This window comes from Triturus cristatus, chromosome 6, assembly GCF_964204655.1.
Source record: "Triturus cristatus chromosome 6, aTriCri1.1, whole genome shotgun sequence".
NCBI lineage: Eukaryota > Metazoa > Chordata > Amphibia > Caudata > Salamandridae > Triturus > Triturus cristatus.
In genome coordinates this window covers 1,267,364,227-1,267,940,942 of record NC_140589.1, presented here as the reverse complement: position 1 = coordinate 1,267,940,942, position 576,716 = coordinate 1,267,364,227, and the positions used below count along the sequence as shown (strand labels likewise).

Sequence of the window (576,716 nt, the reverse complement as noted above, 5' to 3'; positions counted from 1 at the left end):
CGCGGGAGACGCTTCGTTTGCTGTGGGGGTGAGCGCACAGGCATTCAGGACTGCACTACCTGTCCCAGGAGCCCACGAGCCGTGCTGACACCAGAGGACACGCCCCCTGACACCGGGGCACGGATATTAGCTCCTCGCGCCTCCCGCTTCGCGGGAGACGCTTCGTTTGCTGTGGGGGTGAGCGCACAGGCATTCAGGACTGCACTACCTGTCCCAGGAGCCCACGAGCCGTGCTGACACCAGAGGACACGCCCCCTGACACCGGGGCACGGATATTAGCTCCTCGCGCCTCCCGCTTCGCGGGAGACGCTTCGTTTGCTGTGGGGGTGAGCGCACAGGCATTCAGGACTGCACTACCTGTCCCAGGAGCCCACGAGCCGTGCTGACACCAGAGGACACGCCCCCTGACACCGGGGCACGGATATTAGCTCCTCGCGCCTCCCACTTCGCGGGAGACGCTTCGTTTGCTGTGGGGGTGAGCGCACAGGCATTCAGGACTGCACTACCTGTCCCAGGAGCCCACGAGCCGTGCTGACACCAGAGGACACGCCCCCTGACACCGGGGCACGGATATTAGCTCCTCGCGCCTCCCGCTTCGCGGGAGACGCTTCGTTTGCTGTGGGGGTGAGCGCACAGGCATTCAGGACTGCACTACCTGTCCCAGGAGCCCACGAGCCGTGCTGACACCAGAGGACACGCCCCCTGACACCGGGGCACGGATATTAGCTCCTCGCGCCTCCCGCTTCGCGGGAGACGCTTCGTTTGCTGTGGGGGTGAGCGCACAGGCATTCAGGACTGCACTACCTGTCCCAGGAGCCCACGAGCCGTGCTGACACCAGAGGACACGCCCCCTGACACCGGGGCACGGATATTAGCTCCTCGAGCCTCCCGCCTCGCGGGACGCGCGCGGGCTAAGCCCGGGCAAAGGGCGGACCGTCTGTGGCCGTCAGGGGCCGAAGGAGGCCAGGCCGGGCCATATCCCTTTCTTCCCAAACATAATCTGTCCAGGAGGATGTCCTCTCCAGGACTTTGCAAATCGACTGCCAGGGAAGGGGGCTGCAATGCAGGGACACTGGATAAGTACTTTAAACCTACTAAAGAAGACGTAGGTAAGGAAAAATCACTGGAGAAACGAAGGGCTGATCGGCGGCGCTCCATTGACTCCTTGAAGAATACGCCCCTGCCAGAGATCATCCCGTATCCTATTACCCAAGAGGATGACACGCCCCCACCTAGCTTAAAACCTCTAACCCCTGAGGACTTTCCTCTCTTATTGCGGGACATCCCCACTTCCCCTGAGCTGGCCCATGGAAAACTCCCAGATATAACCCCTTCTGGGACTTGTCCTACTCTTGTTAACCTGGTCACCCAAACCCCACCTTCGCATGCAGCCAAGAAAAGCAAGCCTATACAAAAACAAAGAGTTGAGGTAGAGTTGCACAGGCCCCCACCGAGCAAACGCAGTAAAAAGTCAACGGGGGGCAGGGGGAAAATTAAACCGTCGCATCTAGATTTCGGTAAAAAGCACACACTTGTACCCGAACCTGGGAGGGATAATAAGAACGCTCCCACTGCTCTTCTCTCAAAGGTCTCTAGTCCAACTAGAGCCCCTATTCTAAACACCCCAGTGGCTGTTATACCGAACCCTCTTACAGCTATAGGGAGCTTAGAATCGCTACTGCGTTCTCTTTTACAGCCCATTAGCGATAGTCTGATAAAAGTAGAGAGCAGGCTCACCCTATTGGAAACAGCTCTTACTAATCTGAATACCTTAGTTAGTGAGCAATCCAATAATATGGGATCCTATCCCTCCGCAGGAAACCTTACTAAAAAGGGAAGTACGAAGGGTAATAACAAAGTCTCCCCCCAGAGAGCGACTACTGCCCCTCAGAGAGCGACTACTGCCCCTCCTTTACAACCATTGATGGCTGTTTTAGACCATGCACCGCGCTGCAATGTACCCAATAGGCCCAGAGAGACACTGAATTCTGCCTCTCAAAGTTCCCATTCGGGGATTATTGTCGGCAACCTAGAAGCTGGTGGTATCTCTCTACCATCCCCGGGTCGGCTGGCTCCAAGTCCACGGAGACCAGACTTGCCACCAGAGGCTAACAGTCTAACGGTGGTCTTGGCAGGTGTCCCCCGCTTAAGACTAGGGGAGAATGAGTGATGAATACAGGCCCCAGCTAGGCCCGCAAAGCACAAGGGTTCGCTCTCCTGTAACGAAATCTATAAGGAAGTTGGCACGGAAACTGCAAAGTACAAAAACAATGTTTATTAACCCTTAAGGGTGGTCCTACAATCCACACAACACTCTTCAGTATTGCATGGAGTAGCACACAGAACTTGCGTACATAGTCCCCTTTTATACACAGCAGAGGGGCTCATAGTGGGTGGATACAACATGAGGTTTGAAGAACATTACCATTTAGGGTCATTCTCGATACTGAATCAATACATGGGCGGAGCGAACACACTCCTTGAGCCCGCGAGAGGACATGGTCAAGCAAAGCTAATTATAACAGATGTGGTCAAGTCGGGGCATGCGCCAGACGGACAAGAGAGAGCTATTTATAGACTGTTGCTAGGCAGATTACAAGAGCAACTAACACAGAGGTCGGACTCTCCTCGTGGTGAACACATGGCAGCATGCCAATACAAAATGGAGTCCGGACTTCGGCCAACATAATGAGGAAAACACGATAAAAGGGAAACATTAATGTTTTCAGTAAATGCTTAATCACATTCTGCTTTAATTTACAACAGACGACCCTTTCAGCATTTACTGAAGACATCTGGTCTCCAAGAATAATCATCGTATATGTCAATTATCATCATTCCTTTAACCTCTTTAGCTAGACCCTTCTGGCGGGCAACATCGGCAATAGCTTTCTTATCTGGAATGCAGAATGAAATGCATATGGAACAGCACAATGGTCCACATTGAATACACATACAGAAAAGGAACAGAATTGCTATAATAACACAGAGACCAGTTAAGACCTTCCATCCCCAGGCAGTAACCAACGCCCAAAACCATCCAGAAAAGGACCAAGTGCCGTTTTCTGTGTGGATTTCAGCTGCTATTTTATGCAGTTTGTTAATGGCGTTATAAACGGATGGCGTATGATCAGGGATGAACACACAGCAGCTACTTCCAATAATTTTACAGGCTCCTCCTCGATCAGCTAGCATTACATCCAATACCATACGATTCTGCAATGCAACAATCCTAGTAATTTGTAACTCTTCCGTAAGATTCCCAAGAGCAGCAGCAGTCTGATTAGTCACAGCTTCTACCACTCTTGTCAATCTTCGGATCTTCCTACTATTCAAAGCGGCTCCAACAAAGAAAAACAGTCCTAAGTTAAAATCAATATACTGTTGCAAGCTGGTATCAGTTTGATCCACATCGTTAATCGATAAAGTACGTTTATATCTATTTACAGTCACGTTATTCAGCAATTTCAAATCCTTATGATATGACGCAGGTGCTAAGAATACAGGAGGTAATAGGAATGATACATAACATACCCCAGACCACCCAGCCGGCAAACGGTAATAGCCTTTATTTCCACATACAAAGTAGGTATTATGGGACGCTAGGAAGGTGCTGTTGTTTAACCCATCGATGTTTAATACGGTTATACAATCACTGACACCCACAGGGATAAAACCCACACTCTGGACACACAGGTCCGCTTGGGCTTGTGCTACTTGGATTACGAATTTGTCCTTCCCCACAGTGTCTCTGGTGTTCGTGAAGATATAGGGGATGGATTCATTGTCCGGTCGGTACTCTTCCCATTCCCAAATTGTCCCATTCGCTTGTGGATATCCATTCTTGTCCTGATGGCATTCTTTATTAAGTCTGAAAAGCAATCGTCCCACTGTCGGTTTCCGAGTGGCAAACAGCAAAGTGTACCATGCTCTACAAGAGCCATTATGAGAGAAAGGAAGTGGTATGAATGGCGTACCTCCTTTCTTCTGATGGGCTGGCATCATCCCACATATCCAACAGTTCGTAGCGTTCGTAGCAACGTGGGTGTGATGCAGCATCTGAATGAAAGTGTTATTCAAATAGGATTGTCGATGCTTCAACTCTTGATATGGCAATGTATAAAAGTAGTGCTCCGCAGGCACTGGAGTCGTCAACACAAGCGTCTTTCGAGCAGGAGTTGCCTCCTCCACAAACCATGTGGTTATACCAACGATAGCTACTGTTAGCATGAACCCCAACGCACAAAGAATTTTCTTCTTCTCCATGTCAAAGGAAACAATACCCTGATATCTTCCTGAAACTAAAAAGTCTGTCAGAACTCTTCCCCTTGGGCAGCGGTTGATTTCTTCACCAGCGGGCCAAGACGGGTGTCACTACACTAATGCAGGGCTGATCCCCCCCCCTTGCCTCATTGGCTCTCCGTTTCACTAACCCAAGGGCCGTTCTGACAGTATGTCCCGGTACTGGAAACCTCACTTCCTTGGTCGCAGATGATATCGCCTTCCTCCAGAAGTCGCGTGGTCCGGAAAGAGCTCCTCAGTGTCGTTTGGCTCTGCAGCACAGCCTGTCTCTGCTGCTAGGATGTCTCGTTGATCGGTCAGCACGGCAGACTCCACCAATCCGGGCGGTACCTTTCGACAGTGTAAGGAATGAATCCAATTCTTCCTGTTCGAGACTCGCACTGCCGTCCTCGTTGCAAGAAGGACTTGCTCAGGTCCTACCCATCTCGGCTCCAAACTGTTCGATCTGTCGAAAACCTTTATCATTACATGATCTCCAGGCCGGAGACCATGTCCTTCGCCAGTAGACCGATCAGGGAGCGCCTCTCGGACCTGTTGATGAATAGAAACCAAATTATCCGTTAACTGTGCCAGATAATCACTCATCATTACACAAGGTACATCATACACAGCCTTAGGCCTTGGTGGACCCCAAATATTCATTGGGCGTCCAAATACTATCTCGTATGGCGTAAGGCCGGTTCGAGAGTGTGGCACCGACCTAATTGACAATAACGCCAGTGGCAAGGCGTCTGGCCAAGTCAAAGATGTTGAAGCTTGAATTTTGGCGATCTTAAGCTTCAGCGTACCATTATACTTCTCGACTAGTCCTGCAGACTGGGGGTGGAACACGGCGTGGAACTTCTGGGTGATGCCTAGGCCCTTCAAGACATACTTTATAACATCCGCTACAAAGTGAGGGCCATTATCACTCCACAGAAGTCTACAGACGCCGTATCGGGGGAAAAACTCTTTCAGCAATAGCTTCGCTGTAGTCATTGCAGTATTGTCTTTCGCAGGGTACGCCTCAACCCATTTACTGAAGGCGCAAACCACTACTAGAACATACTTCAAATTGTTACAGCGTTCAAGCTGGATGTAATCCATCTGTAGAACCTCAAAGGGTGCAGTGGGCGTCGCAAATCCTCCTGCTGGAGTTCGCGTGCCTTTCCCTGGGTTATACTTCAGACAGATCATACAGGTCTGCACCACCCTCTTTGCCGTGCTAGCAATCTCTGGATGCTCCCAGACTTGGGTAAGCAATTTCACAATTGCGGAAGCTCCAACATGTGCTAGCCCATGTGCCATCTGAACCATAGGTTGTACAAAGGCCGTGGGTAATTTCCATCTATCCATCTGCTTATTTCTCCAGCAACCCTCGTCATCCAGTTCTCCTTCGCTAGCCCATTGTTCCCGCTCTTTGTCAGAAGCGGTCTTTTGTATTTCTCGCACTTCCTCCTTCGCATCATGCCATCTCTCCACCTGCGATTTCACTACATACATGGCAGTAGTACCGGGCTGCATCGCAGTCTCCCGTGCTACTCGATCCGCTAACGCATTCCCTTCTCCAACCTTATCAACCACTTTCCTATGGGCGCTACACTTAACAATGGCGATTTTCTTTGGGTATGTCAATGCAGTTAAAAGGTTGTGGACTAACTCCCCATGCATTATCTGTACCCCATGTGACGTTCGAAACCCTCTCTCCTTCCAGAGTAGGCCGAAATCGTGCGCTACTCCGAAGGCATAGCGGCTGTCTGTGTAAACATTCACACACAATCCTGTACTGAGCTCACACGCTCGCGTTAACGCTATCAGTTCCGCTGCTTGAGCTGATTTCTGTGGTATGCGTGCTGTCTCCACTATCGTCTGTAACGTGGTAATTGCATACGCTGCTGAAGCCGTACCATCTGGTAGCTTCAGGCAAGATCCATCTACCCACAATTCCCCATCTACCTCTGAAAAGGGCGTATCCTGGAGATCAATACGACCCTTTGTTTGTTCCTCAGTCACAAGAATACAATCATGCACTTTCTGTGCCTCAGGCTGGGTCTCGGGGTATGGCAACAATGTGGCCGGGTTTAATGTCACGCACCTTTTCAACGTAATATGAGGAGCCAAAAGCGTCAACTCATATCCCGTTAAACGGGCACTGGTCAAATGCTGTGTCTTTGTTTGATTAAGCAGGGCATCAACAGCATGGGGAACTAACACCAACAGTTTATGGGACAATACAATTCCTTCACTCTGCCGTATTGACACAGCTGTCGCCGCAACCGAGCGAAAACACCCTGGCAATGCTCGGGCGACAGGATCAAGTACAGCCGAAAAGTATGCACAAGGGCGCTGCTTATCGCCGTGCATCTGCACTAAGACTGATAATGCACATCCATCTTTCTCATGCACATACAACGAAAAGGGTTTTGCATAATCAGGGGTCCCTAACACTGGTGCTGAACAAGGGGCCTGTCTCAATTGCTGAAAAGCAGCGTCACACTCATCTGACCAGGGGATCGGGATGGGCGTGTCTTTTGTCAAGAGAGCTAGTAATGGCTTAGCTATGTGTGAAAACCCCAATATCCACTGTCTACAAAAAGAAACAAGACCCAAAAATGCACGCACATCCTTCTGCGTGGATGGCCTTGGTGTGTCCAAAATTACTTGGATACGATCTGGTGTGAGTGCACGCCCCTCCTTAGACAAAAGGTGACCTAAATAAGTCACCTTTGGTCTACAGAATTGCAACTTCTTTCTAGACACCTTATGATTGTGGGATGCTAAAAAGGAAAGTAAGGCTAACGTGCTCTTCTCACACAACTCCAGGGTGTCAGCCGCCAACAAGATGTCATCGACATATTGAATGAGGGCGACCCCCTCGAGTAAGGCAAAGGAGTCCAACTGTCGCTTCAAAGCCTGACTATAAATACTAGGGCTTTCTGTATAGCCCTGGGGAATTCTACAAAAACGATAAGATCTATTGTTTAATGTGAACCCAAAAAGAAATCGGCTATCAGGGTGAATGGGAATAGAAAAGAAGGCATTTTTCAAATCAATCACTGAGAACACGGTCGCCGTAGGCGGGACCAAGGTAAGCAACGTCGTGATATCAGAAACCACCGGGTACTGAGGTATCACGATCTTGTTTACCTCCCTCAAATCAATTATGAACCGATAGACTTTTGCATCCGTGTCCTTTTTCAGAATAGGGAGAATCGGACTGTTACAGATATTATAGGGAACTTCTTCCACTACCCCTACTGCGATCAGGTCTTGCACAATCTGTATGAGAGCCTCCTCGCCCTCCTGGGAAATACGATACTGTGGGAGGCGTGGTAGTACCGCCCCCTCCTGGACACTAATGTGGACCGGAGGAATCACCATTTGTCCGACATCTGTGTCCGAAGTCGCCCATAAAGCTCGGGGGAGGGTAGCCAACAACGCATCCTCTGAGATCGTACACATCCGCCCAGATCGGGGGTAGTTGTCATTTAAAATCACCCTCACACCCTCAGGGGAACAGCGAATTGTAGCCCTAAAGTACTTTAACATATCAAGGCCCATAATGTTATCCGGTGTGTACGGAGCAAGCAGAAACGGACAGGGCGCAGAAAAACAATCAACTTTAAATGCAAGGGGCTGTGAAAGAGGGCTTCGGGAGAGTGTACCGTCAAACCCTACCGATGTAACTATTGAGCCGGATGGGGGAGCCCCCGGAACCAAGTACCTAGACAATGCACTACGTGTCGCTCCTGTATCCACTAGGAACTGATCAGTAGAACCTAAAACCTCAGCCGATACATAAGGACCCGTCTGATCGACCGGCACCTCAACTGATTCAGACCCCCATCCGACGCATTCCTATGCATGCTGGGAATCATGATATTCCGAGCGATCGATGTCCGATACATGATACTGGTGCTGGCGATCGAAAACGTTTGAGCTATCTCGGTGCTGTCCGGCAGTATCGAAACGGGCATTATCGTTGGAATTCCCTCTAAAGTTCGAGAAGCCCCCTCTACCTCTCGGGCCACCCGGAGTGTGCCCCTGACGCGAAGCACGCAACGCTGGGCAATCCCTGGCCCAATGGCCCAACTGCTTGCAATACGCACACTGGTTCCTATTCAAATCAGATCAGCCCGAAGGGGGACCATAAGATCCACCCCTTCCTCTATTATTATTACCCCGTCGGGGCGGGCCATATACTTGTGCTAACATCACCTTGGTTTTGAGATCTTTCGATTTCTTCTCCTCCTGGCCCTTCGCCTCGTGCTCCTGACGCTCATAATACTGAGCGATGGTCAGAAGGGCCGTCGGTGTCGCGGAGGACCAAGAACTCTCACTCGCTTTTAACCGGGCCGCAACTGCCGGTAGCAGATTGGCCACATATTTGTCCGCGAAAAGGTGGCGGCCCGTGTCGTCAGTAAGCGACTGGCCACTAAAATCATGAAACGTCTCCTCAAAGCGCGTAAAGAAGTCCGCGACTGACTCATCAACTTTCTGTTTACATGCAGCTAACATATTCCAGTCAATCTTTTTAGGGGGGATAATCGTCTTCAACTTAGCCACGATAGCCGCAGGGAGATCTAAAATATTCTGGGGTGGTTTCTGTGCGGGCTTCCTTTCCCTATCTTCATCCTCAAGGTCAGACCATCGAGCCTTAAAGGCAACTATATCATCTATCTTTCGGACAGACCGCCACGTGTCCGGTGGTAGAATAAGGCCAAAGAACAGGTCTATATCTGCTAAGGTCATAATGCAAGAATTCAAGGCCCCCTCGACTTCTTCATAGAAGGCCGCTGGATTCTTGCGGGGGTCAGGCAGCGCATTCTTTAATGCCATAACATCGGCCCTATGCCATGGAGTGTAAACCCAATTATATACAAAATATCCCCTTGCATCGGCGGAGTTAATATCCGAGCTAGTCCCTGCTCCCTTAGGAGGAACATACAAAGGCGCCGCCTCTCGCATTGGTTTAGCATGCACTATGTCGTCCTTATCTGACTGGGAGGCGGATGGGTGGCCCCCTGCTGCAGACGAATCCGACTGCTTTTCCTCCTCCGTTTGTTGACGTGCTTTCTCTCTAAGGGCCAGCACCTCGTCCCGCAAAGCGAACAGCCGCCGAGCCGCCTCAGAAGCCTTAGGGGGAGAAAAAACACCATTACGTAATGCTCCGGCATCCGAAGACACTTCGTCAGGCTCAAGGACACTAGAATATTTTCGGAAAGCAGCAATTACTTCTTCTGAAAAATGAGACAGAAAATACACCCTCTCTCTATCTTGCCACGACCCCCAAGTATGGAACAACTCATCCTTAGACATCTTGCCCTTAAGTGCACGGAGGGAAAGTTTCCGAAGCTCAGCCATATGCTCGGTCGATAACATGGACCGTGTGTCGACCTTACCCGGAGCCGGGCCAGAATCTTGCGGCCGCGGAGCAGATGCGCCAACGTAAGGGGGCGGAGAGCGATCTAGTAAATAAAAATCATCATCAGGATCATTAAGGACAGGATAAAGTGGCTGACGAACAACATATTGACCCGAAACTTGTAGCCTACGCTCTTTCTCTTGTCTGTTCGTTTGCTCTTTGTCCTCCCGACGCTTCGCTTCCTGCGCTCGCATATGATCAGTCTTTCGTTGCTCCTTATCAAACAGCGCTTTCTCACGCTTCTCTCGCTCACGCACTTCCTTCACCCATAATCGCACACACTCAAACATATCCTGACGAGCACGTCGCTTACACATACACTGTTCCACATACTCAATCTTACGTATATCAAACGATCCATACAAAGGCCATCGCAACTCAGGATCCTTCTTCGTGTATTTCCTCCATAACGTGCTGTACATTATGGAAGAAAGACCATGCTTCACGTACATATCCCTATTAGGAGTCCCCTCTGGGGGAGCTGGAGCAGATTCCTCGAGGTTCAACCGGTTTCCAAAACAGCAGCACCACTTACGGAGTGCGCTAAAAGCAGGCATGCTAGGAATAGTGCAAAATATGCAATATTATAAAGAAAATGGCACTTAATCGTTGCGCCGTTCAAAGTTTACACAGCTCCTGGAGAAATTTCTCCACATTACCTGCCTATATGTGTTGCAACGCATATATTTTCACAAAGACAAATTCAAAATATGACTAGTCACCATCAATCAAACTCAAATAGCCAGACCAGGCTTCAAAACTCGGAGCAAGTACCGTACAACGGTTCTTACCAATCAAGAGTCCAGGTTCCAACTGCCAAGCTCCACAATCGCCCAAACGGCTCTCACGGCAGGACCGACAGAAGAGGTCTCAGTCGATGACCGGCGCCACCCAGACGGTCAGCTCGGAAGGGAAGGAAGAAAAACCTTGGGATGCCAGGGCTAAGACGCCGCTGGCAGTGATCACGTCCCCGGCCAAACTCCTCACCTTCGTCGCGACCAGTCCTTCGAGCATCCGAGTCGCCGATGAGCCCCACGTTGGGCGCCAATTGATGAATACAGGCCCCAGCTAGGCCCGCAAAGCACAAGGGTTCGCTCTCCTGTAACGAAATCTATAAGGAAGTTGGCACGGAAACTGCAAAGTACAAAAACAATGTTTATTAACCCTTAAGGGTGGTCCTACAATCCACACAACACTCTTCAGTATTGCATGGAGTAGCACACAGAACTTGCGTACATAGTCCCCTTTTATACACAGCAGAGGGGCTCATAGTGGGTGGATACAACATGAGGTTTGAAGAACATTACCATTTAGGGTCATTCTCGATACTGAATCAATACATGGGCGGAGCTAACACACTCCTTGAGCCCGCGAGAGGACATGGTCAAGCAAAGCTAATTATAACAGATGTGGTCAAGTCGGGGCATGCGCCAGACGGACAAGAGAGAGCTATTTATAGACTGTTGCTAGGCAGATTACAAGAGCAACTAACACAGAGGTCGGACTCTCCTCGTGGTGAACACATGGCAGCATGCCAATACAAAATGGAGTCCGGACTTCGGCCAACATAATGAGGAAAACACGATAAAAGGGAAACATTAATGTTTTCAGTAAATGCTTAATCACATTCTGCTTTAATTTACAACATGAGGATTACCAATCACTAAAATATAAGGTCATTAAATGGCTGAATTGGAATCGACCCCTACCATCCCATTTTAACAATGAGATTATTATGGTAAGAAGGGTCTCCTGGTTAGGTAAAACTAGGAAATCAATAATAGGGGACTGCATCCTGACAAGCTTTAAGGATCCGGGCACTGTGCGACACATTTGCAAAGGAATAAACAGGTCACCGGATTCTACTATCCAGACCATGCCAGTATCCTTTTTCTTCCCCCCTACCCATATGCATCATATCCCGACATCAGATGAGTGGGTGAGGGTGGAACATAGACATAGATATAGGGATTATGCAAAACGTCCAAACTTTCAGGTGCAAGACAGGCCCTACTTCCATTTTAATCGCTTTAATTGCCTGAATGGCTTGGATGGGGTCGATTGACTCCCTAGTGATAAACCAATGGCTGTGGATTGTGGTGCTTGCAGTTCTCCTAAGTTATCTACCTCGACTGCTGTTGAATTGGACGAGCCATTGAACAATCGGGCTGTCTTGGATAATTTATTGGCCCATAATGTTACTAATGTTACCAATGCTCTTGGAACTTTGATCGACACATCATTGGTGGAGAATGTCTGTGGCAGACCTTTTGATTTACCGGCCACCACTGTTAGCATTACGTTAGCATCCCCGATTTCAGTGGGGCCTGGAACCACACTTTTTAATGTTATCCCATTTCAACCTATGGCCACACAGCCTATTACTGTTAAATCCCCAGCTGTATGCGAGGACGTAACATTAATGCCACAACCTAATTACAGGCAGACCACCATTGTTAAACATCTAGGCAGGCAAAGTGGTTATGAACTGTCCATCCTTAGCTGGAACGTTGCAGGCATTGAATCAAGATTGTCTGACCCCCAATGGGTCCAGCTATTGGACGGCAAAGATGTCATTATGTTTCAAGAGACCTGGGCTATAGGGAATGTGTACTTAGAGGGCTATCATTGTTTTAGTGTACCCGCCTCTAAGCCCGCTCACGGTCGAGCAATGGGAGGACTCTTTATTGGGATCAGAATATTGGCTGGTGGCACTTTTAAGGATCTATCATTCGGGAACCCAAATATCCAGGTTCTCGAATATAAACGAAAGACCTTGATTTATTTAATCAATTTTTATAATAATGATTTTAATTCGATACCAAATAGGAATTATGCAGCACTTTCTAATTTATTGGTACACCTTGATGCAAACATGAACATAGGCCCAGGCGAGAAGTCAGGGATCCTCATTGGGGGTGACTTTAATGCAAAAATCTCAGATAAATACCAATCAGAGGACAAAAGTTGCCCCGATCTAGTAGATCGCAGAGGTATTGAGCTTGTTAAGATTTTAAATGAACACATTCTCAGCAATGTTATGGAAGCAAGCCAATCCCCAGGACTGACCCGCGTACCCACGTTTAGAGGGAGAGATTCAAAATCGACGATTGATTTTATTTTTACATCCCCCCACTTAACAGACTGTGTCACTGATTCAAATGTGGTAGAGACCCTATATGGAGACCATAATCCCCTTACAGTCACCTTGTATTTGGGCCCTAGCCCAGTATATGTTAAATTCAATGGCGCTAGAGATATCACGCCATCGGGTGACGGCCTCCGTCTTAAATGGAGGAGAATTGACTGTGAAGCCCTACTTGACCGCGTAAAGAACGACCACCTAGCATTGGTAAACTCCTGTCTATTAATGGATGAGGATTGTCACAGAATAGTTGCCGATTTTGGCAAATTATGCGTGGCAATTAAAAACTATTTGTTAGTCCCCATACCCGCCGAGACGAAGGACCCTAGATGGTTCGATTCAGCTTGCTCTACGGCAAATAGGGAATTACGCAGGGCATTAACCACCAAACCAAGGAACACAGCGGAGGTACAAACAGCTAGGAAATTTTATAAACAAAAAATAGCTGAAAGGAAGGCGGCACTTTTGATGGAACAGTGGGAGTCCCTGGTTGATAGCGCCAATTTGAAGAGCAGCGGGCAATTTTGGCCCGCTGTTAGGAAAATGCGCGATATGGGTAAAAATGTATCCCCTATTGGTTGTAATATAACTGGCCCTACCTGGGAAGCCCACTTCTCCAACATTTATGCTGCTCCCGCTGAAGAAATAATCACCTTGGATCTGAAACAGTTGGGAGACTTACGGTTTGATCTCCCTGAGGTGGCGACAGCCATTAGAGAGAGCCTTGGTAACAAGGCCCCTGGACCAGATGGCCTACCTATAGATTTTATAAAACACAGCACAGATTTATGGGCACCAATTTTATATAATGTTTTTAATAGTTTGTCAAGAGCGTCCATCCCCGAGACGTGGTCCCTTAGTATTATTGTTCCAATTTATAAAAAGGGCGACAGGTCAGATCCAGCAAACTACCGACCAATTTCGCTTCTGGATAATACTCTAAAAATACTTGGGCGAGTTATTTACAATAGGGTGGTAGAGTGGGCTGAAGATTCTGACCTACTGGACCCATGTCAGATGGGATTCAGGAGTGGGGTGGGCACGGTCGAGCAATGCTTGAATTTAAAATTAATAATTGACAAGTATACCGTTGCCCGATCCTCTCCCATATATCTCGCTTTCATGGATCTCTCATCCGCATTTGATCTGGTAAACAGATCAAAACTGTGGTCAATGCTTCTCAGTTATGGACTGGACGAGCCCTTAGTACACTTCTTGGCATATCTCCACACCGATCTCAGGGCACAAGTCAGGATTGGGTCAGGTGGAGAAGTTTCTGGTGCTATAAAAATCGGCAGGGGGGTCAGACAGGGGTGCGTCTTAGCACCCCTGTTGTTCATTGTTTATATCAACGGCATAGCAAAGGCTTTAAAACAAGTAACCAGAGATGTCCCAACTGTTCAGGGGCACCCCTTGCCAGTCCTACTATACGCAGATGATGCGGTCCTTATGGGCCGCACCCCTAATGCCCTCCGTGTGCTTGTGGAAAATTTTGTACACCATATGGAGGGCTTAGACCTGCGTGTGAACTTTAAAAAATCCTTTGTTATGTCATGCGGACCTGGTAAACGGAAACTTAACACCATCCATATCGGGTCTGATAAACTTGACTCCGTAAATTCTTTTATATACCTAGGGGTGGCCTTCGCTGCGAACAACTCGTGGAGCGGGCATTCTGCCCACGCCACGAGCAAGTTCTCGAAGGCCATCAACTCAATACTGAGTCTCCCACGCCCTAAGAAATTAGGTGCAACCAGTGCTATTTTAAAAATTTTTAAATTACAGTGTGTTCCTGTTGCCACCTATGGGGCCGAAGTTTGGGCTACTGCTAAAAATCCCGGCATCCAACGAGAAGAGACACGTTTCTGCAGAAAAGTTTTGGGTGCCCCAATTTCGACCTCTGAATTTATCTGCCACAAAGAGCTAAACCTCCCTTACGTCTGTGATTTCATTAGAAGCAGACCAGTTTTATTCTGGTTGAGAATTTGGAGGAATAACGCAGCCTCACTAACACAAGACATAATCAAAGACTGTCTTAAATGTGATCACGGGCTTTTAATCCCATGGTTAGCTGGAGTTTTAAAATCATTAAGCGCCGTGAATAAAGGTGACCTCTTTGTAGATCCCTCCAGTATTGGATGCCAAGATAAGGTAGAGGTCAAACAAGCACTATATGCACTTTATGAGGCAGAACGGTTGGAAAGGGAAACATTGAAAGCCACGGTTATTAGATATATTGAGAATGACCTGCCCAGGCAACCTCTCCCACTTTATCTTACCCTTCCTATGACTAGTTGGGAGAGGTCTTTGTTATTTCGATTAAGGGCAGGTTCCATAAAATTCATGTTGGGTTTCCCTTTGGGCTACAACTCAACTATTGACCGTAACCCGTGCCCCTGTGATAGCACCAGTAAGCAGAATGAGTTACACTTTTTATTCTTTTGTAAATTTTATCTAAAATACATTAACTGGTTTTTAACACCCTATTTTAGGAAACACAGACCCCTCTCTGTTATGGAGTCTTGTCAAATGCTACTCTCTCTGGACTCTGAGGAACTGATTTTTCGCACTAGCACCTTTTTAAGATTAATAATTCGTGTACGCAATATGATGGAAAATCCCTGAAAGACTGTTGTTTTAGTTCCTTATAATTTTTAGAGATATTGTGTTGTGTATATTGTAATGATGAATTGTTTTTATGTCTGTACTTTTATGAATTCAAGTAATTCGAATAAAGGTCTTTTGAATTTGAATTTGAATTTGAATGTACACAAAATGATGTGCAGATCTCTTCAGCATATCCACTAAGTTTTTTTGTATGCATATTAGTCTTTGCTGATCTAGCACTCGTTTTACAAATAACTTTTTGACTTTGTATCATTTAAACTGTATTTCATTATCCATATTGACAGTAGAATTTGTTATAAAAAAATTGTTTATTCTGAACCATATAATGGCACATTTTGATGATAACAGAGATGCTCTACTAGAAGATCTGTTCAAGAATGAAACAACTTTAGGACAGACTAGTGTCAGACCACCGAACAAAGAAGGGATGAGACAGGAATTCATTAGACTGGAGAGATTAAAACGTCAGGAACTCTCCAGATGGTGGGACGCAACAGTTTTGCGCAAATACATAGAAAAAGGACAGGTACCCAGGGGTCTTCGAATCCTAATTTTCCCCTCATTTGAGGATCTAGACCTAGGTCATCTCAAAGAATGGGAGAAATTATTATTCAACTCATCAGTAGGAATGATGGAAATTCTTATCAAGGATGCCGAACTCAAGCGGAGTGAAATTTTGATAGAAATCACAAAATTGGAAGAGGAAATCCATGAGCTTACTTCACCGGAAATAATGGAAAAAAAACTAGTGATCCTTAAAGAGGAATTACGTAAACACCAACTATACTTAAAGGTTAAAAAACTACAGAAAATTAGGAGGGATGAAAGGGACTACAAAAATGGCAGAGTCTATACTTTTGCCAAAAAATTTGACAATATTGGCATTGACAAAAATATAGTTACTTTGGAACATCTTCCTCAGTCAACTGATACAGTCAGTACTCCGGATACATCTAGTATCAGCAGTGCAACCGGTAGTGAATCACTTAACATGCAAGCACGAATGGAGGGTACAACATCTGATCCCTTTTTTTTTAGAATTACAACGCTTCAGAAAAGGGAACAAACAGGCATACAAAAGAGATATGGGCCAAAAAAGACAAGAATGGGAAAATCCAGGTCCAGGCGTACAACAAAAACCAGGTGTGACAACGAGGTCAGGTACACGCAATCAAAAGAACTAAGCTGTAAAAAAGATACTACATATACGGATAACGTGAATGTTGTCAACCTATCAAACCATGTTTTGAACAATCATGAAATAAATGTATTGCGCAAGGGATTGAGCTTCTGTCCTAGTGCTTTGCCTAACTTTACATCTTTACATATCAGCTGCTTTAAATTTGTAAGGAAAATCAAACTATTTAAGTTTTTTTCAAGATAAACAAAAATTGCCCAGTACAGCAAATGTTGACATCAACACAGACGATATGCCTTCAATTAGGGACATCAAAGACGTAAAATTACTGTTATCAATAGGTGAATGTGATGATATTCCTACATTACAAGATGTAGCATTAGATCTAGATTTGAATACATTTGCTAGCATTGAAAGTGGTCTAAGACACAAATCTAGATTTACTCCACAAATGTTAGGCTACAACCTGATTGATGAATTCCAACACCATGTTTTTGATGACTTGTACAAATTGGAAGACAAGACTCTTATTAAAAGAACACATCGGTCACAAAATCTCTCGATGGAAGAAAAACAGGCATTACTAAATCTCAAGAATGACCACTCCCTTGTCACTGGAGAGGCTGCCAAGGGAGGCAATGTAGTACTCATGAACAAATCTGACTACATGGCAGAAATAGATAGACAACTGAGCGATGTCACGACATATATACATTTAGACCATAACCCACTTTCTACCACCAAAGAAACAATACATAACAAACTATTGTACTGGAAAGATAGATGCCTGATTTCAGATATTGAATTCAGATATCTATATAATGACACACCAACCATACCATGTATACTGTCTACCCAAAATTCACAAAAAAGAACATTTCCCCCCGGGTAGGCCCATTATTTTGGGGATTGGATCCCCGACGGAGAGAATTTCGGAATACATTGACTCTTACTTACAGCCATTAGTGGTTAATTTACCTTCATTCATCAAAGACACAACAGATGTACTAAGTAAGATCGCGGATGTCGACTGGGTGGAGGGACACTATCTGGTCACACTTGATGTTTGTTCCCTCTACACGAGTATACCTGGTGATTTGGGAATTCAGGCAGCACAATACTTTCTGGAGTCAAGACCAATACAGTTTTTTGAACATACAGTGATGCTACTGGAATTAATTGAATTGGTTCTCAACAACAATATCTTTATACATAATGACAGCTGGTATCGTCAAATTAGAGGCGTGGCGATGGGGGCGAAATGTTCGCCCTCCTTTGCCAATCTTTATATGGGATACTTTGAGCTTACTCACCTTTGGAAGAAGGGTCCTAGTACACTAATGGAAAATGTACTATTTTTAGGAAGATACATTGATGACATTCTAAAGTTCTGGGCTGGAACCAAAGAGATGTTAGAGGGATTTTTTCTCTTCCTAAATAATAATCCATTTAATCTAACCTTTACCAAAACACAAAGCACTTCTCATATTAATTTTCTAGACATTACTATTGTAGTCGAAAAGGACAAACTACAATCCAGACCTTTTAGAAAAGAAACGGCATGCAATGCAGTGCTTCATGCCAAAAGTGCACATCCTCCCTCACAAATCAAATCTATTCCTTTGGGGGAGATGATAAGAATAAAAAGAAATTGCAGTGACATGAAAATACAAGATGAGGAACTTAACGCAGTTGAAAGGAGATTTATGGCTAGAGGCTATAACAACGCAGTGATCAAAAAGGCACGCAATACTGTTAACAAAATCAATAGAACACACTTACTCACAGGCCATGCTAAAACAAAGAAACAGGCACGTAAGAAAAGATTAATTAGATTTATCACACCATACTCAACTGCCAGTACTGACTTATTCAAAATACTTAATAAACACTGGCATCTACTAACGGATGATAACAAAATATTGGAGGTAGTGGGACACAAACCAAACATCACATTTGCAAGGGGCAATACGCTTAGACAATCATTGTGTCCTAGCTTTATTTCAACAACTACTAACAGGACTTGGTTACCGGAAAAACCTAAAGGTTTTTTCAAATGCGGGACTTGTAACGTCTGTCCTTTCGCATTAAATAAAACCAGAACTTTCAAATACAACTCGGAAAGAATTCATACAGTTAATGACTTTATAAACTGCAATACGAAGTTTGTAATTTATTGTATCATATGTATATGTGGGAAAATCTACATAGGAAGTACCATCAGACCTCTTAAGGAGCGGATACAGGAGCATATTAGGGCAATAAGAAACAATAATGCCCAATATCCTCTAGCCTCCCACTTTAACACCAATCACAACCATACAGAGTTGATCAAAATAGCTTTTCATGGCCTGGAAGTAGTACTGCCAAATTTGAGAGGCGGTAACAGAGTCACCAAATTACAACAGAATGAATGTAAATGGATCGTTTCTCTTAGAGCAGTGGAACATGGAATTAACATTGACAAAGAGTTGTTTGAATTCTTGTGATGTAACAATGTATATATTGCTATGGACATCTGCCTTAGACATAATGAAATGCAACCTTTATACGTACAGTTCTTTTAAAACTATGTTAAATGCTATAACTGCCAAGCACTTGCTCTTACTAATCTTCACTATCTGACTATATTAAGTCCACAACTATAGGGGCTCCATGATCTCCATTCTCGTTTACTACTTGCTGGCACCTGTCCTTCTCTATCTATATATGTTTAATATCTATTACAGAAGAGGGTAGCCCGCCAATGGATTACTACACTGTGGATATAACAATGAACTAGGGACACTTCCACTAAAAATTCGGGATTATTCTCTTGACAGTTGATATACTATATATTGAATTATATAACTTATAATTGATTGCCACGAACTCGGTGACACACGTACACGTACTTAGATGCGCATATATACTTAATACTATCTTATCTACCATCTTAATAATAGTTATATACGTTAAGAAATAATCCAATAGACTCTCCCTTATGTGGACAAGGACCTACATATTGTTTACTATTAAACTGCAACATACTGGTAACAGTGCGTTTGTTTGATTAAAATACGCACACCACGGTACCCTTGGTACATAATGGTCCCATGTTGAATGTAGTGGCACCATTCGACGTAAGCAGGGTACACATTCACCGCTATAAGATGGCCGCCATTCTTTGAAAACTAGTACTGACTATGGGTCTCATAGTCCACTTTCTATTGTTACTACTCTTCTTATCTCGCGTTTCACACACACTGGCGGGAACCTTCTAGCGTGAAGACACCAAACGACAGGACGAGGTGATCACACACATGGTTACGAGGTGAGCTTTTAGTTCCGGGAATACTGCTAATAGAGTTGTGTTTTTTTGTTTTAGATGTTTAATGTTGAAACAGTGAGAACGTCACGTTCCATTATTCGAAAACAACTACATTTTTGTTTTCGTTTCCTTTAGCCCATTCATATTTGGTTTGTTGTTTGTGCTACTCAGACATATGGGTTAAGGCTAGAAACTCGCTAGCAATTTTATTTAACTATGGGAGTTATACATATCTGGATTAGGATTGTGAATGATCCGTTTAACATTATAGTTTAGATCGTTTACTAATTAGTGTCTTATTCAAAAAGATTGAGGTACGGTAATGCAGACCGAGTGTCTTTACATACCTATGTACAAACACGTTCACCTTACATATTAGGCAACCTCAAATAGGATGTTTTTCTTACTTTATTTTAACAGAGAGGACGGATACTGGTCCCAATACCAATTATCTTTTGGACATTAATGAACTAGGAGCTGTATAACTTGGGTTTTTGGCGTATTGGCATATGATCACCCGATGGAAATTTTCACATTAGGTAAGACTTCCAACACACAATAAACAAGGACGATATTGATAAAACGTAGTCACCTACAAAATATTTTATTAGTTCAGGTGCCGTCAATATACGGTTACCCTGATAGTCATAACATGTATATATATATATATATATATATATATATATATATATATATATATATATATATATTGTCTACTTACAGAATCCACAAAACGAGATCTAACACTATCAGGAATTACCTACGGTGCAGTTTACATTTTGAACTATCCAAGGTGAGACAGCGGTCCTCCCATTAGCGAAATTGTCTTTTATTTATATGTATGCAGCCTTGAGAAAGCCCTGTGGGCGAAACGCGCGTCGGCTGCGATCTGAACATTGGATATTTACTTGGCTAATAATAAAAAAATTCAACACAACAACCCTATCAAGATTGGACAATGATGGAGGAGCCTAGCGCTTGACCAAGATGGCCGCGTGAGCTTATAGCTCCCGAGACCCTCGCGCCCTCCGTCGACTATCCTGTCTCTAATCCTGATTGTATGCATGGCATCGTGTCGCTGAGTTGCCAGGGAGGCGATTGATGCTGCCTGCGGTCGGATCGTCCATCGGGAACCGGACTTATGACTGGCGAAAGATTGCGGCCTAACTCCCGGAGATGCCAGGGGCTAGAGTTGGCAGGATGCCCGACTCCTAGTTGATCAACAACGGCCTGGTGAGGTGTGAACTGTCGGACGGAGGCCCTCGCTCTTTCACTTTCGGTTTCGTTCCCTTTGTCTGCCCGGACACTGTAGTGCTCTGGGTGGCTTTATAACCCCGGGGACGCTCGGCGGGCTACTTTGGAAGAACAAGGCGGACCTGCTCACTCTTTATACCTCTCTCTGAGAGGGGACGGTCTTCACTGCATTGGACTGCCTGGAGTCCATTATGTCGGGCAAGGCAGAAGGAGATCGGCTGAAGACTAAGTCCACCAGGCGGGGAACGTATTCCCAAGTCAACAGTATGGACCGATACGCCCTCCTGAAGACATCGCCGAGTGGATCGAGCCAGGCGCCGGATGCCCAGAAGGAGGACTCGCCTGGGACACCGGAGCTCTCCCTGCAGGATGTCATGGGCGCGCTTGATGGGATGCAGACCTCGATGGGGCGGCAATTCGAGGCCCTGGCACATAAGGTGGATGCCATCCTGGTGGATGTCAACTTGATCCGCTCGGACCTGGGCAAGACAAACGAACGCGTTAAGGACCTGGACCACAAGACCACGGGCCTCACTGATGAGGTTGCGGATCTGCAGAACGAGGTCCGGAAGCTGAGGGCCGAGAGTGACCTCGCCGCCCGCCGGCTGGAGGACTTCGAGAGCCGGTCCAGGCGCAACAACGTGCGCGTCATCGGGGTCCCGGAGTCCTCAGATGAGGCTTCGGTGGACCTGCTTGTGGAAGATTTGGTCCTCAAGCATCTGAAGCCTAAGGGCCTTGGAAAGTTTTTTGCGGTGGAAAGGGCCCATAGAGTGCCGGGCGGACGGCCCAAGGCGGGTGCCCCGCCGCGGCCGATTGTCGCCCGGCTCTTTCATTTCCGAGATCGGGACGCTATCCTGCAAGCTTCGAGGGTGACGGGCCCAGTCCCCTTCCAGAATGCGTCGGTGAATTTTTATCCGGACTTCACCCAGCAGGTGCAGAGACAGAGACAGAGCTTCCTGGGGGTGAAGCGAAGACTTCGGGAACGGGACCTAAAATATGCCATGCTTTTCCCCGCCAGACTACGGGTGGTGCATGAAGATCGGACATTCTTTTTTGACTCTCCTGTTATGGCCGACGAATGGCTGGACGCTTTGCCCCGGCGACGGACCGGGGACGACACAGCTGAGAATGGAGACAGTGGCCGGGATGGACAGGGCTGATATCTCAAAGCCGGCCTGACTTGATTTGACCATATTTGAAGATTTGAACAGAGTGCAGTAACTGTGGAGGGTTGCGGGAGGACGAGGGGTGCTCTTTTCCTCCCTTGGGGTACTTTTTGTAGATTTTTGTTTTTGTAGGGCGACAGGCACACTGCAAGTTGGGGGGGCTTTTTAAGCTGCAGCAGGGGTGCAGGGTGGGGGGAGTTATGGGGAGTATGAATTTGTTGTTGGGGGGTTTATTTCTGCAAGGCATGATGATTATCCTCAGGGTTGTTCCATGGTGGCGCCTCGGGTGTGGGGTGGGCCTCTTTCCGTTTGAGGATGGGGGGTAGAGGCCTAAGTGTTATAAGCTGGAATGTTAATGGTTTGGGGGATCGCATTAAGAGGGGGATTGTTTTGCAATTTCTGAAACGCTCAATGCCAGACGTTGTACTGCTGCAGGAGACGCATCTCATAGGCAATACGTGCTATGCCCTGAATAGGAAGGGGTATAAATTCATTGCACACTCGGGATTTTCTTCTGGGTCCAGGGGTGTGGGCATCCTTGTTAGAGCATCGCTGCCCTTTGAGGTGGACTCCACCATTGTTGACGATAGGGGGAGGTTTGTGGCGGTGGCGGGGCGGTGGGAAGGAAGGACTTTGGTTTTGGTTTCGGTTTATGTCCCGCCGGCCCTGCAGGCCGCCACATTTGCTGAATTGGGCAGGGCTTTGCTGACTCTCCCGGGGGGCATGCTGGTAGTGGGAGGGGATTTCAACGCTGTGGGCTCCGGACTGCTGGATAGATACCCGCCCAGGGACACAGGGGGGGCTCAGAAATGGCTTCCAGACCTCCTGGACACATTTGGCCTGATAGACTGCTGGAGGCTCCGGCACCCCACACAGAGTCAATACACGTTTCACTCCGGGGCGCATGGTAGCCTCTCCAGGATTGACTACCTGCTCACTCTGGCCGCACATGCCTCGTTGATATCCGAGGCGAGGCACATGGCACGTGGTATCTCTGATCACTCGCCAGTGTGGATCCGGCTGGATCTCGGTCGGGAGGGAGGAGGGAGGGTGGCCCCCATTAACCCATGGTATTTCCGAGACCCCAAGATGCGCAGCGCCCTGGTAAAGAAGGTAGATAATTACTTTAAGGACAATCTGGGAACCGTGGACTCGGCGATCTCGCTGTGGGAAGCTTTTAAGACCGTGCTTCGGGGGGAGGCCCTCTCCCTGGTGGTGACTGCCAAGAATCGGAGGGATTGCGAAGTGCGGCAAGTGGAGGAGGAGATTGCGGCCCTTGAGGGGGATATGGAGGAGGAGGTCACAGAGTCCTCATTGCATGAGCTTTGCTTGAAGCAGGCGGAGTATAGGGACCTGGTGACAGAAGCCGCCAAGACCCTTAGCAGGGAACAACAGGGCCGTCTGTATGATGTTGGAGATAAGGCAGGGAAACTCCTGGCGTGGCTGGACAGGAAGGAACGGGTCAATAGAGTGGTGCCAGAGTTGATTGGAGAGGGGGGAGAGGCGATTGTGGAACCTGAGGGGATTGTGGAGTGTTTTGCGGAGTATTTTCATAGGGTTTATTCCTCTGTGTCGGACAGGCCGCCCGAAGACTCGACTGATCTCCTCCGTGATATCGAGTTGCCCTGCCTCTCTGACATAGATAGGGACGATTTGGATGGCGACATCACGGTTGATGAGGTGGCGGGGGCGATTCGCGCGTTGAATTCGGGTAAGGCCTCTGGACCGAACGGACTGCCGATCGATCTGTACAAACTGTTCCCGGATAGGGTCGCCCCTCACCTGCGCGCCATGTTTTTGGAGGCGCGGGGGGATGGGATCCTTCCGTTGGATCAGCGGTTGGCGTCGATCGTGGTCATACATAAAGAGGGTAAACCCCGAGATAGATGCGCCTCCTATCGGCCCATTTCACTCCTCAACGCTGAGCCGAAAATTCTGGCCAAACTCCTGGCTACCCGTCTGATTAGGGTACTTGGCGATCTGGTCCACCCGGATCAATCTGGCTTTATCCCGCACCGAAACACAGCATTGAACCTTAGGCGTCTTCATGGCGTCATCGCCAGGGCGGGCACGCTGCGTGAACCGGCTGTTGTGGCATCTCTTGATGCCACGATGGCCTTTGACACGGTGGAGTGGGCATACTTATGGGCCGTGCTGGCCAAGTTTGGTTTCGGTCGCGGGTTTGTGAGTTGGGTCCGGTTGCTGTACGAGGGGCCACTAGCGAATGTTGTGGTGAATGGTCGGGCATCTACTCCGTTTCAGCTTGGTAGGGGTACTCGGCAGGGCTGCCCCCTGTCGCCTCTGTTGTTCGCCCTCGCCCTTGAACCGTTGGCTGCGTGGATACGTTGGCCCCCGGATATACGGGGCCTTCGGTGGTCGCCTGATCACGAGGACCGTATTTCGCTCTATGCCGATGATATCCTGTTGTATCTTGCCTCACCGAAGAAGTCACTTATAGTGGTCTGTGACGTACTCGCATCGTTCGGTAGGAACTCGGGGCTTGTGATTAATTGGGGCAAATCGTATTTGTACGTTCTTAGTGGCGAGGTCCCACCGATCCCTAGAACATGTTCGATACAGGTTGCCCAGCAAGGTTTTGTGTATTTGGGGATTTTTATATCCATGGATCCTGTTGTGCGCTATGAGAGGAACCTGCTCCCCCCCTTGGCACGCTTGAGGCGAGATGTTGAAGGTTGGCGGAGGCTGCCGCTCTCCCTTGTTGGGCGTGCGGCCCTGTTCAAAATGATGTCCCTTCCCCGCTTCCTCTACGCCCTCCAGAACACCTTGGACTGGGTACCGGCCAAATACTTTCGGGAGGTCGAAGGCCTCCAAAGGACGTTGCTGTGGGATGGGCGGCCGCGAATAGCTATTTCAAAGTTGACGCTCCCATGGTACGATGGGGGCATTGCGCTCCCAGACATCCGACGGTACTATTGGGCCACGCAGCTGAGCGCGATCAACCATGGGTTTTACGGCCCTGCCCTTAGCCCTGGGTATGCCATGGATAGGTGGCTGCTGCGCGGAGGCAACTACTACAGGGCGTTGTATTCGCGGTCCCTAGACTCGTCCCTCACGGGGCCCACAGGTGTGGCGGTGCGCGTATGGAAGATGGCGACCGACTCGCTGGGCTGGAAGGATAGGCTCACCCTCGCTACCCCATTGTTTGAATCGGAACGGTTGGGAAGACTCTGGCACACGAAGGGCTTTGATAAGTGGGACCTGATAGGTATATCCAAGGTGGGAGATGTGCTGCATAAGGGGAGGGTAAAGTCCTTCGAGGAGTTGCAGACTGAGTTTGAGCTAGGGCCTTCAGAGTATTTTAGGTATATCCAGCTGCGTCACGCCCTCCGATCAGTCCTTGTGGAGGGTGAGAAGGTGCCGGAGTCCTCTCCCCTTGAGGACCGAGTCCTTGATGGTCATATGCCCGAGAGCACGATTTCGCTCATATATAAGAAGTTGATAAACGTCCGGGCAGACTTGCTATTGGGGCTGAGAGAACAGTGGACCAGGGATGGCCTCGAGTTGGATAATGAGGACTGGCAGTCAGCGGTCTCTTCGCCTAAGGAGGTTGCGATCCCGTCGCGTCTGAGGCTGGTGCAGCTTAAAATACTGCACCGGGTGTATGTTACGGGGCCAAGGCTGGTCCACATGGGATTCTCGGAGGACGGCCTGTGCAGAAGGGGATGTGGTATGGTGGGTACTTTCCTGCACATCATCTGGGAATGTGGTGTCATTGTGGAGTTCTGGAGGAGAGTCCATGCAGTTATGGGGGAGGTGACGGGCATTGTGGTACAGCCGGAGGCGCGGTGCCGCCTCCTGAACGTCTGGGGCCCCACTGATCTCGATGAGGCGCAGACCCAATGGGTGACTCTGGGTAACATGGTAGCTAAAAGGGATATCGCGCGATTATGGGGCTCCTCAGGAACCCCTACACTGACCGCGTGGAAGGAGAACATGGATTGGAGCATGTTTAGGGAGAAGACGGTCTACTGCTCTAGAGGTCGCCCCCGGAAGTGGCATGCCATCTGGGGGCGGTGGAACCAATACAGGGGGGGAATATGTCTTGCCCCGGACCTGGAACCTCCCGAGGAACAGCTTTCCCCCTGACCTACCTTCCAGCACAGTTTGGTTTTGGTAACCGTTCTGGGCCTCTGCTGTTCCCCTTCTTCCTCCGCACACAGTCTTATACTTAGTAGATGAGTGGGGTCCTGCCTCCCCTGGGGGCTTTCGCCATGGGATTTCAATGTTTCTGCCTTGCTGGGGTTTGTTGTGTGTTTTTTCTGTGTTTATTTAAAATTGGACCTTTGCATTACTCATCGTACTGTATCTGGGACACATTACTGTATCTAACTTGCAATGCTGCCGAACCCTCGGGCTGTCGGCTGAATAGCTGTGTCCTGAATTTCGAAATAAAGGTTTTCAAAAAAAAAAAAAGATTGGACAATGATGTACATCTTTCTATGAACTTTACAATTCATGGATAATACCCAAGGAAATGGATAATTCAGGGTATTATTAGACTATGGTGGTGTGCTGCGTTGCCTTTCTAGTGGATTTAAAATCTTTGGATTCTCTATAGTCACAAAGATATGTTTAATACTCTTAGTGGATGAGTATTTGGCTTCGTGTCAGCACCCAATACTACTGTTTGAATCTTTACTGTTTGTTGACATTACTTATGTACACAAAATGATGTGCAGATCTCTCCAGCATATCCACTAAGTTTTTTTGTATGCATGATAGTATATATTACCTGTGCATCCTTTTTACCTTTTAAACGTTATCTGGATGATTTTAGCACAAAAATTGTAAAGGTTTTAATTAACTATATACAATAAAATGTACTTACTTTACTGTGTGTTATAGTTGGTAAGAAGGCTGATTTTGTCTCGGGTTTTATACCGCTCCGCTCTGCCTGACTTTTTAAGAACTGAGTGTCTGGATTTCTGTAAAATCCTATTTCTAGATTGTTTTAGCACCTGTGGAGAATATCCCCTGTTCTGGAAACGTGTCTCAAGACTAGTTAATTCCTGGTTAAAGACATCGTCCTCACTGCAATTTCTCCTTAATCTGCTCATTTCTCCGTAAGGGATTGCATTGATCTGCATTGAGGGATGGGCACTAGACGCATGTAACATAGCATTACATACAGTTTGTTTTCTGTATAAATGAGACATTATTTTGCTATCCTTAACGTAAATGGTAACATCCAAAAGATCTATCTCGAATTTGTCATGTCTGGAGGTAAATTTCAAGTTGTAAATATTGTTGTTAAGGTAGTCTGTCAGGGCTACAAACTGTGATGTGTTGCCAGCCCAAATAACAAAAATGTCATCTATGTAGCGTGCCCACTATATTATTAGTCCTGTTAATTCCGGGGGACCTAATAGCCACAGGTGTTTGGCCTCGATCTACCCATGTACAGATTAGCGTACGATGGGGAAAAGTTTGATCCCATGGCAACCCCCATAGACTGTTTGAACCATGTGCCCTGGTGTAGAAACACATTATTTTCCAGAACTATCTGTGTGAAATCCAAAAGCATCTCCATATGACTAAACAGAGTGGCATCTTTTTGGTAGAGGGTATCCTTAAGAGCCTGCAGTCCTAGATCTAAAGGCATACTAGTGTATAGTGAGCAGACATCAAAGGTAGCGAAAGATAATTCCTCTGTCCACTCCATATCCTCCAGCTTGTTTAAAAGATCTCTCATGTTTCTAAGGTATGATGGCAAATTGTGAACCAGAAGCTGTAAAAAGATGTCAATATATTCTGACAGTCGTTCCGTGGGTGACCCAATCCCCGAGACAATTGGCCTCCCTGGAGGAAAGGACCCAGGCTTATGAATTTTGGGGAGTGCATATATGCAAGGTGCTCTTGGAATTGGTGTGAACAGATATTTATATTCTGTGTCAGAAATCATGCCCTGTTGTTTCCAAAAAGTAAGCCTAGATTCTACATGTAGTGTAATGTCCTTAAAGGGGTTGTTGGTAAGTTTAGTGTATGCCATATCTTCACTCAGTTACCTGTCTATTTCCTGTACATAGCTCGCATTTTGCATAATCACTATATTGCCTCCCTTATCCGCTTCCTTGATGACGATCTCTTGGTTGTTAGCTAAATCTTTTAGGGCAAGAAATTCCCCTTTAGTCAAATTATACGACTGCTTGCATGGTGTATTAGTCAAATTGTCTTCTAACTGTTGTAAATCTCTGCTGACCGCTTCATAAAAAGAGTCGATTAGGTTGTTGGAGGGCAGGGTAGGTACAAATTTAAATTTGAGTTTAAGCCCACTGTCCATGTCCAGATTCGTGGCAATGTCATTCTCTACAAGAGTATCAAAGAGAGTGTAAGAGGGATCATCTAATGACATCAGCACATGTAAGTACTGTATATCTCTTATCGTTCTAAGACATGGTGGTGTATGTGTAGGGCGAGGAACCACAGGCAAAGGATTCTCCTCAAAATATTGTTTTAATTTCATATGGTTATCAAATTGAAACAAATCAATATGCAATTTTACAAAGTCTGGCTGAGCTGTGGGGCAGAAATTCAAGCCCTTTGTAAGGACATTCTTGTCACAAGTAGAAAGTTGCACAGTAGATAAATTGACAATATTTACAACATCAGAAGAGGTTAGATTACAAGCTTCACTGTTAATAAGTTCAGTGTTTGTGAATGAGCTCAATTCTTTGCACCCGGGGATAGTGATCTGGTATTCGTTGCGCCCTCCCTTTTATTTATTGCGGCGCCTGCCCCGTCTTGTTTTCTTAAGTTGGGTTTGTTGTAATTGTTCCTTGTCCCCTTTTGGAAACGTGTCATTTCCTCTAAAAAAGAGGAGGAATTTTGATTGCCCATAGGGGATACGGTAGAGGTGCTTGGTTCTCCATCAATACTAGCCGCGCTATGCATACCAAATAGGTCCGATTTCCTATTGGAAGTCGTAATTGCTAGTGAAGCAGTGGACCCCTCCTTTAGAGGCTGTCGTTGTTTTACCTCGTCAAATTTTTTTGCAAATGTAAACACCCTGCCGGATTTGTAGTCATTTTATTCTCTTTTTAGTTTTCTAGTTTTTTTGTCTTTAATATATAATTGATGATTGGCCAAAACGTCTTTAAGGATTTTGTAGTTTTTTTTTGTTGCTTTTGGCAAATTTAAGTTCTTGATCTCATTCTCCAATTTGTCTATGTCAGACAATAGGCTATTGCGTTTGCGTTCCGCATGACAAATTAGTATGTCTATCATACTGTATGACGAGGTTACAATTAATTCCTCCCATTCTTTTGTCAAATCTGGGTCTAAGTCCTCAAATGAGGGAAAAATGATGACTCGCAGTCCGCGGGGTACTTGTTTAATGTCTAAATATCTTTTTAAACTAGTGCCGTCCAACCATCGGGATAGTTCCTGTTTCCTCAAACGTTCCACTTTTATGAATTTTTGTTTGAGGCCTTCCTGAGTGTTAATCAGTTTATGACGTGCTACATTGTCAGTAGTACCCGAGATAAGTTCCTGTAGGAGTTTATCTCTCTCGTCATCAAAAGATGTCATTTTTGGAAGTTATAGATAGAAAAGTGTTATATTGTTAGTGCGAAGAACTGAGTGCATCCAAACCACAAAACTTTACAATACTTGACAGAACGGTAGTGGTGGTTTAATGGTAGCACATCATTCTTATATAGTAATACTTAAACTATAGTATAGGTGCCCCTCGAGGTCAAGAACAAAACACCCCACTACCACAGGTGTCAACTCACTGTGGTTCAATTGAACCCAGTGTAAATGTTAAGCAACAAGATAAACCTCGACACTCCAATTCGTTCAAAAATTAATTCATGGATAATTATCCTATTCGTTGCGACCCTCAATTCAGACAATGCACAAATGTGTTGCTTGCTATTCTGTTTAATGTATAAAATACACACATTAGATAATAACATTGATTCAAAGATAAATAGTACAATTTTCAAAGCTGGAGGGCATAATACAGTGTACCCCCTGTTGAATCAGCAGCCGACACGTGTTTCGTTACAACACCAACTTTTTCAAGGCTGCAAATAATATCAGAAAGAAATATATCAAATTTACAAAAGGAAATCCGGATTTCTGGAAACAGGAAAAATTAAAAAGCTAGGAAGTTGTCTACCGTTCCAATTCATAGTGCTGTATGAAAAGCAGATTGAATAATTAAAGGAAAGAGGTAGACGCAAAATACCATATAACAAGAGTGACTCATCAAGATCCGAGATGCTCAGAGAGCGAATTTAGTGAAAAAGTGGTGAAAAAGTGTGAAAAAGAGAGTTAAATAGTTAATAGAAAAAAGTAGACCTAACTTTCATGCAACAGAAGTGGCCTTCATCGAGATCTGAGAAACTCAGAAAGCGAATTTGGTGAATAATGCAGTAGTAAAAGTGGTGGAGAAAAAATAGAAACCAAGATGTGCCCATATTGTGAATAGTGTGGAGGTAACTGTGTATACCTTAGATAGAAATTGAGTAAAATTCAATCGTCTTCCATAGTTGTCCAAGGTCTTCTAGAAAGGATGACCAGACCCTAACACAGTTATGAAGAATTATTTTTTTATATGAGATGGGAGATCAGCTAATACGAAAGGATGTTCTATCTCTTTTGCCTATTTAAGCCTGCAAGATTAAGTCATAATTGGCAATACCTATTTGAATGGCTCTGTGTGTAATGTTCAGCACAAAGTTATCACCACACAGTTTCCGTGGATCCGTGGAGGTATTGATTAAACATCTAGGATGTAAAATGTAAAAGAAGCTCTCACATAACATGACACAGAAAGAGCTAGTCTGTTTCGTTAATTATACACCAGACAAGTATGCTCATAAACCGAAGTAAAATGTTAAGTTTAAGTTATAAAAGTCGACGACTCACTAAGTGCTGTGACGCATATAATTCAGCCAAACAGTTTAGTCAGACTGACCAATATTAACAGCGAAAAAACGGGAAGCTGTGAACAAGGAAAGAGACACAGTTATATAGTATATAATGTGCCTTGTAGTCATAGAGAATACACAGGAGTATTAATTAGTGGACAAGTTTACCCAAGTAAGTGGTTTATTTTCAAGTTCCTTGGTTAATATCACACAGTCAGTTCTAAGAGCAACAGGTACCTACTACAGAATAGAAGAAAAAATAATCATTTGTGATTTTTTTAGAGTTCACTAAATGTATGTTTGGTCACATAAACGGACTATCACCAGAAGCTCAAAGGGACTTATGTCTTAATTCATCAAGAATCTACATCAACCCCTGACGTTAGATGTCCAAAGAGAAAGAAAGATCAATCAATTTAATTATGGCCAAATTTATACTTTAAATGAATAAAATATGGTATTAAAGGAAACATTTTTCACAAATGATTATTTTTTCTTCTATTCTGTAGTATGTATCTGTTGCCCTTACAACTGACTGTATGATATTAACCAAGGAACTTGAAAACAAACCACTTACTTGGGTAAACTTATCCACTAATTAATACTCTTGTGTATTCTCTATGACTACAAGGCACATTATATACTATATAACTGTGTCTCTTTCCTTGTTCACAGCTCCCCGTTTTTTCGCTGTTAATATTGGTCAGTCTGACTAAACTGTCTGGCTGAATTAGATGCGCCACAGCACTTAGTGAGTCGTCGACTTTTACAACTTAAACTTAACATTTTACTTCAGTTTATGAGCATACTTATCTGGTGTATAATTAACAAAACAGACTAGCTCTTTCTGTGTCATGTTATGTGATAGCTTCTTTTACATTTTACATCATAGATGTTTAATCGATACCTCCACGGATCCACAGAAACTGTGTGGTGATAACTTTGTGCTGAACGTTACACACAGAGCCATTCAAATAGGCATTGCCAATTATGACAATCTTGCAGTCTTAAATAGGCAAAATAGATAGAACATCCTTTTGTATTAGCTGATCCCCCATCTCATATAAAAAAAAAAATCTTCATAACTGTGTTAGGATCTGGTCATCCTTTCTAGAAGACCTTGGACAACTATGGAAGACGATTGAATTTTACTCAATTTCTATCTAAGGTATACACAGTTACCTCCACACTATTCACGATATGGGCACATCTTGGTTTCTATTTTTTTCCCCCCACTTTTACTACTGCATTATTCACCAAATTCGCTTTCTGAGTTCCTCAGATCTCGAGGAAGGCCACTTCTGTTGCATGACAGTTTGGGTCTACTTTCTTCTATTAACTATTTAACTCTCTTTTCACACTTTTCCACCACTTTTTCACTAAATTCGCTCTCTGAGCATCTCGGATCTCGATGAGAGTCACTCTTGTTATATGGTATTTTGGGTCTAGCTTTTTCTTTTAATTATTCAATCCGCTTTTCATACAGCACTATGAATTGGAACGGTAGACTACTTCCTAGCTTTTTAATTTTTCCTGTTTCCAGAAATCCGGATTTCCTTTTGTAAATTTGATATATTTCTTTCTGATATTATTTGCAGCCTTGAAAACGTTACTGTTGTAACGAAACACGTGTCGGCTGCTGATTCAACAGGGGGTCCTCTGTATTATGCCCTCCAGCTTTGAAAATTGTACCATTTATCTTTGAATCAATGTTATTATCTAATGTGTGTATTTTATACATTAAACAGAATAGCAAGCTACAAATTTGTACATTGTATGAATTGAGGGTCGCAACAAATAGGATAATTATCCATGAATTAATTTTTGAACGAATTGGAGTGCCGAGGTTTATCTTGTTGCTTAACATTTACACTGGGTTCAATTGAACCACAGTGAGTTGACACCTGTGGTAGTGGGGTGTTTTTTCTTGACCTCGAGGGGCACCTATACTATAGTTTAAGTATTACTATATAAGAATGATGTGCTACCATTAAACCACCACTACCGTTCTGCAAGTTTTGTATGGTTGGTTATTGCCGACAATGGATCCCAAATGTTTCCTTCAAGGTAAAGCCTTTGCTGAGGCTGACGCACCCCAATGTCAATGACCTGGGGTGCGTCAGGATGACAAAAGGATGGAAGCCTTCCGGGACCCAAAAAATGTACTTTGTAGTGCACCCACTCTTGGAATGCCAGATTATACTTAAGAGTTTGTACTCTTTTGTCATGATAGAGATGGGTGTGCACTGTCTGTACTAACACAAGCCCTTTTGGAGACTAAGCGTCCCATCGGATACTTCTCAGCTACTCTTGGTCCTGTGGTAGCAGCATTACCTGAATGTGTTGCAGGGTGACTTTAAAATTTAAAAAATGAAAAAGAAAGACTCCTATTTGGCAGTGTAAAGATAGCTCCTTACTTTTGTGACAGGGAGATCAACCATCCTCACAGAGGCAGGCAGCCAGTCTCAATTTGCTATTTCACACACCGCTTTTTATATACAAGATTAGACAAAACTTTATTTCAGAACAGCAAACAATAATTGACTTGATAGTTACTGATGGAAAGTGGAAAACACTGAAATGCCTGTGACCCTGTAACCCCAAACTCTAACCTAATCCTCTACACATTCTTTATTGCAGTTTCCAGCAATCTAACTAGCAAACTAACTATTCTTCATTCTTGAATGCATGTGTATTTGTGGTAAAGACAATTTTAGTGGTAAGTGTGCTCTATTACTGTGCACCTAAGACTTCAGTGTGTTTTTTTAACTAATTGAATCTCCTCCTCCTATTTAACCCCGAGCGGAGCAGGCGGAGTTGCCCGACGCAGAGCTCCACGGAGTTGGGCAAAAACTCAGTGGAGCTCCGCTCCGCGCCTCCCACCCCCGCAATTAAATATGCCCAATTAAATATGTGCAGTCCTACCATGAAGTGCATCTGACGGAGGGGATTATGGCGAGGAGGAGGGCAGCCCAGAGATGCCGCGATAAAGTGGGCTTTTATTTTACTTTAATTGTAATTTTTATTTAAAAATATTTATTGCAGGGGTTGGGAGGCGGGAGGATCCAGGGCTGAACTCCGCTCCGCTGCGGAGTCGGAAGTTTTTGCAGACCTCGCGTTCTCCCCGGAACGCGAAGTATGCAAAAATCTGCAAACTCCGCCAGCGGAGCAGAGTTCGTGGCCCAGGGTTACTCCTATTGTCTAATTAAGCTTCAGTCTATTTGGAAACACAAATACGTGCCGGTAAACCCACTTGCCAAAGCCATAAATTTGTTTAAGGTTGCTAAACACGAGCTGGCTTTTATCTGCAACACTTTCAAGGTATTTATTCTATTATGTCCGCAAGTGAACTTTTCAGTACGATATTTTGGCCTTCACTGTTCTTATACTACATACTACTGTGCAATGCTCTCTGCTGATGTCTGTTGTTGCTCTATGTTTTCATATTTCACATTTTCTACAACATTCCCACCTCTAGTTGATAGTTAAAATACTGGATCTAACCCTTGGTCTATATTTGGCACTAAATGAGATATATCACCCTGAGAATCTACTAAACATTCTGGTGTCCTAACTGGAAACATCCCTCCTGTCTTTGCACCTATTCTTCTACAACATCATAGGATCAACTGTACAGCACAATATATTAATAATAAGATCACAATAGTTGGCAACAAGGCTCCCACAGGTCTCGACATCCAGAATGGCAGTAATGGCAACCACTCACTAAACCATTTATCAGGGGCACCTCCTTCAGTTACTATTTCCTTCTGTAGATTATGCAGTGTCTGTCTGGCCTCTGATATTGTTCCATTATCCACATCATTCACTGGGATGAAATGTCCAACATGCAGTTCAAATTTTTGCACGTACCCCTCCTTGCATGGCTGTTATAAGATCAAGCACATAGTGGTGCTGCATTACCATCATTCTCATAGCACGCAGCTCTTCCTTTATGGCTTTAAATCCATCTTTTGCAGTATTGATGGTCTTGAAAAGTTCCCATTGAGTTATCTGAAGTCATCTAGCTGTTGCTTTAGCCTGAACAAGTGGCAGAATGCTCCCAAAGAACATTTGAGAATAATTGATTAAACGGCACTCTTGGGGAATATCACTCCAGTGCTTGTACCATAATATTCTGCAGTTCCCTTTCTTCGATAATGATGTAGTAAGGTTGTTGGATGGCTCATAGGGTGTGCATGCAAAGCTGCCAAATGAATTCCAGGAATTACCAGAACAGGAACGTGCAAGGTGATGGAGAAAAGTCCTTCCCAGTGTGGGGGTAACTGAGCATACAGTAGTTCTTCAAACTGCCAATAATAGTCCATGAGCTTGAAGGTGCCCCCCTCCTTGTTGGTGTTATTTGTTGTAGTCCTACAATTAATGTTCTGTCCTATATTAACAATTTAATTTTCTCTGAAACATAGACAAACAGAAGTTAGTCTTGTGACCATCTGAGGACTTATTGTGCTATCTATCCAAGTGTTATGTGCAATGTTCTCATCCCAGATATGTGCACACTTCCCTATTGGATCCTGACTAACATCAGTGCAATTCCATAAAGACATCGCCCCACAGGAAAATACAATATCAGAATGCCATTGACAATGGGCAAAGACTGATCTGGTGACTCTAAATCTTGGCCTACAAACACAATCAGGGGGGTAAAGGATTTATTAAATAGCAGTTACACTCAGTAGGTGGGTATGTTACTCCGAACAATCCTAAATCTAAAACCATCTGGATCCAATCTAAAGGTAGGACGACCTGTCTTCTTCAAACGTGATATGTTACCCTTGATGTCCTGTCTGTCTGTAAGAATATATAACACTTCCGCTTTAGAGTCATATTTATTGGTGTTAACTAGGAAACGTGCTACCTTAACACGTGTTAATTGCATTTGGGCCTTAATACTAAATAAGTAGAGATGTAATAAACATAAAGCTGTACTTGGGGGTACTTCTTTCGTTGAATGCAGTATATCTGATCCAGTGGCATGATGAATTAGTGAATACACAAAACATGATTCATTGGTACTTTCTCAACATACCACATATTGTATAACAGTCAATCAATCAATCAGGGAATTGTAAGCATGCTACTCACCCTTGAGGGTCTCAAGGCGCTGAGGGGGAGGGGGTGTGTAGATCCGTTCAGCTGAAAAGCCAGGTCTTGAGGATCTTCCTGAAAGTGTTCAGGTTGGGGGCAAGTCTGATATCTGCTGGTAGCTCGTTCCAGGTTCTGGCTGCAATGTGGGAGAACGATCTTTCGCCTGCTCTGGCTCTGTGGATGCAAGGGGTTTCAGCCAGTGCAAGGTTGGCAGACCGGAGGTTTCTTTTGGGTATGCGGAAGTTTATTCTGTCGTTGAGCTATTTGGGTACGTTTTTGTGTAGGCATTTGTAGGCGTGGGTGAGGATTTTGAAGGTGATTCTCTTCTCCACAGGGAGCCAGTGGAGTCTCCGCACGTGTTGGCTGATGTGTTCGTCACGGGGGATGTCGAAGACGAGTCTGGTTGCGGTGTTCTGTATGGTCTGAAGCTTGCGGAGAAGGGACTTGTTGATGCCGGCGTGCAGCGCGTTTCCATAGTCCAGTCTGCTGGTGATGAGTGAGTGGGTGATTGTCTTCCATGACTCCAGGGGGACCCATTTGAAGGTCTTTCGAAGGATGCAGAGGGTGTTGAAGCAGCTGGAGGTGACGGCATTGACTTGTCTGTTCATGATGAGCGAGGAGTCGAGTATGATGCCGAGGTTTTTGGCATGGTCTGAGGGGGTAGGTGGGCTCTTGAGGGTCATAGGCCACCAGGTTTCCTCCCATGCTGAGGGGGGTTCTGAGGATGAGGACTTCTGTCTTCTCTGCGTTGAGTTTTAGGCAACTGTTGGTCATCCAGACTGCGACGTCTTGCATTCCTTTTTGGAAGTTTAGTTTTGCGGTGTGGGGTCTCTGGTGAGGGAGAGGATGAGCTGGGTGTCGTTGGCGTAGGATACGATGTTGAGGCCGTCTTGTTGGACGATGGCTGCGAGGGGGACATTGAAGAGGGTCGGGCTCAGTGATGACACCTGGGGGACTCCGCAGGTGATCTCCGTGGGGGCGAGAGGAAGGGTGGTAGTCTGATCCTTTGGCTTCTTCCGGTGAGGAACGATTGGATCCTGTCCAGCGTGGTCCCTTGTATGCCGGCTTCATGTAGTCTGGCAACTAGAGTGCGGTGAGAGACGATGTTGAAAGCTGCGGACAGGTCAGGGAGGATGAGGGCAGCTGAGTGGCCTTGGTCCAGGAGAATGCGGATATCGTCTGTGGCGGCAAGAAGGGCGGTTTCGGTGCTGTGGTTTCTCCGGAATCCGGATTGGGATGGTTCGAGGACGGCGTTTTCTTCGATGAACCGTGTCAGTTCCCTGTTGATAGCTTTCTCTTCAGGAGGCCGTTCAGCTGCTTTATGATACCATTACTTTGAGGATGGTACACAGAGGATAATTTATATTTTATCCCTAACTGTGTCATGAGGAGGAGGTAGAGCAGTGGGAATTCACTCAGAGCGGGGTGAGGCACATAGAGAAACGCAGTGGGCTACGTAAGGTACCCATTGCCATGTTCTGAGATCTACTAATGGAGTCTTTCAAAGCCTTACACATAGATACACTCCACTTACATGCAGACGAAACACAAGGAGCCACATCTGAGTGTTAGTATTGCCCCAAGATGCACGCAGAACCATGCTCCGGACCCACTATGGTACTGGGGCCGCGAGATAGAATAGATGCCTGAATACGCCTGCCCACCTCCTGAGAATTGCACACCAGAGATTATACTCCAGGCCAGCCACTATGTTCACATAATGAGGATTGGAGAGCTTCCGTTCCTTCTCTTTTGCTACTGTCTGCCACCGGGACTGCACCCGTTTGTTAGTGGGTGGGGGAGATTTGTTGGTGTTACATGGTAACACATATGCACAATATATGATTACTATATTGTTGTTCTGCCCACTGGCAGCACTGAACTAAATCTAATGTAATAGGATGCGATGCTCAAATGTTTTCTCCTGATTGCACAATGGTTTTCATTATTGCTCGTAGTATAATAATATAATTGATGCTCTTAACTTAAAGATTGGTTTAATCTAGATATGACATTGAATATGTGCCTGCTTCTCGCTGTGTTACATATAAAAGCTCATTAAAATCTGTTTAAAAAAAAAAATTCCTAATTGAGTTGTGATATGTGTGACGATTGCATTCACGAAGTGGGTGCCATTGTCAGATCTTATCCCTTCTGGAATTCCCCATCGTGGAATTACTTCACAGTTCAGAAATGTAGCTACTGATTTAGCATCACAAGGGATGCATGGTCCTCCTTCAAACCATCGAGAGAAAAGGCAAACAACATCTATGAGGTACCTGTAGTTAATGCACCTATCAATCATATCCACAAAGGACATATGGAGTGCTTTAAAAGGACCTTGTGGTCGTGGAATGGTAGAATATATCACTTTCAGTGTGGGATTAGAGGAAAACTGCTGGCATACAATGCAGTTATGAAGATACATAGTAAGTAAGTCGAGCAAATTGTGAATAAACCAGTCTTGTTTTATTTGCATAGACGAATGATCTCTCAGAGTATGAGCTGGTAAATGCAACTGATCAAGAACTTTTGTAAGTAAAGCCTGTGACATCACTGGTTTACCTGTAGATAGTTGTCTATATGTATTAGGTTTTTCCCTTGACTAGGTATATGCTTTATTCGCCCATAACTGTTTTTCGTGTAGAGGAGCAGCCTCCTGCAATTCCCACAGATGTAAACACGCTGTCATTATCTGTGGCAGGATTAGATTCAGACTCAGATGGTGAGGAAGTCTGAGCCACCAGAACAGGGACATCTGGTGTACTGGATAGCACAGGTGGGGGTGTGCTCCTAGCTGCATCTTTACTTGCCCAATCTCCTAGTGCATTACCTCAAGACACAACACTCCTGTCCACTTCTATGTCCTGCACATTTCACAACTGCCACTGCCTGTGGTAATGCAAGTGACTTTATTAGAGCCTCTAGTAGGTTTCTTTGCATAACAGGACTTACACCTGACTTAATGAAACCTCTCCTGCTCCATCTCATAATACTGGAATGAACAGTGGTTGTCACACAGGTTGATTCGAAAAATGACTTTTCCTGTTCCTTGCTTAAGAGCCGCTAATATTGTTATTAATTCTGCAGCTTCAGCAGAATAATGCGCTGGTAATGTCAAGTCCACCACCTTATGGAGCGAATCAGAAAAATGATCCTGTTTTGCTCTGACTACTGCTGTACCTGTGTGTCTAATTCCTGTAATCTGGTCAATAATAGAGGAACGATCAACAAAATAGACAATGCTTTCTGGTATAGGATCCTCTGTTGCTTCACCAGATTCTTTAGGAATGTAAGAATCGCAGTCATGCACATTGTCCCCCGAGTCTAATATTGGATGGACAAAGAATGTTGCAGGAGTCAGCATATGGCACTTAACACCCTTCAAAGAGGGCAGTGACAGTATCACCTCATATCCTAACACTCTCTGTGTAGGTAGAGTAGTCTTAGGCTTCTGAATATTAGCAAATACTGCATGCTCTTCATAGAGTGTCAAAGGTGCCCCCATAATGATAGGGGTTCTCTTCTGTATTGCAAAGGCTACAGTGGCAAGAACCTGCTCACAGGGATAATGTCCTCTCATCACTGAATCTAGCAGTCCACTAAAATATGCAATAAGTTTGTGTCCCTAAGGATATTTCTGCGTAAGGACAGCTGTCATCACCTGGCCATTGCAATGGCAGAATAAATAACATTTCTTGGTATAATCAGGAGTTCCCAAAACTGAAGCATTTGTTATTTCAGTCTATAATTTCAGAAAATTCTCCTCCATCTCTGGTGTCCATAATATCTTGTCACTCCTGTCTTTTACTCTTTTGATAGAAGCTAGCAGGGGCGCTCTTAAAGTACTATGATCAAAAGCCCATTGTCTCACATAATTACAGACACCGAGAAATTAACTGTTGGATGCTGCTCCTTCAGGGGTTATTCATCGACCACAAACTAACATTAATTGTCCTAAATAAAGGACTTCCTCCTGAAAATACTGTATTTTGTCTCTCTCTACTTTGTACCCTCCCTGAGCAAAAGTGAATAGAAGAGATAAAAGGCCAGATATACAACCCATTTTACCAGTCGCAAACGGTCCATTGGGCCAATTGGAACTGGTCAAATGCATTTTCCTATGTACCAACCATATTTTGCGAGTCGGTAACCTATTACTGACTCGTAAAATAGTGTTTGCGAGTCGCTATTAGGAAGGCATCTAAAGGGAGTCCCTTCCTTATTAAGGGTGGGCGTAGTGGGCGTAGTGGGGCTACGTGAAGCAGCGCGTAGTCTGCCCAAATCTACGCACACTACGTGCTCCGCGTAGCCCCACTACGCGCCACCCACCTCCCGCCCGCCCTCCTTTTAAAACATACCCTAATTGTAAATTAAATAATAGTAAAGACACTTACCTAAAGCGCGGGGTCTCCGGGGCTCCCTCTTCCTGGTTTCCAACTTCTTCTGACAAATGCGCATGCACGGACGCCCGCGCATGCGCATTTCTCGCCCAGGGTTATTCCTAATAGCGAATGGCACTGGTATGTATAAATGTTTTGTGACCGGGAATGTAGTTGCAAAACATTTGTAGATTTTCACCAATTTCAAATTGGTGGTAAACCATTTGCAAAGAGGAAGGGGTCCCTAATGGATCCCTTCCCCGTCCTCAATGTTGGCGCCAACATACTTACAGAGCAGGCCGTGTTCCCACAGACCACTGCCCACTCTACTAAAATGAAAAGAAAACTTTTCATTTTAATTTCTATAATGCATCTTGTTTTCCTTTATGGAACACAGGCTGCATTTTTTTAAAAACTGCTTTATTTAAAAAGCAGTCACAGACATTGGTCTGCTGACCCCAGCAGGCTACGATCCCTGTGAGTGCTGGCCATACCCAATGGGTCGCAAATTGCGACCTGCCTCATGAATATTAATGAGGTAGGTTCCTTGTGACCCAATTGGGAATCGCAAACAGTGTCTGAGACACTGCTGTACATCAGGTTTGAAATTGCGAGTCGCAAAAAATCACAATTTGTGAGTCGCAAACCCTGATGGTCATACATGGGACCCAAAGTGTCTTTTCTACACTACTGCTCAGTAGGACTATAAATCAGTATGTCGTCGACATATTGCAACAATGTGCTGTCACACTGGAAATTTGGCAAATCATGTTTTACCACTCTGTTAAACATGCTACAAACTCACAATACCTTTGGGACAAACGTGAGTACAAATACTAAGTCCCGCGATAGAATGCTGTCAAATAATGGCTGTCTGGATGGAGTGGGATGCTAAAAAATGCATTCTTCAGATCAATAACACAAAAATACTTAGCATCCTGAGGAATATTTGTCAAATGATCAGGAACAATTGGAATCCTCAGTACCACTACATATTTCAGGGGGCGCAAGTCTGGAACCATGAGCCAAGTATTACCCATGGACTTTTTGCCTGAGTAAATCGGCGTGTTACAAGGAGACACTCCAGGGTAAATTACCCCTTGCTTTAGCAACATCTGTATATCAGGTGATGCCCTCATCTGCTTGTTTAGAAAGAGGATACTGCCTCACTTTAGGTAAGATAGCACCTTCCTTTAATGCAATTCTGACTGGTGTAGCAGTACGAATAAGACTACATCATCGGGACCATTAGTCCATAAGGTGTCAAGTACATGGGACGGATCTGCTTCCCTAACAAAATCAAAAACTCTACCTGGTGTGGGCATCCTTACTTCTAATACTGTCCTCAATGGTATGTCTGGTAAGTCATTTTGAAAGACTACAACTGTGTTCTTGGAATAATCACAAAACAGTTGGTCATCCAATATCCCCTAACCATTTGTAATGGTTCAATAAAGATAAGACTGCCCATAAAACATGATTATGGTCGCTGGCTGTTATAGCGCCATAGGTTGGTGTTACCTCTAAAGCCTCTATTTGCAATATGAATTCAGCATTAGGCATCCAAGAGTCTTGCCTGTATTGCCAAAATAGAAATTCTTTAGGTAACTGAACCTCCTTTCCCAGTAACTCATGTCTCTACTATGATTGTATACACTGTCGTAGTAAATGCATCCATATCTGCAGGTCATGGTCTGACCTTTGGTAGAGGAATCTACTGTTAATGCCATGATCCTGTAAGGTACTATTGCAAGATACGGGGGTAACCCATACAAAACCTATAGGACCTGGGTAACATGTGGTACGTAAAACAGTATGGTCCTACTGGTACGTGAGCAATAACAAATGCAACATTTAATTTGCGCTTTAGGCAAGCGAAAAACAAACACAAAAGGCAACACAATAAATGAAATGCACTTAATGAAGAGTCAAACAATCAGATTCAGTTATTGTATCAAGATTCATTAGTCATAATTCACCAAAGGAATACATCAAATTTATTGTGTAACGGTTGCTCCAAAAAGGAAAGATGTTTCAGAAGGTGCTCAAGTGCGAAGTGATATGAAGAAGGTGAAGAAAGGATTAATACAAAGGTAGCCTGTCTATGGGATTTAGTACAGTCTCTTTTTTTCTCCTTGTTTAGAACGGGGTGGTGTGTATTTAGAACAAACCACCCCACACAGGTATCGATAATTAGTCCAGGCTTGTTAGTCTAAAAACATCAACGTTTCGACCCGACTGTTGCACTAGGTGACTTAGATCCTTGCATACAGGTCTTCATCAGGACAGAGAGAAGTTCAATGAAATGTAGGGCAACCTCACAATGGTGCAACCACACCATGTGATGCAGGAGGTGTAGAATCAATGTATGTCCTCCCCTAGCAATTTTCAAGATCGGTATTAGACTTTGAAGCGTCTTCGTCTTCCCATGTAGGTGTCCGCCTAAAGTGCAAATTAAATGTTGCATATGTCATTGCTCCCGTACCCGTAGGACCATACTGTTTTATGATCCTGGAAGGTAGCACTCCAGGAGTAGAACAAATCATGGTACCATCAGATTCAAAATGAATAGTCATATTTAACTTTGCCATAAGATTTCTCCCTAAAAAATTGTCTGGGGCAGCTGGGGATAACAGTAAACAGCCATCAATGTACCTCCCTCCTACTTCCACCTCAACTGGTTTAGTAAAGGAACCCTCAATACTTCCCCAGAGAATTCTTGTGTCTCCAATGATCTGTTGGAAATCAGAAGGTCTCCCTCTCTAATACAGGATCTTGTTGCTCCTGTATGTATGAGGAATACATACCTTTTGTCATTGATAGCTACTGTCACAGTGGGTTCCTCATCTGGCCTGTATGTCACTGACAATAATGGACACATAGAAATACTCTGTGGTTACCTTCCTGTATATCCTCCCACAGAATTAATCTGGAAAGGATTCCCTCCTCTCACAATTAATCCTCCCTCACCATTGGGAGTGTTTGGTAGTTTTGCAAAGGCTGCAACTGTTGTGCTTGAGGCATTACTGGTGTCTGCATATATTGTGATGGCGTCCGAGGCACATCAATGATTTGCAGATTTGGCTGTTGTTGTACTATTGTGTTTCCTGGCTGATTGTAAAACTCCTACCCTTCCATTTTGCTCATCCCATCTCTTAGTTCTGAAGTCTCTAATAAAATGTCCATACCTCTGACAATAATGACCTACTTGATCCATCCTTTGATTCCCTATCCTACCTCTTCCTATTGCTCCTCATTCTCCTCTAATCCTTCCCTTTACATTTTCCTTTTGTTGTGGGTACTGTTTCCAAGTAGTCACTGAGACCGATCCCACAGACATTGCAGTCATCCAAGTGGCGACTGCCACTACATCTCCTTCTATTGCTCCTTCCTTTGCTATCTTTTGCTGCACTAATTTAGCTGCTGCTTTCTATGTCACCTCCTGCTTGTTCCCTTCTTTCTCTTGCTTCTTCTTGCACTTGTATCTCTGTCCAGGGGTTGGCTTCTACTGCCACTATGTTATCTAAGTTATCCTGTGCATTAGAGGGTAACCTTTTTTTCGCTATGCAGTAAAATAATACGGCATTTCCTCTTGTTACTTCCCAACCCTGACCTACTTTTTGTTGACCATTTTTTTTTCATCCTATCAAGGAACTGCGCAGGAACCTGATTTGGCTGCATTGATTGAGCCATGAGAGATCTAATGTCTAGCCTAACAGGATACATTTTCCACAGCTGATCCCATACCACTGTTCTAACCAAATAAATGGAGACTGATCATATCTGGTGTCAGTGAGGGTAACGTTTCTCACTCCATCTTTTTGAAAATCAATGTCTGTTTCATCTTCTATACGCGAGCTAAGCAGACTCTTTATGAACCCTACTGCCAATGTGATACCTCCAGTTTGCTTTTCAAAAGCTCTAATCCATTTCCCTGCTCCCTCTGTAAGCAGCAGCAGTCATTTTTTGTGTCCAATGAACAGAATGAGGTGCCCCAGGTCCCTTGCGTATAAGGGGAAATCTGATGTAAGGGAGTGGTAGAACGCTGGGGAAAGTGTTGTATAGCATATTTCTGCCATACAAAGGAACATTTTGGCATGTAGGGATAATACCAGTCTGGCTCTCCCTCACTAAAAAGAATGCAATCCTAAGTATTCGCCATATCATATGAATCAAAGGACCCTTCCCTTCTGTGGCCATGGATTCATTTGTGAGGATAACTTTTCAGTCCAATCTACCAATTTATCCACATATGTCACAACACTGTGCCAGCTATTCTCTCCTTCAGCAACTATCTTATGACTGGTGCGATCTTTGCTGCGCAAAACTGAATGAAAACTCATTTGCTGTACTGGTCTATCATGTAGTGTCAATCCTGCCATGGCCTCACAAGATCCCATCCTAGGGTCTGGCTCGCCATGTGTTCCCTGAAACTGCAATCGTTCGAGCTCTGTTGAGCAAGTTTTCCTAACTCTAGAAAGCATTTCCCGCTCTCCTTCTTTAATATCAATATGATTAGGCAATCGCCTTGCACTCTTTGTGTCATCCAAATCGAAAATGATTTTTCCTTGAATATCAACATCATAGGTAGGGTGCCTAGCCTTTGGCGGTTGAAGCATTTCACCCATACTATCCACAGACTCTTCCATTTTTTACCCTCCCAGGTCTTCCCTGAGTCTGTCCTGAAAATTATTGTGATATCCCTCTCTCCTCACTTCCCTTGCTTCTCTTCTACTCTCACTTCATGATATCCATTCTTAAACACTTTCTGGTGAAACTATTATGCTCCCTTTCTGCCAAGTTAGTAGACTACCTTCAGTCATATCCCTTTCATGGGATAATGGCGATCGCGCCATACCTACAGCCCTATACACTAGTTACTATATCTAACATCATCTCCAACTCTTCGCTGTGGGGTGGACATCTGCTTCCTAACTGCCCTTCCTATTGTGTCTCTTCTGTGCAACAAATGCGATGTTGTTGATGATATCATGAAAGCGTCCCCCCCAGGGGAGACGTCCCTCAGTGCACAGCAATGTCTCCAGATTAGTGGAGTGATTCTTTTCAAAACACTTTAAAATGTGTATACTCCATCAATCGAATTTATTATTTTTTCATAAATTCTTTTTTCAATGCTTTGTAAGCAAAGTTTATGGAAATTCCACAGGGGACAATATTTTTATTGGCTAACAAAACAGTTAGGGTCCCAATTTGTCAGTCCAAATGCATTTCGGGCTCTAGGGGCGCTTCATCAGGGGAATGTTCAAAATCTGTGTAAATGAAGCACAAAAGTGGCTAGGTTACCAACACTGTACAAACAAGGTGTATATATGGGGGAGGGGGTACAGGTTACCCCATTTAGGACGTGAAGTGACGGACACCTTATGTTCACATCTGGTCTTTTTCCAAGACAGTGGAAACTGGCTTCAATTTTACCACTCCTAAAAAAGGCAAATTTGCCATCTGACGATCCTAATAGCTTTCGCCCGATTGCCAGGCTACCCCTCCCGGCCAAATTGGTTGAAAAATTTATGAATAAACAACTTTCTCTCTTCTTGGCCGATACCCAAGCATTTGACCCCACTCAATACGGCTTCAGGCCCGGCCATTGTACGGAGTCCGCCTTAATTAAGGCGACGGAAGAAATTAGAGAGGCAGTGGATCAGGGAGGGAAAGCAGCACTGATCCTACTTGACCTGTCGGCAGCGTTCGACACGGTCCACCATTCCTTACTCCTGAACCGTTTAAAAACTTGCGGTATCGGTGGAAAAGCTTGGGACCTCATTAAATCATTTCTTGCGGATAGGAGACAAGTGGTTACCCTGGGGGAATTTCAGTCTAAGCCTTTCTCCTCACCTTGTGGTGTCCCACAGGGGTCTTCACTTAGTCCCACCCTTTTTAACGTTTACGTGAGCACGTTGGCACCAGTTATTGGCGCCTATGGATTCGGTATCACGTCTTACGCAGACGACACTCAAATTGTGGTCTCTCTGACTCCGGGAGGAGAGACTAACACTGAAGAGCGTCTGCGTGAATGTATGTCAGCAGTTGGGAACTGGATGGCTGAGAACTGCCTCAAATTAAACTCAGACAAAACTGAGGTCCTTCTCTTCGGCAACATCTCTAATTTTTGGACACCAGCTTGTTGGCCAGACTCTCTGGGCAAGCTTCCAATCCCGGTTGCAAAAACAAAAAACCTCGGCATCATCCTGGACGACAGACTGACTTTGGAGTACCACATCAAGGAGGTCACTTCCAAAACCAGGTACACCATTAGGATGCTGAGTAAAGTCCTACCCCTGTTACCCCAAGACAGCAGACATATCGTGGTCAGGGGTTTGGTACTTGCTAGACTGGATTATTGCAATGGACTTTTTCTCAATGCTCAATGTAGGGCACTGAGTAAACTTCAGATCCTTCATAATGCCGAAGTCCGTCTTCTCACGGGCAACTCCAGATTTGCATCTGCTTCCCAGGGAAGAAAAACACTGCACTGGCTACCGGTCAAGAGCCGAATCCGGTTTAAGGCCCTAACCTTGACCTTTAAAGCTCTGCATGGTTTAGGTCCAGAATTTCTTAAGAACAGGCTACACTGGTATGTGCCAGGGAGATGTCTTCGTTCGAAATCTGCCAACCTGGCTCATGTCCCACGTATTAGGAAAGCGCGTTGGGGAGGCAGGAGTTTCATCTACGGGGCTGCCAAAGCCTGGAATGATCTTCCATCGTACCTTAGGACTATGACGGATCTTCTACTATTCAGAAGGGAACTAAAGACCTGGCTGTTCCGGAATGAATAGGCACAGGTATTCTTATTGTTGCTCCCTTCCCAAGTCCTCTCAGTTTTCATGACAGCGCCAGGACACCTCCGGGTAATTGTCGCGCTATACAAAATTCAATAACATAACATAACATGCACATGACAACACAAGCAAACAATTGCTCAATACAACTTGACCAAAAGAGTGAAGTAAAAAGAAAACGTGAACAGCTCCCATTAATGTATAGGGAGATTTGAATGCTAACATGGTGTCGACGGAGAGTGGTAATATAAAACGTGGTGCTAACGTGTAGGCAGCATGCCCTTAAGCTAATACGATGTGTCACCGTGATGACGGTGGACTGTCGAGCCCAAGCGGTCTAAGCGCCCGTGCAAGTGTCAAGCGAAAGAAACACACAGTGAAAGCTGGTAAAGACATACTCGTGCTAACTGCGGGCAGTTAAACGTGTCAAAGATAAAGACGTGCTATGAAATGCGTATCAACACCATAGTCCATAGTAAAACATGCAGCGGGCAAAAAATACATCCTAACACTGATGAGGACATACAGTGTAAATCTATAGAGGCTAAATAGTCCACGATGTATAACATACGGCAGTGTGGAAAACATGCTGGGCAACGTGGGTCAGGACCTAAGCGGTCGATAGTGAAACATGCAACAAACAAGTTAGTTTGGAATAGAGCAACGTTCACCTTGTATTTAACTACCAAGGATTACCGAAAATTCCATGGTCAGGATCAGTGAGCTCAGTGAACGCCAAGGTTTAAAACGTCCCGGTCGAGCCGCAACTTTAAAAAGTTGAAACACAAAATGGACTAGAAAAGATAATCAGAGACTTGCGTAAAGCGACCTCTGCGCCATCGTGTAGAGGAAGATGTTAGTGTGGAACACTACGAGTAAAAGATGTTGTCAAGCTGTTCCTGTTTTCTTTTTACTTCACGATTTTGGTCAAGTTGTATTGAGCAATTGTTTGCTCGTGTTATCACGTGCATGTCTGTCACTTCATGCCCTAAATGGGGTCACCTGAACCACCTCCCCCATATATATATATATACCTTGTTTATACAGTGTTGGTAACCTAGCCACTTTCATGCTTCATTTGCACAGATTTTGAACATACCCCTGATGAAGGGCCCCTAGAGTCCAAAATGCATTGGGACTGACAAATTGGGACCCTAACTATTTTGTTATCCAATGAAAATGTTTTCCCTGTGGAGTTCAAATGAAGTTTGCATACAAAGCATTGATAAAAGAATATGTGAAAAAATAATAAATTTGATTGATGGAATATACACATTTGAAAGTGTTTTGAATGGAATCATTCCACTAATCTGGAGATATTGCGGTGCACTGAGGGGACATCTCCCCTAGGGGGATGCTTTCATGATACATTGAGCCGCTCGTGGACCAGTGAGCGATACCCGATCTGCACGCAGAACTTTTTGAACTCGATAAACGTAACTTTTTAATACAGGAGTGCATGCACCACCATTGATAGTATTGACTTACCTGATCCAGGAACATAGCATCCATCAAGCAAACATGTCTTATGAAAACACCTCAAATTTGACCGACAACAGAGCAAACACATCTGCATACTCTGAAAATGAGGCACAAAGAATATATATGTCAAACTACTGCTATATTTGACAAAAATAGAAATTAGCCAGAGACTCCATGCAAGCACTCTAATTAAATATCATCGAACGCGATGCATTCCAGGAGGATTACGGATAGCGCTTAAACCTTCCGAATGCAAAAACAATCCAAGACTCATAGAAATGTGGTACAAAATCGTATACAAGTGTTGCCTCGACTTGATTCTACTCAAAGTTGAAGAACTAGCCAAACTGATTGAGGATCTCAATGGGAAACTTAACCAACTGAAACAAGAACTGTCTACTAAAATAGCTGCAGATCATTGGTCAGAAACATTAAAAGACATCAATGAACAACTAGAAAAACACAAACAGGAGATAAATGAACGGAAGATTAGAAAATACAAATGTGACATCATAGATTATAAACTTGGAGAGGTTTATAGTTGGGCTGAAGAATATGCCAAGCGCAGGCAAAACAAAATGTCATACAAAACCTCTGACTCGGAAATGACATCCTGCAACAGCGATACAGCATCAAGAAGGGACAGAGTTCCTAACAACACCTTAGTACCCACATCACAAACAACAGCAACCTCATCCACACCGCATGGGTCTTTTTTAGGACAACGCTCATTACAAAACGACTCACCAGGAGGGGTAAGCACAAGTCAGGAGCCCAGCGACGCTTCAACAACCCAGAAGAGAATTACCAGGAGTCAGAAAACATGAATGAAGAGGACTTGGTAATCAATATTTCTGCCTTTCCGGTAAGCAATATTGAGAAGGAGGTTTTAAGAAAAGGTACTTCGTTTGTCCCAACATACCACTCAAACCCCTTAGAATTGGAGATGAGCCTTTTCAGGTTCATGAGGACATTGCGCCTCATACATTTTTTTTTAGGAATGTGATTACTCACCAACCCACAGAGGATGAGAGTACTCTTAAAGGTTTAAAAATCAAGAGCACCTTTATGGCTCCAGTCAGCCATAAAATTCTGGACTCTTTCGAAACTATTGTCAAGCACCACTTGCCTAACTTACACAGACACAAGATAAAACATAAAAACTTAACTATGAAAGAATGAGGCACTTTAACTATAATTGCCAATAATTCCACCATCAAATGTACAATGGCAGACAAAGGGGGGGTGTTAATAATCATAGATACCACCTTCTATCTCCAAAGTGTTTAGGAACACGTACACAATGCTACCACTTATATGAGGCTACAAGTGAACTCTACAAGTGAATTCACTTCAATTTTAAACAATCTTCTGGATACGGCCATGCAGAGAGGAACCATAACTGAGAGAGATAAGAGATATCTTCTTCAAGCATACCCAAGATCTCCAACATTCTATATGTTGCCAAAAATTCACAAGAATTTACATAAACCTCCTTTTAGACCCATAGTGTCAACTCGTGGGTTGCCTCATGAACCTATCAGAAAATATTTGGTCAAACATTTACAGTTTCTGGTCCAACAGATGTCAACATACATAAAAGATACCACTGATTTACTCAATAGAAAGCAACAAATTGATTTGGAGATAGACTCTGAAATCCTGCTATACACTATAAATGTGAAAGCCTGTACTTCTATCCCACATGATACGGGTATTTAAGCAATGGAATACTTTATAGCTTGATCTAATTGGGATGAAGACCTGAAAGTTTTCTTACTAGAGTTGATGAACTACACTTTATATCACAGCTATTTTTGATGGGGAAATGATTACTTTCTGCAACTTACGGGCACATCTATGGGCAATTGTGCAGCTCCCTGCTATGCAAATCTCTTCATGCATAAATTGGAGATTGATCACATACTAACCAACAACACCTGGACCGAACACTTGATAACCTTTATGAGATTCATAGATGACATCTTATTATTATGGAAGGCCCAGAACAAGAATTAATTTTGGCGTATAGAAAATCTGAATTCCATCATTGAACGCATCAATTTACACAACAATACAGTGATAGCAACATCAATTACTTGGATATTGACATTTCAAGGAATGGGAATAGACTAGAAACAAACATGTACAGGAAATCAACGGACCGCAATAACTTATTGCACTTCAACAGTTTCCACCAAACATCACTGAAACGGCATCTACCCTTCTCTCAGTTACTGCACCTCAAAAGGATAGTATCAGATCCAGACAAACTACCAAACAACAGACAAGCCATGATGGAAAGATTTTAGGACAGAAAATATCCACCTGATATTCTAAAGGAAGCGGTAAAACGTGTGGCATTTTAACATTTGTAAACAAATCCAACAAAGGAGATCGTATGGTCATGGTATCAAAATTCTCTACCTCTAGTACAGCATTCAAGAAACTCACTTTGAAATACTGGCCTATGTTATGCACCAAACCAGATTTCAATGGCATATTTGATAAGCAGCCGTTGTTTGCTTATGAGAGAAGTAAAAACATAAAAGAAATCATATCCACCGCGAAACCAGAAACAGTAAAACAACAACAGAAGGGAACTATTCTGTGTTACAATTGTAACAACTGTAATAATGGTATTCCAGGCAATTCCATTACACATCTGCGAAGAGGTCACACCATCAATCTACACACTACAGCAACGTGCGACAGTATGAATGTTATCTAAATGTTAAAATGCACATGCAGTTTAGCCTCTATAGGCAAGATAGAACAAAAAATGTAAGTGAGGATAAATGAATATAAAAGTAATATACACACAGTCAATCAAAAATCATGTGTAGCTACGCACTTTCAGGCGCATAACCATAATGTGAGCCAAATACGTTTTTTGGTTTTGAAATCCATGACACACCGAGAGGGTACGAACATTACTAAGTCTCATTTACAAAGGGGAATTTATTGGATTAAATTACTGGACACTCTGCATCCAAATGGACTAAATGACATAATGGAATACAGCTGTTTTTTGTAATCTGATTTAATTCATTCTGTTTGGTCACCAGCTTGAATTTATATTACTGTATGGGGACAGATTGTTTCGAAATGCCTTTTCACTGTTTACACCTTTGTGGACATTTACTTTTGTAATCCACATTCCATACCTTTGGCTTTCTCTCTTCACCAGCGTCTAATATCCTTTTACAATTGCTCTCATGTTTCTACACTGAGTATCTAGCCAACATTTGGATCGGTAGTCACACCACCGATTTTGTGCTGCACGTTATTAATTTATTTTTGTGTATTTTCTATTTCACTCACTTTTTGTCAAAATTATTTTTATTAGGTAGCATCATAAGCAAAAATAACAACAGAGGAAGGAGGAGCCTAGCGCGCAACCAAGATGGCCGCGTAGGTGCGAAGCTCCCGAGGACCTCCGCGACCTCCTGAATTAATCCTGATTATATCCTGTCTTTGACGAGGGGACTGTGTCTGTGTACCCGAGCTGAGGCGGCACCCGTTTTCCGTTTTCGAATCGGACCCCGGACACTGGTGGGAGCACCGATCGAAGATTGCGGCCTTCTCCGCGCCGGCCCCCCGGATTGGAGTTGTGGGGCGATCCGGGGACAAAGCGAACAACAGCGGCGGGCAGGGCTGGGCGACTCGCGTACCCCGCACTTTCACTTTCGCTTTTGCGCCCTCCTTGCCCTCAAGCGAGGTAGGGTTGCGGAGCGGGGTGCGGTGTTGTGGCCTTGCCCCTGTGCCCGGCTGACCCGCCGGCTGTGAGTTGTCCTGCGGTCCTGTGGTCACCCCCTCCCGTGAACTGGTTTATCGGCCCTTTCGAGGAGATTGGCACGACTTTGGGAGTGCGACATGTCCACAAAGCAAGATGGCGACCGGGCCAAGGTGAAATCGACCCGCCGCGGCCCGGCACATCAGTCAAACAGTATGGACCGCTACACCCTCCAGAAGGGATCCCCAGAGGCACAGCGTACATCCCCCGCGGGCCCGGCTGAGGCGTCTGCTCAACCCGCGGATCCGACCCTCCGGGACGTCATGGGCGCCATTGCCGAGATGAAGGCCTCGGTGGACCAGCGCTTTGATACTCTGGCGCAGAAGATAGACTCGGCCTTGGTGGAGGTGGGCCTGGTGAGAGCCGACTTGTCCAAAACAAATGACCGGGTCGATTCCCTGGCCCACACCACCTCAAGTCTCACCACAGACGTGGCGGCCCTTCAAAAGGAGGTGCACCGGCTTGGCCAGGCGAGCGCCATGATGGACCGTCGATTGGAGGACGCCGAGGGTCGGGCCCGGAGGAACAACGTTCGTATTGTCGGGGTGCCGGAGGGACGGGAGGAGGAGGCGGCAGATTTGTTTGTGGAAGACCTGATCCTCACCCATCTCCAGCCCCGGGGGCTGAGTAGGCTTTTTGCGGTGGAACGTGCTCACAGGGTCCCCGGAGGAAGACCTAAGGTCGGAGCTCCGCCGCGGCCTCTCATTGCCCGGATTTTTAACTTTCGGGACAGAGACGCTATCTTGCAGACTTCCAGGCTACAGGGACCGGTCAAGCTTGATAATATGGACGTGAATTTCTACCCTGACTTTACTCCGACGGTCCAAAAGCAGAGACTGAGTTTTCTCGGAGTTAAACGACGCCTACAGGACATGAACCTTAAGTACTCAATGCTTTTTCCAGCCAAGCTGAGGGTGGAGGTGGATGGTCGCACGCACTTTTTTGACCGTCCCGAGGCGGCTGGGGACTGGTTGGATACTCTGCCTGGGGATCGGGGCCGGGGGGGTGGGGGGGGTGCGGTTGGCGGGGAGGGCGCGCCGGATCAGAACTGAGGGGTGAATAGTAGGCCTTGCTCTGGACGATATCTTGGTTACCATTCACTGATCGTGTATGTTCCCCTCCTATGGAGGTCGTACGGGGTCCGTTGGGGGCTTTCCCTCCTCCTCTGGGGGACTAGTTAGTTTTTCATCTATGGGGCGACAGGCACACTGCACTTTGGGGGGGCTGTCTGGGCTCATGCAGGGGTGCAGGGAGGGGGGAGTTCTGTTGGGATGGGTGGGTGGGGGTGGAGTGTTGTTTGTTTGCACCGCAAGGCGAACCCTTTACTGTATTGTTGTTTTTGAGATGCTCTTTGGGGGACGATTGATGGCTTCCATGTATGATGGGGGGTAGGGATCTGACTGTGTTATCATGGAACGTTAACGGACTGGGGGATAGGATTAAGCGTGGTGTGGTCCTGCAGTATCTGAAACGAATTTCACCAGATGTGATCTTCCTGCAGGAGACACACCTTATAGGTAATTCCTTTCATGCCATGAATCGGAGAGGCTATCGCTTGGTGGCCCATTCGGGCTTCACCTCGGGCTCGCGGGGGGTCGGCATCATGATTAAGAACTCGCTCCCATTGGAGATTGATGAGGTGCGCCATGATGAGAGGGGACGTTACACTGTCTTGGTGGGTAGAATGGAGGGCAGAGTGGTCGTTTTTGTATCAGTGTACGTTCCGCCGGGGTTGCAATCTACCACGTTTGCGGACCTGGGGCGCCTCCTCCTTGACCTCCCGGATGGGCTTCTGGTAGTTGGGGGGGACTTCAATGCGGTGGCTTCAGGGTCTATGGATCGTCATCCCCCCAGGGACCTCCCCCGGGCACAGGCGTGGCTGTCCGGCCTCTTAGATGCACTAGGATTGGTGGATTGCTGGCGACTAAAGCATCCCGCGCAGCTGCAATACACCTTCCACTCGGGTGCCCATGGTAGCCTCTCGCGGCTTGACTATATCCTTGTTCCTGCGGCCTATGCTGGGAGGGTGGGAGAGGTGCGCCATTTGGCGCGGGGTATTTCAGATCACTCCCCACTACTACTGCATCTTGGTGTCTTCCCGAGGGGGGAGGGCAGGGTAGCCCCAATCAATGCCTGGTACCTGCGCGACCCCACTATTCGAGCCGAATTGATCAAATCCTTGCAGCGGTACTTTGAGGAGAATGTGGGGTCTGTCCCTTCTGCCATCTCCCTTTGGGAGGCTTTTAAGGTAGTTCTTAGGGGGGAGGCCCTCTCCTTTATCTCCCATGCCCGGAGGCGCGAGCGGGAGGAGGTAACCCGGGTGGAGGCCGAAATTACTGAACTAGAGGGTGACCTGGGGAGCGGGGTGACGGATGCCAAATTGCATGTTCTACACCTCAAGCAGGCGGCCTATAGGGCCCTCGTCACGGAGGCGGCCAGGGGCCTCAGTAGAGAGCAACAGGGGCGACTGTATGATGTGGGTGATAAGGCTGGTAAATTGATAGCGTGGTTAGATAAAAAGGAGAGAGCGAGTCGTGTGGTTCCGTTGATCGAGAGGATGGATGGTGTATGTGTCACCGAGCCGGACGCCATTGTCTCCTGCTTCGCGGATTATTTCCGCGAGGTATATTCCCCGGTTTCTCCCTGCTCGGAGGAGGATTCCCATGCCCTGCTTCGGGACATCGCGCTGCCCTCCCTTTCGGTGGAGGACAGGGATTCGCTGGACGCTCCTCCCACCTCGGACGAAATTGCCCTTGCTATCCGCTCGGTCGCATCTGGCAAGGCCATGGGCCCCAATGGCATTCCTATAGAGCTGTACAAGCTGCGACCGGATGTGCTGGCGCCCCACCTGCGCGCGATGTTCCTGGCGGCCTGCTCGCGGGGTTCCCTTCCGCCGGACCAGCGTCTGGCCACGATCGTGGTGATCCACAAGGAGGGGAGACCCCGTGAGCGGGTCACATCCTATAGGCCTATCTCGCTTTTGAATGCGGAGCCCAAAATTCTCGCCAAGGTGCTGGCCAACCGGCTGGTCGGCGTGGTGGGCGACTTGGTCCACCAAGACCAGTCCGGCTTCATACCCCATCGTAACACGGCCCTTAATCTGCGACGCTTGCACGGGGTGCTCGCGCGTGTCCCGTTCGTGCGGGAACCGGCCATCTTGGCGTCCTTGGACGCCACCATGGCGTTTGATACGCTTGAGTGGCCATACATTTGGGCGATGCTGGCGAAGTTTGGCTTCGGACCGGGCTTCATCAGCTGGGTCAAGTTGTTGTATTCCGGCCCATTGGCGCAGGTGGTGGTGAATGGACGAGTTTCGGCCCCATTCGCACTGGGACGGGCTACGCGACAGGGCTGTCCCCTGTCGCCTCTCCTGTTTGCACTGGCCCTGGAGCCCCTGGCGGAGTGGCTGCGGTGGCACCCTTCCATCCGTGGTCTCCGTTGGACCCCTGAGCATGAGGACCGTGTGTCCCTCTACTCAGATGATATCCTTCTATATCTCGCCTCCCCGCGTAAATCACTGATCGTCCTAGTTGATGTTTTGCGCTCATTCGGTCGCAACTCAGGCCTCGTCATCAACTGGGCGAAATCCTGTGTATATGTGCTTGCCGGGGAGGCTCCGGTCCTACCACGGGACTGTCCGATCCAGATCGCCTCCCAGGGGTTTCGGTACCTGGGTATATATATTACTCTGGACCCGGAGGCCCGCTACGAGCGGAATTTGCTGCCCCCCCTCCAGCGCTTGAAGGAGGACGTGGTGCGTTGGCGGCGTCTGCCGCTTTCGCCGCTTGGCCGAGCGGCCTTGTTTAAGATGATGTCGTTGCCGCGCTTTCTGTACGCTCTCCAGAACACTATGGATTTGGTTCCGGCGCGCTACTTCCGAGAGGTGGAGAGTTTGCAGCGTCGCCTGTTCTGGGACGGGAGGCCACGTATCGCCTTGGCTAAATTGACGCTCCCGTGGTACGATGGGGGGGTTGCCCTCCCGGATATTAAACGGTATTACTGGGCCTCCCAGCTAGCTGCGATTAATCATGGCCTTTACGGGCCCGCCCTGAACCCGGCATTTGAAATGGACAAGATGCTCCTGCCCGGTGGCGACTACAATCGGGCGCTCTACTCTGGCGCGCCGGACCCTCGCCTGACGGGACCGACGCGTGTCATGGTGCGTGTCTGGCACGCGGCTAACGCAGCTATGGGGTGGAAGGACCGTTTGACCCGGGCGTCACCGCTATATGCATCGGCGAGGTTGGGCTCCTTGTGGACCTCGAAGGGCTTCGAGAAATGGGACACGATCGGCATCAGCACAGTGGGAGATCTCTGGACGAGGGGGGAATTCAAAACTTTCGGGATGCTGCAGACGGAGTTTCAGTTGCAAGGCAGTGAGTACTTCCGGTACTTACAAGTCCGCCACGCGCTGGGCTCCGTCTTCCCGGATGTCGCGTCCATTCCGGAGTCTTCCCCCCTGGAGGACAGAGTGCTGGATGGCCATGTCCCAGACAGCACGATCTCCCTTATATATAAAAAACTGATCAACGACCGATCGGGCCTGCTGACTGGCCTCCGCGAGGCCTGGGTTGCCGATGGGCTGGAGTTGGACGACGAGGACTGGATGTCCGCGGTGGCCTCTCCGAAGGAGGTGGCCATCCCGGCTCGCCTTCGTTTCGTCCAGCTTAAGATCCTCCACCGGGTTTACGTGACGGGGCCAAGGCTTCTACGTATGGGCTTAGCTGAGGATGGACTGTGTAAGCGTGGCTGTGGTGCTTTGGCAACTTTCTTGCATATTCTGTGGGAATGCCCAAAGGTGGAGCGATTCTGGCGTGGTGTGCATGAGGTCCTGCGAGTGGTTACGCGTGTTGTGCTGTTGCCTGAAGCGAGGAGATGCTTGCTGAATGTGTGGGAGCCAAATGACTACTCGGTTCCGCAGACGCGGTGGGTGACTCTGGGATACATGATCGCTAAGCGTGACATTGCCCAATTGTGGGGATCCCAGAGGCCTCCGGCGGTGTCGGCCTGGAAAGAACACATGGATTGGTGTATGTTTCATGAAAAGGTGGTGTATGTTGCGAGGGGTAAGCCTGGGGCGTGGGTGAAAATCTGGGGCCCCTGGAACGCCTATCGCGGGGGTATTTGCGAGCCGCCGCTGCTGCCGGCTGCTTCACCAGCTCCGTCCCCCTAGCCGACCCCCTCCCCCAGCCATGGGCACGTGGTTCCCCAGTCCCTGATCTGTTCTCATTCCCCTCGTCAGAGTTTGGCGATTGGTTAGGGTCCCCCACTTAAGGAGCGCGTGCTGTCACTTGGGATTGCGGGTTGCCTGCGGGTGTGGTTGTTTTTGTGTTGTTGTGTTTTGATAAAAGGAAACCGTATTGTTGGTTTGGAGTTATGTGGCCTGCACTACTGATATCTCCTGACTTACCCTTTTTGCACCGCCAAGAGATTTCTCTGTATGTATGTCATATGCTACTGCCACTCTAGCGGCCGGCCAGACGGTTGTAGGCCCATACTTGTAACTATTTGAGATTGTAATAAACGGTTTCAAAAAAAAATAAAAAAAAAAATAAAAAAAAAAATAACAACAGAGAGGTAGTAGAGCCTGTAAGTCCCTGGGGCAAAATAAACAGCTAATTACAGTCTAGTTTTACATGTTGCAGGGTCATTACACCCCCCCCCCCATATGCAGAAGAGTAGATGCTCGATTTCAAACAACCAGTCGTAAGGTTGAACCCTTACGCAGAGAACAAGTAACCAAAAACAAGGAGAAACCCCCCCCCCCTCCCTCCCCAAACCCTCTCTCTTCCACTACCCAGGTGGTGGTGGTTTCTCATGCTAAGGAAGTGAGTAGTGCAGGTATATCTGTAAAGGTGGACTGTGTAAGGGTGGCCCAGCCTCTCAGTGGGGAATGAGTGTGTCAGCCAACCCTCCGCAAAGGGGTTAGAATTGAAAGAGATGCATTGCCCTTAAAGGGGGCGGAATTTCACTCACTTTTAATTATTCTTATATTTTCACTTCACTAAACCTAAGGAACATCTTGACAACATCTTTCACTCGTAGTGTTCCACACTAACATCTTCCTCTATACGATGGCGCCGAGGTCGCTTTACGCGAGTCTCCGATTATCTTTTCTAGTCCGTTTTCTGTTTCAACTTGCAGGGCGACCTGGACATTTTAAACCTTGGCGTTTACTGAGCTCACTGATCCTGACCATGGAAATTTCGGTAATCCTTGGTAGGTAAATACAAGGTGAGTGTTACTCTATTCCAAACTAACTTGTTTGTTGCTTGTTTCACTATCAACCGCTTAGGTCCTGTCCGTTTAGCCTAGTATGTTTTCAACACTGCTGTATGTTTTACAGAGTGGACTATTCAGCCTCCATAGACATACACTGTATGTCGTCACCAGTGTTACGCTGCATGTTTTACTATGGACTATTGTGTTGATACGCGTTCCATAGCACGTCTTGATCTTTAACACATGTTTAACTTCCCGCTGTTAGTACGTGTATGTCTTTACCAGCTTTCACTATGTGTTTCTTTCACTTGACACTTGCATGGGAGCTTAGACCGCTTGGGTCTCGACAGTCCAACGTCATCACAGTGACACAACATATTAGCTTAAGGGAATGCTGCCTACACGTTAGCACCACTTTTTATATTACTACTCTCCGTCTACACCATGTTAGCATTCCAAACTCCCTATAGATTAATGGGAGCTGTTCCCGTTTTCCTTTTACTTCACTCTTTTGGTCAAGTTGTATTGAGCAATTGTTTGCTCGTGTTGTCACGTGCATGTCTGTCACTTCACGTCCTGAATGGGGTCCCCTGTACCACCTTCCCCATATATATATATATATACCTTGTTTATACAGTGTTGGTAACCTAGCCACTTTCGTGGTATATTTACACAGATTTTGAACATTCCCCTGATGAAGGGCCCCTAGACCCCGGAATGCATTGGGCCTGAAAAATTGGGACCCTAACTATTTCGTTATCCAATGAAAATATTTGCCCATGTGGAATTCACATGAACTTTGCGTATAAAGCGTTGAAAAAATAATTTATGAAAAAATAATAAATTTGATTGATGGAATATACACATTTGAAAGTGTTTTGAATGGAATCACTCTACTAATCTGGAGATATTGTGGTGCGCTGAGGGGACTTCTCCCCAGGGGGGACGCTTTCATCATACATAGAGACGCTCGGGGACCAGTGAGCGATACCCGATCTGAATACTTCAACTACTTCTAAATGTTAATCAGCATTATTCTACTCTAAACTGTAAATACAACTAGCAACCACCGATCATTTGCCTCTGCACTCAAAGAGGATAAACTTTCAAACCATGCGTCTCTTAGTCTATCGAATGACTTCTGGACATAAGGTCCAGGGCAGTAATTTGCATGTTCAGATCGTACCTGGAGGGAAAGTGTAGCTACATCAGCTTTGCATCTGTCCCTGTATGTCAAACATTGGAACACATATTGGCACCTTCCAATTTCAAATTTCCCATATTGACCACTTCCAACTTTATATTGGGAATAACAAGTTAACCAGTTATATAGCGCCTTTCCTGACATTGTGCAACACATGTACACAATCTTGCATGTGATGGAGCAGGTAAAGCAAAATTTTGTATACCTTCTCTATTAATTACATAATCAATTTATATTCTAATCTGAATTAACTGTGTGCTGTGTTATAGAAACCAACCAATTTGCATTTTTGGTAAACACAAATTACACGTGGGACTCATTGCTATTTGCACGGCAGACTAACTCTAATAACTAATTGTGGTACGCCTATTAACAAAAGTATGTGTGTTGATAGAATATTGCATGATTTATGTTGCTTTGGTGACGTTTGCGTTCCTGTTGATGCCAAATGGTGAGTATTATTGCTTTAAATGTCGCTATAAGCTAGGAAAATACTCATACCTAAAGGGATTAGTGTGGGTTTAACATTAGAATCTTCATTTCCGCATATTAATTATTCTTTTGTGTTTGTTTTGCTTAAGTTGGCATTTGGGCCTACCAAGCCATGACATTCAAAATGGAGTTTCAAAGTGGCCACCGTCTTGTGAGCGCCATGTCTTCTGCGCAGACTCAGATTGCTCCGAAAATCTCCAGGCATCCTCAATTCAGAGCACAGTGTTCCTGGTCAAGGATAGGAACATGGAGGACTGCCAAACTTCAGTCAGTGAGACTTGTCCGGAGGGAACCATAGTCACACACAACCAGAAATCAACAATGTTGCATGAGTATGACATAGACTACTTCTACCCCCAGACCATTACTTACAGACGACGGCAGACGAGCTACAGACTGATATGCTTGCACGATCTTTGGTCTTTTGGAGATCTTTGAGACTGTGTCGTGCTGAGCAAAGAACTTTCTCTGACTTTTGAGTCTTGGCCTGCTTTCTATTGGGACAATTGAGCAAAGAATTTGGTTTATGCAGAGCCAATTGATTTAGAAAAGATCCTGATAGCAAGACTAGGTAAATATAAAATGTCATGCGATTTGTATTGATTGACTAAATTCAAATTTGATTGACCGAAATGCTGATTATATGATTGCAAACAAAATTTTAGACAAACAAAATATTGATTAACAGAAATAATTAGTTTGCGGTTCTTCCAGTAAATTACTAGAGGATTCTGAAGCTTTAAATGTGTTTTAGCTGGTTCTAAATCACCATCAACCAGTCCAACTAATTGGTCCATCGACCAAGTGGTGGAGTGCCTTGATGTTAAGGTTAGGATCCTAAAGGTGTTGATGTAAATATGTATATTTTGTAATAAATGTTCTTTCCCTATAGGTAATAAGGTACCCCCCACATGTCCAGCGGATACATCGTCCTCCTGTGCGCAGACTCGTGAGAGAAACGTATGAGTGTTGGTGGTTGGTGTTATGGGCCCCACCAATGAATGAGTGTGTGAATGAGTTAGCTTGACAACGGGTCTGTGACGCAGGGAGGTTATGAAATTTTACCCCAGTTTTCGCACTGGATCACATGCAATACCCTTATGTCTCTTATATCCTTATATCTCTTTATCTCTTATATCTACATCTGTGTTTACTATTGCCAAGGGAAACTACTGATACAGTATAAACAGAAACAAGAATCATAGTCGCATTGTCCTCACCTTAAAAAGATGGCAATCCCTGGATCCTACCAGTACCCCATGCACGGGCAGAAACTCTGAGAAAATATTGGCTGCTTTCCTTATCAGAATGTGTGCAATACTCTATGCAGCAGGGGTAGGTGGTCTTTACGGCGTCAGCAGTCAGGTGACGGCAAGAGGGACATCCAGGCTGGTTCGCCAACGGTTGCAGGGTGACTTTAAAACATAAAAAATTAAAAATGACAGACTCCTCCTTAGCAATGTAAAGACAGCTTTTTACTGTTGTGACAGGGAAATCGACCCTCCTCACACAGGCAGGCAGAAGGTCTCAATTTGCTGTTTCACAGACAGCTTCTTATATACAAAATAAGAAAATACTTCATTACAGAAACAGCAAATAATAATTGACATGGTAGTTACACATTGAAAGTAGAAAACATTGAAATGCCTGTGACCCCGTAACCTCAAACTCTAAACTAATCCTCTACGTTATGTTATGTTAAAAGTGATTTGTAGAGCGCTCGTTCACCAGACGGTTTCTTGGCGCTGAGGGAGGACGGCAGTTGTATAAGCGTGAATGAGTCTTCAGTTGTACGCCTGGGTAAATAGCCAGGTCTTAAGTAACTTTCTATACTCGGTGTAGGAAACGGCGGTGCGCGGATTAGAGGGGAGGGTATTCTAGAACTGGGGGGCCAAAATCGTATATCTAAGACCTCCATGTTTCTTTCGTTTGAAGCTGTGGGGAAACAACAGATTTTTATTTAAAGAACATAGGTCACGAGTTGGAATGTACCTCTGTGTTATGGAAGCGATGAAGGCGGGCCCGTGTCCTGAGAGGGCTTTATGGATGGTACAGCCCAGTTTGAACAGGCAGCGTTGAGGTAAAGGAAGCCAGTGGAGGCTTTTCAACAGTGGACTCACATGTCGATGCTTAGGCTGACCGAAGATAAGCCTAGCTGCCTGATTTTGAACAAGTTGCAACCGAAGTAACTGGTAGGCCGGTATGCCAGTATACAGGGAGTTAGCGTAGTCAATATGCGAGATGACCAGGGCAAGAACCACTTGCGTCAGAGCTGCGGTGGAAAGGAATCTGCTGATTTTCAGAATTCTTCGGAGATGGAAAAAGCACGCAGAGACCACTGAACTGATCTGGGCCTTTATAGTTAGGTCATTGCTGATGACAATTCCCAGACTTTTTACCGAGCTGACTGGAAGAGGGGGACTCCCTAATTGCGGAGTGCAAAAGTTGGAATTCCAAGGGTTGGCCAAGCCACCAGTAAGGATCAGCTTCGTTTTGTCTGGGTTTAACTTGAGCTGGTTAGTTTTCATCCAATCACTAATGAAATTCATAGTAGATTGGAAACTAGACACAGATGATACAGAAGTGTCAATGTTAAAAACCAACTGAAGGTCATCAGGGTAATTGAAGAACACGACCTCTCTTTCACGCAGTAACAGAACCAGGGGGAGAACATACAGATTGAAAAGTAGGGGTGAAAGAGAGGAACCCTGCGGGACCCCGCAGGTCAATTTTGTTTGCTCTGGCCTGAAGCTAGCAAGACGCACCGATTGAGAGCGGTTGCTAAGAAAGGAGGTGGTCCATTTCAAGGACAAGCCCTGAATTCCAGCGCGGCCGACACGGTCGATCAGAAGCTGGTGATCGACCATGTCGAATGCAGCCGACAAGTCGAGAAGTATCAGGGCCTGGGTAGTGCCCTGATCGGCCCCCCTTCTCAGCTAATCCATAACTGCCAAAATTACGGATTCAGTGGAGTGTTCAGGTCTAAATCCTGCCTGGTGAGAGTCCAGATAATAAATGTTCTCTACAAAGGAGCTAAAACAGGTGGCAACATGAGTTTCCAAAACCTTCTACACATTCTTTATTGCAGTTTCCAACAATGCTTAACAAACTAACCAGTCTTCATTCTTGAATGCATGTATATTTGTGGTAAATACAATTTTAATGGTGGGTGTGCTTTATCATCGTGCACCTAACACCTTAGAGTATTTTTTTAACTAATTTTATCTCCTGCTCTTATTGTGTAGTCAAACTTCAATGTATTTGCACATTTTGTACTTCTGCACAAGTAACCAAACTGATTGCCCTGACTAGAGCTTGCTGTAATTCAGATGGTTCATGAGTCACCATTTACTCTGACAGTTACTATGGGTTCAGAGTGTGCATGACTTAGGACAGCTGTGGTCACAGCGAGGTTTCATGACCTCTTCTGGTTCTCCTGTAGGAACAGAATGTATGTTTCACATCTGTTGGATGCTTTACAATTGCCAAAGGAAATTGCTGTGGTGAAGTGTGCTTCCCTCAAGAGTGGCAGTGATTTTGTCACCAGAGCCAATCAGCATGCAGATGAAATTGATGGGTATTGCGCTCTTGAGACCAGCACCATCCGTATGGATGAACCATATAATGCTGAGGGAGAAACTATGTCCGATATGCTGTTAAATACTGTAAATACCTTCAATGAGCTGAGAGAATTGCAATATCCGGGCCAAGCTAGAAAAGGCCAAATGGGTAAAGATGGGATGTGTGAAGGATGCCAGTGACATTTATTTGTCCATTGATGGTAAGGCTGTTCTCCCAGATTCTATCTTGCCTGCAATGGTAAGGTACATGTACAGCACAACACACGTGACTAGAGACTGAATGGTGTCTACCTTCAGGTTGTATTGGTATAATCCACATTTTCGATCAGTGGCAGAAATCTTATGCCAATGTTGCGCTGTCTGCCAGAAAAAGAATGTGGACAAATGTGTTGTCATGACCATGAGCCACACTGGGAAGTCTGATTGTTCCTTCCACCATCTCCAGACTGACTTTGTGGAGATGTCCCCATGTAACCAATTGACCTATATCCTCTTCATAGTGTGCCTGTTCTCACGATTGGTTGAAGCATATCCCACCAGGAGATGTGACAGTCTAACTGTTGCCACATTATTGCTGTGGGAGTGTATAATGTGATTCGATGTGCCAGTTCATCTTGAATCGGTTCAGGGAACACACTTTGAGTAAGGTGGTGCAGTTTGTGAGAAGTTGGCCTGGAATATGCTGGTCACTAGTTATAGTGACTACCTTGCACCAGTCCAATTCGACTCTTATGGTAGATAGGTTTAAGACAACCTTTTAAAGAAAGCTATCCTAGTGGTAGCTGTGGAGAGCAGCCTTCAGGCTAAGTCTCAGAGGAATGTAAAGCAGCTTGTTTTACCTTATAATCTCTTGAATTACCAAATGAAAGAACACCACACAGGTATATATATCAAATATATATGTATTTATTTCTAGACACACTCTACTAATCTCTTTATGAGATTAGAAGCCAGGAACACATTCAAATATCAACGCTTCACAACAGGTTAAGCACAAATATGGCTGGGGCCCTAGGGGCGTACCAGACCATATACTAAAAAAGAGGGTTACGAAAGTCAACTTGCAAAATGACAAGACCTAGGGCCTGTAGAATTGCTGGGGCTTCACCACTGCAGTGAAAGCAGGTAAGTAATCGACCCACTGGAGACACATGCAGTGTGTGAACACAGCCGCGGGTTCCCTAGTGATTATAATGGAGCAAGTCGCGGTTTGATTTTTAAAGTTTTAGGGTACTTCGAGGAAGTCTACAAGCAAGCCACTTACAAGGTAAGTAATTTGAGGGCCAACACACACTAGGGCACTGGAGTGCACGAGTTACCTCACCCAGGGAAGCCGGGTGCATAGGTGTCTTTTGGTGTCGGGTCGCGTCGCTGTTTTCTATGGAGACCAAAGAAGCCTTGCTGCTTGCGTCGACTGAAGAAGTGTCCGGTGGAATCCAAGGGTGGATTTGAGATGCAGATGACCTGAAAATTGAAGGGACAGTGTACAAAGTCACTTGCCAGTGACCGGTGGCCAGGAAGATGGCTGACCACGGATGTCGGGTGATTTCAGGTCGCGGCTGGTGTTTTGACTCTTCGCTCACGAGGTCCAGGGGAGATCGACGATGACTAGCAGCTGGATTTGGAGTGTCCCATAACGTCTGCAGCTGACTGAGGTGTCGGCAACTGGATTGGAGCCAACAAGCCATGGCAACAGCATGTCTTGTGGAAATCAAAGAAGGTCAGCGTTGCAGACCAGCAAGGTCTGAGGGACTCACCCAGCAAGGGTGAGTGAGGGCAGGCCTGGAGCAATCAGGGGAGCCCTTTGAGTTGATAAGAAAGTCTTCAGGCGACCCACAAGCTAACGGGCAAGGGATCGCGAAGATGCCTCTTGAGGAAATGCATCACAGGAGCCCACGGTCACTCGGGACGGGGTAGGCCTCTGATTTTCACTGCAAAACCTGCTGGAGGCTTGGGCCACAAATAGTCCAATGCACAAGTTCGTAGAACGTCGTGAAGGGGTTGCACTCAACAATAGTGCACGGTACCTGTGTATTGCTGTTCCTCGTCACTCGTGGGGTCCACTCGCCTCAGCTCTGCTGGGGACTTACAATGGCCGTCGAGAAGTCAGGAAATCCACTTCCGGGCTGCAGGGACTTCGAACTCCGGCGGGAGCGGGAAAGTTAGCGACCATTGATTAGAGGTTCTGGTGCCTGCCAAGCAGGGGAGCCACTCCTTGACTCAAAGGGAGATTCTTCTGTCTTCCAAAGGTAGTGGAACATCGAAGGACCAGGATTCTTCTTTGTAGAGCATTGTCCAGGGTTATCTACTTTGCAATTGCAAGGTTTGCTATCTTATACTGAAGATAGGGGAGGGTCTAGCTCTATGACCACTCCTCTAGGAGGGTCAGGGTAGGGGGTGGTTACACCCACTTCCCTTTGTCCAGTTTCGTGCCAGAGCAGGGACAGGTAGCCCCTGAACCGGTTTGAGCTGGCATATGCACAGAGGAGCCTACTGCTCCCCCAGTGCAGGACTTCAAAGCACTCTAGAAGTGCACCCACCCAGCTCCAATACACTAAATCCTGTCTGGAAAGTGGTGACACCTCCCTGTGACAGGATGCCTTTTGTTGGGCTTCCTCCACTGCGAGTTTCAGTCAGCAGCAGGAGGGCAGCCCAGTGTCTGTGCTGGTGGCATCCATTTTGTGATGCCAGGGCTCTTTCAGATTTCTGTCGTTTTACTACAGTGGGCACATGTTGTCCCCTTTAGAAGGGTGGAATCATGCTCCCACGTATGATTCCAAGTTGTTTGACACCAAACATGACATGTTTTGATGCAGTCATTCCAAAGTTAGCATTTTAATGCACATAAGAGCATATGGTTTAACTGCATCCACAAACAGCCATAGAGAATAGACTCTGCCAGCTGTAGAGGGGCCCTGCTCATGCAGAGGCACCCCCTCACATTGTAAACCAAGCACCCTGCCCTCAGGATTGATAGGGCCTGCCATAGGGGTGGCTGATAGGTTTATATGCGTGTGTATGGTGAGATATAGAAACCTATACCTCTGTGAGGACTGCTAACACTACCTCACCCAGGCTGCAGTAGCAGGCCTGTGGTGTCAGATTTAGTCTGCTTCCCAGGGGTGGCATAATACATGCTTCAGCCCCTGGTAGGCCTGTGAAGGGCCTATGCCCTAGGTACCTAAGGTACCATATACTAGGGGATTAAACAGAAGTCCATACTCTACCCTTTATCTTAAGACAAGTACAATGTATCATATGATTAAACTCAAGCTAATGACACTCTGGCAGGGCCAAAGACAAATAGGCACATATATACACATATAAAAACATGCATAGGAAATTTGAGAAAAAATCAAAAGAAAAGATATTACATATTATTTTCCTTCTTTATTTTTTTTTATATATTATTATTATTTGTTGTTTGTTTATAAATTCTTTTCAAAGTGATAGAAATATACAAATCACATTTGTGTATATGTAATAAATTCAAAAAAGCAATTCCAGATAGGAAAAATAGTTCAAAGCTAACATCATCAATATAAAACAGAAAAACAGTGAATCACAAAATACAACTGCAATTTTGTGATTCGCTGTTTTTCTGTTTTATATCTATCACGTTGAAAAGAATTTATAAACACACAACAAATAATAATAATATATTAAAAAAAAAAAAAGACGGAAAATAATATGTAATATCTTTTCTTTTGATCTTTTCTCAAATTTCCTATGCATGTTTTTATATGTGTATATATGTGCCTATTTGTCTTTGGCCCAGCCAGAGAGTCATTAGCTTGAGTTCAATCATATGATACATTGTACTTGTCTAAATATAAAGGGTAGAGTATGGACTTCTGTTTAATTTGACTTTCCCCTTATTCTCTACCTGTATTAGTTTACCAGGGGTCCCCTTTGTTTATTGGTACCATAGTATCCATAGTATCCAATCACTAGTGCATCTAGTATGCACTCAAAGTTGTTTAGAGAGAACAGAGAGACTGGGGCCCTGATTAGTAGGGACCCAGCCAGAGTATAGCCAGAAACCAATGTATACATCAGAAAAAAATGGGGGCAACATAAGTGCAGATCCGACTCTCCTACACAGTTGTTATGCACCGCTTTAGGAACTGACCTGAGGCGTTCGGTATTATAGAAAGACTGAATGGAACAATCAATGCTAAATTGGCCAAAACCTGCACCGTTACATCGCTCAAATGGTCTGACTCTCTTCCTTTGGTGCTAATGAGCATTCAACATGCAAATATTTTTTGGTAGTGCCTAAAATTGACATGCATCGTCTAGAAGAAGAATAACAATTGAATTAACTAAGAAAATTGAAATACTTATATTAATATGTGCTTTATATTAATCATAACGCGGTTATGATTCAGTGAATTTTCAAATGCTTTTCTTTCCTTGTTCAAAAATGGGAATCTAGCTGCAGTGTTCATTTTAGATGCTGTGAGAACATTTCATGAAGTTTCTTTTCTATGCTCAAAGACAAAAGACTCCCTCTTGATTCAGGAACACTTTTGACAGAAATGTATCGATAAGATTGCAAAACCAGAGAGAGCGTCTGGGAACAGACACACAGTGAACAAAATGAATCCTCTTACTTCCAAGGAAAGGATGGAAATATAAAACAATTGAATTTGATGAATTTGCAAAAGGATTTCCAAATGGTTCTGGATTTTTCAGTAAGGTATTGATCACACCATGAAAAGCCCACTGTGGATGACCAATGGAAATCATTTGGAGTGACTAAAACGGATACTTTATGGACGTAAACTAAAACTTTTGGAAGTATAATTGTCCCATGGAGGAGGAGTCGGGCTGGCTATCACTTTTCTATTTCCCTGCCTGGGATGCTGTTGGACTGAACTCTGATTTTTCTTTAACGCCAATCCATTTGAACCAAACTTTCCTGAACTTGCTCAAACCTGCACTTACCGGTGGTAGAGTGTGTAGGTGTTTACCTTTCACTGAAGGGTTTTCTGACTCTTTCCTGTGGCATCTTAAACTATGACGCAGGATTATTTGGTTTGTATAATCTAAGTGCTAAATCTCGATATTCAAGTACAAGTACGGGCCTTTAGAACACATGTACTTTCTGTTTGACTTCTCTGTGACCTGTGCAGCTTGGCTCCGCTGCCCCAGGTCAGTCCGGTCTCACGAGCTCCCCGTCCTACGGCCACCTGTGATTAGCATCAGGGTTTGACACACCATAAAGCCTTTTCATCCCACACAAGCCTCCGGCTAATCTCTTTCACACCTGACTCTTCCTGCTTTATGGCTTGTTTTACAAACAGGAGATGCCCGTGTTTATTGGGGTCTGTTGATATCTGATGTGGGATCTGAGCCTCGCTGGGTAAATAATTGTGGGCTGGCTTAACTGGAATGTGGGATGGTCATCATGACTCTGCCTTTTCGTTTGTAATGAATACATGTGAATGACCATATCGTAAAACGAGGAATGTGTGCCTGAAGCATGATATTTTGTATATAAGGAGAAGGCCGTTTCTGTAAGTTTAAGCAGTCTCCTGAGAACATACATTGTGTTGTACTTCTCGGACACCTGTAATTGGTCTGCAGCCAATAAACAAGATCTTTGACTTCACCTAGAAGACTCTGTGTTTCTGTGGGTCTGAAACAGGAAGAACTCGAAGTCTTAGGGTGTGTTCCCCTGCACCGCTGGGTTCTAAAAACCCAGTACTTCAGTTGGCGCCCAACTCGGGGCGATTTCAGCGGTACCGGTCCAAGCCAGAGGTTCGTGAGGAGCTTCGTGTGGAAATTTCGGAGGAAGGCCGCCACTTCATCGACCCCTGCATGTCGACGTGGTCCGAAAATCTTTTCTGCGAGGTTCTACGCGTCCCGACGGCTACGAAGGACTGCTGCCCTGATTAATCGCCCTGTTTTGGACCCTTGACGATTTGGTAGAGCAAAACAATCGAGAGAGTCTTCTGGTGACGCCATCGATCATCGATATTCAGTTAAGTATAAGTGGAGCGTCTCCCAGTTTGTTTGGTATCCTCCGGGAATTTGGTATCCTTCGGGATCGTTTTGATTTGGAGCTTGCAAGTGCCAAAGCCAGAGGACTCGTGTATTCACGAGACTATCGTAATCGATAATCCTTTGACGTTTGAAACTAGACTAGTGAGCGAAGATGCCTGGTTCTAGTGTATTTGGAAGATTGTTTTGTTTGGGTTGTAGACGGGATTTCCAATTAGAGGATTTGTGTCCGGTTCCTCCAATTGGAACTCCAACTTATGAGCTTTATGTGAAACATGGCGTGGGCCTCATTGCATATAATGAAGTATGGATCCGATACACCAGAAAGGACGGTGTTTTAAAATGGCCCCAAAATGGTAGTTTCGATACAGATACCTTAGTTAATTTGGAAGTTAAGTTGTTTAAAAAGAAAGCCCGGCCGGCGATGTTTGATTCTTTCCGCCTATGGCGAAAGGAAGCCAAACAGAAGGAAATTAAGCTAGCAAAAAGGAATAAGAGAGAAAAAGGTATGTCAATGATGCAGGCAGCTGTGCAATTTAAAGATAATGAGGAGGAACAAATGAATGAGCAGTTTCATAGACAGCGTAAACTAGGGATAGATAAATGTTACCCTGTTTTGTCACCCCTTGTGCAAGATGAAACAAAAGAGAAAGAGAAAGATTCCCTAATGTCCCATTTGCTAAGTTCGCCACCCCCGTATGCGCAAAATGCCACAGCGCCTCCACAGCTCGTAAATGAGCAACCTCCAGTTAATGTGCCGCAAGCCTTCCCACAGCCGCCAGCTCCTCCTCAGCTGGCTCCTATCCATGCAGTACAGCCCTCTCAAGGGCCGCCAGTTGTGTTACCTGTTGCCCCCGCGCTTCCTGCGACTTTGCCTAGCACATCAGCTGCCTCCCCTGGCGCTCTTTCTTACACTACCCAGGCACCTGTATCTGCATCCGCTTTTCTTCCCTCTGTCTATCCCCCCGTTTTCGCCTCAACTTCTCCTTCAGCACGACAACATCTAGCTAATGTAGTTACTAGTTTAATGTCGCCTCTCTTTGGGTCATCTAGTGTGACCCCTGGTTTACAACGTAAGCAATTGCGCAGTCAGCTGCCTGGTCCTGAAGAGAAGGAGGTGTTAGATCATCTGGCGCGTAGGTGGATTGGTTTCCCTTCACTCTATGAGGTGGAATCAGTTGTTAACGTTTTTCACCAATGGGATGCCCCGAAACAGAGGTATGTGTTTGACAAAATGTGTGAATTCCTCTGTGAGGAATTGGAGGATCATGGTTCAAACACAATCCCGCAGGAATTGTGTCGAGTGCGGTTTGATTTTGGAACAGGTATAATTGTGGGTCCCGATGTAGATAAAGCAGTTGCGACTTTACTGTCCTTCAGAAATGGCGATTGTCAGCAATCATTGTTCGAACAGGAATTCCCTGTGGGGAAAAAGGTAAAAGCGCGCCAATATCCGATGCGTGAGGTTCCTCCAGTTTGGAGACCTGCTGATCCAAATGCTGCTCCACCTGTCTTAGCACATTTTCAGCGTGTTTGGGTACATGTCCCATGGAAGCGTTCTGAGGTGTTAGCGCTTAAGCAGACATTGCCTGACCCCCGTAAAAACCCTGCAGGATATTATAAGGAGTTATCACAAACTGCAGACTCATGTGTCATGAATCTGGCTGACATAGATATGTTGTTCGGGAATGTGGTTCCACAGCCTTTATGGGGATCCATTCGTAATGTAGATCACGCTGCAGAATTGGGTAACACATGGGCTAATATCATCGCTGCAGACACTAGACAAGTTGGTGGCGCGAAGCCTGACCCTTTGGTAGCAGAACTCCCTGGTAGAATTATTACATACGTGAAAACTATAATGCCCGCGATGCGCGTGAATTGGGATAAACTATCTGCATGCAAGCAGAAGAAAGATGAGACAGTGTCCGATTTCTTTACAAGATTTGAAGAAACGTTTATCGACCACAGTGGTCAAGACATGAGTACTGAAGGTGGGCAACGGTTATTTGTTGATAAATTTGTGCAGAATCTACTTCCCGAGTTGTGTAAGAAATTAAAAGATTCAGAGAGTTCTTGGGCTGTTTCCTCTTCAGCGCAAATACTGGCTACTGCACAGTATTATGAAAATAGAGATAAAGACGAGAAGGATAGAACAGATAAGAAAACGAAAGAATTGGAAACGAAGGTCCTTTTACAGCAGGCTTATCCGCCACGTGGAGGACAGAATAATTATAGGCAAACCCAAGGTATTTATCAGCAGCCCCAACAGTTTCAGAATAACCAGCAAATGAATGGGTATTATCAACCACGTATTCCTATAGGTCCCAATCAATGTTCATATTGCAGGGAGGAAGGTCATTTTAAGTATAGTTGTCCTAAATTGTTGCAGCGTACTAATAATGCGTATGGCGCAAGAGGTAGAGGTGGTCAACAAACTCCTAGAGGTAGAGGGCGTGGAAATGTTCCCCAGAACGCGCGTCCTCTTCCGCCTCAAAATACGATAAATAGCTTTGATCAGCAAGCCAATGCAACTGGTAATACAGCTCAGTACTATAATAATGATTATTATGCAGAAGACGACAATGTGGAAGGTAATGATTACTAGGACAGCCGTAGACAGAGAGAGGGAGTTTTTTCAGTGCCAGTGGATCAGAGTGGACCGTATGTTAAGGTAACTACAGCGGGTGTAACAGAGCCCTTTCTGCTGGACACTGGTGCTGCAAAGAGTTCAATTATGCATTCAAAACTCCCTGGCGCGCCTTTGTCTGGCGAAATGAATGTTTCAGTAGGTTTTTCTGGCGCCCCAGTTAGGAACCCGATTTCTAGTCCTATGTCACTTTCTGTTGGACCTTGCGAGTTAAAAGCACCCCTCATCCTAACGACAGGTTGTGGTGAAAATCTGTTAGGGTTGGATTTGTTAAAAAGATTGCATGCGACGCTATATTGTTCTCCCTCAGGAGTACACCTTACATTGGGTAAGGAAGTTATTTCCCCAATGTATTTGTCTAAGAATGCAATGCCACCTGAATTGTCATCCCTTCCGGATGCCCTTTGGGCTACTGGTCCCAATGATGTGGGTCTCTTGGAAATACCACCATACGTGGTCACTTTAAAAGCCAATGTCAGATTGCCACGTATTCCCAAGTACAAGATCTCCAATGAAGGTCAGAAAGCGTTGTTAGCAATTGTCAGTGATTTGATTAAAAAGGGTGTAATTGAAGAGACAAGAGGCAACGTTTGCAATAGTCCTGTTTTACCTGTTTTAAAACGTACGGACCCTTCACAGCCACCTGTTTACAGATTTGTGATTGATCTTAGAGAGGTTAATAAGATTGTTGTGCCACAGTTTCCAGTTGTCCCTGATATAACTGCCTTGTTAACTATGATTCCAGCCTCCGCTGCATGGTTCTCAGTGATCGATTTAAAGAATGCGTTCTTTAGCATCCCAATTGCAGAGGAGAGCAGGGACATTTTTGGCTTTAGTTTAGGAGGTCGAAGCTTCCGCTTTAAACGCGCTCCACAGGGCTACTGTGAAAGTCCATCAATATACAGTCAAGCTTTAAAAGCGCCGCTTAATGCACTTGTTTTACCTAGTGGCGCTATCCTCATTCAGTACGTTGACGATTTTCTAATCGCCGCGGATACTGAAAAGATTTGTAAAGAAGCTACATTGTCATTGTTGCGTCATTTGTCTGCCTTTCATCACAAAGTGTCTCTCTCAAAACTGCAATATTGTCGACAAGAAGTGACCTACTTAGGTCATCTCTTGTCGAAGGAGGGAAGGAAACTGACCCCAGAAAGAATTCAAGCCATTGCACAATTGAGCGTGCCAAGGACACAGAGAGAAGTGCGTGCTTTCTTGGGCATTACTTCATACTGTAGGCACTGGATACCGAATTTTTCTTTGCTGGCAAAACCTTTGTTAGCATTAACCTGTAAAAATACACCGAATCCTATCCCATGGTCTGAAGAGTGTCAGAAAAGTTTTTGGGAATTGCGTGATGCATTATGTTCAGCTACTGTGTTGGGTACCCCCGACTACAGTAAGCCTTTTACATTGTATGTTCATGAAAAGGACGGTTGCGCATTATCAGTGTTAACACAGCCTTTTGGCGACAGACCGCGTCCATGCGCATATTTTTCGTCAACCTTGGACCCGGTAGCGAGGGCATTGCCAAGTTGTTTGAGAGCTACAGCTGCAGCAGCCATGTCTATTCGACAGTCTGCTGGACTAGTGATGGATAACACATTGATTGTTATGGTTCCACATGCTGTGGACACATTGTTAAACAGGACCAAGACACTGCACTTAACTAGTGCTTGATTGTCAGGATATGAATTGGCACTGTTAGCAAATCATATACATATAAAGAGATGCAACACGTTGAACCCAGCTACGTTATTGCCGATTCCAGCAGACCTAGATGAGATTGAACAGCATGATTGTCTGTTCAGAACAGAAGAAGAGAATAGATTTTAAAGATACTCCCCTGACTGAGTGTGATGGTACCTTATGGGTGGATGGTTCGTGCTTTAAGCTTCCGAATGGTGATACGACTGCTGCATATGCTATCACGACTTTGCACACGATTGTTGAAACTGCACGGGTGCCACATAATTCGGCTCAAGCAGCAGAATTAATTTCCCTTACAAGAGCATGTGTGTTGTCTGAAGGAATGAAAGTGAACATATATACTGACAGCCAGTACGTCTTTGGTGTGGCCCATAGTTTTAGGCGACTGTGGAAGGAACGTGGGTTCCTGACGTCGCATGGAGCTAAAATCCAGAATGGCAAGTTGGTGAATGATCTCCTTGAGTCACTGACCCTACCGTTACAAGTTGCGATTATGAAATGCAGTGCACACAAGAAAGTCACTGATGATGTTGGTCGTGGTAATGCGTTTGCTGATGAAATGGCGGAAGAAACAGCAAAAGATGTGAAGACTCGAATGTATGTTGCAGGCCCTGCAAGATGGGTTGGTGATGTTGGAATGTGTGAAGACACGATAGAGAGTGTGAAGTCCCTTCAAGCTGAAGCCACAGAGAAAGAGTTGAGCAAGTGGAGAGAAAGTACGGGTAAATTGGATGAGAATGGTTGTTGGGTTGATTTGTCAGAACATCGGCGATGGTTGCTACCTGATGCATATGTGCTTCCAGTGGTTACTATGGCACATGGAATGGCACATATCAGTGTGAAAGGAATCTGTAAGTTGTTGGCTCCAGTATGGCAGAACGCTGGAATTCCCAAGTGTGCAGAGAATGTGGTCAAGAATTGTATGGTATGTTTGAAATACAACCCTGGTAGAGGAACCCCAACTCCAGCTGGTCATTTTGCGCCTCCATCATATCCATTTGAGGTTTTGCAGCTAGATTTTATCCACATGGAAAGGTGCAACAACTTGAAATATGTACTAGTTGTTGTTTGCGCTTTTTCAAAATGGATAGAAGCATATCCCCTAAAGGACAACACTGCTTTATCCACAGCCAAAGCCCTTGTGAAAGAATTTTTCCCTAGGTTTGGAATGCCAAGAATGGTGTGGAGTGATAATGGGAGTGAATTTGTGGGTCGAGTGATGAAGAACGTGTGTGATGGGTTAGGGATAAAGCAAAAATTTCACGCTGCAAATCACCCCCAATCAGCTGGATTAGTAGAGTGCTACAACGGCACTCTGAAGCTAAAACTGGCCAAAATCCAGGCGAGCTCCGGCCTTAAATGGCCTGACGCTCTGCCTTTAGCACTCCTATCCACCAGAATGACCGTGCATTCACGAGTGGGACTTAGCCCATATGAGGTCATTTTTGGCCAATATATGGGGTGTGCCAAGACCGACAAAATTCAGCGAAATCGAACATCCAGTACTGCTTGACTATTTGTACGAATTGACGGCTAAATTGCGTGTTTTACACCAACAGGTGTATGATACTCTCCCCCAGGCCTCTGAAGCTCCAGGACACCCTATCGACCCTGGCACGTGGGTTCTCGTGAAGAACTTCCAGCGAAAGAGCAACGATGAGCCCCGTTGGATTGGCCCTCACCTCGTACTTCTATCGACAAGATCAGCGGTTCGAGTAAAAGGGAAAAAGAATTGGATTCACGGCGCCCACTGTAAACGGATCCCTTTGCCTCTACCATACGACCAGTGGGTCCAGGAGGGTATCGCTGATTCTGAAACAGACACTGTACCCCGTTTTGTACCATTTAGTGATGCACGCGTAAGAGGCACAACTTCAGAACAAGAGAGTGACGATATTTTGCAAGAAGCTGTGCCACCGTCAATTCGATTGGACACCACAGAGCCTGAACTCTTGTTTCAAGACCAGACAGTATCTGGCAGAAACCGCTACAACTTGAGACCAAGGCCTATGGACAAATAAAAATTCCCTTCCCTTTTTTGATATTTTAGCTCTCCCATCTGAAGGACTTTTTGATTTTTTATTTTTCGAACCACCATCCGGGTTCAGCCGCAGGGTCACGGTGCCAAGACTTTGGGGTACAGGCCGAAGACGTTAGTTCAACGGTTCTGGTTGGTCTAGGGCGTTCCCTGGACTGACAGGCGTACTCCTTAGCAGAAGATACTCACCCGCCACGAGCGGCACGATTAGAGGATGGAGTTTTTCAAGATGGAGAGACTCACTGAGGAAATGAACTTTAAAACGAAAATATGTAGAATAATGAAGAGCAAACGTTTTGTATTATTATGTCTGTTTGTTTTATTTAGTATGATGGTGTTTACTGTAGGTTATGTATTCTTCTCCTCTCAAGTGCCATTTGCACCCACTGTACAGCCTATACCTCCTCCTACTGCCTCCTTGCACTCTTTCCACCCTCTGCCTGAACACGAACAAGCTAGACGTTCCGAGTTTGTAAACAATTCATTCATTCAGCCCCTGCACCAGCACCAGCTAGTCATGAATACAACCAATTGCTGGGTGTGTGGTTTAATGCCACATACCATTAACAAGGGTATTCCTTATCTAGTGCTGCCGTTTAGCTATAATGGATCGTCATGGGCATTCCAGACCATGTTCCTTTTTGCACTAGATGCCTACTCCCCGCGACAACCGCGTTCCATCAGACCTAGCACAAATAATAAAGCCTTAATGAAAGGAGTTGCCGATATGAGCAGAGATATCGACGCATACTCATCTATTCCCAAGGATGAATTGCGAGCTTATGTAGGGTGGAACGCGACGGGGTATAGCATTAGTCTGGGTGAAAGGCAGCGGGAAATCTCATCCCCAATTTGGGTTGTACCCCACATAGGTCGGTTCTGTTTACAAGGTAATGGTCAGAATCCAAGAGCTCAACTGGGGAAAAGTGACTGTACTGAAACGTACACTTTTCCATCACAGTTTTCCCCTGCGTTTTTGGCTGCCAAGGGTACATATTTTGTGTGCAATGACCGAGCATATACATGGTTGCCCCCTGATTTCTCGGGCACATGTTATATTGCAAATTTGCTACCGCCGACATTTACTGCTGCCTCTGATTATCACAAGACCAGAGTTGTAAGAGGCGTGATTAGTAAGGAGGATACTGCCGGTCAGGAAGCGGGAGACTTCTTTTTGGGTTTCCTGCCGTTTTGGGGACCGATGGTCAATAGTAGGAACCTGAGACAACTGACTTGTGTGGTTGAATCCACTGTTAATGTAACGGCTGGTGCCCTTGGTAATTTGACAGCTGAGCTCCAAGCGGATCGCCTCATGACTTTGCAGAACCGTATGGTTCTAGACATCATACTTGCAGACCGCGGTGGGGTATGTAAGGTCATCCAATCTAGCTGTTGCATTTTCATACCAGATAACGCTCCAACAGTTTATCAAGCCATCTCCAAACTGCATAAAATATCTGAATCTATACACGTGGGTAAAGGAGATTGGTCACTGGTGGGGTGGTTCTGGGACTGATATCTGCCTGGGGTTGGAAGATTCTGATGGTCATTGGAATGATCTTAGCCATTCTTTTCCTGTTCTGTCTGTGTATACAGTGTGCTCCTGCGATATGTGGCCTCTGTGCTACATTATGTGTAAGGAAACCTGTATCGAGGGACGAGCTAAGTAATAGGATGATGCAACAGCAACATCTCCATGACTTCATGAATATTGACCTAGACTCAGATTGATATACGTATAGTTATTGCATATGTAAGGGCAAAAGGAGGGTCTGTGGTACTTTAAAATTTGGGACCGCGTAGGAGGCAGGGCCCTACCCCTGTCTATTCCGGTATTAGCGAACCGCGAATGGCCAATGCAGTATGTACAAGTGCTTTGTATAACGTTTTAGCGATAAACGCACTTTGTATACGATATTTTACATTGACTTCGTGGGTTCCATCTTGGAGCGGTGGCCATCTTATGGTTGCCCTCACATAGGCTACACATTACGAACAAGTACGGGCCTTTAGAACACATGTACTTTCTGTTTGACTTCTCTGTGACCTGTGCAGCTTGGCTCCGCTGCCCCAGGTCAGTCCGGTCTCACGAGCTCCCCGTCCTACGGCCACCTGTGATTAGCATCAGGGTTTGACACACCATAAAGCCTTTTCATCCCACACAAGCCTCCGGCTAATCTCTTTCACACCTGACTCTTCCTGCTTTATGGCTTGTTTTACAAACAGGAGATGCCCGTGTTTATTGGGGTCTGTTGATATCTGATGTGGGATCTGAGCCTCGCTGGGTAAATAATTGTGGGCTGGCTTAACTGGAATGTGGGATGGTCATCATGACTCTGCCTTTTCGTTTGTAATGAATACATGTGAATGACCATATCGTAAAACGAGGAATGTGTGCCTGAAGCATGATATTTTGTATATAAGGAGAAGGCCGTTTCTGTAAGTTTAAGCAGTCTCCTGAGAACATACATTGTGTTGTACTTCTCGGACACCTGTAATTGGTCTGCAGCCAATAAACAAGATCTTTGACTTCACCTAGAAGACTCTGTGTTTCTGTGGGTCTGAAACAGGAAGAACTCGAAGTCTTAGGGTGTGTTCCCCTGCACCGCTGGGTTCTAAAAACCCAGTACTTCATTCTCTGCATGTTTATCTCTTATTTCCCTCCTAGGCAATCAGCAAATGTTATCCGTAGTTGAATCTGTATGACATTGTGTGGCAAATTAACTAATTGATTGTTATTAAATCTGATTACGAAAGGAAAATTCATTTTTTCTGACCATTCAAATTGAGGCTTTAGATAAATGATTTACACAAACAAATATTATTTGAGTCATTTTTGGAGTGAACCTCATGCTTTATGGTTTACATTTATTGGTAAAAAAATAGAAATGGATGATAGAAATGTGCATGTTTTTGGCATTTTTTATTCCAGGTCCTCAAAAGGAATTGCCTCACGTTCTCTGAATATCCAAGTCCCTGTTAGCTTACATAAAAGATCCATTAGAGGACCCGTGAATTGTAGTAGGTTATGTTAGGGGCCCAAAATGATCAGATTGATAATTTAGTAGTGAAAAGAAATTGTGCCCAGTCTTCCACTGGATCAATGTCATGAACCAAGTCATGTTTGGAGGAGCGTGGGAGAGGTCCTTATCAGGTGATCCTGGTCACCAACACCGCAGTTAAGTGTGCTAGTCTGCCAAACTGAATATATGCTGCCCACATCAGGAGGATAAGACAAGAAGAGCACGTAGCAGAGCCAACATCCACTAACTCCTCGAGTCACCCCAGGTTTTAAGTTTCTGAAGCCTCTGAAGAAGAGATAGACCAATCTGAGGAATCACGGTCTCTATCAGGTGAGCATCAACAGGCACGAGAGCCATATGTAGGCCCTGTAATTCCTGAAACTACTGTGGCACCAACCACTGGATTCAGAATACGGATCTGACGGGACAGCAAAAATTCACGGAAAGCTGAAACCAACGTGCCTCAGCCAAAGTTGCAAGAGCTAGAGGGTAATGTGATAGTTCCACTTCCAATAGTGAATCAGCCTCATCAAAACCAGGAATATTGAGCACCTCTAAGGACCGAGGCCTGACGGAGGAAGGCTGGCCAAGGACTACAAACACTCGAAAGAGACTACTGACAGCTAAGAATCGACCAGAGACAATCAGGGAAAATAGTGAGTTAGAAGAACCGGAACAGACTGATCAACCTGATTGTGGCTAAAAGCATGGACTTCAGCAGTACCAAGTGACCCAAAAGAGAGAGAAAGTCAACCAGAAGTTCTCAGGGCCAGATTGGACATACATTACAAAGATTAATTTCGAGTCTGATGATTGCCTGACTGACATTGACAAACCTCCCTGAGACCAAGACAAGCCACACAAAGAGCTCATTAAGGTTGATCACTGACAAGCGTTGAAAAGGACGGCCAGAGAGTAATGGTCAGAGGAGGGCAGAACCTTTAGGCCTCCAGCTGACGCAGAATGCAAATCCCTGTAGTTTTGAGTGAGGGTAGTGATGAAATGGTAGAACCTTGAGGACTAACCACCATCATTTGAGATCTGAGATTTTCTTGACCAGATTCAAGCTAACATGGTGCAGTAACCCTGCAAAATTTTGCTTGTAAATTTGGAAGTTGCCATTTCTGTTTCTGTGTTTGGATGGCTGTTGGATGTTTATCTGCTGGGAGTGGATATCCCTCATGTTCCAAAAAATTCCACCCTTAAAATTGTAGTCAAAACAAGCGCACATGAGGGAAAGCTCTTACGTGTCCCACACTATGAGACTGTGTATAGCTATAATGTGTATTTCCAAATGTTCGCTGAATACGTGAAGGTTATGTAAGTAGAAAATTGCTATGTATGTTCTTATCTTTCCGTCTACGCAGCTGAGAGGGTTGCTAATTTTCATTTACTCACGTCGTACTCTTTCTCCTGTTCCTTTTTTAAAATCTTTTTTATCAACAGAACTCCATAAAATTGTTCTATTCTGATAACCTTTTAGAAGATGTGCCAATCGTAAATCATGGTATTCTGCATTTGTGTGCTACTAAACATGTATATCGTTCTTACAAAGAGTTTAAGTCAAGGGATCAGCATGAGTGGATGATGAAAATGTTTCCCCTCGTAACTAACCTGAGTGCTACTAACTAGAGCATGCATGAAGTAACATGGAAAATAAGTAGAGAGGACAGGATATTTGAAGATGAACTGAACAAGAGGATAAGAATGAATAAAGATAAAGGGGAAAAGAAGACAAATGCACAATATAATTTATTGGAAAGGGTAAGGAGACCTTAAGGGAACCACCCCAAGATTGAGCATTGATATCACCAAGAAGGGATCCTTATGTATAATATGGCAACCAGAGGGGAACGGAAATGTTGAGAAATCGGGATGGAGCGAATGTGAGCATAAACTTAGTTGAAAGAAAAAAGAATTCTAGATTAGACATAAGTTTTAAAGGCATCTATTATGTGTGGGATAAGCAAGCTTGTTTTCAAATGCCACACAACTGGTCAGGTAGCTGCTGTGCAGCTCTAGTTTTCCCTAGGATTTATCCCTTGGGTGATACATAAAGCGAAGCAAGCATAGTTTTAGCAGATCTTTAACGACATCTTTGGAGCAGTTATAACTTCCACAGGAGTGCCATTGAATGATGTAAAGATTAGAAAACTGTCCCCATTGGAAGATCGGCTTGCTACTAACACAGCCGGTTGGCTGACAGTTATAAATAAAGAATTGCTTTCTATGAGAGATATGATTATGCAAAACCACCTTGCATTGGACTTACTCCTCGTGAAGGAGGGCGGAATTTGCAAAGTCATTCAACTCGGGAAAGTTGCACTTACATACCACGCATAGATAAGCAGTTTGATAGCTCCATTACTAATATTGTGAATAGAAAGCAGGAATTAACTGAGCTAGAAGAGGCAGGTGCCTGGGAAGGATTAAGTTCTATATTTGGATCCACTGGCAGAGGTTTTGCTAAGGTAGGGGAATGGCTTGGGGGTGTAGGCGGAGGAATTGTAAAGTTGCTTTTAACACCTGTGATGGATCCTTTCCCCCGGTCCCCAATCCCTCACGCACACCGCCCGGATTACCTCCTCTACAGCGCTATCCCTTCCAGGACCCACAAAACCGAAGGATCACCAAAGCGTCCGTGACAATGGAGTCCCCGCCCCTCTCTCTCTTTCAGGGTCCAATCAGGAGTGACGAAGGAGCGGAAGGACTCGCCCGGTGCCCCGGAAGTCCCGCCCACCTACAACCAGACGACCACAGAAAAGGCGGAACCGAAGAGACTGAAGGCGTCGAAAGATCGTGGCAGGAACTCTCGGCTGGCGATAACGCGGAAAACGAAGACGGAAGCGGAGAACTCGAGGAGTGGTCAGAAGACTGGTGGAGTCCCACGGAGGTAGCTGAAGAGCGGCCGTAACTCGGAGGAGAGTTACGGCGGAGCGTGTGAGTACCTTCCACCATACCCTCAGTCCGTTAGATGCTCTGTGTACATACGAAACCCCCCCCCCTTGTATATAGAGTCCCTCTCTCTTTGCAATCACATCCAGCCACCTTGTAAATTGTATACAGCACCCTGCACTGTGTACATAGGTTTTTTCTCACGACCCTTTCAGAGCACCCTTCCTGTACCAACCCCTTGCCTTTCCCCTTCTTGCCCCTTTTCCCACACGGTCTGTTTCCTCCTCTTCACCTTTTGGTCTCGGGGACAGTGTCTTCATCTGAGTCCCTGCAGGACTAACGGCTCCTCTTTCTTTCTCTTCCGGTCCTCCGAGGAGCACCCGCCCTATCTTCCGTCGCCGGTTGCAACCAAGAACGGAGACGTCCCGGAAGTGCCGACCCCGACGACCGCGACGAGGGAGTCTTCTCCAGCTACCCCTAACCCTCACCCCCGTGTAAACGGAACTTGTGTTTATTAAAGCTACACTATAGCCCACTATATCTGGCCTCCTCGTCTGACTTTCCAGCCCGCAACACCCACACGCCGACAGGTGGTGTCAGAAGTGGGATCTGCTGGAGACATGGAGGCCGTACTACAAAGGATGGCTGCCTCCCAAGAACAATTAGGGACATTGATGGAGCGCTTCCTGAAAACCGCCGAAAACGACCGTAGGCAGCTCCACGACGTCCTGAAAGGCCAGGGAGACACCCATGAACAAGCCATGGGAAAACTGACCACGGTTCTGGAGCAACAGAGACCCACAACCTCACTGCCCTCGGTGGTCCTCCAGAAGTTCGTGCCGGGAGAAGACCCGGATTTCTTCTTTACGAATTTTGAAAGGTTAGCCCAGGCTGCGTCATGGCCTATCGACCGTTGGGGTCATTACCTGGGGCCATTACTGACTGGCAACTTACAGGCCGCTTACCAACAAGCCAACGTACAAGGCACCACTCCTTATGCGGATATCAAAACGTGCATATTGGAACGATTGGGCATCGATGCAGAGGCCTACCGGGTGAGGTTACGTCAGGTCAAAGAAAGACCACAAGAGACTCCCCGAGCCCTGTCATTCCGAATCAAGGACCTGACCTCTTGGTGGCTGAAACCCGAAACGTCCACTAAGGAGGAGATCCTAGAAGATATACACCTAGAACAATTTCTGTCCTCTCTACACCCCGGTACCCAACGGTGGGTACGTCAGCATGCCCGCCTATCCTTGGATACCGCCGTGGAAATAGCAAGTGCCTACAGTCGAGCACAGGAGACCCCACGAGGCAAGGAGGAACATCCCCAGAAACCCCCTCTCACCACAGGCCTCAGACCTCTCCGCCCTCTTCTACCTAAAAGACCAGTACTGACCCCTTTGTTTCCTACACCGCTGCCCACGCGACCTACCAACCCTGGACCCCAATGTTACGGGTGCGGGGGCTTTGGACACATCGCTCGAATGTGCCCCCACAAAGAGGAACCCATGGAGATTGGCCTGGCCAGAAACTATGTTTGTTCAGTACCCGGTTCTGACCCGCCCTCCTTCCACCGACCCGTGAACATAAACGGACAAACCCTCACAGCTCTGGCAGACTCTGGATGTCGACAGAGCGTTCTCCGGCCCCAGATCATGCAGACCCCAGTCGAACCCCCCTCAGGTATGGTTGCCATTCAATGTGTGCACGGCGATACGAAGAGATATCCAACCACCCAAGTCCAAGTCCAACATTCAAAGGATCCGGGAACCACCCTCACCGTAGGGCTTATTCCCTCGCTTCCAGAAGAAGCCATATTGGGGAGTGACTATCCCGGTTTAACCGGGCTTCTTCAGGACACAACGGATTCCCTCAACCAATGGTGGGAAGAAGCCCCCTTTCCTCAGGGGCTCTCCTCTCCAGCAACTCAACCCAAGCTCCCGAAAACCAAAGCACAGAAAAAGAAGGAAAAAAGGGACTATGTCGACGTCTTCCCAGCGATCCCGGACGAACATCCCTGGCAGATAGACCAAGAATTCAGAGCAGCTCAACAAGAAGACCCCGTCCTGCAGGAAGCCGTGGCTAAGGCGTTAGAGCACGAGGATCCTCTTACCGTAGGTCCCTACTTCTACAAAAAACAGGGGTTGTTATACCGAAAGGGAGGGGCACAACAAAAGGCCCAACTGCTGATCCCCGGCCCTTTCCGCGAGAAGGTCCTGTTTCTCGCCCATAGCCATCTCCTGGGCGGACATTTTGGTGACGAAAAAAACAGCCAAACCATTCTGGAGAGATTCTACTGGTCCGGGGTCCACCAACAAGTTAAAACATACTGCAGGGAGTGCCCGGTGTGTCAAAAAAACAGCAGATATCGACCCCCTCGGGTACCCCTGCAACCTCTCCCTATCATTGACATCCCGTTTAGTAGAGTAGGGATGGACATCATAGGCCCCTTGTTGCCCTCTCGTAGCGGCTGTCGCTATGCCCTGGTCCTCGTGGACTACGCCACACGCTTCCCGGAGGCTTTGCCCCTACGACAACCGACTACCCAGAACATAGCGAAAGCCCTCATCTCCGTATTCTCTCGGGTAGGATTTCCCCGAGAGATCCTAACCGATCAGGGCACACCCTTTGTATCGGCCTTAATGAGACAGGTCTGTTCACAACTGGGGATCAAACAAATCCGGACTTCGGCATACCACCCACAGACCGATGGGCTGGTGGAGCATTTTAATGCTACATTGAAACAAACACTGAAGAAGTTATTGGGGTTGGAAGCCAAAAGGTGGGAAGATATGCTGCCCCTAGCGTTGTTCGCTATACGTTGTAAAACCCAGAGTAGCACCGGCTATTCGCCCTATGAGTTGCTATATGGCCGGCCACCACGTACCCTGTTAGACATGGCCCAGGAAGCCTGGGAAGCCGAACCCAACCGCACTCGCCCCCTCCCAGAATACATAACCAACCTGCAAACCCACTTGGCAATGATGAGAGACATCGTACACCAAAACCTGGAAAACGCCCAGAATAAACAGAAAGTACAGTTTGACAAGGGGACAAAAACCCGGAACTTCTCCGTGGGGGATTTGGTTCTGTTGATGATGCCATCCTCCGATCACAAACTCCTAGGGCAGTGGCAGGGCCCGTATTCCGTGCTTCGACAGATAACCCCTGTCACTTATGAGATAGAACTGGATCCTACACGAGCCACCAAACAGATCTTTCACGTGAATCTGCTAAAAAAGTGGGAAGGCCCACGTCCCGTCCTCTCTACCACCGTAGAGCAGGTACCTCTTTCCTTTGCCACCTGTATAGATTCGGGGCTACCACCCCAACACTGTCACGACCTCAAAAATCGCCTATACCCCTTACGTCAGGTGTTTTCCTCGGTACCGGGTCATACGACCATCACCGAACACACCATACCCACCATACCCACGATACCCGGGAAGGTGGTCAGACAAAGGCCATATCGAGTCCCTGAAGCCCGTCGGGCGATTATAAAAGAAGAAACAGAACTAATGCTGCAGATGGGCATAATAGAACCCTCAGTGAGCGATTGGAACTCTCCAATCGTCCTCGTTCCCAAGCCTGACGGGTCAGTCAGATTTTGCATTGACTTCCGGGAAGTCAACAAAATTTCATCCTTTGACACGTATCCTCTACCGCGCGTCGACGAGATGATCGAACGCATAGGGAAGGCACAGTTCATCTCCACGCTAGACCTCTGTAAAGGGTATTGGCAGATACCCCTCAGGCAAGAGGACAGGAAGAAAACAGCGTTTTCCACCCCTGAGGGGTTGTACCAGTTCCTTGTTCTCCCGTTCGGCCTTCACGGTGCCCCCGCCACATTTCAACGAGCCATGAACCACGTCTTAAGACCCCACACCCAGTATGCGGGGGCATAGCTAGACGACATAATCATCTATAGTGATAGCTGGGAACAACACTTGGACCACCTTCACAAGGTCATCACCTCCCTGGGGACATATGGCTTCACGATCAATCCCGCCAAAACCACCCTGGCTGCGCAAACAGTACAATATTTGGGATACCTCCTAGGGGAGGGCCTCATCCGACCCCAACATACCAAAACCGAAGCCATCCGTTCCCTCCCCTTCCCGAAAACAAAAAAAGACCTCCGTGCATTCCTAGGCCTCCTAGGGTATTATCGGAGGTTTATACCCAATTTTTCACAAAGAGCAGCACCTCTCACAGACCTGTTGAAAAAATCCGCAGCCACGGAGACATTGCTCCGAAACCCAACACCCTTGTTATGGGAGGCCTTTTCCGACCTCAAACATGCTTTGACCTCTGGTCCCGTACTTGTGAGCCCTGATTACACACGGGCCTTCCTTTTGCAGACAGACGCCTCGGAACAGGGGTTGGGGGCAGTATTATCCCAAAAGGACCCGTTTGGTAACGAGAAACCCATTCTCTAACTCAGCAGGAAGTTATTTCCCCGAGAACGCAATTATGCTGTGGTAGAAAAAGAAGCCCTGGCTATTAAGTGGGCAGTAGAAAGTCTCCGCTACTACTTAGAGGGTCGAGAATTCACCATATACACCGACCATGCCCCCTGGAATGGATGGCCCGGAACAAAGGACATAACGACCGGGTCCTTCGCTGGTTCCTTGCCCTACAACCCTATCGCTTCACCACAGTACACCGAAAAGGGGCAGACCAAGGAAACGCGGACTACCTGTCCCGTTATCCCATGTCCTCACCCGGTACACGAAAGACACCTAGGGGAAGGGGATGTGATGGATCCTTTCCCCCGGTCCCCAATCCCTCACACACACCGCCCGGATTACCTCCTCTACAGCGCTATCCCTTCCAGGACCCACAAAACCGAAGGATCACCAAAGCGTCCGTGACAACGGAGTCCCCGCCCCTCTCTCTCTTTCAGGGTCCAATCAGGAGTGACGAAGGAGCGGAAGGACTCGCCCGGTGCCCCGGAAGTCCCGCCCACCTACAACCAGACGACCACAGAAAAGGCGGAACCGAAGAGACTGAAGGCGTCGAAAGATCGTGGCAGGAACTCTCGGCTGGCGATAACGCGGAAAACGAAGACGGAAGCGGAGAACTCGAGGAGTGGTCAGAAGACTGGTGGAGTCCCACAGAGGTAGCTGAAGAGCGGCCGTAACTCGGAGGAGAGTTACGGCGGAGCGCGTGAGTACCTTCCACCATACTTTCAGTCCGTTAGATGCTCTGTGTACATACGAAACCCCCCCCTTGTATATAGAGTCCCTCTGTCTTTGCAATCACATCCAGCCACCTTGTAAATTGTATACAGCACCCTGCACTGTGTACATAGGTTTTTTCTCACGACCCTTTCAGAGCACCCTTCCTGTACCAACCCCTTGCCTTTCCCCTTCTTGCCCCTTTTCCCACACGGTCTGTTTCCTCCTCTTCACCTTTTGGTCTCGGGGACAGTGTCTTCATCTGAGTCCCTGCAGGACTAACGACTCCTCTTTCTTTCTCTTCCGGTCCTCCGAGGAGCACCCGCCCTATCTACCGTCGCCGGTTGCAACCAAGAACGGAGACGTCCCGGAAGTGCCGACTCCGACGACCGCGACGACGGAGTCTTCCCCAGCTACCCCTAACCCTCACCCCCATGTTGCAAGAGAAGTTTATCAAGCTAGGGTGTGGATTCTGGGAGTAAAAAGCTGATAGCAACAAGATGAAGGAAGAGAAAGAGATTTGACATGAAGGTGAAAGAAATGCAAAGCAATCTCTACAACACCCTTAAGGGCTTGGTAGAATCCAGGAAGAAACACCTGAAATTAATGTATTATGTGTTGTAATAAAAAAGGTGAGGTGATGATTAAAAAATCAACAGGGGGGTTTGTGAAAGCTGTTTTACTTGTGCTCATTTAAATGCATTAGAAACTGGGCTTACCCTAACATAAACTGTGTTTACACTGTCCTGCATCTTGAATCGGTCATAATATACTACATGACAACTACTCTTGTTCTAAATAAAGAATTGAGAGATTTACACCAATAAACGGAGTGCATTCCCAGAGACATTTCCCCGTGTTGTGCCTAACCAAGGACATTCCAATTGTCTAAGGTCTTCATTGTACAATGTGTCAACTAGCATGCTTGAAAAAATTGCGAAAGTGACTACATTCAAAGTAATACTACTGTGAGAGAATCCTTGAATGTATTTTGTAGATAGCAAAATGCTTCTTTCTGCTTGTTCCTCTTTGGTGTATACCCTGAGAATCATGTACTTGTGTAGAACTTTATGAAAGCCTTTATCTAAAGTCCTATTAAAGAACGTGCATTTCTCTGTATCCTGGAACACTCTATTTCCCACTGTTAGAGGCAAATCTATGTAGGACTTTACTGAAAACTTCTTGATGGCTTATCTCCTGTAGTTTGCCTATTAACATTTATAATATCAAACTATAACCGGTGTCTCTCATTCTTATTAGAATGTTGCAGTATTAACTTGTAAGCCAGATCACAATCTTATCTTTGATGGGTACAGTTGGCGGCACCAAAGTCTATCTCGGGATTACACCGCTCCTGGTCCTAGACATTAGTGTGCTTTGGTATAATTAATTAAGACAGATTTGTGATCCAACAGACCCATAGTATATTTTTAAAGGGGCTAAACATAGTTAGAGAGATGTCTGCAGAAGTACAGTAACCCTTTTCTACTTCTATTTACTCAGCCTACCCATCTTCTCAGACACCTTTTAAGGCATGGGCAAAGTGGGCAAAGTGAGCTCTGGTCCAGTCCCCCAGCCCTATAAGCCCCCCCCTTGCTATCCTTTTAGAACAGTCCCACACCTTTTAGAGTTATTGAATAACCCATTTCTTTACTTACTTTCTTTTTTTAGCCAGTCCCTGACTGATAGGTAGAGAGTCAAAAAAACTATTTGATTCTACTTAGATTAAGCAACCGTTCTCACTGTTTAAAATGCATAGGACCAGCCTTGCTGGACAGTACTTTGCCAATATTCAGCAAGTGCCACTCACTGTTCAGTACAAATTGGCAAATGACTGCATCATTCTTGTGGAGCTTCTGCCAGGCAGTATGATCAAAATGACCGAGGGTGTGAATGAGTTGAAAATAGATTTTAAAAAATCTTAGTTGTTCTGAGTAAAGGGGCCGCAAATTATCATTGCCTGGGCCCTTAAAACCCTTAAGATGTTCCTGCATCTTCTCAGTTGCTTAACAGTTCCTTAATTTTAATATACTACGTTTTGGTAGACAAATATAAACATATATATTCACTGAAAAAACAAGGTGAAAGTGATTTCATAGTTAGGTGAGGTTACTGTTATGTTACTAAAACTGAAAATCATTGAAAAAACTGTTAAAGTGACAATATAATTACGTGTGGGAATGAGAAAAATCCCGCAAACCCCTGAAATACCCGTTACAGATTAGTGAGGTAACTATAACTTGCGCCCTCATCATGCACTGCCTATGACCTCCCATATTACATCAATCGTGATGTGTTAAATGACATAATTGATAACATCACTCATGCTATCTCATTCTTAGCCTCTGAACAGTCTCTGCAGCCAATCTGCATTAGGAATGTGGCCAAACCCTGCTGCGCATGAATTTCGGCCCTGCACCTACCCCTCTGTGACCACCTAATACTGTACTTGCTCAACTTTCAGCCTTTCACAGAAAGGTTGATCAAAGGGTCTGTTATTCCAATGATGTTCAGTGGCCAGCTCTCTGCATGCGACCTGTAACCATTCTTTGGTAAATACAAGTAAAAAGACAATGACATCCATCAAAAGTGCTTTACTTCTGAAAAGGGCTATTTCTTTTGCTTCTTTCTAAAGTTACCAGACAAGATTATAAGAGTACAACCATCAATTTAGGTTGTTGTATTACTCCTTGTTCACTAAGCCTATAGCACACTGTCAGAACCATTGATTGATCTCAACGGTAATTTCAACAATGTTGTTAAGTAAATATGATCAGTGATGTCATCAGTTATGTCATTTAACATCATGATTGATGTAATATGTGCGCTCATAAGCAGTGCATGATGGGGTGCACGTTGCAGTTAGTTTACTAAACTATAACCAGCATATTTCAGTGTTTTTTTTAGTAACTCAAGTCTCATTCTAACACCTAACTATAATGTCCCTTTAACCGTTGTTTTTTAGAGTCTGTGAAATTCCTGCCCGGATGTGGAGCTTCTGGTCCGGAGGCGGAGCTTCCGGCCCGGAGGCGGAGCTTCCGGCCCAGAGGTGGAGATTTCAGCCATGGCTAAATCTCCGCCACCGGCCGGAATCCCCACCTCCGGGACGGAATCCCCACCTCCGGGCCGGAAGCTCCACATCCAGGCCGGAATTTCTGGCCCAAGTGCGGACGTAAAGTTAGTAGTCATAAATCCATTCTGTGAATACCAAAAGTAGTAAGTGCATTCTGTGAATACCAAAAGTAGTAAGTTTAGAATTTTTTCTTAAGTTAATTCTGTGAATCAGGTCCTGTCTGCCTATCTATCTAGCTATCTATATGTATATAGATGTAGATAGCTAGATAGCTAGATAGATAGCTAGATAGCTAGATAGCTAGATAATAGATAGATAGATAGATAGATAGATAGATAGATAGATAGATAGATAGATAGATAGATAGATAGATAGATAGATAGACAGACAGACAGACAGACAGACAGACAGAGAGTCACACAGACAGACAGACAGACAGACAGACAGACAGACAGATAGATAGACAGACAGACAGACAGACAGATAGATAGATAGATAGACAGATAGATAGACAGATAGATAGATAGATAGATAGATAGATAGATAGATAGATAGATAGATAGATAGATAGATAGATAGATAGATAGATAGATAGATAGATAGATAGATAGATAGATAGATAGATAGATAGATAGATAGATAGATAGATAGATTTTTATTTTAGTGTAGAAGTTTATATGTAATGACTAATTAATCATTTTATTATTCTAACACTGAGTAATAATCCAAATTTAAAAATCTTTTAAACTTTTATTAAAAATTATTTCAATTAAATCACCATATAACTTTTAACATAATTTACTATATACATTAGATTGGTATATTTAAATTAATTACTCATTACACATTTAATTTGATGAGTTAATGTGCTGCAACATTTTTTAGATTAATTCTAGGTTAACAATTTTAAATAAATGTACATGTGTAATATACAAGAACATATTTTATACATGTAATAGAGCATCATGATATTCTGAAAATTGTAGGGGTGCATCAAAATCATGGATAGTCCGCACCCGCATATATTCTTGTTGTGAGACGTTGGCCTGGCATATGCTGATCACTAGTTATAGTGGGCACCCTGTACCAGTCCAAACAACCCCTTATTGATGATAGGTTAAAGACAACCTTTATTGACAGCTATCCTAGTGGTAGCTATGGAGAGCAGCCTTCAGGCTTAGTCTTGAAGGAATGTAAAGCAGCTTGTTTTACCAGTCTATAATCTCTTGAATGACCAAATGAAAGGCAACCACACCAGGTATATATAAAATATATGTATTTATTTCAAAACACACCCTACTTTATGAGGTTAGAGGTCAAAACACATAAGTTACACTTCAAATATGACAGTAATAACCACAAATACACGTCAGGCCCTAGGGGCGAGCCAAACCATATACTAAAATAGTGGTATAAGAACCACGACTTAACTAGACACAAGGCCTAGAACCTGTAGAATCACTGGGACCCCAAGGAACCACCTAAGGTAGTGACACAGGGGACCCACGGGGGCCGGATGCAGTGTGTGAACACAGCCGCAAGCTCCCGTTAGCTTCTACGGGGAAAGTCGCGGTTAGATTTTTAAAGATTAGGGACACTTAGAAATGAGTCAGGACCAAACCCTTTGGGACTTAGGAAGTTCTAGGGTCAACACCCACGGGAGCACCAGAGTACTCGAGTTACCTCACCCAGGGAAGCCGGGTGCAGAGGTGTCATATGGTGTCGGGTCGCGTCGTCGATTTCAATGGGAGCTGGCAAAGAAGTGCTGCTGCCGGGAAGATGCGAAGTGTTCGAAGATATCCAAGCCTGGATCGAAGTCGAAAAGAACCTGAAAGCAGAGGGGACAGAGTCTGGGTCACTAGTCAGTGACCTGGAGGACAATAGAAGGATGCCCACCGATGTCAGGTGATTTCAGGTGAAGGAGGTGAAGTTTGACTCTTCAGCCATGAGGACCAGGAGGTGTCGAGGAGGACCAGGAGCTGGATTCAAGCTGTCCCACGAAGGATGTCGAGTGCTGCAGCATTGGTGCCCAGATTGGACACAACAAGCCTTGGCAACAGCAAACCCATGCAGAAAGGAGAAAGATGCTTCGGTGCAGACCAGCAAGGTTTGAGGGACCCACCACGTGGTAGGGCGTCGGGGCACGTCTGGAGCAACCAGGGAAGCCCAAGGAAAATCAAAGTTGCCTTCTCAGGGACCCACCAGTCGACGGACCAGGGATCGCAAAGGAGCCTTGAGAGGAAACACAAAATGGCAGCCCACGGGTCACTCGGGGTGACTAGGCTGACAATCTTCTGTGGATTCTCTGCTCGAGGTGGGGGCTATAAGTAACCCCTAGCACCACTTCAGGAGACATAGAAAAGTCAATGCACTTGCAAAAGTGCCCGGCGACCAGGAGTTCCGGTTCCAAGCTATTAATGAGGGCTGCGGGTCCCAGCTTTGCTGAGGACTCGGGTCGGCCTCTGAGATGTCGGGAAATCCTCTTCCTGGACTGCAAATACTTCGGAGTCCGGCGGGAGCTTCGGAGAGGCAGACCGGCAAATTGCTTTGTTGGTGCCTGCCAAGCAGGAGAGTCACTCCTTGACCCAAAGGGAGATTTCTTCAGTCCTCTAGTCTTTAGTAGAGCGTCGAAGTTCCAGGATTCAGCTTCAGAGTTTTGTCCAGGGATATCTAAAGTTCTGGTTACAGAGGTTCCTTACTTATACCTAAGGAAGGGGTTGGACTAACCCTGGGAACCCACCTATGGGAGGGTTTGGAAAGAGGGGTGGCTACACCCATTTCCTTTGTCCAGTTTCGTGCCAGAGCAGGGGCTGGAAGCACCTGAACCAGTTTGAGCTGGACTATGCACAGGGACACCAAACGTGCCCCCAGTGCAGGACTTCAAAGCCCTCTGAGAGTGCTCCCACCCAGCCCCAATACACATCATCCTGTCTGGGAGGTGGTTACACCTCCCTGTGACAGGAAGCCTATTGTCCAGGCCTCACCTGCCGGAGTTTCAGTCAGCAGCAGGAGGCCAGACCCGTGTCTGTGACTGAAGCATCCATTTTGTGATGCCAGGGTTCTGTTAAGTTTCTACTGGGTATACCAGTACTGCCATGTCTCTCCCTCTAGAAGGGAGGGATCATATCCTCAATATCAAGAACTGATGAGGGGATATGATTCTAAGGTGTTTGACACCAAACATGACATGTTTCCGTGCAGCCAGTCCAAAGTTAGCATTAACCGTTTTAGATATTAATGCACATAATAGTATATGGTTAGGCTGCACTACTGACAACCCCGGAGAAGAGATTCCGAAGGCTGCAGAGGGGCTCAGCTCATGCCTGGGCACCCTCTCACATATAACCAAGCACCCTGCCTTTAGGATTGATAAGGCCTGCCATAGGGGTGACTGATAGGTTACTATGTGCAGTAATAGGTGAGGTATAGTGAACCTATACCTCTGTAAGGGGTGCATGCACCATCTTACCCAGGCTCAGTAGCAGACCTGTGGTGTCATTTTGGAGGGCTTTCCAGGGGTGGCACAATATATGCTTCAGCCCTTAGTAGGCCTCTGGGGTAACTATGCCAAGGGTACATAGTATACCATATACTAGGGACTCACAAGAGTACCCCAGGATCCAATCTGGAGTGTACCTAACGTACATGCAATCAATTTAGAGAGGAAGCAGCTAGGCTGGAGCCCTGAATAGCAGGGGCCCAGCCAGACTAAAGTCAAAATACAGTGAAACACCAGCAAAAAGTGGGGGTAAACATGTGAAACACATCCTACTCTCCTACACCCCCCTCCCCCAAAGCAGGGACATTAAACTAACCTTGACCAGTTGAGTCTTCATGTTCTAAGTGGAAATATCTGGAGAGTCCATCTGCATTGGCATGGTTACTCCCAGGTCTATGTTCCACTGTATAGTCCATCCCCTGTAGGGAAAAGGACCACTTGAGAAGTGTGGGGTTTTCACCCTTCATTTGTTTTAGCCATAAGAGGGGCGTATGGTCTGTCTGAACAATGAAGTGAGTAACAAACAAGTATGGCCTCAACTTCTTCAGAGCCCAAACCACAGCAAAGGCCTCCCTCTCAATGGCTGACCAACATTTCTCTCTGGGGGTCAACCTTCTGCTTATAAAAGCTACTGGTTGATGCTGACCTTCATCATTCAACTGTGACAGTACAGCCCCTACCCCCAATTCAGATGCATCTGTTTGGACAATGAACTTTTTGGAGTAATCAGGACTTTGCAGGATGGGAGCAGTGCACATGGCCTGCTTCAGGTCATCAAATGCCTTTTGACAGCTAACTGTCCACTGAAGCTTTTGGGACATTTTTTTAGAGGTTAAGTCATTCAGGGGTGTCACTATTGATCCATACCCCTTGACAAATCTTCTGTAATACCCAGTCAGGCCTAAGAAGGCTCTCACCTGAGTCTGGGTAGTGGGGGCAACCCAGTCCATTATGGTCTGGATTTTGCTCTGCAATGGTTGAACCTGGCCTCCACCTACTAGGTGGCCCAGGTACACAACCTGACTCTGCCCTATCTGGCACTTAGTAGCCTTGATAGTTAGGCCTGCTTTTTGCAGGGCCTCCAAAACGTTCCTAAGGTGGACCAGGTGATCCTCCCAGGTGGGGCTAAAGACAGCAATATCATCTAGATATGCTGCACTATAGTCTTCCAGGCCTGTAAGGGCTTGATTCACCAACCTTTGGAAAGTGGCAGGTGCATTCTTCAAACCAAAGGGCATTACCACAAATTGATAGTGCCCACTAGGGGTAGACAATGCTGTCTTTGGCTTTGCATCATCAGCTAGTCTGATCTGCCAGTAGCCAGCTGTCAAGCCAAATGTGCTTAGAAACTTGGCTGAGGCCAACGTATCTATCAGCTCATATGCCTTTGGGATGGGATGGGCATCAGTCCTAGTGACTGCATTGAGCCCCCTGTAGTCCATACAAAACCTCATCTCTCTCTTGCCATCTTTGGTGTGAGGTTTAGGTACCAGGACTACTGGACTAGCTCAAGGGCTATCTGAGGGTTCAGTGACTCCCAAATCCAACATCTTTTGGACTTCTGTCCTTATACAGTCCCTGACATGGTCAGGCTGCCTGTAGATCTTATTTTTCACAGGCAGACTGTCCCTAGTGTCCACTTCATGAGTGTACCAGGTGGTCTTTCTGTTTAATAATTGTATGGGGGCCATTTCATTTGTCCTGGAGGGCTGCTGGGGCCACAGGCTCCAACACCCACACTTTCTGTCCTGGCTGGTAAACAGTCAGTACAGCCTTTTGGTCATGCCAGGCCTTTTGTTATTCCTGGCTAGCCTCAAGGTTTTTAGTAGCCTTTTTCATGTACTTAGCCATCCTGGAGCGGAGACCAAGTACATAGTCCACTATGTCCTGTTTAGGGGGTTTGAGAGGTAACTTCCATCCCTCCTTCACCATACACAAAGGACACCTAACAGGATGGCCAAACAAAACTTCAAAAGGGCTGTAACCAACCCCCTTTTGAGGCACCTCCCTGTAGGCAAACAAAAGGCAGGGCAAACGGATGTCCCATCTGCGCCTAAGCTTTTCTGGGAAACCTTTGATCATGCCCTTTAAGGTTTTGTTGAATCTTTCAACTAAACCATTGCATTGTGGGTGATAGGGTGTGGTGAATTTGTAATTCACTCCACACTCCTTCCACATTGCAGTCAAGTAACTTGACATGAAGTTTGCACCCCTGTCAGATACTACCTCCTTGGGAAAGCCCACTCTTGAGAATACACCCAAGAGGGCTCTTGCCACCACAGGTGTTATAGTGGTCTTAAGTGGAATTGTCTCTGGGTACCTAGTGGCATGGTCCACCACCACCAGGATAAATCTGTGCCCAGATGCAGTTTGAGGATCCATGGGACCAACAATGTCAATCCCAACCCTCTCAAAGGGAACCCCTACCACAGGTAGTGGTATCAGGGGGGCCTTTGTGGTTCCACCTGCCTTGCCACTGGCTTGGCAGGTCACACAGGAGCGACAAAACTCCTTAGTGTCTTCAGACATGTGGGGCCAGTGAAAGTGAGGGACAATTCTGTCCCAAGTCTTGTTCTGGTCCAGGTGTCCTGCTAGAGGAATATCATGGGCTAGTGTCAATAGGAAGCCCCTAAACTTCAGAGGTATAACCAACCTCCTGGATGCACCAGGCGTGGGGTCTCTACACTCTGAATAAAGGAGTCCATCATCCCAATAAATTTTATGGGTGCCACTAGCATTCCCAGCAGCCTCATCAGAAGCTTGCTTTCTGAGGGGTTCAAGAGAGGGGCAGGTTTTCTGCTCCTGGCTCAGATCAGACCTGGAAGAACCCCCTGTCCCCAAGAACTCAACCTGGTCAGGTTCAAGCTCCTCTGGGACAGTTCCTTCTTCAGGCTCAAGATCATCTCCCTCGGGAGGCTGATCTGTATTTTGAGTCAGGTGGGAACCCTACTGCTCCTCCTCTTGGGAGGCATCTGGTCTATTCTTCCAGAATCCAGGGCCTGTCCAGTGTTAGACATTTTGGCCTGTGACCTAGTCACAGCAAAGACATCAGCAGGGATCCCTAACATTTCTGCATGTGTCCTGAGCTCCACTTCAGCCCAAGCTGAAGTTTCTAGATCATTGCCAAGCAAGCATTCAACTGGTAGTTCTGCACTTATCACAACCTTCTTAAGGCCAGTTACCCCTCCCCAGGAAAAGTTAACAACTCCAGAGAATGGTCTGTTCTGACATTGCTAGCATTGGTCACTTAGTACATTTCACCAAGTATAATCTGCCCAGGATCCACAAGATCTTTTGTCACCATTGTGACATTTGCTCCTGTGACCCTGAATGCCAAACCCTCTTTTCCATTTATCAAAGGCTGCTGTCTGTATTTGCCCACATTACTGGGACTCACAAAGGAGCACATATCCATGCCTCCATCACAGATCAGGACAGCCTGAGTTGGACCTCTGACTAGGCCAGTGTTACAGTTAGCACCCACCTGCACTCCAGTTTGTTCCTTCCTTGACGCCGACTGTTCCAAACTCCCCCCGAAAACTACCAGAACGACAAGGAAGGTATACACCTGTCGTCCTGCCAATTCCCTGGGGAAAGGGGGAAATGGGAGTGAGAAACAAGAAACAACAAGAGACTGGATTCTACTGTTCTCGCTTGTTTTCGGTGTCTCTTGACCGTCTCTCAGGGTTAAGGGTGGACTGAGGAGCTGCTGGTTTCTATTCGTAGTGTTTCAGCACATCAATCTAGAAACATAAAATGTACTTTTACTTTCAATGCCATAATAACGAAGGATTTTTATTAATCACTAACTTAACTCTGACTTAATTCTGAAGTTACCTACCAACTTAAATAATGAGCCCTGGATGAGCTTCTTTTATTCAGAACCAATGTCTAATAGTTTGTCAAGGTATTTGTTTAAGTATTGATTTTCCGGCTTAGTTAGACCATAAATCCTGCTGCAGGGTAAGACTCCACCTGGAATTAAATCTATCCTGCAGTCATAGACTCTGTGGGGTGGTAAGGTGGTAGCTTTAACGGGATCAAAGACGTCTGAATAGTCTTGATACTCACTAGGTAACTGTTGAGTCTCAGGTTGTAGAGCAGCACAGAATAATGGATCTATAGGATCATGGGTTTCTTTATAACAATGGATTCGACAAAAAGAAGAATCTAAGGTTACTGTTCTTTTAATCCAGTCTATTTTCAGATTATGTAGCTCTAACCAAGGAACCCCAAGTATTACACCAAAAGTAGGTGTGTCAATTAAATCGAATACAGTGTCCTCGGTATGTCCATTTTCAGCTACTAAGGTCAGTGGTACGGTATGATGCCTAATTAGACCAGAAGAAAGAGCAGACCCATCAACTGCTCTAACTGGTTCAGCTTCAGTTTTTTGGACTAGTTCTAAGTCAAAAAGGTTTCCTGTGGCACCAGAGTCGAGTAAGACAGCTAAGCTGTATCTCTGTTGTGCGGTAAGAGTAAATGTTAGCCTTATCGTAAAATGTTTTGGGAGGCGGGTGAGAACATTAGTAGCATACTGTGAGATCAGGAAAGTAGAGTCACTCGAAGAGACGATCTCGCTCTTCTTCGAGACTATTGGTTTTCCGACTCCAATCGAGCTTGGTCTGTGGAGGCAACTATTTTCTTTTTCTTTGGTTTGACTGGACAGTCTTTGGCAAAGTGTCAGTTTTTCCCACAATACAAGCATAAATTCCCTTTACATCTCCTGTCTTTTTCTTCTGAAGAAAGTGGACCCCGTACACTACCAATTTGCATTGGTTCTACAGAATTCGTTTTTTCTTCATTTCCTTTTTTCTCGTGTTTGAAAAGTAAAACTTTAGGGTCACCTTTAGACCTTTCACTCTTTCGTTCTCCTAATCTGTGATCAAGCTTAACCACAAAGTCAAGAAATTCTGTATAATCATTAGGTAACTCCACAATATGTGCTAATTAATCTTTTAAATCATCTCTGAGGCCCCGATTGAATAAAGAGATTCTTTTTTCCTCTGGCCAACGTGTTTCAGATAGCAACCTATTGAAACTGGTAATGTAAGTGAGTAAATCCTTAGACCCCTGACGCAAATTAAGTAACTCAAGCTTGGATGAATACATGTTTTGAGAACAACCGTGACATAGCTGCCTTAAAGGCAACTAGATTATGTAATGAAGGGTAATTTCAATCGACTAGGGGCAGGGCCCAGTTAGCTGCTACCCCACCTAAATATGAAATAATAAATGCTACCTTGGTGGTGTCTGTAGTAAAAATCTGAGGTTTACACAAAAAGTGTAACTGACACTGAGTCATGAAAGAGGCAAAGTGATTACTATCTCCCATGAAACGCTCAGGATTAGCTAGAGGAACCGGGCTAGGAGATACCACAGTCACTTGAAGATTCTGATCAGAATTAGGGGAAGCTGCAGTAACAGAAATAAAGGGACTAGTGCCAAATTTAGGGGGAGCAATAATTGGCCGTGTATCTGTAAAGTGTCAGACTCTAGTTAAGGTACTCAACTACACAGGAACAGAGATGCTAGTTCCCAAATCCACCCCAACAGCAATCCAGAGCTTAGTGTGACAAGTCTCTAGAGTGGCTATCTTGGGGGAAGGGGGAAAATGGATAAAATAACAAAAGAAAGAAGAGACTGTTTTGCGGCTTCCTTCAGGAGTCCGTCCAGCAGACTTCTATTGCTGAAGAGGTAACCTGTAGACAAGAGTTATTGTTATCATAAACTTTTAGTCCTTAACCTCTCTTATCTCTTAACCCCTATTGCCTTATTTCCTTACCATGCCAATTCCAGAACTCAGCTTCTCTTCTATTTCTTTTCTGTGTGTGCCTTTTATTCCTTAACTATATTCTTCGTCTGCAATTAAAAAGGAAATAGCTAGAACCCAAAGTTTATCTGCCTCATATGAATCTTTCTCCCTGTGCTTCTTACTTACTTTCCTATTTTTCTTTTCACTCTCCTATGTTTATCTTCCTTGGTATCTGCCTTAGTTCACAGTTTCTTTTTCATTTTGCACACCTGCAATATATTTACATTTATCTGTTAAGAACTTCTGCTCTCTTATAACTTGGTATTATCTATTTTAATTTGGTATTCTACTTACTGAGTTTGAGGTCTTTTCCTATTTGTAATTATTCATCTGTGTATTTAATGTTTTCTCTTCTTATTCTTTTCGTGGTGGTATTTTACTCTCTGTTCTTAGCTACTGTCCGACGACTTATTTCTGTGGTAAGTATTGTTTTATCTTATTCTAATTATTTGTAGTTGCTCAAGCGTTCTAACATGTATTGCAATTCTCTCTTCGTTTTTTCAGGACTTGCCGTTACAACTCGTTACTTCTGTGAAGAATTACAGTAAAGCCACTTTCCTCACAGTAAGTTCTATAACTCTATTGATATCAGTAATTTACTTCAGTTCTCTGCCGTGACAAATATACACTCGTTAACTTAGCTTCGTTTTTCTTTTTCTTCCTTCAGATGCTCCTGTAGACGCTGCTTCCTCTCCCTGACGACTCGGTGCGAAATCTTCACAAACTGAGACTTGCTGTTCTCCTCACTCGTCACTCTACTTCATTGAACTCGGATTTCTAACTTGTATCTAGAGACTTCCGAAAGCCCTTCAGTTTTGACTCTGAGAAGCCTTCAAACAAAACCTGAAACACGTTTTGTCAGCGTGCTCTGAGGTGCGCACCTGACTCTCTAGAATTCTTGGTGAAGTGCGCAGTTCCTAAGCAGCGCGAGCCTCACCTAGGATTCCAGCGCGTTCTCTGCCAAACACTAGAACGCTAACAGCTACTCGGTTCTGGTGGCCTTTTCTGGCGCTATTTCCGAGTCAGCTCCACTCATGTACCTTCCATTGCTCGGGGTGTACAAATTTTGAGCCTTCGATGCGCAATTAAACCTATCTGTAATATTGGGGTCCTGACAGTACCCTCCAACAAGGTAGGTTCTCTCCTCTGGGGTTTAGTTGGTGATTGTAGGTGAAAGGCCTTAACTAATCTTGGAGCATGGACATCTTCATCTCGTTCCCAAGATCTTTCCTCGGGCCCATAACCCTTCCAGTCCACCAAATAGTATAACTTCCCTTTTTGCATTTTGGAGTCTAGAATTTCCTTGACTTCAAATTCAGTACCAGTCTCTAGCTGAAGAGGCCTTGGAGGCAGGTTTTTTCGTAGATTTTCTGGAGCCTTCTTCAACAGGGATATGTGGAAAACTGGATGTATTTTCAACCTTGGTGGCAATTGAACTCGGTAAGTCACCGGATTTATTTTCTCCTCTACCAGATATGGACCAATAAATCTCGGTTGAAACATCCGATTACCTTTCAATCTCAAATTCTTAGTACTTAACCAAACCCTGTCTCCTATTTCCAATGAGGGGCCTACTCGTCTCTTTCTGTCTGCATAACTCTTATATTTTTCTTTAGCTGGTTCAAGATTTTCAATTGCCCTCTTATGTACCTGATCTAACTGTGTTACGATCTCCTCCACCGCCGGAACTGAGATCTCGGTTTGCCTGAGGGTCGAGTTGGGATGTCTTCCATAATTCATAAAGAAAGGGGAATACCCAGTGGAAACATTCTTTGCATTATTATGGGCGAACTCTGCAGCCCACAGGTAGTCCGACCAATTTCCTTCTTGTTTCAAAAGAAACAATCTCAAATACTGTTCAAGTTCTTGGTTCACCCTCTCGGTTTGACCGTCAGTTTCTGGGTGGTAACTGGTGGAAAAACGGACTTCTGTACCCAACCCTTCCATGAAAGAGTTCCAAAAGTGGGAAATGAACTGTGGACCCCTATCTGTGATTACTATTTTAGGGATTCCATGTATTTTCACTATTTGAGCACTAAAATGAGTCGCCAACTGCTTAGCTGTTGGCACTCCCTTTAAAGCTGTAAAATGAGCCATTTTAGAAAGGGAATCTACCACTACTAAGATGGTATTGTAGCCCTGACTAAGGGGTAAGTCAGTAATGAGGTCTAATGTAACAGTGTGCCAAGGATAAGGTGGAGTGGGTAAGGGCATAAGTAAACCTTTTGGGGCCTGCCTTTCGGATTTTCCCTGAGCACAAATCTCGCAAGTCTTAACATATTGCTCAATACTCTTCGACATTTCAGGCCACCAGTAGTGTCGCTGGATCAGTTCTCTGGTCTTTGCCTCTCCCTTATGTCCTGCCAACTTTGCATCGTGGCATTCCTTGATAATCTATTGCTGTAACTCTTTAGTGGGAATATACAGAGCTCCTTGGAAGTAGGGCAACTGATTACGAAACTCTCTTCCTTCCTTCTTCGCCCACTCTTTCAAGGTCTTTTCATCCATTGCGTCAGAGATACCCTGTTCAAGATCAACTGAAGTGATTGCTCCAATAATCTTTTCACTTGGGATAATGGATTGATTTCCTAGAGGTGTCTTTTGATTTTCTGTGTCTATCCTAGACAAGGCATCTGCTTTTCCGTTCTGGGTCCCTGGTCGATAAGTAATGACGAAATCGTAATCAGCAAAGTACAGCGACCATCGCAATTGTCTCAGTGTTAAGGTTCTGGCTGTTTTTAGAAATTTTAAATTTCTATGGTCCGTATATACTGTGACTTGATGCTGTGCCCCCATTAAATGATGTCTCCAATCTTTGAATGCATCTTTTATGGCCAATAGCTCCTTCTCTGTGATTGTATAATTTATTTCTGCCGGAGTTAATTTTCTTGACCTATAGGCGACTGGATGCAGCTGCCCGTTTGCTTGCTTCGTTGGGACAAAATTCCTCCCACCGCCTGATCAGAGGCATCGGTCTCCACATAAAATGGTTCAGTCGGATCTGCATGTTGTAGGATTGGGGCTGATGTAAAACTTCCCTTTAGGGATTGGAAGGCTTCTTCAGCTTCAGTTGTCCATTCAAATTTGACCCCTTTTTTCAATAGACGGGTGAGTGGTAAAATCTTATGCGAAAATTCTCCAATGAATCTCCGGTAAAAATTGGCAAAAAAACCAATAAAGCTTTGTACTTCTTTGACGCTCTCGGGGGACTTCCAATTTATCACCGCTTTGATCTTCTTGCGGTCCTTAAGAATGCCCGTTGGTGAAATTACAAAACCCAAAAATTCAACCTGAGAGACACTGAAAGCACACTTCTCTAGCTTTACAAACAGTCTGTTTTCTATCAACTTCTGTAAGACCCTTCTAACCTGATCCTGATGTTCTTCCTTGTTCTCAGAGTAAATAAGGATGTCATCAATGTACACCAGTGCACACTGGTCGATGAATTCCTTCAATACGTCGTTAATGAAGTGTTGAAAGGCTGCGGGAGCGTTACATAGCCCATAGGGCATAACCTGATATTCAAATAGGCCGAACCTCGTTCTGAAGGCTGTCTTCCACTCATCGCCCTCCTTCATTCTCACCAAATGATACGCTCCCCTCAGATCCAACTTCGTGTAAATTGTTGCTCCTTTCATTTGATCTAGCAAAACAGATATTAGCGGCAATGGATAACGGTTCTTTTTTGTAATCTTATTGATGGCTCTGTAGTCGATGCAAGCCCTCAAATCTCCTTCTTTCTTTGGCACAAAAAATAGGGGCGAGGAGACTGGGGACTGCGAGGGAAGAATGAAGCCGTTTGCTAGATACTTATCCAAATACTCTTTTAGGTGATGGTGTTCTTTTTCCGTATGGGCATACACACGGCTGCAAGGTAGATTTGAACCGGGTTCTATCTCAATTTTACAATCAAAAGGTCAGTGGGGTGGTAATTGTTCTGCCTCCACTTCATTGAATACGTCTTCAAAATCTCGATATTCCTCTGGTATGTCTTGTACATGGATTACACAAATTGATCCTCCCGTCTGACACAACGAATGTGCAGGATTCACCTCTTGCTCCTGCAGCTGGCCTCTGAAACAATTTCCCAAACAATAATCTGATTCCATCTTAATGGCTCTGGTACTCCAGTTGATTGTTGGATTATGTTCAGTAAGCCAGGGAAGCCCAAGGATCAACTGGAATTGGGGGGGCATTGATCAAGTTAAACTGGATCTTCTCCTCATGTCCGTCATTTGAGATCAGATGAATTAATACTGTGTGACTGATTATTGGACCTGAGGACAGATTGGTTCCATCCACAGCCCTAACGGGCTCAGCTTTTAACTTTTTGATGGCTTCGATACCCACCTTGCTCGCAAACCTTAGATCGCAAAAGTTTCCGGTGGCTCTTGAGTCGATCATCACTGAGACTTCCCTCAGCGTCACGTGTCGAAATTTGATTTCCATTGACAAAGTTAGATGTGGCACTGCAGACTGTAGAGTATTGGCCACCCTATGTTCTTTTAGAGTCTGATCGAAAATCGCATCCACCTGTTCAACTCCTCCAACAGATGGTGCCTTTAGTTTTCCTTCGGCTTGAAACTTCCCTTGGGTTTCTTTGGACACGCACGTACAAAATGACCTCCCGATCCACAGTACATGCATAGGTTGTTGGTTCTTCTCTTTTCCTTCTCTTCTTTGGAAAGAGGACCCCGTATTGTACCAATCTGCATTGGTTCGATGCCCTGCTGACCTTCATTGCTTCGTCCTCCTTCCGACCTTACTCGATCAAATCTTGGAATCACTGGCTTGAAATCTTTCCTTTTTTCACCTTTTCTTTCCCCATGACGGAAATCGATTTCCAGCACTAAATCCACCAACGCTGAGATTTCTGTGGGTCTATTGGGTATTCCGGCCAATGCATCCTTTAGCTCATCTCTTAAACCTCGATAAAACACCGCTGCTCTCTTACTCTCAGGCCAGTTGGTTTCCACCACTAGTTTATTGAATTGAGCCAAATAAGAGACAACATCGCGGTTCCCCTGTTTCAGGTCGAGTAGCTCGTTGTCTACGGCTTGGGATATCCGCCTTCTGTCAAATATTCGAAGAAACTCTTCTTTGAAGTTCTCATAATTCCGCAATATGGGATCGTCCTTTGAAATCAGAGGCAAAGACCAGGATGCTGCATCCCCACTTAAGTATGACAACACAAAGGCCACTCAAGACTGAGCTTCTGGAAAAATGGAAGGGCGGCACATGAAGTGTAATGAGCACTGCGTAATGAATATTTGAGCCTTCTGCGGATCCCCACTAAAACGCTCGGGTGCCGCTAATGGAATGACAGGTGAGAAGGAGTGAATCACCTGAGTTGTCATCCTATTAGTCCCTTCTGTCAATGAAGCTTGAGCGTCCGACCCTGAACCAAAAGGTTGTCTAAGCCTTTGCGCCAATTCTGCGGTTTCTTTTCTAGAATTTACTATTTCTAATCTGAGGCTCTGGTTTTCCTCTCAGACTGCACTTAACTCTTTTTGTATGGTATCTAATATTGTTCCTAAACCTTGTACGTCTATTCCCTCAGCCATCTCTGTTCGGGTGTAAAATGCAACGTGGGCACTTCACTCTGTCAGACTCTAGTTACGGTACTCAACTACACAGGAACAGAGATGCTAGTTCCCAAATCCACCCCAACAGCAATCCAGAGCTTAGTGTGCCAAGTCTCTAGAGTGGCTATCTTGGGGGAAGGGGGAAAATGGATAAAATAACAAAAGAGAGAAGAGACTGTTCTGCGGCTTCCTTCAGGAGTCCGTCCAGCAGACTTCTATTGCTGAAGAGGTAACCTGTAGACAAGAGTTATTGTTATCATAAACTTTTAATCCTTAACCTCTCTTATCTCTTAACCCCTATTGCCTTATTTCCTTACCATGCCAATTCCAGAACTCAGCTTCTCTTCTATTTCTTTTATTTCTTTTCTGTGTGTGCCTTTTATTCCTTAACTATATTCTTCGTCTGCAATCAAAAAGGAAATAGCTAGAACCCAAAGTTTATCTGCCTCATATGAATCTTTCTTCCTGTGCTTCTTACTTACTTTCCTATTTTTCTTTTCACTCTCCTATGTTTATCTTCCTTGGTATCTGCCTTAGTTCACAGTTTCTTTTTCTTTTTGCACACCTGCAATATATTTACATTTATCTGTTAAGAACTTCTGCTCTCTTTTAACTTGGTATTATCTATTTTAATTTGGTATTCTACTTACTGAGTTTGAGGTCTTTTCCTATTTGTAATTATTCATCTGTGTATTTAATGTTTTCTCTTCTTATCCTTTTCGTGGTGGTATTTTACTCTGTTCTTAGCTACTGTCCGACGACTTATTTCTGTGGTAAGTATTGTTTTATCTTATTCTAATTATTTGTAGTTGCTCAAGCGTTCTAACATGTATTGCAATTCTCTCTTCGTTTTTTCAGGACTTGCCGTTACAACTCGTTACTTCTGTGAAGAATTACAGTAAAGCCACTTTCCTCACAGTAAGTTCTATAACTCTATTGATATCAGTAATTTACTTCAGTTCTCTGACGTGACAAATATACACTCGTTAACTTAGCTTCGTTTTTCTTTTTCTTCCTTCAGATGCTCCTGTAGACGCTGCTTCCTCTCCCTGACGACTCGGTGCGAAATCTTCACAAACTGAGACTTGCTGTTCTCCTCACACGTCACTCTACTTCATTGAACTCGGATTTCTAACTTGTATCTAGAGACTTTCGAAAGCCCTTCAGTTTTGATTCTGAAAAGCCTTCAAACAAAACCTGAAACACTTTTTGTCAGCGCGCTCTGAAGTGCGCACCTGACTCTCTAGAATTCTTGGTGAAGTGCGCAGTTCCTAAGCAGCGCGAGCCTCACCTAGGATTCCAGCGCGTTCTCTGCCAAACACTAGAACGCTAACAGCTACTCGGTTCTGGTGGCCTTTTCTGGCGCCATTTCCGAGTCAGCTCCACCCATGTACCTTCCATTGCTCGGGGTGTACAAACTTTGAGTCTTCGATGCGCAATTAAACCTATCTGTAATCTTGGGGTCCTGACATAAAGTGTGGATCCCTCCAAGAAGTGAATTCGGTCTTGGGGCGAAGTGCTTCCTTTCTAAGTGCCTGATTTTCCTGTCTAAGTTCCTGCATTTCTGCATTTAGTTTGTGGATCATTGCGATCAATTGGGAAGAATCCTTGTTGTCCTGATTTACCTCGATAATGCCAGGATCAAGGAAGGAACAAAGTGTTTTAGGCTCCGCTTTTCTGTTACAGTTAGCACCCATCTGCACTCCAGTTTGTTCCTTCCTTGACGCCGACTGTTCCAAACTCCCCCCGAAAACTACCAGAATGACAAGGAAGGTATACACCTGTTGTCCTGCCAGTTCCCTGGGGGAAGGGGGAAATGGGAGTGACAAACAAGAAACAACAAGAGACTGGATTCTACTGTTCTCGCTTGTTTTCGGTGTCTCTTGACCGTCTCTCAGGGTTAAGGGTGGACTGAGAAGCTGCTGGTTTCTATTCGTAGTGTTTCAGCACATCAATCTAGGAACATAAAATGTACTTTTACTTTTCAATGCCATAATAATGAAGGATTTTTATTAATCACTAACTTAACTCTGACTTAAATCTGAAGTTACCTACCAACTTAACTAATGAGCCCTGGATGAGCTTCTTTTATTCAGAAACGCCTGCAATCACTACTCCAGAGTATTTTGACATCAGCATAACTTATCTGCATATAAGACAAACAATCATCTTTAACATCAGCTATCCGTTTTCTTTTAGCATTGTTAAAAGTGTTATGAGAAAATGTTCTTTTCTAACACATACCTTGTTTTTGCTTGTGCTTGTTTCTAAAAGAATCCGCAAACTAAAAGACAAAAAACAAAAAAACAAAGAACAGCTCCGAGCACAATTGCTATTGACTTTTCTTCTAGCAGTTAAACAACAACCAGGACAGACTATCTGTATAACATGATGAGGCTTAGCATTTTAAAGTCCTTTTGTCCTTCGTAGTAATGTCTTTTTAATTGTTTAATTATGTTCCTTAATTTTCCTGTAATTCGTGGTCCAAATGTTCTTTTACTTTCAAATAAGTAAAATGAACTTTACGAGTTCAAAACATGCCGATAAGGTTCGAATGTCCTTCTGCATTCCAAACATGCAAATGAGCCTTTACGAGTTCCAAAGTATGCAGAATGGTGACCTTTTAAACCTAGCAAGAAGGCTACATGGTATGTCAAGCTTCCGCTGTTTCAATCAAACGTATTCACATTTTAATATAAATGTAAATACACCAAATAGTCTTACCGCGGTTCTCGTAGTAAGCTTTTACAGATTACAGAGCGTTGCCAAGTAACCTTGGTAACCTGTTGTCCTTTTCTTGTTTTTTCCTTCAGGAAGATCGTCGGGGAGACTGGATTCCGCGAGGGACCGGAAACAGATGAAGAGGACCAGATGCTACCAGGGAAACAACTGCCAGGAAAAATGCCGCACTGGAGTCAGATGAGACCGGAGTCAGGTGAGGCGCCACGATGCAAAGAAACGAAGTGTCGTTTCTAGCGCGATTGCTCCTTAAATAACCGGGCGCTTGGTAAGGTTCCAGAAGGCACGTGTACACGTTGGAGCTGTTAACACGTGCGCACGTTTCGCACGTTTCCCAAAGCTAATGGCCATATCCACATGTATGCTACGCAAGTCTTTAGTGATTTCAAGAAACAAGCATTGGTTAATCCAAAATACAAGCATTGGCAAATTACATGTCTTACAAGAAACCTTGGTAGCAACTTGAATAATAGATCAACACATTCTGGGCAGCAATAAGGGTATTGGTATTGGACATGACAAGCATGGGGTATTACTAGTGGTTACTTCTAGGAATGGGACACAAAACCAGATACTTGAGGCTAAAATGGCAAGGTTGTATGACAAGGCTGAGCATATCATGATAAGGCAGCGTAGTTCCGTGTGCCCATAACAGCCAGAGTCCATCTCAGAACCCAGGGTTAACCCTACTACAACCTTATTCTGAACATTACCACCACCAATTGTAGCTGTACTAGGGGGAACAGTTGCCTTAGGGGCAATGGTGGCTGGAGTTGAGTCTTTGGACTTGGTGCAATCACTTGTCCAGTGAGTCTTCTGTTTACAGATTGTGCACCATGGTTTCTTTTGGCCTTTTCCCTTGTTAGACTGTGAATCCCCAGGCGAAGAAGATTTTCGGGGGCCTTGTGAAGACTTCTGGTCTTTACCCTTCTCCCCACCCTTGTCAGAGTTTTTAAGATCTTGCTTCTTCTGGTCACCACCTTGGTTCTGAACCTTCTGCCTCACCCTGGTTCTGACCCATTTGTCTGCCTTCTTTCCCAATTCTTGGGGAGAGGTCAGATCTGAGTCCACCAGGTACTGGTGCAACAGCTGATTTTGACAATTATTAATGATCTGCTCCCTCATAATTAAATTGTACAATCCTTGAAAGTCATGCACTTTGCTGCCAAGTAACCAACCCTCCAGAGCCTTAGTAGCACAATCTACAAAGTCTACCCAGTCTTGATTTTGTGCCTTTTGGGTATCCCTGAACTTTAACCTGTATTGTTCAGTGGTTAGGCCACACCCTTCAATCAATGCACTTTTCAGACTGGTATAATCATCTGCCTCCTCCTCTCTAAGCAGAGAGGGCTTTTCGCTGTTCCGATTTTGTGTTTCTTCAGCCCACTTTCTCGCACTGCTTTAAAGCGTGACTCTGCACATGTTAAAATTTTTAAAACGGAAATTGCACTATCATTTTTAATCATTGTTAGCTTGCTGTTTTTAAACTGGCATCTTTGATTACTGAAAAACTGCTGTCTAAACGTTTGCACACCACGTAGTTTGCACATTCTTGATCGAGGGATAAATACTGCCTCATTTTTAAATTGGCTGCCATATTGGGGGAGATTTTGTACCTGTTGTCCTGTTTTTGGCTGGTGATCTCGGACGCTCGACCCAAGCGGACCCGGTTGTAGGCGGGTCCGCATTGCACCTGGGCTGACGCATCAGTGGGGGGCATGGCCTAATGAACACAAAAGGGGCGCTGGGACGTCTGCGCAGAGGTTAGCAGAGAGGGCTTTTCGCTGTTAAGATTTTGTGTTTCCTCAGCCCACTTTCTTGCACTGCTTTAAAGCGTGACTCTGCACATGTTAAAATTTTTACAACGGAAATTGCACTATCATTTTTAATCATTGTTAGCTTGCTGTTTTTAAACTGGCATCTTTGATTACTGAAAAACTGCTGTCTAAACGTTTGCACACTGCGTAATTTGCACATTCTTGATCGAGGGATAAATACTGCCTCATTTTTAAATTGGCTGCCATATTGGGGGAGATTTCGTACCTGTTGTCCTGTTTTTGGCTGGTGATCTCGGACTCTCGACCCAAGCGGACCCGGTTGTAGGCGGGTCCGCATTGCACCTGGGCTGACGCGTCAGTGGGGGGGCGTGGCCTAATGAACACAAAAGGGGCGCTGGGACGTCCGCGCAGCGGTTAGCAGAGAGGGCTTTTCGCTGTTCCGATTTTGTGTTTCCTCAGCCCACTTTCTCGCACTGCTTTAAAGCGTGACTCTGCACATGTTAAAATTTTTAAAACGGAAATTGCACTATCATTTTTAATCATTGTTAGCTTGCTGTTTTTAAACTGCCATATTTGATTACTGAAAAACTGCTGTCTAAACGTTTTCACACCGTGTAATTTGCACATTCTTGATCGAGGGATAAATACTGCCTCATTTTTAAATTGGCTGCCATATTGGGGGAGATTTCGTACCTGTTGTCCTGTTTTTGGCTGGTGATCTCGGACGCTCGACCCAAGCGGACCCGGTTGTAGGCGGGTCCGCATTGCACCTGGGCTGATGCGTCAGTGGGGGGGGCGTGGCCTAATGAACACAAAAGGGGCGCTGGGACGTCCGCGCAGCGAGCGCACCAGCGGCGCGCCAAAGGCGCGCCAAAGGCAAGCCCGTCTGCGCCCGTCCGCGCCCGGACAGCGCCCAGCGCCGGGACCCCTACCTCTCCACACACATTTCTCTACAGTAGAGGTGAGCTGTTGGCTCTGGATAACACCCTATGCAGGCCCCAGGACAGGGATTTATCCTGCGGAGTCTCAGAGCTCTGGACCTGTACTAGATGCACTTATCAGAACAAGTGGCATCGAGAGGGTGTGGGTCTAAATAATTTGTTGGACAGGAAGCACATAGCGGGTGCAGCGAATAATGGTGGACTTAATGCGCACTCCGTGACTAGAACTAATCAGCCCCAAATGTTAAGCTGTATCCTTGTAAACATTCGATCCCTTCATAAACACAGGTACCAAATTGGGGACCTGATTGAGAGTGGCGCGCCTGATATAATTTTATTAACTGAGACCTGGACGGATAATACATCCGGTCCAGATTGGAACACTGCCTTACCAAGTGGGTATGTGGTCACCTCTCAGGACAGAATAGGTAAGAGGGGGGGGATAGCGGTCGCCCATTTAGCATTTTTTAAAATTCGAGTGAAAACATACTTAGATCTTCCCGCGGAAGCACTCTCTTTCACCATCTATGTAGAGAACTCTTTTAAATTCCAAGGATTATTAGTTTACCGTCCACCCGGGCCTAAGTCTACCTTCCCTTCAATGCTTATGAATTGTTTAGAATCTCGGATGGATCACCATCCTTTCATGATTCTGGGTGATTTTAATTACCATCTTGAACTCACGGATCAGCCGGAAGTGGCCTTGCTGATTGAAAATCTAGCAGCATTAGGGTTCAACCAAGTAGTCAAGGAGCCTACTCATAGATTGGACCGCACGTTAGACGGTATTTTTATGAACAATATGGACCTGGAGATTGTCAATATCATGACTCTTCCTTGGTCTGATCATAGGGCGGTTCATTTCAATATCATGACTGGAGTACTAGCTTTCCCCCCTTGTCCCTTATCGGAGAAGCAAAAGATTAGACCATGGTCACAGGTGACTGCGGACAATCTTATCTCTGTTCTAGGAGGTTCACGTCCCTCCCATAGCAGAGATAATTCTGAGACGACACTGCTCTTCAATAGATGGCTGGCGGCCGCTGTTGATAAGGTAGCACCGGAGAAGCTGCTGGGCACTAGGAGAACTAAACCATCCGCGCCATGGTATAATAAGGAACTCAAGGCCCTGAAGTGTACATGCAGGAGAGCAGAGGGTCTGTGGAGAGGGGACTACAGCATTGAGGGTAAAGAACACTATAACAGCGCACTAATAGCCTATAGAGAGGCAATAATTGCAGCTAAAAGTGCCTTTTTCGCGACTAAGATCAGGGAAGCCGGTAACAGAGCTTTTTAAGACTATATCTGCTCTCTCCAAGCCCCCTCAGGATAACACTTATCGGCCTGACCAAGAAACATGCCAAAAGCTTGCCACGTACTTCCAGGATAAGGTACAGGCAATCTACAACGATTTTATGAGCTCGGACTCCAACTTGGAGTCGTGGCTAGATACAGGCAACTAGCCCCAAGGCCCATATTGGCCTTAGGAATTTTGGCCCTATTACAAAAGAGGAAACGTGTAGGCTGATCACTTTAACAAAATCAGGCTCGCCCATGGATCCCTGCCCTCCTTTAGTTTTGCATCTTGCGGCAGAGCTGATTGCAGAGGAGCTCTCCCCGTTAATTAATCATGTAATCGAGTCTGTCAGTTACCCTTTAAGTTGGAAGAGGGCAATAATTAGACCGTTGCTAAAAAAAAAACACACTGGATCCCCACATATTAAAGAACTACCGCCCAATTGCCGCACTGCCTATTGCTGCCAAAATTTTGGAGAGGGTGTTAAATCGATCTCTGACGGAATATCTAAGCTCCCACGATCTGCTTGACTCCTCTCAGCGCGGTTTCCGTGCTCAACACTCTACGGAGTCAACACTTCTTGTGGCAGCTGAGGAAATTCGGAGTATAGTGGATGGAGGAGGCAGGGCAGTCCTTGTGATGTTAGATCTGTCGGCTGCCTTCGACACCGTAAACCATGCGGTTTTGATTCGGAGGCTTCAGGAAATTGGAGCTGCACTGTCCCTCCTCTCCTCTTTTCTGGAAGGCAGGGAGCAGAGTTTGCTATGGGATGGCCTGCAGTCAAACAGCTTTCATCTGCCATGTGGCGTTCCGCAGGGTTCAGCCTTATCACCGACGCTATTTAATATCTATGTGACTCCTCTGGCCAGGCTCATTAGGAAGCATGGTTTCACGATAATCTCCTATGCTGATGATTCCCAGCTCATAGTCTCTGCTGTTGAACAATCTAAGGACATGGCTTTTATATTCCATAGCTGCCTGTCTGAAATCATGAGCTGGGTGCGGGGTAGCTTCTTGAAAATCAATACCGAGAAGACGGAGATTATTGAGTTTGGCCAGGGAAGTCCCCTGTGGAACGGATCATGGTGGCCGGTGGAGGCAGGGGAGTGCCCCTGTCTCGTGCCCAAAGTTAGAAATCTGGGCGTGCTGTTTGATAACCAGCTCAATTTTTCAGCGCACGTCAATAACCGGTCGTCATCCTGTTCCTTTGTAATAAGGACCTTGCAGAAGATCTTTCCTTTTATTGAACCTGACCTTCGCAAGACCGTTGTAGTTGCCCTTGTGCTGTCCAGATTGGACTATTGCAACGCCTTGCTGTTAGGGATAAATAAGACTCAGATGAAGCGGTTGCAGACTCTTCAGAATGCTGCAGCAAGACTTCTGCTGGATGTCCCTAGAGATCAATCTGTCTCTGCGGGAATCAAAACACTACATTGGCTCCCGGTTCAGCAGCGTATAGACTTTAAGTCTATATGCTTAGTACATAAGGCTGTGTTTGGGGGGGGGGGGACTAGAATGTTCAGAAATTATTCATCCCCTATATTCCGGGTCGGGTGCTTAGGTCCACTACTCAAAGTCTTATCAAGATAAATTGGGTCAGGAAAGTTAGATGGGGCGGTAGAGCCTTCTCTTTCCGTGCAGCTGGTCTCTGGAACAAGCTTCCCTGTTCACTAAAACTAACAGATAATCATCAAGCTTTTAGAAAACTGTTAAAAACACGGCTCTTTGCTGAGAACCGCCTCTGAGGATTGCGTCCTCCCTCTGTGCTCACCAGCGCCAAGACGCTTCGGCATTCGTGCGCTATATAAGTATTTATCCTATCCTATCCTATCCTATCCTATCCTATCCTATCTAACAGTGAGGAGCTTATCTCTACCTTTGTCTGCAAAGGAGAGCCATAATATTGCTGCCCACTGCTCCTGGGGGACCCTTTGAACTTTACAGGCCCTTTCCAGTGCAGTTATCCATTTGTGGATGTCATCCCCACTCTGGCAGGGAGGGGCAATCTTATTCAGGTTTCTATGGTCATGAGACCTCTCCCTATCACTAGGGATGTTTCTGCCACAATGGTCCCACCTTTTTTCTAGCTCTGTAGAGCCCTAGGGCCTCCCTGTCTAGGGCTACCTGCTGCTTTCTGATTTCAAGCTGTGCTTGCTCATACTTCAGCAGTCTCTCCCTCCTCTCCGGGGAGGTTTCCCTCCTATGAGAAGAAATAGAGGTCCCCATAGATTAACCAGAATGGTTAGACTCCTATGAGGGAGATTTAGACCTCCTTGGCCCACCACCAACTCTTCCTGGAGGGACAAAGAGGGGGCCATTGTGGCCCTCCCCCTCATCTTCCAGGGGAGTTGGATTTTCCAGGTCAAGATCATTGTCATCTTCCTGGCCAGCATAAGAGGTCAGGTCATGGGGAATTTCACCCCTAGGCCCATCCTCACTTGCTGTCCCACCCACTCTGCCTACCCCTTCAGACCCTATATGTCTTCTGAGATCATCCAGCCTGAGTACCTCTATGAGATGCTGGGTAGTTGGACTTTTGCCTGTCCTCAGTTTCCTAGTAGTGCATAATGCTCTCAGTTCCATGAATGGGAGGTTATCATACTGAGACAAGCAGCCCATTGGCTTCTGGCAGGGACCCACTGGTTCCTGGCCCTGAAAACATTACTAGTGAGGTGTGGTGTATTGCACTACCTACTCTAGTGTGGCCCACTAAACTCTCTTGAGTTGTAGAAAGGGTGTGCTAAGCCCTTAACACACAACTCTAAGTTCAGTAGAACTTACTGTATTCTAAAGCTTGTATTATATGTACCTCAGGTACCTTTAGTGGTTTTCAGTTAGTCAATTCAATTGAGATTATCTGGTAAAACAATACCAAGCTGGAATCCCACACGCTGCACACCAATGTGAGAAGTTGGCCTGGCATATGCTGACCACTAGTTATAGTGGGCACCCTGTACCAGTCCAAACAACCCCTTATTGATGATAGGTTAAAGACAACCTTTATTGAAAGCTATCCTAGTGGTAGCTATGGAGAGCAGCCTTCAGGCTAAGTCTTGGAGGAATGTAAAGCAGCTTCTTTTACCAGTCTATAATCTCTTGAATGACAAAATGAAAGGCTACCACACCAGGTATATATATATAAAATATATGTATTTATTTCTAAACACACCCTACTAGACTCTTTATGAGGCTAGAGGTCAAAATACATAAGTTACACTTCAAATATGACAGTAATAAGCATAAATACACGTCAGGCCCTAGGGGCGAGCCAAACCATATACTAAAATAGTGGTATAAGAACCACGACTTAACTAGACACAAGGCCTAGAGCCTGTAGAATCACTGGGACCCCAAGGAACCACCCAAGGTAGTGACACAGGGGACCCACGGAGGCCGGGTGCAGTGTGTGAACACACCTGTGAGCTCCCGTTAGCTTCTATGGGGAAAGTCGCGGTTGATTTCTAAAGATTAGGGACACTTAGAAACGAGTCAGGACCAAACCCTTTGGGACTTAGGAAGTTCTAGGGTCAACACCCACGGGAGTACCGGAGTACTTGAGTTACCTCACCCAGGGAAGCCGGGTGCATAGGTGTCAAATGGTGTTGGGTCGGGTCGCGTCGTCGATTTCAATGGGAGCTGGCAAAGAAGTGCTGCTGCCGGGAAGATGCAAAGTGTCCAAAGAGATCCAAGCCTGGATCGAAGTCGAGAAGAGCCTGAAAGCAGAGGGGACAGAGTCTGGGTCACTAGCCAGTGACCAGGAGGATGATAGGCGGATGCCCACCGATGTCGGGTGATTTCAGGTGAAAGAGGTGAAGCTTGACTCTTCAGCCATGAGGACCAGGAGGCATTGAGGATGACCAGGAGCTGGATTCAAGCTGTTCCACAAAGGATGTCAAGTGCTGCAGCATTTGTGCCCGGATTGGACACAACAAGCCTTGGCAACAGCAACCCACGCAGAAAGGAGAAAGATGCTTCAGTGCAGACCAGCAAGATCTGAAGGACTCACCACTTGGTAGGGAGTCGGGACACGTCTGGAGCAACCAGGGAAGCCCAAGGAAAATCAAAGTTGCCTTCTCAGGGACCCACCAGTCGATGGACCAGGGATTACGAAGGAGCCTCGAGAGGAAACACAAAATGGCAGCCCACGGGTCACTCGGGGTGACTAGGCTGACAATCTTCGGTGGATTCTCTGCTCGAGGTGGGAGCTACAAGTAACCTCAAGCACAACTTCAAGAGATGTCGAGAAATCAATGCACTTGCAAAAGTGCCCAGTGACCAGGAGTTCCCGTTCCACGCTACTCACGAGGGCTGCAGGTCTCAGCTTTGCTGGGGACTTTGGTTGGCCTCTTAGATGTCTGGAAATCCTCTTCCTGGGCTGCAAATACTTCGGAGTCTGGCGGGAGTTTCGGAGATGCAGACCAGCAAATTGCTTTGTTAGTGCCTGCCAAGCAGGGGTGGCACTCCTTGACCCCAAGGGAGATTTCTTCAGTCCTCTAGTCTTTAGTAGAGCATCGACGTTCCAGGATTCAGCTTCAGAGTTTCGTCCAGGGATATCTAAAGTTCTGGTTACAGAGGTTCCTTAATTATACCTAAGGAAGGGGTTAGACTAACTCTGGGGACCCACCTATGGGAGGGTTTGGAAAGAGGGGTGGCTACACTCATTTCCTTTGTCCAATTTTGCGCCAGAGCAGGGGTTGGAAGCCCCTGAACCAGTATGAGCTGGACTATGCACGGGGACACCAAATGTGCCCCCAGTGCAGGACTTCAAAGCACTCTGAGAGTGCTCCCACCCAGCCCCAATACACATCATCCTGTCTGGGAGGTGGTTACACCTCCCCCTTGTGACAGGAAACCTATTGTCCAGGCCTCCCCTGCCGGAGTTTTGGTCAGCAGCAGGAGGCCAGACCTGTGTCTGTGGCTGCAGCATCCATTTTGTGATGCCAGGGCTCTATTAAGTTTCTACCGGGTATACCAGTACTGCCATGTCTCTCCCTCTAGAAGGGTGGGATCATATCCTCACATCAAGAACTGATGTGGGGGTATGATTCCAAGGTGTTTGACACCAAACACGACATGTTTTCATGCAGCCAGTCCAAAGTTAGTATTAACCGTTTTAGATATAATGCACGTAAGAGTATATGGTTTGGCTGCACTACTGACATCCCCGGAGAAGAGATTCCGAAGGCTGCAGAGGGGCTCAGCTCTTGCCTGGGCACCCTCTCACATATAACCAAACACTCTGCCTTCAGGATTGATAAGGCCTGCCATAGGGGTGACTGATAAGTTACTATGTGCAGTGATATGTTATGTTATGTTATGTTATCTTTGATTTATAAAGCGCACAGCTACTCGAAAGTGTTCCGGCGCTAACAAATGGTGAACAGCAAAGAAGTGTCGAGTTATACCTAGGTGAAGTAATTAATATTCACTTTAGTAAATATACACATGCATAGTTGCCATTGTAAATGGGCTCCACCTGTCCCGAGCTGGTGCACACACTGCTACGAGCTCTTCTTACATACTAAGTAAAACAAGCAGGCTGGCAGGCCTGAGGCTCAGCTAGAGTTAACAGTGAGAGACCTCACTTTAACTTCAAGCAGTCGGATCTGTGTCACCTGCCATCCTGCTGCCTCCGGGGCCAATGTACTGCTTGTAGGGGTGTGAGGAGCCGCAGCTCATGTGTCTGGGGCTTATCTTGTTGCATTCTGGGTCCACCATGCACCAGCACAATGCTGATCTGTGTGCCCACCAACGCAGGTGTGCAGTACAGTTAGTGAAACGCATGAGGTTGTAATTGTATTTATATAGCATTTACTACCCCCTGACGAGGAGGAACTGTCCCCAGCCAGGCTACTGTTTTGTGTTAAAATTTTATATCAAAAGGGAGGGACAGAGAGCCGGACTGTGAGGTCCTGCACACAGGCTCCCTCTTAAGGCTAAGATCTAGAGAAGGTGTGAAGTTCCTGTAGGGATGTGTGGGAAAGACAGGTCTTTCTTCGTGATGCCCTCACACACCCCGAGAGGTGTCATGCTTCATCATTGGGCGGTTGCCCCTCGTCAGGCCGGCGCTGCAATGCCTGACGTGCTCCCGAAACCGGGGCTCTTTGCCGGGGATCTTTTGAAGAAGAAGCCGTAAGGTGCGTGCGGGTGTGGGGGCTGGGTAGTGCACAGGGGGGTGAAAATAATTAAAATCGGTATGGAGCAGTCCTCTTAAATCAAATTTTAATAAACTAGGTAGCTCTAGCCTAATTAAAATCTGAGTGGATGCCCCTGTGTGGAAAATGATGTTCCTGGGGGGCAATCTATGTGTAAATGGTCAACATGTTTCGTGCCTAGGCTTGCCCCTTACGGGTCAATTGGCACTTCGTCAGGACCGGTAAAAGGAAGGTGATAATAGTGCACTACCGCCTGGTATTCAGTATATTGACATAAATTATCAGGGGCGATAGGAATGCCCTTGTAGACGTGTACTGGGGATTTCAGTAGACCCCTAGAACAACGTCATGGACTGATGGGGATGGCCAGAGCACCTCGTTGCTCCGGTGATAGGCGTTAATGGGCAACTTGCCGTTCGTCCTACCCTTGCTCCAGGGCCCCCTCTGTCAAAATTTGCCATTTCAAGAGACCTTCCTAAGACATACTGCAACTTCCTAATTAAATTGTGACAAATATATGACAATAAATTCGGCAATTTCTAAGCTTATCGTGATACTTTAAAAAACTGTATTTTTTTCTGTATTTATAACTGCCATGTTAAAAAAAAGACTGTCATATGTGATTTCCAGTGGCATCATCATTATGCTAAGAAATAATATTGTAGCCCGAAAAATTGCACCACTTTTGGACACATCATGTTGGAATGCGTGCTCATTTAGGTGAATATTCTATATTTATTTGGATTGGAGTTCCAGCTGAGATCCGCATCTTCAGTCAATTTAGACTAGAACACGCAAGAACTCTTTCAAAAGCTAGGCGCTATCTCCACGACCGTATGGTGCACAGCGAGGCACAGTGGAACAGTGACTGACCAATGCCATTCAGTCAGCACCTTCTCCTGCGGGCAGTCGTGCACCAAAGTTTCACCCTGCTGCTAGCGGCGGGTTGTTTGGCAGCACTGAAGGTCGGTCTCTTCTGAAGACTCTCTACCAGGACTCGGGAGCCCATCCTCCTCCACCGGAAAGACTCCCTCGGGCTTCTCAAAGAGCGGCCGAACTACAAGTCCCGTGGCTTTCCTGTGCCGCGGGCACTCCCTCCCGCCCCGCCATCCCGTGCCGCCCCGGCACTGACGCGCCCGTCCCCCGCCCTCCTCCTTGGCGGGCACTGAGTACAGCGCACTGAGCGCCGCTCATCCTCGCGGATTACACGGCAGCGGAAGCTGAGCATCCATTTACCTAGGCGGCCGGGTGCAGCGAGGTGGCTTGGCAGTGCCCAGCAAGCTCTGTGCACGGCTGCAGCGGGCAGGGACCCGCCTGCCCTCTGCTGGCAGTGCCCACGCCACCCTCTTGGCTGCTTGTTGCATGTCCCTGCGCCTCTGGAGAGACTGTGCGGGCGGATCACGGAGCCAAGGAGCTGCCGCTGTAACCTCACACCCATCCTCGCAATCTGGAGTCTGAATAGTCTGTGCCCCCGCGTGCGGGCAGGATGCTGCCAGTCGGTTGCTACCCAGGAAGCATCGTCTCCTCGCCGCCGGCTTCAGGTCGCCTTGTCGTCGCGCAGAGCCGCCGCCCCTCAGCCCCTGGCTTGCGGAGAGTTTCCTAGGATCGACCTGTGCGGTTCACCCTGGGAGCCCGATGCTGGGGCCGCCGCCCCCGCCTGACGGGGGCCCCCACCTCTTCCCCGAGGAAAGGCGTGGATGAGGAAGCTGTCGCCCCGAGCCCCGAATGAGAGCCGGGCTGCACTGATGCACGTGTTGTTATTGAAACCTTTTTTGATACATGAGGAATCCGCTGGCGACGGTCTGTCCTTCCTCTTTGAACTTGACAGACTGACTACTGCACCTCTCGGCACCTCTTAAGTCCTCTTGAAGAAGCTGTTTACACTCCTGCTGTTGCCAGCTCGCGCTTGGCATTCCACTTCTCGGTGAAGACAGGCAATACTATTTGTTGGGAGTTTATCTGCAGGGCGGATTTCTGCTTTTTGATTAAATCAGGCTCGAGGCTTTCTTAGCACCCTTGGCGAGTGGCAGTGCCCGAAGTTTGAGAACAGATAGTCAAGACCCCCTGGCACAGGGTTCCAGGCTGGCGCTGTATCGTATTTTTTGGCAGGAAACTCTTTTGTCATCTAGTCCTCCATGGAGCTGTCTTGGGGGCCCCTGTCCTGGCCTTGGATGACCTGGTGTGCTGCGCCCTCGGTGCCCCGCTTCTGACCCTGCCCTGGCATTGCTTAACCTTCATGCCCAGGATCATTGGAGAAGGAGGTGGTGGGCCCATGAGAGAGTGCGAGTACAGCCAGATCAGCACGCGGACCTCCTCACCCATGGAATCCCCCCAGGCCAGGAGGCCGCCGGCACCCCGCCGGAAGTGGCAGCTCTTTCCGGGGAGGAACCGCTTCTACTGCAACGGGAGGATCATGATGGCCCGCCAGACCGGCGTCTTCTACCTCACACTGCTCCTTGTTCTACTCACCAGTGGACTCTTCTTTGCCTTTGAGTAAGTCAAGTGGTCTCTTGTTTGGTTTGTTAAGGTCTCAGGACCAATTGTTTGCTAGTTGCTTTGGTCCTTACCAATTGTCTGATGAACTACAACTATTAAGAATTTTAACTGATTTGCTGTGCCTTGAAGTGGCCTCACTACAGAAGGATTTACCTTCCAAACCACCCAAGAAAATAAAGTCATCAACCCCTTCCCTGACCTTATGATACAGAATCACGTCATAAATTGCTTAGGAATGGGAATGCATAGAAACCCTGGTGGCCAAAGGGGGGTAAGTGGAGAGCGTCCATGGTTGTGTCGGAGCCAGACCCGAATAATGTTATATTACACTTTCACCTGTCAGGAAAATGCTGCAACGGGCAGGTGTTCTGGTGTGACCTGAAAAAGATTTGTCCATCCACGGAAACAGTTTAGGTTCCTATGGGTCTGGCGTTTGCTCAGTCCTAAACAGATCAATAGAAAAGTTGAGTTCCAAATATGGGCAGTAGTGGGCATCTCGTAACCCTAAGCATAGTCCAGGTGAGTCTCACATTGAGCACAACTTGGATCACCCATTTTCGAATTTGGGGTCCCTCCGTAGAAGGAAGCATATGCGGGTGAGTGGGACAGAACATTAATCTACCCATACTCAAGGGTTTGGAAGCGCAGAATGCACAACTGATTCTCAAATCGTTTGTACTGATAGCCCCAGATATGCGTGCGCCTCGAGTCTGGGATGACATTTATTAAAGGGCAGTAGGTGAGTTGGGTGATGTGTAGATTTTCTGGGAGAATTGCTCCCGAAACATCTGTACTGCATCTTTTTTGGTTGCTGAAATTGATGTGTGACCCTTATTGGGCTGACTCTATTTTACCAACCGTTTTTGTGTGTAGTTGCTTTAGACTCATGATGGACGACCAGAAGCGTGGTTGTGAGTAACCTAATGTGGTAATTGAAACAAGGAGGAAGCTGTGTTGCTGATATATTAGATATCGTGCAGAAGCAGCTATTTCTTCATCGCGATTCCACCCAGTGACGTATGAGTAGCTCACCATCAAACATAGTCCTTTGTGGAGTAATTTAGGTTTTCATTGCTTTTTCCGATCAACATTGCCCACATAGCCAACTTTTGGACCTGAGTCTTTTACGAAATGTACTTTAAAATTGACTAGGTCAACTTGCATTATGTACGGTAATGTGTTTTTGTGAACTATTAGAACATTGGAATGTATAGAGCTCCATTGAAGACAGTGGAGTAGCTCTGGGCTTATAAAGGCTGGTATAAGCTTTTTGCTAAAACATTCCAATGTTTGTCTTTCTGTTTCTCCCTTTTTAATTTAGAACATTCTATTCTTGGGTGTGATGTTCTAATAGCCTTATAGTCCTTCTTCCTTCAGCTATACCTTTTGTTAGACGGCCTCAGTCTCATTATAAACCCTCGCAGCAACTTGGTTTTGGGCCTTTAACAACCGGACTAGCCCTCGACAGCGGACTGTAAGGCTTTATCGTGAGTTAGGCAGTGTAGAGGTCGGCCACAAACTGGCACTTGGAGTCAGGACCTATGCAAGAGCCATTTCTTTTTGTAGTTATCAGGTCTGTTTTGTCATTTGCTGTATTTGAGTTGTAAGCAAGCTTACAAATTACATGATTCTATCCGTTTGGAAAGCCAATAGAATATTTCATTTAGATAGGCAGAAGATTTTATTGCAAGTTGTTGATACAGGTGTTTGTTTTTCCATTAAATTTTGCAAAATTTCAGGGCTGTTCTTTACATTTCTACACAAAATGCTGTTTGACTGTATCTCACCTGACTTTTTTATGCGGCAGCAAATCGCACTTGACAAAGTCTAGCGGGTTGTCGGCAGAAGACAAGTTTTAGCACAAAGTATCTCAGCAAGACATTTTCTACATCAACAAGTTTTCTGTGAGTAATAGTTACATGTAATTCTATAATGTGAAAATTGCATGAAATTTTGCAAATCATGCTTAATGTAGCATTGCAAAATAAATAAAAAAAATGTACATGCAAAATAAATTTCCCCCCAGTCTTAGCGTTGAAGCTTGTCCTGAAGATGTATATGGCACAGTATGGCAACTCACAGCCTATGGTATCGCCAGCCGCGTTAAGTCGTGGGCTCTAAGCCCACATACTTAGTAAATCACGACACAAACAAAGTGGTGATGCTTACTTAACTGGCCACGAGCAGGTGCACTTGGGCCCTTTTATTAGCAGGCCCACGTCACCTGTGGCGCCCGTGGTGGATGGGTGTGGGGTGTGTGTATGGCCAGCACTCAAAGGAGTGGCTGGTAAAACTAGTACTTGCTGAGACACTAGAACGTGTCTGGCAGAACACTACAAGTAGCAATAGGAATTAGTGACCGAGGCCTTTGAGAAGCATAGACGCATGTCCCCGAAGGATTGACCCTGCCCGGTCACATGTGTGTATTCTCAGCCTGCTTCTGTGGCTTGCTGTCGACTTATAAAGTCAGCTGCCTTGTTTCATTCTGCCCCGCGGTCACACTGGTCAAGCAGCCCCAGTAATGTGTCTGGGCAGCGGCCTCTCAGAGGAAGCCGTGTCAAGCTCTGCCATTGTACAGTTTATCCGACTTGGCCGATGGGTCACCATCGCCTCAGGCAAACAGTGCAGCTCGAAAACCTTTACCAATGGCAAGTAAATGTGTATGTTCGCAAAGAAAACACAGCAAGATGCAGCAAAAGGGGCGGGCCTTAAAGCTTCAGTTTCTAGCCAGGCGTGCCCTATCCACCACAAAAATGCACGTTCCTTGCCAACATTTGTTTCTTTTTTGATGTCTTTCTTAATAGGGGTACGTTCACAAACGCAGCTTGACATCCGTAAATCTTTAGGTGCAGCATCCATTTTCCTCCAAGTTGTTTGTTTCTTGAAGGCATGTTTTTGTTTCGTGATGTATTCTATCCTTTTGATACCATGGCAACGCCCGATATCTGTTGGCTGGCATTCAAATGCTGTTGTCTTGCTTTGTTTGAGCGAGGGAATTAGTTTTACTGCCTGTGTCAAGCTGCTACAGTGTTAAAGACTAATATTTTCCGTCCACATGTGGTGATCTGAACAATGTCTGTGTTGCTTCTTGTGGCTGAGTTGCTCATTTGAGCTTCTGTTTGGGGCAGGTGAAAGAAGCGAGAATTGCAGCTGCATTAGCATTAAAGATATCATCATTGTTGATGAGATGTACTTGTAGAAGGTCAAGAATAGACGAGGCAGCTGTTAGCCATGTGGGCCTCTAGGTAGGTAGGAGTTCGATAGATGGCAAGGGATGGGTAAATTCGTGTATCCACGAATTATCTGAGAAAAATATCTCGATTGGCTACTGCATGGGAAAAGAAGAAATCATAGTTTTTATTCTGGGTTCTTTGTCATCTTGAGCCCAGTTTCTTCCTTTTTTCCCCCAAAAAAGCTCTCATATTTAAGTTAATATGTTATAGCAGCGGCTGTTAACCTTTAGACCTCTGTGAACCCCCACTGAATCAGTACTGAAAGGCAGCGACCCCGGTCTAAGATAGGTCTACGATGTCACCCTCAAAACACCACACAACAATATAGAAAACAAGTATATATTAAACAAATATACAAATTAAGAAATGTTTTGATTCATTCGCGAACAATAAAATATACAAAAATCAAAATGTTCATTTTAACCAGAATGTTGGAGATTTTCATAATTTAGTTTTGTTTCTAAAGGAGAAGTGATATGCTAGACTAGATATATTTCTTTGTCTTTTTTGCTCAAAAGTGCATGCGCTCTTTTTGTTGGTGTTTACCAGTACTTCATCTAAGGCCGCCGATCGCCATACTAGATTTCATTTGCTGTACTTGCACTGCTCCTGTGAATCATGATACGGGCAATAACTTAGGGGCCGATTATGTTGATGGGCGGATCGCCACCGCCCGTATCGCGGTGGCGATCCGCCCGCCAACATTTACCGCCCGCCTACCTTTTCCCCCCGCCACATTACAATGGCGGGGGGGACCCCGGCGGACGGGAATACCGTCCGCCGGTTTTCCGCCGGTCAACGAGTCGACCGGGCGGAAAAGGGGCTTAACATGGTGGCGGTGTCTGCAAAACACTGCCATCCATATTAAGATGCAGGTGGTCACTCGCCTTTCCATGGTGGCATTGCCACCATGGAAAGGCTCGCGGACCTTGCTGTAGGGTGTTGTGGGGTGGGGGGTCACATGGGAGGTACCTATGGTACCACCCTGCATTTGCATGCACAAGGTGGCAGGCACCGCGTGGTGCCTGCCACGTTGTGCATGCAAATGCACAACATGCCTTTTTAAAATTGCGGCGAGGGCTGCTGACAGCACCACCCGACGCAATGTAAAAAATGCGGGATGCACCTGCCAGTGTGGCAGACGCATCCTAATTTCAATCACGGGACCGCCGCACATATGGCGGGCGGTCCCTTTTGCCGTTACGGCCATCGTAATGGACCCCTTAATTTTTAGTTTCCAATTTCAAACTCTTTCGTATTCACAGATCATTAAGACATCAAAAATAAAAAAAAGATTTTATATTCTTGTATGTATTTATGTATATGTATTGCTATAGCACAAACTGAGTCTAAAGGAAGTGGAGCACTAAATGGTCAAAGACAAGCATAAGGTCAGCGAGTAAGTGGAGCGAAAGCTGGTTTGTAGGTGGTTAATGCATTGTCATGTAGTATTCTTTAAAGAGGTGAATCATCTCTCAACAACTCTTTCGTAAACTGGACTAGTGTTGATGCGGTCCTGATGAATACAAGGATGTTTTTACAGATCCTGGATACACAGATGTAAAAGGCCTGATGACTTGTTTTTACACTTCTTAGTCTGCAGTTTGATGTTGCTCTGGGTGTGTGTGTGCCAAGAGCCACCAGAGATGTTTAGCTTGGCTGCAAGATAACCAGGGGTACTGGTTGAAATAGCTTTGTAAATGATGGAGAAGGTTTTGAAGATGGTGCGGACCAGCAAGGGGAGCCAATGGAGTTCCATCAGGACGTGGTGATATGATCGTATTTTTACAGGCCCTGGATGAGATGTGCTTTAACATGAAGGATGCCTCTAAGGATAGCCAGTGTGGAGTATGGGAGGCCATGGAGTAGTGCATTACTATCATCCGTATGTAAGAGTACGAGAACTTGAACAGCGCATCTGAAGTAGCTTTCTGAGAGAAACAGTTTGACTTTCTGTAGAAAGAGAGGTGGTATCAGGCTGTTGATAAGTGTCACCTGGACAGCGATTTTGCTATCTCTTGTATAAAAAAAAAATCTTAAAAAGTTGCTTAGAACCCTCCCATTACTTACCTTTAATTACAATCGGCTGGCTCCCACATGGCTCTCTCGTTAGTCTTGTTTTGTACTGGTCAGCACCTCCTCCTCGCCTCCATCTTCGTGCTGTGGAGTCTGGACCAAGTACTGCTTCTGGTGGCTGGTGTCCTTTCACTGACTGCATGCTTCTGAGGTACTTTAAAAATGAAAATTACAGACAGTACGAGTTTTCCAAGCGGATGACTTCACACAGAGTCGCGTTCATCCCCTCTCTGATCTCCTCTCCAGAACACCAAAAATAATGTGTCTCACTCCCCTCTCCTCCCCGTCTGCGGAATGCACACTATCAAGCAATGACTGCCAGGAGCCCCTCCTGCACAATAAATGTGTCCAGCTATAAGGCAACTGCTACATGGCAAACTGTAATGCTCGAAATACCCATAATTAAAAACTGAATTCAATCAATACAGTAAATATGGGTTCCAGGTTTTCTTCAGATAACGTTGTTTGGCAATTACCTGTTCTGTTATCCTTACCTGTTGGGCATCACTGTCCAACCCCTGACACCTCCACCCTACGCGACATGCAGTTTTCCATTATGTAGCAACTGAGCACCACAACAAATGGGACATACTTTATAAAACACACTTTTACATTCTGTCCAAGCTATCCTGGAAGAGAAACGAGATTAAGTGATTTGCCCAGGATCACAGGATGTTGTGCCGACACAGAGACTCAAACCTGGTTCTCTTTCAGCAGCTCTGGCCGTTACACTACATCCTCTCCCCAGAGGAGCGTATTGCTTGTAAACAACAAGCATTGGTAACGCCAATAGGTTTGCCTATACAAAATCTATTGGTTTTGTCAGTGTTTTTTTACATGTTTCAACATGGCTTAAAGTAAACCAAAAGCACTATGACATGGCCATCATCAACAGCATCATAGCACTTATTTTGTTTGGGTTTAAGCCCGCAGCTCAACTGTGCAACATGTAATAAAACATTTTCAAAGTCAATAGATAGCAGATAGACGAAACCTATTGGCTTTGCCAATGCTTGTTGTTTTTTGGCAGTGTGTTCCTTGAGGGTGAGGTTGGTTTCCAGGGTGAGTCCTAGTGGCTTTGCATTCGGTGAAAGTTGGGGTTCAAAGCTGTCAAAGTTCATGTCATTGAGCCAGGTTTGTACTGTAACTTGTTTATTGCTCTTGGCAAATGAATGGAATTCTGTCTCCTTTTGGTTAGCTTCTGGTATGCCTGGACATCAAGGTCTGGATGATGTGCAAGAGGTGTTTGAGGCACTGGCTGTCAAAAATAAGAGACTTTCAAGTGGAGTTGAATATCATTGGCATATTGGTGAAACTTGATGCTGCTCTTCGTAAGTTCGAGCACAACGCGGCTCCATGTATTTTATAGTATTTACTTTATTAATTTGCTAATATTATTTACTTTCTAAACCGGCACAGACCCCTAAAAAACACAGACCATAGGCTAAGAACCACTGTTTTATAGTAATTTTCAACCAGCAATCTCAACTTGTGTCTAGACTAAGTTAATTCAACACTTGAAACAATTTCCTCACCACATACCATTCACCCTCTTTTGAAATGTTGTCATGCATTATGCATACTACATCAACAGCGTGCATGGTAAACAAGATTTCCCTCACAATCTAAAGAAAGTTCAGTGCATGCTATATGCAGAGGAATGCTGAGCTAGTTTTTGTCTACTATACAAATCTACATTTTTCGCTAACTCAAGGAACCTTTGTACAAGTAGGTCAGCCCTTCCTTGAGCTCAGACATTTGCCTCTGTAGACCTGGTGAGTGTTTTATAGACATAGAATGAAAAACATTTAACCGGTCTTCCCATGAATATTTTAACGCCACTACATTACCATTAAAAGCCTCTCAGCCCATGCTCTCTTTATTATTTTCTATTAAGATCCATCATGCCATGTCACCGTTCTTCACACAGTACAGTAACTAAAACCCTAAAGAAAGTAGATTTAGGGCATCCCATAAACCAGGCAGCAAATTATTGGTGCTGCAGGGAGGATCATGTTTCATGCAATCGCTCAGAACATTTAATAATAATTGACTTTCATAGTTGATTTTGAAAACCCATAAAACCTTACTGGACAGGCAGTTTTTTTGCCCTGTCTGCTGTGATAAACTGATCAGCGAGGCCAACAAAGACACAGAATTATAGCCAAAGTTGTAATAACCCCACTGAAACACTGAGGTGATTGTGGCTGATGTCTCTGTTTACCTTCTCACAGATGATATCCATCCAGGTCTTTGTAGAAATTTTAACACCTATCACAAGCGGCCAGGAAGAACACAAACAAAGTGATCAGAGTTGATTCCCAAGTTCTCAGGTATACTCACTTGTCCATGAAAAGACCAGGCCCATTTTAGTTAATTTATGTTGGTGTTCCCACACTCATGCATTTTTTCTGTCCTTGTAACTTCAGATAAATAGTGAGTTTGTCCTGCACTTTCATACCTATGCGCATGGATCACAGCTGCACGTGTGATGACTCAAACACAGTGATTCAATCAACTCGGATTCGTAGAGTGCAATTAATCACTGCAAGGGTATCCAGGCGCTAGGTTCTTGCTGGGATCAGTTGAAGAACCAGATCTTGAGTCCTGCTTCAGGACCATCTAGTGACTGCCTATAGAGGAAGACGTATTGATGCAAATTAGAGTGCATTGGAATGCTTAAAAGGAATTCAGTTGCTGACAGCCTTTCTCAGCACTGTTGTATGCACATGTACACATCTCCTATAACATTATATCTACTATTCAAGAAACTAAGTCTATTAGTAGGACATAACACCTATACTAAGGACATGAGTAAATGTTTCAGCAGATATACATTTGAACTGCAGCTTTTGAAGTACATTGAATATATATAATCCAGTGGTAGTCACCACTGGGTAGTTATAGCTAAGACCAGGTATGCATAGAAAATTGACTTTTTGGTTCACTAATAACTTTTTTGCCATTTGACGAATCGTCATGAAACTTTCCAAAAAAGACTTATCCACCTCAGCTTCTACTTGGAAAATTTCCAGGTGATCTATTGAGCTGGGGTTGACAAAAAAGGGACCTTAAAGTAACTATAATTGGCACCCCCGCCATGCACAGTTTTGTCATCAGTGATATAATTCGAGATGTTGCAGTGATTTTATCAATGATGTCATAGAACATGTCATGAGTAATGCAATATGTGAGGTTGTAAGCAGTGCATGCCAGTTACTTTAGGGCACCAGGTATAGTTACTTGAGACAGCTAACTGGTGAATTTCAGGGTTTTTGCTTGTTTAAAATAGTATGTTTTCAGTAGTTATTCAGTACATTTTGAAGTTTTTATAAATGAAATGTAAGATATTATTCCCATACCTAACTATACTGTCACTTTAACAGTCATTTATTGATTATTAATTACTTAAAATGTTCAACAGAACACACAGACACATTGACAGAGCCATATAATATTATACTGTGACATAATTTTGTCTGTGTTTCACTGACATCACTCAACTATACCCATGCAAGATCATGATTATGATAGTTGATAACAACATAAAGTATTTGGCAATTTAAAATCAATATAAATATACAAAGATGTTTGGAGACTGAAATAAACAGAAAGAAATAATAAGCATTATCTGCAGGAATAAAAGGTAGCCAATCATAACAATTGCTTGGAAATAAAATCATAATGGCAAAATATGTTTACAGAAAACCACAGAACCAAACATTCGTAAGAAAGGGAACATATTAATACTTGAACAAATCATCTAGCATAATATTCATCCAACTCATTCATCAGTTATTATGAACAATATGAGTTTCTGTCTGGTACTAATCCCATTTGCATGTATAGGCTTTTAGTTTATAAGTAGTTTATTAAAATATTTTAGGCATGATGTAAATTAAAAATTGTTCAAGGACATTATACATCCATTAAGCTGTCTTTTCAGTCTTGCCTAAAAGTACGCCATCTCATTAACGTATTGACTTCCCTTTGCCTCTCCCCAGAAAGACATTTTTTTAACTGCCTACCTGTTCATTGCAGTCAGTTTAAAGATTTGGAGTCTATAACTGCAGCAGTTGGCAGATTCTTTAAGAATGCTGTTGATACATAGAGATTATTGTTCCCAAATCATCTCTTGATAGTACAGAATCATATATCAAAAATCGGACGAATTTAGAGCTAATGATCTCCTGGTCTGAGTTGCTTTAAAGGAGATAAACATTAACAAACCATGTAAAATCAATGAAGAAGTGTGTTTCCTTACTCCACTGTATGGTTGGTTAAATGATTGGGTTTTGTTGTGCACATCCAGTGCCACTGATATTACATAAATCAACAATCGTGGTGTTTTCTGCCACATAATCCACCACTTGTGCATAATTTACAAATCTCAAAATACAAAAAAAGTTTCTTGGTTGAACACTCAGAGCTGATAATAATGGAAGTATGAGTTGGATAAACAGTATACTGGATGATATGTTCAAGTATTACTATGTTCCCTTTCCTAGGAATTGTTGGTTCGGTGGTTTTCTGTAAAAACGTATTGCCATTATTTTATTTCCAGCACTTGTTACTATTGCCAACCTTTTATTTCTACAGATATTGCTTATTATGACTTTCTGTATATTTCAGTGTACACACATATTTGTATATTTATATTGATTTAGAATTTCCAAATACTTTGTGTTGTTATCAACTAACATATTCATACTATTGCATGGGTATTACTGAGTGATATACGTGAAACACATAAAAATGATGTCACAGTATAATATTATCTGATTCTGCCAATGTGTCAAAGCTGCTACTCCTATGTATTCTGTCGAGCATTTTAAGTAATTATTAGAAGAAAATGGTGACGACCATGGTCAGAGGAATGACGCTACGCAACACTCCCGTTCAGTCACACTGTTCAACAACGCAAAGACGATCAAAGTTGCACTGAGGGTGAAAGACGACAAACGGCCACCAGGTGCACTTTACTGCAGCTAAAGAAAGAGCAAAAATGGGGTTGAGGTAGAAAAAAAAGAAACAATGGTGCACTGTGAATTCACTATTTTAATGGGTCACAAGATCTAAGGTACTATTTTATATATATATCTGTGTGAGACCGAAACGCGTAATGGCGGTTGGTGAGGGGCACTAAGCAAAATGAATCATTAGCACCACGTATTTGAGTCCGCATCGTCTGTTTTCTATAAAGGAATGGTGTACAAGACGAGAAACTGGAATATGAATATATATATATATATATATATATATATATATATATATATATATATATATATATATATATATATATATATATATATATATATATATATATATTATCTACTGGCGGTCGCCAGTAGATAGTTATAGTTAGGACCGTGTTTTCGGAAATCTCAAAATTCTATTTTGAATAACTTTGGCGCCGGTTGACGAATCTTCGCGAAATTTTCAAAACTAAGGGGCGCTCCGCTCAGCTCCTACCCTGAAAGTCTCGGGGGGATTCGTCAAGTGGGGGCCGAGAAAAAAGGGGGGTCCCAAAACGCGTTTTCTCCATGCATTTTCCCATAGGACCTTTAGTCGAAGGTATAGCCCGAACGGCTGAACAGAATTACTTGAAATTTGGCAGAGAGGTAGTCCTCAGGTCAGGGAAGTGCCTTTTGCATATATGGAGTCAATCTGTTCAGTAGTTCCATAGAAAATTGCAGTAAAAAGCACATACATATCTATAGCCGCGCACCGTGCACGCACCGTGCGCGCAGCGTGCGAGCACCCTAACGTGCGCGAGCGTAATTCTGATGGGTTGTTACATGTCAGTCAACGTTCGAATCGGTCGAAATCAGGAAGTGTCGGCCGCCATTTTGTTTGTTTTCAGTGCGAGAGTGGAAAAGGAAGGTGGCGAACATGAAAAGGGGGCAGGGTAGAGAGTTCCTGACCCCCTAGCCTTGGTCAGGGGGTCCCTGAAGGACCCCGAAGGCAGAAAAAAACATTTAAATTCTTTTTTTGAAAATCGCGAGGGTGCGCGCACCGTGCGCGCACGGTGAAAAACCATTAAAAAAAAAAGAATTTAATACGTAGTTTATTGAAAAAAAAATATATAAAAAAAATAATAATACATACATAACTTAGCATTTAAAAAACCATACAAATTCACTGAAAAAACCATAGGTTTTACACACGTTATAGTTAGGAATTAGCATTTAAAAAACCTTTCAAATTCACTTAAAAAACCATAGGTTTCACACACGTTATGGTTAGGTGGATATTTCACTCGTAAAAAACCAATGAAATTCCCCCGTTATAGTTAGTTGAGATAACTATAACTCGCGCGACCGCCACTCTATCACAAGGATGATGTCATCAGTGATGTTATGAGTGATGTCATTGACCATGTCATGAGTGATGTAATATGTAACGTCATGAGCAGAGGATTGCGGGCGCGCGAGTTATAGTTATCTCAACTAACTATAACGGGGGAATTTCATTGGTTTTTTACGAGTGAAATATCCACCTAACTATAACATGTGTGAAACCTATGGTTTTTTAAGTGAATATATACATATATATATATATATATATATATATATATATATATATATATATATATATATATATATATATATATATATATATTATCTACTGGCGGTCGCCAGTAGATAGTTATAGTTAGGACCGTGTTTCCATAGGAAATCCGCAACATTCTATTTGGAATAACTTTTGCGTCGATTGACGAATCCTCGCGAAATTTTCAAAATAGGTGGGGCGCTCTGCTCCGCTCCTTCCCTGAAAGTCTCGGGGGGATTCGTCAAGCGGGGGCTGAGAAAAAGGGGGGGGTCCCAAAACGCGTTTTCCCCATGCATTTTCCCATAGGACCTTTAGTCCGCGCTACAGCCCGAACGGCTGAACAGAAAACCTTGAAATTTGGTAGAGAGGTAGTCCTCAGGTCAGGGATGTGCCTTTTGCAGGTCTGGTGTAAATCTGTTCAGTATTTTCTGAGAAAATAGCATTTAAAAGCATATATATATCTATAGGCGCGCACCGTGCGCGTACGGTAAGCGCACCCTGCCGTGCACGAGCGCAATTCTGATTGGTTGTTAGATCTTAGTAAACATTCGAATCGGTCGAAACCAGGAAGTGTCGGCCGCCATTTTGTCTCTGGCAGTCCGAGGGAGGTGAAAAATAAAGGTGGAGAACATGAAAAGGGGGCAGGGTGGACAGTTCCTGACCCCCTAGCCATTGTCAGGGGGTCCCCAAAGGACCCCCAAGGGCCATAAATGTTTTTAATATTTTTACGAAAAATCGCGGAGTGCGCTTACCGTGCGCGCACGGTAGAACCGTGAAAATTACGTGAACGGCGTAACGTGGGCGCGCGGTGCGCGAAGCGCACCACGCGCCCACAGAGCGCGCACGGTGCGCGGCGCGTACCGTGCGCGCACGGTACGCGCACGGTAATAAACCTTAAAAAAAAAAAATGTAAATAATAAATACATAACTTAGCATTTAAAAAACCGTACAAATTCACTGAAAAAAACATAGGTTTCACACACGTTATAGTTAGGAATTAGCATTTAAAAAACCTTGCAAATTCACTTAAAAAACCATAGGTTTCACACATGTTATAGTTAGCTGGACATTTCCCTCGTAAAAAACCAATGAAATTCCCCCGTTATAGTTAGTAAAGGGAACTATAACTCACGCGACCGCAATCCACTGCTGATGACGTCAGATATTACATCACTGATGACATATGTGTCTTTCTGTAAAATAAATATTTATTAAATATGTATAGCTAAAGGTTAAAGGAAAGAAAAATGGGTAAATAAGTGAATAAATACAGTGATGTAATATCTGACGTCATCAGCAGTGGATTGCGGTCGCGTGAGTTATAGTTCCCTTTACTAACTATAACGGGGGAATATATATATATATATATATATGTTAGAAAAGCAGAGAGTCATATTCTGTTCATATAATTATTTTTATTTACATGAGAAGTGATTTAGAATGTTCATTATATTGAAAATGTAATGATGTTTTAATTATTAAAATTAATACGTATTCATCCTCCACTACCAAACATCTCAGTATACAGTACAGCCAAGGTCCTTCAGGATTGGTTACAGAACTGGTCTTTTACAGACTTTTGGCATCATAAGCACCTGCACCTACAAGAGTACTTCTATGACTCGGCGGTACATGATGTTCATGTCTTTTGGGATCTCAGAGTTGCGTGTGGGTGGCAGGGCCCTGCTGGAATCTTTCCTGTAGTTATCTGATCACCTTTCAGCTGTTAACTATTTTAAGTAATGGTAGCAGTTATTCATGGATGTTGGTAACATCTCCAATTGATGGCACAGGAAATAAAAACCATGTATAGCTTAAAACAGTGAAATAATGATTCCAGATTGCTATGGAGCCGTTGGAGGGATGCCTTCTGAACAAACAGAACAATACTGTGTCCCTTAGGGATATCCTTGATCCCCCTCTCATTCATTACTCACCATGGCTTGTCCAATACCTTTTTTGATTCCAAGATTTTTATTCGAGATATTTTTCTAAACAAAAATAAGACCAAACCGAGGCAACATCGAGATGCTGGAGTAGGCAGTTACATGGGAAATGAGTAAGTAAGCAGCATACTTTGGAACCTGTAATAATATGTGTGTTCTATAGGAGCATAAGATAAGCAAAAGCCCGAGCTCAGCCTCATAACACAATATAGAAGAGAGGGAAAAGATATTCAAGAAATTAAAGATAGCAAAAGAAGTGAAAGAAGATGTAAACTTATGTGCGTGCTATACAAAATTCCTTCACAAGTAAGTGAATGGTGCTAAAAAGGTATTGAACAAGAGGGTCCAATACCTATTTGACACCATTCACTTACATATAGAGGAGTTTTGTATAGCACGGCACATAACTTTACAGTCAGTTTTGGTATGTCAGTGCCTACAGTGGGACTTCTTGTTACAATATTTGAGGGTAGTCGGAGCCCAAGTTGAACTTCTGTTTTCCATGATGAAGTTGGAGGCACCTCAAGATTTGTGGGCAAGTCTAATGCGATATTCTTTTAATTTCTCCCCTTAACAACTCCAAGTGTCTTCTGGACAAGGTGGATCTTTTCATAAACAGGTCAAACCCTGTCTCTCCTCTTCTCTCTTCTAGTCCTGCAAGATCACAGGGTACACCCTAAGTGGCAGGACTTCAATTGTGTGTATTTTATTTATATCCTCAGTAAGACCTCAAAGCTCTCCCTTAAAACTTTGTATATTTTATCGACTACTTAGGGTTCGTGTTTGTTATCCTCATATATGATGTTGACCAGTACATTTCAGATTTCACATACATTATAATGTTGCATTTATTAAAGATGACCTACTTATGTGCCCTCTAATGTGAAAGTGGAGATTCTTAGTAAATAATATTTGTCGTAGAAACACAACTTTCTGATAAATAAATAACCCAATGCATCTCTGATTTTATTAAATTCACGGTATGGATATTGGTTGTGCATTTTTAGGTCTGGCAGTAACCAAGACTCGAGGTTTTTAATAAAAGTATATGTGTAAAGTGCTTTCTTGTAGGATCGTTCATCCAGCTCGCTTGACAGTCAATGTGTTAGCGACATTTTCGTTCCACCCATCACAGCATAGAGAAAGGGGCACAAGGTCTGTACATTTCAGCCATTGGCCAATGGCATTCCAGTCTTGCCCAGCATACACTTACACTGAAAAACTAGTCCCCTTGAACATTTTTGCAAAACCATTAACAAACTTTGGCAAAGCCAAAACTTGGCGGTCAATGCCAGGCCGATTTGACTTAGATAATGCTTGTTTAGGGAAATAATCCATAAACATATAAGCATAACACAACCATCATATTCAGGTCAGAGGCAGAAATGTGGTATATTGGTGCATAAGAAAAAATGGACAACGGGGTTGCTAATATGAACAAGGAGTGGGGAGGTGTGTAGTGAGGCCCCCTTATTAAGTGGCCCTCCTACTTTTCTGTGTCTGCCTACAATTGCTACCAGTAGAGGAGGTAAAGTGGGTAAAGGTAGGGTCAGGTGGAGATGGATGGGAAGACTTTCATAATGAACTCTGTCAGTTTAGGCGAGGACACACAGTTTTTATCTAATCATCTCTGGGATCGACCTAGGCTCCTCAGGCCATTGCCATACTCAATATGCAGTCTATCGGCATCACTCTATGTTGGAGGCTATCCTCTAAAGATTTCTCCAGATCGTTTCTGGTTGTTCTGTTTATGTGTCATCTATGCCGCTCTATGTTGGCGTGAGTTTGCTTTCCAGCCATTGTCTTCTCATATAAGTGTGAAATTGAAAAATACTTTATTTGATTTAAAAAAATATAATCATAAAAGCAGAACATACACACCACACATGTACAAAAAAGATAATTAAAATGGGCAAGAATTTTTAAAATGTATAGTGGTAGGGTGTTAATAATGTGACAAAGAAATGAGTGTTATTGTCAAAGGCTAAGATGGGAGCCTGAAGTTATAAGAAAACCCAGAGGAAGTAAGCGTTTCATTAAAACAGTCATCAGGTAGCAGTGTCGATAAAAATCATCGAGGTCGCATACCCTGATATTGCAGGTGTTGAGAGCACAGGAGAGACCAGAATGAAGTCTTGTGGGTCTACATCTGTGACTCTTTTTAAAGTTAATGCCGGGCCTGCAATTTGCTGATTAAATTTACGATATGCATGATGAATAAAAATAGTAAAACTTATGTTTAAAACTGTATTCTCTGGGTTCAAAGCCGCAATGATTGCCTGCCTACAGGTCCGAGCTCCCAGTCTGTTCCATTCTGGCCTCAATTTTAGTCAACGCTGAGTCAGGAGAGCGGGGCAGTGGCATGTAACACGCTCCATAGATTCCACCGAGGCCCCACAACCCCTACACTGTTGGTTAATTGACAAGCAACGCCAGATAGGTAAATGTTTCAGCAAGTGCCATTCCCCCAGTCTAAGTGCCATAAACCGCAATTTTAAATACAAAGAGTATGTGCAGGGCAGATATGATGACGGTGATGCCAACTGATAGGAGTTGATGACTGCCCATGCATGCTTGCGTTTGGCAAAAGAGGCTTTGTCGGTGGTGTGGGACAGAATGCGAACACGCTTCTTAATGCTCGTTTTAAAAGCAGTTTGACTGGGGTTTAGGTTCCAGAGATCAACTGCTGAAAGTTGCTGAAGACATTCATTAAAGAGTTTACTATAGGACCCACTTGGATTATTAGTGCCAATATCATACCACAGCAAAGACTCAAGAGAACCGGCTTCAGCCTGCCTTAGCTTGTGGCACAGATTTAAATAGGCACCTGCGCTGGAAATTTCATAATTTTGGAGGCCCAGTTCTAATCTAATCTGTGCAGCGGAGGCAGATTTCGGCATGTGAAAAACACTTTTATAGATCTTAGTCACATGTTGATTTAATGTTGTGCTGATTTTGCCCCTGAAAATTTCAAGACCGTATGACAACGTGGGGCCGACTTTAGCTTTCATAACTTCCATCATTGGGGCCAAACTCGGACCCATCAGTTTTTTTGAAAGTTTTGAAAAATTCATTCGGAGAGCTGTGGCTTTCAATGAAATGTCACTACGATGCTTGGCAAAGGTACCCCTAGAGTCAAAGTTAACCCCCAGGTATTTATAGGTTTTTCCTACGACCAGACTGGAGTTGTTGTATGACCAGCCACCACCTCCATAGCGTTTTCTACCGAATATAACCACTTGGGTTTTCTTTAAGTTGACCTCTAAGTTATTCTTAATGGTATAACTGTGTAGTTTGTTTAACAAACGTTGCAGCCCTACTCGGGTATGGCTGAAGAGGACAAGATCATCGGCATACAGAAGGTTGCTTAGCTGCACCCCGCCGATCTTGGGGGGATGACTATTTGTCTCGTCCAGGTCAGCTGAGAGGTCGGCAATAAACAAGTTGAAAAGCAATGGGGCTAGCACACACCCCTGTTTCACTCCTCGTGTTGTTAGAATTTTTCGAGACAGGTGTATAAGTATGTATTTGGAACTGCTGTCCAACATGGCCTTCATGTTGGTGCCTCTTTCTAGTATTTCCACCACTCGCCACTGATATGTTAGCTCCAGTGAAGCATACATGCACTGATCAAACATGGAGCTAGATGCTGATGTTGGCATCTATGGGATTCAAAAGGTAAGTGAATCATTTTGTCAAAGGTCTTCCCCGGTCAGCACCATCACAGAGACCCTGGTTCCCATCGTATAGCAAACTTAACAGCTTCAAACAGTGTGTTTCGCAGTGTCTTAGCTTCCCCATTCTCTTGCTCATATCTTCTCACATCCTAAATTGCCTTCTACGACTCTGATCAGTCACTTCACATCTGACGCATTTGCCGCCACTTGACGTACCTACACCTTATGCCAAATCCATCCATCCACCCACAAAGGCAGCTTTTTTAATGCCACTGACATCCAGGGAGAACATTTGCCAATGGTTCACACCTCAGCCACTGATGCAGAGCGTGCTTACTGAAAGTATTCAGCACCCTAGTTGACTGGCATGTGGGTGATCACTGCACCATTTTTTAGCTCACTGAGCATACGAGAAAGGGATTGGGCGTCTGTGTTGGTGCAATTTTTGCAGCGGAACCACAGATCAAAGACACCTCTGTCCTCCATTGCTGGATACTTGTTTCCCTGTCAGTTTTCCTCTGGGCTGAACTGCCTCATTATCCTATCTCCAGCTGGAGCGCCTTGGGATGTGTATGCCATATTGGCAGCAGGCCATGCCTGCAACCATCTCCGATCTTAGTGTACAGACGTGTCAATAGGATCACAAGTGCAGGAGGATGTGCGCGTAGCTACCATTGGTGCAGAAGGTGCAGTGGCACAGAGCCAGAACCCTAAGGGACCCATTGAACCCTGATAATTGCTGTAGTTTACTATCCCAACAACAGCCAAAGGGTACTTTTTAGGTCTCGTGAGCCAAAGGCTCGAAGAGACATTTTGTATATGGGCTTCAAAAAGTGCTACCAGGCCAGCCTAGAGCTACAGTGCATGTGCGCGGGCGCGCGCTTGCACTGCTTACTTTCACTTTCTCGGTCGCTTTGATCGCGATCACGATCACTTTCACTTTCGCGGCTTTGCTGCGCAGATCCAGCCTCCTCTGCCGGCACACCCAATGTTTTCATTGATTCACCTTCAACGCCACTTGTTGCTTCTTACTTTCCTACCCTTTCTCCTCTACCTTCCTCTCCTTTTAATCTGCCTTCACCGTATATCCTTTGCTCTCCTCCCTTCCTTCTTTACAACCTTCCTTACTTTTTTCATCCTTCCTTCATCCGCTTTCTCGTCTATGCCTTCCATTCTTAACCTTCCTTATTCTCCCTACTTACCTACTTTACTTCATTCCTTTTTATAACTTACGTATCGACCCTGCCTGCATTTTTTTCTGTGCCATGCTCCTTTTCTTACCTCTTGTTCAATCTGCTCATCAGCTACTACAAAATCTCGCTGAAGTATGTACTGCAGCTCACACGGCGTTTCCTAGAGCTTGTCTTTATTTTGAAAGTGTGACCAGTGCTGATACAGTATGATACTGCGGCCTCACTTGTCTCTCCCACCCGTGTTGTGTGTCTCTGTGCAGGCGGCGCTGTTTACTTGTCTGGTTGTTGGGACAGCGATCCCGGCAGATCACGTGATGGTGGAAAGCTTTAGTCTTATACACAGAAACCGTAATTTTCAGGGCTGCCAGGCAAATAAAACCTTGCATAACAAATACAGCCAGAAGCAATCAGTCATACAACCGTGGAAAACAGAAGCACTGGCAGGCATCCGCCATTATATAATGACCTTATATGTTGTATGTAGTCTGGTTCTACACAGAGTACTTTGTGACAACATTTTTTGTTTATTTGCCTGTGTAATCTATTCCTTCCAGTTGGTTGTATTCTTTTGAAACCAGCCTCCTTCAATTTCTTGATTATTCCCAGTAAATTATTCCTTCGTGAGAGTGTTTTGTTTTGAAAGTGGTGACATTTCTTGCACAGTCGTACACGGCAGGAAAAACTCATACTGTGCCGAATTAGTTACACCAGTCTCTGTAGCCAGTTCACTTTAACTTTTAAAGCGTATACACTCCTGGAGGAAACATAATTGATGGGGTTTCAGAAGGCGTTACAACTAGCAGAAGCCTGTGGCCTATTAGATGATTCAGTTCTCAGTGTAGATGCCAGAAACACGAAACAATTTCATACATATTGAGTGTAGAGAAGCCTGCTGGACCTTGCATAGGATGTTGTTTCTATATGTCTAGTAGCCGAGAAGAGCCTGCTGCAGGAGAATGCTGGAAGCCTCATGTGAGCTAGTTGCAGTGAATGAACCGTATTGGAAACTTTGTGCAATTGATTTGGTCTCGGGGCATACACTGTAAAACTTATTTTTACGGTGTTTTATTCTAATAAACTTTGGTCCTTTCAAAATCTCTGGTCCCGAGAACCTATAAATGATGCATGGCCATGATTAGAACCATGCTAACCATGATTCCTTGGGGTTATGGTAGTTTCTGATCACCACATCGAACACAATGCATTCTGTGTTCTCTGTGGTTGCAATCCGAATTAATCTATTAATCAGTGCCACCAAGTCCGGACATCTGGTGGACTGAGAGGTTACATTGTGCAACAGTATTAATGTTTAGTCTTGTTGTACTTCATTTGAATCCCTATCAACGGGAAATACATCCCCCATGATTCTGCGGGGTTTTGTATTCCCTGTGGTAACGTGACGCAGTATATGCACGCGAGTCAAGTGAGATTGAATTCACCTGCAGATGCGGGTTTTTTCTACCTAACTCTCCTCATACTTTATAAGAGACTTGAGCCCGGCCCACCGGCACGCACGCTGGGAGTAGCAGACCCTAGTAGGTGTCGCCGCGGGGCCAGGATCCTTGAAGTAGTAAGTGGAGGATCCAACAGAGATGGATATATGGGTGTGCAAGTGAGCATTCAGCATTGGGTTTATTGAATCGATGTTATAATTTTTCTCACATTGACTCCCTCCCTAGAGTTTGACTATAGGAATGCCCCTTCTTCTCTGCACTTGTGAGAAGTGTTTTGTCCATTTCAATTGGGTAAGAGCTTTAGTCTTTCCTGTACACTTTGATATTCAATATGGGTGTTAGATACAAAAGGAAGTACGCTTCACCACAACAGCACCTGTTTGTATATAAAGGTGATACTGTCATGACATCGAATCCTGTGTCATGACATCGGATCCTGTTCATTCTACCTCTCAGCTGCGTAAATACACGTTTATAATATTATCTAACGATAAGGGGCCCTGGCATTCCTGTTCACAGCCGCTCCTGCTTTCATGCATGCCCTCTCCCTGCGCCCGCCACCTTCCTGAGAGCGCATTTCATGAGACAGTGTTGTGTCGTCCGTCGCAGCCCAGCTGATAGTCGTGGTCGGGTACTGTGTAGTCCTGAATTTCCTTGGGACCAGTGGAATCCTCAGTAGGAACAAGCTCTTTGCCGACCCTTTATCAGTGCAGTTTCCTGTACAGAGTCTGCCACGCCTACAAATTTTAGCGTTGCGGTATATATGTATAAAGTACTGCATGAGCAAAATTACAAAAAACCCTAAAAAACTGTACTGTTGCGTGATAGTTTTTCATTTACTCGCAAGTTTCAACAAGCATTTGCAATGCAATAGGTCTCGCATTTGCGAGAGTTTAAGCTATTGGCATTGTTAAATGCCTTCTATTTATGTTTTGAAAATCAAAACATAAATAAAGGCATTGTCATTTACAATGCCAATAGCTCAAACTCTCGTAAATGCGAGACCTATTGCATTGCAAATGCTTGTTTTTGCTTGCACCAGGGCCCATGGCTTCCTTGCTATGCTCATGTTAGTATTTATTTTATTTTTATTTATCCATTTCTAAAGCTCATGGTTACGCCAACCGGCGTGTCCCCGCGCTGAACGGACTCGCTAATAAGAGACGGCCATAGAAACGTCGCTGATTGGCCTATAGACAACAGTCCAGTCACTATCATTCACTTAAGATGCAGAGGACAATAGCCATGTTTTCAGCTTTTTTCTAAAATTTGTTTCGCTTGGTTCCAGTCTTAGGGTTTCCGGGAGCCCGTTCCAAGATTTTGCTGCAAGATATCTGAAGGACCGTGCCCCCATTCTTGCGCTCTGTATTCTTGGAACCTTCACTAGCGCCCTTCCTTCCGAACGCAAATTGCGGCCTGGTATATATTGTGTTATTAAAGGGTGCAGGTATTGCAGACATTTCTTTGCAAGAATTTTATGGCAGTAACACATTGACTTGAATAGGACTCTTTTCTCCCCCGGCAGCCAATGTAAGTCTTGCAGGGCTTTCCTTATAGAAGCTCTTCTGGGGAGACTCAGTACCAACAGGGCTGCCACATTTTGCACCACCTGTAATTTGGCTAGCCCCTTTTTTGGTGCTCCCAGATACAATACCTTCCCATAGTCCAATTGGGAAGTCACAAGGGCATTTTAAGGGCGAACAACGTATATTTAGTAAAGTTTATGTTTTACACACAAATTTACTTTAAATGGTTTCCACAGAAAGACATTTCCAACCCTGTTTTCTCTCCGTCTGGCAGACCTTAGGAAAGTCACTGTGCCCTACTTTGCTACTAGTATTAATAATTTTAGAAGTATTGATAATTTAAAGGCCCTCGTTTAAAATGTGACTTTTTTTCTAGTTTCTTTGTAGATGGTATACAAGAAAACGTGCTGCCAGACCCAACCAGAATATTTTAAGACACGTCCTAATTTTTTTTTCGTCTATTCATAAAATTGAGGTGCTAAACATTGACATTTAGGGCGAAAAAATGGGAAAAGGTCCCTCTTCTTCCCAAACATGCAATCTGTGTCAAGATAATAAATAGTGAGATGAAATGAAAGGTTATTTAGGAGCTAAGAATATACTTTCAGTGTGACTTAATAGCTATTTTTGTTCGCTAGTCACTATACTCCCACAGTATGGCCACTAAAAATGGGCTGGTGGGATGGAAGGCACAAAAGAGTAATTGCATGTTGTGTACTAGGCTACTGTCTCCACGTCTCCTGAATATCCTGTCACCCGGCTGTGCATGGCAGCCTCACTGTGTGCAGTAATGCTTCCTCAAAGCTCTGATACATGCAGGCTCCGCTGGGCGAAGGATCTGGGATTGGACATCTCGTCCGAAGTTGTCTCTGTCTACTTTCTTTCTTCATAGCGCTCGATTTTCTTACGTTCCTGGGCATTTACTGGTTTCTTCACACCTCTCACCCCTAAATTGTGTTTTCCAGCTTTTGCACTTTAAGTTGCTTCATTTTTTGCTCGTTTTCTGTCATTGTTCTTACAGCTCATTCATGATTTTGTGGAGAAAAGAACGTGGGCAAGATAGGTGGTTGCATTCTCAATCAATCAATCAGGATTATTAGAGCACAGCTGATTCACCCTTGAGGGTCTTGAAGCAGGGCCGGACTGGCCGTAGCGGGCACCGGGCATTTCCCCGGTGGGCCGCCAGGGTGGAGGCCGGTTTTGGGTCCCTGAGGGGCCGTTTTTGTTACAGGGCCGTCTTTGCAGCATAGCTGCAATACCGGCCCTTGTAACAAAACCGGCTGAAACCGGCCCTAACAAACAGCTCGGCCTCATCCCCAACTCCCTGGGGGGCCAGCCGAGCACTTTGCCAGGGCCGGTTTTGGTTCCCAGTCCGGCCCTGTCTCGAGGCACTGTAGGGTCCTGCTGCGGGATTCCGCTGCCTGTTCCTATTGGTTGAATATCCAGGTCTTGAGGTACTTCCTGATGTGGGGGAGCGATAGAGCTGCTCTGAGGTGTAGGGGAGGCTGTTCCAGGTTTTAGATGCCAGGTGGGAGAAGGAGTGTCCTCCGCTGTTCCACTTACGGATGCACTTGGTAGCTGCTAGAGAGAGGGCTTTGGAACGGAGTTCCCTGGTAGGTTGGTGGAAGTTCACTCGTTTGTTGAGGTACGCCGTCCTTCGTTGTGTAGTGCCTTGTAAGGGTTGGTGAACAGTGTGGCCAGAGCTAATAAGACCCCCATCATATCACCTTCTTTAATATTCATGAGGGGTCTTGTGTAATAAGTAAACTCTGTCAAGATCTGCAGAAGGTTCTAGACCGCACTCCTTGCGGGTGACGAGGAGCAGAAAGTGGTTACAATGCCAGCAGTATGTCCTTGTAGCAGTCAATGCTATAGTTAAGAGATTATGGGGTCAATTGATAATAAACTTCGCCATCCAGTCTGCACTTTCCTGGCAAGTCTTTTGGGATTACAGCAGGCATCATGGAGGCCTTCGGGATTGCAGCTGGCCACAACCGGTCTGTATAGCCTTATATAAATCGATTGATTGCTTAAAAAGTCTGCAAATATACATGACTGCTGTATGTTGCATTGCATTCTATTCCATTAAGTTCCCTGTGGCTGAAATGTTTTTATAACGCAGTCTGCTTCTGTTGTAAAGTACTCTAACACCCTTGGACCAGGTTAGTATTATAAAAAACTGCAAATAAAAAAGAAGTTGAATTTCCCATCCATCTGGCTGACGAGAAACAGCCTGTGCGAGGAGAAAAGTGCTTTTTTGCACTACACTCTGACAGAAGTATTAAACGCTACACACCATAGACATTGCAGCAAGGAGTTAATCGAGAAGGCCTATCTCCCAGGGTAGCCTGGAAAGGAAAATCAACTCTGGGAAGGAATACATTCAAACTAGCCAGACCTTCAGTAATCGGGGGATCACTGGGTCATGGCTGCCATCGAACTCTGAAATCAGCTCTCTAGCCTACAACCTACTGGAGAAGGCCAGAGTGGCAGATGACCAGCCCAGGACTGCTATCCAGAAGGTTCCTGGAAACCCATGCACAATACAGATCGTGGCGCTGAAAGCAGCTATTATAGCTTAGAATTCAAGAAGTTGCACTCTGCGGTACTGAACATCTACAACTGTACGAATGGTACCTCAGTCAAATTTCAGTAGACTACATTTGATGATGAGTAGCAGTGGACCAATGATTCAAGGTATTTTTGACGTTTATTAATAATTTGTATTTGGCCGTTGCTCATTTTTAATTTCTAGATAAAACATCATAACTTGAATCCACCAAAATCCGAGCATGGAGAACTCCTGAATTATAGCTGGGAACCATGTACCCTCTATTTTATTATCTCAATGGCTTGCCACTCCAGATCGTTATGAGTTATTTGTGGTATCATGCAGTGAAATTCATTTTTCATGGCTCATTCCTCAAACGCTCCAACCCCCATGCAGCTTTTCTGATAATGATCTGGGGAATTCAAGGGATTACATTTCCTTAGAATGGTCTGTTGCTTCTAAACATTGTTATCACCTCAGCCCTTCCTAATCACAGTCCTTATGCCATGAAGTGTATCGACATCCTGGAAACGGGCGTGCTGCTATTTGCATAAAAAAGTAATTCAGGTGTGCTAATAAAAGAACCACCTCTGCCAGGAAACCACATGCTTCATCTGTCTCTTTTAGCTGACATTCACCCTTTTCTTCTTGTTTCTGGATATGAGTTTTTGTTTATCTTGTGGGTTCTATTGCAGTGTTTTTCTGCTTGCCTGCAGTTGATTCTGTTCCTGGCTTTTGCCGATTTCCCGGGCCCACGCTGATCCTGTGGTCTGATTTCTGCAATCTTTATTTGTGCCTACGTTTCCTACTGGGCTTGCCTGGAGCTCTTGGAGCTGTGTGGTGCTGGTTCTCATGTTTGGCCTTTCTTTCTGTAAATCCCTACTGAGATTAGGACTCAGTTTATGGTTGCTTTTCTGGATTATGTCTGGGGTTTAGGCTGGGCATGGGTTTCACACCACACTATGCTTCCAGCTGGGCTTGTAGTGTGTTCCCCAGTTTTCCTGTCTTGTCTGTTGTTTTACTGTGGTGTTCCCCTAGCCTCCCTGATGTACTTGTTCAGGGTTGTGTGGTGCTCTTCTGATGTTTAGCCTGTCCTTCCCTGGCTCTGTTATGTTGCCTTTAGACTCTGTCATTGGACGTGGATTCCCTACCAGGCTAGCAATGCTGGATCTGGGGCCTAACCCTGTGCCCTAGCTCACCTACTCAACTTGTTGGGAAGTATGTGGTCTTCTTATGTTGTTTCTCACCACTCCCTAATGGGCTTAGGGTCTGGTGTTAGGGTCGTTCTGGATGGCTAAGCCGTGCACATTTGGATGGTTAGGAATTCGTTCCGAATGAGGGGGCTGGGTGTGCTCCCTGATGGATTTGAGGCAGGGTTGTTCCTGCCCTGTATGCAGTACTCCGGTCCCTACACTGCTGGACCCATGAACATCCTCTTTGGCCTGGAGTGTAGGTTGGTCTTAGATTTCCCTCTGTGCTGCCTGCTGGGTTTAGATCTTGTGCAAGTTGTGCAATTCCTCCTTGTCTTGTGGACCTACTAGGGGCGGTATGGTAATGGTTCCGATGTCTGGCCTGCGCTTCAGTTTCTCAACACTGGCCTTGTGATGAGAGTATGTAAACTCTAGGGCACTGAAGCCTCCTTCTCTAAGGCTGGGGTGTGGAATGGTTTTATGCTTCAGCCTATACTCCCTGGTGACCTTGGGGTTTATGGGATGTGTGCATTGTAACCTTGTCTCGTGCCCCCTTTTTTGCCCCTGTCTTCTTGTTGAGCTTATTGGGAGCTTGTGTGGTGCTGGTTCTAAAGTTTGGCCAGCTCTTCCTCGACTTCCTAATGGACCTTAGGCTGGGATTGGGTTTATACACCTTGACTGGGGAGCAGGCTGGTCTTGGCCTTCCCACATTGCCCCATCAGGACTTGCAGCTTGTGGGGCATGCGCCTGGCTTGGTCTTTCCCCCAAGCTCAGATGTCCCATCACCCTCTTTTCTTTTTTAAGGGGCTGGGGTTTTGTTATGGGCATGTCCCTTGTGCCCTGCCAGGCATCGTCTTTCCATCTTTGCGTGTATTTTGGTGGGCCTCGTACTTTGTTCCATCTTCCCACCCTGCCTGCCCACCTCCTAGTATTAGCCATGGGAGTGGTTGGTTGGCTGACCCAGGTGGCCTATTAATCCCCCTTTTTTTCTTTGGGTGATGTTTAATTGGCTGCTCCCCGTGCTTTCTGTTGTTCCATGGTTTTGGCGAAGGGTTGGGTGTTTGTGTCCTAGGGTGGCACGTTGTGCTGATGCGGCTTTCTTTTGCAGTCTCTGCATGGTCTCATATGGGCTTGGTGCTTGTGGGAATGTTACCTGGTCGGCACAGCCCACTACCTGCTGAGAATTTGGTTCTGCCCTCTTTCTGACATTTGGCTGACCTCTACTACCCTTTTGAGCTACAGGTGTTGTGGTGGTCTTTCTTGCGACCTACTACCCCACTCGCTTTGTGGTTCTCGTGAATGGGAGCTGAATTTTTACTTCAGGCTTGCACCTTTTACATTTTTGCTCCTCTGTGGATATGTTCCTCTTGGATTTGGAGAATTTGCCTAACTGTCTTCACTGGTACTTCTTTTTGCCATTCTACCAGGGTTTTGAGATGCCCCGTCAGTGCCTTGGGAGCTGGGAGAATATGGTCTGACTTTTGGTTTTCCAAATGGACCTCTGTATTTGTTTTAGTGGATTTCAGCCTTGTCCTGCTTGCTTTACGTGCAATCTGGTGATAGGCTGTCCCATGTGCTGCTTGTTGGGAGTTGGCCTAATCTTGGGTGTGCATTTTTGCACAATTAGGAACGCTCCCTTCACTGTCTGGAGGGATGACTGTTTATTTTTAGCTTTGGAATATTCTCTGCCCTCTTGCCTCAGCCAAGCTAGTGGTGCTTCAGTCTTCATGTGTGGTATTTACTGTTTTAGTGGGCTCTGTGTTGTTCTCAACTGGTGTCCTTGTTCTTGGGACAGTGACTTGTATCCTGTGGTGATGGATGCTTGCTCCATTGTGCTTTTGCCCTCTCATGGACTCGGATGGTGGGTGTTTTGACCTTCACCCATTTCTGTCTACCTCTGAATGTGTGAGGATTCTTTGGACTACCCACCTGTGTTTTTGCCTCCTTTCATGTGCAACACCCCCTTCTCTCTGTGTTTGCGGGGAGTTTTGAAAGTGGTGTGCAGCTCTCGCTTGCTCCTTGCCGGGGGTTTGTGCCCCTTGTGGACCTCCCCTGCTCCCACAGGGGCTGTGGTGTTGGAACCTTATTTGATGATCCTGCCCTTACAGGTCTGCAGTGCTTGCACGGTCTTTGCTGAAAGGAGTGGACTCCTCTACTGCTCTACTATGTTTGCTTTTTGATAGAGTTTCTTCTTGGGCCTCTGGGCCTCTGGTGGCCCTTACGGGGATCTATGGTACAAACTGTCTGTTGTCAAACTCCGAGCGTGGAAAGCCCTGAAGGGGATTGTTCGGAATGTGGCATAAGTATGTTATTGGGTCTGTTGGCTCGGGATTTTAATGGTTTCTCGCACTGCCCACCTTCTTGGGGTGGGAGCTGGACAGTCCCGGGGCTTGCTTTGCCTACACATGAATGTCTTCTTGTTGGAGAATTAGGTTCTCTCTCCCTTTTCTGCTGTGGTCTCTAATTACCCAGTCCGAGTTGGAAACTGGGCAGGAGCTATATTTGCTCTTGAATAGCTTTGTTAAATTCTTTTCTTTAGGTTTCTATAGTGTTTCTCAGCCCCATTGGCTTTTATGCTGCAGGTCCTGTTTCTTGCCTGTGCTGTAGTAGGCCCTCCTTGGTACATGGCTTGCATGTCTTTCATGATTCATCGCTTCCCTCCTTCAGTGTCTTGCCAGGTCCTGTGTAGCATGTCATTCCCCTGAGGCGCTGTTGGGATTTTTCACTCAGATGTGTTTATTCTTCGGGGGTCAGTGTTCCCCTTCTATAGGTTGAGCACTGATTTGCTGCTTTGTGGATGACTGATGGCCTTGCTTTCAGTTTCCCCTTTAATTTGCCTTTGATACCTTGCAGAGGGGAGTTCTTTTCAGCCTTGTTTTTTGGCGTGGCTTTGTGCTTGGTTTTTATCATCCCGATTCGCAAAGCTGCTCGCGCAATGACCACTCCACGCTGTTAGTTAGCGTAAAAGGCCATTTATTAGGACAGGGTTGACAACCAAATTTAAACACAACATCAATAAACCATTAACAATCCCCAACCTCATGTCTTTCATCCATCATCCACTCCCACACTCCAGTTACTCACTCCCAATTCACCCAGCGACCTCTTCACTTATACCATTCGCTTCCTCACTTCTCTTTCAACCTCCTCCAGCATCTCCAGCCATCGCACTCCTGCATGCCGCACCCCGATCCTGCACCTGTATCCCCCTTCCCGGAAGGGTGAGTATGCCCATCATGGACTCCCCCTACTCCCAAGTACTGCCAACCAGGAAACTCCCGGAGGGCGGTTACCTGCCCCACACAGCTCAAGTGCACCTTTCGCCCTCAAATCGGTCGACGCCAAATTGACTCGTTCCACAACTTACTGATGACATCTCTCATCTCCCATCATACAATACGCATTACCCATGTGCTAAAGGTGCACTCCATCATCGCGAAAAAGGAGAGGCTCCTCGAGCCGCAGCCCTACGTGAGCAATAACTTTAATACCATTGTTGCCACAAAAGACTCTCATAGCCCGATTCAATTTTCGTCCCGCTTTCTCGAAAGCTGCGGGCTTCAGTGCCCCTCGCGGTACAAACTCAGTCCAAACAATACAGGCGCCAGCCAGATTGCTTCGCATGACTTCCATGTCCTGTTACATAAAATGTAGCAGAGACACCCCGGATTGCTTAACCAAGTCATTTTCCCCCAAGTGGATAACAAGCATGTCTGGGCAGCCCCTCTGAGCCACCTTTTTCTTCAGCCAGGGCAACAAAGCTCCCCAGCGCATTCCACTCTTACCCCACCAGTGTCCCTCATGGTGGCTGCTTTGCAGGCCCAGGCTACGGCCGTACACCTGCCTGTCTGCATACTTTGATGCCCAATGAACAAAAGAGTGTCCGACAATCCAGGTAACTGTCTTGGCTCCCGGACCCACAACGCAACCTACGAAAGAAAAAGAGATTAGTACAGTCGAACTAAACCACCACCGCTCCAGCAGCCCTACCGCCTAAACAACCCCTGCTCCAGCCTTCATTTGCGCACATAACGATCACAGCAGCGAGACCTCCACCGCCCAATCCGCCTCATCTTGTCCCAGGACCACCCCAGCCTGGCTGCCGCTGTCGCCGCGCCCATCTGAAAGGAATGCGCCCATACCTCGCAGGGTTCCTGCCTGTGCGCCTCAGTGCCAATCGCAACACTGCAAGCAGCTGAAAAGCTGTCACCCGCTTGTGAGAGGCATGCCAAAAAATTTCTCCAGCTGATGTTTATGACTGTTGACAAAAATCTCTCTACTCCCGTACCGGGCATGCCCATGCGCACCCACTCTCACACAACCACACCCACTTGCCCCTCCCCACCTGGTTCGTCATAGAACGACCCAACCAAATACCCAAACGCGACCCATCCAGCTGCACATCCTCAAACACTCTGCCGGCTGCGCCCCTTGTCCCTACCAACGCCGACACCCGGAACACCCCAAAGAACATCCAAATCATACACAACCGGAAGAAGGGCAACTCATGACCATCGTAACAACAATGCGGCAACTGGGCCAACAGTTTTTCCAACAAGTCAAACGTGATCGCCTCCCTAAGGCCTCCCCCCCAACCTCCCCCCTCTCCTGTCCCCAACCTTTCAACATTCTGCTCAGTAACTCGCTTTTTGCCAGATCAAAACCTAAATACAGCATGCTATAAAAAGAGATCCCCACTAACTTCCGAGCAATCGTATCCTGCGACAATCCTCTAATTATACAGTCTAAAACAAATTGCATGACTCCGTGTTCACATCTTTGACTGGACATACGCCATGTCTCACTGGTCCATCCCAGAAACGCGCCGAATTCATACCACGCCAATCTGTAAGAGCGCCTCGTAGAATCAGCTATGGACTTCTCCACCAGGCCCACTACTCTCACTCCCTCCAGGCCCAGATACCCTCCTGAACTTTAGTCTTGCAAGCCTCCGCTCCCGGCACCAGCCTTCTGAAACGCTGCCACTGTGAACGAGACAATGCATCCGCAATGTCATTGCTTGCACCTGGGACATGTTGCGCGCGAAACAGCACATTAAATCGCAATCATAGCAGCATAAAACTTCGCAATAAGCGCAGCACTCGCAGGTCCCATCGCTTTCTAATTGTTCACCAAGTCCACCGCTGTCCTGTTATCCACATGAAACAAGACCGATCTGTTCTGAAACTCTGGACCCTACACCTCCAGCGCGACAAGCGATGGAAAAGATTCTAGAAAAGCAACGCTCCTGCCCTGCTTTATCGAATGCGCTGGCTACTGTTCCGCGCACCTCCTCTCGTCCCAGAAGATACCAAAACCAGCAGCGCCTGCAGCGTCAGAAAAGAGTTGAACCTGCCAAACCATCCTGTCATCCACAAAATCCAGAGACACACTATTGAAGTCAGACAAAAAACTCTGCCACACCCTCAAGTCCGAACGCACCCCATCGAAATCCTGACTCTGTGATGAGGGAGCACCGCCCCAGACATGGCCATGCCGAGGCTTCGGCAGAAAGTCCTCCCGGCCCGCACCACTCGGTACGCAAAATTCAACAAACCCAGGAGACGCGGCACAGCCCACAGATCAATCTTCCTCTCCCCAAGCACGTGCAGCAAAAAGGCCTGCATCTCCGTCACCTTCTGCTCTGGTAATCGTGCCGACCAAGCCACCGAGTCCAGCTCAATGTCTAGAAACGTCAGACAACAGCTGGGCCCAGCCGTCCTTTCAGGTGCCAAAGGAACCCCAAAATCTCGAGCCAATCGTTGAAACTGGATAAGAGCCTCTCCACACTCCCCGGTCCGAGCTCTCCCGACAAACAGAAAATCATCCAAATAGTGAGACACCAGCCGATGCCCACTCCTGTCCGTAAAGGCCCACTGCAGAAAGGAAATGAACGTCTCAAACTAAGCACAGGAAATCGCACAACCCATGGGCAAGACCTTGTCAACAAAAATGGCCCCTTCGAACTGCATCCCCAGCAGGGAGAAATCCGCCGGGTGAATGGGAAGGAGGCGAAAAGCAGATTTTATGTCACATTTCGCCAGTTCAGCCCCCCCCGACCACACGCCTGCATCGTCAACTGAAGCATACAACACCCTGGAGTCCTCCTCTGCAATGAAATCGTTTACTGATCCCCCCTCCAGCCAGGACAAATGATGAATCAACCGAAACTCCCCCTGCTCTTTCTTGGGCACCACCCCCAAAGGTGAGATAATGAGGTCAGGAACTGGCCAAGCTTCAAACAGACTCACAATTCTGCCCTCCAACACTTCTTTCTGCAATTTCGCTGCCACTACCCTCGGCAATTCCTTTGCTGACTTCAAGTTCTCCGCCCATCTCTGCTCCCTGGGACCCTGATATCCCACACGAAACCCCTCTGTAAAACCCCAATGGATCTTCAAAGCCGCCTCTCTATCAGGGTATCTAGAGAGCCATGGACCCAGGGCCTCCACATCAACCGGTCTAGGGGCCCTTTGGCCCAGCCTGTCCTCGTCCTTTTGTAATCCGCCACTGTTCGGAGGGCATGGCTAGAGTGAAACATTGCGTGACAGGGTGGCGTCCGCCACACTTGGAACACCCATGCTTAAATTTGCAGGGGTGTTGCGTGCAGAAACCTTTATTAAAGTTCCAGCAGGCCCCTGTGTTAGCCCCTGCGGGCTTAGGTGACTGACCCGGTGCCCCAGTGTGAGCGTTCTGACTTTCCGATCCACCCAAAACCCCTTGCCCTCCCACCCCAGACTGGGCGGGACGCGACTGAAACGCCCGGTACGAAACTGGGAGGCCGCTGGCCTTGTGCGTAGACGCCGCTGACTGAGTGGAGGACATCCACTGCATCCAGAGTTCCTGATCTACCTCCCCCCAAGGCTAATCCGGGTTGACACTAATCCTGGCCCTGAACTCCACGTCATAACTGAGCCACGCAAAACCACCGAAATGCATCTGAGCTTTCCGGATAATGTCCATATACTTAAGCAGAGCTATAGCCCTATCCAGATGCTTCTCACAATATATATTTGCGTAGATCAGAAACGCCGACACCCAATTTTCCATATTCACTGGTACGCTCGGCCACCTAGTCACCTCCCATTCCTCCTCTTTAGAACCCTCTTTGGCCTGTATCTCCTTGTGCAACAACTTGAAAACGTCCATGTACTCATGCTTCCATTGGCTCTCTAGCACTGTGAGTTACAGCATTTTGCCTACTCCTGTGTGTACTGCCACCGAAAAAGAATCATGATTAGTGCCTGGACTGTGAGCCATTCATTTATTTTTATGCTTACCAATGCACCAATTTTCTTTGCAAACAGGATATGTGAGTGGGTGGGTGGATTTACCAGTGCTTGTCATTTTTTGTTTTTAAACAATGGTTTACTTTTTCTTTCAGTCAGCGATCCTCTGAGAACTCTGAATTACACAGGGACATAACTTGAAGCCATTTTGAAGAAACAGCATGCAGGAAGAAAGGATTCAGGCAAAAAATACTGAAGGCTTGCTTGCCACAGGATGTCAGCATTTAGGTGCAGTCACATTGTATGAAAGTGCTGAGGAAGTATGTGCTCCGTGAATACCGAAGCCGCAATATTGACGGGACACAATATTGATAACAGAATATTGAAAATTAAGTAAGTCTAGATTTATACCTAACTCCACTTATGTACCTATGTGATACATATATCTTCAGGGTATGTAGATATGGAGTTACGAATAATAAATCTATACATCCTAATATGCACTTACCTTTCGATATTTTGGCCCTCGATATTCTCTCCTCTATATTGGTGTACCACACTTTTGTTGGTGTCGGTCTTCTGTAGAACAACCGTGGGAACCTTTTGTTTACCAGGAGCTAGTCTGACAGTGGTGGCCAGCACGGATCTGGGGTGGCGGGGCAGATAGGAGGAAGCAGAATGTACTCGGACCAGGAACAGGAACCAGAAAGCACAACCAGGCTCCCCTGACCAATGACAACGTTGCAATGCAGCAATGTAATTGGTAAGCACCCAGGCTCCTCTGAGCAATCACAACGCTGCAATACAGCGTTGTGATTGGTCTGAGAGTCGTGGTTCGGTGCTCAGACGGGGACTGGGAGTCTGGGCATATTCGCCACGCAGGCTGTCCTGCAGCCTGCGTGGAGAACATGCAAAGTTCGCATGACTGTTTGCCGGCCCCAGAGGGCCTCCCAAGCATTCATGCGCACTTGGAGTGGGCAAAACACTCTTCCCCAGCCCTGCTCTGAGAGCAGAGCGGCCCGCCTCAAAGCAGCTGGAAACAATAACATTATAATAACATTGAGTTATTATCATTTTATTTTTCCTTTAGTCACACTGCTTAAAAGCAGGGGGGCGATGCTCCCCCGCCTTAGCGGAGTAGCTGCCACTGTAGTCTGAATGTTGACCTTTGTTACAGCTAAGATAATTTGTTCTGAGGGGGCTTTTACAGTTTGGTCAGTGAGGGAAATTAGAACAGTATGTTCATTGTTTTACACAACTTTGCTATGAGAAGAGGTATTGATGGAGGTCTTATGAAATGTATCTCCTCTTGTTTGGAAATATATAAAAATTATTTTAAAAAGCAGTTCGTAATATTTGGCTAGCCTGAGACACAATGGCATAATGAGGTGCAATTTAGTACAACATGAAAAACAGGATTAAATGTATTCTAAATCTCGAAACAGACACATGAGTTGCAGGTATTATGGATTTACAATAAAGTCTTTTGTATTTCTTTTTTATTTGCGCATTACTTGCACAGTCGGCACCTCTATCATTTCCTATTAAGCTAGTTTTCTCTTGTTTTAAACAATGAGTATACTGTTCTGCTTTTCCGTGAACAGTTCAGGAATTTCATTATGCCCTTCACGCCATGCACATGAATCCGAAGTACTCTTCTGCGGGACAAGGGCAGGGTGTGGAATGACTGGAGACTTATTTGATAGGGGTAAGATTAAAATCCTTCAAAAATGAAAAAAGTTTCAAGGCACCCAGAGGAGAACAGACTACAGTCCTTCAAGCTCAAGATGGTTCTGCTAAATGCTGATATATTTGGATGCATCAAGTATAATGGGGTGACCCAGTGTCCCTCAGAACCTGGTCATCTAGCATATGTGCTATAGTTGGTTCTTTTGGGTACAATAATTGCATTACAGTTGCATCAATAATTGTACAGAAAGAAAGGAAACACACCTGAATTGAATTAATCAAAGACAATGTATTGACACCTTATTCGCATTTTTTATTTTTTGGTTATAACATAGTGTGGCTGTCACAACCAAACAAGGATTTTTGAAAAACGACGCAAAGATAACTTATAAGTGATTAAGTGACCTAGAAGTGACAAGATGCTGTAAGTGAATGAAATATATACACAGTGCTGTACAAGAAGTATCTAAAATGTTCAAATCAGTGACATGCACATGAATCTCCAATCCGCCTATTGCTTAATCTGCTTTTTGCATGGGGTGGAGAGGATAGGGTATGGATTGTACAGGCACGTCCTCGCTTCGACCCAGATGAGTGCGTGATTTGCGATGGAGTCACGGCGGGTCTTCTTCAGAACGGGGGGCCTGCCAGTAGAGGTGGTATGGGATACCATTTGAAGTCTTCAAGGTATAATCCACCAGAGGTGGGATTCTTATGGGTGATGGAAATGAATCACATCATTCAGAGGAATCTTATTTCATGAGTCAAAAGCTCGGTTGGGGCATCTCGCTGAATGGAAAGCCGGCCATATGTTTGGATGAGCAGTCCGTGAACTCAGATAAAGTTTAAGGTTCTCTCCTACTGTTGTCATCCCTTCTTCAAATAGGGACAAATCCTTTAGGATGTTCTTCAGAAACCTATCCACTTTATGGTAGGGTTCACATTTATAAAATAAAGCTATGGGGTGCCTCTGCAATTTGTCTTTCACTGTTCTGTATCTCTCTTGCATGTGCATTTGTAGTGGAATCAGAGTTTCAGAACATTTCAACATATCTAGGTTGGTTCCTGGTGACGAATCTCAAAAAGGCCATTTAGATTTTTCCAGGATGGGTGCACTGCCATGAACTGGTGGTGTTCTCTCTCTGCTTAACTTGTGGTGCCCTGCCTTGTTTTCAATAGCAGTACATAAAGGACTTCCAATGCTGCAGCATCAGTTGAACTCAGTTTTCTCGGCGGTCAGTTTACCACTGGACATCTGGTCACAGAGGAAGTCACTCCACCCTATTTAGAGTGGTTATCTTGAGTCACTGATTGTCCCTGTCTTGGACTGACATATGACACAAGGGGATCACAAGCAAGGAAACCAAAAAGTGGCTCTGAAGAGCAGGGAGACATTTACCTACATGTTAGGGCCATTGGTATGTGTTTTTTTTGTTTTACTTAAACAGACTCCTGCTTTGGGAGCCTTTGCCAGAAATACTAAGAAGAATTCAGAGTTTGGCCAAACAAACATGACGCTGGTTCCTCATTCTCCTCTATCTCTAGAACATCTGTTGCATCGGTGAATCCACTGAAGGCATAAAGATCCCCACCAACTGTAACTATGGTTGGTGGTTCTTCGCTCCTCTCCAACAATGATTTCCATGGGTCATCTGCTGCTCTGGGTAGCTACTCAATGCCCCAGAACTAAAATTGACCTTCTTAAGCTGTACCTTAATATAGCAAGTTTGAGTGAACAAGTTAGCACCACATTACAGACAATAAAACCCTTATTCTTTAACTTGTTCACACAGTACACCCAGGTTACAATTAAAGCTATTTACCCTCCACCTGATATGCACAACTGGTGCCGAAAGCCTTTGCAGTGGTTTTTAGCCATGTGATTTGTACATCAAGTACACAGCCAATGGTCACCAATATAATTCCAGACAATCTATACAGATGGTTAAAGTTGTAGTTTTTCCCCTAATCAGAGCTGGGGTAACCTTTCGAGTACAATACCCCATATTCACATTTCCAGGCAAATAATCAATACACTGATAGCAATGTTTCTCCAGTGGTAGCCAAGTGGGTTGCTGCTATGTCAAATGTGGAGACTATCTACATGAGATACAGTGACGTGCCATGAATCCAAATGGGCCATGTTTACATGGTGGTTATCTTGTTATTTTGGTATGGGTTGCCCCATTATGGACCAACATTGGATGACCCGTATCATGGCAACTTGTGACCAGAAGGTGTTCAGTATGACAGGATACTTAGACTAACTGGTCAGGGCATGTTACATAACAATATTCAGAAAACATACTTGAAAGAAAAACCAGCCACAGTATAGTTTGCAGGGTATTAAAAAAGGAAGTAAATCTCCCTAAGTAGGCAAAGGTAATACATTCCAGCCTCTTGTTCTCAAGGTTAACCATTCCACTTTGACCTCTGTTGTTTCTTATCTCCAACTTTCAGCTTGCACTAAGATATAACCTTAAGAAGTCCATACCAATAATTAAAGCTTCTATAACACAAGACAGGGCAAAGAGAAACACTTCTTTTAGAAGGTACAAGTGACTTCTAACCGATACAAGTGCATTTTATCAGCAGAGAACCCTCTTTAACTCAGTTGAACTTTGTGCGTTATTAGTTCAAAACTGGTTGTGGAAGCCTCTCTGAATGGAGTTGAATGTCTGACTTCACTTTGAAAAAGATGGTGGTGAGATTTTGTGACTTATAGTCTGATCATGTAATAGGACCATTTGTCTGAAGCATGATAGCTTGACTCTCCATCAAAGCCTAATCACAATGGTATAGCTGACACATTATTATCTCTTATCAGGAATACCTATTGTGATGCCACAAAACATCTTTTTTTGGTGGCATAAAACCTTAACACAGTTAAAGAATCGCTATTGTGTGCCTTGGACAGCACAACTATGCACTAATGAGACGGGCCAGGAATGATATAGCCCTGTCATCCCTCAACTTTACATAACTAATTACTGTATATTTAATAAAGCAGAGGTGTGCCCTTTTCTTGCTCTCCCTCAGTATCTGTTTTTCTTTCTCCCCTTCAAATCTCACTCTTTCCCTTGTTTCTATTCTTCCTTCACTTTCTGCCCACGTCTGCATTTCGCCAGCTCCCCTGATTAACTGTTTTTCATTTTTCACTGTTTCATTTTTTCCTTCCACTCTCTTTTCACAAACTCTGCTCTTCTTCCCTTGCCTTTCTCCTCTTTCTGCTTTTCGTTCTCCTCATGTTCCACTCCAATCTTGCACTCCCAATCTCAGCTTTCCTCTCTTCTCGTCATATTCTTTGTCTACCGTATCTATCTTTGCTTTCAGTCCTCTCCTCCTTTCTCACTGTTCCTTTTATGTTTCTACTTCTTGCAAATATCTTTATAGCCTCTCCAGAATTAAGTGTTTGATGTCCGGGACATAAATTTAAATCTTGTTGAGGCCACTCACTTTTTTTATCTTTCTGAGGCTGATATAATTAGTGCCATTGAGCTGGATAACAACATTTTAAATTTAGTGTGAAGGCCCCCTCTGGTGAATATGTGCTTTACAAACATGATTTGGTAAGGACACAGAAATGTATTTTAATCTTTTGATTTTCAGTTTCTTTGCAATGTCACACTGTCATTATTCCCTCTGTCCCTCCTTGACCCAGTACCTTTCATACTCGAATCCATACTTCTGACCTCCTTTCTTCCTTAGTCCCATCTTTTTCCTGTTCTTTTTTCTCTTCCTCAGCACCTTCAGCCATGCCTCCTTTCCTCTTTCCATTCTTGCTTTCTTACACCCTATTTCATTCCCCATCCTTCATCCCTTGGGGCATGTCTTCCTCCATTATTTCCTTACTTTCTTTTTTCCTGCTCCTTCCTTCATACCTTCTTTAATTTCTTCCTTTCTTATCCTTAACCCTCCTGTCTGCTTTTCATTCTTCTTTCCTTTCTTCTTTCTTTTCATCCATCACACGTTAACTTCTTTTCTCCCTCTATTCCTTCATTTCTTCCTTTCACATTCTTTTTTTCTTTACTCCTTCTTTCATCCATTACTCATTTATTTCCTCACTCCAGTACTCCCCTTCCTGCCTGCATTTGTTGCTGCCTTCTTTAATGTATTCCTTCATTCATCCCTTTCTTTCTTTTAAACAGCACAATAAAAGCACTTTCTAGATTGCAAAGCTTACTCAAGTTCTCAAATGACCTTTCCTAAATCTGCATTTTGAGATTTGCACATATACTCTAATTTGAGCTCTCTTTTAAGTTGTTGTCAAAGGCTTCCCATATATTACATTATGTTATATTATATTGATTTGTATGGCACACTAATCACCCCAGAGGGTATCCAGGCGCTTGGGTTGGTGTGTAGGTGTGAGGTCACCAAAGTGCTTATGCGAAGAGCCAGGTCTTCAGCTTCTTGCGGAACTCAAGAAGTGAGGAGGTGGCTTTGATGTGTTGAGGCTTGTGGATGTGGGTGGAGCCACTGGAGGAAGTGGGCAGTGCCTAGGAAGTGGGTGGCAACAGGAAAGTGGATGTGGCCACCCAAAAAGAAGTGGACACCTGCACTTAATATTTTACAAATTAAGCACTGGGGACACTACTCATAATGAGGATTTCTGCGGGCTCACCTGCTCATTCTTCCCAGCTGGAATATCTCCAGGCTCTTTGCCTTTAAGAAAGAACCCTTCAATCTCAACTTGTCTTTTTTTCTGCCTGAGGACAAGCCTGAATTCAGCTCTTTGTAAATGGTTATTTGCTTGTATAGATGTTTCTTTCACTAAAACTATTTTTCTTCATGACTAATCGTTCATTGTGACATGATTGCCAGTCCTATATTTTTAAAAATGAAAGCTTTAACATGCCCAGGGGGAAAAATATCTAAGCTCCTTATTACTGTTATTATGTGTTCACTTGCTATTCACGCATTTAGCACAGGTTTTTGAATAACAATGAGTCATTGCAGGGAGACTAATCAGTTTAAAACATTCCCCTTTATGTTTAAATTATACTCTGTTGAAGATCATCTCGTGTTCCTAAAAATGTAAATTTTTTTGTGCGATATTAAAAATACCATGTATTAAGGCAAAAGCCTAGTTTTTCGGATAAAGTCTGAGTGGTTTGCCGTTTACAGCTGTGGAGTTATTTTGCCTGCTATAGTGTGCTTTGTATTTACACAGGGATCAGCAAATTGACGTAATCAATTTCTGTTTTTCCTGAAGTAATGAGAACAGGCAGTTGCAAAGCCAGTTGATCTGACTTATAACTGAAAGTGCTTCTTTAATCACAGATGAGATTATGCACTCGAATATTTCTGCAGACAAACACTCTGTCACTCAATCAATCAATATATAACTTTATTCGGTGGCAGTTAGCCAAAACAATACAAGGTTAAAAATATAAAAGTGCAATTCATGTCATCGAGTTAAACTATATGCCCAATTCGACAGAAAGAGTACATGAGTAATAGAAATTTAAAACAAGATAACAATACCACTATATCCTTGTTAATGTGCAAGGCCTTCAAATGCTTATGATTCACCGTATACACCTATGTATTACTAGCAGTGCTCAATAAAAATATTTTCAAAAAAAAAAAAACAATACCACTATATCACATTGATTAAAAACACATCAGTAGAACCGACAAAATTTAAAAGACCTTCACATCTAACTGGAATTTTTCCCTCATTCACACAAGGTTCATACAACATAGTCGGGTAAAGTTGAATAAAAACTAGAGAAAAGAAGGGGGGACAAAAACCTTGTACTGGATCCACCACGCACTCCCCATTACCCCAGCAAACAGACTTGGATTTCTTCAATTGTAGGAACATTGAGTAACAATAGATTAGCAATAGATAAAATGCATTTGGTGCAGATTACACCACCCATCCTTACAACATAAAATTACACACTATATCTCGTTACTATAAAAGAGGTAGAGAAATCTTCTTTCTGGCGTAAAAGACAGCCCATAACATGGGTGCCATACTGCAGCAAATCTCCAGAGTGGGCAAAGATTGTAGATATAGATACGCAGGTCAACATTGCATGAAATGTGCCCCTCTTATAATAGGTATAACATAACGCTTCCTCTGTCTCTCAACCTTGCATTCATGCTTCACTTCGTCCACCTACTGACAAAGTTTTGCATTCACAAATTTACACATTCACAATAAAACATACACCCAAATTTAAAAAAAATACACACGATACATTGAAAGAATAAAAGTAAAGTGAGTGGCTGGGTTGAACTGTCTGGGGAGATGATGGATAGTATGAAAAAAGGAAAGAAATGGAAGAGAACCTTTGAAAGTTACAAAATGGAAAACTAAATGGTTGGGCCACAACAAAACAACAAACTCAGTTTCAGGTAGTTGAGTACATATGATTAGGCAAAATGGCATAATGGAAAGCACAATAGAGCCAGTGACAGAAATGGGTTAACCCCCTTCCCCATGCAGTATGCTGTTTGGGGAGAAGCAGAATATGAATGACACTCAAACAGACCGTGCAAGTAAGAGCGATGGGCTGGTGGGTCAGGGTGCGGGCGGAGGAAGGGGACTCGACTGATGACGAAGAGGGAAAATTAATTATTTATTTATTTTTCCCTCGTAGTCTATCGTGTTCCCCTTCCTCCCCACTCCGCCTCACCGCTCTTACCTGCACAGGCCGCTCCTGGAGAAAATGGCTGACGCAAAGACCTATTTATATGTGTGTACGTAGAGGTGTTGTTTTACTACAATGGCCTGGCAGACAGCTACACCAGCCAGGTCCTGCTAAGAGTGTAGAGCAAGGGTTATCACAGTGCAAAAGTTCAACTACAAGTGTTCGTCATAGGAAATAACCAACAACAATATCCTTTCCTGCTACACTAATTTGTGAGATACCATGTAATAAAATACCTAATTTGTGAGATAACATGTAATAAAATACCTGTTGAAAGGTTTTAACCCAGTGTAATAACAATCTCCTCTTAAAGGCCTTTTGGCTTTAACATATGATTCTCAAAATGAATTAGTCAGTCCTACTTCCTTGGTTGTAATTTTTTGATGATCTATGGCATCTGGAAACCTTTTCTAATTAACCAATCAGACCTATAACCTTCACCATAGCTAACTAAAGCTTATTATTCAGAGGATAAGCTTTCTCACAAGGATGCCGTCAGGCAAACAGTCATCAAATTTACAAACATATATAAAATAATAGTTGACAAAACAGTATACAATTAGTCTAAGAAGATCCAACAAGGATTATAACATTGCAAATCTCCCCCCCCCCCAATGTTTATCCAAGAGGGTAACCAGCGCCAAAACCCTTGCTTACTAAGTTAATATGCAACATTCAATTGAACAAATTACCAGTCGACATAGAGCCTTAAACACAGTGACACCCTATGGCATCTGATATAACTTTTCCAAATTGACTAATCAAATGAACCAATCAAGCCTACATTCTTTGTCATTGACTTGCCACATAACCAACTAAGGCCAACTGTATTGAGTGTGAGCTTTCTCATGAGTTAATCATCAGACTTGGAGTCATAAAATGACGAGTATACAAAAAATTGCTGTTGGCAAAGCCATATACAACTCCTCTGAAAAGGGCTCAACAAGACATATCACATTGCAAATCTTTATCTCCACGTGTTTGTCAGAGGGTATAACCAATACTGTTACCAACCTTTAACACAGTTGGACAATCCATCCTGAAAGGTCTACTGGTTTTAGCAAATGCTTTACAAATTAGTCAAGCCTACTGCCCATGCTGTTACTTCTCTTACTAAACAAAGCAAACCTAAGGCATCTGATACATTTTCCCAATAAACTAATCAGGCCAATATTCTCTATTGCTAGCTTTTCACCATAATATACTCAGGCCTAAACGGTAATCCAGGCCTTCATTACATCTAGGCTGAAATACTCTAATATTCTTTATCTTGGTCTTCCTGACTATGTTATTCAGAAACTTCATGTGGTCCAGAATGCGGCAGCACAATTTCTTCTGAATCTGCCTTTGAGATCTCAGTTCCCTACTCACCTTCATATTCCACACTGGCTTCCTGTGAAGGACCGTATTGTGTTCAAGGTGCTGGTTTTGTTCTATTGAGACTTTCAACAGATAGGCCCTAGATATGTGGCCTCCAGAATTCACATGCATTGCCCTACAAGGAGGCTTCGGTTTTCCAACAAATTCCTTGCTTTCGCAGAAGAATCTACTGGACAAGGGCAAATGGGTGTTCTTTCTAATTTCTTGGCCCCGTCAAGTGGAATAAACTGCCTGTGGACCTCTGTCTTGCTAGCTCGGAGTTGACCTTCAGGATAAAACTTAAAACATGGCTCTTCACTCAATCTTAAATTATACCCTGTTCAGGAACTCCGGGATTCTCCTCGAAGCAGCTGTGTGCTTTATAAATCCCATTCATCATCATCATTATCATCATACTGAATTCTGCATAAGCTTTCCCACATGACAACTCTTTGGCAACAGTCAGAAAATTAAAATATGCACATATTTACAGTTTGGAAAACAATATTCAACTCATAAGAGGATTACCAAGGATTATCAAGGTACCTATCTTCTACCTGCAGGATTTGTCAGAGGAGAAAACCAATGCCAAAACTTTTGTCTACTACAGCAAACTGTGAGTTAGTTTCCGATTTTACACACCCAAAACCATAGAAATTCAACAGTTACAGTTAGAGTTCTCTCAAGTAACTATAACTCAAGCCCTAAGGTAACTATAACTCATGCCCATGCTATGCACCGCTAATTACCCCACATATTACAGCTCTCATGACATCTTCTATGACATCATTGATAATATCACCTCAACATTTGCTGTAAGGTATAGTTACCTTAGGGCACGAGCTATAATTACTTGAGAGAACTCTAACTATAACTGTTTAATTTCCATGGTTTTGTGTGTGTAAAATCTGAAGCTAACTATAACGTCCCTGTAACCTTTGGTTTTTTAGTGCATTTCTACGCTTAAAAAAAATTCTATTTCCTAACAATAACGTCCCTGTAACCTTTGTTATATATCTATATACTTAATGGACGTCCACGACATGACTTCATATACCAGCATGCCGTTGTTCGGGACTGAGGTGCACGAAGTGCCTGTTTTATTTTAAGGCAGAGGAGGGGCAGGTAACTACCACACTGGGAGCGGTCACAACAGCATCTATATTCCAGCTGACCCCCAGGGATAATGAGGAGCCATTGCAACGAGGCACTGAGGAAAGCTACACAAGCTGAAACGCGTCTGCCAAAACGTTTCATGGACCTTTCATCCACGCGCAGAAATAACAATAAAGCTGCTTGTTTTGAACCCCTGAGCTGTGCCGCACTCTTTTCTACCTGTCAGGGAGTTTGGTGTTTTCATGTTGTGCCAGTAAGTGGGCTCTGGCAAGCGGTACACCCTCTCATTCAGGAGCTACACGGGAAGCCTGCAACCATTGGAGTGTGCATGGAACTGCAACGCGTCGCCCCCCCCCCCCTGTTGTTGTTAATTGCCATTTGGTGTTATTTCGGACTGGGGAGAGAGGAAGCAATATTAATTGCCCGAGAAGGGGACAAACAAGTAACTTTAACTATCCCAGGCAACGGCGGCGGTGTGGGGGTTATCGGCCAACATGTATTGGGGCATCACTTGGTTCTTTAGATTGCCCAATTACTTAATGGACGTCCATGACATGACTTCAAATACCAGCATGCCGTTGCTCCGGACTGAGGTGCGCGAAGTGCCTGTTTTACTTTAAGGCAGAGGAGGGGCAAGTGACTATCACACTGGGAGTGGTCACAACAGCATCTATATTCCAGCTGACCCCCAGGGATAATGAGGAACCATTGGAACGAGGCACTGAGGAAAGCTACACAAGCTGAAACGCGTCTGCCAAAGCGTTTCATGGACCTTTCATCCACGCGCTGAAATAACAATAAAACTGCTTGTTTTGAACCCCGGAGCTGTGCCACACTCTTTCCTACCTGTGAGGGAGTTTGGTGTTTTCATGTTGTGCCAGTAAGTGGGCTCTGGCAAGTGGTACGTCTTCTCGTTCAGGAGCTACGCAGGAAGCCTGCAACCATTGGAGTGTGCATGGAACTGCAACACGTCGCCCCCCCCCTGTTGTTGTTAATTGCCATTTGGTGTTACTTCGGACTTGGGAGAGAGGAGACAATATTAATTGTCTGAGAAGGGGACAAACAAGTGACTTTAATCATCCCAGGTAATGGCGGCGGTGTGGGAGTCATCGGCCAAAATGTATTGGGGCATCACTTGGTTCTTTAGATTGCCCAATTACTTAATGGACGTCCATGACATGACTTCAAATACTAGCATGCCGTTGTTCGGGACTGAGGTGTGCGAAGTGCCTGTTTTACTTTAAGGCGAAGGAGGGGCAAGTTACTACCACACTGGGAGTGGTCACAACAGCATCTATATCCCCGCTGACCCCCAGGGATAGTGAGGAGCCATTGGAACGAGGCACTGAGGAAAGCTACACAAGCTGAAACGCGTCTGCCACAGCTTTTCATGGACCTTTCATCCTTGCGCAGAAATAACAATAAAGCTGCTTGTTTTGAACCCCGGAGCTGTGCCACACTCTTTCCTACCTGTGGGGGAGTTTGGTGTTTATATATATATATATAACTCCACCGTTCTCTGCCACTTCCCTTCACCTTGGGAACAAACGAAGGCGAACCCAGTCTTTGTGCATTGATTTTTAGTTTATTTGCTCTTTCACCACAACCGCCATGACGCGTTTCGGTCTGACTCGGCCTTGATCACCTGACGCGCTCTAGGAGTTACGTGATTTCTTTTAAAGTGCAAGCTGTCACACTCGTGCAAAATTGAAAAGAAGAAATACTTCAATTCATTACATATGTCCATATATAAGACTGTGCAAATTCAGCAAAAATGTTAATAAATTAAAAACGTTCGGATGGGTTAATGTTTGCGTAATATATATATCAATGCACATACTAAAACAAATTTCCATGTAAAATACATAAAAGGTTATTTTAGTATATAAGGTATTGAAAGTAAAACATGTTAAAAACTTGATGTTTCTAGGTCAGTTGGTTAATATAATAAAAACCTTTTGAGAATGTTTGTATAAAATACATGGATCATTATTTAAACAATACCCACATTGATAAAACATATCCCAATGCTGATCATAAGAGTTTGTCCTGGCCTAATTAATTAGCATTTTGATCAAACTATCTCTTTCATGAAGATTACCATCTGTGTTCTCTAAAGTGCTCGGTGCCTTAAAGAACTAACATGTGTTTACCTGGAACAACCCCTGTTCCATGGTCTATTACTTATTAAATTTAAAAACTGTTTAGATTTAAAAATAGTTCCAGATTTCATTACAGCATGAATGCTATTTAGGCAGTAAGCTAGATGGATAGATGAAAGTACCATCAGAGTAGTTATGGAAATATGTATATGCCAGAAATGTTATATTATCTAATCTCTTAGTGAGGAATGGTTCTTGTGTTAGTGTATTCATTATAACCAAGTGTGAAAATCCTCACTGGAATTATGTCCATTGGGAGTCTAGGTATCCAGTTCTATAATTTACTGAGTTTCCAAGCGCCTCAATTTTACCTCCTCGTTACCCCCTCTTCTGGACATTGGAGAGATGATTTAAGTTACTGGCATGCATCTCCTTGAAATGGCGTGCAATGGGGTATGTTTGGTATTTGTTGGTGATTGCTCTCATGTGCTGCAGTATACGCTTGTGTGCCTGTAATTTAGTACTGCCCACATACTGCAGCCCAAAAGAGCAAGCCAACACGTAGACCACATATTCAGTACGGCATGTTAGGAATTTTGTAATTTTTATGGGAACCTCAGAAAACAGGGTGTTATACGATGTTTTATTTGTCCATATTTACATGCCCTACAAGTTTGGCATTTTACAAATCATTTACGTGCACCGAGCCACTTAGATGTTTTGTTCACTTCTGGGCTGCTTTTTACCACAGAATCCTTCATGTATTTCGATTTGCGAAATGTGATACTTGGATTTTTTGGCAACAATTTTCCAATTATGGGGTCGCTTTTGGCCACTGGCCAATTTTTACTGAGTCTGGTTTCAGTGTCAGTCTCACGGATAAGACTAGACTCTTTGGGGATCTTTTCGGCTAGTAGTTCTTTTTTCTATTGATTTTGTTGGCTTTAACAATAGCTGTGTTTATGGTTTTTTCATTGTATCCTTGCTCCAAGAATCTTGATTTGCTCGCTTGTTGAGCCTCTATGAGATCATCACCCTGACTGCATGTGCGGCCTATCCTAAACATCTCTCCATACGGTATGCTATGGATGAGATGACGTGGATGGTGGCTGGACGCATGCATTTTATATACTGTTCCCCGCAGTTGGTTTGCGGTGAAGTTTGGTCTCAATTTTTTGATTCTTGATATATACTTCCACATCAAGGAAACATACACTTGTGTTGCTGATTTTGGAGGTAAAATGAAGATTGACATTATTTTGATTAATGCTATTTACAAAGTTCTGTGCCGACTCTTTTGTGCCTTGCCATATTACGAATAAATCATCGATTTAGCGTAACCAGACCCTTACATGATTATCTATATCTGCCTTATGCTCTCTGTTTGACACCATCTCCTCCCACCAGCCCATGTGGAGGCATGAGTAGCTAGGGGAAATACATGCCCCCATAGCTACTCCTCTTATCTGTTGAAAAATTTGGTTAGCAAACAGAAAATAGTTATTATTAAGCCAATATAGACTCATCGCACTAAGCATTTTGTTGTGGTGCGCAAGATGCAGTGGTCTCAAACTGAAATAATATTCTATGGCCCTCATTCCATCCTTATGGTGGATGCTCGTATAGAGGGACGTTATATCTAGACACATAAGTAAATAGCTTGGGTCCCATTCATACTCATTCACTTGTCTCAAAAAGTCACTTGAATCCTGTACGAAGGAAGGTAACGTTTTTACATAGTCCTGAAGAAAGAGTGCTATGTATTTTGATGTGTTCTCCAACAATCCTCCTTTTGCTGAAATTATTGGTCTTCCTGAAGGAGTAGTCGCATTTTTATGCAATTTTGGAATAAAATAGATGACCGGCATCACCGGATGTTTGTTTAAAAAAAATCTCAATTCATCCATGCTTAACAGCCCTGCACTACGCCATGCATTTAGTTTAGAGTAGTAGTCATTCCATGAAGTGTGTACTATTTGCAAGTTGCATTTCTTGTAGCAATTGTTGTCTTCCAATTGTTGGAGTGCCTCTTTCATGTATTCGTTGCCAGGCCAAATAACAATATTACCTCCTTTGTCTGAATTTCTCACAATAAACTGATCATTATCTTGCAATTTTTCATCAGACTATTATAGGCATTTTGATAGCAATTGTATCTCTTTCGTGACCTTGCTGTTTTGAATTTTAGATTTTTTACTTCGGTTGTTACCAATTCTCCAAATATGTCTAACGAATCTCTTGTCATTAACGGCTGAAAAGTAGATTTTGGTTTATAATTAGCTGGTGTTGTACAATACACCCCTCCGCTTGGGCTGCTCGTACCACTACTAGTCGCTGTATTTTCTTGCACTAACTCTTGTAGATTTGCCAATAATTCTGCATCGGCTACAGTTAGAATGTTAGTTTGTTCTAGATTTGGTGCTTGATATTGTGCCACAGCTTGTTCCATTTTTGACTTATTACGATTTATCAAATGATATTTCTTGAGTTTTAGTTATCGAATAAATTGAAAAACATCCACACGAGTCCTTGTATAATCAAAACTCTTTTCAGGACAATACGATAAACCCAATTCTAACAATTGAATTTCTGCTTTAGTTTGAATCATGGGAGATAAGTTCACTACCGTATTTGTATTCTTTCCACTGTTTACTTGCGTTGCCATTTCTTTTTGTATTGTGTTTTTTTGTTGTTGTTTGTGCTTTCAGTTACATTTGCGCTTTTCTCCTCGTTTTGTGTTGCGCTATTGTTTGGTTGAGCCTGTTGTTTGCGAGGTCTCAGGGTTTGCGTTCTGTCCTGTCTGAGACAGTTTACCTCTTCCCCCAGCGAAAGTTTGTGAAACCCCAATCACGCGGAACTTCTGCTTTGATCGATTTCCGCCTCGCTGTCAACCGCCGAACTCAAATCCGACATCGAAGTCGATGATAATGCTGTCTCCCTCCCGCTGGTTTGTATATTTTGTTGAGGTACTAGTTTTGGAGCTTTAAGCGCATCGTACTTTTTGGCAAAAGTAAACACTTGTCCCTGCTTGTAGTCCTGTTTATCTCTTTGAAATTTGTATGTTTTTCGGTTTTTTATAACTTCTTCCTCTTTTGCAAGCCTGGCCATCATTTCTTCGCGGTATTTTTTAATTGATTGCGTGACCTCTATTTTGGCGATTTCAGAATTCAATTCATCAATTTGTGCTTGCAACTTTACTCAATCACTTTCCGCGTACTTGACAAGAATTTCCACTAGACATCTCGATGAATCGAGGGTACAGTCAGCCCACTCTTTTAACATGGTAGGGTCTGGGTTTTCGGAACTCGGGGCAATCATGATGCGCAGGCCCCTGGGAATGCGTCCGACTTCTAAGTACCATCCTAACGACTTATTTTCCCACCATTTAGATTGTTCCATGCGCATACGTTTTTCCAATTTTTTTAACATTTCTCTGATGTTAGTGTAACCCCGCTGTGATGGGCCACTTGGGGCCAACACAGTGCTGGGGGTATCGTCAAACATTAATTCCGCTGCTGCCTCGTGGCTCCTTTGCGCATCTGCAGTCATGGTTGTTGAGCGTTGTTAAACTGAGTTTTATTACTAGCGGTTTTAGGTTAAATACCATCGCTTGACGTGCGCAAACCTCCTCTACCTGATACTGTCCCAATTATTCCTACCTTGACTCGTGGTGCAGATTGCGGGTCCTCTGACTCGTTTCTCGTCAACACTCCGAAGGCAGAATTGCTGGATGTCCGGGGGCAGTTTTGACTTTCTCGCGAGAGACTGCAGGAAAACTCCAAAACCAAAACCGGAAAGAGCTTCTTGTCGTTGCGCCCAATTGCGAGGAGGGGGTTTCGCCAGTACCGAGGATATATATATAACCATGATGGAGGTATAGTTAGATCGGAGTTTCTATTTGGAAGTGAGTTTTTTGTTTTGCTAAAAACTTTAGCACCATTTGACAAGTCTGCATGAACCTTTCCCAAAACAATTTTATCTACCTTGGCTCCATCATGGAAAGTTTTGTGCTGATCCATTAACTGGATGCCAATAAAAAAGCAGGGTCTCAAATATTTGATTTCCCAAAAGTGATTTCCTAAGGAAACTGTCATACAGAAAGAATATCTCATTGAAATTCCATCATATTTGTCAATAACGCATTCAGCCATTTTCAAGAAATTAGCATTTAAAGAGGGGTTTGAGCTGGGCATGAAGGGGGTTAAAAAGTTAAGAATATCTGGACCCATGGCATCCAGTTATGCTCTGATTGGCCAGTTTACTGGGGACTAGTTATTCCTGATTAGCTAGCCACACCATGAACAGTATGTTGTGTTAGACATTGCAGGACTCAGGGACATGGTCACTGTTTAATGAAAATGAGGTATCAAATATAAGAGGGCTGGGGTATCACATGCCAGGGGTCATGTGGGTGTTTCCAAATAACCTCCCATTGATTGACTGGCCATAACATTGATAATATATTGTAGCAAACCATTCCAGGACTTAGGGACATGGGGCCACATGTACGTAGGTTTCATTTTGGGATTACCTAATAGCGCATTTTTGCGATTTGCTATTAGGTTATCACAAACACCAATGTACTAATGTGTCTTTGATATATTTAGCTATTCCTAAGAGGTCGCAATCAAACTACCTCGTTAATATTCATGACGTAGGTCGTAATTTTCCCATTGAGAATCGCTACAAATACAGGGATTGTGGCCTTCTGCGGACAGCAGACCACCATGTCTGTGTTTGTTTTTTTAATAAAGCAGCATTTTTTATAATGAAGCCCTTTTTCCTTTAAGGAAAACGGAATGCGTTTTAAAAACAAAAATGAAAAGTTTTCTTTTCAGTTTTTTAAGAGTAGGCAATTGTCTTTGGGACAATTGCCTGCTCTTAAAAAAGATTTTGCATACATTCACAAATATCAATCATTTGTTGGTGGTATTATACACATTTTAGAAACTCTGGTGAGTTTTCCATTGATTTTACCCTTCAAAAAATGTTGATCCTTTGCTGGGATTTGATGCACCATGTTTCAGAGAAAACAGTGTCTCTTGATTTTCTCACAGATGTTATGAAAAGTCCTGCAGAAACTAAAGTCAGAGCACATTACCTATAAGTTCACACTATCTTCCTCTGCCTTATGAGAACAAAGGTTGATATTCTGAGTAAAACGTACTTCTAACAGGAGCTGCTCGTCAGATGATTCCCCTGTGTTCTACTCCAGCTCCACCGCAGTGTTCTAAAGAACACCTAGAGCGCTACTATTTAGTATTTATAACAAAATTGTTGTTCACCTGAATGAGTGAATTTCTATAAGTTCTCAAATATCTTCCACATCTCTGCCAGAAAAACATTCTGACATGCAGAGTGAAGCATGTACATCCAACACCAACAGCATTCTGCCAGTTAACTCCCTAGTAACCAACAGCACCATCACCACAGAGTACTAATGAGCAACTAAAGGTCTAAAAAAATGTATTCAAGACAAAAGTGAGGCATTCCTAAATGCCATTTTCTTGGAATAGGCGCTGTTAAATTAAAAACCTTTCCTGAGAAACAGGCTGAGAAAAATGAGCACCTAGATGTTAATGCAGTCATGAAACCAGTGGCTAACAAATGTGAGGGGAGGCACAGATTTTCAAGTGATTTAAGGCATAATGTATTGGTACAGCATTCCCTTTCCACAACCGTTTAACAGATCCCTAACTTTAAAATAGCAACATTTTGATAGACAACTATAAATGTCTATATATTCACTGAAAAAAACAAAGGTTAAAGTAATATTATAGTTAGGTTAGATAATAAGACCTCAACTTACGTTTAAAAAAATAAAATTCATTAAAAACAACAGTTAAAGTGATGTTATAGTTAGGCTTTGAAAGAAGACATGAGCTAATATTAAAAAACTACTGAAAAACACCAATAATAGCAGAGGGTCCATGAAGCCTACTCACGGTTGTCCATGACTGCCTAGGATAATAAAAATTATTAACAGGTTAATAAAGTATATATATTAAAGAAGCAAAATGTAAAATTTAAAATTTGAAAACGTTCTACAAATATGAATAAATTTGAAATTGGGAGCTAAAAATTAAGTTAGTATCCTTAGATTGATTAGTGGGAGCAGTGCATGTGTGTCGAACAGAATATAGAATGGAAAATGAGTGGCCTTAATTGTATGTAGAAAAACTCCAACCTTCCAATTACAAATAAACCTCAGATCTTTATTTATATTTGATTGTGAATTAAATAAAATATGTAATCACTGTTTATTTGTTTAATAAATGCTTGTTTCTGTATGTTTTGTGTATTGTTTGCCATTTCAAATCATTGAAAAAGCTTAGGCCAGGGTCCTCTGCTTCCAGTAATGACTTAGTGGGGTCCCCGCATTCCAATACTGATTCAGTAGGGGCTCCTTGGTTCCAGTAATGATTAATTGGGGGTACACAGACGTTTGTCAGATGAGTTGCTTTGTTGCCCTTTTTTCTTTTACACCCTAATTACTAATTAATCTACCTAATTGTATTGCTCTAGATGAGCATGCAACTAAACATCCAAATTATGACCATACGATTGTAAGTGTTCATGTATAAAATAGTTATTATTGCAACTGTTTCAATGTTATTAGTCTATCTCCACCTCTTCCCTTTACTTCTACATGTTCCATTCTCATGAACTTCAGTGTTTCTTTTTTGCCTTCATGCATTTGATTCCTGGCGTCTTCCCATGGAATATGAAAAGTTCTTATTTTAAATGGTGCATAGATGTTCTAAGATTCACTTTTTTTGTTTGTATTTATAAATGCAAATGTAATACTTTCGACAGGGAAAACTCAATGCATACATCACATAACTGCTGTCTCAAGTTATTGCTGGCAAATCTCTTACCTATCTTCATCTTTTTGCATTCAACCCACGATTGCAAGATTTAAATTTTTTTTCAAATGCAAAATCCACTCTGATTTTCTTTCAAGAAAGTCATTATTTTATTTATAAGCTATGATTTGGCTGAGGACTAATTGATGTTGCTCTTACATAGGTTATTGACAGTCTACTTCCTATTACTGCTTGTATATCTCCATCACTCAATAAAACGGGGGCAATGGTTTTGTAAATGTTAATGTTTCTGTTGCCTTTTCAGATTTTTTGCCTACATTCAATGTTAATATCTTTATTTTGTTTGCCTATCATTGTCTTTATTTTATATATTCTATTGATATTCCCTTTGTGCAAATCTTACTATTCATAAATACTGTGTGATTATAATATTCATCTTCTGTGAAGTATTTTTTTATTTGAGTTTGAACAGTTCTCCATATGGAATGGTCTCCTTTAAGAGTGGTTGATGAAAACCTTTACACATTAAGTTCCTTTGCATCCAGTGGAATATTTGTGTAAATAGTAATTTTAGAATTTGTCAGTGGATTGGATCATTTAAAGTATGTCTCTTGGCAAACTGATTATAGTGGGTTAAGAACCTTTGAAGAGAAATTGGTAAGAAAACACCAGGGATAAGTACACACCATTAGAAAATATACCTCCATGTGACATTTCTGTAAAAAATATAACTTCAGGAAAAAAAATGAAACTCATGGGTTTGGAGTGGTAGAGAACACCCCGTCCCATATTAAAATCTATATCTAATTTTGTAACAGTTCCTCGGTAGTGTTGCAGATTTGATTCTTTGGAACAATTACAAGTAAAGAAAGAAAAAGACCTCCAACACCAACCCTGTCTGGACTTCTCATTTCCACCATCATTAGCAACTTTTAGCTCCCATGTGTAGTCTTTTTCCGTTTCCGTCTCCCATTCCGTCTCCCAGCTTTAACTTCCCTTAGTACAATTGCAGTCTATAAGATTGGTTCTTTGTTGCTTAATTCCTGAACTTCCTTCCATCCAGAGCAGGGAGGATACCCAGTTGCTCTTGTAAGCCCAGATATCCCACGAATACACTGAAGGTGGTGGGTAAATCCTCTAAACTCGACTAAGATCTTAGAGACGCTAGACTGAAGTTCAACCATTGCAAAATATTACTGTTTAATATTACATACTTGAATCTGTACGGCCTGTGCTTTAGGTGTCAGTTACTCGATTGTGATTTATTACATGTTCTGTGTTTCTGCCCCGATGGCAACATCTCCTGCTCGTTATACTTACCGTCTCTATTAGCCTATCGCCTTTTTCCTTATCTCCCCTAAGTTATAGGGCAAATATGCTTTGTTTGTTCATGTGTCTGCATTGTTTAAGAAAATTAAATAATTGTCTAAAAAAAAGGTGAATAAGAAAGCCTTGCCGCGGTCCTGCCCTATCTTCTTGCCTTCACTCTTGCCTTCCATGTTCCATCTTTTTTCATTCTCTATGCCCTGCCATAATTTTGCTACTCTACTTTCCATTCTGAGATGTGATGGAGTCATGCAAAGCTGCCAAGTGGCCCTGTATCTAATGTGGCACTCTCAGCTCACCCTGGCTTTTTCGGCATCAGTACTTTGCAGGCTTAGAGGAGTAGATTAATTAACATTAGCCCTCTTGAATCAGGCGGAATGGTATTAACTCATGGAATTCCACAGAATTCCACTGTGCCTGTTTGCAAGTGGGTTTTGCCATGCCCGTTTTTGTTGGTGTGGGAGAAACACCCGATTTTACCATGTGGTAATATTATATGGTAAAATGGCATCAAGGTTTGGCTGCAGCACCACCCAAGCTTTCTTCCCTATTTTTCCCGAGGAGGAGCCTACAGTGTTATCAAGATTACTGGTACCCCTTATTTACTTCCTAATTGCTTGAATTCACCTACGGCCCGAATATGAGTCTGGCTGTCAATGGACCACCAGACTCGGGGCGCGGCGGTGGCGAACTCCCTACTGCTTTTTTACAATTTGTGCGGTCGGACCACCACAGCAGCCAGAAAAACGCCTTTCCCTCATGGTGTTGCAACAGTCAAGAGGCCACAATATGCTTGGCGGGACCACAGCGGTCCGCCAACAATATTACGAGTTTCCTGTCTGCCATGGAGGTTCTTACTCAATGAACACCTGGGTGGAGAGGAAACAAAGGGGGCCCTGCCCCCCTGTGCCTCCTTGTGGAGGCACATAGGGGGGCACAACATGTGCCCGCTTGTCTGCATGCGCACCAGTTCCTGCATGGCATGGACGTTTCAATCCATGCAAAACAGGAACTGTTTTTGGCGTCCCCATTGCGGTGCCCATTTTCAGGGCCCTGCCGTAGGAATGTCAAAAACAAAGCCCACCAGACAGGAGGAAACTCCTATTCAGGTGTGCGGTCTGCCCACTGCTCTGGCGGTGCGGCGGACCCGGTGTAGACCCGCCAAAGTCATAATCAGGCCTCAGGTAACGAAACAGCCAGTATGGTAAGAAATTGATCATGGCTCTTTCAATAAACTGGCCAATGGGTGAAGTACCTGCACACCTGGTAGTTTCTGTCGTTTGTCCCTGGGAAGTATGGTTCATTTTATTTACTTATTTATTTGTGGCTTGTGCGTCTCCTGAGACCTTTGAGGCCCTAAGTATCGAGCAATAAAAGAAGGAAATGAAAAACACACAGAAAGCGTGCTCCAGGCTTTGCCTTGGTGTAAATATCTTTATGTAATATGCACTGGAGGAATCCATATTTGTTTGACCTTTTACGACACAAGTAGCATAAAACAGTGCCAAAAAGACGTGGTCAGTTTTTTTCACCAGTGCACAGTGTATGTAATCTCGACATTGTGTTTCTCGCATGACTTCTATTGGACATTATTCAAAAGAATCATCTGGATTAACGTGTGTTCCTTTCAAAAAGGCAGTGAACCCATTCCCCAAACCCTTAATGATGTCAAGTACATGTTTACATCCGAAAATGCTTGGGTTTGTGCATGCTAAAGACTCTGAAATGATTCGAAGAAGTCATAAATCCTTTGATTACCAATCAAGGGCTGAAGTAAGTTTCCAAGGTGGGAAGGGAAACAAAAAATGTTTTCCACGTGGGAAATAAAAGAAAAAATTGACCTGTTGCACAATAGGTTGCCCATCCCCTATGTGGAGTTGTACAATGTGCAGAATTCTGCTTTGGGGAAATGAGTACCAGCACTTTTCAGAAGCAAACAGGTACTACGGATAGTGAGTACCAGCACTTCTACATTTCCATTTAAAGCAATAGGCACAATCGAAACGTTTTGTGAATATCAAAAAAGGTAAAAAAAATGTTCAGGCGCAATAGCAAATCTCTGATCATACCTTTACGGTATTTTTTGGTTAGTTGGACCCAGAGTTTCCTTTACCCCATGTGTCACTGTTAAGGTATAGCAGCTGTAGCAATGCTCCTCGCTAGTTGCATAAGGCCCACTACTATTTTCGCTCAAGCATGTTACCAAGCACTGTTTCTGGCTCTCAGCACTAGGCTCAGCTTTGTTTCAGCTTACTTATCTTTTATTTTTTAATTTTTGTAATTTTAAATAGCGCGGGCATGGCCCGAAGGCATCAGAGCGCTTAACAACAGTAGCAGGTTACAGCGGGTTACAGTACCTAAACTCGGACGTTTAAATCAGTAGATGCGTGCAAGAGTTACCACATGCGAGAGTTACAGCAGTTGGTCAACGGTTGTACACAGTTAAAGCATCGATTTAGATAGTGAGGTCGCATAACCAAAGTGGTTTAGATCCTAATAGAGAAAATACTTTAGTCTGGTCGAGGGTGATTACCCAAGGTGTCTGTCAAATAGGATAGCTTGAGGTCCTGTGGTTAGGCGGAGGGAGGGAGGCAACGATTTCCAGATTCTTGTGGCACTACCAGAGAATGACTGGCTAATGTGTCGTTCTTGAATAAAGGAGGGTGGTTCCAGGAGCAGGGATTGGGCATTTCTTTAACCCCTCTGTGCTCCAAAGATTTTCAGTTTCTCGTTTAGATATAAGGGTGCAGAGGAGTGTAGCACCCTGTGGGTAATGCAGGTGGTTTTTAATTGGCCCTACGCTTCAGTGGGAAGCCTCTGGAGGGTTATCTGGGCAGGAGAAATGTGATCAAACGTTGAGACCCAAAACAAAGTGTGCTGCTGTATGTAGTGTTGCTCTCATTGAGCCTAGGTGAACTTTGGGGATGCATGAGAGAAGGTCAATTCCATAATTTGGTCTGGAGAGAATACACCACTCTTTTGATGACTTATTCCAGAGTCAATTGTTTGATGCGCCAAAGCTGCCTAAATTGGTGTTGTGCACATTTGCCCATGGCTGCAATGTGGCTTTGTAGGTTGAGATGATTGTCAAGGGTGATGTCAAGTGATCTTGCACTGTGAACAATGGTGGGGCATCCATCCAGGGCAAGAAGGTTGCCCCCCGTTCTTGTATGGGAGTTTTTTGCTATCAGAGGGAAAATCAAAAGAGTTTTAGTTGGGTGGTTGGACACCCAATTTTGACTCATTAAAAAGTGTGTTTGAGAGCAGGGCAACGTTTTCTGGGGATTTGATTTTCATGTATATTTGGGTGTCATTGGCGTGGAGGTGATAGAGAATCCCAGAGTTTCTGAGAATCACACATAGTGGCTCTAAGTAGATGTTAAAGAGGGATGGGGAGAGGATTGAGCCTTGAGGGACCCCTTGAAGTTCATTGACTGGTCTCGAGAGCGAGTGTCTCATTTTCACAATTTAGGAACATTAGTTAGGTATGAGGAGGACCAGCTGAGAACTGTGCCTCCACATGCCAAGCATTGTTCTAGAGTGTAAAGGAAGTCCAGATGGTTGACAGTGTTGAATGCAGCGGATAAATCCAGGAGGACCAGGAGGCAGGAGTTACCAGAGTCGAGGATTTTAAGGGAGTCATCGACTATTTGGAGGATCTGAGTTTCTGTACTGTGGCCCTGGTGGAAACCTAATTGGAGAATGTCTATGAGGTTGTTTGTTAGTATGTGTGAAACAAGTTGGGCTGCTGCACAAGTTTCAATAACTTTGCCTAAACATGGGAGTGTGGAGACTGTGTAGCAGTTGTTGATGTTCTCTGGATCGGGATTTGTTTTTTTAAGAGAAGAGAAATTTGACCCGCTCCTAGTCAATAAGGAAATAGGCCCTGTTTGTGAGTGGAGTTGACCATGGTGGTCCACGTGAGGAGTAGGTGTGTGGCAAGAGATTTGCTAATAGAACCTGGAATGGCGTCCTGAAGGAGGTTTGAGAGTTTTACTTTTGAGTTTGTTCTCTGTAGGTCACGTTCAGAAATTGGGGAGAAAGATGACCATGATTGCAGCACCTTGCATGGTAGAATCTCAACCGTTTCTAGGGAGTCACTTGTGGGTAGTTAAATGTAGATGACTCTAACTTTTTTGTCAAAGAAATCCATACATTTACGCAGCAGGCCACAGATGACCTAGGAGCTGAAGTAGTGGAGGGGTTTGTAGTTTGCGCTATGACCTCGAACAGGTGCTTCAGTTTGTTCTTTGCAGAATTCATAACAACTCTAAAATGGGAGGATTTGGCTCAGAGAATTCGGTTTTTGTATTGTTTTCTCGCTTTGCGAAGCGTAATCAAACTCAGGTGAGGGAACGCTAGTCTTCATTCTTTCTCACATTTTTGGATAATCTTTCTTTCTTTATAAAGTTCGTTTGAGGATCAAGGACTAGAGGGTTTGGGTCTGGATAATTTTCACTTTAGGGGTGCACATTTGTCGATAAGGATTCCATACAGGAGTTGTACTTGTTGGTGGCCTCATTAGTATCAAGATGATGTGAAATCAAAATAAGGGATAGAAGTGCCATGATGGCCATGGCTTGTGTTTCAAGGTGGGATGTGTCCCTTAACCATATTTTCTCTTTCTTGGGTTGCCCAGATGTTTTGATATATGAGCAGGATTGGGAGAACGGGATCTGCATGTGGTCAGACCAGTCAACTTGAATGAGGTCATTTGTCTGTAGGCTGGGGTAATTGGAGATTATCAGGTCCAGAACGGCATCTTTGTGGTGTGTGGGCTTATTACAGTATTGTTGGAAATCATTGTCTTTGAGAATGCAGGTAAAAGTGTCCACATAACTGTAATCCTCGCCTCCCCAGTGGATGTTGAAGTCACCAAGGAAGATGTTGTCTGAGGTGATAAGTTGAGAGGTGAGTGAAGAGATCCATGCATTCCGCAATAAAGGTGTGGTTATGAGACGGTGGATGGTAAATCACGTTCAATCTGATGTTGGAGGTAGTGGATGTGGACACTTCCACCGACATGCATTCGAAAGACTGAAAATGAGCCAAAGGAGGGGCCCTGCATCTCAGGGACTTTCTGTGAATGAGTGCAAGACCTCCACCTTGTCTATCTTACTGGCCACAACGTAAAATAGATTATTTGGGATGAAGTAGAAGGTCTAGAGCATGGTTAGATGAATCATTGAGCCACGTTTCTGTGAGGATCAGGATGTCTACATTATGGGCTAAGATCAGGCCCGATATCTTGGGTTGCCCAGATGTTTTGATATATGAGCAGGATTGGGAGAACGGGATCTGCATGTGGTCAGACCAGTCAACTTGAATGGGGTCAATTATCTGTAGGCTGGGGTAATTGGAGATTATCAGGTCCAGAACGGCATCTTTGTGGTGTGTGGGCTTATTACAGTATTGTTGGAAATCATTGTCGTTGAGAAAGCAGGTAAAAGTGTCCACATAACTGTAATCCTTGCCTCCCCAGAGGATGTTGAAGTCACCAAGGAAGATGTTGTCTGAGGTGATAAGTTGAGAGGTGAAGAGATCCATGCATTCCGCAATAAAGGTGTGGTTATGAGCCGGTGGATGGTAAATCACGTTCAATCTGATGTTGGAGGTAGTGGATGTGGACACTTCCACCGACATGCATTCGAAAGACTGAAAATGAGCCAAAGGGGGGGCCCTGCATCTCAGGGACTTTCTGTGAATGAGTGCAAGACCTCCACCTTGTCTATCTTACTGGCCACAACGTAAAATAGATTATTTGGGATGAAGTAGAAGGTCTAGAGCATGGTTAGATGAATCATTGAGCCACGTTTCTGTGAGGATCAGGATGTCTACATTATGGGCTAAGATCAGGCCCGATATCTCTAGACAGTGTTTGACTGTAGACTGACAATTGTGTAGCATAGGCATAGCATACGGCAGTAGGCTCAGCATACCTTTTGCTCTGTCGATGGACAAGGCACAGCGGTGCATTTTCACACAGCATTAGGCCCAGCCCTGTTTTTGCTCACAGCTCTAGGCCCTAAAAAGCTTTGGGCCCAGAATTCTTTTTGCGCACCGCACTAGAGCCAGCACTGTTTTTGTGCTCAGTCCTAGGGCCAGCAGTGTTTTTGCTGGTGCCACTTTGCTCTCAGTATGAAGTAACCGAACACGGTTTTGCTTGCAGATTTAGGCTGGCATATTTTTGCTCAGTGCACAAGGTCCAGCACTGTTTTTGCTTGCAGAACTAAGCTTAGCATTTTTTTAATGGCCAACACTAGACTCTGCACTGTTTTAGTTCGCAGCACTAGGGTCAGTACTGCTTTTGTATACAGCACTAGGGCCAGCACTGTTTTTTCTCGCTCTACTTTGCTCTAGGTATGAAGGAACCCAACCTGGTTTTACTTGCAGAATTAGGCCTGTGTATTTTTGTTTAAGGATGAGGCCCAGCACTGTTTTAGCTTGCAGTGCTAGGCGAGCAGTTTTTTTGCTTGCAACACTAGGCTGGACGCCATTTTATTTTGCAGCTCTAGGTCCAGCACTGTTTTTGTATGCAGGACTAAGGCATGCACTGTTTTTGCTCACTCTACTTTGCTCTAGGAACCCAACCAGGTTTTACTTGCAGAACTAGGCCTGTGAATTTTTGCTCAGGGGTGAGGCCCAGCACTGTTTGAGCTTGCAGTGCTAGGCTGAGTAGTTTTTTGCTTGCAACACTAGGCTTGACACTCTTTTAGTTTGCAGCTCTAGGCCCAGCACTGTTTTTGCTCGCAGCTCCAGGCTCCCAGCTCTAGGCCCAGCACTGTATTTGCGCTCAACACTAGGGCCAGCACTGTTTTTGCACACAGCACTAGGGCCAGCACTGTTTTTGTGCACAGCACTGGACACAGCACTGCTTTTAAACGCAGCACTAGGGTCAGCACTGCTTTTGTGTGCAGCACAAGGACCAGCACTGTTTCTTAACGCAGCACTAGGGTCAGCACTGCTTTTATGTGCAGCACTAGGCCCAGCACTGTTTTTACGCGCAGCACTAGGGTCAGCACTGCTTTTGTGTGCAGCACTAGAGTCAGCACTGCTTTTGCGTGCAGCACTAGGCCCAGCAGTGTTTTTGCACGCAGCAGTAGGGTCAGCACTGCTTTTGTGTGCAGCACTAGGCTCAGCACTGTTTTTCCACGTAGCACTAGGCCCAGCACTGTTTTAGCGCGCAGCACTAAGGTCAGCCCTGCTTTTGTGTGCAGCACTAGGGCCAGCCCTGTTTTTGCGTGCAGCACTAGGCCCAGCACTGTTTTTGCACGCAGCACTAGGGTCAGCACTGCTTTTGTGTGCATTACTAGGACCAGCCCTGTTTTTGCGCGCAGCAGTAGGGTCAGCACTGCTTTTGTGTGCATTACTAGGGCCAGCACTGTTTTTGCGCACAGCACTAAGCCCAGCACTGTTTTTGCACGCAATACAAGGGTCAGCACTGCTTTTGTGTGCATCACTAGGGCCAGCCCTGGTTTTGCTCGCTCCTCTTTGCCCCACGTATGAAAGAATCCAACACTGTTTTATTTGCAGAACTAGCTCATTTTTGCTCAGGGCACAAGGCCCAGCACTGTTTTTGCTTGCAGCGCTACTCTAGGGTCAACAGTTTTTTTGCTCGCAACACACACTCGGCACTGTGTTGTGCTTGCGGGACTTATGCCTGCACTGTTTTAATTTTCAACAAGCAGCAACCCTCCTCGGTTTCTGTTCTTGGGTGACAGTTCTTGCTGGGACTCTATCACTAAGCTTTCACGGTTGGACAGCTTTGTTTGTTGCCTGACGCTGGTATATTAATGATGATCATCAAAAAAGCCTCTGATTCAATTGCATTCATCAGGTGACAGAGGACATGGGCATCACTGAGCGGTGGGTGAATGCGCACCCCAGAAACGTCAGGCTGGTGTCTTATCTGCACAGTTCATTTTGATTGAACATACACGTGCAGCCTTTTTATCAGCCAATTATCCTGTAAAAAGATTTTCTCAGTTTGTACAATGGTGACATTTAGAAGAATGAGGTGGCCTCACAAATGTGCCATTGTGTATTCACCTACTTTAGACACCCCTTTATAGGCCTGGCATGGCAGCTGTCTGCATTACTCATTGTTAACAATTCTATTAAATATAAATGGATTGGGCTTCGGTTCCGCCTAGATGACTAACCACTCTCTCACTTCAGACTATTGGCTTTTTGGTGTATCACTCCACCTCCTATATGTGGAACGATTTTACATCTCAAAAATTGTATTAAAAAGTCATTTTTTTCCCTTTGTAGCAGCTTTTCTAAAATAATTTTGTCCGCACTCAAAATGCGGTAGAAACATAATCTTTTTTATCAAGTGGTCTCTGCAAAAATATATGGATAATCTTCAAGGCTGCTTGCTTATTGCACAGATCTCTTAGTGATATGCATTAGCATTTCATGCAAAGCACATTTAAACAACTGTGTCATATCAGAACCCGTTCTGAATTTTGTTGTTTGTCATCATTCAATGCCCTTCGTTTGCGTAGGCCCCACTGCACGTAAAACAAGCATTGGCATAGCCAATAGGTCTCGCCTTTGGGACCTTATACGTTTTTAGCCATGCAACAGTTGATGTTATTGCACCAAGGATATTGTGCTGCATAACTAAATACTTATAAGGTCCCAAAAGCAAGGCCTATTGGCTATGCAAATGCTTGTTTTTCTTTTAACCACGAGCGTGGCAAGCACCTAAAGCGGAGTCTTGGCCAGACCCAAAGAGAAAAACAAACGCGCGCGCGTGCCTCGCGCTAAAGGACGTGGCAGCAGGGGGAGGGGAGACAGGAGGGGGCCTGCGCCTGTTTCCCTAGCGGGAGTAAGCAGGGGCACCATATGTTTGCAAGTTAATTACAAACATATGGTGTCAAAGCTCGCTCCCGCAAGGGAATCGCCAGACGTGAACGCGTTGCCATTGAAAGCAATGCAACGCGTGCACGTTTTTGGCTGAAAAGGCGAATCGATGGCTAATGGTTTTTCTCCTATGCAGCGCATGCGCGCTACGTAGGCGAGACCTAAAAGCCCCAGTAAAGATACCTCCACCTTAATTATCATTTTCAGCTCTTAGGGCCAACTCCGAAAGTCATTTTGCAATAGGTAAAGAAGCACCCCTGTTTCATTTGTCTAGGTACTGTTTTACGGCTTTGTGAATTGGCCCCAAAACATCTAAAATGGGAATTAATTGGTTATAATCAGGGAATATTCATGCACAATTGGTATACATCAAAATGACCTTGCCTTCTTGCACTATTGGATATTTCAGGACGGATTCGCAAAGGCATATGCGTGCATATAAGAGTAATTCTATAGTATTACTTCCTGTACTCATAAATGTTTTTGTGAATCGGCGGCTTTATTTATAAATCATTAAAAGTACTGTTATTGCTGCAGACATGCGAGCCATTCCTTTATTCCTTATTTCCTCTTCTTACCCCCACGTGTACCTCACGCACGCTCAATCAGTAATGCTAAGTGCACTAATGGCATGGGAACAATGAGTTTGAATATTCAAGCATATGAAATCTAAAGAAATCGACCTTAATTTCATCTAGGTACAAAAGAATCATTAATTAGATAGTAATATAGATTGAAAGGTGGGTTGTAGCAGAAGATAGAGAGGTTGTGCCTAGTCTAAATAGTTATCATAAACCTCTCAAATCGATATCATACAGCAAGGGCCTTGGATGTGATCTAATGTGGGATCAGTCAGTGAAATATCTTTATTCGGCTGACTTCCAACCATAAAATAATACATCATAAAAACATTTAAATAACAAATTAAAAATGTGATACAGACAATGGATAGTGGGCTTCAGGACGGTAATAGTTCATAATCAAGATGCAGTAAGAGTAATTCAATAAATTAATATATCTACAAAATAGCAGTATAAACTAGAAACAGTGTATAATAAACTTTGTAATATGGGATCTTCTTTCAGCTCCTCAGAATGTTGAAGTTGGGTCAAATTCCTGAGAGAGTATGAGTGCTTCATTGTACCCAGAGGAAGCTCGGTTTAGCGCCTTGCGACCTTCTGGTGATTTGTGCGCTATACAAAAATCTTTGACATTGACATTGACATTGACTCTAATGAAATTACCAGAGAATGGTTGTTGTCACCTCCAAATTGATTGACTGGACTAGAAGTTGTGGTTGTAATTCTTAAGAGCTTGTTTCAGCCCAAGACTGGCCCTTAACGATGGTTGATTGAATGGGTATAGTAATGCTCTAGTGAAGAATATTTATTTTTATTTTTTATAAAAAGCCTTTCTGCTTTCTGTGGATCTACTGTAGACAACATAGACATAAAATAACCAAAACAAAAGGCATAAATAAAGAAGCATCCAGTTTTATCTTCAAGAATTATTGTAAGTTTAGACGTCATAAGTGTTTTTGTTAAACATATATCAGGACCTCGTTGATGTTTTTGTATTTTATTTATTTGGTAATTATTTTGTCTATGCACCAGCGCTTTACCCTTTTATTGGCCTCTAGCTTATTTTAAAGAATGTTGTCATTATGATGAGGCTATAGACGTTATTTGATTTCCCTACAACCCCTCTAAAGTATTGGTTTTAGAGGGGTACCTTGTGATATGTGGCGGGAGGAAGGAGTGGTATGTATCTAAGCAAAAACGGAAAATTAGGGTGCATTTGAGGTGGGTTTACATTGATTTAAATGGACTGGAATGTGTGGTGGAATACTTTTTGTGGAGTAGTTCATTCCATTAATGTTTCAGTGTATATATTTTAACTTATGGCATCTGTATTTTGAAACAATGGGTTTGATTCCAAATCAATCTGATTAAGTTCTCTCAAAAATCAAGCCCACCTGAAATTATGAAAACCTCCATTTGTAATTGTGTAACTTTTATTTGTTTGTCTTTTAATTACTCTCAAATCTCCTTTCTACTGTTTAGATGGTGGGCTTAGCGCACTGATTGACTTTGCTATAACGGGACCATGTCCCCACTGACCGCATCTCAGTGCTGCAAGCACTCTTTATCTGCTTGCAAGTCAGCTGTAGGTCTGATATTTTTGGGGGTTAATATTTTAGTAACTTTATCTTGGTAGAATTAATAAGTGAAACATAGAACTATGTCACAATCGGGTCCTGTGCACCAGTAGAGTGAGGTGTGGTTACCAATTTGTGTGGTACCTGAATATCATAGTCAGAATATCATCTACCACAGTGATACTCAAATACGGATCAGGGGTCGCATGCGGCCTTGTGACCTTTACATGCAGCCCCTTGGTGAACAGCAGAACTGGGCTGGTGTTTACTTGAGAGAACACTAATATTCCGAAAAATGTTAACTAAAGGGGCAAGCATTTATTTCCAACTAAACTAACTTATTGACTACAGTAAAAGAAAATAAATAAAGGTTTCCTTAACCACTTCTTGCAACAATTGCGAAAACAAACTGAATGGCTCTACAAAAATCCAGAAAGTGCATCCCAAACTAAAGCATTCTGGGCAAAAGTTGCCTTGCGTGATCTTCTGAAACATACCGGACCCCATAGCTACTTGAAGTTACCTCTATGATAGTGTCATGGGAGTTTTGGGCCGGACTTTGGAGGATACAGGCAATGGCTGCACTGCCTGAATTTGTATCATGCCTCGAGCCCCTATGGTCTTCTCTCACTGGCTAGTACTTGAATATCTTCTGGCCTATACCACGCTCTCTATAAGATCGATCATATTTGTCTGACATGTACCACACCAATATAAGTTAACAGTAGAAAAAATGCTCCCTTAGGTACGATTATATTCTTAAACGGCCTTCACACATTCCCTCCAAGTCAAACAGTAATCCAGAAAACAATGTTTAGGGACCTGCTCGTGGTGCCCTTATCAGTTCCTGATTACTGGCGCACTGATGAGTTTGGCAGGCCAGGCTGGTGACCCGCTACTGCATGGGAGTTCCGTACCAACTGTACCAACGATTCCTTAGCCTTGGAAGGAATAGTCAGGAGATCAGAAGGAAACTAAGGAGCCAGCATATGGCTTCCATTGATTGAGTCATCCTGGATTGCCGGAGCTCAACGCTAATGTACAAGCCTAGCATGAATAGATTAGCAGCAATGCCCAATTGATGGCCAAACATGGAAAAATCCCACCAGGGGCTCTAGAAGCGGTGCCCCGCAAAATCCGCACCTAAAGCTGAAACTAGGGGGCCCCTCCGCTATTTGCTGGGGGTGCCTGAGCAATACAACAATACAAGCTAGTTTGGCCAAGGGCCCCTAAAGAAAACAAGTGCTGGTAGTGGAGTTTGCCAGCGACCCACTCCCCTCTCAGTTTCAAGGCAGGCTGCAATTCGGGCCTTGGAAGCCTATGAGACGCCAGGAATGCCAACCCCACGTGAAGGATGCTGGTCTATTGCATAGACCCCCTATTCCTAAGGAAAAATGGTAAGCTCTGCTTAGACCCCCCCCAACTGCTCCTGCCTGGATGCTCCCAAGTACCGACTGCAGGGGAACCTATCCCATCTGAGCAACACAGGTCCTCACAGCTCCCACTGCGACATCCATTGTGTGTAGGAACGCGCCAAGCTAAGGCTTAATCGCCATCCCCCAATCCAAATGCTGCTATGTGATGTTGGCAAGGAATGCCGTAATGTATGCAAGGGCCTGATAAATACTTTTCAGCCAAGTTTCCAAAATCAGATTGTGGGACGTCTAAAAACGCTCGCCATGCTTGGCGCCACTAACCCCCACTGGCCATACCCGCTCTGTATATTCTGGTCCATCTTCCTGCAGTCGCGTTGACAGCTTTGTAGCGCGATGAGCCTCACCGTCATCACAGTGATAGAAGCCATGAAAAACAAAAGAAAGGAATAGGTAGTTCGATGCCCCCTCCACTTGCTGTGCATATCAAAGGCGTATTCCAGCCTAGTTGTTACCACACGCAACCATATCTCCTTAAATCCTGCACACAAGTTACTAGATGGTGACTTAGAATGCGAACGAGAATCTTCTTAGAACCTTGGCCGGGCCCCCTAGAATTACCAGTGGTTGCCCTTCTTGCATGAATAAGTCGCAACCCGTTAAGAGTCTGCGCTGAAATGAGCCGCCCTTGCACTGGGAACCCCCAGCCGCGGGCAGCACTCCAACCATGCAGCAGTGCTAAAGGAAGACTCTCGACATTCCCTACCCCGTGAGCTAACTCTGTCTTGTGTCGTATCTGCGCCTAGGTGAGTGCATGGGTAGAATCTCTGGACAAAGTCTGATGAGGAAAACTACTTGCAATCCACCCGAAAAAGAGCTCCGGTGGACCCCCTTGCACATACCGGCTCCCAATTAAGCGCTGCTCTCTGTGCTCTGACAAACTTACACCAAGAGAAACTAATAACACCGAGTGGAATGAGAATTTCAGCAAGCCAGTCGACTGTTGCCATTAACAGCTGATAATGTATAGTGACTGTGGCTCAGCTATATGGGATGCTATTTCCAGACAAAAAAATCATATTTAACATTGATATATTTGCAGACCAACCCTCTAGTGTAACGGAGTAGAAGACAGAATACACATTGTGCGCGTCTGTGCAGGCCATGTGATAAGACCCCCGGTTTACCTATCAGCCATGTGCCCACGGTCAATGCAGAGCGTATCGATGTGGCACTGAGGCACCGGTGAGCTACTCAAGGCAAGGAAGGGAGCACCGACGCGAGACATGAACCCGGGTCTTCAATTCCAAAGCCGGCACTTCTGTATACTGTGCCACATTCAGCCACGGGTAATTACTGTGCCAAGCAATCTTGGATGGGAAACATATATTTCAGACATAGAACAAATGTTTGGTTATGCACACTGGACAGCAAGAGATACAGTACCCGTCCCCTAAACCGCTGCTCAAACCAAACGTTTTAAAAACGTTTTCCGGGCGCTTAGCAACTGACTTAGTCAGTGATGGGCCGACCCCTCTGCCGTTTCCCTCCCAAATCGCGTTGTCCGTTTGACCAGTTAGCTACGAAAACAAATGCCCAAACCCATTACAAGAGACATTCACAATTTAGGAATACTAATGCGCCTCCTTCCTGCGCCATCATGTTCTCTCTGTTCCACGTCCGAAAAAAGGCTTAAAAAGTAGAGCCTCATAGGGAACTGTCTAAGCAACTTCTTAAATGAAATCTATGCAGGCTCCTTAGCAACAAGGAGATCTGACTCCCTAAAGCCTGCCTGTAACAACTGCCGTGCCTTATAACTGTAGCAACCCCTGCTTTTAAACCATGGCAGAACAGCCACTCACATTTTACATACTAGCCAATGCGCGAGCCATGAGTCCTCCGCCATTACAGCAGGCACTGCCACGATCTTCCGAAAGTTCTCGGGCTATTTTCTTGGGGCTACTCTGCCGCTCTCTGTGCAAGGTGGCGGACCAGGAACTTCTTTCCATGACTGCCCAGACATCCTTCCATTTAGCGAAATATTCCTCGAAGTGAAGAGAAAATATAAACGAATAGTTTAGTGCAAAAGAATATTCCAAAAACTTCTGAACAAGTATCCAGGCTGGTGCGCGGTGAGAAAGTTCTGCGGAAAAAACGCACCAACATATTCTATCCACTCACCAAGAGACTACACTGTGAGGCCCTCTCCTTTTCTCCATGTGCAGCGACCCAGCTTCCACCGTAGCGTGTAACTAGTCGCTGGTCTGCTGCCATAGGATCTGCCTGGAGAGGACCAAGAGGATTAATCTGCCTCTCCCAACGCTTTTATACCCACCGAGGAGGGGAGGTCGACCCTGCGCCCTTTGATGACGTTGCGATCGCGGGGGCACGCCTAACCTTCTACCTTGCCGCCTCCTCCCCGCCCACTTTCTGCCTCAAAGAAATCCATGCTGGCTCCCGTACAAGATGCTACTATGGGCATCACGCCCCTAAGTGTGGGTGGCGCCGCTCAATGATTGAACTAAGAGGCAAGTCAGTTATTATGTTTACCGACTGAGTGACCTGGGTTGCTATTACACATGTACATCACCTGCCATCCTGCTGGCATCAATGCGGCCCTTGGTCACACAAAAGGCCGTTTTGGCCCCCTGGGAAAGGTTCGTGAGTACCCATGGTCTTAACATAAATATCACATCCTAAATATTGTTCTCAAAATTTTCGGCACATTAGAGTTAATAATAGAAAATCTACACCCCAAAGCACAACCTTTTTGTAAATGATATTTAGGATGCAATATTTATGTCAGATCTTATTTCCGCCTTCGATGTTCTGGCATACAAATTCGCCATTTCGGCAGTTGCGGCCCGTGCAGGTAAGCGTGGTGGGGCTGGAGTCGGGTATGTGAAAGTGAGAAACGACAAACTAGGGAAAATAAAATAAATAAAATCACTTACCTTGTGCAAGGTAAGTGGTTTTATTTATTTTATTTTCCCTATTCCGTTGTTTGTCGCTTACACCCTACCCACCCCTGCCCCGCCCCCGCCCCACTGTGCTTACCTGCACCGGCCACCACTGCATTACAAAGCCTTCCGCAGGGGCAGCACATGCACAGATTTCAGCTGGTCTTAACATAAATATCACATCCTAAATATTGTTCTCAAAATTTTCGGCACATTAGAGTTAATAATAGAAAATCTACACCCCAAAGCACAACCTTTTTGTAAATGATATTTAGGATGCAATATTTATGTCAGATCTTATTTCCGCCTTCGATGTTCTGGCATACAACTTCGCCATTACGGCTGTTGCGGCCCGTGCAGGTAAGCGTGGTGGGGCTGGAGTCGGGTATGTGAAAGTGAGAAACGACAAACTAGGGAAAATAAAATAAATAAAATCACTTACCTTGTGCAAGGTAAGTGGTTTTATTTATTTTATTTTCCCTATTCCGTTGTTTGTCGCTTACACCCTACCCACCCCTGCCCCGCCCCCGCCACACTGTGCTTACCTGCACCGGCCACCACTGCATTACAAAGCCTTCCGCAGAGGCAGCACATGCATAGATTTCAGCTGGGAGCATCAAAAATTGCACTGTTGACAGGTGGCGGGTATTCACGAAAGCTGCAAAATTATTTGTTACCTGCGATGGCGAAAAAGCTTACTCTGCACGTGCACACAATGAGATACAGTATTGTTTCCTACAGGTTTGGTATCTGAATTGTGAGTTGCCAGTACCATATCAACCTATAAACATTGAGGCGTAGAACTGCAAGATGTGAAAATGGCCCACTTTGCAGGATGCTCCTAAAGAGCTGGGGAATGCAATGCTTTGTTGGCAGCTTTGTACCACGTTGAGCACTCTGAGAATCAGAGCACTTCTTAGAAATGCAAAGTGTGGTCGTGCTGTTATGTAGGCTGACTGTCATTGTTGCCCTGGAAGCCTTTATTTCTTAGCAACCGTTTTGTGAATTTTGCGAGATTCTGAGATCCCGTTATTTTTGCCTTTGTTCTTTTGCTCTGTTATGTATTTAATATTTCTGCTACACATCTAAACATGCATTGAAAATGTACATATTTCTGACGTTCTCGTCATTTCTGATTTATGATCTCGATAATGATTCCAGCATCCCCATCATACCAGCAGACAAAGGCATTGTTTTACTATGGACAGATGATTACAAACAAGAATGTCTGAAACAATTGAATAACGAAACATACTACTACACGATTTAACAAGGAGAGTACAGAATACTATCAGCAACATGGAGTGCACAGCACTGGAGAAATTCTGGATCACTAAATAACCACCTAATTTACTTTGTTCTTAGAATCTGAAAATCTTTTACTTCAACATTTTGCCCAAGATCCATAAAAACTCAGCTTCCACCCCTAGGGAGACCTAAAGTCTCTTGGTTAGATTCAGTTTTAAAACTTTTGTCACAATTTACAGACTATTTTGTCATTCACTGGTGGTCATTATGCCTCCCTATCTGAAAGAAAGGAAAGATATTCTGTGCCTCCAGGGCACGCTAGGGTTTGACCCTTTGACACACATTCTGATTGTGCTTGACGTGGTTTCTCTATTCACCTGTATCCCACAGGCAGGTTATTTACAGACCATAGAACTGCTTTTACGTTCTTTATCCTCAGAACAATTGACCACCATTGACCTCATCATACAATGTGTCCCTCTGACTCTCACCGAAAACGTTTTCAACTTTGAAGATCAATTATACATCCATACCAAGAGAACTTTGACGGGTAGTACCTTTTTCCAAGATCAGCCGAATTCATACTTCCATTCATTTGAGATAGCCCACATATACTTTGAAACCAATCCATTCCATCTCCATATCAAACTCTACAGGCAGTATATTAATAACATTCTCATCATATGGCCAAGGAAATGAAAAGATCATACCCATGTTTCTAACCTGGCTCAACAATCTGAACCTACATTTTAGGTTCACTGGCCCACAGAGTAAAAAAACCTGCCTTTCAAGGCCATTTTACCCTACACTTTAGAAGATAAGCTGGCTACTGAAGTGTTCCAGAAACCCACAGATAAGAAATCCCTATTAGAATAAGATACCTACCATTTGAGGGCATTGAATAAGAATATCCCAGTGGGACTGTTTCTGCATCTACCCAGGAACTGCTCATATTTATCCACCTATGCAAATCATGCTGGACATTCTCACTAGGAACCTATTACAATGCTCCTACCCTACACCAATAAATAGTAGGGTAAAAACCGGGCCAAGAATAATAATCGTCAAGCTCTCCTTGAGTCACGTCCGACAGACCCACTGAAAAATGAGTGTGTGTTACCACATACTTGAGTTTCTCAAACCACCTGAAGACATTGATTTCAAGACACTGACACATTTTGAACCCAGGCAGATTAACCCTAGCCAAACTGATATTTTCATTTGTGTGTAGTCAAAAGCTTAGGGACATTCTAGTGTACACACATTAGAGACAAAGCAGGCCCACCGTCCAAACTCCAATATGGTGTCTACCTAAGTTTGTAGAACACTACTCCTGTGGATCTTGTGCAGATTACAAACTGACAGAACCCGTAACAAAATTAACATGAACATCAACACACCATGCAATTATATTGTTTCACGAAATGTAACACTGAGGGAGTAATTTATTTAATAACTTGCCCATGTCAACTATGTTACATAGGCATGACCACTAGAAACATTCACATAAGAATTGCAGAACCTCAAAGTAGTTTAAGTCGCAAGTTTTCCACCACAAAACTGACTAATCATTTCATTCAAAACTGGCACCCAGAAGATGAGCCGAGGTGGACAGTATTTGACTTGCCCAATTTCAATGGCCACTCAAAAGGAAGAGGATCATCCTTTTCCTAAGAGAACAACACTGAATTCATAGATTACACACTGATGAATCAGGAGTAACCAATGAGATTGCATGGATTTCATTGTCCCAAATCAATAATTGATCCCCTATAAATATGACTAACATCTCTGAAACACACATACAGAGATGCCTCTTACCGTAGTGCTGTACTGGTCCTAGTCACAGAATATAGAGGGCCATACCCTTCATGCTCTAATGATGGTTTTGTTCCATAATAGGTAATATATGAGAAGGTATAGCTTTTAACCTGATACTTTATGCAGTACAGTTTATGAGAACTCAATATGAGACATGCTACCATTTGTCGGGCCCTTTTATTCTTTGTTCCTCTTACAAAGCGTTTACCCTGAATGCGAACACAAGATACAACTTTTTGATTAAACATAGTCTAGCATATCCTTTATTATATTACATTTATTGGACATACCTTTTGTTACCCTGCACTTGTCTCTTTGTGTAGCAAACCAGAACCATATCTTCTCTATTGAGATGGGACAAAAAACACCTAAAGGCTGGGTAAGATTGCCTATAAAGTATGTAATGGGTTTGCAGTGCTCACAAATTCACTTATATTGTGTGCCTGTCACGTGAGTGGACACCATGTTTACGCATGCACAACTATGCTATTTCAAGGACCAGCTTTGGTAATCATCTAACTTTATTTCCCACAACAGGTTCTAAAAGCCAGGTGAATCATCATTGAAACCTCAGACCATCAGCTGTAACTTCTTCATAATTGTTTTACTACATCTCTTTCATGCTTAGCTAACAGAGAAGGCAAGACAGTCCTGAAGAATACCCTTACACCTCTATTGAGGGTGCTCTATCGGCAGAAACATGTTTAACTCTCTGTAACTAATCCCCACCACTTGTATTCCTACCACTGGGGATCTAATAAACATTTTGCCTTCTCCACCGATAGGCAGTTTTAACCAACGCCCATTCCCCTATGTACCATAGTCCTTCATCTGATACCCGCTCACTCATCAGACAGTACCCAGCCTGACACAATCTCTTGTTTAAAAACACTACATAAGCTCCCTTATACAGAGTATCTCACACCAGGATTACGATGACCGGTGCCAAGAGAGATTCGACGATAAAGAAAGCCACCTGTTCAGTGGTTGAGGCTGAGCCTGAAAATAACATTACTCAGATACGTATTTGTTGTGGTTACATTAATTGAAGGGCGTATGTTCTTGCTTTATTCTCCTCCCTTCTCCCCTATTGCACATATTAAGAATTCAGTCTTCAGGTAATGCGTAGCAACAGTCTGTTGTTAGGAGCTCAGTAGTGGACTGAGAGCTAAAAGCAGTTATGGAAGAAGTGTTGATACCAGTTCTGTGGTGAACCGAGTGTACCCAGTGAGGCCAGCAGGCACTGGGATGATTAAGGGGGAGAATTATTGATTTGTCAATTGTGTGTGCTCTCTCTGGTCTGTTCTTGGACTGTATAACTGATGATCCCTCCACCCCTACACAGCAATCCCCTGGTCCTCAGGCTCCTCAGGCTCCTGGGGATTTTCCCTGTGTCCCACATAGCGAGTCGAGCCCTGGTGTAGCTTGAGCTACTCTATGATTCACAAACCATTGTATCGAAATGCTTAGATCATATATTCCTTGTATGTTTGGATGATTTAAGGGGTGATTTCTCCATATAGAACCATAATATTGTCATACTCCTGGAAAAAATGAAGACCAAAATTGAAAGAACAATGGCAAAAGGTGTTTGTCTATGATGTTTCTTAAGAAATCTCATAAATTCCTTGGTAGAAACCAAATTTTAAGCTGGTTCTTGCTCTGGAGGATTATCAGATCTACTGAAGAACTGATGTTATGTGGTGTCTTCGGTTGGTATGAGTTGTTAGTGCAACAATAGAATCGCAAATTAACGTTACTCAGAAAATGTCTATGCTGGGCCTTCTACAGAGTGTTGAGATAATGTAATTTACGGGTACAGCTTCACTGGCTTCCTTTCCTTGTGGCCAGGGTTCAGGACCTTTTTGATCCAGTCAGAAGTAGGTATTAGACACTGTTCTTCACCACAGTGGTATCTTCTGGAAATTGAACTAAAGACAATTTTGCTGTTACTAAAGTGTTGTCTCATCATACATGGCTTCTGAGTCTGGAACCTGCGTGGACTGAACTTAGGTTTACACTGTCTAAAACTATCCTGGTGATGTGTGTCCCTAGCAAATTTTTACTAGGTGGCTTCATGTGTACTTACAGCACTGCTTGGGTTTTAACAAACTCTTGATCATAAAGTCCACTGCACCAGTTTTGCTCATTAGTTAAATTATTTTGCTTGTTCCCTAATTGAGAGGCAAAGGAGTATCGGGGTTTGTTTTACTACTACCTCTCTTTTCATTCCTGTGCCTTGGAAATATAGAAGGCATTAACTTGCAGAGAATGTTGAAAAATATGCACAGTTAAATAGGAGGCATATAATACTTGCGGCACCCCAATAGTGTGTACATACTCATAGTCTTACACAAAAAGGCAAGCAAATAACAAAACATGGGTTCAAAAAAGTTTAGAACACGTGTGTTTTGAAGCTCAGGAGTATGGATTCAGTTTTTTCCTAGCTCAGTCTTGTCTAGCCTGATAGTTTCAAAACTTAGAACCGGGATGTAAGAACACTTAGAAAAGCCATTTCTAAATAGCATTTTCTTCTTGAATCTCTACTTGGGAATTGCTATTCTTAGTGTGTGAAAGTTTTATTTTTAAATTAGCGATTTCTAAGTGGCTCACAAATGGACCTACCTAATGAATATTAATGAGGTAGGTCGCAATTTACGATCCATTATGAATGACAGCCATCACGTGGATGGTGGCCCGCTGAGGTTTCTGTGATTGCTTTTTAATAAAGCATCTTTTTTATTTTTTATTTTTTTATGAAAGCCGGTTTCCTTGAAAAAAAATGGGATGAATTAAACAAAAGAAAATGAAAAGAGTAAACTTAATTTTTTCAGAGTAGGCTGTGGTCCTATTGCCTACTCTTATAAAATATTTTGGTCAACATTCATAAAGGGTAAGAGGCCCCTTGGAGAACCCTTTCCGTATGTGAATGGCACACTACCTCCTTAGAGGAGGTGGTAAAACATTAATGTTTTGTAAGCAGAATTTGGTCGCAAAACATTAATACATGCCACTGCAATTCGATATTTGGAAGGGACGCTATAAACATGCTCTGTCTAAATACCGAATCAGTATTGGGTCGCAAACCCAAAATTGTGATTCGTAACTAGTTATCAAATCGCAATTTGAGGTTTGTACATCAGAAAAGTCATTTTTGCAATCGCAACCCGCCCGAATCTATGAATTGGGTCGTTTGCCCCTGCAAACATTCTTTGTACATCTTGTCCTAAGTCTCTGCCAGTGTATTTTAAATGTATGCATGCTTGTAACTTTGAAATAAAGCTGATTATGGTGTTGTTGGTAAAATGATATCAAACTAGCTTGACCACAGCTCAAAAGTGCAACTGTTTTCACCGCTGTTGCAAACTGTGATGTAATTGCTCGAACCAACTGAGAGGGAGCGTGCTGACTACCCACTTCTGGTGTCTTTCTCAAACCTAAAATATTCAAAGTAAACAAATCCCTGGGAGCAATCCCATCCAGACAGGATGTGCTTGAAAACATGCCACCACGGTGTGCATATGGTAACTGAAACCTTGTGGCCTTTTGTTATCAATCTCTCTAATCCCAGTTTCACCTATGGTTAAATCTTAGTAGTTCAGGGCTGTTGATGAATAGTATTCACTTGTATGCAAGGCAGTGATTGAGTTATTTACCTTTTTAAAGTGCATTGTTGATAGTGTTGACCCCACATAATTTGAAAGCCTGTGAAGCTAAGTCAGCTGCCTGTTTTCCATGTTGTTGATCTTTCTGTCAATATTTTCTTGCAGACTCGCAGAGGTGGATTGCCAGCAGCTAATAGTATATATTCATTCCAGTTATATTGCTTGTGTGCGACTCTGTTGAGTAAAGGTTTCTTTGTATTATTACACCATTGGGAATGGTCTCCTATGCACCCTGAGCTTTTAGATGTAGATGATATGGTATTGGGGATACTGTGTCGGCTCACACCAAATAAACCCAGGGTAGAGTGGGGGCACATCAAATCAGAAAAGCTGAGAAATTTACTCCGGAGGTTCTAACTGCTTCTTTGCAATGATTCACATTATTTAAAATAGGACTATATCCGGGGATGCGGGCAAGGGAGGACTCTGAAGACGGGAGCGAGGGAGAGGCTGAAGTTTGAGGGAGGGGATGTTGTTCACAATTGGGATGCCTGTAAAATCCCCGTGCGGTTGCCTGGAAAAACAAAGATGTCTGGAGATATTGTCATTATGTACTGTTTTTTAAGCTTGTGCCAAACTTCATATACAATAAAAAGTGTATCACAATAAAATAGGACTATGGGAGGGACTGGTGCCAAAGAATGTGGGGACCTTACATATTTAGGTCTGCTGCTTCTCAAAGAGAGAAAGAGGGGGGTGGGGTGGCTTCTCCTGTGTCCACAGATAAGTGCAGCATCCTGAACAAGAGGGACCCTGTGGCCTCTGGGCCTGTGAAAGTGGCTACATAGACATTAAGAGTCCTGCTAAGAGAAGATAAGGAGAATATTTGAATGAAAAGGAGTTGTCTTTTCATGAAAAATGTATTTTAGGATACGGGAAGGGCAATACCAAAAGAGGCAGCGTAGATTTTCTGTTAGATTCAATTTGTTAGTGCAAACAAGCATTGGCAAAGCCAATACGTCTCACCAGAGCAAGAGCTATTGGCTTTGCCAATGTCTTTTAGCCATGTTGTACAACAGCTATTCAATTTGGCTCAAAGCTCGTTGCTGCTCAGCATGGCTGAAAATTAGTGCAGCAGCGTAGAGTGACATTGAGTGGAGTGGAGTGAAGTGGCGTAGAGTGGTGCAGAGTAGAGAGACGTAGTGTAGAATGGCAAGGAGTGGTGTAGAATGGAGTTGGGCAGCATAGAGTGATGTAGAGTGGAGTCTCGTAGAGTAGAGTGGCATGGAGTAGAGTGGCATAGAGTAGTGTAGAGTGATGTAGAGTAGAGTGGCATAGCATGGAGTGGCACAGAGTAAAGGGGCGCAGAGTGGAGTGATGTAGAGTGGCATAGAGTGGAGCGGTGTAGAGTGGAGTGGTGTACCGTGGAGTGGTGTAGAGTAGAGTGGAATAGAGCAGAGTACAGCCAAGTGGAGTGACGTGGAGTGACGTAGACTATAGTGGGATGGAGTAGCGTAGAATAGAGAAGAGAGGCTCAGAGAAGAGTGGCATAGATAAGAGTGACATGGAGTAAACTGGCATAGAGTGGAGTGGCATTGAGTGGAGTGGGACAGAGCGAAGTGGCGTAGAGTTGAATGGCATAGCATAAGGCAGAGTGGCATAGAGGAGAGTTGTGTAGATTACGGTGTGGTGGTATAGTGTGGCCTAGAGTAATGTGGCATAGAGTACAGAGGTGTGGAGTAGAGTGGAGTGGTATAGAGTACAGTGGTGTAGAGTGTAGTGGCATAGCATGAAGTGGAGTGATGTAGAGTGATGTGGAGGAGAGTGGCGTAGAGTGGAGTTGTGTGGAGAGCCTACAGTGGAGTGGCATGGAGTACTGAAGAGTGGAGTGGAATAGAGTAGAATGGTGTAAGGTAGTGTAAAGTGGCGTAGAGTATAGTGGCATGGAGTAGCGTGAAGGGGAGTGGCATAGAGTGGAATGGAGTGGTGTAAGAAGAGTAGCGCAGAGTACAGTGGCATAGAGTGGCATGGCATAGACTGGAGTGGTGTAGAGTGGAGTGGCATAGAGTACAGTAGTGTGGAGTGGTGTGGCATAGAGTAGAATGGTGTAGAATTTAGTTAAATACAACAGAGTGTCAGAGATTGAAGTGGATTTGAGTGAAGTGTTGTAGAGTGGAGTGGCATAGAATAGAGTGGCATAGAGGTGCTTGAAGTAAAGTGATATGGTGTTGAGCGTAATGGTGTGTCAGGAAGTGGAGTAGAGTAGAGTTGGGATAGAGTAGGGTGGTATAGAGTAGAGTTGCATATAGTGGAGTGGCGTATAGTGGCATAGTGTGTAGTAGAGTGGAGTGGCATACAGAGGCATGGAGTAAAGTGGAATGGAGTAGAGTGGGGTAGAGTTGAGTGGTGTAAAGTATGTGGCACAGATTAGCATAGAGTGATGAAGAGTAGATTGGTGTAGCGAGGCATGGAGTTGCGTAGACTAGAGTGCCATAGATTAGAGTAGCATGGAGTGGTGTGGAGTAGAGTGGAATAGAGCAGAGTGACATTGATAGAGTGGTGTTGCTAGAGTGGTGTAAAGTAGAGTGGCATAGAGTAAGGTGCATAGAGTGGCATAAAGTTGCATAGAGTGACGTTGAGTGTCATAGAGTAGAGTGGTGAAAAGTAGAGTGGAGTGGCATAGTGTGGTGTAGACTGGAGTGGAGTAGCATAGTTTAGAGTAGAGTGGCATAGAAAAGAGTGGAGTGTGGAGTGTAGTACAGTTGAGTGGAGTGGCATAGAGTGGAGTGGCATGGAGTGGAGTAGAGTGGGGTGGCGTAGAGTAGAGTTGAGTAAAATGGCGTTGAGCAAATTAGCAAAGTGTAGTGTAGTGTGGCGTACATTAGAGTAGAGAAGAGTGCTGTTGAGTGGAGTGGCATAGAGTGAAGTGGTATAGAGTGGAGTGGTGCAAAGTGTCATAGAGCAGAATGGTGTAGAATAGAGATGAATACATTTGAGCGTTGTAGGGCGGAGTGGGTTTCAGTGGAGTGGCATAGAGGTGCATGGACTATAGTGGTGTGGTGTTGAGTGGTGTGGCATGGAGTAGAGTGGTGTGGTGTACAGTAGAGTAGAGTAGAGTGCTGTTGAGTGGAGTGGCAAATAGTGAAGTGGTATAGAGTGGAGTGGTGCAGAGTGTCATAGAGTAGAATGGTGTAGAATAGAAATGAATACAGTTGAGTGTTGTAGAGCGGAGTGGGTTTCAGTGGAGCGGCATAGAGGTGCATGGACTATAGTGGTGTGGTGTCGAGTAGTGTGGCATGGAGTAGAGTGGTGTGGCATAGAGTGGCATGGTGTTGGAGTGACATAGAGTGGAGTTGCATAGAGTGGAGTGGCATATAGGGGCATAGAGTGGCATAGAGTGGAGTGGCATACAGAAGCATGGAGTAAGTGGCATGGCGTAGAGTGGAATGGAGTAGAGTGGGGCAGAGTTGAGTGATGCTTAGTAGAGTGGGGTAAAGTGGCATAGAGTGACGTAAAGTAGGCCTGCTTAGCGATGCAGGGAGTGGCATAGAGTACCATGGTATAGATTAGAGTAGCATGGAGTTGTGTGGAGTAGAGTAGAGTGACATACATTGGTGTAGAGAAAAGTGGTATAGATAGCATAGAGTACAGTGGCATTAATAGAGTGGCAGAGAGAGGCATAATGTGGAGTGGTGTAGAGTAGAGTGAAGTGTTATACAGTGGTTTAGACTGGAGTGGAATAGCATAGTTTAGAGTGGAGTGTAGTACAGTTGCATAAAGTGGCATAGAGTAGAGTAGCATAGAGTGGCCTGGAGTGGCATAGAGTGGAGTGGTTTAGAGTAGATTGGGGTGACATAGAGTGGAGAAAATGACAATCAGCATAGTAGCAAAGAGTAGTGTGGTGTGACATATAGTGGAGTGGAGTAGAATGGCGTAGAGTGAATTGGTCTGGTGCAGAGTGGAGTGGAGTGGCAAAGTGTGGAGTGGTGTACAGTGGAGTGGGGTAGAGTTGAGTGGTGTTCAGTCGAGTGGCATAGAGTGACGTAGAGTAGATTGGCCTAGTGAGGCATGGAGTGGTGTAAAGTACAGCAGCAGAGATTAGAATAGTATAGAGCAGAGTGGAGTGGCATTCAATGGTGTAGAGTAGAGTGTTGCAGAGTAGCATAGAGTAGAGGGGCATAAAGTGGAGTGGTGTAGAGTAGACTGGGGTAGTATAGAGTGGCATAGAGTAGAGGGGTGTAGAGTAAGGTGCATAGAGTGGCGTAGAGTACAGTGGCATAGAGTGACATTGAGTGGCATAGAGTAAAGTGGTGTAGAGTAGAGTGCATTGGCTGCATAGAGGCATAGAGTGGCATAGACTGGAGTGGTGTAGCATAGTTTAGAGTATAGGGTAGTACAGTTGCGTGGAGTGGCATAGAGTAGAGTAACATAGAGTGGAGTGGCATAGAGTGGAGTAAAATGGCATTGAGCAAAGATTAGCGTGGTGTGGCATACAGTGGACTGGAGTAGAGTGGCGTAGAGTGAACTGGTGTGGTGTAGACTGGAGTGGCATAGAGTAGCATTGAGTAGAGTGACATAGAGTGGAGTGGTGTGGAGTGGAGCAGACTGGTGTGAAGTGGCGTAGAGTGGGGTGGTGTACAGGAGAGTGCTATAGAGTAGAGAGGCGTAGAATGGAGTGATGTTGAATGGGGTGGAGTAGAATGGCATAGAGTAGAGTATAGTGGCATAGATTAGACTGGAACAGCATAGAGTTGAGTGGGGTAGAATAGATTGGAGTGGCGTAGAGTGGACTGGCGTGGAGTGGCTTACAATGGAGAGCAGTAGAGTGGCTTAGAGTGGAGTGGCGTAGAGTGGAGTCACATGGAGTGGTTTAGAGATACATGGAGTAGAGTGTAATGGAGTAGCGTGGTGTAGAGTTGAGTGGCATAGAGTAGCGTAGAGTGGCATAGAGTGACATAGAGTAGATTGGTGTAGCTAGGCATGGAGTGGTGCAGAGTGCAAAGGGAGTAGCATGGAGTGATGTAGAGTAGAGTGAAGTGGCATAGAGTAGTGTAGAGTAGAGTGGCATAGAGTAGCATGGAATAGAGTAGAGTGATGTTTATAGAGTGGCATAACATGGAGTCGTGTAGACTAGAGTGGTGTAGAGTAAGGTGCATAGAGTACAGTGGCATAGAGTATAGTGGCATAGACTGGAGTGGGTTAGCATAGAGTGGAGTGGCGTACAGTTGCTTGGAATTGCGTAGAGTAAAGTGGCATAGACTGGAGTAGCATAGAGTAGAGTGGCTTAAAGTAGAGTGGGGTGACATAGAGTGGAGTAGAGTGGCATAGAGTGAAGGGGCACAAAGTAGCATGGAGTGGCGTACAGTGAAGTGGAGTGGAGTAGAGTGGAGCGGCATGGCTTAGAGTGGAGTGGCGTAGAGTAGTGAGGAGTAGAGTAAAGTAGCGCAGAGTAGAGTGGGATAGAGTGGAGGGGCTTGGTGTGGAGTAGACTGGTGTGGTGTGGTGTAGAGCAGAGTGGCATAGAGTAGAGCTGCATAAAGTGGAGTAATGTACAGGAGAGTGGCATAGAGGGGAGAGGCGTGGAGTGGCATTGAGTGAAGTGTAATAGAGTGGCGTGGAGTAGAATGTAATGATGTTGAGTGGAGTGGAGTAGAATGGCAAAGAGTAGAGTGTAGTGGCATAGATTAGACTGGAGCAGCTTACAGTAGAGTGGAGTGGCATATCGTATGCTGGAGTGGCGGAGAGTAGAGAGGGCTGGCATGGAGTGGCATACAGTGGAGTGGAGTACAGTGGCTTGGAGTGGAGTAGTGTGGATGGGAGTAGAGTGAGGTCTTGTAGAGTGGCATGGAGTGGCATAGAGTAGATATGAGTGGAGTGGCATAGAGTGGAGTGGTGTAGAGTAAGTAGAGTGGCGTGGCATATAGTGGTGTAGAGTGGAGTGGTGTAGAGTTGAGTGGAGTGGCGTAGAATAGAGTAGAGTGGCATAGAGTAGAGTGGAGTGGCATCAAGTGGAGCAGAGTGGAGTAGCATAGAGTGCAGTGGAGAATAGTAGAATGGCATAGAATGGAGTCGTTTAGAGTGGGGCAATTGGCTCAGAGCTTAATGGTGTAGAGTAGAGTGGACTGGCATAGGATAGAGTGGAGTGGCATAGAGTATAGTGGCGTAGAGTGTCATTGAGTGGATTGGCATAGAATAGAGTAGAGTGGCGGAGAGTAGAGTAGAGTGGAGTAGAATGGAGTGGCATAAAGTAGAGTGTAGTGGTGTAGTGTGCAGTGGAGTGTAGTAGAATGGCGTACAGTGGAGTGGCATAGATGTGATTGGCATGGAGTGAAGTAGAGTGGCGAAAACTAGAGTGGAGTGGCATAGGGTATAGTGGAGTGGTGTAGAGTGCAATAGAGTGGCTCACAGTAGAGTGGTGTGGAGTGGCGTACAGTGGAGTAGAGTGGCATAGAGTAGAGAGGTGAGGAGAAGTGTAAAGTAGAGAGGAGTGTAGTGGTGTAGAGTAGCATTGAGTGGAGTGGTATCAAATAGAGTGGGGCATAGTGGAGTGGCATAGACTATAGTGGTATAGCGTGGTTTAGAGTGCAGTGGCATAAAGTGGAGTGTTGGTTTGAGTGTAGTGGTTTTGTGTGACGTGGAGTGGCATTGTGTGGTATGGAAAGCTGCCACTTAATTGCCATATACCACTTAAAGCCTTGTCAGGGCAAGTAAGTAGTAGGGTGGAGTAGAGTAGAGAGGAGTGGCATGATTTAAGTAGCATAGAGTAGTGTAGAGTGGCGTAGAGTTGAGTGGCATAGAGTGGGGAGGTCTAGACTGGAGTGGTATTGTGTGGTGTTGAGTGGAGTGACATTGGTTGGTGTGATGTGGAGTGACATTGTGTGGTATGGAAATCTGCCACAGAATTGCTGTATAGCACTTTAAAGCCTTGTCAGGTCAAGTAAGTGCTGTATAAATGAAATTGTAATCCAATACTAAGGCTTGCCAGTTATCTCGACCTACGATCTATGTAAACATCGGATGCCTTTAATCCAATGCAGTAGCTTGTTAGTATGTGAAAGCTTCTGCAAGAAGTGGTTTCTTTACAAAGAAATGTTTTAGAGTGGGAGGGACTGGTGGCAGAAGGAGCAACATATATCATACTGGTTGTGGATAAAGGAGGTGGAGCCAGGTGGCGACAGTGAAAGAAACAGTACTTCAGGCATGTTGCAAGCAGGGGACGCACATCAAGGGCGGGGGTGCCTGGGACAGATAAAAGTGTTTTACGGCCCTTCTTAACTTTCATCTCTGGCTTGCAGGTCATTGCAAGGCAGAAGGAAATACTTACAAACTACATTCTTGCAACTGTGGGATGGGGAAGGAGTGGTGGAGTTCAAAAAAGCTTAACGCTGTGACAGAATGGAAGAGAATGTTTTTGAATATAAAAGGCAAAACAAGTTAGAGGTAAATACAAAGAAATAGCTTGAAGGAAAGAAAGAACAAGGCAAATAAGAACAGTTAAAAGAAAGTAGGTTGGGATGTAGGCACCAAAGAAGAATGGAAAGAAGGATAGAAGGTCAGATAGGGTAAAAGAATGGGAGGGGAGAGAAAAGAATGAAACTGGGGAAAAAGTGCTGTAGGAAGAAGCAACGAAATAAATGGGAGGAGAAAAAGAAATTAAATAGAAAGTAGGAAAGAAAGATGAGAAAAATGAAAGAATAAATCAAAGAAAGAAATAAGTCAATGCTGGTAAATGTGCAGTTTTTCGCAACATTATTTTCAAATCATGCTGTAAAATGCATCATTCTAAAGCTTTTTCCTCTGGGAAACAATGCCCACTATCTCCGTAATAGAAAGGGCTGGGACCTCTCACATTACCAAGACATTTTGTTTCATGTTGCTCAAAGTGGGGGGGGGGGGGGCGTATTTTATTTTTCTGGCTACTCTAATTAAGTTGAATGAATCTGTGCTTTGTCCATGCACCACAGAAAACAAGCATTTGCAATGCAATAGGTCTTGCATTTATACGAGTTTGAGCTATTGGCATTGTAAATGACAATGCCTTTTATTTATGTTTTAAAAACCCACACATAAATAAAAGGCATTGCCATTTATAGTGCCAATAGCTCAAACTCTTAACAACTGCGAGACCTGGGATGCAAAGCTAGGTTGCAAAGTATGCACCAGTGTAAAGTGCAGTAGGAGGATGCTGTACCCAGGCCTGGGAAACCCGGGGAAGGAGATATGTCACTCACCAAGTAGAGCGGAGCATATATCTTCAGGAAATCCTCCAGAGCGCCCTGTGTAATCTGAAGGTACGTGACGGTGCAGGAAGGGTTCCAGGTATGCCCGATTTCATAGCAGCTATGTGGGATAGACTTGCTGAACGCAGCCATCTTGGTTGAGGACTGATGACAGCAAAGACTGGAAGGGGGCAAAGGTCACTGTTGGCCGAGGTTACTTCAGTACAAAGTCCTTGGATCATGTGACTACGTAGGGTTGCCTCCTCTCGGCGCACGAGTCCAGAGCTTCCTGTGCGCCGTAGAGCGGCGTCGTTCTGTTTCCATGGTAGCGGATGGCGCGGACTGTTAACGAATCTGACATCTGCGGACTCTATGCTCAGTACTGGCTGGACGGTTAGCTGTTCCGACACCGGAAACAACGTATTTTTCAGTGCATCTCCAAGCCTGCGTCCACGTAACAGGACCAGTGCTTTAAGTGTTATTAGTAAAAAAAATTAAAGTAGAGTGCAGTGGTCGGTGATCTTTTGTGACGAGCGGCGGTTCATTGAGGGATAAATACAAGCACATCAAATATCCCTAAGAGTGCACGGCTTATCAGAGGGCAGGAGGCTTGGTGTCTGCTGTCAGCTGTAGGCACGCAGTATCGTGCAGGCGGTGGGGGCAGAGGCAAAGGGAGATTAAACAAGGGCTGGGCGAGAAGGGAGGGGGGAATATGAGCAACAGAGGAGCCCGCAAAAGTGAAAGTGATCGTGTTTACGATCCCCACGGAGGAAAGACACATGGCGCTGCGCGCGTGCACGTTCACGTGCACTGTAGCTTTAGGCCACGGCAGCACTTTGAGAAGCCCAGATATAAAATGTCTCTTCGAGCCTTTGGCTCGCGAGACCTAAAAAAGAGGTGGCATCCAGCATGCGCTGGTCAGTTACGAGGCAGCATAGGAGAGTGACAATACTTCCAACAAATGATAAGCAATGTGCTGGCTCTGGGCCCTTTATTGTAAACTATACCCTTGCAAGCACAGCACATGCGCAGTGAAGGCGTGGCCTAAAAAGGGCACTTTGGATTAGTATATCTGGCAATACACAACTTGCAGTCAAATCAATGATAATTCATGCACTGAATTAGGCATAGTTGGACCTTCACAATATGCCTTCATTAAATCACGCGAAGATATTGTAGACCATATGATAGGTACATGAGATGTATATTTCTCCTTGAAGCATCTTAAGCTGGTACTTGTAGGGTTTATACAAAATTATAATCATGTTACTTCCATGAGTGCCTTTTATTGCATATCTTCAACATTTTCTTTGTGATGCATGAGAACTAATGTCTCCATGCACCCGTGAGACTTGTCCTCGCGTGTTATGAAATAAAAGAACAAGCAATATTATTGCACTGCTAGGCTATGCCCCATTGCATTTAATTTTTGCAGACTGGCAGCATGACCACTAAACAGTTGTCAGTTGAATTAGAAAGGAGGAATTAGAGCTGAAGAGGTGAAAACCGAGGCTGGAGAGCGAGCCTAAAAATAATGCTTTACCTCATTTGGAATAAAAAACCAGGGCTTTGAAGGATCACCTGAGGCCTTATGAGGAAGATTATGGCGTGTGCACAAGTGGCTTTATCAGCTGTTTCCCGTCCAGTGGTTCTAGTTTGATATTTAGCAAGTGGCTGGAAGGCTTTTCAATATTGAAGGCAAGGTTGCTGGACCTGCTTGCAAACCCTCAAATCAGGACCTTTTCTCTTTTCTAGAGCTTATTTCCAGGAGGGCGATATTTCACTCGTCCCCAAGAAGGTGTGTTTGGCTTAAAGATACCAGGATCGCTCAAAATTGATCTTGTGCAGTCTCCCTCTACCTGAGTACCCAACAGACATGAGCGTTGTACTGAGCCATGCTTTCTCCTAGACAGTCACTTCTGCAGGGCAAGACTGGCTCTTACCCTTTCTTTGTAGGGCGATGGTCCTGTAGGTGCTTACGGGCATACAGCTCCTTACGCAGGAAATCCAAACTTCAGGTAATGTCCCCTCACTTCTGTGAGACTGTGTTAAGTAGACACCAACTCTGGTTGCACAGTAGTCCTTCGGGTACTCTACGGAGTATTCACTTCCTTGGTCATAAAGGACATGAAACTAGAACCAAATAGTGGGTTTCGGTCTCACCTTTATGTGCAACTTCTAGACAGGGGATACGAATTCACTTTCACTTTGGAGTGGGACTTCGTTCAAGTCTCTTTTCCAAGCTATTCGCTACCCACAGCCTTTGTGTAGAGTGTGGCCTCTCAACGCAGGTAGCACTGGGGCTATGTCCATCCTGGAGCACCTAAGATAGAGACACAAAAGAGATGTGAGATTTCTCTAACTGTCTATCATCAGCCTAACTAAATGAGTGTTTACAAAAAATAATGGGGTTGCATCGGACTGAGAACTGTAGACACGTGCATACACCAGATCGTGTAAATCACCCGACTGGCCCACAAGGATTAACCTTTGAAAAATATTCCTACACCTCCACGATTCTTGTATCTTTTGAGGTCAAATCATATCTATTTCTGCTGGACTAAGAAGCCCAACGCACGCGCAGTGATTCTTGACCTTCTGCGCAGGGCTACATACCTACCCCACTGTCCCGAGAAAGACCCGCCGTGACGCTTATTAAATATTGCGCTTTACACAGGGTCGAAACGTCGACGCATACTATGAGTCTACACAACGTCCCAGTTCACAAATTAACTTATACAGGATCATGAAGCGTATGTGAACAATCATATGGACATAATCAAAAATGTTATCCTCCCAAAAAATCTTTTTTGATATCTCTATCTGTCATATACTAAGTGCATCGTCTGTATTTACCACTACATGTCACTCCTTCTTCACAAGTCTTTCAATTGTATCACTGTAGCCTAGTTTATTCGTTATTCCTTTTTTTAAAAAAAATACCGATTGAAATTTCGCTTGGGTGTATTTTATTTTCCTTCCCTTTTTCCTAATTTATGGATATGTGTTACATGTAATGTATATATACTGTGAACACTCTAAAGCAATGGAAAATTCCCCGACAAAACCATTGTATCTATATAATAACTAAATGAGTGATCAGGGTAAGACAAAAGGGTGGCCTCGCCTAGAAACTTCCTCACCTGTCACAAAATATTCTTCAGTCCACCCCCCACCCTTACCATTCACCAGAAACGTAGAATTTAGGAAGACTAATCAGCAGCTCGTTGCTTACCAAAAGCTTAAAGAATATCTCAGAGCAACCCCGTCTCCATTCCTCACTTCAGTGTCTATGTCTCCTCCCTCCAGCTAAAGAAATGCAAGCAGTACATTTCCACTGTATTAGATCACAATCCACACTCTCCCTCTTATGATAGACCTGGCCAGGACTATCCAAAACAGATACAACTGGCATCCATTACTCTCAATCACTCACACCATGCATGTGTTACACGTGCTACATACACAAACCTGCTTAACACATCCCGGGTGTCAGTGAAGGGTGTGAGCATGCACATAGAAGTGGAACTTTACATAGGTGGGCCATTAGGCCTCAATATAAGTGACCTAGTTATTAATGCACCTAACGACCAGATGCTGCCACCACCGCTCTATGCGCTGTAGTAATGACAGCAATAGTAATCCACTGCCAGTAGTGAAGTCACTCATGGTGTGCCCCTCCAGGTCATAGAACAGATCGCGGACCTCTTGTAGTCCGAGACAGTCCTTTGCCTCTGTGCGCATGTTCAGATTTGCGTGAAAACCATTGCCAAAATAAGGATACCAGATCTATATGTGGTTGAGTACACAGGGGCAAGGAAGGAGCACATCTGTATACTTTGCAGGGGACATTCCTGTCCCACCAGAGTTGCACATGCGCATCTCTCAGCCTTTGAAATTGTCCTTCACACAGCTGGGCCCAGTCTGGGACTTCATCAAGGCCCACTAGGCCCGCCTCAGGGGCCTGAAAACACCATGACAGAGTGGCTTCCTATTCATGTCTCTGCTAGAACATTAGGCTTATGAGCATAGGAATGCATTATTATTTTTTTAATTTGGCTCAGATTACCCATTTGTCCACAGTGCTGATGTGTGAACATGCATGTCCAAACTGCTGCCACAACGCCCAGTGTTTTCATGGTCTCTTATGAAATTAGAAGTCAAATTCCTTCATTATTTCATGGGCTAGGAAAACTCAAAGCAATGAAAGTAAAGTTACATATAAATTAGGATGTTTGTCCCGTTGATCAAAGACACAGACGAGTTGTGTTTCACTTGCAACACGCTGTTGAAGAGGAACTAAATTTTTTTATTCAAACATGATATCGTTAAAGGTTCCGCTGGTCCGATACCATGGGTTTCTCCCATTGTAGTAGTGCCCAAAAGACAATGAAGGAGCTGTACGCATATGTGTTGATATGCATCAGGCTAACAAGGCCATTGACAGAGTGAGAGAGTCATCCCGGTCCACACATTGCTGATATGATAATACAACTGATTGGTGCAAAGTTCTTTTCCCTATACTCTATTTAAATAAAGGATATTACCAACTGGAGCTTGAAGAAAAATCCAGGTACATTACAACCTTTTCTACACTTATTGGTTTGTTTCACTATCAGCGACTGAGTTTTGGTGTATCCTCTGCTGCAGAATGTTTCTAAAACATAATTCAACGTATCATACAGCCTGTAGTAAATGCATTTAACTGTAGCGATGACATATTAGTTTTCTGAGCCTCACAGAAAGAACATTACAAGGCTCTCATGCGAATATATCATTTGTTGGCCGATGCAGGCTCAACTCTGAATGCCGACAAATGTGAATTCCTCAAAAGAAGCTTGAATTTTTTCGGCCATGTCTTTTCTGATGGAGTTATGAAGCCTGACCCAGCAAAAGTGCAAACATTGTCGATTCTTTTGTGGACTGGCCACTTACTGTTTGAGATACATACAAGACTGTGCTATGGTCACTGCACCATTATGAGAACTAACGAAAAAGAACATATCTTTTCAGTGGTCACAAGAGTGTGAGAAGAGCTTCTAACACATCAAGCAAGCTGTTGAAAGTGCCACTGAAATGGCCTGCTTTGAGCCCAAACTATAAATGGAGGAAGTAGTTGGTGCTAGCCCTGGTGGGTTGGGTACAGTCCTTGCACAGCACAGCTGACTGCCAAATACCTGGAGACATATCATGGCATACGGCAGTAAAAGCCTTTCACAAACAGAACCTCCTTACTCGCAACCTGAGAAATAAATGTTTTGGCAGTGGTTTGGGCTTGTGAATACTTCCATGTTTTCTTGTACGGAAGCTTTTCACAGTAGTGACTGATCATCAAGCACTGTTGACGATATTTGGCAATCCACAAGCCAAAATGCCTCCTCGAATTGAACACTGGGGTTTGAGTTTAAAACAATACAACTGTACAATTATTCATCATCCAGGAAAAGATCAGAATCCAGCTGATTATTTTTCAAGAGTGCCATTACAATATCCTGGTACCTCATCGAAGACAGCAGGGGCCTCCATCAATTTTATTGTGAAATTGAACACGCCAGCTGCCATGTCTTTAGCACAAATTGTCACTGATATGAGCCAAGATAGTGATTTGTTAAGATTAAAATACATTATTGCTCAGCATTCATGGAATCAACACTTCAGACCTTTCACTAGTGACAATGAGTATGTGAAGTTCAAAAAGGTAGAGTCTACAACAACAAGTTATCAATGTCACCTATGAGGGACATCGAGGTATAGTTGCCACCAAAAGAGCTCTCTCTGAACGAGTCTGGGTTCGGTATCTCGACAAAAGGATAAAAAAAGAATTAAAGACTTGTCACATATGAAACTTTCTTTCATCTCAAGTCATTCAGCACCCCTTGAACATGTCAAACTTGCTACATTATGGGGTCTATTAGGATGGTGGACGGATGGCCGCCGCCGGTGGCAACCGCCAGACCGGCGGCGGACATCCGCCCGCGATCACAACCCTGAAAATCGCCGGTTCCATTAGCATGGCGGTGAAGACCGCAGCAGTGAGAATCTCCGCCTGCCACTTTTCCACCGGTACCAGTCCGCATGCATGGTTAGCGGGTGGAACTGGACCGCTACAATGATGCCGGTGCAGGGCCAGGCTCTGCCGGCATGATTATGTAGCCAGCCTATCCACGGCGGTGGAACCGCCATGGAAAGGCATGCGCAGAATTTCTCCGGGGGCCCATTGTGGGCCCCTAATGTGTTGGGGGTGTGTGGGTGAACTGGGGGGTACCCATGGTACCCCCCCTACATGTCCCTGTACCAGGTGGCAGGCACTGTACAGCGCATGCCACGCAGTTCAGTGACATGCATGACATGCTCCTTTTCACACCGCGCAATGTTAATCACCAGAATCTGACCGCCGCGGTCGGATTTCGACTGCGGAGCATCCTAATTGGACCGGCAGTTATGTCGCGGTCCTTGCGGGCGGTCTTTTCCCACTACCATGGCAGTCGGGGAGAATTTCCGACCGCCATCCTAATAGGCCCCTTAGTTTGGAAGAGAATTGCCATTGATTTCTTTGTTCCTCTTGATAATGGACATCATCATATTGTCATTGTCGATGAGTACTCACTTTTGGCCAAGCTGCTCTGCTTTGATGCCTGTAATGCATTTTTAAGTCTCGCCGATTATTTGTTGAATTCTATCTATAATCTAATTTCCAGATTAGTTCATATTTAATGTATTTATGTAATCTTGCTGCTACAGTTTTGCTAATGTAAAATTTTTGTAAAAAAAAAATAGAAAAAGAATACTCCTATTTCCCATTGGTGGACGACCTTTCATCCACTATTCATGAAAAGGTTATTCAAAAACTAGATGGCATCTTTGCAACATGGGGTTTAACTGCAGTATTAAAGTTTGACAACTGCCCACCTTTCAGTAGTCAAGAATTTAAAGACTTTCTAATTCACCTCAATATAAAGCATAAAAAACCACTCCTCTTTTGCCTGCATTACAGAAGCTCGACTCACAAAGGTGCAGAGACAGAATATCGAATAAAAAATATTGAATTGCACAAATATCGAGTCATAAATATCATGGGTCAAAAATATTGACAGACAAATTCTCGTGGTCAAGAATATCGATTTAAGGTAAGTAATATCAATGTGAAAAATATCGAAGTGTTTAATATCATTTGCAAAAATAAAGTTGTTAAAAATATCGATTTTTTTAGTAATGTTATGTATTTTAGTATATATATAATATGTGTGTGATGTATGTATTTTTTGTGTAAGAATTGTTTGTATTTTTATTATATGTGTTAACATTTTACTAGTAATTAATTTCTTTTTGGTTGAATTTTGCATTTTTTGTTCCTTAGCAGGTTGTGGGTTTATAGGGGAATAGCGTGGGAAGTAGTTTAAATTATAGTAAACTTATTGATTATTTTTAGTAATTTTTTTGTAAGTTGAATTGTACGTTTTTAGGTCTGTAGTGGGTTGCGAGTTTATAAGGGAATAGGGTGGGAAGTAATTTAATTATAGTAAATGTATTGATTATTTCTATTAGTTATTTTTATTGTTAAGTTGAATTTTGCGTTTTTAGTTCCGTAGGGGATTGTGGGTTTATAGGGGAATAGGGTGGGAAGTGATTTAGTTATAGTAAATGTATTGAATACATTTTTATTCATTTACATTTGTTGAATGGAGATGTTATAGTGTTAAATCTGTAAAATAATGTTATATTAATCATTTATTAGTTAGTTGTTAATTAATTTTAATTAATTAACTGGCAATTAATTATGTTAATTGTGTAAATAATTTTAGGTGGGTGTTGTGGTGTTTATAGGTGAAAATAGTGGGAAGGATAGGAAGACATTTATTTTTAATTGATGAATTAATAGTTAGTTAATTAATTTTAATTAATTGGCAATTATTTATGCTAATTGTGTAATTAATTGTAGGCGTTTGTTGTGGTGTTTATAGGTGAAAATGGTGGGAAGGATGGGAATTAATTTATTTTTAATAGATGAATTAATATTTAGTTGTTAATTAATTAGTAGTTTTAAAATATTGTTTATTTATTTTACATGTTTTTAAATTGTTTGAATGTTCTCAGTAACTTTTACCACTTTCCCTACTGTTGCACTCACTGGAGTGGGAATAGTAATATTTACCCCTCCGCTATCCAACACTTTCCCTATTGTTGCACTCACTGAAGTGGGAATAGTAATTTTTACCCCTCCGGTATCCAATACTGTCCCTACTATTGCACTCATTGAAGGGGGAATTGTAATTTTTACCCCTCCGCTATCCAACACTTTCTCTACTGTTGCACTCACTGGAGTGGAAATAGTAAATTTGACCCGTCTGCCATCCAGCATTTTCCCTATTGTTGAACTAATTGGAGTGGGAATAGTACATTTTACCCCTCCGCTGTCCAGCACTTTCCCTAGTGTTGCACTCTTTGGAGTAGGAATAGTCATTTTTACCCCTCCTCTGTCCAATACTTTCCCTACTGTCGCATTCACTGGAGTGGGAATAGTAATTTTTACCCCTCCACTATCCAATACTTAATCTACTGTTGTACTCACTGGAGTGGGAATAGTAATTTTTACCCTTCCGCTATCCAATACTTTCCCTACTGTTGCACTCACTGGAGTGGGAATAGTAATTTTTGCCCCTCTGCCATCCAACACTTTCCCTACTGTTGCACTCACTGGAGTGGGAATAGTAAATTTAATTACTCCGCTATCCAACATTTTCCCTACTGTTGTATTTATTGTATTGTGAAATGTACGTTTTAATTATTTTTTTATAGTTAAATGTTTCAATTGATTATAAAATAGTTATTTTTTAATTTTAAATCATTGATATATGTATATATTTTATTTTTATATAATTCAAAACTTTAAAAATTAAATAAAGATAATAGTTAATAAATTATTTTAAAGTAAATATATGAATATGTATAGAATATTATGTTTGTGTGTTTATATTTTTTTTAATTAAGTTTATTTATTTATATTTAGTTAAAATAAATATTACATTTAATTAATTTTGTTAAAGATAATGTTATTATTATATATATTTAACATATATTATTTTATTTATATTTTTTACATCTATATTTTTTACTTCAATATTTTTGTACTTAGACCTGTTAAGGTATTGGAGTCGATATTTTTGTAGTCAATGTTTTTTTTCAATATTTTGAACATCGATATTTCTTACATCGATATTGTGTCAGTGATCCACTCACAAAACCTCAATGTCAATGTAGATACTGGGTCTAGACTGTTGGTGACTCTGTATCTGCTAATAATTCCACCTTACCTGTGCAGATCATTGACACTTCGACTGCTAGTACCCAGTTTTCAGTGACCCGATCAGGGCTTGTGATTCAGGCGCCATGACGATTAGTTGAAGAATTGTAATTGCTTGTGTATCTATGCATTTATTCATGTATTTATTTGTAGATTTATGTATTTATTTATCTGTTTTTAAAAAGTTATGACTTTTCATTTAACAAAGTTTCATTTAACAAAGTGGGAGATGTAGTGTCTTGTAATAAAAGAACGCTGGAACTCTTTTGGTTCCAACTGTATACTGTAGGCCTGTGATGTGAGCACTGGAGGGATGATTTGAAGGCAGGCTTAGAATTTTGAGTTCTGACTTACCCGCCGCAGAATAAAGATGTTTAAAACTAATCTCTGTTTGTGGGATACTTATTAGCAAGTGCCTATGCTAGCAGGACACTACAACATCTACATAACACAAAATACGTATACGCAGCACCTCACTTATGCATACAGAACTGTGTGGATCTTATGAGAGTCCAGTGAACACAGAAGACCACTCGCCAAAGCTGTATACCACCAAGAACATCTGAATATCACCCATCACTTCTATAAAGCACCCTGCACAGGCAGTGCTGCTCTATGGCTGGTGTACACAGAACCTCTGCACGTCACTCATCACACAAAGTTTTATAAACCGCTCTTTTTTTGTTGTTGCAATTTTATATTGCACAAACTCGACCCAAAGGTATCAGAGTGCCTTACATGAGCACCAGTTGCATTACAGACGGACACATCCATTTTAGGCTCGAGGAGATTACGTGGTTTGTTCAGAAACACAGGATGCTTGAGCCTCCCACCAAACTCGAACCTCGGTCCCCAGCTTCAAAGTCAGCCAAACCTTAACAGGCTGAAGGAAAATTGCAAATAGAGTCAATTTTTCAATGATTTCCTAAGGGATGTAATTTGAATAAATATGCAATGACGCTTTACAAGAAAGCTCCATTAATGAAAAGCATACTTCACAAGACTGCCCTTCAGGAGAAGCATAAGGCACTTTATGAACAAACCCCTAATAGAAGTACATAATAAATAAGGCTTCTAGATTTTCATTTTTACAGCTAAATACAACCAGAAAACAACATTTTTAATGTCTGTATTTACTTTCAAAAGCGGAAAAATACTGAAAATTGGACGACTGCGATGTTACATCACATACCATTACAACGCAAGTCGTTACAACGACTTGCTCTAGGGGGCGCTGGATGTTGGAATAGTTTAATTTACTATTCCAACTCCAGTCTGTGCAACAGTAGGGAAGGTGTTGGATTTCAAATCGAACATCTTCTGCCCCCTACAGCATGTTGTTGTAACAACCGAGTTGTAATGGAATGCGTTGTATCGCATTCGTTGTAAAGGATGTCTCCCTGAAAATTGTGCTTCTTGTGAGTGACTATCCATGCTGCCTTTCGTAAATTCCAGGCCAACAGCTGAGCAGATAGCATGAGGAGTTAAAAACAGGGTGACATTTTCTTAAATACAGGCATAAGTTAACAGATATACATGTAGAATAATGGTAATATTTACCTGTTAGTGTAGTGTGTTGTATTTGGCTGCTTTATTTACCAAAATCGACAGGCATCAAAGTATGAGTGCATGGTTATCAGTTAACCCTTTTAGTGGCCCGTCGGCCAACGGCCGTCGCGAGCCCTACCTCGGTAGTGCTGCACACGTCCGTTGGCTGACGCAGATCCACCCACTCAGTGGAACGACCCGCACCGCTGCGGAAATTAGGCATTAAATAAGTGTGGAAATATACAATTTTACGGTTCCATTTACACATAAACACCAATAAGATGTCCCAAAAATAAATATAGATAAATACAGACAGAAATATTTAAAAAAATTATAAAATAAAATCGGGAGCCCTAATAATAAACAACACTTCATTGTACAGGTCACTTAGAAAAACATACTAAATTACAGGAAATGACATGCAAAACACGTCTTTCTGCTAACCACACAACCTCTTTTCTCTGTAAAACGGGTGACCTATTGGTTTACGCAAAGTACTTTTTATTTTATGTCCAGGGATCTGTGTAGTGCCAGATGCCTGCCTAAATTCTCATAGTTACTTGTAAGTTAGTTAATAAAACATTTAAAAGGGGCAGATGTTGTTCTTTCATACAGAAAAGAACAATAACATAAAATAACAGTAAAACGAAAACTGTGACAGTCTTCGCTTTATCACATGAAATATGCTACGTATTCGTTTAAGACAAGCCTTAATGTATGTAAGATGCGATTTTGATGCATGATTGAAGTGGTGGTGCATTAGTGTTGAAGTTCGATCTGACAGCTGTATGTTAGAAAGCATGCTTACTGCTAAAAGCCTTTAAAGGGACTCCAAATCCTATTACCACGACATTATTTGTTCCCTTCTGAGCTGCCTACAAAAGCAAGCAATATAGATAATGCAGTTCTGGATTTGGAAGGGACATGGCAGCCTAAGTACACTGCAGCAAGTGTGTTGACTTAAAAAAAAAAAAAAAAAATAGCTTTCTGAAAACAGATTCATAAACGCATGTATTATATTTGATGTATTTCCAATACTTCCACAATTTAATTTCTGTTATTTCTTTCCTGTACAAATCCTGTATGGGTTTTCTAAAGTTTGTATTAATTTAATACAATTATCGTCGGCTTTTCCCCATGTAATTTTACAGCTATATTTACATCTGGCATTAGCCGAGGCCTTTTGATTTTACTAAAATTATATGTTTAGTATACTTACTTACAGGGACTTTTCAGACAACATCTATTGGTCTCTTATAGTGTCATTCAAGTGTTTCTTCCCCCCACTACAGCATACAGCATGGGGCAGTGGGTCAGCCCCCTTCAGCCTTTGGCGCACCTCAGTATGGATGATGGCATTCTGCACTTTCACAAAAAGGAAACTTTTTTTGTTGCTGTTGCCTTTAGCCGGTCTACATTTCGATTTAGAATAATGTGTACCGGGTACCCTCCACATCAATAACGATTTGCAAGAATCATGGCAAAACTAAACAAACGTTGACAAAGGCAAAAGGCTGGCATTCAAGCAAGAACTATTGACCTTGCCACTTCTTGTTTTACTATGCTCCTTGAGGAATCCTTTGAACTCTATGCACTGAGGCATGGTGCTGAGAGAAGTAACCTTTTAGCTCACAAATTAGTCTGTCTCCGCAGGTACCCAAGGCAGGAGCAGTTGAAAAGGCTACTACTCCATGAACGTAGTTATCAACTGGTGTTTGTTGAAAAGTGGTTATTCACATTTTTGTGTAGTCTTCCTACTACTTAGACTTAAATAGTGATCTTATCACCAGTTCTACCAAAAAACTGGTAAAACATAGATTTGTGGAGTTTGTCACTGCTCTGAGGTTTCAGGAGGCCTCCAGTAAGCATACTAGCTGCTATTATTATACTATGTTTGCAGCACAACATAGTGGCCTGTACCTAACACTAGAGCTAACTCAGTGGGAAAGATCTATTTTATTCAGATTCAGGTCTGGGGTGGTTTGGAGTTTAGTTTACTTTCATGGAACTGAAGGTATGTGGAGTATGATAAGTCGGAACAGTCTTTACTGCATTTCATGTTCTTTTGGGGATTTTATCGTACATTCTTTCAACTATGTCTAATACATCTATTGATTAGGTCTGCTGTTTGACACTGTCGGTGGCATTAATCTATCTTCAATTGTTAAATAGTCTGGAAATTTGTTTTAATGTCTGTTGTTTTCTTAAGATGCTCATCTAAAGCAGAAAATCCTTGGAGAATATTTGGAATTAATTAAGTTGTTTTTAAGATCCATGAATTTGTAACATGTGAAATTGTATACAGTGAATTGCATTTTGTATGTATATTTTATGTATATTTGAATGTACCTCTTTTTACTTTTGTACTTTTATGATCTTTTCCTAAGATCGAATAAAGGAGTTTTGAATTGAATTGACTTAAATAGTGAACACAGATGATGTCACAGGGTGTTGCTGCCTGACCCGCCTTATGGAAGGCCTGCAGCTCTGCTGCGTTTTTATGATCCGTACATCTGTGTGCTGTCCCCAAGGCTCCGGCACCCTTGGGCCCACAATGGATGCTATGTCACTGACTCCTTCTTAACTATTTCAACAAAGAAGATGGGTGATGACCCAGCATTCAAAAGATCACTTCTATGTGATTTTAAATATTTCTAGCTACGTGACACAACAACAGCCCTCATGTACTCCTTTTGACTCAGGTGAATACTCCTTTTGAATTTTGGTGGTCTAGTTTGTGAGGGGATTAGCACAGGTGTGATGAACCGTCTGGCTCTTTTACCTTGGTCCCTTGTGAATTGGACTTAATGAGACCATAATCAGGGAGGAAAGTGCCACTTGCTTTTCCCTTATGTGTTCCATGCACTGCTTCAATGAAGTAGTTACACCCAATAAGTCAACAATGCCAGTGTGTTTAACAGCATGGAGATGAAACATGGTTTCTCTATGGGAAATGTAGTTTCTCTCCAGGGGGCCCTATAATGTGAAGGTCTCACTTTCCCTGTTTGCACCCGGCGCACCTTAAAACAGGTGCCTGGGGGGCAAACAGGGAAAGTGCACCCTATTACATAGAATGCGCTGTCCCCAGGGCACCCACCGAACTCCCACGACCCCTAGGGAAGCGCATTTATGTGCAAAACGGAGCGGCTTCTTTAAAGCTGCTCTGTGTTTTCACAGTGCAGGAGGCAACCCGTCTGCGCTTTTAAAGGGGATTAGAGATCCCCTTGCAGGCGGGTGCAATCACTGACTGCACCCGCCTGCAAGGGGATGTCTGGGGGGACCATGGGACCCCCTTTCCCACCTCCAGAGTGCTGCTCTCAGGGGTCGCACTGACAGTACGCCTCCTTTAGGTGGTGCACTATCAGTGCACTTCCTGTTAGGTGGCCCACTATCATTGCACCTCCTGACGGCTTCTTTGCCTTTGCGCCCGCGTCTGTAATACGGCGCAGAGGCGAAGACATTCCCTCATTTGCATGGGGCATGCCCCCATGCAAATGCGGGACTTCCCCGAAAGATAGCGCTGGTGCTTTATGTGTGCCAGCGCTACCTGTATTACAGAAGGGGCCGCACAAGCATCTGAAGCCCTTTCTGCAATACCAAAATGCCCCGGGGGCTCTCAAAACAGGCGCAAAAGCCTGTTGCCCCCCCCGGTACACCTTGTGTAATACAGTCCCAGATGGCTAAATGTGATGCCAGGTCTGTATCAGTCAGTTAGGCATCCAATTTCCTGTAAGTTAGGTGTCCACTGACCACTTCCATGACCTGATGTGAAATTAGGAATCCTCAAGCTCAAACAGTCCAGGAATGCTCAGTCAGCCAGCTGCTATGCAGTAGTAGACCATGTTTGCTCACGGCACTCGGGCTGTTCGGTGCATGAAGGGATTTCACAGTGCCGTGGTTGTGGCTTTGGGCTCAGGTTACCTATATACTCTCCCATTACTGTTTTTACAGACTATAGTGTCAGAAAGTAGACTTAGACCTCAGGTTAAAGGTAAAAAAGATGATACCAGTGTCCATACTGACAAAGTATTTAAAGCAACACTGCCATGACATCTTCACAACGAGTGTAGACTAAACACAGTGCCCCATTATGCGAGCAAACATTGCCATAACAGTTCCTAAGTAGGCCCCATCATGAAAAGCACATTCCTATCTCTGTATTTATATTGGTTGATGTGCATTTCCAGGGTGGGACTTTACCAGCAAGCTTGTTTTCTACTTTTGCGAGATACCCTGACCAAGAAACTCGGAGAAGCCCACTGCTGACCCCAAATTTACAAAGGTGGCAATTCTGACATACAAGTGTTTTTTATTGCATGTAGAAATCTATCTTACAATGGTAAAAGGCTACCAGTTTGAGATTGTGGATCAGGTTTGATAACTTATGTTCATTATGGGCATTTTATGTGCATCTAAGTTTACTGAGTCAGGCCCAATACGGGCAATCAGGTATCGATTGAGGAAGTAAACCTTCTTCAGGGGTTCTCCTTTCAGGAACCACACGTAGAGAGCTTCATCATGAGGGGCCCCTCACAAATCGGTGTACCCACATATTGAATCATATAGCTAAAATGTTGTCTACATCTGCAAATCAGGGCAGTTTTGAACTCGTAAAGACAAACTATATAAGTGTTTAGCAACATATTGGCGACCGTGCTTGCTGCAGGCAATCGTTATGGTAATATCAGGAAAATCAACAGTAAAAATAGCTCCTCAGACCATAAACCAGGCCCACAAACAGCCAAAAAACAGCCCACACACTGACCTGTCAGACCAACCCTTCGAGTGTTTGCCAGACTGCCCTCTTGACCACTTTAACCCTGCCTTAATTTACCAGCTATGTGATGCCTAATCCCGCTGTATATGTGATATGTCATAATTCATTCACTTACATAAATCTACCTACAGTTACTTAAGAACAGGACAGAACATGCATATTGCCATATAAGCAGGGAAGTAAGAGGTGCGGGTTATCTTGTTGGTTCTTCGTCAGGCATGTTGTCTTCTGGATCAGGATTCCATGCGCACATGTGTTGGCATCAGGGGTGTAACACAGGTGCCTGCAGGCTCTGCGGTGCATGGGGGCCACAACCCTTCAAGGGGGGGGGGGGGATCATTCAGTCCAAGGCCAATGAATATCTGTGAGATAAGGGTGACCCTTATCACATTCTGCAGAGGGGACTCATCATTTTGCGTTACACCACTGGTTGCTATTCCATTCATTTAATTTGGCAGTTTTAGTTTCGCTCGTGTTTTTTGTATGGATTGTCTAACCCATGAATAAACATATTATTAAATTGGATCGGAACTCAATAAGTTGGCCAGGCATGAGTTCCAAAACTACTGAAAGAAAATTATTTTGAAGGGCAAAGCTTTGCTTTCACTTCTGTTGGATTTATTAGTAAAGTTAGCCGCAGTGTTATCGAAATATTAAACATTACAAAGCATACGCATGTCATGACAAATGCAAGGTAAACGATACTGTCCTCGTTTTGAGTCTCGCTATTTTTGCAGGTGCAAAAACTGCGAAGAAGAAATACCGTAAGGGGCATATTTATGAGGTTGTTTGCATCGCTCTCATGCCACACAATGTGGTGCAAGAGCAACGCAAACCTTAAGACAGATTGTTGAAGCCACGCAAAGCCACTTTTCTTGGTTCAGAGTGGCTCCAAAATCTGGAGTAATGCAACGCAGCGCAAATCGCTGGGTTGTTCCACTCTGCCATGGGAAGGCAGTCCCTGGGCGTTGCGAGGGTGTTCTCACATAGAAAGAGGAATATGCTTCCCAGGATTGTTTTTGTGCAGGAGGATGTCCCTTCCTGCACAAATACTATCCTGCTTGCAATTCAGGCACCCTTGCACCAAAAGCATTTGAACTTCCTTGTGCGTCCAGCAGTTTTAAGGCAACAATAAAAAAAAGTCTAGATAACTCTGGGGATTAATGTTCCTACTGGTGAGAGATCGGAGTTTTATCTGGTGGCTTTTTTGACTCATCCTTAAGTAGCGTGGTGGGTTCATGTACCTGCTGCAAAGGACGAGTACTATGCAGATCACAGAACTGAGTGTGAGTGAATTATGAGTAGCGCTATAAAAAAGTAAATGTATGTCATAGAGAGGCTACGGAGAGATGAGGTGCACTGTTGGAGAGTGGTAGTGAGGGAATTTATGGAGAAGGAGGTCTGGGGGGGGGGGGGGCGTCAAAAAAGACTGTTGCACCGGGCACCACCAGCACTAAACCTGGCCATGACCTCAAACCTCTGTTAAGGAGGTGTAACTGTTGCTAGTAAGAATGAAAACAGAGGATAGGTATTTTCAGCACTTTGGAAGTGTGACACTATCTTGATTTCACGTAATGTTCTGCAGTGGATAATTGCTTTTTTTGAAACCTCTGACTGGTGACTGGTCTTTTTTATGTCCCACCAAGAAACAGTTTTAGCCGTTGTTTAACGGAGGCCGATTACAACTAATGAAGAGTTAGAGGGTTCTTTGGGTCTGCCCCTTGCTCATCTCTCAATAGCGTTCTTGCCTATCTGTCTGTTCATTGGTCTTTTTCAATGACTTTCCTCCATATTCTTGTGTTTGTCCTCAGCAAGGAGAATTTCGCTCAGTTTGTTTTAACTGCAAGGCTCGTACTCTTCCCATGTGACGTAAGTACCTGGCATTGTAATGAATGAAGGAATATTTCCTCTCCCACCCTCTTGCACTTTTTCTTAAGCTTTATGAAAAACTTTTCCAAGATGCCTGCCAGGAAACCTTCTGGGAAAATAAAATACTTTGGCAATGCCACTCAGTTCACATTCCACTTTCATAGTTGAGACCTGCAGGCTTTCCAATTCTTGTTACTATACTGTCATCCTTTGTAACAGACATCTGACCTTCTAATTATTGACTATTATTAAAGCTGCTGTCACAGTGGCCAGTGCCTGATGTATTGACAATCTTGAAAGGGCATCTGCGACATGTTCAAGTTACCATGTTTGCCATTTCGTTTCTTCTTTAGCACCCTACATAAGTGAAAGTTGATATTATTTCTAGTGTTGTACTTATGATATCATTGCTATTATTCTGTACACTTTTTGATTCACATTCACCCATCAACTAAAATAGGCAGGTGTCTTATGTGGTACCTTGTAAGGCTACACCTCATTTAGGTGAAATGCAAAACTGGGGACACCTAGAATGGCCAACTTTCCATTGTCACTTTTCAGTACCGATTGAGTACAAAACAGGCCCTTTGCACTTGGAGAGACACTTTATGTACTTTGAGACTCAGAAATAAAATGCGTGTTTTTGGGTTATCACTTTTTTAATATATTCTTCTGCTCCTGATTGGAACTACTTTGGATCTGACTAAACGCCAGCAGTAAGTTTAAGGTAATTGAATACATTAGTATTGTAAATTTGCCCTTCAGGGTCACCTAGACATGTTTTTTTTGCTGAACCCTATTTTGCTGGCTATAGAACTCAGTCCACTTTACGTCTGCTAATCAGTGATAAAGTGTTTGTGCTCCTCCTTTCAACATGGTGGAATTGGCATACCCCTTATTGGCATATTTAACTTACCTATAAGTTCATAGTAAATGGTGCCCAAAGTGTACCCAGGGCAGGTAAGTTAAATGTCATGAGTGAACTACAGCACTCACTGTGCCACCCACTCCATTATCAATGGAAACATGACTACAGGCTTACCACCAGTAGCTGGACTGTGCAGATTTAAATGCAAATTCACCCTGTCAAATTAATCCCTTTTGGCACAGACCTAAATGCTCCTTTTGAATACTAATAAGTCATCCCCAAGTAAGTCTTACTGTCCATTAAGGGATGGTCCATGGTATTTAAAAGTAGGCGATGTAAAGGTTAATGTTAAACATATCCGTATAGTGGCTAGCCCCTCAACGCTATTTTTATTGTATCAGGATTTGTTGTTGCATAGGAAAGCTTTGGGATACATTATTAAGTTTAATAAATGATATCACCACCTCAGAAACCGATACAAATTTAATTTAGTTTTTTTAACACGTTTATTACAAGCCTAATTCACTGATAAAGTCGGATTTCTAATAAATATTTTAGAAAGATGACTTTTAATTAGTCACCCTTTGCCTTCCTGAAGTCCCTGGAAGCTAAATCAGCATTTTATTCTCTCCCTTCTGTCAGCCAGTAATTAGTATTTCAAGGGACTTGAATGAGGTGTGTACTTGCTCCCAGGACAAGGACAGAGACAAAAGGCCTTGGATGTGGGGAGATGTTGTTGTGCCCTTGACAAGATGGCCTTGGGGCTGGGCCAAAGGTTTTGATCAACTTCAAAAAGGCATACCCTGTCACAAGCATGTGTAGCTAACACCCAGACCTGCACCCTTCTTTTGACTTTCCTTCCAGACCGGCCTCCATCACAGTATTTTTTTTTGTTCACATCAAAGTGTCAGATCCTGCTGGAGGGTCAAGACCCACTTGACAGGTCTCCTGGGTTTTTCATATGACACTGGGGGCGCACTACAAAGGACCAAACAGAATGGCAAAACAATTTGTGTGTATCCAGTGCCTGGTTGCTGGAAGCTTAGCTTTGTCCTACAAGACTTCTGTCTTGCAGTTTGTTGGGGGTACAGGGACGGTCTAAATCTGGAGTGTTAGATGTGGAAGGACTCTATAATTACCACAGAATACTTCCCAGACACACTCTCAGCCCTCACAGCCCAGGTTTAGTGTGGCTAAATACTTCAGCCATATCTGGTTACCTTGAAAATGACCAGAGTGCGTAGAGCTAGCCCTGGAAACCTTTACCCTACTGGGTAGGGCATCCCCAGGAGTCCTTCCCACCCACTAACCCATACCCGGCATGAATGTGACATCTCCAGGCACCCATTGCTGAACACTCATGGACCTCAGGAAGATCAGAAGAGGACTGAACCTGCTCTCTGAGACCCGAGAAGAGCCCCCAAAGGACTGTAACTGCTCTCCCTCTAGTATCCAAAGAATTGAACTCCAAATGTCATAAGCCTGACCTCCCGTTCAGGCTACAGGGATACAACAATATGCAAGAGACCTTTCCTGCAACTGCCTAGCTGATCAGTGGCAATTCGGTTTGGACTGGACTCTACCTGCCACTCTGCGAATCTCTAAGTGCTTCTACTGAGGCCCTGAGGGGATTTAGAAGTGTACTCCTGTGTGGGATTGGGAATTGAAGGACTAAAGTCAGAAGATTAAATCTTTGACCAGGACGACCCTAGTTGGTGTTTCTGACCTGTGCTCCATCACAATCAGCATCAAATTGCGCCCAGGTCCTGGTCTGCTGTGACGATTGACTAGCGTGGCACTTAGTGCTCATTTGTGCTATTTCTACTTAAAGTTTAAACCAATCATACCTCAGGTTCCCCTTAATGGATTTTGTCATTTTGGTGTCATTTTGTTTATCAAGTTTTAGTCTATTTTTCAAATTTTGGGGGGATTTTTATTGTTTTATATTTCAACTTAAAGTATTTTAGTGTTGCATAAATACTTTACAAATCACCTCAAAGTTTAGCCTGTCTGCTTTGTGCAATGTCTTACCAGAGGGTTGAGTTCAGGTTTATTTAGTGACTTTTATGGTTCACCCTGTCAGGGATTGTGATTATTACTTGCAGTGGGTACTGCTGTTCCAGAATTACGAAACACCGTTGTTCATTATTTAGTCTCAATTGTTTGTGCTCTTTCATGATGTTACAATAACGATATGTGGAGATGTAAAACTTTGAACATTTCCTAAATAGATTCCAAATGCACTCGTGGCACTCAGGAAATTTAGTCTTCGGGGGCTGACTGACCATTAAGTCAATCTGGCTAAGGTGAAGCATTCAGAGCTGTCGCCTGTAGGATTTGGGCAGCAGGTTCCTGTCATCTGGCTGAACTTAAAAAACACATTTGTCGCTACATAGGCTGGCTTCCTGTGTTTTTGAACAAGGAGCCATTTTCACAACACAGAAGCTAGCGTACTCTTTTCCTGTTACCTTACAATCGTGGCCTAATTGTTAGGAAGAACATGACCATCGTTGAAATTGAGCTAACCTGGAGACATTCCTAGAGTGTCTTTTGTCATTCCAAACATACCTTTCTTTAAATGAACTGTTGCAAATAATGTTTTGATGAAAATTTAGGATCAATACAGTCGTCTTCATGCCATCTGCTAAAAATAATATATTTGGTAAAATGTCAAAATCATCTGCAATTATTTTACTAACTAACCAACACACTATGACTGCAGCTGATGATATGCTTTCATGCAAAGGTTTGTAGGTGAGCAGTCAAGGACACTCATTCAGAATTCATAAGTGCATTTGAAAGCCTTTGCTTTAATCGGCCAGGGATACGTCAGTAGCTGTTAGATTACCATTGGATCATAAATTCACCTTTTGAATCCCAGCTGTTGCTCTGAGACTCCATTTTGGTTATCGCTGTTATCCATTATGTTTGATTACATTTTCACTTTCCATCATGTGTGATCTTCACATCACTTGAATCGAAAGCTTGATCTTGACCTTCTGCAGTCGACTCTTTCAGTTGCCCTCAAAGATTGACATATCTTACCATGTCATTAATTCACATCAACCTTTAATGCAACAGATAAATTACTATGTATTGTTACTTCCCTGTTTTTTCCTTCCTAGGCTCTATATCTTAAAGATAAAATCTCATCTTACAAAAAAGGCACCAGTCCCTCCCACCTGATGTGTGACCTCTCTAGGGCCAATAGATTCAAATTTTTCGGACAGATGCGGAGATAGTGTCATCATCTCTTCCTTCAGTTTTTGTCTCTGGAGGTTGCACGAGAAACTGTATCATTCAGCGAGGACTGCCCAACTTGTAGGATGCAAGGGAGGATGGAACATGGTCCATAAAGTACAGTTGGCAAGGTGCATTAAAGACAAGGATAGGGATTACCCTTTACTGTATGGTTGGTCCTAAAAAAATGTTTGGTTGCTAATAGAAGCTGTAGGCCTCATAATGAAATGTAGCATGCAAGGTGAAGATGTTGGAAAACCCTGCATTTTAAATGCACCAGGGCTAGCAGTGGGTGTCAGAGATCAGCCAGGCACCTGTACAGAGAGGGGTTCCTGATAGTCAAGCTTGGTGGAGTCTGAGAATTGAAAACAGTTGAAAGACTGTGGCCAGAACAGCAAGGCTTGTAATCATATGTTATGTCTCTGAAAGTGTACTGCACACACTCTGTTGCAAGTTAAAGATATAGGGCCAGATTTATCAAGGATGTGCGGCGCCACGCAATGTGGTTCAAGGGCAACCCAAACCTAAGTGAGATTTATCAAACCATGTAACACGGCCGTGCGTGGCTCTGCACAGCTTGATAAAGCTGGAGTAACGCAAGGCAGCGCAAATAGCGTGGGTGTTCCCAAATCACCGACCCATAGATTTTGACGCATTCCCAGATTTACCATTAGTGGCAGACCTGAGAATGTGTCAAAATGCTACACCTCCCCAGGTGAGGCGTAAGAAGGAGAAATATCTTTATTTCTCCTCGTTGTTTCCTCTTTCTACGCGTGCTGCATTCTGCAGCACACGTAGAAAGAGGAAAATGCCTCCCAGGATTGTTTTTCTGCACAAAAAAAATCCTACCTACAACGCAGGCACCATCGCACCATGACGCAAAGATGCCTGTGTTGGCCTAGGCAGCCTAAAGTGCGACAACACTAGGAAAGGACAGGATTGCGCCATATAATGTTAAATATGCAGCATTCCTGCCCTTTCCATTTCACACAGCGCAGCAAGGTGGCTTGCTGCACAGCGTGAAAAATATGGTCCATAGATTTTCAAACTTAAAGTTACTCTGGCCAAGAAAGTATATTTTGTCGAACAGATATTCAATCCGCTCAGATTCGTATGGTTGTTATAAATTTACGATTATCCAATCTCAAATCTTGCTCCAATAAATCTTTTTGCAAACAAAAATAGATAGTTGGTGGTCAATGCATTTTAAAATAATACAATGTTTAAGTTGTAGTACAAGACTGCAACAAATAAAACGCACTTTGTATCTATATTATAGCAATAGCTGTAAATATAGAGTGGTGTGCAAAATGTGTGCATTTTCCTTTCGCGTAATTATGTGAAAGTTTGGGGAAATTTTGCAAAATTATGCGTGATTACACCAAATGTAAATATGGTATATAGTGCGAAATGTATTGCGCGTCCATCTTGAGCAGAGGACGCATTTTGCGCATAAAAAATATCACTATAAATGGTCAAGCATGCTGTCCCCACGCTGCCATGCTATACTTTTTCGACTAATGCTGCATAATTACAAAACAAGGCATAATTTTGGGGATTACCCCGGCATAGTTAAAACTTTGTTTAGGGTAGTGGAAGGAAGAGGCAAGAGGTGGAATCAAGACTAGATAGACCCTTGATATTTTGCAACCAGCAGTGGGTAGCACCAGCAATAAGCTGCTCAGAAAAACTTTGGGGTCCTGCACTTTTTTTAGTTACAAATTGAACACTTCAAATAGATAATAAGTATTGCCTTCATGCACTCATTGTCATTGTCCTAGCTCCTCCTGTGTTGAGGGGATCATTATTCTCCACCATGTTCAGTGGGACTGATGTAGCGTAGGTATCACTGAGTTTGTCAGGTGGGTGGTTTGATCACTTTGATGTCCTCTCTGGTATTCGTTATTTTCCATGAATGATGCTGCTGTTGTACGCTCCTTCACTTCATCGTTGCTTCCAGTCATAAGGGAGGCGCGTGGATTTCTTATCACATGATTATAGGCTTAATTTCTCTTCTCGTGCGTAGAAAACAAGTTAGGCTTCTTCTCAGGGGAACCTGTATTATAATAAAAGTGTCTGATGATTCTAGACATTTTATTTCAGAAACCCAAAAATCAGCACCTTGAGGTGGGCAGAGGTCCAGACCTCTGTATCTTTGAGGATGGGAGAGGCTTGCTAGGGCTAGAAAAGATGAGTCTGTACTTTCTTGTCAATATAAGCCACTTGGACGGATTTGACCTATTCTCCATGTTTCTTATCTTCAAGCATGCAACAGTTTGTTAATAAAAATCTATGATCGACAGGACATTGAAGAAGAAATGTGGCAACATAAAATTGTCATGGTCTAGTGTATTAAGTGGGTATGACGCTGCACGCAAGCATATGACTAAGGCACAAATACTGTAAAGGGTGTGTACTGTTGTATTTTCAGATTGCAGAAGTTTTTTGTTGTGTAATGTAAATCCACAATACTAAGCTGTTCTGTTTAACCTCTCTGTCTATCAATCAATTGTATTATGTTTTGGCACTCCGAAGAGGTCCACATAAAACAAGATACACAAATACAAATACACATTCTCAAAGTAAAAATGACAACTACAACATTTTCCACTGAACAAGATAATCAGCGACACATACCTCCATATTTCATCAATAAATAGCTAAAAAACCTTTAAAAAAGTTAAAAATATTGAAGCAAAACATTTCATTTGGAGGAGTATATAAGGCCTGCAAAAAAGAATTCACATTGAGGATACCCAATTGCAAGCATATTGATCTTAACCACTTCGAACGAAGTGGACGCAATGCAGGACATATAAACAGTACATGAGAACGATCCTGAGCAGACATATTACAAAAGTTACATGTGGGAGAGGACTCATGCCATTTTGCCAAAAGAGTATTTAGGGGCAGCAAGTCAATTCAAGAAGTGCCACAGCCTTTCTAAAGTTCTTAACAATTAGGGAGTACTCTCTTAAGCTACCCAACAATTCCCCCTTGAGAAGGGATCTCAAAGTCCCTGTTTCTCCTCTAGCCAGGCTGGCAACCCATCGTACTAGAGCGGACAGGCCCTGCACCCAACTACTACGGAGACCGAATTCAAGTCTACAGGCAGCCACAGAACAGGCGGGGTTGAGAGAAGTTATAGACCTTAATAATTTTCCTTCTACTGTCTGTAGAAAACCCCAGTGCTTTAAGTCAACCAGTTCCATTCCGTACAAGAGGGTTGATGGAATTTTTGCCCTATAGACCTCCAGCAAACAAGCAAAGTGTCTTCTCCCTGTGGCGGACTAAAGGGCGCTCAGACTTTTGCCTTGGGACAGGGCTTTACAGGAATTATTATCGATATGAGGCTTCTCGCTCAGGTTGGCAGAAATTATTTTTCCTAAGAAGGTATATGTCTTAACCACCTCCAATTTCTGACCACCAACTGACCAACCAAAATTCTCTGATTTAGATTTTTTCTTCCCTGTAATGCACATAATTTTGCTTTTTGTGGCATTTATCCTCATGTAGTGGGTCTCTGCAAAAAGATGTAAAGCCTGCAGACGATTAGCTAATCCCTTAGGTGTTAAATCTAGGATAAGGATGTCGTCTGCATATAGGAGGCAGGAAATAGAAGATCCCCCCACTACCGGGGCTATGCCAACACAAGATGAAAGCGAAGCTGGAAGGTCAGCAATGTACAGGGAGAACAGTAATGGGGCCAGTAGACAACCCTGTTTTAATCCATTAATGGAGGGAATAAACCGCGATAAACCCCTTTCTCCACCTTGTAACACTCGGCACCAAGTGTCCGTGTGTAAAGACCGCACCAGATCTAATAGAAGAGGGGGCATGCCCAAGTCAGATAGCTTTCTCCACAGCAAGGGACGATCAACTTTGTCGAATGCTGTGGAGAAATCAATGAAAGCCGCATACACTCCTCCTCCCCGAACTCTTATATATTTGTCCGAAATAACCTGAAGGGCTGTGAGGTTATCCAATGTACCATGCCCCTTACGGAAGCCGGTTTGTTCAAGGGGTAATATCTGATTCGCATCAACCCAATCAGTAATTAGCGATAGGAGACATTTGGAAAAGACTTTTCCAATGGCATCGAGAAGGGCTATCTGGCGATAATTCATTGGCTTATCCCTATCGCCCTTCTTGAATAATGGAACCAATATGCTCCCCTTCCAAGAAGAGGGCACAGTTTTGCTAATGAAGCAAGATCTAAATAATGGAAAAAGAATCTTGCTCCATAAAACAGGGTCCTGCTTCAATACCGATATGGGAAGTTCATCAGGCCCCATTGCTCCAGAGGAACGCATGTCCTTAATGGCCATTTCAATGGTTTTCTCCGAAGGGGCGTCAATAGAAAACTCATCTTCTTTAGTAGACCCCTTACATTCTACCCTTACGCCGTTCCCAGCATACAGGTTGGAAATGAAAGTGACCCATGACAATTCAGCAATGGGAATAGGGAGGGGGCTAACTCTTACTCCACAACCCTCCCCAATGAGTGACCAGAATTGTCTAACTTTGCCATGAACTGCGGCCTCCCGTAGACTTATCCAGAGTGAATCTTCTTTTTCTTTTTTAAGTTTCTTCCTAATTCTGCTTCTCCTTCTTTTTAACAGGTATATTTTATTATTTATTTCAATAGATCTACGCAAAAATTGCTCCCGCACTAATTTATTTATTTCCTTATTTAGGAGGGTAATCGGTCTAGAAACATAAATCTTTTTTACAGAAGAGCTAGACCTTTTGGCAACACGGATGACCTCCTTCATAAAATTCTCAAAGTGAATTATTTCAGAACCCTGCCAATCATTCAGTTCTAGAATTGTTTTACCTAGAATACACTCCAGGCCCTTCTTGGCTTTAAAGTTCCAAAAACATATTCCAGAGTCCTTATGAAAGTTAACTACATCACTGTTAAGGGACCATGAATCGGAGTTAGAAGGTTGTAATGAGAGGCTTATAGTAATCACATTGTGGTCACTAAATGATGTCGGAGAGACCACCAGATCCTTCACTAAGGAGAAAATACAATAGTCGGTGATTACATAGTCCAGAATTGACTCACTTTGGGAGGATCTATGAGTATATTTTGCAGGGACATCAGAGGGAAGCCTACCGTTCACTATTAACCCCTCCGCCGCTGAAAGTTCTTCAAGCAACAGCTTCCCTCTCTTATTAGTTTTAATTTTATTAGGGAAGAGAGATTGAGGAATAAGATAGGCTTCTTCTTTAAATTTGTTTCTAAATAGCTCTAAGCTAGAGTTAGAAACTTTACAATTAAAATCACCTACTAACAACACATAGGGGGGAGGTTCTAACTCTTTAATCTGTTTAATGTACGAAAAGACTTGCTTCAATAGAATATTAAAACATTCATCCAGGGGGATGTATGCGTTTATTATTACCAGAGGATTATTGTTTCCCATACTGGTTAGACTACAAAGCGTCACCGCCTGAAAGAGGTTGCTTGGGTCAGCATAATGGGTGAAGTTCCACTTTAATCTATTGGACAGAAGGCACGCAATTCCCCCTTTTGCATGCCCTTTCTTCGAAGGAGAGGCCATTGCATCAAGGACAAAATAATCTCTCCCTGCACACAATCTACTAGCACACCAAGTCTCTTGGATGCAAATCACACTAGCGTTCAGAGAGAACAAGTACTGTAATTTCTCGGGACTATTATTTATCCCGGCAGCGTTCCAAGAGAGAACTTTTAAATTACTGCTAAAGATGTTGAAAAAGTTTGGGGTTGTCTATGGATTCACTAGACAAAGCACCGGGCAGCCAATTCCACAGCTGGTTATCTTCTATTGGGAGGGTGTTCTGAATTAACGGGGCAGGCATTACATGCGTCACCAAACGTGTGCTTTTCGAAACCCAGATCTTTAAATCATCAAATGAGGGAGGGGGACCATCTTGGCCAGTGCCCTGCTGAGAGAGTCTATTATAAGGGAAACTATCTCTTCCAGAAGACAAAACAGGTAATACATCAATTCCCCTACACTGGAAGTTCTCAGCCTGTTGCAATATAAGATTTACTATAAGTTTGGAATAGAACTTTACCCTGACATAGGGCGCGGCAACTGTTCCTGATATGGAGACTAAATCAATATCGTTAGATTGGATTAACTTTAGACTCTCTATGTCTTTGAAATACTTAAGTAACCATGCTCTATTTAAAAGCAGATCAAAATCAAATAACGATAGAAAATCCACAGTCAATGTATCTACAAAAACTTCTGGTACTTTTATAGGCAGATGATGAGGCCATACAACGCCATCACCTGAGGCATGAAAAGTAGGAGCAGAAGGATTAAGAGCCACAGATACAATAGGGACTGACCTAGTCATCTCTGCTACGGGGAGAGGGATCGTCAATCCTCCTACATCTAATAGGGGGCCTCCCACAGGAGAGATTGAACAATTGGAAGAAATTTTAATGCCTAATGCAGAGGGATTCAAATTATCGGAAGGATGAGTGGCCGCTTCCTGACTCAAGGACCCATTCACACATTCTCCAGTGATAGGTTCATTGATATCAGGGACTTGGGAATCCTCAAACATTATTTGTCTCTGCCTTTTCTTCCTGTATCTGCGGATTGGTTTCCTCTTTTTTCCTTTGTTCTTTCTTTGTTTTCCAGTTTTTTCTTTTTCTTCCCCCCCTATCCCCTTCATTTCAGGCACAAAAATTGGGAATAGCTCTTTTTCAGATTTTGAAGCGGTAACATCAACACTTTCTTCTTCAATATCGAGGTCAGAATTCCTTACACAGTTAGATACGGGAAGTGTGGGTACTAAAGATTGCTCATTTTTAAGAATAGCCACAGGTTTATTTTGAACTGAATTAACATTTCCAGCTAGATGGTCACTACCCGACTCAGGCCCCTGCAATCCTGCCTTAGGAACTAAGTCAGGAACCTTTTCCGGGAGCTTTAACAGTAAGACATTTAGTATCTGAGTGACTGATTCCAAAATACAATCAGAGCTTCCCACAAATTTACCCAATAACTGTAAAATTGATGCCAGCAAATGTTCCAATGCAATCAGGGATTCAGAAATCGGTTTTTCCGATTTATCAAAACCTGGAGGACCCCTGGGACCAATGCCAGATATATTAAGCAGTGGGCTCTTTAAGATGTTATATTGTGAGGAAATATCTAACGATTTTAAAGAGGGGGTACTGCTATAAAGCAGAAGACCAGATGGAGTAGCGCCGATCGGGGACTTAATAGCATCAGATGATTTCAGAGTACCATCAGCTAGGTATCGACCACAAAGCTCCAGGTCAATACTCGACAACTGTGAGTCCCCCTTACCGTCCACCTTTGGCTGTAAACCTCCCATGAGATCATTGGATAAAAACACTTTATGGTTTGCAGACACATTATTTTGTTGCCCACCCTCAAAATTGGAAGCAGAACACTTAATGTCACCAGTCATTTTAGGGGGCGCTGGGCAAGATTCCTCAATAATCAGGGAGCCCGAATATTCTTCATTCACCAAAGGAAGGACCTTCTTGAGCACCATAAGGGCTGTGCCAGATGGAGAAGGTATGTCAAAGGCTTTATTTGCAACATTTAACAATTCCTTATCCTTGGGTTTTTCCCACAATTTCAGCAGCTGGCATTGACCCTTTAATAACAAATTACTGGTAGCCTTGTTTCTAAGGGGGTTGGATCTTGTCTTCATGCAAGACCTTCCCCCAATAGTCTCCCCGAACGTAACTTTTTAGCCGTCATCCTTATACGTGGAGAGCAGGAGAGACCGTGACCCCGATGAATACAATTAATAACAGTTAATCAATAAAAGATTGAATATTTGGAGGTAAGTTACGGTAAGTTCCTGGTCAGAGAGACAATGTTTACACCGTCATAATACAACGCGAAATATGTAACACTAAGCAAATGAAGAAGTTCAATACAAATAAGATAAAAATATAAATTAGTAGGCCCAGCCCAGCCTACTTCAGCCTCTGAGGGCCACAGAGGGCCCGCCCTTTGCCCGGGCTTAGCCCCCGCGCGCGATCCCGCGTCTCGGGAGAAGTGCCACTCCTTTTCTGCGCCTCTGGGCGCGGGCGCTGGTGTCAGGGGGGGGCGGAGCCACAAAGGATTGTGGGGCCTGTAGTCCCCCCGCTCTGCAGTCGCGGTATGGAGTGCGACGGCGGGGGGACCAGGCAGCAAGAACACACAGGTAATATCCCCCAAGTGCTCCGCGAGTCCAAAGTGCGGCAAATTGGCTCCAAAAACCGCGTTTAGGCAATGTAATTACCCCCCAATGCTCCGCAAGAGAAAGCACAACAAACTTGCTCCAGAAGTGGCGTTAAGCAATTCAGTCAACCAGACAGTCCAGACAGATCACGTAGATCATGCGGATCATATAGATATTCGTTCAGCTGGTCAATTCCACTTCCAATTCCAGTGGTTGATCCTCCAAACAGCCCCCACAAACCCACCTTGACCAGCCAACATGCAGGGAGAAGGCGATATGACTCCTGCCTCAATCTAGCTGCACCGCTCACCAGATAGAAACGGGAGGGGGGAACACCTCTCCCACTGTGAAACCAGCAACAGCAGCAATGGCAGTGACAATGGTCAAGACCGAGGAGTCTGAAGACAGAACCGCAGGAAATTGCGTCTTAACAAGTCCCACCAAGTCCCAACAATTAGCGCCACCGCCACCGCTGTACTCACGGGACTCCCGGGTATTCCCGCCCGTCCACTCGTCCGCTCATTCGCTGCACACTGCACACTGCATGCTGCTCAGGGGATGCCGCTCGGGACTTGGTCCACTTCAAAGTCCCCCGGAGATTGGAGACTGGAACACCCGGTCGGCGTTTTTCAGAACAGCTCAAAACCGCTCGTGGCCGCTGTGGCTGCTGCTGCCGCACACACGGCTCACACCTCACTACTGCTGTGGCGGCTCACTGGAGCTCTGCTGCTCTCTGCTGCTCTCTGCTGCTCTCTGCTGCTCCCTCTCGTCTGTCTCTGCTCCAGTGCTGCTCCGGGCTCCAGGAACCTCTCTGTCTGCTTTTTGTTCAATAGACCCTGCACATGGTTTGCTGGAGCTTTTGCAGCCATGCTTTTTGGGGCTTTTTAATCATGGTCAACTTAGTTAATTTGCAGTTTAGTTAATTACAGCCAATAACAGAGGGGCCTTCGCCTAACTGCAGGTTGCCATTGCATGTTTCACCACAGCACCCTCTTGGATTAGACATGAGGGGAAAACATCTACAAACAGGGGCGGCTCCTCCATAATGGCGGAGGATCGTTGCCCCACTGCCAGTAGGTGATAAATAAAATGATGATAAAACATTGTTATTATCGTTTTATTTATCTCTGTCTGAGCTGCTTACATCCGAAAGGAGTGGCGGGGCTGGGCCATGGCAGAGAGAAGTACTGTGCACTTGTAAGTGTGCATGTCTTTTTGACCGGCCATCTTAGGCCGCCAAACAGACAAGCACACTTGTGTTTCTCCAACCCAGCTGTCTTCCAAAGCCGGGTTGGAGAAACCCCACAGGCTTCCAGCTACCGTCTCAGCAGCAAACCAAGCCTCTCAGACCAATTCAGACGCTGCTCTTATGCTATGAGAGCAGCGTCTGGATTGAGTGGGGAGCTTGTGCCTCCAGGCCCATCCACTTTCAGAGGAGGAGGAGGATCAACGAGGCAGGAGTGAAGCAGAGCAGCAGGTAAGTGGTTTTCATTATTATTTTTTTTATTCACCGCCCCCTCGCCGCCCTACCGGTTTTGATTGCCGGCAGCCGCCACTGTCTGCAAGTGCTAAGACATCCAGCCTTAATACAAAAAAGGGAATGTCCTCTGAACCAGAGTGACTTAGAATGTAGACCGAAGAGCTCTCAGAAGGAATACTATGGCTTTCATGTCCTGTGCTGCATGGACGTATTCCTGATAGTGCATTAGTGAATTAGAGAGCGTGTTCGAGAGAAAGCAGCAGATTCTGTAAAAGATGAGGTCATCAATAATTTAGGAGCCAAGGGCAGACTATTTCATTGATTGCAGTCTATCTTCATATCCTTCAAGAACAAACTGGAGTTCAGCAAATTCCAGCTCTTCAGTGCAGCCATAAAAATGTGGCCACAGTGCTGTAAACAATACTCAGCCATTAGGCTAAAGGAATTATTTTTTTTCAGAATGGAGCCGTTTTATATCTGTTATGCTTATGATATTTTACAGTTAGGAAATTAAATTGATTGGTGAGAAGGCTCTGTTGTGATGCTTCCGGTTATAAGAAGGAGTGAAGAGCTTGGTTTTTTGATCTGTCGTGAGTGGGAGGGTTTACCGCTTGGCATTGCTTTGAAGCGGCTTAAAATGTGGTACGATTGCTACATCAAAAAGCTACAAATAAAACTGATGGATTGGATTCCTCTTTTGAAGTGTTCAGCGATACTTTCTAGAAAGCACTGTGCTAAGGCACATTTGAGTTCTTTGTGCATGGGAAATAGGGTCAATGTACATCGACTGATGAGTAGCGTTATCAGCTGCTTTATGAGAGATGTGTTTATTCTGCATGCTGCCACTGAGTCCATTTCACAGAGTAGGCCTAGCGAGCAGCAATGATGTGGCGCACGAAGTAAGTGTACAGTTTTGGGAATTTTAAACTGAACACTGTTAGAAACTGGGTTTCTGGTTGGCAGAGATATATACCCTGTCCAAGCTAGAACCACAATCCTAGTCAGGGTAAGTCAGATACACACTCTAAATTAACCTGTGCTCACCCTCTGATAGCTTGGCACAGAGCAGTGAGGCTTAACTGAGAAGGCAATATGTGAAGTATTTGTACAACACTTCAAACAGTTAGACAGTGAAAACACCACAGAAAGATACCACACCTAGTTAGAACAATAGAGCTTAATTTATCGAACAAAAGAAGACCAACATGATAAAAATCCAATAAGTAGAACTGGAGTTATGAACTTTTAAAGAATATCTTGAAATATACTGCTTAAAAGCATAAAGCGCTAACTGGGGCTATTTAATCACGCTGGACTGGGTCGAATCCAATAGTTCAGGCCCACCGCGTTGGAGTGCGAGTCAGATACATGGACCAACCTTGTCCTGCTGAAAACAGTACCTTGGTTCGGGGTTGCATTGATGTCGAGGGTTATATGCCAGGAGCAGTTGGAGGCAATGCATTAGCTCCGAGCCGTGCAAGTCGGAGATGCTTCATTGTCGAACCCTTCTGATGTAGGCGATGTGTCGTTGTTGAGGCTGCGCAGCTGACAATGTGATGTCCTCAAACCTGGCAGCAGCGACGATGTATCATGTCAAAGGAGATGCGCCAGTTCCGAGCCACTCAATGATGCGGATGTGTTGGTTTTTGCAGTTGCAGCACTTTAGACCCACTTCTAAGGGCCCAGGACTGGATTGGCACCAATTGTCAGGGAACAACTTTCAGATGGAAAGTCCGGGTGCTGGCTGTGGAGTGGTGTGAAGTCTTTAATGCGACTGGGACTTCTGGAGGCACGCAGGCAAGCCCTTTGAGTAACTCTGGGTTTAAGTGGTGTAGGTCCAGTCCTTCTCACCCAGGCAAGGAGGGCAGTAGGCAGAAGGCAGGTCAGCACTGCAGAAAAGCAGTTCTTCCAGAGTAGCAGTTCAGCAGAATGGCAGTCCTTGAGCAGCACAGCAGTACTTCTTCCTGTGAGAGTATCCACAGGTCCAAAAGTGTTCTGAGTCGGTGGTATTCAGCCCTTTGTGTGGGGACAGACCCCAGCCTATTCAGGTGTAAGTGTTAGCTCCTACCTCCTATCCTGCCCAGGATGGCCCATCAGGATGTGGATGGCTCATCAGTCACACCTAAGCTCCCTTTGTGTGTAGCTGTCTGGGGGAAATGCACAAAGGCCAGCTGTCACCCACCATAGATGTGTATTCAGAGACAGGCAGAGGGCACCAAATGGCTAAAGTAAGAAAATGCCAACTTTCTAAAAGTGGTATTCTCAGAATTGCAATTTAAAATCTAACTTTACCATAAGTTATGACTTTAAATTGCGATTCCAGAGGCACCAAACTTGGGGGTCCCATCTCTTTCCAAATGGATATTACACTTATAAAATGTAATAAGGTAAGCCCAATGTTAACCTATGGGAGTGATAGGCCTTGCAGTAGTGAAAAACACATGTAAGAGTTTTTAACTACCTGGAAATGTAAAACTTAAATTTACATGTCCAACTTTTTAAATACACTGCACCCTGCCCTTGGGTTGTCCAGGGCCTACCTTAGGGGTGACTTATATGTTATAAAAAGGAAGGTTTTGGCCTTGCAAGAGGGTTAACTTGCCAAGTCGACATGGCAGTTTAAAACTGTACATACAGGCTCTTCAGTGGCAGGCCTGCAACATGTTTATCTCACATTGTATCATTGAATCTATAAGCTATAGTGGATCTGCTGCACAACAATTGTGCCTCGATTTAACCCAGTGTGCAGACAAAGCTTCGCCTGCAATTGTTTGTCAGCAGGTAAATTGAACTAATGATAGATGGAATATTTTTGAAAGGCCCAGAAATAGAACTTTCACATTGTCCATTCAGGAATAGATCCAATGATATCCATTCCTGTTGTGGTAAATAACTGTTTTCAGATGAGGCAAATGTAAACAGATGTCATCTGCGACTGTAAGAAACATTTCGCCTGTTAAAAGTGGGGTGCTGGTTGAACATACTCACGTGTCGTGTTGATTGTGTGTGATGAGTCTTAGAGGCGACTTATACCATGAATGCACTTGACTGACTAGTTGAAAATGTCCAGTGCATTTAAACTATTGCTCTCTATTGTGGGTAGAGTTGAACTGTGACATATAAATGGCATGAGCACCACAATAAAAGTGGCCCCTTTTAGTGAATTAAATTGCTAGAAAGTGGCCCATGTTGCAAATTGGGGCAGTTTTGAACTTGAACATACATGCTGTATACATGTTTTGCAAGGTTTGTGAAACTGCGTGCATTTGTGATTTCAATGCCAGGTAAATCAACTGTAAAAAGTGTCCCAGTAAACCCTTAAACAAGCCCAAAACACTGCCCACATTCTGGCCTGCCGGATCAGCCCATCAGCACTGCCTGATTGCCTTATAGACCAGTCTGACCCTGGTTGTGGACATTATTGAACCTCTTACTCACTGGTAATCCTCATTACCCTGATCCCTACCCCTTCCTGTCACAGTCAACACAGTGTGAGAAGCCCCATCTCACTCTGTGTTGACTGTGACGGAGGGAAAGGGTAATGACTTTTAACTGACCATCCTCCATTTATGGGCTCCATCTTCATACTGGGCAATATAGGGGAATGGTAATTCTCTTAAGACACCAGTCCTCCTTCTCCTTATGACCCTGCTATGCTGTCTCGTTCGGACCATGGAGGCCGAGAATGCCCGTTTTGTAAACCTTATGATAGCCTTACCTAGTATTTGCATTCCTGGATGGTGCTAATTAAGGTGAAAGGGTCATCCAGTAAACAATGTCACAATAGGTGTCAAAATCTAGTCATTAACTACAAAATGTACATTCTGAAATAGCTTTTTTCTCTTTTCCCTAGCTGTCTCGCTTAACACCCTGTGCCTTTCTGTACTGCCATTTTTTAGGTCGAGCCTGGGCAGCGCATGCGCTGCTCTGCGAGCCATGCTGTATTAGAGTATGTAGTTGAAGCCCCGCCCACTCTCCGCCCATATTTGTCATTGGCTTGTGTCATTGTCCTTCGTAAATGCTAGCTTCTGATTCGTTATTAGGCTTGTTAGTCCCTCCTTAGTACTGTCTTCATTTGTAACCTCCCATGAGGACTGGCCCTTTTACTTCTGTTGTTACACGGTACGTCTTATTTATTCTGTAAGCCCTATTTTCTGTAATGAGTTTCTCTTACTGCAGGAGTGAAGCATTTGGAATGCAATAGATCTCGCATTTGCGAAAGTGTCAGCTACTGGGATTGTAAATGACAATGCCTTTTATTTATGTTTTAAAATTCAAAACATAAATAAAAGGCATTGTCATTTACAATGCCGGTAGCTCAAATTCGCGTGAATGCGAGACCTAGTGCATTGCAGATGCTTGTTTATGAAGACTGGCGAAAGACATTCCGAAGCGCTATTAAAAGCTCCCTCTATTTCCAGCAGATGCACATGTTGTTTTAATGTATTTAGGCCATATGTTGTGCAGATGAGGCCCACAGCGGGAAACCGGTGACCCCACGGGATGCCATATTTCAGGCCCCATGACTTCTGTTTGCTCAATGGCAAGTGTGAGTCAGCATTGACCATAGAAGGTAAAGTTCCTTTTCATGAAGGCCTCATGTTATTCTGCATTTTCGTGTGAGAAAGGAGGGGTGTAGCTTCACATCAGAAGCTCATAGATTTAAAATAGACGCATTCTCCAAATTGTTAAGTGACTGCTTAATGCGTAGTTCGGTATGGGAGCCGTGGTGTTTAGGGCTGCCTAGGGGGTGTATAGTGTTATCGAACCGAACAATAACAGATTAGGGTCGCAAATAAAGTCATTCCAAATGAGCCCTAACCATACATGTTTTTCCAGAGCCCCACGAAATACCCTTCTAAATTGATAAACCTTTCGCTCGAGTTACATTCTCATTAGTCCAGAAGAGTGTCCTGAGATGTCCTGTGCCGTTTATAACACATGCTTTCAAGCTACCGGGGGCAAAAATAAAGACAGGATCGGAAAGTTCAAACAGATCTGAGCTTCTTGAGCAGTGAGGCCTACGTGTCCTCTTGTGGGAAAAAAAAAATCTCCCAGCATAATTTTGCTTCTCTTTTGTTTTTAGTAAGTTTACTATCCAGACCTACCAACGCACATTGTTCCACTAAATGCCAGTGCTTAATTTGCAACAAAAAACATAAGTGCCAGGGCTCTTGTCAGGAGGCCTCTGCAGCTTGCACCACCCATTGCCACTTGCATCGTTGACAAAAACAGTACCAACACAACTACTAACCAGCACACTGCTACAAGAGTGACAATTCAGCCAATTCCAGGCCCCAAGGGTAAACAAGCTTTTGCTATGCAATAGGTCTCGCGTTTATGAGAGTTTGAGCTATAGGCAAATGCGAGATCTATTGCATCGCAAATATTTGTTTGTTTACTAGCGCCCATGCGGCGCTCCTAAATTCATGGAGGCCGCGCCCCTTTCTTTAGAGAAGCCGCGTCTAAAGAAAGGGGCGTGGCTGACATTTAAGTTAAACCGCGGCATGGGACGCTTTGACAAAAAAAAGCATCAGTTTGTCAAGTTGACATACAGATTTTTTTTTGTAAAAGCGCCCTGGCGCACCTTTCTTTAGACGCGGCCTCTCTAAAGAAAGGGGCGCATCCTCCATGAATGTAAAAGCACCGCTTTGGCGCAAGTAAACAAAAAAATATATATTAATAAGGAAGCGCAGCCGCTATACTTAAAGAGGACTGCTGCTAAAATGAAGAAAGAAAGAAACACGGGCGTTAGAAGTAAAGCAGAACACCATTAGTAAATAAAATAAAAGCAGGTGGCGTGCTGCGATGCAGTGGGTGGAATAGGGGCGACTCATTAAACAAAATAGTGCTCACAGTCAAGACCATGTTATAAGAGAAGTAAAAGGTCCAGTCGTTATGGGATGTAACAAATGCAGAGAAGGCGGGCCCAAGGAGGGACTAACAAGCCTAAAAACGACTCGGAAGCCTGTGTTTACGAACGACAATGACACAAGCCAATAAAAAATATGCGAGGACAGTGGGCATGGCTTCAAAGCCATACTCCAATACTGCATGCCTCGCAGCAGAGCATGCGCTGCCCAGCTCAACCTACAAAATAGCTGGGGTGGCAGTTATTATTCGTTTCAAATGCATACTGAATTAATAAATAAACAATTACCTTTCTGCTCATCTCTAAATGATACAAAGAGCGCCACCATGTGGCAGGTGTCATAAGTGATGGTGTTGACAATTAAGTGCCGCTGCTGACAAGTGCCGGTGCCGAGCACCGGAAACCACCAGCTCAAATTAGGTACTGCTTGCACAACACATTGCACCTGCCATGCTGCCAATGATATTAACAACACAACTATTAACCATCATACTCTTACATGTGTGACAGTTTGTACTGTTTGAGGCTCCCAAAGCTACAAAAATGGCTTGAATAGCAAGTCATAATCACGTTACTGTATATTGAAATAATAATTGACCGTAGTTGCGGTCATCTCTTAAATGGCGAGACAGCACCACCTTGTGGCAGACTGTCGCAATGGCCAGTGTAGACAATTAAGTGCCAGTACTGAGCACCGAAAACCACAGGCTCAAATTAAGCACTGGGTTGCTGCGTGATGTTGTCCCTCTTTACACAGTCTCCCCTTGAAAAGCCTGTAGAACATAGGCTGCACCAGGTAAACTGAAAGTCCCCCCCACAGAATGGGCTTCCAGCTTGTATGTGGAGGCTCTAAACTTTTGAAATCCATTATGGAGGTCTCATCACCCTAGGACGCACTTGGAAAAAGGTTTAAGACACGTGTTATGTTTTTGCTCAGGGTATGAGTGCCCGCTCTATGTCCGATCCCACTCCTTCAATGTTCTTCATTGGTAGCTCAAGATCTAACAGCTTAAAGCGCCCCCCCCCCTCATTTCCAGGCCTCCCTACATCTCCTTTGAGGCCCTGTCTACTTTCTTGCAAGGTAAAACATGTTTCTAGATTAGGAAGTTATGCCCCCCATTGAATAAATCCTTAGACTTTGTTGCTCAATTACTACTGTCTTGTGAAACATCTAAATGCACACCAAAATCTATTGCTGATCTATTGCCCCTGCCTCTCTCACCACCATATGTTCGAATAGTGCAGACAAAATAACGACTAGCACTATATTGTGAAGGTAAGCATGGTCCTAGCAGAGGCTAGTCGCCTAGGAGGAGGGAAGTTGGCCACCCTCAACCAAGGAGCTGCTCTTTCTGTGCCTGACACCTGGGGCTATGACAAAACCTAGAGAAGTAGTTGTCCACTTGCCACCGGAGTCCCTCTGCTGCGCTAGGCCAGTCAGGACCAAAGACACGTCCACAAGAACTGCTGCTCAAGATCTCGCTGCTCAGTGAGTGGTGGAACATTGCTGGTTTGGGTGAACCCAAAATCAGCAGACACTGGACAGTGTAGGGGAGAGGAGCTCATATATCACACCAGACTCTCTTGGTGACAGACATGTTTTTGATCCTACCATCACCAGTACTAGACTGCAGGCCGAGATAGCCCTACTGCACCCAACCTTTCAGGATCAGCCATCTTTGGTGAGGAATGACATCCTTGCTGACCAACAAAAATCCTTATTAACACTTGGGGCACAAAGTGCCCTGAGCAAAGCAAGGGGCGTGTGCATACGCTTGTTTGCCTCTTCTGTAATACTACTAGCGCACTTGTAGCGCCAATGCTATCTTGATAGGGAATACCCTCATTTGCTTAGGGGTGTGGCCTCATGTAAATGAGGGAATCTCTTTGCCTCTGTGCCTGTGTCGTATTATGGACATGGGCCTAAAGGCAAAGGAGCCATCAGGAGGCGCACTTGCAGTGCGCCACAAAAAGGTGGCGCACTGTCAGTGCCCCCCTTGAAGGCCACCCTCTGCAAGGGACAAAGGGTGTCCCATAGACCCCCAGACATCCCCCTGCCACCGGGTGCAGTCACTCACTCCACCCGCCTGCAGTGAGATCTCTGTCCACTCTCTATAGTGCCTGTGAGTGCCACCTACACAGTGTAACACAGAGTGGCTGATTAAAGCAGTCGCTCCTTATTTCACTGAATGGGCTGCCTACACAGCAGCACCAAGCTCGCAGATGCCCTGAGGGCAGCGCATTCATTGTAATCAGGCACAGTGTTCATGTTTGCGCCCAATGCACCTGTTTAAAGGTGCGCCATGGCGCCAACATGAACAGTGCGTCTGAAACATAATATGGGCCCTAGTGGAACTGTTTCTGACGGGATCTTCCTGGTCATGTCGCCCTGTGGTAAATGTGCTCAGAGCCTGTACTTCCTGCTTTTATGCCACATTGTAGCTGCTACAGCTCAGAATTTGTGTTAAACATTTCTTACGCAAACTGCTCTAACTGCAGTTATGAAACAGTTCTACCTCAAACTCTGAATCAGTTTATTGTGTGTAATTCACCTTAAGCAGGATGTTACTGTTCATGTGTATGCTGCCTTATTGTATTGATTGTTGTCTTCATGCCACGCTGCCCTTATGTTAGCTGCTGTTTGCAGATTGAAATTGTTCTTATGTATAAAGTACTTAGATACCCACTGGATCTTTGTTCCAGTATATAAAATCTCAGAAATGGATAACTAAATAAAATGTCACTTCTCACTTCACTGTTCTCCCACTTTCACTCACCCACTCTTTTCCCTGTTGTTCCATGAACCCAACACTTCCTTTCTCATTTATGGGAACGACGTGATGGTCCCATTGTAATGTGTGTTTTCATGCATTCCATTGCTCTTTTCTGTATGACATTGTCCATTGCATGCCCGTCCAAAAGGACAAGATTACTAGCTATTGATGTGACATTGATTAAAAGGCAGACTCAATCTAAGATCATTTATTTATTTGAGAGTTTTATATAGCGCTAGCTAGACCCCAAGGTTTGAGATCGCTTTATAACAGTAAATGTTCACATCATAGATAACACGTCTTTACAGAGCGCTTTACAACAGTATATGTTCACATCATAGATAACACGTCTTTACAGAGCGCTTTACAACAGTAAATGTTCACATCATAGATAACACATCTTTACAGAGGGCTTTACAACAGTAAATGTTCACATCATAGATAACACATCTTTACAGAGGGCTTTACAACAGTAAATGTTCACATCATAGATAACACGTCTTTACAGAGGGCTTTACAACAGTAAATGTTCACATCATAGATAACACATCTTTACAGAGGGCTTTACAACAGTAAATGTTCACATCATAGATAACACGTCTTTACAGAGGGCTTTACAACAGTAAATATTCACATCATAGATAACACATCTTTACAGAGGGCTTTACAACAGTAAATGTTCACATCATAGATAACACGTCTTTACAGAGGGCTTTACAACAGTAAATATTCACATCATAGATAACACATCTTTACAGAGGGCTTTACAACAGTAAATGTTCACATCATAGATAACACGTCTTTACAGAGATAACACGTCTATACAGAGCGCTATACAACAGTAAATGTTCACATCATAGATAACACATCTTTACAGAGGGCTTTACAACAGTAAATGTTCACATCATAGATAACACGTCTTTACAGGGCGCTTTACAACAGTAAATGTTCACATCATAGATAACACGTCTATACAGAGCGCTTTACAACAGTAAATGTTCACAACATAGATAACACGTCTTTACAGAGATAACACGTCTATACAGAGCGCTTTACAACAGTAAATGTTCACATCATAGATAACACAAGAGGGCTTTACAACAGTAAATGTTCACATCATAGATAACACGTCTTTACAGGGCGCTTTACAACAGTAAATGTTCACATCATAGATAACACGTCTATACAGAGCGCTTTACAACAGTAAATGTTCACATCAAAGATAACACGTCTATACAGAGCGCTTTACAACAGTAAATGTTCACATCATAGATAACACGTCTATACAGAGCGCTTTACAACAGTAAATGTTCACAACATAGATAACAAGTATAGTAGACATTTATTATAGCGCTAGCTACACCCGAAGGCATCAGAGCGCTTCACATGCCATGAGACAATGTCCACAAGAGGCACCCGATGAACTGTCTTCATTGCCCCGGCTTATGCAGTAGAAAACTAAAGTGTATACATGGGCTGCATCGACCCCCATTAAAGAGTACAGGTTCATTTATACAAGGGCTCTGAAAAGAACTCCCTTTAGACCGATGCTGAAAACGGTGCCTAGAGGGCACTTGCTTAGTAGGGTGTTGGGCACACCCCAGTTGCCAACCGACGTAAATCTTTAGTTTTGGGGAGAGTTGGAAACAGCTGGTGTTATCCAATCAAACTTAATCATTAGGTTGTATGGCCCGCTTAATGGTTTCTTCTACAAAAGACTGCTGAGAGTGCCCATAGTCTTCTTATCATATGGTTTGTTCCTAGCCCTCGACGGAAGCGATCCAGCATCCTTGTCCCCTGATGACCATGCCATGTTCCATTTGTCAGCTGTACTCAATATATTTGGATTTGCGCTACTCCTACAAGAGATGATATGTTTGTTATTTGTTAATGACACTGCCCTTCAATGGACTGCCTCCTTTTTGTAGGGCAGGAAACAACAGGTGGATATAACTCTGCATAGTCCTAATTAATATTTCATAAATTTGTAAGAGCTGTAGGAAATTTCACCCAGAGAGATAGGTTGCGTTTGTGAAAGCTTGCACTGCAAAAGGATCTTTTACACAAACTCGGGGATATATACAATAAAATGTTGGAGCGCGTTGTTAACGAGGCACTCTGACATTGGTTCAACGCAGGGATGCGCTGTATTCACAAAAATATGGCGCACTCCTGCGCTTTCCCGAGTGCTGGTTCAAAATGCTGCCTAGCGCCAGCGCAAGCACCCTTGCGCAATGTTGCTAGGTTGCCTGTGCTGCAAGGGGTTGTTAATGTGCGGGAGGGACACCTTCCTGCACATAGACACTCTTTAAAGGCGATTTGCTGTTTCAGCACACATAGAAAGATCAAAGTATGAGGAAAACATTTCGCCTCGTATCGCTATCCAAAGACCAGGTTTTACCTGGCCTTAGCTTTTGGTGCTGCCCCATCCTTGTAAATATGGGGCAGCATCAAAAAGCAACAAGTGTTGTGGTAGAACACCCACTGTAACACCCATTGCCCGCTCCTTTGCCGCAGTAGACTGCTGCAGAAAGGGGCATATCTACAAGGTAGCGTTAAGCCACAGTAAGTGTCTTAATGCCACCCTGTAAATATGGGGTAGAGAGCAACACCACCGGAGAGTCAGAAAAAGTAACGTCCGGTGCCGTTTGGGGCTTGTAAATATGCCCCACAGACTCCAAAACAGACCACCAAACTGTGTTTGATACATAAATATCTCCCTAAACAAATTTCGACGTTCTATTAATGTCATCATCAAACGCTCGTCACAAATATCCTAGGACTAGAGTTAAAATAATAAACTTACCAAATACCAAAATATGTGTGAAATTCATATAGCTATATGTAGGAATTAAATTCAGGTCGAAAGAATTTCTATCGCAATATTTATTTTAGGCTGACTCCTCCCCCCTAAGGCACATTACGCCTCGCGGCCCCCGCTTCGCGGGAGCCGCTCGCAGGCTCTGGTCTTTGCTGCTGTTCTCGAGTCCTTCGTGGGTGAGGTGTGGAGCTGCTGGACTTTTAATGCACAAACCTGTGCTACGGACTGTGGGGTTTTAATATTCAGGACTGCGAGGCCCAGGGCGCATAGCGCGAACACCATCACCAGCACCTGGCGTTCTCTTCCTGACTCCTCCCCCCTAAGGCACATTACGCCTCGCGGCCCCCGCTTCGCGGGAGCCGCTCGCAGGCTCTGGTCTTTGCTGCTGTTCTCGAGTCCTTCGTGGGTGAGGTGTGGAGCTGCTGGAATTTTAGTGCACAAACCTGTGCTACGGACTGTGGGTTTTTAATATTCAGGACTGCGAGGCCCAGGGCGCATAGCGTGAACACCATCACCAGCACCTGGCATCCTCTTCCTGACTCCTCCCATAACTATTTAAGACACTCCAATACACGCGCGAGCGGGACGCGAGCGGGGCGCAGTCCGGGGCGAAGCCCGGGCAAAGGGTGGGCCCTCTTAGGCCCTCATAGGCCGAGTGAGGCCGGGCTGGTCTCGGTCACTAAGCTGTTTTGCCGCCCTGACTTCGCCTCCTCTTGAGGATTTCAGTGCTGTCATGGCCCAGAGCCCTGACAAAGTCAGTGTGGTAAAACCGGGGGGTTTGTTAAATGGCTCCCTGGTTAATTATTTTAAGCGGGTCCAGTCGGCTGAGGAGAGGGATACTCTAATGGCCAAGCGTAGAACAGAGCGCCGGCGCTCTGTTGAAAATTTAAAACTCAGGGCTCCTAAAGAATCTACTCCCCAGCCCTCTCCCCGTGATGGAGGTAGTTATAGTGGTAATGATGATTCTTTTTTACTGGAGAGGGTCCCACTTTTGCCGCGTGACTGTTCCTCAACAAACTGTTCCCAGATTATTCAGGATATTAGTGATACCCCTCCCCATAGTTCTAGTAGTACATTTGTTGTCTCTAAATCACAGTTCCCTAGCCGCGGTAAAACGACTAGGAAGAAGTCAAAGAAATTTGACATGGGTAAGGTTCATGGCCCACCACCAAGTAAAATAAGACGTAAGGAGGGGGCGGGCATGGTTAAACCCAAGACCAGTCACTCTGATTTTGGGAAGCACACAAAGACTACCGATAGAACTGAATCGGGGTTAGTGGCTGCATCAGGAACTCCGCCTAAATTGGTTTCCTCTTCCCCTTCTGTAGTCCTGGTAAAAGCAGTAATCAGTTCTGAGGCCCCCTCTACACCAGTTGAACCGTCGCAGTTGGTAGTACCCCCCACTGCTTCATTATTCAATCTGGGTGACCTGATCAGATCCCCCATTTCGCCTATTATCGAGAGTCTGAAGAGGGTGGAGCAAAGGCTGACGAACATTGGATCCGTACTAAGTTGTAAGGTTAACTCGGTCGAGGCTCAGATGTACAAGGCTGTCCCCCGTTCCTCCCTTGCTACACTACCCACCATTAACGCACCCAAGGACATTCCTCAATCAAGCAAAGCCACATCACAGCCAACTAATCAGTTAGTACTTAATCAACATAGGCTAGTGCCTCCTATGAATGAAATAAATTCGGTTGCTAAACCTGTTAGTGATCATTTGGGGGGGAACTCAATGGCACCCACAGGGAATACGTGGGAAGAGGGGGGTAACACCAGTCACAATAGGGTTCTAGCGAACCATGGGCCTCAGGTAGAACTACCCCCAGAAGCTGTGCCCTTGGTGGTTGTTCTGACGGGGGTTCCCATACTGGCAGATAACAAGAGGGAAGGATTTACCCAGTTGAAAAACAAAATTATGCACTGGTTAAGTATACATAGACCAATCAATAAGAACATCAACGACGAGATATTGCACGTTAGGCGACTCTCCTGGCTTGGAGGCAGATCCAAAGATATCGAGGGTGACATAGTTGTGATTAATTTCAGAGATCCAGGTACAGTTGATTATATTCTGAACTGGCCCTCGGGAAATGGTAACAACTGCATTAGCCCCCGTGCCTTGACATACTTTTATCCTAGATCCCTGGTGTTCCCTCCAACCCACACTAGCGAACAGGTTGCATCTTATTCAAAGATCCCTATAGCACCTACCACTAGGCATTCTGTATTTGACCCCCAAGGGTGGAACATTGTTCCCCCTAGATTTAATAGAAATACCTACTGGAGAATAGACCACATGAGACCCTTTACCCCCCTAGAGACAGGGAATAGGTTCGATGTGTTTTCCGGTATGGATGATTGTCATTGAAGTTCACAGTCCATGTTGGGTACACGGGGGAGTGTAGGAGCTGCTAGACAAGAGGGTAGTGATCTTGAGGCTCATGGAAAGGCCATTGTTTCCGATGTTGGGAACGAGGTTCTACCGGTTCCCAATAGACTTGTTATTAGTAAGACCCCAACCACCACTCACTCATTGTCCTTGGGGTGTAGATGTGTTAGTTGTCAACCCTTAAACTCATTAGATCGTATTGAAGTTACCATCGACCCTATCTTAAGTGTGTCGGGTGGTAACAAGGGGGTTATTCCTATTAAGCCTATTAGAGGTAAGGAGGTTTTACACTTGATATCTTGGAATGTGGCCGGGTTGCAAAAAAAGATGGCTCTTCCAGAATGGAACAACTTTATTGAAAAGTTTGATGTATGTTTGTTCCAAGAAATGTGGAGCCTGCTCCCCGTCCACAAATCTGGCTATGCAACCTTTTGGTTGCCTGCTTACAGTTGTGGGAATGGCAGACCTGCAGGTGGTTTACACGTATGGGTAAAAACTGAACTGAATTGGGATGTCTCTACCCATGAATTAGCAAGTAGGGACATCCAACACCTTTCATTTGCAGGCCAAAAGAAGGACAGCAGGATTGATTTATTTAATATCTACTCTAGAGGGACCCCGGGAGATAAAACCCCATGTACTTTTACGACTCTAGAACAGGCACTAGCTAACTGCCCCCATCCTCTAAAATTCTTGTGGGTGGGGATTTTAATTGTACATTTGAACCCCTTAGTGGGGATGATCCCTTGGGTACAGAGGATGAGGACACTAGCTGGTCCATTCCTGCTTTGTCACTAGCCCCAATTAAAAAATGGTCATCTAAGGCAATACAGATTAATGCCCTCACTGTGGAATATAACCTAAGAGCTCTAAATGGTAGGTCACCTTCTGACCGGGACGGAGCAATGACTTTCAATAGGCTTAGTGGCCCGTCCAGAATTGATTATATTTTATTGGATGTCACTTTGTGGCGTGACCTAATAGATATGGAGGTGGTCCCTTCGCAGGATAGTGATCACAACCCCCTATGTATGAAGCTAAGGTGGGGTAATCTAAAAGGAGATTTAAAGAGTGCCCCCTTGAGGCTAACAAATGAGGTGGTCCCTTATAATGGTAACCGTAGGTTGAAATGGGACAAGGTCCATTTACAGACTGACAACCTCTGCGAGGATTAGGGCGCATATAGAAGTGCTGACTGTAGAGTTGGCGGGACTTGATTCGGGAACAGGTAGTGCCCAGGAGCCCCTTTTCTCCCTGGTCTATAAGAATGCTATTGAGGAAGTTGGTAAATACTTTCTAATCCAGGGTAAAAGTGGCAGATTGAGTAAAAACCCGCCCAAAACCAGTAATCCATGGTACTCTGACCAGTGCAAGGTAAAAAGGAAGGAGTTAACCGTTGCCTTACGCAGAAAGAATCAGTTTCTGGTCAGAGTAGCCAGGAAGGAGTATGCGAAGGAAATGGTGCAGGCTAAAAGAGAGTGGGAGGAACAATACTGGCAGGACCTCAAATGTGCATCTAGTAGGAAGGATGCATCGTTTTTTTGGGATCTGATTAATAAGGCCAGGCAGCGCACCAAGCCACCATTAGTTAATCATATAACCACTCAACAATGGTATTCGCACTTTTCTGCTCTGTATGGCGGAGGGGAGGAGATGAGCCCTTCTCTTTCCCATTCAGTCAGTAGGGTCTCTCCCTTACAGTTGCTCGAAGAGCCATTTTTGGCTCCTGAGGTATTATCGGCTATTCGACATCTGACTCCGAAGAAGGCTGCTGGCCCCGATGGAATCCCGGGAGATCTCCTCCTGGAAGAACCCGCAGCCTGGGCCAAACTTATTGCCCTAATAATGAATTTGATCTCCAAGGGACACCCAGTGCCAGAGTCGTGGAAGGGAGCAGAGGTGATAACCGTGTACAAAAAGGGTGCCAGAGATGACCCTGCCAATTACAGACCGATCAGTCTGATTGACGTGATCCAGAAAGTGGTTGGCAGGGTCATTATCTGGCGGGTGGGTACCTGGATGGAAGAGGAGCACGTTCTTTCTCATTTCCTAGCCGGCTTTCGTCAAAAGGTGGGCACGATGGACCAGGTCTTCCGTTTTTTTGCGATCTATTGGAAGTCTGTGACCATCAACAATGGTAGTCTCTACCTGGCCTTCATAGATCTCAGGATGGCGTTCAACTTGGTCCCTCGTGCAAGGCTTTGGGATATTTTAGAGAAGATGGGCTTCCCAGGACCACTCTTGGATTTTATTGTGAGGCTTCATGAGGGGAATTACGCGAGGATCAGATGGGGCACCCAGGGACAACTGACTGAGAGGGTGCCCGTGAGGAGGGGAGTTCGCCAGGGATGTGTTATGGCACCAACCCTGTTCTCTCTCTTTGTGAATGGTGTGGTGAACCATCTGAGAGAGGAACCGGCAGACGCGCCCTCCCTGGCAGCTGAAAAAACACCTACCCTACTCTTTGCGGATGATACCATTTTGATCTCTAAATCCCCAGCAGACCTCCAAAAGCTCCTGAACCGTTTTAGTGTGTTTTGTAGTGACAGAGGTCTTACCATCAATACCTCTAAAACTAAGCTTATGGCCCTTTCACCCTCTAAGAGATTCAGGAATAATCTCTCGCTTAATGGCGAGTTATTGGAGATGGTAGAATCCTTTGATTATTTGGGTGTCAGGATAAATAGTCGGATGAGTTGGAGTCACCATCTGGCCAAAATGTCACTAAATTTTAAAAGAGTCTCAGGGACGGTCTTGAGAGAACAGCGGGAGTCATTGAGTAAACCCGTGGCACCAACTCTCGCAATTTACGAGGGCCAAGTATTACCATCCGCCCTATATGGTTCCGAACTATGGGGGTTCGAGAACATATCGGAGCTAATTATTTCAGAAAATAAATTTTTGAGAGACTTGGTAGCTCTACCTGCTTCCACTCCGTTAATTCCATTACGTCTTGACATGGGTAGGCGTCCCCTTTAAGACTTAGTGCGCCTTCGCCCATTACTTTTTAGGGTTCGACTGAGAAGGACCGGGGAGCTTAAAAATTACGCAGCTGTTTTAGATGAACTTATTCTGCTTAACACAAGTAATAGGATCAAATGGCTGAGTAATTTGAGGCAGTTGGTTGTGCAACTGGGCTTGAGTGACTCATGGAAGAGCCAAACTCCGCCTCCCAAGCTAGTCATTAAGAAGCTGTACTGGGACTGGGTTCAGATGGAGGATACTCGTAGAGGTGAAGGGGGTATACTCACAGAGCGGTTCTTGGAGTTTAAATGGTTCAGGTTACTCGAACCGCTCCTCGATTTTATAGAGAAACCCCTGGACAGATCACTCTACCTAAAAGCCAGGTTTGGGATTCTCCCAGTAAATGACTTCACCTCCGGGTGGAATAACCAAAGAGGTACAGTGAAGGCTTGCCCGGGTTGTGCAGCCCCTAGCGAGTCCGTGGCGCACTTCTTCTTTGCCTGCCCCGCCTACAGGGTGCCCAGGAGGATATGGTTAAAACCTTTATGCAAGGGGATGGGTTTAAGATGTCATAAAATGGCCCTGCGGGTTGTTTGCACTGACACAAACTCTTCAGCCATGGTGTGTGGAGTAGCAAAATTCCTTGGTAGTGCTTGGCTGATACGCATGAGAAGATCCAAGCCCTCCATTATTCAACCCATTGGTTAGAGGGTTCCTGGACAGGAAGCATCAATGGTATTCGTTAGCTGTTTATGCACACTTTCATTAATTTGGTTATTGTGCATATATGATGTTGTACGTATAGTAAGGCCGGTGGGTTTTTGTTATTATTTTATTAGTATTGTATTGTATACTTTCATGATGAAATTGTTATATGGGAATTAGTAGTAATATTTAAATGGTCTTTGTACATAGATGTTAAATCGTGTGCCCGATCTTGATCAGACTAAAACACTGCTAAGTTTTGATTTTATACTTATCAGTGATCAGCTTGTTACAAGTGGTTTGACACCGGGCTACTTTTAATTGATACTGCCATTGATTACATTGTACTTTTCTTTTTCACATGAAATGTTTTTAAGATGTTCTCTTTTATGGCTGGTATTCAGCCGAATAAAGAATATATTGGCATGATTATAGGTTAGAAAAAGATAAGAGGCAGCGTTATAGTTAAAGTTGGGTTAGGGTCACAGCTGGGGTAAGCTTGGATGGGTTAAAAACTTGTACTCCAAAATTAAATTAGTTATAATGGATTTGTTTTTGATTCCACAAAGCATTGTAACCCACTGCTGAGGCTTCTACCAGTTTTTGAAGGCATACTACCTAGGATTTTGGCCTGAGCTGTAGAGAAGGGCCTATAACAAAGGAGAGGACCTTCAATAAATGATGTAGCCCAAGGCAGAAGGGTTACACAGCAATTCAAATATTCCACAGACTGAGGATAGAATATCCTAAATTTAACTGGTAGAAACAGAAAAACAAACATGGAATGTTGCATCAGAAACACTAGTTAACTGATTTTGGACCTCTCCAACTCCATTTACTTCAATGGGACTCTCAGCATTCAAGTGTTATAAAAATTCATTAGTTTCCAGATTTTCCTCATAGTGATTGCTCTAGAGATGATACTCCAGTTTCCAATAAAAGTATTTCTTTACAGTGGTATTTCACATATCAGCATACCCCCGTTTAAGAACGCCATGGGACATTGCAAAACTGAATTTGACCATAAAACTTACTCCGAGCAACCTGTTAACCTTCTAGTTGGTCCTAAGCTGTTCAGAATCGGTCCTAAGATACTGAGGATCAGCATGAATATGTAAAACTAAACCAACCTCATAGAAAACCTTTGATACATTGTGTTTATTTAGGGGTTTAACGGACGCTGTGTTTTGCCTTGCAGTATATTGTTCAGGCGCCTTCACGAAACTTCAGTTAATAAGGGCCTATGCAAGTGTGTGGGACTCACTTCTCCTGGCTTCTATGCACTAGATCGGCACCTTCACTTTTACTACATTTGAATTAGTTTTTTAAGGGTTCCCTTGTTACCCTCGTTCATCAGGGAAGCCTGCTTACTGCCTTAAAGAAGTGAAAAATGACAAGAGAAGTGTGCTTCCAACTGTACTGATTAACATACTTCCCTGACTACTCATATTTACTCCGTTGTTCTGTACGTGACCCTAACACATTTAAACAAACACACCAAAATGAATGTGTGATATGGCACAGCCAGAAGCCCCATTGGGTTTCTTCTACTGAAATCATTCTGAAGTGTCCATTTTGACCTTTTGCATTGCTGGGCTCGGCAAGGTCATCACAACTTTGATGGTCTTTAACTGTACAAAGTGATCCTCAAGCTTTGTAGGTGGCCGATCCACAATGATCAGCTCATGGCTTGGTTCTTCTGGACTTTAATGATGATTGGTAATGATACCTTATAGTAGTACTTGAACACCAGTGTTCATTAAGGTGATTTTCAATGCATCATAGACTACTGACAAATTCTAGTCTCAAGCACACCCTGCATTATGTGTTTACAGTACACAAAAATATGTTCAGAATCACAATTTGTATTGAAATGTTTTCTTTAATCATTCGGCATTTCGGTCACTTCTTTCTTGATGGATTCAACCCAAATCTGTGACTGGGGGTGAGTGTCTGAAAAGTTTCAGTGCTCCTTTCATCATCTCCTTATGTTTGCTTTGTTCGCCCAAAGTTGGCAGGGTATGCCCAGACGTGGGTCCCTTACTACCTTTGCCACTGGATTCCAGCTAGCCTTGCTGATGAGGGGTGTTACCCCGAAACCAGTCCCAGAATGATTGTTTCCAGTCCAGGGAAGACCTGGCTTTATAGTTCAGACTAGACTGTTCCCATGAGGCACAGGGTCAAGACTGATTTGCATATCGCTGGGTCTGATTTGGGGTGGCAAAGTGAGCTTAAGAACAATGATGGATTCAACCCAGATCTATGACTGGGAGTGAGTGTCTGAAAGGTTTCAGCGCTCCATCTATCATCTCCTTGTGTTTGCTTTGTTTGTCCTAAGTCGGGAGGGTATGTCCAGATGTGGGTCCCATGCTCACTTTGCCACTGGATTCAGCTAGCCTGGCTGATTAGGGGTGTTACCCCGAAACCTGTCCCTCGATGCTTGTTTCCAGTACAGGGAAGACGTGGCTTGGCAGTTCGGGCTGGACTGTTCAAATGGGGCACAGGGTCAAGCCTGATTTCCATATCACTGGGTCTGAACTGGGGTGGCAAAGTGAGCTTAAGAACAATGATAGATTCAACCCAGATCTGTGACTGGGGTGAGTGTCTGGAATGTTTCAGCTCTCCATCTATCATCTCCTTGTGTATGCTTTGTTCGCCCTAAGTTGGCAGGGTATGCCCAGAAGTGGGCTCTTTTTTCACTTTGCCACTGGATTCCAGTTAGCCTTGCTGATGAGGGGTATTACCCCAAAACTGGTCCTAGGATGCTTGTTTCTGGTTCAGGTCCAGGGCAGACCTGGATTGGCAGTTCGGGCTGGACTGTTCCCATGAGGCACAGTGTTAAGACTGATTTGCATCTCGTTGGGTCTGAACTGAGGTGGCAAAGTGAACTAAAGAACAATGATGGATTCAACCCAGATCTGTGACTGGGGTGAGTGCCTGAAAAGATTCAGCGCTCATTCCATCATCTCCTTGTGTTTGCTTTGTGATTTTATCCCCCCCTCGCCCTAGCAAGCGCGCCCCCTGACTGGGGGGCTCGCCTGGCCCCCGCCGGCCCAGCCGGCATGCAAATGGGGGCGGGGTAGGGCCACCCGCCGGTGGACGGCGTTTTACCCGGGCCTCCGTTGGGTTCGGCTTTGCCTTCCCGGCCCGTGTTCTGAGTCACTCACTCCTTTTCAGAGGGAGCAGCATGAAAGAACCGCGCCCCAAGGTGGACTTTACTCCTTTACAGAGTGCTGCGCAGATAAGCAGCTGAGAAACAGTGTTAGGCCTGATATCAAAAGTCAATAATAGCTAATCTGGGGCAGGGCCGTTTCAGTGGTAAGAACTGTGTCAAAGACGGACTGGAAAAACCTCAAACCGAGCAGACCCAAATGTATTTCCTTTGTTTTCCTTCGAAGCAAAACAAATCTGAAGGCGCGCGGATCTTTGAAATGCAGCCTGGAATCCGCGGTGATAACATCAATATTTTACAGTCCGTGGAAATGCATCTATTATGCATTGAAATTAAATTCGGTTGCTCTCTCTTTGAAGCTGGTTTGCGTGCACGGGTGACGTTTTCTCTGTTAGCAATAAAAGCGGCAAGATGAAGTGTTTGTATGTCTTAAACATTAAAACAAACCACACAAAAACGTGAATTATACTTGGATCTCTTTAAGTTGGATTCTGGGTCCTGTATTGTTCTTCTGCAAAATAAATTCCCAGTGAAAATAGGCACACGCTATCAATCTGCTACATTTGGCAAAGCGTTAGGCAGGAACAGCAGAGACGATTTAATTGAGCGGCCTTAGGTTTTTGTTATAAACAGTGCTTAATTTGTAAAATAATAAGTACCAGGGATCTCATCAGGAGTACACTGCAGCTTGCACCACACATTGCCCCTGCCAGCGCAGCCAAAGATAGTAACAACACAACTACTAACCATCATACTCCTACAAGTGTGACAATTTGGACTATTTCAGGCCCCCAAAGCTATAAGAATGACCTGGGCGGCAGCTAATAGTCATTTTTTATGCATATTGAATTAATAATTAACCGTTGTTATGGCTATCTGTAAATTAGCCAGACAACTCCACCTTGTGGCCGACTGTCACAGGCACCGCTGTTGACAATTAAGCGTCGTTTCCAAGCACCGGAAACCACCGGCTCAAATTAAGCACTCGTTATAAATGGTTTGTGTGGCTTGCAGCTTTTGGGCACTATCGCTTTAATTGAGCACTGGAATTGCTAACTTAAGGTTGGTCTCAAATACAGTTTTGAGCTGACTCGTGTCTTAAATACTTGAAGAACCGGGGTTGTGCTTTTTACCACCATATTCAGTGGGAAATGGTTGTTGGAATAAAACATGAATATTCAGGGAATATCCAGATCCAATTTGTACAGAGAGAAAGGACCATGCCATCTTTGCACTTTTACTAACAGGGAATGGAAGTTTTGAGGCCGATTTACCAAAACCATGTAAGAGTGCGTAAAGGAGTCCTCCTATGGTATTACTTCCTGTAGTTATAAATGCTTTTTGAATTCACAAGTGCATCTCACCTATGTCTAAAATTGTAAGTATGCTTAAAATGTAATTCAATTGTAGATATGTGAGATGTAATACCATTTTATAATTCAGAAGTAAAAGTCCCCAATTGAGATACATGTCTTCAGTGTTCTCTTTGTACCCAACTAAGTATGGGCTGTATAGATATATGCAGGGATTCCATGCAAACCATACCTTTTTTGCCAGTGGTCCCCAAAGCGCTGAATCTGTGCCCTTGACTGCTTGGCTTTTTATCATGTTAAACTGTAAAAAAAAGGACTTTCAATTCTCTTATGGGACAGAGAAACAAAATCTTTTTTCCCTTTTTCACTACTCAAGTAGATCTCACATTCTTTCTCTAATATGATTAAAGAGGGAGAGAAAAGAAAACAACATTGGGTCAGCTAAGGCCTTTTCTGCTTTAGATCCCCTGAACAGAAAGCTTCACATGAAATCAAGCTTTATGGCCTCATTTAAAGTTTGAGCCCAGACCACTAAACACAGTTGTGGCAGACCTTCAATCAATCAATCAATCAATCAGGGATTTGTAGAGTGCACTATTCACCCGTACCGGTCTCAAGGCGCTGGAGGGGAGGGGTAAACAGCAGCTCTGAGGTCATCTGAAGAGCCAGGTCTTGAGGACCTTTCTGAAGGCTTATAGTGTCGGGCTTTGTCTGATGCTGAGGCGGAGTTCGTTCCAGGTCTTGGCTGCGATGTAGGAGAAGGATCTGCCTCCCGTTCTGGCTCTGCGGATGCAGGGGATTTTGGCCAGGGTACGGTCGGCAGAGTGTAGGTTTCTCTTGGGGGCGAGCCAGGAGATTCTTTGAGTGAAGTATTGGGGTCCGGTGTTGTAGAGGGCTTTATAGGCATGTGTGAGCAGCTTGAGGGTCACTCTTTTTTTAACAAGGAGCCAGTGGAGGCCTTGGAGGTGCTGGGTGATAAGGTTGTGTCATGGGATGCTGAGGACGAGTCTTGCTGCGGCATTCTGGACGGTCTGGAGTTTCTGAAGGAGAGACGTAGAGGGCGTTTCCGTAGTCTAGTCTGCTGGTGATGAGTGTGTGAGTGAGGGTCTACCTGGATTCGGCGGGGATCTATTTGAAGGTCTTGCGGAGTATGCGGAGGGTGTTGAAACATGTGGAGGATACAGCGTTGATCTGTCGGTTCATGGTGAGAGAGGAGTTGATTATGATGTTGAGGTTGCAGGCGTGGTCAGTGGATGTGGCATAGTTTCCGAGTGCGGGGGCCACCAGGTATCGTCCCACGTGGAGGGGGTGGATCCATGGATGAGGACTTCCGTTTTCTCCTCATTGAGCTTTAGGCAGCTGCTGCTCATCCAGGATGCAACGTACTTCATTCCTGCCTGGAACCTGTGCCTGGTGCTGTCAGATTCTCTAGTGAAGGAGAGGATGAGCTGGTTGTCGTCGGCGTAGGAAACTATGCTGAGTCCATGTTTTCTGGAGATGATTGCAAGGGGGGCCATGTAGATATTGAAGAGCGTGGGGCTGGGGAAGGATCCATGGGGTACTCTGCAATTGATATCCGGGGGTTCGGAGAGGAAGGGCTGGAGTCTTATTCTTTGACTTCTGCTGGAGAGGAAAGAGCGGATGCAATCCAAGGCAGTTCCCTGTATGCCGTCGTGGTGGAGTCTTGCGCCTTGGGAGACGGTGTCGAAAGCTGCTGGTTGGTCTAGTAGGATGAGAGCTGCAGCATGGCCTTAATCGAGGAGTGTGCGGATGTCGTCTGTGGCGGCTCGGAGGGTGGTCTTGGTGCAGGAAACCGCGTTTGCAACTGTCTCCACAACGCGGTACCATTACATTGTAAGTCATTAAAAGTCATGCTGTAGGGGGCGCACTAGTATTGGATTTAATATCCAACACCTTCCCTGCTGTCGCGCAAACTGGAGTAGGAATAGTAAATAATACTATTCCTAAGTCCACCGCGCCATGTAATGGTATGCGTTCTAAGCACGAGGTCGTTGTAATGGCATGCGATGTATTGGCCATATTCCTTGGTACTGTGGTTGCTGCAGAATCCGGATTGAGATGAGTCGAGGATGTTGTTGGATTCTGTGAAGTGCTTTAGCTGGGTGTTGATGATTTTCTTTTTTTTTTTTTTCTTTGTTTATTGGTTTCATTCTTAGCCATACAGACATGATTGGACGACAAGTTCAAGAATCTCGACATAATAATCGCATGGACATTGGTTCCCTTATGCATATTAAACATGTCCTACAGTACCTGCCAGTCTATGCATGTCCATTTCAACCACAGGCGACATAAACCCCCCCGATGCTTATTCCATAGAGCCCACTTCCTTTCCCGTTGATGATTTTCTTGGTGACTTTGGCGGCGAAGGGTAGGAGAGAAATGGTCCTGTAATTCTTAAGGTCGGTCGGGTCTGAGGAGGGCTTCTTGAGGAGGGGTCTGACCTTGGCACGTTTCCAGTCCTCGGGGAAAGTGCCTGTTTTGAGGATGCAGTTGATAGTCGGTTGTAGTTGTGGTGCGATGGCGGAGGCCGCTCTGTGGAAAATTTGTGACAGACAGGGGTCAGTGCGTGCTCTGGAGTGAATGCTCCGTATAGTATTTGCGGTGACTTCTGTAGTGCCAGGTGAGGAGGGCCAGCTGGGTGTCGTTTCTGGTGGAAAGTGTAGGGTCGGTGCCTTGATTTTGGTCGTCAAAGTTGTCAATGAGTGTCCTGATCTTGTGATGGAAGAAGGAACTGAGGTCCTGGGAGAGAGGGACGTTGGAGGATTGGCTGTGGGGTCTAGTGAATTCTTGTATGATGAAGATGAGTTCCTTGGAGTTATGGGAGTTGGAGAGGATTCTGTCCTGAATTAAGTTTCTCTTTGTAGATCTGATGAGTTGGTGGTGTGCCGTTGTGGTGGCCCTGTAGGCGGTGTGTGCTTCCTGGGTTTTGCTGTTCCTCCATGCTTTCTCCAGTCGTCGGCACGAGCGCTTGTATTCTCGGAGGTCTGTGGTGAACCACGTGGCATTCAAGTCGTGTCGTCTGTCGGAGTTCTGGAGGGGGGCCAGTTTCTTGGCACAGTCGGTGATCCATTGGTGGAGGTTGTTGGCTGCAGACTTATCATCGGTCGTGGTGGGGGGAGGGGTGCAGCTGAGGGCGGAGGTGAGCTGCTATGCAGCTTCAGCTGCATATGCAGAAGCCTACTACCATATCAGAGCTCTCCTTTTGCCAGGTGGGCATTCCCCCCCCAAATAGTGGGAAAGAACAATGACAGAGTTGTCACCATGTCATGGTGGCGTGGCTTAAGTTATGTGACCTGTGTGATTCTTCAAAATGGCACAGCCCCAAAGCGACGATCCATCTCCAGCATCTTCATAACTCAAGGAATGGGACACAATTATTTTTTTCTGCCCAGCACTGCCACGGTATCAAAAGTAGGCATGGACAGAAGAACCCCCAGTGGGAATATGATTGGAGAAGCCACCATTAATAGTGCAGGACCTTCTATGCCGTTTCACTTAGTGCTGCAAGAACCACTCAAGGGTATCTCCATTGGCAAAACAGGAAGCAACTTATCCCTCAAGAGCCCTGCCTCAACTTACAATATAAATGGGAAACACGGAGGTCAGTGGATGGATTACCAACACATTTTTGGCAGATATCCAGAACATCCAGAAGCCAGATTCGTCCTCAACCTTCCACGCAGGGTTCACATCCCACCACACCTCAGGGAGCTCCTCTGTCTCCCATTACACAAACGCGCTCAGTTCTAACTCCTCACCAACAAATTAAAAGCACTACACAACACCGGCCCAACTACCTAAAAATCACATCTCCTTCCATCAACCAACCAGAGACCTCTGCTCAGGAGTACTCCTACTAGCACACATCCCATACATACGCACAAACTTAGCCGGAGGTCGAGCCTTCTCATAGGTCACTCCAAAAGCTGGGAAAGACCTCCCAGTACGCATCAGAGCCACCTGCTCTCTACTTAAGTTCCATAAGAAACTGAGGACTTGGCTCTTTGAGTACTGCCTGCCCCCCAGTTGCCCCGAGACGAGGCCCATACATCTGCTAACAGCACCAGGATAAACTCACGGTTGATAGCAGACTTCACATTTACTACCCGACTCGAAATATGGCCATTAGGCCTACTTGAAATAAAAGAAGAAACACTAGTGGTTTGGCTGATGAGGCCATTATTACACCAGTAATCCTCTTGGGTTTCGAGGTGCCTAATTGTTACGAGCTGCATCAGTTATTGCAACCTGTAAATAGCAAAAATCCTCAAATCTTGTGCTGCCTCTTCTTCCTCTTGTTAACGGTGCCGGGAGGCTGTGCACTAACAAATCTGCGCAGTGGCCATTTTGTACTGAGATAGCATATTTGTGCAGATAATTTAATACACAATAAATGCACTTCATGATAGATTGGATTGGGTAAATTTAGTAGAGTCATGCTAGAAATGGCATTGATACTGAGAGGCAAATCGTGGGGAATATTTACAGACTACGCTTAACCCTTATTGATTCACTTGAATAAAATCTGAGTGAAACTTCATATTATTTGACATCAGCCTATTGTCTTAGAAGAAATGGTTTGTGAAAGTGAACAAATAACTGTAAAAATCCAACATTCTGTCTCCTTTACCCTTTGCTAACCTGTATTCCCACGTTTCCGTCAGAAAATATAGTTAATAACTGCACTCAGAAGATTAGTAGACCGATTTGATGGTAGGGAATGGACCCAATCAATAGGTAAAACAACCCCTATGAAACGTGAAAAGAATAATTGTAGATGAACAAAGCTAGAAGTCAAGGGTTTTTATTTGGTTGATTATGTTAAATGGATGGAGGACTCTGATTGAACCTTTGGGGCAAATTTAACCACTTTTTCACGCAGTCCGGTGCAGCAGCCGCAAATGATGTGCTGCGTCAAAAGGAGAGAGGAGGAGAGCGCCTTTACTGAAATATGGCACTCTTCTCCCTTTTCCCTAGCGCCGGCGCTGAAATCATCTGGTGTGAGCCGCGGAGAGACCTTTGCGCCATGGTGCAAGGCTGTCTCCATGAGTCTAACACAGGGTATCCTTCCAGTACAAATTACTGTGCATAGATTGACTTAAACCATTTCCCCTCTTTGTATGTATGCTGTACAGTGCATCACACGTACAAAGTCGGAAAAGAAAGGAGAAATGAAACCATTCCTCCTTCCTTGCGCCTATGTCAAAAGAGGGCAGGTTACTGACGCTAGCCCTGTCTACTTGATTTAGTAAATTGAGTTCAGCTTCAGAAACCAAGAGTGGTTGCATGGGAACTGGTACGCCCCCTTGTCGCAAGTAATGCAAAGCAGCACTATGCACCGCTTAGCTTTATTTTCACGTTATTTCCAGCGCGCTGGAAAGTAAATTGGAAAAAAAAGATTTTGCATCACTTTTGTGACAAATGGTGTAAAATCTTAATAACTCTCCCCCTTTGTGTCTGCAATTCTAATTTCCACTTTGCTATTCTTCCTGTCACGTGTTTAATACCCCTGTGAATAGGCAAAGACAAAACACTCAGTAGCCTTACTTCAAGCAAATGCCTCTCGATTGTGTACAGAATGAATGGCATGCTTTAAAATACTCATCAGTGCTTTCGTATGTTATGTTTTATGTTATGGGAAACTTATAGATCGCAAGTACACCATAAGGATTGCTCTTAAACAAGAAGGAGTAATCAGACAAGGCACCTCCTCCATCTGAGGCAGAGAGCAAGAAAAAGAAAGGAGTCTGTTCATTCCCTCCCAGGAGGTGGGAGTTCAAATATATGTGCATTTAAAGAGCAGGGTCGCAGGTCAATCCTGCATTGATAAGAAATGTGCCCTGTAAGAGGTGGACTCGCACCTGGAAAATAAAAGGAATGTATTTTTTTTTAAACACAAATATAGATTGTGGCAGTGAACAAACGAAGCAGCTCACATCTTATCACTGTTGTTTGCTTTCAGTAAAGTTGGCTTCAGTAAGGACCTAGAGCACCATACAGATGTCACCCTTGCATCTTTCATTGTAATTTTTATTCTTTATTTAACAATAAAATACTGACCAATTTTCAATGAGATAATCGCCGTTCATTCAAACAGTTCAAGTTTCACAAAAGTACTTTCCTGACATCATGATTTTTTTGCTTCCATTGAAGGTCTCCAAATGAAGTCACCCTTGTTAGGTGATGTTTACTTTGAATGTTGCAGTATAGCTAACATAATAAAATATCCATATTCCAGCAAGGAAGCAGTCCCTCGGCACAGACCTCTGGCCCCGGAAAGCAAATGTTTAAAAAACACTTACACAAATATTGTGTTAGTGCTCAAACAAAGTAGCGCAGAACTTTTCACACGTGTTTGTCTTTAATATGGCTGCCTTAACTAAGGCCTTATTGCAAGCATTATAGCATATGGAGTCATTTAATCTTTTATTGCATTTTACAATTTTCTTTTAGTTTTCCTATTCACATTTATAAATGCAAGGATGATATGATTTTTTTCCTTTAATATTTAGTGCTTTTTGTAAAGAACTTTGTGGTATATTTCTGCTGCATCAGGGTGTGTGAGGGAAAGACGATTAGACAAGTATGAGGCACATTTGTCACAGCAGAGTTGGAGTTAGTGTGTGAATTTGAGGTCCTTGGATGCCTCATTTCAATTGTAGGTTGAATAGATAATCTCAGTTGTGGCTCGCAGAGGTAACGCTGTGGGGCGGTGAGGCAGGGCGGGGGCGGGGCTGGGTGGGGGGCTATTGGAGTCCGACATACTACGGCAGATATTCATTTATTTATTTACGTTCACCTTTGCCGTCGTACGTCGGACTCCACTACCACCCCACCCAGCCCCGCCCTGCCACACCGCCCCACAGCGTTACCTCTGCGAGCCGCCACTCTATAATATTTATGTGGAAGCTCTAGCTAATAAAGGCAGATTTCAGAAGGCTGACCAGCTGATGTACAAGGGATTTGGAGTTCTTTATATTTGGATGTTTTGGTCCTGTCTGATATGCCCAGACAATAAGGGCAGTGAAAGAGGCGTGTTTTCAGGCCTTCCTTGGAAGGTTAAGAAATCCACTTCAGCGTCCTACTGGAGAAGGAAGGCACACCAGAAGTTTGATGACTGTAAAGTATGGATCTTCGGCCACATCTTTTGAGCTTTGGTGAGTGGTTGACGAGTGGGTTCAGACCCAAAGAAGAGCTTTTGGCACTTTTGAGCAGGGCGTGGTACCAAGGGCTCTGGGATACTAGGAACGAAAAGTCACTTGAGAGCTGCTCAGCTACCACTGATTGATCCAGTTCCAGGAGAAAAGGCTTAGCAGTTGTTTGATGGGCTTTCTCTACCTTAAGTAGAATACATCGCGAGTAGCATGATTCCTTGCCCATTGCATTTGATCTTTTTAGGTAGCCGCCAAAGATTATTTTACAGGAGTATCACCACAGCAAGTATCTCGACAACTCTACGAGTGCGAAGCAGGAATGGGATGATGCCCCATAGCAGTCACAAATGGAGGAATGCGTTCCTAGTGACTTCATTCATCTGAGAGATGAAGGAGATGTTTTGTCCAGCACCCTCCAGATTGCGTACTTTTTAATTGTGTTAGTTCGGTGAACTTTAGAAGTGTATCAAGCTCCTCATCCATGCACACAAAGCACTCCACAACGCCGGACCAGCCTACCTGAACAGCAGACTCAGCTTCTACACCCCCACCCGCCAGCTCCGCTCCGCCAACCTCGCCCTCGCAGATGTCCCCCGCATCCAACGTACGACCGACGGCGGCAGATCTTTCTCTTACCTCGCCACCAAATCCTGGAACACCCTCCCAACCCACCTACGACAGACCCAAGACCTACTCGCCTTCAGAAAACTCCTCAAGACCTGGATCTTCGAGCAGTAGCGGCACCCCTCCCACCTCCCCCCCCCAACCCCCCCCCACCCTTCAGCGCCTTGAGACCCTCACGGGTAAGTAGCGCGCTTTACAAGTACCCTGATTGATTGATTGATTGATATGGACCACCAGGGTCACATAAGTGTCTTGTTTCATCCATTGCTGCGTATGAACAATGAAAATGGCTACAAGATGGTGCTCGTTGAAGCCTTCTAGTTTGAGGGACATCTGAAAGTCACCAGCATCCCTATGAAGGGGGAAGGCCCAGAGAGCCAGTCTTTGAGGGACCTCACAGGGCATGGCAGTGGCAGATGATGAATGTAAGCCCAGTCTGTCATGGTGATTGTGGTTAGCCAAGAAGCACAATACCATATATCCAGAGTAGGATATCATGCAAAATTGTATCTTTCGCCCGCAGTTTAAAAAAGCAGCTTTATAAATGGGTGGGGGAGGGATTCTCTTCTAAGACAGAGACATTTTTAGAAACAATAGATCCTTCAGATTTTCAAGTACTTGGGCTGCAGGGTTTCCTTTTCTTAATGTGCCCTAAATAGCGTCTACAAAATACAGTGCCATTATAGTTAATAAAAGACAAACTGCACCCACAGGACAATCTTTTATAAACGATATTTAGGCCACAATATTTATGTTAGACGATTTTTGTGCATACAATACATTTACATATAGCCCCTAAGTCTATGTAATTGGCTTTCACGTTATAGAAAATTATTGTATCCAGCTGCCATGTCACTAGCCCAGTGGCTCAACCAAAGCACCGCCCTCAAAAGAATATGCAGCAGTTCGTTTCAGAGTTAAATGGCATTGACACTGGGAATGTGCGAACACAGATTCGTCATGGAGGTGTCATAAAACTTGGGAACAACTGGTATTCACTCATTATCAGCCACATTTGCATTTCTCTGCCCCAGAGTTTAATTTTCACACTTGGATAGCTTAGCATTTCAAAAAATGAAACATAAAATCATCCTCCCTGTCTGGTAATTCGGTTAATTAAATGTGCTAATAGCACGCGGGTCTTTCAGCTGTCAGTTGTTAAATTGTCTGATCCTTTTTAGGTCTGGTGTTGACCAAGACCTTTTGGTTTCACTGAAATGATACAATATACTCTTCACCCATTGGTCTGTTGTATCATTTACATTTTTTTTCCACCCATGGCAGTATACAGCATTGGGCAGTGGCTTAGCCCACTACAGCCATTGGCTAACTTCACTGAAATTCACTTTCACAAGGAGCACATCTGAAAACGAAGTCGTTCCCTTCTGTGTCAAGGACTACCATGGCATTGAGTACGCTCTGAAACCCAAACAAGTTTTGTGCTTTCAGACATTTTTTGTTATTGGAGAGGGCCTGGCAGCTCCCTCAACAAAAACCGTTTATGAAAACCATGACAAAAAAATAAAAAAGCTATTGCCAAAGCAAAAAGGCTGGTAGCCAATGCCAGATCTATTGGCTTTGCCAATTCTAGATCTTTCTATTAGACATTGATTGCTTTGCAAGTTGACCTCAGCTTTGGGTTGCACCTGATGCAGAAACCAATCGCAGTGACAGGCAAACAAACATTTGTGAGGAGTTTCAAAACCTTCTCCCTTATTAACATGAATGAGGCATGAATCCTTGTGTGACTCTCCGCGAATCACTGCGAATGGAAGATGGAGGCCTGTAAAAAATGGCTGTTACTGCATTTACATCCGCAGAATGCCAGCAATCTTATTTAAAGCAGCCCGTCCCTGAACTTTAAGGGCTCAAAGGCTATTGAACAGAAATCGATGGCACTGTTTGAGTGGCATTGGGGAACATGCAGTGGTACCCTGGCCTTTGTCTGCTCCCATAGTGGCAAAGGGCTGCATTCGCAAGGATATGACAGCCTGCACTTTGTGAATGGATTCTGCCATCAATAGGAAGACCACAAGTGTAGTCTCAAACAGGGCCAGTCTGGGAACCCAAAGCAGCCAGGAAGTGGGGCGTGGGGGGATGTGGTGCAAGTGTTTAGCACTGCTGCTTTTGTTACTAAGGGCTAATATTGCAGCACTGCTGCGAAACCGTCCCCCAGTAACAAAACCTGAAAACCGGCCCCCACCGCTGCAAAACTGGCCCTCACCGTTCCGGCCTCCCGGGGAAACGCCTGATGCCCAGTCTGGCCAGTCCGGCCCTGGTCACAAACCATTGAGAGGTGTCACAGCGAATGGCAAAGCAGTGGTTGCCCCTTTCACGCACCTTCACTTCGCGATTTGTCATGGGTTGCAAACTGCAATTTGCGAATTGGAAAGATATTTGTGTGTATATAGTTTATGGCAACTTGCTTTTTTGCAACTCGCGACCCCAAAATGCTTGTCGCATCGCCTATTGTTTTACTAAAAATAGCGCAGTCCAGAAGTAAAACTCCTACTCTGAAAAGGGCACACAGCTAATCAAACCTCATGCTGGTGAAGTGCTGATCAAAAGCGACATGGAAAGTTCCTTTGTGCCCTAGATATCCCTGGTCCAATTTCAAGTGACCCTCTCTCTCGTTAGTAATTTAAATGCATGCTGATTAAATGACCTTTTTATGCTAATATTTCATTCTCCCTGCCAATTACACCGTGGGGCAGCATCCTACAGTCCATGGCTTCAGCTTGTAACATCTGTGTGGATGGTAGGCTTCCATAAGGTATAATTCTTGTGAAGGTCAGTCTAACCTTCTGTCCAAGAAAGAAAGGGAAAGTGTGGAATCATTTTAGCGAGCCAAGGCCCCAGAGATTTAGGGTCTAATGCCATTTCTTAGGAACATTATGAGCTCCAATAGGAATCAAGATTTAGAGCTAAAGCAGCAGCGATTTAGCATCTTTTGTTCAAGCAATGTTCAGACTCGGTTAAGTGCTGCCCACCAGTGTTTCCTCTCTTCAGTAGCCTGCAGAAGGGAATGTACGTTCTTATCCCGCAGTCTTTTTCCCCGCAGGGAATCACAACGCGACGTTACAACGACCACGTTGTGATTCCACATACAATTACTCCGCAAGTCGGAACAACGACTTGCGGAGGGGGGGTGCTGGATGTTGGAATAGTATAATTTACTATTTCAACTCCAGTCTGTGCGGACAATAGGGAAGGTGTTAGACTTCAACACCTTCCTATTGTCCCCCCCCCCACGCAAGTCGTTGTAACGACCGCGTTGTGATTCCATGCGGGGAAGAAGATTTGTGGTAAACGTTGTTTACCTGCAGAAGGCGATACTAGCCATCACTGGTATGGGTTAAAAATAAACCGGCATTGGCAAATCAATGGGCTTTAGGTTTGTATAACATTCTCTTAGCTCTGCACTGGTTTGTTTGTGTACTGGCTAGCAAGACAGCCATTGTGTTTTTCTAGCGTTCATTGTTTCTGTCACTACTCACTTCCCAGTGGCTGGGCTATGGGCCGCTCACTGACTGTAGAATAGCCTCTAGGACATTATACTGAAGTCGGAAGCACAAACCCAAACAGCCAATAGTAAAATGGTGAAACTGAAATTCTTCTGTGGGCTGGAAGAAGACATGGCTGTCAAAGTTTCAAACCAGTGGCAGAAGGTTCCGGACCAAAAGTCAGTAGTTCAAAGCTCCTTAAAGTATAAAATACAATGTTGTTATTAATATTCTTATTCAAATTTGTACAGCACATGGCTAGCCAATCAGGGTTTCTCAGCGCTATGCTCAGTGCTTTACATGTGAAAAAATAAGTGCCGGTACTCATTAAAATGAGCTAGAGGTGTAGTGAGGGGGCGGGGCTAGGGGCGGGGCTAAGGGCAAGACATGATGATACTGAACAACTTCTGTATTAGTTGCAGCACATACCAAAACACATGAGAAATGTGTTTATATAAACAAAGCAGGTTAAATCATTACACAAAATGAAAGAAAATGCGATAATATGTTAACATTTCCTTTTTTGCAATAGTTGCACCTTCTTAATGTCATACTGTTAATTGCTGTTTGGCACAATACTATATATTTTTGAGCATGTGAGTAGGAAGAAACTGAAAATACCCCCACGTCAAACCAAAGCTCTTACGGCACCAAGCAAATGAAGCAACTCATCATGACCCTCCCCAGAAGATATCTCTCGTCTCTTCCATCGATCTATCCATTCATCCTTTCATCCTACCATGTACCTGCTGATGTCCAATAGTTAACCTTTGCATTCTATCGTCTATTCAGTCTTTCATCAATCATTCAGTTTTTCACCATTCCGTCTATCCACCCTTCATATCCAAACCTATCCATCCATCCATCCATCTCCAAACCTATCCATTCATCCTTTCACTCATCCATCTCTTTATCCACCCTTTAACTCATCCATCAATCATTTCGCTCATCCATCATCAACCCTTTTACTCCTTTATTCCATCCACCCTTTCACTCAATCCCTCCTTTCGCTCATCCATCATCCACCCTTTCATCCATCCTCCCTACCTTTCATTCATCCATCCAATCTTTCACTTATCCACCCATCATCTTTCCATCATCTGTCATTTAATCCAATCATCCACCCTCTTTCACCCATCATTCGATGCTTTCACTCATCCTTCCATCTGCAAGTTCCTCACACTCCCAACTGCCAGCTTCGCTCCGCTGACCTCACCCTCGCCACCGTTCCACGCATCCACCGAACAACCACCGGCGGCAGAACCTTCTACCACCTCGCCGCCAAGACATGGAACACCCTCCCCATCCACCTGCGACAGACTCAGGACCTGCTGACCTTCAGGAGACTTCTCAAGACCTGGCTGTTCGAGCAGTAGCAGCCTCCCCACCCCCACACTTAGCGCCTTTAGACCCTCGCGGGTGAGTAGTGCACTCTAAAAATGTTTGATTGATTGATTGATTGATTGATCTATTCATCCACTCATCCACTCATCCATCTATACATCCACCCTTGCTCACTCATCCATCCACTCACTCACCCACCCACCAACCCTCCCTTTTACGTTATTTATGAATCTTTGTTGCCGAGCAGACATGTACAAAGTGCCACCCATTTTCTTTAAAATACCTCCTGAGAGTGTCTTGATTCTCTTTCTCTCACTTTTTTTCTTACAAAAACAGGCATACAAATGCAGGCAAACACACAAACATAGCAGACACACAAAAGACTCAGGTATGATAAAAGCCATCTTCACCTACCATGGCTTTTTTAATGGCCACCAGGGCCGGACTGGCCGTAGCCTGATTGCCACTGCCAGAGGACTGACATGATTCCTGTGTTTGCACAAATGCACAGGATAGTGTGAATGTGATTGACAGCACAGGACCTGAATGGACCCTGCTCTGTCAAGCACAGGGTGATGGTGAGCACCGGACATTATTCAAAGGAGCCCTGCTGAATAGCTCAGCTGGGGCTCAGATCGGGGCTGCAGAAGCAGCGCCATGGCTGCCAGAGACATGTTCCATCCCTGCTCACCAGCAGCGCCAATGAGCCTACCTTTTCATGAGTACCGGTACTCTCCTCGGCAGTAGAGAAGTGCCGGTACTCAGAGTGAAAAATCTAAGAAGTGCCTCTACTCAGTACCGGTGAGTACCGGCCCATTTAAAGCACTGGCTATGCTACCGTAAGGTACCAGAAACAGAGAAGAGAGCTGCTGAGGATGGCACAGTTGAAAAGAGCCAAGTTTTGAGTTTCCTATGCAAAGGAGAGAGCGAACGACACAATCCTACCTGTCTGGCTCTCTTAACTCTAGGAACAACTGCAAGATCCGAGTTACTAGAGCATAGAGAAAGACCAGACATATATGGCAGCACTAACGATCTTAGATAGGAGGGACCGGAATTCGAGAGACATTTATGTGCATAACACAGTGACTTAAATTGTTCAAGCGTTCAACGGGTAGCCAGGGCAGTTTTCGAAGCAAGCAGACAGTAGAATAGAACATAGGGGGATGTGATAAAAGTCTTGCCACTGCGTTCTGCACTACTTAAAGTAATCTGAGCAGATTTTTCATCATGCCAAGGTACAAGATATTTTTGTGATCAAGCCTCGAAATCACTGAGGCCCGAATGTCAGTTAGTTGGACCGAAAACGGAGGACCGCCTAGGATCTTATTCAGCCATCACAAAATGCCGAAGCAACAATCTGGGTGTCATTGGCATAGGATAGTGAGGGCGTGGTTTCTATCAAGTCTGCGAGTGGCTGTACATATAGGTCAAAAAGAAGAGGGCTGAGGGCGGAGCCATGAGGAACCCCAGACTGTAAAGGGTTTAACTTGGTCTGGTGGTGATGGGAATGCACTTGAAAAACCCGGTCCTGAAGGAAGGAGCTCAGCCAAGCCAGGGTGGAGTCCTGAATCCCAACAGCCTCTAGCCTCTGCAGTAAAATGTGGAGATTCATTGTATCGAACGCTGCACTGAGATCTAACAAAATCAGTGCAGTGGTGCCGCCTTTATTCAATTTTTGCCTTAAATGGATAGTAACGGGCAATAGGGCAGACTCTGTAGAATGGCCGGCTCTAAAGACTGATTGAGAAGGGTGAAGCAATCCATTGTGTTCGGTGTACCATGTGTGTGGATTATTCACATGCTTTTCAAGGGCTTTAGACAGAGTAGGCAATTGGGAAATTGGTCTGTAATTCACCCATGTAGAAGGTTCCAAGTTGGGTGTTTTTTAAGCAAGGGCTAATGCATGTTTCCATACTCTTGCAACAATGTCTTCCAAAAGAGAAGCATTTAAAAGCTGAATGAGTACATCCAGCAAAGATGGATCAAGCTTGCCGAACACCGCAGGAGAACAGGGGTTGAGAGGAGAGCCTAACTTAACAGAGGTAAGGAGGGATTTGAAAGTCATGGGCCTAGAGGCTGAAAAGCGCTCAGTGAGCAGGCCTTGACGGGCTGATACTGTACAGATTTAAGCTCTATTGAGGAGAGAGAGGCATGCAGGTTCGCAGAGATGTAATCTGGAGCCGGGAAAAAAGTGGCTTGAATGTCAGCAACTTTATTTGAGAAAAAACAGTAGGAAGCTCATCACACTGAGACCAGGGGGCATATTAACAACGAATAGCGATAAATATCACTAGCGCGTTTAGCGATGTTTATCTTATCGCCAGCTATCGATGGATTTCATACCGTGATAGCGCTGTATCATCAACGCTTATCACAACGGCGATAAGAAATCCAGCGCTAGCGGCTAATGACCCCATTAACTCTAGAAATCCGGAGATGAATTATCGGTGATAAGAGTAGAGCTCGCTGAAACTGAAGTGTGGTTTCAACTTTATAATCCACCTCCCATATGACATAAGACTAAGTCTGCTTTTTTGCAGACGTTAGAATCGGCGATAATGGGGGCTTAGCGCGAGTTTAGACATCACTTCGTGGGTCCGCTGCCGGCTTGTTAATATGGCGAAGCCGTGTTAACGCGTATTTCAATGCTGTTTTCCTCAGGAACGCCTACCTTGCATCTAATTTGCGATGCGAGGTGTTAGGAAAACTGCTGCTAACATGCGCTAATGCATGTTAGCAGCGCATTGTAAATATCGCAAATTTATAATCGACGCTTTTCCGGCGCACAGCGCCAGAAAAGCGGCGATATGTCTGTTGTTAATATGCCCCTGAGAGAAACAGCCAGAGCTATGATTGCAAGATCCAAGAGTGATTTCACCATCGGAAACATCGTTTTCGCACAGATTTGATCAGAAATGTGGCTCCAGTCATGTAGCAGCTTCTATGGTAGACTTTTAAAGCCTGCTTGTAATTTGCTTCAGCCTCTGCGCTGTAAGATTCCTGTCATATTCCCTCGCAAGATTTACAAATCTTTTTATTGTGATGCAATGAATCATTAATCCAGGGCGCGGGAGGACGGGTTCTCCATGTTTCACATGAACGATGCAACCGCCATACATGTTAAACCTAAAAACATAAATAAAAAAATAAAAAAACATGGAAATAATGTTTTAATTTAAAGGTATCATAGCAGTAAACATTTTAAAGAATGTAACATACTGAATCAGCTCTGTGCTAAAAGTGCATGAAGCTCTGTTGCAAAGAAGCACTGGAGGGGCAGTTGTTCTGACTTTTGTATTAAAAAAAGGTTTACTGAAAATCCACTTACGACACTCACTACAGCTTGGGCCACAGCAGTGTACACTTGCTTTACATATAGATACAAACCTTTTTTTTTTTTTCTCTTCTATCCTTCTGCTGTCCTTCCGAATCCAAATAACTGACTAACCTATCCACCACTTAAAATGCACTTGCATGTTTCACTATACTAATTCAACACTAATCCTCTATGGGTCCCGGAGTAGCATGCTACTCGCCGAAAAAGCGCTTTGATGCCTCGACAGGAGTAGTAAGCGCTATATAAATGCAATTACAATACAATACAATATACAGCTTGTATGGCTTTTCAGAAACCTATAAAGCAGAGGCAACAGCAGAGCAGGAAGCTCCCTTCGCCAATGTATCCAGACTGATGGTTCCTTCACTCATAAAGCCAGTATGACACTTCACCCGCAGTGTAAACTGACCTCATACCCATAGAATAGGTAAAGCACAGGCACGGTCAGTGGTCCAAGCTCCCTAAAAGAGTGATGCTCGCCAGTAGCCTTCAAGCACCTTAATTTTCCTAAGTCCATATGCACTTCTGTTTTTAGAGCAGGGCACTCCTCATGAACCATTCATCTTGAACTCATTTTATGAGAACTGAAAATTCACAGTCATGGAGGTATGAGACGCCGGTGTTCGCCTCCGCTGGAAAAAGATCATGTAAAGAAATTAATTTGCAATTAAGTTAGTAATGAGGGGAGCTGTTTTTCGCTTTGACAGATTTGGTGAGCTGGGGTATGAGATATATCTGTGAAAATTGGATCACTTCGATTGGGTCCGGAGCCCCCACTGTTGTGCAGGGAGAGGACAGGCTTGGAGCTCTGAAGCAATATAGTCTGGAAAAGGAGCATGATGCCTTCCAGGTCTCTGACGCCGTACAGCCACCATGGGCCATATTATAGAAGTGCCCCGGGGACGCAACAGGCGTTTGCGACTGCTGTGCGCACCCCCAGGTCACTTTGGTATTACAGAAGGGGCCGCAGATGCTTATGCGTCCCCTTCTGTAATACTGAAAGCGCTGACTCGCAACACGAGCGTTTCTTCAAGAGGTCATTTGCATGGGGGTGTGGCCCCATGCAGATGAGGGAATCCCTTTGTCTGTGCGCCCTCCTCCGAATTACAGACGCGGGCGCATAGGCAAAAAAGCTCTCAGGAGGCGCACTGATAGTGTGCTAAATTTTCAGTGGCGCACTATGAGTGCGCCTCCTGATTGTATCCCTCTGGCAGGGGGAAAGGGGGTCCCATGGGCCACCCAGACATCCCCTTGCAGGCGGGTGCAGTAACTAATCCCCTTCAAATGGCAGGCGGGTTGCCGCCGGCACTGTGAAAAGCAGCCGCTCTGTTTTTCCCATGAATGCGCTGCCCCCAGGACAGCGCAAGTTCGCAGCTGCCTTGGGGGCAGCATATTCACCATTATGCGGCCCATTTTCCTGGATTGCACTGGGCGCATCTTTTGAAAGGTGTGCCTAGAGCAATCCAGAAAAATGCGCTGTGTCCATAATATGGCCCCATGTCTTGCCCGGGTTTACAATTGCCCTATGAAATTAAGCTAACGACACAACTGAAGGCATGATCTGACCTGCTTGAATAAGCTTTAAAGCATTAAGTAACAGGTTCTTTGACTTGATAACTAAGTCAGTCATTGTGACAGCTTCTTTTTTTGCAAAGCCATTCATGGGCTCTCTGAGTAGAACCTTTGTTGTAAACAAGCAATCTCCAAAGCCCTATTGGACAGTGAGACAATTTTATCCTTACTGGGTATGGAAATATTTTGACGGCCTACCACGCCGTATCAAAAAATAGAACATAGCTTTTTATTTTGATTCCCAAATTTATATTTATCCATTGGCAGTTGTAGAGCCAAAGGCACCTGCCATGCCATTAGCCTCGTCTGCCTGTGAATAGCTGAATTTGGATCCAGTGAAAGCTCTGGTTGATCACATTCATTTTCAACTACCTGTTCCAGTCCTATCCTGCCAGTGTGTTGTATTTTGTCCTCTTGAGCTGGGGAGCTGTACGCCAGGCAGATCTTTGTAGTATGCACTGTTGGACTCTGAGCTGTTTGGCATGAGACCATTTCTCAACCCTGAGTTTCCCACAAATCTCAAATCTTCCCCTTCACCCCCCTCCCCCCCCCTCCTAGTATGGTGCATGGCCATAACCAGCTACTTTCAACAGACAGCATTTCACTAACATCCACCTGCTAGTACATTCACTGGTGTGTGCAAAACACACAAACACAATCACTCTTTCTCTCCCTTTGGGGGAACCTTGCATTGTTGCCTCACTGCCGCTGCTGCTCTATGTATGATAGTGAAGATTACACTCACATGCACATGATGTGTGTGTTCTGTGTGTGTAAGGGGAGCTTGCACTATTACTGCATAAGCTGCATATAACCTGGGAAAAACAGGTTATGATGCTGCCAGCTTTCCTGGAACTGGTCTTTGTGATAGGGGAGCTTGCACTGCTGATAGTCATGCTACATCTGTGTTGCACAATAGCAGGCTCGGTGAATACTTTTCATTGCGCATAAGTCAAAAGGGCTGCTACTATCAAAGAGTGGGTTGCAGGGTGGAAAGGAGAGTGGGCGATTATAGTTGATCCATGATCGGGAGTTGATGGAGTCCCCAGAAGGAGTAACCCAGAGGGTGCTGGGGGCCATTGTGTACTGTGGAGAAGTGTGGCTCACTGGTGTGGAGAAGTGTGGCTCACTGGTTAGAGTAGGCAGACCTGGAAGCAGAGGTCAGCCCGGGACCAGGGTTCAATTCCCGGCTCGGCTGGGTCTTGAGTCCATAAATTGTCCATGGACTCAATAATTCTCGCTGCAGTGCATACTCGATTCATGGGTTCACACTCTGCGACTCTGGGCAATAGCTTGCTTAATCTCCACAATGGCCCCTCGCGGCGGGATGCCTGGCTTTCACCTTGTGGATGCCCTGCTGGGTTATCTCACAGGGGAATACCAGGACGGGTTCCCTAAGCAAGCGCTTAGAGACCGGTTGGTGATTTGCGCTATATAAATATCTGTACATTTACATTTACTTGGTAATTTCACTAGAGTGTTGAATGGTTTTGTAGGGTGCTGTGTGCTTCCCCTGGAATGATTAGTGCTTATGTATGGTGTGTTATCACTTCCCATAGGGTTCTGCGTACTTTCTAATGCGTACCATGTGCTATTACTGAGAGCATGGTGAGATAGTTGGATGCTAGGTTCTCCCCACAGGTTTCTGGGTGTGCTCCAAAGAGGAATAGGTGCTCCCTGTAGTTAATGACTGGTTCATAGAGGGTTCTGGGTTTTCCTATAGGTTGTTTCCACAGAGGTCCTCTGAGCTTCCCAGTGTTGAATCCAAAAGTATGAGTTGTAGCCGCACACCAAAGAATTACCAGTAATGACCTCTCCATGTTTTAGAGAGCTCTTTATCAATGAGGCCCTTGGTTTTGCAAGCGTGTCAGTGTGGGTGACCATGATTACATATTTGCATGGGTCACCTGTGCCCTTGCTGGTCTGAGAATTTGTAACATGGCTACTATTTTCATGGGATCAGAGGGAGTGCATGCAAAGCACTCATCAGATTCGGTAGTGCAGAGCAGAGGAGAAGGCGACCGGGTGTGTGAGACGATCTAATGTCTGGTTTTTGCACTTTGTCTATGAAAAAGGATCCTACTGTGATGCAGAGGTGCTGGGTGAGTGGCAGCCATGCCTGTACTACTATTATATTGGGAAGTTTGACTTTTTTTTGAGGGGGTATATAGCGCCTGAAGGTACCAGAGCGCTTTACGTGAGTGCCAGTTGCATTACAGAGTTCATTTTGTTAGGCACGGAGAGATTAAGTGATTTGCCCAGAATCATAGGATGTTGAGCGTCCTTGCTGAGACACGTACCCAGTTCCCTAGCTTCAAGATCAACCGCTCTAGCCTTTAGGCCACATTGTCTACTCTTTCCTTGGCGAAAGTCTTTTTACCTTTGTGGATGACTTTATGGTAAGTGCTTGTGCACATTGGAGGTAAGATGTGGTGGTAAGACTGAAACATTTTGTACCATGCTGGTTGTCTCTTATAGTAATCTTTTTTTTATAGTAGTAAGAGTATCTGTGAACCAGCAATTGCGTATTAGACCTGTTTACTATATTTGAGGGGGGGTATATTTGTGAGATGTAGGACATTTGGTATTGCCTTAAAGAGAAATTGTATGCGTTTACCCGGTAGCAAGAAGCAAGAAGGGTAAATGCAATAATTTTTCCCAATTTGAGCGAAAACAAATTCTTGTCGATCATGTTGACAAATGGTACAAGTCGACCGTGCTCATGCTGTTATGATGCAGACACCAAGAATACTTGGAATAGCTTAACATCGAAGTGGAAAGGGATGCGAAGGACAGATCTAGCTGTTCCAGTGAAAATTGCTTCACTTAAAGCAGGACAAGAACATTTTCATGCACTGATCTTTAAATGAGGGTTGCATTTTAATAAGCACTCATCTTGCTGATGCAACAGTCCAAGCGTACTTGAGGATATGTCGGTAAATGGATCCAGTAATCAGAAATTCCTCTTAGACCAGTATTAGAATATTGAATTATCCCTGCTGCGATTTTTCATTTATGAAACTGGGTCAGGTGGCTTTTCATATGTCAATCCATATGAATTGCTGGATCCTATGCTTCCAAATAACAATGACCTCTGTTCGGATTGCAAGAAACAGTTAAGGTCAAATTTTAAATGTATATGTTCACAACACTTTTCCCATTCTCACATGATATCTATTGCTGTGGAATTTATTGAGGTTGAGAAAATCTGCTCAATTCTGGAACAAAATTAGGATGCGGAAATTGTAATAACGCTGCAAAATTTGTAAAATCCTAAAATGTTGCAGTACATGAAATTTGCGAAATTTCACATCGAGAAATTTTTATCTTTTTGCGAATTGGAGACATTTTTCTGTGAAAAATATGTTGCCAAGAGTTCGTGAATGAGGGTCCAAGAGGGCCTACCAAACAGTCATGAGGACTTAGGGAGTGCAAACCACCCCTCCCCCTGCTCTGGCCAGCCCTGCCCCGCCACTGACTGTGATAGGAAACATAAAATGATAATAACATTACGTTATTATAATTTAATTTTTTTTGCCCAGTAGGGCGACACTTCTCCACCTTCCGCTGCATAGACGGATCCCTGAAGGAAACAAAACAGGGGGTCTGCATGGAAGGAGGAGCCTTTACACTCTGTCATCATAGACACAAGAGAAAGATTTCCGTGTTACATGCCTGTTTGGGACTGTGCTATCCTCACTAGGCAATGACTGCAACTAGGATGTCCTATGACGGGGTAATGGCTCAGGCAGCACAAAATGTGCACTTCTAAGGCGGCATGAGGAGGCTGCTTACTGTATTGTAGGTGCATTTTTAGAGCGCTTCAGATCCCAAATTAGGCAGCAAAGCAGATTAGTGGATGTCCTACACCCTGGGGGAGTGTTGAATTGCAATGTTGCCTCTGAAGGACGAGTTGTGTTGACATGCACGATGCATTATAGTAGTGCACTTATCCTGTTGTAGCTCAAAGTCCCTAAGCGTGCAATGGTGTGAGGGGTAAACACATGTATTTTGCAGTATTTATTATTATGTCTGGGTTAATCAAGGTTAATTCTTAGTGTGGCATATGTGGAGAGTGTTTTGGTGTCTGGTATGGTGAGCAGTGGAATGCATCTATTATGTCTTTGCAGTCACGTATCTTTGCTTATGTGTGGAGCGGAGTAAAAGAGAGAGGTTCATGTAAACTTGTTTACAAACCTAGAGATGGCTCAGGTTTTTTTTTTGTTTGTTTTTCAGAGTTTTATATATCAAATCCAATCGGGTATCAGAACGCTTTACATAGCACCAGTTACGTTACATGAGGACACACATTCATTTTTTTTTTAGGCACGTGGAGATTAAGTGATTTGCCCATAATCACAGGATGTTCAGCGTCATTACCGAGACCCGAACCCAGTTCCCCAGGTCCAAGGTCGAGCGCCCTAGCCGTTAGGCCAACTAATTTGGTCTAATTTGGTTCAAGTGGCAGAGGTGTAGTGTGCTCCTTGAAATGAGCCAAGGTACATGCTCTATGCAGTACACAAATGGGCAGCATAGGAACAACCACATGAATGCATTGGATTACAGGCAGCTATCATAAATGGTCTTTAGAGTCCACTCAAAAGTATTGGAGAGCAGTCCACTGGAATGCGCTAGAGGGAATGGTAGCCATGCTGCCCGATTCAAATGTCCATCCAGAAGCGAAAGGGGCATCCAAAGGTATGCACTGGTTACAGGCAGCTACGGTTGCAGTTGTAAAGAGCTCACTTTGAGGGCACACACGTCACCCACGTCAAAGAGTTGGAAGCCTTCCTAAAACCTGCGCCTACAGTGTTAACAGCTAGGCTCAGGTCACATGGTCGAAAAACTCCTTTATTAACAAGAATTTTTGGTAGTAGTATTTTCCCTTTCAGGAAAGCGGAACCGCACAATCATTGGTTGTTTCTTTAGCAATCTTTTAAGTGTGACAATAATATGTTTCTATGTTCATCTGTTATCCGGGTGCTAATCTCTTCTTTCTAGCACCTACTACCAAAAGGTGCCAAATGCCACAACCCAAAGGTTAGATAAGCAAACAATTTTTTATAGTGATTGAAAGAAATATGTAGCACTCCCTTAAATTTAATTAGAACAGTCACAATCAAGATATAACACAATCCAAGATGGCTTATTCTTTACCAAGCCTATGATCTCCCATACGTTAGTATACAATACTACTCAAAAAGCAGACTCCACATTTCTGGCTTGTCTTCACAAATGTATTCCTTTTTCTTTTTCTTTTTTGGTGGTACATCCAAAACAGAACTGCCTGCCAACACGTGTTTCGTCTCCCCTTAGACTTCGACAAGGCAAAAGAGCGAACTGTTATATGACCAAACAATATCCTCTCGAGTAATCATGAAAATTTGGTCACATTAAGCCAAAATATTCTTCACGAATCTTTAAAATATTTTTGAACAGTCTATTTCAAGTTCCAACCCGCAAATTAGACAACCTTGATAAGTGCCATTCAAACATCTGATAAACAACGTCCGTGTCTCGTTACATGCTCCTTGCTCTGTGGACAGAGCAAGGAGCATGTAACGAGACATGGACGTTGTTTATCAGATGTTGGAATGGCACTTATCAAGGTTGTCCAATTTGTGGGATGGAACTTGAAATAGACTCTTCAAAAATATTTTAAAGATTTGTGAAGAATATTTTGGCTTAATGTGACCAAATTGTCATGATTACTCGAGAGGATATTGTTTGGTCATATAACAGTTCGCTCTTTTGCCTTGACGAAGTCTAAGGGGAGACGAAACACGTGTTGGCAGGCAGTTCTGTTTTGGATGTACCACCAAAAAAGAAAAAGAAAAAGGAATACATTTGTGAAGACAAGCCAGAAATGTGGAGTCTGCTTTTTGAGTAGTATTGTATACTAACGTATGGGAGATCATAGGCTTGGTAAAGAATAAGCCATCTTGGATTGTGTTATATTTTGATTGTGACTGATCTAATTAAATTTAAGGGAGTGCTACATATTTCTTTCAATCACTATGAAAAACTTCTTTAGACTTCTCTTTTTCCAGAACTTTTCTTAATGAAACCAAGCTGCTGTGGATTTTGTATGTCCTTAGAGTCTAACTATTTCGCCTTCTGGAATATATATGTTTGTTAATTGCATTATCGTTCAGATGAGACTTACAGTACTACAGTTGACCACCTTCTCCTTGCTTAAACCTCTGCTGATAGTTGTTAGTTGTTGATTAACTATGTGGAAGTGCGAATGTTATGTTTCAAAGAGGATTCCCCAAGTTCCTCTTGCAGCATATACCTTCAAGACCTATGTGAGGAGTTCAATAATGTATTTATATAGAGTAGTGAGGCTGAAGATATCTTTCACAGTTTACAAGGACTAGATAGTGATCACTGTCAGCAAGAGTGGAGCATGAATTTGAATATCAGAAAAACTAGGGAGTAGCTGAACTCTTTAGCGAACTAGGCTTTGTAAACAATAACTCAGCAAGAGTTGCTGACGATCGTATTTGATTTTTTTACTTTGAGAATGTGACTTTGTTGTTACATGATAGACTATTTTTCGGGTATTCTGTAAAAAGGTTTACCAGCAAGCTCGAATCTTAAGTATGCAATTATATTTGCTCTAATGTATTCATTGATCGGGGTCTTATAAAAAAAACACTGAAAACTTATATGTGAAATGTCTTACTTAAGATAAGTTCTCAATCATCTAGTTGCTTAGCATGATCTCTTTCGTAAACAAACTTTTTAATAAGGATTTTGGTGGTGCCTCAAGACTGTTCCTTCAGATCCATAGCTTAGTTTTGTTATATTTTGCTTGATGATCTATCAGCGTGTATACATCTTGTATTCTGCAATGTGCCTTTCTACATTTTTCCAGTTGTCTACCATCATATCACCCTTCCACACAGTATTAAGTATGGTTTTGTGTGGTGCTTCAAGTCTGTTCTTCAGATCCCTTGGTTAATAGTGTAAGATTTTGCATCATCTTCTATAAGTACTTACACATCTTGTATTCTGCAAATATGTCTCAGCATCTGTTCAACTGTGTCATGATTTTGTAAATACCACCCTCTGTTTCTTCTCAACTTCGTCTCACCTTCTCCTCTCAAGTTAGAACCAACTAATGGTCTTGAAGACTATAGTAACAAGACTGAAATACAACCATGTGGCTCTTCTGTTGTGAATTACTTAAATTGCCGAGTATGAGCAGACTGGAATTAATTTTATTTTTAATCTAAGTGGTGATTTTACTGCCTTTGCCTATTCTTGTGTGACAGTTGTCAGCGACATCATCCAAATGAATTTTTCTGCAATTTCAAACTTCATTTTCCATGTAGTGCTCAAAAAGTAGACTTTGACCAATCAGAATGAGAATGTAGTTTTCTCTTTATGATGTTTTATTGCCTATGTTTGGATAGCATAAACCATAGGTGAAAACACTTCATGGGAAAGAGCGAAGTGGCCTTAACACATGACTATCGCTTCGCCATCTGCTCGTTCTTGAAAGCCATTTTCAGAAAAATTAAAAATGTACATGTTATTTTTAATGTTTAGATATTTACAAGCAGTTAGAAAATGTAATATTTGGTGTTGTCTTCTGATAGGTATTATTGTAGCAAATCTAAGCATTTGGATAATGTAATGCATCTCCCTATTGTCCGTAAGCAACATACTTAAGTTTTTACATGAAAGGCTTTCTCTTACTTTCGTATGCCTTGGCAATAAACAAAGAATGCATAAGTGGAATTACAGCAAACACAAAGAGATGATGGACGGAGCGCTGAACCTTTTCAGACACTCACCCCCAGTCACAGATCTGGGTTGAATCCATCATCGTTCTTTATCTCACTTCACCACCCCAGCTCAGACCCAGCCATATGGAAATCAGTCTTGACCCAGTTCCTCATGGGAACAGTCCAGCCCAAACTGTCAAGCCAGGTCTTCCCTGGACCGGAAACAAGCATCCTGGGACCGGTGTTGGGGGAACACCCCTCATTAGCTAGGCTGGCTTGAATCAAGTGGCAAAGTGAGCAAGGGACCCTGCCAACTGAGGGTAAACACCAGGAGATGATGAACGGAGTGCTGAAACCGGTGTAGTAGCGAGTACAGGACCCACGTCAAGGCATACCCTTCCCACTTAGGGTGAAACTGCAACACAAAAAGATTATGGACGGAATGTTGAACATTGTCAAACATTCAACTGGGGTGGCAAAGCGAGCTAAAGAACAATGATGGATTCAACCCACTTCTGTGACTGAGGGTGAGTGAAAAGTTTCAGCGCTCCGTCCATCATCTCCTTGTGTTTGCTAAGTGGTGTTTTTTCTGGCTTTATTGTTCTGGTTTAGTAAACACTTAAGTAGTTAGGATGTGTGTGTGGCCTGACACAGTGCCTGAGTGTTTTAAAATATATCGTTGTTTAATGTGAAAGGTTATTTGTTGCCCGGCTGACATGCCACAGGGAATTCATGGAAAGCCATTTGCAGACTGTAATTGGTTTGCACCATGCTCCCCAGAGCCAAGAGTTTGGATAATTCCATTCAGTGGATTTGCCAGTGAGCTCCTTTCTCATTGTAATCGATTTAAATAGATGATACTGTCTGTAATCTGCTGTCCTTGCTCCGCATTCGTCACGCTCGCGCGGACAGCGTGCTGTGCGTAAGCTGTTTCTCTGAAAGGCTATGTAAGCAACGAGGAGACACGTTTGGCTTCGCTTAGTCACTACTGAGCCCCTGGCACGTTGGTTCACGCGCTGCGACCTCTGCGGAAGGATAAATCAAGGTGTTTTCACTTTTATTTAAGCTGTTTGTTTACATTAACCGTATCTAACTTTTGGTAGGTGGTGTTTAGCCTGCGGCAGACTTCTGTGCTGAGCCGTGACCTCAGTCTGCCTTAGAAGGCTGCACACGCAGTAATTTCGTTCATCTAAACTAAATCTGATTAAATTAAAAAACGCGGGAAACATGTGATTTACCTGCTACAGCATCTTCCTGACGCGCCGGTAAACCGAGAGTGTGTCTGTCTCCAGAGAGCTTACACTTTTATAAAGGGAGTCGGTGTTTCCGCAGTCTTAGAAACAATATTTAAAACAAAGCTCAGTTGTCGCTAGAGGCGTCATGCTGGCGTTGGTTGGTTTTGCTACACAAGAATGCCTGTTTCGAAAATTTGAATTAAATAGAGAGAGGTTAAAATAATAAAACCATGCTAATGCAAATACATTCAATTTTATTTTAATGAGGCGCCAATTCATGTAAATGGATGGAATAGTGGCAGTGAAGTTACACGTTTTGACCCAACAACCTCCCCGACAATGTCATCACTTTTCCCTCAACATTCTCCAGCTTACTTCTGAGTTTGCAAGGAAAAAGAAAGTCGTGGAAACAACAGACAGAGTCTGTCCATTCTCTCTTCATGACCCTTTAGGCCAGGGTTAGAAAGGACAGAGTTGGGCGTACCAAAGAGCAAGAATAGGCTGTAGCTTCCTGGTTCCCCTGCTATACTTATTTGACGTTTGCGGGTGAAGGTTATTTGCTGCTAACACATGCTATATAATTTGTGTCTCAAGAGGTAACTGACATGTTAAATTTAAAACGCGCATTTACATAACATGGTTCTAGAATAGCATACAAAATGAATTCTAAAATGCACCTTTTCTCTTTTTGAGTATTTTTCCAGTGTATAGTATTTGTCTTGAATTCACCGGGAATGTGGAAGCTTTGTATCAACAATCCGGCTAATGTTACCACTTAATCACAGAGAGGTGTCATAAGTAAGGGCAGTGCTTAATTTGAACCGGTGGTTTCCAGGTTCCCGGCACTTAATCATCAACACCAGTGCGTTTCATGAGCACCAGTTAAGGACAGGGTCATTTATGGGAGATTAAGTGATTTGCCCAAACTCACAGGCCCTTGAACAGAAGCTGATACTCAAACCTGGTTCCCCAGCTCTGAAGTCAGCAGCTCTAGCCAATACGCCACATTCTCGCCTCACTTTCATGGTTAGTAGTTGGTTCTGTTTTAGTCGGCGCTAACAGGAGAATTGGGCTGGTGCAAGCTGCCTCCTAATTCTTCTTTACAAATTAACCACTGAGTAAGGGGCATTTCAAAACTGAGTTCATTCACTAGTTTTGGCAGGCATGTCTTGCTAACATATTCATTTCAGTGTCAGGAAATATTTAAATCAAAAATCAAAAAAATACAAGCCGAAGTGAAACCTCCCAATAATAAATATCGTATAATGTGTTGTAAGGTCTTGACTATGGGGCTCATTTAGAGTTTGGTTGCATGTTTACTGTAACACCACTGCAAAGGAGTACCATCTCCGCCAAACTGAAGGCTTAACTGCCTGATCTACAGGCGAGTGGAGCTTAAGTATGCAAGCAACAGCAGCTACTCCAGGTCTGTCGCAGACATACCCATCCGACGGCCCAACAGAGTATTGTCTGTTGGAGGTTCACATACATGTCTGCCTGATTTAGGCAAGTGGATGTTATATGTTTTTTTGCTTTTCATCACTGCCAAGTAAAACTTGGCCGTGAGTACAGTAAAAAAAAAAAGATACTCCACAGCATGCAAAACAACTCCCATGGTGTAAGGTTTATTAGTTTTACTTTTTCAAAACCAAAGTCCCACTATAGGAGTTTATTTTTGCAAAGAGTAAAACGTTGTAAAAGTTTGACAGTCGGCCATCATGTCAGATGGAGCTATCCCTCAAAATTTTGCAACATTAACAGGAACTTCCACGATGGTGGTTTCTGCCAATGTTTATAGTTACCAGCAGGTCTTGCGGACAGCTCCACATTTGATAGGCTGAAGACCCTCCGTGTTGCGGGAGTAAAGTACTCTGGCATATTGACAGACTAACCTTCACGTGCCAAATTCTAAATCAGGCCAAAGAGTGCCCGAAGAAGTTTTGGAGAATATCATTGCACCAAATAAATTCAGATACCCTTCACAGTTCTTGGATTGTTTGTGATTTTGTATAACTTTTTCATTGTTGGGAGTGACTAAAAAGTTGGGAGGTTGGGAGACATGTGCACAATCTTTCATGAGGGTGGACGAGATGGTGTCACAATAGAGCGGGCCAACAGTTGGGGTGGGACTGGCTTCTTCCTGGACGGTGGGGGTGGAGGGGACTGAAATCGCAGCCAAGGCCCGAACGTCTTGGATTTGATCCTAGTATGGCAGCCAGAGACCTTATGAACAGACTTATTCACCATGGGGGCTGGTGGGCGCGTGATGAGCCGCAGCTGGACAGGTGGGTCAGCTACAGACATGAATTTCATTGTACTCTGTTATGCACCATGGGTAGAGCATTAGTGACATGGAATGACTGGGGTTTGTGCAATTGTCCTAAAGAGGTTCAGAGTATTTTCCTATCTAAATTAAGATTAAACTGCTCCAAGAGACAGACCTACTCATGGCGGTGATTGGAGGTTGGGGAAAGGCTGGAAAGGCCACATAAAAGCTTTCACCTACTCCAGCAACGCTAGAAGGGTACTTATATGTATTGCTGCTGGGGTTCTGTTCCTGTGCCAAACAGTGGTGACGGATCCCATGGGTAGATACGTCATTATGACTGAGATTCTCAGTAAGGTTGAGACATGTATAGTAAACACCTACGCCTGAGCATTGATGACCGCATATTTTTCTATAATATCAGAGCACACAATCAGTCAATCAGGATTTGTAGAGCGTGGCTAATCGCCCGTGAGGGTATCCAGGTGCTGGGAACCTACAGCTATCAGTTGAAGAGTCATGTCTTGAGTGCCTTTTGAATTCCATGAACAATGGTGCTGTTCGGAGGTGGAGGGGAATGTTGTTCCAGGACTTGGCGGCAAGGTAGGAGAAGGAGCAGCCTCCACTGTGGCTTCGACGGACGGGGTGTGGCAGGGGGGCAGAATGCAGGTCTCTAAAGGGTTGGAGGTAGTTCAGTTGGTGGCTGATGTATGCTGCTCCATGGTCAAGGAGGACCTTGTAGGCGTGTCAGCAAGTTGTATTTGCATCTCTTTTCTGGACGGGGAGCCAGTGTAGGTTCCTGAGGTGAGGGGTGAAGTGGGTCCTTCTGGGGAGGTCCAGGATGAGCCTTGCTACTGAGTTCTGAATGGTCTGGAGTCTCTTCAGGAGTTGGGTGGATATTTCCTGCATATAGTGTGTTGCGTAGTCAAGTCGGCTGGCAACTAGGGCTTGGGTGACTGTTTCCAGTGTGTTGACAGGGAGCCATCTGAAGATCTTTCTGAGTATGCAAAGGGTGTGAAAGTAGGCAGAGGCGACTGAGTTGATCTGGCATTTTATGGCGAGTGTGCTGTCTAGGATGATGCTGAAGTTGCAGACGTGATCTGTCGGTAAGGGTGTGGGTCTGAGTTTGTAAAGCCACTAGGCGTCGTTCCACAGGGAGATGTTGTTTCCGAAGATCAGCACTTAGATCTTGTCCGTGTTGAGCTCAGCAGTTGGACATCATCCAGTCGGTGACTCTTGCAGTTGTGGAAATCGGTCCTGGTGGTGGAGGGGTCTTCTGAGAGCGAGAGGATTAACTGGGTTTCGTCTGCATAGGAGATTATGTTGATGCCATGGCTTCTGACGATGTTGGCCAGGGACGTCATGTAGGTGTTAAACAGGGTGGGGCTGAGGGATGAACCTTGTGGGACGCCGGAGGTGATGAAGTGAAGGGAGGTAGGCAGACTCCTAGGGTCCATCCTGTGAGGAAGGATGGGACCTATTGATGGGTATGTCACTGAATCCCGATGTGGCGTAGCCTCCTTATGAGGTTGTGGTGGGATACTGCGTCGAACGCTGCTGAAAGCTCGAGGCGTATCAAAGCTGCTGTGTCACCCGGGTTGAGGAAGGTTTTGATGTTGTCTCTGGTGGCAATCAGGTTGACCTCGGTGCTGTGGTTGTAGCAGAAGCCAGTCTGGGATAAGACCAGCAGCTTGTTGTTCTATAGGTGTTCGGTGAGTTGACGGTGGATGGTCTTCTCGAGGACTTTGGCGGGGAATGGGGGCAGAGAGATGAATCAGCAGTTCTTGAGTTTGTTGGGGTTAGCGGAGAGTTTCTTCAGGAGGGGTCTGACCTCTGCTTGTTTCCATTGCTTGGGGAATGTGGCTGTGGTGATGAAAGCAAGTGCTCCCGAGTGGATGGAGTTAATGATGGCCGTGGTGTCCTGTGTGGTGAGCTGTTCCCATGCAGTGAGCGGGGGTGTTGTTGGGAATGTTTGTTGGAGTGAGGAGGCTGTGGACATCAGTGGGTTGGGGTTTAGAGTTGCTGTAGATGTTGGATACTTTGTTGTTGAAGTAGTCCGTCTGGAATTGCAGAGTTCCTGGCATGGGTAAATAGCGATTTCTGTTGCTGACGGGCAGGTAAACTCTCCGACGATGTTGAAGAGTTCCTTGTTGTGGTTGGAACTGGCATCAATGCGGTCTTCCAGGGTGTGTTTTTTTGTGTCTTTCAGGAGTAGATGGTATTTGTTGAGGGCTGTTTTGAAGGTATCTCGGTCCATGTGATGTGATCTTTGCTCATGCGCCAGTGTCTCTCTAGATGTTTGCAGTTGTGTTTCGGGGTGCTAAGTTCTGGTGTGTACCAGCTGGCTTGTTTGGTGGATCTGATGGTCTTGGGCGACTCTTCCGGCGCACTTGGTGTTCCAGTGGGAGTTGTTCTTGATGGCCTGTTCAAGGCTGGTTTTGGAGTCGGGATGGGTGGTGTGAAGGGTGTCCTTCCATTGGGTTTCTGTCACTTTGGTCCAGCTGTGGTAGGGGTATCTAGGGCTCTTAGTGGTGGAGCATGGTGCTCCTGCGATGCTGAAGTGGACCATGAGATGGTCAGTCCAAGTGAGTTTAATGGCATGGCTGTTCTTGACTCTGTCGCTGGTAGTGAAGATCGGGTCCAGCATGTGGCCTGCGCTGTGTGTTATGTCGGTGACCAGTTGGGTGAGGTCGATGTGGCTCATGCTGTCCAGGAGGTTGGCGGTGTTGGTGTCTTGGAGGTTCTCAAAGTGGAAGTTGAGATCGCAGAGGAAGATAAAATGTTTGGAGTCGATGGCGAGTGGGGTGATAAATTCGGAGATGGTGTTGCAGAAGTTAGGGCGTAGGCCTGGGGGTCTATATACGGGGGTGACTGATGGTTTTCCCGCTGTCAGATTTCAGTTGGAAGTTGAGGTGCTCCATGATGGGTGTGGTGTCGTCTTCGGCAGTGGTGCAGCGGATGGTGCCTTTGTGAATGATGGCGATGCCGCCTCCATGTTTGAAAGTGCAGTCCCAATGTATCAACTTGTATCCATTAGGTGTTGCGGCCGCAATGTCGGGAGTGGGGTAGGGGTTGAGCCAGGTCTCTGTGATGAAAGCAAGATCGGGGGCGAGGGTGGTGATTGTGTCCCTGATCTCGGCGGCATGTTTGCAGAGTGATCTTGCGTTGAGCAGGGGGCAGTGGAGTGGTTCTGGGGTGGTGGAAGTTGTTGAGGTGGGTGTGGTGAGAGTTCCCACAGGGGCGAGGGGTTCTTAGTTGCAGCAAAGAGAAAATGGCAGCAGGTGAGGAGTCCTACCATTGATTTAGATGATGCACGGTAGCAGTCGTTGTTGTTGCGGTATCTGGGGTCTAGGGCTCGTAGTTCTTCCGCGGCGTATCTGTGGGTCAGTGGAAGACCTGAGTTCCTGGTGCAGGGTGCTGTCCAGGCATGGACCGGCGCAGACGGGCTTGCCTTTGGTGTGCTTTTGGCACGACTGCTGCATGCCTGTGCAGTGACTTCCATTAAGTAGGTCCTGGGAGAGGGGGTGGTGTGCTGGGAGGTGGAAGCTGCTAAACAGGCTGGAAAGGAGAGAACGGCATGGCAAGCTGGCTCAAACACGGCGGGTGAGGAGAAAAACAGGTGAAATACAAGTGCACATTGGACAAATGTGGCTAAATTAAACTGTCTAACAGGCTAAACACTCTGGTTAACAATGCAGGCAGTCTGACTTACTGGAACAATGCAGTGTGAACTGGAAGAAGAAGAGTTCGGCAAGTTGGCACACAATACTGCCTGGCTAATACATAGCAGTCCAGGTGTGCAGCCCAGGCACAAGGCAGGTTACTGGCAGCAACAGTGCGAGTCAGAGTCTAGGAGACCTACAGTGCTGGGGAGTGGATCAAGGGTCTGCTGATCTCACCTTGTTTGACTATTCCGCTCATGTGGACTGTTGATTTTAATTGCTTGTTAATCTGGTTGCTAGATAAACACCCTCCGAGGTTGGGCGCTAAACCTCAGAGCTACCACTCAGAGATATCCTGGCAGATATGAATCTATTTGAAATATGGTGCCACCAACAGCTTGGGGACAAATCGTATTCCTTTTACTCCCCAATTGATAAGACCCATAGAAGGCTAGACCTTCATTCGGGCACAGGAGTTCACCTACTTAGATAGGTATTTATCGGTCCACGCTATGCAGCTCCTGACACTGAAGCTTGGATGGCATAGGCCCAGAATGCCACTGTGGCGCATGCAAACGGAAGCATTGGCAGATGCGGCTTTCCTAGCACATGTCCAAGAGTACACAAACTATGTATTTTAAGAGAATCAGAGCTCTGCGAGTAGCAGGGCTTCGGAGTGGGAAACGTACAAGTTGGCTCTATGCGGAGAATGATCGACACATGTACACGGCATGCGTAGACAACTTGAGGGCGACCTGCCTTACTTGGAGAGCAAATTCGTATCCTTAGAAAAACAGAACTCTCAAAGGCCCACTGACACACAAAAGCTTGCTGCAATGAAGTGACAAATAGGCGATATCTGGTCGAGATTCGAAAAATGGGTCCGTATGAAGTACAAGCAGAGCCTGTTCCATGCAGGCAACAAATCCAGGAAGTGGCAATGTTGCTGAAGAGGGGCAGACTTCTCCCAAACACATACTGTCACAGCATGCAGAGAGGGGGGGCTAAATGCTGCCTGTCGACCTTCCTGCGGCTGACGTTTGCCCCTGTGAGAGGCCCTAGAACACTACCTCATGACGGATCAGTATCAGACTTTAGAGAAACCGCAGGAGTTGGAGGAATTTAAGGAAACTGCAACTGAAATGCCAAGGGGCAAAACACCTGGAGCAGATGGGCTCCTGGTACAGCTGTATCAAAGGTTTTCAGCCTTTATCCTAGAAAAGCTACTGCAGGTGTTCCTGGAAGTTAAAGGGGGGGGGGGGTAAGCGGCAATGGTCCTTGTCCCGAAAGAGGGCAAGGATTCATCAAAGCGAGCCTCATATAGACCTAGTCAATGTTGAACACTGATCTTAAACTACTGTGAAAGGTTCCGGTCACCAAGCTCTTGTTTGTGGTGGGTGTTTTGGTGCACCATCGACCTAACAGGATTTATCCCAGGCAGGATATACAACATTCGGCACTTGAATTAAGTGCTCCATGCAGAACAACCTTCCGATGATGCCTAAGAAGTTGCGATTTTAGACTTGAAACATTATTTTGACACTGTAGGCTGACACTAGATGTGGGAGGTCCTCCGAGTGATGGGCTTCAGACTGTAGTTTATTAAGTGGGTGCAGCTTCTATACACGGACCCGGTGGCAAGAGTGCCCACTGGCTGCCTTGTCTCAGAGGCCTGGAAGCTAGGGAGGGGCACCAGACAAGGGTTTCCCCTCTCCTCTGTGCTTTTTGCTTTTGCAGTGGAGCTCTTGGCCCACAGGTACGGCCGATACTGGTCCCTGGGAATCTGACTGGCAGACACGACACATGTTGTATTGATGTACACAGATGATACCCTGGTGTTCCTGTGGGAGCTGGCATTGTCGACCCTTTTCTTTTTAGGGGAGTTGAATACTTTTACTCGAAGGTCTGATTTACATTCAAATCAGGCTAAGCCTAGGTTGTTCTCCCTTGGGCAACCAAGACACCCCAAGGATTGGGACTTCAATGGGAAACACAAAAATTCTGATACTTAGGGATTCGGGTGTCGAACAACCCTAGAGCTCAATACTGTTTTATGATTCCCACTATAAAAGGTACTGCATATTAAAATGACAAAAGTTTAGAATGTAGGGACTGAGTTCATCTACACCATCAGAGACTGTCGACCCAATTCCTAGGTAGCTCACAATGCTTTACCCGAACCCCTAACCTTCCTGGGGTGGAAGGTGATTTTGGCAACCTGAAATATGACACTATGATCATGGAAACAGATCTTACCCCATTTGTTGTTTACTTATGCATGTCCATGGTAAACACAAGAAATATACAAATAAAGTTTACAATACATTTATTGAAACAATTGTAATCTTGCATGCAAAGAATGAGATGCAATTATTAGGCAGATAAAATAAAGCAATATATCCAGCATGATAAACATGGTGAAAAGAATAAACAGTCCAACTATGGCAGTTTGAATTCTATATAAATATATTTTTACCTATCACTATCCCTACTCTGAGTGTATAGTTGGTGTAACCTCTGCCCAATCTCCAAGGTTAGCCTGAGCCCCCATAACTGGAAACCTGGAACAAGGAATCGGCCTGGAATAGGATTGTCATTCCGTCTCTGGAGGATGGAAGATCAGCGTGAGTAGAGCTGCATGTCAAACACAGAATTGGTTCCAGGACAGTCGTGACCAGAGTGCTCCTCTCTGACCTCTGAAGGCCAGTGTGTTGTTTATATAAAAAGAGCCACTATGTTAGAGGTACAGCTCTGTCGCAATGATATGCTTAGATGTTAGAAGCGATCTCCGAAGGGACAATGCTGGCGCTAGGATATCTTGTTATATGTTCCTAGCCTGGAACAAAGCGTACAGATTACATGAGAGAAAGGTTTTCTAAAACAAACAACAGGTACAGCTTCTTCTTAGAATAATATTGTGCAAGAATAAACGTATAAAATAAAATTGCTATAAACAATGTCAGCATAAAACGTGTAAAATGTAAAACAAAATTGGAGAACCAAAGTAGAACCGAGAAGATGATACACAGATGATGATACCCCGGTGTTCTGCAGGAGCTGGCATTGTCGACCCCTCACTTTATAGGAGTTGGATACTTTTGTTTGGATGTCTGGTTTACATACAAACCAGGCTATGCCTAAGCTGTTCCCCCGTAGGGCGACTGAGGCACCCCAAGGGTTGGGACTGCAATGGAAAACACAAAAACTCTGATATTTAGGGATTTGGGTGTCAAACAACCCTAGAGCTTAATCCAACCTAAATGTGGGGAAAGGACTGGCAGGTCTTGACTGGTCTGTCGCTCTATACACAACCCTGCCACTCTTGATGATGGGCTGGGTGGTATTAGCTAGATTGTGTTCCTGCCACGTTGTCTGTACGTGCTATACAATGTAATGTGCTCAGTCTTGAGCCTACATTCGTCCAATTAGACAGATTGCTGGGCGCCCTAGTGTGGGTTGAAAATGGCTACAAGTACAGCTGCAAACTTAGAAGCTCCCCTGGTTTGAAGGCGGGATAGAACTACCGGACTTGTTTCTATATTATGCTGCTACCCAACTCCAGCAGTCTGTGAGTTGGTTTGACGACAAACGCAACTGGGAACACTCTGACTGGCAGGCACACACAGCAAACTCAACCTACAGAAACACTTTATGATGGGAAAAGGGGTACCCAAAGACTCCGTATATCTTGTTCACTCACTGATGAATGTGTGGCACAGAGTGGTCTGCAGAATTTTTGGGAGGGCCTCCTTTGCAGAAGAAATGCCCTTGTGGTCGCTCAGGCTGTACTACAGATGGACATGAATTACCCAAAATGACTGGAGTGGGGCTGCCTGACGGTGGACAACCTGTAGCTGAATAAGTTATCTATCTCTTTGGCGCAGGCGCTGATGCAGTTTAGTTCAGGTCCTGGACAATTTCTGCACTATGCTAGACTAGCTCACACACCTCCAGGGATCTGGACATCCTTTACAGACGAGCTACAGGAACACATGACAATGTCGCAAACCTTGTAGCTGGTCGGATGCCGGAGCGTGGTAACCTAATTTCATGTAGCCCTGGTGACGGACAGAGGCAGTATAATGAACCGATTAAATAGCTGATGGAATATGGACTGTGTGAATGAACTGACTGCGTCTGAATGGAGGAGAACGTGTGAACAAGCAAAATTGGTATCTCCAATTGCACGGTTCAAAAGCAAAATTGGTATCTCCAATTGCACGGTTCAATCTATTACAATTTTAATAGTAGTAGTAGTAATATTTTATTCGGTATCCAAGCACCATCAAAGTGTACAAACAAAACATTATGCAATAAATAACATTAAAAACAAGTTTAAAACATAACTCAGTCTTGTGATAACAGCAACAACTACTACAAATTAATTTCTTCAATCATTGCTATATACAAAAAGAAGTGCAAAAATGAGCTTGGGTGTGTGCAAACAAGCAGCAAGAAATGTCCAAAAGTTTGTCCATAGGTTTCGTAAAAGACTTTAAAAGTATATTTATATATATATTAAAATTAAACAATCAAGGTATGTCTTGATCCATGGTGAAGCTGCGGTCTAGCACGTTTGAACCAAAACTCCTGTAAAAATGTACTAATAGCGATAACAATTACAGGAGTGGTGTCGCTCATTAAAATTCTATAAGCCACTAGTGGGGCGATCCATTTCCAGCGCGGCCCTAGTTAGCCAGGGCAAAAGAACAATATAAGTATCTCATCTTCATTTTCCAAGCCACACGCTGAAAAAATACTAGAGACTAGGGCCTTATTCCATTTAGTAGTAAAAGATCTCAGGTGGGGTACCGAATCAAAACGGATGTACAGACTTTTCGCTAAGGGGGAAGAAACTAAATCTAAAATATTCCTCAAAACGAGGGAATGGTTTTATATCTAGAAATCTGTTTGTCAGTGAACCAGTTGACTGGTTATTAGTGTATCCCTTTAGGATATAAGTCCAATAGCTGGATTTCAAGATATTGAGAGAATATATACCTTAACTACGTGGTTTTTACACGGCAATACAATCACAACGCGGTCATTACAACGACTGCATTGTTACCACGCAGTGCCATTACAACTCAAGTCGTTACAATGACTTGCACTAGATGGTGCGCTGGACCTAAGAATACTATGATTTACTATTCCAACTCCAGTGTGTGCAACAGTAGGGAAGGTGTTGCGGTGTAAAAAGCACATAGTAAAGGTTGTTTCCCTATTGAGATTACCTTTACACATATTTATTTTATCGACCCATAGTCTTTGCAAACCCAACCTGCTCAACCAATCAAAACCAAACTTGACACAGGGTACTGACTTAGCACTTCCTGCACTCAGCAAGTCTACAAGGCAATCTCTAAACTCAATTAACTCAGGTGTGACCCATAGGCATACCCAATAGACGCGTTGTCTGAGTGCGGCCAGAACGCAGCACCATAAAGAACAGTCCCTTGTGACTTAGCACGATACACTTCCAGGGCCGGTGAGACCGCACATGAGTTTGTTTGCCTGTACAGTCTAATTTGCTCTGTGTTCAACTAGTAGTGAACTTTTGCTAAGGTTCTCAGTTACTTGTACCCCCAGGTAATTGAAACTCTGCACCATCTCTAAGGCTTCTCCACCTACTCAAATAGTAGATTTTTAAGCCACTCCCCTCCCAAGCACCATATATTTGGTCTCATCAACATTGAGCTCCAAGCCCTTTGGGGCACAAAAACCTGTAAGTTTGTCAACCAAGAGCAGGAGCCTCATAGGTGTTTTGGAGATGAGAAGGGAATCATCTGCAAATAAAAGAATCTGTACCTTATTTTTATTCTGAGCAGGGGAATCATTTCTTCAGTTCATCAGAGTGTCAACCACGTCATTCATATAGAGGGTGAAATGCGGGGGTGCAAGGACACCCCCTTGACGCACACCATGTTGAATAGGAATGCATTCAGTTAATTCTCCCATGTGCCCACAACGAACTGGGCAAAGTTGTTACTATACAGTTGAGACATAAGGTGGATCAAATTCCCAGGGACCCATAGTGTTTAGAACAGACCACAGATTGGTACGTGGGATAAGATCAAAAGTGGCTCTAAGGTCTATAAAAGCCACGTAAAGTTTTTGATGACACAGTAAAACGTATTTCCAATATAATGTGGCAAATCTAAAAATTTGGTCAGAAGTGCTTAGCTTTGATCGAAACCCAGCTTGAAAGGCTGACATGATGCTGTTAGAATCTACCCAATGTAGCAGTTTTTCAAGGATATGTTTAGCAAAAATCTTTTGTACATTATCGATTAAGCTAATTGGTCTATAGTTTGAGGGGGTACATGCATCACCTTTTTAATATATTGTAATATAATCTCGATGAATCTGGTATCTTGCTGCCTCGTGCTATAGCATTGGAAAGTTAGTTAAGATAAACTGTCCAAATCTGAGGCTCAGATTTGTATAAATCACCAGGGATTTTTTTCCGGTCCCGGTGCCTTGGCATATTTTAGCAAGGTCAATAGCTCTGGCAGTATCCTCCAGGCTAAAAGCAATAACTGAATCATCTGAATCTATAGTGGCATGATGAGATATGTCTAAGATGGATGTCCAATCACTACAAAGCCTCGAGATATTTGAAGCCTTTGCCTCATAAAGATCTAAAAGTGGGACACCCATTTATCAGCAGAAATATGATGGTGATAACTTTTAGCATTATCTGTTCTAGATTGAGCCACTGTGCACCAACAGAGGCATTGTCATTTGTTTTACCCACAGACAGCATATCATCCCAGATTTTGTCGTCTCAATTCATTTTTGCGGACTTCATAGAGGCTTTATAGGCGCGTCTGGCTTCAGCTATTCTGTTCCTATCACCACCAAAGATGGCAGATCTGAAGGAGCTCTTATCCTGCCTACAGGCAAGGTCGTACCATTTAACATCTTCACCCAAGGCTGGCTTCTTAAAAACCACGTCTTTATAGAATACCTTTTGTAACTCTTTAAATAATAAGCTGTGTATGTTCATAATAGGAATTTCTGTTTCATATAGCCCTATGTAATTCGACAAAAACTTAACAAAAAGCCCATATATCTGGGTCAGCAATTTAAGATTTGACAAAACTCTAGCCCATGAGGCCTTTCGTTGACAGTTAGCTAATATGGGTTCAGGCACTGTTGTATAGCATGTGTTTAATTCCCTGTTAAGTGAAGCCCCAGCCAGTGATAAAATCAAGGAGTCGTGGTCACTATCGGAGCTCCAGTCCACTTTCATGTCGACCAAAAGTGGCCACAGTCTCACATCTAGGATAACAAAATCGATGACACTAGTGTGAGAGCCTCTTCTGAAATTGGGAGCTCGATCAAGGTCAGAGGTGGTACGTCCATTGCATGCCCTCAAACCTCTGGCGACTGTTAGGGAAGCTAATTTGAGACTAGTGGCCGTAAAGTTGACCTGAGGTTTCCCTGTTAATGCTGTAGTACCCCACAGTTCATCTTCCTCGTCTATGAAATCATTAATATAGGAAGATGGTTCATAAAATGTATTCAAATCTCCAGCCAGTATTATTTTGGTATTTGAATGAGTATAAAAGTTCTTCAAGAATGGATAAGGTAGGGAATCCAGTACAGGCCGCAGTCATTCTTACATAAATATTTGAAAATACTAAGCTTAACCCTGTAGAGAGAGCACCATTGATCCCCATTAGATCTGGACATTTTAATTGTAATAAAGTGCAAGATTTGAAAACATTGTTCTTAATTAGAATCAGAAGACCCCCAATTGCTGGGCCATAGTGCTCGGGGGGCTGGCTTCCACACTAAAGGCGGTAAACCCATCGGTGGCCCAGGTCTCTTAAAAAATACAGACATCGTGTTCACCAATGTACAGCAGCCAATCAGGGTCAAACAATTTAGATGGAATTCTTGCTAGATTCCAGGATAATAAGCTGATACTAGATTGTAAATGAGTAACCTCAGAATCAACTTTAGTAACTGGACATGGAGTAACGTCTGCAAGTGTGATGATTGTGCCATCCCCCAGTCTCCCTCCATAAAATACACGACTGGCGGAGATTTCTTCTAACCCACTCACATACATGGCGGAGCAGCTGGGAATATTTTTCCCTGCTTCTAACATCATTTACCTCTGGAATCACAGTACATCCAGTGACAACCATTTCATGATTTCTATTCCCAATATTAGGAAATATTACAATTTCAATACTTGCATCAGACATATATGACGCCATAGAAACTGGCAATGAACTATCCCGACTGTTAGGTTACCTGCATGTAGGAAACCTGGCGTTTCCAACCTGGCTTGGCAGTTCGGGCTGGACTGTTCCCATGAGGCACAGGGTCAAGACTGATTTGCATATGGCTGAGTTCAAACTGTAATGGCATGTGGCATGTGAGTCCCCAGACCCTGGTCCAAGGACATCACTCTCCCCGGCAGCTCGCGGCGATCAGCGTTGCTCTCGAAGCCAGCCAGCCTTCCGTGGTAGGGTTCGAGCCCACCCTCTGCCCGTTTTGCCTTTGTGAGCCTTTTTGTTTGTTTTCTTTGCCTGGTAATGTTTTTCATCAGCGTGTACTACCTATTTGTGCCCATTCCGTTTATTTTTAGGTCCTTCTTCTTGGTGCCCCCTTGTTGTGTTCTTGTTTTTTTCCCGCCGCTCTCACCCCGCCTCCCGCCCCGCTCCCGCCTTCCAGCTGCTCGTCCCTCCCCGCTCCCCAACAAATGCCGACCGCTGCGGGGGAGCTCGCGTGAGTCCTCAGACCCTGGTCCAAGGACATCACCCTCCCCGGCAGCTCGCAGCGATCAGCGTTGCCCTCGAAGTCAGCCAGCCCTCCGTGGTAGGGTTCGAGCTCACCCTCTGCCCGTTTTGCCTGTGTGAGCCTTTTTGTTTCTTTTCTTTGCCTGGTACTGTTTTTCGTCAGCGTGTAATTCCTATTTGTGCCCATTCCGTATATTTTGAGGTCCTTCCTCTTGGTGCCCCCTCGTTGTGTTCTTGTTTTTTTCCCGACGCTCTCAACCCATCTCCCACTCCGCTCCCACCTCCCAGCTGCTCGTCCCTCCCCCCTCCCCTACCAATGCCGACCGCTGCGCGCCTAATGGAAGCCCGTCTGCGCCCATCCATGCCTGGACCGCGCCCAGTGCCAGATCCCCTGGCCCCCGCGACCTCCACAGGACCCGATGCCGCTACGACGCACACACCCTCCACGCACTCAACAACGGCCGAAACCCCACCTGTTTCCAGGCCACCCCGAGGACCACCCACGGACCTTTCACCTGCCGAAGCTGCAGCTACACCAGCCGCGCACACCAGCACGCCCTACCCATCCCAACACTGCAGGCCACAACCATCTCAGCTGCATACTGCTCAACACCAGCTCAGTCCACAAGCACGCCGTCGAACTTTGGGACCTGCTCGACTCCTCCGCCCGGATGTCGCCTTCCTGATGGAAACCTGGATGAACACCTCCTCGCCACCGGACATAGCCATAGCCATCCCCGATGGCTACAAGATCACGCGCAGAGAACGGAACAACAACAATCCCAGAGGAGGATTTGTCATCATCCACAGGGACACCATCAGAGTCTCAACCAGCACAGAAGACGCCCTCAACATGGCCGAACACCTACACTTCCAGATCCACGTCAACAACAATATCACCCTCAGAGGAACCCTCGTCTACAGACCCGCGGGCCCCCGACCACAGTTCAGCGAATCCATCGCCGACCTCATCAGCACGCACTTCATCGCCTCCACAGACTACATCCTCCTTGGGGACCTGAACTTCCACCTAGAGAACGCCAACGACAACAACTCCATAATACTGATCGACAACCTCAGACTCAGACAACTCGTCACAACACCCACCCACTCCGCTGGACACACGCTCGACCCCATCTTCTCCGCCAGCGACCACGTCACCTTCAGCCACACCACGAACTCCACTAGACCGACTACCACTGCATCCACTTCTCCTTCGAGAAACACACCGTACACAACCAACCAGAACGCATCCCACACCGCAGCTGGAAAAAAGTCACCGAAGACCAGCTCATCACCGTACTCGCCCGAGACCCTCCTCCCGAGGCCTCCGAGACCGACGCAGCAGCCCACAACTTCAGACTATGGATCGACGACTGTGCCAACACCCTCGCCCCAATCAGGAAACCCTCCAATAGACACACCGACACCAGAGCCATCTGTTTCAACGGTGACCTCCAGAACTCCAAGCATACCTGCAGAAAACTCGAGAAACAATGGCGCAAGGACCAGACACCAGACAACCACGCAGTCCTCATGAACGCCAGACGCAGACACCACCAGCTCATCAGATCCGCCAAACGAACCTCCTTCAAGGAACGCATAGATAACAACGCACACAACAGCAAAGAGCTCTTCAACATCGTGAAAGAACTCGCCACCCCCAGCTCCAGCTCCAATGACATCCCAACCTCACAAGAACTGTGCGACTCCCTGGCTACCTTCTTCCACCGCAAGATCGCAGACATCTAAAACAGCTTCGATACCCAGACGCAAACGGCAGACGCAGACACCCCAGAATCAACACCAACCGAACGCACCGACCTCCTGCTCTCCTGGACCAACGTCAACGACGAAGAAGCCGTCAAAATCATGAACACCATCCACTCCGGCTCACCTTCCGATCCCTGCCCCCACCACATCTTCAACAATGCAAGCACCATCATCGCACCCCAACTTCGAAAGATCATCAACAGCTCCTTCGAGACCTCCACCTTCCCAGAGAGCTGGAAACACGCCGAAATCAACACCCTCCTCAAGAAACCCAAGGCGGACCGGAAGGACCTCAAGAACTTCAGGCCCATCTCCCTGCTCCCATTCCCGGCAAAAGTCATTGAGAAGACCGCCAACAGACAACTGACCCTCTTCCTGGAAGAGAACCATGTCCTGGACTCCTCCCAATCCAGCTTCGGCAGCAACCACAGCACAGAGACGCCCTCATCGCCGCCACTGACGACATCAGGGCTATACTAGACAAGGGCGAGACCGTGGCCCTCATACTCCTGGACCTCTCGGCCGCCTTCGACACCATCTGCCACCACACCCTTCGCACACACCTCCACGACGCAGGGATCCGAGACAAAACCCTGGACTAGATCACCTCCTTCCTCACCGGCAGAACCCAGAGAGTCCGCCTACCCCGTACCGTTCCGAAGCCACCACGATCACCTGCGGCGTACCCCAAGGATCACCCCTCAGCTCAACCCTTTTTAACATCTACATGGCACCGCTCGCCAACATCGTCCAAGCACACCACCTCAACATCGTCTCATACACCGACAACACACAGCTGATCCTCTCCCTCACCAAAGACCCGGCCATCGCCAAATCCAATCTCCATGTGGGAATGAAGGCCGTCGCCGCCTGAAACTGAGCTCGGACAAGGCGGAGATCCTCATTCTCGGCTCCACCCCCTCCGCGTGGGACGACTCCTGGTGGCTGACCGCGCTGGGAGCTGCCCCAACACCGACAAACCACGCACGTAATCTGGGGTTCATCCTGGACTCAACGCTCGCCATGACCCAGCAAGTCAACGCCGTCTCCTCCGAATGCTCTGGAAAATCTACAGATGGATCTCCACTGAAACCAGGAGAACGGTTACCCAGGCACTCGTCAGCAGCAGGCTGGACTACGGCAACGCACTCTACGTAGGACGCATACAGAACGCCTCCGCACGCCTCATTCTCGGACTCCCCCGCCACAGCCACATCACCACCCACCTACGAGACCTGCACTGGCTCCCGGTCAACAAGAGGATCACTTTCAAACTCCTAACCCACGCACACAAAGCACTCCACAACGCCGGACCAGCGTACCTCAACGAACGACTGTCCTTCTAAACCCCGAACTGCCAACTGCGCTCCGCCGACCTCGCCCTCGCCTCCGTCCCACGCATCCGCCGAATGACCACCGGCGGCAGATCCTTCTCCCACCTCGCCGCAAAGACACGGAATACCCTCCCCACCCATCTACGTAAGACCCAGGACCTGCTGACCTTCAGGAGACACCTCAAGACATGGCTGTTCGACCAGTAGCTGATTCTACCCACCCCCCCACCCTTAGCGCCTTGAGACCCTCACGGGTGAGTAGCGCGATCTACAAATGTTTTGATTGATTGATTGATTGATGGTGAGCAAAAAAACGATGGATTTAAGCCCAGATCTCTGTAGTGGGGTGAATGTATGACATTGTTCTGTCCAATTGTTCTTTTTTCAACTAACTGGATAGTGACATAGATGCCAGCAGTGCTCCCAACATTCTATGGTAGTGGTTCTTAACCTGTGGCTCGAGGCTTGAGGACCCCAGGTGTCCATGAAGCTTATTTAGGGAGTCTGCAGCTGTTTTACAAAATAACATAATATTAAATGAATCAATTAAAATAATAAAATATACACAAATAAAGAAGCAAAATGTAAAATTGTATAACTTTTTTCTCTCTGTTTTATTGTGAATTAAAATAGTTCAATAGTTGAGAATTTCTTTGGTGTATACTTGCTTTTGTGTTTTTGAGTATTTTTGTATTAGGTTTAAATCATAGAAATTGCTTAGGCCTGGGACCCCTTGCTTCCAATAATGACTCAGTGGGGTCCCTGGACTCCAGTAATGATTCAGTGGGGGTCCACAGAAGTAGGAAACTTAAGAACTAACGCCCCATGGAATTGCTAACTCCATTGATGAAACATGAGGATTTCTGGAGTAACTGCCCCTAGTGAAAAAAAGCTTCAGGACAGGACCAAGAGCAAAACCCTAACCCTAGCTCCAAAAGGAGTGATTCAGGCAATTTAAAAACATGTGCTAACGCTTGCGGTAGGTTGGTCCCACAACCACTGGTGTTATACAGCAAAAAACACCAGGTCATGGTATCAGATGCCCTGTGACCGCCTGGCCAACAAACACCCTTCTCTGTCCTCCATTGACATCATTGAACATTTGATCTCTGATGTGGGGCCATTGAATGCATTTAAACAATTTTTAATAAAGCCTAAGGATGTAGCTTTTTATTTATAGAAGACACACAGCAGCAGCTTCAAACATGAAAAAAGCTTAGCCATACTTTCTTTTAAAGGGTCAATAGTAAAACTGGTTATGTCATAATGGTGTTAAAGCATTCCACAGGGGATGCAAACAGTAGCTTAGAGGTAGCTTAGAGGTAGCTATCACTGTCTCTGTCTACCTTAAATGAGATGCTGGGATAACAGTGAGCAGCATCATCAAAAGGGGAGAGGATGTAACCTTACGGCTAGAGCGGTCGCCCTCGAAGCTGGGGAAAGTGGTTCGAGTTTCGGCAACGACGCCCAACATCTTGTGATTCTGGGCAAATCACTTAATCTCCCCGTGCCTAACAAAAATGAATGTGTCCTCATGTAACGAAACTGGTGCTCATGTAAAGCACTCGGATACCCGATTTCTCGGGTCTAGTTCACACTATATAAAACTATATAGAAAAAAGCTCTTGCTGTCAGGGCCAGACAGGCCTTTTTGCTCCACCGTATTGAACACAATGTTAAGAAAAACCTTTTAACATCACCTGTAGGATTAATTCAAAACAACTTTACGGTAGGTTAAACACATTTATTCATGTGAAACTTGGATTCTCATGCTCACAAGGAACACATCAATAATATACATTTAAAGAAGGTCCCCCAATGGGAAGGGAAGGGTAAGTGCAGCAATATGCAATGGTGAGGGTAAGTGACAGAGGGAGGGCAGTGATGATTATTGAGGTATCTATATGTGTGATCCTGGGCTTGAATGAATCAAAAAGTCTCCAAGTATCTCTTGTCTTCAAAAGCGCATCCGTTTCCGTTTCAAGCCCAGGATCATGCATATAGATACCTCAATAACCATGAAACCACGTCTCTTTCTGACATCGGAGCCTGAGGGCCCATCCATTTTATACTCGCAGCACATGCACCTCGTGGTCCAAGGGTGTCCCACATTTGGTCCTGATGAAGACCCTACTGTAAGAACTCCAATTGTCTACACCCTTCCCCAGGATCGAAGCATCCACGACTTGATATTGTGTTCACGATTGTGGACAAACAGTGATAGGTCCCTCATGTGTCCTAACATTATGGTGTTGTAAATAGATTGGCCATGTGTCATAGGCCAGACTGGCATCTTACACTATTTGGATGTATATATTGCTCACTTCCCTCCCTCTCTCACTTACCCTCACCATGGCACATTGCTGCAATGTATATTATTATGTGTTCCTTGTGAACATGAGAAGCCTTGTTTCACATGAATAAATGTGTTTAACCTATCGTAAAATTGTTTGTGAATTAATTCTACAGGTGATGTTAAAAGGCTTTTCTTAACATTGTATCCACTAGGGCCATTTTTTCATGTACCGTCCATTACCCGGGTCCTAGTGATTTGTCTGGGTCAACCCCTTTGTTTTATAACCCTTTTTATTCCACCGGGCATTTCCCAAGTGGCCTGGAGCCCTTGGAGGTCGGTTTTGAAAGCCCAGGGCAGCACCTGGTTCCACTGCTACTTTCCCCAGATAAATTGCAGCAGGCACAGGGAGGCTTCAAGAGGAAGTGAAAGAGAAGGCTGGAGGGAGGGGGAAGATAGAGTGGGAGGTAGGGGGAAGGTAGAGAGAAAGCAATCAGAGAGGGAGAAGAGAGAGAGAGGAGAGAAGAGAAGGGCAGAGAGAAAGGATGGGTGGAAAAAGAGAGTTTACGCTAGAAGACTAAGGGAGCAGGCTGCTTTGAGTATTTATGCCAGGGCTGCTTTTGGTTCCGCTTTCAGCCCTACTTGCTGTGGCTCACGTACTTCCCATTTCAATCATCCCACATGCTTTTGTGCACAAATGGTGTCACAAATTAGGTTGCTGTAAGCCAGAATCAAGAGCTCCACTTGACCTTCCATGCATAAATGTGCTGGTAAAAGAATGACAAGAGTAGTGCTAATTTGCCAAAAGACCTCTCACCCTTTCTCTTGGCTGTGGTCTTGGGAGATGGTGAACAGGGAGAGTGTTAATTGCTAACATTTGTTCATGTACATGAGGTTTTAGATAACTTAATTGATAATTAGTGCCAACTGTTACCCATGTTTTTGATGGACAAGACTAAATGAAATCACATCACACCATGTCCTGCAGAAGGCATTCAGAACACCTTGCTTTTAATGTAAAAAAAAATGATTCACTGTGCTGCATCAGTTCTGTTTAGCTTCTAGGAAATCTCTGAAGGCGCCTTCCAACAGCACCCGTCCAGAAGGCATGAAAAGTGCTACCCACTAGTGAGAGCATCTGATGGTTTTTGATTCTGTTTTCACACACTCTGGCTCTCTGATATATATTTAACCCAATTTATTTCTATGCAACCTATGCAAAACCTGAGAAAAGGGATAACCAAATTCACAGAAAAACCCACAAGTCTTAGTGTAGGACCAGGAAGACCCTGTGTTGAGAAAATGGGGTCCTACTGTTAAGACCTCCTGGTTTTTTACTTTCAGACATCTAATATCTGACTTTTTCTTTGTGATGAGTCTCCCTAATGCAGTCTCACTCAGGTTAAGTTTAATTTGAATTATGGGCTGCATCTGTAGGGACTGCTTTTTAAGGCCAGCGGCCCTTGGACAGCTACGGTAAAGGGCTGTGGGTAGTTTCAGGATGCCTGTGTAGAAAGTTAGTATTCACTGTGCATTTTGCACATATGGATCTTGGGTTAGCATGAAGAGTGTCTTTTGCACTTAGGTATATGGGGACAGGAAAACCTTTTATATTATTGGTGTGTGCGGCTCACGAGGTGGAGGAGAGCGAGAGCCTGCCATACAAGGCTGTAGATAGTAGAACATCCTTGACGTCATTTGTAGTGAATCAGATTTCTGTAAAACAAACAAGGGAAATAGTTGCCTCTTTAAAGTGCAGGGACAGACCATGCCAACTTGCTGCGTCCTTCTTATCCCAGAGGTGCTAATGCATGTGGTGTTGTATGCTTACTGAGTGGGAAAGCCTTTCAATCTTTTGCGTCTTTGAGGGAGCTCCCTACTCCACTCCCTGTTGCTGCTAAACCTTGAATGACAAAGACTGGACCTTGGCCAGTCCGGCATGTACACAATGTCTGGAATTGTTTAGTACCGCCTTCAAATATGGGTTTTTAGAAGTCATATTGTTGCCTTCTAGATAGAAACCTAGCATTCTCTTGGACCAGTGACGGAATCCACCCAGCAGGATGGATGTAAATTATTTGAGCTCCATGGCCATGATCTTCAAAACGCTGGGATTTACCACAAGAGATTCCACTCTGGGTTGATCTTGCGTAAAATAACACCTCACCCAACATCGGTTTAGCAGAGTAACATAATATAGCCTTATAGCCCGCCGTAGCGGGCTATACCGGCTATTAAAAGCCCGCTGCAGCGTTAAAGGCCCGAGCCGAAGGCGAGGGACTTTAACAAAGCAGTGGGACTTTAATTGCCGGTATAGCCCTGCTACGAAGGGCTATAAGGCTATTAGAACATTCTGCCACTAGAGGGCAGAATGTTCTAACAAATAAAGCCTTCAGGGAGCGCGAGGGGATTGAAATCCCCTCGGGCTCCCTGAAGCCTTTGTTCACAGCCAGAGCTGTGAACAAAGACACATTGGAATTTTGGAGCTCCAGGCTTATACCAGCCATTATAAGCCTGGAGCACTCCATTGTTTTCAATGGAGCTTCCAACATTCCAATGTTCTAATAAGTCATAAAGACCACTAAACAACTGAGTTCTAGGTCTGGGAAAACGTAGCGGGTTTCGATACAAAAATCTTTAAAATCAAGCAATATAGAATAGTGCAATGAAAGCTCAAATTGCAAAGTGAATACAGAATAGGCAAACGTAAATAAATCTTTTAAAATCCTGAATGAGCAGTAAAATAAAAAGAAATCAGACAACATTCAAAGGAATAGGAAAGTCTGCAAGGAAAATCTGTGTCGCCCCCAAAATTAAGGGGGTTTATTCACAGTTCTGGCATTGAAATTTAGCCGAGATTCAGCATGGCGTGATCCTATTTAGCATTTCTTTTGGCAAATCAGAATCACCATGTTAGTGGCATTGTATGTTAGCACTATCCCATTTACTGAGTAAGCAGGATGGTCAGTAGTGATACAGTCGGATATGTTTTCAACAAAACTTTCAACCATCTAACACAAGCTATTCATGAATGTGTGAAATGAACTTGAAAGGTATAACTTTCCCAGTACATTTGAAACTTCATTTTAATGGGCCTTTGTATTATTATTATTATTATTATTATTATTATTATTATTATTAATCAGGAAATCACGTTACATCAGTTGTATTTGCTTTTGCAGAGTCTGTGGGGAAAGAAGATGCATAGAGGAACCTGATGGGATGGGGTGAATACAGGACTGAAAACACAAACAGAAACAGCAGTCATTTTAACTAATATGCCGTGTCTTTAAAATGTGGCATGGCCAAGACATGTTAATAAACACACTCCTAAACCTTATTTTAAACTTGTTTCAACTGCAAACATATATCATTGTACTATTTACATATGTTTCAACATAAAATTAATTAAATCTCAATGCAATTTTACGATAATTTTAACAAAAAATATGAACCTGAAAAAACATTGACGCATGCCTTTTAGAGTCATTAGCCTGGTGACTAAGGAGCTATGCAAGGGACTTCGACCCTAACCCTCCAGAATAAGCTGCATATGACTTGAGGGAAGAGACTAAACTCGATATGGAAAAAGGAGCAGGAACTGTGCTTTACGGGAAGACGCTGTATGGAAAAGGAGACCATAGCTGTGCATTAAGAACAAAAAACTGAAATCAACTAATTTTGGAGGTCAGGAGTGGTGATGGTGGCTAGAGCCCAACAGCAAGTAGGGAGCAGGAAGAGAAGAGCACCTGTTCAGAGCTGCCTACTGAGCCTAACATCTGTAAAGGCCTGAGTGGCTGATGGTGGTAGAGATTGAATGGTCCTGAAGTTTGCCAGATGAGAGAAGTACTCAAAGGAGGAATTATCAATGGACCAGTGTCTCCCGTAGTGAAAAATTGAGTGCAGCTGGGGTTTTGCTTAGCTCTTTGTAAAAGCCTAATATTAACAGTAACACACATTTTCTCAGGTTTGGCCAAATACAGGGCCGGATTTAGGGCAGTGCGACTGGTGCGGCTGCACTGGGCGCTGACCTGGAGGGGGAGCTGACCTCAGGTAGGGGGACGCTGTGTTTAGCAATAACTTATGATTGTAGAGATAATGGGCACTTTTGCTCAGTGGTAGTGACAGGATTTAAAGGGGGTGTAGAGGCGCCAGAAATTATTGTGCCAATCGGGCGCCACCAGAGCTAAAGCCGGCCTTGGCCAAATGTAATGTCTTGCAGGCTAGGTACTCATTGTTAATGTTTAAATGCATTAGGTCTACATGAAGGTTGTTTTATGTCTCTTTATGCAGAACATAAAGGTTACTTGTGCAATGGTGTTAAAGGCTGTAGATCTGGTTTAACAAATGTGAATGCACAAACGCAAAAGCACAATTTTTCTTACTGATTGTGATTGATTACATTGAGAAATTCTGGTGGGCTCACTATGTTGATTGGGAAAGGTTCATGTTTTTACTAGAGGCCTTATTGGTGATATTGTGGCCTTCCATTTTAGGATCTGCAGTCGTTAAATTTGTCAGTATATACCATGCGGATAATATGGGTAGACTAAATCTATGGGGTTAGAGTTGTGCTCTATTATTGTTGGCGCATTAAAGTGTTGCTTCAGTTGAACCCACAAACCGTCCACACTGGAATCTACTTCCTGTACATGGTCTGCTCCCACGAATCAAGATAAAGAAAGCAACTTAATTTCTAGCTTCTTATGTCAGTTTCATCACGCTTACAGGGCGTTATACAAACTTAGTAGGTGTAGTTTGTGTAGGTGTTGCGGATCCCTAGGGGTTCATGGACTACAGGTTAAGAACCACTGGTATAAAGGATTTCTTTCTGTTTTGTCATGTGTTGTCTATAATATTTTATGGCTTCAAGCTCACCATCACCCCTTCTCTTTCATTCAGTATTGATTCCTCCACATTTGTCATCAACAAAGGCAACATCATGGTGCACACCTGTGATGATTACCATTTCTTGTTTGATTACCTCATGTACTCTGCTTTAATATGTTCTTTACTCTGTCTGCTCCTCCTTTTTCTCCTTCCACCTCAGCATTTCCCAACATTCGCCTTTATTCACTTTACTTCTTATATGTTCCTTCATATTTTCCCCACTATCTCTAATCCTCTACTTTTGCCACTGTCTCTAAGCTTCTTCTGTCAACCTTTATGTTTAATTCCAATGTGTTGTACTCCCCACCCTTCTCTGCTAACACCTTATAACACCTTCAACAGTATTCGCTACACTCCATTTACATCCCCTGTCTTACTCTCACCCTCATCCCCAATATTTCTGCAAATCTAATCTAGCAAATCAAACATCCTACTCTCATGAGCAACCATATCACTTCATCCCTACACACATCTCCTTCTACTAATTTGTGATTTATCACCAGTGTTTCCTTAAAAACATAAGTTCAGGGGCTCAGATTGTTTCTTAGAAGCAGGCTCCTGGTGCTGCTGAATGCCTGATTGCTGAAAACCAAAGCTGCCTTGCTTTCATTCTACCTCATGCCACATTCCTCCATCACTCTACACTTGCTGTCACTTTCGCTTTCTAGGAATCTTTCACAGACTAAATCTTATTTCCCCCTTCTTTATATTTCTAATTCCTTATCATTTTCTTCCATTCCCAAAACAACAGAGATCTTTCCCCCATGAACTGTCTTCACCTCTCTCTTTGGAGGATCTTAATGCCCACATCAGTGACTAGAACGCCATCTATATTCCTTCACATAATTCCACTAACTCCTCTAAGAATTTCTTCCACCTTCATACATGATTTCCATCAAGCTATCTCTAGAATCCCTCTCAAAACCAAGGGACAAATCCCCATCACATCTCAGTGTATCCCTTGCCACCTCATTCTCATGCTCTCATGCCACAGACCCTCTTCGTCCCCTCGGCAGCAGGCTATGCGAAAGAGGAAACATAATGGTAATTGGTTTGCTGATACCATCTTTTCCTTAAATCTTGGCTTGCTATTTGTTACTGAAACCTGCTATAATGACTCCTCACAAATAATCTTGGACCTGCAAAACCAAAGGGGATGATGGGCGGAGTGTTGAACATTGCAAGCACTCACCCCCAGTCAACTGATCTGGGTTTAATCCACCATCATTCTTTAGCTCACTCCGCCACCCCAGTTTAGAAATGGCCATATGCAAATCAGTCTGAACCTGTGCCTCATGGGAACAGTCCAGCCCAAACTGCCAAGCCATGTCTTCCCTGGACCGGAAATAAGTATCTTGGGACCCGTTTCAGGTTCATAACCCTCATCAGCCAGGCTATCCTGAATCCAGTGGCAAAGTGAGCAAGGGACCCACGTCTGGGCATACCCTGCCAACTTAGGGCGAACAAAGCAAAACCAAAAGGGAATGATAGACGGAGTGTTGAACATTGCAAGCACTCACCCCAGTCAACTGATCTGGGTTTAATCCATCATCATTCTTTAGCTCACACCGCCACCCCAGTTCAGACATGGCCATATGCAAATCAGTCTGACCCTGTGCCTCATGGGAACAGTCCAGCCCGAACTGCCAAGCCATGTCTTCCCTGGACCGGAAACAAGCATTCTGGAACCGGTTTCGGGTTCATAACCCTCATCAGCCAGGATATCTTGAATCCAGTGGCAAAGTGAAGCACAGAAGCAGCCATGCTTTGACCATGTAGGTAAAGTTGGAGGTGGTGTTCCAGTGGCATATACAAACTCCATCTGCTGGAAATGTCTTCAAACAGCAACCTTTTTCACCTTCCAATCCCTTGTATTGGCACTGAGGTTTATTGTCTTTACTCATAACAGGTTAGAGCTATTCTGTCACCTTTCTGGCAATAATCCTTCATGTGTGAAATATTGTAGAGAGCATATCACTACCCATCTGTTACCCCCTTTCAGCAAAGTCTTCCTGCGTGATTCTAGTCTCCACCTGGATGATCTCAACATCTCAGCCATTGTGCTGCCTTCCTTCTGAACACAATCCTTACTCAGTACTTTAATTTGACCACACATGGGAAATGTTCAACACTTGATCTCATTATTTCTAAAGAGGGCTTTCGCTTCTATTGATGACTCCATACCTTCGGACAGGTTGGACCAACTAACTTCCTCCTTATCATTCACTAAGACTTATATCATCATTTAACCTAAAAGAAACAAGAGGTTTATAAACCTCCCTAACATCCCCTCTCTTGTATCGAGTAGCATACATCTTTCCTCTGTAGCTCAGAGGTTGAACCTCCCTTCCTCTACAAGAAACCATGCTGGGTATCCTTAATTACTTTGCTGCCTTAAAGAAAAGAAACACCACTGAAGACAAAGAGTATTTAGAGTACGGGGAGGGGTGGGTTGTGGCTGAAAATTCTTCAGTTTCTGAGGGACACTCTAAATCCAGAGTAGAACCCATTGGCTGGATTTTCTCTGCCATATGGATATTTTTGAAGACAATATTCTGACAGTGGATTCTACTCGGTTTTTAGTTTTGTCTAGAAAATGCTGAATTTTATATTTTACTCCTGATCTTTACCAACCCTCATCTCCAACTTTGTTGCTTCTCTCACCATCGTCTCCAGACCATACATTTTTCTTGGTGACCTCAACTTGCACCTGTAAGACCAAAACAACCCTTGCTCCACAGCACTTCTCGAAAGCTTGAGTAACATCAGACTTACCCAGCTCGTCCCAGAACCAACCCATACAGCGGGGGACACACTGGTTCCCATCTCCACCTGAAGCAACAACATCAAATACAACTTCACCATAATGTTCAGATGGTCCGACCTCCCCATAATCCACTTCCAAATCAATACACCTCAAGTCAACACCCATACCAGGTTCAGCATTCCAAGCCACAGCTGGGGCAACATCACAGAAGCAGACTGGCTCGGCGCCCTCAACATGGATCAACCTAGCCCCACAGACAACCTGGACAAGGACATCAAAAACAGGATCAAGAACTGCACTGACTCTCTCACACCTATCAAACCTAACCAGAATAGGAGAGCATACAAGCTGGCCAGCTGGTACACAGAAGACCTCTGAAATATCAAACAACACTATGAACAGCTAGAAAGGAAATGGAGAGCCAGACATGACACCTCCGACAGAACTACCTACAAGAATGCACTCAGAAGCTATCACCAGTATATAAGAGACACCACGAAAAAAGCACTAATGGACTGCATCGAAGAAAGCTCCCACAGCTGCAAGAAGATTTCGATAATTAAGGATTTCACTCGCCCTCAGCCTCTGTCACAAACATTGATACCCCAACAACTCTGCGAAAACCTATTCAACTTCTTCCACAGCAAGATCGCAAACACCTACAGAAACTTCACACACCAACCCAGCCCTGGAGAACTTGTTGCTAACCTACCCACCACCAACCAAGATGGCCACCTGCCTGAATAAACAATCCTCACCAGGAACAACACAGCGGCAATCATGCGGACCATCCACCCAAGAACCCCAAAGGACCCATGCCCCCCACATCGACAACGTGGGAACACCACCAATCAGCACCACATCATCAACACCTCCATCAAATCCACCACTTTCCCGGATGAATGGAAACTTGCAGAAATCAACGGCCTCCTCAAGAAGCCCACAGCCAGCCTGAATCAACTGAGCAACTTCCTACCCATCTCCCTGCTTCCCTATCCAGCCAATGTGATTGAGAGGACCATCAACAAACAACTCACAACCCACCTTGAACTTCACCATCAGGATTCAGAAAGAACCACAGCAAAGAAACAGCACTCATCGTGGTAAACAATGAAGTTCGAATCATTCTAGACTAGAGTAGAAACTGCTATTCTCATCCTGCTCGACCTCTCTGTGGCATACAACACTGTCTCCCATAACACCCTCAGCAGAAGACTCCACGAGAATGGCATACAAAGATACGCTCTCAAATGATCTGTTCCTTTCTCACTGAAAGAACCAAAAGGGTCAGGCTGCCAACCATCACATTTGAGACCAGGAAATTGACATGCAGTCCACTGTGATCTGCCCCTTAGCACCACCCTTTTCAACATATACATGACAGAGCTTGCCAACATCATCTGATCACAAGACATAACCGTCATTTCCTACGCTGATGACACCTAACACATCCTCTACCTGCTGGGCAAAGCAACCGCCACCAGAATCAACTTCACCAGCTACATGAATACGAACCAGCTGAATGCAGCTCAACTCCAACAAGACGGAAGTACTGGTCTTTGGCAACAACACCTCCTCATGGGACTTTACCTAGTGGCCATTGGAGCAAGGACCAACACCCACAGACCACGCAAAAAATCTAGGGATCATCCTAGATAACAAGCTCAACATGGTGGCTCAAGTCAATGCAGTACAAACCTCCTGCCTCCACATTCTTCGCATGCTGTGAAAAATCTTTAAATGGTTGCCTCAGAACACCAGTCAGAATATCACACAAGCACTCATCAACAGCAGGCTAGACTATGGCTATACTCTGTATGCCAGAATCTCCAACAACTCCTACACAGAATACAGACCATCCAGAACACCGCTGCAAGACTCATACTTGACCTCCCATGCCGCGCCATCATCACATCACAACTCAGGAAGCTTCACTGGCTCCCCAGTCACAAGTGCAGCCAAATCAAACTTCTCACTCACACATACTAATCCCTACACAATATAGGACCTGAATACTAGAACAGCCGCATATTCTTTCACCAACTCACCTATGCTGTGCCTCACACTCCACCGCACACATTCCTCGCATCCTCTTAAACAAAACTGAGGTCACCAATTCTTCTAAAATGCACCCAAGACAATGAACGATCACCCTCAACACATCAGAGCCTCCTACTCACTTCTTAAGTTCCACAAGAAGCTGAAGACTTGGCTATTTGTAGTAGCACATTGGGAACCACAAACCTTCACAACTGCCCAAGTGCCTGGATACCCTCTCACTACAGAGAGGGTATCTGATTAGTGCTCTGTACAAATTAATATGACATATGTCCCCTCCAAACTTTAAATGAGACCCCAAGACAATAGTTCCTTGCTGCTCTGAAGAATTTATTGATGACAGGAAATTCCTTCTGGCTATGGAGTACATTTGGCACCATAACAAACTACCAGTTTAACATATCTGCACTACACCAGGGAAACATTCAAAAACATATTTTTGATGCTAAGGTCAACTTCGATTTTAAATATACTCAAATTTTTACATTGTCAGACAGATTCCTGAAGCAGATGAACCCGATACCAAATATGAGGAATTTATCCTCCCTTCTGACTCCAAAATAGGAATCATCAAACACTTTCTTAATCTACCTTTTTACTTGTATCTCCCTTCTCCCACTGCTAAAAAGTTACTAATACTGGGTCAAATTTCAATGAGATTTCTCAGACTGGGTTAATCAAAACCATTTCTAAAATCAAATTCTCCAAGCACTTATCCAATCTAATCTCTGCCACCCAGGTCAAGGACCTTTGCACCAATCAAGCCACCTCCGTGAGTAAGTCACTCCCTTTCTTTAAAAACTGTGAGCTACCCTACTGATCAAAACAACTTTGCCCCATTGCCAGCCAATATTTGCTACATAAGTACTAAAAAGCTGTGTTGGCACGCACCTTGAACAGTTCATTAGAGACAATTTCCTCATTAACACCTTAAGCCCGAGCTTGGATGTGGTTGCAGGATGGAGGCTGCCTTGCCTGAAATTATCAGTAATGCCTTTAATAATCTGGACAATGGTGGCTCCTTTGTGTAATGGCACACAGTCAAGCGTCAAATCCTTCTAGGTAGTCTGCAGTTTTGTTGGGGCATAGAGGGTACTCAAATAATGTGTTTAGGCAAATCACAGTAGGCTACTATCCTTAGGATTACCTGCAAATGTAGGGACGGAGGCCTGCAAATCAACTATCACCACAGCTTTTGAGTTGACATTTTTTCAATGATTTCAGCCGCAATTTAGGTCGCAAACTATTTTATACATTCCCTGACCAATCACAATTAGATTAGAAATGTGAAATCAAACTTCTAAAACACCAGATTTGACACTGTGCACCCTGCTACCTCTATGTCACCTTTTCATCCTTTTTTGTTCATTCCTCTTCCTTATGCCCAGCTCCTATGAAAGCTACTCTCCATGATACACTACTTTATCTAAAGTGTGAGTATTCTTTTGGAAATAGTTTTACTTTGGCTCTGTTCTTGTTCCTGCCTCAGTGTAAAGCGCTGTGACGCCCTTTGGGCCTGGCACACTCTGTACCAGAGGTTCTTAATGTGAGGTCTGCAGAATTCTGTGGGGGGTCTTCAGCGTCTACTTGGGGTTTGCAACTGTTTAAAGAATTAAATATTAGCTGATTCCTAAAAAGCAAACTGTTAAATTTGAAATTTTAAAACAATCTGTACATGCGAAGGAATTTGTAATTGGAAGCTAAACATTTCATGGGTATCCTTAGCTTGATTTGTGAGGGCAGCACAAGTACAGAAAACCGAATCTGATTTGGTCAATTGGTGGCCTTAGATGAAGCCCTGGTATGATCCTACAAAAAGATAGCATGGAAGAGGAGCAAGAAAGACAAAGCGATATGGTAGAGCCTAACATATTCTTTTGGGAATAAAACCAATGTTTGGACTCCAGGATTTTCAATAAAATTAACTTTTGTGTATTTGTTTGATGTATACTTGTTTATGCATTTTTGTGAGGTTTAAATTGTAAAAATTGCTTGTGCTGGGGTCCCCGACTTCCAGTAGTGATTCATTTGGTGTCCGCATCTTCCAAAAAGTTAACAACTGATGTCTTTACAAAATCATCAACATAAAATCAATAAATAAATATTTTTCCATCTCATGCTTTCTCTCTCGCTTTTGAAGGACTTTAGGTAGCATCCTTATGATTTTTGCATGTTTTTTCTATATTTAAGATTGTTCGGCAGAATATCCAGCATAGCCATATTATGGTGTCATAATAATATCATAGGCAAAATGTAATGTCGAAAGGTAATTGTGTATAGAGGAAGTATATATAACTCTACATATGCATATTTGGAATGTGTGTGTGTGTGCGTGTGTGTGTGTTTTATATATATATATATATATATATATATATATATATATATATATATATATATATATATATATATATATATATATATATATATATATATATATATATATCAGAACCAAGGTCCTTCCCCTTCTGAAAAGGACTTGAGCCCACGCAGGTAAGTAGAATTTGCTCCTTTATTGGCAGTGCAATGATCGGCATAATGCATTTCAGCGTAATCGCCTTCCTCAGATGCCTTCTAACATAGAGTCATTCACTGTTCACCTTTTAAATAAAGAGTGTCCCTCTACGATTGGTCGAGGCACTCATTCACGAGTCCAGGGGCGGGTACTCAAAGCGCAATGTCTCAAGCTTCCAAGCTACAGCAACACCTGTGTCAGTACTTCCCAAGTGGGCGGTGCCTGCAGCTGCACCTCTGAATCATGGATCTTGTAGTGTAGGAACGGAAATCCTACTCCTTTATCCAGATGCAGTTCACCACAGCGGTCCTTGACACCCACCGCTACAGTGAGCATGAGTGTAGCCAAGTAGTCATGGCCCAGCAGATCCTGGCTTAACACATCGCTGCGGAGTGTGGCGGTCCGGCGCTTCCCCAAGCGCTTTGAGGCAAAACCAAATTGTTCCACAAATCGCCGGACTCTTGAGGATCGGGGCTCAACGTGCTCGTGGCGAGCACCAAACATCAGAACCAAGGTCCTTCCCCTTCTGAAAAGGACTTGAGCCCACGCAGGTAAGTAGAATTTGCTCCTTTATTGGCAGTGCAATGATCGGCATAATGCATTTCAGCGTAATCGCCTTCCTCAGATGCCTTCTAACATAGAGTCATATATATATATATATTTTCACTTAAAAAACCATAGGTTTCACACATGGTATAGTTAGGTGGGCATTTCACTCATAAAAAACCAATGAAGTTCCCCCGTTATAGTTAGTTCAGATAACTATAACTCGCGCGCCTTTCCCTCCGCTTTTGAATGATTCTGCAGTCCTCTCGTGATTGAAAGGACACACCTCCCAACCATGTGATCGCTCACCTGCGGTAGCTGAGTAAATCCTACAGCTCCCAGAATACATCTTCCCTGGCACATATCCTTAAAACACATATTTGGAGTTAAACATAGAAAATCTATACATACTTAGCTTTCGATATTTGGTTTCCTGATATTCTGTCCATGGTGTTAATTTTCCACAATATTCCCTACTCGATACTTATATGGCACACTATATTTATGAGGCTGTACAGTTTATTCTTTTAATGCCTGACAAAACATATATATTTCATTGATTCGCACAAATAGTAACGGAGCAAGAGTGATAGTCTGTTCTGTTATCTAATGTAGGATGAAATAATCAGTATAATCGGTCTCTGCAATCTTATGCAGCTGTTATGTTACGTTATGTAGATTTGTAGAGCGCGGCTAATCACCCGTGACGGTATCCCGGCGCTGAATGCAGTTTGTCCTGCTGCTACCGTGCTACAGCTGCCATGAGTGAGTACAGATTTTCTGCTGCTCCAAATGCTGCTCCTGTCCACAGTGTTTTAGTGACGCTTGGGAAAATCTTCTTACTATAAAATATTGAAACAAATGGCTTTGCCAAAGATAACGTCCACCATTGAGGTTTCCACCTGTTTATCATTTGAACAGAGGCGTTCTGTGTCATGCAGACCTCTGTTCCGGGGCCAGACAAGAGAGGTACCCCCAGAGCAGAATGGGCTTGCATGTCCAGTTTGTGTGCCACTGGGGCACACAGTTAGTAGGGCACCAGTTGTGTGCCAACTAGGAAGTGGTACACAGTTAATGGGTTCCCACAAGGGTGACTTTTGGATAGAGCACAAGAGTCCAAAGGATTCCCCAAGTACCGTTCTGCAGACGACCTTCCGCACCTGTCACACACTACACCCTCTTCTGAGAGGGTAAGGTACCTTCCTACACCCTCAGTTCAGATCAGTGTGCTGGCAAGTAAAGATGGAGCTGAAGTTTGATTTTGCTGCTCTGATGTCACTGCTGTGCGTGGCACAGGCGGGGACTCAGGAGTGTAAATCTGTGCTGGGGAGAGTGCTTCTTTTTATGGAATCTAGTGCACAGTTCAGTCTCTCATGAACCCTCCTGTTTTGTTCAAGCACAGGTCACTTATGGTGAAGGAGCAAGCATTTTTCTGCCATTATGACCCACCCCCACTGGCCACAGAGTAGATCTACAGATGCAGCTTGAAAAGGAAATCCCAGCTGCTACTGTATTGCGTTGGCTTAGATCTGTAAGCGCATAGTTTGAACATATAGGTAAGATATGCCCTTTTGTTCATCTAGAATGCCACAGAATTGTGCTTAAGTGGTCTTTAGTAATAAGTCAACCTTCCATGATTTTCTGTTTAGGGCATGCAAACCAGTGTCCTCCTGAATACTTCAAGAAAAACATCACAAACTTGACTTAGGTGGAAGCGGGGCATTTATTTATTCAACAGAGGCCCGTTAACACACACTCTTACTCTACTGCCACTCCCTTCCTAGCGATGCTGGGGGAGGTGGCAGGAAATAGAATCAAAACATGCCTGAGGTGAGCCGGCGGGTCAGAAGTTCATCACCGTCCACGCCTTCAAATTGAAACGGGGCCCTACATAGGAAGAGAACCAGTTCCACAGGTCGGGAATAGGTCCTGGAACAAGAAAACACAGCAGATAAACACCTGGCGCCATTGAGTGCACTTTGCTACCTTAGCTGTCTTTTCATTAATACAGACAACAACGTTACTTATAAAATCTATAAATATGTTGCAGCTGGGGTGCAGAGCCCTCAAAAAGTGTAAGGATGGGGAATAATGACCCACTAGTGCCCCCTACCCTCACCCGCATTTCTGACGAGCCTGTAGTGTCGTGCTGGACATGTTCTAGCGTTTCAGCAGGCACTTAGTTTGCCAGCCACTCCCTCGAGGGCTGGACACATTTGCACCCCCACACCCAACCCCTACAGGCGTCACCAGTGACGTGACCCTGCCAATAAAAGGGCCCGGGTGCAGTGCTTGTGGCCAGTTTGCTAAGTAAAGACATGGTGTCTGTGTCATTCTTTAAGTAGAAGGTGGGCCTAGGATCAAGACTGATTTGCATATGGCTGGGTTCAAACTGGAATGGCATGGTGAGCAAAAAAATGATGGATTTAGGTCCAGCTCTCTGTACTGGGGTGAATGTATGACATTGTTCTGCATTCTGTCCATCAACTGTTGTTTTTGCATTTGTCACCCCGAGTGGGACGGGTATGCTCAGACGTGAGTCCCGTGCTCTCCATGCCACTGGAGTCAAGCTATCCTGGCTGAAGAGGGCTGAAACCCCGAAAACGGTCCTAGGATGCTTGTTTCCAATCCAGGGAGGACCTGGCTTGGCAGTTCGGGCTGGACTGATCCCATGAGGCACTGGGTCAAGACTGATTTACATACGGCTGGGTTCAAACTGGGATGGCATGGTGAGCAAAAAAACGAAGGATTTAGGCCCAGATCTCTGTACTGGGGTGAATGTATGACATTGTTCTGCATTCTGTCCATCAACTGTTGTTTTTGCATTTGTCACCCCGAGTGGGACAGGTATGCCTCAGACGTGGGTCCCGTGCTCTCCATGCCACTGGAATCAAGCTATCCTGGCTGAAGAGGGGTGAAACCCTGAAACCGGTCCTAGGATGCTTGTTTCCAGTCCAGGGAGGACCTTGCTTGGCAGTTCGGGTTGGACTGTTCCCATGAGGCAAAAAGGGTCCAGACTGATTTGCATTTGGCTGGGTTCAAACTGGAATGGCATGGTGAGCAAAAAAACGATGGATTTAGGCCCAGATCTCTGTACTGGGGTGAATGTATGACATTGTTCTGTATTCTGTCCATCAACTGTTGTTTTTGCGCGGGTCCGCAACACAACAGGGCCTAGAGAAAGCACTCAATAGCAGCCTGAAGGACTCAGGCACTTTGGGCCATTGGGACAGGATCTCTCTGCCTTTGACATGCTCACCTGAGAGTACAATCTTTGGCAAATGCCTGTCCATGGCGGGTGCACAGGCAACCTGGTACCATGTATGTAGGGTCCGTATCAATGAACAAGTCTGTGTCTGTGATATTGAAATGTGTCAGTGGTCACTTGAACAGATTTTCGTGGTATTCAGTTTACTAGCAGCAAAAACTTGTCAGCATTTTCTCGTTCGTCAGTGCTTGATGTTGGCATCAAATTTCACCTTGGTATTTTTTTTGTCATTTTTGCCAGCGGTGTTTCCAAAAATAGCATATTGCAAAGCAAATTTAAATACTGCCATCTTTGTGCCAACAAATTCAAATATTGCCAGCATGATATGGCTAATACTCGAGGAATTCAATTACCGCTTGCACAGGATTGGTTACGTGAGCCAGATTGAAATGAAACGAAAACAAGTATTTGCAATGCAACAGGTCTCGCAGTTACGAGAGTTTGAGCTATTGGCATTGTAAATGACAATGCCTTTTATTTATGTGTTGTTTTTTAAACTAAACTAAACGGCATTGTCATTTACAATGCCAGTAGCTTAAACTCTCGCAAATGCGAGACCTATTGCAATGCAAATGATTGGCGCCCGTGCTATAAAAATAAATAAAAAACGTTAGGAGAGAGCGTGTCATGCCTGCAACAGCAGGTAGAACAAAGCTATTTGAGAAAATAGTTCTTTGAGGCTGTAATTAAAGCATACCGAATAACAACACACGTACCTGGGGGTGTCAACATGGGAGGTTACAAAATGAGACCCAGCAGTACTAAGGAGGGACTACTAAGCCTATTGACCAATGAACAGCCACAGTTTACAGTGGACAATGGCACAAGCCAATGAAAAATATGGGCAGAGAGTGGGTGGAGCTTCAAGTCCCTACCTGAATACAGCATGCCTAAAAAGAGGATTTTTTTCCACTGTACAGTGATTGTCCTTAGAGATTCTGTCAGGATCCATTTCACAATATATACTTCATTTCTTCACTTAATGTCAGTGGCGTAATTCAAAATGATGGGGCAGCCCAGCGTAATGTGGTGAGGGCAGTGCTTAATTTGAGTTATCGTTTCTAGTCCTTGGCACCGGAACTTAATTGTCAACACCAGCACTTATGACAGACTGCGCTGTTTATCTAAATTAGAGATTAACACAACAACAGTTGTTTATTGTTTCAATCAACATTAAACATTACTAATATCTGCTGCCCAAGCCATTATTGTAGCTTTGGGGTCTGGAATAGTCTGAAATGTCATACTTGTAGGGTGTGTTGATTTGTAGTTGTGTTGATTCTGTCGCGTGGCGGCATGTGTAGGGGGAGTGAGTAGTGCAAGCTGCAGTGGTCTCTTATTTTTTTACAAATTAAGCACTGGGTGAGGGACCCATTAGCCTCCATTCTCTCACAGATATTCATTGGCCTTGAGCTGAATGAAGGCCCCTGAAGAGTCAGGGGGGCCTTACAGGTTGGGGGCCCCCTGCATTGCTGGGACTGCAGGGACCTCCTTAATGTGCGCTTTGCTATTGTAATCTCTAAACAGAAAAATTAACAAGAAATACAAGGAATCATTTCACCATAAGAGCTCGCAGTAACACCCTCAAAGGCCGAACGCTTACTAAAAATGGATCGAAAATGCTGTTCTAAAATTATTTTCCATATTGCTTCACGCAGGTAATACTTTTTCAAAATTGTTTTGATGTTCCTTGTGGACACGGAAATTAAAGATTTGCCACCACAGAAAGCTATCAGGATGTGATGGGTGCAATGTAAACTATGTTCCTGTTTATTTTAAAAAAAAAAAAGTTATTTGATTTGTTTTAAAGACAAATTCCACATTTATATTTGTATCTAAATGAAACATGGTATTTGGAAGGATTGTAGCAATAACTGGAGATTCAGACATGTATAACTAGAGGTCAAAGATTAAGCCAGCCGTCTAGTGGATAATCTGAATCATCATGTGGGTCTTCACTGCACACATGGCCTAGTGTGTAATGAGATTGTGCTTTTTGCTAAAATATCTGTGTATATAACAAATGGACATAAAAGAACAACATGGAATTAATGTGTATGCTGAAGCAGGGATTATTATGATATTTATTACCACTTTTGAGGGAGAGGCGTGGCAACACCTCCACCTCTAGTGCACAATGGTGCCTCCCCACGCTCAACAGTGTTAAATAACAAATGACCTCTGATCATCTGTCGGTATGTAATTTAATGTATATTATACTGAATTGAACGCATTTTACGTATTATGAAAGTAAAGGAATCTATTCTCAGAATCTTTGTACACCCTGGTCATCTGCAGGCCCAAAAGACAGATTCTAATTTGCTTAGGCTGGGTCTGCTGACCTTTATTCCACCATAATTGCATAGCTAAATTACTCCAAAAGAGGTCAGATAAAATGTGCAATAAGAAAGAGCTCAAGACATTCCAATTTTTAGGAATGTATGGTAAAAATATATTTTTTTTGTAGTAAAAAGATGTTTTTAAATTGAAAAATGTTATTCGTATGTAGAAAAAAATGAAAAGACGTACAGATACGAAATTCTCCTAAACAGGTGTTGCATTCACCCAAGCGAGCTTAGCAAAAATAGGCATGTGTCTAGAAATCCACAATATTTGTAACTTTGTAAGTGAACTCCCTTGGATTTTTGCTAATACCCAAAATGGGGTAAATTTCTAGAAATAGTTTGTGTAAGTCTAAAAAGATGTTTTTAAATTGAAAAATGTTATTCGTATGTAGAAAAAAATGAAAAGACGTACAGATACGAAATTCTCCTAAACAGGTGTTGCATTCACCCAAGCGAGGTTAGCAAAAATAGGCATGCGTCTAGAAATCCACAATATTTGTGACTTTGAAAGTGAACTCCCTTGGATTTTTGCTAATACCCAAAATGGGGTAAATCTATAGAAATAGTTTGTGTAAGTCTACGAGGTAGATGTGTGCTGTGGTAGGCTTGCCGCCAGTTAATCTAGTTATTGAATTGTGGTGTGTAGGGAATCCAGGAGGCATAATTAAGCCTAATATCTTTATTTATTAATATCTTTATTGAAGTCCCCCGCCCCCCACACTGGTCCTGCCACAACATATCATGGCTACGGAATCTCAGTGGCTCAGGATGAACATGTGAAAAGTCAACAGAAAACTTTCTCATACAAGCACTGTAGAGGAAACCAACCCTTGCAAATTAAACTACTCCAGTATGACATTAGTACTCAAAGCAGTTTATCAGAGTTTGTAGTGTACTAAAACCACAATATTACACCACTCTTTCACTTGATGGGTTGTGGTCATTCACAGCGGCAGCCCTCGCGTTTGAGCCCACATGCAAATTCTGGCATCTTCTGGAGCACTGTAAAATGCAGATGGTGGATGGGGTGGGAGTATGCTCGATTTATTGCATTCACACAGTTACAAGTTTGATGTACGTTTTTATCTTGTACACGATATTCATCCAATCGAGGCCGGCTGGGAGCAGAAAGTAGCCGACTTCTTTTTCATTATCCCAGGAGAATATTATGCGCATAGAAAATTCTTTTATTTTCATTTTGCTTTCACCTAAGTGCAGTGGCGGCTGGCTTATTGGCAGAGTTGGGGTGGGGGGTGGGTCGTGCATGCATGCATGCAAGATGAGTGGTGTGTGTAAATAAAAAGAAAAAACACATAACATGCTGGCTGCACGGCCTCCGACGTCCTTCTCACTCCGGTCTCCTCCTGCTCCAGTAAATTCCCTTAAGTAATCCTGGCAACCAGCATGAGAGAAGTGCCAGGATTGAAGGGAGCGGCCCCTCTCAGCGCTCTCAAGAGCACTGGTGGCCTGTGCTTTCTCTAACCCAGCTGTGTTAGGACAGCCAGGTTAGAGAAGTTTAAAATGCGCATGTCTGACTGGCCTTTGCAAGACAGCTGGCTAAAAAGACATGCGTACTTTAAACTGAAGTGCACAGCTCACTGCTGGCATCAGCAGCAAGGGCCCCGCCCCGACACTTGATTCAGGACGCGAGGATGGAAAATAAAATGGTAAAAAATATTACCATTTTAGTTTTTTTATCCCTAGGGGGACATTTTGGGCAGAGGGGCGACGCTTCTCCATCCTAATGGAGGCGCCACTCCTGCCTAAGTGGTTTAACAGAGTTGGGTTATTTGTTAAAATCCATAGAGTAACTGTGCCCGCTGTTCTAGCAATACAGGCCTCGTGTCAGACTACTAGTAAGAAAAACGATTTTGTAACTTTCTTCAAAAATACATCTAATTTAGAAATACAACATATTGCTATTTTTATTTATAACTTAGCAAAAGACTACTGGGAGAATAGAGTGAGTTCTTAAACCCTTTAGCTCATTTTTTTTGTTTGATCTGTTTATTAAATTTGTACATAAGCCCAAAACAGTATACTAATATATCAATTATCGTATAGAGCCAGCAGGCGGACTAGATTTGTAACCCAACATCACATCGGTATGAAAAACATCCCCATTATCTATTGCATCTAATAACCGTAAATGGCATACTCCAGTAAACACTTAACTACATTGCTTCTGTAGCATGGCCATAAAATCTTGTGGTAATACAATAAGATTCTGCTGTGCATGCACATCTCTATTGCTTATATACATCTTAAATGGCTTCATTCCGCCATAACACATCAATCTGTTTATGCAATCAAACAGTCTTATTAATAACTCCCAACATAGGAACATCATCGGGTGGGGGGGTAGTTCTAGGAAGGGGAGCAGGATCCTCATAAAGGTGGGTAAGAAAACATGGATCTCAGTTGCAGTGAGACGTTACCTTATGAACTATCCTATAGTTGTGCTTCATGTCTGCTTGGAGAAATTTACATAACAGTTGGGGTTGTATGGGACCCCCTCCAAAACTACCGTACATCACGAGCCACGGTTTAAGACGTATATTATGCTGTATCAATGCGGAAGAGAGACATCCGGAGGGTCGTCTGGCACCAGCAGTCCCTGTAGCGTACATAGCATTACATTCCATGCAGCAGAGATGGGGAACTTACGAAGCCCAAGCACATCCTCACGTACTAAGGAGACCGCCTCAGTCTTAACCCAATTCAGCATTGAGAGAAACCAAGCCTTCTTCGGTGGGGGCTCTTCAGCTTTCCACCCACGTGTAATAGGCCGTTTGGCCACTATTATACCCAAATCTAGAAGATGCTTTATACTTCTTGTTTCTCTGGAACACGCCTATGATGCATGCTTCCCTCGTCTGCGGCACCTCCCTGTCCGTGCTAGTGGCCCGAGCACCCCATCCCAGTACGAACGCAGCCTGGGGCAGGACCAGAGCATATGCAACAGAACTGCATCTACCAGTGTGCAGCACGGACAGCACGTGTCTTGTCTATGAAAGTACCTATTTATCTCGTCTGAGGAAAGGTATGCCCTATGGATGATGGCGGCTGGTGATATTTGAAAGTGGCTGGCGTAAAAGTTAGGGATGAAAGTTGCACAGAAAGCGTGTAAGGCGCGAAAGCCCGACCATCATAAGGAGGGTTCGAGGGTTCTCCCCCTGGAGAATTTTGGAAAAATTGTGAGCAAATAGTGCAGTTTAAAGCACATTTTAGAAAGCAAGGTTTATGAAGCACAGTGATAGTGAGGACTTTAACTATTTAAACATGTTGCACTTAACTATGCCACTGTATATATATATTAATTTACATTGGCTTTATAAGAACCCGTCTGACATTTTCTTCATACAATTTAGTTATCACATCAGTAAAGACATGTAATATGTTAATGATGTAGCTGCTCAGTAACAGCAGAGTATTTAGAATCAAATATCTAAAACTGAACAGGTCTTTCCTTTTCCTAAAGATGGTAGGAAAACTTAAAGTTTAAGTGAGTAAGTATGTGAAAAGGAATTATAACAAAAAAGATGGCGTGCGTGGGATTATGAAGGAGCGGGTATATCAATGTTGGATGCTCACACTGGTCGCTGTTCCCAATTACACGTTTATTTTAAACACTGTAACGCCGTGACAACAGTACACATGGCCATGCGGGCCGTGGAAATGCCGCTGCCCGCGTCCCAAGCAGTGGGACATCAGCAGGGCAGCATTCTAGTGGCCGCCCGTCGGAGCCTTCCCCCTTGCTGCCTCGCGCGCGAGGCTACGCCCATTAGGGTTATGACCTCCAATAGTGTGGAGCTGGAGGCAGGCCGTTGGGGGCGGGGGGGCGCGGCTTGCCCCCCCTACTTAGGAGGCCCCCTCGCCCAGTTCCTCCTCTGTTCCCTGCGCGCCGCTCCAGCCTGGACACGCGTGATGGCTCCGTTTAATCTTTCGGTGCAGTTTTCTGTAGGCCGTCGAGTTACGCGTTGGTAGAGGATCGGCGCATGGTCTTTGATGGACGGTAGCTGAGGGATAGCAGGACTGCGGGTTAAGGAAGTGGAGAGCAGCGGCGTTCCCGTAGAGCCGGAAGTGCGGCGCAGCCTAGAAGGAGGTGATTTGGTGGTGTACTTGTGAACGGAGGTAAACAGTGCGGGGTTTCTTCGGTTGCGGGCAGGGCGGTCGCGGAGGTAGCTTTAAATTGTTTCGTGGTAAACGGGGTGCCCCCCCCCCCTTTCACGCCGATTGTCCCAGCGGCTGCCCAGTGCGCGATTGATTAAGATAACGCGCGTGGAAAGGATTGTTTGCTTTGGTCACCCTGCACCCTAGTTACCGATCATTTGCCGTAAATGCGGCGGGGTAGGGTGCAGGGGACGCCGAGTGTGGGTGCGAGGCAGGGGGAGGGGGTCTTGGTGGTGCAGGGCTTTCATGCCGCTGGTTTCCTGTGCCGCGCGAGTTCCTGTGCCCCTGCTTCCTGGTCTGGCGTCGGTCACGCGGTTTGTGCCCTTGGTCTGGCGCTGTGTTCATTGGGGAGTGCAGGGCAGTGCCGCCTCCCGTCTTTCCCCATACTATGTGGCGCTAGGCCCCAATTTTGGCAGTGTGTGTGTTGTAGGGGTTGAAGGCCCGCGATCGGGCACTGCCTTTGTGGTGTCTTTGGGGATCTCACACTCATGGTCACCAATCAGAGACGAGATTTCACTCTCAAATTTAGCCTCCTTTAGACTTGCCTGTAGATCATATTTTTCATCAATGCTTGGGGCCAAATGTGTGCTTGAATTAACCGTTTGATAGATATGAGATGCTATGTTAGAAAATTCAGACGATATTCCCACCAATTGTCTCAAAACGTGTGACCGTGGGCACCCAGAAGTTTCTCACAAGCCCGAGCCAGCTGACAACATCCAAGTGTATGGCTTTACCATCCCCCAACAGAAAATAAACCCCTTTCGCAAGAGGCCAGCATCCCCTCGATGACAGAATATCTTGCACAGCACTATTCACTCACAGGCACGCTGCCCACACGGGGAGTTTAATATGGGGGCGGGAGGTATCCGTCCAGCTATGTTGCTTTAATGTTTGTGCAGTGGCCTGCTCCCTTCAGGGGCCTTTCTGCCTCGATCCAAGACCAGCAAAGGAAAACGCGGCGGGTACACAGTGTCCCTTTCACTTTGCTGACGTTGAGCTGCGGTGACTCCGTCAGCCGGATGTAACTCAGCTCCCGAATGGCATCAGAGATCACCATTAACGAGCAGGCAGAGACGGGAGATTTTAATCTTGAACAGCCACGGCGGTAAGGGGAACTTAAGAGGAATTTGTAGGTCTCATTGCTAACTTACAGCTAACTTTAGCTGTGTGGCGCGAGCTCAGGTCATCACACAAGGGCGGTACTTCTTGCCGTTGGAGGTTCCATGCACGGTTGGGAGTGGTGGGACGTGTGCGTTGTCCCCGGCCCAGCTTTGTGTATCGCTATGCTATTATAATTTTGTTGTGGTGTAATGAGCGTCGGGTTGCTGGGCCCTATTGCATTTTCGATGCTTGTTTGCAAATGTTTTGGTCGAGACTTGCTGTGCTCTGTTTATTGAGGAAATTGTGGAGCATCAGTCATGACTTCAAGAGAGGCTTTTAAAATGGTAATCTGAGGTCACTGCGTCGTTCAGGCAGGAGTGTGCGTCGGTCACTGAAGGAGATGATGCGGGCGCAGGAGGTTATGCTTCGGGCGTTGGAACGCCGTAGTCACATGACCCCTCGGTACACCTCTCCTCAGGGCCGGCTTTAGGGCGGTGCGACCGGTGCCCCCGCACCGGGTGTTGGCTTCCTGGGGGCGCCGTGTTTGAACGTTTATTAAGCTTTTTAAGCACCTGCTGCAGCGTTTCTTTCCCCCGGCAATTGTCAGGCCTCACATAATGTCAAGATAACTCCTGCGGTGAATTATCTTTCTGGAGAGAGATCAGCATTTTGGATAGTTGAGGTTTTGACTTAGGTGAAGTTAGTGCAGAGGGTTAATATGCCTGCTGCAAAGAACGTGTGCTAAGTAGATTACAGAGTGCATATGATGTAAACAGATCAGCCGGTTACTGCTTTCAAAAGGGACATCCTTTGGTTACTTGCAATTTATAACTTAAAGTCCTAATATAGGATAGTGAGCTATCAACTTTCATCCTAGAACTGCATACACAATGCAAAGTATACATTATTAGAACATTGATCAGTGTTGCAAAAAGGGTTAATTTGGCTAGGAATCGATTCTTATTATAAAACAGAACTCCCAACTGTGCTGTTTCTTTTTAGACTCTGAGTTTGTGCTTCTCCATACCAAGCAGCCTTAAACTATACTGCCTGCCAGTAGGGATGACATGAGTCTCCTACACTTTGAGTCCTTTGGCTCAGGTAACATTTCCTGTACACAGATTCACATGCATATGATTGATTGGCCCGGCGGTTTTTTGTGTGAGATGCAAAGTTCTCAGACACCATACACGTGTATTCCAATGTGGTTTGGTTTGTCCATAAGGGCGCGTCTGCGCAAACCATTAGTATATTTAGAGGATGATTTAACAGCAACGGTACAAGCACCACTTCCATCAGGGTGGTCAGCCCATTCTACGGTACAAGCTTCTTTTACGCATATGCGTGTATGCGAGCTCTCTCTCTCTCAAGCAGCAGTGCAACCGTGAGGAGGGGCGGCAGTAGTGCAAGCAAGATCAGATAATATTCCACTAAAACATCCTATGACACACCTACTATATCACTTTGTTGCATTATTTTCTAGGATGATTTACATGCCTGTAGTTGCTCTAATGCTTTTAAAAGGGAGAAGATACGGCCTATCGGCTTGAGCTACGCTGCGCAGAAGGGGACACTATTTGCATAGGAAGGAGTCTCAATAGCATAGCTTGGAGCAGGAAGGAGTCTCAGTAACATACCTTGGTATAAACTACGCTTATCACGCTTATCAATGTTGTCAGTTTTTGGCCCCAAGGCAAGATTGCTAGGCATGGTAATAAAGACACTTGTCTCTCTGCTCCGGACGTATCCTTGTTGAATTGCAATCGGTTTTCTCATTGGGGAATGGCATTCCATAATTAGATCCAATTTCGTTACAGTATCACATGTCCGTTTGATAGTTGATTGGCTCATTGAGATTTGCATTTACATTCCATGTTCCGATACACCCTGCTAAAAAATCCTTTATACAGAGTAGTGTTTAATCTTCAGCTAGTGACTGCAAGTGGGGCATACCGGAATACCCTTCTGGAGACATGACTATAAAGAAAGCAGGAACAATGTAGGTGCCGCTGGCAAAACAGTCGGATGTGCGGCGTTCCGGCCAGGCTGCTTTCACCTTAGGCTAGTCCAGAGCTTTGCATTTCAGGCCGTCCTGCAGCCATAACGTTCTCAGCTCATATGCCTTCCGGCAAGCTGTGAGGTGCCGACTGGGAGCGGTATGCCAGGTTCGAGTGCGCCGCCCGTTTGCGACATTGTTCAGGTCCAGCTTTCAAGGTTTTGGAGCGCGGTGGGTGCTCTGGGCGAACCGGTTGATATGCCTGGCGAGCATTCAGTTTGTATCCTAACTACAAAACGTAAAAGGCAGAGGAAATAAAGCAATAACGATTGGTCACTCTAGTTTATGCTTTTATGGGGAAAAAAAGAGTGTGAGGATATATTGTACTTTGGAGCGTTTAAGTAGTCCCTGATACTTTCAATAAAAGCATTAACTTGGAGGTGGAATAATCCACCGAGCAGCCAGTAACATGATGTGAGTAACGCTGCTCTGGGGGAACCAACATTTTATCCCATTCCGAATTTTGAAGCATTTGTAGCTATGGGGTTATAAGAAAAATGCCCTGTCAAGCCAGATATCAAAAGGGCAAGAACCAGGGGCGGTCAATGAACATATTGGCCTTGAGCGTATAGTATAAGCAATCCACCCGTATTTATTCATAATTCCTTCCGTGTGAACCCCTCAACATATATTTTCTCGTGTTTGGAAATGGGGGACATATTTACTTTCTAAATCTCAGACTGCCACAACTCCTACAACAAATGCCGCTTCTCAAATAAGTTCACTCATTCTAGATGTGTTTTAAACACAAGTGGCGCTAGGAAAACCCATAACATCTAATCACATATAAGCGTGTTTTCATTATGTGGAAAGGCAATCGAACAACTCTGGTGTGATGCCTCTAGACAACTGTTGATTTGCATAAGAAGAGAGAAGTCTCAGCGCCTTATCAATATGCAGTGATTCTGGAAAATCACTTAATCTCCCCGTGCCTAATAAGAAAAGTGTGTGTCCCTGGGGTGGCGTTAGTTGGTGTGCAGGTAAAGCGCGCAAACACTCGATACCTTGCTGGTCGTGCAGCACTACCATACACTTTAAAAATTTACCTTGGAGGCTGTTTTCATTCCTGAAAGCCGTGAACCAGATGCCCCTTCACTATTCACACCATCGCCCCCAAGCTTTCCTCCGATTCCTGTCTGCATGTTGAACATGCATGTCTTTGATATTGCGAACGTACCCCTTGCCAGCCACCCGCGATTTATTAAGGAAGTAGGCCTGGCTGATGGTGGATAAGATAGTCACATGAGATCGGGTAGTGGTTAAAATGTTTGGTCTCGGAATACGGATTTATTATTGTGAGTTCCACGCTTAGGTCAGGAGATGCTGCTGCCTTTCATCTTTAGCCTTGCTATTCGGAAACAGCTGGTGTAATGTTCAGCCTAGTCTATACAGGACAGTCAGCAGCCTGAGCTGTTTTAAGACAAGCGGAGGGTCTGGGTTGGAGTCATGCAAACCATCCGTAGTCATTCTCACGAAGTGACGAACCTTGTGTGTCCCGAGTGGGGCAACAGGACAAGGGAGGGGAGGTATATATAGGTGTGTATATATATATATATATGTGTGTTATTATGGTAGCAGGAGTACAAAGGACAAAGGTATTTAGTAAGCACGAGGGGCGTTCCAAGCTCTAAAAGGATAGTTGAGACAGCCAAGTTAAGTTCATTTCGAGGCTTCATTTGGTGGGGCAATTCCAGGCGTAAGCATTAAGCCAGACAGCCCCAGGAATTAGGCAGGCGTACGACGAGCTCTGATTTGTTCAGACTGAGGGAGAGCATATCGACCACAAATAATTGTGAAGGAAAAAAAAAAAAAAAACTTTACAAGGCAATGCGGTAGATTTCCGGTAGAATGCTGGATGGATAAGCTTCAGGGATAAGGCCATGACCTTTCTGGAAGGGGCATTCTTCTTCGACCTGTGTCGAACTGGGAAAGGAAGGAAGGAGGGCTGGATAACTCTTTATTCTACCTGCGGTGGCACGTCTTGCCAGGAGTGATTGGCAAAGGTTTTGCCTTCAGCCAGCCTAGGTTAACACCCATCCCTACAAGCCAATTGTTCATGGTGGTATCGGGCCGCATTTACACAGCGCAGTATTTGGCCCCTGGGGCTGTCAGTGTCGCGAATTACTAAAATTCCCTGAACTGAAGGTGTGGCCGGGTTTTACACGAGCAGAAGTTTGGGAGTGCAAGCCTCCACCTAGGGGGTGGTTGGCTGAATCTGATGAACTACTTCAAACGGTTCACAGCACTGCACGTGGGAGAGTGGCAATGCCCTGTGCATACTTCACCCAGACACCACGGAATGTGTGTCAATTCCCTGTGCATACTTCAACCAGACACCGGGAATGGCATGCCCTCACCTACAGGGGCTTATCACCTTCTGAAATAAGCAGGACCAGAGATGTGCTGCTCTCCACTGGCATTTGACAGGTTAATGGACAAGGCTAGCGGAAAAGCCAGATGTATTGTCATGAGTTACGGTGGTCGTGACCGAGGCACTGGCAAGATAGAGACACTGCCAATTATGGGTTAGGGACGAAATTATAACTGGGGCTCACAACAAATTATTTGATAGCAATGAGAAGTTTCCTTTTCAAGCCATGATGTCGGTGCCACGACTTACCTACAGCAATGCAACACCGGTGTAACAAGGACTGTAGGCAAAGATATTAACTCCTTTCAGCAGCAATAGAGTCCAAAGCTAGCTGCTATTCAACAAGCAAGGAATTGGATACGCTGTCCCAGTGGAGAGTAAGGAAAGAGTGGGATAACAGCGGGACTAGTATAAGACTCTATCGTCCAATTTAAGGTAACTTAATTTGCAAGTAGAGAGGCCAAAACCGGGAGATGTTGCTAAGATATGGGCCGGTTTGTAGTAAACAATAGACTAATACGATGTGAAAGGGAGCAAATTTAGGTAACAGTGATGTCAGCTTGTGTTTATATACGTAGGTGAAGGGGTTAACTCACACGTTACCTTCACCCTGCTTATGGTGCTGTAGCTGTTGGGAACACAATTCCGTGCCAGGTGGCACCTAAGTTGGCCAATTGGAAAGTATTAAGGGGATGGCAGGTCCATAAGCGCCTATTTCACCAATGCCTTGTTACCGATGCCATATTTCCAGCCTGAAAAGCAGATTTAGGTGTTACTCTTCTCGCCCAGCCTTTCCTTGGAGCCAGGGAGGGGGGGAAACATTCACAAATTTGGGTCCTCGAGCTGAGCGATGTACCTTCGGCAGCTCAGTCAGCCATATCGGCTTTATCCGGAGTCATGAAAGAAGAAGACGTCCATTTAGCAGTTACATAAAAATCTTCTGTCCTGCTAAAGAAATCATGCAATTCCCCGCAGCAGCAGCTGCTTTTTAGGTACCATGCCGCTATCTATACATCACCTTTGTAGACAAAGCCGAAATCAACCCCTTAGTGCTAGGATATGAAGGGAAGCGATGGATTGACGAATTCAGCTATGGTTTAGTTCTGACTCCATTTGTAGGTACTAGATCTTCCCATAATTACGATAGGAAGATCTGCAGTGGCATCGCTTATAAGGCTAGTAACTCCAGTCACGCCTCAGCTGAGCGGCATTGGGGCCAAGAGTCATTCGTGGTTAGTCTGCCCTGGGCTTCTGAGTAATGTTGCAACTTAATGCCGTATATTTACGGTTACAGAACAGGACCCATTATTTAGCCCACTAAAAGCTGGCTCGCAGGGGCGGGCACCTATAAACAGCGAAAGGAGGAAGGGGGGCTCTGGCAGCGACGGTAGCCTCCCCAGAGCTGTGGCGGAGTTACAGGGCGATCTGGATGCAGACGGGTACAGTAAGGGTACCTCTGCGACAGGCGGTACAGTAAGGGTACCCCTGTCCGGCACAGTAAGGGTGCCCGAGCCAAGGTCCAGGAGCCGAAGGGGGTTCTGGGAAGACCGCGACGGCGCCCCGTTAGTCCTTCGGGCGGTTGGGGGGCCTGACCAACCGGGGGTGTGCCACAACACGCTCCGCCCCTGTCGGAAGGGGCGGGAGTAGGAGACAGATCACGTGACCCAGTGGATGATCTGTAAATAATTATGTGCCACACTGCCGGGCATCGACCCACCGTGTGTGCTGGCTCACCAGGCGGGCGGAGCAGCAAGGGGCTGCCTGCCCTGGATCGCCCGTAAGATAACCCAATTTTATTATCATACTGTGTTGTATGAAATAAACCTGCAGCAGTTCTTCACCCACAAATAAAGTGTCAGTGTAATCATTGGGTGACGTCTGTGTATGCGTGTTGACTGAAGCGGATGACGGTGTGGTCACTATGCCGCTGCCCGCGTCCCAAGCAGTGGGACATCAGCAGGGCAGCATTCTAGTGGCCGCCCGTCGGAGCCTTCCCCCTTGCTGCCTCGCGCGCGAGGCTACGCCCATTAGGGTTATGACCTCCAATAGTGTGGAGCTGGAGGCAGGCCGTTGGGGGCGGGGGGCGCGGCTTGCCCCCCCTACTTAGGAGGCCCCCTCGCCCAGTTCCTCCTCTGTTCCCTGCGCGCCGCTCCAGCCTGGACACGCGTTATCCCACCCTTTCCACTTACCCCACGTGTCAGGCACAGCGCGTTATTGGAATGTTTAATGTTTTCTTTTTGCGTTGCAGGCGGAGTTACAGGGCGATCTGGATGCAGACGGGTACAGTAAGGGTACCTCTGCGACAGGCGGTACAGTAAGGGTACCCCTGTCCGGCACAGTAAGGGTGCCCGAGCCAAGGTCCAGGAGCCGAAGGGGGTTCTGGGAAGACCGCGACGGCGCCCCGTTAGTCCTTCGGGCGGTTGGGGGGCCTGACCAACCGGGGGTGTGCCACAACACGCACCGCCCCTGTCGGAAGGGGCGGGAGTAGGAGACAGATCACGTGACCCAGTGGATGATCTGTAAATAATTATGTGCCACACTGCCGGGCATCGACCCACCGTGTGTGCTGGCTCACCAGGCGGGCGGAGCAGCAAGGGGCTGCCTGCCCTGGATCGCCCGTAAGATAACCCAATTTTATTATCATACTGTGTTGTATGAAATAAACCTGCAGCAGTTCTTCACCCACAAATAAAGTGTCAGTGTAATCATTGGGTGACGTCTGTGTATGCGTGTTGACTGAAGCGGATGACGGTGTGGTCACTAAGAGAAAAACTATGTAGTGAACAGTATTAAGCTCCGAATGAATTGAAGCATGACAGAAACAGTGAAACACATCCTATTTTATTGGTATTTTTGAATACAGAAACAACATTTTTCAATCGGTCTCTGAGTTCAAAGTAAAGGCCCTGCGTTTTGCATCTGTGTTCTGACGCGGCAGAAGTAGCCCAGGCGTACTGTCCGTGAAGATTGGATTTCGTAGAAGCTCACACTATCAAAGCATAGTTAAGCACATTACCAGACATTATATCTATAATAATTACCTAGGACTGCCATAATACCACAATCTTTCTACATTCACGTGATTTCGGAGCAACGCCCAGTCATGCAAGCGTCACCGTGGCCTTCAAACTACGCCATGCTGCGTCATTCATTTACCAGTGGGCAATCACTTTTTTTTACCAAGTCAAGTGCAACGCTGCAAACTGAGGCATAATTCGCAGGGCTTTCCAATTCTATTAATTAATTGCCGCTTGTTTAAACGAGCATGCCCATAAACCTGCTGCAGGCAAAAACAGGAGGAACCCCATCCTTTTCCGTGATGGTGAGGAACGGCCCCAATGTGCCTTCAACATACAGGTCACCCAAGGTAGTTAAACCTGCTCCCACCCAAAGAACCAGATCCGAACTCTGGACTCGTTTTCTCACTGTTGGCATACCCAGCAAGGGCATAACAGGTGCATATGGTGTAATGTGCCTAGTAAGGCGTAGTGCTTGCGAACCTAAACCCTTTTACTCATGATCCAGTTTTGCAACTCATGGTGACATGTTTTTTGATTTGTACACTGTCTAGTCAGCTGATGCATTTATTTCTTTTTTATATTTTATTTTTGCATTTTTATATAACGAGGAAACCAGACCCTCAGTGGCTTCTGTTATGAATGCTGCATATAAAGGAACAACAGATGTATGTGTTTTGCTACTAAAAATGAGCGAGAGAGTTGCAGAGAGAAAGATATTGGCTGCCATATATTAATTATCACCTCCCATAGTTGGAAAAAGTGACATAAGTCACATTGGAAAATATGAAATAATTAAATGGCTCTTGTATGTTTGATCTGCGGGTTATTGAATGCCAGTAACAATGTGCTAGATGGAACGCCCTCTTTGAGTGATAAATGTTCTTGAAGAATTGGATGGAGATCAAAGGGGAAGTCGTAAGGGATGGTAAAGTTTACTGTTAAGCAATCTGTAAAATGGGGCATGAGATTGATCAGGCGGATGAGTGCTGTATCGCTGTTTCCATATAGAGTAAGTGTCTGGGAATGAGTGGAGTAGCAGACCAGGACAATGCAAAGAAGGCTGCAGTAAAAGACATAAGGTTACACTAATCGGAATTGGAACATTGGAATGTTGAGCGCTCTATTAAAGTCAATGAAGTGGTCTGGGCTTCTAATAGCCGGTATAAGCCCGGAGCATCAACATTCTTATGTTTGTTCTCAGCTGTTGCTGTGAACAAAGCCCTCACAGAACCTAAGGGGATTTCAACTCCCTTGGGCTCAGTGTGGCCTTTGTTTTACAAATTAGAACATTCTGTCCTTTAGGAGCAGAATGTTCTAAGTCTTAGAGCCCTCCGTAGCGGGCTATACCGGCCATTAAAGGCCCACTGCCTTGTTAAAGGCCCGAGCCGAATGCTGGAGCAGGCCTTTAATGGCTGGTAGAGCCCGCTATGGAGGGCTATAAGGCTAAAATAAAATTGGATGTCAAGTGCCTATCTGAAGCTCAGTCTCACAAACACTGAATTCCTCTTTTTGCCAACAGCTTCAAACAACTACAGATTCAAGCCTGACTTTATCTCACTTCTTTGAGACCATGCAAAAGCCCTTGGTTTAACACACAACTCTTATCAAAAACAAGCATTTGCAATGCAATAGGTCTCGCCTTTGTGAGAGTTTGAGCTAGTGTCATTGTAAATGACAATGCCTTTCATTTATGTGTTTTGCAAACCTGTAAGCGGTCTGTAAACACGCACTTTGTACTAATAGCTGGCATAAAAAAGGCGCAGTTACGGCCAGCCTTGCTTCTCGTAAGCAACAACTATAAGTACAACGTGTGTTTACGCACCGCTTGCAGGTTTTCAAACCACATAAATAAAAGGCATTGTCATTTACAATGCCAATAGCTCAAACTCTCGCAAAGGCGAGACCTATTGCATTGAAAATGCTTGTTAAAGAATAGGCACAGGGTGCAAACAAAACAAAACAAAAAAAACACCAAAATAAACTCAGACCAGCAAGAGATAGGGTGTTTCCAACTCCGATTCAAGGTATAAACACATGAGATTTTACTGGGACGTTACACTAAGGGATCACACACTGAGTTGAATCTTCGTAGTTGTAGTTTTGACCATTCATTATTAATTATCTGCCTCCAGTGAGGCAATGCCAAAGTAGATCTACACTGTTAATACATTAATTCAGTCTACAATCTCTGCCTCCAGTGAGATATGGCTTTAGCATACATACCGTTCTCAATCTATCACGCTGCATTTTGAAACGTAGCTTTAGCTAGTCTATGATTATAGTGGAATAGAAGAGGTAAGGGTCTCTAAAAAGAACATGGCAAAGAAAGGTAACTAAAAATCCTTTACAAGAGGTGTGGCCAATGTAATTACGCTACAAGAGGCGTGGCCAATGTTTTAGGGCAGGGCCTAAACATGTGAGCTAGAACCCAATATCTGACCAGTGTTTGGAAATCCCTGTGTGAATTTTAGGTTAATAAATCTAAACCCATTAAATAATAACATACACAAAAGACGCCCCAAAGCCTCTGGCATTGCCGAAGATGGTCAGCAGTGGTGTTTAAAGACAGCTAATTGAATTCTGAGTACAGCAGACATTAGGATAGGCGTGAATCACCAACTCCTTTTGCTCTTTCTACTTTATGCCCAGAGCGAGTGGAATTATGGTACTGAGCAGCTGTGGCATTTTCCACGTAATTCTAGATTTGCGGCATTTCCCCGCATAATCCCAACACTGCTGCATAATCTGCAGATTTTAACAACAAAAAAATCCTAGCTCGAATGGTTCAAAAGATATTAAAAACATAGCTAAACATGTTTGGTGTACAGTAGAAGGCCTTCTTTCTGTTACTTATTGCTATATTTTGGGGGCTAAACTGGTACTAATGCCGTGCAAGAGGCAAAGCATTCAGTGGTAAACTCAGTTCCTGCAGTAGGCCCTGGCATGATATAGCTCCCTCTCCCGGAAGGTCAACAAGTTCAGGATAACCCATTGTTGTGCAGGACGCTCAAGCGGATCACTTCCCCCCTTGCAGGAGGTTATAGGCATCCAGCTGATAAGCCCGTCTGCACGAGGCCTAAGGCTCGTGACCCAGCTCTTTTGCTAAGAGACCCGCGTTTGAAGAGAGGCACTTCCTTATAAGAGGCCTGGATTTAACATAGACAAGTCTACCTCCCTAAGCAGGCCCGGGCTGAGGAGGCATTACAAACCCTTCTCCCTGCAGGGCAGACCGAGGTTCCTGCTGACAGGTCTTTCTGACGTGCATGATCATTCCCCACCTCCATGCAGTATTCCCTAGGGTTCCTGCCTGTTTTTAAGGCAGAGAATTTAAGTCCTGTGACCTGTCAGTAGTGTCCCCCCTTCGCTGGTGAATCAGAAGGCACAGCTTGCCCGCAAGAGGTTGCCGAGGGCCTAACCACCCCCCACCACCCACACACAAACCCAGGACAACCCCTGTTCTGTTCACAGGACAAAGCTCACATCCAGCCATGAGGTCGGGGCCCTCTGGGGCTGGCGCTGCAGGGAAGGGCGGGAGTGAGGAGGAACCATGATGCCACTAAGGAAGGACAGACAGCACGTTCTGGAGCGCAAGGGAGGGGGCGGGGTGGCTGAGGCCGCTGCAGAACCTTCTGGAGTGAGCAACACAGGAAGGGTAGGCCCCTGTCCGCACAGCACCTCGCAGAGGAGTACTGAACTGGACAGGTACTAATTGGAGGCAGCAGGCTGCATGGGCACAGCACCTCCTGAGGGCGCTAAAATATAGAGGGGGGGGCGCTTCGAGCTTCGAGCACAGCACCTCCTGTGGCATTTTTATTAGGGAGGGGCGGGCTGCGTTGAGGCAGAGCAGCTCCTGCAGCCGGTTTCCGAGGGGTTGTGAGCGCTTTCGGTACAGCACTCTCTGTGGCCGGATATATAAGGGAGTACAGCACCTCCTGGGACCAGTTCTAGAGGGAGAGGGGGCTTTCAGCACAGCGCCTCCTGTGGCCACTCAACAGGGAGGGGGTAGGCTTATTATGAGTACAGCTCCTCCGGTGGCCGGATAAATAAAGGAGCACAGCGCCTCCCGTGGCTGGATACAACAAGGAGGGCTTAGACTGCTCGAGTACAGCACCGCATGCAGCCGGTATTACAGGAAGGAGGCTGGACGCTTTCAAAACAGCACCCCACTGTGGGAAAATACACTGTAAAGAGAGCAATGTTGCCGTCAGCACACCACCGCCTGCTGTCCCATCCAATCCCCGCGTGCACATCTTTTATCTCATTTGTCTCCCCGCGTGCATGCTGGAATCGTATCGATTCCAAAAGTCCTCTGCATGGCAGAGCAGCGCATGCGCTGCTTTTCGCCAGGCCGAGACCTAAACAGACTTCACCAAGAAAACCTCGCCAGCAGGGCCCCAGCTCTCCCTGCTGAAGAACGTTCCAAAAGCAAGCTTCAGAATAACATTACAATCCATGGTCTTCTGTCACCTGGATGGAGGAAGCTGTCTGTTCAGCAGCCCATAGATGCCACTCTGGCAAACCCAAAACTCATACTAATTACTGTAGTATACCTTGTCATTGTTCTGAAGATGTTTAACCACATCACCAGTGGTGGTCAGTTATTTTAGCAGGGAGGGGACGGGTGCCCCACACGCACACATGCACACTCACTCACATTTCGATGTAATAACACACACGCGCACACACACACATCCATTCACAACACTCACTCTCTTAAATACACATACATACATCCAATCATACATACACACACCAACCAACAAAAAACAGAACGTACCTTCACTGCAGCTCTCTGGGAGGGAAGCCTCAGAGGTCCCAGGAAGGTGGGGACTGCTGCATTCAATGAAAGAAGGCAGCAGTCCCTCATTCGTCAGAGTGGGATGGGGGCAGTGAGATTGCTGATACCACCCCACTCTGTGATGAGGTGTCACTGTTTGACACTCGGCCCAGGTCACTTCAGGGCTTAAACTTGACACGCACAGGTCTGAGGCAATCAGTGACGCTCCCCCTCATCATGAGAGGGTGGGCCTCGAGACACTTTTGTGAGGCTGAGGAGGTCACACCCCCAGGCTGTGGAATCATCAACCTGGCAAAGTTCAGCTCAGGCAGTCAGGAGCCTGCGCTTTTAGGCCATGTACAGAATCTGACTGCCTGACCTGAACAAGAAGAGTGTCTGTCAGGGTGACCTTTGCCAAGAAACCAACTGCCTCCGGTGAACAATGCCACACTAGGAGCTAGATCACCCTATTGATGATGTAAGGGTTCACTAAGGTAAAAATAACAGAAGACGGGCCTTCTCCATCTGTGAACTCACGATATGGAACAATGCCCCTATCGACATCAGGACTGCTCAGGAGAACTGTTGCTTCCCAGCTACATCAATGCTATAATAGTACTTTTATTTACATACATGTATACATACATACATACATACATATGCTTATGTAGGAAGGTTGTAGAGCGCAGAAGGTGAGGGTGAATGCTGGATGTAAACCATACGCATAAGGTAAATGTAGAAGATAAAGAAGAAAGGCAAAATAGGTTTGAGCCATAAGCTTACTAAAGGGAAAATACCGTAAGGGGAGATGTCCAGCTGGCATATTGGGTATCATTATTGATCTAGGTACCCAGAAAGGGGAAATCATAGGGGTAGATATATATCCCCTTTACTTGCCCCATGAGCCTTCTTAAAACTTTACTTTAAATGTTGAAAAACTGGAAGAGCTCACATAAAAAGGGCGCTCCCCTTTGTACTTGGGTACAAACTCCTGGTGCCACACAGCTTGTGCACTGTAGCGTCTGGTTGCCAAGGAAACACTGTGACGTACAAGATGAAAATAGGCAACACGTTCTCATTAATGCTGCGATTTGATTTAAGCCATCATCGACTTGGATTAAATGTCATACGATGGTGAAATGTTTTGTGATACAATGGAAATGGAGTACCACAGAGGCCTTATCACAGAGAGAGCACTGGTGTAAAAACAGGACAGAGCCATTTGTACATGTTTTTTGCAACCTTTGTACTATGGAGCGGGGGCAAACGGTATTTAAACCAGGGCTAAACATGGAGTAAGCTTATTTTATATTATTTCCCTTGTTTATATTTTAAGAAATGGAGGTGATACAATTTCTGCATCGTTGGAATATGAAATATGAGAGTATGTTTCAGGGAAAAACATTCAGTTTCAATTTTTTATTAAATACGTAGCGAAAACAGCGCATTATCAGCTTTCTCCACTTGCTAATACAGGGTTATTCATTGGAAAGAAGTATGTAGTCAAAAGCTCTATTTCTTATTTAAAATTATGTATACCTGATCCATGAGTTGTATAGATAGGGGTTTGCAATCGGCTTCCACTGTATTTGTCCTGGAGCAAAAATCTTTCTTGAAAATCAAGTTCAGTAAAATTTGTTTGCTCCATTGCGTATTGTGGAAGAAACATAGAGCCTCATTTATGATAAGTGTCGCTTCGCTGCGGTAAAACAGCAATGCAATACTTTTCAGTGCGCCCTCCTTGCGATACTCTGGATGCGCCGTATTTACTGTACAGCCCTCCATGTTGCAAGGATTTACTGATACGTTAGTAATCCTGACGTGTCTGTAGGCGTAAAGATGGTGCTTTGCTGGAGTGTGTCTGAAAACAGATGCAACGCCAGCAATTTGTCATTTCACATGGGGCAACACTGCATTACCCCTTCCGCCTGGTTCAAGGAGGCGTAAGGATTTGAGGCACTGACGCCGTAGAAGTGTCGCAGTTAAATCTCATAGATTTCACTGCGACACTTGTATGAGCCTTTTCGGCGCTGGAACGCCCACCCTGCATACATTATACCTGTCGTAGGTATAATGTAGTGCTGGGGTGTACTGCCTAGATGCGTCGCTTTGTAAATATGGAGCAGTGTGGTGCATTTTTTACGCCGCTGCAGCGTCACAAAAAGTGACGCAACGGTGGCGTAAGGGCCTCATAAATAAGGCTCATAGAGCTGTACATGGACTGATCCTTGTGTTTTGCACCAATTCATACTGTATGTGAAATGGTCCCAGATCGGTACTGTAGAGATCAAAATCGCTAGACTAAAGTGGCTAATCTTTTTTTAATAATTTTTAATTTGGGGAATGATGCATCTTGCTCTGATAAGCTTGACAGGCCAATTTTCGCACATAACATCTGGTTTTGCTTCTTCAGCAGCAGCGGCCAACAGAATTAATGTATGCTTTGTTTATTGCTGCGTCAGAAAGAACGCTTTGCTGAAGTGTCACTTTTGCTAGAAATCTTAATTATGCCTACCGGCTCAAATGTGGCCCATTTAAAGAGGCAAACTATTATCCCCCAATCTTGTTTTACATCACTGTTATTATTATTATTTTTTTTTTTTTTTTTATGTAAATCGTTTTTTATTGACTTTTTCACATCATCATTATCAGTTCACAGTTACAACCATACAATAACTATTAACTGCAGGGTGTCCCCGGCCTTAGGTGTCCATAAGATGCTCCATAGGTGGTACAGATGCTCCATGTCCAGCCATTGGGAATCACCCCCCAACCCCGCCGATATCCCACCCGTCCCCCCAAGCCCCCAGCCACCCCTCCCACCCTCCCCCCCGTGGCATCTGCAAAGCGTCCGAATAGGTAAATGCCAGTCTGGAGTAACGCGGGACCCCCCCGCATCCCAATCATTTTTGCTGCGTAGCCCTACCCCTCCCCATCCCCGTCCCCTGTCAGGTCTGGAAGAGACGTAAAGCTCTCAAAGTGGGCGGATATACAGCCGCAGGTAGGCCCTGTGACAGGTAAGACAATAGGGCACCCCAAGACTCTGCAAAGGCTGAGGGATCATCCCGGAAACACGATGCCAGGCGCTCCAGTGAAAGCAGGCGCCACAGGCGGGTGTGCCACAGCGATAGAGCTGGAGCGCCCTGTTTTTTCCACGCCGCCGCCACTGTAAGCTTAGCCGCCCCCACGCAGAGCCACCATATTGCCTTGTCATCCCTGGACACACTTTTTTATTTTTTTTTAAAGAAAGGAGGTACAACAAAGGACCTTTTTCACTACAGCCAGACAGTGCAGGAGTCACAAGGGGCACTTGGAACATGCACTGCATTAAAAGATGTGGAGAAAAGAAATCAGCTAGAAGAGCAAATAAGGACATCTTGATAGACTAATTTTAGATGTGAGAGGACAGCATGATAGACAGATAAAAGCAGGCTGCAGGAACATAAGGGAAGTAGCGCCTCAGATAATTCGGATTAAAAACAACAAAGTGGACAACAACAGAGTGGATTTGACTCATGTCAAAACACTGAGAAAAGTATTATGTATTTGTTTACTGTATGAACTGTATTTATGATTAAAAATCAAGACCACACAGAAACCTCGGAATGAGCGCTTTGGAGTCCAGGAGTCACGCTGTTTTAAAAATGCCTCAAGACGATGACGAAGAAGATGATTTTTTAATGTATTTTTATGGTATTGGGGGTATTTATGAAGCAGTCATACCTCCACAGAGAAACATGTCGCTGAACATAGCAATAGTATACACAGACATGAGGTTACAAAGAGATGCAAAGTACATTTATAATGTGAATTCAAGACAATAAGTGTGTATAAATACAGAAGCAATAAGAAATGTAGCATCACAGCGAGGAAATGTGAAAAGAGAAAGTACTACAGTCCTCTTTGTTAAGATAATTGGGAACAGGTAGGCCTTGAGACCTTTCTGAATATCATACTTGTAGGAGCACATCTGAGGTACCAAGTCTGAGGTGCAATAACAGATTGTTCTCAAGTATAGATCCATATGAAGAGAAAGCATGTGGGCTTTGCATTCTTTGAAGTTGAGTGTAGATGGAAGGTTTAGAAGTTAGGTTTGCTGGCATTGAGGGTCTTACAGATCGCGCAACAGACTTGGAGGTAGATTTTTGCAGAGAGATGGTTGTGCTGGAGCTGGCAGACTGTCAAATGAATCGTATCACAGTAAATCAGTGAGAGAGAGCAGGTGTAGAGAGGAAAGGGTTACTATTATTATTAATTAGAGGCAGGTATCAGACAAAAGCGCATATCTTCAGCCACCATTCTCAATGTCTATTTTTATACTTATCTGATGTTTGTAAAGTTTGCTGCCATGAAGGTGGACTCAGAGTGTGCCTATTTAATGCTCATAGCAAAGCGCGATATTATATGTGAAGAGGTCCCTTCCACTTGTGTGTGGACAATGCCCGTGTGCTATAACCCTTAAGAATGACCCATTCTTGCTGAGTCTGAATCTTTTGTTGGTTTCTGGGCATTTTAAGCCAGTGCTTTGTAAGCATGAATTTCCTTGTCACGTTCATTATACAGTGCATTTGACTCTCTGCAACCTGCATATGAAAATGAAAAACCCTCAAGCACAAGCGTGTTTGCTGTTTTTTTTCTTTGTTTCAGAACACCTAAGGCATTATTTCAGAAAATATTCGTCCTAGAGTCAAAGGTGACTATTGCCCCTCTACATCACATAAAACAAAAACAGGGTACTAGGGTTACCCTATTACATTTTTTTTTTTTTTTGAAAACTTTCTTTATTGGCATTTATAGATAGTGTAACTCACGGGCACAGGCGATATCGCCATTATCACATAGGTTTACATTTCAAGTGCACCCGTGCACAGTCCATACAATCGTGCAGCCTTCTGGCCCCTCAAGCCGTTCGTCGCTGTCCTGAGTGGGGCTGCAGATGTGTGCCCGGGTCTACCCTATTACATTTAATAAGTGATAATGTTTGATTGGGAGCAAGTAGGAAAGAAATGTTTAGTATCTGAGGAATTGTAATTTAAAACCCTGTTTAATGGTAAAGTTGGATTTTAAGTGACAATTCTGAAAAAGCCACTTTAAGATAGTTGGCATTTTCTTGTCCTAACCGTTTGGTACCTGCTGCCTGATCCTGGGCCACATGACTAGGTGAAGTTGGCAGTGGCCTTTGTGCATCCCTCCTAGACAGTATCACAAAGGAGTGTCTGGGTGTTGGCAGGATGGGCCTTCTATGACTTGATAGGGGGCGGCGCTGTCACCACACTTGTACTTCAAAGGCAGAGGCTCAGCTCACACACAAAGACTTCACACTAGCCGATTGTGCCCCCAGACACACCGGGATCAGGGAAGCAGTAAATTCCAGACACCTTTGTAGGGGGGAACTCCAAAAGCTTCTCCCACTTCAAAGATGGCACTAAATATAAATTTTGGAGCCTTAGACCCAACTCTTCAGATCACTTCTGGTTCTGTGGAGGACTCAGAAGAAGGCCACTCTGCTGCCCTGTGCAAGGAGGACTGCCCAGCGGCTAAGTTGCCCTGCTGCTCTACTGCAAGAGTGGCTGCTCTGCTGATGTATTGCCTGAGGAAGAAGGGCTGAATCTACAATTTGAACTCAGAAACCCTAGAGTGTCCCAAGGGCTAATTAGCTGGCCTCCTGTTCTGCGCTACAGGGACATTACAGGCTCCTCAGCGCCAAAGCAACCCGATGCATTTCAACACAAGACTGTGCCACACTACGCCACTTTGGCGGCCTTGCTGCCCTGACTCAGCGTGAGGCGTGTTGACGCTGACAACTGGGCCAGCTCAACACATCTCGGCGCCCCTCGATGCCAGTCTGCGCATAGCAGCTTCTGATTGCCAGCTTCGCATGCACTGACACAGCTCAACACAAGTGTCTGCGGAGAGAAACTAGAAAATAAGAAACAAAAGGCAGGGCAGTGTAAGGGAAGGCCAAAAACATACAAAAACAGTCAATATGTTATACTGGGTCGAAACCTGGCCTGTCCAATATTTTTGTCGATACAGAATTCAGACTTTTCAACACTGGCTCATAAAATATCAACCTGGTATCAAGATTAGTGTGAACACTGCTTCATTGCTATTTGAATCATGATCTTTCTAGGAGAGCAAAGGACTTTCGGTGTCTGTCCTTTGCACTATCTCTCCATGCTCAAATGCTGGATGCAATGGGGCGAGATGAGTTAGTAGGGTCATGGAGAGTGACCGAAGAGGGTTGGTCCCTATCACTTGCGTGTGAGGGCCAATCTGCGCATTGGTGAGAGCACAGACATCAAGGGCCATATGTACCACCATCTTTAGCCGTAGCAACCTGAAAATCGTCCTGTTTGCGACTGTTAAAACGGGTTGTAGCATGTACCAAACCTATTTTATGAGTCAGTAACTTGTTATCGACTGAAAAAATAGGTTTTTCGAGTCCCTCTTAGTTAGGGGCGTGTTAAGGACATCTCTTCCTAATAGCAAGTCGCCGGAGACATAAGATTGATTTACGACCGCACATGCGGTCACAAAACAATTACATTTACCACTAATTTCAAATTGTAAGCCAACCGCAAATGGAAAGGGGTCCCAGGGGACCCTTCCCCTTTGTGACTGGCAGCAAAAATGTTTCTAAGAGCAAGCAATGGTCCCACAGACCACTGACTGCTATCAAAAAAATGAAACATTTCATTTTTATTTTTTAAATTCATCCCATTTTCCTTTAAGAAAAACGGGCTGCAAAAAAAACTGCTTTATTGAAAGAGCAGTCCCAGACATGGTGGTCTGCTGATCCCAGCAGGCCACCATCCCTGTGAGTGCAGGCCATTCCCAATGGGTCACAATATGCGGCCTGCCCCATAAATATTAATGAGGCAAGTCCTTTGAGACCCATTTGGGAATCACAAACAGTGCCTCAGACACTTTCATACATTAGTGTTGGCGACTCACAATTTGTGCATCACAAAAAAATGAAAATTGTGAGTTGCAAACACTGGAGGCGATATAAAACAATGGGGTAGCCCAGTCTAGTGCAGAACCTGGGGATTACTAGTATATGTGAAACAGTGGTTCTGTCACTCTTAATAATCTAAAGAACTTATTTTACAATTATGTCTCTCCAAATAGATGAGAACAGTCAACAAATGAGAAAGCGAGATCTTATGTCCAAACCAAAAAGCGCAAAACTCTCGTCTTATATTCAACGAACATTCAAAAAACGGATAAAAAGTATATAGTTGAATATAAGACAAGAGTTTTGCGCTATTTGGTTTGGACATAAGATCTCGATTTCTCATTTGTTGACTGTTCTCATCTATTTGGAGAGACATAATTGTAAAGCAAACACTGGAGGGTCACACAGCTGGTCCCAGGAGTCTTTTCCTCCCAACTTACTATCATGTTTCAAAGCAAGATCAACCATTAGCAGTTATCATGATAGCCATGATACCGGCCACAGTGTTTTAAACTAACTAACTAAAGTGTTGAACAGTCACAAAACAATTCTGTTTGGAAAAGCGCCCACAACAGTGTTAAGGGCTCGGTTTTGACCTACAAGCCTATTGTGCCTGTATTTGTGTGTATTTTGTGTTTATTAGGACTGCTATGCCTCTTGTTTTTCAGTTCTGTTTGCCCCCAACTGCTCCCGCCCTCTCCTACCTACTAACTACAGTGTTGGCGAGGAGCAGATGTCCAGGTTACTGCAGTGGCGTAACATAACTTGAGGGGCCTCTGCAAGGTTCATAGAGGGGCCCCTGCTCTGGATTTAATCAGGAGCTCTGGGTCCAGAGTACTGTGCTGAGGGGGGCCCCTGCAGCTTGGCGCCCCCCGCACCATGGGGGCCTGTGTTACCTCACTGGCTTACCGGTCTTCTACTAGTTGTTACAAAATTAACAGATAGATTTGATGGGCCTCAAGAATGTTAATTAATTTAAAACAAAAATCACCCCGCTTTCCTTTGACTCCATTTAACATCCGAAACCTCAATCCTATGGATGCCAGTAATTCAACCACCCAACCTCTGCTTAACGAACACTCTTACTTTGAAGGGTACACTGTGGAGACAGTTGGGAAATCTCGGATTCGAACCCCGAAACCTCACTAACCAAGCTGCTCCCCTAATGACACATCATATGAATGTTGCTCTTAGGTGCCCACCGACCACCTTTTTGAAGAGTCCATGATTATTCCCACTAATAGCTAGATAGGTAACATTGAAAGGTCCCTGTGACTCTTTTTCCGACCCTCGTGGTAAATCAATGCTACTTTTTGTCTTGCATAGTACTGTGCCAGAGCCCAGACAAAATCATGGTAAAAATACCCCTAAAAGTCCATCACCTCTTTAGTGGTGGGCATTCAGCGTGTCTTTCTGGAGCCTGTATTTTTTGTGTATGGTTCCAAGGGCATAACGCAAAATGATGGGCCTCCATTGCAGAATGTAATGAGGGACCCCGGTGTCTAGATCGCACAGATATTCACTGGTCTTTTGCTCAGTGGGAGCCCCCTAAACGATTGCCCTCCCCCACACTGCAGGGGCCTGCTCAGCAGTGCTAAGTGCTCTCATCAGAAGGCAGCTTGCACTAGCCTGTTTCTCATATTAGAGCCGCCTAAAACAGAACCAATTGCTAACAATGAAAGTGGGGAGAGGATGTGGTATAATGGCCAGAGTTGCAGACTTCGGAGCTGGCGAGCCAGGTTTGAGTCTGGCGTCTGCTCAACATCCTGTGATTCTAGCCAAATCACTAAATCTGCCCGTAAATTAATGTGTTCTTAACTGGTACTCATGAAAAGCTCTGGTGTTGATGATTAAGTGTTGGTACTGAGCACCGGAAACCATCAGCTCACATTAAGCACTGCTGGCTCTCCTAAGCGTTTAACTATTTCTTATTCCATGCCATTGTATGTATTCTGCAAGGCATGCAGTGAGTGGTGTGGCTTCGGGATGAGGGGGCCCCCTCCAAAACAAGAAACCCTGGCACCACAGAGGCGTCCGTTATACCCCTGCATGGTTCCATAACAGTAGAATGCTCAGGAGCAAGATCAATTTGTCATATACGTAGGAACACAACAGCATGCAATTAGGGGCATGCTCAATTTCGAAGGTACTGCCCCTGGAACTGAGGCTGCTTACGTAGTATTACAGAACGGGCAATACCAAAAATGTACGGGCAGCGTTTTATACAGATTGCAGGGATTCAAACGTGTAACTTGCATAATACCTATATTGCACCTAAGGCCTCTTTGCAAGTTTCAGTTCCTCCATCTTTGACCTTTCTTTTGTTTTTCTTTCCTGGATAGGGTCTTAAATTCCCCCTGAAACTCGTAGTTTCATATGTTCTAATCAGTTGGCAGCATCAGATTGGGCCAATATAGGTTTGCACGAGCTCTATATGAGAGCCTTACTGACTTTTCCCCTTTATCCACTTAATCAGCCAGCCTTTTTCAAGTCTTGGCGGTAGACAGCTTTTAACAGTTGGCAAACCTATTGTTTCCAATTCATTAAATATACTTGGAGGGGGCTTTGGGTCTGCCCCTTGCTCATGAAAGCAAGGCTTTGTTGTCTACCTTATTTGTTTGCTTTGAAACCATTAGCTTTTGTTCCTGTTCTTGTTTTTGTCCCTCCCAGGCGCATTTTGGTCTCTGTGTTCAGACTGGATGGATTGCATCTTTCCCCTTGTGACTTGAGGGGACTTTTTGTATTGTGTATTAAGCACTCTATTGAAGTGCATGTGTTTAATTTCACCGCTCTTTCCTCTACCCTCCCAGTGTACCCTCTGTTTTTTCCTCCGTTCTCCGAGATGCACCTGTCCCACTACTTGCTGTAATTGTGTTTTATAATATAGGCCCAGCAGCTGCAAGTTGATTCCAAGCAGCTTACTTCCTTTTTTAAGTTTCACTTGTACAGCGCTTTGTATTCAATGTAAATCTTAAAAGAGGCTTACATCCTGCCCCCTTGCTTTTTATTGGTTCCTGTGCTTGGCACTTACTTTTTGGCTGTAGCATAGTTTCCTGCATTTACCAATGCTTGTTCCAGTGTTGTTCCTTGTGCGCTTCTCTTATCAGTTTCCCGATGCCAAAGTACTGTTTGCTTCCACTTTTGGGGCATATTTTTTGTATTCCACAGCACTTGTGCTGTGCTTATTTACATTATCTCCCCTTAACAGCCAGCAAAATGTTTGCGCCCCCCCACCCCCTGGATCCAAGCTAGCCTGGCTGAAGAAGGGTGATATACCCTGAAACCGGTCCCAGGATGCTTGTTTCCGGTCCAGGGAGGACCTGGCCTGGCAGTTCTGTCTGAACTGTTCCCTTGGGGCACAGGGTCAAGACTGATTTGCATCAGGCTGGGTCCAAACTGGGGTGGCGTAGTGGGCAAAAGAACAATGGATTTAACCCAGATCTTTTGACTGGGGGAGAATGTTTGCATTGTCAGCATTCCGTCCATCATTTGTGTGCTGTAACACCACTTGCGTGTGTGGCCTCACTATGTAGATCTGTTTTTTCCATAAGTCAGCTTGAGTTTTAATGCATATTCTCTAGGAGCAAATTAACATCATACACATGGTTCAATTTACTTTCTCTTTGATGTTGAGTTAGCTTCCCTATTCATGACTTCACTTCAGCAAATCTTGTTTCCTTTATGAACTGCAATAACTTGTTGAAAATACTGGGAGCTTGGTGCGAGTTCAAATATCTGTGCAACAGTCAATGCATGCACTGGTTTGATTGTGTATTATGCAAAGGAATGTGTAAAATCCACTATAATATGCCTGTGGTGATAAAGTAACGGCATGACATTTCTTTTACTTAGTCTAGTGCAATGGCTGCATGAAAAACTGTCAGCACCCCCTATACGCTTGCTAACTCCATAACCCTAAGAACATTCTTACCATCCATATCCTTAACCACCCTTAAACTGTAAAAACACCCATACCATCCAATTATCTTACCCACCCCTAAACTCTAAAAGCACCCTTACCTCCCTATACCCTTGCCCACTCCTAAACCCTAAAAAAACCCTTACCACCCAATTCCCTTACCCACCCCTAAACCCTAAAACACTGATACCACCATATACCCTTACCCACCTCTAAAACCTAAAACACACTTAACACCCAATTTCCTTACCCACCCCTTAACCCTAAAAACATCATTACCACCCTATACCCTTACCCACCCTAAAAACACCCATGCCACCAAATTCCCTTAACCCTAAGAGCCCCCTTACCTCCCTATACCCTTGCCCACTCTAAACCTTAAAAACACCCTTACCACCCATTTCCCTTACCGACCCTAAAATCAGCCTTGCCACTCAATTCCATTACCGACTCCTAAACACTAAAACACCCCTACCACCAAATTCAATTACCCACCCCTAAGAATACCTTTACCACCTGTCCTTACCCACTCTCACACCTAAACCCACCCTTACCACCCTAAATGCTTGCCCACCCTTAAGCCCTAAAAACACTTACCAACCAATTCCCTTACTCACCCTTAAACCCTAAAAACACCCTTACCGCCTTATGCCTCTGTCCAGCCCTAAACCCTGAAAACACCTTACCACCCAATTCAGACACCCTTACTACCCTTACCCACCGCAAACCCTAAAAGCACCCTTACCACCTAATTCTCTTACCCACCTCTAAAAACACCCTTACCACCCAATGCCCTTATCCACATCTAAACCCTAAACACACCCTTACCACCCTAAACACTTGCCCACCCCTAAACCCTAAAAACACTTACCAACGTATTCCCTCACCCACCCACAACCCCTAAACACACCCTTGCCACCTAATTATCTTACCCACCCCTAAAAACACCCTTACCATCCGATGCCGTTATCCACACCTAAACCCTAAACTCACCTTTACCTTCACCCTTGCTCACCTCTAAACTCTAAAAACACCTTACCACCCAATACCCTTACCCACCCCTAAACCATAAAAACAGCCTAACCACCCTATACCTTTACCCACTCCTAACCCCTAAAAACATCCTTACCACCCAATCCCCTTATCTACCCTTAAACCCCCAAAACACCCTTACCAATGTATTCCCTCACCCACCTCTAAAACCACCCTCCCCACCCAATTCCCTTACCCACCCCTAAACCCTAAAAACACTCTTACCACCCAAGTCTCTCACCCCCAACCCTAAAAACACCCTCACCACCCTATAGCCTAACCCACCGCTAAACCCTAAAAATACCCGCCTTCGGCTCGGGCCTTTAACCCTGGAGCGAGCCTTTAATGGCCGGTAGAGCCTGCTACGGCAGGCTCTAAGACTATAATAGGGTTCTGTTTTATTGTTCAGAAGAATGAATGCTACTCACTTTTTAACTTAATATCCATGTTTCTGTTAGCATCATCAGTCTTAGAATTATTGCTCTTTTCTCTTTTATTTCAATAGTTTTATGACCTCTCCAGTGAAGACCACTACAATAGGGCCCTCATGTATCACTGCATTTCCCCACAGACAAGAATGGATAAAATCGTTTGATGCATCAGGCCCTAGTTCTACCATGTGCCTAGGTCGTGGCACAGTATTAGGTTTGTACAGTATTTTGCATGCAACTCGGACAGTTCTTTGCAGTCAATAGTTTGGCACTGCAAGTAAGCAGCTGTCCGCAAAGAGTCACAGAAATGCTTCCTCTTTAATATTGAAGAGGCAGTATTTCTTCTGATAACGGCTGTGAATATACAAATGGAGGGATCGTAGCTGAGAAAAATATTCTGAACAGGAAATTAGGGGGAGTCGGCTACAGCGGTCAACTGGATGATTGCATGCACCGCCTGATGTCGGCTTGCTTCCCTCATACTGAAGGGCCTCTCAAAAACAGCTTTCAGTTTCCAAATTACTTTATTGTGTCATGGGTAGTGATTACGCCAACTTGTATTCCCTATTTTCTCCGCTACAGTTGGGACTGATGGTCTTTTATTTGCTTGCTAAAAGTGGTAGAGAGGAGTAAAACAATTCACCGTTATACTGTCAATTCAGTCATACTCTAAAGTACCACAGACTCCGAATTTCAATGTTGTGGGTTTATTATAAGGCCAAAAATAATTGAATATAAACACACCTCAATATCAGAGTATATAGATACATGAAAATCAATACAGAGCCGAGTCTACGAATATAATTCATTCGGCATAAAAGGCATAAAGTGATGAACTCCAAAATCAGAATACAGCATATAATAGAAGCTGAGTCCAATTCTCTTTTCATCTGGGAGGAAAACAAAAACAAAAATATCTTTCCTTACACTACTCTAAATGATCCTACCAATCTCTCTTTTGTCATATCCCAAAGGTGTCAGCACGTGTGACATCCTAAGAAGTACTCACGTCAAATGGGTCTAATAGCTTAAAGCTTTGGAGCTTGCTCAATGATGCTCATTCTCATCCGCAAGTTGGCAGAAGTCTCCCGAATCTGTCCCTACACATCATTCAAAAAGACCAAGTTCAGTCCCAATACGTCATGTGATAAAACTTTCCATTGCAATGTTTTCGGTAGCTTTCCACAGGAGCTTAATTAATTTTTCTTCATCTTCCAGTGGTCTTAGGTTTCAGATAGGCCAGGCACGAAAGGAGTCTTCCCTCCTCGCCTTTCAGACTTCTTCAAAGCCATCCCGGGTATCTACTTAAATCTAAGAATAACAAGGCCAAATTCCTGCACCTGCAGTAGGATGAGAACACACTGTCTTCGAGCACAAAAAGGATTCATTTAATTATTTCTTGAGCAACCAAGGGAAAGCGAAACTAACAACAAAAATTGGACCTACAATTCAGGCAACTTAAACTAAACACAGTTACATTACATGAGTATAATTTCATCCTGCACATTACACATACAGGAATTATAAATGTCTCTAATACATGTAAAATCCTACTTGAATGTGCACACTACAATTTCAGTGCTACTAGAACGTGAATAAATGCATCTTAATAATTATAAAGCACTGCAAACGACAAAAATACATGTGAGTGTGTTTCAACCATGAGTGTAGTGCACCCATACAATTTAGAGTGCTGTAAGCGCTCTATCAGTAGTCATTTCCCAAGCAATGCTTTATAACTTACACCCTCCTTGCTTGCAACTCACTAGACCGTTCAATGTGAAGGGAGTGGGAGAGGGGTGGTTACAGGGCCGGACTGGCCGTAGCGGGCACCGGGCAATCCCCCGGTGCGCCGCACGGGTGGGGGCCGGTTTTGGGCCCCTGGGGGCTGTATTTGTTACAGAGCTGTTTTCGGCCCTGTAACAAAATCGTCCGAAAACCAGCCCTGGCAAAGAGCTCGGCGGCACCCCCAACCCCCCGCCGGAGGGTGGGAGGACAGCCGAGCAGTTTGCCAGGGCCGGTTTTGGTTCCCAGTCCGGCCCTGGGTGGTTAGAGCATTTTTGCAAGGGCTGCCTTTGGTTCTCCTGTCCTGCCCTCACCTGGGATTCTGTTTTCAGGTGTACTTCGCTGGCTGGTATTTTCCTGGGGGGGTCTCTGTATGTTTTCACTCCCACCATTTGCATATTTCAATTTCGCATGACGATTTTGTGTTTTTATCCATTCACTGTACACTGACTTGCTTTGCCTTCCTCAGACAAGCAAGCTTCCTCCATTTCTGCCGCCCTAGAAAAGCCAAGTAACGTCATATACAATAAGGTTGAACATTAATTCTGCGTGCATTTATTTCTAAAGCCGCGCGCGTTAAAGATGTATTCAATGTCCTTGTCAACACGGTTTCACAAGAATAAGTCGTTCCGCTAAGCCTCTTTAGTTCTCCTGTCAGCGCACGCGCCCGTTGAAAGAATGCCACGAGCTCTAGTAAACAGACCGTGGCGTCATTAACTTCTCACGCGGCTGCCAGGTCTTCCAGGTGGTCCATCAGTGTGTGCTTCATTACAGCTGGAAGGCGTCTCATTTCTGCAGAGAGGACTTTAGCTCTGCTGACGGGTATTTTGTTGTCCAAACGTAAAAGGGGAATTATCCATTTGTGCGTCTTTCTTTGCCAAAAAAGCTTCCAGCAAAGTGAGCTGTTTTAATTTGGAACACTAGTCAAGGATGGGCTGAATGGTCAATGGTGACATCGCGTGTGAGCCTCTTCCATACAAAAATGCAGCATTCTGTTCATGATTCATCTAAAAATAAGGTTTTAGGTAGGTCTCTTGAGAGAAGCTAGTGGAAATAATTCAGATGGATGGCTCCCATGGGGGCAAGAGGATAAGGCGTTCTCTGCACATTTTACAGTGTTCATAATGGTCTCCTTACAAGTTAGCAGAATTTGCACGTGCTTCGCACTAGGTACTGCAGGTACTGAGAAATTTCGTCTGAAGTACCTCACAGTTGCCCCTTACTGTTCCAAGAAGGAACTGGCAGCTGCGGCCCGTCCCGGTAAGAGCGAAGGGGCTATGTAGGGGTATTTCGACGGAGGATGATGAGAGAAATCTAATTATTTATTTAATTTTCCCTCCTCACTGTCTGTCGAAATACCCCCCACACGGCCCCACCGCTCTTACCTGGACGGGCCGCGGCTGGGAACTGGGACCCAGAAATAAACTGTGCAAGACCCTCGTTCATGGAAGTCTGACCATGAGTTATTCCAGCTGGCCGCCCATGACTCAATCGTTGACAGTGTCGCTCCCTTTGGTCCAATGTGGTACACTATCTAGGCCTCTCAGTGTACCACAGTGTGACACATCACTACATTACCAATTATAAGTAAACGTCTGGCAAGCACAAGTGTCTCCTCTCTGTCTTGCATTAAACATGGTTATCATCAGTTTTTCCGCCAGTCTCACTCATTAAGCGTGAGCCTGAAATCTTGGTGCACCTTTTCAATCGACTTCAATTAAGCTTTGCATTGGTAGTCATTATGTGTCTGTTAAATTGTCACCCGTTGGTGTAAAACCCTGAAATTTCAGTCCAGTGTAAATCTAGGCCTTGATCTCTGGATCAGTGCCAAAGATACATCATAATTTTTTATTATCCAAGGAGGGAGCAAACTAATTTTGAATGTCCTAAGCTGCGTAAGAACTCCATTTATTTTGCATGTTAGGTCATGACAGTTCTCAGTAAGAACATACTCCAAATTGTGAACGTGTTGTGACAATTTTCACAACTTTCTCAAAGGCAAGAAAAATCAAAATGTCATGTACCGCTATAAGAAAAAGAAAAAAAAAACTACTGCCATTTAGGTTGAGAGGAGGCTCAATTCCGGGACAGTGCGTGAGAATGCCCAGTCCCCAAACGTCATGTAGAATAGCTCCAGGTGGGCAAACTGAAGGAACACAGAGGACGTCTGGCAGCATTTGCTTTTGACAGGAACCATACAAATTGTAGGTACCCTAGACATTTTTGTTGATCGATTTTAGGCAATATTGGCCAACTTAGCAAAATACAGAGCCAGGAGACATAGCTGAGCCAAGAATACAGGGAACTGACTGAAGTGTGATGCTAGCATTAGACCAGGGCAGAGAAGTTTTCAGAACTCATGTGATTAGGGATTGCAGAAGTAGATGTTTACACGGAAAGGAGACCTATCACAAGAAACACACGTTTTGAAAATTGATTTTAGGGAGGTCCCTGTTCCTTAAATGTTAATTTGCATATTTTACATCATTTGAATATTTTGTTAGGCTAAAATGTGTTTTTCATTTTTTAAAATAAAATAAATGAATCTGCGCATCCATGCTCGAGTCAACTGTAGTGCTTTTATGCACTGTAGGGAGATTCCAATATAATGTTGATATTTTATGCCAGATGTGATGAGATTTTAAGGGAGACTGGAAGATAACACTTGAAGCCCTCTTGGGTTCAGACGGATTACAGCTGTTTGCCACAGCTCCCCTCACCCTGAGTCCTGTGCCCTTAGGCAACTCCGCACCATCATAGTGGAGGAAATGTAGATCAGTCGGTGGTCTGGCCTGATGTAACAGAGCTGGCCCTTCAACCTCTATAAAGCCCTGGTGCATTAGCTCATATCAGTGCAAACAGGATATTAAGTGACATTGAAGCCCTAAACAGATAGGCCCTAATTGCAAGTGGTTGGTGTTTTCCAAACCCTATATAAACCCCTGTTTGCATAGAGGTCGGAATTACGAGTTGGGTGGTATTTACCACATCGGGCAATTACTGGTTGCAATAAATCTCCCGCTCTTTGCAAAGCTGTCATAATTTAATAGTGGAAAAGTGCATGGGATTTTACCTTACCATGCAGATTGTGGTGCAGTAATCACCAAAACCCACATGTTACTTTCCAGAGGCGCATATATATATCGTACCCAATAACTAACGTACCCCACAGTATCATTATTTATCTTATGCATTAAAAAGCACCTTAATTCCGACAAACTAAGTCTCAGGGCCTTAGAGTCAACCGATCGGCATCTAATAGGCAACTGGCTTCGGTCACAGTTCAGGTTCAATTCAAATATGTGTATGTTGAGTTGTATTTCATGCGTACACATTTTTTGATATGTGAAAAATCGTAGCCAGTCAGATGCAAGAATATCGAGTGAAATCGTTGTCTGGCTAAATATTTCTTTCAAGAGAAAGGAACATTTCTATTGCAACACTTCAGTAGCTAACAAAAAGAAATATCCCTCTGAACTCAACAGCTATCATTTCACGTTCTTGTGCATAAGTACTCGGAAAGTGCAAAAAGTTGCAACTGGAATCTATGTATGTTTCATCAGGCTATATTTTTGACAGAAGTCCTGACTTTTGACATCATGGGCAGTACTATAGAAAGTGCCCTGGGGGTGCAGTGGGCATGTGCGCCCGCTTTGTGCACCCCCAGGGTCACTGTATTACAGAAGGGGCCGCATACACTTGTGTGGCCTCTTCTATAATACAGATAGCGCTGGTGCACATGTAGCACCAGCGCTATCTCAAGAGGGCGTTCCCTCATTCGCTTGGGGTGGGACCTATGCAAATGAGGGAATCTCTTTACCTCTGCACCCACGTCATATTACGAATGTGGGCACAACGGCAAAGAAGGTGTCAGCAGGCGCACTGACAGTGTGCCACATAAAGGGGGGCACAATCAGTACGCCCACTGATGGCAGCCATCTGGATGTGAGAAAGGGGGTCCTACTTACCCCAAAGAAATCCCCTTGCAGGCGGGTCGCAGTCCCTAACTGCAACTGCCTGCAAGGACATCTCTCTCCCTGTCATAAAAGTGTAGACAGGTTGCTACCTGCACTATGTAAACACAGAGCGGTTTTGAAGCAGCCGCTCCGTATTTCATCTGAATGTGCTGCCCTCACAGGGTAGCACATGTTTGTGGCAACCCTGAGGGCAGCGCATTCACTGTAATAGGATGCACTTTCTCTGTTTGCACACGGCGCACCTGTTTGAAGGTGCGCCGTGGTGCAAACAGGGAAAGTGCGTCCTATATGTAATAGGGCCCCTGGTGTAAATCATCTCAAATTCTCTGGCCCACTGAAGCAACTCTCGAGATTTGCTAGCTTTTATATATTCACCTTTAAGCAGCCGTCTGGAAAACATTCAGTAATATTTATTACCCAGTTTGTACCACTGACAATAAAGGCTCCAGATTGTCCCTCTCTTTGATGTCCTGTAGTGTTTCAGACCTAATCTCATTGCTTTCTCGTGGATTTTTCGTACTGTGGACAAGGCATATTTTTAGGTAATTCCTATCAGATAGGACAAAATGTCTGGTTGCAAAAGACCTATTATGGGCTTACTAAAAACTTAGAGAGGCTTACAACCCACCCATCGCTTAGCATGTGTTGACAATATCGTCACTGTCATTTGCTTGGTTCTTATTCAGTGGTCTAGCTTCACCCAGCTAGTCCAGCTTGTGTTTATCCCTCCCCCAGAGCAGAGCCTCTTTACCATCTCTCTGATGGGCTGGGTTCTGTCCTTCCTCTGCTCACCTTTAAGGAACTACTATTTGTTTTAATTAAGCACCCCATGAGAGAACATGTGTCTTCAAACGTTCTCCCTTGTGCTTCCCCTTCTGCCAAATACACACCCCTTCTGTGTTTCGTATTGCCTCCTCCCTCGTTTTTTCAGGTTCTTTTCTCGGGTGCTCCTCGACCTCCCCTCTCACAATGCTTCCCCCCCATTATATATGCTGCTTTTCAATCGTGCTTTACCCCACTGCCCTTCATTTTGCTGTGCCCTTGGGCGCTACTTTTTGCATAACCTGCCCACAACTCACTGTTTTCCCCCACTGACTCCTATGTTTCTCCCACACACACTAGCTTTTTTTAAATATTTTATTTTAGATTTTTTTTTGGGAGGGGACAGGATTTTTCCTTCAGGAACTTTGCAAACGACAACTTTAAGTAGTTTATCTTTGTAATTGTTATATTTGAATCGCTTTGAATTATACTGCCAAGCACAATATATAAGGATTATTGATTTATGACTAATTAGAGTAATTTGAATGTGTAACTTTGTTAATCTGCTGATGAGCCTTCATGGTTTGCACATCTATTACTCTCTGTCATCCTTGTGTGGGCCTAACGTGCTTTGTAAATGATGTATTTTGGATTTGAAGATGTTGACGTCAGCCCGAAAGTAAAGGTTCATCCTCACTAGTGCAACTTGTACTTGAATTTACACCAACAATCTACACGGTCCACATTCCATCCCCACTGCAACAATGCCCTCCCTTCTGTCTATCCTCTCTCTACACCACCAGTTTTCCTCTTACTTTTGTCACTCCAGGTCTGTCATCTGTACCTCTTTTTCCGATTTGCCCACTCTCTTCCCTCAATTCTACCCCTGTTCTATTTCCTCTCCCCTTCCATCAGTAAGTCTCCCATTCTTCCCATTCCTTTTCCAGCCTTCTGCTCTACACCCTTCCTCCTTCCCCATTTTCTTCCACTGTAATCGATTTTCCCACTTTGCAAGCCTCTGTTCATTTCCCGTCCACTCTCCTTCACTTTTAACGCATCCTTCTGTCTTCCTGCTTCTCCCCCCGTTTTGATCCCTTCACTCCTCCCTCCTGCACCTTTTCTTTCTTATATCTTTCCATGTTTTCTTCTAACATTTTCTCCATTCTTCTCCTCTCTCTCTGCCATGTCTGTCTCTCTACTTCTGACATTTCTTCCTCTTTGCCCCTCCCCTAGTTTCTCCTTGCATCTTTCTAAAATCATCCATTGCCCAGTCATGTGTTCATTTGTTGTCCCTGCTCTTCCTTCGCTAAACCTCTTTCTTTACCCCCTTTCTCCATTCTTTCTCTTATTCAGTGCTGCTCAGGGCTCGAAGTGGAATGACAAAACTGACGGGTCTCTCAAAGGGACGTGGCCGATGAAGTTAAGGGCGTGGCTTAAAATGTGTAAACTAAAAATCTGTGCTTATCATAGTGTGCCGCACGACTGGTATTTTGTTTCTTCTGTCATTGCATCCAGATATATAATAGAAGTAACACTACATCTACAACAAGCCAGGACTATTGGCTTTGTCAGTGGTTGTTAGTTGCATATGAAAAATAAGCACCAACTACGGCTTCGTTGCATACAATATTGAAAACGCTTCAGTTCTGTCATAATGAGACTATGAAATAACTATTCATTAAAGGCAGTGAAGGGTGGCACTGCTACAGAGTTAAGATTCATTTTTTTAATCTTGAGGGTGAGGGCAAACATGGAGAGCTCGATAGGGACCCGTCTCAGCACCTGCTTTTTAGAACTGCCGGTGCTCAGCACTGGCAGGACCCGGACCACTTAAAGCCCTAGTGCTACTGCTGACAGCTCATAGCCACAGTGGGACTTAATGTAGCGGAACTCAGGGGCATATCATCGAGGAAGAGCGCTAAACATCGCTAAGCGCACTTAGCGCAAGTCTGTTTATCGCCGTCTAATGCTGAATTACATCAACGTGTTAGCGGCGTATTATCAACGCTTTGCGAACTGGCGATGTAATTCCAGCGATAGACGGCGAGAAACAGAAACATCGCCTGAAATCCAGAGATAATATTGGAGATGCTTGCTGATAGGGGAGTGTGGTCGTAACATGGCGATCCACCTCCCATTACCAGCATACCTAAGTAGAAGAAAAAGCAGACGTAAAATACATGCGATAACCGCGGTTAGCGCGTTTTTTTACATCGCTGGGGCCGCATTGTAAATAATGCGAAGGTGTGTCTGCCACCTAATTCATGCAGACATTGTGAGGAACGCCCATTTTCCATGTTATTAGCGATAATAATCGCTGACATGCAAAATGGAGGGGAAACAGCTAATGCATCAACGAAACACACGTTAGCGTGTCCTTGTAAATAGAGAGATGTTTATTTCGCCGCTTTTCGGCCGAAATCGGCCGCTAAAGCGGCGAAAATAAACTGGTAAATATGCCCCCAGGTCAGTCAGAAATAGTCCTGCCAATCATCAGTCAGTCAAGCAGTGTATGGCATGGTCAGAAGGAGAATTGTAATGGGTGACTTCCTGCCCTGAGGTTCCATTGTTGCCCATTTGGCTTTCATTTAGACTGCAGTCGGATTTCTTCCTCTCTAATTGCGCCTTCGTGGGCCTTATGTTTGGAGTATTTCCTACATAAAATTAAAGTATTTTCTTGCCGAACTCGTGTATACTCTTCTGAACCATACAGCAAGGAGGCATTTACATTCACCTCAGTCACTTACTAATGTTTTCAGCAGCCTCAGCTCGCTGGGCGTTGTATCGGGATAGCCTACCCTCGACCGCAGGGTGCAATAGGTCGCTGCTGACCTTGAAGCCTCTGGACCTGCGTTCGAACCCTGACCTCGGAACTGACTGAAAAGTATGGGTTTCTCGGGAGATGGTTTGTCGTCGCCTGTGTCTAAATATTTGTAAAGTGATGCAATTGTATATTTCAGAGATGTATAACTCACAACTTTACGTAATCTTTAATAACTATGGGGCAGATTTACAAGGACTGGCGCATCCCTGCATATCAGCAGGGATGCGGCAGGTAAGATGCGTCACGCAAGTTTACCCTTGCACCACCACAGATGCGCCGCATTTAGAATGCGCCGCATCGTGGCGCAAGGATAAACAGATGCGTGACGCATCTGATGGCGTAAGGGCGGCGCATTGCTGGAGTCGTGTCGCAAGCGCGATGCAACTCCAGCAATGCTCAGGGGCTGCCCATACCTAACATGCTGCATCAAGCCTTACGCTTGCTTCATGCAGGCACAGGGTTTTGACGCAGCGGCGTCGGAAAAGTGACTCAGTGAAATCTTGTAGATTTCACTGCGTCACTTTTCCGAGGCTATTTCCGGCGGAACGCCCACCCTGCATACATTAAACCTGATGCAGGTTTAATGTGGCGCCAGGCTTTACAACGTGACGCATCTCCCTAGATGCGACACGTTGTAAATAAGGCGCAATATGGCGCATGGTTTACGCCGCCGCTGCGTCACAGAAGTGATGCAACGGCGGCGTAAATGTGTCGCAAGGGGCTTGTAAATCTGCCCCTATGTGACTAGCTCTCACCCTTTCTTGTGATGTAACTTTGGTAAAACGCTCTGATACCCTCAACGGGTCTAGTTCGCCCTATATAAAACTTTATAAATAAATTCGTACTTAGGAGAATCTACATGTGACTTGGAGACGTCATTCAAGTGTAGCTCAGGCAAACATTCCAGATTCTGACCTGTGTGACTTCTGGGCTCTTAAGCCGCAATTGCTATTTATCTTAAACAAGGCAATTCGTATCTCGTGTTCGACTGATTCTAGTTATCGGCAGTAGCATCATTTGTGTGCAACACCTTGTTCTAGAAACACAAACATTGAAATAGAAGATCCTGATTGAAAAAAAAACTATGGAATGTTAGCAAACAAACTCATTTGTTGCTAAAAATGTAAGCTTCCTCCTATCATCAGTACATTAATCTCTAGACCGAGTTATAATTTAAATTGTCTGTAGATGAAGAATTGGGGTATAAATATGCACCGAGTTGTTTTTGCATGGCGAATGCGATTTTGTTTTTAAATAGATGTCTCTTTTCACTGGCGGTTATAAAGCGTTATAAAAAAAAATTGGGTCCCGTCATGTGGCTGGGTAGCTCAGCAACCATATAGCGCTAACTGAAGTGCATTAGGCTTCTGATAGATAGACATTCATCCTCTCCGTAGGAGAGAGGTCTTCAAACTTTGTGGCGCTGAGCCCCCTAAGCTAAATATTTTGAAGTCGGACCCCCCTCCAAAACTTTATGGCAAGGACTGGAGGGGCAAGGCTGAGGGCAGGGTTTGGGCTTGTCCGACTATTCAGGGTTACCTTTTCTGTTGCTCATAATCTACAGTAATATGAGACTTATAAAAGAGTAAATGCTTGAAACAAAAACAGAAATTGATCAACAAACATTGCTCCCTAAATTGGGGGTGTTGTGAGCCGCCAACATTCCAGTCTTGACACAGGCTCTCTATCCCTTTCAGGAAACAAGCATTTGCAATGCAACAGGCCTCGCATTGACAAGATTTTTGAGCTATTGGTGTTGTAAATGACAATGTCTTTTGTCTATTTTTTTCTTTGAGTTGTTTGGAAAAATAGCAAAATGTGCAGTGTATACATCAGTATGTACATATTTGCAGATATGCATACATATATGGCCATATTGCTATGCCTTAAACCCGAGACTGGAAACGTGGAGCTTTTGCAGATTTCCTTGGTTGTATTATTTTCTGCAGAGTGTGTGATCCAGGTGTTTTTTATGTTATGTTACATCAGTCGTCTGCAACGTTTCAAATGTAGCATCTGAAATAGTGGGTCATTTTGAACCTTAAAAAAAAAAAAATCACCCATCAACATGAGCGTTGATGGTACCAGTGGGAAACTAACATTTGACAAGATTTCCATAACACAAATGTACAAAATCTGCACAGCATGAGCCATTTATTGGGCTTTCTCTATGTTGGTATGTTGCCTAGTTTGTTCTAGCTGGATCCGATTTGGAGCCCTTCAGTGTAATCGCTAATAGTCAGACAAAAGAGTCATCCATCTTTGCATTGCGATATTGTTCATAATAAAAAGAGAAGTCTATATTTTAATGCCTAAATTTGTTATAAGTTAGAAACATATGGTTTAAAGATTTAATTGTTTTAAAATCATAAATCACAAAATGTTCGGAGATGAGTACAGTTGTTAATTCATCTTTATTTATTTATTTTAAAGGCGCTCTACAAACAGATTGGTCTCTAAGCGCCGGTGGTAAAAGGAGGCATAACCATCTCTCCTGCAGGCCAGTTCTCATCAGAATTGCTGCTCTTTTTAGAATATACTTTTTATGTGCGTCACACATTACACAGGAAAAGCAGCGCCCGGTCACAACGACCAGGCTCACCACTTTGCTTCGATTACACTAATTTACTATGCGTGCTTTTCGCTTTCCCCGCTGGGGGACTTTCTGCAAACGGGTAATTTTGGTGTACCATTCCTGTAATGTTCTCTTTTCATCATGCTACAACATGCACTGTGTCTCAGTGTTTCCATATAAAGGAACTGTTATTGAGAACGTGTTATTTTGAAATCATCACAGACCTGAGAAGGCTTGTTAAAGCATTTGTCTAAAATGATTAAAATCAGGATCCAGTAAATTCGCAAATTAGAGATAAATGTTGTTCAAGAATGTAATTGGCCGTACTTGTGCTTCTTATGTGGCAGCTGCACATGAAACAAGCATTGGCATAGCCAATAGGTCTAGCTTTTGGGACCTTATAAGTATTTAGTTATGCAGCACAATATCCTTGGTGCAACAACATCAACCGTTGCATGGCTAAACACTTATAAGGTCCCAAAGGCGAGACCTATTGGCTATGCCAATGCTTGTTAGACATTGTCAGGCTCTTGAACAACTCTGGAGGCATGATTATCAAGCTACAAGTAAAAACTTTCTTACAAAACATACAAAATAATAAAAAAACTATAAGAACTTCCAGATACTTATAATGTACCTCCCACAGCTCGGCCAAAGCGATCTTTAAAACTGCCAATTCCTTCCTCCCGCCCATTTGCTATTCCAATTTGATTGTACCATTCAAGACCTACGTAATTACCTTTTATATTTGTCCATGATAAAATCTGTGCTGTTTGCGGTTTCATTTTAACTGATGCCTCTGTTGATTGCTTCCACTATTAAATCTGGTTCGCCTCGTGACCCATGTCCAGCAAACAATCTGCATCTTATTTTTTGACCCAAAGCGCCAACTCTCACTGATCTGGGTAAAACCCCTTTTCTAGTCCATTTTTTACTTCATGCAGATGATTTGCTAATTTTAGACAGTACTATTACTGCCCTTTAGAGGCACTGATCTCTTGAAACTTATTTAATACAAACATAACATTTCATAATCAGTATCACAAAAACACAAATCTTACAGATTGGGGGCAAAGGAATTTCATTTAATTGGGCTCTAATTAAAGTACGACTTGAGCCGGTAGACACCTATAATATCTGGTAGTGATATTTAATAAAGACAATTACATTATAGAAAGCCTGTAGAGTACACCTTGGCTCACAGCAGATTATGTTCTAAAGCCTTATATGTACTAAGGCAGACAGGTGGTTGAACCATTTTCAAAAGCTCACTCTGCAACTGAGTCAATTGTAAATTATGGCATGGCCGGGTGACTAATATGAGATTGTGTTCATTTTAGAAAAACTGAAGAAAATGTGCTTCATAAAACTATAATCTTACCTTCATGGGTCAGGCTTGAAGGTAGTATTATTTCACTGTGTTGCATTTTTTTTTAGATGTTAATAATGTCTAGGAGGCAATGGTTCACCTCAAGTTAACACTTAAATGCAGCAATCTATAACTGAGAGGTGACCTACCGCTGTGAAGCTATGGGCCAGCCACTGCAGGGCAACAGAAGTTGCTACGTTTTCAGTAACTTTCGATACGTTTGAGCTAGAGATTCTTTTTGTGTTAAAATATGCAAACTCTGCAGAAGCTAGATTATGTGGCAAATGTGGTAAATACACAATTGTGTGGTAAATGCTGTGACATCACAATCGTAAAAATCAGCAAAGAAATTATTTTCAGGTGTAGCACCTACACTCTGGAGCGGTCTCCCAGTTGATGCGAGGCCTTCAGAACACTAACTCAATTTTAGTTTTAAAAAAACTGAAAAAAAGTCCTTGTTCAAACTATATCCAGAGTAGTGATTGTTCTCTCTAGCTAGAAGTATTCTCTTTTTTGCTCTCCTCTTCACTATCGTTAGGCTAATCATACTCTCGTGTCTAATTTGTTACTGCCTAATACAGTATATTTCCCACCTCCTGATTTCTTGTGTCTTGTATCCCCCTCCCTCCTCGTGTGTTGAGCTGTGGTTTTAATGCTTAGTCTTAAATGCACATAATCGATTCCACGGACCTGAAAATTCTCGCCTCGGTGCCATTCCAATCATGGAGTCCCACTCTGCAACTCTGGGCAATAGCTTGCTTAATCTCCACAACGCCCCCCACAACGCAAAGGATGCCTGGCCTCCACCTTGGGGGTACCCAGGAGTGGACGCCTCACAGGGAAAGCCAGGATGGGTTCCACAGCGGTATTCGTACAAGCGCCTTGAGACCCTTGCGGGTGAGTAGTGCGCTATACAAGTATCAATTTACATTACATTACATTCCAGTTACATGGCTCCTTACGTTGATGATGTATAACAATGCTATGCTTTGTGTTGTCTATTGCACAGCACGCTGATGCCTTTTGAGTTGAGTGTACTCTGTAGGAATATGTAAATAAATGTACGATCACATCATTTCAGTGGCCCTGCTTATTTGGGGTGTAAATGCTGATTTCTTAGAGTTCTCAAACACGACAGATACGCGAATACAGCGTGATGCAGTCGTGTGACCAGGATCACACAATTTAGTTGACGGGGAAAGCCGGGATCTGTGCTCAGATTAAGACTCTGGTTTAATAGCAATTTGCCATGAGACTACAACTTGTTTTTTACATGTCCCGTCTCACTGTGTGTCTGCATGTTCTCCCTCCTTCACCCGGTGACGTTATCTCTGACAACCCTCTTAAATTAATCACCCAACACAAAAGTGTTAATCTCGATAATTGATATTAAAGGGTTCACACTTCAAAAAGAAAAAACCCTGATTTCACCCGATTTGGTGACTTTAAATGTTTAAGAATATGCAGTTTCTAGGATATGTATTCACCAGTAACAGGCCTGTTGTTCATACACAGAGTCCAAAAAACAAGACAGAATGCAACACTCCGGGTTTAGTGTCGGTGGGGTGAAGCAGAGGGCAGTGCTTTGGGGTATCCTTCACCACCACCACATCAGGCCTTCCCCCGTTTACCTGCCGGCTCGTACATCCATGTGTACTAGGCGCGTGCCCCTGTTCCCCACACAAGCAGAGGAGACTCTGTGACATGCATGTCTTACCTGTTGAATCAATGGTGGCTCCACACACCTGCCCTGCCACCAGGCGCGCTCTCTCGGCCGCTGGAGGGCTCAGGTCCAGAGCAGGGGCGCCATCTCAAGTGCAAGCTGCAGGAAAAGCACATGGCAGCATTACCACTGGGGTTACAGGCAGTGTCCATCCGATGCCGGCAAATTGCGATTCCCTAACTGCATTTGCAATTTAGGTAATCGCAAATAATTACGATTACCCATATTGCGAATTAAAAATGTTTCATACATTGCCCAACACATTTTTGTGTGCGCAAACAGGCCGATTCTGCGAATCTGCCCGCTTGCGATTGCAAAAATTGTTGATACATCTGGCCCAAGTCCTTAAAAATTGGTGCTGTTGCCCACCGGTACAAATGAAGCACTGAAACTTAGTTGAACATGTATGGTATATTAACTAGGCCTGGGTGGAGTTCACAGAGTTCCGCATCCGTTAAGTGACCAAAAAACTCTGCAGTGCTACGCGGAGTTCCGCGAGCAGCGGAGTTTGTTACATCACGCCGGTCGCGCTGATTTTTAGCACCAAGTGTTTGTCCTGCATCATGCACAGTGCAAGAGGGTTAGATGTTCTACTCGAGTAGCAGCTTTCTCGACGAGAACAGATGGTTTTGCAACGTGCGCGGTAGCGACAATCCGTGACAGCCCTCGTCGAAAAATCTCACCCGGAGGTGGTTTGGAGTATTATTTTCCTCGCTCACACTCCCCAACTTAACGTTGGCGAGTGTGAGCGAGGAAAAAACTCTGCGCGCTACGCAGAGCGCGGAGTGGGGAAAATTCCGCAAACTTTGTGAGAACGGAATTTCGTGTCCGGGCCTCATATTAACCAAAGACTTTTTATTTACATTAAAAAATAACAAAGCAATGTCTGAGTGGTTTCTCTTTTGGTGAATTAAAAAAAAAGCAGAGAACAAACCTCTCATAATTTATTTGTTTTTGTGTTTGCTGGAGTAGAATTGTAATTTGTGCATGTGTCCTGCGAGGCTGAAATTGAAAAGATTCAAGGAAGGTTGTTAACAATCAGAAGACAATCATCAGTCATTGCTGGGTAATAAAAGTGCCATTTTCTGTTTGTTTTCCAGTTGCCCATATTTGGCAGTAAACATCACGCCTGCTATTCCGGTTATCGGTGGGATTCTCTTCTTCTTTGTGATGGGGACCCTGCTACGGACTAGCTTCAGTGACCCTGGGGTACTTCCACGTGCCACCCCTGATGAAGCAGCCGACCTGGAAAGACAAATAGGTAACAGTGACAATCTGTCCTTATATATCCACAAACCCACTCCTCGTCTCCTCACAAAGTTATACATTCATCTTATCAAACCAACTGTAGGAAAAACAAAAAATATTTTGGCATATCTATCAATTACTGCATTACCTTTTTAGGGGCGAGTTAAAATATTTTTCAGTTCCTCATCACAATTACAATAAGTAAGTTTTACAGTGTGTATTGCACAGTTTGACCTCATCGTTGTTATTTATTTTACGTGCTGTGTTTTCAATTTATTTTGTCACTGTATATTTGAGTGCTATTACAAGACTTGCTAGGAAGCGCACCACAGTGAACCTATCCTGCCTAATTCCATTTTTAGTATGCCACAAACTGATTTATGTCCTCTGGCTCTTCAAGAGTATGTGGAGAATTTAAAGTCTATCATCACGCTCTGTGAGTGGTGCACTGTGGCATCCATTTAACTACTGAACTACATTGTAAGATTGCATCTGAGACCTTAAGTGTGTAAACAATCTAAGTATCCCATATAAATTTTTGCTGTTAACCGCCAAATCTTTTGGTTTCTTACCCCCTGCTATTTTGATGTCAGCTAGCATTAGGGTTTGCAAAACTTGTATATTTATGCCAGACTGTATTTCAACTTTGATATTATGACATACGACTACATCAGGGTTCCAGTTCAAATAGCAAGTGTGTCTTGAAATGGAGTGCCTATCCTATTGACAGAGAATATCAGAAGAAAGCATTATATTTAGCAGAACCACTTTTAAAAAGCTAAAGCACCAGATTATTTTATTAAAAGCTTAAAAACATACTCAAGCAAATTATTTTTGTACTCTTTGGGGCTTTTTCACAAAGTCAAATTTACATATGTAGATATACTGCTAGGAGATTTACTCTTACACTTATGAATAACTTTACTACTTTGGGCTGTTCTTGAAATCTGACTGTAAAGTGTAGACTTAACTATGTCCACCCGCTGAAACTGGGTGAAACCAAATTTATGAGTATTAAGTTACTACTGCCAAAATGGAACAGTAGTAAGCCCTGCACCAAACATGGCCAGCATTGATACCGCAAAACCCTCCCACAGAAAATAAATGGAGGCAAAGGCTTAAAATAAATCCCCACAGGAAATAATGTTGAAGTAAATTACATTATTCAAAATAAGTAAGAATGTATACAAATGTAATTTAGTTTTTAAAATTGTCTTTGGCTAAAAAATATTTTAACATATTTTAATAACATTTTTTGTTTAAAAATTCAGGTAACATTAAGTTGTACTAAAATATAATGAAATTCCTTTCTAATTCATTTTCTAGATCACTTAATAACTCGTAATACATAATAAAAATGAATCTTTAAAAATAAAGGTAATTTAATTGATATATTTAAATTATTTACATATTTAATTAAAAATTAAGTTCATAGTGCTGAAGCATTTGTTGTACATTTACAATAAATATATAACATTATTATACATTCGTATTTTTACTAATGTGTTTCAAGTTTAACAAACCTTTCAAATTCTCCCTATACTTTACCTTAGGCAAGCTCCACCCGAGTGGCATCCTTACCTCTATTATTTTCTTTGGGAGGTGCTGCAGTACCAGGTTGATGCTATACATGCTTTAGCTCTGAGTTGGTGTACATTTACTACTGTTTTGTGTTCTTTTTGGCAATAGTAACTTTAGAAGTGCAGTTTGTGAATAGTAATGGGCTTACTCATTTGTGGGTGGGGGGCTGTCCCTCCCTAAACCCCTCCTTAAGTCTCCCTTAGCCCCTCTTTGCACCTTCCTAAACACCGCATATTTTGTAGTAAGTATTCCCAATTTTTCAACAACTCCCCCTGGTCACTGCCACATTTGCTACTACGTAGTAAACATACATGTGCAAGGATCTTCTCAAATTGGAGAGGTGGAGGTGAAGATTTACACTGGTAGGTTTGGGAATGGCATTCTGTAGTACTTACTTACTTGTGATTCTGTAGTACTTACTTACTTGTGATTAGATGCATTGGAATTTAGTTGAGAACTTTGAACACAAATAATGAATCTCCTGCTTCCTTGATTTTATTCTGTTCTACATAACAAGGGAACCCAGAGATTGTTGAGTAAACACAGTAATACAAAGAATGGCCCCAAGACATATGAATGCAGCAATTCTACCAACCACATGGTTATTTATTCCGAACAATAATCAGGAAAATGTTTCTTTATAAAAACATTGTATAACTGCGCAGTGGATGTGAGTGAAAAACGTGCCTGGCACTCTCTCATCAGTGAAACACACATGACCTTAGTGACTAATAGTGTATATCTAAAATCAAGACTAGCATGGCTCGTTTGTGGTTAATCAACAATATAGATTAGGGTTCATGATTTCAGTCGACATTTTGATCCCTAAGATTATAACAGTATTATCTTTAAGAATCAAGATATACCCAAGCGCGAGAATTATGAGTAAAAATGGGCCTTGCAAATGACTCAGAGGGTAATGCAAAATTAGTAGTCCCTAGGGCATGATACCTGTGATTAAAAAGGGAGAATTAAGAATAACGAACAACCAAATGTTTACTACTTACTGCTAATAAAATGTTTCATTCCACTAGAGTGGATACATTATAAGGCAACGCAATTCATCTTTTTTATTTGTTCCCTTGTATAGCACAAACATTATTCCACAGGACTCTTAAATGGGAAAAGATTTCTACAAACACATTTGTAGTGTGAGCAGTATAATACATATTTTTAACTTCACATGAGGGAAGAACATAGTATAATGAATATGTTCCAATTTGTCTGTTGATCAGTCGAGTGCTATCTGTCTGCACATAGTCAGGCAGGAGGAGGGTACAAGTCTAGAGTAGTGTCATCCTTGTAAAAAACCACAGGGCTAGCGGAATCCCACTGAGACAGCACCGGATTTAAGAGTAACTCAACATAATAATATGGTGAAAGAAATTATTTATTCACCAAGAGTGTGCACTATTGGTTAGCACCCGCCAGCACAATGCTATTCCAATTCTTGGAATTGACATATGAAAAAACACAGCACCAAATGCACCACTCAATTTTTATAATACAAATGAGTCCAAGTCCTCAAAGTAGTACGTTTTCCAAAAGGTTCTTCTTTATTATTCAATTTGAAATGTGTATTCTTTGATAACAGCAAAAACAGCCGACGCGTTTCGTCCAACTTTGGACTTCTTCAGGGCTGCAACAAATTTACATACAAAAAACGAAAATGAATAACATACATAAAGACAAAAGCACAAGCAGCATATACAATACACTTAAAAATGTTAAAAAAGCACTTTGGGCACAAACATATTGTTAACAACCTGTGACAGGCTCATGTGAGCACATCATATTGTGGCTAAAAGGCTTCAGAAATAAACACAGTATAACAATAAAATACTATATACATTGAAATGTCAAATCAGTACATTAGTAGGATATCAGGGCATTCCTCTCCATATGTCACATGTTAGGAAGCCCCTTGAATTATCACAAGTAAAGCGGAGGAATGGAGACCCAGAGAGGGAAACAAGAAGGGAAAGGGAATCTTAATCCAAGGTAGGAGGTGCGGAGTAAGCAAAATAGGCGACGTCTGAGAGGGGGATTTTAAAGAAACCCGTAAGAGCAGAAAAAAAGTGAAATAAGGTGGCGACAGACAATGGAAAGAAAACAAACTGGTGATATCAATTAAACCCAAAAAGTAAAAAGGGAGCCAAAAGTGACTTCAACCAAAACACTCAATTCGTACCCACCTAAAATATTGGGTTGAATAAAGAGCACATATAGTTCTAATTAGCTCAAATTCGCGAGTCTACCACGATCCGAATGGATATAATATATCCTAGGTATGGGATCACCGTCCCTAAAAGGGGAGAACAGGTCACATCAGAGGCACCATAGAGAAACAAGTACATTCTCCAAAGCTATTGTTATATAGTAGTCAAAGTATAATCCTACTTACTATTTAAACATAGAAATGAATAGCATTAATTAAAAATGGAGTGTGCAAAAGCGATAATCCATTGCCATCAGTTACAAACCATAATGGGTTATTGGGTTTGAACGTAATTTCCTCAAGTGATAAGAGCGAATTTGTCTTATCGTGGAATACCTATGAAAAAAGGAAGGGAAATATATGAGGTAAAATTCTTTAGAGAGATGGGCGTTTGCTGCTAAAGTAAGTACAGTAAAGGGAAGCTATTCAAATTCCCTAGGAAATAGGACCGAGAACATGAATAAAAACATGTAATTATAACCCAAATGTTCGTATAAGGAATAAGTTGAGCCTTTCCTGCGCACATCAGGTTTAAAAATACCAAGAACAAGAATAAAAAACGTGTAATAATAACCCAAATATTCGTATGAGGAATAAATTGAGCCTATCCTGCGCACATCAGGTTTTAAACGTACCAAAAAACCCTGTAAATCTCACATTGACAAGCGGGGAGTCTCTAGGAGGTAGCAGCCTTTCAAGTAAATAAATCGTATCCTCTAAGGTTGTCCAAAACGCACTGTAAACATAAAGCACCAAAACCCTACGTCAAGGCATATAGAACAGCTTCTTACCCGATTCAGTATTCAAAACAAGATCAAAAGGGAGGCGTCCGCCCCGTTCGAAAACGGCGATATCCAATAGTGAAGAGTATAATTGCTTAAATAGTGTCAGGTATCAGGCTACACCTGAGAGCGATTCCCATGTGCGGGAAAACCAACTACAGGTCAGGCGTCTCCCGAGTGGAAGTTAAATCGATTGGCCGGTCGCCATGTTGGAGTGGTAAACGAAGCCTGTAAACACGTTGCCCGTATCGTTTCATAACGCTATGTTTATAATCAAAAGTATGAAAAACACCTTATACTAAACCTGATGTCATGTCCCATGTAAACATAGGACCACCTATAAGCAGCACAGTAATAAATGAAACCTAGAGTCAAGTTGCATTGTAAGCGGTATGTTAAAATTAAATATCTCCGTAATTTATAATATTACAAATCTGCGTTGCCGTTCTAGGCATAACCACTGTGAGCCATCCGAACCCATATATGAGCCGGGTTAGGATCCGAGAAAAATAACCATCTTAAAGTTTGTAAAATACATGCGTGATCGTATAGAGAAACGACGGTCTCCACCAAAATGCATTCGAGGTGCGCCGCCATCCCGGAGTGGCCAAAATGAAGATCGCTTACAGTAGACGGCAGTGATGTGCAAAGTGACTAAATCTCATAGTCACATGAGTGATAAAAGCGGCAGTAAAAACGTTACAAGGGCCCAGCCCAACATAAGGGGAGGCACCCTCAAAAAAGGGATACATAATTGGCAATAACCAAAAGATTAATGCCTCAAATACAGGAAGGGCGCTACCTTAGAGAATTAATGGACGCCCATAAATCCGTCAGCGTAAAGAACGAGGGTGAACTGGATACATCTTAATAAATAGGCAGTGCAACAGAGAACGTAAGGTTGAAAAACCCGGTCAGTTCTAGAATGGTCAAAAAGAGTATATCATGGGTGCGAGTAAAACCAGCGTACCCGCTAGGGAAAAAGAAGGGGGGTTAAGGGACACACAGGAAATAGTCCTAAGTCCGTCATTTGTGTAGCAGGGCAACAATCCCAAAGCAATAGTGCCCATAAGTCATGTGTCATAAAGAAAGTAGTGCCCAGAGGCATAGTGGGGGGACGGGGATACAGTTAGCAAGCAGGACATGAATCAAGAATTGAATAATAACACACAAATATGTAGAACATTACGTCAAGCGTGGACATTAGTGGCATCATTAGAAAACAGGTCTAATTTGAGTGCAGATTAGAAATACAAGGGTCACCTGGAGAGGGAAACAGTTGGTTGATCTTGTTGATTTCAGAGAAAATAATGCATTTCGGATTCACTGTTGTGAACCATCTCTACGCATCGAAGTCTACAAATCCAACTTGCTTCATTTCTTCTCAAGTCCTGTTCCCTATTCCCACCCCTAGGTGACATCCGAATGTGATCAATGCCAAAAAACCACAACTCATTCAGATTATGATGTTGTTCCTGGCAGTGTAATGTTAGGGGGTATCTCAGATCCCCATTCTTGACTGCCCTTAGGTGTTCCTGTATCCTGACTTTTAGTTCTCTTTTCGTGCTACCAACATATATCTTATTACATGGGCATCCCAGTATATACGTCACAAACTTGGTTCTGCATGTGATAATGTGTTTGATCGTATGCACTCTGCCTGTATTGAATTTAAAGTTACGGGTTCTGTTTTTACCTATTTTGCAGACGGAACACTGGGTGCATGTGTGTATTAGTATGTTTCTTCTACTAGTAAGAGTTTCAGCTTCCACTGATAACTTCTGTAACGTTTTGAGAATTCAAAAACAATTACATTGAAACTAGCTGTATGTCTAAATCTAAATTTGCAATTCTTTTGTTAATTGAGACAATAGTCTCAACAGGGTTCTGTTTCTTTGTCACTATCTTTTCCACTGGATGTTTTTTTCTGGCATGCGTCAATTCAGGTGTGATTTCTTCATTTGTATTTGCCACGCTGTTCTTTTGATGATTACTTTTTCTGTCCCCAAGTGGAAGTGTGATATCCCTCTGAACATACATATATGGCCAGGTTGAAAATTCCTAGTCAACAGACATGCTCTCAATTCGCCTGTTTTCATTGCTGCTCCTGCAAGTCTGGCTTAGATACCGAAATTGACCATGTGAGGTGGCATGGTAGGAAAGGAACGGAGTAGAGAAAGATTGGAGGAGGGGCTAGACTGTCTATTAGGAAGGCGCTTCATCAAGGTGCCTTATCAGGGCCTAATTTGGCAAGTGGATGAAGGTGGTGGGCACCAGTCCTCCTGTTTGAGACCAGAGGTTTATTGTTTATAGTCAGAATTTGTTCCGAGAGAGAGAAAGGAATAAAAAGGGAGAATAAGGAGGAAGAGAAAAGTACGAAAACAGTGCACATGTAGTAAAAGCGAGGGAAGAAAAAATCCGATATTGTGATAAAGAGATAGAAAATGTAGGGTGGTGGAAGAAAAAGACATGAGTTGAAATCAAAACTAGGCAGTTTGGTAAACTTAACAATTGTGTTTTTTACAATGGAGGACAATTTAGTGGAGACGTCAAGCTGCATAGCAGATTAACATTTTGTTTGATGATGTGCATCTCTTAATGGCCTCCTTTCACAAATGATCTACAAGCAGCAAACATGAAAGAAGCGTGCATTAGAACTCCCCATCATCATGAACTGCTCTTTCATCCCCATTATATTTTAACGAGTTCAATTTCCAGGAAAAATTGGATATTCTTGTAATGATTTCACATTTTTTTTATTGTCATGCCTCTTCCTGGAAAGATGAGCGAGTCTGCTGCACAAATCTGCACTTGTGCAGCAAATTAATATAAGTCCTATTCAGTGATGGTAAGTAGAAGAGCGCTGCATGCTCACTTCTCCTCAATGGAACATTCTAAGACCTTTGGAAAATGCTGAGGAGCTCTGTAAAATCGCAGGGCACGACTGGTCAGACTTTTAATTGTATTCATTCAGTCCTTTTTTGGAATCATAGGACATCCACATAGCTGCCAAGTTTACATGTCACATACGTGTGACATTTCCATATTTTCAGTGCATTTATGTGTGACATTTCAGTACTTTATGTGTGACATCTTGCTTGACAATTTAAGGAGAACAAAGTAGGTAAGTTCTTGTAATGGGGTAAATATCTGAAAACCCCCTCTTCGGAATGTATTCCCCCTACATACTGCCTAGAAACAGCTGCTGTGCTCCTCAAGTGCTTATTGCATCCAGTTTCCCCTCTATGTGTACCTCTGGGCACTCTTCCAGTAAAATATTTTGAACCAGGACAGACGTAGAATGCTGTTCACAACATGCTCAAAATAAACAGGCACAGGAGCAGTCACTGACTGGTTCCTGCTGTGGATTCTAACATTTGCAGATGTGGACCAGTGCCCATGGACTTTCAGATGCTTGCTTGTCTTGTGTTTAGAGTGCCTCCAGTCCCACACACTCCCAAGGATGATATAGGGAAGTGAAGGGTTTGTGTTCCTTCCCTGTCAGTGGGAAGGCTGGATCTGATTTAGACTAGATTGGTAATCTCAAATCCTATTTTTTCAGGAGGTGCTTGAACTGAACGAGAACCCACCAAGGGACCTATCATGTAACGGGCGCACTTTCTCTTTGCACCCGGCGCCCCTTAAAACAGGTGCACAGGCGCAAACAAGGAAAGTGCATCCCTTTACATGGAATGCGCTGCCCCCAGGGCAGCCGCGTACTCGCGCTGCCCTGGGAGCAACACATTTCTGTGAAAAACAGAGCAGCTGCTTTAAAGCTGCTCCATATTTTCACTGTGCAGGCAGCACCCACCTGCACTTTCAAAGGGGATTAGAGATCCCCTTGCAGGTGGATACAGTCAGTGACTGCACCCGCCTGCAAGGGTACAACTGGGTGGTCCACAGGACACCCTTTCCCCCCTCCATAGGGCTGGTCTCAGGGGGCGCACTGACAGTGTGCCACCTTTTAGTTGGTGCGCTGCCAGTGGGCCTCCTGATAGCTTCTTTGCCTCTGCGACCGCGTCTGTAGTACGGCGCAGGTGCTGAGGCAAAGTGATTCCCTCATTTGTATGGGTGGAACGTCCCCTGCAGATAGCGCTGGTGCTTTATGTGCACCAGCACTATCGGTATTACAGAAGGGGCCGCACAAGCATCTACGGCTCCGTCTGTAATGCCAAAGTGCCCCAGGAGCATGCAAAGCGGGAGCAAATGCCCATTGCACCCCCTGGGCACTCTCTGTAAATGCGGCCCGAGTAGTACTTCCTTTGTAGCTCTGTCTACTTGGTCGAAAAAATCCCACTGGTTGATTTTCCTCCAGATTTAGCACTGCTACCAGAAATCAGAATATTCTGCATTACAACCCATCCCGAAATCCAGCCCCATATACAGCTGGCTCTGACATGATGTCAGATGGTAACTCACTCACAATATCCAGACTTTCCCTGTTGTTCCAGACCAGGAATCTCCCGACACACTTTTCCCTCTCCTCTTCAACCTTCTCTTTGACACTTAGTGTTTTCTTTCTCTTTCTTTGTCATCTCCCTCCACTACATCTTGCTTCTTCCCACCCTTTTTTTCATTTATCTCCCGCCTTTTCTGAATCTTCACCTTTCCCTGTCCTCTTGTTCTAACTTTCCCCTCTTCATGATCTCAGCTCTCACCATTACGTCCTCTCTCCCTCCGTCTCTCTCCTTAGCTGTCTCCTATTCCACCATCTGTTATCTTTCCTCTTCTTTCCTTCCTACTTGTCATCCTTTTAGTCTTTGTCCACCCGTCTCCCCATCTTCTTTTGTCTCCTTCACTGCTCGTCTTGCCTCTCTTCTCTCTGGCATCTACTCTTTGCAGTGCTTAATTTGTAAAATATGAAGTGCCAGGGCTCTGACCAGGAGGCCACTGCAGCTTGCACCACCCATCGCCCCTGTCACCGCTGCCAAAACAACTACTGACCATCTCTCTCGCATGTGAATGCGGCAGTTCAGATTATTCCAGGTCCCCAAAGCTAAAGGAATGGCTGGGGAGGCAGGTATTAGTAATTTTTTTATGTATATTTTTTTCCTAAACACTGTTATACTGCTAATCTCTAAATTACATGAGCAGCGCCACCTTGTGGCAGACTGCCCTAAGTGTGGTCTTGACAATTGGGTGCCGGTGCCGTGCACCGGAAACCAATTAAGTGCCGGTGCTCAGCACCAGAAAGCTCCGGCCCAAATTAAGCACTGACTCTTTGTCCCCAACTCATGCTCAATAAAGGATAACCCTTAACTCTTAATATTCCTGGGGTGTTAAAAATTATGCCAATTAAACCTGCTATTATAATCTTAAACAAGCCTTCAAGCTGGCTGTGTCACAAAAACACCAACATTTTCTAATAAAATGCCTGTTTACTGTTTGCGTAGCACATTTTTATGTAGAATATCTTATTACTCAGCAAAATTTATGTTATTTACGGTTTGAGGCAGGGGAGTAGCCAGAAATGTTAAATACCCTCACTTTCAACCCAAGATTTGATGGCACCAAACAAGTGAGGAATTTTCTCCCTAGAAGAACACTCCCTTATCGCTTCCATCCAAGAATCAATCTATTCATCTTTTCATCCTTCCATCATCCACCCACTGATATCCACCATTTCACCTTTACATTCTCTCATTCATTCATCCTTTCATCCATCATTTGATCTTTCACTATTCCATCCAACCATTGACCATTTTTTTTATGCATCCATTTATACATCCATCCACCTATACATCCATCATTTTACCTACCCATCCATCAATCAAGCCTTAATTGATCGATTTGCCCATCCATTCATGCATCATCATCCCATCATCCATTCTCTCTGATTTCTATTTATGTTGTCATCCACCCATCCTCCCAAATTACCATACTTTCACCCACCTATCCATCCATCCTCTCAGATTTCCATTTTCTCTGCTATTCTCTTATCTACCCATCCGTCCTCCCAGATTTCCACTTGCTCTGCCGTCCATCCGTCCGTCCATCTATCTCTCTATCCATCCTCTCCGATTCCCATTTACTCTACCATCCATCGATTTCCTCATATTCATCCAATCCATCCAACTTTCCACCCTTCTTGTCATATTTCAATTTACTCTACCATTCATTCATCCAGCTTAGATTTACATTTACCCTGCCGTCTTTTCATCCACCCAACCATCCTCTCAGATTTTCATTGACTCTGCCATTCTTTCATCCACCCAACTCCCCATCATCTCACCCACTTATCCACCCTTCCTTTGACCCAATAATCTACTCATCCTTTCACTCACTCACTCACTCATCCATCCTTTCACCCACTCATTACTTACGTCCACCCATATATCCTTCCACCCAACCATCTTTTTACTAAATCATCCATCCAACCTTTCACTTACCCATCCTTTCACCCATCCGTGCATCCATCCTTTTACCCAGCCATCCTTTCACCCACACATCCATCATTTTATCCACCCATCCTTTCACCAACCCACTCATCCTTCCATCCACCCATCCTTTCACCCACTCATCCATCCATCTTTTCATCCACCCATCCTTTCGTCCTCCTGCCCTTTCCCTCACTCATCCTTCCACCCACACTTGTCCCCACTTACCCATCCTTTCACCCACACATCCATCCTTTTACCCACCCATCCTTCCACTCACCCACTCATCCATCCTTTCATCCATCCATCCTTCCACCTCTTAATCCTTCCATCCACCTATCCTTTCACTCACTCATCCATCCACCCTTACACCCATCCTTTCATCTACCCCTTAATTCACCCACTCATCTGTCCATCCTTACATCCAAATACAAAACTAACTGTGAGTCTATAGGGCTAGGTGGACTTCATACAGCTACACCATCATGACTAAACCAAAAATGTGTTCCCACCAAAATATCTCTCTGGATATGTGCATGCATTTAAGATCTATGAATGCATCAAAGGTTCCCATCACCCACATAAAGTGGCTTGCCTCATCATTTGGGAAACCAGGGACTTATCTGGAAACCGGATGCCACCAAGTTGTCGTGAGGCAGGGTTCAGAGTACGTCCCGGATGCTCCTATGGCAATGTTGTTCCAATGAGAAGACCACTCTAGGGATTTGTGTGGGGTGATGTGTGCAGTGCAATTGAGTGAGTGTGGTGTACTAAAATTGGGAACAAGGCACAAAAAGTGTTTATTGAAGTGCTGCCTTGGTACCAAATTAAAACAGTGCTTTTAACAGTTTTAACAAATAACTGTGGTGGAAGTGGTCGACATGTTTCAGCCTTGGGTAGATGTACCCTAGCTTTCGTCAGGAACATATAAGCTACTGCATCTTCAATGTGAAACAAGGTAAATCATACGACCTGCACCTGGAATAGGTGTGGAAGAAATTACCTGTAAAGGTGGAAACAGACATGATAAGAATAGTATATCAGAGGTGAAGCCTAATGGATGATAGATCACACAACACATCAAATTAATGTTCAATTGTGCCAAATACGTATTAGTAGGACAACCCTTTCAAAAAGATCAAGGTACAACAAGTTTAACACTTACCCGAGTAAATCTGGGTATTCGCCTCGCCTCACCTGGCAACTGCTCAGGAAACAGGAGGCCCCGCTCTAAAACAATGAATAAGAGGCACTTCAATAAACACTTTTTGTGCCTTGTTCCCAATTTTAGTACACCACACTCACTCAATTGCACTGCACACATCACCCCACACAAATCCCTAGAGTGGTCTTCTCATTGGAACAACATTGCCATAGGAGCATCCGGGACGTACTCTGAACCCTGCCTCACGACAACTTGGTGGCATCCGGTTTCCAGATAAGTCCCTGGTTTCCCAAATGATGAGGCAAGCCACTTTATGTGGGTGATGGGAACCTTTGATGCATTCATAGATCTTAAATGCATGCACATATCCAGAGAGATATTTTGGTGGGAACACATTTTTGGTTTAGTCATGATGGTGTAGCTGTATGAAGTCCACCTAGCCCTATAGACTCACAGTTAGTTTTGTATTTAGATTTTGGATTGGGATTGTTTCTGTTTGAGTCTTTAAACTTGTATCCCGTAGACCCTCCACTCTTTTTGAGATTCTTTATATTATTCATCCTTACATCCACTCACACTTTCACCCACTCATCCATCCACCCATCCTTTCATCCATCCACCCTTTAACCCCCTCATCCTTCCATTGACCCATCCTTTCACTCACTCATTCATCCATCCATCTATCCACCCATTTATTCACCCATCTATCCATCCTTACATCCACTCACAATTTCACCCACTCATCCACTCTTTCACTTATTCATGCATTCACTCGTCCTCCCTCCTTTCCCTTTTTATTCAGCCTATCTTTCTTTCTTCCCTTTTGCCTTAATTATAAACTTTAATTTGTCAACGTGTAGACTAAAAAAGCCCATAAAGATCCTCACTCCACTGTTGCTGGTAAAAGTGGGGGCTTCTCAACACCCCTTTAGGTTGCAGTGCACGCTTGCTCCGGATTTTAGGTGGTACTGCCAGAAAGTGGGAAAAGCAGATTACCAGATGCCTCTCATTTGGTAGTTAAATGGGACCGATGTGTAGCCTGGGCTTCCACCTCTAAAGGGAATGCCTAATACCTCAGTTGTTGCTATAGAAGCCACCAGCATCATCCTGCATTTAATGGAACCTCAATTCCTCGAAATCCAGAATTCATCCAGCTAGTGCACAGCGCCATTTTTTTGCGGAAATGTGATGGCCCTGGTATGTTGACCAGCGCCTCATGGTAGCTTTCCGGAAACCACTTTGTGATTTCGGGTCAACAAGAGGATGCGGTTGTTGGTCTTCGTATGTATCAATACCCGCAGGTGACTGGCCCTGCTTGGAGCGCCTGCTGCTCTAGTGGCGACAAGGAGATACAACAGTAGGCCCCAAGTACACGCAGCGTCCACTACGCATGAGTAGTGTCAGTCGACCTGCCGCCCTCACTCACCCACTCCCCCATATGAAGAAAACTGTCTAGTCCGGATGGCCGATCCCGAGCAAAAAAAGAGACTGATATCCAAACTTTAAAAAAAAAAATCATCTAGTACTACCCTGTGAGTGTTTTGTCAAATGGTTAAAACCTTTTTTTTTTTTTTTAACTGCATGTTTCAGTGATCGACTTTGGCTAATTTTTTTACTGGTTTGTTTCTCTTCAAAGTTGGTCACTACACATTTTTTCTCACGAGTTGCATGACTCATTGTTCCAAATAAACTGTATAACCTAACTACTCATGATGCACTGCCAAGCTATTAGATTTATTAAGTCTGATTTGAAGACCCTTGTAACCCTGTTGGTATGTGCATTTTATAGAATAAATTACGAGAAACTATCATTTTTCAAAGCTTTCTTTGAAAATAGGTCCTTGGCCTACACATTAGCTTGTAATGCAGTGAAATGGCATTGGATTGACTTTGCAGCTGTGTTCCCAGTAGCTGATTCAAATTAGGTTTGCCCAGGAGAATATAGTCTGATTTCCATAAATGCTATCCTATTTTTAAACTTTTGCGGCTGGTTTTATTGCTGTCTTCCCTTACTCCCATGAGAGCTTAGATATAGGATATTAGATAGCAGCGCTTCATTTGAATAAGCAATAGTGCCAGGGCGCAAAGTTGCTCAGAAGCCCACGGCCTACAGTATGGAATGTTAGGATTACCGAATGCTAAGGCTGGGTAGTCTCGGGTGCACCTCATGCCTCTTTCATCCACCACCGGTCACTCCCTGTCCGTTTATCTCACACCTTCAGGTTCTTTCTTATCCCTGCATTTTTTCTTTGTCACAGTTTTCCACCTTTCTCTTCCTCCTTCTTTTTCCCTTTTGTGTTTTTTAGGTCTCGCCTGACCCAGCGCATGCGCTGGTCTGGCGAGACTTATTGAGAGGGCTCCAAAAAGTGCTACCAGGCCAACCTAGAGCTACAGTGCATGTGCACGGGCGCGCGCGCCGCGCTTGACCGCGATTACTTTCACTTTCGCGGCCGCACGGCCGCTTGGCATAGCCAATAGGTCTCGCTTTTGGGACCTTATAAGTATTTAGTTATGCAACTGCTTGTCTCTCTCTTGCACTGGGTCAGAGTCTGATGAGTTAAAATAAGTGTTGGTTCCCACAAATGAGTGCCAGTGTGCCCCGCCTGCAACTACCAGCTCGAATAACCACTGTTTGTGGTTACAGGACATCCAGCCATACAACCATTTGTACAGTAGGCGTACATGAGCCTCCTGTGATATCTTTGGTGTCTCTCAGATAGGGTCTATGCAGTGCCTAGTGTTTAAAAGAAACTAGAGTCTGAGGCTGTTTGCCTAATCCCTGAAATCCATTACACTCGTTTCCCTAATTTAATGCATAGGCGCAGCTGCAGGTTCGCAGGGACAAGACTGGAGTACCCTTCTGGCCATCTTGCACGACCAACAATAAACATTATGCCAAGGTACCTTGCCTTTGCTTATGCTTATCTTTTAGAGTAAGCTAATTCACATGTTATTGATTAGCGGATTCAATGTATGTATTAGTGACAAAAATAAGTGCCACAGCCCTTGTCAGGCGGCCATTGCAGCTTGCACCACCCATTGCCCCCACAAGCGCACCCGATGAAAGTACCATTAAAATGTACCATCACACTCATACAAGTGTGACAGTACAGACTTTAAATATACATTAAAATGACTAATACATGCCACCCGAGCTATTCTTATAGCTTTGGGTGCCAGGTATTACTGATGTTAATGTCTATTTAATTATTAAACAACTGTTGTTGCGTTTTTTCACAAAATTGGACAAACAGCGCCACCATGTGGCAGCTGTTATAAGAGCTGGTGTTGACAATAAAGTGCGGGTGTTGAGCACTGGAAACTATCGGCTCAAATTAAGCACTGAGAAGCGTGAAGAGTAATGCACACACATCACATAGACTTTACTTATTACTCCTCTGTCCATATCTCTAGCTCTAGGATTGATAACTGACTGGTAGCTACCTGGATTATGGAAATGGTGCAGGATACCACCTTTCTACCTAGAACGTATCTGACCACATTCTGATTGCACTGGCGCTTGGAGTCCAAGACGCTTTACAACCCAGCAGACTTTAGCGATTGAGGAGAGTGAACTGCGTGACCGTTTTTCAGAGTCAAAATCTGAGGTCACATCATTGACTTTTTTAAAGCAATAAGAGCTCAGTGGCCACAGTGAGAGTACTTTGGGATGCCTTTAAGGCATATATTTGGGGAATGTGCATTTACAATGTATATTGAAATGGATTATAGTCAGACTCAACATGCTTGAATGTAAAATCAAAAGTCTCCAGACTGAGTACAATGATGCTCATGACCCCACTGGTCCTGGGACCTTTATAGGAAGTCCTGCAGGACTTCTGTGCACTGCAGAAATGAGGTTCTGTAGCGAGGGAAGCAGACAAGAGCTTGTGCCTATGATAGCTGACCGACCAGGTAAAACACTAGCCTACGTGCTGAAGTCATTTACACCACATACATCAATTTCTGGTATGCAGGGCCCAGATGGGGCTACAAAAACATCCACTAAAGATATTTTAGGAGGCGAAGGGTCTGATTGACCCCCCCCTCACCCACCGTTCGACGAGGAGAAGGCTCCAGTCACAGGAGCAGCGACGGCCGCTCATGCTACATCCTGGAAGGCGAGCCGGAGCTATGCGAGGCTTCCGGTCAGATCGGTTGCGTGGGGACCGAGACAATTGAGCTGGAGACACTGAAGGTGAGCGCATCTCGCTCGCACAAAGAGGGAGCATCCAGCCAGGGGGGTGACTGCAGGGCATTACGAGAGAGCCGGAGTCGCTGAAAAAGGGCACCTCCTGCTGTCACATTGCTGAATGGGAGTTGGTAGAAGAGGTAGGTTTGGGAGACATTTGGGCATCTGAGACGGCCCGTGGTGGTTAAGGGCAACCGTGTGATCAATGATGATTGGGGGCAGTAGAACGATATGAGCTGCCTTAGGTTAGTCCTGATCACTATATCCTGGCATTTTGTTGCTCTTTTTTCTTCACTCTCTCTACTTGGAAGCAGAACAAGCATTTGCAATGCAATAGGTCTCACATTTACGTGAGTTTGAGCTATTGACATTGTAAATGACAATGCCTTTTATTTTTGTTTTTGTTTTTAAGACATAAATAAAAGGCATTGTCATTTACAATGCCAATAGCTTAAACTTGCGTACATGCGAGACCTATTGCATTGCAAATGCTTGTTGCATCTCTCATGACATCTTGACTTGTCCAGCTGTAGGACCCCACTGGGCAGAGGGACACAGGAGAAGGACTTTAGGGCTGTAGTTCAATTTCAGGTCAAGATTCCATAGAAATTTGATACATCCTGCGAGTGAAGAATATACGGGCTGTTGCTTGGTCAACACACCTTATTTGAAAGTTTAAAATAAAGGATCCTCTGCATAGTTCTGATAAAAGAAAGGCCAAGAGGCAAGGGCATCATTAGTCATAGGATCCGATTAATCCTTTCCATGTGTGGGAGATGGTGTAATCTGGGCCTTGAACAATAAACAGAAGGCAAGAGCTGCACAACTGTGCTTCCAAGAAACAAAATACATGTATTAATAGAGCACATATCTTATGAGCTATTTAGCCACTTTTTGATTATTATTTTTTTTTAATTAGTCGGGGACGTGGCAGAAATGTATAAAATTGTAAGAGAGGTTTTTGCTACTATCCTTGCCAATGGAAACCTGCGATGGGCCAAATTACATAACCTACCTTGTCGGTGGTAAGTTAAAATCCCTACGATATATTGTGCCCTATTTTCCTCCCACTTCACACCACTAAACAAAGTTCTTCCATCAACAAGTTAGCCAGGGGCTAACCGCGATGCAGTAGGTACAGCAGGTGCAGTGGTACCGGCGCCCGGAAGTCTGATCGGCCACCTGAACCCTGTTTACTGCTACTTTTGCTTCCCAAGCAGCACCATGGGGGCCCCGCTTGCACTGGGGCCCCAGACACCCACTGCAGGTGTCAGATTCTCAGACTAAGAACAAGACTTAGGAAGACAGGGGTATATGATCTCAAGCATCCGATTGCTCCTACGTGGCTGCCAACTCAAGGCAAGTGCAATATTATAAAAAAAATGCAGCTCCGGTTACCTTAGTGCAATGCGGCGGAGACTCAGCAGTCCGGGCGATTTCGTGTTCGGGACACTCCCCGGCCTCAGGCGCAGCTCCGCTTCCTGGAACGAGCGTGGGGAAGCCCTCGAGGCTGGGACCAATCTCAGCGCGGCACGGCAATGACGAGGCGGGAATCCCTGAAGGCTGAGACCAATCTCAGCGCCGCACGACAATGACTACAGCGGACTCTGGGCCAGCAGCGGTGAAGCGGAGGAGCGGGGGCGAGGGAGCGCTGCAGCAAAGAGAACGCGCTAATTAGAAACACTTGTCTGCTGCTCATAACAGACACCTCCGGGAAATGGGCGGTTACATTTCTAAAGAAGCTGGGACATTAACACACCTTTCACCAATGGCGTGCCGCCTTTTTCACAAAGACGCACGCTAAAGCCAATAGCAGCTGACAAAACAAAACCACACGCACAAGCATGTGGTCAGCTTCCAGAACCCCCTTACAAGACGTCACGCGCTGCGCGAGCAGTGCTGTGCACTGCAATGCTAGGCGCGAGACCTAAAAATGGCCCAGTCCTGAGGTAACCCCTCCTCACAACAGTCACGGAAAGAGGACTAGGGAGAAGGGTTCCAAACTCTTTAGAAACCAAAATAGGACAAATTAGCAATTGAGGTTGGAGTTAGCTCCCCCTCACAACAGTTGTAGAAAGAAGACCTGTACCAGCGAAACTGAAAAAGGACAATTATCAAGCGAACTAGGAATTAAAGAGGAGTGGTAATAGTTCTCCCATTTTATGAAGATTACTAAGTGAACCAGAGTAAATAAATACATAAAAAATTAAACAAATATTAAAGATCGGCATTCCCAGAATAAATACATTTATAAACACATTAATAATTATGAAAGACAATCTTCACCAATAAAAAGAAAAAAATGATCAAATTAATAAATGAATATTTGTAACACAAAGAGTATAAATACCAATTGAATTAGGAAAATATGATTATATGAATTAAGTCTGCCATGATAATAGGTTAACTTAAAGGCGGACGTTTTTATCTTTAATGCTTTTGATCAACGTCATAGATAATCACATTCAACACAAGACACTCATAGTAGTAATTATGCTCGTATCACTCGCCTTAGAACATAAACTCTGACAAGGTAGCAGAGGAAACTCCAAAGCAGGAATTTTACACACTATCTACAAAATGAAAGGGGCAAATCTGACTCCTGCAGGTAATAATTACCGCTCAATGTCATACCCTTCCAATCTTTCTAGAAATGCAACCAAAACCTTTAAATATAATCTGCTCAGAAAAAACCCTAAAACACTTATCTCAGATCCCTCCTTCAAATCAAAAAATTGAGTAATTATTAATGATCTAATTTTCTTCACTAGATCACTGGCTAAATGGCGCACTACGATTTCTAAATTGCTAAACATCAAGGAGTCAAGAAACATCCCTTACGGAACTAAGTTGCTTATAACACCCTCGAAACATTTAAGGGCCACACTGAATATAACATACTGCAAAAATGGCACAGTACTCATCCAAGCAGCCAACAAATATCTCAAGCTATTTGATGACTACTTTGCCACGTTAAAAGATTGTGTTCATAACATCCCTCACTCAGCTCACCAGCAAGGCAGCTCCACAGACACCATCACCCATAATCCTCTGAGTGTAATGGCTAAGAGTGATAGCAGGACTGATCAGGAGAGTCAACACCCAAGAACCCCCAGTACAAGACACAGTACAAAGACACACCCAATAGCCACCAATCGGACATACACCAGGCAGTTATCAATGAGTCCCTAGAAGCAAACCAGTTACATTCTAGCAAACCTTCCAATCTTCACACATCTGGGGCAAATACCTCCACAGCTTTACAAATAGCTGTTCTCTTGGATGCAGCACCCATCAATCAGTACCCTAGGAGGATAAATCAGAATACTAATTATAATACAGGGCTCGCCCCTCAGAATAAAGAAAAGCTCCTGAAAGGACTAAACGTATCCACAAACATTCTGAATTTGAACCATCCAGCATACCATTCCCCAGGCCAACAGTCACGCTGCAAAAGCTTAATCTCTCTCCTCCCTCAAGAAGGGAGCTAGAAATTCTCAATGTTCAGACAGATAGGATAGCTATGGACATGCAAAATGCTATTAGGAACATGAAGAATATTTTACTTCTCTCAGAAAGCTATCTCTCCGAAATGAACCATATTAAAAAATCTGTACACACTCGCCACAATAAGGTTAACACTACCCCATTGCCTCAGTCTAATAGAATTTACCATCCACGTATTTTCCTTAGATATCTGATGGACACTGAAGCTCAAACCTTACTACTATCTTACGAGTCGACACCCAGTCTCCCCGCTAAGATAATTGAACAGAAAATTCAAGCTGTCCCAATTAACGTAAAGAGAATAACACAAACTAATCACAGAAAGCTAAACCCCAACAACCTGAAAGAAATAATGCTAATCCCCGTGGGGCAGGGTTCTAACCTAGATAACCCTCCAAAAAAGATCTCATGCCTACTTATTAATTGCTGCTCAGCAATGAAACATGCCACTGACATTGCTTTCTAATCCTGAACCAGGACATTGACCTGTCTTTTCTAACAGAATCATGGCTATCTGAATCATCTTCCCCACACCTAGACCTACTTGGGCCACCAAACTTCAATATTGTAAGACTAGACAGGCTAAACAAAACTGGTGAAGGTGTGGCCTGTATCAACAGATCAGACATCACCATTTCTAAAGTTCTCTCAGACCCTATCGATTCATGTGAATACCTTAGGCTCTCATTACGATTTACAGTTAATACACTCTATAAATGACACTCGTTCTACCACCCCCCAGGCAAAAACTTAATTTTCGTAGACCAGCTGATGGAAATTATTACAGCAAATTCAGAACCTCACTCCAATTATATTTTCCTAGGGGACTTCAATCTTCATTGGAACGACCTCAAGGATAATCAGGTCAATATTCCTAAAGAATTCCTAGCCGACCACTCACTAGTGCTCTGCAAGCCCATTCTAAAGGCGCTACATTAGATTGGATCATATCCAAAGAAAACTTGGTTCAATTAATTTCAATTGTTCCTTGTGACTGGTCTGATCACCACATAATTACTTTCCAAATACCATCCACAAAAAAGAAAACAGTCTCACAATCAGCCCAACCCAAGCATTGGGTTAGAGACACTAAAGGCCTGAACTTGGAGAGTCTAACAGCATGTGGCAAGAGTGAACTTCAACCTCCTTCGGAACGGACGGACGTCAGCGAGCTTACGGATCATTACAATCGTATGATGTCTAAAATAAGTGATAATATAGCCCCTCTAAAACTTAAAAGAATACAGGTTAAAGATAAACACCCATGGTGCAATGGTTCACTTAATGAAGAAAGACCAGGAAAGCCTACAATAAAAAAGCGTACTTAAATCAAAAAACAATTTTTTTAGAAGTAAGCTCAATAACGCAAAGAACAGACCCAGAAAACTCTTCGAACTGCTAAAAGATCAACCGAACAAATTAGGCAAATACTCCCTGTCTTACCAACTTTGAAACCGAACAACCATTACAATGACCCTCTTCCCGCAAAATGTTGGCCCACATTCAGCCGCATGGTCATCCCAATTGGACTAAGATAATTAATGAGTCACTAGCACAAGGATATTTACCTGACTATCTAAAAACTGGCCAGGTCATCCCTCTCTTCAAAAAACCTACAGAGAACTCCTGGGACCCAAACAACTTTCAGCCGGTAACAAACATTCCCTTACTAGCCAAAGTACTAGAAAAATCAGGGTTCAGATCAGATCACAGTATGGAAACAGCAATTCTAGACATTGTAGATTACGCTCTTCTTGCTCTTGACCACACCGAAACCTGCCTCCTTGTCCTTCTTGACCCATCGCCCGCTTTTGACACCGTAAACCATCCCAAATTATTAGACCACCTAGAGAATAGGATGGGCTTCTCGGGAACAATCCTGAAATGGTTGTATTCCTTCTTAGAAAACAGATCACAGAGATTCCTGGTGAACAACAAGCTATCCCCGCCATCCCCAATTCAAATAGGAGTTCCACAAGGATCAACTCTATACCCTTCCCTATTCATTCTGTACATCGAACAATTAACAGATGTATCACGGCAGGATAACATTTCCTTCCACATTTATGCAGACAACTCTTAGCAGTATATGAAGGTTACATCACTTGAACAGATCAATATAATGAACTAAGCAATACAGAGGACTGTTCAATGGCTATCTAGCAATCATCTTAAGCTTAACTCGCGGAAAAGTTCCTCCAGGATTAAGGAATGGACCACGATGATCACTGCACTAAACGGTACCCCAATTCTAGTGGATTCAACTAAGTCTCTTGGAATCACGCTGGATGAAGAATCAAACATGCGAACCCACATCAACACAATGAAAAAAAACACTCATTTCCATCTGAGCTACCTCAGAAAATTAAAGCCATTCATCGATACAAGTGATCTTAAAATGGCAATAAGGCACTGGTCATTCCAAGAATTGAGTATGGATGAGCAACGCTATCAGGTCTTCCTAAGATCTCAACAGCTCCCCTAAAACTTTTTCCCAATGCGTCAGCTTGACTTATAATAGGCTCAAAAAAATTGACCACATCACTCCACATTCAAAAGCGCTCAATTGGCTACCGTACGAGACAAGAATACAGCTAAAGATTGCATGTATTACACGCAAGGCACTACACCACAAAACACCACGTTACCTTGTCCAGAAAATTACACTGTCTGGGGGCAGTAGATCCTCTAGGGGATCCGGAGATTTATTACTGAGACCAGCATTCTTCCGGAAGAAGAGAACATATGATAGAGCGTAATAGGAGCTGAACCAAGAATTTGGAATTCGCTCTCACCGAATATTAGAAGAATCACCTACGCTCCACGATTCAAAAAGGAGACTACGGGGCACATGCATCAACCTAAATGGGCTGATTCGCAGAATCAGCCCCTTTGCGACTGGAATTTAGGCAATTGGGATGCATCAACCCAAAACCCATTCGCAATATAGGTAATCGCAAATTATGTGATTACCTAAATTGCGAATGCTTTTAGGGAGTCGCAAATTGCAATTCCCTATTTGGGATGCATCCAGCCTTTCCTAAATGCGACTTCGCATTTAGGAAACTCTAATTACCATGAACTGCAAGTTGATAGCAATTTGCTAAAACTTTGAAAAATGCACAAAAATGCATTTTTCAAAGTGCCATGTGGCGCACACATATGCCCTTAGGGCATATGTGTGCACCACATGTGCACATATGCCAAATTTGGGGGTGCAGCAGGGTGGCCTTTAAGGCCCTCTAGCACATTCAAAATTTGCGAGTACCTATTAGGTACTCGCAAATTGCTAATGACTTCCCATTGATTCCTATGGGCATCTAGGCCCATAGGAATAAATAAGAAGGCATTCATTAATAGCGAGTTGCAATTTGCGAGTCGCTATTAAGGATTATGTCCGAATCGCAATTTTTTTTGTTGCAATTCCTACATGCATAAATAATTGCGATTCCTAAATAGCGATTTCTTAAAAATCGCGATTTAGGAATCGCAATTCCTTACTTTGATGCATGTGACCCGAAGTCCTTTCTGATGGGTAAATTTCTCCCATAACAAACAGCGGGAAATACTAGGACTTTTTCTGAGAACTGCAGCCAATCCTCAATCTTCTACCTTCAGCTGTTCAAGTAGGCTACTGAAAGCAGTATTAAAGTCCTGCTAATCGCAGAACAAAGAAACTGGGCATTGCGCGAGCCAGCTTGCTTTAATTGATTTGGCTCTACTGTCTATATTCAGCTAGGTGGGATATATATTTAGTTCCTGCTCCTATCAACAAGGATGTTGTCTAATGACAGGCACCTCGATCAATCCACATGCGTATTTGATAAGACTACCAATACTATAACCAGTGTGGATACCTAGTATCTTCAGTAGTGGTTTTATTTTGAAATTTCAGTGTGATGTGGCATGTTTTACAGTAAATCTAGTTGATTTCTAGTAATTTTCAATTTGTGTGATTTGTGTAAGGGTAAGCATATGCCACTGTTATTGGAATACTTTTACATTGTACTTGGCGTTAAAGAATTGAATGTTGGCTGGATTTGAATGTGGTTGAACTGTAAAGCGCTCTGACACCCACATTTTGGGCCTTGTTCGCTCTATAGAAAACACTGCATAAATAAATAAATAAATACATTTCAGGGATTTTCCATGATTATTATGAACGTTGGTACTTGTCTAGAGGCCCACACACAAAGTCTGAAATCTCAGTACCTTGACAAAGTGGGGCTCGGATAGTTGGAAGGAGACATTAGGAACCAACTTAATTCCCCATTAATGGTGGAGGACATTAAATGGGCAATAACTGTCCTAGCCAGTGGTAAGGCACCGGCTGAGTGATGGCTTCCCAGTCGAATACTATAAGGAATATGCAGACTTGTTTGCACCAGTACTGCCTGAGGTGTATGGTGATGCTATCGAGAGGGGTAGACTGCCACAATCAATGACAGAGGCAGTCTTAATGGTTCTCCTGAAGCCAGACCGTGATTCTGTGCTGTGCTCCTTATCGGCCATTGTCATTATTGAATTTCGACAATATAATCGTTGCTAAGATTCTGATCCAGAGGCTGCAGCCACTAATGCAGTGCCTGGTCCTCGCTGATCAAGCGGATTTTATACCTCAGAGATCTGCGGCACTGAATTTGCATACCATGATGTCCATCTTGCATAGAACTGACCCAACAGTGTAGACGGCAGCTATTTGAAAGATTTGGTTACTTAGGATGGAGCTTTATGAGAGAGGTCTTGTGGAGGCTGGGGCACACTTTTTGAAGTTGATTGATTTACTCTATACATGCCTGACTGCCCGTGTGTGGGTTAATGGTCTGTTAACACACCTGTTTCCAATTGCCAGGGGCACGCGGCAAGGATGCCATTATCTCCACGGATCTTTGCTTTGGCCATCAAGCCAACGGTGTGCTGGCTGCGAGAATTCCACTCTCATAGTGGGATACCAGTGGGAGCCGACCTGTTGCTACTTTCTTTGTATGCAGATGACATTATCATGTGTTTACAGCTCACAGAAGAAAACATAGACCTGATTATTACAGATATCATACGATGTAGGGGATGCTCTGTCCTTCAAATTAATTGGGACAATTCCAAAATCCTACCACTGATAGAATGAACCTCTCCCCAGCTAGGGAACTTCCCTCTACCACTGGATGGCTGGGGGAGTGAAGTACTTGGGTGTTCATGTAACAAAAGATATGGGCGAGTTGGCTAGGCTAATCTTCAGGGTAACACTCTACTCATCATCATCATTAAACTTTATTCGGCTATAATGAACAACCATAAAAGTACATAAATAATAGAGCGTACATAAAACACATTAATACATCTCGATATCTATTTAAATACAAAAAAGCCCATTATGTGCAGTACATAAAAACATAATATAACTTTTCCTCTCATTGATGGCTTACAGGATAAAAAGGGAAACATTATAGCACGCAGAAGGTTCACTTAATGCCACCAGGAATTTCATAGCAGCTTTATGTAATCTAATATTCTGTGCAACAAATATAGGTTGAAGATAGAAACACCAAAAAATTCTGGTAAATTTTACAAAAAAGTAAAAAGTGCACTGTCCTTTGCTTACTTTGACTATTGCAGGGGCAAAAACCATATCTGAAGGACAGGTCTTCATATTTGGAAAGGCAACTAGGTGGTGCACAATACTACGTCTCAATCTTACCAACACAGAGCAATGCTGCATATTTGTCACATATGATAGCTGGATATTTCCCCCCTCCTCCAGGTACAAAGACTTATAAAAAGCGACCAACAGTTTTTTTTCTATCGCCTTCCAATCGCTGATACAGTCTATACTGTAAAAAGATGTCTTTAATCATCTTCTTAGTTAATGATAATACCTGAGTAGGATCTGACACTCTACTCGCTCGAAGCCCAGTTGGATAGATGGGTGGATAGATTAATTAAATTACCCATATCCTTGTTGGGGCGTATCCCCATAATCAAAATGGTTATTTTACCAAGGTTATTTGTCAGTGTCCCAGTGGTCTTAACCAAATTTTTCTTTTGTCAACTGCAACAAGTACTCGCTAGACTGATATGGGGGTGGGACACAACTGTGCATTTGCTGGGCAGTTCTGACACATGTAATATGTGAGGTCTTAAGCAGTGCATTGCGGGGGCGTGAGTTATAGTTAGTCCAGCTAACCATAACTGCTGAATTTCTCTGGTTTTGTACGAGTAAAACCTGAGCCTAACTATCACATCTATGTAACCTTTTTTTTTTCCAGTGAATTTCTAAGGTTTTTTATATACTAATTCCTAACTATAACCTTCCTGTAACCTTTGGTTTTTTCTGTGAATTTCCATGGTTTTTTAACTAGTAGTCATGTTTGCAGAGTGATGGAGAAAGGGGGCTGGGCCTCTGACCAGCTCTCAGGAATTCAGCTGTGTAGGACTTACAGGAGGTATCAGGAGAGCTTCTTGGCACTTCATCCCCCAACCAGTAGTGCACCACGAGAGTTGTGGAGAAAGGGGGCATAGCCTCTGAAAACCTCTTAGCAATCCATACTTATTGGACATAACAGGAGGAGTAGTTGGCCCCAAAGGACGACCTTGGGGGCGAACTGCCCCTCCTAACACTTCCAGCAATCCCACACAACAGGATTGATGTGGCCTGTTAGGAGGCCACGCCCTCTTTCTTCACCACTCCGCAAACGCACCTCCTGGTGTACTACTAGTAAGGGGTTGAAATCCACTTGGCTATTGAGGGTCCTTGGGGGCCAACAACCCCTCCTGTTCCCTCCAGCAAGGCCCACACAGTGGGTTTGCTAAGAGGTTTTCAGTGGTCACGCCCCCTTTCTCGACCACTCTGCAAACACGCCTCCTGGCGCACTATTGATTGGGGGATGAAGTCCCCTTGGCTCATGAGGGTCTTGGGTGCCAACTAGCCCTCCTATTACCTCCAGTAAGACTCACACAGGTAGATTGCTGAGAGGTCATCAGAGGTCATGCCCCCTTTCTCCACCACTCTGCAAACGCGCCTCCTGGTGCACTGCTGCTTTTGGCAAGAAGTCCACTTTAGTCCTGGGGCCCTCAGGAAGCAAGAGGACCTCATCCCCCACCAGCAGTGTGCTGAGTGTTTGCAGAGTGGTGGAGAAAGGGGGTGTGGCCTCTGACTACCTCTCAGCATTCCCACTGTGTAGAACTTACTGCAGAGTGGTGGAGAAAGGGGGCCTGGCCTCCGGCAAGTTGCCGTTTTATTCCATCATCTTTTTTAGGAAGGGTGATTTGTGGCCCATCTTCCCTGGACCATTTTGGGCCCCAGAGACCCCATCCCCCAGGGCCTGCAACATTCTAATATAATTTTTTATTTTAAAATATGGAGAGTGGCCTGGGACCCCATACCTCTGGGTCCTGGCCTTTCTTTTTTTATTCTTGTTTAAATAAAGGAAAAGGGGCCTTTATATATATTTGTTTAAATGGGAGGGGAGCCTATGCGGATACCCTCCCCGGGCCAATACCGGCCCCGGGGACCCCATTACCCCGGGCCTGGCCCCTTCGTTGAGCACTGCAGGGAACCCTGAAGGCCCCGGCGGTCCCTGTTGGCTCCCCTCTGCCTGCAGGATCTGGCATTGCTTTGGGATCCAGGGAGTTGCTGACATGCAACTCCTGGGGTCCCAAAGCAATGCCTATTTCCCTGCTCACTTCACAGTAAGCAGGGAAACAGACACTGCTCTGCTTTCAGCAAGCAAGAGCATTTTGTGCTCTCGCTTGCTGTAAGCAGAGCAGGTTTTCTATGGCTTGGCGGGAGTGGTACTCCCGCCAAGCCATACCAAACTGTAATGTCCCAGGGGTGAGCACCCCGGGACATGGCTGGAGCCAGCCCTGGTGGGTGGCGATCCCCAGGGCCATCTACGGCTCCACTGGGGGGTGGCGGTCCGCAGGGCCATCTACGGCTCCACTGGGGGGTGGCGGTCCGCAGGGCCATCTAGGGCTCCACAAGGGAGGCAGTGCTGCCCCCTTCCTTCGTTAAGTAAGCCCCGGGGAGGTGGTAGTCCCTGGGACTGGGGTCCACAATGGACCCCCTTCATTATTGTATGTGTGCCCTGGGGAGGTGGTGGTCCCCAGGGCTACGTGCGGGGGCTGGAGCCCCTCCACACATTATTTATTTTCGCTCAGCAGTACACATACAAAGTGGTAAAAGTGTTCAAACTTGTCTAGGCATAGTATTTTGTACAGGAATGGTACCCTTCCTGTACAAAACCTATGCTAGACTCAGGTAGGCACGCTATGGCGCTGAGATGTGTGCCAGGCGCACGGTAGCTAAAATCAGTGCCAGCGCTAGGGAGGGAGGATTAGAGAGCCATATCTCTGTAGATATGGATCTCTCCTGCTCCCTCCCTGTCACGCAGTGCAGTCTCTTTGGGTGCTGCGCTCCATTGCGGGTTTTGTTTGCAAATTTGGCCCTCAGTGCCAAGCAAGTTTCTATGTGTAAAACATTAATCTGGGTAAATCACTTAATCTCCCTATGCTACAATGAAGAAAACAATGTAGTTCTGTTGTAAAGGGTTCTTTTGCCCTTGAGCTTAGTTTCCACTATATATAACTCAAAAAATAAAAATAACAAAAATAGTTAAAAGTTCCACCAGGGCCCCAAGAATTGCCACATGGTAGGAAGTCAGATTTATGAATGTAAACAAATAGTCCCTTTCCAGTAGACTTTATGTTTTCACAGTTCATTAAGTAGGAAGAGTGACTGCAGATAGGACTGCACATGACTTTCCCACAAACTCTATGCTGTGCGCAGTATATGCCAACAATCTTCTGCTTGTTTTCTTTGCTGCTGTAAATAGATCCACAAATAAACAAAGCAAAAATATTCCGCTCCGCGTCTTACTTTGCATTATTTCTCACATACCGCCTTTGGTCTGGTTGGATGGCGAGAACCCGTGCCAAGACAACATATGCAGTAGCTCCCCCGGACACCACTCAGAAGAACATATAGAGAAGGTCTTTTTATTGGTATTTACGTTGGAACTCGATATTGAGTTCCAACTATGAATTATTTTTATTCCATCACCAGTCCATCTCACAGGCACATTTTCATTGATATGAGCTGTGGTAAAAGACTTACCACAGTGCTCATTATTAGATCTGAAGGCAGTCAACGCCGTGCCATCAATATCTCTTAAGTCCTCACGATTGCGCTTCTTGTGATTAGGATCTTATGGTGCATCATCAGGCCTGTCACTTTATGGACACATCAGCTCCCTGTATGCTAGTCTGGTATAGATGATGGTGACCAACATTGTCACAAATGCCTTATGAGTCCCTTTAATTTATTGGGTCAATGACTCAATATCTTCTACATCCAAGATTCTGTGTCTCCAGGTCACAGTGATGGTGTTCAGCTTAGTTCAGTTTTGCAGTCAGCAACATATATATAAAAAAGATACTTCTAGCAGTGGACATTTTGTAGCCTGTGGCCTCTAAGGTGTGGTGCCAAAAATATTGTAGTTAGAATAGTGTCTTAAATCAATATTATGCCCTGAATATCGTTTACATATTGTCCCTTTTGAAGAAAAAAAATATACACCGGGTAGCACAATATTTTTGTAACTATTTATAACACACCAAGTCAGTTGGAAAGGCTCCGAATGGCATTCGGTTCATTCGGTTCATCCGAATCCGATTCGGAACCTGTCTTTCCGACCGAATCGCAAAGCCTTCCAACTGACCGATTACAATAGTCGGAAACCATTCAAACTTTCCGACTCGGTTACGAACAGCATTCGGAGTAACCGATTGGTTCGGAGCTGACTCATACAGGTCTACGGACCACCTTTCCGACCAACATATTACGATTTTGGATTTGGACAGCCTCTCCGAACCGGATCGGCTGTCGGAATCTGACTTTGGGGTCCATAGCGGGCCCCCCTTCACCCGTAGCCTTCCGAATGGGGCCCCCTCTTTAATACAATGCACAGTGTGGCAGGCACCATGTGGTGCCCGCCACAGGGTGCACGGTTTTCCCCACCCACCCCTTTCTTCAATGGGAGCCTGTGTAGTCGGTTGAAACACATTCTTCCATTCAAGTCAATGGGAGTCTGACGTAATCGGTTGGTTGGACTCCCAAAAATTGATTCGGTCGGAAACCATTCCGAGACTGAGTTGGTCGTAATGCTTTTGTACCGACATCGTAAGGAGGCCCCAGGTATTTCTGATAATATTTCTGATTGCAATATTATAATATACAACTGTCTCTACGCCCCAATATCATGTAAATTGTATTGTTGCCAAAGGTGTACACTAGTACGTGCCAGACAGCCATCAGAATATCCTTCTCGTATGTTGTGAGTTTCATCCATGCGCTCACTATGTGTTAACTCTCTCACCTCTCCACAAATACCCTACATGATCTGGAAAAGTGCTTCAGGCAACATTTATTCCATTTATGTGCAAGCAGAAACCAAGTTGTTATCATTTTGTAGTAATTTCTTTTGGGTTGTTAGGTATGTGATGTTTGGTCAAAAACCTGTAGTTTTTCATTTTGCATATTCAGTCTCTGCCCCTCTCATTTTACACATGGTGTTTAGTGGTTTATTCTTACAAAGCACAGAGAATTACATAAATGATTAATTAGGTGTTGAGAGACAATATGGCACCTTAAAAGTATTTTAAACTGTCAGATCTCTTTTGACTGCGGCTCTCTTTCTGGTATATGAGCGGAAGAGCAACTCAGAGCAGTAGGTCAGTGGATGACTTGAAGTTCCCTCATGATCATGTAGATCAATGCTTCTAATCTAACGTTGGCAAAGGGAGGCTTCCCTCCGTCAAAGAACTGTCTCCCAGCCTCCACCCACACAGTAGTGGTGGAGGTCTGAGTATCACCAATCAAATGGCAATATTGCTGAATTTGCTCTATTAGCAGACTACCAAAAACCTGTCACATATGATGCCTCATCATATGCTTAGTAATCAATCAGTATAACAACAGTGGCTCTTACGGACTTCTTAACGCAGTGGTTTCCAAACTTTTTCGACCCGTGGCCCCCTTGACCTATTGGCCATTGGCCAAGGCGCACCATAAAGTTTCTTTTTTCGGGCGGGTGGGGTGATGTAAGCTCGGCTTCTTGAGTACTTCCATTTTCTCTTAGAAAACGATTGGGATGAAGACGATGAAGGTTCTTGTGGTATAATCCTCTCCCAGTAATCATTCCTGTGAACCAATAAGCACAAAGACCAGCAAATGGTCAGTGGCAGCTGTCTTTATCACATTTACTGTATACATCAGTAAATACAGGATAAGAAAATACGAAAGGTGTTCCAAAGATAAAGTGTGATAATGCAGTGCATGTGAGTTGTGAACAAAGCTAAACAAAATAGTCGAAGCAACTCAAAATAAAAACATGATCTATTGGCTACCATGTGCTTAAGTCAGAATAAGGGATGATTGTTGGAGTCATTAGTCATCTTTAGGGCGCACAATCAATACAAATGCAATCCAAAAGTGCTAATTAGTTGACGTTTTGACCCCTGATTAGTTAATTATATAGGTTATTCATCAAGAGGACATCAGAGATGCACCTGCCATATTTATGGGATAAATTACCACAAGAACTAATGAAGAAAACAATGTATAATTTGTAGTAGGGAGCCAATGAGTGTATATTTGGCTTTCAGTCAACCAGCAGTGGACCAGGGATTACCGGAATAAAAGAGACACAAGTAATTTGAATCTGTGAACAAATTGGAGGAAAGGTAAAATCAAAAATAGATCACAGGACCACATCACATAAGGCCTGCATGAATGTATGCCATAATTGGACCACTTACCCAACTGAAGAAAGTCGAGGAGTAAACGTTGCCCACAAATTACTCGACTGTAGAGGCATAAAATTGGGGGAAGAATTATTTTAACTGAGGCCAGCAATCCATATGCAAGATGTCAGTTGGTAAATATACCAAAGTCAAACATGCAAGGCAAACTTCTATCTTAAATCATATGATGGACCAACTGGGTTAATAAATCCCCAACCAGCTAGAAATAGAGGGAAACTAAATTGTCATAATTTTCTCTGACGGTAATTCAGAAATTGATCACAAATTAGCATAAAAAGCCCTCAAGAGTTAAAGCAGTGGCACTCACTGCGCTTGCCAAAGTCAACTTTCTATCCAGATTCACAATGTGTGCACATTTGTGTTGCCTTTTAATAGATCAACCACGCTGGTGTGTACACAGAGAGCTGTGTAAATCCTGTTTAGTTTTCATTTAGAATTTATGACTTAAAGAAAAATCATACCAGCATAATCATCAGTATGTGAAAAAATGGCAAAATGATTGGATAATTATTATGTGCAGTGTAGAACCAGAGAAAAGTCTACCTGCTGGGATTTTAAAAAAAATACCTAAAGGGTAAAAAAATAAGAGTAGTCATGTTGTTTGACACTGTTAGACCTGTCAACCTTAGGGTGGTATTCCCCCAAAGTTTTGCCTGCCTACCTCTAATTTTTGCTGTATCTTTTTGTTGGCCGTAGGATTCTGAGCACTTTACCACTGCTAACCAGTGCTAAAGTGCATGTGCCTCTCCCCTACATATGGTGACATTGGTGTATACCTGATTGGAATATTTAGTTTACTTACATGTCCCTTGGTATACTATATCCCAGGGCCTGTAATCTAAATGCTACTAGTGGGCCTGCAGCACTGGTTGTGCCACCCACACAAGTAGCCTTTCAAATCTGTCTCAGGCCTGCTATTGCAAGGCCTGTGTGTGCATTTTACAGCCACTTCGACTTGGCAATGAAAATCACTTGTCAAGTCTTAAACTCCCATTTTATTACACATAGGTCAACCCTAAGATAGCCTTAGGTAGACATAGGGGCAGGGTGTTGTTTAACTAAAAGGTAGGACATGTACTTTTAAGTTTTACATGTCCTGGAAGTAACAAACAGCTAAATTTGTTTTCACTACTTTGAAGCCTACTCCTCTCATAGGCTAGCATTGGGAATTCCTTAAAACACTTTTAACCTGTAATTCCTGATGAGAAACGAGTAGCTAAATCATGATTCATATCTTTAGAATGGTAATGATAAATCCTCTTCAGTGGCTTAACGAGGCCTGAGGGGGCCCCCCCACGCTCTGGACCCAGTGAGGAGCCCTCAGGCCTGCCAATGCACAGTGCCAGAGGGCGTCTCCTGGAGCTCTGGCAACCCACACAGCAGGGGCTATTTTTACACCACTGATCCTCTTTAGTGGTAAAGTTTGGCTTAACATTACTATTTTAGAAATGCCACTTTTAGAAAGTAAACATATCTCTGCTCTTAAGTTAGCCCTGTGTGCCTGCAACCTTTCTCCAATACATAGGTGACAGCTACACTTTGTGCGTTCTAGACAGCCACAAACACAGAAAGGATGGTTGTGACAGAGGACTTGTCTGCATTCTGATAGTCTTCCCGGGCAGGAAGAGGGGGAGGGAGCTGATACTTACATCTGCATAGGCTGTGTCCTATCCCCACACAATGAGCTGATTGCCCCCAACAGACAGTCTGACAGACAGGGCTGGGATGAAAGGGGACCGGTGCACTTCAAGGAGTTGCTTTGAAGTCCCCGCCACTTCAAAGGCATATTGGGGTATAAATACGGGGGCTCTGACCCTGCCAAGACAACATACTGCTGGACATATGAAGCATTTTGTGACAGGAGTGCCAGGAGTAAGGACTGCTGGGCTACAAGAATTGGCACTCTGCTTGACTGACTGTTTCAAGGAACTACTTCACAGCTGTGCTGAGCTGCCTCTGCTTCCTGCTGAATTCTGCCCTGCTGAGGACAAGGACTGGGCCCATCTCACTTGAACCCAGAGTGTCTTCAAGGGGTTATTGACTTGCCTCCTGTTTTCTAAAGTGTCAGGGTCATAAAATACTTTGTTCAACTCTGCTGGTACTGCTGGACTCTGCCATTTGCGAGTCCTACCCTTGCCTGAGGTGCCCCTCCAGTTCTAGGTCTCAGAAGTGGGTCCTGCAGTTTGTTTGCTACAAAACCGATGCATCATCACCACTGTGCCAATCGGAATCAACGCAGTGGCAATACAAGGATATCGCTGCCTGGCTCGACGATGACACATCACTGATCCGAGGTCCTGACTGCGAGGTTTGACTTTGACACATAGACCCGACTACATGAATCGGAACCGACTCATCTGACTCCAGACGACAATGCTTTGCTCCATCCAAGGTATTTTGTCAGCGGGACCTGCTTGAGTCCTGTAGCCGACCTGCCCTCCACCGTGGTTGGCCTGAACTTTGGATTGTCCCCGGTCTAGCATGACCTCAAGTAACCTTTTAGCGCTATTGACTTCTAAGCACTATTTTTGTTTTATTTAAAAATTCATAACTCTGGATCTAATTATTGGATTTTTGTCGGTTTAGTCTTGTTTTACTCCGATAAACTCTATTTTTAAACCTGTGTGGGGTCGTTTTGTGGTATTTTTATTGTGTTACTGTGTGTGTGTGTGTGTGTGTGTGTGTTGCACAAATACTTTACAAATTGCCTCTTTAAATAAGCCTGACAGCTTTGTGCCAAGCTACCAGAGGGTGAGCACAGGTAATCTTTTTAGTGTGTATCTAACTTACCCAGACTAGGTTTGTGGTCCCTACTTGGACAGGGTGCATTCCTCTGCCAACTAGAGACCCAATTTCTAACAGAAACTGAGAATGTAATGGGGCATGCCAGCCTTATAGTATATATAATATATTGAGAAGCTTGAAATTAACATGGTGGAAACACATGTTAAATGCCCTGAGGTGCCAGGCTGAGATTACACCACTTGAAGGCACATAGCCTGGACAGGGATACATTGTAGTAAAACAGACATACAATTGTTCAAACAAGTAGTAAGACATACAATTAAAGGTTCATCAGGCATTTGAAGTTAAAACACAATGTCTTTGTGAAATTAATCATACAGGCAGGGATGACAATTTCAGAAAAACTTAGTAAATGATTGCATCTGGTTTTTTAACCATTGGGTGAAATGTGCAGCAATTTTTCAGATTCCTCATACTTGATTAATCCACTGGAAATAGATTCCATGTTTTCTGTCCATTAATATTTTCGCAGATGAGTAATAGTAGCCATATATCCACCTCTCTCATTAGTGACAAACGTCTTGACTACCAGATATCCACTGGGGTGTGTTGGAAGTTCTCAAAGTTATTAACCATTGGTGCCCCTGCCATCTCACAATGGATCCAGCTGCAGTGTTGTAGTATTTGCACCTTTGCTTTCTGCTTAATCTGTTGTACATATATATACAAAATTGACATGGACATCATACAGTATACACAATATGTGTGATGTTACAATTAGTTACATCTTTAAAGGCAAATTTCTTTCCTTGGTGCTCGAAAATCTTGGTTTCCTTACAAAGATCACACGCTTTGCAGCTGCCACATATAAAATGGCCTAAAATAGGAGGTAAATTGAATTGTGAACATAACATGGGTTGCACCTGTAAGGATAGCATAGTAGTCACCACTATTCCCTGATAATCCCACCCATTCTACGCTAATTGATAGGATTCTGTTAAACTGAGATGGCATTATTGAATATATAGAGTTGCTCATAATTTATTTTTTATTTTATTTATTTATTTTATTTTATTTTGAGTTGCTCATAATGGTCCATAAAAAGGTTTGCTAAGTGTGGAGCAAATCTGACACGCATCACCATCACTTTGACTTGATACAAATATTAACTCTGAAATTTGAAGAAAAAAACTGCCCCAGGGCTGTTCTCTAAAGCTCTGTGTGAGGTCCCCAGAGCCCTCGGAGAGTGAGATGGCTTTCAGCACCCCTGAACACCATAATAATCCTGAGGTCGCTTCCATGGTGTGTGCAATCCTCCTAACAAAAAAGGGAGTCCAGGGATCCCTTTGCTTGTACTGCACTTGTTTACTGTAAGGGCAAGAAAGTCCCGGAGTCATCATTAAAAAGAAAGATTCTGGGGATCCCCTCATTACTGTGCATGCCTCCGGTGGTAATCACATCTGGACAGCATAATTTGGATTTGGTTCCTACGTGAATAAGGGCTCCATGTAGAGCTACACATTTTCGTCCTTTCCGTCCCAGCTATGCCACCCCATATTTACCCTTCACTTGTTTTTAGGTCGAGTCTGGGCAGCGCAAGCACTGCTCTGCTGCATGCTGTTTTGAAGTATGGAATAGAAGCCCCGCCCACTCCGCTCATATTTGTCATTGGCTTGTGTCATTGACATTCGTAAATGTTGGCTTCTGATTCGTTAATAGACTTGTTAGTTCCTCCTTAGTACCGCCTTGTCTTCGTTTGTAACCTCCCATGAGTACTGGCCCTTTTACTTCTGTTACACAGTATGTCTTATTTATTCTGTAAGCACTATTTTCTTAAAGAGTTTATCCTTCTGCAGGCACGACATGCTTTCCTGCAACATTCAGCGCGCCATGCACACTTTCACTTTCCGAGCAGCCCGGGACAATGGTGGCGGCTTCATTGAATAGGTCTCGCATTTACACGAGTTGGAGCTATTGGCATTGTAAATGACAATGCCTTTTATTCATGTGTAAATTAGCAAAACAGATAAATAAAAGTCATTGTCATTTACAATGCATATAGCTTAAACTCTGGCAAATGTGAGACCAATTTGATTGCAAATGCTTGTTTAATGCGGTGGACAGATTTTCTTTAGCACCGCTGCAAAATCTGCCTTCATAGCACCAGTAGCTAAGCCAAGCGAGATGTAATCCCTGATGAGAAAAATAATAATTGGCCGCTTTGTGCTTTTAATTCAAATGGACCAGCGTGTTGGAGAGCTACTAAATATTAGGTGGTATAAGGCGGGAATTATTGGTGCATGCTAGGATGGTCGAATGTGAATGTCATGAAACATTATCTTTGCAGAGGTAAACTTTTATAAATTAACTATAGTTCTCTTAGTGTTCTGCTAGGGCTTCTATCTGACTTAGATTCCTGGTAGTAGCGCAGATGGGTCAGATCTCAGCGGGGGGACACACCGTTGTGGTGTAAGCAGACGCTTTATAAATCCATATATTATTGCATAACTTGTTGTATGCTGATGCTTCAAATGTCCATAGTTTTCTCCGTTCCTTTGAGATCATACCCTATATTAGCCTTTTCTTTCTTTCACAAGATAATTTGTTGTACACAGGATAATAGCCTTTTGTGCTGAGCAATAATAAGCTATTTAGCCGCAGTAATTGCCTTTTTTGATAAATTGATATTTCTTCTACAAATGAAGGATGATAGGTAAGGAAAAAGATGATTCTGTGTTCACGAAGTTATTAAAATACCGACTGGAACACTCACTTTAATTCAGCGGGCGATTTCCCCTTCTTTTGTCGGTGACGTGATGAATGAGTTGCTGTTACTCTTGTCAAGAGTCGTTTAATGCAACAATAGACTGATGTGATTCGTTGTTGCCAGCACAAACATCTGATCTAATCACAGCCATTTCCATGCTAAGTCAGGCGAAAACTCCTAACGATCTGCTTCTGAAAATGACATCAATTATTTCGGATATGTTGTGGGTTTAAAAAAAAAAAAATGGACTGTTTTTCTTAGAATTATGCATTGATACAAACTGTACTGCGGCAAAATACTCTACAACGAGCATGAGCTATTTGATTCATTGACACATTTGGCTTTGTAATAAGAGGGTTTGCAGTGGGGCACCTGTTTATTTGGTGAAATCTACACTGAAGACAGCCCTCACCACAAACCTTTGTTAAAACTCTAGTGCACTCTCTACGAGGGGGCCGTTATCCCCACTGGCGTAACGAAACTTGAGCCCCCCCCCCTGCAAGGTATTTGGAGGGGCCCTCTCCGGATTCAATCGAAAGCTTGCCGGCCAGAGCACTGTGTGCTGAGGGGGCCCATGGAGCTTGGGACCCCTTCCGCATCGCAGGGGCTAAAGGGGCCTGTGCTACGCCACTGAATCTATTTAAATCGCTCTGATATTATCCAGGATTAATCCACATAAATAATCAGCCTCATAGTGTATGTGTGTGATGGCAGGGGGCTTCCTCACACGTCACACCTAGAGACCAAGACTGCGCCATGGAGATGGCGGCACATGGAGGTGTTTACGAGGCGCACAAAGGGCTCTCCATACGTCTTGCATGGGAGCTTAGCCTTAGCCCACGAGATGGCAGCACACATAGGCTTCAAGGGAGCGGAGGGGGGCATGTGGGGAAACGTTGGGGCACTTCACGGCCTGTATCAGCAGCATAGCTGGCCCCCCTGAGGTCAATACGCAGAGACGCAATGGAAAATCTGCTCACGTACCACATCAGCCTTTCAACTGGCTTTGGCGTTCCCCGAATCAGTGCTTGATTAACACCTCGTGACCTGGTAACTGGATCAGTGCAGCGGCACCGGGTCACTCGGGACCGCAATTGTGGATGCATTTTGCTACCAAACTGTGGCGACGAGGGCCCATTTCCCTTCCTTGTATGGAGGCCCAACTCCAGGTCACCCTTGTCATGTCACAACTGCCAGTGCATTGTAGTTAATCCCACGTGCCTGAGTGGCGCCGACTTTCCTCCTATAGATTTCACAAATTGTGCTAACTGATTACAAATTTGTGGATTCCAGAATGTGGTCTGTTGCTGCCAGGGCATTGGCTGAGGCATTTCCGTTTGGCGATGACACTGCAATCCCTTATTGGCTGATCTGGCGCTATTAGTTAGCCAATGTGAATTAAGAGTTAAAATTCTGCATCCAACAGAAACAAAGGGAAAGCAGCGCTGTCAGGCCAGAGTACAGTGCTGATGGGGCCCCCTGCAAGCTCTAGCCCCCACCTACCGATAATTCCGTCTCCCCTGAAGTTACCAATCATGGGAATATTGATAATTCTATGGAGACAGTTACTGGGGCAAATACATGTGGAACCAAGGGTCCCCTTAGAAATGAAGAAATACTGGTGGAAATGGTGATTTAAGGTCTGATTCCACTAGTAAATCCTCATTTTGCCCCAGAATTCCATCCAGAGATTTTGAGTGAAACAAATAAAATCCAAGGTGCTCCCACAGATCTCATATTTCTGATTGGGGAAGTAATTGGCACTACCAGTTCCACCTGAATTACCGTGCACTCCTAATGAGGACAACAATAGCACTGTGCATGTTTGCAGACTTGTTCCATATTCTCATTGTAGTAATAATCTGGTAAACCTACTAGTTTGCGGTCAATTTCACTGACGTGCTAAGTTCAGACCATTCAATACCGTGAAGTTTAAATACAGTGGCTGCAGTTGAGCAGGAACGCGCTTTACACAGTGCATATGGGTCATATTGATAGGTGGATCTGGTCTTGCCTATTAGGCAAATGTTGGTGCTCATGAGAATGGCTCCAGCTCAAGTAGCTGGATACATTTGAACCTCATGACCTGCCCTATGGGTCCCCCAGATTCTTCTACTCTTCATTGGTTCTCGCGGATGCACGTCAGTAGGCACCAAATTGCAACAGTTGTACCCACTGCTTCAGTGCAACTAATCAAGTGAATTGCACCGACTCCACTGCTACACCAACAAGGCTTTTTATTAGGCCTGGGTGTTGACAGTGCCGGTGTCAAACAGATCTATGTCAAACAATTTACATAGAACGGGTTTGTGTCCATCCCTTTTTGAAACTGTGGAGTCGTTACCAATCATGCTGTTGCTCAGCCCAAAGGACGGTTTGTCTCTCAAGTAATACTGTTGGCTGTATCCTTCCGCCACCACTTAAGTGCTTACTTTGAACAGCATGAGACACTATTTTAAAAGTATAGTCCTCTAACCCCTCATTCTGGCTCCGTGTTGTTTGTCTCTCTCGAATGTGCTAACACTGCGTGCGTTAGCACATGGACCTATTGGTGATACATGGTGTTATCCTACACTAGCGTGACACGGGTATGTCCCGCGCGTGCCTAATTCAAGGAATACTTCGTCAGTAACGGCGTGTACAGGAGCGCGACTGGGTTATGTTGCGCTCTTGTCTATTTTAAATAATACATGTTCCGCCGTTGTAACCGCAGTGTTAAATGTTCGTGGGGATGTATTGAGAAACAGTGATTGCGAAAATACTTTTATTTTCGAGGCATTTAACCTGAACTTATATAATGGAAACTGTGTACTTTTCATCTCTAAAAAAGAGGAAATCTGTCTGATTTTAAAACAAACTGCCGCTTTAAATCCGTCGTGGGCATTAGTCCTTTTTTGATGCTTAAAGTTACGAACTTAAAAGCTAGCGAATCCACCGTTTAATCATCTGCATATGATTAAGACTCATTAGAGTTGAAACGCTTTATGCTTGCCCTGCCTTTAATAAATGAATGAAACAAGCACGGTTGGTGTGGCCTGTCTCGCGTTGCGGAGAAGCATGTGCGTCCGGTGGCATTTATATTATATATATATATATATATATATATATATATATATATATATATATATATATATATATATATATTACACACACACACACACACACTTGCAGTTGCAGGGGCTCATTTGGTTGCATGTACTTGGTTGCTGCTGCACAGGGCTGCGGCTGCTGAAATAAAGAACTGTTTTCTATGTGGAAATTCTTACGTTTCCTGTGGGTGCCAATTCGTGGAGTACCTTTGAAGATTTGAGATAATTGGCTTTGCCAATTCCTGTTTACACACGTACCAAGCTTTGTGGAACGTTCCCATTCTTATTTGACCTCAAATGGTCTGCATACATTCCGTACTCAGTCTGTGAGTCTTTTACTGCGTCACAAGGTCGGATTCCACTGCAGAAGAGTAAATCATTTTAACTTCTATTTATAGATGGTAGTGGTCAGCGGAAAGCAGGCCTCGCAAGGCAAACGTATGTATCAAGCTCATCAAATCGTTTTGATTACAACGCGTATATCACAAGGGCCACGGAGACAGCCCGGGGAGGTTTGCGCAGTCGGCAATAAATTGAAGGCTTGTCAGTAGAATAAAAATGCATGTTTTACATTCGGAACGTGACAGACTATGTCCTTGCAAAACATCAGCAGAAGGTGATGCGGAGGAATGATGAAAATGTAACATAATGGGCTGGGTTTCAGGATCAGATCGCGGCCTCTAGCGATGAAGCGGTCACGTGAGTCTGGGCATGTTCGGCAAACTAGTTAATGTGTGATGTAATGGAGACTGAGCCATGTCATGGCAGGGGATCATCGCAAAGACATCTCAAGGAGAATGCGAGCACTCGAATGCAATGTGGCATGCTCGCATTGTGATGTGGAATTATGCGATGCAGTTTTATGTGTTTTCAGTAGTGGTTTACGCATCGATTCCAAGGAGGTCAGAAAAAGGTTAGATCATTTCCATTTGCAGTAAATGACTTCTACGCCAAGTTTTTCACTTGGTAATGGGGCTTATCCTACCCACAAAGCATGCCCAAACCAGTCTGTCAATCCATCCCATACAAAACTCAAATATTCCTACATAAAAATAAATTATCAGTTTATGCAGAGTGCTAATCTGTGCGTTAGCAGCAACGAAGAAGGAAGATGGCTGCATGTTATACTTGTATGGAATGTTTAAAGTTCTAATTCTATTTTAATGTCCCAACTTGGTTGTTGGTGTGTGTGGTGGTAACAAAGAGGACATCGCCTCTAGGCCTTGCCATCACCAGTGAATGAAAGAGCGGATTCTGCATGCTTTGCGGTGGCCGACACAGGTAAGCGCGGAGAGGAGGGGTGGGGCGCAAAGTCGACAGACGATGGAATAGGTATAATTAAATAAATAAATAATACCGATTCCCTTGTCTGTCGACTCCCCCCCTCGCAGCGCACTGCCCACCACGCTTACCTGTACCGACCGCCGCTGTGCTTTGCTGAATTTTTTCATGGAAAAGCAGCAGGAGTTAGTGCTTAGGTTTAGAAAAATGAAGTGCCAGGGCCCAAAATATTTCTTCGGAGTCCAATGCAGATGGCGACACCACAGGTCCTGCCATTGCTACCAAATGCCAGCAGTAACGAAGTGCTAGTTTTTAAAAAATGCACTAAATTGCCAATAAAGAATTGTGGTTGAAAGAAGAAATAGGCACACAGCGCCAACTGTGCTGGATAAATATGAGTCGGTGCTTAGAAAAAAGTTCTAGTGCTAAGCACTGGCAAAAACGGGTACAAATTAAACACTATATTACTCACACAGGATATAGGGTAGCAGCGTGCAACTATGGAAAGGCTATGGCAGGTGGGGCACAACAGGTGTTTGGATGAAAACCCTCACTCCCCCGAGGGTGACATGCTTTATCATTGGGTTGCTCCAACACAATGGGACCACAAGGTACCCAGTGTGGGGTACAACTTCCCCTCAGGGAAGGAGCGGGAGTGTTTTTAAAGAGCACGTCAAAGTTCAATACCTCAAGGGTAAAAGTGAGGGGCAGAGTGCAACAAAAAAGTAGGGACAACAAACTTTATTATTTCGTCCTACGGGAAAGGGGATAAAAGCAATGTCTGACAGGTTTATGGATGTATACCCTGTAGTGTTGTCAACATGTTTCTGGCCTATATGACATCCAAGTTCAAGGCATTCATCAGGACCAAGATCTTCAGCCACTCTGCTGAAAAAACGTGCAAAAGTAAATATAAAACATACTTAGGCCTCTACTCTTGACCACCCATGTGTCGGCAGTAGCAATCAGTTGGGTAGGTCAGATGGCCCTATGAACAACGTGTACAGTCCGATTCTACCATCTACAGAGTCTCTCACCACGTAGATTCCTCTTACGTGTCGCAGTAATGCTCCGTCATAGACTTTGTTCCTGATGAATGCCTTGAACTTGGATGTCATATAGGGCAGAAATATGTTGACCACACTACAGGGTATACATCCATAACCCTGTCTCACATTGCTTTTATCCCCTATCCTGTAGGATGTAATAATAAAGCTGGTTGTCTCCACTGAGATAGTTTTAACACACACTTTTTTGTTGAATTCTGCCCCTCACTTTTACCCTTGAGGTACCCTTGAGGTATTGAAATTTGACTTGCTCTTTAAAAACACTCCCGCTGCTTCCTTTAGGGGAAGTTGTAGCCCACACTGGGTACCTTGCGGTCCAAGTGTGTTAGAGGCACCCAATGGTGAAGCATGTCACCCTCGGGTGAATGAGGGTTTTCGTCCAAACACCTGTTGTGCCCCACCTACCACAGCCTTTCAATAGTTGCACCCTGCTACCCTACCTGTGTGAGTAATATTTTCCTGGAAGTAGTATAGGATAGATCCTCTATTTCGTAGCATATACATCCTTTTGACCCTTTGTGTGAGAGACACAAATTAAGCACTGACATGGGTGCTATCATTATTGCATGATTTGGGCTTTCTAATTGCTATACAAACTCCTTTTTACACAGGAATTGAAAATCAATGCCTTCCTTTTAATCAGGGCAAGAGGCTCTCCACGGAGAGGGCAGTGATGAGGAAGCAACTACTATGATTTAGACGACGATACTGTAAGAGGGGGGATTCAACCTTACGACCAAGCCTGTGTGAGAATGATGTAAGTTACAGGTTGTCTTTGGGGTGTTTTTGCTGAGGGGGTTCGGAGCCTGAATCACTCCCCCTAACTCCCAAATAGAGTAAAATGATATGAAATGCAAATCAAATCTGATTCAGTGGGACTATGTTTGAACGAAAATAGAGAACTGAGTTTGAAAATGTACTCAGTAACTAGCGAGATGCTGTGGATTATTCATTACTTGATAGAACCTGTGTCTCTCAAAACATAAGGGGTTGATTTCTGAGAATGAGAATATGGCAGAACAAGTTGAGAATTGTATTTAGTGATATCTGTCTGGAATCCCTATGTACCGGGGGCTTCATTCACAAAATATTGACGCAGCATTTTGCTGTGCCGAGCTGCGTCATTTTAAAAGCACAGGGATGCGTCGTATTACCAACAATATGACGCATCCATGCGCTTTCCTCTGTGCTAGCGCACAATTGGTTGCCTTGCTCCATCGCAAAGAAAAAATTACAGAAGTAGGTCCCGTTAACCCAGGTGAGACCGGGCAAAGTATGCAACAAACAGCAATGTCTCGGACGCTTCATTTGCCCCCGGCCAGGCTGCAGCACGGAGGTTTGGTTCCTCTATTGCAGCTTCTAAGTACTTGGATCGCCAATTTGCGACTACGTTACTGGAATTCTTCCATCACCTACCCTCATTCAAACTTTCCTTGACCGCCAGGCACACATATACATCACATGGATCGTAAACACCCCTCTCTGAATCATCATGCTGTGGCACTTAGTCAATTGGTGCACACGCGGACACCTGACGCCTCGCTGGTTTTTACCACATCCTGATTGATCTTACCCGGACGCTTGACTTAACCCTTGTCCAGTCAAGCACTACTTTCAAACTAATGACCATTGTCCTGATGATGACCTGAAATCAATCAGGTTGAAACGCCGTCGACTACCCAGCATAGAACTTAGGCGCTGTTGTGGTCAATTTATTTATCCTGAATCCTAAACATCAACATTGTATATATATTTTTTGTAATTTTGACCACATTCTTCTTACCCCTTGTCCCCATTCACGCTGTTCTCTTCACCCCTGTGTCACTACACCGCTCACTATCACTAGCACGCCCAGTGCTCACTTTGTGCGTTATGGTCATTGTATATTAAATTGTGCTGTAGTACTGCTATAACTACTTACAAATAATAACGTTTTCACTCTACCATCTTCGTTGTTGTCGCCCTTATTTGGTCCCCGCCCCCATTGTGATTTATATCACTGTTTTTTACTGTCCTGTTGATTTCCAGTCGAGACATTGTTGTTTGTTGCATTGCTCCATCGCAGGCACCCTTGTGTCATGTTGCAAGGGTGCCTGCGTTGTAGGGATGATTTGTTTTGTGCAAGAAGGGACACCTTCCTGCACATACACAATAATTCATAGCATTTTCCTCTTTTTATGCATGCTGCTGCAGGATGCATAGAAAGGGGGAAAAAAGAGAAATAAAAGTATTTCTCCTGGTTGTGCCACTCCAACGCCTCCCTGTGGGAGGCGTAGTATTCTGACGCATTTCCAGCTTTACAAAACGTTGTAAATCTGGGAATGCGTCAGGTTCCATGGATGTTGCGTAGGTACACCCACAACAACACCCATTGAACGCCCCTTTCCCACAGAGTAATGCGTGAAATGAGCACATATTTACAAGGCCATGAAAAGTCACACAGGGTGAATTTACGTGGCCTTTGGAGCATGAAAAAAAGTTATGAACCAGTAGCGCCAGGTTTCTTGGGAACTATTCTTACAATATTCTGAAAATGCAGCATATGAAAATTAATTTCTTGAGTCAGCAAGGCAGGAGAAGACGGCCCCTGAAGCAAATCAAGGATCGCTACCCAAGATCCCTGAGGCAATGGGTTCAACTAGAAACTACCAGCAACTATGGGAAAGTCTTTGTATGCTACTGATTGCTCTTGTTGTAAACCGAATAATGCTGAGCAAACCTAGAGTTGATTAAAATCCTGTAGGCCAAGCCTTTCACAACTTTAAACATATTGAACAGCAAGGGAATCAAAACTCAGTTGATTATTGAAGTAAACCAGCCAGGGAAGAAGAAACAACAACATATCCTGCTTATCTCCATTTTACAAATAATGAAATGATCTGAAATGTAAGTGTCTTTGACGTTGTGATCTCTGGTGACTATATAGGTTTGATGAGCACAACCTGAGAGAACACTTCATTGGAACTACACACCACTAGAGCTGTTGCCTTTGAATCCAGAACAAACACTCCTGGAGGCAGTCAATCAAAATAGGAACCCCCATGCACACTGCTAGAGCAAGTATAAACTCTGATAACTCTTGTGCTACACTCTTGAACAGAAGAGTGAGACCTGGTCCCTAAGCTAAATGGAAAGGATCGGATGTGCAGACTGGGTCTGAAGGTACCCAACTGCATTGTTGGTCAGGAGCCACAACCAGGTCCAGACTTTTCAGCTGAAGAAGTGCAGGGCAGGAGAGACATTAAAGCTGACATAACCCGAAAGTCTGGCATCTCTCCGTGCAAACTTTGAAGATCTTGCGGCAGAAGCACTGCCAGGAATTCTGGGGGTATTATTGTTTCGAGCTCAAAGAACCAAGTTGTCCTGATAGATGAAAAGATTTTTGTTACACATTTTGTAGTTATAAATGTCATCCAATCAGGGTTTGGAACACAGAAATGTACATTACTAGTATTAGGTCACACAACCACAAAATCACATCTTTATTTTCTCCCCATTTCCCCTTTGCCTTATATGTAACTGTCATTCCATCCTCATCACAATGGCCACCTATCAGTGTTTATTAGACCCTTCTCTGGAAACATCTTTCAAGGAGCTCATATTTCTATACGACTCTGCGTAGAAATATTAAATAGGCATAGCTATATCTCAGAATACTAGTTTGATGTTAAATGGTCTTCCATTCAGACCTGTTCCAGACTCCTGTAGTTCACCTTTCTTCACAGTTAATCCTGGCGACAAAGGCTCTGTTTATGCTCCCTGCCCCCCTCTCCAAACAAAACGTTGGCCTTAAGAGACACACTTGAATATGAGCAATTCCAGACAAAATACATAAAGTAGTTCATGCATCAAGAAAATATATGTGCCATTGTCCCTTACCTGTCACATCTCATGCATTCTGAGCCCTAGCCGCTTGTAAATGTAGCTATTTTAGCAGAAATATAATTTAAAACAAATATCACAAAGTAATAGTGTAAAGATGAAAGTCCACACTAAAGGTATGGTGAAAAACATGTAATGATTTTTCGGTCTCTCACAAGGCCCTAGAAGCCACATGTGCCACAATCCACTCCTTGCCCTGATCCCTTTGCATCAGCACATCTCTCAATCCACAGTTACTAGCATCCACCATCACCACACATTGCTTCCCAACAATCAAAGGCTTGAGGCATGGTGCATTCACAATCAGCCTATTAAACATTTCACGCCGCAGACATGTTATCGTTCCATTCAAACGTAGACATTATTTTCAGCCAACACTTGAAGGGACTCACTTTAGATGCATAGTTGGGGATAAATATGGCATAAAATTCAGTCAAACCAAGGAAGCCACTAACTGCTCTTTGCAACTAGGAGCTGGTGCTTTGGTAATGTTTTCCACATTGTTGCTCTTGGGTTTAATGCCTGCACTGCTAATGCAATGCCCTAGATTCTCCACTTCTTTTTTTTTTTTCAATTTGCATTTTCCCATACGCAGTGTAAGCCCTTTTGATGAGAAGGCTGCTAACACTTTCTTCAAATTGCAGTCGTGCTTACAGCATTTTGACCAAAGACCTATATGTCGTCTTGGAAAGTGACAGCACCACTTAGGCCTTCTAGCATTTCATTCATTAACCTTTAAAACACAGAAGCCGCACTAGCCAAACCAAAAGGCATACGACAGAACACGTTGTGTTACGCTCGTGTCTATTTCATATGATGCTGACCAATGGGGGTTATGTAGTGGTTTGGCCCACGTGGCGGAACATTCTTCAAACCACAGAGGTTGGTGGATATATGGTGGGGCAGTGGCAGACGAAGTCTGGACTTATAACTAAAAACATGTTACTAATGGATTAAACGTTTTTATTTTCCCCATACCTTTCATGTGCCCTTTCATCTTTACACTATCCCATCCTCGTCGCCAGTGTAAGGATGAAAGTCCACACGAAAGTTATGGTGAAAAACGATGAATCCATTAGTAACATGTTTCCAGTTACAAGTCCAGACTTTGTCTGCCGACAACTGCCACCATTTTTCACCAACTCCCTTGGTTGGAAGAATGCTCCGTCACACGGGCCAAACCACTACATAACCCCCTACTGGCCATCATCAAATGAAATAGACACAAGTATAACACAGCGTGTCCCGCTCGTGTCTACTCACAAAACAACAACGCACAAGCATGACAGACATAACATGCTCATGAATACAACAAACAGCATTTTTATTCTTCGGTATCCAAAGGTACTTATGTATAAGAAAAAATACATTGTCTCATAATGTTGTCTTCCCAAAGTTATTGGGGTAGACTGGATCACGCCCTGTATATTTTCTAATCCCCAAAATTAAACTGCAGTCTTTTCATAGAAAGGAAAAACTGATTGGTCTCTCACCCCACCCTTGGTGTTTTGCTCACATGAGGTAATGTGTATGGTGTCTGACAAACCTGTCAGAGAACCTTTCTCTTGCAGTTAAAGAGGAAAAGCTCTGTCCTGAACCCCAAAATTAGAGTACACACAAAAATAGTTTTTTTTACAGCATTTTTAATTGCTATTCTCCTACAAATAATATGAGTGATAATTATAGCAGTGCTTATTTTTAAAAAAAATGTCTTTATTGGTATTTTTAATGAAGAGACTTCACATATGATATATGATACAGTACTAATCATAGTCATACAGTGGGTAACAAACACATCCCGATATATAGACATGGATCAAAAGCGTGGTAGCAGATCACACAATATTATGAAAGGTAGAGCGAGGTATCAAATAAAGGGAAGGAAGAACAAGATAGGACTGTAATCACTTTGTCTCGTAAAGGAATAGCTAATATATTTATCATAACTTAAAAAACAATGAATCAATAACATCAAGAACTGCCTGGCTGGTGCTGCCCAGGTCAGCTAACAGGAATTGTGGAGTTATTAGTGGTAGGAGTGTGTCTCAACCTGGGGGGTGTAAACTAACAGGTGCTCCAGGGGGGACGGGACAAGTAAGCGGGAAGAACCCCAACGCACCTCGACCTAGGGGGACGCCAGGTCCCTTTCGGTGTCTGAGGCATCCATCTGGCTCCCCGTGGCAGGCTCCGTAGTCTGGGGTAAGGGTGCAAATGCAGGGTGTCAAACAACTTGAGAACGTAAGTGGTCCACATTGTGGTTGCTCCACCTCCATCTCGCATCATGGTGTCTGCCTCTGCCAGAGCTCATTTGTGAGTCACATGGAGCCAATTCTTAATCGTAGGTAGGAGAGAGGCCTTCCAGTTCATGGCAATTACGTTCTTAAAGAGGACCAGTGCCAAACCAACAAGCTTCAGGTAGTGTTTATTATGCTTAGTGTACTGTGTAATCTGTAGAAGGCAAAGGAGTGGGTCCTGTGACAACTGGGCATCGATCATAGATGATACCCGTGCCAGTACCTGGGTGCAAGTGTGCAGCAGTGGCAGGCATTCTCAAACCATGTATATAAATGTGGCATCCGTGTGGCCACATCTCGGGCATTCAGGGAACACTGCATGGGAACATTTTGTGGAGGCAGTGTGGTGTGAGATAAGTTTGATGCAAATAATTAAATTGTCTGAATTTTAGACAGGCATTACTTGAAACTCGCTTCACCTGCTCCAAAGCCATCATCCATTGCTTGAAGGTTAACTCTGTGTTGAGGGAATCCTCCCCCTTTGTCCTGGGATAAGAGATCCAGGAATTTCCCCCTGAAAAACCACATATAGTACCAAAATCGCCTGACGGCCAAACCCATGTGTCAAAAATCATTGCAATCCCAGGTGCAGCGGTGGCTCAGCCTACCCCGGAGCCCACACATCCCCAATTACTGACATGAGTGCATTATGTTTTAGAAAGAGACCGTCTCCAAGCCCATAAAGTTCCTCCTGGGCCTGGAAGGATAGTGTAGTACCATAGTTGATAGTCATCCGATTGGGTGTTTCCGGCATGTCGCCACGGAATGGGATCATGAATCCCCATCACAGTTTGTAACGTGGGCACACTCCAGAGGGGCAGCTGTGGAGCATAAGCGGTCGTAGCATACCTAGGCTGCATATATCATTTCCAAACAAGCTTGGCAACTTGAGTGAGCAGACCCTGTCCTCTGGCCAGTGTTCCTGGAGAGAAAAGCCAATCCAGTATGTTCATGCTTCTGAGGTCCATTTGGACCATGTTGCCCTCTGCCGTTCCATCTCTGGCCAGCCAGCGCATTTGCCATTACAATTGTGCCACTGCAAAATATAACTTCGGATCCGGAACTCCAAGACCCCCCCCCCACCCAAGCATGGGACGCTGAACCATGGAGAATGAGACCCGCTTCCAAGTAGGTCCCCATACAAATTCAGACTCCAGGGTTCTCAGTGATCTGAAAAAAGATTTTGCCGTTAGTACTGGTAGAGCTGTAAAGAAATATAAGAGCCTCAGAAGAACCACCATCGTGGCCACCTACACCCTGTCCATGGGTGAGAGAGGCAATTGGGTCCAGAAGTGCATGGACTGGCGAATCGAGGTCAAGGCCTTACCATGATTGCCATCTAGTAGATCCTGATCATTACAGTAGACAGTTACACCAAGGTAACAAAAGGTGACAAACCTTCAAGGGAGGTGCCCCGTACCCAGCTCCTTTCTGCGCTCTGGCTCAATCTGGCATAAAGGGAAGATACAAGACTTACCCCAGTTAACTCTGAGGCCTGTCATCTTTCCAAAGAAATCAAGCATGTCATAGGGGAACGGTAGTGAGTGTGAAAGATCTCTCAGATTTATTAATATATTGTCTGTATATGCAGATACAGTGTGCCAATCCAGTCCCATCTTAATACTACAGAGGGAGCCTCTGGGACACAGCAAGGCAGAAAGTGGCTCCTTGGCGAGTGCGAAAAGCACTGGAGACAAGGAGCACCTCTGACGGGTCCCTCTGTCTATGGAGAAAGACCATGAAAGACCATGAGCTCTGATGACCAGTGCTTACCCGCACCACCGGAGTGGTATACAAGAGCCTGACCCAACCCAAGAAGTTAGGATCTATCCCAAACACCTCTAACATCTGAAGCAGATAAGACAATCTGAGCATGTCAAATGCTTTTTCAAAATCCAGGGGGACCACCACCGAAAGGTCAGCCTCCTCAGACATTTCATCCATGATATGACATACATGTTGAATGTTGGAGGACGTTGTCCATATAGCCGTCATTTTTAGTAACTTATTGAAGAAAACGTATAAAAGAGTGAATCTTTTATACATACCGAATATGTTTCATTTCTCATCCCTAGCCTAATCAATAGTTATGTTATAACTATGATGTGCAGTGCAGTATATTTTAGAATACCTGGGCTGAGTCATTCACCAGTCCACATCTGTAGGAACTGAAGGTGGAGAGTCGTCTTTCAGCAACCCTCAAGAAATCAGTCCATCTGCCTTATCTCACCACAATTACTGGTTCCTTATATACCTTTTTCATATATGGCACTCTATGGGCTAGGAGGGGTCTGCTCATGCTCACCTCCTGCTTTTTAACACTGAAGACTAAACAGTACTTTAATTCAGATTTTAGGAACCATGCACAAGCTATCATTGTTGTATCTTGGCAATCTTCTGACAAGATACTGAGCAAGGTCATTTATTTCTGACAACCTCCCATGCGATTGAGCTGCTGCAGAGGTGGAAACCCACTTCTCTGATAAAGCTTAAATGCCCACTATCTAAGAGGCCCGTCGACTAGACCCTGTACAACCGTTATCATGCATTCTATGCACAAACAGTAGTCATGTTAACCTGCAGTAATACTCTGCCACACGTAATAGCACATTACGTTAAATAAAAGCTATAGCCCACGGATTTATGACGGAACCACGACCGTTGGTCATGCCTTTACAACAACGCCTGACCAACGAATGCATCTTCACAACAAAAGTCTTTACAACTACCTTTTTTACCATGATTATGCCTTTACCACGAATGCCTTTACCATGAAAATGTAAGTATTGTACAGGTAAGTATAAAACCTTATATATATGTATAACGGGTTAATACTTACCTATAATAATAGCTAAGTATAATACTTACATGTAAAATATATATATAATCACTGAAAAAAACATAGGTTTCAGAGACGTTATAATTAGAAATTAGCATTTAAAAATGCTTTGAAATTCACTGAAAAAACCATAGGTTTCAGAGACGTTATAGTTAGAAATTAGCATTTAAAAAACCTTAGAAATTCACAGAAAAAAACATAGGTTTCAGGGGAGTTATAGTTAGCTGAACATTTCACTCGTACAAAACCATAGAAATTCCTCCGTTATAGTTAATTCTGCTAACTATAACTCACGCGCCCGCAATGCACTGCTGATGATGTCACATATTACATCAATCATGACATGGTCAGTGACATCACTGATGACATCTCAAATGACATCACTGATGACATCATCCAGTGAATGTGGTTTAGTTTGAAATTTAAATATGTATTATATATATACACCAATCTGTATTGAAGATTGAGTGGATATATAACTGTCCGAATGGAGGATTTAGTAGCTGTCTGACTGTCTGTTTAATTGAGTAATAAAAATGTCTCACTTAATACATGGATTAGTAACAAAACTATGTGAATGAGTGCATCATTGTCTCTGTTGTTGTATAACATGCTGAATCAGTTGGTCACTAACTACATGAGTGTGTATATTAGTTATTGATTAGTTGGGTGAGTATTTGTATGGGACACTGAGTTTGTGTGTGGTTGGATGGGGTGTGTGTAACTCTATACATAGATGTGTGAATGGTTGATTGACTAGGTGTATATGTTTAAGAGTGCATGTGGAAACCGTTGTTTGGGTGACTGAGTGTATTTATTCATGTGTTGGTGAGCGAATATATGTTTTAGTTGTACATCTTCAACAAAGTAAAAAAATAAAAGGCATTGTATGTGAGAGTTGGTGTATATAAATAAGTATGTATAAGAGTCAGTGATTGTGAGAGTAACTATATGAATGAGTGTATAATTGTAATGGTGATTTTTTAACATATTAACTATGAGTTACTATGTGTTTGAATAAATGAGGTGTTGTGTGTATAATTGTGTAAGTGAGTAAATGTAAGTGTGATTCATTTTTTTCATGAGTGAGTAGGATGACTGCATAACCGACTAAGATGACTGCTGATGTGTCAATGTCTATATATGTGTATAAGTGTATTTGATAGTGTTCTATTAATTAGTGACTGCATGTATAAGTGATTCTGTTGTTGAATGGGTAGTTGTGTGTGTAGACTTAGGAATCAGTGAGTGGGTATGTAGTAACTGGTATTGGTGTGTCAATGGTTTCAAATATGGTACTCTGTATTTTACAGTGAGTGATGAAAGGTTATACTAGTGTATGATGAGGTGTATCAGATTGTCACGTGGATGATGTCATCAGTGATGTCATTTGAGATGTCATCAGTGATGTCATCAGTGATGTCACTGACCATGTCATGAATGATGTAATATGTGACATTATCAGCAGTGCATTGCGGGCGCGCGAGTTATAGTTAGCAGAACTAACTATAACGGAGGAATTTCTATGGTTTTGTACGAGTGAAATGTCCAGCTAACTATAACACCCCTGAAACCTATGTTTTATCTGTGAATTTCTAAGGTTTTTTAAATGCTAATTTCTAACTATAACGTCTCTGAAACCTATGGTTTTTTCAGTGAATTTCAAAGCTTTTTTAAATGCTAATTTCTAATTATAATGTCTCTGAAACCTATGGTTTTTTCAGTGAATTTCAAAGCTTTTTTAAATGCTAATTTTTAAGTGTAATAGGAGTTATACCTATTTTTTTGTACTGATTTTCTAGTTTTTTAACTGTTTATAAATATGTTATTCATTAAATAACATTATATATTTTTCTGAAAATCGCAAAAAAAATGTAACAAAGAAATTAAAACTGAAATATTGTTTAATTTTGTTGTTTTATTTTTTATTTTAATATATTTATATTATTTTCTTTTGTAATTTTTTTTTCCAATTTTTTTTCGGAGTCGCGGACCCAAAGCGTACACATCACGGTGGATGTGCGGATTCTAGCCGCCATTTTAGAAACGTTGTGAAGGATCCGTGTACGGTGTGCGACGGCTGCGTGTTTTTCAGTTACATCATATACATTTAATATTACGTGATGTGCGCGATTGGTATACGACCAGTCCGCGACTCCTGATCCCGCGCATTCGCGACACATGCGCATTACGGTACGCGACGCTTGCGCGGTGGCGGGTCCCGTGTGATGTCATATATGTGCTCAGGCGTGCTGGGTGTGCGACTCCCGCAAATTGTTTTTATGTTCTAAAATGATATGTATGTGTGTTTAATATACATATTAGGGCAAGAGACTATCTAAGATATTCATAAAAATAATATATTTGTACTTATAATAAACTTATATTACTTTTAAATATATTTTCGCGAAGTCGCGTCGGGTGCGTGCTTCGTGAGCGCAGAGTGCGCGGATCCCATATGACCTAAAAAAAAAAGATTTTATTGGTTCATAACATTTCCCACTGTAACTATTGAAGGACCCCACTCATTTTAATCATTCTTGTTGGAGCATCTTTAGAGAGACATCTCTTTTCCTACAAGAACCCTTTTTGCTTGTTTTTTTTGGTGTTTTTCAAAAAATATGAAACAAAATGGCATCTGGACAGCAGCAGCAGCAGGAGGAAGTATCTTCTGAAGAAGAATTCTTGCAGAAGGCACCACGTCCACAGAGGCCGGAATCTGTCATGTGGAAATTCTTCACTTTTCCACCTGGAGAGAAGAAAGTAAATGCGAGAAAGGTGACGTGCAAAATTTGTGGCCGAGTCCTGTCAAGAGGCAGTGAAAAAAATACTCTTGTGGCACTGCTTCTATGTACAAGCATCTCCGGACCACACATCCTCTCAATCTTGCTCAGGAGGAAATGAGGCGAGCTGCTTTGAACCCCTCACCTGTTGTGGCAAGTACATCTGGAGCGTCCTCAGGAACACCTGCAATGGACATTAGGCCAGAATTCGCCTTTCTCGAGCAACACTGCGTGAAGTGTAAGAAACTTATATGCTTCGGTGAGCAGTCGGTGGATGCCGTTTGTGTTGCGCAACGCAACCATCATTGTTAATGTTTTAGTTTTTGGAATGATAAGTAATTCCAAATGTTTCCTGTTTTATTCGTTCTTTTTTTTGTTAATTTTTAGAAAAAACACCAAAAAAATACAAAATTGTTCAAAACAATAAAAAAAATACAAAAGAAAAAAAAAGTTCTTATCAGAACTACCTTATCTGGGGGGGCGTGGCTTGGCGCGCGACCAAGATGGCCGCAAGCCTGTAGAGCTCCGGCGCATCGGTGCTCTCATCCTGTGATATATCCTGTGCCGGACCCCCTTAGAGGTTGAAAACAACGGCGGAGGTGGCTCACTCACCCCCCGCAACAGCGGTGTGCTGAGCGGAACGCGAGATTGCTGAGCGGCGGCCCGGGATCGCCTGAGGGGAGCGACCGATGGCTGGAGAAGGCGCTGGAGCTCCGCGACCGGCTACACACACTACTGTGCGCCGCGGCTTGCGGAGTGACCCCTGGGCCGCGGCAGTTGGAGCGCTGTCTGTGGTGGCCTGGTGGTGCGGCGGAGGCCGGACTTTGGGGGAATACTGCGTGTTCGACGGAGGCCCGCACCGGAGGTGCATGCAGTGGGGCAGCGACGTCTGACAGGTCAGCGAAGCGGCCCGAGGTGCGGGCGCTGAAGGCGACTGGTTCCCGGGCGAGGGGCCTCTTGACTGGACGCCATTGGGGCGGGACGCGCCCAGAGCCTTAACGGAGGGGAGCCCCGCGGTCCGGGGCCCGCCGGAACCCAGTGGCCTGGAGGGGACAGCGGAAGGAACACGCCCCCTGCCGCGGTGATCGCGTGGCTGGCCCGGGAAGAAGGCAGCGGACGAGGGGGGCGGCGCGGCCCCAGAGGGACCTGCAACCCGGGAGACTTGGCCCTCGAGGAGGTGGCAGAAGAAGGATCGGGGCGCCCAGCGCTCGGCACGCTGCGAGACGCCTACTGACGGAAGGCGCTTTCCGGTTCCCCACGCTGTGGCGCTTGGATCGAGACGGCGACCAGTAGGCCGGGACAGGAGGCCACTTGGAGGTATTCGACCGCTCCGCGGCGGGCGGCGGGGTTGGGGCACCGGCTGCGCCTTGTGTTGAGGAGTGGCGCTGACTGAGCCTGGGACATTGGGCGAGAAGAATCGGGCGTGGAGGGGTGGACCTGAGGAGGACTTCGGAGGCACCTGGCGGATGGTCTCTGGGGCCGCGGGGGTCTAGGGCCCGAAGCACGCCGAGAGGTGCGTCACTTGATCCGGGGTTGCCTGGGGGCCCTCTGTTGGACTTGGCCAGTTTTACTTTCTCCCCACCCCCGCTTTCCTCCGCGTCCTTCTTCGGTGCAGTGCACTGGTGAGTGTGGTGGGGCCCTGACACGGCGGCTGGTTCTGGGGAGGAGAGGCCTGCTGCGGCTGGACCGAGCCTATCTACTGGTGGACTGGACTGCGGGCGGATGCCCACTGCACAACAGCTGGTAATGGGCCGGCTGCGCAATGCCCAGAGAGACGGCCGGGCCCCGGTGGCCGGACCGGGCCCTGCCCCGGCGCCTGGAGATCCTGACCCACACACTGCTCTGCTGGCCGCTAAACTGGACTCGGTGCTGTCGGCGGTGGAGCGGATCGGCTCCTCGCTTGAACAGACTAGGTCGTCGCTGGAAGCCCGCATCGACAAAGTCACGGGGGACTTCACGCTGCTCCATGCGGGCCATCGCAAGTTGGCAGACAAGGTAACGCAGCAGGAGCAAACTCTCCAGGAGGTGCGGCCTGTTGTGTCCACTCATACAGCCGCCCTCCAGGATCTCATTGACCGCGTCCATGCATTAGAGGACCGCGTGGATGATGCAGAAGGGCGCTCTCGGCGCAACAATGTGCGCGTGGTGGGCCTGCCGGAGGGCGAGGAGGGGAGACAGCCGGAGCAATATGTGGAAGTGTGGCTACGCAATCTGATCGGACCTGAAAAAACTTTCCCCGCACTTCGTGGTGGTACGTGCCCACAGGGTCCCCACGCAGAGGCCCGCCCCGGGGTCCCGACCGCGTCCCTTCCTCTTCAGACTCCTCAACTATCGGGACAGAGATGTGGTGCTCCGCGAGACCAGGAGGATAGGCGACATCACTGTTGGCGGCGGACAGGTGCATTTCTTCCCGGACTACACCGCCCTGGTGCAGAGACGCCGCAGCAACTACCTGGCGGTGAATCGTCGCCTGCGATAACTGGGGATGTCGTATGCTCTCTTGTTTCCCTCCCGCCTACGGGTGGTCACCACAGATGGTGCCCGCTTCTTCGACACGCCATCCGAGGTCTGGGACTGGCTGGAGGACACAGGGCGCAGTGGTGGCCGGCGGCCGCGGAGCCAGGAGGCCGCCATGCCGCACGGCAGGAGATCTCGCAAAAGAAAGGGGAAGAGGCAACGGCGCGTGGAGGGACGAGGTCTGGGGGTGGCTCCCAGTCCGGAGAAGAGCAGACTGGAACGGCAAGATGCGCTGGCAGCGGTGGCCACTCTCGGGTCACCGGACGGTGGGAGTGGAGACACTGTCCAAGAGCGGGGTGATGCGTTGACCAGCGGCTCATCCTCTCCATCAACTGTGATCTCAGACGACCAGCTGTTGCCGCTGGTCACTCCGCAGACATCAGACCAAGTGATGTAATATGACCAACTCTGGGGGATCTGGGGTCGTTGCTGGATGTGATCCTCGGATATGGGTCCTGCAGCCCTCAGACTGACGCTTTGTGGCTCCTGACCGTGCAGTGGGCGGAGGCATGAGCCGCGGTTGGGAAAGCACTTGCTGCTGGAACTCTGGGGACTTGCGGCACAGGTGAGCTGGGGTGGGTGCTGGGCTTCTGCCCCCCTGCTGTGGGGCGGCCGCCCGGGATGAGGTTCACCCGCCTTTGTGTGTGGCGTGGGGGGGGGGATCATACACTCCCCGAGCCGGCGCTGCGCTCTGATTCTGAGGGTCCCTTCACATCACCTATACACAGGCACCTTTGCAGAGGTGCACCCGCGCGTAGGGATTCTCACTTGCCTGCCCCCTAGCCACAATTGGGCTTAGCTCTGCTCAGTGAGCATTGTTACATGGTTTGGACGAATACCCGTAGAGGGGTTTGCCCTAACAGTTCAGTTGGCCTGTTTGGCCTGGCTATGCGCACGGCTTTATGGTGGTGCGTGGTTGCGTTGAGGAGTTTATGTTGCAGCTTTCTACATAGTCAGGCGAAGGCCCGCCGCTCCCCGCCCTGGAAGGGCGTCCCTAATCCCCTGCCACAGGCTTACCCTTAGTCTTTTCTGCATGGCTGTTACGAATGTAATTACGTGGAATGTCAGGGGCATGCATACACCGGCGCGGCGATACTCAGTTTATGCATACATGCATCGACATGCAGTGGCAATCGCTCTCCTGCAGGAGACGCACATGACAGCTGGGGAGCTGGGTAGGCTGCGTGCGCGCTGGAGGGGGCAGGTATATGGCACTACATGCTCGGCGCACGCTAGAGGCCCGCTGATATGGATAAGGACGGGTTCCCCGTTTGTCTGTCTGCAGGTGTTGGTGGATCCTGGTGGGAGGTACACCTTAGTTCATGGGAGACTAGATAGACAGCAGGTGCTACTGGGGTCCCTTTACGCGCCGAATGTGGAGCAGCCATCCTACCTGGCCAGCCTGTCGTCGGTACTGGAGCCGTTTGCCGGCCTCCCCTGGCTCTTGGGGGGAGACTTCAACTCCGTGCTGGATGTGCAATTGGACCGGTCCTTTCCGCCCCTACGGGGCACGCAGGTGGGATCGAACGCCAGGGCCCTCACCGCCTGGTTGTCCCATTGGACGCTCACCGACCTGTGGCAGAATGCCCACCCGGGCGACCGTGTATATTCCTATTACTCCGCGGTTCACGGCCTCCATGTCCGGTTGGATAGGGTGGTGGGTACCCATTCGGTGCTTCCGTGGGTGACCCGCGCGGAATACATGGGTCCGACCACAATCCCCTTATATTGGGGCTTCGCTGGCGGCCCGATAGGCCCCCGGTGCCGACATGGCGCCTTCAGACAGCGGCGTTGGAGGATCCGGAATTTCGGGCCTCCTTGGGCACTGCGGTTGAAGAGTATTTTGATCTTAATGAGGGCTCCACAAATAGTGAGCTGATAGCATGGGACGCGCATAAGGTGTGTATCAGGGGGCACTGCCTGGGTGCAACCTGGAATATTCGGAGGCAGCTGGCGGGGGCTCTCGCCACCTTGGAATCTCGCCTCCTCTCGTGTGAGGTACGTGGCGAGGGGGGGGCACGGACTCGAGTCACCTATCAGAACTCAGGGCGCGACATGCCGACCTCCTTGAGCGGCTCCATTGCCTTAATTATGCGGCTCATTCGGCTCGGGTACACGCTACGTTGGACAGAGCAGGGCGACTCCTGGCCTGGCTCATCCGGCAGGAGACGGCCCGTACCCCAGTAGGTGCGATCACGGGGCCTGATGGAGTGCTGGTCCATACGCAGTGGGAAATCCATCAGGCGTTCACGGCGCACTACACCTCTCTGTACCGGTCAACGGGACGGAGGCGTGCGTGTGATCTGGATGAGTTCCTGGAAGCGGTGGAATTGCCTGTGGTTCCGGAGGAGCACCATGCGACCCTGGAATGCCCCCCTACAATGGAGGAGATAGGGGACGCTATTTCCTCTTTAGCTTCGGGGAAAGCGCCGGGACCGGACGGACTCCCGGCGGAATATTACAAAACTTACCGTGAGTCCCTGATCCCTAGACTTCACAGTCTCTACTTGGCTGCCCTAGAGGACGGCACATTGCCAGCATCGCTGAAGGAGGCTTATCTGATCTCCCTGCTTAAGCCGGGGCGGGACGCCACTCAGCTGGGGTCCTATCGCCCACTCGCCCTGCTTAACACGGATTATAAAATATTGGCGAAGGTGCTAACGGAGAGATTGGCGCCGGTGGTGCCTACGCTAGTGCACAGCGATCAAAATGGCTTCGTGCCCAAACGCAGCACTTCGCTTAATTTACGGCGGTTTTTTCGGGTGATGGGGGAGAGCACCCGACAATGGCCCAGGGCGGGTTGTCTGGTCCTGGACCTAGAGAAAGCCTTTGATTGCCTAGAATGGGGATACCTGGTGTCGACGCTGTCACGGTTCGGATTGGGGCTGGGCTTCCTGCAGCTAGCGGCTCTTCTGTACAAAGGACCTACGGTGCGGGTGCGCACGGGCCCATATGTCTCGGACCCCATCGTAGTCGGTCGGGGCACTAGGCAGGGGTGTCCACTGTCGCCCCTCCTGTTTGCGCTTGCAATGGAGCCGTTGGCGGCGACGCTCCGTGGGGAACTTGCGGATGGCATCCCGCTGGGGGACGCAACTCACCAGGTGTCCCTTTATGCGGATGACCTCCTAGTATATGTCAGGGACGTGTCTTCTATCCCTGCGGGGTTGGACCGCCTCCTAAACACCTTTGAACAGCTCTCAGGCCTCCGAGTGAACGCAGCCAAATCCTGTCTGTACGCCTTCGGGGACGACGTCCAGGACCCCGGCTACTGCCTTGGTGGAGTGCAGGTACAGTGGCAGCCGGACACCTTTCGCTATCTGGGTGTCCAGATATATCGCCGCCCGGTGGATTTAGTGTAGGGTAACCTAGGGCGCGCTGTGACCGCGATCCGGGCCCAGATGGTGTTCTGGAGCACGCTTACCCTTTCGGTGACCGGCCGAATAGCGCTTGTTAAAATGGTTGTACTGCCCCGTCTGCTGTACTATTTTGCCAACTTGCCGGTGTACCTACCGGTGTCCTTCTTCGTGCCCCTCACGCGCTCCCTCCGCGACTTTATATGGGGAACGGCGCGCCACAGGGTCGCGCTGCCGAAACTGTGCCTTCCCGTGGGCCAGGGCGGGCTCGGGGCGCCCTGCCTGGAGCATTACTATCTGGCAGCGCAGCTGCAATGGGTGGCCCGCTGGCTGGCTGACAGGTGCCGAGAGGACACGGCGACGGTGGAGAATCCGCCGCTGACGTTAACTGAGCTCCTCAGGATTTTTCATCCGACGACGGGAGCACTGAAACCTGAACCGTTGTTGTTAGTGGTGGCCTGTAAATGCTACCGCAGAAGTCTCTGGCTGACGCGGGCCACGCTCCCATACGCCCCGGCCATCCCACTGGAGGGTTCTCCTTGCGGGCAAGGCACGCTGGGAGCTGCGGAGTTAAGGGCTTGGCACGCGGTTGATATTCACACAATGGAGGACCTATACCACGAGGGGGGCCTCCTGTCGTTCGCGACCCTTGCAGAAGAGACGGGGCTGGCGCAGGGCCTGTTTCTCCGTCACCGGGCCCTGATAGAGACACTGGTGGGCCACTGGGGGGACTTGCGGGTAGAACCGGAGCAGCATTTAGTGCTGCAATATCTCCATGTCATGGGCCGAGGGGGACATCTGATCAAATGGTTTGCTGGGGCCTTGCGGATTCATGCGGCTCCGAGTCTGGAGGCACTGCGCGAGAAGTGGGAGGGGGATCTTGCCCGCCCTATGGTGGATAGGGAGTAGGAGGGAGCGCTGCGGGGGCCGAAGAGGGTGCCTCGAAATATGAGATTCCGTCAAATACAGTTCTTTGTCCTACACAGGGCCTACCTCACGCCGGCCACCATTAATAAGTATTTTCACCGCGCGGACGCGTGCTGCCCCCGTTGTGCGGCGGTCGACGCCGACCTGATCCACATGCTATGGGGCTGCCCAACACTGCAGATATATTGGCAGGCGATACATGGGGAACTCCGCAGGTGTACGGGCCGGGACATTCCATCTGAGTGGCCCACTTACTTGCTACATCTCTTTCACCGACCGCCCCCGGCTAAGGTGGCCTCTCGTTTTCTAGATCTAGGGATAATAGTGGCTAAGCGACTCATCACCAAGCGCTGGAAGGCAGACACTGCACCGCATGTGCGAGCGTGGCGTAGTTCTTTTATGGTATGGGCGAAGGCAGAGGAGGTGGCACTTCGGCGGGAGGAGACACTGGGCCTTAGAGCGACGCCCATCGCAACCCAGTGGGGGGAGATGAGGCAGACCCTGTTGCAATCGGAGGAGGTGGCCCCGGGGGGGGCAGCGATGCGCTGTAGGAGCTGCATTAGGCGACGGGGCGCTGTTCACCAGGTCGAGATGCCGCGCTGGTGGGTGCGGCTGGCTTAATAGCAAGGATAATGCAAGCCGCAGATTGGATACCAACGCCTGATCCATTTTGGGTGGTGGGGGCCGGGGAGGGTGGAGCCTGATGGGAGAGGGGTCGGTGGTGTGGGGCCGTCTAGACTAGAAGATGTGAGCTGCTGTTGTAAATTGTTTTAGATGTTAGACTGCTGAAGGGACAGCTACCCAGTTACAGAATGGGGAGTATAGCAATGTTGGTATAACTATTTGGGGAAGCACTGAGAATAGCACGCAATTGGCGCCGAAGGTGGTGAGCAGATGCTCTCCACTAGGACTGTGGCCACAACATCACGAATGGAGACGGATTTACTCATGGCCTCACAGGTTATACTTTGGGACACAACTACTCACCGTATATTTACTGTAACGCAACCTGATTACATAAGTTGCACATCGGTACCTGGCTCAATGAGTTATGTAACAATGCTATTTGATGAAGTATGATGTAATGTGTGGTTCTACCTGCAAATTCAATAAACAGATTATAAATCAGAACTACCTTATCTGGTTAAAGAAAGAACTATAATTGCAAGGTAATGTGTGAAAGTTTGGTTGAATATATGTATACAGCATGATTGACTGAAAGAATGCATTAGTAGTGTATGGTGAATTTATAGGTGAAGATTTATGAGGAAGTACTGCAGCTTGACACTGCAAGCTCTTTAGCTGCACTGCACTGTGGCACTGCACTGTGGCACTTCCGAAGCACAGGGATGTGACTTATGTACATGAATATGTTGCAACTCTGTGCTTCCCTCTGCATTGCTGCACAAACTGCAGCCATGCGGTGACACAGACACCCTTGCACCATGGTGCAAGGATGTCTGTGTCGTGTGGAGATTGTTTTTGTGCAGGAAGGGACACTTTCCTGCACAAAAACAATCAGTAAAGGCATTTTCCTCTTTCAATGTATGCTGTGGAATGCAGCATGCATTGAAAGAGGAAAAAATGAGGAGAAATGAAAGCAATTCTCCTCGTTGTGCCTTGCTACACCAACTCTAGGATGGCGCAGCATTCACACACATCTCCAGATTTACGATTTCTCATAAATCTGGAGATGTGTCTTGTTCTATGGGTTCTGCGTGGGAACACCCACAACAACACCTATGGGACGCCCCTTCAATGCAAAGTTCTGTGTATGAAGGGGTCGTATTTACAAGGAGAGGAAAAACCACACAGGGTGGCTTTTCCTCTCCTTGTAAATATGAAGGAGTGCCTGGCGCCATCACTACATTACAAAAAGTGACGTACTGGTGGCGCAGGGTGTTTGTAAATCTGCCCCATAAGTGCTTAGGTATTGGCAGACTGATACAATAAGAACATAGTGCTGGATGGGTGATTGAAGAATTGCATGAGACTGACAGGAGGAACCCTACGCTGCATGGGTACTACTTCAGTATTTAATGGAGTGGACCAATAGTATGTATCTGCTTAGAGATTTGTAGGGATTATGCACAGAATATTTTATGTGTACTTGTGTTAGTGCCTAGGTCATTTTATAAGAATACCACTAGTAACTGGGATGATGACAGTGCTGCAAACAGAGTGAACACTTAATTTATAAGTGCTTACGTATTGGTGGAGTTATAGGATAAGTAGATAGTGGTAGATAAGTGATTAAAGAAGTGCATGGGACAGACTGGATGATTCCTACACTGCATGAGTACTAACTGGGTATTTAGAAGAGTGTATCAATAGTATGTAGCTAGTTAGAGGTCTGCTTGGATAGTACACAAAATATTATAGATGTACTTGTGTTAGTAGCTAGGCCATTCCATAAGTTCATGACTAGTAACTAGAATAATTACAGTATTACAAACAGAGTGTATAGCGAATGTATAAGTGCTTAGGTATTGGTGGAGTAATAGGATAAGTAGATAGTGCTGGATGGGTGATTGGAGAAATGCTTGGGACAGACAGGAGGATTCCTACACTGCATAGGTACTAACTGGGTATTTAGAACAGCGTATCAATAGTCTGTAGCAGGTTAGAGGTGTGCATGCATAGTGTACAAAATATTGTACCTGCACTTGTGTTTTTGACTACGCCATTCCTTAAGTATACGACTAATAACTGGAGTAATTTCAGTGTTGCAAAGAAAGTGCGTGCTGAATTTATAAGTGCTTAGGTATTGGCAGATTGATAGGATATGGAGATAGTGCTGGATGGTTGAATGGAGAAGTGCATGGGACAGACAGAAGGATTCCTAGACTGCATAGGTACTAACTTAGTATTTAAAAGACTGTATCAAAGCTATGTAGCTGATTAGAGGTCTGCATGCATAGTGCACAGAATATTGTAGCTGTACTAATATTGGTGTGTCTATGGTGTCTATGGTTTCGAGAATGGTGTGAGGAGGTGCATCAGATGATCACGTAGATGATGTCATCAGTGATGTCATTTGAGATGGCATCAGTGATGTCACTGACCATGTCATGAGTAATGTAATATGTGACGTCATCAGCAGTGCATTACTTTAATCCAAAAAGCTGGCGGCCATATTGGCCTGGTCACGATGTGAAAATTCAGGAATTGATACAATAAAGAAAAGAAAACAAGTGTTAATATGCACACAATGTCATTTCAGCATATCTTGCCCCGTGACCGCCATACCTGTAGGTTAGTCAAGGTGACTTATTCATAATAAACATACTTAGAATTGCAAACATCAACATAAACAATGGACTACACATTACTTTAAAGTAAAAGGCTATTGGCCATATTAATCTGGGCACGTTGCGTATTATAATGGTTCTTACACGAAAGAAAAGGAAAAAAAGGGGTGTTAATATACACACACTATCCCTAAATAAAGTTCTAGCGATTATAGTTCCATTCCATTCACAGCTCATTTGAGATATCATGAGTGATGTCATGAGTGATGTAACTGACCATGACATGAATGATCTAATGTCTGAGGTCATTAGCAGTACATTGCGGGTGCGTAAGTAATAGTTAGCTCAGGTAACTATAACTGCTAAATTTCACTGGTTGTGTATGAGTGAAATCTGAGTCTAACTATACCGTTCCTGTAATCTTTGTTATTTTCAGCAAATTTCTAGTTTTTTTTTAACGTTAAGTAAGATGCATATCACAATCGATGGTGGGGGGTTTGAAGCAGGGCCTGGCATTGTGCTGCCCCCACCCAAGCTTGCTGCTCCCTCCTTCCCTCCTCCTAGCCCTCCATTGTCCAAGTCCATGTCCCTGCTCCCTTATTACATACCTGTGTGGCCGTTGTTCTGCCACTGGCCTTCCCCCCTTCTCTCAACAGTTAGCTTGCTGCCCCATCCACCTCCTCCCTATCCTCTGTTGTCTGAATCCATGGACAAGCCTCCTCCCTCCTGCCATGCATGGTCTGATGTGCTGCCTCTGCCCTCCATTTAGCATGATGTACCAGTCCACACCTCCTGCCCTCCATTGCCCAATTCTATGCCCCATCATTGACCTCCTGCTTAGCCTCTGTGCTTAGCTTGCTGCCCCTATTCTCCTTCCCCCTGCCCTCCGATGTCTTTGTGCATGCCCCTGCTCCATCCTTTTTCCCCACCATGTTCCATGGACCTGCCACTCCTATCTACTCTGAGTGTTCTGTTGAGCTGCCACTCCCCTCCCACCTGCCTAGCATTGTCAGATGACTGTAACCTGTCCCTGGCACATCTACCCTGCCTGTCCACATTCCATGCCCCTATCCCCTTCCTCCTGTCCTCCATGGTCCATTTTACTGCCACACCCTTCTGCCCTCCCTGGTCTGTTGTGCTGTAACTGCTCCTCCTGCCTGCCCCGCGTGGTCTGTTGTGAGGCCCCTTCCCCTGAACTCTCTTGTCTGTGCCCAGGTCCTGATCCTCCCTTCTATCCTCCATGGTCCTTTGTACATGCCCCTGAACCCTCCTTCTTGCCCATCATAGCCATTGTGCTGCCACTAACCCTCCCGCTTGCCATGCATGGTTTTCTGTGCTGCCACGGCCCCTCCCACCTTCCCTGTGTGGTCAGCTAGCTGCCCCTGACCCCCTCCCACCTTCCCTCCATGGTCTGTGTGAATGCCATCATAGTCTCACTGTTGCTCTCTATGGTGTGTCTTGCTTCTAGTGCCCATCCTGCCTGACCTCCATGGTCATCTTGCTGCTCCTGCTCCTGCCCTGCCCCCTTTCCCCCAACCCTCTGTTTCCATGTGCAGACCCCTATTCCCTCCCTCCTGGCTTGTCTGTTCCATTATAATGCCTCTGATCCATCCCTCCTGCCCTTTATGGTCTGTTATGCTGCAGCTTTCTCTCCTGTCTGTCCATTATGGTCAGCTAGCTACCATTGCCTCTTTCCCCTCTGTTCTCTGTTGTCCATGTGCATGGTCCTGTCCCCTCCCTATTGCTTTCTATGGATTGTTGTGTTGCACTCCCGTCCCGCATGCCCTTTGTGGTGTATTGTGCTGCTGCAAACCCTGATGCCTGCCCTGTAGGATCAGTTTGGTGCACCTCTCAATGTCCCTCCTGTCCTCTGTTATCCGAGTCCATGTCCCTACCCCAATTCCTCCTGCCTTCCATGATCCAATGTACCATACTTGCTAACATTTTGAACTTGGTAAGAGGGAGATTTTGAAAGAAAACTGGGGTATTGATTTTCCCCTTTGACTTACATTGAAAAAGAGGAGATTGTAGACAGGAGACAGATCAAATAAAGCCCATTTGGGCTTAAAAACATTGGATGTTTCCTGGCTGAATCGGGTCTGTTGGCATGTATGGTTGAACTACCACTGCCTCTTCCTTCTGCCCACAATGGTCTATTATATTGCCACAGCCTCTCTTGCCAGTCCTGTATTGTTGGTTTGTTGCCCCTGCCCCCCTTTCCACTGCCCTCCAAAGTCTGTTGTGTTGCCACTGCCCTTCCTGCCTGCCCAGTGTGGTCAAATTGTTGCCTCTGCACCCTCCTACCTGCCTTCAATTTTCAGAGTCCGTGCCCCTGGCCTCTGCCTCTCAACAGTATCCTAATGAACAACTAGATTGCTAACATTCTATATTTATTACAAAAGTGTGGAACGCCTGACGTCATCTTGATGTAATCAAAACTGTAATACCTAGAGCATTTCCTTCAGAAATTACATATATGGGAGGGTCTTATTTGCATCAAAATTATGGTTAGTGCTCTAAAAAACTAAAATGAGGACATGTTTTCTGAGTTTTCAAATAGCGACAAAGCACTTTTAAATTATTTGTTATCTTCATGTTTTTTTATCCAGTTGACTACTTGATTAAATGTTGCACTTGGGGGAGAGGATGTGGTGTTACTTCCAGAGCTGCAGACTTTGCAACTGGGGAACCAGGTTGGAGTTTCTGCTTCAGCTCGACATTCTGTGATTCTGGTCAAATCACTTAATCTCCCCATGTCTACAACCAAAATGAATTTGTTCTTGTGTGATGTAACCAATGCTCACTTAAAGCACTCCAATACCTGACAAGTCTGCACTATATAAAACTGCAAAAACACAAAAAATAAAAAGTGTTTTGCACACTTCTGTCATTGGCCTACATTTGGGCTACATCTGGGTGATATTTGTGCTACATTTGGGCTCTTTTGTCTCTGGTGGCCATCTTGGGAGATTTATTTGTTATGAAGTTTCCTAATTTCCTCGTTTACTGCAGTCTCCTCAGTAAGAAATGCTTTCAGTTTTTTACTTTGATTCCATCAAGAAGGTATTCAGATATGTCACACATTTGCTATAAATTCTGAATGTTAGCACTCTAGTTACTCATTAGATCACAGTAGTAAAGCTACTGCTCACCACGGAAGTCTGCTGCTGGTATTAAAAGTGCATGTTTCAGTCTGCATGTCAGATTTTTTTAATGAAATAGAAGAGGATTTGAGAAGTCACTCAAAATGTGCCCTAATTTTTCTTTCTTCAATACTAATCATAATTTCTATGGCAAAATGAACCCACTCATTGTGTTCCTTTTTAAACTAAATGTTTTAAGTGTTACCAGTTTATTCCAATCAAGATGGCTTCAGGTGTGCCATACGTTTGTCATAAGTAAGACTGTTAGCGCTCTAGTTGTTCTTTAGAACACTCTGGGACATTCTGTCATTGGGCTATACTTGGGCTACATCTAGGTGATATTGTGCTACATTGCGGCTCTTTTGTTTCTGGTGGCCATCTTGGGAGACTTATTTTTTATGAAGTTTCCTAATTTCCTCATTTACTACAGTCTCCTCAGTAGGAAATACTTTCAGTTTTTTACTTTGATGCCATCAAGAAGGCATTCAGATGTGTCACACATTTGCTTTAAATTCAGAATGTTAGCACTCTAGTTGCTCATTAGATCACTGTAGTAAAGCTACTGCTCACCAGGGAAGTCTGCTGCTGGTATTGAAAGTGCATGTTTCAGCCTGCATGTCAGAATTTTTTAATGAAATAGAAGAGGATTTGAGAAGTCACTCAAAATGTGCCCTAATTTTTCTTTCTGCAGCACTAATCATACTTTCTATGGCAAAATGAACCCCTCATGTTGTTCCTTTTTAAATTAAATGTTTTAAGAATTACCACTTTATTCCAATCAAGATGGCTTCAGGTGTGCAATATGTTTGTCATAAGTAGGACTGTTAGCGCTCTAGTTGTTCTTTAGAACACTCTGGGAAGCTGCAGTAAAACAAAAGGAATCAACTGTCAGTCTCTGCCCTTGTTGGATGTACATGTTTTACTGAGAATGTCAGACTTCATTCTCACATGACTGAGAAAGATAATGTGAATTTACAGAAAATATGCTCTCAGTTTAGCTTATAGATCACCTTCCAAACCTCTGTGGAAAAAGCATGAGAAAATAGTTTTCTCTCAAACATGATTCATGATATCCCAGCAGAAGGCTTTTTCACATGGTAAAATCACCTTAGAACACACCACAATTCCCAAAATGAGTATGGTACCATCAACAAATGATTTATAATGTAACTAAAGTCTTAAAACCTTCTATTAACTGCAATGCTTTTTAATGAGGTGCTATCATGTATATTGGTCCCAAGATGGCTGCCAACACTTCTTGGAAGAAGTGCTGACAGCCAATCAGATCTCACGATGAGATGTGTGGTTAGGCTCCGCCCAGATATATATATTTATTTTTCCATTAATATTTTAAAAACTACTGAACGGATTTACTCCATTTAACCAAAAGGCACAACTGTGAACCAAGGGCTACCTTTTTGCCAAATTTGGCGTAATTGCGTTCTGCAGTTCGGGCTGTAGCTGCGACTAAAGGTTCTTATGGAAAATTGCATGGGGAAAACACGTTTTGGGACCTCCTTTTTTCTCAGCCCCCGCTTAACGAATCACCCCGAGACTTTCAGGATAGGAGCGGACCGGAGCTGGCCAAAAGTTTTGAAAATTTCGCAAAGATTCGTCAACCGGCGCCAAAGTTATTGGGAATAGAATGTTTCAGTTTTCCTATGGAAAATAGGTCCTAACTATAACTACCTACTGGCGACCGCCAGTAGGTAATATATGTGTGTGTGTGTTTATGTGTATATATATCTATCATATATATGTATGTCTTTTGCTTTATTAACCCGTACACCCCTCAACCTACACCCTAAAAGTTCCATTCCAACACAAAACCCATGCCCACGTTTCTCCAGTTTCTGGGGTGCGTGCTCTCTTCGCAAAAGGAGCTGGGAGGAAGTATCGATATTTATAAATGGTGGTCAGAAAAACTGAAAATGGCGGTAGGCTTTTATCATCCATTTATCAAAACTCTAAAGTTCAAACTTTGCAGCCTTGTCTGCTGGATCTCTAAAATCTAAACCAAGACACATAAAATGGTACAACATGATTTGACATATAATTAATAGATATATAGATCTTGGAATAAGCATCCTCCTGTACTCATACATAAGGCAACATTGAAATTCACCAATAAAAATAAGAAACCAAAGCATATTTCTCCTTTGACATTCTCTTTAAAGGGTTTTATAGTATTTTGTGAACACCGTATAATGATGTCTTCAGATCCACCGTGCATTAGACTGTGAAGATGCATTATTGATTTTTTCAGTATTTTTGCCCTCTGAAATTCATCGCTGCAATTATCCAAACACATTATTGTGTGTCTTGGAAGGTGAGTGGTAGTTTATTATTGCCATCTTATTCTATTATAGATGAAGGATGCATTATAATTGGCATCACTTTAGTCTTGTGTTTTTTTATTGTTAGTGCTAAAAAAAAGATCATTTTGAATAACATTTAGGGCACGTGTTGGGTATTTGCGAGAACATTAAATCAGTTGATTTTTGGCAGATGCAGATCTGATGTCTGCAAGAGGCTTGCTAACGTTGAAATTACAGCAGCATACTACAACATGGCAGTGATAATTCCACCTCCCTTAAATTCTGCTTGCCTCAATACAGAGGGCAGCAAGCATGTTTATCATTCCTTGCAGGAAGCAGCAAATATTATCTTGCCACCCACCTGTAACTTGGCCCCAAGCGTCTCTGTTTGAATACATGTATTTGATGTCATTTAAATGTCTCAGCCCTTTTGGCAAGGATATTTGATCACACTTGGTGCATATGTGTCCTATGATTTCATGTGATTTCTTAGGAAAAAATATCGTTGTACATTTTTTTTTTGGTGCTTTTTTGGTCTGGGGTACGAGTTGAGGTTCCATCCATTATCATTTTGAGCAATGGGGTAGACCACATACGTCCACCTTCCACCACTTGTTTTTCACCTTTTTTTCTGGAATATGTGTTCTTACTTCGCAAACCATTTAGTGCGCATACTGTTAGTACGCAATTTTTAGTTCGCATTTGTCGTTACTACGCATTTTTATACTTCGCATGCTTTTACTTCGCATCCGCTTCTACTTCTCAATAAGAATTATTATTTTTTAAATGATTATGTTCCCATTACTCCAAAACGATAAATATTTTTATTACTTATTAATTTTTTATCAAAAATGTACCATTCCCCTGGAGCGGGATGCAAGCAAATAAGGGGTTTTGGGTGGGGAAGTAAACTAAGACACTAATAAACTACACTACCCTACAATAATGAAACACCACTACACTAACCTAAACCCTAAATCACTACATCCTTTACTTACATACACTTTCCCCTACTCCGCTACATACACTCCTTCACTACCCATCACAACCCCCGACACTACACAAAACACTTAAACAGTAAACTATACTACACTAACACTAAAACACTACCCTAAAACCTAATACTCTACCCCCAGCACGACTCTGCCCCTAGCCCCAGTCCTCTCACTACTCCCAAACACTACCCCACACAACCCCCTACTTCCCTGAACCCTAAAACCATACACTACCCCCACAACACTACCCTTTACCCTAAAACACTACCCCAGCACGACCCTGCCTCTATCCCTACACGAACACAAGTACACAACACACAACTCTACACAACACTAACACAAGTATGACCGTACACAGCCCCACTTACCTCTTTCCATGTGTGGTTCCCTTCTTCTCTCCCTTCCGGCTTCCTCCGTCGTCGCCACTCTGGATATAAACCTGTTTGTGCAAATGGCCGCCGTGACGAGCTCCAAGAGCGGCGCCTGGCCCCTACGCATGCGGCGTTAGTACGCATGCGATGTAACAGCACGCGTACTAAAGGCAGTGCGTTGCTACATCGCATGCGTAGTAACGCTTGCGAAGTAATGGCATGCGTACAAACAGCCGCGCACTAATCGCTGTTTACCTTTTTTCTGCCCCTTTTTAATTGGAGAAATGCTGATGTTGGCTTTCCCTCCAAAATAAATATGGCATTATTCAATTTTTAGCGGGAGAATAGACTCATGGTATAAACAAAATAAAAACTTTGCTTTTTATTATTCTGCGAACGTTTTTCACTCCCAATATCATTTTTTCAAAATATTTTCTGATGACCATTTCAGAAATATACATCGAGGCTGCAAGGTTCTAATACCATACACAGCCCCTTCATGTCAAGTTCTGCAGCTCTACAGGGCAAGTTGTATTCCATTCCACGAGCCAAATATCCACGATATTGTATGATTTCAAAAATGCTCGCAATTAAATAAAACGAGAGCAAAGTTAAACTGATACATTGCGATCTCACTTAAAACATATAATTCGACCTCCTGGGGCTGACAGACTTAGACTATGTTCTCTTTTGTATCAGTCCCAGCAAGTGTATTCGCTATATAAAGGCAGTATTTTAAATCAACCATAGACCTAGCCACTGGTGCCTCATTTATTTTTCTGACCCTCATGTTCCTTGATTGGCAGCTAGCCAGCCATAGGGTTGCTAAATACCCCTCACAAAAGCAGAACCATGGCTCAAAACAGTTTTCTTTTTAGACCACAGCCAAAAACACTGTCATACATTTTGTTTTTAGGTCTGTCATAAAGATAGCTTTAGCCGATTGCCAGAGATGATATCATCAATAAAAAAATAAACAATTTTCCTTGTCAGTGGAACATTGGGTCAGCCCCTTTCAATCATTACATGGTGCAAGCATTATTCACATTTTTCATCAGTCAGAAAAGCCATCAAGGGCCCGATTACATATGGAGATTTTATGGCGGCCGAAATTACGATTACTTACTAGTCTTTACATATAAAATTCCACCTACAACAAGTTAGACTCCTTGAATGAGGAATCACTGTGCAGACGTGAGTGCCATACAGAATTCCTCACTGTATGCCTTATTCCAAGAGTTTTGACACAACCATTTACCACCTGTTTGGGTAGAAGGTAATTCCACATAATAAATCATTTAATTCCTGACTCATAATCAGCACCTTAGTTTAAGTCATCATGGCTGAAGTAGTATTTTCTCTTACCTGGTGGAACCTCTAAGAGAGGCGAACATCAACAGGCAAAGTACTCCAAATCTAACAGCCATCATTGCATACCACAATCCAGCCTTCCAGGGAGCTGTTGTTTGTGGCTCAAGTTGTGAGACAGGATGCAGCAGCATAGTCCCCACAACAGCTTGCATAGCACAATGAGCCAAAGGACCACTGATGCACTGAGCATCACTAAGTGTGTACTTGCATCCCTGCTTCCTTAAAGCATGGTAAATAAGTCCATCTCCAGCCACAACTACAACCCCTTAGCCCTCCAAGCAGCGTGTGTGTGCTTAAGAGGAGGTGAAGCTAGAGTCATCACCAAATACTCTTCACACTGAGTGTCCCTGCAGCAGCAGGTGTGGCACTCAGCACTAAAGCGACATGAGGATCCCTGTCCAGCACCAATCACCACCTGGGATGTACTTGTGCCACTGGCTCTCGCAGCCAGGCGTTGTAGTGAGAAACCACTCCATCGTCCACCTCTTCATCGATGCACGCCAACCCCCCATCAAGACTACCTACAACCTAAGACTGAGCTGGAACAAGATAAAGGACACAGACTGGACCAACACCCTCACTGCCCACCAAACAAACCTCATTGATAACCTGCATGCCAACCACAAAGCTTTCAACAGCTGGATCACTGCCAGCGCAGACATCCTAGCCCCCCTGAAGAATGCCGGACACTCAAGAACCAACACACGAGCCAGATGGTACACCGAAGACCTTAGAAACTCCAAACTACTCTGCAAAAAAATGGAGAACCACTCAGGAGACAATCGCAAGGAACTCTTACAAATCCGCACTCAGGAAATACCACACCCAACTCAACCCGGCAAGAAAAACAAGCCTAGCTCTCAGACTGGAAAACAACTCCAACAACTGCAAAGAACTCTTCAACATCGTCAAAGAATTCTCCAACCCCTCAGCCACCACCAACTCCATCACCACTTTCGCATGACCTCTGCGACAACCTCTCCAATTTCTTCTGCAACAAAATCCTCAACACCTACAGCAACTTTAGCCCCCATTGCAATACACAAGAGCTCATGAACCAGCTGCCCACCACCATAAATTGGAACACCAGATCACAAACTGGAAACCCCTCACCCTAGAAGACACAGCTGGAATCATGAGGTTAGTCCACTTCGGGGCCCCCACTGCCCCCTGCCCCCACCATATCTTCAACCTTGGAGGAACGCTGATCAGCTCCCACCTCACCCCCATCATCAACACCTCCATCCAAAGTGAAACTTTCCCGAACATCTAGAAACATGCAGAAATCACATCTTTCCTGTAAAATAACACAGCAGACCCAAAGGAGCTCTGTAACTAGAAACCCATCTCACTCTTGCCCTTCTCATCCAATGTTGTGAAGAAAGCTATCAACAAATAACCCTCCACACATCTCGAACAACACCACCTTCTAGACATCTCGCAGTCTGGATTCAGCAATAACCACAGCACAGTGCCAACATCGGGACCATCATGTCCAAAGGAGAAGCCACCGCACTCATACTTCTCTTCCTCTCCGCAGCCTTCGACACAGTCTCCCACAGCACCCTTAGCACAAGACTCCATGTTCCGGAATTCATGGTCCTGACCTGAGCTGGCTGGCCTCCTTCCTCTCCAACCGGACCCAGCGAGCCATGGACCTGCCCTACACCTCCGAACCTAAGAGCCTCATCTGCGAAGTCCTGCAAGGATCATCACTGAGCTCGCCCTCTGCAACTTTTACATGGCACCACTCGCCCACATCATGGGATCCCAAGGAATCAACATTGTATCATACACAGATGACACCCAGCTCATCCTCTCCCTCACAGACACCAACCACACCACTAGGACCAACTTCAACACCTGCATGTCCGAAATAGCTAACTGGATAAAACAGAACTGCCAAAGCTCAATACTGATAAAACTGAAGTCCAGATCTTTGGCAACAAGAGCTCTCCATGGAATTTCTCCTGGTGGCCAACAGACCTGGGACTCAGGCCACCCCCACTGGCCAGGCCAAAAACCTTGGTATCATCATGGACAACAGACCCAGTAACCAAACAAGTGAATGCCATTACCTCCTCCTGCCTCTTCATCCTACGTGTATTCCGCAAAATATTCCACTGGCTCCCCACTGACTTCCAGACACACAGTCACTCAGGACCTTATCACCAACAGACCGGATTTATGAAAACACACTCTATGCCGGCATCATGATTCAACTCTTACAAAGACTCTAGAACCCCCAAATACCCCGCATCTGCAAGAGCAAGTCAGAAGAATGCTCATTTTCCTAGATACCCACCAAATCCTGGAATTACTTTCCACACCACATCAGGACCTCCCTATCGCTTCTTGAATTTCGCAACAAACAGAAGACCTAGCTAATCAACTTGGAGCCAGAACGGCCTACCCACCTGTTTCAACCCCGGGATGCCCCTCGAGTGATAAGCACACTGTACAAATCCTGATAACAATATAACATAACACAGACACAAGTACAGCTGTATTCACAGAAAGTGACTGCTGCACAATAGGAACTCATCCAGAGTAATTTATCTCCATTTCTTAGTGTTTTGTTCAAAATAAAGTAAATCTAAATTTTCTCTATCAGTTAAGGTGTTGTCTGGTGAGGTGCAAGCATCAGTGGTCACTCCATTATGCACAAGACTATACTTTCTTTAGCTTCTGCTCCCAGCTTGCTGACATAGACATAGTAGGTTGCCTTGCCAGAACTAGTCCACATTAGCTGTTTGTATCCCTGCCGTCTCTCTCGGGTACTAATTTGGACATTCTTGGCACCCTAGTCTGGGCAACCTCCAAAGCTTACTACAAGACTGTATCCACGCATACTCAGCACCTCCTCAGGAATCATTGGAGGGGTCGTGGTAGATTGACCCCTGGGAATCTCTTTTCAGATGGTCAAGCAGGCTGCAGATGTATGTCACTATACAAGGAGAGGGACTAAAAGGGCTTTTTATAGAGATCCAGCATACATGCCCTGTCAAACACTAGTAACAATAGGTATACTGTTCCTCGAAGGAGTGTGGGTTGAAGAGGTAAGGATGTGGACCCTACTCTGAGCGGATCAGTCCAGAGGGACGGATAGATAGGCGGAAGTACGGGAATCCTCCCTGTCGGAACTAGAGTCCTCACACACCCAGCAAGCTAGGTGTCATGCTTCATCATATGGACCTGCTCCTCGTCGGGTCGGCGCTGCAATACCCGACGGGCACCCGTAAAGGGGCTCTTTGGCAGAGATCTTTTGTTCCTGCCATTTGGTGCTGTGGGTGTGAGCAGGGCCTAGGTGGTGTAGATGCGGTGAAAAAGAGTGGTTAAAAAAGGTGGGATAATCCAAATAAGACTTTTATTCAGGCTGGCTAACCACCTTGTTACAAACAGTAAGAGAGCAGCTCTCTGACTTTATGGTCCAGTGGAACTATGCTCTACTCTCAAGGTCGACATGTTTCATGCACAATGGTCAAATATGATCTGTGGCAATTCTTCAGGACCTAGTGGGTGCACTATCTACACACAGTGGTTGGTATAATTCCTACCTACCAATTATCACGAGTGCGAGCACCGTGTCCCGTAGTGTTCAAGTAGTGACCTAGAAAAAAGAGAGGTGGTGGGAAGGAGATTGTGTGCTGTCACACAGTTAAAGCATAAGACCACACCACTATTTTTCATAAGGTCACTCAAAATCTGACATTCTCTCAAGTAATATCCGCTATAATCGTGGATTAGCGTATGATCCACGACTCCTTTAGTCAATAAACTTTCATAAAAAACTTTCATTAAAAACAGGAGACTGTGTCTATTCAAAATATGGCTATGAGAAAGAAAAAAAAAACAGAGGAAATTAGGAAATCACCCTACGTCCACAAAGAAGTCTGTGGACAGAGCATGTCTAACCACTCACCTATCTGTAAAGTGAGTGTCACTCCATTTGGTGTTTGGCGGTAAATCTGGACACCTGGGTCACGGTGTCCTAGAAACAGAAAAGCCAAGGGAGTAATTAGTAAGCCATAGCGATGTACTTGATGCACACTAGCTCAGGTCGCATGGTCGAATGTCTATGGGGGGGGCAGGCACCACAATCAACAGCCCAACGCGTGTCCCAGCAGTGACAGCGTAGTGAAAACAAATGCAGGCACAGCGAGGACACCTACAGCTGTAGTTTCAATTATAGTGCCCCCTCTAGCAGGAGAGGTATCGCCTCCATGCTCTCAGCGAGAGTGTCCAGCATTAACTGCCCACAAATAGTCCTCCACTTCGCTTAGCCGATACAAAGGTTCAGCGCCGGTCGCTCGTCAGAATCAATTCATCGACATCCTACTCTGCAGCACGCTGGCACGTGGTACCGTACCGCGTCCTATATAGTACTCACCAATCCTTCTATGGATTAACGCCGATACACCTACCCCTCTCCGCCTGGTACCGGAAATTACGAGCTGCCGAGGTCCGGCGCTGAAATACCTTCCAATTCTCGTGCTGGGTGGAGCAGGTGGGCGGCACCCCAGTCACGTCATGATCGTTAGGCTGCTGCTCAGCTGTATGCTGTGTTACGGTGGCGGCCATCTTCTAGTGTGGTTATATTGAGTAACATCTATTATTTTAGCCGTGTGTACCATTGTAAAGGTCACAATTACATCGTGGATGGATACGGTACAAAGTCAGTGGTACATCAAGTAGTTCTACATTTATTTAAAAACCACACAAGGGGAAATTTAGCTTCTATATTCAGTAAAAACACCCAATCCCGCCCTTGCGTGAAGCATAGTCCAATAGATCAATTGGCTAGTATCTATGGTCTAGGAAACCCATGCACTGTGTGACTGCCCTTGGCTGATATGATGATAAACATTGGCTGAAAGAGTGATTGGATCATCTATTGAGTGCCAGTGAAAGAGCACCCCACCATTCCTTAAAAAAGTGCTGGCGGTAAGAATTGCTTACGGAGACCCTGACCGAGGTTGACTTATCTCTCCGTTAAAGAGGCCCAAGGGATATCATCGTTAAGGCCATGCTGATTGGTTGAAAGGCGGTGCACCCATCTTTGTTCTATTTTGAAAAGGGTCTGTTGTGTAATCTTGGGATGTGTCTCAAGAACCACCCACTGTAGGGATTCTGCGGTGTGCTTCAGGTCTTTGTAGTGGGTGTACATCTTAGTGGTGACCTTCATGCACCTGATGTTACTCTTATGTTCAGTGATGCGCGTCCTAACTGCTCTCATGGTTATCCCTATGTATTTTGTGTTGCAAGGACATATCACCATGTATATGCACTGGGACGTGTTGCAGTTGGTGTGTCGTTTCAATCTCCAAGTGAAATAATCTGTGAGTTTTATCTCCTTAGTGGTCATAGTCTGATCGCAGACTGAGCAGGTACCACAAGGATAATGCCCTGTAACAGGTGGAAGACCCCACAGTGTTCTTTGGACTGTTTGTTTCTCTGCCTTGGGTCTTGTATGGATAAGGATATCCTTCAGGTTTCTTGTTCGTTTAAATGCAAACCTAGGCTTGGGTACGTTCAAGTCTCCTGTTTTTACGATGCCCCAGTGTTTCTTGATAATCCCTTTAATGCATGTGGGATCAGGGTTGAAATAAGTGACACACATCAAGGTATCGGTGTGTTCTTTCGGGGTCACCTGAAGTAGTGCCTCTCGGGGGTTGTTCATAGCTCTTTTAAAGGAGCAACTGACCTGTCTTTCAGGATAGCCCCTTTCTCTTAGGTTGTGTTGTAGTCTCTGGGCTTCCGTTTTGTAACCTGTGAGAGTACTACAGTTCCTCCTAATTCGAAGGAACTGTCCAAAGGGTAGGTTGTCTCGGAGCGCCCTGGGATGATGACTATTGTACAGAAGCAGACTGTTCCTGTCTGTTGGTTTTCTGTAAAGGGTTGTACTCAGTCCTCTAGTGGCAAGTTTCACCCTCAGGTCTAAGAAATCCAAAAAATCAAAATGTCATCTATGAACCTCTTCCATAAGGTCAGGTTACTGCTGTAAGGATTACTCGGGTGTATGATGACCTTTTCCTCAAAGGTTGCCATGTAGAGGCAAGCTACACTAGGGGCAAAGGTACTTCCCATGGAAGTACCTTCGGACTGATGAAATAGTTGTTTGTTATACTTGAAGTAATTTTCAGTAAGGGCCAGGGTAGCGCACCCCATGATGAAGGATACAGGGGTGGGAGAGACCCATTCCTCCCCCAGAAGTGTAGTCTCAATGGCAGACAGGGTGTCCTGTTGGGGAATGTTAGTGTACAACGCTTCTACGTCTAGGGTGACTAAAAGGTTGATCTCGTCCAAACCCTGTACTTCCTCAATGATGCGTAAGATGTCAGTTGTGTCACGTATAAAGGAGGGTATCTTCCTCACTAAAGGTAGCAAGAAATTATCACAAAATCTTGACAACGGTTCAAGTAATGACCCTATCCCTGACACTATTGGTCTCCTGGGGACTGGTGTAGTGCCCTTATGAATCTTAGGGAGGGTGTAAAAGTATGGTGTCTTAGGGTCTTTAGTTACGAGGAAATCTGCCTCTCTCTTAGTGATCCAACCATTGTTCTCAGCTTCAAACACCATTGTTGCAATCTCTGAAGCGAGTCTAGGCGTGGGATCTTCAGATAGGGGAGTGTAGTATCTGGTGTTGTCAAGTTGGTGTCTACACTCAAGGTCATAATCCGCAGTGGACTGGATCACAGTCGCACCGCCCTTATCTGCCTGTTTGATGGTGATGCTAGTATCGTCAGCCAATGATCTAGCAGCAGTGATTTCACCATTTCTAAAGGTCCTCACACACCCAGCAAGCTAGGTGTCATGCTTCATCATATGGACCTGCTCCTCGTCGGATCGGTGCTGCAATACCCGACGGGCACCCGTAAAGGGGCTCTTTGGCGGAGATCTTTTGTTCCTGCCGTTTGGTGCTGTGGGTGTGAATGGGGGTCTAGGTGGTGTAGATGCGGTAAAAAAGAGTGGTTAAAAAAGGTGGGATAGTCCAAATAAGACTTTTATTCAGGCTGGCTATCCACCTTGTTAAAAACAGTAAGAGTGGCAGCTCTCTGACTTTATGGTCCAGTGGAGCTATGCTGTACTCTCAAGGTCGACAAAGAGCCCCTTTACGGGTGCCCGTCGGGTATTGCAGCGCCGACCCAACGAGGAGCTGGTCCAAATGATGAAGCATGACACCTAGCTTGCTGGGTGTGTGAGGACTCTAGTTCCGACAGGGAGGATTCCCGTCCTTCCGCCTATCTATCCGTCTCTCTGGACTGATCCGCTCAGAGTAGGGTCCACATCCTTACCTCTTCAACCCACACTCCTTCGAGGAACAGTATATCTATTGTTACTAGTGCAGATGTATGTCCTCATCTTGAAGCTCGCAAGTTTAGCACATGAGCATTGTGCAAAGATACCGCACTGATTCTCTGCTGAGAGGTAAAATGCAGGTGCATGTGCAGACTGTTGTTTGGCCAAACCTGGTAAAAATTCATGTGTTGAATCCCAAATAAATCGGGTCGGCCTCAATATCAAGTATTTTTCAGGACCATGTGGATCTCTTCACTGTACATAGTATATGCTTGATAAAATGCTGTCGACTGCACAATTATACCTTTGAGCTTGAGAGATGCTCCATTCCCCTTGTTAGGCGAGTCTACACCCTTTAACCTCATGCTGCATTACTCCCGTAGCAAACTTTATTGGTTCAAATACAGACATCATGGTAGACACTTGGAATACAAATGGGCAGTGATTACGATATTTGTATGAGAGATCTCGCCTACATTTTTGCTATCTATCCACCTATCTCTCCGTCTTTGGGAATGGGAATTGCTGTGAATTATGTGTCCATCTGCTTTGGAATTCATTTTAAAGTTCCACTGCTCTAATTAGCAAAGCACCAGCAAGCAGTGCAGAAGGTGTGGTCATGTTTTATGTTACTCATTAGAGTGGGGTTCCGTGGTGTGTTTTGAGAGAACCAATGAACACCAGGGACCGTGTTACGGAAAGTGTCCCAAGGATGCCATGGGCATTTGCACATGTTTCTTATGTGTCGGGGCACCATGTGTCATAGAAGTGGTTTCAGATGTTTGTGTGACCCTCGAAAGATACACATCATGCCGGCACGCGTTTTGTGCCAATCAATCACAATGGGGTGATCCCTCATTTTCATGGGGATATAGCTGCATGTAATTCCGATTTTCTGCAAATCGCAATGAGGTAATCACAATTACAAATGTATGAAACTTCAAGAGTTTCATACAGCGATTCGTAGAGGGTCGCAAATCGACCTACCTCATTAATATTAATGTGGTAGGTCGCAATTTGCAACCCCTAAGAATCGTTAAAATCACGGGGATGGTGGCCTGCTGAGGTCAGGAAAAAGGAAAGGACTTGGCTTGGCAGTTCGGGCTGGACTGTTCCCATGAGGCACAGGGTCAAGACTGATTTGCATATGGCCAGGTCTAAACTGGTGTGACATGGTGAGCACAAGAATGATGGATTTAACCCAGATCTCTTGACTGGGGGAGAATGTTTTGATTTGTTCTGCATTCCGTCCATCAATTGTGTGTCTTTTGCTTTCTCGCCCTAAGTGCGCCGGGTATGCCTAGACGTAGGTCCCGGGCTCACTGTGCCACTGGAACCAAGCTATCCTGACTGAAGAGGGGTGAAACCCCGAAACCGGTCCTAGGATGCTTGTTTCCGGTCCAGGGAGGACCTGGCTTGGCAATTCGGGCTGGACTGTTCCCATGAGGCACAGGGTCAAGACTGATTTGCATATGGCCAGGTCTAAACTGGGGTGGCATGGTGAGCAAAAGAATGATGGATTTAACCCAGATCTCTTGACTGGGGGAGAATGTTTTGATTTGTTCTGCATTCCGTCCATCAATTGTGTGTCCTTTCCTTCTTATGCTAGCATTCGAATCCTATATGCAAGATGGCGGGGGCAAAGCAAAAGCGCACTGCGCATGTCAACACCTTTACCTCTTCTCAAGGTGCTGAAAAAGAGAGGGGGAAAGAGAAAAGAGTGTGTCCAGGAGTATATGTCCTAAATACATACATTATTCAAGGTACATTATGTTCCAAATAGATATCTCAAATACATTTGTCCTAAAAGCATGATGTTCTAAATATAGTACAGTTAAATTGCTTAGAGTTTCAGCAGAAAGAACAATTACTGTAACTATTTTGCAACTAGAATTGTGGTCATAAACCATAAAAAAGTTACTAACTCGGAAGTTAATGTGGAAACAAATTTGCAAAAGGGTTAGTGTTCCAATTGAACCACTTTTTCTTTGTGAATTGTGAAGAAAGCTTCTGGTGAAGAAGGCAGTGGTAAGAAAAAAGCTGACCATTTCATTTAAGGAAAACAGGCTGCTTTAAAAAATACTTTTTTTTAAAACAGTCACAAACATGGTGGTCTCCTGACCTCTGAGCGTCACCATCACTGTGATTGTAGCGAATTAGACTTAGATTTGCAACCTACATAATGAATATTAATTAGGTAGGGCTAATTCTGACTCAAGCTGAATCTGAATTTTGTGAACCAACGTATTTATACATAGGTTGGTTCGCAAAATTTCACATTTGTCACAAAAATACTTGGTAGAAATTGCAACCAGATTTTGTAACCAGTGTAATGGTACATCTAACCTCAACATTTGTGAATTGAAGGAACTTAGGATATGATTTATATACTGGCAAAGAGGGTACTCCTTCGCAAGGGTGACGGAGTTCCCTCCCCGCCAATATAGTGGTCTGATCGCCGCATTTACGTGCGGGTGGACCTTAGGGTTAATCATGATGGAGACTACTCTGTCTCCACTGTGATTAATCCCATCCAATGGCCCTGGGGAGTAAAGGCCATCTGAGAAATGGTTACATGTCTGCCCACACACTTTGGATGGGCGAACATGAGAGTAGGAGAGTAAGGAGAGTATTATATTTTTTCTTTTCAGAAAGAAAAATGAAATACTCTGTACTACAGGTCTGTGTCCTGCTAATGCAGCCCCATAGCAAAATGCATTGCCATCACTATGGTTCCTGGCAATGCTTTTATAAATGACCGCCTGCCTGGCGGTCATTTATAAATCTGGCCGGTGTTCCTTCCACAGGGAGATGGAATAATTTACTCCTTTGACCTGGCGAATCCACGGGTTGCCCACAATGATTTATATCAGGCCCTCAGTCATCACCATTTGAAGTTGGTGATAACACACGAGGATCCGGTATTTAGGGAAGCTATAGCAGACGAAATACATCAATATTTTACACAGGGCAAGGGCTCTGCAGCCAAGGACTTGGTTGGCTGGGACATTTTCATTGTGGTTATAACGGGATATTGTATTAGAAGATCCTCTGTGCTTGCAAAGAAATATACAAGGAGATCGATGCTCTCCAGAAAGAATGAAAAATTTACAAATGGGGGACAGAACTGGAGTGGGACGTTGGAAGAGGCTCTGAATCTGAGGGGAAACTTTGCACACACCATCAAGAGGTGAAGAGATCTAGGGAATACATGACTAAGAGAAATAAGGAGGGAAATAAAATGGGGTGGCTGCTAGCAGGACTTATCAGATTGACTGAGAGGGTCACACCTATCAGGACAGTTGGTGGTGTCAGTTGACTTAAGGTCTTTGCAACTTTTAAGTGGAAATACCTAAATGCGGTGCAAAAGGTAATGGGGCTTGTTGGAGCCAAAACCCACTGGGTCTCATTGTTGAAGACAAGCCTGATAGTAAGGGTTTGCACAAGTCATGGAATACCTAATACCTTTCTACCCCGATCTTTGCCTTAGCAGTGGTGGTGTTCACTAATGTCATATGATCCAGTGACATGGATAGAGGTATACTAGTACAAGAGGGTATCACAAACAATTTAAATGCACACGGGGGACCTGCTGGTATTGATGAACAATGTGACTAAAGGGTTGGAACCAACTTTAGATGAATTTAGAAACGTGTTAGGATTAAAAGAGAATTGGTACAAGATGCGTACAAGATGCGTATATTCCCCATATATTCTATTGACTCAGGAGCCCGAATGGCGGCAATTCCAAGTAAAAAAAAATGGGAACTTTTAGCTTTTGAATAGTGTTCAGATATATAGAGCAGAACCATAAGTTATTGTGGGATCTCTTCTGTTAATGATAATGGGCCACATAGCCGTGGCAAAATTTACTGTTTTGTCACGCCTACTATACTTTTTTGTGAACTTTGTCTTTAATGATGCTAACACGACTTCAGTGAGAGAGGTTAAATGCTACTGTACCTCGTATGGAATAATGGGAGACCAAGGTTGGTGCAGGACAGACTTCACCCACATATATCTGAGGCCAGCCAGGTGGCCCTAGATTATGATGTTTGTGGCGGGCGGCTCAGATGCAGTGTGTATTGAGATGGTACATCATGCCTAAGTCCCCCACAAAACAAGGATGGCGTTGGCAGGGATGCGAGAGGGTGATCTAGACACTGGGATGAGATTGGGGGGGCTGCCCGGGTTGCTTAAAATAGCTGTCTACGGCTAGACAAGAAGACAGGGTTAGATACTTTGGTAGATTTCTATGCAGGAGTAATGTGAGAATTCTCAGAACTGGTATAAAGCGAATGTGTGGCAGCATGACAGTTACTCAACTACGGTAGGACAGAACCCCTGAAACAATTGAAAGGAAGGGGAAGTAGGGAGCCACAAAGTGCATGGTGGCATAACAAGTCTTGATCATGGGGGCTGTGGGGTGACTTGTGGAGATATTATATAAGACTTCTCCATTAAGAGAGACTAACAGTAATTTGGATGGTCTGAGGGAAAAATGGTGCTGGGATTTAGTGAGAGAGCTAGAAGACACTGACTGGGCACTGATACGCAGGTACAACCTGAAAGTATCTAGAATTGTGTGGTTCAAGCTGCTGCAATTCAGCATACTTCACAGCACTTTCCTAACCCCTAGCAGTCCAGGCAAATATAGCATCCTTCCAACCGCAGTGTCCCTGCTGCAAAGCTGAGGAAGAGCTGTTTTGTCATATCCTGTGGAGCTGCCCATTGAGTGCAGAGCATGGGGCAGTCATGGTCAACAGGCTGGAAAAAGTCACTGAGAAGGTAAATCTGCTCAGAGTGGAAACCTGCTTACTGAGTTTGATGACCTGTTCCTGCAAGAAGAAAATCAGTACTACATTATAGATCCTCTTGGCAAAAAGGAACTCACTGGAAGGTGACCAAAGTCCTGCAGTTAAACAGTGGAGGGGGAGATGATAAGATTGTTAGGGTTGGAGCAGGAGGACCGATGGAAGTGTGTCACTAACATGGAGAAAGCAAATGTGTGAGATCCTCTGGTGCTTGAATGTGTGAAGGCGGGAACAGAAGAGAACAGTACCAAACACAGTCATGTCACGGAAATAGAAACCTACTCACAATAGCAAAATGGCGCGGAGCCTCTGGGGATAACATCCTATCCTGCCCTCCTCCCCAGCCCTGGCCTACCCCGGGACAGTCACCGAGGCACCAAAAATAGACATAGACAACAGACCATGCTACAATAGTACTGAGGGGCAGAGGCACACGACCCAGGTCTGCTTAGACTCCAAAATGTTTGGTAGAACATGCGCACTCTGGTTAAACTGTATCGTACAGCAATCAGCAGGAGAAATACTGAAGAATCGTTTTAAGAGACGTTATAGTTGTTTTAGGTTTTTGTGCTTTGTTTTCGCAGATGTTGCCAATGGGACCAGTACAGGGGCGTACAGACCACCTCCCAGAACGAAAGAAGTAGTGATCAATGGGCAGACGGTGAAACTCAAGTACTGTTTCACTTGCAAAATCTTCCGGCCTCCACGAGCCTCTCATTGCAGCCTTTGTGATAACTGCGTTGGTGAGTGGAAGAAACTTCTTTTTTTTTTCTATAGGGGAAAATTATTATTTACAAAATACATTCACGGCATGACTTATAAAATGAACAATAACAAATTATGTATACTAATATTAAGATCAGTAGTTGGTTGAACGGACAAATGAAAACTTTAAATATTTTTAACTTATTTTAAAATTCTTTGCAATACTCTTCACTGGCATTTTTCTCTCAAAATCCTGCATCCAAAACAGCGTCATCTCTGGTACCTACAAACCAATGGGCAAGAGCAATCCACAGGCAAGGGCGTGGGGGTGGGGGAGGCTTTGGTTAAACCCTCCTAAAAACATGTATTCTGTAGTAAATAGTTGGGGACATGTGCTTTCAGTCAGGTATAGTGATGTTTTTGTCGGATTTCAACCTGGATTTTTTCATCCACACAGACAAAAACACACACATACACATTTCTCTCTCTAACCTTTGAGCTCCCCGGCCCATGTATGCACCCATGCACCCCCACTTTCGCATGTGCTCAAAGATAACGCAATTCAGTGATGGTGAATAAAGGACGCAGCTTTTATTTACATATTGTCATACAAAACAGGTAAAACCTATTTTCAAACCAGTCGTTCACGCCTCCTCATTTGGAGTTCCTGTCCAATCCTTATCCTTACCAGCACAGCCCTTTTGACAGTGCACTGAGCCAAAGCCCCTTCTCAGCAGGTCTAGCGCTTTTTTTGCTGCCTCTAGGCTACACCTTTGCTGCCGAGTATTGTGGGCGGCCCTCATGCCTGGCCCAGGCTGCAAGTGCTGTGTCCGCCCTCAGCTGACCCCATGCTGACCCTTAGCCTGCTCTCTGTGCCCCTGCCGTAAGACATCTCAAGAGCACAAGTTTCAGTTGCTCCTCTTTGGCTATTACGCTCTGTCTGCTGTCCCTCTGTGCTATCCCCCGCCTTGCCTGAGCCCATACGCTGCTTGCGGCTGTGATACCCGCATTCAATCAATCAATCAATATGAACTTTATTCGGATAAAAACGACATATCCATAAAAGTACAGCATAAAATAATGTACAAAAATAGCTAAAAACATAAAACTGTTACACAATTTAAAAAGTCAATTAATCAGGGTGCATAGAGTTACGTATACGCATCACTGTTTTTAGAAATGATCCAACTCTAAAACATAATTCATCATCGGTAATAGCTAGCACCTTCTCGTAAGCCACCTTGTAATCAGTAATGTGTCGAGATTTAAAATATGGGATCAAGAATTTTTTGGTGGGGGCTGAGTAATAACCACAAAAGAACAAGAAATGTAGCATTGACTGCTTTTGAATGTTATCACAGGGGCACAATACTGAATTAAGATTATGTATGAACCCGATGGGAAATGACAACAGATATTTCATGGTGTCTGTCCTTAGCCTGAAAAATAGACCTCTTTCCCAGCAACTAATAGGTTTAACAAGATATCTGGGCATAACAGGGGACATTTCTATCTGCATATATCTGGCAACTGAGGTTTTGGAACACTCTGTTGATACTCGTGCTTCATTATAAAGGATATACAGAGTCTTTTCCAGTTTTTTGATGTTAACAGAATTATGTTGCAATGGGTTTAAGAAGAGATATTCCATATTCAGGCTATTTAAACTTTTTCGGACCCCTGCTAACCACGGTATATCCATCCCTTTATCACATTTTAGGCAGTCATTGATTATTTCCCTTGTCAAGTGTGCAGCCGGATTTTTCCAGATTCTTAGCCAAAACAAGATGGGACGAGCCTTAATAAAATCCTCAACGTATGGTAAATGGAGTTCTCTATGGGCAGCAAACGTTGAGGAAAAGAAAGGTGCGCCCAAAATCTTACGGCAGAATCTATTCTCTTCACGCTGTATAGGCGTGCTAGCTGTATGCCCTCAAACCTCCGCCCCATATGTTACAGTTGGTGTGCATTGCAATCTATACATTTTGATGATGGAAGACACAACCTCTATATTCTTTGGCTTCGGTAACCTAAGTATGGTGTTAATAGAGTTGATACATTTTCGTTTGCAATAAACTATATGATCATTCCATAATCCATTTGATGCAAAGAGCAAGCCAAGATACGGGAAAGTGCATGTGCTCAGTAACTGGTTAGAGTTTATAGCTATTGTAAAGTTGGAGTATTTCTTAGACCCACACGACATTAAGAAGGATTTTTTTAAATTAGTGCACAGATCCAAAGTTGCCATAAACTTAACAAAGTCATGGACCAGGGTGCGTAAAGCTTTAGGAGTACGCCCCATTAAAACTGCATCGTCAGCATATAACAATGCAGGGATTTTGTGGCCACCAATCAATGGGACGTCTTCAGTTGAGATCAACAGAGATTTAGTTAAATCATTGATGTATAAGATGAATAGGAGGGGGGCCAGTACGCAACCTTGTCTGACCCCTCTACCTACTTCAATAGCTTTAGAGATCTCACCATCCATACTAATGCGCACCCTAGCTTTTAAGCCTCTGTGCAAATAAGCCAAAAAAGAAACTAAGGAGTCATCCAGCCCAAAATCCAACAAGATTTGCCACAATCGAGATCTATTTACAAAATCAAAGGCCGACGTGAGATCCATAAATGCCAGGTACATGGGGGCTTTTTTGGCTATGGTATATTTACCAATAATTAGATTAAGGTTAAGGCACTGTTCCACAGTGCCAACCTTACTCGTGAATCCCAGCTGGCAAGGATGTAGTACTTTAGAGTCCTCGGCCCAAGACCTGATCTTGTTGAACAACACCCTTCCCAAAATTTTAAGGGTGTTGTCAATCAACGATATTGGCCTGTAGCAACTCGGGTTAGAACGATCGCCCTTCTTAAAAATTGGAACTATAGTGCTACAGGACCAAGTTTCAGGCATGGATGAATTAGTCAAATTATTAAAAACGTTCGTGAGTAATGGTGCCCAAAATTCAGGGTGGCTCTTAATGAGGTCGATCGGAAGACCATCTGGGCCGGGGGCTTTACCTCCCAGACTTTGGCTAATGGCTTCTTCGACTTCAGACAAATCAAATAAAATGTTTGCAGTGTATGTAAACTCCCTAGGATCCCAAATAATGGGGGCAGCATAAATTTTACTAAAATGAGCCTCCCAAGATTCGCTAGAGATATTACAACTAGTCGGTGTGGATATGTTTCCCACAAGTTTGATATCTTTAACTGCTTTCCAGAAGTTCTTTTTTAGTTCATTTGCACGCACAAGTTTAGTCCAGTGATCATTAGTGATTGCCTCATTCCTGCGTATGATAGCCTTCTTGTAATTATTTCTCAATATTGGCACGAGGAGGCTATCTCTTGGTTTAGTTATAAGTGCCTTTCTTAGTGCTCTGTTGGCCGCAGAACAGTCTGCGTCAAACCACCTCGGGTCTGGATTTATGTTCTTAATTGGCTTGGACAGTATTTTTTTTATGCCAAGACAGAGTTCAGAAAAGGCATCAACTACCTCTGTGTTACTGTCTCTATATGTCAGGCAGGCGTTGATCAGGTTCTGATGCGATTTGATCATGGTTTGGAATAATGCAATATTATCAATACCACGCCACACAAGTCGGAGGTTATCAGATGATGTTATTAGGTCACTAGCTCCCGGCGTACGTTTGTACGTTGGGCGGCGTGTGAAACTTAAGGTAGTACTAATGGGATTGTGGTCACCATATATTGTTGGAATTACTTCCGCCTTTAACACGTAATTTGTAAGGGAAGCGGTCACAAAAATGTAATCGATAGTGGAGGTTGAGCCCCGACTTCTATAGGTACCCGCATTGTAGGTGTGGGTGGGTGGGTTTCACAGTGAAGGCACATGTCCTGGGTGTGGGGGCCCCCGCGCCCTTAAATCCTGGTGTGACCCCAGGGGGGCCCCCTGCCTATTGATCCATTTAAACCTCGCAACCAAATTAGCGCCTGCCGATTTCCTGGGCTTACCGGCTGCCCGCAATGTCCTGCACCCGATAGGCGTTAGTTGCGGGCTCCTCACTGGTCCGGCTTCGCCTCCCTCGCCCACGTGCTCTCTCGTCTCTTCCTTAAAACTTGGTTAGTTTGAAAACAAATTTCTTTTGAGTCCCCCAAACAATCCGCACTCCTCTGTCTTTCCACTGCCAGGAAGTTCTATACTTTCGAAATAGCCTTTGCTTTGCGTGTAAATGCAATATTGTTGCAGTCTTTGGCCATTTTGGAATGATATATTTTTTTACTTCCATGACAGGTAACCAATATGTCACACCGCTACCATCATGGAAATATAAAAAAACGCTTTTATGATAGCCCGCTGCCGTTATTGGCTTTCTCAGTGTTGGTACACTTTTTAAAAAGATTCCTTCATTAGCAAACGGAATAGGGATGAGCAGTGGGTGGCAAGAGGGGGGAAGGGTTGTGGAGGCAGTGACAGGCAGGGGAGGGAAGAGAGAAAGAGGGAAATGGAGAAAGACTGTAACACAAAGCCACAGCAGTGCTCGATGTCTTTTAGGGACAACAAACGATGACTTTGGGGATAGAAAGAGAAAAAGAGAGGGTTAGGTGGGAAAAAGGGGGAAAGAGCATAAAGGCATGATTCATCAAGGGAGAAGGAGAGAAAAAGGAGCAAGAAAAACACACCTCTGTGGAGTACTAAAACACAATTAATGTTTGAAAAAAAAGAAAAATAGCTACCTGATGCCTGGAGTAGGAGGATATAACTCAACTCATCAAAAGCGAAGATGAAACATAAATGGCCTGGGGTGGGACTAAGAAAGGCATAATGAGCAAATGCACTCAATCAGGATAATCTGTGGCAAAACCACAATATGAAGCATGACCGAGGCAAGTTTAATTTTTGTTGTAAGAATGAGACATTTGTAAAATATTTAAAATAATTATTTTACAGAATGTATGCTAAAACCAGCTTGGCATTGCAGGTCATGTACTGTAGTCACAGAAGTAAGCCGCTAGTGTCTACTAAAACAAAAAAGTCAACATGTTTTGTCCTAGAGTACGGGCTAAAATAGGGTCCAAGGCCTTCATCAGGACAGAAGTCCACAATACATAATGGCAGAAAACATAGCAGACATTATTGTTAGTCACTATGTTCAAAATCTGTCCAAAACAAGAATATTTTACAGTCACCCTGAAATTTCTCATATCACTTATAATATATTAGAGGCTACCCTATCATATGTTTGTTTCCGATTATTACTAGTATTGTGAAATACTACATTTATTTGCATGTGGCTGTAAAAATCACTTTCCTTGCACTGTTAATATATATTTTTATAATTGAGTAGCTTCCATGAAGTTGGACCAGGCCACTAAGATCGCTGGGTTGAAATATATAAAAAACTTCATGTACAATCTTGGGCACCCTGAATACTACAATTCCCCTAAATCCATCAACTCTGTCTCCAGGAAGGAGTTTAAAAGAACTTGTATGACTCACCTGGAGGCAAACAGATTTACCCTTGAAGCAAATAAGGCGACAGTACATCGGCACCAATTGATTTTAACTACTGAACTCCTGCTATACAGCCGTATATATTGTATAATCTAAGCGGGTATGATAGATATGTTTTGACCCGACTTAGATTTGGGATCTTTCATCGTTTGATTAGTTTTCCCGAGACAAATAATTGGTCTAAAGAGCTATGCCGTTGTCCATGCGATGAGCAGTCTTTGCAATCATCATTGCATGCAGTTTTATTTTGAAAATTCTACAAAAAACAGAGAACGAGGTGGATCCTGCCAATTTTAAGGTTAGGTGGGTGGACCTAATGTCGACCGGCATTTTTATTTCTGTAATTTTTAGGCAACACATGCTTTACTGAAGCAATTGTCTGTTTTTTTTAAAGTATATTGAGAATCAGAAAGACTATTACTATTTAAATCTAGCAAGGATAATGGTTTTTGACACTCTATGATGCACTTCATTCTGTGAGATATTATTTTTAAAGTGATTTCCTTTTTATTTGTGATACATATTCATAATCAAGTCCTTTTATAAGATGAAATGTTGTTATCTGCTTTGTTTGCTTTTGTGATTTTACTTGCATAAAATCGAATAAAGCGTGTTCTGATTCTGATTCTAAGTAGCATAATCAAGTGTTACTTTTTTGGGTTTTTTCAGTGGTTTATGGAAAAACACAGTGATGCATCTGTCTTAACAGAAAATGCTAACATTGTTAGTTGTGTATAAGGATTATTATACATAATTCTAGACTGTACATCTATAGTTCATAAAATGTGTACTGTATGGACCCTTACCTACATTGAGACACACTTATAGGGTGAACCTTGCTTTTTATAGAAACTATTAGAGATGTTGGGGACTGAATCAGCTGATAGTGGCGTGAGATCCTTAGAGTGCTCCTCTCCGGCTGCCCTAAAATGTGTTGATCTGTCTGTGGTTCCAGATATGAATTACATGAATTTAGGCAATCACTGGTGCAGTGTGACCTGAGGAGCGAGAAACCTGAGGTCTAGCCAGTTGGAGGTGGCTGCAGAGGTCCTACGTAGCATACCCCATGATGGTGGCAGCACAGAACAGAGACCTGAATGCTTTCTGAGGTGTTCCAAGTAAGACGGGCAGTGCAGCCTAAATCACAAAGACACTGGAGTTGTAGGGCTGCAAGTGGGTGGCAGCTGCTCTGGTTGTACTGCCACTGAGATTTTGAAGTGGACTGAGAAGTCCAATCTTACAAAGCCCAAGCAGCCAACATGAGGGGGCCACGCTTAACTGCAGAGGACGGGAGATGGACCAAAGCCACTGTGAGGAGGCGCAGCACTGAGCCCTCAATGTAGTGCGAAGAGACCGTACAAACACACTGCTGGAGCTCTCATGGGTGAACGATGAATCGCCTCAGCTGTTGAATCCCTCACTAAATATTTTTGGCTTTGTCTCCCCTCCAGTTGCATCTGCTGTCTGCCTTTTGTGCCTAACAATGAATAAACGCAGGGCATTGAGGGACAAAGAACTTGCTTGGCATTATAATTGTCGATGCCTATCTGAGAGTAGGAAATTGCTCAGAAGCAACATCAGACAAGGCGTATATCGCACTGACAACCCTGCAGATAAATTTGATAACATCTTAGCAGCCATTGCAGCAACTAAGGAAGCATTTGTAAACAAGTATATACATTGTGGTGGTGGATATGAGCTTACTTTGTGATAATGAATGGAAGCTTGCAGTTAGGGTCAATAAAAATAAAAATCAGCTGAGTAAATGTATTCTCAGGAAAAGCTCACACAGAGAGTCTCTTTCTAGAATACAGAGCAGAGGACCCTGAAGGCTGCTTCATATGCAGGGACATATGAATAATGGGATTACTGGGCAACCAAAAGGATCGGACATGTTTGTCTTCTTGAAACTCTGGATTGAACAACATGTTGCAACATAGTGTTTCAAAATTTTGTGAGTAAGCACATAGGGTTTCTGTGTGTTGCTCACTCCCTGGGGCACTCTTGTGGACAGTGATCGAAAAGCTACTGGTCTAAATGGACAGAGATGTTATCCTACAAAGACTACAGAAGGCCAACCACTTCACTGTTGAAAACAATAAGATAATGATATTCCTGGATAAGGATTAGGTAATCACAGTGCAACTCAAATGTTCCCCCTTCCATGAGGTCAAATGCGGAATTAGAGACATGGGGTGCCTATCTGTTTCAAGTTATTGATAAATGGAAAACATACTTCTTCACTTAAAGAGGCCAAGGACTGGTCAGAAAAAGACAGAAATGGTGAGGGTAGTTATTACCCATTGCAAGTACAGTTACCTAAGAGATAAGAAAAGACTGAGAAGCCATTCAGAATCACTACGGATGCAGCGTCCATCTGGGACTTACAAGAAATTAGTTCAAGAGGCAGCCGTGGTAGCAGAAATTGAGGCCCTTTGATAGAAGGTCATTAAAGAACTCTACTTAAAAGGATCAAGGCACTTTGGGCTCTGGGTCTGATCCGGATCACTCGGCAAACACAGAATGTGGCATACCCAAGACAAATCTACCTCTGCAGATGACCTGCTCTGAGCAGCCAATGATAATTACTTGTGGTCTATGCATTAATGATGCATTGCCTTCTGCCGTACAAAGATGCTGCTGATGGATTGAGTGATGTATTCCCCATTTTACTCCTGCACCCATAGAGCTCAGTTACCTCACTGCCTTGGGAAGTTGAGTTTGAGGTTCTGGTTTTGGGCGAGGCTGGCACGATCTGTAGATCCGTGTTTGATGACATATCGGTTGCTACAACTGAACTAGTACTGTAGGTGTTGTGCTGTCTGGACTCAGAGTGTCTATTTTCATTCTGGGTGTGCTGTAAATAAATGGCTAACATGAACAAATACACATTTCTGACATGGAGAGCCTGGTGCATGAACAAAGTGAGTGATCGGTACAAGATATACTTGTTTATTAAACAGAAGGTGACCTATATAGTCCTGTTACAAGAAACCCATCTTCTCCAGAAAGAGGCATGTAAATTGAAAGAAGATGAAGGGGCCAAGTGTTTTCTACAGGTTACTCGGCATATATCAGGAGAGCATAGATATGGATATGGCCAGGTGTGCCATTCACAGGACATTCATAGAACACGTATAGACTAGCAGGGCCGGTATGAACTTGTTAAATGTAACCTAGATGGAGTAAACAAGTTTAGCAAGTGTTTTTGTACTTAATTCTGACCAGGTCAGGTGTTTTGATATTTGTCAGCTCAAATTGCTGAGATGAACCAAATAGCTATAATATTAGGTCGAGAATACAATAGTGTGAGTGAGATGGATGAACGATACACTTTACCCCCTCTACCCAATTAAACAGTGATGCGAGAGGCCATAACATTGGTGGAATAGTCAACTAATTGGGAATTAATAGACTCCTGGAGGATGTGTCATCCTAACGCCTAGGAATTCTCTTTTTACTCATTTAGTGGCATCGTAAAAGACAGGATCCAGATTCACCATAGGGAAAATGAGGGAACTGCTTCCGATGCCTCAGTAGATTTGGAGAACTTCAGAATTTTCATTCGGTGGCACTGCTTTAGAATCTTGAATGGGGTGAAACTGAGTCGAGAGATTCATTCCAGAGAGAAGATGAGGGAGCAAAATTGAATTTACCCCAATCCCCTAACAAATAAGATGGGTTAACTGATTGAGGGATTAGTATACAAACATTCTTGCATGTATGAGATATCTAGGTTATCAAGCATACCTGGCTCGGAAACACGAGGGGAATAAGGCTGGGAAGCATTTGCCAATCTGATCAAACTTCAACTGAGCGGGTCCCTACTGACTAGCATATGGACAGACGGTAGAGAGGTAGCCTACACATGACAAACGATCAGCCAGGTGTTTTTCCAGTACTATGCTACACTACACAACAAATTTGATATTATGACTGACTAGGCACTGGATGCAAGCCTACATAGTGCTGATAATGTTATATCCTACTTAATTGATTAACTTGTAGTTCAGCCCTGCTGCCACTAGCTGCTCAGCCAGAGCGTGAGATGGTCATAGAATGTTGGTGTGCCTGTGATGCATGGAATGCCTGGGTGTCTGAGTGGATGAGTGTTGGCAGTTGAAGATGGGCTGAGCAGCTAGGGATACTCACATCTTGAACAGCCACTATTCCTTTTAGCAGTAGATAGATCCATACAGCGGATTCATGCCATAGCCACCATGTTTTACTCCAGAGCCAGATATTGGTTAATACATACTGTCGAGGAACAACGGTGACATTTAGTGCGAGCTTGTGGAGTCACCATGGAATATTATGCACAGTGTTGTTCCTTGTTCTGTAGTGTACAGCGTGGGACATGTTTTCCAGTTTGTATTGCACCTATGAAATCTACATACTAACCCTTTTTATCCTATCATTACTGAAGGGCTTGAAACCCCATTACCAATCTGAGAAATCAAGAAGGCAATAATTGAGCTTACTATGGGAAAGACACCGGGCACTGATGGCTTGCCCTCAGAATTTTATAAATTGCAACTAGACGTCCTACCACCAAAGGTTAATGTATATTTGGCCGCATATCTGGGGGATGATTTGTCAGCCACAGCGAGGGAGGCTTTGATTTCTTCGGTCCCCAAGCCGAATACAGATATATTGGAGAGACCGAGGCCTTTTTAGGCATACAGGCCTTTGTTAAATACAGATTATAAATGAAGCAATAGTTAACCATGTTATCAGTTATCAGCTACAAAATGTCCATCCCAGTCAGAGAGGATTTGTTCCAGGACTTAATACATTTCTTAACATACAAAGACTTCTTCATCTCCTTGATGTAACTCCTGTGTCAGCCCCACAACTTACGGTGGTGGTGGTACTAGACCTGGAGAAGACTTTTAATACAGTCAAATGGGGATACATTAGTGAGATTGGGCTTGGGGGCAAAATATATTGAAATGGATAATGTTATTATATATTGGAATGTACATGCTTGAGTCCACACCAACCGGGTCTTCTGAAGCAAATATTATATTCAGAGAGGAAGAGGAAAGGGTACACCCTGTCTCAATAAATTTTCGCCCTCGTCAAAGATCCCCTTGTGATAGTATTATGGCAGTGGGGCATGCCATATCATTACATGCTGATGACTGTGTTTTGTTCTTGAACGACGTGACTACTGAATACGGAAGGTGATCGGGGAAATTAAGAAATTTGGGGTGGTATCATGGCTAAAAGTGAACTGGCCAAGTCATATTTGTTTGCAGTCAGATCCAGTCCAGTAGGGAAAACTCTGGCATCAGCACTTTACTCCCTTCAGACATTTTGACATCTTGGGGTTCAAATTTACCATGCTCAGATAATATAGAGGGTTGTACTGGAAGAGCTATGGTGACATAGAAAATCAGTGCTGTTTTTTTGGAAAACATTCCCTTATCGGTGGTAGGGAGGAAAGCGCTAGCAATAATGTTAGCTTTTCCATGCTTGGTGTACTATTTGACTAGTTTGGAAGAAAACACAAAGAGATGATGGACGGAGTGCTGAAACTTTTCGAACACTCACCCCCTGTCACAGATCTGGGTTGAATCCATCATCATTCTTTAGCTCACTTCGCCACCCCAATTAGTCTTGACCCTGTGCCTCATGGTAACAGTCCAGCCCGAACTGCCAAGCCATGTCTTCCCTGGACCAGAAACAAGCATCCTGGGACCGGTTTCTGGGTAACACCCTTCATCAGCCAGGCTAGCTTGAATCCAGTGGCAAAATGAGCAAGGGACCCACGTCTGATCATATCCCTCCAACTTAGGGCGAACAAAGCATCTGACTGCCTAGTAGGTTCCTTAGTGAGCTGGACACTTCTTTATGCCTTATTCTGAACACGACGAGGCATTTGGTAGTTTTGCGTGAACTGTGACTTCGAACCATGGAGGGCAGCTGTGACCTTTACCTTTCATATTTGGTTTTAATATGGTTGTAATCTCTCATTAAATCATTACATTCAATAATATCAAGTCAATACAACAAAGGAAAACAACCCCTAAACAAAAGCCTCTTTTTGAAAAAAAGGTAAAATGCTATTAGGAACAAAAATGTGCTGTTCGAATACGTTACCAAGGTGTGTCAAGGGATAGTTTTTGAGTTTCTATAGCGGGTCTTAATAGTGTATTTTTCAGTGGAGCCTTCTTACTTATCAATGTGACTTTTGTCACCTTTTCTTGCTATTTATCACTGCAGGGGTGCCTGTAGTAACACTGGTAATTTTGGCAATCAGAAGCAATGTATCCTCTTGGTCAGCCCCTAATACCCTTACCATCTATCAGGGATCCACCATTGCCGCTCTTAGTGCCAACAATATCCCTCTGATTCCCTAAGCAATAATGGACCAAGTAATACCAGGACGCATATTAATTCCCCCATTCTGGGCCCAGTATCTCACTGGGTTGAAGATAAGATCCAAAATCCTTCCGTAACTCCAGGCCTGGTATTTCCTCCTTCAAGTGAACGGTCATCCCAGTATGATGGCCCTTAGTGTATAAAGTTAATTATGTCCATGACCTAGCTGAGTTATCTCGTAGAGATTATTTTATTTTATTTTTAGGGAAAGAACTGGAGATAGAGCTCAGGGTAATCTTATTTTTATAGTGTAAGGATTGTAAACCCCCTACAATAGACCTCCAGTTTGAGTTCAACTACTAACATTAAATACACCTATTGGTATGGATACCAGTTTTCGAGGAACAGTGCACGTTATCACCCTTGAAACCAACTTTGTGAAGCCCATCTGGAGTCCACAGTGTGACAAGTTTTAGCTTGTTTCCTTGTCTTTCTCTTTAGAGGTGATTGTGTTAATGTGTTTGAAAGATCTTGGGGACAAAGGAATATGAATCATTTCAAGACTGTATAACACATATGAGAAAATCACCAATATTGTTGTGTCTAGTTTACTGTAAGAAGATATACAACGAGCCACCAACTTTTATATCAATTTGGAGTTTTCCAGACAGTTTTTCTGGTGTTTATTTCGACAACTGGATTGAAATTGCAGGGAGTTATATATACCTCAGTTTATCTTAAGTTTAGATTGTAACCAAAGACTGCTTAATATTCCTGAACGGTGGCTAATAATGCAGGGAATGATGTTTGATGATTGGAGTGAAATAATACACATGTCCACATAAGCAGGGTTATAAAACTTTGGGGCATATATGCAAGCCCCTAACACCACTGGAGCATCAGTTTTTCTGAAGCTCCGGTGGCGTTGCTCTATACCCCATATTTACGTGGTGTTAAGCCATTTAGTGTGGATTAACGCCACTTTGTAAATATGCCCCTTACCTCAGTAGTCTGCTGTGGCAAAGGGGCGTACATTGGGTGTTGTCGTGGGTGGTTCACCACAATACCCATTGCTTACTGACGCTGCCTCATATTTGCAAGGATGGGACAGTGTCGAAAAATAAGGCCAGGTAAAACCTGGTCTTAAGAATGGCGAAACGAGGAGAAATTATTAATTTCTCCTCGTATTTTGCTGTTTCTATGTGTGCTGCAGTAGCAAATCACCTTTAAAGCTTGTTTATGTACAGAGTGTGTGTTATGCCCCGCATAGTTTACTCATTTCTTGTAGTTTATCTTCTGCTGCTTAGCCAGTGTGTGTGTTTAGAGTAGAATGTTGGGAATGCAGTGATGCATGGAATGTTGGGTGTCTGTGTGAGTGAGGAATGACAGAGATGGGCTGAGCAGCAGGCAGGCTGCTCCTGGTGGCGTCTGCTGTCACCTGGAACTAAGGGTTGAGTACTGGCTAGCCTACATCTACATCACCTGTTTACCTGGACTACCTACCTGTTTTACCTGTGTACCATCTTCATGTACTTGGACCAGCTACAGAATAAAGGTACTCCTGAACTTTACTTGGCTACCAGTGTCTACTTGTGTCACAGGACACAACAGTGTCCCTTCCTGCATCGCTAGGGAAAATGCAGAAATGCAGGGGTGCATAGTATTTTTGTAAATACAACGCATCCCTGCGTTTTTCAAAATGTCAGGGCGCAGCAATGCTAAATTTGTCGTTACACCGCACTCCAACATTTTCTTGTACACAGTCCCCTAAGTTGCTTAATTACGTTGTTGGTTTGCTTTTTGGCAATAATAATGCTAGTCTCAAAATAATCAAAAAATGAAGATACAGAACAGTTTAAATGATTTTGATGCAAGAAATGAAATCTTCACCTCGTCTTTGCTACTTTAGTACCACCTTTGAAATGGAACTCTCTCTTCATAGTCAAAAGCCTTTGCATTGTGTAGGACTATTCTTTACTACCAGTCATTATAGTTTTCGGTTAAAATGATAATACAGCAGAAAAATCCGGTATTGAAAAAATATAGCCTGTCCTCAACAAATCTTGTTTGCCATGGTTATATTAGTTTTGGTAACAGATTATCAGGCACATGCATCAAAAGAAAAACTGGTCGCAAACGGGCAGATTCTCAGAATCTGCCCCTTTGTGACCGGTATTTTTGCAAAAATCGCAATTTAAGTAATCTCTAAATTGCGATTACTTAAATTGCGATTGCATTTAAGGAATCCCAAATTGAGATTCCTTAAATGCAATGCATTAAAGTAAAAAAAATTGCGATTTCGCTAATAGGGTGTGCAAATTACCATGAATTTGAACTTCATGGTAATTTGCAAAACCTTTGTAAAAAGCACTTTTGTGCATTTTTCAAATTTTCATGTTGCGTACACACATGCCCTGAGGGCATGTGTGTGCGCAACACATGTGCAGAGGTCAATTCCAGGGGTGCAACAGGGTGTCCTTTTGACACCCTTGCACCCTGATATTGCATGCGCAATTTGCGAGTACCTATTGGTACTCGCAAATTGTGCGACTCGCAAGTTGCGAGTCGCAAATAAGGAATGTGTAGGAATCGCTATTATTATAGCGATTCCTACATGCATAGGATTTTGCGAGTCCTTAATTGCGAATCCTTAATATTCGCTATTAAGGACTCGCAAAATCCTAGCTTGATGCATGTGCCAGTATATACTATGAACCCAAACCAAAACTGGAGGTAGGCCAAAGGCAGTAAAGCTGGACCTCTAATAAGAATTAACAACAAATTTGCTAGTACTGCAACTATTCTTGAACCTCAAAACAACTTATGAGGGCACATTTTGAGAACCAACAAAATGCGTCTGAGACCTTTCTTTTCGTCGACTTAATCCATCAATTTATTTATATCAAAAATACTTTATCATTCTTCCATATTGCGAAAATCAAAAAAAGAGTTACACCTCACATCAATGAGATATATTGTAAACAATCTTTTTCACACCATTCAGTCATTCATTTCAAACATTCTTAACACAAAAAGATTCTTCACTCCAAACACACTGGTACCACAAACCATACATTCATGTCAATTAAACTTTACAAAAAACATAAACGACTCTATGTACTTTACTAAGACCACAGAAAATATTGCTAAATTGTTTGCTTTTAATATTATTTCTTTTAACAAATTCAAAATTCTTGTGGTCGTACCACAAGGTCTACGCGTTTCGAAACCCCTTAGTTTCAGGGTCTCTAATCAGGACCTTAGTTAAATGGAGAGAAGATCAGCCGATCTTATTCAAATAACTATGGATTATCCTAGTTGAAACGAGTGTTCGCTGTCTTGATATAGATGCAAAAGACGAGTATTTCGCAATATAATCACTCGTACGCTTAACTGTGTACGAAGGACATATGGAAATGCCCTAGGGTTGTCCCATCTCGCACATCTCTTATAAATTCTGGAGTGCAGTGGTTCCACGGAGAATTGATATGCGTTATCTTTTAGTCACGTGACAAGAATTAGCGTCGATAAATGGATTCCGCAACTCACGAAAAACACTGAGGTTAAATGATTTATTCTGCCTCACGGATCACTACGTGACTAAAAGATAACGCTTATCAATTCTCCGTGGAACCGCTGCACTCCAGAATTTACAAGAGATGTGCGAGATGGGACAACCCTAGGGCATTTCCATATGTCCTTCGTACACAGTTAAGCGTACGAGTGATTATATTGCGAAATACTCGTCTTTTGCATCTATATCAAGACAGCGAACACTCGTTTCAACTAGGATAATCCATAGTTATTTGAATAAGATCGGCTGATCTTCTCTCCATTTAACTAAGGTCCTGATGAGAGACCCTGAAACTAAGGGGTTTCGAAACGCGTAGACCTTGTGGTACGACCACAAGAATTTTGAATTTGTTAAAAGAAATAATATTGAAAGCACACAGTTTAGCAATATTTTCTGTGGTCTTAGTAAAGTACATAGAGTCGTTTATGTTTTTTGTAAAGTTTAATTGACATGAATGTATGGTTTGTGGTACCAGTGTGTTTGGAGTGAAGAATCTTTTTGTGTTAAGAATGTTTGAAATGAATGACTGAATGGTGTGAAAAAGATTGTTTAAAATATATCTCATTGATGCGAGGTGTAACTCTTTTTTTGATTTTCGCAATATGGAAGAATGATAAAGTATTTTTGATATAAATAAATTGATGGATTAAGTCGACGAAAAGAAAGGTCTCAGACGCATTTTGTTGGTTCTCAAAATGTGCCCTCATAAGTTGATTTGAGGTTCAAGAATAGTTGCAGTACTAGCACATTTGTTGTTAATTCTCAGTATATACTATGAAGGCAAAGATTTAGCTCACATTTTACAGTCAATATTTGTGAAAGAGATTGCTGTGTTCTTCTTATTCTCTTGTTTTCATCTGGTGCATATTTGAACAGTCTCCTTTGAGTATAACATTAAAGGTGTCCCTGTTGGGTATAAATCTGTCTGTTTTTTTAGGGTGGTATCAAGGAATTATTCCATGAAGGGTGTTATTTGTTTCTTGAAGTTGGTATCTGTTATGAGAAAACCACATGCCTAACAACCAGCCCTACATTGCCATTTCGGAACCTCATATGCAAGACTATGAATCTTAACGCAAACTCACCAGACCGGATACTAACACATGAATATTTAGCATTACAAGACCTGGTGGGCTTTCTTTGATACGCATTGGGCTCTATACCGACATACTCCCCTCCCCAATTAAATAATTAACATATACACTTCACAAAATAGAAAACTAAATACATACTCAGGGCCTCATTTACGAAAATCTGGCTCAGCATGGCGCCGCAAGCCATTTTGCTGCGCTGGGCTGCGTTATTTTAAAAGCACAGGTATGCATCATATTAACAACAATACGAAGCATCTGTGTGCTTTCTGCTGCATTGGCACACAATTGGCTGCCATGCGCCAGCACAGGCACCCTTGCGTCATGTTGCAAGGGTGCCTGTGTTGTGGGGATGATTGTTTTTGTGCAGGAAGGACTGCCTTCCTGCACAAAAACAATCATTGATGGCATTTTCCTCCTCCTATGCGTACTGCAGAATGCAGTACGAATAGAAAGAGGAATTAACAAGGAGAAATACAAGTCTTTCACCTCGTTGTGTCACTTCTACGCCTCCCGTGGGGAGGCGTAGGATTCAGACTCATTCCCAACTTTACAAAACTTTGTAAATCTGGGAATGTGCAGGTTCCATGGGTGTTGCATGAGAACACCCACAGCAACACCCATGAAATGCCCCTTTCATGCAGAGTAATGCGTGAAAGGGGCCATATTTACAAGGCCATGAAAAGTAACGCAGGGTAACTTTACGTGGCCTTGTAAATATGGGCAGGCACATTGCGCCGCGGGAGCGTCAAAATAGTGACGCACTGACGGCGTAATGGCTTTTTAAATGTGGCTCAAGGTTTATACAGTCAGCATGTAACACATACCTAAGGAGTACAATACATGAAAGAAATACGGATAGGCCCGCATACAGCATTAAACATGGTATCACGCATCAATCACAATTACACAAGGGCTTTCTTGTGAGTGCTTAATTTGAGCCATTGGTTGCCGGAGGGGCCCACCAGAACTCATTTTTGGCACTCATTTTTCCTCATCAGGCTTTGACCTTTGACCCAGAGAAAGAGAGGGGAAAACACACAAGGGGGAAAGAAGGAGGGAGGGAAAAACGGGATAAAGGCAGAAAGAATAAAACTGTAAGAGTGACATAATGGGAAAGAGAGGGTCTCGTAATGGTTTAAAGAGATTTGATGTGGAAGAAAGACTATGCAGCCTTGACATTCGGCACACCAGCATTCAATAGCGCCGGCCAGAGGCTTCTGAGTAAATATTTGGAGCCCTGGCATTTATTCTTTTACAAATCAAACAGTGCCTCTTGCACAAGTGACCCAACAAAAAAGCATAACTAATTCAGTCATACGCCTGAACAAAATATGTGCATGTATGTAATGCAAATACAAAGGTACACACTGCCAAAAATCATATAGAGCATGTGCATCATTAAGTGTTTAGATTGTGCTGCATCACAATGCACTTTCTTGAAACTGCTTCGTATAATAAACACATCTTATTGCACTCATGCAACACCAAACAGCAGAGCAACTCACTTCAGAAGTTAGGAATTTTCGTTTTGTGAAAAATAAAATCTCGCGGTTTTAGAGACAGTCCTGTTGCTCATATCAACAAATAAAACCATATACAGCCTCAAACATCTGAGTTATCATGAAAAAAACTGCACAAAAAGCCCCTACTGCTACGCCTGCATCTGGGTCCAAACACTACAAGCATGACTCGTACTTCAAAGCATGCTTATAAGCAGGGCTACTGGAATTATGTGCAGGGGAGGACCACATTTTGCAGCTGGGTTAACTGTATTAAGTAACAAGAAGAGACAAAATATCCAGTGTGCGGCGGCACATTTTGGGATAGTATATTACTTCATTGTTTAGTTATTCGTACTCATGTTAACACTATGGGAAAGGCTTCATCTCCTTAATACCAGTTTAATAACCAAACATATCAATAAACAACTGAAATGTGACCCGTCACCCTTTGTGAAGGGCTTCCACTGCGCAGCAACTAGTTTTTCAACATTTTTTAGTAGCTTATGGCTGTCTTACGGTTCGGAAGGGACTCCGCCAGGCAGGGGCTTATAAAGGTCCCCATGATTGGTACACACCACAGTATGACTACAATCTCTTTTACTAGCTGTTCCGAACACATTGGAACTGTTTCTTACGCATAAGAGAAGTTTTGCTGCCTACACTAGATTGTGCATTTCTTGCCACATTTATTGTTCTCCACAGTCTACAACTTCACGTGTTACTAGCATCACATGACTAGTCCCTAATTGCTGCTTTCTGAAACAGAACAACATATGAGCTATGACTTGCTTGCAGTATATCCGTCTATACTTTCAAGCCTTGAAAAAATCACTGTGTGACGAAACACGTGTCAGCTGTTATTCAATATCAAGAACTGAAGAACGTGAATTTTTGAAACGTTAATGTACTGACGATCATTGAATCTAAGCATCTTCACAATAAAGAAATAACTTATTTCAACATAAATCCTCACTGTCTGGACCCTATACGTTTTTTTACACAATTGAGTGCTTTGGTTTTCCTTGTTATAAAATTATTGCATTAGATCTTTGGTCCTATTGTAACTCACACCTTTGGTAGTAGGGTGTGGGATAACCTCAGAAGCACAAAAACACCGGTCGGTTAAAGGGTCTGGGGGGAGTTTACAGACCTGCACAGACAAAATCCCCTATTCACTGTATATATATCAACAAGAAGTCCGCGGGTCTACTAGAACAAAACTGAGAGCTAACGGCTTAATGATGCCATTCCTTGGACCTCTTTGCGCTGATATTACATACTTGTGGTGTGATCTGAGTGTAGAATATGGTGATTAGATTTCCAACTATGAGCATCTGTTGGTGAATCTTTGACTTCCTTAGGTCTCCTGCACTAGGGTCACCCATACTCCGTCTATAGAGATGGATGTGACTTGACTCTCTTTATCCTAGGTTTGGATAGTCCACCAATCAGTTCCATTGGTCCACATACACTCATATATACACCTACAACGTTTCTTAGTGGTGTTACATTGTTTTGGTTGTTTTTCTGATTTCCCCTTTAGCATAGGGGCTTTTCTATATATTTACCCATTGTTCGGATGTAAGTTTGTGAACTATATCTTCCACCATAGCACTTCCATGAGCATCTTTTGAGAGCGGCACGGCTGTGCACAGAGTCTGCTGTGTCTGTGAGGTATCATCACATTTCTGCTTCAACATCCGCTAGCGCTTTGTGACGTTTGTACAGTTGCGTCACTGAGAACGCTCATCTGTTTGGGCGGACAGGCGGTTCTCTATGCTGCGCTGTATTTATAGTGAAATGACATTTAAGTAATTTATTTTTAAACATCCCATTTATTGATTCTGACTTGTTACACTACATTTCCCAGGATGCCTGAGATTTATTCGTACGGGCACCGTAGCGTGAAGCCGTAATGCTACTACCATGTGACGGGGCCTCGGCCGACGCTCCGCACGCTGTCTTCCGGGTGTCCAGCATTTCAAATAGATGCGCCTGTTTCCGTCTCGTTACCGCTCGGAACGATCAGGAAGGCCGTCCGGGGTAGCGACGGACAGGTAAAGCAGCCCGCACGCCATGAGCGTAGTTTAACTAACATTTGCTGCTCAGTTCGTATTTGCGAGTTTGTTGGTCTGCCTTGTGTTAGTTTTTTCCAGCATGGTGTTGTATCTCAAGCGTGTGATAGTTTGACTCTTCTGAAGATGTATGAAGCCCCACTAACAGATGCTACTGCACCTGTGTGGTGGGCCTTGGTTTCTTGTCCATCATATGCACATGGACTCTGTATCTTAAGCGCTAAGGGCTGGTAAATATTCTTTAAGTTGCTCAGTACTGGTCGTTTTATTTTTCAATTGGTTACATTGTTACATTGACGGCAGTTTTATAGTTTAGTCATAGGTCCAACTCTCTGGCCCTGGCAGTCATTTTGAGTGATTTCTGGTCTTTGTGTTTTATGTGTGGCGATGATAATGCTATGGAGAGGAATGAAGAATTTTATATCTGGCTTCTTCCTGATATTAGCTTTTCCTTCGTTTTTATTTTCTATATAGAGCGCTGTCTCACGCCCTGAGTCGTTACCAGGAGTGTAGGAGTTTATCCCCGATTGATTGCGGGTAAGAAGTTCATTTGGCGACCTGATCGTGACAAATGTTTATTTTTACAGTTGTTTGAAGTGACAGAGTGCTGTGTTCCAACACAATATGTGATATTTATGTGTTTCTGCTTCTTAACAGGTGATATTTGTGTACCCCTGCAGTTCCGCTTATCTTCCAATAAGCAGGTACATCTGTAGGTTGTATCGTTCTACTTAGTTTCTGTTTTGTGACTTTTTGCACTTTATTTATTTTTCTTGATGCAGTAGTACCACCATCGATCCTGAAGAAAGCCATGATCACAATGTCAGATCACAGTTGGCTGAAACATGTTGACCATGTTTGCTATTAGCGTGCTCGGAGATTTACCGAGAACACGTCTTTTTGTTTTATCATCTGACCCCTCAAGATATTCAATAAACATATTTTTCTTCAGGAAATCAATCAATTTTAATACACTGTTTATATACACTGCACTTTCCTTACACGTAGTTTCACCACACCTTAGGCATCTTCATCAATCTTTAGGAGAACTAGACCTCTGTTTTCATACCTTAAAACATCCGTGAGCTCCTCTTTTTTTTGACACTAGCAAAGGAGTTGTAGCTCCTTAACTGCACCAGGTGCGGTTAAGAGGAGGTCCCAAATGATGAAGCATGCCACCTCGGTGGGTGATGGGACTTTGTCCTCTTTATGAGGACATTTTCTTTGAACATGTTGTGTTGTCGCCGTAAGCTCTCAGTTTTGCTCAGGTAGACCCGCGGACTTCTTGTTGATATATAATCTCAGAAGCACCACCCCAAAATGTTCTGTGCTCTGCATGTATTACTGCATTCCCACTACAATTGTACACTAATACGAGGAGCTATTATTTGTCCATTACTTCCTTTTCGTACCTTTTATTTATCTGTTTTGAAAACCAACACATAAATAAAAGGCATTGTCATATACAGTGCCAATAGCTCACACTCGCGCAAATGTGAAACCTCACTCTAAGCACACTGAAAGGGAGGGGGTAGAGGAGGGAAATGCTGCGGTGCGGGAGGCCTGTGTGTTAAAGGACGGCGCTCGGCTGTGTAAGAGGCACTGAGAAAGTGAATACGACGCCGCATCTAAAGAAAGGGGCGCGACCACCATTAAAGTTAAAGTGCAGCATGGGGCGCTTCCACCCAGGGTAAAAGCACCCCATGCCGTGCTTTCACTTTAATTGCAGTCGCGTCTCTTTCTTTATATGCGCTTCTTGACAATAAGCTGAATACAGCAAGCAGCGTCTAAAGAAAGGGGTGCAGCCACCATTAAAGCAAAAGCCTGGCATGGTGCTCTGTAAAACAAAAAATATGAAATAGGCGAGCCCGCATCAAAAAAGGCCCAAGGAAATCAAAGGCTTCAGCCGCTATAGTAAAGGCGTGCCACGTTGCTGGAAAAAAAAAGTCCTGTAGATGAAAAGGTGCAATTTTATAAATATATAATATAAATGTAAATGCTGGCACCATGCTGAAACCTAAACCGTGGCACCTAATGGCAAAGTGGGTACCCTTGCAGGAAAGCATGTTATGCCTGCAATATGAGTAAATCACAGACTGTAAGTAAACCATACCATGCAACAACACAAGTAAAAGATCCATTCCTCATGGGAGGTTACAAATGTAGAAAAGGCGGTACTAAGGAGGGACTACGTAGCCTATTAATGAATCAAAAGTAACCCTTCCGAAAGGACAGTAACTTCATCCTAACAACCAGGGATCCACGGTGCGTCGCTGGGGGCTGGGACTTCGATTCCTGCTTCCTTTTTGCCCATACGAAGCTTCTCCCCACCGCAGACGCCGCAGATTATCGGGCGCTGCCGCGGAGTGGGGGAGGCACATTACTACAATCCCCAGGAGGCCACAGGGCACGGACACGCCCCTAACTGCGCCCGGAGGCGCCTGAAAAGGACGTCGCTCGTGCTGGCGAGTGGGGCTTCATCCTAACAACCAGGGATCCACGCTGTGTCGCTGGGGGCTGGGACTTCGATTCCTGCATCCTTTTTGCCCATACGAAGCTTCTCCCCGCCGCAGACGCCGCAGATTATCGGGCGCTGCCGCAGAGTGGGGAAGGCACTGCACTACAATCCCCAGGAGGCCACAGGGCACGGACACGCCCCTAACTGCGCCCGGAGGCGCCTGAAAAGGACGTCGCTCGTGCTGGCGAGTGGGGCTTCATCCTAACAACCAGGGATCCACGCTGTGTCGCTGGGGGCTGGGACTTCGATTCCTGCTTCCTTTTTGCCCATACGAAGCTTCTCCCCGCCGCAGACACCGCAGATTATCGGGCGCTGCCGCGGAGTGGGGGAGGCACAGCACTACAATCGTTACAACAAACAAATAATGGACGGAATGCTGACAATGCAGATATTCTCCCCCAGTCAAGAGATCTGGGTTAAATCCATCGTTCTTTTGCCCACTACGCCACCCCAGTTCAGACATGGCCATATGCAAATCAGTCTTGACCCTGTGCCTCATGGGAACAGTCCAGCCCGAACTGCCAAGCCATGTCGTCCCTGGACCGGAATCAAGCATCCTAGGACCGGTTTCTGGCTATCAGCCGTCATCAGCCAGGATAGCTTGACTCCAGTGGCGTAGTGAGCACGGGACCCACGTCTGGGCATACCCATCCCACTTAGGGCGAAAAGCGTTACAACAAACAAATAATGGACGGAATGCTGACAATGCAGACATTCTCCCCCAGTCAAGAGATCTGGGTTAAATCCATCGTTCTTTTGCCCACTACGCCACCCCAGTTCAGACATGGCCATATGCAAATCAGTCTTGACCCTGTGCCTCATGGGAACAGTCCAGCCCGAACTGCCAAGCCATGTCTTCCCTGGACCGGAATCAAGCATCCTAGGACCAGTTTCTGGCTATCAGCCGTCATCAGCCAGGATAGCTTGACTCCAGTGGCGTAGTGAGCACGGGACCCACGTCTGGGCATACCCATCCCACTTAGGGCGAAAAGCGTTACAACAAACAAATAATGGACGGAATGCTGACAATGCAGACATTCTCCCCCAGTCAAGAGATCTGGGTTAAATCCATCGTTCTTTTGCCCACTACGCCACCCCAGTTCAGACATGGCCATATGCAAATCAGTCTTGACCCTGTGCCTCATGGGAACAGTCCAGCCCGAACTGCCAAGCCATGTCTTCCCTGGACCGGAATCAAGCATCCTAGGACCGGTTTCTGGCTGCTTCCTTTTTGCCCATACGAAGCTTCTCCCCGCCGCAGATTATCGGGCGCTGCCGCAGAGTGGGGGAGGCACTGCACTACAATCCCCAGGAGGCCACAGGGCACGGACACGCCCCTAACTGCGCCCGGAGGCGCCTGAAAAGGACGTCGCTCGTACCGCCTCGCGGGACGCGCGCGGGCGACGCCGGGCTGAGCCCGGGCAGAGGGCGGGCCGTCTGTGGCCGTCAGGGGCCAAAGGAGGCCAGGCTAGGCCACCCCTCTTGGCTGCAACTATGGGTAAGCGCAATCAGTTGAGAGCAGAGGGGGATGGGGCTAAAAATGCCAAAGTGCCACGTAAGGCAGATACCATCATTTCTTATCTGACTTCCGCTGTGGGGGCAATTGACCAGAAAATCGCTAACGTGGAAAAAGAGCTTGAACTTGAAAGGGCAACTGAAAGCTTGGACAAAATACCCTCTATTGCATCTCCATCCGGGCCCATAGAGGGCGAACGCTTTAATCCCGTAGTGAGTACAACTGTGGCCAATGCTCCCAGTACTACCCTGTCTTCGCATGTAAGGGGAGGCAGCCCTGGGGGCGCAACATCTCCAGTCAGAGTAAAAGCTAAGAAATGTGTGCGCAAAGTCAAGCACCTGCAGGGAGAACAGAATTACGTTACTGGCACAAACCTGGGAGACAAGATGGAAGAATTGTTTGAATCACGTATAGAACCTTTGTTGGTGGGCATCGTTAAAGACATTTTAGACTCTTTGAATACTTGCGTTGCTGGCCTACTAACTAGATGTGATAAAATTGACTCTTTTATCAAGGATTATCGTAATGATGTACTGCAATCGGCAAATATCAAAAAATCTGTCAATAACGCAGGCCCAGAGTCTATGGAATGTCTGGAGTCACATGTGCCTCTAGGTAGTTCGCAACCTCATGCGTCCCACACACAACCGTTAGTGGTCAAAAATGTAGGTGATAAAACAAATGAGGTGGAGGTTCCTCTAATACCCTCAAGAGCACATTCTCTTAAATCGAACACGTCCAAGAACCCAGTAATGTATCCCAAACCCTGCAGTCACAGGTTGCACCTCCCGCCAGATGCAGCGCCGTTTGTGGCAGTCTTAACGGGGGTCCTGCCTCTTGAATCTAACATGAGTGAATCTACGGAGGACCTCCTAAGTAAATCTAGGGATTGGTGTAGACACTATTCCACTGGGGGGGGGGTGATATATCATCTTCCATCATTATGGCTAGAAGGGTGGGGTGGGTGGGACAGGGTCCCAAGTCAATTAAAGGGGACTGTATTGTTGTGAATTTCTGTGGGAGAGACGATGCTGAAAAGTTATTCTGGGATGGGTCTGATTTGTTTAATAATAATTGTATAAGACCGTTACCACTTGGCTATTTCTATCCCCCTCGGGGCATTCGGAAAACACGCCCTCCTGTCCCAGGTTCATACTCCAACAGAGACATTACCACCTTAAGACCGCATTATATTGCTAGGTCCCCTATGTCCTCCTTGAGTCCTGTCATTCGTCCACAACACTCTCATTCGCTTCCCACATCCCTTCAGGTATCTGAAAGTACAGTGGGGGACTGGCTCTGTCAAACCGCTTTTCCCCCCTGCGTCATTTACAGGACTCCGACTGACTAGATAACACACGATGCATAAAAGACATAATTGTGCACAAGTCATGCAAGAAGATTACGTGTAAAATTTTAAGTTGGAATATCGCGGGTATCAGATCCAAAAGTCAGGATGAGATATGGGCAGGCTATGTTACATCCCACGACATTATAGCACTACAAGAAACTTGGGATACATCGAATAGTTTTTCTCTGGATGGATATGCCCATTTTTATATCCCAGCTAAACCAAGCTTGGCGGGTAGGGCGAAGGGTGGCCTTGCACTCTTAGTCTCACTGAATCTGAAAGGATCTGTAACTCAGTTAGAGTCAGGCTCCCAAAACTGCCTAGTTGTAGAACTGGTGGCAGTAAATTCTCCCACCCTGTTACTTATTAATTTTTATAATGCACCAGAAAGTGTCAGTCCAAATCAGCATCTGGAATCTCTTGGGGAGGTTTTGGATAAGTACAGAGTGTCACATAATAGTCCCGAGGTCATCCTGATGGGTGACTTTAACATCCACCCATGCAGTCTGGAGTGTATTGTGGAAGATGATGGGGGGGCCACCTTATTCCTCATCCACATACTTTGAACATACTAAACAAGGTGAGGTTTTGGAGAGCCTTTTGGCCTCCTCAAACCTCTTTGAATCAGGCTGTTGTATGGATGGGCAGAGGACTATTACATTTAAAGGAAAAGATTCAGGAACAGTCATTGATTACATTTTTTTATCTTCTTTGATCTTGTCTACGGTTTTAAATTATAGGGTAGAAGACTCTGCTTTCATTGACCATAATCCCGTGATAGTAGAGGCTGTCCCGGGGGGGTCACTGGTTTTTAAAGATACAAAAATTTCAGGAGCCACAGATCTTTTATTAAAGGATCAGGGTAGGAGACTGAAATGGGCCCAAGTGACCCCGGTCACCTTCTTACAAGAGGTCCTGGCTAAGGTTGAAACGGAGGTGGGCATATGCCTAGATCATGCTAACGCCAACTCAAGGATAGTTGAGGCTTTTAACACCATTTGTCTACAAGTAAATAATGCCCTATTGGTAAAAACCAACTCAGGCGGGCAAATAGGAAAAAGATGGTTTGACACAAACTGCACCAAGGCTCACTCTGCACTCCTAAAAGCATTAAAAGATATACCCAGAAATAGAGCACTGATAGTATCCCTGAGGAAACAATACAAACAGGCCATCATAGCTCGTAAAACTCAGATCAAGGAAGATGCTTGGAACGATTTACAGTCAGTTGAAGTCTTGCGGGATAGTTCCAAATTTTGGGGGGTTATAAATCATCCATACTTTTCCGGAAGTGAGAACCAGGCCATGGAATGTAGTATTCCAGACGAGCGGTGGCTAGCTCATTTTGAAAGTATTTATAGCCAGCAATCCCATGGGTGCACAGATGAGACGCCAACTTTTAACCAGTGTGGTTTAGTCTTGGTCTTTAGGGAGGAGGATGTGGAAAAAGCAATTAATGAGACAATTAAAAATAAGGCTCCGGGCCCAGATGGGGTCCCTGCAGACTTATATAAGTCCGCCCCAAAATTTTGGGCCAAAATATTGATTAATGTTTTTAATGCCTGTAGAGATAATAATATCCCGAGTCCTGGGCCAGGTCTACTATTATTCCAATTTTTAAAAAAGTTCAGAGGGGCGACCCGGCCTGTTATAGGCCTATTTCCTTAATAGACTCGGCCGTTAAAATCTTAGGCAGAGTCATTTTGGGCATGTTGACTGTGTGGCTTGAGGGTAGAGGCATACTGTCTAATGCCCAGTATGGTTTTAGGGCCAACAGGAGTACGCTGGATCAATGCCTAAACCTCCATCTACTTATTAGTAAATATACGATCGCGAAGGAGGGGTCCCTGTATATGGCTTTTATGGACCTCTCCTCAGCTTTTGACCTTGTCAATAGGTCAAAGCTGTGGAGGATCCTCCTGGATATGGGGGTTGATCCCCCTCTGGTTGGTTTCTTGGCGGACCTACACTGCGGCTTATTTGCCTCGGTGAGAGTCACCCAGGGAGGAAGGTGTACCAGTTGCTTTAAGTCGGAGAGGGGTGTTAGGCAGGGGTGCATCCTGGCCCCCCTCCTCTTCACACTATATATAAATGCACTGAAGCCAGCTTTGGCCAACTCAGCGGTGGACGTTCCGCGTGTAGGAGAGACCAAGATTCCGGTTCTCCTATACGCTGACTACGCCGTTCTTTTGGCCCGTTCAGGTGTGGCCCTTAATAGACTACTGGCCACATTTGGCGAATTCATGACCTCATTGGATTTGAAAATTAACACCCAAAAGTCCCAGGTCATGATTACTGGTCTGGCCAGTAGGAAAAAGAAATCCAAAACATTTTTTTGCCTAGGTAATGAGGTAAAAAGGGTCCCCATCTTTACCTACCTGGGGGTCATCTTTGATGAGAAAGGAACGTGGGATCCCCAACAAAAACTAAAAGGCAATTCTGCGGCAAGATCTGCGGCAGCTATATTAGGTTTTGCCAAAAGGTTGGGAGCACGCCCAATGGAGGCTATTCTAAGGGTTTATAAAGCCAAATCTTTGGCTATAGCCACCTATGGTTCTGCGATCTGGGGATACACAAATACTGATACCATCCAGAGGGCGGAGACATGTTTTTAAGATCCCTGTTGTCCGTCCCTCAGTCCACACCCACCTTTACGATACACTCAGAGTTGGGTGTGGGGTATGTAACAGATTCAATAAAAGCGGCCCCTGTAATTTGTTGGCTAAAAACCTGGCTTAACCAGGAAATTTCTTTAAGCCACCTGATTCTCAAAGACTGTCTTGCCTTGGACAGAGCCCATAGAATCCCATGGCTGGTTTACGTCAAACGGACGCTTGCAATAGTGGGTCGACCAGAGCTATTTCACTCCCCCGATTGTATTAATAAAAAGGATGTCACGGTGATTAAATCTGCATTAGTTACCCTACTCACGGTAGAGAGGGAGGACTCAGAAATAAAAAAAGCCACTAGTTAGAAGGAACTACGCACTAATAACTGTTCCCGGTCTTGAACCCTATTTGGCTTTCGTAACCAGACCATTTCATCGGTTTCTTTTAATTAAATTTCGTTTTAATTTGATACACTTTTTGCTTGGCTCCTACCCCACATGGACTACCCCAGAAAATGCAATCCCATGTGACTGTGGTAACTTTTCCACCCAAGACACGCTACATTTTATTATGTTCTGCGAACACTACGCACAGATTAGGAAAAAATACTTGTTACCTATCCTGAAGGAGGCTGGTTTTTTACAAGTCAGGCCAGCGCTCCTGTTCTTGCAACTCTTACCCAGCATTATTATTGCATTTCATGTAGCAAGTTTTTTAGTTGCGGGCGTTCGTATAAACAAGAAACGTGTCAATGTATGGCTAAGCCCCATTATGATTTGATTTGGTGAGATGGGCTGGGGGGTTTTATTTTTGGAGCTAAAATTTTATTTTTTATTTTTTTATCAGACTCTTCTATATTGTAAATATACCAATGTATTATATTTATTTTTTAACCTTGAACTGAATTTATGAAATATGTTCATTTTAATTCTTAACTTTGACAATGCTATTTATAACCATTAGTGTAATTGATGAACTTTTGCCCAGTATTTCATGTGACTATCTGTTTGTTGTGTCTTTTTTTGATTTTTATTAATCGAATAAAAGTAATTGACTGACTGACTGACAGTAACATAAGCCAATTGAAAAGATGGGCGGAAAAAGGGCGGAGCTTCAAGTCAATACCTTTAATACAGCATGCCCCGCAGAACAGCACATGCACTTCCCAGGCTCAAACTAAAAATGGCCCTTTGGATGAAGAAACAAACTACAGATTGATAGCCCTATTGGGCGTATAGTCTCCTTTTAAAGAACCTGGAAGCATGGGCTCAAGACTAAAGCATCCTCCCATTTAATCAAACAGGCTTTGAGCAAGGAGTCAACGCTATTATTAATATCACTGCCTTGTCATATTCATAAAGGACAACCGGACTAAGACTAAGATAATATGCCTGTTTCGTTGTTTTAAAAACGCCCTTTGATGGAGTATTGAGAAATATTTAAGGTCCAAGTTGAGGCAATGGGGCATTCCTTCAAACTTATTATGAACAATACAATTGTTATATTCACAGACATGGGTTCAAATAGAGCTTGGAGAAGGAAACAAATGATCTCAAACTTTTTATAGGTGACGAATTAAAGCAAGGATGTGTCTTTGCTCCCTGCTTTTTAACTTCTATATTTCCAACTTGAACGACGAAATTAGTAAAGAGAACTCTGATACATCAAGACTCACTCATCTACTATTGCCAAACCTGCAATACGCTGATGACATTATCCTGCCGAATCAAACTCAGCGATGTTATCAGTGATGTCATTTGAGGTGTCATCCGTGACGTCACTTACCATGTCATGAGTGATGTAATATGTGAGGTCATAAGCAGTGCAATGCGGGGTCTAAATTATAGTTAGCTCAGGTAACTATAACTGCTGGATTTCTATAAGTTTTGTATGGGTGAAATCAAAGCCTAACTATAACTTCCCTGTAACCTTTGTTTTTTTCAGTGAATTGCTAAGGTTTTTTAAAATTGTATTTCCTAACTATAATGTCCCTGTAACCTATGTTTTTGTCAGTGAATTTCTATGTTTTCTTATTGTATTTCCTAACTATAACGTCCCTATAACCTTTGTTTTTTTCAGTGAATTTCTAAAGTTTTTACAATTTTATTTCCTAACTGTAGCCTGTAAACTTTGCGAACCCGAGCATATATTTTCCCACACATATATATATATATATAACTAATAGCTGTATGTATGGAGATAATTCTAAAGAAATGAAAATTTGTTAATCTTCAGTCTTACAAAAGAAAATTCCGTTCCTTAAAGGAACCTTCCTCAAAATTGTAGAGACATACACTTACCGCTGAGTGATCTTTGATACAAACAGAAGATGCAAAGATCACCTTCATTCTTTACGAGTAAAGGCCAATGCATTAACATACGGTTTTAAAACTGCAATCTCTAAAATGAACCACTTTTAAAGATTGTTAAAGCAAAACTACTATCGACACTGATGTATGTTACTGAGATCTTATGTCGGAAAGAAGGCAGGGTACTTAAAGTATTATTAGCCAGTATGTATAGATCCTTGTACAAGCCATATAAAAAAACTTCTTAGGCGGGGGGCATTAGTCAAGTTTAGTAAGAAACTAAAGGATGCCACAAATAACTCATTAGGCAGTGTGGTTTGCCAAGAAATAACCAGAACAAAGTCAATCAATACATGGCTCTACCCCCTTAAGTAGCCTTTGAAATCCTCCAATTACAGTACTTATGGGCAGCTGCAGCAACATCATCCGAATTCAGGCTAATGATGAACAATTCAGTTACATTTAGAGGATAAATATGAATTTACAAAAAAACAACCATGCATGGGTGTGCACTTTTCGGAATATCTCAAATTTTCTGATGCTGGTTGCTGCTCGGAAATCACTACTATGACTTTTTTTTATAGCATTGGAGGTTCGTTCATGCAGACAAACATTAATCCAGAGTCTGAATAGTGAAAATACCCAGCTAAAACCTTGACTTTTAAAATAAATTCATGCGTTGAGCAACTGCCAAGCTTGATTCAACTGGCTAGTTATTATTAGAGGGTGCACCTTCGACAAATAGCTAACATTGTTGATTCAATGGATATTCAATTGTAAAGGTCCGTCAATCTGTTCTCAAATTAACTTGCTCTACTTTTAGGACAAATTGCACCCAATTTCTTAGTTACTGTTTTAATTTAAATTTAATATTTCATAAAATTACAGGATTGTTAAAATGATGTGCATTGTAATGATTTTAATTTGTAGAACATTAATTTATTTTGAACATTTGAATTTGTCTCCCCACCTGGTTACCCATGGCACGTCCTTCAGCCAGACATTTAGGAGATACCAGCTGGCAGAATCAAGTCCTCTAAACCACACTTCCTGCATAACTGGATAGATACACATGTGGGGATCCGCCTACTAAACATATCACGCACAGTGCTCACATGTCTCTGTACTAGACAGTACATGGTCTGGTCTTCTCCCTGATTATAGCAGAGCTTCTATTTGTCACACACTTCTGGTAAGAACATTTTATTCTAAACCGTTTCCTGCAGTTGTTTATTTGAAAATTTTATTTGAATGGCCTACACAAAATATCACTTTGACCAAAAGCTTTAACAGTGACTGATGTGGGTGGTGTGTTATATACTAAACTGCATAGCATACCCAACTTTCAGCAAAACACCTGCACATATCATCTCCCATTATACTCAGCTTAACATATTTCTATGCAAAACTCAAACATGGCCTTGCCCGCATATTTGATGCCACTATTTATTCTACTGAGCCACAACTCGCTGAATAGGCTTCTGATCATAAGGAATATGGTAATACTTAATCCAATTGATGAATCTACTGGTCTTTAGGAAAAAACATTTGGGTCTAGTATACAAGGTTCGACTATTGATTATCTGGTGGGCCCGGGTTCCCTAAAATTCATTTTTAGTCATGTTAAAACTTTTATTACAGCTTTTAGCGATCATAATGCTATCGCCTCCCTATTCCAATGGAAAGAATGTTTTAACCCATCGGATAGGAGAACTCCTGCGCCTGTTATATTAAGAAGGAACGGTATTGTTCTTAATGGGCCAGGATAAATAAAGACAAACTGATACCTAATGTAGTTGGGTCTACAAAAAAAAGAAATTATGACTTGCCCTGAAATGTATAACAATCCTTTTAGTATCCGGCAGGCCTTTGAATCAATACGGAGTGTCGTAAAAAGCAAGTAATTGTCACCCAAGGCGCCTTTTAAATCAACGGAGCCTCATTGGTTTGATACCGTGTGTTCTAAGGCTCTCAGCAAATTACATATCGCACTAAGAAATAATCCAAGAGATAAAGATATTGTCAGGTATCTCCGTTATCAATATAAGGAAACTAGGAAGGGAAGACTCAGTGCTTTGAAGGAGGAGGCTTGGGAAAATCTCCAACATTCTGCACTCTCTAAAAATTCAAGAGAGTTTTGGGCTATAATTAACTCCCCCTTACTGAAACAGACACAGGCCCAAATTTAGAAGTACACATGGGTGAGGACTCTTGGGACTCCCACAATACTGATATATTTGGGTCTTTTCCTGGAGGATAAAATCTCACTACTAATGATAGACAAACCTCTATAACATTTTCTATGGCATGGGTGAGATGGTGTCTGCTGCAATGTAGTGGTGCCAAAGCTCCTGGTCCAGGCGGAGCCCCTATAGATTTCTTTTTTGATAACTCAGACCTCTGGATACCACTATTGACAAATGTGTTCAATACAATTGCGGTAGTTGGGCCTCCTGACTCTTGGAGGAAGACAATCAATCTTCCAATATATAAAAAGGGTGATAAATCATTGCTTAAAAATTACAGGCCCATTTCTCTTTTGGACGGCACAGTTATGTTGATGGGCCGTCAATTATTAAATAGATTAGAGGACTGGGTCACCGTAAATGTTTTTTTTAATTCCGGCACAATATTGTTTTTTTAAAGGGCAAAGGACCATAGACCAATGCTTAAATTTGAATTTGATTGCAGCAAAATATACCCTAGCTAAAAAAGGAAAAATGTACATGGCATTTATGGACCTCACGTCAGCGATCGATTGTGTCTCACACTTCAAATCCGAAACAACAGCGTGTGTACGGGATGGTAGCCAGGGGGAATGCACAAGATGGTTCCCTATCTTTAGGGGAGTCAGGCAGAGCTGTGTCCTGGCTCCCTTTCTATTTTCTGTTTACACAAATGAGGTTGAATCCGCAGTGGTAAATTCTACAATAGATGTCCCTATGGTAAACAGAATGTGTATACCCATACTGTTATACGCAGATGATGCAGTATTGATAGCCAGGACAGGGGTAGCACTGTAAAAGCTTATTGATGAGTATGTCTTCCATATGGTTTTATTGGACCTTTTTAGTAATTGAAACACAAATCTATATTCTGATTATGGGGAAAGGGCCCAGAAGGTCTCCCTCTGTTCATATTGCTGGCCATAGAGTGAAAATTACTTAAACTTTTTTATATGTGGGTGTTTTATTTAATAGCTCGGTCTCATGGACAAATATGGTAGCTAACAGATGTACTACACTAGAAAGAAGTATTATGGCCATATTTTCTTTTATGAAAAAACTAGGCTCTAAGCCACTAGAGGAAATACAAAAGATCTATTCAGCAAAAGCAATCTCAGCAGCTACTTATGGGGCAGGGATTTGGAGAATGGCAAATGTTGACACACTACAAAGTATAGAAGACTGCTTTTACAAAAAAAACATTTAGCATTACCTAAAAGCTGTTCTAATTTTAATCTGCATAAAGAGTTGAAGGCATCATATATATCAGATGTAATCTGCTTAACTCCAGTTTTATTATGGCATTGAATTTGGAGAAGGGAAACTGTGGCCCTAACACAAAATATTATTAGGGACTGTTTAACCCTTGATCAGGCACAGAGTGTTCCCTGGGTCCAATATGTAAAATGATCATTAACCGCTTTGGGACTTCAATCCCTTTTTATGGATCCATCTATTTGTCAAAGGTACTCAAAAGCTGATATTCAAAATGTTTTTCTAACAAACAGATGGAATGATAGGCATGAAAGAAATCATAACAAAACTATGGTTAAATTACACTCAAAGTTACCTTTTATCCCTTTTGACTCAAACTCCTATTTGGCTTTTGTTACTAATATGTGACACCATTTTATATTGGTGAGATTTCAATTAAATCTCATTCCGTGTATGATGGGCTACCCTGCGGGAATTTACTCTCCAAATGAATTGCCAGCTTGTCCATGTGTGGAACCGCCTCACAATCCAATTTGCACTTTATTTTTTTCTGTATATTTTACTTGAAGCATCGTAAAAAGGTCATTGTTCCACTTATACTGAAACATAAATTTACACACTGTCGCCCTGCTGTGCACTTTTGCCAAATGCTGTCTGTTCCCTTTGTGTGCTATTGCCTTGCATCTTATCTCGGTTTAGCCATTATGGCCAGAAGAGCTATTGTTTTTTAATAAACGATTTGATCACATTCAAAAAAAAATGTATTAAGTTGTTTTATACGGAACCATGAATATTACATTATGAATTGGACTATTTGGAGACCAGTCAAGGATGTTTTTTTGTTTTTGTATCAATTGTGTTGTTATCTTTTTATAATTGTTATTGGTGTATAACTCAGATTTTGTGAACTTTGAGTTGATATGTTTAGTAAAATACGATCAAATGTCATGTTAACTGTAAGATTCCACTGGTGAATGTACTGTACTTTTATGATCTTATTTTAAGATTGAATAAAGTTATTTGACTGTCTGACTGACTGTGTCACAAATCTTGCTTTTCCTCAGTTAATTACATACTTGCTATCCAATGAACACTCTTTATATCATTTTACATCCATGTTAAGTGGCCTCTACACACATTCCGAATCCAAATATCTGACTAACCTATCCACCACTTAAAATGTACTCGCATGTTTCACTATACTAATTCAACACTAATCCTCTATGGGTCCCGGAGTAGCATGCTACACGCTGAAAAAAGCGCTTCGACGCCTTGTCAGGGGTAGTAAGCGCTATACAAATGCAATTATAATATAATACAATAAACTGCAGATAATGTTTAAGATGTGCAATCCATCACGTCTTTTTAATTTTTACTTCTGCTATTTTGGGCCCAATATAAAACATTTGAATCATCTTGTTTTGACTGCACTAATGATCCTCAGATTTGGCTATAGTTAGAGCCATCTATTGTCTCACACATATTTACCAAGCCCTGTCCTTGATTTGTGGCAACACCTAGAGAAGTGAATACAAATTAAGGCATTGTGTCTATCTCAAAGGCATTCCATCACAGAGTTCCCTCCCTTTCTGTAGTAGTAGACGCACCAAAACCTTTCTTTGAGATCACCATTCTTAGCCAACAGACACTACTCGAGGAAAATTCTGGTTCTAATGCTTCTCAGTTCAATGATCTGCTCCCTTGAATTCCTCCTTTTTGAGAAGTGAGTCAATGGCACGCTTCTCTCATTCCAAATTAACTGAGAATTCATCTATTCATACAGTAAAATCTGCCAATTTAGTAGTAGTAATGAAATGCAAACCTGAATGTCAACTATAGTTCCAAATGATAACAGCACATGCAATTGTTTAACTGGTGTCCAATAACAAGCACTTTTGAAAAATTTAGATCAGCAGTGTGAGAAATTGGATTATTACTTGGGGTGAATGGTAGTCCACCACAGATTAAAGTTGCACTATTCTTGTTATGCCAACTAAAGGTTTCAGTAACTTAAACCTAAACTCAACCTCTGGCATCTATGGCACAGAGCAGACAGGCTTAATTTCAGAAAATGTGCATATCATTTAGAAGTACCATAGCAGTTAAAAAGTCAAAAACACAACAAAATAACAATCTCACTCCAGTTTCTAACAATAGAGAATGGCGATTCTCCAAGTGTAATGAACCAAGAATCAAGATTTCATTAAAGACACGCAGGCTAACATTAGGCATTTAACCTTTTCATTGCCACTCCTGCAGCACCTTTAAAGAATCTTCAAATCAAATAATTAAAAACTAGAGCCAGAACACAATAGCCCATAAATAGTCCATTCACAGAACACTTGTCCTCCTTAAATGCAGCAAACAACTTCCTCCAACTGGGAAACTCCTGTTCCTACTGTTCCTCTTCAGCAAACCTTCTCCTCATCCTTTCTTATTGCGTCTCTAAAAATAAACAACAAAAGAACTATCCTCATATTCTATAAACTTTTAAATGAAAAACATTTGTTAATATTATCAAAGTACATGTACCCATTTCTATTAAACATTTTCCTTTTACCACCTTCCGTTCTTTCTTTCTTTTCTTTTTTTTCTCCCAAGGCTAGAGGCAGGTAGGACAATGTTAGCCTCCATGTCTTTAATTAAATCTTGATTCTTTCTTCATTACACTTAGAGACCCGCCATTTTACTTCAAGACCAGAGGCTACCATTATGCACGCTGAAAGCCATTCAACACCACATTTTCCATATGCCTTACTTGCCTAAAGTTATGCTTTGCAATTGCATTACTTACAGCTCCATAAGGTTTTACATATGATATCAATAATTGATTTTCACCATCGTTCCTGTTTCCTTCATTCTGTTTTCATATTCATTCGAACATTTGATTACACAAAGTTTATCACATCCTGTAAACTTTGGATAAAATACAGAGTCAGACATCATCTTCGTTCTTTTCCATATTTCAAAATATGATCCATCTGGACCTTTAATTTTATTACTTACCTCTAGTGTTTTCACATTTGAAACCCTCCCATAGGATATTAAACAGAGTAAAGAGGCTAAGTTTACCGAAAGCCTTTTCAAAGCCTGATACCTATTTCCAGAACAGAATTCAAACAAAACTAACAGTAGATTCACATCCCACAAGACTACATACCTAGCTTTAGGAGCTCTTTTTAACATCATGCTTTTCATAACTCTACAAACCATAGTGTTCCTCCTCAGTGTTCTTCCATTCACATGTAAATGACAGGCGGAAATTGCCTACCTATAACAATTTCAAATTTCTGTAACCTAGCCCTTTCTGAAATGATTCCACCAGAAAATTCACTACTTCTGCTAAAGGTGCCTCCATGGCAGTGCTTAATTTTTAAAATAATAAGTGCCGGTGCTAAAGATTTCTCAGAAGCCTGCGGTCAGTGCTATCAAAGGTCGAGGTGGTGAATACTATGGCTGCGTTGTCTTGATTACACCTCATGCCTCTCTCATTCACCACCAGAACCCCTGCCCCTTTACCTCACTCTTTCCCATTCTTTTTCTTCCTTTTCCTCCCTTTATCACTGTCTTTCCGTTTTTCTCTTCTTCTACTTTTAATGAACCGTTTGTCAATATTTGAGGCACTTTTCAGCAGAAGCACTTTACACTCAGTGGAAACAGATACATTTACTAGGACACAGCCACAATATATTCAATAGCACCATATATATACATACAAACACACACAAACTTCACTGGGCTTATCTGCCCAAAAGCGCCGACCTAAACGCGCTATCACCGCCCTCCTCGATCCCCTGACACAGCGACCCCTCGCTCTCTCAGGAACGCCCTAAGCCGACAGCCACGCCCACTGCGAGGCCACGCCCCCCCTGACAACTACAAATACGCTGATTGGAAGCGCTTGCAGCTGTTTGTGTCATCCTCTGAGGCGGAAGCCGGAGGACTGTGTGTGTGTTTAGCTTTTAAAAACTGCACTATTTTCTTTTGTTGAATTTTAAAAAACAAACTTCACTGGGCTTATCTGCCCAAAAGCGCCGACCTAAACGCGCTATCACCGCCCTCCTCGATCCCCTGACACAGCGACCCCTCGCTCTCTCAGGAACGCCCTAAGCCGACAGCCACGCCCACTGCGAGGCCACGCCCCCCCTGACAACTACAAATGTGCCGGCCATTCCAGCGCAGCGGACGAGCGCAGCGGGAGCGCCGTTTGCGCGCCGAAGGCGCGCCTAAGGCAAGCCCGTCTGCGCCCGTCCGCGCCACGACCGGGCCTAGGGCACGCCACGCTGCCCAATCTAAGGTATGTACCAACCCAATGCCTACACTAACGAGAGAAAAAATCCTCTCCCTAAACAACAACTGGAAAAACTGTCATAATGTGATCAATGTCGAAAACTGGTTAGGGCCTCTAAGCTGCCACTCATGTAAAACCACTCTCACCCCAGAGAAATGGTCACCCGCTACGGAAGACTTGACCCTGATCCGAGGAGCCCTAATCAACGCTAGGTCAATATGTAAAAATGGAGCTCATATCTATGACCTCATCACAGAAAACGACTTTGACCTACTATTTGTAACTGAAACCTGGCTAAAAGCATGGTGCAACCCTGTTATAGCCCAGGCTGTTCCACATGGATACCTCATCCAACGTGCTGACAGACAGGAACAAAGAGGTGGTGGCCTTGCCATTATCCACCGGGACTCCATGAAATGCTCCACGTTCGAGATATCGGACATTAAGGGAGCAGAAAGCATAGGTTTCCGCATCCAGATAAATGATGAAAACACCTTTGCCGGTGCCCTCATCTACCGCCCGCCAGGACCACAGAACGGTTTTTCACTTAGTTTTGAAGAGGCACTCAGCACTCTCGCCATGAAATACGCCAACTTCACCGTTCTGGGCGACTTAAATTTCCACCTGGACAAAGTCAATGACCCTAACACAATATGGCTCAATGAACTCACCGATATTCTGGGACTGGAAATACGGACCAAGAAGCCCACGCATAAAGCAGGCCACATCCTGGACTGCATTTGCACCAATCTCACTACCCTTACTACAGCAACTCCTCTGCCGCAAACGTGGACTGACCACTGGCTAATCCCCTTTAACCTCGCTCTTAAAAAAAGGACAAACTTTCCCAAACCAAGAATTGATACTCAGGCACAGACAGACTGGAAAAAACTAGCAAACTCCCCCAATCTGCACCTCGTTGCCGAGAAATTAAAACCCCTCCCCACTGGTTGCACTGAAACAGATTACAGCAACTTCTGCACATGGATCACAAATCTCGGAAAACCCCCCAATCCGCAAACAGTGAGAAAAAAGCATAATAAAAAATGTGCCCCATGGTTCTCCCCCCACCTCAAAGACAAGCGCTCAGAGGTTAGAACCCTCGAAAAGAAATGGCGTCGCACCTATAGCGACTCTGAACTCCTACATTACAAAACTGCTAGGAAACATTATCACGAAATGATAAAAATCGCCAAAAAAGAACATTTCCTTGAAGCCATCACCAAGTCTAACAACAATCAAAAGCAAATCTTCAAAATAGTCGATGACTTCATGAATCCCAGAATTCTTAGGCAAGAGATCCCACCCTCTCTCGCCCTGTGCAACTCAATTGCAGACTATTTCGAACAAAAAATTCAAAACCTAATTAAAGACTTTCCAGACCCCCCCGAATCCCTTTTACAGGAAAACCTACCTACAACCAACAAAAACCCGCAGCTAAGCAATTTTGCCCCGGTCAACATGGAGGAAACTCGCCAAGCTATCCTCTCTACCAAGTCAGGCTCCCCGTTTGATCCGTGTCCCCCTTTGCTACTCCAAACCATAGTGGACACTGTGAATCCCACTATAAACAATATTATTAATTCCTCCCTTGCTACCGCTGCCATTCCCTCTGAATGGAAACTCGCTGCCGTGAAACCCCTTCAAAAGAAAACCCTTGCCGACCCCACCACACTCTCCAACCTCCGCCCTATATCGCTGCTCCCTCTACTGTTTAAACTCACAGAGTCAGCTGTAAACAAACAGTTGACTGCATTTCTGGAGGAAAACAATCTACTACATCCTAACCAAGCAGGCTTCAGAGCAAAACACTCCACGGAGTCAGCCCTCCTACATACAGTAGAGACCCTCAAGACAGCAATGGACCAAGGCAAAAAAGCCGTCATGATCTTGCTCGACCTGTCGGCGGCCTTTGATACGGTTTCCCATCCCGTATTAATTGGCCGCCTGGCAAACCTGGGAATTGCAGGAACCGCCCTAAACTGGCTAAAAAACTTCCTTAGCCATAGAAAGCAAGTCATCTTATTGGGAAACTATCGGTCAGGCGAGAAGGCACTAAACATAGGGGTGCCACAGGGCTCTAGCCTAAGCCCAATTCTTTTTAACTTATATATGACCCCCCTGATAGAACTCATCAGCTCCTTCAACATCAGCACAATTTCTTATGCTGATGACACGCAGCTCATCCTGGTCCAAGACAACACTACCTCAGCTGAAGAAAATCTGAAAGCCTGTCTTACCGCCACTTTTGAATGGATGAGAACCCACCACCTCAAGTGTAACTCAGGAAAAACGGAAATCCTCCCTTTCGGTCAAGATAATTTCTTCTGCCCGAAACAGTGGTGGCCCCAAGATGCTGAGGTCCCGCCAAACACAATCAAATCAGCCCGCAACCTCGGGATTAGGTTTGATGAAGCCCTCTCTTTCAAGCAACAAGCAGGTACCGTGGCAGGGTCCTGCTTTAACATCATCAAGGGCTTAAGAAGGTTCTTCGACCTCCTTCCCCTGACGGCCAGGAAGACAATCGCTGTGGCCCTCATCACATCCCGCCTGGATTACTGCAATAGCATCTATGCAGGTTCCAATAAAAGCGTCCTGCACAAACTGCAGATGGTGCAGAATACCGCAGCCCGCCTAGTACTAAGGCTACCCAGGAGGTCATCTGCCTCAGCAGCACTTAGAACCCTACACTGGCTGCCTATTCATAAGAGAGTACTATTTAAAATCCTGCTCATCACCTTCAGAGCCTACCACCAGTCGGGTCCCTCCTACCTGTCCCAAAGGTTTGGAAAATACACCCCCTCTCGATCACTCAGGTCTTCCAACCTGAACCTACTGGTGATCCCTAGATTCAGGCTCGCAACCAAAGGTGGCAAATCGCTAGGTTTTCTGGGAGCTAGAGCCTGGAACAAACTCCCCTCCCAGATGCGTCAGATCCCCTCTGAAATCCTATTTCGCAAGGCCCTCAAAACCTGGATTTTTAATGCGCCTGACACGTTAGTCCTAAAACTAATCTACCCTAACTCTCCTTAGTTCTTTCTGTCAGCACTTTCCCTTTCTTTTTCCAATGACACTCTCACCACTAGCGCCAAGATGCTCCTTGGAGTGTAAGCCGCGCTTTACAAAAACTACATCATATCATATCACACACCACACCCACCCCCCCCCCGCATGATGAACCCCCCTCCCTGTGACAACCACTTTACTTTTAAAGGCACAGCAGTACTTACTACATGCAACGAAGAGTCTATCACTTCCCAGCAAAACAGCTACTCTTCTTTCTTTTACATTTGGGTGGCCGTAAATAAGCACCTGGTGCATGTTTCTATCCTCATCTGTTTTTAACTCACACCAGTGCTTATTCATGTATTATTTAGTAAGGTAAATCATGTGTCAATTGTGAGGATGGCTCAGACGCACTTCTTCTTTCCCTGATTTTCGTTCCTGTTCTGCGTTAGTGCTACGGAATGGTCCACGTAGCGCTTCCCCTGGTCTGTTAGCTCCTCCACCTGAAGGAGCTGGAAGGCGCTCGCAACTTTGGCATTTAAAGGAGTGGCGGTGGCTTTGGAGCACGGCTGAGGTTAAGTTAAACTAAAGGCCCAGCACTGGCCCCTGCCATTCACAGCCTTCTCCGGGCCGGGCAGTGGCATTTTACTTGCACACGGTACTCGGCGCCGCAGGCATGATTGCTCATGGCAGGCCTTGGACTCGTCACTCAGTGGTCACTTCACAGTTCACTTCATACGCATGAAGTGAACTGTGAAGTGACCACCGAGTGACGAGTCCAAAGCCTGCCCTGAGCAATCATGCCTCCGGCGCCAGGCACGGGGCGCCTGACCATGTGAAAGTAAAATGCCACTTCCCGGCCCAGGCCAGGGCAGGAGAAGGCTGGAAGAAGGGCAGGTGCCAGTTCAGGGCCTTTAATTTAACCCAGCCCGACATTATGTGGAGCTGAGCTGGAGCCGAAGCTACCACGCCGGTGACTGTCACGTCGCACCACCCACGAGCCACCACGCCCAAGGAAAAAACTAGCAGAGTTGGTAGTGGCTTATGGCTGCTACTTACATTTACTGGTAGTGGTGGGTGGTCGGGCACTGGCCGGCCTGCCTGCAAAACTTTATTCGATAGGCGGTGTAGGCCTGCTGCTGCTGTCTTCACTCGCCGTCGGGGCTGGGCTAACCACCTCAACTGCTGACGACATGTGGCGCTGTGCGTGCGGGTGTGCAGGGAGTGGCATCTTGAAAAGAATTCGGCGCACGCTGCATGTCGCACAGCTTCCGCTGCAGACCCCAATCCCACCCACTGTCCAATCAGTGTTCCGTCCACCTGCAAGAGCTGCTGCCTAAACTAAAGCAAGTTCAAAATGCGCATCATGACCGTCATGACTAAATCACTGTGTGGATCTCTGATAGACTGATTATATTGGATTCATTCATTGACTAAATACATTATGAGTCGGACTGTAAGGCCAATGTGTGATGCGCCGAGTCACTGAGGTAAATTCATTTTTAAAAACTGTCTAGTCTACAGCTACGCCACATTGCCATATGACGTGCTGTCATTTACAGATGGGTGGTGTTATGTAGACCCTGCCCTGATAAATAAGTGCCGGTGCTAAGCACCGGCAAGCACTGTCTAGTCTATAGCTACGCCACATTGCCATATGACGTGCTGTCATTTGCAGATGGGTGGTGTTATGTAGACCTGGCCCTGATAAATAAGTGCTAAGTGCTAAGCACCGGCAAGCACCGGCACAAATTAAGCACTGCTCCATGGGATACAAATCTCTGCCCATGCACCAACCAGACCATACTCTTCAAACTCCGTTATACCTTCTCCTTGTTCCATGTGCCCAAGACTCTTGGAACAATTCAACAGCCCTGCTCGATAGTCCCTGGAAACATTCAGAGCTCCTGATACCTTCCTAACAAAAAGGTTCAATATCTGTCTGTAGCTAATGGCTCCTCCTCTCCTACGCCATTCCCTGGTAAGCCTTTCGTAGGCTGAATCAAAAACGGAATTTCACGTGCCAATTCCATTACTGCTGGAAAACATACCTGAGACACCCAAAACGGTGTCACCAACATAATTTGACACTTCTCTGTCCTTACCTTCAATCATCGCAGAAGGTGGGAACACACAGGCTCTTATTCCCTCCCAACTCAGTTGAAAAGTACCCACTACACATGCCTTTGCATCCAGAATACAAATGAAATACTTCTCTAACTGGTAACTCAGCCTGATCGCAAAAAGATCCAATTTCAACAGGCCCCAAATTCTGTCTATCTTCCTGAAATACCAAGGGTTCAGCTTCCAATCACTGAAGTCTCTTAAGTTTCACAAATTCCAATCCCCTATCATAGCAGAAATACCCAAACTCCTTTGCCAAGTCTGACAGGCTACGGAATCTGCTCCCTCGTAATTGATTGATAAATGCTATAGCTGAGATGTACATTTTCATCAACACTGTCTGCCCTTTTAAAACATCTTTGAAACTCTGTAAGGCATATAAGTCTGCAGTCAGTTCCAAATAATTTATATGTTTCTTCATCTTTTCTCCTGACCACATTCACCTGTCTGTGTCTCTGCCAAACGTTCTCCCCAACCACTCAAACTGGCATTTGTCTCCAGCACAAAATTCAGTGCACATCCAAAAATTGCTTGTCCATTCCATGCATCTATGCTTTGCAGCCACCAGTTCAATTCCTCTCATCCTCCTGATTCAGAGATACTCTGTGTCCATACCACAAACCAGTACTCAGAGCCTCCCTCTTTATTCTCTGCAGCACACGATAATGCAACTGTCCTGAAACAATTGCTTGAACAACACCTATCATGTGTGTTAAATCACTCAACAATAAAGCATCCATCTTTAATACATGCAAAATTACCTTCCTTATCATGTTTACTTTCCTCACTGGAGGTTGAAGCATACCCTTCACAGTGTCTACCTCGAAGGCTAAAAACTCTATCCTTTGAGCTGGAACAAAAATTGTCTTCTCTGTATTTATCATAAATCCTAGCTTCTCCACTAAATCCTGAACCATCATTAGTCTTTCCTCAACTGTTCCCTGTCCTGAGACATAATCAAAATGTCGTCCAAATAAACTATTAATCTTACTCCTCTCTCGCTCAAGTAGGCTGTCTCCTCCCTCATCACCTTTGTGAAGCACCATGGGGCAGATGATAACCCAAAAGGAAGACACAGGAACCAAAATAACTTTTTCCTTCAGTAAAGAGTTTTTGACTTTTCTCCTCTATGGGAATAGTGAAGTAAGCCTCCTTCAAATCCAGGTTCACTAGATAATCTGTTTTCAGTAGCATAGCTCTTAAACAAGGGATTCCCTCCATTTCCAACTGTCTGTAAATCAAAAACGTGTTCAGCTCCCTTAGATTTATCACTAGTCTCCACAATTTGAGTGCCTATGTACCCTTTCATATATTCTTCCACTTCCTTTATTGCTCCCTTCTGCAATATTACCTCTATTTGTCCATCTACCACCAGTCTTAGCTCTTCTGTCATATATAACTCTCTCTGTTCTCTCACCTGCCATGGTTGCTCTACAAACTCCATTACGTAAACTTGTACTGGTCTTAAAATCCAAGGATCTTTGGTTATCCCTTCCTACTCGTTCACAAAATTCTTCAACCGACCTCCTATACCTCTTTGGGAAAAAACTGTTATTGTCTCCGTACTCACCTTGGGATCCTTGAAAATTCTGACCCTGTCTCGTAACTCTTCCTCGTCATGAGCGACCACCTCTAACTCTGTTTGGGTAGAATCCTGTAGAGGCATGATTTCCTCTTCCATATCCCTTGTATTGGTTGTTGTATTAGGACCTTGGCATTCCGCGGCCAGTGTAAGGTCCCCCTCGACTGGCCCTTCCAAAAACACCTCTACCAGATACTTTTCTCATATTCACCTGTGACTTGTCTAATGCTGTGAATGTTGGCACATATTTTCCAAAGTTTTTCACTATTTCTTCACCAAATAACAGCACTTTTGTGTCTCAACTGGGCTCCTTGTCTGCCATGTCACCGAACTTCAGATTGATTTTCATTGGAATAGCCTTCCTTCCTTCGGCCATAAATACGGCATTTGCATTGCCCAAAAGGATAATCATCCTCTGGCTCTAACCTCATAACAGCTCTATATAAACCTCTGTGTCATTGATATGCACTTCTTCTGCCATATCAGCAATTCTCTCTAATGGACCTAGAACGTCCAAAACCTTATCTTGGCACTGTTTCAGTGAACGTTCCAATCTGTTTCTTGCCCAATCTAAACAAAAAACTGGTCATGTGTAGATCCAGATTTGGTGTTACACACATTTTCTCATTGATCACAGGCCTAGAACATTATGCTTTTAGTACACTTCTCACCTCTTTTTCCATAGGTTTCTTCAGCCATTGCTTTATAAATTTGGCTACATGGTTCATCAGCCACCACTCACAATTTGGGGGTGCCTAATCATAAAAGGGGAAAGCATCTCTTCCCCTAAGGGATTCCTCAAAACTTCCTTTGAGGAAGTATCCCCATTATTCTTAAACTCCATGTCAAAATCGTCATCTTGTGTCATGTCAAAGACATTTTCATCCATCTATTTATTATCTTCTGACAAGGATAACATATCCAAGTCATTGAACTCATCCTCCTGTGTCTCACTAAGGACACCTACTCTCTGCGTATCACCACAGACACCTCTCTAATGCGTGTTGCGTAGGGCACATTTCTTTTTTAAGGAAATTAATCGATCCTTTCCTTTTTTGTTAATTTTATTCTCCTCCATATGCTTTGTTTTTCTCAACCTTTTCCCACTCTTCTGTATCATTTCCTTGCCCTCTGAAAAGGAAAAAAACTCCTTGTGAGATTCCATATCTTTCTTATATTTGACTTCCAAAATCCCATCGAATGTCTCTTAAGTGGCGGCTCGGATAGGGCGTGCTGCGGGGGAGGGCAGGTTGGGGGGGCTAGTAAACTCAGACATACGACTCAATGGAGGAAAGTAATTATTACGTTCCACCGCTCCGTCGTATGTCCGAGTTTACTACCCCCCCACCATGTCCCTCCCCCGCCGCACCACCCCGCAGCACGCCCTATGCGAGCCGCCACTGTGTCTCTTTCACCTAAGCTCTCATTTCATGTTGAATGAGTTTTTTTAAAATAATTTCCTCATTCAACTTGGCTACAGTCAGCTCGATTCTGTTGCCCTGCTCTGTGTTCATAACTCTAATCCTGCACTCAACCTAACACCTCAATCAACTACTCCAAAATCACTATACTCTCAATTGTCCAAATACTGCCTTCCTTTTCCCTTTATTTGCACACCTGTTATCTGCTCAGCAGATCCTTAAAAAAGCCACTGTTACTGTCAATGGCATTTCTGTCACCTAGGCTACCGTAAACTCTATGTTTTAAGGCATATTCTGACCAAACCAAAATGGCTGCCACAATCTCGTGAGATCGCGGCTAGCCAAATATTGGCTCTCACTGTCCTGGCTTGTGTGCATGCAGTCAACAGCTGATCCGCTGCACCCCTGATCCCTTGTTCGCTTGGTGCTTGCGGACACAGGGCAATGCAGGTGCTGAACTTGCACTGGCCCGCCCTGTCACCACACAAGCTCTCACACCTGCAGAGCACGCGTTGCACACATGCTGGATTGGCCTGCCAGCACGTGAGCCCTTACGCCAAGCACCGCGCTGGGCCTCTACCTGCGTGTGCAAGTCCCTTCCCAACGGACACTCAGAGGGAGGGCTTCACGTGACAGATATTTGCCATACTTGAACGCTCCCACTTAAATTACGATAACATTAACATTCTATATTAGAAACTTTTCTATCACCGCTTACATGCTGTTTGTTCTTTTTTATAATCCACTACCTCTAAACCGTAACCAATTCCAGTTATAATTACACAAACTGAAATATATTAAGAACCTAAAACATAGCAATGTAAGAAGTACTTAGCTCATCAGGAGCAGCATTTAAAAGAGGTTGAGTGTTCTGTGAAGGGGCTATTTATGGACTACTATGTTATGGTTCTAGTTATTGTTCTATTTTGGAATTGTTTAGTTTGAAGATTCTTTAAAGATGCTGTAAGAGTGACAATTAATAGGTTTAATGCAGTATGGTCTTGAAATTACATTCGTGCAGCTACTGTGTCCCAGTAGCTTAACAGGAGGCCATCCAACTGACAATTGGGGTCCACTTCTTTGCCCTGGGTAAAAGTGGGAGCAGGACCAGCACTTAGGGTTCTCCTCACAGGTCTCAACAGCAGGTGCAGTCCTTATGTCTGAAGAAGGAGCCCACGGGTGCCACTTTTATGCCTGGCACTAGCCAATAGGAGGGGTGACTACTGGCCCCTCCCTGACCACTAGGGAGAAAAGGAAAACATTATGGGGCTACCCACATTTGAAGCAGTTCCTGTGTGCCCTACTGCAGATAATCTCACAGTGCTCCTCTCTAACAAGAACTTTCTTTCCTTGTGCAGACCTCTTGTGCCTAAAGATGTGGCCAGGAAAATTATCAAATCCTCCCCTGTGGCCACTCAAAGCTGGTTCTGTGGGCAGCTCCTCTCCCACTGGGATTGGTGTATAGCTGGCTAGGAATACAAAAAGGAGGCAGGCCCAGGTGTGAGCTATATTTGCCAGTGACAAGGCAGACATCCTATGTAGTAAATTAAGTTCCTCGGCACAGCCCAGATGGCCATTCTGTCTGAGTAAGGTCACCCTCCGACCACCCCCAAGGCCTTTGTGTCAGCTCTGGGTGCCGATTCACACGTAATCAAGGAGATATTCAGCTCCTGGGTGGCAGCTGTAGGCTCAAGCATATGGGCTTCTAGAGGATTTAGGCAGGCTAAAGGTAGCTTTTTTTTTAAAGTACCTTTTATGAAATATTTGTTACAAATCCGACTTTGCCAATGAATTACATTTGCAACAAATATTTTAAAACATCCAGTAATTAACTTTTTATCTGGTGCGTAGATAACTTTATTAACTTTAATAAAGTATTCCAAAGCTTTTCTGTGGAACAGCTAACCCTGCTACATTGCAAACAGCTATTAGGACATTGTTACTATAAGGACGTTTCTAGCATTAAACCTTTACATGTCCTACTTTAAATATCATGCACCCTGCCTTATGGGCACTTAAGACTTAGTTAGGAGTGACTCATGAATATTTGAAGGAGGAATTAGGTGTGTCAATAGGATTTATTTGGACAGGTGGAATTTGCATTTTAAACCTGCATAGCAAGCTTATTGATGGCAGGCCTGCAGTCATTTTTTGTATGGAGACTTTAACGGTGGAACAACATGTGCTGCAGTCCACTATTGACATTTAACTTACATTTTGTATCATATTTCAGGTAAGTTGAATATGTCAATTAGGTGTATACCAAATCAATATGTTTTTAGGAGTCAGAGCACATACAATCGGCACCGGACAGCAGTGTCCCTGTGTGCAAAGTGTTCCAGTGTGCAGAGTCCAAAAACCTGCAATAAAATGTAGCAAAACGCGAGGGTGACCATGCAAAACTGTCATTTTCATAAAGCAGTAACCTCACACCCTGGATATTACAACATGTATAACAGAAATCATTTGCATCTTTTAACAGTCGCAAATGACTGTGGAAAGAATGTGGAAAACCTTGCCAGGCCCCTTGAACTCCATGGCAACATATGCAAACTAAAGTTAAAATGACCTTTCAGATGCTTTACGATGAAAATACACTTCTTTAACTTAAATCTCAACCAGACATGCTACACCCTTTCTTGGAATGCTTAAGAGGGAACATTCTGTTTCTCTGAGGACCTTATTTTAATATGATGTTGAGATTCATACGCCATGAGCATTGATGCCAAATGAAGAACATGCTTTTCATGCAGCAGTGTTGCCAGTACTCACAAGACCAAATCATATTTATTTTTTAAATTGTAAAGGTAAAACCATGCAAAAACTAATGAGCAATGACTCAGTGTGAGCTGCACCAGGAGTTGTTTTGAAGTCACCACGATTTTCCATGCCTCCCAAATGACTGTGCAGTAAGGATTACTGAAAAACATATTAACACATTTGGGGCTCTGAATTAGGGTACCTTATGCTGTTGTTGAGTGTGGTTTCAGAAACCAAATGTATTCAAAAACAATTCTGAGTTTACCAGGAGTGGCCAGTGCAGTTAAGAGTGGTGAGGCTGGGTTGGGAGGGGGGATTCGACAGAGGGCCACGAAGGAAAATTAAATAAATGATTAATTTTCCCTCGTCGTCTGTCAAAATCCCCCCACACCCGGCCCCGCCATTCTTACCTGCATGGGCCGCAGCTGGAGTTTAAAGTTATCTGTGTAGTTCGCTCATTACTGGGGTTAGCAAGATAGGATCCCAGAATGGCGTCTCCTTCAATGGTGTAACAAAAGTTGAAGTGGCCCATCTGCAAAGTACGTGGGGCCATATTATCAAGGAACGGCGATAACATTATTGCCGCTTTAGCGGCAGGAAACTGCTGCTAAAGTGGCGATAATGGGCTTGATTATTTGCCCTTGTGAATTCCCATAGACGCCCAGGTTCACACCAGAACCTGGGCTTCTATGGGAATTCTCAAGGGCATATTATCACGCCCATTATCGCCGCTTTAGCGTCAGTTTCCTGCCGCTAAAGCGGCAATAATGTTATCGCCGTTCCTTGATAACATTTATAAAAACATCATGCATTGTAGTTATTAATAGAGAATCTACACCCAGTGGAGAGATATTTTTGTCGACAATATTTAGGTCAATTTATGTCAGACAATATTTTTGTTCTTGGTATTCTGACATAAAACCCATTAGCAAATACTGTGCTTGTACTTTAGTTAGCAGGGGCATGTTCAGATAAAACTGTACAGTGCATACAATGGGATATTGACACAACAAAACCACATGATGTAAAAATAGACACATGTCCAAGAAATGCTCTGTGTAAATCGTGACTATCACAATTACTCATTCAGCATTGTCCTTGACTTGTTACTAACTTCTCTGGAAAGTCTACTTACATGAGTAAGGATTCCAGAGCTGATAGGCATCAGGGACAGAAGTATGTGCATTGGATGAAATATTGACCAAGAGAACACACTCCTGAGGACTGTAAAAGGGAGGATTTCCATTTTGGAAATTCTTCATTTTGGGTTTTTTTAAAAAGAGATTCCAAGAAAAAAGGCACACAAGCCAGGGTCAATTCCTTGTTTCGGTTCATTAAGAAAAAATACAAATATTGCTATTTCTACAACAACATAAGTGTAAAAATAGAGTAAGGGAGTATCGAAATCTGGTTGCAGTCGTTAGTTTTCTATTTATATCTCAACTTCAAGAAGGAAAAGCAGATGTCAGGCAGAAACCATGAAAGATAAGGAGAAAGGAAAGGGTGAAGACAATATTTGATATTTGGAGGGACTGGATTTTAGAAAAAGGCATTAATGTGAAGTCAGGCTTACCAGAGACTGTAATAATTTATCTGAACAAGGCTCTAGAGACAGCTTATAGGAGGTGATTCAGAAAAGGTGTTCTCCACGCGGACAAAAGTTCATATGGCACCATATTATCTTGTGGTTTGCTGTGATTAGTGTCTCAGCATAGAAGCAGCCTTTGGAAGTGTTTCTGAAACCTAGGTTGCTGCACAGAACCGGGGGCTATATTTACAAAACAAGCAGCGCTACAAGCAATATAGCAGCGCCACAATGCGTTGTTTCAAAAAAGCAGGAATGCACCGTATTCACATGCATACGGCGCACCACTGTGTTTTCCCTTTTGTCGGCGCTAAGAAAGCGGCCTATCTCCAACGCAAACACCCTTGCGCCATGGTTGTCGTTGCAGGGATTATTGTTTATGTGCAGGAAGGGACACCTTCCTACATATAAACAGTCATTAAAGGTGGTTTGCTCTTTCTATGTGTGCTGCAGAATGCAGTACACATAGAAAGAACAATAAATGAAGAGAAATAAAGTAGTTCTCCTCTTTGTTAAAAAAGGATTTGTATGTTAAAAAGGATTTGTAGAGCGCGCAGCTACTCAACAGAGTGTCCCGGCGCTGAACAGAGTGTCCCGGCGCTGTGCCACTCAAACACCTGCTTTTCAATTGTGTTAGTTTTTGGCGCTGCCTCAGATTTGCACATCCTTCTAAATCTGGGGCAGCGCGAAAAACCACTGGGTGTTGCGGTGGAACGCCTACAGCAACTTCCTTTGCACACCCCTTTACTGCAGAAAACGTCATGAAAGGGTACGATATTTACAATGTGGTGTTAAGCCATGCAAAGTGGCTTAGTGCCGCATTGTAAATATGGAGCAGGGCATTGCGCCACCAGAGACTCGTAAAAGGTGACGCTTGTGGCACAACGCCCTTGTAAATATGCTCCCAGGTTTAAGTGGGTGGATGACTCTCAGGACCAGTTGGGTCTGAACCTCGTGTCTAGCATTGTTTAATGAGGAAAGCTCAAAATATGCTGCCTCTAATGGGGGCAGGGATATGGCATATATGCGGTATTGCTCAGCACACTGTTTGTTAACACAGGCTTTTAAGACATTCACAATCAACTGGACTCATCCCGTGTCCTGGACCATATGTTCAGGGTACAGTTCCCTAGAAAGGTAGAGCTGTATCCTGCGTGATATACAGAATAGGGTAGCGAATAGGAATATTACACTGTGATCTGAAACCCCTATATGCCTGGGCTAATAGGGACATTTTTTTTTTAAAAGTTCTAGGTATGCATGATCAGTAAGGACACCATAGGTTTAGAATCTTAATTATGGGATTATTAGGCCTACAGAAAGGATTTTGGGCAGAATCTAACAATGCTGGGTATTTTCCCAATAATTCTGACTACTATGGAGAGCGGATGCAAGAAGGATTGCTAGGATGATTTTGTTACACTTGTAGCCTTATTTTGGCCTCTTTGTGAATTAAGAAATGAATAAAATACCCAGAATTATTCCAACATGCTCTTTGTGATAGCTGACACAGCACATAATTCCCAATGAGAGGGGCGAGCAAGGAAATAAAGGTTTCTGCACCAAAGCGTGAGTGGTGATGTAAAGATGCTGTGAACCACCAACCCTTAAGTATAACATGAGTAAGATTAAAGGCAAGCATATCATTGAATTTGGGGAGGAGGGAGAGGGAATCTTTACACATCCAAGTGTCCAAGAATCTACTTTCATCCTTCCACCGCCATAAATAAACAAATACTTATCTCTGGGTTTATTTACATTGCTCGAGCCTGGATATTGATTCAACGCTTACTTTTTTTTCTTTTATGAAACTTAATATTTTAACTAGCAATATGAGAATGCTGTGCAGGATTAGTAACAATTGCAAATGCCTTGCATGTACTGCACCAATGTATGTGCCTGCTTCTGCTCTTCATAGGCTGTTTCTTTAAAGACGCATTTGATTAATCGTATTCCATATTTTCTTTCTGCCTCTCATTTCAGAACGCTTTGATCACCACTGTCCCTGGGTAGGCAACTGCGTGGGGAAAAGAAACTACAGATTTTTTTATATGTTTATTTTATCACTGTCCTTTCTGACAGTCTTTATATTTGCATTCGTTATCACCCACGTCATTCTTCGTAAGTATGCTAGTGAAATCATATGTAGCCATTTGCTTGACTTTGATTTCCTTTTGTATTTAATTTAGCTTTATTTTCAACCATCCAGGGTACATTGCTCCTCCTCTTGTTCCCTAAGGCTTCCGGGTCACCTTTGTCATCCCTGGGTAGGGCAGTTAGACTTAAGCAAGTTTGTGGTTTGACACTCGTGTGGAACTGGGAAACATGTATGTGCTACCAGGGGCACTTCATACATTGGGGTGTTAGAGCCTTGCCCGACACTAAAAACCCTCAGAGTGTTTATAATGAATATGCCCCCGACTGTCCTGGGGCCGGGCTGTTTCGTTTGTTCGTCAAGCGGTACAAAAAAGCATGGCTGGCCAATCCGTCGATTGGCATGGCAGTCTCAGGCAGCAGGGACGACGTCCTGTGTGCATGTCGGGTTAGGCAGGTCTACAATTGTTCCCAACCCAACATCTGCACTTCAGGCTTCCCAAACCCACGCTCACAGCACAGCTGTCCTGGTCTCATTTGAAGTGCAGGGTTCACCTGCCTCAACCAATCCTTGTGCTGCTCTTTTGCAGCTGTAAGTTTAAAAAGCATGAGAGCAAAGTCTGGATTGGTTCTGCTCAGGCTTGGCTGTCCTTGTGGGCTGCGCATAGAAGGCAACACAGGACCAGGATGACCAATCAGTGTGTGGCTTTATTTTGAACCCACACAATGATTGGTCATGTATGTTTGAGAGTGAGGCAATGGTGTTGCGTTTCCACTCATGCCCAGCACCAGTGACTGCATTGTGCAAGAGGGGAGTGGAAGATACCTGTGGCTTTTTTGTCACAAGTCCTCCAGGATGTGTGGTTGTCTTCTGTCAAGGCCTGTTCGGACTGAGGGGATTGCGGCATCTGTCGGCGTAATCCATTATCCTGGTAAGTACAATTTCTTTTTTTTTAAATTTCTTTTTTTTAAAATATTTTTATTGAAATTTTTCAGTTACATTCAGCAGTCGTTGTAGGGTAAGACCAGATTGGCACAAAACACATTTCTTACATTGTTACATGAATAACTGGCCCCAACTGTTCGTCTGGTTAAGAGAGAAAGAGAAGAGAGGAGGAAAAGGGAGGAAAAGGGCAGAAAGTTTAGTGTAGATAGGAAAGGGACAGGTCAGTAGGCAGAATAAACGCTTGGCAGACCGATAGCGGTATCTATACTAGCTATGTGCAGATGACCGCCAACAAAAGGAACAAGCTGGATTCCTCATGGTGCCTAAGAGTCATGTATGTTGTATTTGGGCTTGGAAATTATTATTGGTTAGCGCTCAGGTCAAGTGTTTATGGAGGTTCATAAGAGTCTAGGTAAGTGTCCAGGGTTCCCCACATCCCCCTAGTTGGCGCTTTCCATGGCGAGTATTGAAGTGCCAGGTTGTCTGCTCCCCTGAGGTGTGTGATCCAGTTGATCCACCCTTTGTAGCTAGTTTTGCTTGTGTCTTTCCAGTTGTTTAAAGTACAATTTCAATCAATAATTTAGAATTAGACTTTCCAAATGAACACTCTCTCCCTACCCACCTCAGCCTTCCAGATGGATACCTCATACCCTTTCAGTAATAATCTACAAGTAACTGTAAAGCTGCTCGGAATTGCTGGGTATTGTATTAAAAAGGTGCAACGTCCAGATGCCTTTATTTCTTTTTGCCTTGTACTACATTGCTAGAGCAGTCTTTTGAAGAACAGCTGTGCAACCGAACATTTAACAAAGTGTGGGGGGGCCTCTTTGCAAAAGATGCCAAAGCAATTTCTCATCCAGCTATGCACCACCACAAAGCATCACTATCTGATGCTGCAGGAATGACTGTACATTGGCTCACTTTGCAGAAAGTTTTCTTATTGCATGCTATTGAAACTAATACTGCACCCACAACCCTCCCTCCCCCGCAACCATAACTGCTGTATATACCAGCTTTTACCCTTTCCATTTGAATGTCACTAGGGCACCAATTTCCCAGTCTGAACGCTTCATTTCGGAAATCATTAGGGCATGTTTTCAAGGGAATGTTACTTTTAACGACGTTCCTGTGGTGCAATACCCTGCTCCATATTTACAAAGTAGCATTAAGCCACTTATTGTGGTTTAATGCCGCCCGAGGGTATCTCCGTGAAAGGGGCGTGCAATGGGTGTTACTGTGGGCCTTCCACTGCAACACCCATTGGTTTTTGATGCTGGCAAAGATTTAAAAGAAGGTGTATATCTGAGGCAGCGACAAAAAGTAACCCCATGCAAGAGCAGCCGTTAGAATGGCAAAACGAGCAGAAATGGAGGCATATTTACAACAAAATGTTGGAGCGTGGAGCTGCACCAAATTTGGCAGTGCCGAGCTCTGACATTTCCAAAATGCAGGGATGCACCGTGTTAGTAGAATATGAATGAAATAGTGATGTGACAACACTGTCTGTTTTACCTAGCTATGCACACATTCCTTGCACTATTTTGTCATGCCTTTTTTTATGCAATGGTTTTTATTAACTAAGCATATAATAAATATTACCTACTAGAATATGGTGCACCCCTGTGTTTTATCTAGCACTGGTGCTAAAATTAGCTGCGTAGCACCAACGCAGGCACCCTTGCACCATAGTGCAAGGGTGCCTGTGTTGCAGGGAATGATTGTTTGGTATCCCTTCCTGAACATAAACAATCCATAATGTCTATTTGTTACTTCTATGTGTGCCTTAGAATGCAGCACACATAAAAGTAGCAATTCGTTATTATTTAACGATTATTTATGTGCAGGAAGGGATACCTTCCTTCACATTAATGGCATTTTGCTCTTTCTATGTGTGCTGCAGAAGATAGAAAAAGCAAAAACGAGGAGAAATAAAAAACATTTCTCCTTGTTTCACCGTTCTAATGCCTGCTCTTGCATGCCATTAGTTTTTGTCACTGCCTCAGATTTACACCTCCTTGTAAATCTGTTGCAGTGTCTAAAAGCAATAGGTGTTGCGGTGGGACACCCAGAGCAGCACCAATTGCATGCCCCTTTCATGTAGATATCTGCGTGAAAGTTTACAATATTTACAAAGTAGCGTTGAGCACAAAAATTGGCTTAGCATCCACTTTGTAAGTATGGAGCAGGGCACATTGTTAACAGTGACACATGTGGTGCAATGCCCTTGTAAATATGCCCCATGCTTTTAGATCTCCTTGTTTTTGCTGTTTCTATGTGTGCTGCGTTCCGGAAGGTGTCCCTTCCTGCACATAAACAATCATTAAATAATGACGATTTGCTACTTCTGTGTGCTGAATCCTGCCGCACACATAGAAGTAATAAATAGCCATTATGGATTGTTTATGTGCAGGAAGGGACACCTTCCTGCTCTTAAAAAATAATTCCCTGCAACGCAGGCACTCTGGTACTATGTTGCAAGGGTGCCTACATTGGTACTAGGCTGCGAATGTTAGCGCCTGCATTAAGGAAAACACAGGTTGTGCCTTTTTGTAGTAAATATGGCGCACCCCTTCGTTTTGGAAATGTCAGAACGTGGCGCTGCCAAATTTGGAGCAGCTTTGCGCTCCGACATTGTGTTGTAAATATGCCCCATAGTTTTCAGGCAGGTGTGTACCAGCAGTTCAGCGTCAATCTACGTGAACTACAAGACCCACAATGCAGCTATCGGTTAAGAGAAAGCTGGAAATAGTGTCGCACTGACATGGAGTTATCTGCACATCGGTTTTCTTTGAGAGAGGTTTCATGCTGTTGAAGCTAACACCACAACCCTCAATTCCCCTTCCCCCAGGACCATAAATGCTATATAAACTCCTCTCGCCTCTTCCAGTTCATTGTCAGGAGGACACCAATTTCCTGGTCTGGAGCTTTCATTTCAGAAGTCATTGTTTTCAGACAGATCTGTACCAGCACTTCAGTTTAAACAAACGTGGACTACAAGTCCCATAATACAGCTGTCTGTTAAGCAAATATTGGAAACAGAGTCCCAGTGACATGGAGTGATCTACCCACCAGTTCACCTTGAGAGAATGTATCTTATGCCAGGCTGTACAGAAAAGGATCAGAGTCGTATTCATGTTTGAAAACTCGCACTTGTAATAAAAACTTCTGAAATAACCTACTGTACTACGGTGAAACCTTTCAGTGTGTTAAAGAATTACACTTTTTTTTATTTTGTCGACATCCTATCATATGCTAATATGATCTTTGTTCCATGATTTAGATGCCAAATATTTTCAATGCGCGTCTTTTACACAGGCTCTTAGGGCAACCGCTGACCCTTGGCTGGGCTCTGGCTTTTCTCTGGCTCAGCTCTCCCTATTAATGTGTAGGATAGCATCCCTCAGGACTGCTCATAGATGCAGTACTATCCTGCAGGACATGTTGTGGTATTTTTACATTTAGTGTTTCCACCAGCCACTCCGTGAGGGCTGGCTTCCACACTCACCCCACACCCATCCCTTACAGGTGTCACTGATCAAGTGACCCTGCTAATAAAAGGGGCAAGGTGCACGTGCCCTAGACCAGTTACCAGTACCTTGCTACTGTGTGTGCGTGCATTATTTCTAAGAATGTGGGCCTAGAGCCCACTACTTTACAGTATATTGGCATAAGGGGCTGCACAGTTTTCAGTGAAGTGCAGGGCGTTGCATATAGAGGTACATTTCCTTATTCACTTTCAATTATATATACATCAACAGCACCTGAACCAAAAGCTGCCCTGGCAAAAATGTTCTAACCCTTCCTCTACTCCACAATCTCTCTCTTCCCATCCATCTTTTCTCCCTACTTCTCTTCTCCCTACTTCTCTCTTCTCCCCAGGGCCGGACTGGGAACGCAAACCAGCCCTGGCAATTATGTCGGACCGGCCCCCGGGGGAGGGAGTTTTCTGCCAGGAATACTGCTGCTGCGCTTTTGTTACAGGGGGCTGATTTTGCAGCGCTGCTGCAAAACCGGCCCCCAATAACACAAAAAGGCCCCCATGGTTCAAAAGTGCCCCCGCCCTTGCAGCCCATTAGGAAAACACCCAGCCCTCCTTCTCCCTCTCTGATGGCTTTCCCTCTCTCTTTCTTCTCCCTTCCTTCCTCTCTCCCTCACTTGCAGCCCCCCTAGCCGGCTGCAACCAACCTGGGGCAGCTGGGGAAAGTCAGCAGAAGTGCCCCATGGCTTCCAAAACCAGCCTCCGAGGGCTCCAGTCCACCTGGGAAGCGTAAAGTGAAATAAAAGGTTTGTACATCAAGTTCAGAGTTTGTTTACACCCCACTCCATCACTGGAAACTGGAGATTCTCATTTCCACCTGCAATCATTCCTTTCCCTCGGTGTCCTGTAAACGTCCAGTTAAGAATAGAGCACTTCATGACATCATTCTGCCAGTTTATAAGCTCACCCATTCCTAGGCTGGAATAAGTCCTGGAGCTGAACCTCAGGAAGACAACATTATTTGTTGAATATAACGATCTCGTCACCTGGCAGCTGGGGGTGTGAAACTAGGTCATCCACAAGCATTATCAAAACCTTCATGAAGAGGGCACATGGCAGACGCATTTAGACATAAAACTGAAATAAGCAACCCATCCGTGAACAGGCCTGTGCGCCGACATCCCCTGTTCATACATTTGCTCAAAGAAAAGGAGAGCAAGCCAGAACATGCAATAGCTCCCTTTGTACAAAAGTGTTATTCATTTACTCGGTCATCTTACCCCATCCCCCAGCAAAGGCCGTTTATTAAACAATATATTGTTATTGAAGACGTGCAGTGCTGGAACAGTGAATGGAATCAATCACACAGTGCCCCTTACAAAGAAACAAAGAAGTCTCCTTCCAAACCCACCATTTCCCTGTGGCCAGTGTCCCACCGCCCCTAAACGAATTCACACTATTTACTATGTATGTTTTTTAGAAAACATTTTTATTTTTTTTATCAGTTCACAAAACTTATCTTGCAGCATTATTTATCTAAAGATGTGGCTAGTCAGTCAAGGAAATGTTTATTTAGACCATTTTGTCTTCAAACAATATAATATACAGCCATAATTATATCAACTTACACAACTAATTACAAATTTGAATGAATTACTACATCATTACATTACTACATTTCCGTCTCTATTCTTACAGCCTGGATCATGGAAGATCTAGGTAGTGACAGTAGGTTTTTTCTGCATTTACCCTCTTCAACTTCCCAACTGGTTTACAGCTTAGATATAACAGTTCACTTCCATATTTAAGTTGCGGTGGAATCATGGATACAAAGGCTTTCAGAACAGGACTATCTGTCCTCTCCCCATAATCCTTATTGCATTTCTTCAGGCCACTAACTGAGGTAAGAGTCCTTCCTCTCAGTGATTGCAGATGACATCCTATTTTAGTGACTTTTCAGACCAGACCCCTAAATACTTATATTCCTTTACTGTCTCCAGTTTAGTGGGGCCTAGGTCCAAGCTGAACTTTGTTATTTTGTTACCAGACCACAATACTTTTGTTTTTTCCATATTCACTACTATTTTTTGGTGCTTACAATATTCCATAAATCTGTCCAGCTTTCTTTGTAGACCTATCTGTGTCTGATCTTCAATTACAAGGTCCTTTGCATAAAGAAGACAAGCAACATGTTTGCCGTCCATTTTGGGGCTTACACTTTTGGCCTCACCCAAGATTGATGGCAAGCCAGCCATAAATAAAGAAAAGAGTAGGGAGCCAGGACACATCCCTATCATAATCCATTTTCAATTAATATTTTCTCTGTCAGGGTTTCCTCAGTGTCCGTAATAACTTGCACCCAGTTATAGCTATGTAGCTCCTGGATTATAGCGAGGAGATCCTTTGAGATGTCCCACCTTGTCAGTGTCTCCCATAGACTTTTGCCATCCACCAGATCAAAGGCTCCCGATAGTCCATGAAATAGCAGTACAATCCGCCCATCATCTCCACCAACTTCCGCACGATGCACCAGAGGGAGAAGCAATGATCAGCGGCAGAGTGTCCTTCCCTAAAGCCCCCCCTGCTGTGGGGTCACAATGTGGTTTACTTCTGCCCACTCTTTTAACCGTTCCAATAACCATTTTGAAAAAAACTTTTCTTCTACAGCCAACAAGTTTATTAACCTATAATTCTTAGAGAAGTTTTATATCTCCCCGTTTGTAGAAGGGTCTGATAATCGCCCCTCTCCAGCTTTCCGGTATCTGTCCCGTATCGAGTATATCTGTAAACATTTGGGAAAATAATTTATAATTACAGCTGGGACATTATCCGGTCCCGCTGCCCTATTTAAAGTTAAATCTGCTATGATGCATCTGATTTTGCTTGTCATAAAAAAGGAACTGATATCTTCATATTATCAGTCCAAGGGTTGACCCTCTTTACTACGGGTTCCCCCTCCCCTATATATTTCTTCCGGATACTCCTCCTAAACCTCTTCTGTCACCACACAATTCATAGCCCTCTTTATCATACCAGAGCCATCTTGGACTAATTTCCAGAACGTTTTTAAATGTTTGTTTCTATTGCTTCCAGACAATTAGCCCAACATTTCTCCTTATGTCTTCTTTTTTGATCTCTAATTAACTTTTTATATTTTTTCTTTATCTTCTGGAGGCTATTCATCAAATCATATCTTAATTTGAGGCTTCTTTCCCCTTTTCTAATCTGTGATTTTAGTTTCCAACATTCATTATCAAACCAATAGTTTCCTTTAATCAGGGTTCTCTGGTTCCTATTATCGTTGTTTTTTCTCTTTTATCTCAATTTTTAAACACTGAACAACCTGTCTGATAGTATTTTCATATCACCCTAAATTCTTACTAGGGGCGATACTTAAACTTTGGCTGTCTTGGAATCTGGTTAATTTTTCCTTACTCTCTTCTGGCATTCTCGTAGTAAGACGCCTAGGGTAGTTCATTTGAGCAGGAAGCACTTTTTCTCTTGGTCTCTTTTCACTCTACTGATTCAAGATTTAAGAGGAAATTATCACTTCCTCCAACTTGGGCCAGCTCACAGTTCCTCCCTATATCAAAGTTCCAGGCATGCATAAAGATATAATCTATAGGACAGGGCTGCTGTCCCCTCTTAAACGTTCATCTAGCCGGGTGGTCAGCCTATATCCTTCCATTCAAACAGACTAGTCCCTTGGACCCCAAATATTTCCCTACGGCCATTTCTTGTGCTGTCAGATCAACACTGATAAACCTAGCATCATTTATCTTGTACACAATCAATAGCTCTTTACTCCACAAGTCGACCCTACATGGGTCCAATTTATAGTTGAAATTCCCTAACAGAATAAACAGCTCATTGGGGTGTAATTCACTGAGGCCCACTATATCTTCCTTAAATTTTTCCAATTCAACCCTATATCCCTCCTCCCCTCCCCCTGCATATGCACATTAACTATAGTCATGCGGTCATATTTTGGGTCTCGGTCCAAGGGATGCGCTCTGCATGCCACCAGACAGCTACATTTAACTTTTAACAGCATCAACTTTTAGCTATTTTGGTGAATACCAGAATTATTTGCACACCCAACGGGAGTCCCTGATGGTTCTTCTGATCCGATCTGTTTATCTAGCAAACCCATCAATCCTAGGGGTTTTGTCACACAGCCACGTTTCCTGCAGACAAACAATCTTATACCAATCAATATATTTCTTAAAACCTTCTAATTCTGACATTCTCCTGTAGCCATTAACATTCCATGTTAATATCCCGAGGCTGTGTGATGACCCAGTGTCCTATTCTTTCTCACTTAACCACCCATCTTCTACATATCCAGGTGAAGCAAGGGCCTTTTATCTATTTCCAAGTATCGGCCCTCCCCTTTGTTTAATCCTGTCAGTTTGTTCCACAGTGATTTTGGGCTCTTGCTTTTCTCTATGTCCCTGCTCTATCAGTCTAACCTTGCTTGGTCCCAGCCCAGCATGATGCTGAAAAAATGGTTTTATGTGGTTGCTATATTTGGTCATTTCTGCCTACGGAACTAATCTGTTCTCTTCTTTCAACTCCTCTTGGTCTGCTATCAGTAATGCCAACTTGACCATACTATAGTTTTACTTTTGTTACTTCATTCCCTTTATTGTTTTTTGTGAAGCTCACTTATTTGAGGTCATTTGTCTCTAGTTCCCTCAAGCTTGCACATTTGGAGAAGGAAAATAGTGGTTGGGACCAATTTAATGGTTGTATTTTTCTCACTTTCTTACCTCACTTCCTATACTGTGAGGGTTCAAAGTATAGACATAAATTATTGCCATTGCAACTTCCTATTTCTGTTTCTTGGGGCATCACACTACACTCTACTCTTTCCCTCTTTCTACATCCCATCAGTTCCCTTCCCCCTCTTCCCTTCAGGCTAACATTCTCTCTTTGTCTTTCCAATTTATTACGGTCACTGTTATTTCTCTTACATTGGGTATGTGGGCTACTTCCCCTATCATTATATCTTATTCGCTCTACTTCTTGGGTCCCCTTCATTATAGTGGTCTTGGGGTCAATCACTACTTGCTGCTTATTCTTTTTTTGATTTTTTTGCCAGACTCTTTTGCCTTTTATCCATCCCTACACACTTCCATTTCAGCTGTTTCTCCTTTGCATCCTTCTTTAACCCTTTCCTCCTTCTTCTCAGCCGGGGGATAAATTGCCTGTATCTCTATGATTCTCCATGTTTTTTACAATCCTTGGGTGTCTAGATATATATACACTTTGCGGTATATACAACCGGAGCACTTTCTCTACTTCCTGATGCCCTGGGGTTTCAATTGATGGTTATGCTTCTTCCACAGGCCTTATTATTGATGGCATATGGTCCTTAATTTGTTTTAGTTCCCCCACTATAACTTGTAGCTGGTCCTTTTGGGCTTTTAAAACATCATTATTCAGCATTGACATCTACAGTATACCTTGTAAAGTTTTTGTAGTATCATAATTATGTCCCGCATGAAAGCTGATGAAGTTAAGAAATCTCAAGAAATAGGATAAAGTTTTGTGCTGATTCTTCGTTTACTTTAGTTGGAGACTGTTCCATTCACTCCTTCTGCAACTCTCCTGAGGGGTTACTGGATGTTGAGCTACAGTGCTCACTCTCTCCTCCCTTTCCTTGTGAATATCTGTCCTCTAAGGAGCCAAGGTGATGAAGACAGCCTTGGTTCCAAGAATGATTTGTTATGGCTTAATGTTTCTTGATGGTTTAGGACGGGTAACTGTACCTCCGACGATAGCTGGCTAACATTCTCACTCTGGGTTTATTGCTCACCACATAACTGGATTCCAACCATGGTTGTTTTCTTTTAAAGTGTTTCCCAACACCATCGTCAATAGATTCAGTAACTGATGTCCCCCTGACTCACTTTGCGTGGGCTTATTGTTTAAGAGTTGCTTCTTGCTTCTTTGGGTCTCCGGCTTTGTCTTTTTTTTCTTCTCCGTGGTTTCCTTCCTTCTCCTCCAGGTTCTTACCTCCCCGGATATTGTGTTATCCATTTTAAGACAATGGTTCTGCCTCTCACGTGGTTTACCTTTCCTAGGTGCCAAATATTGTTCTGGAGTCAAGTTTCTTTTAACGGGTGCCCAAACTTCCCTTCTGGATATATAACCACCAGTCCCCCGCCTTGGCTTTCTCCCTCCGGTGCTACTCGGTTCTGCTTGAATCTTAGGTTTGAATAAAAAATATCTTTTCTTCCTCCCAGGTGTCTCACTCTCACGAGGTACCATCGGTCACTTACCTCTGCCCTCAGATGTCTTTGGTCGCTGGGCCTCGAGCCTTCTGCCGTCTCTGTCCACAACTTTATTTCCTTTTACTTCTTGCTATGGCTTTCTGCTTTTATGATCTGTCTGTTAGTCTTTTAGGATTGTTTCTCCGTGCGATTTGGGGTACTTCTGGCATGGCTATTGACTTTTAGCCTGATGGTCCCTGGCTCAGGGCGTGTACTGCCGCACGCCATACACCCCACGGCGTCCCGCGGGGGATGATGCAGTTACCTGCTCCGGCCAGCCACTGGCTACAGCCGCTCTGGCCAGCCACAGGCCCCTTCACGCTTATCCGTAATTGGGCGTAGTCTTCTGCCCACAGCTACTGAGGATTGCCTCAGGAAAACAAAGTATCTTTTCTCCCCTCTCCTCCACTTAAAGTCTGTTACACACTGCAGCCCAGCTCCTCCTCGCTTGCTTTCGACTTCAAGACAATACATGAAAATCAAAAACAAGTATTCACCAAACACAAGCTCAAATATTGACATATTTGGTTTAATTCTCAATCAAATATATAAAAAGTTTTATCATTTTCAATTTAGTTTTTTGGTTTGTATATAATATATTAATTTCAATTTCTTAATTTTAATATTATTTAATTTTGTAACACAGTCGCAGACCCCCTTAGTAGGCCTCGCAGACTCCCAGGGGTCCTTGGACCATAGGTTAAGAATCATTTGTCTACGCATCCCCCTTATCCCCTCTCTCTTCAGCGCTTCACTTTTGCATACAGACTATTTCGGCAGCTCTCTACACCAATACCATAGGCCAGGGCCCTGTGCGGTCTTTGAACTCATGAAAACAAAGATGTATACCCTGAAGTAATCTCTGGAATACTTATTGCAAGGACAACAAATTATTTAATTCAGTAACTGTTCTGAAAATGTTGGGTTTCAATCCAGATTTCCATCATCTGACTGTAAGGGACACTGAAAGCATACAATTCAAAAGGCTCAACCCATGATCCAAGGAGAACCAATGGAAGCAACATGCGCCTCCAAACAAACAGCAGCCTACATTTTCAATGGCAGTAGAGCTTTTGAAAACTGGTGGAATTCAGAGTTGAACCAGCATTCACCCCCCCCCCCCCCCCAGCTTCTGTCTAAAAAAACTGAACATTAGTGACTAGCTCAGAGAAAACACAAGTGGAATGGCCAAAATCCTTTTCAATTCTGAAGAAGTCCATAGGCAGAGGATCATCAATTTACAGTGCCAACCACAAACTAATCATTGAAAGAGACTCGCGTAGGGAAGAAATTGCTGCATGAGAACAGTTGACCAGGGTGCCTCGACTGGGGCGGATTGGCACTCACATTGTTTTCTGGAGGGCCAGTAGATACTTGACACTACATTGCTTGGTTTCCCTTCCAATAGGAAAGGATAAAGCAGCTATGTGATAATAAATAGTGGAAACCCTGCTTAAAACTTTGTCGGGCAACGAGAAAAAGGAGGATGACCACGCTGCATCCATAGTTTAGAAATATACCCAAAAAGGAAAAAAGTACTGAATATAAACTTGAGACTGTTAACCAAAGATCCTCAACATCCTGAGACTAAAACCAACATCCTTCAATGAAATAGTGACTATGAGAAAGGAGTTTGCTAGGATGGCACTTCTCAACATAGAAAGTAAGGATCTTGCTTGGAGAGCTGGATGCCTGGACTAGAGCAGATCCGCTGATCCCACCATACCAAACAATGTTTTGGCAAAAAAACAAAACCATGGATAACATTGTAGCTTTTTCAATTCTTGTCTAAAATCATGTATAGAACAAGTGATCAGAATTGTAATTTTGCTTTCTGGACTACAAATCATTCTTTGATGAAATATAGAGGGGCATTTCGTGGTCTAAATGCATGATTTCACCTTTCGAACTAAAAGGTATGCAATCATTTTACCCAGGAACACCAGAACAATGCATGGAGGATTTCCTATTTTGAACTAAAAAGAATGCAATCTCTTTACTCAGGAACATGGGTTTGGGTAAAAAGTGGTTAGAATAACCATCTTTCAAACAAATTTTTATAAACAAAGTCCTGAAGAAAGGTGCGTGTTGGCACCCCTCCTGTTTTATATTGATCGTCTGTGAAAAAGAGTTACAGGGTTACAAGCAGCTCACAGCTTTACAATATTACAACACCAAAAATCTTCTAGTGCTACATATAGAGCAAAAAAAGTTGTGCTTTTTATAGAACCGCTAGCCTTTTGGGGGGTATAAAATTGAGAAGGCTACTTCTTCCTAATAGATGGGTCTTTGATTTCAAGACGACAGGGGCAATGACAAATGCCAAGACCTCAATCTCACCGACTATAGAACTAATCTTGAAAATAATAAGATCTAAATTGATGCCAGGGTTAACCTATGGAAATACTGCCTTTCCAGGCTGCTTTTTAACCTGGATTGATAAAACACAATGTAAACAGAAGTCCTCTAATGCGGCTGGGACTTAATCTTGAGGGAATCATTTGAATTAATGTAGCTTTTTAATTGAAATGGTGCAGTAGACTGCAGTCTGTGGAAGGCAACTATTTGGGTGCAAATACGTAAGAACGTTCATTTATTTTAGTTGACCCCATATCTACAAAAATCCTTGTGCATATTACAATTGTCGTCTACATGAGAGTCCACAGAGTCATATGGACCCTTTAAAACCTCCTGGAAGGTGCATGTAAGAACCCTATGATGTATGTACCATAGAATAAAAGAATTTAAGAACAGGAAAACTTGAAAATACATACGTGCGTGCGGGGGGGTGGGGGGGTGGTGGGGGGGCGGGGGGCGTTGGGATATGGTTACGGACTCTCAGGGACTAGACCAGGTTCGTAGGAGTTGGGGGGCACGGGTAGGATTGCCTTAAGACAGAGCGGGCTGTGGTGCGGTATGGGGTCAGGTGCGGGTACTGTATTACAGAAGTAAGACGACAGGTTCACCACCGGTGTGGGTTCTCCTGAAGCGCCGCCGGTCCTCCGGGATGTCGGCTGAATGGCTGTGTAAGCGATGACTGCACCCCCCCGTCCCCCCCCCCCCTCCCCCCGCTGATTAGTGGGACCAACTGATGGCTTTGTTACTTCACGGTGTATTGATATGTCCGTTTTATATTTGTCAATAAAGGTTTTTGGAAACTGAAAAAAAACAAAAAAAAAAAAAACGTGAAAATACATCTTGTGTAGCTATACACTAGGAGCTCCACACACGCATCCCCTGTCATCATAAACCAAAATAAGCCGAAATGCACAAGGTTTCAGTTAATGACAGGTTATGTGAAAGTTACCATCATTTTTATTTAGGAACTCGGTTGTAACCAGCTATTAATTAAAGCACTCACCTGTTTCTTATCTGTGGTGATGAATGAAAGAGTCTTTCTCTAAAACAAGATTCACGCATGTGCTAGTCTCCTGTTTATTTCAACGCTTATTTGTATTGTGGGCAAAAACTCAACTGCCACCCAAGGATATCATAAGGATTTTGGGGGCCTGGGCCAAATGTACGTTGGAGGCCCCTATTCAGAACAGTTTTGAATTTATGATCCAGTTTCAGCTCTTTCATACCCTCTTTGGCCAGGTCACTGACAATGCACAGGCACACTGGTCCAAATTCTATATGTGTTTACATCTAATATGTACTTGAAAAAGAGAAACCAGGAGTTTTTTTGGCCAGGTCCAGCGCATGTACTCCCTAGTAATAATAGTTCAAGTACGTGGGTGTGCAGTTCCTAAGGGTATAAGTGGTGGTCAGGTCACTGGAATATCCTCCAAATGGAGGAAGTGCCCTCACACACCCCGGCATTGCAGCGCCAGCCCGACGAGGAGCACGCCCAATGATGAAGCATGACACCCCTCGGGGTGTGTGAGGGCACTTTCTCCATTTGGAGGTTATTCCAGAGACCTGACTACCGCTTATATCCTTAGGAACTGCACACCCACGAATTTGAACTACATCTAATATGTGTAACACAGCAGCAGCTCACTAATATTACTGCAAATAATCTCTGACATATGAAAATGTGAGGTCTTTTTTGGATCTAAAAGAAACATTTTTATGGCTGTTGATTGAAACATAAACTCTACATTTCTCTGCAAAATGTTTATAATAGACCCTTACAGGTCACTCACATTAAAAATAAATTACAGGAAAACGGTATTTGAAACAATCTGTTTAAAAATGGTTCAAGATCATCACGGCAAGACCCTCTGCAGAACAGAGCTGGCTCTATCAGGGGACCCCCTGAAAGGCAGAGGACCTTGGCCAGAGCCCGTTTCAGGGGCGTAACACAGGCCCCGCATCCCCCGCAGTGTGGGGGGGCCCAAGCTCCAGGGGGCCCCCTCAGCACTGCACTTCGGCCGTGGAGCTCCTGATAGAGTCCGGAGGGGGCCCCTCCACGTACCCTGTAGGGGGGTCGCCTCAATTATCGTTACGCCACTGGCCCATTTGCCCATACCTCAAAACGTCTCTGCTGCCACCACTATATTAGTTGCCTTCTTCGGGGTTGACAGTGCGGCTTCCTGTTTCTCCGGCCTGAGCCAGTTATTCCTCCATTGACCTGACCCTTTTGTGGCAGGGACTACATAGTTTGCCTGTAAGGTTCCCAAGATAACCTCAGGCTACTGCAAAGACCCCTTCATCAGCCTCGCTCACAAACCTTAACATGGTGAGTCTGCACAGCAAACTGCTGAGCGTGAGATCACAGCATCATCTTCCCCACCTCTCAACACTGACACAGAACTGGATACAGGGAATAGCTCAAACGATAAAGATGTGTGGCGAGTCTCTTCCAAACTACAGCTGTTCTATGCATTCTTGGATGTGTCCATGGTTCTGAGAGATTTTAGGTCAACATAATCTTACTTTGTAAGAAAAGAGTGTCAGCACATTTGCTGGAGGCAGCTGTGTTCATAAATTTGCTTTTCTCATGCAAGATGGTGTCTTGAACCTGAAGGCGATGGGGTTACTGAAACTTAGAGGTTGCCAATAAAGTCATTAGCAAATTTAGTGCCCCTGCGTACAAGATACTTTGACTTCTTTCAGTGTAACACACAGCCTTTTGTTGTGGCAGCCTACAACATGGGTTGGAGTACAGTACTCTTTTCTCCATTCCTTCAAAAATTAAAGGGCATAGGTTCAAGGAAATGTCAGAGCGCAGAGCTGTGCCAAATTTGGCAGCGCTGCGCTCCGACATTTCCAAAACGCAGAGCTGCGCTGTATTTACAACACTATGGTGCACCCCTGTGTTTTTCCTAGCACTGGCGCTAACATTATCTGCCGAGCGCCAACACAGGAGGGTGCATGTGTTGCAGGGAATGATTGTTTATGTGCAGGAAGGTGTCCCTTCCTGGACATAAACAATTCATAATGACGATTATTTATTGCTATGTGTGCTGCATTTTGCAGCACGCATAGAAGTAGCAAATCATCATTATTTAATGATTGTTTATGTGCACCTTCCTGCACATAAACAACTATTAATGGTGGTGTTCTCTTTCTACGTGTGCTGCATGCAGCACACAGAGAAAAAGCAAGCAGAAATAAAAGTAGATCTCCTCCTTTCGCCATTCCACCTCTTGCACGGCATTAGTTTTTGGCAGCATCAAAAAGCAACGGGTGTTTTGCTGAAACGCCCACATCACATCCATTGCACGCCCATTTCAAGCTAAGTGATGCGTGTAAAGGGGCCGTATTTACAAGGTGGCGTTAAAACAGAAAAAGTGGCTTAACGCTGCTTTGTAAATATGGAGAAGCGCTGCCAGAAAGTCACTAAAAGTGATTTCTGGTGGTGCTATCCCCTTGTAACTATGCCCCTAACTTTTCTACGAGAAAGCCACTGTCTACTTCAGACCAGGGTACTGTTGTTCTGTTATATGGAGCTAGAGCAGGAGATGGTGAAATTCAAGGAAGCCTTCCCGGTGTTTTGAAAAATATTATGTCATGAGGTTGCCAAAACAAAATATCTTAAAGCTACCTGGCATAGCCTGTGACCGCATGAAGCTTCTGTCCCAAAGACCTCTCAGTCCTCAGAGATTGCTTCTGCGATAAGCAGAGGTATGTTTTGTCAGCATCAACAACCACTGCACCAGTGGGAGAAAATCTTCTAGTGGACGTATTAGGAAGTTCTCTGAGGAATCATTCCCCTTAGATATCATCATCTGCTGCAACTGACACACTGCAACCAATCAGAGTAAAACTACTGTCATCCTCTACACTTGCAAGATTGTACTGTATTGTAATTGCATTTACATAGAGTTTACTAACCCTGATGAGGCGTTGAAGAGCTTTACACCAGGCAGCACACTTCTCTAGAACCCAAAGTTTTTGTTTTTTGTAGTGGTTATTGTTGATTAATTTACTTAAGTTTTTATTTGGTAGATTTGATGAATAGGAGTTAGGTGTGATATTTTGTGGGAGTGGGTAGGCAAGTTCATGCAAAGGGATGTTGGCATTAATAGATGAGCTGCAGCAGAATATGTATTGTTAGGTTACAGTGGTATGATTTTTAACGGTTAGGATGTGATCTTTGAAATGAGGAATAGGCTATTTGCCAGAATAAAATAACAGCAATTAAGAGAAAGAAACTTGTGAGCTGAGCTCAGAAGAGGTAAACAGAGAGTAAGGAGAGATTCATTTGAAACAAAAGGAGAGCCAACAATTGGAATTTTTTATTCAAGCTCAATTTGCATAAGTATACAGAGGATGCTCTTTTGAGATTGCATGCAATCAGAGGATGTAAATTGTAGAAAGAAACATTATTTCCATCTGAGATAGTGCTATATTAAGTTATGTTGATAAGCACTAGGACCACACGAACAGCTTTTCCCTTGAAAGGCTGCCGCTAGACCACCACTTTAGTAAGAACAGCTGATCTGCTTAAGGCCTAGAAGCATAAAGTAATGGCTTGAAACATTTAGAGGAAAATATCCAGCGATTTAGGCTGTGCTGAAAGGCAGCAGTAAGCTCGTGATTATAGCAGCGTGCCTTAGATGCATCCCAAGTTATAAATTCACTGGCAGAACCTGAGTTTTTGCAAAAATAAAAAAACACAACAATGCAGCTTCTCCTTGCAGGGCATGACAATTTTTGAGGTCTCAGAGCAGAGATTGATCTAGCCCTAGGCTATAACTACCGGTGCATGGTGTACCTACACCCCTCCTATACCTCATCACAATCAGTGTGAGCTAAAAAAACAATCAGGGGTAAGCATGTCTGCTTTTTAATGTTACAGTTCCATGGAGCAGTGTTCCTTAACCTGATATTAACAGTCTAATAAAGTGTGTGTAAATAAAAATCAACATTGAAAATCGAAAATTCTTAAACATTAAGTAAATGAAGGAATTTGCAATTGGAGACTGAAAAAAAGTTGGTGTCCTCGGATTGATTACAGTGCAAAAGCATCAATTAGAATATAATACGGGCAATGGGTGGCCTGAGTTGAATTTAGAAGTGCCCCAATCTTCCCATTAAAATGAACGTGTGGAGCATTTTATATTAATTTGTGAGTCAATTAAAATGCCATCATTTGTGTATTTGTTTGGTGAATGATTGTTTCTGCATTTTTGTGTATTGTTTGGAGGTTTAATTCTACTGAATTGCTTGAGCGGAGGTTACTGGGCTGCGGGTAGTAATTGAATATAGGTGCCCAGATTACAACGCTTCATTGAGGTCCCTGGATCTCAGTAATGATTAAGTGGGGGTCCACAGAAGTCAAAAGGTTAAAGAACCGCTGATCTAAAGCATCAACAAGTCAGTACAAGGCTTAATCCTAAATTGACGACTGAAATAAGTGGATCGCTTTGTTTGGAGATGCTACGTTTACCATCAGAGCTCAAGTTACATCTGTTGGAAGAGCTTTATCCCCCTTACTCGAAAGTCCAGCTTCAAGAAGTCTCCTTTCACATTAGAAATATGATTCTGTCTCTTTTTGGCTCTATCCCTCTCCTCTTCCCCTGAATTCCATGTTGGAAATGTATAATGCAGTCAATCACTATCCTCGCCGTTGGGTACCATGGGTAGTGACCACAGACTAAGCCAATGCACATGCTCATGCGCTCCATATTGCTGTCTCCTTTGTGTGTTTCTCCCCTGATGTTGTCTCCCTCTTGACCTCGACTGTGCTGCTCTCTCTGTTGTGACCCAGATCTACAACCATTGTCCCCCACCTCTGCTTTTCTTTTTAAAATATTTCTTTTTTGAGACAGCCAGGTAAAAAATTGCTTGCGGTTCTCCCCAAAAACACTTATGCGTGGTTAGAATCAATTGTCTTTTGACCTGTGTAAAAGTCAATAAAAAAATAGAAAAGGAAATGGCGCCCTTGTCGACTCTGGAACACGCTCTAGCATGTGCACTGCTTTCCACTCCCACTTATGACTCTCGCTCCCCAGAGCCACATCTTGTATTTCATACCTGGCCTTGCCAAGTGCGCATGCAGGACTAAACAACACTGTCAGTTGTTGGATCCCAATATTGGGCACTGCAATCAGTGTGGTCTTTGCAACATGTGATTCTGATTGCCCTGTGGCTGGTGCTGCTTCAAATTTTCTACCCATCACCTTGCTACCTTTAAGTCTCAGCCCTTGAGAGCTCGCCCGAGGACAACATTGGTAGACGTGGTATATAAAAATATGTCTTATATGTGCAGAGCATCAAAGAGACAATTTCTCTTCCGAAAACTATCACTGTGTTAGGACATTGAAACGTGTTGTGGGTTTTTAGCGGTCGAACACCTATCACTCAGCTTGCTTATGCTGGTGCTTTCTGGAAGGCATGATGTCTGTGAGAGTTGCTGTAGTGAAGTATGGGGAAGGGCCATTTTTTATTAACTCAAAGGGAACTTAAGTGCTGATGTGGGAAGGCGTGTGCCTACGATAATTCTTCAGAAGGTGTCACTGGGTAAACTTTAAGAGACAATCATCAATTAAGCTGCATTGTGTTTTTGGAGGTTTTTTCATTGTATTTACTGCCTACAGCCGTTTTTTTTGTTGAGGTGTCCGTTTTTATTTTTACATTTGCTGACTATAGGGGCTGTATTGCCAATCAGTGATCAAATACCAACTGGTATGTTTCAGCATGGATACCTCTGCAAGTGTAATCAAGCCTCTTTTTAGGGAACTTAGTGCACAAAAGCAACAAATAAACATAACTTAGGAGATGTAGGCAATTTGTTTGCCCCTCAACACCCAAGCGGCTAGTCACTATCTAAATTATGCTGTTGTGGGAACTCACAAAGGACAGAACCAGGTATTATGTTTGACATTTATGTGCCCTGTGTGGCACTTTGAGGGACTGTGGTGAACAACACAAGGCAGTTACGTCCATGCAAAGATTATTTTCAAAAAACGTGCCCGTTACTTGAAATGTAATTGTCTAGAACTCTAGATGGGGCCTTTAAAGAACTGAATCCTCAGGAGTTAGAGTGGGGCAATAAGCGCATTGGCTTATCAGTGGTACAAGGTACAGCGACCGTGATTCTGTAGACCATACAGCTCAAACTGGGACCCTTTTCTGCTGTATCTTACAGAGTCAAGAGTCGGACACTGGAGAAATGGCCAGGAGTATCCCAGATCCACACGGCTAGCATCCTGCTTTCTAGCCCAAGGGACTGTCCACGATAAGCCTCTGACGAGTCCACAATGCTATTTCCTTCACCATACCATCCTGATGCCGAAGGGGAATTCCACCAGTGGATTATCGTCTAGATTTAGCTCTTTTTCCAGGAATATGAGGATTCACCATTACTAGAAACCCCTGAATCATCCTCTAAATTACTTGCATGTGCACATGAAACACTATCCTTTCCCTTGTTACCAACTTGGAACCTCCTGACACCCTTTCGTCCTGAATTCTTATCCATTCAGTCCTTCCCCTTCTGTAGCCTTTCTCTTCTCGAATTTCTTTCCCCCTCTCCAGTTCTTGCAGTCTGTCTCCACCCTTCTCACTCTCCATGTTCTAAATCACTTGTTTTCTCCACTCTACCCTTCCTCTCACCTATTATCGTTCTCTCACCATTCCGTGCTCTGTCTTGCATTCATCATCATTTCTAGCTCTACCTCCTATCTCCTGCTATCTTTACTATCTGCTCTCCAGCCTATTGTGTCTCCTTTCACTCCTTTTTGTCTCTCCTCTTTTGTTTCCTTTTTAGGCCTTACCTAATGGCAGTTTTTAGCTGTATGTCTTCAAAAACCTATTGTAGACAATACCCATAACTTTGAAGGCTTTCGGCCAACCCACTGCTTACCAATTGTTGGTTTTCTTGTCAGTCTCATTTGGTTGCTTCGTATTCCATCTAGTTGTATTTGTCCCTCCTCGGAGCATTCTTTTGCTTTGATGGCTTGTATCATTTCACTGCTTACATTCAGAGAACTACTGTTGCAGGGATTCTGCACATACACAGAACTATGCGCAGGAAAACAGGACCTCGGTGTACAGGGGCTGAACCTTCCTACTACCTTATTACCCAAAATCCCCAAACCGACTAGCTATAGTGTCTCATTCGTTCTCCTACATAATCATGAAGCTACAAATGATTAGACAACCCAAAACACAACACTCCCGACTCCCTCAGAAATAGTGATAGCAAGACACACTCTTTTGCTCACTCACTCGTACTTGTCCACAATAAGAATTGACAGAGTAACTGTTATAGTTCAAAATGTTTATTTTAACTATCATGCTCTATAATGCAGTATACTAGCTACTACAAGCAGCAAAATGCATAAACCTAAAACAGCTAGCATTGTTGCAATTCCATAGATTTTAAAGGGGGATGTCATCATATACAGACAGTGGATACAGGACTATAAAGCCTAACCACCCTCCCCTTGGTAAGAAGAAGTTTTATTATATAAAAGAAGATCTCTGGGCTTTGTCGGCAGACCCCGTACCTTAGTGCCTAGATGGTAGTTTTACATCATAGGAACAGCATAGCTCTTCTCCCTGAAAAGGTCCCTCTCCAAGTGTGTTTTAAACAACATGCATCCCCATAATATCAGAGCACAAGTTTCCAGCAATAGCAGCTGTGTTAGCATGTTTTGCCTAGGTGCTAGTGACTGACTAGAACAGAATAACAAGGGGCATTGTTTGTCGACCTTGCACATTGTGTTCAGACTAAACTCCAGTAAGAGGCAGAGAACGCAGAAAGCAGACAGTTCTCATGTGAAATGCAAAAACAGAATCTTGCAAAATAAAGTCATGTAATAACGTGCGCAAAAGCAGCCTCATGGCAGCAGAGCTCATGCTAACTTAGCAATGTCGATAATGACTCTAACGGCCATATAACACTTCTTTTTTCTTTCTTTTCAACATTCCGTCAGTGGCCTAACATAGGACTCTGCAGCCCTCGCAGTGCAGGGGCAAGCCTGGAGCTGCAGGGTACCCCCCCTTAGCACAATACCTTGGCCTGAGAGCTACTGATTGAGCCTTAGGGGGCGCCCTCCATGTACCTTGCAGGGGCCCCCTCCTCAAGTTTTGTTACGCCACTGCATTTGGTGCAAGTATATGAGTTTTCTTGCGACCTCCCTTCAGTGGTGTGCTTCCCCACTGAAATATCTGCTCCCACCCCCCTGCCCCCCCCCCCCCATTCTCTGTTTGGCTCGCACAGTTTTGTCAAGTCAAGTCAAAAAGCTTTATTCGGTATGTAAAATACAACCATATAAGCGAGACAAGTAATAAATACAACATTAAAATACATAGCATGCCAAAATATCTTATACAATAAGCACTATACATTTATATATACAAATTCAACCATTGCTATACCAATATGGTAATTTTGGTAGATGCAAGAATCAGCATTGGATAACAAGTATATTGTAACTATGCACAAAATACTATGTGCAAAAAAGGCAATATTAAAGTGCAATGTGTATCCCTAGGCAACTCAAAATTAAAGAAACGTAAGAGGGTTACTGACAGTACTACATTAGAATTAATTGACAAAGTGCAAATTCTGCGTAAAGTGACGAGTATATTATAACTGTACAAAAAGTGCTGAGTTAAAGAGGCAATTTTAAAAAGCGTTAAGCATCCATGGAAAACTCAGAATTTAAAATGCATAAAAAGATATAAGCGGTACATACTTAATGTGCAAAATACGCAAAACAATGGAAGCTAAACGGTAAAAATTATAGACTTCCTTATGTTTATACACTTTAACACATATAGTGCAACACGAAAACAAATGTCAGGGCTTTCCAAAGTCATTAAAAGCTTCATTGCTAATTTAGTGGTTCCAACATTGTATTTTAAAAAGATAGGTTTAAGATAAAACTTCCTAAAATGGCAGTAAAATTTACAAAACAATAAAAAGTGACAGCAACTTTGCTTTGAAACGTTATCACAAGGGCACAATGTATTAGATTTGATTTTCATGTGCGGGAATTAAACTAAGTGATGGACAATCCCGAACCTTAAACGGGTTAGGACAAATCGATGGGAATTTCTTGTTACAATCGTGAGGTAAGCCTGAAAACCTTTCCTCAAATTCAAATCATTATAAGATACTACGGTTATTAAATTACTGGACTGTCTCTCTCTGGCCGCATTCTTGTGTGCTAGAAACCTCAGTTTTAAATCTTTCTTTGGTATCAATGCAGCTGCTTCTGGGTTCAAATAAATGTTACAATCATATAGGACATTGAACCAGTAATAAATGTAGCTTAACCATGGTATACGTGATAAGTTGTCAAGCCTCAAGCAATCTTTAATAATTGATTGTGTGAATATTGTCTCAGTTTTAGACCAGATGGAGCGCCATAGCAATAGTGGGCGTAATGCGGCTAAGTCAGTGATGAAGTCGATACCGACTTCCATGTGAGTTAACAAAGTCGAAGCTGAGGGGGGGGCACATAATAACTTTTTCAAAAACTTATTTTCATCGTTCTGTAAACAATTCACCTGATGGTGGCCCCACACTCCCGCCCCGTACAGTGCCGATGATACGCACCTGGCTTTATAAATGGCCAACATTTCTTTTATCCTCCTCTGCCCCAATTTAGCTGCAAATCTAAAAATACTACTGGTATTTCTATTCATCTTCAGTCTCACATTCTCATCCTCGTGTGTCCATTTCCCATCTCCAGAGAATGTTATCCCCAGATAGCAAAATCTATTGACCGTTTGCATCTTATCTTTATCAATGTAGAAGGTAGGTTTTGATTTTGCCTTCCTACCCCAAATCATAGCAAATGTCTTAGTTTTGTTAACTACCAGTTTCCTATCTTTAATAAATAGCACAAATCTGAATATAAGACGTTGTAAACCAATCTGTGTGCGTGATAAAAGTACAGCGTCATCTGCGTATAATAAAATTGGGATGGGGTTTCCTTCAATCATAGGGGCATCTGAAGATAATTTGCTTAAAATTGAATCAATTTGGTTAATAAATAATGAGAATAAAAATGGTGCCAGTACACAACCCTGTCGGATACCTCTAGCCACTTTAAAAAAGGGTGTACATTCCCCCAAAGGACCATAACGAACTTTGCATGATAAACCAGAATAAAGCCGTGCCAAAAAATAAACACACTCCTTTGGGGCAACAAGTTCTAACAGGATATCCCATAGGATTTTATGATCTACGAGATCAAAGGCACTACTCAGGTCTGCGAAACAAAGGAACAGGTTACCTTCCTTAGCAACAGTGTATTTATGAATAAGGAGGTCAAGATTAACACACTGTTCCATTGTCCCCAGACCTTTTCTGAAGCCATATTGTGCCCTTGATAAAATTAAATTGTCCGTGGCCCAGGTTTCAAGTCTTTTTAAAATTATTCTACTCATATTTTTTATAGAGGAATCTAGTAGGGAAATGGGGCGGTAATTGCTTGCCTCAGACTTGGAGCCTTTTTTGAAAAGGGGAATAATCAAAGACTGGCCCCAAGAAATAGGTAGCTGTCCCTCCGCAGTTGCATTAAAAAATCTGGTCAAAATGGGGGCCCACAAATGTAGTTCTGATTTATATAAATCCAACGGGACCCCATCCGGACCGGGTGCTTTACCGCCTTTACTATTACTTAGACCCTCATAGACCTCGTCCAAACTTATATCTAAGGGTAATCTTGGCCATATATGATCGTTGTCCTGTGAAAAATCTAAAACTAACCTATCAGGATTACAAATATTTAAAAAATGTTGCATCCATGAATTGCAATCTACGTGCGAGGTTATTTCAGGCACACTATCATTTTTCAAAAAAGGGCTGTTTATAGTTTCCCAATACAGTTTACTATCATTTGTGTCTGCCGCTAGGTTGAGGTTGTTCCAGGCCTCTTCTTGTAATGCTCTTTTCCTCTTAACGAGGGATGTTTTATAGTTGGCACGACAGTTTTTGATGCTAGTGGGGTTTTGTGGTTTAGTACTCAAGGCTTGTTTTAAATCATGCAGGGCATGAGTACAGCTCTTATCAAACCATCCCATATTAATTTCTTTTTTCCCCTTATATGTTTTAGTAAGAAGACTGTCTATTGTTTCATTAATTATAAGTAACTTATTAAGTATATTGTGCGAATTTACCTCCTCGCCAAGACAATAATCTATCTCCTGATTACATTTTCTTAACACCTCCTGCAATAATTTATGTGGAACAATCCTCGACCACCTAATCCTCATTCCATTTGGTCTTACGGCTTCAACATGATTAATATGGTTATTAATGACCATTTGTTTATTGCCCCAACAATGCAATAGTATGGAAATACTATTGTGATCACTTAATGTTTGCTCGTTAACCCATAAATTGGAATAAGCAGTGTTATTAGAAAGCAGAATGTGATCAATGTAGGAATTAGCACCTCTTCCTGTAAAGGTTGGGCAATTAATGTTTTCCCTATTTTTCATACAGCTTAACATGTCCAAATCAAACTTGGCTAACATCTTGTTTAAAGCCATACCATATGTACAGTGTGGAAAGTGTAAAAAGTCTACTTCCTCCTTATTTCCACACTCCCTTCTTAACCCACACAAATTGCTCATGGCATGAAGACATGGGTTTATGTTAAAGTCGCCCAGCCAAAGGATAATCGACTGGCAGCGTGATAGTACCTGAGTCCTCTCAATTTCTTTTTCCAACTGAATCAAAATTTTACCTCTATCAGCAGTAAAAACATTATTATAAAAATGTATCAATACTAAATCTTTGCCTTTATCAAACTCCAAACGCAATACCTGGGAGTAAACATCCACTGGGACGCAACTCTTAATTTTACAATGGTAGAGTTTGGTGGATACCAGAAGCAAAAGACCTCCCTTAGCCCTTCCAGCAATTGAGCTGACCGCATTCAAGCAGTAAGATGAGTATCCCTCAACAAAAATAGGTTCCTCACACCAAGTTTCTTGAAGGCATATTATATCGTAGCCTATATTAATGAAATCCTTCCAAAAAGGAGAGTCCAGTTTGCTGTTTAAACCTGCAATATTCCATGTGACAACACTGTAGCCTGAATTAAAGTCACAGTTAGCTACTGCACAGCCATTTGACACAACCTCGGTAGAATCTAGATTTAAAAGAGTATCTACCATAGATAGCTTTGCTATGGTCCCGGTAGAATTGGGTCCCTCAGTTGCGTTATCTACTTCTGCTGTATTAAATACAGGTGTAGGGGATACTTGAGCAGCTACTATGTTGAGTGAGTAACAGATATCCTGAGTACCGCGGGTCTTTTCTCCCTTCCGTTCATTAGATTCAGCACTTAATATAGGCCTTGTAGAGTGATTGACCTGTGCTGGATTATTTGACAAAATGTGTCAGTCAATGTCCTCCAGGGATTCGAGGATCTTAAATCTATTGAATGTTGGGATACAAAAATCATGACGGGGTCTCAATGTTTTTACAAAACCAGTGTTACTTGGGTAGCTGGGTTCCAATAAATGCCTATACAAATAGCCTAATGGTAATAAGGTAGTATTAAATTCCCAGGCTGATGGTAATGGCGCATTCATAAGCGTGTTTTTGGCCCACAAACAAGTTTTGAAATTTATTATGACGCAGTCACCCTCAAAGTTTTTTCTAAGGGGACCTACCCATCCCACTCTCTGCGCTAATATAATCTGGCTGGCCCCTTCCATGGGGAAGTTACAATTATTAGACAACCAATGAAGGATTTTTTTCTTCAATTGATCGTGGTTCTCCACTTGCCCATTTTTTAATTTAGGGATGTTAACCAGCACTGCTACATACGCGCTGCATTCCGGTGGTAGGTTAATACAAGGAGGGATCTTACTGATGTTTGATGGAATCGTATATGCTTCCTTATCCTTATGTGTTTGTTCTATTGGTAAGGTTCTTGTGTTAGGGGGGCCACCCTGTTGCTCACTCACTATTGTATTCCCTTCCGAAGGTAACTGCGAACTTATGACTGGGTCGCCCCGAAGCTGACTATTAGCGTGCTTACTTATGGGCACATTAGTTATACCAGCATCCCTAACAGCAGTGCCCTCTGATATAGTTAGACTTTCTACGCCTGTTGTCTTTAAATCTCGCATCCCAATTCTATCAATAGATCCTTTCAATTTGTGGACCTCCCTGGTCAGATTATCCACTTTATCATACAGTGGCCTAATGAGCTCGGCTAATTTATCAAAAATTGCTTCCAGACTAGGGGTTTCCAAAATATTTTGTTTAGCCCTTGTGTGTGTGATAACCTTGCTCTCTGTTAAAGGTAATTTTTTTCCCTTTTTCTTTGGCATGGTACTCTGCCCTATACTTTTTTTCCGCGCCTCTTTTTGGTTTATCAATGGAGATAATAATGGGTCAGGGCTATCTTCTATGGCAGATAATCTGGGAGTATTTGAAAGTATCGACTGAGTACTAACATTTACATCCTCTCTTTCTAAGGTAATCGAGGCTATAGGTGTTTCGGCGTTGCGGGTGGTAGTATCACTAAGATTACCTTGGTTAATTGGTAGTAGTGCACTTGAACTCATGGATAGTCTTTTTTCAGTCCGATCTATTTCTTGCGTAAGAGCACTGACTGCTTTTACTAAGTAGGTGTCGATGGTGTTACATGCTGAATCAGCTGAAACTTTGGCTCCCCGCTTAACCATGACCAGATAAGGTATAGGGGAACTACTTTCAGAACAATATCACAAACAACACGATGCGCTGATTGTAACTACTTGTAACTTGCAACTGGAATTATCTCAATACTTTACATGTACAGTTGACACAAACAACCAGTCCAAGAGGGTTGGCCCGGCCCGACCTCCTTCGTCCTCTGACGGCCTCAGACGGCCCGCCCTTTGCCCGGGCTTAGCCCGGCTTTGCCCGGGCTTAGCCCGGCGCTGCCCGCGCGCGGACCCGCAAGGCGGTGGCTCTCGATGCTTTTGAGCGCCTCCAGACGCGAAAGTACAGTGGCCGGGTTCTGGTTCCGCTTCCCGTCCGCTACAGAGGATCCTGGGAAGGGTAGTCCCCCTCCGCACAGCGGCCGCGTTTAGAATGGCGGCAGCGGGAGGGAGACAAACGACGACCTCAAGGCAGCTCCCAGGGGCACGAGCAGGTAGGATAGAAGTTCACCTCCACGACAGGATCAGGAAATCGCCCGCTCTGCCAGTGGCTCTCGATGCTTTTGAGCGCCTCCAGGCGCGAAAGTACAGTGGGCGGGTTCTGGTTCCGCTTCCCGTCCGCTACAGAGGATCCTGGGAAGGGTAGTCCCCCTCCGCACAGCGGCCACGTTTAGAATGGCGGCAGCGGGAGGGAGACAAACGACGACCTCAAGGCAGCTCCCAGGGACACGAGCAGGTAGGATAGAAGTTCACCTCCACGACAGGATCAGGAAATCGCCCGCTCTGCCAGTGGCTCTCGATGCTTTTGAGCGCCTCCAGGCGCGAAAGTACAGTGGGCGGGTTCTGGTTCCGCTTCCCGTCCGCTACAGAGGATCCTGGGAAGGGTAGTCCCCCTCCGCAAAGCGGCCGCGTTTAGAATGGCGGCAGCGGGAGGGAGACAAACGACGACCTCAAGGCAGCTCCCAGGGACACGAGCAGGTAGGATAGAAGTTCACCTCCACGACAGGATCAGGAAATCGCAGTTTTGTCGTTTTTCATGTTTACAAAATCTCCTGTTGCTTTCATCTCCACTTTCGCAGTTGGTTGACGCTTATTCCATCCCCACCAGACCACGCTACCATTGCTAAAAGCCAACATGTTGTTCGTCATTGGCAAAGCCAAAGGTATTTTAGTGACTGCTCTGGCAGCAGATTTAGTGATCATTCTAAGTCTTCGAAGCAGTCCCTTTTGTTCTCCTCAAATAAAGATTAAGGTTTTTACAAAAGTAGCATAGTAAGAGCTAGAATAAAATTCAAGATTCTCTATCATCTTTTTCTGCATAAAAAGTACTGATACACAATGGATCATGTTTTAGAAAACATAGAGGTTTTGTGAGAAATAAAACTATACACGCAGCTGCTACTACCATTTAACTCATACCTTCTTCCCAGATTAAAATGGTTTATATCAAAATAAACAGGGCTGCACTAAGCAGCACTAAACTCTAAGAGGACACATTTTCTGGAACAAAAGACTGTGGCACACAGTCCTTCACAGACCAGGAGACTGGGAGACAGCTGCATGTCAGAGATTCGACCTGGTACCAGGGGCAGCTCTTCTGCTAAGGCGAAGGAGCATCACCCCACTGCTTTAAAGAAGTGCAAACATAAAATCAAATGATAATAATCACGGTACGTTATTGTCATTTTTTTTTTTGTATTGCAATTGCACTGCAGCCAGCCAGGCTGTTAGGGCTTGGCCGGGCTCCCCTGATGTTAAGGAGTGGTTGCTGCACCTTAAGTGCACATGACGGTTTGGCCAGCCGTCTCGGGCCAGCCAAACTGTCATGTGCACTTTACTTGTTTTCCACATGCTGTATTGTACACCGAACCACTGCGCTCAGACCAATGAGAACACTGCTAAGGTAGCGTTGTGATTGGTCAGAGGATTCTGGGAGGCAGGCAGCAGCTGGTGACAGAGACCCCAGGTAAGTTTTCTTTTTTTTCTTTCCTAACCTCCCCCACCACCTTTCCCTGCCACCGTTCCCTGCCAGCCACTACTGCCTGGTAACCCTCACGTGCCAGCATCTGGTAACAGAAAAGTGGCCCTGAAATAAGCTAGCATGGGGACTGGTGCCACAGAATGTTGTATTGTGAATAATACTACTTTGTTAATGCTATTGTTTGAAGACGATGCAGCTCTCTGCAAAGTCTTGAGTGAACAAGCTAGTATGTCTGGGACTTCACAAACAATTGGCTAATGCACTACTAAAAAAGCGCCCCATTTTCAACACCATATCCCTGAGAGAGTATTTTGATAGTCTTGCTTTCATAGTGTTTTTTTTAATACAAACCCTTTGTTTTTCTCTTTATCATAGCTGTGTTTTTCTCTTCCCTTCCACCATATTTTCCTCTAGCTTTCTACTAGGTAGGGGTAATGGGGAAATGTAAGGACTTCTCAACAGCACTTAGATTGGCATTGGAGCCTGCTTTTGAATTGCCTTTGAATTCTGGTACATTTAGTTTTATTAGTTGGGCAGAAAAAGAACTGACACGTTATTCAATTAAAGGTTACTATACTTCTCAATGCCTACCTGCTAACTACTTTGCTTTTCTGTGCAGCAGTTACTTTAGGACAGAATGCCTTGCCATTAGCTACTGTGCTCCATAATGTTTGCTGGTGTGTTAATCTGCCACAGAAAGACTATCCATGAGATGCTTTGCTATTCAATCCCTGCTTATCACGTATCTGCAAATACTAGTTGCCTACCAGTCTAGAGTGTGTCCCTGTCTTTCCTTATCTCCATAACCAGTGCTTAATTTGAGCCTCTGGTGTCCGGTGCTCAGCACCCGCACTTAATCATCAACACCAGTGCTTTTCATGAGCAAATGTTAAGGACACACCAATTTATGGGGAGATTAAGTGATTTACCCAGAATCACAGGATGTTGAGTGACGCCAAAACTCAAACCTTGTTCCCCAGCTCCGAAGTCTGCAGCTGTGGCCATTACGCCACATCCTTTCCCCACTTTCATGGTTAGTGATTGGTTCTGATTTAGGCTACGCTGACAGGAGAAATGGGCTGGTGCAAGCTGCCTCCTGACGAGTGTCCCGGCACTTATGTTTTTTACAAATTAACCAGTGCCCATTATCCCGCTCTTCTATCTTTAGGTCACGGATGCCTTACCACTGTTAAAATTCAGCCTCTGAACCCTCTTCTACATTGGCACAGTAACACAACTGCTCTTCTTTTCCAAAACCTTTTAGTAACTGGTGTTCAATCAGCTCACCTGCTACAATCTACTGAACTCACTGCAATCTAATTTTTGTCAACTCAACTCAATGAAAATGTCCTTGTGTGGGTGCTCATCTTCCTCACTTCTGCTCACCACAATCACAGTTTCTCTATCCTGATTCTCTTTAGCATCTCTACAGTATTCAGCACTGTCAGCCACCCGGCCACACTTATGACTTTCGCCTCCCTAGTATCTTGGGTGAACCACTGGAATGCTCCTCTTCTCACCTCTTCAACCACTATTTTTTGCCTTCTCTTTGCCTGCCCTTGTTGACAGCATCTGCCCATTTGCTATCACAGGTATTAGATACGGTGTTACCACCTTCTCTCTTATTCTGAGTTCTTCAGAGGTGGAAATCATCTACTTTCCAGTTTTATCAACCCATGCGATCCTTGTCACGACCGCCGTCGTTCCTGGGGCTTCGAGTTCCACCCCCCGACGTTTCCGGCTCTGGTTATTGTAACACAGAGTGCCAGAACAATCAGGCGAGGGACAAGGAAGATGAAGCCCTGAGAGAATAGTAAGAGAGAAAGTAAGAGAGAGAAAAACAAAGGAAGATTAATCACATCAACAGCCTACTCTCATTAGGTCTCGCTAGTGTACTGTGGCACCTCAAACTTACTGTTCCAAAACACAGCCAAAAACACACTCTGAGATGACACACCACCTCCAATTCCACACTCTCTATTGACTTCCTTCTGCTCCCGTTGCCCTTTCCGAAGCACAAAACCCACCTCCCTCAGTGAACCTGGAAGATCCCTTTCCTTTAGGTATGATACTATAATACAAACGTCTTGCACCGTTGTCCAGGAATTATCCGACCTGAACAAGAAGGAGATCAATGAATTGTTCCCCTACAATTGTTCTCCTCCCTTCCGCTTTCTGTGAGCTTACTTAAACCAAGTCTCGTATTACATTTCATACAGCTCGTGGTATCATCACCCTCAACGGTACGGATACGGAGTCTTTGCCCTCTCCCTCGGATAACGTGCTACTTGCCGGAAGTCGAGTAGTCGCTCTCTCTCCCTGTGGAGTCCACTGGTATCCTCCGCGTAGTCCTCACGGCTCGGGGTACTTGGCAGTTCTCTCCGAATCCTGTGTGAGTCCGGTGGTCTGAGAACGCGGCGACGCTTACCGCAGCATCCCGCGGGGAAGTTCCGAGAATCGGAACCGAACACTCCTGTACTGGAGTCTTTTGGCGGTCTTAGCAGCACGAACAAAATCCCGCTCTTCCTCCGAAGCCGCAGACGCGAGCTCTTGCGTCTTCTTGGCTCGGTAACGGTCAGCAATAACCAGCGTGCTTCTCGATTCAGTATTACGCGCCTCGATTGGCTCCTGAGTCGCGTATTTCACTGGTTCCCGCCCGCCTATGTACCGCCGAGGATTCTGGGCCTCGTAGTTCTTTCATGGCGGAACGTGCGGTAGGCACTCTGGATCAGCGCCTGACAGTATGCCCCCCTGCCATGCGCCTCCTAGGACCAGGCTTGGCCGGGAAGCGGGCGTGAAACAAACGCACCGCCACTGGGGCGTGCACATCCGATGCCGGCACCCAGGAGTCCTCCGCAGCCGAATAGCCCTTCCACGCAAGAAGGTACCACAGGGCCCCTCTCCGGTACCGGGAATCCAACACCCTGCTCACCACATACTCCTCCAGTCCGTCGCGGAGTACCGGCGGGGGCGCCCTCCTCCTGGCCCCAACAGCAGGTTTCAACAGTCCACAATGGAACACCGGATGGATGCGTAACGACGCGGGCAAGGCCAATTTATACGCCACCGACCCCACACGACGGATCACGGGATACGGACCTATGAAGCGTGGATGGAAGACACTGCGCAATTTGAACCGAAGGTATTTCGTAGAAAGCCATACGCGGTCTCCGGGTTGATACGCAGGCCCGTCCCGTCTGTGGCGGTCTGCCCATGCCTTGTAGACGCCTTTGGCGTGTTCCAGAGTTGACTCGAGGCGTTCATGGAGAGTACCCAGCTTCCGTAAATGAGTAGCCAGCGCGGGCTGCTCCCAGATGTCCTCGGGGAATGCCATTGGCAGAACCTTGGCGTGATAACCATAATTCGCCCGAAAGGGCGTTTCCTTGATAGAACAATGCCACGCGTTGTTATAGGAGAGTTCCGCCATCCACAGCAGCGACACCCACGATGTGCTGGCTTCCTTGGAGTAGCAACGGAGATAGGTCTTGAGCGTTTGGTTGAGACGCTCGGTCTGGCCATCCGTCTGTGGGTGGAAGCTGGTGGAGGTAGCCACCTCTATTTGCAGGGCCTTACACCACGCCTTCCAAAACCGTGCTATGAACTGGGGGCCCCTGTCTGAAACAATCACTCTCGGGAGTCCATGTAGGCGTATCACATGGGATAACAGCAGATGAGCCGTTTGACTGGCCGAAGGAAGGTTCTTGCACGGCACGAAATGACCCATTTTCGTGAGGCTATCTACCACAACCATGATTGCATTACAACCCTGGTCCATCGGCAGCCCCACCACGAAATCCATGCTGATGTTGTGCCAGGGTCCAGCGGGAGTAGGCATGGGTACCAACTTGCCTTTAGCTTTCGAACGGTCTCCCTTGGCTTGTGCGCACACGTCACATTGTTGTATCCGGTTTCGGACGTCCTCTTTCATGTGGTCCCACCAAAAATGACGCTTGAGAAGCTGAAGAGTCTTAGCGCACCCTGGATGGCCCCCCAACAGCGACACATGACACCACTCGAAGGCCTGACGCTGGAGCGCCACCGATGGCACAAACAGACGGTCGCGAACAAACGGCAATCCACCTTTCAGATGCCGGTCTACTCCCTGTTCTTCCCAACGGAGCCATTGTTCTATGGTATGGTGTGCTCGCACTGATTGTAGAAACGTGTCCGCCCTGACCACGCAGAGTACCTTCTCCGGGGCGATGATTGACTCATGGACTTCTCTGAGAGACACGGGCTCTCCGCCTTGCCGGGATAGTGAATCAGCTTTCTTGTTTTACGACCCTGGACGAAAAGTGATGACAAAGTCATATCCTGCAAAAAACAGCATCCAACGCATTTGTCTTTGCGTAAGGTGTCGGGCCGTCTTTAGGTATTGTAAATTTCTGTGGTCGGTGTACACCGTTATCGGATGTCGGGCTCCCCACAGATAATGTCTCCATTCCTGAAACGCCTTCCGAATTGCGAGCAACTCCTTTTCCGCAATTGTGTAGTTTGCTTCAGCCGGGGTCAATTTCCTAGAAAGGAATGCTATGGGATGCAGTTGTCCTGACTGTGCCTCTCGCTGCGAGAGTACCGCTCCCACCGCAATGTCGGACGCATCTGCTTCCACAATGAACGGAGCGTCGGAGCGGGGATGCTGAAGGATCGGGGCTGTAGTGAAAGCTTGCTTTAACTCACTGAACGCCTGTTTCGCTTCTTGAGTCCATGTGAAGGGGTGTCCTTTTCGTAGTAAACGAGTGAGAGGAGAGACAAGTTGTGAGAAGGGAGATATAAATCTCCTGTAATAATTAGAGAACCCAAGAAAACATTGGACGTCTCTCACTGTTTTTGGGATGGGCCACTCCTGAACTGCTACCACTTTCCTTTCCGCCATACTTAACCCTGCAGGGCTCAAGACCACCCCCAAGAACTCCACCTTCTCTACATCAAATTCACATTTGCACAACTTGCAAAACAGATTGTTCTCTCTCAACTTCTGGAGGATTTGTGACACATGTGTGTGGTGGAGGCTAGAATCCTTGGAGTAGATTCGGATATCATCAATGTATACTACAGTTGTTTTATCTATATACTCCTTGAGCACATCATCTAGAAAGTATTGGAACGCCGCCGGGGCGTTACACAGCCCAAACGGCATTACCCTGTATTCGAAAAGGCCATACCGCGTTTTAAACGCCGTCTTCCACTCATCTCCCTCTCTTATCCGTACCAGGTGGTAAGCCCCTCTCAAATCCAATCGGGTGTAAATGGCGGCCTCCTTCACCTGGTCCAGTAAGACAGGAATGAGTGGAAGAGGGTATCGGTTTCGTACAGTATTTTTATTCAAAACGCGATAATCAATGCACGTTCTCAAGTCGCCATTAACTTTCTTGATAAAGAACAGGGGCGAAGCGGCCGGAGAACGGGAAGGCCTGATGAACCCTATGTCTGCATAGTGTTCCAAATATTGTCTCAGATGTTCCGTCTCTGGTTCAGACAAGGCATACACTCGACACGATGGCACACTTGCCCCCGGAATCAAGTCTATCTGACAATCATATTCCCGGTGAGGGGGCAAGATTTCCGCCTTACTCTCGCTGAACACATCTGAATATTTGTCATAGACTGCGGGGAGGACCGTTTCTTTCTCTGCCGCCGTGAGGACATGATACCCTTGGGTGAGCGCCAGAAGATGGGTTCGGTTAGTGTTAGCGCATTCCCTTTGGCAATACTCGGTGGCGAATTCTACCGTTTTTCTTTTCCAATCGATCGTGGGATTATGGGTTGTCAACCACGGCATGCCCAAGATCAACTCATACTGCGGGGCCTCTATGATGTTGAAGGCTATTTCTTCCACGTGATCCCCCAGAGGTCCATTTTTGGACAGCGTTAAGGACTCCGTGACCTCCGTGATTGGTCCTGATATCAGGGGTTTTCCGTCCACGGCCCATACCTTTTCTGGAATAGGTCTCGATAAACGCCTTAACCCCAGCCGCTGCACCAACCCATTGTTCACGAAATTTCCGGTGGCCCCTGAATCAATCATCACTCTGACCTCATGTTCTGCTGTTCCCACTTGCACATGCATGATTAAAATAACGTGGGATTCCGATGCTATCGAATCTATAATCGCCAAGGACGGCAGCTGTAGCGTCCGGGTCTGGTCTCCTTCTTCCCCACTCTTAAGTTCTGGAAGGGAGGTCTGTAATGTGGTTACAGCCACTTTCCTCACCCCTGCATACCCTCCTTTTTTGGGTTTAACTGGGCAATCCCTCACGTAGTGCCCTTTCTTTCCGCAGTACATGCATAACCCCGCACTCCTGCGGCTTTCTCTTTCGGCCCTGGATAAGGGGGCCCTAATCGCTCCCACCTCCATGGGCTCGGCCTGACCTTCCAACGAGGCCACTGGGTGTTTTGGCCCTCTCTCGGTTTTATCAACATGTGCATACACCCGCTCTCCCTTCCGTTCGGATAACCTATGGTCTAGTCTCAACGTAAGATTCATCAAATCAGTACAAGTGGAGGGCTGCGGATCAATTTGGGCCAATACGTCTTTCATGTCGTCGTTTAACCCCTGATAATAGAGGGACATTCTTTTCTCCTCGGGCCAGGCTGTTTCAGCCACTAGACGGTTGAAGTGAGTCAAATACGCCACCAGGTCCTGCTTCCCCTGTCGTAGTACCAACAGTTCTCGGTCCGCCGAGAAGGTGGTGGCCCTTCGATCGAATACCCGCTCAAACTCTGTTCGAAAGGCATTCCAGTCTGACAGTAAGGGATCGTCATATTTGACCAAGGGTACTGCCCAATTGGCCGCGTCCCCCGTCATATATGAGATCGCAAAGGCCACCCTCGAATGGTTAGAAGGAAAGGAAGCTGGTTTGCAGGAAAAGTGCAGGGCTATTTGAGTCAGAAAGGTCTGTATTTTGTGGGGATCACCCGAAAACCTCTCAGGGCTAGCTAAAGGTATGGGAGGTGACACATTCACCTGTATAGGTGATGAAGACGACGAGGCATCAAAAGGATTCCTACCCTGTCTATCCACCCTGTCTCGTAGCGCCGCCGTTTCCGCTTTTGATGCGGCCAATTCTTGTTGTACCACCAGGAGAGCCTGCAATACGTCGTCCAATGAGGCCATATTTGTGCGTCACTCGGAACCCCAGGATTTATTTCGTGAGCGCGTAATTCTGTCACGACCGCCGTCGTTCCTGGGGCTTCGAGTGAGGCACAAGGGTTCCACCCCCCGACGTTTCCGGCTCTGGTTATTGTAACACAGAGTGCCAGAACAATCAGGCGAGGGACAAGGAAGATGAAGCCCTGAGAGAATAGTAAGAGAGAAAGTAAGAGAGAGAAAAACAAAGGAAGATTAATCACAACAACAGCCTACTCTCATTAGGTCTCGCTAGTGTACTGTGGCACCTCAAACTTACTGTTCCAAAACACAGCCAAAAACACACTCTGAGATGACACACCACCTCCAATTCCACACTCTCTATTGACTTCCTTCTGCTCCCGTTGCCCTTTCCGAAGCACAAAACCCACCTCCCTCAGTGAACCTGGAAGATCCCTTTCCCTTAGGTATGATACTATAATACAAATGTCTTGCACCGTTGTCCAGGAATTATCCGACCTGAACAAGAAGGAGATCAATGAATTGTTCCCCTACAATTGTTCTCCTCCCTTCCGCTTTCTGTGAGCTTACTTAAACCAAGTCTCGTATTACATTTCATACAGCTCGTGGTATCATCACCCTCAACGGTACGGATACGGAGTCTTTGCCCTCTCCCTCGGATAATGCGCTACTTGCCGGAAGTCGAGTAGTCGCTCTCTCTCCCTGTGGAGTCCACTGGTATCCTCCGCGTAGTCCTCACGGCTCGGGGTACTTGGCAGTTCTCTCCGAATCCTGTGTGAGTCCGGTGGTCTGAGAACGCGGCGACGCTTACCGCAGCGTCCCGCGGGGAAGTTCCGAGAATCGGAACCGAACACTCCTGTACTGGAGTCTTTTGGCGGTCTTAGCAGCACGAACAAAATCCCGCTCTTCCTCCGAAGCCGCAGACGCGAGCTCTTGCGTCTTCTTGGCTCGGTAACGGTCAGCAATAACCAGCGTGCTTCTCGATTCAGTATTACGCGCCTCGATTGGCTCCTGAGTCGCGTATTTCACTGGTTCCCGCCCCGCCTATGTACCGCCGAGGATTCTGGGCCTCGTAGTTCTTTCATGGCGGAACGTGCGGTAGGCGCTCTGGATCAGCGCCTGACAATCCTCCCCAGCCCTATCGCTTTCCACAAACCCCTCACCTTCGTGCTAGAAATGTCGGCGCCCACTAAAATTCCAAATGAATCTGGAACCTTCATCAACTCCACCACTTGAACTGATAGGTTCCAGTTGCTATGTGTCAGAAAAAAGACTGCCAGCAACACTCAGGTGGCCATGTCCCCATTTAATCATTGGCCATGAGCAAACTGGAAACTGTAACAACTTGCTGATGGAGATCCACCAATAGACAATCTCAATTTTGGATGATTTATCATTAGTTTTGGAACTCAAACACTTTAACACAAACCCTGTGTACTCCACGAACACCACCCACAATGGTTATATTCCAAATGTAGCACATTAACTAAATAATCAGCCTTTTGTTTACAGCAACTCCGGGCACAACACCTTACTACCTCTCTCAGCTGGTCACAGACGCTCCCCCCATGCTGCGCCTTATACCCATATTCATCCCCAATGCGCACCTAGATACCCATGCTTCAGTTTCTTTAATATGCTTACACTGCTTCCCTCAAGTGCCCTCCAAAATCAAACCACAGCCACCACATCTTTTCCTGAGTTCAAGACCACCCTATACTCCACCCTTGACCTAAGGAACTCAGACTCATTAGAAATCTATTCTCTCCACCTTGCAACACCACACCATAAATCCTGCTGACTGCCACTCCAATTGAAATCTCTGTAGATATGTCTATGTAACGTTTTGTCTTTGTCACAACCAAAACCATCAAAGGGACTATTTATTAACATATTGCGCAGCCACTCATGCAGACCAAAGTTACACAAAGCATTGCATCGATCATAACCCCATGCCTCCATTTTAGTTGTGGCCTCCTTCAATGTGGGACTCAGTGCTTAATTTGAGCAGGTGGTTTTCAATGCTCGGCACTGGCACTTTATTGCTGAAACCTGCACTTATTACAGCTGCCACATGGTGGCGCTGTTTGTGTAATTTAAAAATGAGCAGAAAAACAGTTGTTTGTTAATTTAATATACATTCTTAAAGCTTTGGCGATCTCGAACAGTCACACTTGTAGCAGTGTGATGGTTAGTTGCTGTGTAAGTATAGTGGCCGTGTGTGATGCAAACTTCAGTGGCATCCTGACGAGGGGCCCGCACTTATTCTTTTACAAATCAAGCACTGGTGGGACTGGTTTGCCAAGGCTGATTATGGTTCCCAGTCCAGCCCTAATTCTAAAAATAGCTTCACTTCCCACTTTCAGACTTTCAAATGGATTTGCCAAACCACTAGAACTGTGGGGTGGAAAATGTACCTGCATCTCATATGTGGAATAGTTAATATAGTGCAGAGGCTCATGTGGCAAAAGACTGGTGACGGTGGAAGCCTGGGGCAAGAGGAGGGCATTTTGGGAGGTGAAGAATTAATACTGATTCATATGGTTATGAAATCAAGTGTAATGTATTATTTTATTATGTTCACAGGTGCACAGCAGGCAGGCTTCCTCAGTGCCCTCAAGGACAGTCCAGCAAGATATCCTTTTTGGAGCGTTTTCTGTTTAATGTAAAATTCACATTGTGGGATGGATCACATCCGTCAAATACTGTTATTGTGTATTTATTTATATAGTAGTGAATGCTGCCAATGAATGTTGATCCCTGCAGGGTTCAAAATGGTGCTGCGATGGAGGAATGGTGAAAAAGTAGGAGGGATGTTTGCATTTTATTTTGTACAAAATTCAAAACTAAATCACAAATTTGGAAATAGATGGTCCTTGATGGAGTGGGCTAAAGAGGCTAGGGGTCTGTTAGCTGGAAAGTAATAATGACTACTTTTTTACTTTTACTTTTTACTTTTTTAAATAAGGCTAGCCTAAGCTTTTTCTCAAGCATGTTGAAGTTTTACATGGTTTCTGAATTATGAGGGATGCAGGTTCCACAAGATCGCCCATTAGTCGCTCAAAAAGTGGCAACTGGATCTGTATTTCTTGATCCTTAGGATTGCAAGTGTTTTGGGCCAAATTTACAGAGTATAGAGATGGTGGAAAATCATACTCAGACATTCTGTTAGAAAGGCATGCAGGATCTGTACTGCAGATAATACAGTGAAAGACACAAAGGTCTGAATTTGATGCTACCCTCAATTGGTAGCCTGTATAAATGTTTTAAGAATGAGGTGCTGTCTTTCCTAAATGAGTGGTGGTGGATCGTGATGCTTGATTTTGGACAATTTGTAATTTATTGTTGTATGGTTTGTGGATAGCCATGAGGAGGACATTGCAATAATCGATAGCGATGAATCCGATGCTGGTTCTTCGTTCGAAAGCGAGAAAGTAGACTGTTTCTTTCGCTGATGATACAGTGAGTTCTGCTTTTGCACTTCTGTTTGTGGCACAGACTGCTTACTAGCTTTGACTAGTGATTATGGATACTTGAGTGGAAAAGATGACCCTGGACCAAAACAAGAGAATTTATGGGTTCACAGTGGTCCTAGGCCAGTGTGCCATAGTCGTCTATGCCAGTTCTGTTTAAGTGGAATGGCTTAGGATGTCAACATACTGCATTGCTGTGCAGAGGAAAACCAAGACAGGAAGTGCAGCACAATGAAAGGCTTCAATTACTCCCACCCATAAAAGGCTTGAATTAGTGCCACTCTGGGCGCAATCCATCCCATTGTTTATTAGCTCAACTGTGCCCTTAAATACATGAATCAGCCATATGCAAATTAGTATGTTTGTATGTAGTGATTCTGACTAGCTGGCAAACAACGGAGCGCTGAACAACCATCAGGCACCCTGATGGTCGTTAGCAGTGAAGATGCTGACAGGTAAGCATTTCTATGTGTATGAAGTGGGGTAATGCTCCTGGTAGAGATGTGGCTTCACCTTTCTGAATTAAAGGACAGTTGGAGCATTTTGGTGGGGAGAATTTGCAGGTCGCACAACCCAAACTACTAGGCCATGTCGTCACTGAAATGCCAGCCACCCAGATCTGTTCTGGCCTTGTTGGATCTCACCGGTGATATACAGCTTGAGCCCTATGGCACAGTAGGCTCAGGACCCACATCTGGGCATACCCCTCCTACTTAGGAGCCTCAATCAATCTATCAACGACGTTTCTTGTAAAGCACGACTATTCACCTATTAGGGTCTCATGGCGCTGAGTGTGGGGGAGGGGATGATCTGCAGTTCAGTCGAAGAGCCAGGTGTTGAGGTCCTTCCTGGTGATGGTGATTGCCTGAGGTGCAGAGGCAAGGAGTTCAAAGTCTTCACAGCGAGGTAAAAGTACTCACGGAGGCAAAACACAGATATTGGGCTTATTGCATCCTATCATGCTTAACCTGTCTTTGCCTTTACAGACAGGCCCCAACCACATACAAATCAGATTTGGCCTATCCATATAAGGGACATTTCAACTCATACTGCTCAGCTAGACCTCAATCTTAACAAAGGCGAAGATTCATTAAATAATTCAGTCGATCAGTTTTGTTCTTCTCAGTGAGTGATCCTAAATGGGGTCAGATATGCCTGCCTAGAACTCAGACTGCACGTCACTGATGAGCCTCAAAAAGGCACAAACATTTGGAGATTCTTCTGTTCCCTTATGAGAGGGAGTTGCTTAGGTGTGGGGTGTACTGTCCTTCTTTGGGTGGCGTTGGTATGCATATAACTGGTCCATCTGTAGTGGCATATTGAGCGAAAAAAATGGTGGACTCAAATGTGTTCCAAGTAATTACCAGTGGCTGAGAAGAATTCCACCCAGTCTTTTTTGTTCCTCTCAAGAGATGAAGTTCAAGCACTACCAGAATTAAAGTAATATTGTCAAAAATATGAAGTGGTCATTGTAATCAGCATTTCCGCAATGACAGTCATCATGCTCATTTTTTTAACATTTCCTTAAAGTTACCCATTGGTTACGTAAACTCAGTGCTAGGATCTTCTGTAGCTGTGACCTATACAGCAGGGGAATAATGCACATATAGGGCCCATAGATGATAGACACACAGCTGCACTGATGTTTTCAAAAGGCATAGCGATGAAATGACGGAATCTAATGCTAAAATGTGCCATCTACAGAAGGAAAGGTTGAGGCACACATCAGAACAGTTGTTTACCCGTCTTATTGTATTAGGGTACCACAAAACAGACTGTAGAATGTAGCCAAATGCTGTGTGTTTTTGTCTACTGATTCTTCCTTGACTTGTGCATCACTGTGCTGGAGGCCGTGGTGTGTTTTTTTTCAGTGTGGTCCATCGTTGGTCTCTCAGGTTTTCATACATATTTGATCAGCTCCAATCAAACTACAAACGAAGATGTAAGTCTGCTACTTCCTGCAATGTGGCGCAGCGACCAGAGCAGCTGACTCCGAGGCGCGGAGCTTACGGTTCGATTGCTGGCGGCAGCTCAGCTCAGCATCATGTGACTCTGGGCAATAGCTCGCTTAATCTCCCTGATGGCCCACAACGCCTGTATACCCTTAGGGGTGATATGTTGCGCTTTACAAATCTGTAATTAATTAATGTGTCGGCTGGATGGGAAGACCACACAACTCTTTAATAACTGGGAAATTCCAGCAGACCTCTTGCTTTTGAATTACATTGTCGAATATCAGTCCTGAGATTTTGCTTAGGCAGATTCGAGGGATGGAAGGTTTTCTATGCATGCCCCACTGTTGTGATACAGTCCTTAACTGGTATGCATGGGGTCATGTAAATCCCCTTGAAGAAGGGAAGCGTAGGTTCACCATCTGGCCCTCCTCCCTAACACCTATCCTTTTGCCCCTAAAACTGACTTATTCAACTTCAGGGTGGAACTTAAGCCCTAATCGCTGTCTCCCAAGTAGCTCTATTTATTAATTTCTTGCATTCTTTGATGTTAGTGCTAGTAAACCATTTGGTAACAGTGCTTCACAAATACACATATACCAAAACAAAATGCAGCTGGGCTTTCTTAGGGGTGTCTGTTTCAACTTCTTGTGTTCGTACACAATATAGTCTTCGGATCAACCCTTTGCAAACCATTAGCTGCGTCCTTCAGCCATTGGCTTGCAACATTGTCAATCACATAATGGATCAGCAAAGTGGAGTATTTCAGTCACACCATCATTCTATTTACTTTTTGTGTGAACTCTTCTGCATCCTTAGAAGTGCCTTGGGTAGAGTTGAAAAATTGACTATTTTACACATTAAAAGTGCATTCAATCATCACATTTTTGTGACATTTAGTTATATATCACATGCATCCATTGTATACCAAAAGCAATTCATTTTTGTTCTGTAACCACAAAACTCTTTGGTTCACCTTATACCAAAACAAATGAATTTCTAGAGTTGTCAAATGCCCGATTAGCTGGAGGTTTCAATATAAGGAACGACCCTTCAGCATCCATAGCAAACACATTCAGCCGCTGACCTGCTATAAGATTGACCGTACCTAGCTGTTCCTCTGCTCCTGCAGAAAAGTTTCTGCTCTAATCTCTGAAATAAAAATGCAGTGCACCCTCCTACTTTGGCAAAGCTGGTATGTCTGGCTCATAACCATAAACGCAAGCCAGACCTATTGGATTTGCCAATACGTATTTAGTCAAGAAGGACTTATTTTGTAGATAAAATCATCATAAATCATAAGTCAATCAACGCATCATCCATACAGAAAGTTTGTGACACCACAGTACTACCTGCACTAGTTGTTTACCCACAATGTGGCACATCAGAAGGACATCCATAAGGTGCACCAATATGGTGTAGTAGCTACAGTACTATTTGTAGAAGCGCTACAGAAAAGGCTGCAGTCAAACCTGCAGTTGGGCATTGTTAGAGATTGTAGTCTCTAGCTGGCAGAGGTATGCACCTTGTCCAAGTAGGGACCCTTCCTTCTTGCCAGGGTAAGGGGATTACACTTCTAAAATAAGCCCTGCTCACCCCCTTGGTAGCTTAGCACGGACAGTCAGAGGCAATGTGTAAAGAATTTGCACATAACACACAGTAATACAGTGAAAACACTACAAAAGGATACCATCCCAGTTTTTAGAAAAATGGCCAATATTTATCTGTGTAAAACAAGACCAAAATGATAAAAATCCATCATACGGTAATCAAAATACAAATATTGGAAAAGCAGTTGCAGAAAGTCCAGTCCAGTCCTTTTACTGCCCAAGACAGAAGCAGCCTCTGCAGGCCAACACAGCAAAGCACACAGCAAAGCGGCAGTTCCTTCTAACAGCTACTCCAGCTCTTCTTCTTGGCAGATTCCTTAGTCCAAAAGAGTTATAAAGTTCTGTGGTCAGGGTCCCACTATTTATACTACTTTCCTTTTGAGGTTTTAGGCAGAAAACCTCTAAGTTCAGTAGAAACCATTTCTTTCCTCCCTGGTCCATCTTCACTACAGGAGGTGGAGATAGCATTGTGCAGAGCAGACACAGCTTTTTCAGGTGGTAGTGAAAACTCCTCCCACTACTCTAAATGCAGAAGATTTATTCAGCCTGGCTATGAGTCACCCAGGAAAGGCAGGACACACCTCAACCCCCCTTGTGACTGTCTAGTGTGAATGCACATCCCCAGCTCTTCTCACTCCAAAACCAGACGGTGAATACACAAACAGGCAGAGGCACACAGGATGGTTAAGAAAATGCCCACTTTCTAAAAGTGGTATTTTCAAACACACAATTTACAAGCCACCTTTACTAAAAGATGTATTATTTAGTTCTGAGTTCAGAGATCCTAAACTCCATTTATCTATCTTGTCTCAATGGAAAGTTACACTCGTAAGATGTTACAAGGCAGCTCTCATGATAACCTATGAGCCAGACAGCCTGTCAATAGTGAAAAGCGAAATTGGCCGTATTTCACTATCAGGACATGTAAAACATACTACTGCATGTCCAACCTTTCATATACACTTCACCCTGCCCACAAGGCTACCAGGTGTGACTTACGTATAAGAAAAGGGAAGGTTAGGGCATGGCAAGTGGGTGCACTTGCTAGGTCAACATGGCAGTAAAAACTGCGCACAGACACTGCAGTGGCAGGTTTGAGACACCTTTGAAAGGCTACTTGTGTGGGTGGCACAACCAGTGTTGCAGGCCCACTAGTAGCATTTGATGTACAGGGCCTAGGCACTGTACTAGGGACTTACTAATAAATCAAATATATCAATCATGAAAAATCAATCATAACACAATTCACAGTAGGAGCACTTGCAATTTAGCACTGGAAAGCATTGAAAAAAGTGTGCTTAGACACTAAACCGGCAAAAGCGAAGTCCAGCATACAATCAAAAACGGAAGGTCAGAAAGCAAAAAGACAGGGAAGACATGCCAAAAGAGGCCTGTTCTAACAGGCATACAGAAACATCATAACACAAACAGCATAACACCAATAGAATATCTGCAACAAGTGCAGCAGCAACAAAATAGACTGCACAAGATGTACCGAGACAGAGAATGGGTACATATGCACAGAAATGGTGTGACAACCGCTATACAACCTGCACCAGTTGTACAGCAATGGTTTGCATGTGCAGCACAACCTTAAATTGCTGGGCAGAAACAACAACATAGCATCTGCACTACCAGTGATATGTATAGTAATGAAAGTGTGACAGAAGCCCTACCATATTCAGTAGCCGTACAGGTGCAGTGTGGCGCTGGTACTCCGGGCATATGATGTGCAGGGGTCATTTGCAAGCAGTAATACCTCCTACACTAAGGGGCACATTTATAAAAACATCGTGCAACAAGCCACCTCGCTGCTCTGCGCTGCATGATAGGGAAAGAGCTGGAATGCTCCGGATTTAACATACAGTGCATTCCTGTCTTTCCCCTGCACTGGCGCACAATGTGCTGCCTAGCTCCAACAAAGGGACCCTTGTTTCAGGTGCAAGGCAGTCTGCGTTGTAAGCAGGATTGTTTTTGTCCCTGCACAAAAACAATCCCCTGAGGCATTTTCCTCTTTCTATGTGTGCTGCAAAATGCAGCACACATAGAAAGAGGAATAACGATTCAAAATAAAGATATTTCCCCTCTTTACGCCTCACCTGGGAAGGCGTAGCATTTTGACGCATTCCCAGGTCTACCAGTAATGGTAAATCTGGGAATGTATACCAAAATCCATATCCACACTCCACCCATGAAACACCTCCCTGGGGCAGAGTAACGCAATGCAGGGATTTGCGTTGCTTTACTCCAGATTTATCAAGCCACTCAGGGCCAGCAAGGTGGCTTTGCATGGCTTGATAAATCTAACTTAACAATTGTGTGACTCTTGCACCCCGTGGCGTAGCGCAAGGGCGACGCAACTCTTTCATAAATTTGGGCCTAGATGTGTATGAACTCCCTACTGTTTTAAAGGGGCAGGCGTGGCCTTGCCTTACTTTTTTATGTTTGTTGCTTTCAAGACTTTTGTGCGTTGCAGATGATGTGTGTTTATTCATGTCTCCTTTCTCTTCATATCCCAAGTTAATATTTATGTTTTCCTAGATTAAAGGATCATGGTCAAGTAAAAGAGGCAAAGACAACTACAATCCGTACAGCTATGGCAACATCTTCACAAACTGCTGCTCTGCGCTATGTGGGCCAATGCCTCCCAGGTAAGTTGTGTAGTGGCCAATGAATGACTGTGCCATCTGCCATCCGCATGGTTTGTCAAAATGAAATTTACAACACATAGGAGGAAAGTGTCGCTCAAACCATATCTAAGTAGGGTGAGCTGTTATTCACATTCCAAGAGATTTGTATGTACATTCTGAGCCGTGCTGGAATCGTGATCAGCGCCACCCGATGTGGTTGTGAACACCCAAACTGATTTTCAAACTAGTAATTTCGTCCCCTCAACCCACAACCCCCTCCCCGAACAAAATTTTCCAAATAAAACTTGGTACAATTTGTCCTAAAAAAATACAGCACGTTGCTTAGTTCTTGCAGCTAAGAACGTGCCAGAACATCCTTCCTGCACGTTCAGTGTCAGGATACCCTCCCGGGTGATAGAACTTCACTGGCTACAGGTCAGGAAGAGGACCAAGTTAAAATCCCTGGGGCAGATTTACAAGCCCCTTGCGAGACATTTACGCCGCCGTTGCGTCACTTCTGTGACGCAGCGGCGGTGTAAACCATGCGCCATGTTGCGCCTTATTTACAACGTGACGTATCTAGGGAAATGCGTCACGTTGTAAAGCCCTGCGCTACATTAAACCTGCATCAGGTTTAATGTATGCAGGGTGGGCGTTCCGTCGGAAAAAGCCTCGGAAAAGTGACGCAGTGAAATCTACAAGATTTCACTGAGTCACTTTTCCAACGCTGCTGCGTCAAAACCCTGCGCCTGCTTGAAGCAGGCGTAAGGCATGACGCAGCATGCTAGGTATGGGCAGCCACTGAGCATTGCTGGAGTTGCGTCGTGCTTGCGACACGACTCCAGCAATGCGCCGCCCTTATGCCATCAGATGTGTCACACATCTGTTCATCCTTGCGCCACGATGCGCTGCATTGTAAATGCGGCGCATCTGTGGTGGCGCAAGGGTAAACTTGTGTGACGCATCTTTCCTGGAGCATCCCTGCTGATTTGCATGGAATGGAATGAAGTGCCTCTCTTCATTGGTTCTGCTCCTGGTCTGCTCGCATTCAGAAAATGTCTGAAAACATGGCTATTCAATAACTAGGTCCCTCTCTCTGTTTCCTGATTCTTTGGAGCTAGTGCTAGGACTGGGACACCTCCAGGTAACAGTGCGCTTTATAAAAAAAATAACATTTACATAGCGCGCCACAATTCTGCATAACAGAACGTGTAAAATGTTATTAGTGCGTTATTCCCCTTCCGCAGTGCAGAGTGGGGATCTATTAAAACACCAATAAATATATTTACACCCTCCAACCCTCAAATAAAGTTTGCCTGGTGAAACTTGATGGGATATATCCAGATAAAAGAACTCACCTGCGGTTTTTCTGTAGCTCAGATTGTGTAAAACGTGCGTTATTCCCCTTTCAGAGGTGCAGAATGGGGAAACAATAAATAATCCAGTTAAAGCAGTTTTTACCGGAATCCCGGGGTACTCAGCACAAGGAAGTCGTTGTTGTTAAACAGTGCTCCGAATGGTTGGTGTTAGGGTTCAGAATACAATAGCCTCGTCGCCACTGTGGTTTTAGTGTAAGTGTTGTCTTCCTGGGGAAGCCAGTGTACGGACCTGCCTGACATTTGCTCAAGGTCACGCCTTGCCATTGGCGACTGCTTGTACGCATTTCTCGGACTATGCGCAGCCATATATCACCATGCCCTCTACTTTCCTTCCTCTACTTGTCTTGTCATTGTAAATTCAAGAGAAATAGCAACATTTTGTTCAGTGATTTAGGGACGGATGTTTGTACGGCAGCAGTTCCCCGTGTTTGCTATCAGTCAGCCAGCCAGAACCACATTCCTTCCGACTGATGTCTTTTGCTACACACAGGCTCAATGCTCGTTACCCCTGTTCTAAAGTATTGGATAATAAAACGTTGGGCAGTACAAGCTAGACACGGCCAGAAAACATAGTACGTTTAAGGTAAAGGTTCTGGTTTGATACAGTTTAATAGGCGTGCATATAAAAGTGCTGGTGAGCTGCAGCTTCCTGGAACTGCGCCCGAGAGAAATGTAGAAATCTAGGGCAGTAGAGCTTACATTTGTACCTGTCACGACTCCGAGCGCTTACGCTTGCAGGCAGACAGAATATTTCCACGAGTCAGGGAATTTAATGAAATAAGCCGTAAAAACACGAGAATTCCTTGTATTTGGAGGAATGTATCGCCATTCCTAAAAAAAAATACATTTTACAAAACTACAATAAGCACAATTAGGAACTATTAAATTCAGTTTTTTCGTTTCAAAAGAGTTTTATTAAGTTTATAAAGAAGCAATACATGGTCAGAAATTATCACATAAAGCCACACAATACATCTGGTTGCGGTAAAAGATCGTACACAACATGCTTAGATGATGGGCATAGTGAGGTAAGAGAGACAATACTGAGAGAGGTAGAGAGTAGGGGAGAAAAAAGAAAGATAAGAGGAAAGAATAGTAATAAATGAAACATGGAAGGGTTCACGTCCTAAGGTTGCATAAAGCAAATACAGTGTTTCTGCAATTGGAAATGCTGGTATAGAAGGTAGTATTTCAGACAATGGGAGACGACTGAGTTAAAGTGGTTTATGTTTTTTCAAGGTATAACTCTACCTTGTTCCAGAAGGCTCTAGAAGATTTTGGGCTGAAGCTGTAGTTATGTGTAATGTTGTCTGCATTTCTGATGAAATAAAACTCATGTCCACCATGTGTGGACATAGATGTTGGTAGAGTTATGACAATCCGCTAGAATGGTGTTCATACCAATAGTTAATCATAGATCTGAAAGTTTCAAGTCTCATATGTCTAAATCTGGTGGTGAAAAAATAATATGTGAGCCTAATTTAGCTATAGCATGGTTGAGAGAAACAGTAGAGTGAAAGATCTAATTTAACACTTGTTCTTGCTAGCTGTACACACGAGTGTGCTGTTTAACGACCCTAAGTGAATGTTCTCTACATCACCAGATCTTAGCCAGTCTGTGAACACAAAACCTACCCAGGGAGTCCACAACTGTTTAGAAAGTGAAATAATATTAGCAGATTAATTCTATATATATATATATATATATTTTTTTTTTTTTTTTTTTTTTTAAAAAGCAAGATGTAAAATTTCAAATTTTAAAGCAATTCATCTTTTAAAAATAAAATCACATTTTGAAAATCTTCAACCTTCCCATTGAAATAAACATTTCGATCTTTTCAATTATTTTTCATTTGTGAATACTTGTTTCTATATTTTTGGGTAAAATTTGAGGTTCAACTCATTGAAATTGCTTCGGTTGGCATCCCTGCCCCGGGTAGTTATTCAACGGAGGTTCACCGAAGTCAAAAGTGTAAGAACCACTGCTCCACATGACTTCAAACCTTAAAGGCCAAGTGGCAAATGCCATGCTTTTGAGAGTCCCTCTGCCTGCATCCCTCACATTTGATGACATTTTGTTGGCTGATTCGGTCTTTGAATATGCATATTTCACTCAATGTTTTAATAATATGTTATCTCACTCACGGAACAGCACTCCATTGCCTTTCGTTTTGGCTGTACATGTACCTCATACACACAAACATACATACAGAGGCAGAAATGACAACTCAATCCAATTTTTATTTACATTTAATTTTATTATCATCTACTGAAATGCCTTTTTCTTTTTGTTCTGCTGTTTCTCTGACAAGATACTTCACTAAGTACAGTTTGTGCCCCACACATTCTATCTAACTCATACTTTAAGCTTTTTCTTTTGTCAGAAGAACTCTGAGGCTGGTCATTGATTCCTTGGCTGATTGGCAACGATCCACTATGTTTTACATTGGCCCAGATTTCATACATTTTTGGGAAGACACTAGAAGTCGTTCCCTTCTCCCACCAGGCAGCCCCAATGCTGTCTGCCGTTCCACGAGTTTTAGATGCAAAAATATTATTTTGCCTTTGTTAAAGTTAGCTTGATGGAGTTTTCTTAGCTGAACAAGGGCCATGCTTAGATCACTTGACAGTGGAGCCGATGATACAAATTGCATCCTCATTTGGTGCGAATTTGGGTGTAGCCGCTGTGTACATTACGCATGTGTTTCTTTGGTGGTTTATGATAACGCCATCTTGAAATGCTGGGTTGCTTGGTGAAGAGAGAGCTAAAGTTTATCGGGCATCCTACGGTCAGATATAAACAAGATAGAAGTTACGTTTAATTTTTGGTTGTTGTGGTCTTAGGTGAACCCTACTGCATAATTAGGTTAAACCAGTGCACCTGTTATCAGAAACTTCTCTTGCATGGGGACGATGATGGCCCTATTAATTCCGGTGTCCATTCCTGTGTCATTCCATAATCAAGGATTTCTCCCTTTTTTCAGGTTATTGTCTTAACTGGGCCACAGGTGAAGCTCCGCTAATGTCTGCATCCAGTACTAGGGTGGAAGAGGTGTGGCGCCGCGGCTAGGGTGACTGACGCCAGATGCTGGGGATCATGATTCGATCCCCGGCTCCGGCGGCAGGGGTCTGCCCAGCACCATGCGACTCTGGGCAATAGCTCGCTTAATCTTCCCGACGGCCCCCAGCGCCGGGAAACCTACGGGTAGCTGTGCGCTTTACAATACAAGGATTTATTTATTACTAGGGTTGCGTTGAGTACCCACCCTTTCTGATGCATGTTGTTGAAACCAAAATAGTTGGGTATCTTGATAAATCAGGGTCTGAGCAAAATGGCACATCATAATATTCAGCCTTTGTTAGCAAAGTCGTCTGACAAATTTTCAGATAGGTCAGGCGTTCAATTATCTCTTTGGGTTAAGGTTCGGATAGCTAAAGTTATTGCCACTTCCTGGTTTGCTATGTATTTGCGATGCTATCCTGCCATTTACGATTGCCACTCTGTCGGAGATTGAGGGTCTCCTTATAAGGTTCTTTTGGGTGGACTGAGACTGAGGGTAAATCTTTGAAATTCCACGCGACTACAGTGAGTTTTGGCCTATGTTTGCCTCACATGAAGATGTACTACTTGGTGAATCACCTGTCCTATATCGGTCATTTGCTTCTGATGTGTCGGAACAAACCAGTGTGGGTCCTTATCAGAAATCAAATGCTGCCAACAGGGAGTCACCTTGACATGGTAGTGCTTCCAAAATACCTGATTCACCGGTTGATTACAATCCCATAAAGTGTGTCACGAGTCTCGCTTGGATTTATGCCAACATGCTCATGAATCAAGACTTCTAAATTAATCTGCATGCTCCTGTATGGGACAACGAGGGTCTTCAGGTGGGGAATGATGAGCCATAATGACAGGTGTGAAAGGAGGCGTTTGGCCACACCCTGGTGGGCCTCTTGATAGTCAGTCAACTGAAATCCTGTATTGCCATTCGAGCAGAATTTGATCTACACCCCTCTTAACTCTGGAAACAGAATAATCTGGCCCACTGTGTAAAAGCCAAACTGGGGATGTCCCCCTACTCTCTTCCTTTGTCCTAGGTCTGCACATATTTCAGGATCTGTGGTCAATTCATACGTTTTCTTCCCTGTTGGGTGCAATTATTCACACTTCTTTTCCCATGCTGACAGCTGTGGCTCTCATGTTCAAATAGCAGAATAAACAGGGGTTGCCATTTAATGACGAGATATGCTATGATATTTTTTTGTTTCAGAAAAAAAGTGTAAGAGAAGAAATACTCAAGTTTGCCTATTTTAAATATTGTATGATAAAGGTCCGCCCAGGGACTTCGCCTAGGCCACATGAGCCCGAACTACAACTGCTGCAGATATGCTCAAACTGTGAAATTTCTCATGTTCTGTGATCCTGACCCAATCTCATGATTTACTGTTCGCAGGTATGGTTCTCCTAGAAGTCCTTTTATGGACCAACTTTCATACCATCTGCCTCATTTGCACTGCTGCACTACATGACTGATATCCACAGGAAATCTCATTTGAGACACTCGCCATTGGCAAGTAGGCCATGCGCTCACGGCGCTCACTTTTGTCAATTGATGTATTCTCAGACTTTGGAAATCTTCTGCAGATCCCATCCACTGAAATAGGTTCGAGTATAAATGATCAAAATGGTGGCTTATGAGAGGATCATTTAACGGCCGAAAGTTCAGATATGCATCTTTTACACAATGTGGGGACATTTTGAAAGGTCCTCGCAGCCAAACCCCATGCTCTGAACCCTTTGGTTTTACTCTTTCCTGACAATATTTCTGCGCTGTCTGACCCCTTTCTTACATACGTCCCCTACCAAATAGGTGGTGATGGTGCTCTTCATATAGACTACTCTTTTCTACCTGGTCAATCAACTGGGCATTTCCGCTCACTATTATTTGTCCTCGTTCTCCCCCAGCTCCTTCTGATGTGCCCCCTCCTTTCTCTACCCTTTCTCATCCCATTGTATGCTAATTAGTGGGATTGCTTCTGGATACTATACTGCTGTATGAACACATGCACCAGGTGATAGAGGCAGTGGTGGCCGCTAACTGGGGAAATCGGCAGGGCAGTATGGAGTGAGTGGAATAAATCAAATAAAAACGTACCTGCAGCCTGACGTCTGCCGCCTCATCAGACGATGTTCACTCAGACTCCCAGAGTCCCCTGCTCCAATCCAGACACTACTCTCATGCTGGTATTACCCAGCATAAGAGAAGCATGGGGATTGGATGGAATGGGCTGGTTCTGTGCTCCAGCAGGGACTGGGAGCCTGTGCTAGTGAGCTTGCCCATATCGCCAAGCAATAGCCTGGAGATATCCGAGTGCGCATGTCGGTTTAGCCATCCTGAGAACAAACCTACATGCACTTCCTGCTCTTGATGGCCCCACCCTCAAGACTCGGCGGCGGCTCTGGAGTAAAATAAAATGATAATAAAGCAGTTTTATTAACTGCTTTATTATCGTTTTATTTTACATGCGTCTGCTGGTTCCAGCAGTGTGGCGACGCTCCTCCGCCATAACGGAGAAGCCGCCCCTGGATAGAGGCCTCACCAGCATTTCCCCTTGTTTGGTCAGAAGCTACTTGCCATACTTTGGAACCTCCTTCATTGGGCTTTATCAGCTCTTCCTTTACACTGCTATAACCCCTAACCAATCATTGTCTGTGGATGTCTGTTATATAATTATCCGACTGCTTCTCCACGTGTATGCAGAATGTCTTCTGCCCACTTCTTTTTGTAGATCCCTAACTTGGACGTACGATGACCCATTAGGGGAGTCACACTAGTCCCTCTGCCCGCTCCCTAGTGATGTCTATCTTTCGTAGCATTTACTTGTCTTCTTATGTGCCCCCAGATTTGTGATCAAAATTATTTTGATGCTTAACTGAATTCCTTTATGGTAGACTTGTGTGGTGTATCTTACCACCATAAACCTTACCAGATCTCATTTCTCCTATCTCTCTTTTACAGTCGGTCTCACTATTGATCCAGTCCCTATGCCACTGACACGCAGCCCCACCTAATGTCAAATATGGGTCTTAGATGTGACGATATCTGTATTTTAGTTGCTGTTACATTTGCTAGTGTGTCCCCTGATGGCCATAGTTGTTGTGATGTGAAATAAATGCTTAATAAATAATTTGAACACAAAAAAGTGTTAGGATTGTAAAATTGCAGGTGATTCACAGAGAAGTAGAATTAGGTAATCTTCTTCTGGATGTTACTGGTTCTGTTTGCCTTCCTTTCCTAGTGTTACATATCTTGGCCTGTTTCTATTTGAGTTGATAATTTAGTCCATGACCTAAGACACCTTAGTTTCATTACAAGTTAAGTACAAAAATGAGATAAGACGATACCCAGTATTACGCATGCTGCAGGGTAATTCATTGTGGGGTAATATCCTAGTGGAGCATTACCTCATCATTATGGGTTTTTGGTTCAGAATGAGGAATAACCACAGAAATCAGCACGTGCAAGCGGAATTTTCACTTGTCCCCCACCCCCATTCAGAAGGCATTCACCCATGCACATCTCACCTGGTTCTGCCTGATAAAATGTGTTATGGTATTGGGACATGAGGTGTTACAACAGGGTCCCTCATTACAAGTTAAGGGCTAGATTCCGATCCCTGTGAAAACATGTTTGCAGAGGAATCGGTATTACGAGTTGTGTGATAATTTTCTCACGCTCGCAGTTTTCCATGATAAGTTCTGGCAGGTCACATTTGCCATAATCTGGAGAAAAGACCCATAGATAATCAATCAATCATTCATTTGTTAAGCGCGACTACCCACCCGTAAGGGTCTCAAGGCGCTGGGGACGGGGGGTTAGCAGGCTCCAGTCCATCAAGGGTAGGGGGGTCTGTCGAAGAGCCAGGTTTTGAGTTTTCTTGCGAAGATGGGGAGCGATGTTGTCTGTCTGAGGTGGAGCGGAAGGGCATTCCAGGCTCGGGCCGTGAGGAAGAAGAAGGAGCGGCCTACCGATCTGATCTTTCTGGTGCGGGGAACCACGGCGTAGGAGAGCTGGGCTGATCGTAGGGTCCTCTGGGGTGCGTGCGTGGAATTTGAGTCGGCTGTTCAGGTATGCTGGTCCGGTGTCGTGGAGGGCCTTGTGGGCGTGGGTGAGCATCTTGAAGGTGACTCTAGCTTCGATGGGGAGCCAGTGGAGTGTGCGCAGGTGCTGGGAGATGTGGCAGTGTCTTGGCAGGTCGAGGACCAGTCTTGTGGCAGCGTTCTGGATGTTCTGTAGCTTGCGGGTGAGGTTTTTGTTTATTCCGGCGTAGAGTGCGTTGCCGTAGTCGAGTCTGCTGCTGACCAGGGCGTGAGTGACGGTCTTTCTGTGTTCGAGGGGGATCCATTTGAAGGTCTTACGTAGGAGACGGAGGGTGTGGAAGCAGGAGGACGAGACAGAGTTGATCTGGCGGTCCATTTTGAGCTCGGAGTCCAGGATGATTCCCAGGTTGCGTGCGTGGTCCATGGGGGTGGGCGGGCTGCCGAGGGCGGGGGGCCACCAGGTGTCGTTCCAGGCGTTGGGGTTTGGGCCCATGATGAGTACTTCTGTTTTGTTGGTGTTTAGTTGTAGGCAGCTGTTTTTCATCCATTTGGCGACGGCATCCATGCCTTCTCGAAAATTGTATCTGGCGGTATTGGGTTCGTTGGATAGGGAGAGGATGAATTGGGTGTCGTCTGCGTATGACACTATGTTGAGTTCGTATGTTCTGACAATGGGGGCGAGCGGAGCCATGTAGACGTTGAAGAGTGTAGGGCTGAGGGAGGACCCCTGGGGCACTCCGCAGGTGGTAGGTGTAGGGTCCGAGAGGAAAGGGAGGAGTCTGACCCGCTGCGTTCTGCCGGAGAGGAAGGAGTGGATCCAGTTGGGGCCTTGTCTTGGATCCCTGCGTCGTGGAGTCTGCGTATTAGGGTGCGGTGGGAGACTGTGTCGAACGCCACTGAGAGGTCAAGGAGGATGAGGGCTGCTGTTTCTCCTTTGTCCAGTAGGGTGCGGATGTTGTCTGTTGCAGCGAGGAGGGCGGTTTCCGTACTGTGTTTTTTTCTGAAGCTGGATTGGGAGGAGTCGAGGATGTTGTGCTCTTCGATGAATGTGGCGAGTTGGCTGTTGATGGCTTTCTCGATGACTTTTGCTGGGAACGGGAGCAGGGAGATGGGTCTGTAGTTTTTGGGGTCGGTGGGGTCCGCTGAGGGTTTCTTGAGGAGGGGGTTGACCTCGGCATGTTTCCAGTCGTCGGGGAACGTGGCGGTTGCCAAGGAGCGGTTGATGGTGTGGCAGAGCATGGGTGCGATGGTGTTGGCGGCTCTGTTGAAAATGTGGTGGAGCAGGGGTCCATGGGGGCCCTGGAGTGGATTGAATTCATCGTCTTCAGTGTGTCTTCGGTGGTGAGGACTGTCCAGTTGTCGATCGCTGGCTTCAGGGTGTTGGGGGTGGTTGGTGAGGGTTCAGTGTGTTGGTTGTCTTCGTCGAAGTTGTCGTAGATGCTCTTGATTTTGTGGTGAAAAAAGGTGCTGAGTTTGTCGCAGAGGTCTTGTGATGTAGGGATGTTGATGGACTCGCTGGTGGGTTGGGCGAACTCCTTGATGATGTTGAAGAGTTCTTTGCTGTTGTGTGCGTGAGTGGAGATTCTGTCTTCAATCGCTTTTTTCCTCGTTTTTCTGATGAGTTGGTGGTGGGCGTTGGTGGCGGCTCTGAAGTTGTTGTGGGCTTCTGTGGATTTGGTGTTCCTCCAGGCCTTTTCGAGGTGGCGGCAAGTGCGTCTGGACTCTCGAAGTTCGGTGGTAAACCACTTGGCTTTCTTGGCGTGGATGTTGTTGATTTTCTTGAGGGGGCTATGGTGTTGGCGCTGTCGGAGATCCATCTGTGCAGGGTTCGGACTGTGGTGTTGGGGTCGTCGTTTTCCGCGATGGTTGGGGTGGAGTTTCTGAGTGATGAGGTTAGCTGGTCGTCGGTGATTCTGGTCCAGTTTCTTCTTGGGAGCAGGTGCAGGTGTCTGTGGATGGTGGGTGTTCTGAAGGTGAAGTGGACGCATTGATGGTCAGTCCATGGGAGTTCGGTGGTGTTGCTGAAGGTGATGGAGTTACCTTTTGTGAAGAGGGGGTCGAGGGTGGTCCTGCTGAGTGCGTGGTTTCGGTCACGATCTGGCGGAGTCCAATGTTGTGGAGGTTGTCCAGGAGGGATGTGGTGCTGGGGTCCAGTTGGTTGTCGAGGTGGAAGTTGAGGTCTCCCAGTAGGGTGTAGTTGGTGGACACAATGGCATGCAGGGAGATGATGTCCGGGGTGGTGCTGTCGAGGAGGTTCTCTGATTTCGGTATCTTGTTTGTGAAGGGATCGGACGTTGAGGATGCATCGCAGGGTCTTCAGTTGGGTTGTGGTCTTGCGGGCGGGTTGCGCCGGGTCTGTGGTCTTGACGGTGCTGCAGGTGTGCCGGCAGCGGTGACAGCTGAAGGGTCCATGGGTGTTGGCGGGTGATGCTAGCTTGCAGTTGTTGTTGCGTCCTGGGTTGAGACCGTGGAATTCCGCTGGGTCGTAGCGTTGGCGTTGCGGAGGTCCAGGGTTCCTGGCGCTGGTCGTGGACGGGCGCAGATGGGCTCGCCTTTAAGTAGGGGTCAGGGAGGGCTGAACAGCTGGGAGGCGGGAGCGGGGAGGGGAGCTGGATTGGGCTGGTCGCGTTGGTCGTGCTGGGGGGGAAGGGCCGCAGGGGCAGCAGCGGCAAGGAATAACAGGCAGAAAAAGGCAAAAAGAGTGGAAATTAGGCAGTGAAAGGTGCAAGAAACGTGGGGGGAAGACACAGAAGGAGAGTGAGAGGGGGAGATTAAATCAGTGAAAAATCAGTGAAAATGGAGGAAATACACAGATGGGGAGTGAAAGGGGGAGATTGAAATCAGTAAAAAACTAGTGAAAACGGAGGAAAGACACAGAAGGAGAGTAAAAGGGGGAGATTGAAATCAGTGGAAAACTAGTGAAAACGGAGAGAAAGAGCAGAGCGAGAGAAAGGAGACAGAGGTCCACTGGACCACAAGGGATGAGGCGCAGGTAAAACCTACGGGTGGAGGACAGCCTCGAACACCAGCACTCGAGAGGGCAGGGGCTCGGGGGAAGGCCTCACTTGATGGTTGAGCTGCGAGGGGGGTAGAGCAATTTCAATGACAATGAGTCAGTGATCTTGCTCTTGATAGATATGGCAAAACATGCAGAATTTGGGGGTGTTACAATTTGATTTTGCATGTTATGCCCCATTTTCCTTTTAAAAACTCGGACTAAGAGGTGTTTTACCACAGACGGTAAATACCTGACCATGGGGTAATTATATTTTTACAAGGTGTGTTGAATACCCAAACCTATTCCTCCAAACTTCTAAAGGGGGCTATGAAGTATTGCCGCTTGGGGTTTTCCCACAACACTTGGACAAAAATGCGAGTTTCCACATAAATCAGAATTACCTCAAAACTTGCCATGAAGGCGTTGGTGTTGTACATTGTCAGATTTTGCTGTGATAGCCAGTAGTGGGTACTATAACTGAAGTTGTGATCACATTTTTGGTGGTGGCGTAACACAGGCCCCTGCTGTGCGGGGGGTACCCAAGCTCCAGGGGGCCCCCTCAGCACAATACCCTGGCTGGAGAGCTCCTCATTGAGTCCAGAGAGGGCCTCTCCACGTACCTTGCAGGTGGGCTCCCTCACATTTTGTTACACCAGTGGGTTCATACCGTAATGTTCTCTCTTTGTGAGTGACACTGATACAATTTGTCTAGCAAGCACCCAATCGAAGAGGACCCTCTTTAGATGCTTCCAGCTGATTTATATTGATGAAACTTTCCTACGTGACAAGAAGTAAACGGTCCTTGGGAGATTTATGTTTTCTTCGTAAATGTTTTCTTTTTTCTACTATTTGTTTTTTGAGTGGAGATATAATTAGACAGTGTAGTTTATTCTAATCCATACTCATATAAAAGTATTACTATCTTTGAAGTTCACTCTAAAAAACGTAATAATTGTGCATTCTCTTGAAATTTAAGGAGATCTGATGGAGTCTGATAAAAAGTTACTCTTTTTGTCATGCTAGGTACTGCGGTCCTTCATACTTCAGTAGTTAACTGGACTTTTGACTCATGTGTTACCTTTTGGTGGTGGTGACTAAAAACTATCAGTGTCCGGTTCACAAATGTAAATATACAAGTGTAGATTTACCCATGTGCAAGTTTACAGATTTTTGCTATTCACTATTTCCGAGTGTAGGTTTATACCTAAGTGCAGACTTGCGTGTCTTGAATCCCTCATTTGAGGGGAACGCGACAGCTAAAACTGAATTTACAAGTGTAAAGTATACTACTAACTTTTCACAAGTAGGCAGAGATCTCCCTATGGCAAATTATAGCAAAAAATTATACATTTATTTAATAATGATTTGATTTTGGATTTCTTTAAAATATATTTATATATTTTTTTAATGTAAAAGTGTAACTTCAGTATTTTTAAAAATAGTATTATTATTATTTTTTATCCAATTTTAAAGTTGAAATAATGTATTTAATATTATTTCCTCTGAGGTATTGTGTTATGTTTTTATTTCCATTCTATGGGAGAGGGTTGTTGTACTTGTGAGTGGCCATATGTGATACTAGACCTGCTCCTTAGACTTACTTCAAGCTGAGCTGGAGTACACTCACTTCTATTTTAGGACCGTTTGGGCTGTAGTAACGTTATAAGCCTAGTTTGTGAATAGCAATCGGCTTACTCTTTCTGTGACTCAGTATTTGTATTTGTTTGTCTCTACCTAAACCCCTCTGTAAATTCCCCCATTTAAGAGTAAGCATTCTTAATTTTACAGCCACTCTCCCTGGTCCTTCCCACAATTACTACCAAAACATATGCATAAATTTGCTGAGATCTCTGCATATTAGGCAGAGTTATCTACACAAAAAGGTAGGAGTGGCAGAGGTCTTCTGAATTGCGATTTGTAGTTCTTTGGTAATGGTAGTGTAGCACTACTAAACGTACTACAAAATGCAGTTTGTTAATTAGATCCTCAGAGCAGAGACATTGGGAATGTCATATTCAATCCCATGCAAAGCCAAGGACTCTAATCATTGACCAATCGCTTTCAGTTTTTAAATTTATGTGTAAGAACGTCTTTATGACATACATTTGTTAAAGCCATCATTATCAAGACATCAAAATGGCGAAGAAACAACCCATTGTTGCGACCATGCTGCATGTTGTTCTTTTATTAGATACAATCCACATATTTATTGTTACGCTATTGTTCTCTGCACACAGCTGTACTCGTTCTAACGCAGTTGCTTTATTGACTTCACCAGATTGGCCAAATCTCAACCTTTATTCTACAGTTTCTTGTGATTTAAAAGAACAATCCCTTAGTAAAGCTCACTGACCAGCTCCATGATCCTTTCCCTTGCTCTCCTTTGTATTATTGGAAGTGATTATCACATGGTACTACGCACCTGGCAAGGTGTAATTCCACCACTGTGGCAATTGTTTTCTTAGTGGAATGGTTTATTTAGGGGGGTGGGTGTTGGTTTGGAGGAGGGTTCTGGTGCCTACGAAATATGACACTTAACATCATACCATTGTTTGTTACCTTACAACTGAACTCTGCACATACTGCAGACATGTGTATGGCACTATGTTCTATTGGAAATAGACAGTCAATGACACCTGTTTGGACCCTGACACGGCTGTAACTACTATGTCATTGGAAAAAACTAAAATTGTATGGTTGGTAGCACAGTATATATCCGTAATACTCAATAAAGTTTGTGTTAAAAAAATTAAAATTAAAAAAAAGCTCTCTGACCAGGGTAACTGATATACTTACATGGCTAATTGGGTATTACAGGTACTATTTATCTTCTTGGATCAAAGGTGAAAAAATGAACAACTTCTTAGAATGTGGCTGGTGAACAAAGCAGATGATGGTGCTATAATGAAACCTAAATAATTGATTTTAATGCATTTCTAATCTACTTGCTTATATTTGTTATTTATGCTAAATTGAATAGCTCATAACAGTGATGATTTGTCTTTCTGTAGTCTCATCGACAGAAGAGGAATCGTGCAGCCGGACTCCCCTCAGGCAGTGGAACCCTCTAATGGTATCACAATGTACGGGGCAACACAGTCTCAGAGCAACATGGTAGGGACCATCCCATAGTGTTGTCCATCAGGATCATTGCAAATGCCTCCCTGCCTGCACTAACAAACTAACCAACTCACTGATGGCTTGGTATTAGGGGGAATGATCCCTGGCTATGACAGCGATAATGCAACAAGGGTTTCCGTTTAGGTGTCAAGGTATTAACCTTAGCACCAGAGAGCTAGCAATGCCAAAATGTCCACCCACAATGTTATAATTGCTTGATCACTCAAGAAGACTTTCAGAACGAGGTCAAGCCTAACCCGGAGCCTAAACAGCAGAGCGACGGGGCACTTCTGAACGCAGTACAGCAACAGCGTTTCCATCATTATCATCTCCCAAGGCATTCTCAGCATTCATGTGGAAAATGTCTTGAATGGTTGTGAAAATGTTTCTTGGTATGATAAACATGAAAATAACTGGCACAAAGCCATTGTGAAATTCTATAATAACAACCATCCATGCATTCTTCGGCACCAATGTCAGAACGGGGGTGGGCAATGGTTGTTTTGTTGAAGGTTCCTTTGATAAAATGGCTATACAGCTTTCTTTGCTCTTGTCTCTTCATCAATTGCTATTGATGTTCAGAATGAAAGATAATGGCAAAATGGTGAAGCTAAGCAAGCCGCCACACAATGATGACATCCTTTCTTGGCCTTCACTGGTAGAATGCAATGTTGTCTTCAAATATGCAACGGAATATTCTGATTTGACTAAATGGCTTTCTGTGGTCTAAATGTATTACTTTGTTTATGATGCAACTCTGATTTTCCCAACAGTGGGGGCATGTAGAGTAATTTCTAAAAGGGGATGGTGTATTTTTGAATCAGTGTGTAAGAGGATCTGCAGATCACTCAAAACAATTATATCTCACAAATTTACCTCAGGCCAAAAAAACTGTATTTATGGGGAAATTAGCTCCTACAATGGGTTTTACAGTAGATGACCATGCTTTAATGGCTTATGTTGGAGCTGACTGTCAATTGGCAGGATATTTTTATAATGAAATCCCATTTGACACCATATTCTTTCTAATGGCTGGACATTTTGTTTTTATCGTGTCAGCCCATAAATCGCCTCAGCTTCTGTGACGCTTAAGCTCATTGCCACAAAAGCTCGCTAAATAATCCCTAATCAAAGACATTCAAGTCAGAGTCTGAAAGGTCTTTAATTAAGATGGAGAAGGCTCTGAGCTGTCCACTGCATTAAGTGACCGCATTAATCACCTTATGGACAAATTGTTTTGAAATAATTGCTGGCTGCCCTCACTGCTACAACGCTTTATGTGGTTGTATTGTACCACTCTTTTACAGGACACACATATATTGGTATAGAAGAGTAGCATAGAGCCTACCTGAGATATTTCCTCTTTCATAATCTCTGCCATCTTGGCTACTACCTCTTAGGTCCCCTCGTGTTTGGCACAGTAGTTGTTTTTTTATTTGTGGAATTGCTGTCAGTGCCAACTCGCCCTTTGTGTCTGCTGCGGTACAGCATGACCCAACACTCTGCTGTTGGATCCCAAAAGAACTTCTTCAAATAAGTAAATGAAATCCTTTTTTGATTTCCAAGCTTAATTATGTATTCAGAGGTTAGTTGTTTGATTCATCGATTCATGTCCCTTTCATTGTTGTTATTGTTGGCAGTGGCAGCTGGATGTGGCATTGAACGTACATTGGAAGTATGTTTTAAACTACCTCAGTTGCACTCTCCTATGAACTCCTGCCACATGTTATGTTGTGCTGAGCTGGTGGATTCGGTTGTTTTGTTGTGTCTCTTCTCTGGCCGTGTCTGCTGCGGCTGAAGTCTTGCTCCTGGTGATGTCTATTTATTTCTCAACTCGTCTCTACATGTCCTCAGAGCTCATAGTTTCTTCAAAAAGTATTATATGATGAATGCATCTTCTAAACACTTTTTTTATAAGCCTGTCTACAGACTAAAATTAATAGTAACTACTGAGTTTTATATAGGGTTTCATATCACCATTCTTCTGTATCTAATTTTCTTAAGTAATAAGTCTTAATGGTAGGAAGTGTTAGGCTGCCAGCAGTCACTGAGCCATGAGGCAGTCAGTGTTTTGGTTGACATTTTCACAGCATGGCCGCCGTTCTCATGGTCAGCAGGTGTTATAATGGTTTTGGGAGCGGGTCAGCTGTAGAGGACGTTAGAGGGGGCAACACGTTTGTTGATGTGCTCCCTAGTAGTATGAATGAACTTAGAAAATTGTTAGATTTGAGCCTACCTCCAAGGCGCATGGATATTGCAGTCCCCCCGGGATGCAGTTGTCTCCTGAATTTAGATCTATAGATGGTTTCTTCTTATTGCGCTCTTTGCATAGTGACAGTCCTCAAGATTGTATGCCATTGCGTTAGACGGGACACTCCTTATACTGCATGGTGGGATGCTCTTCTCCAAAATAGTGGTTGTTGTGATGGGGTGTGACATAATGGTTGTGTGATTTTGACTCCCAGGTTCCACTTCTTAGAGCACAGTTAAGTAGTAAGAATTGGCATATGCATATTGATTATGTTGTTGACATGTGTGTGCACATCCGTTTTGTTTGCTGTGGGGCACTGTTTTGTGCAATCGCTGAATAGTTGTGCTATTGGGCCTCTGCATTCAGTAGGTTAGTGGAGTCTCCCCTTCTCTATGTGCAAAATGCTAAATTTGATTCATGTCTTTTCTGGTATATTCTTGCCAGAGTCCATTGAGCACACCATACGCCCTCTTTTATTTTGCGGCATTTTAGGTTTCGGTTTAAATGGAATGATACTGTTATAGAGTGGCCCGAGCGCCGTAACTGGAGCAAAATACCCTCAGAGGGTAGTAGAGAAGAATAGACCTGCTCATTGAAAAGAATTGATAAGCATTCCCTACAAAGACTCTTTTTAGCGACCTCGGTTGTGATGTCACATGACATTTTGGTCAGGCACCAGCAACAAGTGGTAAATCATTCATTTCACTGGAAATTTCAATTATTTTGCATAACTGTGAATAAGGTGTTGGTCAACTCTTAAGTCTGCCAAATTAACTATTCTGTTCATCACAGATTACTCAGAATGTGGAAACAAGGCAGCTGTTTTATCATTGGATTGTACTCAATGTTTTATGTCTTGTGCAGCAAGCCAAGCTCTACAATACATAGGAGCCAAATTCCATTGTCATGGACCGAAATGATGTGTTAGAGCATCTAATATAGATCATGTGATATTCAGTGGTCTCTTCCAGGCTCTTGAAATTGCTTCGTAAAACAAATCGAGATAAGAGGCAGTAACATGAATAAACGTAAGTGGAAACCAGAAACAGGATAGGAGTCAGTTCCTCAGACCAGGCTGTGCTTTAATGCTCCGGGGAACTGAACATAGATTTTTTTCCTTTGGTTATTGTGGAACGCATTCCACAGAATGGGACTCAGAAGGCCCCAGATTGACCACCAAATATTGTTCTCAAAATAGGAATCTTTCATTACTTGATCTATGAGCTCTCTTGGTTTTATATTTATGATTGTTGTTCCGAATCCACACTCAGCACCTTAGAAAGTTCCACACACCAAGCATATTCTCTTCAACATTATCTTAGTTTTCATGAGCAACCAGCACAGCTTTAAAATGCCTGGCCTGATCATTTGGATAAGGTGCCAGAGGCTGCAACTGCTTATATTTCATTTGTTTTTGAGGTAGTCTCTTGTAAAGTATCTCCACACCTGGTTATATACAAATACTTTTGGTGTAGAATGCACTGCATGCAAGGCCTCTTTCTCTGGAACACATTCCCTTATCTCCCTCTGTCCCATATAAAACTTCCTAAGAGGCAGGAAAATGCTGGCATCACATTTGCTCCAATAGGCCTTTGAAATACATCAAAGATGACTGTTCCAGTACAAGATAACTGCTGATATTGTGTGGCATTGCATCTTACCACACCTTGTTAGCCACCTTCTCGCTTCAACAGGGCTTTAGAAGGCCCACCAGCCACTATCGCTGCTCTACAAATAAATAAATAAATAAAGCAGACAGCATTTGAGGAGTCTGACGAGGACAGCAAAATGAGTTGGATCAGCGTGCATCTGGTCGCCTAGATACTTCCACATCTTCAACAGGTCTACCTTAGTTCCATCTTTTTCAGTCAGAACATTTGTAAATCTAATAAAGTCTTAACACCTTGATTTCCTCTGCAAATTGCATTCTCAAGCGCATCAGACCCACATGCCACTTCCACCAGGTGGTTTCTCTAAAATCTGTCACCCAATCTCCAATTACCCAGCGATCTAATTGTTGTGCTGCCATCCTATAAGGTATTAAAACACGCTGCAAAAAAAAAAAAAACTGCAAAATTCAAAATAGCTAAGATTTATTTCAAATAGCGCTAGAAGCATTACTTAAAATGTATTCTTAAATCTCTACATTGGGTCCCTTTGAAGGAACTTTGCCAATTCAAACTGTTTGTCCTTGAAGCTGTGTACACAGTTGTTCTTTGTTACCTTTCATAATTCCTCACAATTTATTCATCATCAGGACTTTTGAGATCAACAGCCGACTTCCAACTTAATCCTTCCTCCATGAAATCTCCTCCTTTAGGTGTCTGAGAATTTGTAGTTTTCTGATTTGCCTCCTGGAGCTTTTTCCATTAGTACTTTAGAGACATTCAAGAACTTCTCCGTTTCAAGAAAAGGTAGAAAAAGTTATCTTTGCAAAATTCTATGGGCCTGATTAACGTAGAAAGTTTCAAAACTGTACTTACAGATTTATATACATGCTCAAGTGTAGATCCACCTCTTTCTGAAATTCACAATCATTCCCAGGTACGCCTGGTACAGGTTTCTATGCACATTCATGGAACATATGTCATTCCCAGCATGATGCAGTTCCTGCTGGGCGGAATTATCCATAGAGAAGAAATCTGTACAGGTCAAATAGACTTCCCTGTGTAAACGCTCCCTTTTTTCTTCCTTTTTCTCTGTAAGGAAAATATTTTTTCCCATGGAGAAACCTTTTCCTTAGACTACTATTAAAAATAGAGGTGATACATTCCCCTCCCTACCTGGAAAAAGATTTAAGGCAACCATTGTGAATGCAACAAACAGCCACGTTTGGGGTCTTCACAAACTTCCACGGCTAACTACGCCTTGAAGCACACACTTTCCCACCACCGGAGTGGGATTTACAGGAGTGGAGATGTAGCGCTCGTAGCGGAGACCTCCACATATATAAATTAATTTACACCAATAAGGAATGTCTTTGTGAATTCTTGGCAAGCACAAGTAAGGTAAATTCTGTTTTAAACTTCCATTTACTCATGTGAATCGAGCCTTTTGTGTACCTCTTTATCTGTCCTTCTTGTCCTTAGTCTATATCTTGGTTTCTCGAGCCTCCAGGGAGTTGTTGTCCCTTACAGATGTATGAAATTATTTAAAAATCCTTTATTGGGAGTTAAACAAGTGATGTATCACGATCTAATGAGTCTAATTCCAAAAGTCCTCAGTTACTCTTTCAAAGCATGGATGGACTGCTGTAATGAAAGGTGTTATTTTCATGATCTTTGTAGTTAAAGGTCCACATTATTCAACAAAAAAATAAAAAGCAATATTTATTCATCTTTCTCCCTTACCAAGGTCTTTATTTGTTGTCGGTCGTTGTAAGATTGCTTATTTTAAATCAGTAAAAGCAATTTAAAAGAAAAATCAGAATTGCATCACATAAACGCTTTGACTCGGCGTAAAGTTTACTTATGGGGATTGAGTAATGGCATTGATCGTATATGTCAAAGCATGCGGGTGGTGCTGGGTGGGGTATGCATGCGTTGTTTGTTCCTAAACTCTATCTGCAGCATATTACTAATGACTTTTTGCTTTCTCCTCATTCCCCTGCCCCCTGTCTGTCATTTATAAATTTTATTTATTGTGTCTCATCTACATCTTGGTTTGGTTTTGTATATTTTTTCCTCCTTTTTCCCATGATCCATTTCTGCAGTGTGACCAAGACCAGTGCATTCAAAGCACCAAATTCGTTTTGCAGGCTGCGGCCACACCGTTATTACAGACTGAGCCCAGCATAGCTGGCGAGGAACCATCTCTGCCTGGAAAGACCGCGCTAAGCGCACCCTGTGCCACACTTGGGCAGCCAACACCGCCTTCTTCCATGCCCAACTTGGCTGCCGAAGCTGGGTTGACAGACATGATGCAGTTAAAAGGGCAGCTGGAGGGACACCAGTTTCTAACTCCAGAAGAAGCCCCTTCCCCACCTGGGGTGCTGCCCATGGTCAACCCAATGACTCACAGCCATACCATGCACGTGCTGAGCCCTGCCAGCCAAGACTCCTTGCACGAAGACTCAGTCCGTGGCCTGGTGAAACTCAGCTCGGTGTGACGTATTTGGAAATTTGTATCCCCAGGTATTGCACCATGTGCCACTTACACACCAGAGCAGGTCCACCAGCGACGCCATATTGGAAGCATTATAGCCATTCAGTTACATTCATCTGCTTTGTGGTCACTTTGTGTCGTACATCAATGGAATCTGATCAAGTGAACATGGTTTCCTGGACTCAACTAACAGAACACCTTTTGTCAGAATGGTTTTTGGTGACTTGGTTGGCTTGTTCTAATGTGTGTGCAAATTGCTGGACACTAACCGTTCACTAAACATGTATGCCCTGACCTAGGCTAAGGTATAAAGAGAAGGACATTGATGAATCTTATTGATGATACTTCTGCACATGCTTGAGGCACCCTGGAGGCCTGCACATAGGAACTTCAATGCTAGTTCTGAACTAGAAGAATTCTATTTCATTTATTGTAAAAATGAAGATAATAAAGGCTTCAGCTGTGGGGTTGCATGCCACTTTTTTGGTATGGTTAACAGTGACATTGCTGTTGAAATAAAGTGCTGTTTTTCTATTAATGATGAATTTTAACGCCAACTTTTTGTTTAATGATTGTACAAATCAGTACCTCTGGGTATAGTTATTGCTTTTCTACATATGGACACACTTTATTATAAACTGATCAGTGCATCTCATTCAACCTTGTGTTTGAGTACTTCAGTGCAGAACATTGCTTTGCTGTAGAGCAGATTATCCCTGCTTGGAGAGTGATATGATGGTTTTCTTTGGACATCCAATAAAGTTGCACACACTATCTCTTTGGATGCAAGTGAGACTGGGCGAGTAATGGTAAGGCATCTTTTCTGGTTGTCTTTATTGTGTGAGCACAGTGCCACTATTCATATAACTTCACTGCCTTATTTGACTATACTCCGGGAGTGATTTTCATAAATGGTGTTACTTGGCAGTTCTGAGTTGCATCAGTTTCACAGCCCCCTGTCCATTCCTTAGCCTTCATAGATGTATGTGTTCACGGGGCACCATTGGAAATATTGCCTATAGCAAGCAATGGTGTTTCCCTCATAAAATCAGGGTCTTTACTTTGCAGGCAATACATGCGGTTAAAAAAGAGTAATTATAAAAATGTAAATTATATATATATATATATATATTACCTACTGGCAGTCGCCAGTAGGTAGTAGTAGTTAGGACCTATTTTCCAAAGGAAATCCGCAACATTCTATTTGGAATAACGTTGGCGCCGATTGACGAATCTTCGCGAAATTTTCCACACTTTTGGCCAGCTCCGGTCCGCTCCTATCCTGAAAATTTCACGGTGATTCGTCAAGCGGGGGCCGAGAAAAACGGGGGGTCCCAAAACGCGTTTCCCCCATGTATTTTCCCATAGGACCTGTTGACGCAGCTACAGCCCGAACTGCTGAACGGAATTACACCAAATTTGGCAAAGAGGTAGTCCTCAGTTCAGACTCGTGCCTTTTGCTTAAATGGTGTAAATCCGTTCAGTAGTTCCTTAGAAAATTAGAGTTAAAAAGATAGATATATCTGGGCGAAGCCTAACCACACATCTCATCATGAGATCTGATTGGCTGTCAGTACTTCATCCAAGAAGTGTT

General features: G+C 44.3%; 1 protein-coding gene across 3 annotated transcripts; it reads left to right on the top strand.

Moving 5' to 3' along the window:
* The first annotated feature begins 119,847 nt into the window (after nucleotides 1-119,847).
* On the top strand, nucleotides 119,848-575,777 carry ZDHHC14 (zDHHC palmitoyltransferase 14). 3 transcript variants are annotated; one of them, XM_085612220.1, is made up of 9 exons: nucleotides 119,854-121,192; nucleotides 369,433-369,593; nucleotides 454,913-455,071; nucleotides 507,580-507,717; nucleotides 547,090-547,138; nucleotides 549,816-549,918; nucleotides 554,080-554,189; nucleotides 568,659-568,761; nucleotides 574,731-575,777. In XM_085612220.1, exons 1-9 carry the CDS (start codon nucleotides 120,936-120,938, stop codon nucleotides 575,124-575,126), a joined length of 1,476 nt encoding a protein of 491 aa, XP_085468346.1. In that variant the 5' UTR covers nucleotides 119,854-120,935; the 3' UTR covers nucleotides 575,127-575,777. The 3 variants fall into 3 exon arrangements, with proteins under 3 accessions (XP_085468348.1, XP_085468346.1, XP_085468347.1); XM_085612221.1 differs by having other exon boundaries at nucleotides 119,867-121,192; nucleotides 574,776-575,777; XM_085612222.1 differs by lacking the exon at nucleotides 507,580-507,717 and having other exon boundaries at nucleotides 119,848-121,192.
* Nucleotides 575,778-576,716: the final 939 nt, after the last annotated feature.

Coding starts and splice junctions, on each gene's coding strand:
- ZDHHC14 (XM_085612220.1), top strand. CDS start 120,936: ATGCCCAGGATCATTGGAGAAGGAGGTGGTGGGCCCATGAGAGAGTGC. Junction 547,139..549,815: donor CTCAAGGACAGTCCAGCAAG/ATATCCTTTTTG, acceptor CTTGTGCATCAC/TGTGCTGGAGGCCGTGGTGT. Junction 568,762..574,730: donor CACAGTCTCAGAGCAACATG/GTAGGGACCATC, acceptor CCATTTCTGCAG/TGTGACCAAGACCAGTGCAT.